Consider the following 576,716-nt stretch of genomic DNA (forward strand, 5'->3'; position numbering starts at 1 on the left):
ACCAGGGCTGCCAACTGTGACGGCATGACAGCTGAGCTAACATAGTATTATTTTGTATTATGGGAAGAAGACGACAAATAATGTTCTTATATTAATCAGTCAGAGGGACTTCAGGGATCATAAACAACATTGATCAAAAATTTCTCACTTAAATCATTAGGTGTCCCCCCCCCAAAAAAAAACACCTGTTGCATATTGAGCTGGTATTGTCAGTCTAATTGGTATGAAAAATAAAATTAATCCATGTTGCAAAAAAAAAAAAAGCATTTGTTGTTGTTTTTGCCCAGTTTTGGTGTTTGGTTCCCCAAAGTTCACTACCTATAGGCGCTCCCACCCTAGAGGGATATAAATGTCTTGTTTTGTGAAATCCCCTCCACAACAGTTTGATGCACATTCTGGGTACAATGTTCCCAATCTCAGTGGGGTATAATACTCTCTATGGATTGTTTAGAATTTGAATTTTCAGAGGCAGCTATTTCCCAAATTGCCTGATCAGTCTGGTATGTTTTGGAAGAGTTGTGGAGAACTAGTGACTAGGTTTAGGCCCACTTTGTGGAAGAGGTTTAGACCAGATGGCTTAATGGTGCCGTCCAATGAATCTCATTTTAGACTCAGCCAAAAAAAGAAAGAAAGAAAGAAAGAAAGAAAGAAATTTCCGCCTTATTTTTGAATCCTGTTTCCTGGTTCACAGATTCATTTTTTAAGTATGCATTGGCCTAATTACCCAAGGCGCGAAGCAAGCCCATTTTTAGCTATCTACTGTAAAGTAAGCATTGTTACTATTCTTACTCAGAATCAGCACCATGTGTCATCTATTCCCACACTAGGCTAATATTTAGTAAGGTCACAGGGTTGGCTAGCCCTTATCAAACACATTCCCTGGAAACTTGGCAGGAGCTCCACTTTGAAAAGACCTCTGCAGTGTAGTGTTGGTTACCGTTGTTAGGCTTCCTTTGCTTTATTATGGGTGTTCCCCCCCCCCCCCGCCACCGACGCTTCTACTCAGTGAATTCTGATAAATGCAGTTTTTAAAAGAGCAGATTAATGAAAAGCTGATCGAGAACTATATGTTAACCTGTAGATTTGCAACCTTTTAAATGAGCCCTGCTCTTGTGCCTTCGACGGCAGCCTGATATGTGGATAATTTAGCAGGGAAAGCTTTCCCCATTACTTTTCTCTGTTCCAGGAAAGGGTTCGCCTACTTATTTCATGCATGTCAGCCTGCCTTTAAAAGCCAGCAAAAGAAAAAGGGGGAAAGTAGCATCCCAAGTAAAATGCCCACAGGCGAATAAAGTGTATGGTGCAGTCAAACTTCTTTTGCATGTCTACAACATAATCAACATCAGTAGAGTTATTTTAGCATCACAAATTTTGAAGGAGGAAAAGGCGTGGAGAAAGAGAGAGTCTAGGGCAAAAGTAACAGAGGCTGAGAACTTGGGTAACTTGCAGGGGCAAAACAGATGCAATCAGGCAGCCATGCTTCTTTTTCATGTATCTGCCTTGTTCGAATATAAAGATGGGGTTGAATGCCTAATTTTCTACATCAAGGGGAGTGCAGATGAGGGGAGCTGAACCTTCAGACCAGGAACGACTCCAAGGGAGCTGTTGCTTAATGGGTGGGGTGAGATGCTGAGAAGGTTGACACAGTTCATTTGCACCAACGGAGCCAGTTCAGCACTCCTACTGGAGTGTTTGCACTGCACCACACCAACCCACCCTGCATTCCCATGCCTTGCTTCTCCCTGTCTCTGCCTCCTTGTAAGCAACAGTAGCCAGGAAGCTAGTGTGAGCTAGTGTGAGCTAGCTTATCCAAAAATAGTTCCCTCTAGCCCATTGAGTCCTTCAGCTTTTAGTCCTATATAGCATGGATTAAATCGTGGCTGGGGAGCCTGTGGCCATCCTGCTGATGTCAGATAAAGGATGGTGAGAATTGTAGACCAACAACATATGGAGGGGCACAGGATCCCAAGCCCTGAATTAACATTTTCCTCCCTACTAATGCTCTTTGCCGCCATCACCACCCCACTAGGTTCCCTCTCCCCAGCATTGATCCCTGATGTAGACAGCTTCCTTCCTTCCCTTCTTCACTTCTTCTATACCACATGGCTTGAATCGTAGGGTGCAGAAGAGCAGAGCTGCACCCCTGGGCCCTCACCTCTGCTGCCATCACGTCCAACTAACCCCTTCCCTTCATCCATGCACTCCAGGGTGCATCTGATATTGGAAGGTGGGAGATAAAAATGCCTGAAGCAATGGGGCATGGGAAAACTCGGTGAGGAGGGTTTAGCCTCTCTTGCCCATATATCTCTTCTGATCTAGTCCAGGAGTAGGGAACCTATGATGCTCCAGATCATCCTGTAGGCCATTGGCCATGCTTTCTGGGACCCAAGTTTCCCCACCCTTGATCTGGCTCCTCTGCTTTATAGGAGGCTGAGACATACACATCAAGAAATAAGCAGGGTTGCCCGCCCCCCATGGATGTATTTTTTTGTTGTTGTTCAGTCATTCAGTCGTGTCCGACTCTTCGTGACCCCATGGACCAGAGCACGCCAGGCACGCCTATCCTTCACTGCCTCTCTCAGTTTGGCCAAACTCATGTTAGTAGCTTCGAGAACACTGTCCAACCATCTCATCCTCTGTCATGGATGTATAGATTTGCTCAAAGCACGTAGTGGTTGCCTAGAAAGTGCAGCCAGGCAGCCATCTTGCCATTCCCACAGGAAATTAAGCAGGAGACTTTTACTGATTGGCTAACAGATGCTAGGCTGCTTCCAAGCCTTTTTTTTTTTTTTTGCACACCTCTCCTCTCATCCAGGTAAACAAACTGGCACCAAAGTGTGCAAAGTAAGAGGGATGAATGTTGTGTCATTTGAAAGACATTAATACTATGAAGAATCAGGACAGCTTCAGGGACTCACGTGGAAGTCACTGTGTCCTTTGTACTGTTTATCTTTGGTGTTTGCAGGCTGCTGATTGCCTTTCTATCTGCCTCCCTGCGAAGTGGTGGTGTCAACACTCCCAACCAAAATAAACTGTCCTGACTAACGAAACGGGATAGAGACTCTTCTGGCTTAGCGGGGAAGGCTTTTAATAGCAACCCTTTGATTTCAGATATAAAAACAGTGAGCTATTTTTGGTGCAAAGAGCCCAGGAGACTTTCGTGATCGTTGGCCTGTGACCACTTTCACACATATCGCTCGGGACTGTCAAAGTTAACTGTGGTCAAGAATGCATTTACTCTAGCCCAGCAGCCTACAACCTTTCCAGGCACACAGGGCACCCTCTCAGTAGGAGTGGCAAGGTCCAAAGGCCCCACTCTTGGGAGCATTCAATGTGAAAAATGAAACACCACAATGTTTGTTATGGCTGTTTCTTTTTATGTCTCTCTCACAACAGTAACATGAAGACAAATCCATCACTACCAGCAGTTTTGGTTAGACTAGGAGCTCAAAGTATGTAAGACAACCTTCCTGAGCCTTCTGGTTGCTGGAAACAAGAAGATCTCTGGCTCCTTGTTCTCTGAAACTGACAGATTCACCCACCCCTAATTCAAACTGATGAGTTTTAGACATAGGTATAATATGGACACTGGTCAGCTGTTGCAGAGTTTTCTGGAAAATCTCTAGCAAGCAAAAGCACATGGCTTCCCCCTTACTTATTGCACGAAGGGGAATCCCCAGTTCTCTTTCCAATTACCAGCATAAATAGATCTCTTAGCAGAGCTATTATGTATCAGATTACCAGGACATTCCACTTACAAGCATGCTCCTTTTGCTCACTACATTTAACAGACACCAAGTCATTCTTGGTTTGCCTGTATTCTTAATACTTTCTGAATAATCTGAATTTCAAAAGTATGGCTCAAAGGAAAAATATGTTTGAAGATATCTTTGAAGTCAAAAGAACCAGGGCAAGAAGCACTAACTGTTTTTGTAGCAAACTGTATCCTCATTTATTGAGTAGTTTCAAGTGCTTTTTGGTAAAATACATCATCATAACAGTATGTTTAACACACACACACACACACACACACACACACACATATCTGTTCCCATCTTCACAGACAACAGAACATTGCTGCTAATGTTAGCACTGTGTCAAACATACCAGGTCATCCTGGGAGCAAGAACAGCTGGCTTCGTGTAATAGTGTTACTGTTAACAATTTTGCAATGCTTTCCTACTTTCCAAGTACTTTTACAATAAACTCATTGGCACACAGGGAATTGGGAAACAGATCAGGGCTGACACCTCTGCTGCCAGAAAGAAGGGGGGGGGCAAACAGTGTCCCATGTGCTATAAAGATTATAGGAATGTGCCCTCTGCCTGGAAGTCCTGACTTCATGTTTCTTTCTTTGACCGTTGCTGATTAAGTGAGCAGCCATAAGGAAGCTCTAGGGGTGGGGGATCTGTAGCCATCCAGATGTTTCTGAACGTCAATTCCCATCAGCCCGTACCATTCACCATGTTTACTGAGGCTGATGGGAGTTGCAGTTCAGCAACATCTGGAGGGCCAAAGGTTCCCCACCCCTGCTGTAAGGCCACATAAAGAGTGTTGTAGGGTTATATACATTGTTCCACTGCCGAGCCTATTATGGATGCCACCCTATCCCCCAAACCAAGTTTAAGAGAAGCCTGCTCTTGAGTTTTGCAGCAGAAGCCAGCTTTGCACAGAGCAGAGACCCTGTGTCCATCACAAAACCACATTCCCTCCTCAAGCGAGATTGTGCACCGCACTAATTGGTGGGTCTTCACGTCCGTCTTGAAGACACAACCTCTCCCTTTTCTTGCAGCTGGCTTCAATGTGTTAAAAAGAAAAGTTTGATGAGACAAACATGAAAAGTGCTTCAATCAAGTATGGGACAATGTAAGACCGGGAAGCTGTATATGTGCCATGACAGAAGTGAAGACAAGGGTGCAGAGTTTGAACTTGAAAACCAGACAGCCGCTCCTGTCTACAGGTACATCTGTAGGCGGCTCAAGGGAATAATGTTGCTGTCATTTGAAGCCTCTCTTTAGAATTGGCGTAACTTGGCCTGGAACAGTGGATCATAATTCTCTAGAGCAGATCACTTTGGCTTCCCCGGTAGTCGGCTCACACACTACCTTTAGGGTGGGAAGAGGTGGCTGTGACACTGACTTCTGCAGCTTGAGATGTGAGCTAAAACAAAAGTCTTGGAAAGAAAGCAATTTTAATCCGGCCACACTTTCAGAGTGTTGTCACAGAAAAACCATGGCAAGGCTGCTGTCCTAAGCGTGTTGAAGCCTCCTCAAGTTCAATGGGACTTACCTCTGAGTTAACACGCATAGGTTCACTTTATGCATTCTGATCAGTTTTGAGATCTGCCAAAGGTTCCTTCACTCAAGGTGAACTCCTAAACTGAAGCCCCTTAAAAACTAGTGTTGCAATGGAATTTATGAATGACAAGCTTTTGCAGATAAAACAACAATATTCTTCTATCATGAACTGGAATTTCTTTTTGGTTCTATCTATAGAAACACACACAGCCAGAAACTACTCACTGCAGAATGCAGAAAACAAGATCTTTTGTGCACCAAAATAAATTATGGAGTTCTGTCAGGAAATATGAGATGATAGTAGTGCTGAAAGAGGGAAATGAATATTTCTGGCTCATTTATGATTTATGACCAAATTGTTAAAATGGAAATGGCAGCTTGCAAAGGCTGAAAGAAAAAACTATTCCTTTGAGCTCATAGCAAAGCAGAAATGTAAGCTTTGCTTCCATCCATAATTTATCCAATTACTCTTTAAATGGGAAGCCTGGAAATAGGCCTGCTTACCCACAAACTTGTAAACAGGAGAAGGAATAATGAAGTCTAGAAATTATGCTGGCATGACACAAATTGGCACGTGCCAGTTTAAGGACGTTGTTCCATTTGCTTGATGACTTGATTAATATAGTGGGAGACAGTGGGAGCCTTCCCATCCCAGTTGCAGCGGTGTCTCCCATACAATCTAATGGAGTGGTGAAATCGATTAGACCATATTGCATGCAGCTTTTGGTCTAGTTAATTTCATTCCTAAGGGAAACTAAGGAAAGAATGTTGAATGACGGTGCTTTGCATTATTTGTGTGGTCTGGTTTGGATTTTTTTCCTTTTTAGAGAATTACATACGTGATGTGTAAATGAGCATAATATTTCATAAGAAAGTGTTTCGGGAACAATTCAGACAAATTTTAAAATGTCATTCCTTCCCAGGGAGAAGATATTGGTACATAACTGTGGCTGAATCATGCTCCAGGCAGCGGGTGATTGAATATGGTGGAACAATAGGCATGGTTTGTATTCATTTATTTATTACAGGACATATTTCCCACGGATGAAGAGTTCTGGAGAACTTAACAACATGTCACATTTTTGTGACATTTTGGTTGGTTCTGTTCCGTGGAAACAAAAAGAGTAGCTGTACTTCTCCAAATTGCACTTCTCCAAAATGTGTGACCCATTTCTCCACCTAATAATTTGTGCAGAAATGTGTAAATTAGAGCAAGGTATGCATAAACATTTATATATGAGTGAAGTGACATATAAAATACATTATAAGAGGGGGAAATTATTGCAAAAATGTGCATTTTAGGTGAAATTTGCACTAAAAGACTTTTTTTATTTTTATGAGAACTTTAAAAAAAAACCTGATGAAAAATGTAGAGAACTGGATTTAAGACTGGAAAAAATGAGAAACTGAGAGAGACCAAACTCAATAGATTAGTCTATCCCTTCCCATAATACAAAATTATCACCAAAGTTCTGAGCTTAAACTCTACAGCAGGTATTAAAACAGCCAGTTCCTTGGCATTTCCAACCATATCTGGAATTCTCTTTACATGAAATATAAAGAAACTTTTTGATGTGACATTTCAGCACCTTAGAAACCCCTGCCCCAAATTTAAATAGCAGGAAATTGTTAAACAGGCTGGAAACTAAAGTTGTTAATCTTGAAATAACACATTATTATTTTTACCTCTTTCTTTGAAACATTATTTTTCTTCTGTTTCTCTTTGTGAGCAGGATGAATAAAACATGAATTGACAAGTGGAGCCCTCTTAAGTATTTATTACTAGCAGGCAATGAAAATGGCAGGAGAGTGTTTCTAAAAGCCTGTGCAGAGAAACGACTTAAAAAATTATCATATTATACCATCCCGTCTAAAAAAGGAAATGAAAGTAACTAAAAGGATTCCTTCCAGCTCAATATTAAGGCTATTACAAGTGGCACCTGCAACAAAATTTTGCAGTATGGTTCATTCTTCAAGCCAGTCAGCCTGGCTGTCTTCTAGGATACAGTGGAACCTTGGTACTCAAACGGCTTGGCTCCCAAACAAATCGGCTCCCAAACGTCGCAAACCCAGAAGTAAGTGTTCCGGTTTGCGAACGTTTTTTGGAAGCCGAACGACCGACGTGCCTTCTGCTTGAGTGCAGGAAGCTCCTGCAGCCAACTGGAAGCCGCGTCTTGGTTTTCGAACGGTTTCGGGAGCCAAACCGACTCCCAGAATGGATTAAATTTGAGAACCAAGGTAGCAGTGTACTTCATTCCATCCTCTCCCCCTCCCCGCCACGTTCACAGTGGGCTGTGCTTGGGGTCTACCTCCTCAGAGTTTTCTACATTAAAAAAAAATATGTCTGAAAATGCTGGGGTTCCCCTGAGTCTGCTGATACTTCCCTTTTGTGTATGGGTGGCGCTCTTTGGGCTAAATAAGAGATGGCACCATATTGAAAATGGAGCGAAAGGCAGAACAGGCCCATCCTCTTTTACATAAGGAACAAAAGCACCACAAGTTTAGCCTGGAACCACACAGCTGCTGAGTGACTCATCAACACTAACACTAACTTGCCAGGTAACTGTAGCTTGCCAGGTGCTGGATGGCAGTGCTTGCGATCCCAGGCAGGGAGCATGAGCAGGACATTTAGTGCAGGATTTATAAATACACAGAGCCAGAGGGAGCTTTTATTTGACAGGATTTTTATATGACACTTCATCATGAAACCCCTGACCCTTACTCACATGTAGATGCTTGGGCTTCCACTTGGAATTTCTGCCCTTGCCGCTGCCCAGCGACAGTTAACACCAGCATACCTTCCAAGTGCCCCACTTTAAGTGGGGTGCTCATGGTTCCTTTGAAGGCAACCCCAGGCTCTATCTTTGCCCTGGGGTGCCCCGATTTCATGCAGCCTGCGGACAGGAGCTGTGGAAGCAGCTTATGCAGCGGCAGTGGGAAGGAGGCAGAAGAGCTTCTTCACTTCCACACCAACACGGCACCCTTCTTCTCTACAACACCCATCAGCCCTGGGGAGAGAGGTGGGGGGTGTTGCTTGCACCCCCACCCAGGATGCCCTCCTGCGGCTGCCATAGCGCGGGCTTTCTAAGGATGCCTCAGGTTAGCGTGCCACAAGGTGAGGCGGCAGTGGCGGAGTAGGCAACATGGTGTGGGGTTGGGGGTGTCCCAATTTTTCCCTCCTGAGATGTTGGAGGATCTGCACCATGACAGTGGACTGAGCAGACACACAGGTCACCTTGTCACAGCCCCCCAACTATGGAGAGATGTTTCCATTACTTCTTAATGTGTATGTATATTTATATATAAATTAGCATATGGAAATGTTGGTCTTTTTGGAAGCGATGGGTCAAAAGAATTCCTCCTTTTGGGTGAAAGGTAAGTGGCCACCTAGACAGAGTTTGTTTGGTTCAGTACCATTAGCTCTGATGGGACTTAATCTGCACATGTTTCACCCATATTTAAAGCACGTGTCATTCCCCAAAGAATCCAGGGAGCTATAGTTCACCCCTTGCAGAGCTGCACTTTGCAGCACCCACAACAAACTACAGTTCCCATGATTCTTTGTGGGGTGTTGTGTGTTTTAAATGCATGGCGTGGATGTGACCAATGTGTGCAGGATGTCTCGTTCCCAAACTACAGACTCCAGACATCCAATCCCATATAGCAAGCAGCTTAAAAACTCCCCTGTGTTTAAGAAATCATGTTAGGGTGTAGCATTGGGGAGTTGCGGTTCAGGAATAACAGTAAAAAAGCTCCTTTCTGGGTGGATTAAAATAAGCACACAAATAAAATGAAACAAAATCTGAAGGCTGTGGACCAAAATAAAACAAATATTTTAAAACTCTGTGTGCAGAGAACATTTTGCTTCTAAAGCTGGCCTTCTGTTGCCTACCCCCTGTGTAAGAATATTTAGCCTAACAGCTAATCCAGCCCCAGGAAAAGGACAGGAAATTGTCAGGGTGCCATAGGACCATCCCTAATGCTTGGTATTCTTGCAAGTCACTAGCCTCCCCTTGCTGTCTACACATTTTCAAGCTTTCTTGCACAGCCAGGAGAATCCCACCCCCATTTTTAAAAGAGATAGACATTTTACAAGTTGTGAAATTATGCAGCAGACACCAGATTATGTCATTATATAGTGAACACACATCAGTAAACATAAGCAGAGCCCTGTTGGATCAGACTAATGGTCTATCTAGGTAAAGGTAAAGGCAAAGGACCCCTGGACGGTTAAGTCCAGTCAAAGGTGACTATGTGGTGTGGCGCTCATCTCGCTTTCAGGCTGAGGGAGCCAGCGTTTGTCCACAGACAACTTTCGGGGTCATGTGGCCAGCATGACTATACCGCTTCTGGTGCAATGAGACACTGTGACTGAAGCCAGAGCACACAGAAATGCTGTTTACCTTCCTGCTGCCTATTTATCTACTTGCACTGGTGTGCTTTCAAACTGCTAGGTTGGCAGAAGCTGGGACCGAGCAACAGGAGCTCAACCCATCAGCAGATTCGAACTAGCGACCTTCTGATTGGCAAGCCAAAAAGGCTCAGTGGTTTAGACCACAGCGCCACCCGCGTCCCACTAATGGTCCAGAACAGACCATACTTGATTGCCAGACCCATCTTCTCCTACATCAATCTGCCCATGTGCAAAGGTCTAAAATGGAGACACTTCTTTAAGTGATCCCACTATCAAAAGTAAGAAACGTGACAGCCAAATAGGGTGCCTTTTTGGTGATGGCAATACAGGCACCAGCTGAATATGGAAAGAAGGAAAACCGGGTTCTCCTCCCCTGTTTATTGCAAGTCTACCTATTCACTGCAACACATGCATGCTTTTTTTTCTTTTTCATTTCCCACTGCAGCATGGGTGTTTTTTGGACATTTTGAAACAGGTACATTTTGTACTTGAATTGAAAGTGAAGTGTGAATTGGCCTCTAGCAGCGCCATATGAAAGGTTACTTTGCCCATTCTCTGTGAACCTCTCCCATGCCAAATTAAATGCTGACACCTTGTGGCTAGTCCTTGCTATGCCATCTTCCCAGAAGATACTAATGAGCAAGTGAACACCATAAAACATGCCAGAGTCTGCAACTATAAGGCCCTGTTGAAATGGCCATGAGATACACAGCATCTACATTTACTGGTATGTAGGTTCATCCCACACCACTGCTATATCATGCAAATGCCATAGGGCTAGTCTAGGCTTTGCACATAGTAGTGGCTTGAAATGAAGGGAGGTCATTCCCCCCTGCTGCGTTTCAACTCACAAAGTGTGGGCAGGGATGTCTTCACCCAATGCCCATTACCCGATTTGTTTCTCTGCAGAGAACTCCAATTCATTAACTCTGTCATCTGTGCATGTGCGATGGCTACCTGAAATGTACACAACTCAGCTTCACCATAACTTTCTATCTTCAAAAGCTGGTCTGAAGGAAAGCACATCCAACAGGGATAGTTCTCAAGAAGCTGGAGGATCTATGGTTTATGGCTAACATCACACGTACTCAACATCAAACGCCAAAGGTGGGGGGGGGGTGCCCTTAAGCCAGCCCATTTCACCCTCCGTTCTCAAGTTTAATTATGGGGGATAGTACCCTGTTTCTCCTAAAATAAGACATAGCCATAAAATAAGCCATAGCAGGATTTCTATGCATTTGTGAAATATAAGCCGTTCCCCAAAAATAAGACATACCCCGAAAATAAGCCATAGTGACGTGGTACCTCCCATTAAAACAGCTTGGGGAGGCGTGGCTATGCAGCGTACCGATGCGACACAGTTAAAATAAGACATCCCCTGAAAATAAGCCATACTGTGTTTTTTTGAGCAAAAAATAATATAAGACGGTGTCTTATTTTAGGAGAAACACGGTAATACTAACTTGGAATGCAATTAGATAATATATGTGAAGCCCTTTTGATACTTGAAAGCCCTATGCAATGACTGCTCCCCACATCAAATGGGGGACGACTTTTGCATGGTCACGTGCAGCCCCCTAGATCCCATTGCGGCTCCTGGTAGTTTGGACTGGCCTCTTCCTCCCCAGGCTTGATACCTGGAGGTCTCCGCCTACCTCCCATTGCTTGGTCCCAGCTCCTGCCAACCTAGCAGTTTGAAAGCACGTCAAAGTGCAAGTAGATAAATAGGTACCGCTCCGTCGGGAAGGTAAACGGCATTTCTGTGCGCTGCTCTGGTTTGCCAGAAGCAGCTTAGTCATGCTGGACACATGACCAGGAAGTTGTATGCCGGCTCCCTCGGCCAATAAAGTGAGATGAGTACCGCAACCCCAGTCGTCCATAACTGGACCTAACGGTCAGGGGTCCCTTTACCTTTACCGAGAAACTACATCTGGCAATTCAGTGATGCACCACATGGGGCTGCTGCATCTGGCTGCTCCTAACACCTTTCTCACCCTTTTCCTACTGCATTTCATTAACTAGCTCTGCCTTACCAAATTCAGACAGCACAAACTGCTTGTTTCTGCTCTCACCATGCAGGTTAAGCATGTAGGTTCAACTCCACCATCAACTAGCATGTTATGCAAACAACAACAAAATGGTCTCTCTTACCTTAGCACAATAGGATGGCAAGGCCCTCTACCATATTATAGTGACACCGAGCAGCAGGGCTGCACTGAAATGCCCATGCATATGTGTACTGAAGTGTGTTTATGGATGCAGGACTTTCCTGCAGCAAACTCTCAGTTAGGGAGGTGTGAAAAGCTGGGGCCAAAGCAGCCTTATACCATGCAACAGCCCCAGAATCTCTTTTCAGTATCAGTGAACTGAATTTTGGAACATGTGAAGTAATGCTGAATAACTGCCAAGAAAGCACAGCCCGGGCTTGTACTGTTAGGATCAAGCACCGGGGTTTAAGATGCTGCAATTCTTTTGCATGATGAAAATTGAAGGACACCTGTAGATAAAATTGTCAAGAGGCTAGTACAGTTACTTTTGAAATGACATTCAGACTTTGTTGTGCAAAGCAAGCATATAAACTGAGATCCCAATAACAGAACGAGTTCCACTCTCCCTGACATTAGCTGTTCCTATTCTGGGTTGCAGCATAGCTTCAACTAGTTGTTCCCTTCTTTTGATTGCTTTTGGGTTTTTTGTGATTTTGAGTGTTTATCATCTCTTGAGAATCTCCCCCCCCCCCGCCCTGTGGTAATCTAATTCAAGAAAGGCCAAAGATCTCATTCTCCACCTGATTTGGCTTTCAAGTCATTACATTTTTTTTAAAGTGGTTTGTAAATGAGGCAGGCTATGAGGATGATTCATATCCATTCAATTCAGAACCATTAATCAGAAAGTATATTATACTGATTTTCATTTCAACACCATCAGCATATGGCACAAAACACTGAACAAAGTAGTCAAATACATTTCTTAACACATTGTGTCCCAATTATATACCTTTATTCCCAAATGTACAATATTTACAATTTAGAAAAGTATGTAAATATATTAAGTATGCACATTTAATCATGTTTTCTCTTCAGCTTCACAAACCAGAGCACTAACATTTTAGCTTAACACTACCTGTATAATACCCAACATTTTTAAATAGAAATTTACATAAAATATATTTCCCCTTTCAACAGGCACATTAGCAGTATTGCAATCAAGTTGATAAATGCTGAATTCTGCACTTGAATTGTTGTTCTTTGCTACATAATGTTGTTGAAAATATAACCTTTTCTCCTAGTTGACTTTAAGCAACAATGGATTCTGAGAGCAGAATATACTGGAAACATTTCATGTGCGAATCCACTTAATTGTGCAACTCCTGTTCCCTGCAGAATCGGAGTCTGAACCAGTTGTGACTAACAAGGAAAGCGATTGTAACATTGTAATGCATAGCTCAATAAATACATTGAGCCAATATGCAGCAGGTGTGAAGAAAAGGTGAACTGAATTCTACGCTAGGGATCATTAGGAAAGGGATTCAGTGGTGAACCTTGGGGTCACAAATTTCAGCGGCACCCTGTGCAACGCCAAAATTTGTCCCCTGCCTCTCATGCTCCATTCTAAATAATAGTTGTGGCGCCCTCTAGGCTCTGCACCCAGTGCGACTGAACCAGTCACGCTCCTCTAAACCTGCCTCTGAGGAACTGAAAATAAAATTGCCGTTATCTCAATGCCTTTATAAAGATCTAGGGTTCAACTGCACTTAGAATTCAATGTACAGTTTTGGTCACTGCATCTCAAAAAAGATATTGTACAATGGGAAAAAAGGATACAGAAAAAGACAACCAAAATTATCAGGGGTCTGGAACGACTCCTTTATGAGGGCTGTGTACACACCATACATTATAAAGAACATATAAAGGAATCCTGGAAACTGTAGTTTGTTAAGGGTGCTAGGAACTGAAGTAAGGGGTAAAAACTTCAGTTCCCAGGGATCTTTGGGAAAAGTCAGGTGCTTTAAATGTATGATTTGTATGCAGCTAAGGAAAGGTTACAGCATCTGGTGCTTTTAGTTTAGAAAATAAAGGTGAATGAGGCCATGACAGGTGCGTTAAAAGTATGAATAGTATAGAGAAAGTGGAGTTTTTTTTCCTTCTCTCATAATATTAGAACCTTGCGTCATCCAATGAAGCTGAATGTTGGAAGATTTGAGACCCACAAAAAAGTACTTCTTCCCATAGCACACAGTTAAACTCTGGGATTCATTGCCGCAAGATGAAGCAATGAGCATCAACTTAAGGCAGCGTTTAAAAAAGAATTAGACAGGGTTCATGGATGACAAGGCTATCAATGGTTACTGGTTATAATGGCTGTATATTATCTCCAGTATCAGACACAGCATGGCTCTGAATACCAGGCACAACACAAGATATGACAATTGCGCTCTTCTTGTTTGCAAACTTCCCAGACGTACCTGGTTTGACCCTGTTTGTGCTAGATGGGCCTTTGGTTTGATGCAGCAGGGCTGCTCTTATTTTCTTATGCTATATCTGCTTGCATTACTAAATATTTAGGTATATACAGCACAAAAATGACTTCCTTGCATCATAGCTGTCAACCCCCCCCCCTGCTGTTTCCCAATGCTATAATAAGGGAATTTCCCGCAAAAAAGGGAAAGGTTGACAGCTATGCCTTGCATAGAATTTATACTGTGCAATAAAGACACTACAGTATACAGAAATGGAGAAAAGATAACGAATTGACCAAGAAAAGCAGTAAATGAGGTGGGGAAGAGCAAGACAATAGAGGTGAAAAGTCCATAGCTCAGTGGTACAGTATATGCTTTGCATGTATAAGGTTTTGGGTTCAATCCCCAGCATCTCTTCTGTTAAAAGTGCTCTCAAAAGAGGGCTGGGGAAAACCCTAAAAAACCATTAATGGAGCAGACAACACTGGGCAACAGCTTATGTTGTTTGAAATTGTTTGGTAAAACTAGTTTTGAGGAAGGCTTTAGGAGACAGGAAGTAGGCTTGTCAAACAAGGAGGTCATTGGCCTGGTTAACACATAACACTAAGCCATAATTAGTTTAAGCCATGGTTTGTTGCACAAACTGCAAGTTTACAATGGTTTGTCCCACACATGATCAAAGAAACTGGTTTGTTTCTCCAATGTTGCTCTTGCCTTATGCCTTTGTAGTTTGACTAGTGTTTGGGGGTGTATGGTGGTCAAACAAACCATAGTTAAGGCTGCTGTAGAATGGCAAGCCATAGTTAAAACAAAGCAAGGTTCATAAGCCAACAATAAAGCATGGTTTAAGATTGTAGTTTGTTGGTAGTAGAAACACCATAGTTAAGCCACTGGCCAGGATTAACACATGCTAAGCCATGTTTTAATAAACTCTAGCTTAATAAACCATGGTTTAGCATTAGGTGTGAATCAAGACATGGTTTTATACTGTTGACAGGTGATAGCATGACAGAAGTCATAGAAACAGGAGCACAAGAAGGACAGGGGCTTGGTCACAGAGGAGCTATTACAGAATAGATGGACCAAGCAAGGAAATTTAATGGGTAGGATATTGTCAGTGACAGAGTTATGGGCAAGTGAAAAAGAAATAACAGGCAGAGAATCAAATAAGAGGCAAAGGACTTCAGGTGGGACTGGACATGATCCAAATTGATGGAACAGAAACTTAAATTTATTTAGCAGAGGTGCTTTGAACTGATTCAATGGGTCAGATATACCAGGAGGGTAAGCCAGCAAGGAGTTGTGTTTAGATCAGAAGCAAAAACGTGGAATGAAGTGTCATATTGACAATTGGGAAAGCTATTAGTCACATGCTCCTGAAAAGCAACAGCAGCCTGAGGAAATTCAGAAGTTGCCTCAGAAGCACAGTAGTTAATGGCAATCAACTGTATTGCTGCAGCTACAGAAAGAGTAGAATGTGCAGCCAACTGCATAATTTGCATATTTGTTAAACACTTTCTAAATATTAATTTTCACACTCTAATTTAAAACACTCTAAATTAAATACATGCTAAGTCTGTTTTTACAGGAAAACCCCCACAAATGTGGTCTCTTAAACAGTAATTGCCAGTTAACAAGTACAGTTCAACACAATCTTTTGTTAACATTTTTTTAAAAGGTTATTGTGTTTAAGTAATGCACACCATTTCTTTTGAAGCTGACATGAAAGAGCCTCATTCATAGCTACCTTACTTATGCACAATTGACTAAAAAGATAAGAAAACCCTTCTAATCAGGTATTAGAGATTGCACTTGAAGCTAGAATCTGCATCTACTAAAAGGATATGACTCCTCACCTTTGATGGAAATCTTACACAATACTCAGGTCTGTTGCTAAGTAATACCTAGACATGCATTCAGATCCAGCAATATTTTATGATTTAAGTCTTGTCTGTGTGCAAAACCAGGCACAGTAATTTGGTTTTAAAGTGCTAGCAGAAAAAGCAAACTTTTGAATTATAATATACTTTTTTAGAAATTGATTCCCAAATAAGAAGTGTTAAAATTCTACAGAACTGAATACAGGTTGTGAATGGCGCCCACTTCCTTCCTTCCTTCCTAGTTCTCTTCTTACTCACTTTCTTCTGCTTTCAGTTAAGGCATTCCTGCAAGCCTCAAGTTATAACACTTGGAAAGAGACAAAACTTATTTCTAATCCACATCAAAACTAAGTCATGAATTGTAGCTCATGCCATTCCCCCAAACTGTCCACATTTCTTTGTACAGAGCATGGCATTTAAGATTTTAATTCCTTGGGCTTTACTCCTGAAATTTGTACTGTCAGATGTGGCCTCCAAACAAGTCCCAATTTTGACTCACAGAGTGGAAAATTCCACCTGTGTGATTGTTCATTGCCCAGTACAAAGCCACTGTATTCTTTAAGCGGTAGACTGAAGTGTATTAAATGTGCCTTTATCTGATGGTTTTGAATGAAGGATGCAACTGTTAACTATGAATTGGATTTCAAGTGAGCAGTTGGTTAGGTAAGGTGTAATCTGAAAGCAGGATTCAAACTATACAGAACACTAAATAAAGGCTCTTTAGGAAGCATTCTTCACGAAGATTCAATACGCATAAAGCAACTAGCACTGTATGCAGATTCAAGACTGCATTTCCATATAGCCTACAAACAAAACTTGAGCCAGCTTTTCTTAAAACAAAAACGAAAAAGATCACTGTATAATTTTAAGCTACTAAAAGAATACGTTCCCCAATGAGCCAAAAATAGTTAGCTTCCACTGGTAATGATTTATTTCAAAAGACATGAGTTGCACCGATAGCAGATCCAGATGCCCCAACATGTCAAAAGGTATTAGAAAGGATACTTTCTGAAAACTAGAAGTATTCAGCCATATGCTTTGCAAGGGTGCAACATAACTAAAAGTAGTAATTGCTTCTGAGGTATTTTAAAAAGGACAACATTTCCATAGGCTTGAGAAGCTCTGAGGCACAGATACAATTGGTACTATGGCAGCAGCAGCAGTCAGCAAGAGATCTGAATCCCTGTAGTGCAGTATAAATGCGTTCAAGCAGCAATTAGTCTAGTGCATAAACAATCTCACAGTCAGAGCAAGAAGAAAGCTAGTTTTCAGATTTTAAATAGGGCACTGCAGGAAGCTGAGTAGGAGAGCCAATCAAACTGACATTTTATTTTAAATGGCTGCACTGCTTTGTGAAACAAATGTTCCCTGCAGGAATAAATGCAAAGGATTTATCATGCTAGTTTGGAAGTGAGTCTCAGTGAAATATTGTGCACGATTTCCTGAGACAGTTTTCTAATATGTGCCCCTTTTGTTCTGTTACTATGCATTTCAACACATCTTGTACCATAATAGTACCTAGCAGGCTTTCCTGTGGAAACAATCAGTCCTGGGAGCAAACCTAGACCAAGCCCCTCCTCACCTGCCATACAGTATTTGCATTCATGGCTATATCTTGCAACTTGGCCTTCAAAGGAAAAGTGCTGTCACCATTCTAGCGTATTTTTCTAATATCGTTCAGTGCAAAGTGCTCTCAGTTCACAGAGAAATTTGCCATGAATTTCAATGGCAATGATATTCGGCCACTTGAGTTTATGGCTTTTATTAACAAGCGGCATATTTCACTCTCCTCCACCTTGGCACAAGGATGATGCCCTTTCTGCCCAGGATGTCTTACAATCTTTGTTCTACTAAAATAAATAATTTCGCACTGCTTTAACCCACCTGTCCCCCCACCCGGGACTGTAATTCACATCAGCCCCATCCAGCAGGTCTTTGCTGGCTGGGGATGGTGGAAGTTGGTAGTCCCAAAACGTCTAGATAGTTGGGGGTAGCTGTTTTAATCAAAGCAGGCTATTAGAATTTTCACATGAATTCTTCATTAAAAGAGCCACTTTAAGACTTCTGAACACAAGATAGGGGGAGTTTCTGTACAACGGTATTGCTAGGGATTTAATTTTTTTTAAAAAAAAACCCTAGTGGTCCACAGAACATGTACGGTTCATAAGGACAAGTCCATTATTTGTTATCTCTGTAGTAACCTTCAATTATATCCGAATTAAAATATATCACAGTAACCGTGATGTCATCCCTATACAGCCGTGCTACATCATCAGGAAGAGTCAGCATTGCCATGAGCCTCTCTGGATCAACCTCTCCATATTCATTATTGCCAATGGCATTTCGAATGAGGTGGGTAGCCACATTGTGGTCATAGGTGCGGATGTGCCTGCCCTTCCTCTGAAGAAGGAAGTTTTGCATGTAACCTAGGTTGGCTGGTTTCTTAAAAGCAAGTGGTGTTTTCTGGGCATTGTCTTCAAGCAGATGTGTGGCAACAAGCTTGACCACCTCTTCATTACTCAACATGTCCCACAGCCCATCTGAAGCAATCACTAAAAATTTATCCTGCTTTCTAATTTTGTGGTACGTGACTTCGGGTTCTGCAGTTAAATAAGGAGGCGTATGATAGTTTGGCGGTGCATACTCATAAATGTTTAAAGCCTCCGTGTTGCAACCATTTCCTAGCACACTCTGCTGAAGTTCCTGGCTCCACTTAAATCTGACATCTCCAAAAGCTCTAGTGGGCATAAGAACTCCCAACAACCTGTTGTTCACAATGAGAGTGTCCTCTTCAGAGGCTGGGTGTTTACTTTTTAACCTTAAAGCTTCCAACTTGTTGAAGGCATTGTGGTCTTGAGTAAGAGGGAGGGCGGACCACATCCCATCTTTATTTTGAACCCCTAGAATTGCTCTACAGTCACCAGTATTTGCAACATGCAAATTAACACTGTCGATGTGAGCCACACATGCTGTTGTGCCCGAGAAAGCCACCTGAAGAGCTATGTTCCTTACCAATTCATTTTCTGTGGGAGCCTGGACTTCCAAAGAGAAATCTGAATCCAGCCTTTTAAATGCATAGATCAATGCATCCTTCTTAGTAAGGCATGGCTCCATGTCCAGGTTCAGCAAGTCTTGCCAATAAACTCTGAGCTGCTCCAAATACATTGGGGCGACCTCGTGAAAGAACCTGTCGTTGGGGTGTTTGTGCCACTGCAGAATAGGCAGAACTGGTTTCATGGACTCCATGGCAGACTCGATTTCTTGCAGCGTTTGTTGAGACAGAAGAGAAACAGCAATGTAAAAAAACAGCCTCTCGCTGACCGACTGTGCACAGGCATAGCCTGCATGGCCATCAAAGACTCCAAACATCATCCCTCTGGTCTGCAAACATGTAGCAGCACTTCTACGGTCTTCACTCGGGGCGTTGGCAGCCAAGTGGTTACTCTCAAATTTCAACACTGAGCTCGGGTTTTTCCCATCAAATTCAGGAACTGTATAGGACAACTCATTAGCCCTTAATATTTCATTTATCTGTGATGGTGTCAGGTGGAAGGAGAAGTCTTCTTCTTCTGTGGAGGTGTGTCTGAAAGCTTTTCTCACAGTGAAGATGCTGTCCACGCCACAACTGCAACTTGACAGGAAAGAAGAAAAGGAGTCTTTGGCAAGCAAACCCCTCCATGCTACTTTGTTCTGGCTCGAAAAGCACCTGGAATACAAACGTCCTTTTCCATGCAAAGTGGAGATAATGTTTCTTGCCGAGATTATACTCCAGGAGGTCATAGTACTTGACATCTTAAGAACTGGTTCTGTTTTAAAGCAGGACAATTTGAAAAGCCTACAGGTAAAAATAAAGCTATTAATATATTTTTTTAAGGCAACAATGCTTCATGTTAACATCCATGCTGTGATTTATACCAGGAGGCCATTGAGAATAAATAAATACTTTGTTTTGTAACTTAATTATAAATTTATAAATAATTTGTGCATTTTATAAACTTAGAATTTAGTAGCAAGTTAAGCAGATTCTGAAACTGGCAACTTCAGATGTTGGTGGAATGCACCCTGGCATGCTAATGTTAAAAGCACATTTACTTAGAAATAACCCTACATTTTCAAATGCCAACACACTCAGGATTGTTTTCAGTGTTTATTTCTAAGGGATAGGCTATATGCCAAAAATATATTCCGCATTGTCCAACCCTTTGCAGAGTTGTTTCATATGTGAAATATGCTATCCTCCAATCTGAATCTGCTCTCAATGGCTCTGAATGAACTGAAGTACATTCAGGTTGAGAGGACTTGTACCGAACTAACCCCAGACATGACACCTATTTTGTAATACCTCGTGGAATTATTCCAAGAAGGATCAGAAGTTCTGCTTAATCCTATTGCTAGCATGAAATATGTAAAATAACTAAGCGAAGTAATGCCTTCTATTGCACTAGCTTCTCTCTAGCACACCCTATGCACACCCACTTTGCACACCTACTTTGGACTAAGTAAAATCTCACTAAAAACCAATGGGGCATTTTTCAGAGTCAATATGTTTGAGGTCATTGTCAGCATAAGCAGGTATGCAAGTTTTGGAAACAATCATGAGTTTTTAGCCTAATGAAAGTATATGCTCAATCTGCATAGTACAAAAGCATTGTCTTGAGTTTATAAACCTTGGAATAGCACCTGCTTACAGAGCCCAATGACTGTCTCTAACTCTTTCAAGGGAGCAAGTAGTGTCAAGGTGGCAGTAAAGGGGTTTTGCTTAGCTTATTGGTGGAAAAGAATGCCAGTAGCCCTGGAAACAATCACTCAAACTGGCTTTCTTCAGGAACAGAGCCGTTAAGGTTGCTGTAATCTTAATCAGTTCTCTGATTCTACCATATGTGGTGGACATGTGACAAAGTCAAAATATTTTGGGAGATCATATATAATGAATTGAAAAAAATATTGCAATACACATTTCCAAAAAGACCTGAAGCTTTCTTGCTGGGGATGGTGGGAAATGAGATCAAAAAGAGAGACCAAAGATTCTTCTTATACACCACCACAGCAGCAAGAATTTTGCTAGCCCAAAATTGGAAAACACCAAATTTACCAACGGTGGGAGAGTGGAGAAGGAAGCTCTTGGAATATTTAGAATTGGCGAGATTAACAAGTAGAATAAGAAATCAGAGAGATCAGCAGATAGATGTGGATTGGAGTAAATTCTTAGAGTATTTAAAAGATAGTAGAAATGTGTAATTCACTTACAGGTGTGACGAAACTCTTGCAAAGCAACAGAAGGAAAAAGAAAAAATTTAGAGGAAATACTTTGATAGATATGATCAGGTAAAATTAAGAAAAAGCGGATGAATGATGTATCTTGTAAAACTAATGTAGTGATGGAGGGAAGTCAAAAAACTCGGCGGAGTTTATGCTAATATGTAAACCATATAGAATGACAATAGTGTATTTGTGTTATGTTTTTCTTTTGTTTTGTTTTAAAGTTGCAAAAAAAATAAAAAAAATAAAAAAAAATAATCAGTTCTCTGTTACACTCTGTTCTACTCCTCTGACCAACATGCAACACCGTTGACATAACTGGAATTGCTACTGGTCATTGCTCACCATCCAAAAACTGTCTGGCACGTTAAACACCTCTTGCTTTAGAGAATGAATGCAAACTTCCCTTTCTAGGTAAACAGACAAAACGCTGAGCTTTACTGGCTTAGCAGGCAGCTACATTGAATCTATTAAAATGTTCTTCCGTTATTTTTATTTTTTTCGTTTTACTCAATATATCTAGCATCCAGAGTTTTGCTTTATGAATCTAGAATGCAGCTGTAGTTATATGTCTGGCTGTACTTAGAACAGAAGCGTCAGAAACTGGCATGTAATTTCCCTCCCCTCTCTACTCTCTCTCTCCCTCTCTTGACATGAAAAAATCAAATAAGGTTATTGTCCTTCCAGTCCTAAGAGTTTAAGCAAGCCTACATAGCTCATGACACACTGTTATTATTAATAATTACCTGCCCTTCACTCATAGGCCCCAGAACAGGTTACAACATTAAAACACAGAATCAAAAATAGTTTAAAGCAACTTAAAGGTAAAGGGACCCCTGACCATTAGGTCCAGTCACGGATGACTCTGGGGTTGCGGCGCTCATCTCGCTTTACTGGCCGAGGGAGCCGGCGTACAGCTTCCGGGTCATGTGGCAAGCATGACTAAGCCGCTTCTAGCGAACCAGAGCAGCGCACGGAAACGCCGTTTACCTTCCCACCAGAGCAGTACCTATTTATCTACTTGCATTTTGACGTGCTTTTGAACTGCTAGGTTGGCAGGAGCAGGGACCGAGCAACTGGAGCTCACCCCGTCGCGGGGATTTGAACCGCCGACCTTCTGATCGGCAAGCCCTAGGCTCTGTGGTTTAAGCGTCCCTTAAAGCAACTTACAATCACCAAAATGAAGTGGTTCCTAAAAATATACACCTCAAGTGTCAAAAGTCTGGGTAAAGAGTTGTGTATTCAGCAATCACTGGAAGTTGTACAGTTAAGGTGCCAGACACACCTCTGCCAAACACATCAAGCTAAACACAGCCTACCAACTACATATGAAGAACTACATAAGGTGCCTGGTGACTCCATGTCTATACTATCATGTATTCAGAAAAAAAGGTTTCATTAAACTTCTGGTGATCCACATACATAGTCGTTGAAGCGGAGTTTGGCTTTGCAGGCTACAAATGTGCATGCTAAAGGTACTGACTTTGTTTGGGGTCCTATTGCTTGTAAAAGGGTATTCTCAGGACAGAAAACTTCTACATGTATGATTTAAAAAAAAAAAACCCAGATATGCACTTACAATCGAGAGACTGTCCTATCCTGGGTAACAGCTGGGCATTTCCCAAGAATGGTCTTTTTTGAAGATCTGTGAAATAAAGAAGTTATATATATGACTGTGAACGTTTTGAAACCACACGATTGTTAAACTGCACTAAATAAACATAAGTTTCATGTTTCAATTAAGCCCTGGCTGGACTCAGTATTTTACCAGGTGGGGGCCTGGTTGGTGGCAGCGGAGCGAGAGCGTGGTGGCACAGGGATCAATAGATGGTGAAATGTCCGGGGACCCTGTGTGATCGCCACACTTCCCTTTTCACAAGAACAGCAATTCTTCTTGACTTTCCTCCTGTGTATTTTCAAGATGTGTGTGTTTTTTTTTTTGTTTTTTTACTATTTTAGTTCCCCCACTTCCTTATTCCTTCTGTCACTTTCCCTTTCTCCCAACTACTGTACAATCAATATGGTTTCCTTCTGTTTATATAACCAAAGAGAATGGAGATACAAAACATCTGGCATTTATTTACCTTGTTAATAATACACGTCTCAGCTATATTTCTGAGCATAAGTAACGTCCCGCTTCTAAACCTGCTGAAAATCAAAATAAATAAGGGGATTGAAAAAGAAAGATGCAAAATAATTTATAACTGCTTTCAGAACAGAAGCTCTTATTCCCTCTAACAGCAAACTTAGTGGTCGCATGCCAATCAGTATATCAGTTAAACGAAGCTACCTACAGCTAATGATTTCTGCATTGGCAGTCAACTCCCCAGGTATGCATAAAAACATTACTTTGTAACAAGGGAGAGGAGAGCGAGACAGATTATTTTTATTTCACTTATGAGGCAACCCAAAGTGATAAGCATATATAAAACAGCTACATACTGTATATAAAAACAGTTTTGTTTAATGAAGGCAATAGGGGTGGAGCAGAAATTGGCCCTAGAGGCAAATTCTACCCCCTTTCCCAATCTTCAACAATAGAAAAGGAACCATCCAAAACAGCATGAAGAAAGAGACAATCCCATTTCCCTTGCTGCACTGCTCAGAATGGGGCTTAATTACACAGTCACCTCTGAAACTTCACTTCTCTGTAGAGCTACCGCAGGCACGTCCAACAGGTAGATCCCGATCTACTGGTAGATCACGGAGTGTTCCTGGTAGATCTCTGGTCCCTCAGGGATCTCCTTCCCCCAAAAATAAAAAAATAAAAGAATGAAAAAGCTGAACCACTCTGGCTTCCTAAGAAAAGCTGAACAACTTTTCCTTTCCAAAAAAAGCTCAGCAACTTTTGCTTCCTAGCAAAAAAAGGTGGACCATCAGATTAAGGTCCTCTATTTGACTGCGGATTCAGGACCCTCAACTGTGTGTTTTATATAATCAACTTTTTATTACGTTCTGTGTATATCGTAATGCTGATTCAGTTCCATTCATTCATTTGCTTCCTAAAAAAAAAAAAAACCTCAACAACTTTGATCCATCAAACGACAATGGGTAGATCACTGCCAGTTTTTTATATTGTGAGTAGATCACAGTCTATTGGGAGTTGGACGTCCTAGTTTCAGAGCTCGTGTGTAGTTGGGGGGGGGGCAGTCTGACAACCACCTATGCTATGCTACCATCAACCTTCCCTGATCTGTGTCTCTCCACCCCTAACAAGGGGAGAAGGGAAGATTAGCACACTGTAAGTCCTCTTGGATTCCCAATGAATCAAATACCCTCGATGCTAATACTCAAAAAATGAACAGCATTTAAGATTTCAATCCTATCCACACTTACCACTGAATTTAATAGGGCTTACTTCTGCATAAACATTAATGGGATTATGCTGCAAATTTATTTAATATCAAGACCAACATTGCACGTTGCCAGAATACTGTTGTTATCACCATAAACTTCACATTGTTTGCATAATAGATCGGCCAAGGTAATATTACATTGGAACTTGATCAAAGTGGTTCTCTTCTTGGTTGTAATTTAGTTGCAATGGCGTCTGTTTACTTTTTCCTCATGTTGCCAAAGAGCTATCAGCAAGTTCAACAAAGTAAAAAAAGAATTCCAACAAAAGTTTGTTTGTTTTTAAAGAAAATTAAGGAGGAACAAATTAAGCAAGGACAGAGCAGCCATTCACAATCCTAATTGTGGCTACTCAAAATAAAGTCCTATTGAATCCAGTTGGGTTTTTGCCCAGGTTAGGATAGCAGCTTTATATATTCACATTTATACTAATCCAAACAAATAAAACACAGACGTTGTCCCTCCATTAAGATTAAAGCCTGAAAACAGAATAAATGAACATTTCCTAAATCCACTGCTATATGGGCCAGAGCTGGGAGAAGTACAGCAACAGTATAAACCTACCTCTTTGAATTTCTAAACAGTAGAGGATCACCCCAAAACTTTGGCTCCTGAGAATTTCGGTATTTCTCTTCGCTTCTTTGCCAGCCAGGGACTGTGCTTGCAGTCAAATTAAAAGGGGGGAAATCATATGTTAAGAGAGCTCCGAAGAATACGGCTTGACAATCTAGAAAATTTTGGAAAGTTTTGGAATCGGGTTGCCAGCTTTCAAAACGGTTCCTTTTACAGTCGTTTGATCTACGGCAGCAATTAACAGGTGGCAAAGTTAGAAAATCAGATCCTGAAATGTATCACAGATAAGAATTGCAAATAGCGTTTCGTTTTACCTGCTGACTTCTTACACATCAGTGAAACCTCTGACAGAGACAAGACCGAGCTGCGCCGATAGATTTCATTTGGCTTTGGAGTTTCCCCCCTCCTAGCCACTTGGCAGCTCTCCCCTCCCGCTACACGGAGAACAAGCAGGACAATTCAGCCCGTAACACACTATAGCCAAGCTGACGACTCTAGTCTAGGGAGGACCAGCTCGGCTCCTCCCCCAGAGGGCTCAGCGATTGGCTGCAGAGAGGGGCGTGAGGAGACTATGGCGGAGCCAAGTGGCGGGTGTTCGGCGCTGACCGTCCCCGCCCAGCCATGCTGCTCTGCCGAAAAGCGGGGCGCGCGGGCGCAATAAGTGCACGGCGCGGAAACCTGCTCCCTGAATGCCTTTAGAATGAGAACGTGCGAAGTTAAGGAACAGGTCCCATTGGCTTAAGCGTCCACCGGATCGCAGCCTTTAAAACACGTGCAGCTGCCAGTTTCCCCTTCCACGGCTGGGGCAAGGAGGGGGGCGAGTCCTATGCACGCTTACTCGGGAGTAAACCCCGCTAGCTTTTTTGAGGTTTGTGCGCTGGCACCGGTTGTAAGCCTCAACGGGGCTTCCTTTTGGGTAGACAAACCGCGTTCTTACCAGCCCTGCACAATCCTGGCCATTTCTCCTTCTCCTCGGATGGGAGCCCCCTTGAAGGGTGTGGGCGGCTGTGGCCGTGTGCTTATTATACCTAAGACTGCGGGTTTTTGTCTCCTACCACCCGACGCCCGTCTGCTCCAAAGTAAGCCCCAGCGACCTTCCTCAACGGAGCTTCCTCGCAGCAGGAAAGCGTGCAGGCAAAGGCGGCCGCTGCTTCCGACGCTGGAGGCTCGGCCCCTCCCCTCCCGCAGCCAAACCCAGCTCGTCTCCTTCCTCCGCTCCCACAGGACACCAAGCACCCCTTACCCGCTTGGCTTGGCAGAGGCAGGGATCGGGGCCGCCGCCGTTCACGCCAGTCGCCCCGTCAGTCCATGGTCGCCCTACGCCTTCCCCGCCCCTCCCACAGTCCGTCGCTGCGCCTTGTTCGCCTGCTTGCCGCGAGGTGATCCGCCGCCCGTGCTCTCTGCCTTGACGCTGCTGCCTCCGCTGTCCTCGCCTCACCTCGGCCTCGAGCGACTCTGCCCCAGGGGCTTGGCGTGCGCCCCGCTTCCTTCCCACGGCTCTGAAGGATACGGGTCACAAGCGGCCTGTTGCATGCTTCTCGCCCGGCCTGGGGTGTGTGTTTTAGCGGATGTTCTGTTCTGCCTTGCCAAAGAAAGGCCTGCTTTTCTCTCTTAAGAGGCTTAATGATAACATTAGGACTCGGGAGCAAAGAGGAGGGCAAGGAAAATTGTAGTTAGGACGGTGGCCGCCTTATCTCCACCACGTGCCTGGCTTGTTCTCCCCCTAATGATATATTTAAGGACATGTTGGAGCCACCCACCCTTCGTCCAAACCAGATCCCATTAAGCTACTAAACCTCTGGTGGCTGTGGTCTGCCATCCCTTTGTCAGAGGTGCTGGAAAATGCAGAAGTCAGATCTGTTGAGCCCAGGACCTGCTTGCTGGTGGGCTTCCCAGGGAGCCATCTAGGTGGCCATTGTGATAACAGGATCCTGAACTAGATGTGTGACTGGTCAGATCCAGCAGGCTCCTCTTCTGTTGTGTACAGAAAAACGAAAATACAATAAGAGCAAAACACTAAATGGTTAAACAAAATCCCAAAAGACAGTGGCTAAAAACCAAACGTCAAACAGAAGACAAATGTAACGCCATTAAAATGCCAGAGCACACAGGAAAGTCTTAACCTTAAAGACTGCAGTGTCTTCAAGGCCTCTTTCTGGGTGTTATCTCAAAGGTCACAAAGGAGAGAGTAAACTTTCAAACTCGCCAGAGCTTTTCTTCAGGTTGGATAAGTGATGAGTATTCACTAACCAAGGCAGCGTGATGTGGTTAGAGAAGATTGGGAGAGGGGTTCAAATGCCCACCCAGCCATTCTTTAACTTTGCTTCTGGCCTACCTCACAGGGTTGCTGTAAGGAGAAAATGAAGAAAAGAACCACTTATGCACCCCTGAGCTCCTTGAAGGACGGGTGGGCTTTAAGTGTAATAAATACCGGTACATAACAAATTTTGTATGGCATATATACTTTCTGACACATCATGAAGTATTATCCTCAGAAAGAATGAGTGCTGGTGGCGTGAAGATAAACAGGTTATGGACATGGAATTCAAAAGTTCAGTAAAGGCAGTGAGGAAGAAGGGAGAGGAAAAGGATGTTGGTGGTTATGATGGAAAAACCCCAGACTGAACTTTATTACAGACGGCAGTTGCAAATATTGCAAATTGCAACATGTTTTTTTCCATGACATCCATTTATAAATGTCTGTGGTGCCTTTTTGCATAAAATTTAGCATAAAGAAAAGTTTTGGCCTCATGACTTTTGACCCTTTAATGTAACTTAAAGATGTCATCAGTAAACATTGTACAGTGGGTAAACCTTATATTGATAGTATACTAATCTTTGGTTTACCCTTCTTGCTTATTTGTTTTCGTTTTAACTATAAGTGTGTGCATTTTAATTTTAGTTTTTCTAAAAAGAGATATCATTCCAGCATGAAGCGCCTTCTACCCACATATTCTACATCCTCTGTGGGTGTATTCAGTGATAAGTGGTAGTCATACAGTAGCTGCTTAAAAGCTGACAATGTGGTACAACCATGTGGAAAGGTGTTTTCACTCCTACCCCACACAACATGAGTTGCTAAACAATCATCAGGTTTAGATAGTAAAAGGGCTGGGGTTGCAAATGGTAGTTACTGCACGTAGCCAGGGCTGAAGTTCTTGTGATGAACTTACATCACAGTATTGGTAATCAGAAGCAAACGTAAGATACTACAGAGTTAAACAGTAACTAACTGTCTACACATATATAAAATGTTGGTGGTGACAGTTACCAGTAAGTGTTCAGCTCATTCCTCAAGGACAGGAGCACTTCCTGGCCAAGTCTATTTACTATCTGTAAAGATAACAGGCAAAAGTCATAAAATAATTTATATTATCCATTTGAGAATAGTTTACTTTTTATAATAAAATTATAAAAGCATACAAATCCAACTGGAAGAATAGCATTGATCCTGTACTATGGTCCTGTTTGCTTCTGGCCTGTGCATTTTATATATTTCTTTAACCTCCTCTTTGCAGTGCAACATGGAACTGCCTGAAAATTGCAATGGACACTCAGGAGCCACATCAAAACTAACTGGAGTCATTCCAACTAAGTTCTTCTCAGAGTAGACCCATAGAAAAGAATTGACCTAAGTTAGTCATGTATTAATTTCAATGGGTCTACTCAGAGTTGCATACAACCAATAATGTATGAGTAACAGATCACCAGATAATAAAATACTGTTGTTGTAATAGGATCACACAACTTATGAAGTAGACTGTCATCCACAAAAGCTTATGCCAAACAAAACACTTCATTGTTATTGCATATTAGGATGTGTGCACTCAGTTTTCTTCCATTTGTCATTTAACAAACCACTTTTGATGTAAGATACAGTTACATTAAAAATTTAATCAGTCAAAAAGTGCAAAGTGTTTTTTTTTTCCTTTTCGTGTGCAGAGAAATTCATTAGTGCTGACTGCAGTCCAGTTTGTGTTTATTTCCAGAAATACTGCTGTGCTGATCCAGCATGAGATCAAGCCACACACAATTATAACACTTTCGATAACACAGCCTAATAACCCCAGTTTCCAAAAGTGATTCGCTCTGTGACAGGTTGAACAGACACCTGCCTGAAACCCTGGATTCCCACTGCTATTACTGAGCAAGATGGATCAAATGTTCCAGTTGAGTATAAGGCAGCTTCCTATATTCATTCCTTTAAAAAGCACAGCATGAGATTGTCACATAAAGCCACAGCACATATAGGAACAACAACCTTCATTTCTTTTAAAGGTGCATAAGGCAGAAACATACCCAAATATCACTGTAAAATCTCCAGCTCCAATGAAAAGTTCTTCCACACAGTGCCTGCTTGTTGACCTGTATCATTCCAATAGCTGTCTGCCCCAAGCAGACAGACAATAGATATGAACAAAGTGTACTGTGTGAAAGTCACCTGGAGGACAGACCAAGTCTAATAAATGCTGGAAGTTTTTTTTACCCACAGATTGATCTCAGATAATGCTGAATGTCTGGTGACGAGCATGAATATGTTGTCCTCTTATCGGCAAACACTTGATGATGTTGTTGTTTATATCTGTTAAAAACTTTTCTCACAAAAGTGACTCAAGGCAACTTACATTAAAATCCAGTTAAACTTAATTCATAAAGGCCTTAAAAACACATCTATACAGATAGATGACAGATCCCATCCCACTAAACCCTTCAGATTATGGAATGAAAGCCGTGGCAAAGAGAAAGGTCTTTGGTGCCTTTAACAAAAGATGGTGCCAGGTGTGTCTCCCTAGGGAGAGCATTCCACAAGTGGGGGACAACCGCTGAAAACTTTAAGTAACAACAGTTATCATAGCTCATGTAGATACAGCTCATCCCTTTGAAGTTCTCATCCAGGCACTAAATTGGCCAGCTGCTCTTTTTCTTCAAAGAAACTTGCCTGACCAGTTCTTCAACCTCCACCAAACTCCGAACAATATGTTGGAGGTGCAAAATGGAGAATGGGACATATGTGGTGGCCATGTAGTTATGCAGAAAGATATTGGAAGGTGATTAAAAATATTGATATATGAAATACTCTTAGATCCTGTATTGATATTGCTGAACTATATGTCATTTTTTTAAAAGGAAATTTCCTATTTATTAACAGCTGCAAAGATGTTATTGGCACAAAACTGGAAAGTTATATTACTCCCTCGCTAGGAAGAATGGCTTAATAATGTTTGGGATTTGGCTATAATGGCAAAAATAACATTGTTTCAGAGCAAAAAATGGCAAGTGGTTACAGAAACACATTCTAGGAAAACTGGCTGGCTTTTATACAATATAGTCAAGGAAATATGTCCTGCAAAAGCAAATTCATGTAGGTTTTGATTTTTTTAGAAGAAATATTTCAGTTTTATGTTAATTTACATTTATTTGCATGACATGATAGGTGATTTTTTTAATTTAGTTTTGTTGAGAACTGATAATTGCTAAAAGAATAAATAAATTGTGAATAATGGTGATGATGATGGTGGTGGTGGTGGTGTACAAAGTCTCTGTCCAGCATCCTGTTCTAACAGTGACTGATCAGGTGGCTCTAGGAAGCACCATAAGCAGGGTGAGGGGGCCAAAGCTCTCCTACATCCTCCCCCTCCCCCAGTAACCTTTGCTACTTTGGGATATTTCCATTTAGCTATTGTGGAAAATAACCACTGATTGCTCTATCCTCCTTGAATTTGTCTAAGCCCGTTAAAGCCTTCTAAGCCAGTTGACCACATCCTGTCTCTGCAAATTCCCCAAGTTAATTAGGTGTTGTGTGAAGAAGTACCCGGTACTTTCTCTTGCCAATTTCTCTGGATGAATCCCCGTCACTGTTATGAGAGGGGGAGAAAGAGAGAGAAAATCCCCCAGTTCACTTTCTCCACTATCATATATGCCATCTCCCTGCTTTCCATACTGAAATCATTTGTGCCTATGCACAACCAGATTTCTATCAGCAAGAAGTGAGCAAAGGTTTACTGACCAATGAATTCTCAACCAAGGCTGCAACTCTGAATATAGCTAACTTAAAGGTAAAGGACCCCTGACAGTTACCGGTAAGTCCAGTTGCGAACGACTCTGGGGTTGCGGTGCTCATCTCGCTTTACTGGCTGAAGAAGCCGACGTTTGTCCGCAGACAGTTTTTCTGGGTCACGTGGCCAGCATGACTAAGCCGCTTCTGGTGAAACCAGAGCAGCACATGGAAACGCTGTGCACATCTTCCCACCGGAGCGGTACTTATTTATCTATTTGCACTTTGACGTGCTTTCAAATTGCTAGGTTGGCAGGAGGAGTAGGGACCAAGCAACAGGAGCTCACCCCGTCATGGGGATTCGAACCATCGACCTTCCGATCGGCAAGCCCTAGACTCAGTGGTTTAGACCACAGCACCACCCACGTCCCTAACTTAATTAATAATTAATAATAATTAGATAACTTAATTAATAATGAAAGCATCATCTGTAATACTTAGCTGATCATAATGTGAGTTTCACACTTTATGTGGTTTTTATTGTATAGATATAATGGTTGTAAATTACTTTGATATTTTTAAATGAAATTGCAGTACAATTAAAAATAAATAAATGGATTAGTTATGGGAGTTGTAGTTTAGCAACATCTGGAGAGCTACAGGTATTACTCCTGAATGCAATGCAAACACCTATTTAGTAACCCTTATAACACCCTTGCAGAGCAGGCCTTATTATCTCCATATTGAAGATAGGGGGTTGAACCTGAGAAATAGTTCATGACTAAAGCAAAATTTTGAAGCAAAATCTTCCCTGCTCACAGCTCATACTCTTACCTGCCAGGTTATTACCTAACTGATTTCCACGAAAGTGTTCATTCATATTATGTTGTTAATCCAGATTACTCCCTTAAATAGTTTACTGGAATTGAACTGTCTGAAAATAGATAAGTCTCTGTGATTAACCTCAATTAATAGCAGGGCAATTCTATAAAAAGCACACATCATTCCAAAAAAGATTTGTAGGCAGGAACTGGAGGGGAAAGGTAGCCGGAGGGGAGATTTCAGGGCTGTCTGCACACGGAAGTTAAAATGGAGCAATTACTTGCCACCCCATATCCATTAGCAGTGTGAGATTCCAAGGATATCAGGCATGCTTGCCAGGGTCTGTGTTCCCTTTGGGGGCAATGAGGCAAAACAAAGACTGTAGTGTTTTTATGATATATGACCTGTTTACACATATATACAACCTGCACCTAGATGGAGGGATTGCAGAGCATTCACATCCTGAAGGACTTGTCCTTCCTAGCAGCTCAGCATTGGGTTCAGAGGCATCCTAAGTGCCATCCCCATGTCTCCTTGTGACAGCCTGCTTCAGCCAGCCAGCATGGCTGCTGCCCTTCAGTCCCCACATCGAGTTCTGTTCTCCCTCCTTCCCAGAAGCACTTGCAGCAAACAACTCCTCCCCTTCAGCTTCCAGTATCCCGCCCCTGCCCGCCATCACCCTGGCAACCTCCGTTTCTCAAGCTCACTGCAAAAGGCACATTTTTCTATTGTTTACATCAGGCCAACAGTAATCCTACCCCAAAAGCTACAGAGGCTGCACTGTCATGGCTTGCCATTATCAAATAAACCAGGCCTTTTGTTTCTTCAATAACCCACCCCAGCAAGCCTTGTCAGGTTGACCTCATGAGAAAGGTATTGGAACTGGAACAAATCCCTTTTTAAGACAAACTTTCCAAGCACAACTAGGGTTGCCGTATTTCAAAATGTAAAAACCCTGTCTAAGATCCAGGACAAAGCGCTGCCTTTCAGAAATTCCCCCCAGACGTCAATTCCATCTTGGAAATCTTGGAAAATCTGGGCGTATGGCAGCCCTTGTTGTTGTTCAGTCGTTCAGTCGTGTCCGACTCTTCGTGACCCCATGGACCAGAGCACGCCAGGCATACTGTTATGTACTGAGTTGAATAGGATCCAAACTGCAGCAGTCTTGATTGGTCCCAGAACAATAGGATTGAGATTGCAGCAGTCTGATTGATCTGCAGGAGCCACCCAATCCAGCTCCAGGTGGAAGTGAATCCGCACTCTGATTGGCATACAGGAGTATCCCGGAATTAGCCAATCACGTGGGGCCCATTGTGTAAATAGTGTATATAAAGCAAACGTTTTGGGGAAACTACATTCCTCACTACTATGAGCTGAATAAAGAGCATGAAAGTCACACTGGACTCCGAGTATCTTTCACATACCTATCCTTCACTGCCTCCTGCAGTTTGGCCAAACTCATGCTAGTTGCTTCAAGAACACTGTCCAACCATCTCATCCTCTGTCGTCCCCTTCTCCTTGTGCCCTCCATCTTTCCCAACATCAGGGTCTTTTCTAGGGAGCCTTCTCTTCTTATGAGGTGGCCAAAGTAGGCTACTGGAGCCTCAACTTCAGGATCTGGCAGCCCTAAACTGCACCAAATTGGCAATAGCATCCGCAGTCTTCTCTTGGTCCACGACCTTGAGTTACATAAAACTACCAATATCCATATTTGACACTTAAGATAAATTTTGTACTGACACGGTCCACAGTGCACAGAAATGCTGACATCTTCAGAGATCTGATGTTCATTCCACTGAAGCTGGGCACATAATGTTTTCCTGCGTAGTCACGATTTTTAGACACTCATATTTAAATATGGAGCAGGATGGTAAATTTGGTAAGGGCAATGATCTGACATTAAACCAGGACTGTGAAGAGCAGGAGGCAGCCGGGTACACTTCCCCCAGGCTTCGGAGGGCTAAGCTGGCAGGGGCCCCACCAAGGGGCATAACCTGATATAAAATATACCCTTCAATGAACTATATTGATCCTGGTGCTGGTTGTTATCTTAGATGTATCCTGAAAGGGATGAATAAATATTCTAACTTCTTAATTCTTAATGTAAAGATCAGCACACTAATTCTGGGTTATGAGCAAAGTCTAATATCACCTGCAGGGGTTCTGCAGAGACAATAAAATCTTCCTCTAAAAGTAAACTCAGCGTTCAGGAAACATACAGATAACTTACTAATTTCTCATTAGGGTCATGTCTTTTCAACTACAAATTGAGCAAGGTAAACAAAACAGCAAACAACCAGGAGCTTGTTGGAAAGAAACAACTTACTCATCTCAAAAGGCCCCTTCCCGTTTCCATGAATATGTAATAAATCATATTTGGGAAAACACAAAAGGCAATTCGGGAGCTAATGGCAATACCGTAGTAAATAAACTTTTGTGGCAGGGGGGTCGTGTAGTTCATAAAAGAAGATATCCACCAAGCCCAATGTAAAAAATAAGCATTCTGCTAGACAAGAAAAATTGTTGATGTTTGTACTCAGCCATAATTATTTAATAAGGATCTGTTTGTACTTACCTTTTGCAAATATTCCCACATTTTGAATTATGGTGCTGGAGGAGACTCTTGAGAGTCCCATGGACTGCAAGAAGATCAAACCTATCCATTCTTAAGGAAATCAGGCCTGAATGCTCACTGGAAGGACAGATCCTGAAGTTGAGGCTCCAGTACTTTGGCCACCTCATGAGAAGAGAAGACTCCCTGGAAAAGACCCTGATGTTGGGAAAGATGGAGGGCATAAGGAGAAGGGGATGACAGAGGACGAGATGGTTGGACAATATTCTCAAAGCTACCAACATGAGTCTGACCAAACTGCAGGAGGCAGTGGAAGACAGGAGTGCCTGACGTGCTCTGGTCCATGGGGTTACGAAGAGTCAGACATGACTAAACGACTAAACAACAACAAAATATTCCCAGATTATCCTCAATAAAAATATAAACATGTCATCTGCATTATTTGTACAGTTGTTTTGAAAAATATCAAACTATGCATTAAAAAAGAGGACAGGGAGGATGCTGCCATTGAAAGAAATATTGAAATATTTCTGCCCAATTCAAAACTAGTTACACTCTACTCCACCCTAAGTCACACACCCTAACTTTCTCATTTAACAATTTCAAAGGCAGTGCCAGAGGGTGGAGGGGAGATGCAATTCTAAAAATGCAATCTTATACATGTCTTCTCACAAGTAAATCCCAGTGAGTTCAATGGAATTTACTTACCTAGAAGTTTGTATAGGATTGCAGCCTGAATTACTGCTACTTTGGAGGCAAGCAGAAGCCAAAGAGGACAGAGCTCATGCACTTTTAATAGCTGTGGAGAAAAGGAAAATTCAATGGGTGCAGCTTACGACAAACTACACAGGCTCAAATTTCTACACAGCTGCTGAAAGTGCAGGAGCCCTGCCCTCTTTGGCATCTGGACAGCCAACAGCTATATTGACACATGCCTCCAGACTGTCAATATTTTGCAGAAAGGATTTGTGCACACAGAGTAGATTTAGGTTTGCACAATTAAAGCAGATTAACATGCTCTGTTGCCCTAACACAACAAATCTAAATTAACAAACAAACAAAAACAAAACAGGTGGGGTTTTTTTGGCGGTTATGCAAGTGATGGAGGAAGAAATGGTGAACTCAAACATGTATATAAAAACCCTGAATGAAAATAGGGATTAAGAATGGGCAAATCTGTCCATTTTGGTTTATCTCCGCTTCTCATTTTTGCAATCTTCAGTCCAGTTCTCATCATTTCCACATTTGCAATATTTTTTAAATGTCCCCATGAAAATTCATCAGCCTTTCAGTGTGCATTTATCCCAATATACATATATTTTGTGCATAGTTTTTGCTAAAAGAATGCATTTTATTTTCACCGATATATGCGGTGAAGTCTATATTTATTTTTCTTTAGTTTGTTGTTGTTTTTATTTTATTTTATGTAACATTATATGATTTTAGCTTAGCGGATATCTAAGTAGAATTAGAAGGTTAAATTAACATTTTATGTTAAATTAATTTAAGAATATATTTTCGTATGTGCTGTATGTGTATGTGTGAAGTTAAATTTGTAATGACATTAATGTATTTCAATAAATAATTTTGTCACACACACACACATATATACACACACACATACACTTTACTCTAGCATTCACATTTTTATATAAATCTTTTGGTTGGAGAACTGCATTGTAAAATCCAAAGAAGTACAAGATTTGAAGGATGGCTGTGTTCTTGTTTGTTTATTATTTCAGACAGTGCAAATTAGACAGGTTTGTATAACCTCCCCCAAACAAATAATCACAAATGCTCAGAATAGCTTTGATGTAGTCTAACTTCTGCATACGTTTTGTGCAAGTAAATCAGGATAAATGTTAAATTTAAATTTTAAATTTAAACAGGAGGAACAGTTTTCAGCAGTCATTTATCACCACATTTCTATACCCTACTGCAGGCAGTAAAGGTAAAGGTAAATGACTCCTGGACGGTTTAGTCCAGTCAAAGGTGACTATGGGGTTCAGCGCTCATCTCGTTTCAGGCAGAGGGAGCCAGCGTTTGTCCACAGACAGCTTTCCGGGTCCTGTGGCCAGCATGACCAAACCACACAATGGAACACCGTGAAGGAAGCCAGAGTGCATGGAAACACCGTTTACCTTCCCACCACAGTGGTACCTATTTATCTACTGGCACTAGTGTGCTTTCGAACTGCTAGGTTGGCAGGAGCTGGGACAGAGCAACAGGAGCTCACTCCGTCAGCAAATTTGAACCGCTGACCTTCCGATCAGCAAGCCCAAGAGGCTCAGTGGTTTAGACCACAGCACCACACACTCCCTATGTCCAGTACCACTTCTAGCTGTAAATCTGCAGTCACACTCAGTTACTGATAGATTGGTATTTTAATAAATGCACAATGCCTATTTTTTCACAAAAGAGAATGGGCAACCCAGACAGGCTGGCTCAACATGTCAGCCATAAGTCACAGCAAAACACTCTCCACCTTTAATAGAGCAGAATCTACCTTTGAACCTTTAGAATAAAAAACAGAGAGCAAATCCTGCGGTCCCAGAAATGCAAACAAATTTCAAGCAGAGTAAATACAGAAGGGACAAGATATTGCATCTAAGTGCCAGTGGTCAAAATACAACTTTATTTTCCTTCACTACTGAGCAGTGGCCCTTTAATTTTAGTTTCAGTCCCGTAAATTTAATTCCCTGTCCTTCCATGCATATGCACAAGCTACCCTTCTGGTATTACAGTAACTTATTTACCTTCACACTTCACATACAGCCTGACATAGTGGCAGCTATTCCCATAACCTTCTTTTTCTAGCTTGATACACAGTCCAGCCAAAACTGGCTCCATAACAGCATTATGATATTGGTACTTTTATTTTCAATTCCTTTCCTAATGATGCCTAACATGGAATTCACCTTTTATAGAGCTACTTGCACACTGATCCAACATATTCATTGAGCTATCCACCACAAACCCAATATCTCTTGCTGTCACTGCCGATTCACAACTCACTATGTGGCATAGCTGAGGGTCACCTCAACCCTGGTAATAATGATGCAGTGCCCAGTTTCTGTTACTTCCACTTAAAGGTGTGGATGAGTGCGATCAGTCTTGCAATGTTACATTTTTACAATGTTAGGTTCAGTTCTCCACATTTCCACATCCGTATGCAATTTATTTATTTTCAAAAAGTCTTCATGAAACCAGTGCTGATTTCTTCTCCTAGTACACACGCTTTTGCATGTAATTCTACCTAAAAGACATATTTTTCCAAAGCAAATTTCCCTCATACAATGCAATATACAGTGTATATTAATGTAAGCTTTTTAATGCACACTTTATCCTAGTATATGCATTTTCAAACACATTACTTTGTAGGACAACTGCACTGCAAAATTTGGAAACCTTTTCGAATTTTCAAGGATGCTTGTGTTTTGCTTCACATTTTGCTTCAGAAAGTGTGAGTTACCGGTAGGTAAGTTCACATTTAAATGTGAATTGAATTTCTACGCCATCCCTACTGAAAGAGAACCCTCAAAGATTTCAACAGTGCTCATTTCCCAGCAGGTATGTTGGGAACTTAAAAGTGCAAATGTTGCCTATGGCATAGCACAGTATTTTTTACTATTATCTGGAATGACCTGAAATACCTTCAGAAGTGAAGAAGGGTGTTGCTGAAAGCCTGGGGACCCAAGGAGCTATGCGATAAGAGACTTATCATATGGCCTTACCATGCAGCCTCTGGGTTGCTTTCATGTTGTCTCTATCTCCTCAACCTTTGTGCAACTTTGAAACCCCACCGGTGCAAGTCGCCTTGCTGTACTTTGTCACTTGCACCCATTTCCTGATCAGTCACACCTGGAATGCACCCCACATGATCGCCTGTTGTGCCGCAAGAGGGACGGCATGTCTAGCAACACCTCCTTGAACTCTCGGCACATGAAAGGATTCAAAAGCAACTTTCAATATTGTCTCAAGTGTTACAAGTGTACAGCTAGCTGAATTGTCAGCTGTGAATTCTCATGAACAAAGGAGGTTCTCAGACAACCCCAATTTGGATTGATCTCTATCCTCAAAAAGCAGGAGTGGGGAACCTGTGGCCCCCTAGGTTTTGTAGGACTCCCAGCTCCCATCAGCCCCAACCAGCATGGTCAAAGGGCACTCTACAGTTCCCAGGATTCTTGGAGGGGGAGCCATGATTGTTTAAAGTGGCATGATACTGTTTTAAATATATTGCATACTCTCAAATACAGTGGTACCTCTGGTTATGAACGCTTCAGGTTATGAGCTCCGCTAACCCGGACGTAGCTGCTCCTGGTTGCAAACTTTGCCCCAGGATGCGAACGGAAATCGCATACCAGAGGCATGCGCACAGCGGGAAGCCCCATTAGCGAAAGCGTGCCTCTGGAAAAGAACGGTTTCAGCTCAAGAACGGTTCTCCGGAACGAATTAAGTTCATAACCAGAGGTACCACTGTAAGGGCATAAAGTTGCTGTCTAGGTCAATCAAGGCCACTAGATGGCATTTGCAAACTAGCTTTTTCATTATCCATTTCTATTACAGTAGTGAGTACTTGCTGTATACCTCTAGTATTCAGAAGTCACCTGTATAGCAGAAACAGTGGCTGACCGCCTGGAGCCTAGGGGAACAAGAGTTAAAAGATCATGGTAGGAAAGGACATGGGTCAGTAGCACAGCATGTGCTTTACACCCAGAAGACCCCAGCTTCAATCCCCGGCATCTCCAGGTGGAGATGAGAAAGGACCCTGTCTGACACTCAGAAGAGCCACTGCCAGTCAGCACAGAGTGACCAGCCTTTCTCAACCTTGGGTTCCCAGCTGTGGTTGGACTACAACTCCCATCATTCCTAGCTAGCAGGGACCAGTGGTCAGAGATGATGGGAGTTGTAGGCTAGCAACATCTGGGAACACAAGGTTGAGAAAGGCTGTGAGACAATGCTGATCAAGATGGACCAATGGACTGAATCAGTATAAGGCATCTTCTCACATTGTGATGGGAGGTGGGGGAGATCTGGCCTGTAAAACAGTTTGAGACAGAGCTGAGGTTTTCTAACTCGGGAGCCCTGCAGTTCTTCAGAACTTTAATTAAGAGGGTTCTTTATGAGATGAACATTATTGTCAGAAATATAAACTACAGCTGCTTACATATTTAAAGCATACACCCCTCCCAAAGAATATGAGGAAATGTAGTTTACTGTGAGAACTACAATATCCAGCACCCTTCACAAACTACGGCTCCCAAGATTCTTTGGCGAAATGTGTTTAATGTCTGGTGTGGGCACAGCCTGAAAGTCTGCCTTCAGTTTTGTGTCTCCCCATGTCCCTTGCAGGGGTCAGCAAACTTTTTCAGCAGGGGGCCGGTCCACTGTCCCTCAGACCTTGTGGGGTGCCGGACTATATTTTGGAGAGGGGAAAAAAGAATGAATTCCTATGCCCCACAAATAACCCAGAGATGCATTTTAAATAAAAGGACACATTCTACTCATGTAAAAACATGCTGATTCCAGGACCGTCCGCGGGCCAGATTTAGAAGGCGATTGGGCCGGATCCAGCCCCCGGGCCTTTGTTTGCCTTCCCATGGTTTAGGGAAATGTTAAGCAGGTGCTATTGTGTTTTCTGTTTCCACAGCTTGTCAGGTAGACCCAGCAGGACTATTTATTCTTCCTGATTTGCTTGCAGGTGTTTCTGCATCTTCTTGTTAGTTATTTGTTCATCCTACACCAGGCTTCCTCAACCTCGGCCCTCCAGATGTTTTGAGACAACAATTCCCATCATCCCTGACCACTGGTCCTGCTAGCTAGGGATCATGGGAGTTGTAGGCCAAAAACATCTGGAGGGCTGAGGTTGAGGAAGCCTGGCCTACACCTTTCAATGCGTTTTCTTGCCTGTTTACAAATGGCAAAATGTGGGAATACGTTTTTGGGACTTTCCTGTGCTTTGCCGCCTCACAAAAACCTTCCGCGCAATGCACGGAAGAAAATGAGATCCGGCTGGTAACTGCTGCCTGGATCCCACCGCGCCTGCTAGAAAGCGCGCCAGGAAGCTTCTCAGTAACGGCCGAAAGCTGTTTCCTGCCCGGAAACACAGGTTAATGCAATGTTATGATTGGTTTATGCAAATTCTATGACGCTGTTCAGTTTATCAATAAATGGCCCCTGCTCTCTGTAGCGGTGTGTAGAGTGCGCAAGACAAGCAAAGAGAGAACAAGTAATGCGAGACAAGCACAGAGAGAAAGCGAAAGAGAAACTAAGCAAAGGACACGCACAGAGAGTAGTTGGGAGAGCGCACCCCAACCATTGACTGCAGTCTCTTTATTTCTTATTTTTTATTTGGCCGTTTTCCTACTTTTGACCACACCTTTTGCTATTATTTTCGCTGCCTATCCTTTCCTCTTCGGAACCTTCAGAAACCTTCGTAACAACCTTCAGAACTCCAGAAAACATCTCACGACCTTCAGTAAAACCTCATAACCAGCGGACCCATCATAACCAGTGGGAGCAGGCTCTCCAGGATTACTGGTTATCCCAGAAGTTGGTTATCCCCACAGCAAAAAGATTATTTTTTAAAGTGAATTTGTTGTGCTAGAGCAGCAGAACACTTTAATCTGCTTTAATTGCACAAACCTTAATTTATGGTATGTGCTTGAATCCCTCCCCCATTTCTCATTTATTTTGATGAAGAGACGGCAGCTTTGGAATTATATCACAGCATCAACATTGTAGATCACCAGGAAAATGAGTGAGGGTAGATTACAATTTGGTTGAACCTTTTTTTATTTTATTGTGCTGAGTCAGGTTTATATTACATTAGGTACAACTTTGAAGAGGATCGATTGGAACAAAAGTATATGTGCCATGAAGGGCAATGGAGTTCAGTCAAGAGCAACAAAGCAACCCATAATTTCAGTCAAGCAAAACTTCCTTCTGCTTTTTATAGGCCTCACTGCTATAAGAATACCTAAGAGCACGACTATTAAATGTCTATGATTATTTAAAAAAATATTGTCCCTGATGTCCTGTTAATTCTAATCAGAAAAACTGCAAGACTTTTCATTGTAATTTCCCAAGTTTTCCTGCTACTTTATCTTTGGACTATGACAGTCAACTGATCAGGAGACATTAATCCCTTTGTCCTAGTTTGGCACAACTTTGTGCCAGTGTAGTGTCTGCTATGCCAGTTCAATTGCTCATTGGCGAGTCCCTTCTTCCACATCTGAATCTGCCTGCATTCATCATTCCTTCTATTTCTGATGTTGAGGCTTTAAGGAGGGATGGAAGGATCTGTCATAGGAGCCCGTGCGGCTTCGTCTTCAAAACAATGAGTTTTGTTATCAGAATTATTTAGGTTAGCTAGCCTGAGTTTAAATAACATGAAATAGTTTGGGAGGATTCTCCCCCTACTGCTCGTTATTCTTTTGGTTTAATCTTAGTAACTTTCTGATTTCCCTCTGAGGAAACTGACTTCTTATCCAGTGAAATGAGGAACAGCTGGCATCTCGTTAGGGTTTCAGTTATGAGGGTTTTCATTTGAGTAGTATATATATATATTTGTCTAATTCCACTTAGTTGTTTTGGGGCCCTCACCCCATTTTTTGGAGTTGTGTTCAGTCAAGTTTGGGTTATATCTTTATTATACCTTTACCTCGTTTTAGGGATTAGTCACGGCTGAATATTTTATACTTTTTTCCTTGGTCATTAAAATTCATCAGCATTCTAGTGTGAATGTCTCCTAAAAACATACACTTTTATATGCAGTTTTGACCAGCATACACATTTTGTCAAGCAATTTCCATAATATAATACTTTTTTTGTATGTTATTTTCACATTGTATGTTATTTTCACATTCAGGTACACTTTCCTGTAATATATGCATTTTTTTATTGGTTGGAGAACTGCATCAGAACATCTGGAAAAGTGTGAATTTCAAAGGATAGCTGTGCTTCAATTTGCATATTGTTTAGGAAAGTGCAAATTTTATAGATTCAGCTTTAAATGCACACTGAATTAAATTTCTCCTCCATCCCTAGCCGTAGGTGTTGCTGCTTGCTGGGTGGAGGAAAACACAAAGAAATCCCCATGAGGACTGAGCATGCTGAGTGGGCACAGAATGCTGACTTACTGCTGGAAGTGGAATGGACCAGAAAACTGGGTGGGAGGGGAAGTGGAATGGAGTGTTGTGGAGGAGGGCATGGCTGGCTGGCTGGCTGGCTGGCTGGCTGGCTGACAGGTGCAGTGAACAGGAGAGCTCCGCAATGCAACATTTTGTTCCAGCCAGGCCCTTTACTTATACTATGAATAAAACAGAATGTTCAGTAGAATTACAATCAATCTGAAACACCTAGTCACCTAAATTCAGCGAGTAAATGATCTGTTGCCCCTTATCAGAACAGCCAGATTTTTATGCTTTATCTGAACAGTTTCTTCCAGCTGCAATTCTTTGGCTTCTCCCAGAATCCAGAGTTTGCAAAAGTTTTAATTGGACTGCTCTAAGTAGCTTTATAGGGAGCAGAACGCCATGCTGTGAGTGCCTTTTGCTTTCTGAGTCCTCAGCTGTGCCCTCAATACGCTGTTTTCTGCTACCTTGAAGGCGAGAAACTTATTTTGTAGTTGTGTCCCTCAAACAGATGAAAATAGAGACACTCATAAAACCCTGAGATACAACTTTGATACAATAAGACTATTCTTACTGTAAGGACCACGCCCACCCCCTGTCCTCCAAAGCCTATTTATGATCCCAGCCTTTAAAAAAAAAGGTTCCCAGGACACCTTACACAACATCCCCAGCATTTTTCTCATTAGAAGATAATAACAGATTGAGGAGTTTGCTCCAAGAGACCTAACTACGAAATAAGGACTGTCCCAGGTATCATTTTGAAAAATAATAACAGAAAGTAACTTTCAGTACTTAAGGAAGGAAGCCCAGATTAGCACGAGCACGGTACATTATATTTTCATTTAATCCATGCTCAGATCCATTACTTTGGATGTCCAAGAGTTCCACTGAGATGGTTTCCTAAGCTGCAGGTCTATTATCCATTTTGTTTTGTTTGCTGATATTGAAGCCCTTTGCATGTTTTGAGGTTCAGTTGTTATTTCTCCTACACACCTCCTTAAGCCTTGAATGAAGCACGGACCACTCTTCCCTTAAGAGGCTGAGCGGGACGAAAGTTATTCACCATCTGGATTCTTTCATCTTCTTCTGTGGTGAAGAGGAGGGTACGGAATTTCTCCATCTGTAAATTCAGGGGGCTTGATATTACTCGCTTAGGAAAATCAGTCGCGCCAGAGAAAGGAAAGCGCAAATGGATTTAGGATGGCAATTTACATGTTGCCCAAAAAGCGGACCAAAGAGGACACAGATTTGCATGGTATTTGCATATCCTAATTGATAGCTGAAAATATAGAAATAAATTAATTAACAAAGAAATGCAATCCATCTCACTGTAGAGGGAGACTGTGACCAGGTGACATGACAGTCTGCTGTCCAGGTGCTAATGACTGATGGGAAACTTCAAGGCTGCCTCTATCCCTTCTTGGGATTTTTTTTTGTATATGTTCCTAAATAAAATAGCATTTTTTTGTGGGGTGGGTGGGTGTGTCAAGGATTTTAAGAGGAGACAGCATGGGCACTTTTGTGCAAAAAAAGGAGGACAGCCTCCCCCCCCCCCGATTTACCTGTTTGTCAGATATTCTGATGGCTTCCTTTAGCACTATCCAGGTCACACTCTCGTTAAGGGGAGGCGTTGTCAAGGATCCAGGATATGTCCAGTAATCTAGACAAGAGGGCAGGAGGCTGCTGGGGTCAAAGGACTTGAACTGGGCTTTGGTTCCCTGAGAAAACCATGGGCATGGATTAGAAAATTAAAAATAGAAATTAAAGGTACAAACTAAATTGTTTTTACAAAACCTTCTGGAAGCTGCAAAAGCAAAGCAAAGCTATTGTTCTTGTCCAATGGCTGATCAAATATTGGACTTAGCTAAAAAGGAGAAGGAAACTGGGGGGGGGGAATACATGACGTGTCATCATGGTGTAGTGGTTAACATGTTAGACTAGGATTTCACAAAATCCCAGGTGGGGGGAAATTTATGGGAAGCATTGTGTCTTATTAATTTCAGTGGTCATTTAATTACATCAGTGTTGATCAAGATTTATCTTTCGGGGAAGCAGATTTGTTGCACAAGCTGAATTTGTTGGAGTATAGTTGAATCCCACCCAAAAACAGCAACAGTCTGAAGTACCCTAAGCACAGAAATGAACTGGTTACCAATGAAATGGGTACAGGATAGGTGTAATGGGATGGTGATAATGATATTTATTTATATCCCGCCTTTTCCACAGACTGGGACTCAAGGTGACTTACACAAATTGTAACCACATAGATAAAATACAAAACGTTTTTAAAAAATAGTCCAAAAGCAATTAAACAATAATAGAATTAAAACAATATAAAAACAAATCTATTAAAATACAGATCGTAAAAGCAGCACAGCGCTATTAAAAGGCCTTTCCTTTAAAAACAGTCAGTTCACCAAAGCCTGCTAGAATAAAACAGACTTCACCTGCTGACAGAAGGACGAGGAGGAGGGAGCCAGTCTGGCCTCCTTAGGAAGGGAGTTCCAAAGTCTGGGAGCAGCCACTGAGAAGGCTCTCCCCTGCGTGCCCCCCAACCCACTCCCACTGGCATCATGGCTGCCACATTCTACACCAATTTGAGTTTCTGAACAGTCTTCCATGACAAACGAACTTTGCATTTGTATTTTAAACTTACTTTAAATTTGACCATGTACAAGGCATCTGTCAGTCTGTTCATACTGGCATGTTCTTCTCCAATCTAAGAGTTTAAAACGAGAGAGATGCCTAAGAATGTGGATTTGGGGGGGGGGAGTAAGAGTCAGGGCCGTCTCATCCATTTACTCTGGTGGCGCGGTCCAGCCCCGCCCTCCAACCCTCCAGACCCGCTGGCAGCGCCCGCCAGCAGCGCCCGCCGGCTGCCCAGCGGAGCGCGAGCTGGCCAGCCGCGCCGCACCCTCCGGTTACCCAGTGGAGCGCGGGAGCGCGAGCCGCCCGCCCTCGCCTCCCATCCCGGAAGCACTGGAAGGGCACGCAGAGCCCCGCGCCGCTCCAGCGCTACGCCCCTCATCCCCCGCTCGCCCACCCCCCTCCTGAGGGGCGGCAAGCATGGGAGGGGGGGCAGCGGAGAGGCAGCACGTCAGGGGCGCCGGAGGGATCGCTGCACCAGGGCGGCCGATCTCCTTAAGACGGCCCTGGTAAGAGTTTCAACAAACCAGGAGCTGCCAATCTCGATCACCGATTTGTTTTTCAGCATTTAATTTTCCCCTCAAACACTTAAACAAGCACCTTGGTTCTTAAACTCTGGAAAATGTTACCAGGAAAAAAGGAAGAGTCTTTTGAGGTTCCCCGATGTCTTGGACAACTCTACTCTTTCTCCTTTCCTGCCCTTCCTGCCTTCCAAAACACCTGCATGATGCCCCCTCTCTTCCTTCTCTCAAATCCTTCCTCAAAGCCTCTTTTTTCCTGTGCTACAACCTCTTAGGTCATGGATGGACAACCTTTTTTCTGTTGGGGACTGCATCTTCTCTGGGGCTGCCTGCCAGCAGTGGGTGGGGCTGGGGCCACTTCCTTTCTCCCTTCCTGGGCTGCTGGGGGAAGGACAGCCTGGACAGGTCACACTTGTCAGAGCTCTGAACAGATAGCTACTGTACAGAAATTAAGCCAAGGGCCACATTACACCCCTGCCTTAAACCTCATCCCTTGCTGAAACTTAGGCTGTGTACACAACATACATTTGAACCACATGAGCTCCCTGAAATAATCCTGGGAACTGTAGTTTACTCCTACAGACCTACAACCGTCAGTTTCCTTAGCAAATTATAACTCCCAGGCTTCTTTCAGGGAAGCCATGTACTTTAAATGTGCATTAAAAGTATGGTACAGTATTTACGCAGCCATCACCGCTGTGTTCAATTTAGCTGAATGCATCTTACTCTCTTTTTACCGTCCCTCTATACTCTCCCTTGTGCTGAATTTTAGACTAAGCTCCTCATGGCAAAGACTGGTCTTCTTATTCAGTGTCATGCACGTTGGTGGTGCCACACATATAATAAAAAGTAAAAAAGCAACAACTAAAGGAATAAAAACCTTCATGGGAGGTTTTTAAACAGAGATTGGGTGGTCACCAGTCAGGGATTCTTCAGCTGTGATTCCTGCACTGCAGGTGGATGAGCAAGATGATCTTTGCGGCCCCTTCCAACCCTACACTTCTATGTTTCTAAGTGCAACAACTTTTGTGGCTCTTACCTCTAAGAAAACACCAATCACTGCTAAGCCATCTGGGGCCGCCGCTGCCTCTTCAAAGGTCACATATTTCTTGGCATTCCAGTGAACTAAATGGAGCTGGGGAGATAAGTCAAACATCAGTACTCAGGGGCAGCACACCCCGTTCCGTCACTTGAGGCCAAACAGAAAGTGCTGCCCTGCCCTGACGTCACTCCCGCTGCCACCACGGCCGTCATACCTGCCACCGCTGCCTGCACCACATCAGTTGCTGATGGAGAAGTGGCAGCTCCATCAGTGCTGATTTCAAGTGAAATTGTGCCAATTTTGGGAGAGATCTCGCCCGAAATCAGCACTGATGCTGGCCCTGCTTCTCAATCGCTGGTGTGATTTCTGGAGACCACAGAAATCTGACATCCTGTGATTTTTCTCTGCAACCCCAGCACAAGTTTATGTATTAAAAAAGGGGGGTTTAAAAGACATCCAAGATTTATGACTCGCCTCGCAAGGAAAAGGGTTGCCATCGATGGTGTGCTCTGATCCGGAGTCTTGGCTTGCACCCCAATGAAAATGGAATTGTTTCAGCCTGTAAGGATCTTCCAGTGGCCCTCCATTGACCGCTGCAACCAAGAAGACAGACAGAAAACTGGCAACTGGCTTCCATGAAGCTGACCATGTTAAACATCCCTCCACCCACCTCAATAGCTCTAATAGGGAAATGTCCCAAATGCAGCAAAACAAGGCTTGGTTTCCTTTTGATAAGTGATAAGACATCTTTGCAATACTGTATCTGCTTTATTTACAGATAGTATTCACATTGCCAGAAGGGCTCCAGGAATTGCTTACAGATTTATAAGCACAGTCCCTGCTCCTCAGGCTTACAGTTTAAAAAGACACAGCATGAAAAGGAAAAGGAAATGTACAGGGAGGGAGGAGGAAAACAAGCAAACCCAGGCAGCATATTCTTGACATTGCAAGGTTCTTATAAGCTGCTTACAAAAAAAGGAGAAGAGAAACAGTCTCTCTTCAGTAAGAACAGAGCAGTAAAAGAAAATGCCAGACTCCATCCAGATATAGCTAAGCACAGTGCCATCTACTGTTTGAACTAAACAATGAACTAAATAAATCCACAAAGAAATTCAACCCCAAAAGCTAGAGAGAGATTCCTAAATATCAACCTCTGGCTCAGTACTGTCTATACCAGGGGTGCCCAAACTTTTTTCAAAGAGGGCTAGATTTAATGAAGTGAACATGCGTGAGGGCTGCCCAAAGTTGTTGACCTTTTTTTTAGGATTGAGGTTGTTGAGCTTCTTTTACGAAACGGACTTTTGGCATGCCTGGTCTATACTTTCCTGGATTTCAGGCCAGAGTCTTTCCCGGTTAGGGATTGAATTTGGGACCCTTTGCATGTCAAGCTTGTGCTCTGCTACTGGGCTGCAGTGCTTCCTACAAGATGTTGGTGGCAGCGGGCGCACTGCAGGCACTGCGGTAAGTGCCGCCGCCCCCCCGCAGTGTGGCACCCAGTGCGCCCCACCCACCCCCAGCTATGCCTCTGTGTTGGCAACACCCCCACCCTGCCAAGAAGGCACACCTGGAGCCAAGCCTGGGTGATGACAACCCACTGAAAACTGATAGTGTGCACTAGAGAAACTTGTGATATCGCAGACCAGACTTCCCCAACCTCAGGTCTTCAAGATCAGGCATAGGCAAACCCCGGCTGTCCAGATGTTTGGGACTACAATTTCCATCATCCCTGACCACTGGTCCTGTTAGCTAGGGATGATGGGAATTGTAGTCCCAAACATCTGGAGGGCCGGAGTTTGCCTATTCCTGTTCAAGATGTTGTTGGACTACAACTCCCATCATCCCTGACAATGGGCGTAGTCAGGATTTTTGTTAGGGGGTGGCAGGCCTTTTGTTAGGGGGGCAGAACTTCAGTTTGCTATGTATTTTTATTGATTTAGGAGAAGCTGCTGCCCCTCCCTGCCCCCCCCCCCGCTACTCCCATGTCCCTGACCCCCGACCATGCTGGCTGGGGCAGATAGAGGAGCTCAACATCAAGAGGGCTACTGGTTGCCCACCCATGCCATATAATGCACAAGCTAGCATATATTGAGCCAAGGATTCGACCTCATGCATTATTGCAGCACAGAAGCACCCTTCCTAAGCTTAAGTGGGAATGGATTCATTACAGCCCCATTCATTGTCACTAAATACCACTGTAAATGAAGAATTCGCTGAATGGCATCTACTACTGTTCTTCAGAAGACTCCCTGGAAAAGACCCTGATGTTGGGAAAGATGGAGGGCACAAGGAGAAGGGGACGACAAAGGATGAGATGGTTGGACAGTATTCTCGAAGCTACTGGCATGAGTTTGGCCAGACTGCGGGAGGCAGTGGAGGATAGGCGTGCCTGGCGTGCTCTGGTCCATGGGGTCACGAAGAGTCGGACACGACTGAACGACTGAACAACAACAACTGTTCTTCACAAGTTAAGTCTTACGTATTCCAAAGGCTGCAACTTAATACTGTACTTGATAAATGGCACCATGGACGTTCCTCACCTGTCACTGGAGACTCAGCTGCTCTGTAACTGTAGCTTTTAAGGCATATTTTCTGGCTGGAAAAAACATGGAACAGCACCATACCAGTGTGTAGGCACAGACAAAAGAAGTGTGGGGCACTTCTGCTCCCCGCAGACACAAATTCAATGGGCCAGCAAAGTTCCCCCAGCAGTTCTTCTCTGTCCCACATATCTGATTGATCTGGCTTTTTTCTTTCTTTCTTCTAATTCCAGCTTTGCCCCAAGTATAGAGAGAGTTGATTATGGGTGTGATGGTGGAAGGGAAGGGAAGGATTAACTCTTTCTCCTTATGCTGTTTTCCCAAAGAAAATCACCAATCAAGACAATCCTTTCAGGTGCAGCCTGCAGTAAAATGCTGTGGTGTGGGTATTCCGTTCCATTCTCCATCCCACTTGGTTTTCCATTTTGTTCTCTAGTAACCAGCCTGTGTTCTGCAGCCACTGAGCATGTGGTCACACCTACAGCCATACATGGCTTCCCCAAAGAATCTTGGGAACTGTAGTTTGTGAAGGTTGTTGGGAACTGTAGCTCTGCGAGGGGTAAGCTACTGTTCCCGGGATTCTCTGGGGGAAGCAATAGGCTTTAAGTGTATGGTGTCCCCATTGGACTGTTTTTGCTCTTACCTTCCCATTCACGCTTTCTTTTTGTAAATAATGTTTGGTACTTCTGCAAACTTTATAGTTCCTCCAAGCTCGCTGATACCTCCCTCCTTTTGCATGGATGGTGCCATTTTGGCCCCTGAATGATCCACACTCACCTCTGCACTTTGAAAATAGAGGGAATTGTTTGTTACATGTTAATATCATTTCTCTACCAAGGGGGCTTAGAGGAAAGTAAACATCGTTCCTTCCTCTCCTTTTCATGCAAATCTCTCCTAAGAAGCACATTTTTGTGTACAGTTTTGACTACTGCACACATTTTTGCAATCCTAGCATAATGCATTTTCCGATGTTATTTTCACTAATTTATTCATTTTATGCATAATACATGCATTTCTGAAAAAGTATGAATTTTGAACAATGGCTGTATTTCAGTTCTCATATTATTTTGGAAAGTGCCTATTGACAGATTCAGCTTTAAATGTGAACTTAGTTGACACCTCCCTCCGCCCCACACTCACTGGACATAACATGCACCACTTACCTGTTTTGTCATCAACATCCTTAAAGTCTACCATGACTGAATGCCCATTGTTGGAGATGTCGATAGATGAGCACGATTCATACGAAACACTAAGGGGCTTCAGGCAGGGGTCATAAATGGCTTGTGTGGGGATTATATCAATTGGAGACTGATGATTTCCTTGGGCAATGGGGTAGGACTTGTACCACTCAGGAGGTCCTTTGAGAAGAAAAAAGGGGGGGGGAAGGGAAAGACTGTCACATCATTCTTACCTTCAGACATTGTGAGGTGGCTTTTTATTTCTTTATCCTCAGAAGGATTTGGGGTACTGTCTTCCATCATTTACAGGGGGCAAACTAAAGCTTGTCTCAGTAAGACTTATATGGGAAACCCCAAACTAATCAGACTAGTAGAATATTATTTTACTGACTAGGATCTTTAGTGAAATATGGCCGCCAAAGGGCATTAGAACCATTGGTATATCTTGCTCAGTGTTGCCTACACCAGGGTGGGGGACTGTAGCCCTCCAGGTGTTGCTTCTGGAGCACAATTCCAGAATGCAGCAGCTAGGGACTTTTCTGAACACACCATTTCTAGTGGCATAGTTGCTGTGTATTTTTTCCAGAATCTTTGGCATGTTGCTGCATGACATCACCAATATTCAGCTAGTATTCTGGAATAATGTGTGTATATAACCACAAAACCCCTGACTTTTGTGAAAGAACTGGAATGGAGCCTCAATATTTTCATTTGTGTGGCATGTGCACAAACACCGCCCCAGTTTCTGTGTAGCTGGTGGGCATGGTTTGGGAGACATCTGTTCTGCACCCCTTCCCTTGAGCAACAGCCCACTGTCAGCATGCAAGCTCTGTTCAGGAGATGAGGTTGAGGATTCTGAGTGAGATGGGGAATTGCATGCAGTCCCAGCAGCAACACTTCCATGCAAGACAAGCCAGTGGGGCCAGTGCTTCTACGACTTGAGGATATTACACTGACTCAGAGGACTCAATTGCAGAAGCTCCAGTAGAACCAGAGTCTTTGCCACTCCCTCGGAGCTGAGGCCCTTTAACTGAAAGCAGAAAACTCTTGTTCGTATGTAGGGCTCAGTCTCGGATTAAGGGTTCCTCAAGTGATACTGGATGTCTGCTTTGCTAGCACAGTCAGCTTGAACCCTGCACACAAGGCAGATTAGTTTTGCCTGTCCTACTGCTGAGGCCAGTGCTTGCAACAGGACAATTGCTCCTTCTCCAATGTATTGTCTACATTGACTGACAAACTGAGGTCTTCCCTACCACCTGGTGCCCCAGAGATGCCAGGGAATGGATCTTGGAATCTTACATATGCAAAGTATTATGTGCTGCTCTGACTTGGAGATATGGCTTCTTCCATGTGCAGCTGTGTTGCGTTTTCCTAGCATTATTCTCTAACGCCCGCAGTTTTTCTGTGAACTGTTGTGGTTTTTTGAACAGTGAACACACATGAAGCTGTTTCACACTGAGGTATCTGGACCATCTAGTTCACCACATATATGCTTTATGGGAGAGGCTCTCCAATGCAAACATCTTCCCCAGGCCTGTTACTAGGAAACCTTTCACATGAGAAGCCAAGGATTCGCCCTGAGACCTTCTGTATGCAAACTTCTAATGTGTTCCCCCATTGGCCCGTGAAAATGCCATTTTGGGCTACCATCATCATTCACACTCCTGATGACAATCTGATGACAGAAGTAGCCATGTAGCCCTTTTAAATAATGGTAAACACCAGAATTGCTATGCTCCCTGCCCCCACTCAGTCATTTTGTGAGGACTTATTTTCTATAGATTTCCTTTAATGCTGTGCACTTTTCCCTGATCAATGCTAGAGCATGCATTTTCTCTCCAGTTTTCCTCCCACGAAAAGGCTACCCCATTTTTCATTTGCATGCCGACTAATGTTTGATTGGCTTGCAGGTACATATTGCTGACTAGTAGGATATCAGGAAAGGCCCTTAAAAGGGGCACAGGTCATGAACAAAGGTCAGTAGACCTGGCGTCTTTGCACTTCTCTAATGAAGAGTAAACTTACAAGAAGATGCTGCAAAGGCAAGTCATGCTTTGACCCAGCATGCAGAAAGGCAATGAATCTTGTGGCTCTTCCGAGCAATAATCGAACAGTTGCTTATTGGTTAACCACTTAAGTGCCTGTTGCACTTTGCCTATTTGCTAAGAAAGATGGCATGCAGTCGGCACCTGCAAGGAGTACAGCAATAAGTGTAATAAGCAGAAGAGAGGGGAAAGGATGGGATGGATTCAAAGCAGAAGGGGAAGGGTCTGCATATAACCTACCATCTTTCTGCCCATATCCCCAGCAGTTATGACCAGTCATTATGTAGGCTGATTCGTTCTGCTTTGCTGCCAGCTCTTTTAATCCGAGCTGCTGCAGCTTACCTGCCTTTATAATAGCTCACTTGTGGGACAGTGTCAGTCTCTTAAAGAGGCAGCAGCAGTTCCTGCTCCTGAGTCCACTGTGTACAACTAGGACTGTTTAAAACATGATCCAAGAAAAAAGAGATACCTAGTTAGATGGGGGTTTGTGATGGGGGATTTGGAATTCTACACATACCCTTTTGAATTCACTCGTGGCAAATATTAGACAGGTGCTCTCTCTATTGTCTTTTCAGCACCTAAAGAATATATTCCTCTCCCAACGAGCCTTTTAAGTAGAGATATTCCTGGATCTGCATCTGTATTAAAATTGTTTTATATGTTTTAATTTGTTATCGCTTGTGTGTTTGCCACCCTGGGCTCCTTTGGGAGGAAGAACAGGATATAAATGTTGTTGTTGCTGCTGCTGCTGCTGTTAATAGATAATGCCACACACACAGCTCCTTTAATATTGCTGGTCTTCCATAAGGGCTATTGATGCAACAATGATTGTGTGCAACATAGGTTGATTCAGTGCATCTTCTAGTCAGTGCCTCTTAAAAAGAGTTAAAACATATTACATTCACAGGAATAGGGTGGGCCTTGAAAACACACATTTCAGGTGGCAAAGGCCAGAGTAAAGAGATACATCATCAGTCACCGAAAGAGAATGATTTCTCCCAGGACCCCCGCCTCCACCCAAATTTTTAGGGAGATGGAACCACCTAGAGCCCCCCCCTCATTTATCTTAATCATCATCATCATCATCATCATGAACTGACATGGAAAAATTAGAAACTGAAAGAAACCAAAATTGACAGCTTTGCCGGGACACATGTGAAGCATTTCCATGCCCACCAGCATAGCTGAAAACAGAGAAAATGCTCCATCAGTCATTTGCATCCTGCAAGTAGAAGGCTGTACCTATACTCATTTACTAGGGAGTAAGGCCCACAGAACTCAATGGGGCTTACATGTACAATTGCGCAGTAAAAGGGAGAACTTTGATTCATGTCCCCCACTTTGGGGCCTGTCCTTGGAGGGGCAATTTAACTTGGTAATGAGACGTTAGTTCCTTCTATATTTGTTATCTCTTATGTGACATATGATAAAATAAGTCACTATAACCGAAAAAGTTAATGAGAAACAGCATTCAGCCTGGAACCTCTGAAATATGTGAGGAAGCAGATATGAAGTGCAATACAGCAGGGAAGATTATACCTATAATCATAACCACTAGCCATTGATAGCCTTGTTCTCCATGGTTTTTGTCTAATATTTTAAAGCTGTCGAGGTTGGCAGCCATCACTACATCTAGTGAATTCCATAGCTTATTATTAGGAAAGGAATCAGAAACAAAACTGAGGGTATCGTTATGCCTTTATACAAATATATGTTACAACCATACCTAGGTTGCATTCAGGCATTTTATTCCATCCTCCCTTTACCATTTAATTTTTTGCATTTTATGTCATCTTTCACATGATGCAAAAGCTACTTATGGAAATCTAGAAGTGGATTCCAAAAGACGTTAAGTGCTCATTTCTATGTTTCCAGAAAAAATCAGTTCACAATTCCATTAACTTTGCAAATCGCTAGAGTTTTACATGGTAATTTCCCCACGGTATTCATGATCATGTCATTGCTGCTCACATGAACAAACCTGGGATATATAGTTATCTCCTGCATTATAGCCACATTTGCGTCACACAATAGGTACTGCAGCGTAAAAGGAGCATTGGAAATAAGGTCAGAAGTCCTAGCATTATGCCCCCTCAAACTAGCTCAGTAAACCCCATATCTGAATACTGTGTACAATCCTGGCCACTGCATCTCAAAAAGGGCATTGTAGAGCTGGGAAAAGTGCAGAAAAGTGCTACTAAAATGACCAAGGGGCTGGAATAGCATACATTTCAATGTCGCTTGTGCAGAACAGAATCTCATTGGAGTATGCTCCCTATTAATCTGTCAAATTGCTCCAGAACCACTTTTAAAAGTTTGGTGTAGTGGTTAAGAGTGGTAGACTCGTAATCTGGGGAACCGGGTTCATGTCTGCACTCCTCCACATGCAGCTGCTGGGTGACCTTGGGCTAGTCACACTTCTCTGAAGTCTCTCAGCCCCACTCACCTCACAGAGTGTTTGTTGTAGGGGAGGAAGGGAAAGGAGAATGTTAGCCACTTTGAGACTCCTTCGGGTAGTGAAAAGCGGGATATCAAATCCAAACTCTTCTTCTTCTTCTACTTCCCAATAACTGTAGCTGTCTTACACATTCAACCTCCATTTGTTTTAGTGTGTCTTGAACAGAACACCCACTGGTTGTGCTAAATATTCTCTACTCAAGAATTCTCCCCACTCGCATTTCTGAAATAGTATCTTATCCTTGTACAGCATATCTCCCCTTAGGTTACAATGGAATTACTGACATTCTCAAGAGCTACAAGGAGAACTGCAGCTGCAAGTATGAAGATAAATAGAACAGGACTGCAACTTTAAATGTATGTTGCCGAATGAGAAAAGAAAGGAAGGCTGTAATTCTATGCCCATTTAGCTGGGAGTAAACCCAACTGAATTTAGTGGGACTTACTGGTGAATAGACATATATAGATTTGCATTGTAATAAACAAAAAGTGATACAGAGTTGGGGGTGGAATGAGGGGGAATACAAATATATGTATGTGAAAAAGTGTGTCCTTGGGGAGAGGTATTTGCAGCAGAAAATTCAGCTACTGCATTAAATGGGGATTATGTCCAATATTTTTACCTTTCTGTACCAGTGTTCTTTTGATATGAATTATGAAACAGTGATCCATTTCCAGACTATCTACAATAGGGTAGTCACAGAAGACAACAAATCTTAAAATGTTGCCATTTTATTTCAATAAGAAGAATGTCAAATATTTAACCGTTGCTACAATCCCAGAATGGATTGACACAGCAATCCCAGAATGTATTGACACAGCAAATACAAAGCCTGAGAAAACCATAATGTGAGATAAGAAAGCTGGGAAACAGGAAACATTCTCTTGCAGTAAATCATCTCTCCATTATAACATTAAAGTTGCAGAGAGGAATCCCCACGGAGCTCATTACTTCTGAACAGGTTTACATAGGACTGCTCTGTATGGTGAACATACCATTCACACCTATTTAGCACTAGGTCTAGGAGTAACCCAACTGAATTTTGGGTGTTTCCAAATTGTTGCTACTTTCAGGTGGGATTTAGTCACATGTCAGCAAACTCAAGTTGTACAATTTGGAGTTCTTGCGCAACAAACCTGCTCTCTCCCCTCCCCCGCCATCTTTTTTGCAATAAATGATTGGGGGGGTGTACACCAGGAAATTATTAGTATTTATTAAATTTGTATTCCGCCCTTCATCCAAAGAGCACAGGGCTGTTCACCACATAATACAAAATGAGAACACAAAATACATAATAAAAGATGGGATGACACTTGATGTGAACCTTACACATAGGAGCATAGGAAGCTGCCTTATATGAGTCAGACTGTTGGTCTGTATTGTCTACCCTGACAGCATGGTCCAATGCAGGGCTGGATTTAGGTTTGATGAGGCCCTAAGCTACTGAAGGTAATGGGGCACTTTATATGTCCAGCTGTCCTTTGTCAACAACAAATTGTGGCTGTTTTTTGTGTTGAATATATGCTATATGGTAATTTATGGACCTAATAGGTATTTAAAGAAATTTGCACATGTTGCCATGCAACCAGTGCATGCAGAATGTGGGCACCCTATATATAAAAATGAGCAAACAGGTGATATTTTAGGGAGCAGGATAGCAGGCAGGGCCCATGACTTACATCATAGGAGCCTACACAGCACAAAACACTGTTGCTGTATGTAGGTTTTATTTTATTTGTTTGTTTATCTTATATTTTGTAAATGTACATCCAGTATTTTTCCCCTTTAGTTTTTTTGGGGGGCCCACAGGAGAGTGGGGCCCATAGTCTATAGCTTGTTTAGCTTATACGTCAATCCATCAGATCACTGGTCCAGCGAGAGTCTGGAAGCGCCCTGCATAAAAGCATGTATTCTCTCATTCTCCGGTGCATTTAGCCATCCTCACCGCTTTCCTTATCAGAAAGGGCGCTCCCAGGCTGCCACTGTTCTCCAGTGGGATTCAATCGCATCTTACTGTCGCATTTATTTGGGAGGAGGATGGCTTTGGATGCCAAGGAAGGTGTGCGGGGGAACCTACGCGCATAAGCCACGCCGATCCCACAATAAACAGCGACGGATGCTGATCGCTGCAGCCTGCAGTGCACCACCATCCAGCAAAAACGACGCTCCGCGGGAGGAGGCGGGACGAGCGTCCCTGCCCATCAAGCAAAAGCAGCGAATTGCCGGAGAAGCTTGCCGGCTGCGCAAGCGCATTCGCGGACGCTGGGAATTCTCGCGCCCCTTCAGGAAGGCTTAAGCAAGTGCGGCGAAGAGGTCCGTCCTCGGTTCGGCGAGCGGGCGTCATGGCGGCGACGGTGCAGCAGCAGCAGCAGGGCAGAGTCAGCCTGAAGGAGCAGCGCTACGACCGGCAGCTCAGGTCGGCCTGGAGGGCGAGGAGAAGGAGGGCTGGTTGGGGGCAGCGCAGGGGGGACGGCCCGCCTCGACTTGCCGCTTGTAGGGAGGCGGGTTGGGCAGGGGGCTTGGCGAGGCTCTGCCAGGGCAGAATCCTTCCTTGGCTGGTTCCTAGGGGCGCCCCGAGGATTCTCCAGCCGCCGCTCGGGGGACTTTCCTCGGCGGCCCAGGGCCCAGGACTCCCTCCATCCCCTCCCACCCAAGGCCTCTCTCTGTTGGCTAAGCCTAAAGCTTTCAAACAAAAGCGAAAAGCTCTCTTAAATTGTTTTACAAAGGCAGTGTGGGTCTAGTGGTTACAGCGGTTGTTCAGGACTGGGAAGACCCCGATTCAAATTTCCCATTGGCCATGGAGCTCAGTGGGTGATCGGGGCTTCTTATGCTGGACAGGTGCACCCCACCCCCAGCAGAGATCTCTCTCCTTCGTATGCCAGATATACATCTCAGGGACTCGCTTCACTTTTAACAGATGCCTCTTCTTCCCTAGCAAGTTCTAGTGTATCTTTTATACACTAGAGCCTCTGACCCAAAGACCCTCTGACCCAAAGGAGCACTTTGCTGTGTATGCAGGTTTAAAGCTCTCTGTGTACCCTACTTCACTGGCTTGTTATGATGATGGAAGGGGAAGACCTATGTTCACATCAGCCTGAGTTCCTTGGAGCTTTAAGCACTGTATAAATATTACAAATAATGCTTACAAACTTCCTTAAAGTGCTCAAAAACCATACAGATATTACAGATATTTTCTAACTTGAGTCTGTTAGAAATCAAGCTTTCTTCTTCTTTTAGCCAATTGTTCTATCACTCCTGACAGATTTGTATTGTGCTCTTCCTCTGAGGAGTTCAGGGCCGCATCATCATAGTATTTCTATTAGGTGGTTGAGGCTGAGAGATGGTGAATAGTCCAAGACCACCTAGTAAGTTTTATGGGATTTTGAACCAGGATCTTTCTAGTCAAAGTCTTAACACCTGTAGTCCTCCATAATACACCCCATTATCCCCGATTATTGGCCATGCTGATGGGCTTCTGGGAATCGAGAATCCAACAACATCAGGATAGCTATTTGTTCCCCAATCTTGGTCTAACACTATAATTATTATATGAAAGTTTCTGTCCTGTTCCATTTTCAAGACTAGCCACCTTTGTTTTATCTGTTAGTTTTTTTAAAAAAGATACTCAGTTCCATGCTTATCTAAAGAAGCAACACTTCACAGTGATGTTCTGAACCATCCTTCAGCAGTGCATCAATTTCTTGAATGTATCCTCTCTCAAAATTTGAATTAGGAATGTTGACGATGCCTGTGTTTTGTGTTGCAGATTATGGGGTGACCACGGACAAGAAGCTTTAGAATCTGCACACGTTTGTGTGATAAATGCAACGGCCACAGGAACTGAGATCCTCAAAAACTTAGTTCTGCCAGGTATAAATAAAAACAAATGTGCAACTTTCATTGAGTAGAAAAGTTGTAATTTGGTGTAAGCACCATGTTTATTTGTGTCTTCAAGGTGTTGGATCGTTTACAATTGTTGATGGGAATCAAGTCACCGGTGAAGATGTTGGAAATAGGTAATGTGTGCACCATAGTTCTGAAAATGAAGGAGTGAGTTTAGGTGTAGGAGGTGAGGTGCTTGCAAACCCATAGGGACACTGCTGATCTCTAAACTATATTATTGGAAGGTTGGGCAATGTTCTGTCTGTACCAGGCCTATTTCAAAATTACCATTTAAAATACATGGGAAGAATTCAGTGGGGCTCTTGAGGAGCACAGTGGTGTAGAATGTGGGGCAAGTAAAGATGTGACTATGCAGAAACAACTGGGAATATGCTCTTGGTTGGTCTTGGGCAAGTGAGACTTGTTATAAGCACTGATAAATTAATTGGTGCTTAGAGTAAGCCCTACTGGGACTGACTGGGTCCTGTTCCTGCATTCTTCCACTGTCTCAATGTTCTTGTTGTTGATAGGGCCATAATCACTTGAATTACAAAAATCCAAAATATTAATTCCAACAAGAGCATTCCTATTGGAGAGAGGAAATGTGGTTGGGCTGTTTCCTTGGGGGTACTTTCCATAAAGTGATATATTTTTCCAGAAATGTTCCATCAAGTTGAAAACTCTAAAATGTGTGATTGCTTTTTCTGCTTTTTTTAGTTTTTTCCTGCAAAGAAGCAGCATTGGCCAGGTAAGAAAATATTAAATGTGCTGTATTAGGAAAGTGACGCTGTTGTATTTGAGAGATCACCTTATTTCTTACCTATGCAGTAGGTCACTGTAGTCTACAGGATAACTTCTCCTGAAGTTCCAAAGATCTCAGAAGCCCACTCCACAGTAACTTGGAGCAGGGATTTCAGTATGGCAACAAGATATGACAATTGCCAACTATTTGCACTTTCCGGAAACAGTTGAATACATTTTTGTTTTGACGTGCTTTCCCAGGTGAATGAATTGGTCCCTGCCCACTTTGAATTGTTTTAAAATTTATCTGTTGTTGTTTTATGTGTTACATTTATCTATTTTAAGCTGTTTTTATTGTGTTTTGTACATTGCCTTGAAACATGTTCGTGGAAAGTGATTAACAATAACTATCAGTACATCGGACCCACCTGGTGAAATATATTTTACTTTCTCTTTCATAATAGATTAACTGTACAATCTCATACATGTCTACTCAAAAGTAACTCCCAATGAGTTCAAAGGGATTTACTTCCAGGCAGGAGAGAACAGAATTGCAGCACATAACTAAATAATATGGCCAGAATACAGATAAACAGATTGCAAATTATGTAAGAGCAAATCGAAACCCTTACAAATGCTAGGAAGGACTTGTTCTAATTAGTTCACTCAAAATTAAGACTTCTTAGCCACCTGCTTGCATGCCCAAACAGAACTTTGGTCATTTCCCCTTCTAGCTATGCTAGTGCCTGTGAGGAAGTAGAGCTGACATCAAATTCCATTGTCCTCTCTTCTCTGTGCCACTTTTCATCAGCAATGCATAATTTGACCACTGCAGTGCATTTGTTGGAAACCTTGAGATTAGGTTACTGTAATGTGTTCCATGTGGGGCTGGCCTTGGATCTAGTTCTTTGTATGTTGATTTAAATGTAAATTCCATCATAATCAGTAGTAGTAGTAGTAGTAGTATCGATACGCCACCTTTTCCCCTGACAGGGACTCAGTGCAGCTTAGAGATAAAAATAAGAACAGCTAAAAATATGGGGCAGGGAAACAGTCATTAAAAGCAATTAAATGTTGATAAAGGATCAAAACTATATATATACAAATAACTGCAATAAAAACAGCACAGTGTAGCCATTTCATTAAAAGCAGTCAGTTCCTAAAAACCTTTTGAAACAAGAAAGTCTTCACCTACTGGCAGAAGAACGACAAGGAGATAGCCAGCAAGGAGAGGGAACATCCCTCTCAGCGTCCCCACCAAACATGCTTGTGAGAGCGGCTTGTGAGAGAAGTATGTAAGCATGCATAGGATTGTAGTCATAACAGTCTAATATTTCCAGTTATTATTTTTAAACAGAATCGAGCCCAGTGCACCACAGAACTATTACAAGAATTGAATAATGATGTCTCAGGAAATTTCGTGGAAGAGGTTTGTAGCAAACATCCTTGTGTATACTGGAGTGTTGGCAATTGGAAATGTATAAAAGAGAAGGTTGCATGTGCATGCCACCTATAGCCGTGGTATGCAACTAGAGAATTACAAGTGAAGCAAAATGGTAGCCAATCCAGCTGAGTTGGGTAGCATCCTGCCTCCCCCACAGCACCCTTTGTCATCACCGCATCACACTCTGGAAAGGTCTGGTGTGAAAAGGCATCATCAGCCACAATTTAAATAGCAAATCCTGTTCATGTTGTGTGAATTGATTTTATAGCGGAGCATAGATTTACTCCAAAAGTTGGGTGAACTTGGCAGTTGTTAATGCAGCTTTAAAGAGTGTGCATGTGACAGTGAACCTTGGCCAAATTGTGCCATACAGTCATCACTGTTCTGTGCAGGGTGAATGAAGTAACTGCTGTGTTTATGTGGTTGATGCCTTGATTGATGCTTGAATGTGAGGCACAGAGAATTCGGGGGGTTGATTTGTTCATATCTATAGGATTTAGGAAAATCCTAAAAAAAATTGGGGGGGGGGGGGAATTAAGTTAACCTTAGTACTACATATATGTGCATATTAAAAGTAAGTTTGCAATTCATGCACTTAGCCCAATAAGTGAAACTAATGTTTAATATTTCTATGTGTAATTGCTTTATGATCTAATATGTATGTGTCTAATGCATTTTCTTAAGAATCCAGATAAACTCCTGGACAATGATCCTTCATTTTTCTGCCGGTTTAATATAGTGATTGCAACTCAACTCCCAGAGAGGTAAGGAAGAATCAAATTAACATTATCATGTAAAATGCAAATATTCTTCAGGCTTTTTCAGTGAATATGTAAATTACATGAGAAAGCTAGTGTGTCATCTTTGTTTTTAATGCTTACCGTACATCCAATTGATTTCCATTATGTTTGAGCACAATTCCATTTAGTTAAGTTGTGTTTTCCTCTTGCTATTGCCATTCCATTGAAACAAAAAAATTACACACTTGGCTGGGAAATTCACTAGATAAGGGCCAAACTAGATGTTCTAGAAACCTGAGTTCCCTAGGTATTGCAAAGGAGTAGGAGTGGAAATTGTGTCCTTGCAACCTTTCTCCCTAGATGTTTTGTCCATAACCAACCCAGAAAATGTGTGTCTGGGAACGAAGTGGGGGGTTGCAAAGGGAAAGTGCATAAATTATTACTGCCCTTTGCTTTGTAGCAGAGAAACAACAGTCTGATTTCCCAGTGCTGCATTTCTTTCTAAATGCTTTGATTGGCCCTAAGGCGATCTGCTGTGGTAATACTCTGATAAAGATTCAGAAAAGGTTGCTACATATCAAATCCTAGAAAACATTGCCTGTTGCTACATATTATGTTGTCATAATATACTTAAAACAATAAATTTGAATTATTTAAGATACATTATATCTTGAGGTGCTAGTTAAAGTAACTTTTGTGATTGTTTAACTTTATGTTCAACAGAAATATAGGCTGTTGACCGCTATTAAAGAAAAGAATTCTTTTTTGCAATAGAGCAAAAACTCCATATCTTAATATTTTTCAGTACTTTACTCAGGCTTGCCGAAGTCCTTTGGAATTATAACATTCCGCTATTAGTTTGTAGGACTTATGGATTAATAGGATATATGAGAATCATTATTAAAGAACACCCAGGTAAGAGATTCATTTAATAATTAAGAGCTTCTCCTATGTTGGGGTAGTCAACATGGTGCCTTACAATTATTGTTTGTTTCCAACTTGTATTGGCCAAGCCATTGTGGGCAGTGGGCAGAAATGATGGGAGTTGTAGTCCAACAACATCAGAAAGATACCATGCTGGCTACTTCTGCCTTATAGCTTATACATGCCCATCTTTTAAAATGTTATTATTATTGAATCGTAACATGACAGATTTTTTGAGACACTTCAGTGTGTTTCATACTGAGTAAACATACTAAATAATAATAATCTAGAAATGGATTATGATCATGTAGTTCATCTTGTTGGTAGCAAAATTAGATGTAAAATCCAGTCCCAATCTGTAGATCTGACTACTTCTACTTTTTATTGTATGCCATTTCTCCAGCAAATAGTAGGTTTTTCCAGAGGGGAAGGGGCATTGCTCAATGGTAGCATCCATATTGTATGTGGAAGGTTCTAGGTGCAATCTCTGGCATTTCCAGGTAGGTCTGGAAGAAAACCCTGTCTCAAATCCTAGAAAACATTGCCTGTCAAATAGCATGTGAAGTTGTATATGTTATCATCAACTTTTCTTTCAAATCAAAATCTTCTTCAATATTTTAATAGTTGTGGAATCTCACCCAGACAATGCATTGGATGATTTGAGACTGGACAATCCTTTTCCAGAACTGAAGGAGCACATTCAGTCTTATGATTTGGATCATATGGAGAAAAAGGTTAGTATAAGCTCTGTGTTCTGTCTAGCAATATGGGTGCAGGCTTTAGAGACAATCCACACAATCATTTTAACAGAAGTGGCTTTCAGGCTGTAACTAATGCCTACAAAAGACTCTTTTTAAAAATAGTGCTTTGAGTTTGAAACTTTCAGTGAATTCACCTATTGTAGTTTCTGGTTTTATTTTGAAGAATTTAATGCTGCAGTAGAATTCCATGAGATAAGCAGTGTGAGACCTGTTTGAAGAAAAAATTGCTAAGCATACTTTTTGAACCAGTTACAGGTAGGTAGTCGTGTTGGTCTGCCATAGTCAAAACAAAATAAAATAAAAAATTCCTTCCAGTAGCACCTTAGAGACCAACTAAGTTTGTTCTTGGTATGAGCTTTCGTGTGCATGCACACTTCTTCAGATACCTTTTTGAACCAGATCCTTCATCACAGGTTTGCTTCTCCATACACTTCCAACATAAGCTTATTGTAAAACCACAGCAACTAGCCCAAGAAGCATTTAATAGCTCAAAATAACTAAATCATTAGATTATTATTTAAGCCTTTATGGCCACACCTGAATGCTGTTGGGATTTTAAACCAGAGGAAACTTCTGTGTCTTCACTAATGGGCAACTTGCAAAATCACATGCAAACTCATAAAGCTGAGGAAGTTGTGTGGGTTCTTCAGATCTGTTGCACAAATTGGAAGAATTATAATGGCACCTGTTTATTGAAAGCAGTTCAGTTAATTTATCTGTTTTTGTTGAATTTTGAATTTTTGTGGTGCTTTGAACCTGTACTTAGTTCAACAGCTTCCATGCTTCAGGGTTGCTGTATTCATCTGTTTAAAACAAGTATAATTTTGCATTTGCAGGAACACAGCCACATTCCATGGATTGTGATCATATCCAAGTATCTAGAAAAATGGCATAATGAAGTATGTAGACACCATGGTAATATTCTAACATATTGGTGCTTTGTTGTCAGCACTCTGGAAATTAAGCTCCCCAAAGAAGTTTAAGTGCTATTATATGTTTTAGGACAGAGGCTGCAGTCTGGCTGCTTAAATCCTACTGACCAGCTGAAATTAAACAGCCAGATTGTGTGTAGAAATGCAGCTAAAAAGCAAACCTGCTGAGTGCTCTCCAGAGATATTTATTTGGAACAAAAACATTTTTAAAAATATGGTTGCATATAGGCAAAGTACCTGCATGGGAATCCCACCCCCCAGATTCAGTAATATCCTATTCCCTTGTGTTCTCTTTTATCCCTCACCCACCAATTTCAGCATGTAAGTTCATGGGCAGGCAGTTGTTTCAGGCAATTGAAGGTCTGTATGCACTTCCCATATTCAGACCCCATTTTCTGCCTGACAAGTTACTTGTGCTCCAGGTTGTGCCTGTATTCTGGGGAGTGGGGTGGGTGGGAGATAGGCTCAACTGAACCTTGTATGATTCTGTACCTGGGTGCTGCACCAGTACACAACTGTATCAGGCACTTGATTTATCATCTTTGCTTAAGCATGAGATCCTGCTGCTGCTTTTGCTAAATATTGATGATTGCTTTTAATGTAAATGTTAAAACAAGTAAAGATTTCACTTTATAGAAATTTTAAAAAAGCATTGATGCCTGGATAGCTTACCTCTGGTCAGACATAGTTGGAAATATGGAAAATAGTGCCCCAAAGAACAATTTCGACTATTTGCTGGAACACAGATGCATACTCAATACTCCCTTGCTGGTTGGCCGCTCTGTTTTTTCATAGTTCACATATATATCTTTTCTATTTAGAACAGTGGACAGATGCCTAAGAACTACAAAGAAAAGGAAGCCTTCCGAGAGATGATTAGGCAAGGTAATGTCAAGCAAGAGCTTATTAGCAATATACCAAAGGTTCAGGATTTTAAAATACATTTTTATATATCAACATGGGCAGGGGGGTGGGGCTAACCTATGGCCTCCAGATAGGTCTCATCAGCCCCAGCCAACATAGCCACTGGTCAGGGATCATGAAAATTGTAGCATCAAGAGAGTCGGGGTGCTCATGAGTTACCGTAACTCAGGGCTTAGCACTATATGAATGAGCCTTCACAAGTCTGAGTGAAGCATCAGGCTCTCACATTCTGTCCCCTTTCATCCTGCTGCTGAATTAAGTTTCACTTTCAAAGAATCTCTGCTTAGCATTGCTTGCAAGCCAGGGGTCCTTATTTAAAGCTAACAGTGCTTAGTTTCTAAAGGACACCAACTTCAAAATACAGTTTATAAAGCTGTCTTGTTTAAATAACCATTTTTTGTTTTAAATCAGGATCCCTAGATTGTACACAGCACTACAAAACTAAGCAGAAATCTTCCTCCCAGCCATATGGGTGTGTGTGTGTGTGAGGTGTGTGAGCAGGGGCTTCACTTTGGAGGTTCATCTATGTAGAACTAAACCATGGTTTAGCGTTGCAGTTTTATCTTGAGCTCTGTTGTACTTTAAGAATACATGTAAAATATTTATAAATGGTATTACTATTTTTTATCATCACCATCAGTAATGTATTAATCTTATAAGCCACTAGCTCAGGGCAATTTACATAAAAATGTCAGAAATATCAACTTTTAAGAGAACCTGACAAATTCACTTGAATTTTAAGGAGCTAAAGAATAATGAAGATCATCTATGTTTAAAGTCCTGCTTTTTCTGTTCTTTATTTATTAGGAATCTTAAAAAATGAAAATGGAGGCCTAGAAGATGAAGAAAACTTTGAAGAAGCTATTAAAAACGTAAACACAGCTGTAGCTGTTACTAAGGTATAATAAGATTCCTCCACAGTACAGTCATACCTCTTCTTGCGAACACTTCATGTTGCGTTTTTTCAGGTTAAGTCCGCAGCAAACCCAGAAGTGTTTACTTCCAGGTTTTGCCCTGTGCGCATGCGCAGAAGCTCTCTATCATGCTTTGCACATGCGCAGAAGTGCCGCTCTGGTTGCGGACTTTTCAGGGTGCGAACAGCACCCCAGAACGGATTATGTTGCAACCAGAGGTACCACTGTATTCTAGCCACATAATTACTGAATCCTTTGTTGGAAAATTTGCTTAAATTTGTTCTACCCCTACACTCCTTTAGATACCAGGTTGTATTGAAGACATTTTCAGTGACGATCGTTGTATCACTCTTTCAAAGCAGGTAATAAACACAAACAGCTTGCTTCTATATTCTGCTTATCTAAATAGAAAAAGTTAGTGTGATATTTTTGTTTACCCTTAAGAGTCCACACTTTTGGATCTTGGTTCGAGCTGTAAAGGAATTTGTGGCAAAGGAGGGTCGAGGAAATTTACCTGTCCGGGGCACAATTCCAGATATGATAGCAGATTCTAGTAAATTTATCAAGCTGCAAAATATGTAAGTATTGTCTGTTTTTCACTTTATATTATATTAAATATTGAATAATAACACACACACCCGAATCATAGAATTGTAGACGTGGAAGGGATCCCAAGGGTCATCTAGTTCAACCCACTGCAATGAAGGAATATCAACTAAAGCATCTATGGCAGATGGCCATCCAACCTCTGTTTAAAAACCTCCAGGGAAGGAGTGTCCACCACCTTCTAAGGGACTGTGATCCAATTGGACTAGCAATATCGGCATGGGTGAAACAACTGTGTAAGACAGGGTATAGCAGCTGTATAGAAGCACATGTAGATTTGAATGATTTTTGTTGTTGTTCCATGATCTCTAGCATTTCTTCCTTCAGAGCACAATAAAAGGGAACCAAATGTGTATTTTTTTCCCCATAGTATTTTTTTCAGCCACAAACGAATTGCCAACGCACCATTACCTGTAGTTCACTTACAGGGCAGTTCTCAGAAGTAAGTTCCACTCTTCCATGGGACTACAATCTTTAGGATGCTGCTCATTCCACTAACTACTTAGCCATAAAGATATTTGTTCCCTTAACTGTGTTCATGTTCCTGATAAGTGAATTCAAGCAGATGACAATATTGATAGTTTTCAGTGGCTGTTTCTCACATGCCAGTTTTGTGCAGAGATTCCTGTTTTGGTACAAAAACATATAAAGTAATAATAACCTACTAAGTATCAATTTTGATACAAATAGATCTTAGGAAGCTGGTGCAGTCTCTGTCTTTTCATTTGTCTTTGACAATCTTTAACATGAGAATGAATATTAACGTAGATGAAGCCTGCAGATTTCTGGAATTTGTCTTACTGAAGCTTTACATTTTTGCCCTTTATAAAAAAGATATCGTGACAAAGCTAAGAAAGACGCTGAAGCTGTGGCTAACTATGCTGCCAAACTGCTCCAGTCATTAGGCAAGGTGAGCTAATGAAAGTTATGTTTTGAATCTTCCTTCTCTTTAATCTTCCTCCTCTATCTTAACATGGAAAGCGGCTCCTATATAATGACCTGTACTCAGATTTGTACTTGATCGACAGAACTGTTGATAATTGCGAGTAGATTTTTTTTTAAATTGATAAATCAACATATTGTGTTGGGGTGGAGCCTTTAATAAAAGACACCACTGTTCATGTGACTTTCCCTGTTTCATTGTGACTGGGATGAATGTTACAGCCATGAAAATTCATGGAAGATTCTAATTCCTAGGAATTGTGTGATGGAGGCGTCCAGTAAAGTGTGGGCTAACATACTCACTGTCCTAAGACAGGGTCACATCAGCTAGTTCCTGATTCTTTGCCTCCACTCCAGTTCCTTTCCTTCCTTACCTTGGAACAGAATATGTTTAAACTGCTCCTCACTCCTTCAGGGTTTTTTTTTAATTCTTACCTTGCCAGTTCTTTGATTCTTCCTATTTTTTCTGCCTATTTTTTCTTATTAAAAAATAAACTCAAACTCTTCCCCCACCCTTTGCTTTCCTGCCTTTTTTCTCTTGCTGGCATCCAGTGGGAATAGAGACCAATGTATTCATTTCCCTATGACCTTTTTTTCCTTTTGTGACGTTGGAGCAGCTCATCCAACAGCAGAAATTTCACCATTAGAAAATCATTACCACATGATAATACTATTTTTAATTTTATTTTTTAAAAAACAAAGCAGTTTACACTAAAGCAGTAAATTTACATTTAGCATACACTTTCTTGAACACTGTCTGTCTTACTGAATCAGGGCAATATTCCTCAATTTTCTTGCCTTATTTGCTACTTATTCTTATGACAATGCAGAATTAGGAGAAAGTGGCTGCTTAGTAAGATTATTCTACTTAAATAAATGTGACTTCAGTCATCTAATGAGTATTTTAAAAACAATTGTGTTAAGAGAATTGGCATGTTAACACAATACTTTATTTCATAGGCACCAGAATCTATTTCTCAGAAAGAACTGAAACTACTTTGTAAGTATTCATGGTTTGTTCTCAGCTTATATTACATTGTCTTTGTTACTGTGTACTTCATTTTTCACAACATGGCTTCTCCATTTTGGCTTTATTTTAGTTAAATAAATCATGACACAGTGTAATATGTCATACGTTGTTGTTCATCTGAGGTTGCATTTACCTAATTTTAAGATCTGCCAAGGAACAGATGATTGTTACTATGTCCTAATATGTAAAACCACAGAATTCATAGAGGTGTACTTTCTTTTTCACATGACTGTATATGCATAAGGACTTGTGCCTCTGCACTGCTGAGGACAGCTGTTTGCACTGATAAGAGTTTTTGGTGTCATTATTGTAGCTGGAGAAAATCTAGGTAAAGGTAAAGGGACCCCTGACCATCAGGTCCAGTCGTGTCCGACTCTGGGGTTGCGGCGCTCATCTCGCTCTATAGGCCAAGGGAGCTGGCGTTTGTCCGCAGACAGCTTCCGGGTCATGTGGCCAGCATGACAAAGCCGCTTCTGGTGAACCAGAGCAGCGCACGGAAACACCATTTACCTTCCCGCTGGAGCGGTCCCTATTTATCTACTTGCATTCTGACGTGCTTTCGAACTGCTAGGTGGGCAGGGACCAAGCAATGGGAGCTCACCCCATGGCAGGGATTCGAACCGCCGACCTTCTGATCAGCAAGCCCTAGACTCTGCGGTTTAACCCACATCCTTGTTCTAATTTTTACAAAGCCACTAGAAAATAACTGAGTGAATTTTATATAAATGCCAGGTTTATACTTATTTTTGTTTAAATGATTATGTTTCAAGGGCTAGTTGTTTTTGTTTGTTTTTTAAAATGCTATCCCTTCATTACACAAAATTTTCTCTTCCTTCCTTTTATCTTCCTCCCCAACTCTGTTTAGGCACTAATTCAGCATTTCTTCAAGTAGTGCGGTGTAGATCTCTTTCTGAAGAGTATGGATTGAATACTTCAAACAAAGATGAGATCAGTAAGGACATGAGTTTATTATCTACAGTAGGTATCCCCAAACTCGGCCCTCCAGCTGTTTTGGGACTACAATTCCCATCATCCCTGACCACTGTTAGCTAGGGATGATGGGAGTTGTAGTCCCAAAACAGCTGGAGGGCCAAGTTTGGGGGTGCCTGATCTACAGTCTTCTTTTATTGTGTTTTCATCTGCAGACAGTGATGTGGAAATAATGACCTGAAAGGGATTGTGTCATGCTGCTGTTTCCTTTGTTTCTGCTGTAACATGGGAAATGGAATTGGGATCTTAGTTACGTGAAAATGTGTGAGCCCCAAAGTAGCTTTGATCTTTGTACCCTATTATAGATGGGATATGCTAATGGTTACAGCAGTGATGAGAGTGAAAGTGCAGCTTGCTTTTGCTATTTCTTGGTGAAAACAAATTTCAGAAATTATTTTGTTAGATCTGTAGACATACACGAACCATTTATGCTGACATAGCAGGGAAAATTTTCAGGGGAAGACCTCAAATGCTAGGCACATGATTAGTCCTTCCCTTTGTTTATTTTAAAACATTTTAATCCTCTCATCGCAACAAGCCCAGGGTGAGATATAACACAACAGAACTAAAATACAATGTAACAGCAGCATAGTGATATAAATACATGCAGAGCAGAAAACAAAACAAAACAGCCTATAATGAATTTTAAGAGGGAGAATATTCCACAATTGGGGCTCTACAGTGGAGGCTGTTAAATGGGTTGCTGCATAGCAGATAGCATACCTAAGTGGAAACATTAACAGGGCTCCCCCCCCCCCCACAGATTTTAATTCACCAACAGGAGAGAAGGTGCATATTTAGCTCTCAAGCTTTTTAGGGCTTTATAAATTTATACAAGCATCTTGCTTGGTAGCACATGGGTAGCCATTGTTGCTCCTTCAGGACCAGTGTTAACATCATCCTGGTATGCCAGTCTACTCAGTAATAAGGTGGCTGCATTCTGCATAAGCTGCAGCTTCCAGACCAGCTCCAAGGGCAGCCCATGCAGAGCACATTACAGTCATTTATCTATCTGGGAGGCCTCCAGTGCATGAGTCACTGTGGCATGGCTATCCGTGTCCAGGAATGACTGTAGCCAACAAATCAGCCAAAGCTGTAACAGGCACTCCTTGTTGGAGTTCATTCTCAGCTTACTGGGCCTTATTCAGCCCACCATTGTATCCAAGCCCAATCAATAACTTGCAGACTACACGTGAGTCAGATGTCAAGGAGAACAAAGCTGGGTGTCATCAGTGTATTGGTGGCACCCTGCCCTCAATCCCCTGATGGCCTCACCAGTTTCATACAGATGTTATATAGCATGAGAGACATGACTGTATGTTGGGAAATCTCACAGAGACCCAGCAGCTCTTCCTCAAGACTACCTGCCTGAACTCCACCCTGCAAGTTGGAGTGGAACCACTGTGTCTTCTGACACCTAACCCACAGAGTTGTTCTAGTGAAATACCATGGTTAATTATATCAAAAACTGCTGAGGAATCCAAGGGATGTCACTGAGTTTCATTCTTCCTTTTCTCCTAACAGAGGATGTGCATCTAAGAGGCCCAAGACTATTTTGGTTATGAAACTGGGCTGGAACCCAAGAATGGGTCTAGATAATCTTCTTCATCCAAGAGCTGAAGTTCGGTGGCAACCACCCTCTTGAGCACCTTTTCCAGAACATAGACCTTAGCGACTAGGCAGTACCTATCACAGCATTTGAGTCCCCAAAGGCCGGTGTTGGTCAAACACATTTATGTCTGTTGACTGTAATTCACAAATCATACAGAGATGTTTGTGTAACCAGTTTTTCGTAAAAATGAATCAGTTCAGGTGATTTTAGGATTTTTTATAAAAGCAATGCAACACTCTTCTTCAGCTTATTGGTACACAATTAACACTATTTTTTCCCTTAAAGTTTCCCATATGGATAACCCCGATAGTGAGATGGTGCTGTACTTAATGTTACGAGCTGTGGATAGATTCTTTAAACACCATGGGAGATATCCAGGTAAATTTGATTTTAATATTGCCCAGTTTGCAACACAATTAGCAAAATATATGTTTAGTACAATGGATAAATTGAATAGATTGAAAATTTCCTCAAGTGACCCTTTGGTATAACCTTAATAATATTCCATGTTCATAGATGTATAGATTAATTGTATGGTCAAGGCATATAGCATTATTATACTTATATATATATTTTGCAAATTAAATTACAGAGATTTATTAAATCACTTGATTTTTAAAAAATTATCTTCTCTTACAAAAATTATATATATAATTTTTAAAAATCATTTCCAGGTGCTTATAATTATCAAGTGGAAGATGACATTGGAAAATTGAAATCTTGCCTCAATAGTTTTCTTCAGGAATATGGATTACCTGTAACAGTGAAGGATGATTATGTTCATGAATTGTAAGTACTATATAAAATAAAATAAAAAGTTTTCCTGGGTTTTGCTTTGGTATTACAAATTTTGCATTGTTGTTTTTCCTGTGTAGTTGCCGCTATGGAGCTGCTGAGCCACATATGATTGCAGCATTTTTGGGAGGTAAGAAATACTATAATTTTCACTAGTTCTTCACAAGGTGTACACTTATTAGCACGTGAAAAAAATATTAGTTTTATAGTCTCTTTTTTAACACTAGTGTAAGTTTTTTCACTCGTCTTATTAATTAATTTATGACTCTCCTTTTACATCCATCTCAAGACAACTTACAAACATACCATAAAACAATAAAATAGTTTTTAAAATGATGCAAGAATAATAGAATCATAGATTTGTAGAGATGGAAGGTGCACAATGAAAGATGTTCATTTTGAATTGTTTTTAAACCTAAGGCCAATACCATTTTATCCAGCTAGAAAAGCTTGTCAAAATTAAAATGTCTCTGGAATATATAGTATTTGGAATACATGCTATGTAGAATTCGAGATAATGAGATAGTAGTGTATTTGACTCAGCCATTATAAAAACAAAAATACATCATTTCTAAAACAAATATTTCTAATGTGTACACATTGTTCAAGGTAAGAAACATGTTGTAGTCTCTGCTTTAATGTGACTACAGATACTATTTAACAAGGTTCATGGGTTTTGCTGTATGCTGCTTTGAAGAGTCTATATATAAAGCAGTATAAAAATGTCCTAAAATTAATAAGTTGTTTGCTCTCTACTACTGAGTGAAGTTGGTTGTGGGAATTGTTATGCTCTATTTTCAGTTCACTGGCATAAAGTGGCATTTGAAAAAAAAAACAATTTTGTATTGCATCAATTGAGTTATGAAGTTCTAACTTTGTTCCTTCCTCTTCCAATTCCCCTGCTGTTTTACAGGAGCTGCTGCTCAAGAGGCTGTGAAAATAATTACAAAACAATTTGTAATTTTTAATAACACCTACATTTACAATGGCATGTCACAGACATCTGCAACATTCAAGTTATAGCCTAAACACAGTACATTGTTTAAAACTGTGGTTGCATTTAATTTGCAGTTTGTTCTGTAAAGGATTGCTGCTGTATTTGCTGCCAAGTTCACTTCTTTGTAATTTCCCCTGATAATTAAATGTTCTTCTGAATTGTAATAAATATTTTTATCTTGTATTTTAATAAGAGGCACTGGAATAGGTTGACTGTCATCACTATCAACATCCTATTATTTTAGAAGTAAGCAGCTTTTTTCTTCTGTGGTATTGGGAGTGGGACCCAATACCGACCATTGCTATTAGCCTGCTCATATCACTCCGAAAAGTGTTTCTTAACCTATGTGTTAAATAAATACCTCTTTGAAGCAAATGTACAGCAAATAATATGGAGTGTTGTTTTCAATGTAAGCTGCTTTTGTGCAGAAAGGGTTTTTTTAATAAAAAAAAAAAGTGTATACACTAACGCACAATACACCTTTGAATATTAAACTATGAAGAAGAAGAGGAGGAGTTTGGATTTGATATCCCGCTTTTCACTACCCAAAGGAGTCTCAAAGCGGCTAACATTCTCCTTTCCCTTCCTCCCCCACAACAAACACTCTGTGAGGTGAGTGGGGCTGAGAGACTTCAGAGAAGTGTGACTAGCCCAAGGTCACCCAGCAGCTGCATGTGGAGGAGTGGAGACGCAAACCTGGTTCACCAGATTACGTCTACCACTCTTAACCACTACACCACACTGGCTCTTAAATCTATGAAGAAGATTTAAAGCATTCTGGAAGATAATGTGTAGTAATAGCAATTTTAGAAACTGCTGTTCTTGGTCTTCCCAATATATTTGTTTGACTATTTCTGCTCCTTTACTTATAAGAATAGTTCAGTTATTAGTATCTGTAATGTTGCTGGGGAAAGGATTAAATTTTCCCTGGGATTAGTTGAAAGGCTTGGACTTGAAAATTGTTTGTACAAACATACATGATCATGTTAGCATTAATTCCAGTGAATTAGAGGAGACTGCTCAAGAACAGGATTTATTGGTGGTGGGGAATCATACTTGGTAGGTACATTGGTGTTACTTTGTACAAGAGGAGTTGCCCTAGTTGAAGATTGTTCTAAACTGCTCTGAGGCTCCATGGGATCAAAGTCAAGTTTAAAAGAATTATAAATCAATTGACATGGATTTTAGTTCTAATGCAGGCTTCCTCAGCCTCGGCCCTCCAGATGTTTTGAGACTACAATTCCCAGCATCCCTGACCAGTGCTCCTGCTAGCTAGGGATCATGGGAGTTGTAGGCCAAAAACATCTGGAGGGCCGAGGTTGAGGAAGCCTGATCTAGTGTGATGGAAAGTTACATACAAGTGAAACTCGAAAAATTAGAATATCGTGGAAAAGTCCATTTATGTAAGCAATTGTTTTCATTAGCTAGTGGTTAATATATGAGATAGACTCATGCCATTCAAAGCGAGATATGTCAAGCCTTTGTTTGTTATAATTGTGATGATAATGGCGTACAGCTGATGAAAACCCTGAAGTTGAAATAGTTAATTGGGGGTTCCCATCAGCTGTACGCCATAATCATCACAATTATAACAAATAAAGGCTTGGCATATCTCGCTTTGCATGGCATGAGTCTATCTCATATATTAGTTTCACCTTTTAAGTTGAATTACTGAAAGAAATGAACCTTTCCACGATAATCTAATTTTTTGAGTTTCACCTATATTATTCACTCCCCAATTTACAGGCAGGCAAAAACAAGGAAGTATATGATTTGGGGTAATCCCTTCCATGGGTTTAATGTCAATTTTGAAACCGCATTCTAGGAAGGGGCTCATGCATGTAAGCCAAACAGTGATTTGGTGCTGTGGCATGCTGGACATGACAACAGTAGCTAATAGTGTGCTGTACTGGCTCTGTTAAAGCAAAATGAATACTAAGTAGGTAAAATGAAACGTTTTATTTGGTGAGCAGGTTTTTATGAGGTTTTAATATTTACCATCTGCTTGCAGTTCCAGTGCTTTGTGTGAATTGAACTTATCACTGTTGCAGAGGTGGCTCCTTTGTGTTCACATACGGATTTTTATCACTTGGTGTTTAAAATAAATGTGTGAAAACAACCCAGTAAAGATCAAAGCTTGTGGATTGCTTCACCCTGCTTTTCAGTGGAGGCATTTTCATGTGTGATCTGTGTTCATGTGAATTAGGCACCTTTGTGCACGAACATGCATTACTTGTACACCTTATTTTTCATGGACAAACTAGGCTAATATGTTAATAACTTCCTCAAAAACTAGTAGACCTGGAAGTCTGATCTGAGGTGAAATTCCCATATCTAAGACACACCTCTGAAGTGACCCCCTTCCTGAAAAAAATGTGTGGGGTGACTTGGTGGTTTTAAAATACTGGAAAGCAGGTGTTGATTTTGCTGGCTTAGATCCAGAGCTGTGTCTGCATTCTAAAACTGCACCACTCCATGCCTCTTGAAGCTCAATAGTAGGGCATGAAACTTATGGTAAATGTTACTGATGGGGAGGGAGCACAACTTAAAAAAAATGGCACAGGCTAGCAAGTAAAATGAACAATTTACATTCTGACACCTTGATCCTAAACCTCAGCATTGAAAGTTAAGCTTCAGGGGCACTTTCAGTGAGAGTGCAGAGGAAGGATGAGAACTAGCCTGGGACTTTTATCCCCCAATACATTAAATATGGAGTAAGACATTACTCTTGAGTTTTTTGGACTAAATGTAGGATTAAAATTGAATCGAGCTAATTCTATGCTGGTGCTTCTGAAATGTGACCTACTTCGTGACAATGGTAGGGGTGTGATTAGATGTGTGGCAGGTTTAGGAAGAAGAAAAACTACCGGTAGCTCTGTCCTGTGGGCTCAAGGAGGTTGTAATGTTTCACTTCAGACTTTTTTTGGTCTCTTGTTAGTGTGTGTACTACACATATTTTGTACTAACGTGATTTTGATTTGTACCCATTAACTTCTCAGAGCATTCCCAATCTCCCAATTTAAATATATATATATATATATTAATCTAGTTGAGAGTGCTGACTTTTCTGGTGGCATTCTCAAGAGATGAGAAAACCACCAGAAAAGTAATACAGAAGAAGGAATAGAGATAAAGTGCATTTTGGGATGGAGGGTGTTCCACACCTTTTAAGATCTCGGAAAGGAAAAACAGTTTTATATTTTATATGATAGGTCATTCCATCCTACACGCAAAGTACACATCAGACTTTTGAAGCCTTAAGTCACAGGCTATATATAGGTTTGTGCGGTTTCCCCCCCCCCCTCCAGTAAAGCATGTTTCGAATTGCAGCCTCAGTTTAATATCCAGTTCATGATTTGGTTATGACAAGTGTTTTTATTTCCCTAATCGGAGGCTGCCCACCAGCTAGAGAGGGTGAAGCCCGCTTGGCCCAGGTGGGAGCGCTCAGCTCCAAAGGAAGCAATGAAGCCAAGGCTCGCAGCCGCAGCTGAGGCAAACCGTGCCGGGTGAAGGGGGTAATAAATGAGGCGCTCGCTCGGGCTGAGTGGCTCCTTCGCAATCGGAGTTTCATTTAGGCGGGAAAAACTCGGCCGGTGAGTTTTCAGGTTTAGGCGCTCGCGGGACCGGGGGTGGGGGGTTGCGAGGATTTCCAGGTAGTGAGTATCCCCTTTTACTGAGCGGAGTGTCGTCGCCAGGCTGCGAAAGGAGAAGCCTCTTCTGCTTAGAGGGGCGCCCCCCAGTGCTAAGATAATGATGTGTCAGTCAGGGCACGTCTTCCCCGCCCCCCTCAGCCTGGGATGCCTTTTCAGCGTAACGGCAGGTTCATGGGCTTACATTTAGGGGGACCCCTAAATCAAGTAAGTAAATAGATAGATATACTTGGCAATTCACCAATTGCGTGGCAGTTAACTCGGTTCTGCCCCTCCCCCCTAAATACTGACCACGCTCATGTGCAGGTTCCTGTCAGAAAGGGGGAAAGGGAGAAAGTCGCTGGCACTTTCCTGTTCCTTCCCTGCTATGTATTCGTTTATTTATTTCCTCGCATTTAAAAGCTCCACGAATAAATATAAAAGAATTACAATTCCACGTTATTCCATACAACATTATTATGTGAATCATGATAAATCTGTTAGTCCTTAAGGTGCCAGAAGACATGACTGGTTTTGTTGTGGTTGTTGTTGTTTTGCTGCAAAGGACTTTTCATGGCTACCCTTCCGAACATGTTTTTATTATTTTTGTGTTTCAGAGAATTGTAGGGTTGGGAGGGACCCCCAAGGGTCATCTACTCCAACCCCCTGCAATGCAGGAATATTCACTTATTTGTCTTGACCCCACCCACCACACACAAGGCAACGTGTATATGGGTTGCCTCACTTCAGAACAAGCCTCTGAAGTAGGTCAGGCTGAGAGACGACAGGCTTCTCTCAGATACATGAGTGAAGAATCAGTAAATCAACTTCCTGGCCAATCAGTTATAGATCTTAAAGTCATTAAGTTCAGGAACACAAGAGCTTAATTTGAGAACATTCCCAAGATGGTACACGAATCCAGCCAGACTAAATAGAGTAACAAAGAAGAGTCTGATTGTTTATTTATTGTAAAAGTTATTATTTAAACCTCAATAATATGGAAGTAGCCTCTGCTCTACAAACACTTATATCATAATGAAAACAAACCCTCTGTTGTTCTTTTTCTTGGTGACTGATGGACACTCCCCCCCCCCCATTCAACGAAATGGTTACTGTCCCTGCAAAATATGTTGCAGACTTTATTTATATTTAATATTGTGGAGGTAATATGCTGTACAAACTCAGGAGATTAAAGTGTGTTATTTTTGCCAGCTCTTGTTGTTGTCTTCAAAATAATTACAACTTTACTTGCCAGTGGGCTGGGCAAAGAAACTAGTTCCAGATGTTTAACAGAAACTTTTAGAAACTATTTGTTTCTCTTAAAACACTCACTAAAGATGCTAATAATCTCAAATTTGTTTCTATATTAGTAGATTTAATGCCACTCTAGGCTCATATAGGCAGAAGGGTGGGATATAATTTTAATTTTAAAAAATGATCTATTTGCAGTATATGCTAATTAATTTGGAGTAATTCCTCAGTTTGGTTCTAAACACTGATAAACTAGATCCGCCACACCATTTGAAGGGTGAATAAAAATTATTTACTTTGCATCTCTTTGTATATTATGCATGTATGTTAGGTGATCTTGATACAGGTAGGTAACCATGTTGGTCTGCCATAGTCAAAACAAAATATAAAATTAAAAAATCCTTCCAGTAGCACCTTAGAGACCAACTAAGTTTGTTCGAACTTAGTTGGTCTCTAAGGTGCTACTGGAAGGATTTTTTAATTTTATATTTTGTTTTGAGGTGATCTTGAGTATGTTGTGCTCCTATAGAAGTGGTAATCAACATTAATACAAATGTTAGATTTTTATTAAACTGAATTTACTTTCCTTAATTTTCTTTTTAAAAATCCAAAATCGTGCTTTGATAACAGAGACAACCCCCTCTATTTGTTTTGCAGTTAAAGGCTAAGTAAAATAATACAGTCAAAATGGAAAATGGAAAGGATCAGAAAATGCCATGTGGTAAATTTGCCAAAAATTATTTTATATTCATGTTACTTTTCATTATTTTAGCAGTCTGCCAGGCTAATCTTCAAATGGAAGTAGGAAAAAGACATAGCCTTTTGTAGAGATCCAAGCACCTGATCCACAATGACTGCTCCCCACGTCAATTGTGGGGGGGGGGGCGCCTTTTGCGTGGTTGCACGCAGCCTTCTGCCTAGCACTGCCAGACTCCACTGACATCTGTCACTGAGAAACCCCATCATTGAGGAGTGCCCAATGTGCTCACCTAACTGGTGGTAGTCAGAGGAAATTCCCAAAATGTGGTTTTGGGGGCTGGGAAAGGGGGCTGGGCTGGGCTAGCACATAATCTACTGGACTCTGGGGCAGCTCTGTTGGGATTGCCAAGGGATTCTGGCTGTTAATTAATCAGCAGTTTTAATTTTGTATGAAAATTAAATTTATGTAAAATAATTTGAAAAACTATTTGCTTTATCCTTATAGACATGAAAACTGATCTGAATTTACTACTTGAATGTCTAAAATATCAAATGGATCATCCTACTACTCAGAAAGAGGCATTGGTTACTATTTATTCAGCCTGTCAACAAAACAGTAAGATGTTGAGTTCTAGTTGCATTGCTCCATGTCTTATTGCTTTGGATTATTAAAATACATTCCTTTGAAAGTTGACACTTTCCCCACTGTTTCTGTCTTTGCTAGGTGATGCAAGTGATTATTTTCGAGAAATAGGTGGCTTGATGTTTGTATATAGCCTTGCAAAGTCAAGTGTGCACAGCATGGTAAAGGAAGCTGCCTTATTTACATTAGGAGGTCTAGCTGAGAATAATGGTAATGCACAATTGTATTCTTTTCATATCATTATATTATCACATTTGAAGATAAAAAGTTTTTGTGTTTTGCTTCATTTAAAAGACTATAGTTTTCAACTACATATACTTAACAACAAAAGCTTAAATTTGACTCTGTAGCAAAATGGCAGCCAGTGCAGCTTCTTCAATAGATACATTACATGCTCCCCTTTCAACCTACCCATGGCATTCTGAACTAGCTGCAGCTTCTGAAGCAATATTAAGAGCAGCCCCACATAGAGCACATTGCAGTAATCCAATACTGAGGTTACGAATATATAGCTTACTGTGGTCAATCTATGCTTATTCAGGAACAGGTGCACCAGCCAAAGCTGGTAAAAAACACTCTTAGGCTGTGTTCACATTGCCACATTCATTGAAGTTCTTCCCCATTTCCCATGCATTTCACAACTCTTTTCCCACTAACTGTTCACATCAGTGCAGCTTCATTCATTTATGTGTTGATGGTGCAAGGATTCTTTACCTTATTTTGCTAAAGTGTTCACACCCTGGTTAGCGATGAATTGGGAACATCTTAAGGACTCTAAACAGCAGGAAGTTGGTTTGAGAAACAAAACTTCAAACAGCAGACAAGGCTATGGCAATAATGCTTCCTACAGGAAGGCAAAGTGCTCGTGTACTCAGGTCTTGCTTGCTGGTTTTTCTTAGGTATCTGGTTGGCCACTATGAAAACAACATGCTGGACTAGGTGGGTCATTGGCCTGGCACAGCAGACTCTGCTTATTTTCTTTCGTTCGTGAGTGGAAGTTTGGGATTAGTTCCGCCAGTGTGCCTGCATCATTTTGACCTCCCTGCCACCTTGCCCCCTCTTGGTAAGCGGTGGTAGCACTCTTGGCAGGAAGCTAGCACTGAGGCTCTGTCCCACCAGGCAGCACACCTCTGTCCATAGTGTCTCCGTCTTATCAGGATTCAGTCTTCAATATCACACCACCACATCCAAACATCAGTTAGCGGCTTGTACATTCAGATAATATAGAGAAACAGAGGTGGGTGTCATCAGTGTACTACAAATAACCACTTCCAGTGGGTTCATTTAGATTTTGAACATCACTGGGACAACTCGTGTATATCCACTGTTACGTATGTTCCTTAAGTGTCCCCTGCTCTGAGCTTCACCCAGATTGTAGCCAAAAAATATTTTGGCGGTCAGTAGAAATAGGTCCATGTCTATACAAAAGAAGAAATTGACACAACTCTGACATTAAAATGGAAACCTTGAGATTTTTTAATCTCCAAGGGCTACTATTATTTGAATTCCTCCCCCCAACAGACTGATACAGATACCTACAATTATTGTACAGTGTATAAGAAAGTTTGATTCTGTTTGCTTTATTAAATTTAATGTAATATAACACATAAAGTTCTCAGAGGAATATCTATTTTGTTTCAGTATTCTGCCAACAAACGTTATGCACTTCTGGATCATTTGAAGACATTCACAGACACCTAACTAATAATGATTCCAGTGTGAATTTGAAAAGAATGTCTGTTTATTTCTTAATAGCACTGGTTTCAAATAACAGTAAGTCCCCCTGCTGCATGTAAGGAAATCGCAGTTACACAAGCGCAAACACAATTTAAATTATGACGAGTAGCCTCCAAATGAATATTAACTGCAATTAGGTCAATTAGACTTACATACACAGATATGTGCTTATAAATCCTACTGCTATTCACAGGTACTTAAGCAAGTTTAACTACTATATTTTCTAAGTATATGCTCAGCTTTAACAGTGCACAAATCACTATGGTCTATGTTTTATATATTACCAGTACATTTTAAGTTTAGCTGCTATTCCCTGCAGGGTGTATACTCGGGGCCCCTGCAGACAAGTGGTTGATTGTAGGTGTTTTTGTTTCTTCAGCAACATATCCTTGACACAATAAAGTGCATTACTGGTTGATTTATTCTGCTTTAGTTTTTTTCTGAGATGCTTCCCCAATGCTACCATGCTGTGTACACACTATACCTTTCCCCCACAAAGAATTCTGGGTACTGTAGTTTACCCCTCACAAAGTAAGATCACTTATGACCACCCTGCTAGCATCATGAGCACAAATTGTCATGAATGCACAATAAAAAGTGTCTAAAGAGGCCCTCAGTGACAAGGATGTTTCATACAACAATAATATGTGAAACAGTTCTAAGATTTCACTGAATTATTGATTGCTTGATATTTGAAATACTTCGTATATTTTACTTTAAATATTTACATGCCAAAATGTGATCACTTTATAGAGCGTGGGCAGATGTGTGCGAAAGAGTCTGGTTGCCTTAATGCTCTGCTTCAATTATTCAGGTAAGTAATAAAGCAAGAATGGTGTACTAAACTGAAAATTCCTTCCCCAAGCTTTAATTGCTATTTGTTATGTTTTTGTTTTAATTTCCTAACAGAACAAGTCTTTCAGTATGTGATGTGAACCTTTTGGATCAAAAAATTAACGAATATCATCTGTGGTCTTCAATTTGCAGTGCTCTCTGTGCAAGTGTAAATAATCCCCAGAATGGTAGTATTTTTTTTTGTTAAACATTTCCTTTCATTATTTGTTTGATGACAGTGAGGAAAAATACAAGTATCTTTCAAGGCAGATCTAAGTGTGCCATTGTTTTGTCACCAACAGAAGAGAATCAGAAATTTAGCAGTTTGGTTTTTCCTCATGCAAAAGACTGGCTGCAAAGTACTATAAAGCCTGAGATAGTTCGTCCAGTATGTTCATTCATTGGGCTCACAGTTGCAAATAATTGTAAGTATCTAACTATTGTACCAGCACATTACCGGTATTTTTCAGTGAAAAGCCTGCTGGGATTTCTTTTGCCATTTCTAGTGCTTAATTTCATGCATCTTCTGCACAGAAATAGGGAAACTACTTTTGTGATATTATCATCTTCAAATTCTAAAACTTACAGTGGAACCAGGTACTACTTTAAAGAGAGAAGGGGAGGGCTTTTCCATGGCACAGTGAGTTGACACATATCCCCTCTAGCTTGTATTGAATTTTCTAGAAATCACTATATATACAGTATTCATTTGTTAAAATAGTAAATATAGAATGTTGCCTTTCGACCAAAGCATTCAGGGCAGTTTAGAGTTTAAAATAATGGCTTTCAGTCTTGATACAAAACAGAGAACTCAGAGGAAAAACAGTACATTCAGGTACCAGCTGTTTCATAGTGTTATATAATAACAGACCTTCCAAGTGTTCTTAATTTCCAGAGACAATGCTGGATTTACAGAGGCCGGCAGAATGCCCTGCTTTTCCTTAGGATATCTCTATTTTTATCAGAGAAATGTTGGAGGGCATGGAATTATCCGACCCCCGAGCCACCTGAAGGCAACACTGTATAGGGAAGTTTTAAAATGTTTAATGTTTTATTATGTTTTTATATATGTTGGAAACCACCTAGAGTGGCTGGGGCAACCTAGTCAGATGGGTGGGGTGTAAATAGTAAAATTATTATTATGGAATAGGATGTCCCTATTTTCATCTGAGAAATGCTGGAGGGTTTGTAATAACCAGATGGAATGGTTGCTGCAGTAAACAAATTCAGGAAGGAATGAATTGAGATCATGATAGAAGACATTTTTGTGAATAATTTCTCTCAAAATTAATTTGCAAAAGTTTTCTTACATTGAGTCAGAGCACTGATCTGTCTAGCTCAGTATCATCTACATTGCATTGGAGTGTCTCCAGGATTTCAGACAGGGGTCCTTCCCAGCCCTACCTGGAGATACTTGGGATTGAACTTGAGACCTTCTGCATCTGACAGAAAGCCTGGAAAACGTTAGCTTAAAGCAAACTATGAGAGAAGCATGGCTGGTAATTGTTATGGTTTGTTTTTGTTTCTTCAAGCAAGAATGCAGCAATTTTTTGTTTCTGTTGGTGGATTAGCTGTTTTGGATGAGCTTCTTGTGAAATTGAGACACAATTCAGTTGCAAGCACAAAACTTGCCGTAGTGGTGACAAAAACGATTGATGCCTGTATTGCCGATAACCGTGAGTGAACAGACTGAAATATCTTTTTATATAAATATCTTAACAGAAAGTGAAGCTTGTATTCTGTAAGGGTACATCCAGGCTCTAGTTAGGTCCATGCCTCCCTATAGGATTAGGTACTCTCAGATAATTCATTACTTATATTTCTAGAATCTGCCTTGGTTTCTGACTTTATTTATTAACATGACAAACATTAAATATCATTAAAATAAGTTAAGGATACTGCAAGGAGGGGAAGGGAGTTGCAAATTCTTCTAATCTCCAGTCCTCACAAATCTTGTAGTTGGTGTTGTACCTGGTATTGGATGAAGGCTTGAGATAACTGGAAGAAAAGATGGAACAGGTGCTCTATAAAAGTACAGTATGTCTCTTTGCTGCATGTTGAGTTTAATGGGTGTTTTTTCCTTTTAAATTTATTTTGTACCAATAGCTGCAGTTGGAATTAACCTGCCAAGGTATAATATTGTGCCAAATCTCCTAACACTGCTTTCTTACAAACATCTGGATCCGGGAGAAAAAAATAGTATTATACTTACCCTTGGACATTGTACAGATGGCTGCGGTAGGATACTGGTTCTGTCTTTCTTAAACTGAACATGTTAGATGTTGCTTCAAATGCAGTTTGCATTAGAACAATTACTGTAGTCAATAATAACCTATGAAGATACCAAACCTGATGTTGCTAGAGTAATGCATGGTTGGTTTTAATAAGCTGCTTTATCCCTCATTTAAATAAAATAAGAAATAATTCATCACTTTGAAACTTACTACATTTAGGCTGCAATCTTATATCCACTTACCTGGGACTAAAACCCATTGAACTCAGTGAAACTTACTTTTAAGTAAACATGGTTAGGTTTGTACTATAAATAGGATTATGATAGGCATCTTTTTCATTAGTGGTTATTTCTAGTGCAGAATCTAGGAACTTCTACAAAATCCTGATAATCAACTGTCAAAGCCAAGTTAGAGTTATTAGTGGTAGCTAAGTATAAATTTATGCTTTAACATTGAAGTCCCAAAAAGGCACTATGCACTATTTCCATTAAAACTAATAGGACAGATTCATGTAAATGAAGTCACACTACAGCATGTTACTGAGCATATATGCAAATAGGCTAGATATGATTAACTGAATTTGGGCTGAAAATTCAATATAACTGAATTCAATATAACCATTGTAATTTTATTGCTTATTCTTCCAAATATGTTAAGAGGTACTGTTACAACTGTACAGTTTGGACAAATATGTTCCAAGAAACTAATGGTATTTTTTTTTTAGAGGAAAATCAATTTGCTCTGGTCAAGAACAATGGCCTTCCACTTATGATTCAGGCACTAACTGAATCGCAGGATGAAGAACTAAATAAGGCTGCCACCTTTGTGCTGCAAAATTGCAAACAAATCAGTAAGATTATCATTATTTTCATTACTATTTTAAAAAACTTACAGGGCAGATTTGTGAATATCTTCTTGCCCATTAGCCCATTTGCTTTGTCTGCAAAATTTCCTGTTTCACCCAGATTAGAGATCATCAACTTCTATGCTTCCCTACCCCCTTTCTTCTACTTGTTAATTTGATCTCTTCTTGCTTCCATCTTCCCTTGATGAAGCAGAAATATTAATGAGGGGAGCACGTCTGGGGCTGTATTCGTATAAGGTCCTTTAGATACTGCAGAAAGATGTAAAAAGCTAAATAAATCACATCTTAAATAACTTGTGTCACTCTTATTGGGAAGAAATATTTTAAGACTTTGGCATGTAGCATGAAATATAATTCTGTTTTTATAAAGCCAGCTTACCTTGCCTTATTCTAACTTTTTCTAAAGCTGAGAAGTTGTCACCAAAGTTAGGAAAACATTCATTAAAACTGGATGATGCAGAACAACTGAAGGTTGATTGGCAGAACAGAGAGATGATCCTTGAAGACTACTGGGACAAAGCCAAAGAAATTTTATATAGAATTGAAGGACTTGAAAATGACCAACAACAGGTGGTTCTTCGTTTTTTGGTTTGTTATTGTTATTGTTTTTTAAATAAGAGCGGAGTCAGTATGTTAAAATCAGAGCAATAGTTCTGTGCAAGAAAATGGTGTCAGTGAATTATTATAAAAAGGGAAGCATAAGCCTGATAAGTTTTTTAAAAAATGTTTTTTTTCCTATTTTCCTGTGGTGGAAGGAGGACATCATCATCTGGGTTATTTCTCCCAGTCAGTCCAGAAGGTAGGGCTAGCGAAAACAGGTTTACAGTATGTCTTCTGTGGGGAATAGCACCTGTTTCAAGCTTCCATCCTGCCTTGGCTTCCCTTTTTAGCTAAAGATGTTTGTTTCTATTCTTGTATTCCTAGCCTGTGTAAATGCACGAATATGACCATTCTTTGTTATGCTAACAAACACATTTCAGCTACTTATAGTACCGTATATACTTGAGTATAAGCCTAGTTTTTCAGCACACTTTTTGTGCTTTAAAAGCTGCCCTCGGCTTATACTCAAGTCAACCATTCCTTAAGAAGTGTACAAGAACGGCGGTTCTTTACTCTCCCCAGGCAGCTTGTTCCATTCCTGAACTGCTCACATAAATGCAAACTTCAGACCCCAGAAGGCAGAAAGCCTATCAGTTAAGGAAGTATTAAAACCCCACAGGTGCTCACTTTCCCTGGCTCCTGCTTAAACAGGACAGGATCCCAGCCTTCTCTGTATAACACAAGGGAACATTGCGCTGTGAGTTAAACCACAGAGCCCTAGGGCTTGCTGATCAGAAGAATGGCGGTTCGAAACCCTGCGACAGGGTGAGCTCCACAGCAGCAAAGGAGGAAGAGGAAGGAGCAGCCCAAAGGGCTGCTTTGGGCTGCTCGTTCCTCCTCTACCACAGTGGCAAAGGTGAACCGGCTTATACTTGAGTCAATAAGCTTTCCCACATTTTTGTAGGGAAATTAGGTGCCTCGGCTTATATTTGGGTCGACTTATACTCGAGTATATACGGTACTTCAGATAAAATATCCTTTTGTTGTTGTTTAGTCATCTTAGTCGTGTTCGACTCTCCATGACCCCATGAACCAGAGCATGCCTTGGAAACTCTCACTTTCTTCTCAAAGCTTCTCCTTTTTTATATCCATGGAGTTTTCTTGGCAAAATACTGGAGTGCTTTGCCAGTTCCTTCTCCAGGTGGATAACATTTAGTCTAAACCCTCGGTTATAACCTGTCCGTCTTGGGTGGCCCTGTACAGCATAGCTCATAGCTTCAAGTCCCTTCGCCATGACAAGGCAGTGATCCATGAAGGGGAAAATATCCTACTCACCTGTAAAATTGTTGCTCCCCCATATTCAGCCACATAGTCATGGTGATTCAACATGAACTTGTGTGATCACATGCTTTCCCTCAGTAATTTAATTGCAGTATTTTAAGCTGCTATTTTGAAGGGACTTAAGCATGAAAAAACCACCACAACAACCATTTGACCTGAATTTGACAAATACTTCTTGCTTCAAAGTAAATAGACAGTAATATTAACATTGTGGAACCAAAATGCAGTTGGCAAAAGAAATATTGAGTTCAGCAAATTAAAATTGACTTCAACTTAAAGGAAAACGACCCAGGAAAAATACATACCTGAAATGTTAAATAAGATTATGAAAGAAGTAATGGGGTGTGTGAATGATGTTTTCATTCTAATCCACAAAGTTTGGCTTTTACGACTAGGTGTGAAACTAGGTCAAGTCAACTCTCCAAGTTGATCATCCCTGCCTTGAACCTTCAATATATGTAGTCATGGTTTTCCACCTTCCCCCACTGGATGTGTTTTGTATGACCTTCAATTGCTATTTTTTTAAATGCAGAAAAAAGTGAGAAGACAAATATTAATTGATGATATTCCCAAAGACGTGATCCTGCAGACTACCCCTATGTATCTTAAAGAAAATGGTAGCAAGCCAAATTCAAGTGAAATAACATATACAGAAGTGAACCAACAATTGCTAGATTCTATGTCTGCTAAACCGATTGCTACTAAATTTGTAAAAGACTATTCAAAGAATGAATTACTAAAGTCTGCCAATAGGAATCCAACTGAAGCCTCAGTCAGTCGAAATGAACTTAATCTTCATGCAGCGGATAAAATGAGGACACCCAACATAACCCATCAACATAAACATATTACAGATAAAAACACTGTTTGTGAATCTAGCAAGTCTGAAGTACAAGTAAGGTACTGTATCTAGGATCCTACATACAATTTTAAATTGATACTTCTAAATCCTGATTGTGAATCGAATTAGCAAAGTGCATTTAATATTATTAAACTTTGCCATGAACTCTAAATGGACTGGAATACTATCTGGAATATATAGGGAGCTGTAGACCTCTTTCAAAATGAAACCTTTTACTTTCAGCTTTTGAACTTCTTCATGCCTACTGAGTAGCCTCATGTGTGGAAGCTACCCTGAGAATTTTTATTTGAAGCACAGTATATGAAAAAGATTTGTATCAAATAAATACAGGCAATAAATAAAATTATCCCAAGCTTCAATGTGCATATGAAACATGCCTCCCTTCCCCTGGCTAGCATTATTCACTGCAGTGCAATGTGGGAAATTGTGGGGGTTGAGAAGCATGATAGAACACAAAGAATATATATTAGGTAAAGTTTTAAGAATGTCTTTCTTATCCTTTTAGTGAATTATTGTGTAAACAGACAGATATTGCTGGTAAAAGAAGAACTCAACTGGTACAAAATACAGGTAGGTACTGATAATCAAAAGTGTTCAATTTTTGACATTTTACTAAGTTGATCCTTGTTAGAAATTAGTTTTAAATTGGATGAAAATAAGCACATATATATCTTCACCATATACCATACTTAGTGGGTGCATTTGCACATCATGCTAAGCCTTGGGCTTGTGCACTTGGTCCCTTCTCTCCTCTCCTGCATAGCCAAAAAAAAGCAGTCAAAACCTTTTGCTTTTACATTTGGTTAAAAGTGGTTTGTTGTGTTGGTTGGAGCAACACACTGTGGTTCTTGAAACTATAGAGTCAGAAGGCATCCTGAGGGTCATCTAATTATCTACCCTCATCCCTGCAATGCAGGAAGCTCAACTTAAAGCAACCATGACAGATGGCCATCCAACCTCTGCTTAAAAGCTCCAACAGAGTCCACAACCTCCCAAGGGAGTCCATTCCAGTGTTGAACAGCTCTTACTGTCAGAAAGTTCTTCCTGGTGTTTAGTCAGAATCTCATTTCTTCTAACTTGAAGACATTGGTTCAGGACTTCAAGCTTGCTCTGTCCTCCATGTGACAGCCATTTTGATATTTGAAGATGGCTATCATATCTCCTCTTATGCAGACTAAACATACTCAGTTCCCTCAACTTCCTTCTTAAATTGTGGTGCCCAGAACTGGAAACAGCACTCCAGTTGTTGTCTGACCAAGGCAGAATAGTTGTTGTTTAGTCGTTCAGTCGTGTCTGACTCTTCATGATCCCATGGACCAGAGCACACCAGGCACTCCTGTCTTTCACTGCCTCCCGCAGTTTGGTCAGACTCAAGTTGGTAGTTTAGAGAGAATAGAGAGGCACTATTGCTTCCCTTGATCTGGACACTAGCTTTTTTTGCTGCTGCATCACACTGTTGATCATGCACCACACATGTCAATCATGTGGTCTATTAAAACCCTTAGATTCTTTTCACAGGTGTCCATCTTATATTTGTGCGTCTGGTTCTTAGAACCCTACATTTGTCTCTATTGAAATTCATTTTGTTAGTTTTGGCCCAGTTCTCCAATCTGTTACAGTCATCTTGAATTCCGATTCTGTCTTCTGCAGTGTTGGTTACTCCTCCCAGTTCAGTGTGTCTGCAAATTTGATGAGCATCTCCTCAGTACCGTCACACAAGTTATTTATAAAGATGTTGAACAACAATGGGCCTAGGACAGAACCCTGTGGCATCCCTCTTGTCACAGTTTTCAAGGATGATGAGGAACAATTAGTGAGCACTCTTTGTTTGCTCAGTCAACCAGCAACAAAATTCACCTAACAGTAACTTCATCCAGCCTGCATTTTACAAGCTTCTCCCCAATAATATCATGAGGGGCTTTGTCAAAAGCCTTACATAAATCAAACAAGCCAACTTCAGACCACAGGTCATGATGCTGGCTTGTTGGAAACTAAGCAACATAGTTAGTGTTGACCACAATTCCAGGTATGGGTGACATAGCAAACTGTTACAGGTAGGTAGCCATGTTGGTCTGCCATAGTCAAAACAAAATAAAAAATAAAAAAAATCCTTCCAGTAGCACCTTAGAGACCAACTAAGTTTGTTCTTGGTATGAGCTTTCGTGTGCATGCACACTTCTTCAGATAGCAAACTGTTTAACTGAAAGCAGAAGCAAAAGCATAAAAACTCATCCTTGGCTGCATGGGAAAATGAAGGTGGTATGTGAGACCAAGGTATACTATAGCTTATGCATGTTGTGCTAAAATGCATGTTGTGCTAAACTATGGTTTAGCATGACATCTAAACAAAGCCAATACGTTATATGCATATTGTTCATTATATGTTGTCCAAGCATGCTACATATTTGCCCGCGTGGAATAATATTACTCCATCACATATTCAGTTATGAATTTGTCTTAAATTTCACAATCTAGTATGACTTTTTATTGTTAAAACTATTCAGGATATAAATGTCTGTTGCATTTAAAATATAAGCACAGTTGTATTCAATTACAGTGGTACCTTGGTTTAAGAACAGTCCGGTTTAAGAACAATTTGGTTTACAAACTCTGCAAAACTGGAAATAGTGTCTTGGTTTGAGAACTTTACCTCGGCCTAAGAATGGAATCCGAACAGTGGAAGGGCACCGCGCGGCAGGAGGCCTCATTAGGGAAAGCGTGCCTCGGTTTAAGGATGGTTTCGGTTTAAGAACGGACTTCTGGAACCGATTAAGTTCATAAACCGAGGTACCACTGTATTTTAAGACCAGAGTTAAGGCTGTCATAGTAACTCAAGCTCCACAAGGCTGGAAATTGGATGCTAAGGCTGAGGCTATAATGGACTTACCCTAACAGGTGTCATTTTTATAAATAGAATTTTGAGACATAATGTTGGACTTTTTTGTTGGCTACCCACCTTAACTAAAGGGGTACTTGTGTGTCCCTCCAACACATTGTAATAAAATGTTGAAGTTCTGGAAACAATGTTAGACGCTATGGACTTGGACCCCATGCTCCTGCATCACAGTGTCAACTGACCAAATTAATGCCTTAGAAATTTCATCTGGTATGCTGGCTAAATAAGTTAGTTTAGCAACTTCTTTTTTATCTTAATTTTGTGTTATTATGGTCTATAACTACATAAAGTACATAATGTATCTAAATTCTTAACCATATGTTTCATATTAATCCAATAACATTTCTCTTTTATAGATCCATTATGTTCAAGAATAACAAGCAGGAGGATAAACGGTAACCTGACTGCTTCAAAAATAGCAGAGTTGCAGTGCACAGGTGGTTTTTGTTGATTTATCTAGACACTAACAGATAGTTCTTTTCTTTAAAATGCCAGATAATTTTTTTTACATTAAAGATGCAATCACTTTGTATTGTGTCTTTAAAAATTAGCAATTTTGTTTTGGAAATCTAAGCAAAGAAGGATCCCACTCCACAATTTTGAATATTTGAGCAATAACAAGGCCACTTCCAACTCCACAATTCTATGATTCTATTTACTGGTTCAATATTAGGTTTACCAATGAATTCCCAAAAAGTACTTGCTACATTTACTGATGTTAAACCTGGAAGGACCAGAATATATAAATCACAATTTACTAAAAGCAGATATGAAAAATTCAGCCTGAAATCCTTTTTAAAATGCCTTTTCTAAAGAGTCACATGCTATTTTAGTAATATTCAGTATCTGTTTCAGGTTGCATAACAGTAGGAATTCCCTTAAACAGCCGAAATTTTAGCAAGATTTTGCGGTCTTGTCAATATCTATGTGAACAACACAAAGTTACTCTAGAAACTGAACTGAAATATAAAAGGAAGATAAAAAGATCTATTATCTCTAGCAGGAATACTTCTACAGACTATAATGGTAATAGTAATCATTTTTCATAAGATTTCATGTGGAGCATACTCTAGCCCAGTGGTTTCCAAACTCCCCCCCATAACCAGTTGAAAATTGCTGAGGGTCTTGGCAGACCACTTAATGATTTTTCTGCCTGTTGCAGCAATTGTAAAATGCTGGATGTTTAATTATATTTTTATTGCCAATTTAATTTTTTATATACTGTATTTTATTTTATATAATTTAAATTATAATACAATGTAAGAAATAAAAGAAGCAATTAGAATGCAAATATGTCGATATTCAATTCAATTCAATTCAATTCAATGGATGTGTCATCTCCTGACTTCAACCATAGATCCCCCAAGTTAGCTGATTTTCCTCCTCACAGAGCCCTCCCTGGTTCATTTTTCATTGCAGCCAGGCTTCTACTAGTCATGAAACCTGGGGGGAGGGGCAGTAAAATAACATGTCCAGGGATACCTTTGCAGGGGTGACTCGGCAACTGGGAAAAGGGTTACACCTGCCCACGAAATCTGCCCTACAAAGGCTGCCTATGCCAGCATTAGCACCATGATAAAGCAGGTATGTGGAACCTTTGGCCCTCCAGATGTTGCTGAACTACAACTTCCACCAGCCCCCACAAGCACAGCCAGTGCCATAGATCAGCAACATATGAAAAGCCAAAAGTTCCCCATAGCTGTGATGGAAAACACAGGATTTGGGGAGCCCTGCATTTCTCTCATAAAATCTAGTTCTGGCCTTTGTCTTCCATAACTTTCAGTAATTTTAAATAAGCAAATGTTTTGTTTCAAACAGCAGATCTTCAAACAAAACAGGATGCATATTCAAAGAAACAAATAATCCAACAGAAACACAGGCTTAAAGACCAGGATCTGAATGAAGATCATACTTTCTCATTTAAAGATGGGGTATGTACACTTAAATGGCAAATGTTCTGAATGTTAACATTTGTGTATATGTTCTAGTACATATGACAGTGTTATTTCTAATAAGTGTTAATGCCCAAACTGAGACCCAGCCTCAGCACACTGATAAATATTATTCATAACTGGTGAAAGGATATCTGTAAACCACAAGTTATTGCTAATAAACAAACAAAGAAATAGCCTAACCAAAGCTCTGGTAGCTCCTCTTTGGGGAAATACATACCTGTACAATGCTTGTGTTGGACTTGGGACTGAACATAGGACCTTCTTTATTTCCTTGTATGCATGTTACCATTGAGCTCTGGCACACCTGCTAAATGTGTACTGTTTTCATTAATGATGCAGAAAACTGATATTCATCTGCCAGTTATACCTGCATCAGCTTTTGAAAAAAGCAAACGGAGAACTAGGAAAAATTTTACATCAGAAGAAATAAGATTTCTTTTGGATGGTGTAAAGAAAATGGGCCATCATTGGAATTTAATTTTATGGACTTACCCGTTTCAGAAGGGAAGGACAAATGTTGACCTTGCTAAGAAATACTGCCACTTACAGGTAATATTTCAAATCAATTTTGTTCTAGTATTTTACACCTTTGGGATAGGATGAAAGGAAAGGAAAGAACCATTGGGTTGGCTTTGGAAATGCTTTCTGTGGATGGTGGTTATCCATTAGTGTTGGAAGCAGGCCAAGCAAATAATGGCACTTGCCCCTTCAATGGGGGTGGCTTCCAGGATGTAACGACAATGAGTAAAAACCAGAAATTGAATCCAAGTAGCCATTTACTTCTGGAAGTGTAAACTATGAAAGTAAGGTTATATTAAACTCAAATATCATCCCTGACACTCAAAAGTATTTTGCATAATTATTAATTGATTGTACTTCAATCAATTTTATTGTTTATAGCCAATGGCCATTACAATAAAAAGCATTTAGATAGTACATTTCATTTCAAGAAGAAAGACCAAGGCCGTTCTCAAGCAAATAAATGTTTCATTTATTTGTCCTGGGGTCGGGTGTATTGGCTCTAAACCCAGCTCAAATAGCCTATGGTGGGAAAGCCCACCAATTTCAGCAGCTGGCCTGGGAATTCCCCCACAGCCAACTGCCTAGTCCCGTTGTTGCTCCCAAGGGGGAGGAGCCTGGTGCGACAGGCTGCAACAGCCACCCACCCTGTGACCGGGTAAGCAGCCATTCTCAAGTGAATAAAAGCCAACAACAGAATAAGAAGACTAAAGCCAATTATAAAAATACAGCGACATGTAATTAAAATAATTAGCACAACTACATTAAAACATCCATAATTAAACTATATACCTAAGCAAGCCCATCAGAACAGCACAATAGCTAAAACAGTTAAAGCAGCAATCAAATCAGGATAGCAGGGAAATGTTTGTCCAAATGTTTCTTCAAGAGTTGATGAAACGCCAATACCAATGGAACCTTTTGTATTTTAGCAGGGAGAGTGTTACTGACTAGGAGTCAGAGACACCTGATCTGTACTGTAGCAATGAGACAACTGTTGAGTGGGCCAGGATTAGCTCCACCCATTTAATAGAATTATGCCCAGTGTTCCTTTCTCATTTGATGATGGAAGTTATCCAAGATGTAAAGCAGCACTGTGGCATCCTGTGAAATTCTGTAGACAAAACTATTATTGCCACCTGACAATTGAATGCTCCAAGCCTGGGATGCCTCCTTCCCAGAACTAGCCTGGGAGCTCTTCCCTGTCCTCTGCACCCAGCTTACATTTTCTTCTCCATACAAGAGAGTCTGCTGGGCTGTCAGTTGAAGATGTCCCTTGCCAAAACTAGCCCAGCAGCTCTGTTTTTCTGTGCAACTGGTTCTGGCTTTCTGCTCAGTTGGTCATGCAGCTAACATATGGCAGAAACCGCCCTTATCAGGGTCACATAAATTGTCAGGTAAGCAAATGTTGACTCTGACTGCTAACACAACATAAAGTATATACTGGTAGAACTGGAGCTCTAAAAAAGCCATATTCTCTCACACACCTTCCTTTCACCTGATATGTCCAGCCTGTATACCCATATGAATCACAACTGGATAACAAATATTTGTCTGTGCCAATGCACTGACATTTGCCTTGTCTAGTTTCCTTTTTTCTCTTCTCTCTCACAGAAAAATAAAAACAAGAAAAACATATGACAGTTATGTGCATTCTGTCAAGGAAACAGGATCATCAAACAAGTTGGCTCTTTTTTGTTTGTTTGGTACCTATTCTATCTTACAATATTTTTACTTGCTTTGGATATAAATGCTCTTTAAAAACAAATATGAAAATGCTACACAAATGAAAAAACAAGTTTATTGCTAAAGCTTATCATTATACTTTAAATATGCATTTTGCGTTTATTAGGGCATTTCACCTTCTCAATGGATAAAAGCATTTAAGGTATAACTGGTGTTCCCCTTTTTATCCTTTCCTACCATTGCTACTATTACCCTTTCCATCCTGCCATTTCATAGTGAAACCTGAGCCCCAACAGAATCACCATCTATCAGCCAGAAAATCCTCCATAGCATTTAGGGATTCAGTCTTCATGTGTGGACCATTTGAATATCAGGGAAGGGTTCTTAACACCATTCCCAAATCCCCTGTCACAAAGACTAGACATAGGACATGTCCTGCCACTTACATTGGGACAGTGATGTATGGGGACAACCCCATGGTTGTGGCCATGAAGTCCCAAACAGCTCTACATAAGGTGGTCCCCATTTGAATGTTTAAATACCCCAAAACAACAGTGCTGGGGTTCTCCTGTACCACCCCAGAAACCAACTTTGCTAGCTTGGGCAGGGATAATTTTGGGCAGCGGGGTGCATAGTATAACAGTAGCATCCCAGTTTTGTGTTTCTGATCCAATATCTTGAAATCTGTTCTCCAAACACATGGGCCCTCCTGGTGAAGGAGATGCAATCTGTGTGGATCATGGCAACTCCCACCCTATCAGTCTATGCTGGTTCTGAACCAAATACTCAGGTGAACAGAATTGGGTAAGAGCGATCGCACCCCAACTTTTCCACCCAGGTTTCTGTAATACAGTACATACTAGGTCAGTTCCCTCATCTAAGATTAAACTGTGAGTGGTTGCAGACTTGATCAGGCTGAATGGTTTATTTATTTAAAAGCATTAATTTTACTGCTTGATATTTAAAAAAATCTCTAAACAGATGGTTGATGGAGCAACATAGATCCTATAGGTTGGGAGAAGAATCAGAAGATAGATCTGTCACCTATCTATCCCATCTTTTCCTTATCTGCTATGTCCAACCTCCAGTGCCCTGTCCCCCTGAGACTATGCTACAGTATAACCATAGGCACCCCCATTTCCTGTCTCTCCTCTTTTTCACTCAAATATATATTGTACAACCAATATCTCCCCATTCTCTCAAATTCAAGTCCGCAGCCACTCTGAGAAATATTTTGCTACGGAATGAACAAGAAAAAAGTGCAAGGCTGGAAGTAGGCACATCAAAGAAGCGTTTCAGTTAAATTTGCTGCAAACTTTGTATGAGAAATCGGGTTAGCAAAAACAGAACTTCACAATGCCATCTGATGTCACAGTGTTAAAATGCATAAACAGTGCATATACCTGTAAAGCGTTTTTTCTTTGCCAATGTAGCTGAGTGCCCAGTCTAAGTTTCCAAAGGTTCAGGTGCAATTATAATAAAGTGCAGTAGTAATGCAAGATAATAATCTCTAAGAACAGAAGAATTGCCACAATATTAGAACTTGGTCCCTTTCCCTGCTCCCTGCAGTAAGTATACAGCACCACCTGTTTCTTGCACAGGGTTAGTAAGGCCAGTTTCATGTGGCATTTATCCAGAGGTCAGCCTCTAACCCTGGTGACAATCCTTAACTCTCATTTAGTGGTCACCTCTTTACCTACAGTTAGCCCTGCAGGGTGACCTGAAGGAAGTGACACAAACCCCCCTGGGTTGTCCTGCTGGTGGTGCTCTGCTACCTGTGGTGGGCTTTGGCTTTATGATCCAAGATTTGGAACTTTGCCAGCCAGGCCAGAAGCTGCCATTTATGGGTGTCAGTCCTAATATGCCCTGCTGCATACAAGGATAGTCCTGACAAACCTGCCTATGGGAACAGTTGTGATGTGTGCTGGTATTGCGCCCAGTCAAAAGGAGAAGTTGTCACCTGAGTTCTAAATCATTACATCAAATGGGCGAATTTGCAAATCAGGTGCATTAAAAAAATTGACAGCTGCTTTGAGAACTTTTCCTGTACTGTATAGTTTACAAACTCAACGCAGGCTTGAATTCGGACCTCACTATCTATTATGACATGATGCGACTGTTCCTACACTGCATGTTCACCTAAGATTTGCCCTGCAGCCTTCTCTCACTGTGTCAACCAGATGCCTAAGGAAAGCCTGCAAACATCAGCACGAGCGCAGAAGCACCCTCCCACGCTTGTCCCCCCAGAAACTGGTGTTTTCAGCACCTTTGGGGGCAACCCCTCATTATCTGTGACCGTATCCCTCCCTATACTCCACTTATGAGTGTAGAAGCGATACACAATTTGTGAACATGCAAGCTTTCCAATCAATTTTGCCTCGACAATTGTGCCGCGTTCTTTTACGAAGCCTGGGCGTAGCCGGCAGAGTCTGCGCCGCTCTCCGTCTCTGCTAGGGGTCCCTGTTCCGCACAAACACTGGGCGGCGGCCCCAAAAAGCTTGAACTCATCGTCCAGAATATGGTACCGCTCCTTAGGAGTCCAGGACGCTGCCTGACTAGAACGAAGCGCCCGTCCCCTCGTCGGGCAGGATCGCCGCCGTGAAGCTGCCGCTTGGCCCCACTGAGAAACCGCTGCTGGAAGCGCCAAGCGTGCTCACGAGAGTCGGGCGCCGAGAAAGGGCCCCGAGACGTGGGCGGCGACCCGGCACCGGGCAGAACGGGCGGGGTCCTCGGCGCTGCGCGTGGGAAAGGCGGGGTCCTCTCGGCGGGGCCTGGGCGGATGAGGTCACTCTTTGTGGTGGCTGCCGTTGGCAAGATGGCGCCGGTGCTGGCGGAGAAGAAGCTACTGGGGCCGGACGGGCCCGTGGTCGCCGAGTTCGCCAGCGAGGAGGACGAAGGGCAGAGCCTTTGGTGAGGAACCGCGCTAGGCTGGGCTGGGCTCCTGGCGGCTCCTGGCTGCCGGGCTGGCATTGGCCAGGGAGGGGCAGTGGTTGCTCTGTCTGCTTTCCACAGTCCTGACGGGAACTGGGCTTCAGCGGTGGGCTCGGAGCCTCCGTGCCTCTGGGAGCAGCCGTTGCCGGGGCTCCGCCGGGTCTGCGGGCCAAAGAGCGCCTGGAGGCCCCAGGATCCCGCCAGTGGCTCTTTAACAGCTCAAGCCCGGCTCTGCCTAGAGTTGGGGGGGGCGCCTCGTGCAGTTATGAGCCTTGAGGAAGAAGGGCTGGTTGGGGTAGGAAGGGTCGCTTCTCCCTCCCTGTCTCCTTTTCGCTGTGCAATTACGTAGTTGCATAGATGTGAGCCCTGTAGGCACCGACGCCAAGAAGCTACTTGTCGGTGGGGTCCAGAGCATCCCTTTTCAAGTAGGATTATCTCTTCTCTCTTCCCTCCCACCACCGCTTTCCATCGAAGGATTATGCAGCAGGGACCCCCCCCCCCCATGGAGGCCCAAGAGCAAAAATGCAGCGTATCTTCTTGTGCCCACTTAAAATGTGATGCCAGCAGCCCTAATCTTGACCTACCTAGCAGCTATGGTTGTTGAAAAAGCTAATGAGATAAAATGACAGGCTCTGGATTGCTTTGTTGATGACTACATTCAGTGTGAATGCAGCAGAAACCCAAGCCGTAGTAGGGCTGACTTCTCAAGTGTGCATGTGATGGTGGTTTAGATGAGCAGTAGATGCACTTTGTATTTCCACCCAGCCTACTTTCTTGATATATTTAAAAAGAACAACATTCCTACACTCAGACCCATCTATTTAAATGGAGAAGAATATCTAAACCAATATGTGGTTCTATCCTGACAGCTTTTGTCCAGGAATATTGTGCCAGGCTGAACTCTGAAGCATCTAGTGCTGGTCTTTCTTTTCAATTGTAGATCTATAGAATTGGAAGGGACCTTGGAGGATATCTAGCCCAAACACCTGCTTAATGCAGAATCTACTACAGCATTCTGACAAAGGACTCTTCAAATGCTGCAGAACTGGCCACAGGCACCTGCTTCATAGGCTGGGTTATAAAATCTTGGTGGCTTTAGAAGGTGGAGTAGATTGAAAATGCAGTGCCAGTCAAATTAAGAATAAAAATCCTTTGAATTATAGAGTTGGAAGAGACCTAGGAGCCCTCCCCACTCAGTGCAGGATCTTGCAACTACAGCAACCCTGATATTGACTGTCCAGTTTCTTATATATGCCTTGCTTAGGAAAGCCCGCTTCCTCATGTGACATTCGGTTCCACTGTCTATTGCCAATATGAAAATTACCCTAACATTTAGACAAAATCTTTGTTCCCTGCATTTCCCCTCCATTGATTCTGGTCCTGTTCTCTTGAGCAATAGAGCTCCATCTGTTATGCGACAACTCTTTAGCTATTTGGAGATTGGTATTATACTTCCCCTTCTCTTCTTCAAACTAGCTCTTTCTACCATTCTAAACAGAGCTTGGTTTCCAGACCTCTCACCATCCAGGTTGTCATCCTCTTCATGCTAGTTTGTCAGTATCCTTCTTAAAGGTGTAGTGCCCAGAACTGGACATAGTGCTCTTAACTTGGAGAAATCAATTATGGCATTATCTTTTCTTGTAAGCAGCTTTGACTTTTATTTTAATAGAAAAGAAAGGTGCAAATACTAAACTAAATTATGAAATCATTTTTTTCTGTGAATATATTTAAGATTCTGTAGCCCCATTGTAAAATAGCTTTATATATATATATATATATATACACACACACACACACACACACACATATATATACATACCTACGGTATATTGATCAACTATTTTTTTCACACCTTCTCTCTTGTGCAGCACCTTTTGCACCCAGTCTTCATTTCTAGGATTATTTTGCATTGTTTTTGGTTGTATCTTAACTCTTTTGTATATTTTGTTGTAACCTGCTCTGGAATTTTGTGTGAGGCGTGGTCTATAAATAGTTTTATAAATAAATGTGTATGTTTGTTGGACTGCAAAATCAAGTTGCAGAATTGACCCTCAGCAAGCACTACAGAAATTCATGCTCCGCTTGGGAGCTCCCTTTATTCTTGTTAATGCTAAGGTGTTGGCATATACATAATATTAACAGTAGTATGTAACTCCTCTTGGGAGTTTATAGGAATAGGTAGTAATAGTTACATTGTGATACACAGAGAGGCTGTTTCCAGCATCAGATATGCTCTGTGACTACTGAAGCATTATGGGTTATGATTTTGCCTCTTGCAGTGGAGAGCATCTGAAAGCAGTGCCACTGATTTATCTCTTGGGGGAATTTTACTATTGTGAAGGAGGTAGCATTATAACTTGATGCAAGAGAGAGTATATCAGATCTATACAAACAAATACTAATATTTTATATGTGCAGTCTGAGTGATTTAGTGTGACATGGTCTTATTTATTTGGACAGATTCTTACTCTTGTTTTTCAGCTGCTATTGGAACCCTAGATGCTTTGTAGAAGTTGGCCAAACCTGGCAGTCTGGCCTAAAATGTCTCTTCCAGCTCCACTTCTGTGATCTAGGAGAAGATCTAGAATTTGAGCAAAGCCACTCAGTAGAATTTAAAGTGAGGATAAAGGAAAGGCTAATGTGCACCTTGCTAATGAGGTTTAAGTGGCTAGGGATTTGAGCATCTGTTACCCATGAGTGTCTGTGTTTGCATTCTGGTGGAGACAGGTTCCCTTCAGAATGGTGCTCAGTAGTACTGTTTCTCTCCCCCCTCTTTTTTTGGAAATATATATTTTTACTAAGTTTCAATATGAAGGGAAGCATTAGTTGTAATAATAATCAAGAATCTGACAGTAGTAGCATAGCCGCCTCCCCCCATAGTGGAATTAGACAGCATTATCAGTGAGTTCTGTTTTTCTTGAAGATATATATATGTAGATCTGTTTAAAACATAGAAACCAGAAATTTCATCTACAGTAACTAAAAGTGAAACTGGAAACTTAAACAAGTTGTATATTGTTTGCTTTTAAAAAAGTTACTTTATTAAGCAAAACTATTGAGACTAGTGGACTTAAAATACGGTAATACTATCATTTGAGCAATCAGCAGTAAATTGGCTGTCTTCAGAGTAGCAGAATTTCATGAGAGGTCAGGTTTCCAAAAACACCTTTGCTACTGAATGTCATTGTAGTGCTGCATAGACAAGAGCAGCACATACTCATTACACTTAGTGTTGCAATCATTGTTGTTCTCCTAAACATAGGAGGCCAAAACTGGTGGATTGATCTTTCTGATGAAGAGCAGTATTGAAATAAATAATACATAATTTTAAGTAAAGACAACTTACATAAAATCATATAAGATAATTGATTTAAATAAAGTTTCCTTGTACATTGTACATTTCCTGAACAAGTATGCATACCTAATGGTTGCTCTATTTAAAAAAAAGGATGGCAACAACATAGAGCCTTTATACAATCTGAGAACATAATCCAAAACCTCTGGCCATGTCACCCACCTGCCTTTTGTACTACACAACTATATCTGTGTAGGGATGGCTGTGGGAGCTGGATTGTCAAATCAGTGGATTTCCTACAAATGCAGGAACACTAAGCAAGCTCACATAGTAAGGGAAATGCAACCCCTCCAGGCCCTCAGGACTCTTTCCTGGCTGCCCTGCCCTCTTCCAGGCCACACCCTTCACTGGCTCTGCAGCATACCTTCTGCAAGTACTTTTGCCTAGCTGGAATGTATTATTGAACTGTGATAATACTGTTTCCTTGCCTGGATGGAAGATGGATAAGTGGTGTCTCTGTGTGAACAGAAACCTCTGACTTTTGCATGGCTGGAATATAGCCTACTGTACAAAGGTAATAGTTACATCTCTTGCTTTGTCCACTTTTGCTTCTTTCCCCATCCACTGCTGGAATATGGCACCTGGAAAGTTGCTCATGAGGGATTTGGGCCCTTCGACTGAAACAGGTTTCTTATTCTTCCTGACTTAATTGGCGACTAAGGCTTGGTTCATACTTTACATGAAACCATAGTTAATGTTTAATGTGGTTGAATTTCAGTGAGCTTATGTCATCTGAACCTGTGATTGTGATTTGATTCTCTCCAAATCAAAAGCAGAAGCCAAGGTTAGTTGGTAGGAAACAAACCATGATCCAGGTTTGGATGACACAGCAAGCCAAGGTTTGCAATTTGTTCCTCCCTGCATGGCAGGAGTGAAGTGAAAACTTCTGAGTTGCATACACCAACATGCTGTTCATTCACAGTAAATTCCATTGTCCCTCGAGACAGATGGATGCCAACATATTTAATGCAATGTGTAGAACTTTCCAGAAAAGCTGCTAGCTACTCGACAGAACACTTTCTTATGAAAAAACAGCATATTGTTTGTGAGATAAAAAATAAATATCCTCCTTGTTTGATTAGTAGAGTCATAACTATTAAGCTTAAAAACTTAACACTTTGCAAATTCAGGAACTTGCAGGGTATAAAATATATTGCATTTTTAAAGCAGATGATCCTGGTGAGAGATAGGTTGGTGTCTTCTGGATCCTCTTTTGGCCCATCTAAATTCCCTTGTGGAGAACCTTCTGAGGTCTGTGTGTCAGGGCAGGGCTAGAGGCAAAAGTGGGTAAACTAATGGACACAGTTCTTACATTTGTACAAGAGGCTAAATTCCAGCCATGCAAAAGCCAGAGGTTTCTACACTTGCACATCCAACCCATGACTGTCTCCATGTTCTATCCTGGCAAGCAAGAGGTATTATCACAGTTCAATGACATGTTTCAGCCAGGCAAAGGCAATTGAGGAGGGCGCTGAACAGGACTGGTGACAGTGTGGCTTGGGGATAGTGGCAGACCTGGAGAGAGTTCTAAGGGCAAGAGAGAGGGGCCTCTGGAGGGCTGCATTTGACCCCTGAGCCTGAGGTTCTTCACCCCTGGAATACCTTTCCTGCACAGAAATGCCCTCTGACAATTATTTTGTTTCATTTGATTTGTGTTATGTCTCAGACAAACTAATAAGTGAACTTGTTTTATGCAGGCACTCAATACTGAGTGAAGTTGCCACACGATCCAGGTCTAAATTACCCACAGGCAAAAATATTCTTGTCTTTGGTAAGTATCAGTGAGTAATAGTGGGAGGCTCTTGTGGGAATTCTGACACTGGATTACTTTTAAAAGACAGATTTAACTGAAAGAACAAAATGAACTGTTTAATTTAGTACACAGCCTATTTGGAGGCATGTAATAAAATATTAGCCAGGCTAAAGTTGATCTTGTATCTGTTTTGTGCTGATGAAGTACAGTATCTTAGATCTAATGTATTGACAAAAGAGCTTGTGGTGCATGTTATTGCCTTAGATTCAAAATATTAAAGATGCAAATGTGACCTTTTTGTAGAGTAAGTTCACCTTATGAATGTGAATTGTGATGCTGAAACCAAGAAAGTCTCTCTTTCCTGTAATGGGGCTGTTTTGCTACCCTATAACAGAACAAATGAGTTGATTCTCCAGCACCCACTAGATTCTTAGCTCAGAGGCTTGATCATTTCCTGGAAGAGATGAGCTTCTTGATGTTTGTTTTCTGCCCTCTAAACCTATTGGCAGGTGATGATGGCTCAGGCAAAACAACACTAATGACTAAAATCCAAGGAGCAGAGCATGGGAAGAAGGGAAGAGGCCTGGAATACCTGTACCTAAATATCCATGATGAAGACAGAGATGGTAATGTATTTGTCTTACTTGCATGTCTTGTGCTTAAAGTCGGAGGCTGGCCTCTTCTAAAGGGCAGGTGATTTTTCTACTGCCTTCTCAAAGCCTCTGACTATGCATGTTCACATGGAATGAAGTATCAACAGTGTTCAACAGAGCTTAGTCCCATGTGAATATATGTAGTAGTAGTAGTAGTAGTAGTAATAATAATAATAATTTATTATTTGTACCCAGCCACTCTAGGTGGCTTCCAGCATATATAAAAACACAGTAAAACATTAAACCTTAAAAAGCTTCCCTATACAGGGCTGCCTTCAGGTGTTTTCTAAATGTTATATAATTACTCATCTCCTTAAAATCTGATGGAAGGGCATTCCACAGGGTGGGCACCACTACCCAGAATAATAATTGCAGCTGTAATTTAATCCATTTGTTCTTAATATGTTGAGAAATGCTCCCAAAATGATTCACCTCTGTTGTTGCTTTAACCATGTGATACCCCTCATTAAATCCCCACACTTATCCCCTCCTGGATACTACACAATACTTTTGTCCTCACTTGAAAATCCTCCATGGCTATCCACTTCTTATCTCTCTGCTCTTAATATCTTGGCATACTCATATTTGTGACTGTTTCTCAGTCAGCTCCAACACCATCAGGTTTTCTGCTCCCTGAAATGACCTTGATCTTCCTCTCTTTCTGCTTAGAGATGTCCTTCCTCTATTTTCAAATCCCTCCTTTAAAAAACCACTTTTTCTTTGAAGCCTTTGGAACAGTTGTGGGGAACACATGAGCCTCTAGATGTTGTTGGACTCTTAATTCCCATCAGCCAGTGCTTGTGTGGCCAGTGATCAAGGAAGATGGGAGTTGTAATCTAGCAGCATCTCAAGGGCCATAGGCTTCCCATCACTGCTGTGGAGTAACCCCTAGTCCTAATATCCATTGTAGCTAAGCCAAAGTGTGTGACTGCAATACACACATATACTATTATTTGCTTGATCCTGGTTCCAGTTCCTTCTTCTTCCTTTTCTGTCTCACTTGTGTCAAATTTGAGATAGGTGTCCCCGTGGGATTAAGGATTTGTCTTCTCATTCTTTGTAAAATGCCAAGTATATAGGTGGTGATGCTAATACTAACTGTGGGAAATGATTTCTTAATGAGAACATCTCTCCTTCATTTCAGATCAGACCCGTTGTAACGTCTGGATTCTTGATGGGGACTTGTACCATAAAGGGCTCTTGAAATTTGCTGTTTCAGCAGAATCGCTGCAAGAGACCCTTGTCATTTTTGTGGCAGATATGTCTAGACCATGGACTGTTATGGAATCCTTACAGAAATGGGCAAGTGTATTGCGTGAACATATTGATAAGCTGAAAATCCCCCCTGAAGAGATGAGAGATATGGAACAGCAATGTAAGTAATGTGAGACTGAAAGTTTATTTTGTATCCCTACAGCTTTCTGGAATGATTGCTTTTAAATTCATATGCAGTTGCCTTATTGTGACCCACCAATGGTCATGTAGTCTAGCATTGTCTTTATTCTCCATGCCAGCAGTTCATGTTTGGGAGTCTTCCTTTCAGCTAGGCTTTGTACATGAATTGAAACAATATAGATAGTTCGGTGAGCATTGTGGCTGTGGGCATATGTTCTGGACTTGTTTGATGCACAAGTGATTTGTAAAATCTCATTTTTAGTACAGTCGTACCTCGTGTTGCGAATGGCACGGGTTACGAACACGCCGAACCCGAAAGTACTGGAACGGGTTACTTCCGGGTTCGGTGGTTTGCGCATGTGCAGACGCGTCAAGTGACGCCATGCGCAGAAGCAACGAATCACGACCGCGTGCGCAGAAGCGGCACTGTGGGTTGCGGACTGCTCATGATGCAAACAGGGCTCCGGATGGATCCCGTTCGCCTCCAGAGGTACCACTGTACAGAGTTGGGAATTGTGAGAACTCTGAGATTTGTAAAAAAATCAAATACAGTTTCTTTTCCATATCCTTGCAGAACAAGGTGTGGAGACTTTGGAATAATGTAGATAAAACACATATTTGGGGAGTAAGACACACTGAAGGCTGCTTAAGAAACTGACTTCATGACTTGCAAAAATCTTCAAGAGCTTATGTTGCTAAATATTTTTTAGAAATCTCTGGCAAGAAGATTGGTTAGCATGGGGATTGTTTATTATTTTACTCCATTTCCCAGCCAAAACTGGCTATCAGAACAGCTTACAATGATAATAAAATCCATTGCAAAATTTAAGAGAGTACCTAAGAGCAATAAACTAGTAAGTAATAATGACTATACAGAGCAATGTGCACATATGCACCCATACATGGGGGTGGGGTATTAATAGCAAATAATAGAACTTGTCTGGTTCTTAAAGTATCTCCACATCTAGAAGACTTTGATGGTCTATCTGTGCAGGCTCTACTAAAATATATTCAGGTTGTACAGCTTCAGTCATGCTTGGTCAACAAAGGTAGACCCCTGTGAGGTGGGAGAAGTGCAGTTAAGAGAATATGACTTGAGGTTTTTACATATGAGTAATCATGGGTCATCTGTTAATGCATGCAGGAATCCCGTAAGTTTTGAGGACAGTCAGAGTGAGGTACGGAACATTTCTGCACAGTGGCAGTTTGCTTTGCTGAATTCCAGAAACAGACATAATTTAAAGATAGTCAACTGTGAAACCAATAAACATCCTGTAGTATTGGCTTTCCTGTCACTGATAGCATCAATTTCAAGGTTATAATACCCCGTTCATAAAAAGACTGTAAGGAGAACCACAGTTGCTACTTAGTATTCTTCATTGTGTGAGCCCTCAGGTATGCATAGTTGGTTGCTATGTTAAAAACTTGAATCTGCATTTATATACCGGTATTAATGCAACGAGGTGGAAAGTGTGCTCACGGAAATACCTATGCAGAATTTGTGCACAATAGAAATGTCATTTAAATAGATGATAGTTCAGGACAGGAGACAGTGGTATCTAATTGCACATTCCCTTGTTAAGGGGTACAGTACCGGAATGTTCTTCCACTGCACAGGGTTGGACTTATTACTGGAACCTGGAGAACCTCTCTGCACCATGCCGTAATGTTCCTGAAAATATAGTTCATTCATAGTATAGCAAGTTTGATTGAAAGAAATGGTTTCTCACTGTCTGTCCCAAAGTTTTCTGACGCTCTGCTCCTTTGTAAAGAAATGCAATCTGACAAGAATTCCCCATTGCTTTTGCAGACTTGCACCATTAACTGTGCACTCATTTTAAACTAGTGGGACAATGTAAAAGGTGGCTGTCAAAGCTGTATTGTGCAGCTTTTCAAACCAAGAGGATCCTATCAAATTCAGTGGGTAAAATACCGTAATCCCTTTCTTCCCTCCAAGAAGTACATTTTGTATTGGGGATTACGTCACTCCATATCTGTCTCATGAGGCAAGTCATGTGCCAATGATGCCTATTGTGACCAAAGTCAATGCCTGCTTCTTAGCTTCAGCAAAATAAATGGCCATTTCTGTGTCTCCCCATTGTCACATTTCATGCAGTTTTTGTGGTGTTCATTCCTCTGCTGAAATGGAAGCTGCCAAGTAAACTGTTGAAAAATGCAGAGGCCAGAGCATTGCTGATTCTGTGCTTTTCCCCCATAGAAGGATTCATTGTACCTAAAGCAGCAACTAAGGGCAGCCTAAGGATCCTTATTGCTGCAGCCCTTCCTTGACTAAGGCACTCACCTTGTTTCTAACATGCATCTCTGCTGCCAGTGGATAATTCTTGTCCCGAGAGGCCTCGCTCCCTCCCAATCCACACTACCAGGCTTCCCTGGTTTTCCACAGCAGTGGAATGCAAATGTTGCTTAACCTTGGCCCACGATTTTAACTGTTACCTGCTCTGTTTGCCTCCCCTGAGAGCCAGTGTGGTGTAGTGGTTAAGAGCGGTAGACTCGTAATCTGGGGAACCGGGTTCGTGTCTACACTCCTCCACATGCAGCTGCTGGGTGACGTTGGGCTAGTCACACTTCTCTGAAGTCTCTCAGCCCCACTCACCTCACAGAGTGTTTGTTGTGGGGGAGGAAGGGAAAGGAGAATGTTAGCCGCTTTGAGACTCCTTCGGGTAGTGAAAAGCGGGATATCAAATCCAAACTCTTCTTCTTCTTCTTCTTCCTCCCCTGTGGGTTAAGGAAGGAGAGCAGCAGCAGTGTCAGTTTCACAAGGCATTCCAGCACATGCCTGCCTCACTTCTGCTTGTGGGGCCTGTTGGATGAGTTGCCAAGGTTCATCTACTAATTAGTGATAACATGTTTAATGGAATACCATTTCAAAGTTTCTGTTAAGTTTTTTCTGAAATGGTGCAGTGCTGAAGTTTCAAACCAAAATGTACACAAATGGTCTCTGAATGCTGAATTTAAACTCATTAATGACTAATAATTTATGCAGGGAGAGAGTGTTGCTTTATGATAAAAAGAAAACTTGCAAGTTAAAGGCTGCATTTGCATTTCACAATAAGCCAGGATTTCTGGCTTATCCTGGCTTACTGTGAGTGACCAGCATGCTGGTGCATCCAGCTGGTTCACTTCCCCCACCCTTTGTGCAGGTGGGTAAAACTAACCAGGAACTGCTAGCCTGTTGTGATGTGGGAACCTGGGAGGAATCCTGGTTTGTTGCTCCCAAACAAGTCAGGATTTGTATGCTAACTTCAGACCTTTTAAAAAGCACCTTGGTTTCTTCGGGAACCATAAACCAGGATCCCGGGTTTTTTGCATGTCGTTAACTAGTCCTTCCTGGTCAGTTAGCTGGTCAATTGAAGTCTCATCTTCTCCTCTGAGAGGTGAACATTGTTTGGAATCTCACAACTGATATGTTGCTTCTTTTGTATTGATTTTGTTTATGAGTGTAATTTCTTTTAGACATTTTAATCTTTTAATAACTCCTGTATTTTTGTTTGATTATTTTGCAAACTGCCCTGGTATCCAGAAGGATGAAGGGTAGCTTAAAAAACAATAAATAGTTCTACTGAACCTCCACATTTTGCTTAACCTCGAAACATATTCCCCTTTGCATAACTTTAAAGAGTGATTATCAAGTGGTGCTTGACAGCAAGTAGAATTGACTTCCTCTTGCACAAAGAGAATTCCCTCTTCTCTCCCCTCATCTCCAGGCTCTGTGTGCCCACCAGATAGGTTTCAAAAGGTTGAGGGACCCTCCAAAGTGGAAGGGGCAAGAATGAGAAATTACCCTCACCCAGTGCTATATATCACCCAAAGTATTTTATAATTGTATGTAAAAACATTCTTTTTTATCATAGTTGTGAAGGCTTTTCAGGAATATGTAGAACCTGAAGACGGGTATCAGGGGTCACCGCAGAGAAGAGGCCCATCAGGACAAGATGATGAAAATGTAATTCTACCACTTGGAGATAATGTTCTGACTCACAACCTCGGCATCCCTGTGATAGTAGTTTGTACAAAGGTAAGTTTGAGCTCTCATTTACTGGCAACAAGTATTTTGGTTATTGCTAATGATATGTTTTATTGCGTTTCTTGTGATCCTGATATACATTGTGAGTGTTTGCTATTGCCCATTTAAAAGAGTGTAATTGTCAGTATTTGTGTGTTTATATAAAAACATTTGGATTTTTAAAAAGTATGTCTGGGAAGAGCATTGAGCGCATTCCATTTTCTTTCTTCAGGATTCTTTGTTCTATTAGTTATTACCCTTATTTTCAAATCTGTAAAATGTCTCTCAGTTAAATTTGGAGAATGGAAGATCAGTTTCTGATCTTATACACACACTACAGAAAAGCCCCAAACTTTAAAGTTTGATCAATAGTTGTAAACGTTTATCTTCTGAAGCATTAATATGCAAATTAAAATACCTTTCTGAATTTGCTTCAAAGCTGAGGAGTAAGGTGTCTTAAAGAATGTGATGTCTATGAAGTTTAAATGTGTGCTTTTGTGATATTTTAATAAAATATATTTTTTCTGTCCAAACTTGATGGTATACAATATCTGATGAGTTTTGAAGTACTTTGCTTAATGACCCCAAACCAAGCTTGCTTTGAACACTAATTTATGCAAAAGTGTGTATGTTCTGCACACATTTTCCACTTCGGGCTTTTAGAATTCTTAAGACTTTTCTTTGTGTTTCTTTTTCAGTGTGATGCAATGAGTGTATTAGAAAAGGAACTTGACTACAGAGAAGAACATTTTGACTTTATTCAGTCGCACATTCGTAGATTCTGCTTACAATGTATCTTTTTCTTACTTGAGCATAAGTAGTAGAATAAAAACAGTGCCATATTGAGCGCTGTCACTTTACATAAAGCTCAGTATGCCATCATCTCAACCCAAATGTATGGTCTGAGTCTGCTATTTCTTTCCCACTATTGAAAAAAAATGTTTCCTGTATATTTCATTTTTTGTACTGCATGCGTAAAGACAAACACTTTATCTCCACGCTTTATTTTTTCACTAGTAGCCTGGCAGCCTTTAAGGACTGATAAATTTGCTCAATCTTAGATTTCTTTTAAATGTACAACTAACTGCAATCTGCATGTTGATTCAGAAATAAATCCCACTATGTCCATGCTTGCTCCATATTTACATATTTACATTAAGCATGGTGGGTCTTGGTTTTGAGTAGACATGCATAGAATTGTACTGCAAGTACAATTAGTTTATTATAAGTAGGAATTAATAGACATATTATATGTGTATTAGTAAAAACTGTGGATTGCTTAGTAATGGAACTTTCTGTTTTAAAATAGCAAATTGCTTTTAGTCATGTTGCCACCTTAATTTTTTTACTTTCAAGTTCTCTGTTCCCTTTGTATTTCATTAGACACTGAAATGTACAGCCCATTTCATGTTAAGTAATTGCACATAGGGCCTGTCCCATTACAGTATTTCATTTCTGGAAACTTTGCTCTGTTTAAAAAACATAAAGTGCAAATTTAGCAGATTAATATCAATTGATCTTAATAACATTTTCAAAGTTTTCCTTAATGCAAATTAATAGATGGTGCAGCCTTGATCTATTCATCAGTTAAAGAGGAAAAGAATCTTGATTTGTTGTATAAGTACATTGTACATAAAACATATGGCTTTCATTTTATCACACCTGCCTTAGTGGTAGAAAAGGATGCAGTTTTCATGTAAGTTGAAGAGCAATTTCTTACACATTTACACTAAGACTTGAAAATCCCCTTTAATTTGAGAATAAGATTTTGATTGGGGGGGGCTGATGGATGGAAAGGAGACACTGTTGTAGATTAAACATAAATAAGATAGCAGAATATATATACAACTCTTAATCATGCTAGCCAGAAGTCAGTCTCTGTTGATTTAATGGAAGTTCCTTTCCAGTAAGAACACTCACGATTGCATACTTACTGCCTGAACTTTAGAACTGCTTTTTTGAAGCACCAGGTTATATTATCTGATGTGGAGTTGCTATTGTTTCTGCAAGGAGACAAGTATCTCCCCTTCCCATTGCCACCGTGAAGTGGAAGAAGCTGCTCTGGTGCTTCTCCATCCCTGAATGTCTTTTGCCACAGTTGTGTCATGCAAGGATAGTAGTGCTGCTCAGGTGGGGGCAAAATTAACTTATGTGACTTCACATAACATTCTCTTTGGGATATTTGGCCCATATAAAGGCCAGTGCCAACACAAACCATTTGTTCGTTTGTGTGTTATATTTCTGTCTCCTTACTTCCCAAGGAGTTGAGGGCCCATCTGATTACAACTGATCATAAGGAAAGGGGTGATGGTTTTGTGGCAGGTTGCACCAAATTCATCTTCAGTTGTAAGGTCACTTGACACTGCACAGTTTTAAAAGTATAAATGTGATCAACGCAGGTACACTTAGAGCCAGGATTGACTCCATCTTCCTGCTGAGTGTGTGCTTGCCAGTGCACCCAGTTGTGCTGTAGTGCCTGCAGTTGACTGTAAGGTGATCCAGGGAATTGGTGTCTTGGTCTCTTTTGGTTCCTGCATTTCAAAGTAATGTGAATTAGCATTATACTTCTTACTTCATTGAGGACAGTTGTGCTTTGTGGGAGAATGAAGAATGTCCTGTTTAATGTACAACAGTGTAATAACACTTTTCTGTATTTTTCTCAAACGTGGTGAAAAGGCAAGCTAAACAAATATTTTCAAAATGTACCTGTGCCAATCACCATTATGCTGTACTTCTGAAAAAAGGATGTGCTGATGTGCTGACATGAATCCTTTCTCTTGCTAGACCTGCTGGCTGGGACAATGAAAAGAAAATTTCAATTCTACATGAAAACTTCACAACAGTGAAACCAGAAGATCCATATGAAGACTTCATTGTAAAACCTCCTGTAAGAAAGGTAAGCACCATTGATTTATACATTACTTTATCGAGTGTGCAGGGCTGTAAGTAACCACTACAGTGAATTCAGTATCCTGAGCCATGGTAAGAATGCTAAGCCATTAATTTGACTTTATAAACCACCACCCTTATTTATTTATTTATTTGTCTAGCCTACAGTATTCCTTTTACATTTGTAACCTTTTGGGGACTGCTGTGAGGCAGGTGTACTGAAGTCTGTTTGGACTAATGCAGAGGGTTTCAAAAGCAAACAAAACACAGCTCTCAATCCCTGACAAAATGTAGTACATTGCATTTCTATATGGGAAGAGACAAAAGAATGGTGGCTTGGATCCAATGATCTATGAGTAGAAAAAAATTGATTAATGTAGTTCTAAATATCCTGGTGCAAGCTTTAGGTGTACACTTCTTGCTGTGTATTTGGTGTATGTATGTAGTGTATTTGGGGCTGTGTTACAATATGTGAAATTGAATCAGGATGATAGGGACTTTAGCATGTGACCTGTAGTCCGGACCCCCCCATACATAGGTTCAATCTCTCCGGTAGATCAGTTCTGTCTAAATCATAATGGAGTTGCTGGCAAAACAGCTGGTCCTGGATTTTTATTAATATAGATGTTTAAATCAACATATTTTAAAATATGTTGGTCATACTTGGAGTAGCTTCATTTAAATTAATTGACTTCAAAGTCCACAGTTTACAGGGGGTCTGTTCTGAGGATGAGTTAGTTGAATACCACACTAACTTTTAAATTTTGTAAGCTGCCTAGGAAATGTTATTGATATACATATAATAACTAAATAATGATGCACAAGAGGAGGCCAGGTCACAGACTATATATATATTTGTGACTTTGCATATAAAAGTTTTTGTTCTGAAAAATTCTTGAAAGCGTATCTGTTAAATTCCTATTGAGTCTATGGATAAGGTGTCTTGTATTTTGGGGGGAACTTGGGGTCGGGGACACTTCTAAACTGAATCTGTCTTCAAGCCCTCCAAGTTGGAAATCCTCTCTTTAACCAGCAAGCAGACACTCAACGCAAGCAAAGAGCCTGCTACTGCTGCTATGTGTTTAAGGACCTAATGGATTTGGGGTACTAATCCAACAAGAATTGAATACTAATTGGGGTACTAATTGAGCAGAGCTTCTTGCCCCTCCTTCTGAAACGAGCCACGTAATAAAGGAGTCAGAAAGAAGTGCAAGGAGTAGTTATGGCCAGAAGCTTCCACATGCTCCCTGCCTTCCTGTAGCTTCCATGGCTAGCACAGTACAGCCTTCTCCAACATGGTGCTTTCCAGATCTTTCAGACTACAGCTCCCACCAACTGATCATTGACCATGTCAGCTAGGGCTGATGGGAACTGGGGTCACAAAACATTGTGGGAATGTTGGGATAGCAGCTGTGATACTAAATCTTTGCTGCTAGGAAGATAATCTCTCAGGCTGTGCCTGCTGCAGGATTCTCTCACTGGAGTTGCATGCACGTAAACTCACACACACACACACACACACAGAGAGAGAGAGTTTACTACATAACTTGTGACAGACATCATAGTTTAGGAATTATCCCAGATTATTAGGACACTGAAGGGATAATTTACTGTATAGACAACTTTTCATGGTAATGCCCCCCTTATAATTTGTGCAGCCATTTTTGGTTTATAATGAAGTTTTCTGTATTTTATTCCTCTTCTCATCAGTTAGTTCATGATAAAGAACTTGCAGCGGAAGATGAACAAGTGTTTCTTATGAAGCAGCAGGTAAGAAAATCACATATAGCCAAAATTACATTTCCTTTGCTCGCAAGTGGGGAGGAAATCCCTTGGTAAGGCCTCTCCTATGTCTCCACTGCCTCCCCTCACTCCTGCACAGAAGTGACTGGCAGAAGCCAGCAGAAGAGAGGAGGAGGAAGGCAGAGGGAGATGCTGGCAGAAGAAAAAGGCTGAAATGGACTGCAGCTGAGCTGAATTTGCATGTTAAATGTGTATATCATGCGACTCAACGTTATCACATGAAGCATTTAACAACAGCATGAGGAATTCCATAGCATCTTGAGAAGCATATATCAACAGTTTCATTTTTGCATAAACATGACTCTTGGAACTTAGGATGCGATGCAACTGTACTGCAGAATCCTACCTCTTTTCCTGTTTAATTCTGGTGCCTTCTAGTGATATCATTTGGGAATAACTTTGTAAAAGTGTCAGTCACATTGACAAAACAAAATAAAAAATAAAAAAAATTCCTTCCAATAGCACCTTAGAGACCAACTAAGTTTGTTCTAGGTATGAGCTTTCAAGTTCACAAGATAGCATCATTGCCACACGTTTTTAAATTTTGGGACATTTCCCCCTAGTATATTTAAGAGCTCTTTGTTCTTTTTCAGTCTCACCTTGCCAAGCAGCCAGCCACACCTACAAGAGCTTCTGTAAGTATGTGTTTGTAGGAAAGTAATTTGTAGTTTAAAATGTAAGCCTGAGCCCCATAGCCTGAATGATAGAAATTATCAAACCTTACTACAATGCTTGCTTAGTATCTTTTTGGAATATTGCATGCAGTTTATGCATAACAGTTAAAAAAGTATCCCACGCAACTGAAGGTGTTTTGCTATTCTGTTACACTATGTGAATAGATCATTTTACCAGTTGAATGTATTTACAAATCTGTGCCTGAGATATACCCAAAAATTGATACTTGAAATTGACAAACTTTTTACAGTGATAAATGGGGTATCATTGAAAACATGCAACTTCTACAGCAAACTCGAGTTCTCAAAATGATATATGGGCAATTGACTAGGGAAGCACAAGCTACTAAATAAAGTGGGAGGAGAACGACGTCTGCTGTGTATGTGTAAAGAGGTTGAACATTTAAAAAGAGAAAGGCACGAAAGAAAGAAAACACACTGCAGGGGGAACCCATTCTGAGAACTTAGGCTGCATTGGGATGTAACAGTAAGCTCTGGAGTCCAGTTCATTTTAAGAATGCTTTGTTTAATTGTGCATGAGCTGTGTGTTGGTGTGTGCAGTTAAAGCTCTCCCACTTCACCCTTAGTTGAGTGGGGAAGCAAACTATGAAACAGCAGGCTTAGTGTTATGTGTGAGGCAGTGCTCGTGGTTTATTTCTCTCCAAACTAGCCATGATCAGGAAGCAGAGGAAGGGAGGAGCAGAGTGGGGGTGCTCGAACTGCATGCACAGGTAAACTAGTCATATTTTAAACAAACCACACTGTGGATTAACATTATGTCTGAATGCAGCCAGTATCACTCAAAAATAGTGGAAGCTTTCCTTATATTTCACTAAACCCAAACATAAAATAATTTATGCAATTAGATTTGCAATTGAAATTTTACTTTTAAATTGCAGAGAGCTGCTACTTCTTTTCTTTTCTTTTCTTTTCTTTTCTTTTCTTTTTTACAAAATTGCTGTTCCTTCCTCAATTCTCTTTAATCTGGAGAAGTTCACTGGTGTAATTTGGGAATCTCTGAGCAAAGTGGTGCTTGAGTACACTTTAGCAGTTGCATTTCCCCCCCTTTTGTTCTTTATTGTTAATTGCATTGTTGCAATTTGTGATTGTCCAGGAATCTCCTGCACGAGGGCCTTCCGGATCACCAAGACCCCAGGGCAGGGCAGGCCCTGTCACTGTCCCCAGTGCCTCGCCAATAGCATCTGTTAAGAAGCCAGATCCAACAATTAAAAGTATGCACTGCAACTTAAACAACCTATTTTGTTTGTAATATTTTCTTGGAACACTGAGCTTGTTCAATGAAAGGCAGATACTAATGTAGTGATAAAATCAAATATTCGTGTGGCATACTCAGTGGGCAGCTGTTGGGGCTTAAAAATGTTTTTTAAGTTATCAGGGATGGAGAGAATTATGAATAATATTTGTATCCATAGTTTAATAATATAACTATAATAATCTGCTATAATAATAATATAATTATAGCAGAAAAAAATCAGATTTTGTTGACTATTGAAGTCATGGGATTTAATAGATATATTCTTGCCACAATTTCGGACCCAACAAGGAAGACAGTTTTATTTCTGAATGGAAGTGATGACCAGTTTTGCTAGAAGAGCCAGTAAATTGGAAAGCATGAATAAAATATAAGACAATATATTTAAATATGTTTAATTTTTTTGTATAGACCTCTTTGTAACATTCGTTTCCCTCCCACCCATCATTTTATGCCTTTCATATATTTTGAACATAAAGCATTGTTAATCTGCCATAGTCCTGGGTGTTTTAAACTTTTCTCACCTTTTAATTAGATAATGCTGCAAGTGAAGGTGTGCTAGCCAGCTTCTTCAACAGTCTCTTGAGTAAAAAGACTGGCTCTCCTGGGAGTCCTGGTGCTGGAGGAGTGCAGACCACAGCCAAAAAATCAGGTACTGTCTGGAGGCTAATGCAGCAGTGGAGGGGCCCTAGCTCAGTGTTAGAACATCTGCTTTGCATGCAGAAGATCCCATGTTCAATCTCCAGCATCTTCAGGTAGGGCTGGGAATGTCACCTGTCTGAAACCCTGAAGGGCTGCTGTGAGTCAGTGTAGACAATACTCAGCTAGATTGTTGAGTATAAGGAAGCTTCCTATGCTTCTAAAAGCATTAATATTTTTTCATATTAACTTACTCTGCATAGACCATACTGAAATCCATGGATGGTTAGCTAATGTCACAGCCAAATATTTTAATAAATAAATGCTCCTGGAGTTGTGTCTCACAGAGAATTAAGCTGTTCCCAGTCTACGTTATCCACACCTTGGTTTCTGTTTATTCTTGTGATTCTAGAATCTTCCATGATGACACAGAAAGCATGTTTGCAACTGTTTTATTATTTGAGTGCTTTGGCTAAAATAGTAACCTCGTTTTCTTTAGGGCAAAAAACGGTTTTGACGAATGTCCAAGAAGAACTGGATAGAATGACTCGCAAACCAGACTCTATGGTAACGACCAACTCCTCTCCAACAGAGAACGAAGCTTGATTAATGCTTGAACCTGCATATGTAAATGACCAAATAACTATGTACATTGATCTGATAAGACCAGGAGTTCTCTGCTATGGCAGATGCTATAAGTTTTTCTTGGGGCAGGGGGAAATGAAATTTAACCTTCATTGGCTTGTCCCAGTATCAAGTGCACATTCAGGAAGATTTGCATATAAAATTCCTCTGTTTTAAGATAACCATTTTAGAATATAAATAGGGCAATTCTCTTGATTTGGGTGGCAAACAAGGTGCAGCTGCAATTCCTAGGGAAGAGCACAGAGAAGTGAGATGCGGGATTCCTGTTGAAAAGCCACCAGTGGCTGCTGGCACTAAGGATGAATGAAGTCCCCTTTTCCAAGCATACTGGAGTTGGCCATTCAAAACATATTTATACTTGGAGAGAATCTGGTGTAGTAGAGTGATGGTTAGATGAAGAGAGTGTAAGATGCTGCATTTAAAATAAGTGCAAGATCTGGCTCAGAAGTGAAAAGTATGTTGGACAGACTGGAGAAAAGCAGTGTTAATACATCCTGTGTTGAATATAGATCAGATAATCATGTTTTGAAAACAAAAGCCTTTACAATTGGAAAGTGTCTAAAGCTTATATGCTGAGTATCATGGGAATTTTGCTTGTTATAAATTGCATTTTTTTTAAAACAAGAAGCTACATGAAATGTGGTGGGTACCCTTTTTGTCACAGCTGACACGGAGAAGCTTGATTAGACCAAGTGCCTGGCACAGTGACTAATGTCTTTTGGAAGGTGCTTGAACCTCTTGTGCACTGTAGTACAAACAGTCTTTGTTTGTTTGACTTTACTTTGAATAACTCAGTAACTTTTTATAGTAATGTTTAATTTTGAATCCTGTTTTCTCATAGCTTCTGCCTTGGGTTTTTTTTCCTTTTCTAAATGCCAATCACATGGCCTGTTAAGAGCAATGAGTGACATATCACTTTCCCATGATGAAATGTGTTATGAAATACAAATCTTTCTTTTAGTAGCTGAAAACATAGTCCTGCCTTAAGGTTTGTGAAACCTGTAATAATTTTCTTATAGGCTCCCAAAAATTTTGTTCCACTTTGCAGTAAATTACTAGTGTTTGTAGGTTTACATTGTTAAAACATAGAAACTAATGACTTCATTATAGCCCTTTAGTGTAGCCTTTTAAATGTGGAAAGAAATCTTACAATTGTCCCTCATTGCTACTCAAATAATTACTCATGGCCAGCTTGAGCTATGAAAGACTCCCACAGTTAACTGAAATGGCACTTTTGAGTTTCTGTACGATATATTTGAAAGAGAAACACTACCTTGCGTTATAGTACTAAACATCTTTGTAATCAACACACAGAAGGGAAAAAACCACCGTATGAATTATGCAGAGTTTACTTTTTATTGATAAGGATTTGTGTGTTATGCTGAATCTTGTTTCTGAATAGAACACCCCTAATATTTATAAATACATACATATATATATTGTTAAATATACAGAATGAATTGACCACTAACACAGTACTGGATGTGATTGCAAACCCTGTGTTACATCAAGAGGCCGTCTCTTTGTTTTTGTAAGTCTGTCTAACACTATCTAGAAAGCTAAGAGTATTTACTTGCATTAACTTAAAAGCATGTTTACTTGTGCCAGTTATGTGTTGTTGTTTTCCTTTCCTTTTTTTTACATTTTTATAATTTCAGAACCTCAGTTACATCCACAGTTGCCTGTATCTTAAATTGACGAGTTGTGGTTGGGGCAATTTGGTGTGTGGTTCTGCTGGCATATGATTTGCCAGATGCATGTTAAAGAAAACTGTGGCCACTCTAGCAGATGTGACTTGCATCCTGAACTCGTGGCATGCAGCTTTATTATACTGTTAGGCAGCTGCACATTTTATGCCATGCATAAGTGCATGGCATGTTGGGATGGTTAAGTTCATGCTGGGTTCTAGCAGAGGGAACTTTACCACTGTCTCCCATCTCCTTGCCACACGTGCAAAAGGCATAGAACCAGCCTTATGATTGGCTGGCCAGTCTAGAGCTGATTTTGGCTGCCTAGAGATAAGGCATAACATATTGGAAACAAGTATGTTGGACGAGCAAGTGTGTTGTGATGGTATGCGGTTCCAATGCAAGCCTTCAGTACACAACTGCCTCTTTCTGTTAATGTTTTTGTCATTTATGCAGATAATTCACAATTATCATTTATGCAGATTGTCATTTATGCAGATAATGTGTACAAGTGGCTACTGGGTTTTTTGTTTGTTTTTGTTTCTTCATTTTCATAAAATGAATGTTAGAAGTGCTGCAAATGAGCAAAAGCCAGTAACATACCACTTTCCAGTTGTGCAAAAGAGTGCTTGGATCCAAACAGAAGTTGATTTCCCACCTCTACTCGGATAGTGCTTAAGGAAACTCTGCAAGTGAATGCTCCTAGTTTCTCAAAGGAAGAAAGCTGTAAGTAATGTAGTGTTTTTTGGTTGCCAAAGTCTAGCAACTTTGGAAAGCTGCACAGTTGTCTTTTCTGGTGTTCTCAAGCATTGGAACCAAAGGCCAAACTGCAAAAGCCTTTACATTTAAAAAATACAATTAACTTTATTTTTCAGGATACACTTGTATGGTAGACTGTTAAAATTATTACATGGCTATATTTATATACGGTATATTGATTGCATCTACTGTTCATGTTTAAAACTTAAAGTAATAATCTATTCAACTTGAAGAGAGAAGGCAAATATAAAGGATTAAGGATTGGCCCTCCATCAAAATGCTATGTTTATGCTGCTTGATTTTTTTAAAAGTTTGCACTTTTTATTGGCATTTTAAAACTTGTTTAAACTGAACAGAACTTGTTGTATTTTATTTAATTTAACTACATTGAAAGTGACTGAACTTAACCATATCCATGCTGTAAATGAAAGTTCACTCTCCTATATGACTAAGTTTATTGATGTTTTTAACTTCCAATGAGGACTGCAGATGTATCCAACACAACCCTTAGTCCAGTTGTATGGCTTTAACCAGGTGCAGTCATGTGGAATCTTGCTTTCTAGTGCTGGCAAAAATGAGGACATGTTCTTTAATTAATGGCTTCAATAAACACCAACCAAGACTGCTTTACCAGTGTTGAATTGCTTTTTTTTTTTTTTACTAAGCAGGGCAGTTCTCAAATTGTGGTTTGAGGCAAAGGATGTTTTGACCTTCATATACAATAATTTGTTTGTATGGCTGCCTTGCAGTGCACAATAACTGCCATTTTGAAGCGGACTAATGGCTGAGCCATTGTGACAATCTGCCACTTTGTTCTATGAGCTAATTCACTGCTTCTTACTAAGCTGGGATGGGGGGGGGGTAACCACCAGCCTGGGGCCTAATACTGGTATATGCCCCCCAAGACCCAAACAATTTTGATGGTGGTGACAAAAAGGGTGGGGATAATGACATAACAGTAGTTTGGGCGGTGAGTGTTAAGCTTTGTAGCTTGAAATGCTGTTAGTAAACAGGACTGTAGCAGCACTCACAACAAATCAGAAGCATTACAATGCAGTTTTCTTTGAAACCCTGATGAAGTGAGGAGAGAATCAGTTTGTTCAGTCTAAAAGATGTGCATTTCAAAAGAAGCCTTAGCCCTAACATACATAATGATGGACCATGTGCATTTATACAAGATCACATATAAAGGGTCTCTGTTTACTGTTTAGATACAAAATATAAAGTACTGTGGTTTTCATATAGGTAACTTTTCCTGTATACATTTACATTTTTATTAAGCCCTTTTTGGTGCTTTGACATCAGCTTGTTGGGGGATTTTTGCTGTAATCCTATTTCTTCTACTTATGGAAGCACATTCATAGCATTTATTCAAATGTACTCTGCCTCTCGGATAGTGTTTAAGGAGTTGGTTCCTTGCATTTATGCACAGCTGGTTCCTGCTACAGTGGCAGGAACTGAGACATCACAAACCACTCCCTTTCCCCAGAGCAGAATATTGTATTTTGAAGTTGTTCTTTTTAAAACAAACTGATGGCTGAAATCACATTTAAGATACATGCATGCAGCATTCAAGAAAAAAAATTAATGTGTCTGAAGGATGGAAAGACGAGTAGACTGAATTGGTGATTGATTTGCTGATTAGTATGTCTCACGTTGTGAAGCTAGATATACCGTAATGAGAGTGGGGAGAGAAACCACTCAGAAGTTTATTGTGTCTATTGCTTTTTGAACAGAGGGCAAATAAACATGGGCCCATTATGTAGTGCTGGTTCAGTTATTCAGGACATCACACCAGTGCAACAGAATGAACTACCCCAGGGTTAGCCAACATGGAGCCCTCCAGATGTTATGGACTATAATTCCCATCCTCCCTAACCACTGGGCTTCAGGGGGGTTGTGGTACACTCCAGATGTTTTGGACTACATTGGCTACCTCTGAACTAGTTTCTCAAACATCACCCATTTTTTTATCTAGTTGTTTTTACTTTGTCTTTTGGCCCAAATAAGTTTCCAAGGTGGCATACGATTTCAAAAACAAAATACAATAAATGAAGGCTTGGCCAAATAAAATATTATTTACAATTCATTGGCAAACTATTAAGGAAGGAGTCAATTGGGCTTGCCGGGAAATGAAATGTCACAAATTGGGTGCCTATAAAGGTTATATGTCATGTCCCATTCAACTAAACTTCTGATAGCAAGGGGACATGGAGGAAGAACTCTGATTTGGAGCACTGTGTGAGCAGATTCATCTGGGGGAAGGTGGTTCTTCATATCATTTGTTCCAAAACAGATTTCATATTTTTTTTGTTTTGCTACACCTGTACCTTTCTTTATCCTATTTGCACTATACTTCATTGGACTATAGACTGATTGCAGAGAAGAGCTCTGTGGCCCTCCAGATGTTGGAGGAATTGACCATCAGACCTTCAGGGTACAAAGCAGATCATGATGTGCTGGCAAACTAATCTTGCTCCTAACCTTTTGCTTGCTGGTGTCCTGAGCTAAACCACCAAGAGTTACAAGAAATGAAGAAACTGGTGTTTTGGAGTTTATTGCCTGTGTAGTTTTAAACGCCAGGGCAGTAGAAATAACAAATGTCCTCTGCAACTTAATACGAAAAGCCTTCATAAATATGCAATGTGCCCAGGAGAAAAGTGAAAGTTCCTTTAGATCAGGCAGCCTTTGATCGTTCCTAAATGACAGCAGCACCCATCTCAGCTTTGCATCACTTTGGTGTGACTCTTTTGCTTTCATCTCTGTTGGCATCCAGGCTTTAGAACTTTTTTTTAAAGCAACAAACAAACCTTTTCCCAATATTTATAAACCTATTAACTATGGATTTTTACACCCAGATTTTAAACTAGGCAATATATATTTGGATTCATTCATGATCAGATGTGATAAAACTGTATATACTCGGAATAAGGGTTTAAAAAATTATTATTAAATGTGCTTTTTTTCCGATGATGAGTGTGTCCTGTATGCTCAATTGTTTCCAACTGAGGGAACTAGAGATTATAGCTTGCAAAAAATATCTTGCTTTCAATAACCCCCCCCCCCCGGAAATAAATAAGCTATTTTGCCAGCAGCTCAAGTAGCCTTTTATTCTTTCCTTATGCTTGATTTTAAAAAAATGCAGTGAAAAAGGAAAAGCTGTCTCCAGTCCTTTACAATGAACTTGGTATATAAACTGATGGGATCTTGGATATAAGGAACTTGAAGCAGATTTACATAACTTAGGTAAGAACATTAGAAGACCTTGCTGGATCAGGTCAATGGCCCATCTAGTTCAGCATCCTGTTTTCATAGTGGCCAACTTGTAGGAAGCCTGCAAGCAAAACAAGAGCACAAGTGCATTCACCTGTGGTTTTCAGAAGCATAATTCTCTGACAGTGGAGGCAGAGCACAGCCATCATAGTTAGCAGCCATTGATAGCATTTACCACCATGAATTTGTCTAATCTCTTTTTAAAAACAGCTTTATAGAGTAACCATGGACCTTTTTATTTGTTCAGACTTTAATGTATAATCTAGTGCTGTGACAGTTCTGGTTTTTTTCTGAGTTTTTTTTTTAACTTTTACTGCCAATGTTAATTTTACAGTTTTTTAAAAATGTTTCATATCTCTATATCTGTCTTTCTCTCACACACGTCACCTTAAATTCCTGTAATTATAAGGAAGGATAACAAAGGCATGTTTCAGAAATTTGTTCCAGAATTTCTCTGTCTTAAGATTGATTACTGTAAGTGACCCCCCCCCCCCAGTTTCAGGTATCTAATGCAAGGTTCTATTTTATGTCCATTTAAACCTTAATGATTTAAATTCCTTCTTGTGTTAAAAAAAATCCCAACTTATTTGAATTAATTTTGCAGATTTATTGCTTCTTGGCCTTTTGGTTAAGATGTAGATTTATAAACTGCTTCACAGCCAGAAGTTACTGCAGCAATGTACCATAATATAAAATAACATTAAAATATGCAGCCTTAATAAACCAAAACAGTGTTTTGGTGTCACAGTTCTATAAAACGGCTGGGTTACACTTTACACATTCCAGCTGCATTCATGTGTTTAAGATCATATTTAAGAGCAGAAAGGTCACTTTAAGGTTATTCTGCTATTTGCTGCAAATGTGCAGATCCCAGAATACTTTACAGGTTATACATTCTTGGATAGATAGGAAATACTGAACCTTCAATCCCATGCACCTAAGAGTAAATTCTATTTAATGTAGTGGGACTTACTTCTGGGTAAAGGTGCTTAGAACCAGGGTGTTAATACTTTAAAACTGCTCGTGTTGTATTTGATTCATGCAAGGTTCCCTTTTAACATGGAAACTAAAAACCCACCTTGGCAGTAGTTTTCACTACAGATATGAGATAGAAAATCAACCAAGTAGGCTAGTACTTGTTCCTCCAATAAGATGTGCGTTCTAATCTGCAGGTGTGAAAGCTTACTGAGCACAGAAAGGCCTTAAAACACATGAATGGACATCTTCAAAGGCTGCAGAGGAAAGCAGGTTTCCCTTTGGATAAAGACAACGAAAAACCAGGAATAACTGGCTCATATTGTTAAGCGTTAGTGGGTGGGTGCTTTGACTCCTTTAAATTCCTGGGTGCCAGATTCTTCCATAATTTTCTGGTTCTAGTGGGTGTTGGAGTTTAATCAAATCTTGGCGTATTAAGAGAGGCTGCCAGACACTGAATTTAGCAGTATCAAAATCTATGCCAAACCAGTTTTTCTGTGCTGAGGAAATCACTTGGGAGAAGAGCCATCATGGAGAACAAAATGCAAGGTGATGAGCCATTAAAAAGGCAAAGTCTCTCTGCCAGTCATCAATGGGGTCAGCTCTGGGTTAGTTAGCAGGGCAAGGGCCAGAGTTGGAGGGAGAGTTGTGATTTAGGGTTACAGCTGGCTTGGAGGCAAACTGGAGAGAAAAGTGGCAGCCCGTAAAATGCAGCAAGCTGAGCTGACAGCCACGGTTGATTTCTGGTGGCATCCAAAACTGGCCATGGGAGAGGCAAGAACCTCTTGGAGTGTTAACGCTGCCTGCCTCTCCAGGTGTATTAGCCAAATATCATAAAGACATCTCTGCTGCGCTTTCTTTTCAAATGAAATATACCGGTAAACCTTGGGGTTAGTGCCTGGACCACTGGAATCTTGCACTGTTCATGGAGACAGGACGCAGCTGACTGATACGTTATGGTTCTCCTCCATCTGGTGCCTAAGAATTCAACAGGTGAAGCCCGACGCCCCAAATAATCTTTAACTGTTGAATATGGGGGGGGGGAGGAGAGTATATAAAAATCTCTCTGTGTATGTGTATTTGTGCATAATTATATATATTTGTGTGTCATTACCTATTTCTCTCCCTCTGTTTACCTCGCGTTCGCGGTTGGCAGGGAGGGAGGAAATGGCGAGGCGGAGGCGGCGACCTTTCTCTGCGCAGCCCTCGCTTTCCCCACAGGATCCGGGCCCGAGTCCAGCTCAGGACCTTCCCTGAGGGGGCAGAACCCTCGGCGGCTGCCGCCTCCTCAGCCGAGCCCCTTCTTGACTCCGCTTCAGGGCGGGCTTTCCCTCTTCCTCTTCCCTCCCTTTCCGCCGACGAGGAGCAACGGCAAGTCCCGGAGGGAGAGAGGCAGGCAGGCAGGCAGGCAGCGGGAACGGCGGCGGCGTCTCTGGTGGCCGCAGCTGCAGCTTCACCTCGTGAGAGAGGCGGGAAGCGAAGACCCAGGCGACGCCTCCCGCTGTGGGGCTCCCGAGGCGGAAGGCCGGCCTGAGGGGAGGGGAGACGCCCGCGTAGGACGGGATCGAAGCGGGCAGGGCAGGGCGGTCCTCTTCGCTTCGGCAGCCTCGGCGGCGGCGACCCAACATGCCTCCCGCTTCCTCGGCGTTGCCGCCGCCGCCGTCGCCACCACCGTTGTTGTTGTTGTCCTCGCCCTCCCCGCCCGCCGCCTGAAGCGAGGAGGAGACCTTCCCCTTCCTCTTCTCCTCTGCCAGCCGAAGTTCCCAGGCGGCCCCGACCCCACCCCAGGCGCAGGAGGAGGAGGGCGGCGGCGGCGGCGGCAGCAGCAACCTAGACATGAGGCGCGCCGAGGACTTGGAGGGCTTCGACGGAGAAGCGTCGAGCACCTCCATGATCTCGGGCGCCAGCAGCCCCTACCAGCCCACCACCGAGCCCGTCAGTCACGGCCACGGGTTGCGAGGCCTCCGCTGCGACCCCGATTACCTGAGGGGCACCTTCGGAAGGCTCAAGATCGCCCAGGTGGTGGGTACCGAGCGGCGGCGGCGGGAGGGGGGTCGTTTGCAATGTGTGGGGGGGGGGGGCTCGCCTTATCGCTGTTTCTGATTATCGTCACGGCGGTTAACGTGCGCGTGTGTACACACACGAGTGTTTGGGTTTAATATCGCCCTCCTGTGTGGGTCGCCCTTCTTCTTTTTTGAGCCATGGCCAAATAGCATGGTGATTGCTATTCCCACCCCCGCCAGTGCAAATGGCTTGTTTTTTCAATCCAAAAGATTCAAAGAGACTCTGGCAGATTCCCATATTTAGAGAATGGGGCTTGGAGGCTCCAGGTGTGCTGTTACCTCTCCAGCCAAATCCCACAGGTTTAGCCTCCAGTGACCTTGGGACCAGTCAGCTTGATCTACCTCCTAAGGTTGTTGTTAAAATCTTTTTTTTTTTTAAGGTGGTGGACACTCTTTGGGTTTCTTAGCTGAACTTGTTAGCCATATTTGTTGCTGGAGGATGGGGGATAAAAATAGCTGAAATGAATAATATATTAAGCAGATGCCAACAAAAAAAGGAGAGAGTCTTGAGGTACCTTAAGGCTGCAATCTTATATCCAGTTTCCCAGGATTGAACTGCATTGAACTCGGTGGGATTTCTGTTTGAACAGGCAGATTATAGATAGAACATTTTAAAAGATGTAACAGATTCATTGTGGCAGAAGCTTTCATAGACTAGCACACTTTTTTTCAGATGCATGACGTGTTATCCAGTTGGCAGAGAGATGCAAATACACACATACCTGGGGGAGGGGGAGCATAGAAGACCCTGTAAAACAATGGAGCAAAAGACCATGAAATGCATAAGGTGCAGTTCATGTATTTTATTTTAGATAAACTGCTTACATTCCTCAACAGCTGGTGTCTCTCTGGCAACTAAGGATAATGCTAGTTCCCAAAAGCTTCTGACACATAAAATCACTTCGTCTTTAAGGTGCTCCTTAAGGCTTTTGTCAACTGCTACCAGAAGTGGCTTTGTCATGCTGGCCACATGACCCGGAAGCTGTACGCCGGCTCCCTCGGCCAGTAATGTGAGATGAGCACCGCAACCCCAGAGTCGGACATGACTGGACCTAATGGTCAGGGGTCCCTTTACATTTAATCTACTTAGTAGTATTTTTATCTATAAAGGCTTGTGCCACATTATGTCTTATGTTTGCTTACTCAGAATTAAGTACCTGGTACCAGTTCAGTAAAACTCTGATGTAAGTTGCACAGAACTGCACCATTAAAATACTTGTATCTTCATGTTTCTGTGGCCCTTTGATTTGGAGGAGATAGAAGTACCAGGAAATTTTCATTTATGGCTACAGCTGCTAGGAGGGGAATTTAATTTGACTTCCATTTACAAACATTTTGCAAACACCTGTAGAATATTTCTTTGCTTAAAATTCTGCCTTTAAATACCATTGCCAGATACTGGTCAGGTGATTCATATGAAGGTGTTCAAAAGAAGCTTGTCACCTAAAGAGGAAAAGTGTAGTGCCTTCTACATACTAAACATGTTCTTGAGAAACTATTTTTTAAAAAAAGCACAAGCTGACATATTGTAGGCTCTTTGTGATAAAAAGCCTCAATATCCTTGTTCTGATAGATCATAGCATTGATAAGATCAGCTGATTTAGCAAGGGTTGAAATCAAGGTTGCCGACTTGTACTTTCCTGTGATCAGACAAATGTTGATCTATCTGCACGATCACAAGCCATGTGGATCAAGTGCAGTGTGACTTCAAAATGTTTCTGTGGCTGGAATCAGCTATGATGGCCCTCATTGTTTTCTGGCATAAAAGATGATAGTATAAGTTAGGAGTCATAAAAATAGTTGTGGCATATGATTATTAAACGTGAAAAGTACAGAATGTGATTAATGTTACTGGTTACATACAGGACTGCCTTCTCATGTATAGACCAATTACATCTTCATGGGACACCTTGTTAGCTGTGCCATGAACTGCAGATTCCCACCTGTCAGAAACAGGCCTTCTCTGTGGTGGTGCCTTTCCTCTGGGATGCTCCCCCCAAATTATCTGGGACCAAAGACAGTAGCATGCTTCAGACATTTCCTGAAAATGCACCTCTTTCTTGTTTCCTAATCATTAACACTGAATTCTACTGACTTTTTACAAAGTAATTCTGATATTTTAATTTAAAAAAATGGTTTTAGTGTATGTTTTTCTGTTGTGAACTGCTTTGATTTTTTAAAATAGTGATATAAAATATTTAAAATAAAATATTGTGTATTGAGTCTGCTATACTATAGTACTGTTTATTCTTGTGAACATTTGCTTCTGTTTTCCTGGCTTGGTGCCATTTTGTGTTTTGCTTTTAGTGGCACCTCAGATTTATATCCTAACATTGTGTCCATATTCTATCTTCCATGTTTCTCTTGATGTAAATGTTGTAATTGGCAAAAGGATATGTGTGTGAGAGAGGGTATTTAGACTGGCTTAGTGTTGCTTGCCTTTGTGTACTTTGCTTAGGTGCCACTGTTCTTATCGGTGTGTTTAAACAATGTGCTGCTGGAATACAGGCTATTTTTTAAATGACATTTCAAGCTCAGAAGTACAGATCAAAGGAGCACACAAAAATGTTCTGACAGTAAACCATAGTTTTGTGTTGCATGCATAATCATACAGGAACTTTGGGTTTGTGTACTCCCTCTTTCCATTGCGCACCACACCAATCAGCACTTTGAATTGGGCTCAGAAACAAATTGGCAGCAAGTGTTGTTGAGCTAGAATTGACCAGTGTTTATCTGCTCAGACAGCATGGTCCCAGTTAATAAACTGGCTGCCAAATTTGGTATGAGCTGCAGTTTTTGAACTGTTTTCAAAGGCAGTGAAACAAATGTCTTAACATCAGACCAGCAGCAGAGAGTTCACAAACAAAAGGTGAGATTACTGGTAATACTGATTGGGATTGCTGGAACTATTGTGTGAGCATGCTACAAAAATATATGTTTTTAAATGGGTACTGATAGAGACGTCATTCAGAGTTTACTGTGACCATGGAGTGCAGTTATCTGAGGAGAATTTTGAGTAGCAATTCAGGACTTGGTTAATTCTGTAACCCTTAACTTGCCTTTCTACATAATATGCCTCTTCATACCAAATATTTATTTATATCAGGGAACAGAGCAGACATAAACACATGAGCATACAGATACCCACAGGAAAAATCATGGCCACCTTGCTCCTCCCCTGTTTCTGCTGCTGCTATGTTATTGAGAGCTTCATGGTTGGCTTATCAGCCCTATATCAGGAAGTTTTTAATGTTTGATATTTTACTATGTTTTATATGTGTGTTGTAAGCTGCCCAGAGTGGCTGGGGAAACCCAGCCGGATGGGCAAGGTATTATTATTATTACTAATAATAATAATAAATAATTCTGTCAGAACCCGGGGTCATGATTTGTCTTGATCCAGAAAAAGCTTCTTGATTTACCGTTAATGGTTTATCTACAGGAGATAAACTACAAGCTGGTGTTGGGATGTAATGATAGCTTTGGGAAGTGCAGCAGTTGTGGGACAAGGTGAAGAGTGAAGCATCTGCAGTTTTCTCTTCCTGCACGCTCACACAATGATATTTAGCCATGGTTTGGCTTAATGTTGTGTGCAAACTGGGACAGTTAGATAATGTTATTTTTCATACCAAGTTGGTGGTTGAAAATAGAAATGATCTTTGAATATTCCATCAGATAGGGGTTTCCAGGGCTCAGTTGAGAATCATTCCTCATGTAATAGCTTTCCGTCAGTGTCTCACTGACTGTTCATATGACCCATTTCCTTGAGTTCAACATTTTTCCATGAATCCAACTCCTGTTTTTCTTATCCCTTCACAACACAGAAAGATGTGCATTGTGCACATCTTTCCACATTGTGAAGCTATGCAAATTGTGTGAAATGTGTGACTGTTGCTTGCTTTTGGAGCAGTGAAATTCAAGGTTTGTGACTGAAGAATCCAAGATTATTTTTAGAGCAGAATGGGACCCTTACTGTGATCTCCAAATGTGTCAGAAACAAATTATTGGTTGTCAAAATTGACATGCAAGCTGCCTTGTTCTGGTTAAAATTAAAACTGCATCTTCTGCTAAATTGCAGTCTAGTATCTTAATCCTGGGCAAACCCAGGGTGTTAACTGGGCTTCACTGACACCATTTGATTTAAGATTACCAGGCACATGAAAAGATTGATACTGGAAGTTTAGCAGATATTCTAGTTGCAGGGGTTCTCAACAAGTTGTGCATGCCTTGGTCATCAGTGTTTTTTGTGTTCTCTAGGATTCATTTGGACTTGTTTTGGGTGGCTAAAGAAATTACAAGTGGAAATTTGTATCTTTCATACCTTCATTTTGTTAGACATTTGTGATCTTTTTGGAAAAGATCTGCTAGAGGCCTCCTCACCCCAAAGAAAAAATATGATATAGCTAGTACTGTTACAGCTTTGGAGGTCTTCTGACATGTTATTGGCAGATGGATTAAACATTATGGTGGGAAGCTTCAAAACTGTAGGGAATATTATACACACACACACACACACACACACACCAGACAGTGGAAGGGTGTACTTTTGGGACATAATTTGAAACACATTTGTGTGGCTTTGTTTCAGCCAAGGGTAAAAGGTAGTTTTTCAAAAGTCCTTTGAAAAAGCTGCTGAAGTGTTCTGAGTGTGTCCAAACCACAGTCAAGAGCTATTATTTGAGCAGTTCAGGATTTTAATGCACTCATCAATATCTCCTGTAGTGCCTTACTTCCCTGAAGCATGTCATGTTCTATAGATTGTAGCACTGAGTGCCTGTTTTGAATTGTTAGCTACAGGTTATCTGGTAGAAAATACTGTTGCTGGTATATTGAACATGTTGAAGTAATTTGCCACAAAGCTTTCTCTTTCTCTGCCCTACTTTTTGCTTTTGTATGTGTGTAGGCCATGCAGCCAGGCATTTTGGCTGGCAAGGTATTTTCGTTGTGCAAATTTAATGACAATCTCTAAACCTCAAATAGGTGGAGTCCTCTCAGCCTCTTATTGATTTGATTTTAAAGTTTGCATTCCACAAGCCTAGACTCTGTTTCTTAAAGGGAACTCGTGCTCCTTAAAACTAGGGAAAGGGACATAGTATACAATTATGACTGTGGTATTTGGATTTATTTATTTATGGTTCAATATTGCAGTAAGCAAAGGGTTAAAGTAGATGTTTAGATGTTGCCGGCACAGGACCACTTCAGGTTGAGTTCTTAGTTTGACCTGAGATCTGTGCAATTGAGTCAAATGAGTATTTCTCATGCTCTCTCTAATGAATGAAATGCAGGTGGCGTTGTGGGTTAAACCACAGAGTCTAGGGCTTGCCTCCGGTGGAAAGGTAAACAGTGTTTCCGTGCGCTGCTCTGGTTCGCCAGAAGTGGCTTAGTCATGCTGGCCACATGACCCGGAAGCTGTACGCTGCCTCCCTCGGCCTGTAAAGCGAGATGAGCACTGCAACCACAGAGTCGTCCACGACTGGACCTAATGGTCAGGGGTCCCTTTACCTTTACCTTTTAATGAGTGAGACATTTGGGAAAGGAATGGGTGAGAGTCAAGAAAGAATATAAGTAGTTTCAATACACTTTCTCTGCAATCTGAGTTTGTGTTTTAGTAACAGACTGACCCACCAGATACTACTAGAGTAAAGTTCCCATCACAAATTACCATTAACTATGATGGCTGGGAGGACCGAGGTGTATAGGAATTGGAGTCTGACAATATCTGGAGGGCTACAGTTTCCCCTTCCTGCTTTGGAATGTCTGCATCTAAAGTTCTTAAGGAGATATCTTCATATGGCTGAAATCCACAAGATCTTAAGCTGCTTTCCTCATCCCAGTAACCTCTTTGGAGTCCTGATGTTGCATCTTCATCCCAAGCACTTAGCTTCCACTATGTCACTCAATTTCCACAAACAGCAGCTTTTTCACTTGGTTTCTATTAATTCTATTCCCATGATTCCTATTCATTCTATTACAGATAAAAAGTTAGTGTAAGGTAACACCAAAACAAATGGAATATAATATGAAAGAGGAAAAAGGTTTAAGCATCTATTCAGATAATCTAAACAAAGTCTACTTTATTTAACTTCTTTCATGTAGCCCTAGTGCAGTTTCTTCTATTATTTTGCTATCCCCCAATACTTAGCCATACTTTTGCCATACTTAGGGAATTTTGTAGCCTACTTAATTGTCCTTTAATTGTTTTTCGCCCTGTACAGTACTTGAATGAGACTGTGCAGTCAGCAGTTGAACTGAGCTTTATGTGGATATTTGTTGCTTTGGCTTTTGAGACTTGATGCTTCTGTAGATTGGTAACTATGCAATTAAGTACCTGAATCTTCAAATTATAGCACATTATCCTGTAGTGCCTCTTGGACATGTTTACAACTTACTAGAATTAATTACTTTGAGAACCTTCAGGAAGAAAAAGTGTCCTTTTGATCTCAATTAAGTACAACATGGGATTGAGGGTATGTGCTACAAAAATGTACCGGTAAGTGTATTTTGCTATAATAAAAGCAGAAAAGGTCCTGAAAGATATAGGATATAATGCTAAGAATTTGGGCTTCACAGAAGAGATCTGAGTAAAGGATATGAACTACCGTATTTTTCGCTCCATAGGGCGCACTGGACCATAGGGTGCACCTCGTTTTTAGAGGAGGAAACAAGGGGAAAAATATTTTTCTGGTTTTCCTCATCTAAAAGCCCTGTTTTTTTTAGGATCAGCTCAAATTTGTGCAGCTTTTTTTTGCAAAAGGAAAAGCCCTGTTTTTTGAGGATCAGCTCAGTTTTGCAGCTTTTTTGCAAAGGGAAAAGCCCTGTTTTTTGGCTCAGATTTGTGCAGCTTTTTGCAAAGGGGGAAAAGCAAAGCTTCTTTTGCAAAGGAGGAAAAGCAAAGAGGACAAGCCCCGTTTTATGGGGTTCAACTCACATTTCTGCAGCTTCTGAAGGAAAGGGAGCCGTTTCTACAGTTTCCAGACAGATAATCTAATCAGCCAGTCACATGTCACATACAACCTTCCTCTGCAGCACACTCAACAATGGAGGCCTGGGCAAGGGGGTGGCGAAAGGGAGCCAGGGACTCTTATCTCTCTCCCGATCTCTTGCTGATCAGCTGGTGAGTGGGGTCCTTTCAGCACCCTCTTTTCTCTTTGTAAAAAAAAAAAAGCACGATCTGCTTTTGGCCCCTGGGCAATTCGGCTCCAGGGACCCCCATTCACTCCATAAGACACACAGATATTTCCCCTTACTTTTTAGGAGGAAAAAAGTGCGTCTCATGGAGCGAAAAATACGGTAAATACTTTTCACATATTTTCTTTTTTTGGTTATAGACTGGTGTAGGGAACATTAGGCCCTAAATTTGTACCCCGCCCTCCCCAGCCCTAGGCCACACCCTTCACTTGGCCCTCTTCATGCCTTCTTGAGAGTATTTGCATTTCTGGAATGTGTCCTTGAACTTGAACAACTCATGCTTGCGGGGGGGGGGGGAGGATAAGAGGGTGTGTGTGTGTAGAAACTATTATGCTACAAAGGTAACATTTACATTCATTGATCCACCTAATTTACCTTCTGGTCCCATCTAGAAGTGGTATGTAGCCCCCCAAAAGGTTACACCAGTGTTCCCCAACCTTGGGCCTCCAGCTGTTTTTGGCCTACAACTCCCATCATCCCTGACCACTGGCCTTGCTAGCTACGGATGATGGGAGCTGTAGTCCAAAAACAGCTGGAGGCCCAAGGTTGGGGACCACTGGGTTACACAGAAGGGAATACGACCCTCAAACTGATTTCCCCTCCCCCCCACTTCTGAAACAGACTCTTGGATACAGCTGCAGAATCAGGCATTTCTGTAACTTTTTGGTGGAGAATATTTTAAGCTAGATCTTAGCCTTAGCTTGATAGTGTATTTGCTGGAGCTCAGTTGTCAAAAATGGAAAAACAGTCACTCCTAGTAAAATGATTAGCTGTGCAGATAAGCTCTCCAAATTTAATTCAACCTTGAAAAAAAATCCCTTGCCTTGTCACCTCTAATTGTGTTTTACTTGCCACAGTCAACCAGGCAGACAACTTTTTACAAGGCTTCCTTCAGTTTGAAATTAAAAGATACAATAGCTTTCTAGCTAACTAAGAGAGAAAATAATTTTGTTTTGTTTTGTTATTCCTGACTCATAAATGATCGTGTTTGGTCATCCCATACAGCAGCAGTCTTCACACTTCAGACCCAATGTAGACCCCCAAGCAGGTACTTGGGATCCACTGCATTTTCACTTTTGATATTTTACTGAATAGTGCTTGTGTCTCACTATATATTGCTCATTGAGGTGTTGGTATACTATTTTTTTTAATACAAGTGAACCAATATTTCATGTATTGTTGGTCAAACTTTTGAGCACTTTTAGTTGTTAATTTTTCACTTATTTTGTGCACTTTCTTCCTTTTATCACCTTCTGCCACCTTAATTCACTTCTCTGTATACTTGACCCCTGCTAATGTCAACTTTTCTAAAATCAAAATGAACAGGGAGAGATTCATCACCCACATAACCTAATATAGGCAGAAGCTGTTTTTTGTTGCCACATTTTTGGATGATTACCGGTAAGTTTGAAGAAACTTCTCAGATTCTGCTATGCTGAAGTAACACATAGTTGTACTGTAGTTCAAAAGCAAGAAGTGTTTCCTTTAGTCTGAAAAGTCTTGCCATTTTACAATTTGTTTTAAAAAGCAACAAAATCAAACTACTTTTCATTCTAAAATATTGCATTGAAATATTAAAGTTGGAATCCTGTGCATACTTACTTAAGCGTTAAGCCCCATTCATGGTTGAACTCATGAAAACTTACTCCCAAAGAAGAATTCAAAGGATCAGGCTATAATGTTGACAGTCTTATCAGGCACATTTAACTGAAAGTAATGCCCCATAACTGATGATGATTTATTCATTATACCACACCCATCTGATTGGGTTGCCCCAGCCATTCTGGGTGGCTTCCAACAAAAATACAGGAGGGGGAAGCATAAAAGCTTCCCAAAACAGGGCTGCCTTCAGATGTCTACAAAAGGTTACATAGTTGTTTAGCTCTTTGACATCTGCTGGGAGGGCATTCCAAAACTACTGGGTGCAATTACAGTCGTACCTTGGTCTTCGAACAGCCTAGTTCTCGAACGTTTTGGCTCCCGAACGATCGAAACCCAGAAGGACCTCAGAGGTGTCTCTCAGTTCATCTTGAGGCTGAATCATTTGGAATCTGGACTATCAGTTGTTGTTTTTTGTGTGTTTACAAGTTTTTATCTCTTAAGAGATAACACACTGTGTCCAAAAAACATTTTTGTTTTATTTTTAGACTTATTGTTTCTAGTGCACTTACTTTATTTGTAAACAAATGTTCCTGGAACATGTATGGAGTCGTATCTTGATCAGTTATTATTTCAAATTAAATTTATTTAAAACAGTAATTCTGGTATTTACTTAAGTTCAGTATTACTGAGTGCAAAAATTGATTGTTGCAGTTTTGTGTATTGTATTTCATTCAAAGTGCTGGTGCATTTATTAAATATGCAAAGACAGTATTGAGTTTTAGAAATGGCTCCTCATTGTTTTAGGGACTTCCTGGCCCTGATCCACATTTATACCTATAATTAGAAAGCATTGTTTGACTTTGTATTAGATACAAAAATTGTCATTGAAACTTGATATCCACTTGATATGTGTGCCTTTCCACAAGGTTTAACAGGAGAAAGCAAAACCTCTAGTAAGTCTGATAATTTCTGTTTTACCTTTTGGCCAAATTATTATTATTAATTTATTTAGCATAGTGCTTTTAACAGAGTTTGGGGCTGGCACAGGAAATGGCAGGGCAAGCTTGAAACTATTCAGCATTTTTGGTATAACTGAGAGTGCTCTTAGTATTGTGGCCAGTATTTTTTTAAAATCTTTTTTGCTTTTGTTGTAAGTTTGTTTTTCTGGTATGCCTAGAAAAGTTTGCCTTTTAAGGCATGGCATCTGAGGGGGCCATCAGATTACAACTCTGGATTCTTAGGATTGTGAATACTTTTATCTGAGCTGTTAAAATTCTTGTATAATGGGGTCCTTTCAGGTCACACTATGCTCCTGATTATTTTCTCATTAAAATGCTTTTCCTTCTCTGGCAATGTAATTTGAATATTTGTTATTTACTTAAGAAAAATCTTAAAATAAGACTCCTGTATAAAGTTAAGAGTTCTTAATCTAAGGACATAGCTGAGTTTCTTTTTTAGTCTATGGCTTCCTTCTGATGTAACAATAAACTATGGCTTTATCATTAAAGGAACTAGCCACAGTGAACTTTGGACTCATGTACTCCCCCTCCAGTGACCAGGAGGAATAGTTTGAAAGGTCTCTTTTCCATTTTTGAATAATTAGTTAAGCTTTATGTCCAAATCTAGACAAAATGTGGTTAGTTTTAACTATAGTTAGTTAAAACAGGTCAGCTTCAGACAAACCACAGTTGGGTATAATTACAATTCGTTCAGTTCTGGGCATAATGCTGAAGTGCAGTTAATTGAAATTGAAAGCTTCTGATCTCCTTATAGCCATACTGGAGGAGAAAACACACGAATCCAAAGCTTATGCATGCAGCAATAAATTTTTGTTCATCATTACATCAGTGGGTTTTAAAGCTAAGAAAAAGTATGAAGTCCTTTTAATATTTCAGCTCAGTTGCCTCCATTGCTGTACATACAAACTGGAACACTGAAAGCCTTCTCTGCTTAAAATATCATTCGTTAAGGGGGGGGGGGACTTCAGAATAAAACCTGTTGTATCAAAAGTGGCTATGGGGGGGAAAGGTCTTGTGCTCACATTCATAAGCTTATAGAGCCACTGCAAAATACAGTATACATTCACTGCTGATGCAGAGCCTACCACAGATCCAACAAAGATGGCTTACAAGGAGTTATGAGTTACCTCACTTTATCCTCAGTGAAAGTTGTTTCAGGGGTTGCTGTTCAAAGTGTAGGGGAGGGGTTGTGGTGAAAATAAAAATTCATACTTAGACTTTACATGTAGTTAACTGCATTCATCAGCATACCTTATGCTTTGGACAAACTTTATAATGAAGAACACATGTTTGTTTCAAATGCAAATAACAGAATCATCATATTCATTATCATCAGATTGGGCAATGGCCCTGGTGACATGGACTATCATAATATCCAAGAACATGTGAACAGTATTTCTCTGCATACTTATGCCTCTGATTCCACAATGTACTGTTAATTAGAAACAATAAATGCAAATAAAATTATATAAAAATTTAGTAATAGCACTTTACAAATGCAATCCTATTTTAAATATAATTTTCTAAGAGGTAATATTCTTGCATAATTATATATGTAGTCTCTTCATCAGCAATATGACAACAATACTTTTTAAATGGTTGCTAATTTTGGTTTAGTTGAAAGAAAAAATTTCACCATGGGGATGCTGACTTATTTACCACAGGGTGACGTCAGAATTCATCACAAGCCAGATAGCCAAACTTAAAAGCAGCTGCTAAGCAACAGTTGGTTAATATTTGCACTAGTTGTATACTTTTTTCAAAGGATGGTGCATCAAGTATGACAACTTATGACTGAACCATTAAGAAATCTTAACTTAAAAGTCAAAAGAGTGAAGAAGCATACTCGTCAGAATAAAACAACAACAATGCCCATGTAACTAATTTAGTCCCTCCCCCTCCCCACTATCAAACAATGGGCTTGGACTTTGTTTTGCTTGCCTCACTAAAGATATTTAGCATTTTTTCTTTGGATGGTACAATTTCACATGTTGCAATTGCATCACAAAACAGTTGTGAGGCTTCCACTGAAGGTAAATGGGACTGTGCCATGTTTTTTGTTGTAAGAAGGAATTCTCCGTAACACATGTAGGTGCTTTTTGTCAGGGGTGTGGAATCTGTTGATGTATTACAGCAACTAATTGGATTGACTCATTTTCTTGCATTCCTGTGTACATGACAGAGGACTCCCATGGGTAGAATAAAAAAGTGCACCTACGGACATGTGCAAATCCAGCCCTAGTGATGCCAGGTGGAAAATTAATCCTATTTTTGCTGTGACGAAAGATAGTTTCCTCTTGGAGAGGCAGGGATGCACTGAAGCCATATTTCTGAAATATTTGTATTTATGCCAGCTGTGTTAGATGTGGGAAATGCATCCGCTTTACAAGGAATGAGGCCCACTTAGATTTAGACTATTGAATTGGCCAAGTTAAATGAAAGCAATAAGTCTAAATTTGAATGTGTGAGGTTTTTAAAAATGTCTTTGGGTGTATTTTGAGGAGGTGTAAAAGCATTTTACCTATATCTATGCTGTCTATGACTACTTATGCTGCACCACTAGTTTAAGTAATAAATCCTGGTAGTGTAATATTCTTACAAAAATATTGTGGGTATTCTTAAGCAGGAAAAATGTTCACTATTCAGTGGTTTTTGTGAAATCATAAGTAATTATGTGATTGAACCACACAATAAGTCTTTTTGTGGGCCTCTTCAGATAAACAGGAAAGCTATTTTCTTTTTTAAAAAAAATCTTGAGGGAACCATTTTTAGTGCTTATGTTGCTTGATTTATCAAAAAATAAAACACAGCAAATTTGATATTTAATAGAGAAAATGTAGTGGTAGCAATTTTCTTTCTTATGAAGTCTTCTGTTGAGGTTGAATACATATTGCAATGCATTCTCTTCATTTTTCTTGAATGCTGACAGTCATAATTAGTATAGACAATTTGCCAAGAAGATCTTGTGCAGCTACAATTCATTTCCAGTCTGTTCCTTTTCATGTTTACTGGGAAAAAACCTATTGAATTGAATGAGTGTGCATAGGATTGAAGCTTTCATTAGTTGATTTCCCCTTTTTAAATAAGATTACATTATCATTTTAAATGCAGAAACTTGTTCTGCAACATTGTTTTGCAGTATGACAAAATATTAGGGCAAAACTATTTTGGCTGCAGTACTTTGAAGGGATTTGGAGAAATGTGGGGTGGTGTTTTGCAACTTATACTACATCCATGTTTCAGGAGCATATATTGGCAGTAACATGATGCAAATTTCTCAGCTTTACTATGTTCATGTGAACCTGAACTGCAAGGTCTGCTGATCATTTCTATTATGGTCGGAATAAGCAAAAATAGTGTGCTTGCTATCTGGAAAGAAATAATTCTGCATTATCTTCCCTCTCTCTCCTTTAATGTGTGCAGGTGCTCTGCCCTGGGTCTGGTTTCTTTGGGGTAGAATTTAGTGGAGTAGATTAAGATGGGATACTGTTCAACAATCTTGTATTTGGCATATCACTTATGTAGGAGAAAGTCCTGGGATCACTTGCGTATTTATTTACAGCATTTGTACTCCACTCATTAGCCAAAAAGGCTCCCAGAGTGGCTTACTTACAATTTATTAAAACAAAGCATTCCCTGCCCACAAGCTTGCAATCTAAAAACCACTACACACAAGGGAAGAAGAAGAAAACAAACTCAGAAATCGTTCCTTAAATAGTAGCTCTTATAATGACCAACTGGCAAGAAAGAGTTCAGGGATAGGAGGTGCCTGATGGAGCTGGTCTTTTGGCAAAGCTGGTGGAATAAGCAATGCCCCCCCCCACTAAGGCAGCCTGATGGAATGAGATTGAATGATGGAGTAGGACCCAAACCTACAGGTTCAAATAACCAGAAAAGGGAATTTCAGCCAAACATTACGGAGAAATTCCTAGTGGTACACAAGAACATTCACAGTAGAACAGATGGAAGGTGGGAGAATTTCCTTCATTTGAGATGTTTAATCAATGCTGGATGACTGCCTATAGCAATGAACCTCCTGCATTGGTTGGGCTAGAAGACCTCTGTTGTCCCTTCCAGCCCTGTGATTCTGTGAAAAGGCAAAAATACAGACAAAACCAGGGCCATGATTTATCAGGTGACAAAAAAGTGAAATTGTTACTGGGAAATAGGGAGCAATGACAGAGATGTGTTCATCTATCTTATAGCATGCTGGGACACTCCCAAACTCCAGTAAAGAGCATATTGTTTACTCACACATGCAGATCTGACTAGCTGAACACAATGCATTTCCAGAAGATCATTTGTGAGCTGATGATTTCCATTATTTTCCATGGGAACATTTCTAATCTGTGATCCCTCCATGGTTTTCTGTGGAAGTGGCTGTTCGGATATCTGAATCAGTGTTTGGGTATAATTATTTGCGTTCAGATAACTGAAATTTCAGATAATGGGACCTGCATGTACATTACTCAAAGATTTGCAACTGATCTCATGAACTGTCTTGATTGAAAAGGAACATTGATTTTCAGGTGTCAGGGGAGACATGAACATGTGAATAATGCAAGTGAGGAAAGTTAATGCTGGAAATCCAGGTGTGCACATTTAGAGCAACCTTTGTCGGTCCAGTAGAAGCCCACATCTTTTCCCACTGGTATGCAAAGAAGATATGTGAGGATCTTATGTTGTCAGAATCCCACAACTTTCCTTACTGTACCTCTGATTCTAGTCACTCTGTTGCTCTGGTAACATGGCAGCAAAATATGAAAAGAGCAGATGACCTCACTGAGCCAAATTCTGATTAAATGGGAATGAGGAAGAGGGGGGCATTCTCAGGCCTACTGCTAGCGGACTTAAGAGGAGACACATCCCTCATTTAGATATTCTGGGCCCGAACCACTAGTACTGTTGGTCCAAGTACACTCTGAAACACCGAGTCATGGAATCTTCTAGAAGTAAAGGCCTAGAGCAGCGATAGGGAACCAGTGGTCCCCTAGATACTACTGGACTCCCACCATCTCTGACCATGGGCCATTCTGGCCAAGTCTGGGTCCAAAAACAGCTGGAGGGCCACAGGCGTCCCACCTCCTGGCCTAGAAAGAGGAAGAAGGGCCAAGAATAGAAGATATCCCTGTTTCCTGCTAACTGCCCCTTGAGTGAGTTTATGAGGTTTAGCAACCACACCTTGTTGTCAAGATGTATCAAGTGACCCTTTTACACTGTTACTGCCTCTCCTTGCCTCTGGCCCAGCCCAGTAGGACTGTCTTAAACAATTGCCACACATGTTGAAATTAAGGGTCTCTTAGTTTGATGTGATCTGGTGGAACTCAAAACAAATTTTACTTCTATAGCTCTGATGAGCATTAGAAAGTTGTGAGAGAGAGCAGTTGAGAGATCTGACATGTGTTGATTATAGTGATACTAATTTGGAATTGGGGACGGGGAAAGGAGTAGGAGTGAAATCTAAATTAACGCCTGTAACATTTTGACTACATACTGACCTCAGTGCAAGCTAGAAATATAGATAAATAGCTGGCATTGTTGCCACTGGCAACTGTCTGTTGGCTGTATCTTTGGAGTTCAGTACATATTTTAGTTTGCTTTAAAAATACAATTTAATAAATATAGTAGTGTATCAGATGAAAGTTTGTCCCATGCGTGAGGTTGTCTTCTTACATCTTTAGTAACGAGGAAGGTATTCCTAGTTATAGCTTTATTTGTTATCTTTCAATTACATTCAACTTCTCTTGGGTAAAGCCAGGTATGATCACTTTCATATCAACGAGGTGAGAGAGATTGTTATACCCCTGCCCCCCTTTAAGAATAAGAAAATGAGAATAAGAGACACAGTGCATTCTTTAGCTCTATCTCCTTGCATCTCTTTTATATGAATTTCACAGACTTCCAAATATATACCTGAATTCTTTAGTTTCTTCCTAGTCTTGTTTGTGTATAGTTTTGCCGAATTGAAATAGGCCTTCATAGTATTACTCAGTAAAGTTCAGTTGCTAATTATTATGATCCCCCAAATGCTTTTAAAAGCCAGAATGAAAAGCATGTTCTTCATAGTAGTAGAAATGGACCAGTACCAATACTACTTTGATCGATTTACAGCCTAATCTAGGGATGGGGATCCTGTGGCCCTCCAGATGATGATGGTAAACTCCAACTACTATCATTAATGGCCTAGTTGATTGGGGCTGATGGTGGAGTCCCCACAACATGTGGATGGCCACAGGATCACTGAACTGGTCCTTATCATATGCATGTTTACTTGAAAGCAAGACCCACTGAGTTCTGTAGGACTTTCAAGTAAGTGTGCACAGGATTGCTATTTTAGTACTAAAATATGCTTTGGTATATGAGTGAGACAAGCATCTTGTGTTGATTTCTTCTTTTAAACCGTGAATCTTACTGAAGTTTCATTGCACATTCTTGAGTATCAAATTCCCAATGAACATTTCAGGATAATTTGTGGCCGTCTTCAGAATGTTACAGAACTATTTATATTTTACCACTTTTTCTCCCTGTAGGTTTTGGCATTGATTTCCTTCATCTGCATAGAAACCATCATGGTATGCTCCCCTTGTGAAGGCCTTTATTTCTTTGAATTTGTCAGCTGTAGTGCATCGGTAGTTACTGGAGTTTTGTTGCTTATGTTCAGTCTAAATCTCCATGCAAGAATACCACAGATCAACTGGAACATTACAGTAAGTTTTCATCCAAACCTTCACTTTATAAAAATAGCTGAATAAACATTTGAAGTTTAGACTTCAAGCACTGCCTGCCTTGTACAGAAACTTGAAACCATTGGTAAATGTTATTTGCAGCAAGTAGAGTTCATGTGCTGCTTTATATTCAAAGTGAACCCCACTGGTGCAATAAGGATTATGAAATATTGGATGATAAAGTATATAAAGCTGAAATTGTGTGTAAAATAATCCCCCTCCCCTGCATAATGCAGACTTTTCCTTCAATGCTAGTCTTTATTGTTCACAACTGAGGAAAGTATAGTCTGCAGATTTTGTTTAATACTGTGCTTTACATTTACAAATGGTTAAAAAATTAAATATGCATTGAGTGCATACTACAAGGTAGAGTCAATCTGTAAATCTGTAGGCCATCAATCCCTCTTCTAAAAACAGTCATCTTTTGGGGTTAACCTGCTTTTCTGATTTTGGAAGTGTGGGCTTTATGCATTTATTTTCTTTCTCCCATTCTTTTAGGAATAGGGTTGCCACTGTTTTTACAAGTCCTGCTCTTGTACTCTTTTGAAGACAGGCATTTGGCTGGGGATTTTTTTTTCCTGATAAGGAGATAAGTAGTAGGAAAAGTTTCCCCTGCTACATGCTTTCATGTCAGACACAGGAGCAGGGCCAGAATGTGGAAAGCAACTGATAGGGGCCACAGATTTCATTGTTTTTGTTTTGGCATAAATTTCACATAATGAGCCCAGGGTGGCAAACAACAAATACTAAAACAATGATAACACATTTAAAACAATATACAATATACGTAATTGACTGGGAAAGATCCCAATTTAAAAGGCATGCTGAGAGAAGGTCTTCAATAGGTGCCAATAAGACAACAGAGATAGCACTTGTCTGATATTCAAGGGGAGGAAATTCCAAAGGGTGGGTGACACAACACCAAAGGCCCAATTCCTACATTGTGTAGAACAGACCTCCTGATAAGATGGTCTCTGCAGGAAGCCCTCATCTGCAGAGCACAGTGATCAGTTGAGCATGTAAGGATTGGTATTATGTTTCATGTATCTTTGCCCCAAGCTGTATACAGCCTTGTACACCAAAACCAGTACATTGAATTTGGCCCGATAGCTAATATGCAGCCAGAGCAATTCTTTCAACAGATACATTCAGTAGCTTATTCTTCTACTTCACAAGTCCTCCCATCCTCTCTGTGGGTATGTATGAGAGACTGGCAGGTTGGAATACTGGTTCCTTGATCTCTTGGATTCTGGTAGGCCAAGGAGTGTGTACCCCACTTTCTAGTATGTATCCTGAATTGTGTGTACGTGCTGAAAACCTTTGAAAGGGGAAAAACTATGTGGCGTGTGGCGTCATGTGTTTGTCTCAGCTGCTGGCCACAGTAAATTAGATCACTAGGACAGTCAATGATCCTTAATCTCTGTTCCTGTTTGGATTAAGGAACACTGTATTTTGAAGTTCTTCCTCCTTTGTCTGACTGTACATGATGAGTGTTCACAACTTTCTGGCAGCAACAGAATAAAGAGAGAAATGTTAACATTAACATTTTTGGCAGCAGTGATCCCATTTACATCCTAACTGAGGAATTGTATGCCATCTGAAATATTATTATTTTATTTAAATCCCACCCTCCCCGGCTGAATTCGGGCTCAGGGTGGCTAACATCAGATACATAACATTGGTATAAAATCAAACAATAATTAAATTACCTCCTAAAAACATGTCAAAATCAAATTTAAGTCTAATTAGGTGGCTTTCCACAGGCTTAGGGTTGGGAACAGTAAGTGCTCCACTGAACTGAAATTTCAGCCTTCACGACATAGGAAAACAGCCAAGTAAACAGCTATTTTGGTGGAGGAGGGTCAAGATATTAACCGATATGCATGAAATTTCATATATAGCTTATATAATTCCTAGTATAGTAAGATAAGACCTTTGGAGCAGGCATTTTTTTTTAAAAAAAGTTTTTTTTTAAATGAACCGCCCTAGTAGGGCAGTAATTGTTCCTTGATAATTTGTCACCCCCTCCATTATGGAACATGGGGCGGGCCACCCCCTATGCCCCCCCTTGCTGCGCCCCTGAATTTCAATGAAAGCTTGTTATGCCGTGCCATTATGTTCTGGCTTTGGCTAAATGTGCTTGACTCTTGGCTTATGTCCAACATAAACACAAGATCTATAATTGCATTCATATAAGAAAATTGCTGTATCTATTCAGAGTTTGTAAATGATATTCTGTGACCTGCACAATCAGCTTAGTTCCCTGTTCCATATTGTAATGGAAAGTTTGGGCCATTGACCTTCAGCAGCTCTGCATTTTTTAAATGACCAAGTGTGCCAAGGTGAAATTGTATTGTATTATATAAATACCCTAGGAGCTAACATCAAAGCAATGTGCAGACTTATTTTGTTATAGTGAAGTGTAATCAAACACTTTCGTTTCATTGGTTGTAGATGTTAGAAATATAAGGGCTAATGAAATATGTGGTTTGTTTTTAGATTCCTAGCATCCTTCATCTCATATGTGGAACTAAGACTGGAAAAAATATTTTTTTCCTTTGTCGGTTTCAAGAGAAAAGAACCCATTTATATATTTTTGTTCAGAACTGTCAGCTGCCTAGAGATTTTGTATATTTCTTCCCTTAAATGCCAGTATCTGGCATTTAAGTGATCTAACGTGTCCCTTGGCCAGTGGTCAGTTTCTAAAATAACCAATAAAGAGGCTCATACTGGCTAAGAAACCTGTTGTCTCTGGAGACAGGCTGGGCTATTCAAGAGTGGGAGACAGCTGTCCTGCACTCAGGATAACCCTTTATTATTTTTTCTCTAATTCAGTGGAATTCCAGCAGTTGCTTTAGGGAAACAGGAGAGCAGGTTGGGGATTAGAAGTTCTGCCCATTAGTAGCTTTTGCCACATACAAGAAAGAGATCTAAGATTTGTAAAGGAACATTTTTGTTTTTGTTTCTATATTGCTGGCATTTTGCCTCTGTATTGTTGTAGGCCTTCCTGCATAGGCCAGCACTGGAAGCCAGTCAAATGCTGTGGGTGGACTGTATTCTACCCTTCTATTCTAATGGAACAGGAACATTCTTTATTTCTTTTATAAACTGGAAAACCTGCAAGCACACGCAGCCTATTTGTAACAAGCCCCACAGGAATCTTATTCCTGGACACCATAATGAGGCAGACAACTATATCATCTGCTTCTACACCAGCCTTTATTTTCAGCCAGTTGGTTTACTTACACTTTCCTCCAAAACCTGTGATACATGTTAAGCTTTTATGAATGTGACATATAAGAAATGAAACCCCACCAAACAGCTTAGAAATGTTATTTTCTCTGCAATAGCCAGAGTCTGCATATTCTTGTACCACAATGAGAAGTTTTAAGTCGTGTACCATCTTTCATTTCTGGGCCAAATAATTTATTGCTGCAGCCAGCATCCACATTCCTTAGATCAGAAAATTGCTGTTTGGTCATTCCACTAGTTCAAAATGGCAAGTTGTGGGGAGGCTTGAATAGGGCAATCTCTCTTCTCTCTCTCTCTCTCTCTCTCTCTCTCTCTCTCTCTCTCTCTCTCTCTCTCTCTGTGTGTGTGTGTGTCTTCAGAAACATCCCACCAGAATATGGATGCCAGAGGGCATTCCCTTCATAAGTGGAAAAATGTTCCCTTGTTACCAAAATCACGTTAACAATAAATTGGAATTTATAATTGGCTTTTAATAGTTCAATTTCTTGACTTTAACCATTAAGAATGTGCAAATAATATATCATAATATATTTAATCTTCACTAATGCTTGCACCTTCAGTCACTGTGAGGTAATGTAACATACGTTTTACATGAGGTCTATCTGAGCTACCGTATATACCCGAGTATAAGCCGACCCGAATATAAACCGAGGCACCTAATTTTCCTACAAAAAACCTGGGAAAGCTTATTGACTCGAGTATAAGCCGGTTCACCTTTGCCGCTGTGGAGGAGGAGGAGGAACGAGCAGCCCGAAAGCAACCCTTTGGGCTGCTCCTTCCTCTTCTTCCTTTGCCAAGTTTGCATTTATGCGAGCAGTTCAGGAATGGAACAAGCTGCCTAGGGAGAGTAAAGAACCGCCGTTCTTGTACACTTCTTAAGGAATGGTTGACTGGGGAGAGCGGGTGGCGGCACGAGCGGAGAGAAAGGGCTTCTTTCTCGCCACCCCCACCACCCGCCTCACTCGAGTATAAGCCGAGGGCAGCTTTTTCAGCACAAAAAAATGTGCTGAAAAACTAGGCTTATACTCAAGTATATATGGTAATCTTCCTTAGCAAGGTAACTTTTTAAAAATTAATGTAACCATATACAGTAGATGATTGCATTTGATAGAAGAATCCACAGATATTTTGTATAACAGATCAACAAGCAGTGTCCTGGGTATCTGTGGTTTTGTTTTTTCATTCCTGTATAAACTTTTCTGCCTGTCCTCCTTGGTAGACATTGGAACGAGACCAAATAATAATGTTGGTCTTTCTGAACTTAGCACAATGAGTTCAGTTTCTGCATTGTCCAGAAAAGTTTCCTTTGCTTTTGTTTTGTATCACCTCAGAAAACCCACTCTTGCTTCGATAGCCAACACTCTGCCTGCCAAAATAAAATAAACACATGAAGCAGCTGGGTAGAAAGGCTCAGAGTCTGCCAATACTTGAAGAAACTGGCACTTAGGGAATTATTTTGTAATTTGGGGTTTAGGAGGCATTGCCTAGGTATCTGACCAAAGTTTGCCCACTGGACTAATAAAGTAAAATAAAATAACTCTTTCCATCCATAACTCTTTAGACACTGCTTTTCTTTTGACTGGGGCAGCTAATAAGAGTTCTTGAATGATGGAGCAAGATGACCTGAAATGATACAGAACACTGCAGTTTTCATTAAATCATTTATGAATTAGATAAAGGATATTTGCAGTTTAGATTGATTTTGAATCTCCTCCTAGATTGTCCTGCAAACTCTTCTATCCTGGAACTATTTTACTAAAGAAATTGCTGTCTCAAAGCTGCCCTTATTTCAACTGAATTTTTTTCATCTCTCTCTCTCTCTCTCTCTCTCTGTGTGTGTGTGTGTGTGTGTGTGTGTGTGTGTTGCCTGCACGGAGACATAATTCAGAATACCTCATCTCTTTCTAATTAACTGAACTGGTTTAGAAGAATTTTTAAGTATCATCTTTCTGAATAAGCCACTGAAGTATTAAATTTCCATGGGGAATTAGTATTTGAGTAATAGTCCTCATCCCCTTTATGTGAGGTTGCACAATTTCAGTCCAGCCCCATTCATGCTATTTACAACAGGTTGAAGATTTTCTGGTAGACATCAGAACTGTTACTTTCCTTAAGTCCTTGGGGCTTTCTCAGTGCCATAGTGTCAGGACATGGTCTGGGTAAAACTTGAAGCCAACATTCTGTGGGTTTGAATAAGCAATTTAAGCATGCCTGGAAGGAGGAAGGTGAGATGTTTGTATACATTGTTAAGAAGTTGCATTTATATGCTGTAGACAGAACTTTCTCTTCTTAATTGCTTGCTTGGGGATCAAAATGATTTGCACTGTTCTCAAGCCAGAACAGTAAGACTCAAAGACATAGTAGCCTTCAATAATGCAAACTTGATTCCTTGTTTCCTTTGTATGATTACATATTTAGTAGACAGAAAAATCTGTTTCAATGAATGTACAAATTACACAAGTTTTCTACTTATTTGAGCATGAGATTGAGAATAGTGTTGTATTCGTTGCATTCTGCTTTCACCAGTTCACTATGTTGTTAATAACATATGTCCATACAACCCCAAAATCTCTGCATGTTGACCTAATTCACAAGTTCATGTTCAAGGAAATGGCCAATTTGAACCCAAAACATATTTCTGCTATATTACAATTCTCCATTTTGGTGTGCCTAAGCTAATAGTTGAGAACCCCTAGATTTTACTTTCTGAAGGAGTTTAAAAAATTTGTTCATAAAACATTAGGCTGGGAGAAAAGTGATCTTGAAATTTGTATTTGTGATAGAGGGCATCCAAAATGTAGTCTGTATCCCTAACCAGAGCACCAAATTTGTTGGCAGTGATAGAAACATCATATGTAAATTATGATCAGTTTGAGTGTTTGTTCTATGTATTTTGTTTGTTTGTTTTTGTTATTTGCATATTGGTAAGTCAATAAAATACCAAAAAGTTTTCTTTATGTCTGTAACTCCTCAGAATTATAATTATGCCTGTAGCAATATATTAATAGATGGTTTTGAAAGCTATGAGCTTGAAAGTATTTGAGTTTCTTTGCTAAGTAACAGCAAGTCAATGAAACAGAACTGCAGGAGTTTCTGAAAGCTTTGTTATGTTTCAGGGAAAATAACACATTTAAAATATTTTCTTTCACTGTGTGAAATGATATATTCATATATGTCAACACAGATCCTGTACCATGCAAATAAAAAGTCAACATGTAGTACATATATCCTGTATTATATAATGCAGTAGATGCATGTGGCAGACATGTGAGTTACTTTCTAATTTCCAGAGAGCTAGCAGTCAAAAAGAAATCTATATATACTCTATAGCTTGGTCATGAACATTTTTGTGGCTGGAAGAAAGAACAGTAGTTTTGGTTGAATAGACATGTTGCACAAAGGTTCATCACTTGGAATGGAAGGAAGCTCTAAAAAACACTACAGAAAGCTTTACTTGTTTTCTTAGCAGTTTCCCTCCCTGTTCATTACAGTGCCAGGCCCTAAACTATAGTGCAGTAATTATCTATTGGTGTATATAATACAGTGGTACCTCTGGTTAAGTACTTAATTCGTTCTGGAGATCTGTTCTTAACCTGAAACTGTTCTTAACCTGAAGCAGCACTTTAGCTAATGGACCTCCCGCTGCCACTGTGCCACCAGAGCAAGATTTCGGTTCTTATCCTGAAGCAAAGTTCTTAGCCTGAAGCATTATTTCTGGGTTAGCGGAGTTTGTAACCTGAAGCATATGTAACCCGGGGTACCACTGTATGTGTTATTCTGTATCATTACCTCTTTTGCATAAAGAATATATTGTGTGCAAACTGTTAAAATTGTTCTGTGTTCAACCAGTCACAAAGACATTGTCACTGTAAAATAACTTGCCTAATTCTGTTTTAATAGGATTTGGTCAATACTGGACTCTGCACTTTTTTCTTTTTCATTGCATCTGTAGTACTTGCTGCTCTAAACCATAACAAAGGAGCAGAAATTGCAGCTGTGGTAAGAAACAATGTTAATTTATTTTCATTAGTTTATAGGAAAGATAACCGGTTAACTTGTATCCTTTTCACAGTGCTAAACAGCATTGCATGTTTTGCTCAACTTTCTTTTTCTGAAGATTAATCATTTCCTGCTAGTTTTTTTTTTAGTCGGCTTCCAAGCAGTGAGGAGGCTATTAATAGGATGTTAACTTCGACATGCTAGCCTAGCCAGTAGTTTGCAGCAGTGGTGAAACCTATAACTCCAAGTAGACAGTGCTATGCCATAAATCACCAGTATTGTCTAGCACTGTCCTATTTCAGTAGTGAGCCCACATGAACACTAGCTTTTATCAGTAAGAAGCTTCCTTAGGAAGTTAATACTGTTAATCATAAAGAGGGCTACAGATATTCAGCAGCTACTCCTTGTTAGTATTTTACTAAAAACATTTACTCTGTGTATTTACTCTATGTACCTCTTTTTTGTGTGTGCATGCAGTCTTGATATACGTATATTATGAGTGTGTATTTTTGTCCTCTGCAGTGCTATGATATCTGTACTTTATTGCTAGTTTGCACCCCTTGTTACATATTGCACATTTGTCAACCATTTTGCACTGCCATTCATGCAATTCATTGCTTATTTGCACCTTGATGGTATTCATGAAGTTTATTGCATATTTTAACTGAGTTTAAAATTTGAATTGCAGCATATATTCTGGTAACTTCCTTTGATCTTGTGAGGCGAGAGGTGGTTGATAAATGTCTGAGCAATGAAAGAGAGAGGAGGCAGGGAGACAACAGTATGGGACCACCATTTCAGTGGTTATAGGCAGAAGGGTTGGTCAGAAAGATATGGAAGAAGGAGTGTTAATTACTGTAAGACTGCAATTTACTGTACTGTAATTACTGCTGCCTTGGGACTGCTGAGTGAAGGGCAGACTACAAATTTGAATAAACAAATAAATAATACAGTCAAATCAAAGGTCAATTTACCGTATTTTTCCATGTATAAGACTAGGATTTTCCCCTTAAAAATAATGTCAAAAATTTGGGGGTGTCTTATACATGGGGGCATCTTACAGACGGAAAAATGCGGTAACTAAGTTTTGTCTACACTTATTGACAGCAGCTCTCCAGAGTTTCAGATAGTGACACCAGCTCTGTCTGGAAATATTGAAGGTTGAAGCTGGGGCCTTCTGCATTCACAGCCGATGCTTGAGTCTTAACAATGAGTTATGGCTCTTCTGCAACCCCTGAAAATTCTTCAGCAAATTTTAAAGAGTTTTAAAATTGCAAGATTCTTAGGCATTGCAGAGAATGGCAGGAAGCTTCTAGGTCATGGACTGTGGGCTGCATGTGGCCCCTGGAAGCCTTCACTGTGGCTCATATAGGCACCCAACCCAAACCCCACAGCCAAATCAGTACTGCTGCTGAATTTTGCTGCTGCAATGTAAATTGTGTTCCCTCTGCCGCCAGCTTGGGAAAATGTGATGGTGAGGGAGGGTGTACCTGCCCATCCTCCCCATAAGTATATATGTGAATGGGTTTGTCCACTGCTGGCTCCTCCCAAGTCCACTGACATGCAGCTCTTGACCTTCCACTCACCAGCTTCAGGGCAAAATTTTGCTCTAGGTAATAAAGAAAAACTCCACCCCGAAATGACAGTGTCTTGTACATAGCTGTCAACTTTTCCCTTTTTTTAAAGGGAAATTCCCTTATTCCAAATAGGATTCCTCGCAAGAAAAGGGAAAAGTTGACAGCTATGGTCTTGTAGCATCTTAAAGATTAACAAATCTATGATTGGATAAATTTTCATCAGCTGCATGGGAAAGGCTTTTATTCTATCTAGCATGACATCAGCGCATCAACCATTTTCCAATGGTTAAATAACTGTCCTGTTGTTATAAGTGGAAGCAGTTGGGGTGTATGGATTCCTTAACTTAGGTCTCTAGAGAAGTCCTATTAGTAATTTTCAGATGCGGTGCCTTATAGCCATATCAATGGATCTCCCTTTATTAAAGGTACCAGCAGGATAGAAAATTCCAAAAAGGCAAACAGTTAAATACCCAATCAACAAAATGAAGAGACTTAATATGTCTGGCTTGTTTTCAAAGAACTTTGAAGTAACATGAAGTATAAATGGACGCTATGTAGCAAGCATTATAATTGAAGGTATAAGGTCAACACACATAAAAGCCAACAATCAGCTGCAATATTTCTGTATAAAACTACTAAATTCTTAATCACTTCAATAAAATGTCATTCTTTTCCTTTTTTTGTTTTTGTTTAGATATTTGGTTTTCTGGCAACTGCAGTTTATGCTGTGAATTTATTTTTAGCTGTTAAAAATTGGAGAATTAACAGCCGACAACAAAACACAAGGCAGACCAGTGATTATATGCGTGCTCGGACAGAATCCAGAGAAGTAGATCATCGCCCAGAGATTCAGCGTCTGGATGGGTGAAAATCTCACGCAAAATGGGATTTCCCAGAAGAAGAAAAACAAAAGCCTACAGACTTTTTTTTAAAAAAATAAATGTTCACTTTTATAGGAAAAGGAGGAGCATGTGGTGGCCGTGAGCATTTGCATGTACAAAGAGAGAGAGAGAGGACTTGAGAAATTATTGGCATGAAGGCCATAATTACAGAACTTTTCAAATGAAGATACTTGTCCATAAATATGGTAAATGAAGAGAAGGATACATTAGAGTGAAGAATTGTCTTGGTGCACAGTACTTTGAGTTAGCAGAGTCAGAGAGAATATTGATATTCAGTCTACATTCCCATCATCCAGAACTGACAAAAGATTTTTCTTTTGAAAATGGAGTTTCCAACAGTAGACATAGTGCATCAGGGAAAGAGATAGCAATAACATAAATCGGGCATTGAGTTACACAGCCACTGTGTATATTCCCTTAACTAGATTCTCCAATTAACTTTAGTTCTCACACTCCTACAGTTCCACTGTGTATCTATAACAGCCATTCATGCCAGTTCAAGGATTGGTGGAAAATAAGCTTTCTGCTAAACAGAAAACACAAATCCCACTCCATTTGTGACCACAGCCAGGTATGAACTGGGATGTACCACCTCAGTACACTACACATTGATTTCCTTTTCCACTTTACAAGGGAATAATGTGAAGCTGGTATTGAACCTCTCTGTTCCTCTTACATTCAACCATAGGAAAACCCACTGTGGTCAGGGTTGTTTTGTGTTGAGTTCATATCCATACTGCAGTATTCCTAAAACTATTTACAGTGGTACCTCGGTTTTCGAATGTAATCCATTCTGGAAGACAGTTTGAGTTCTGAAACATTTGAAAACTGAAAACTCAATAGCTGACAGCTAGGCCTCAGGATCTTGCACTCAGCAGAAGTCGCATGGCATGTTTGACTTCTGAGGTGTGTTCCAAAACCGTGGTAGCACTGTAATTACATACCCTGAGAGTGTGTGTCTGACTCCAAATTTTGATTACCCAGATTGCTCTGCATTATTTTCTGAATTAGAATCCTTTTATGAATTTTGCTATCTGAATAGTAAGGTGTTTTGTTTTTTTTTAGGCATGAGAGCAGATCTACAAAATGTTTGAATAATTGTCCACAGATGAAGACTTATTTTGCTGAGTAGCATTTATGTGGTTCATTTAGTTTACATACCATTCTATGTAATTCCGGTTTCCCCTCAATCTTCCCAGCAGTGTTTCATGGGGAAAGTAATGTACTCTGTGGGTAGGGGATTTGGAACCAGTCATTAGAATCTCTCTTTAGCTTCTTGCTTCATGCCTCTTGCATCTGTTGTTTAGGTCACCCACAAAATGAATATATAAAATGAGTAATTCTTCTCAATATGTTTCCATTATGATAATGAACAGTTATCAGTGGAGGTACGCTTATTCCTGGGTCAGTTGTGTATGCACCTTGAAAGCTAGGAAGTAGAATTGTGAATGTTTGTTGAATGTCACTGATTGTAGAATGTGAGAGTCCCCATTTTTATATATGTTGACCATGTTGCATGATATTGGTGAGCCCTCTAATCTTCTGGATCATAAAAGCATACTTAAGCCTTTAATCCTAAAAATGCATTGACTTCTGTTTTTCAAAAAAGCAATTTTGACCTCCTTGAGGCGGTGAAGATAAGCCTGAAAATTGTGGGCTGCCCCTGGAGTGGCTGGAGGGAAATCCAGTCCTCTGCATAGGTCTTGTTGTCAGCAGAAACAGTATAAGATATGCCAGTCACTTGACTTATTAGTCATGTGCAGAGCTATATTATAGGAACGATCCCAGAACCTTTTGAAAGCATATAAACTTCTACTTTTTGAATGGGAACTTTATTTAAAGTTGTGTAATGCAAGAGTGCTCTGCTTATTGCCATGGCTGATTTCCTCAAATAACAAGGTTGTATTTTGATTTCTGCCCAATTTGTTAAAAATAAGAAAAAGAAGTCAAGCTACCAGAAAACCATTTCTATCGTTCTAGTGGTATTTTTTTGGGACCAAAGAATAGCTATACATTTTTAGGTTGGAGACACATTTGTAATTTGAAAGGGATAGGTTTGGTGTGATGGTACATATTTAATATAAAAAGATTGTATATTTTATAGTATGCTTTGACAATATGCTCCAATGAAATGCAGGCATTCCTGAAGCACAGACTGCTTGGACACACATTTAAGAACATTTTTGTTCTGAATTTCCCCTGCAGTGTCCCTGATACTATGACGAGGGTTTCTTTTTAGGATTTTATTTGATTTTGGGGGGGGGGAGAGAGGGGAGTATTAGACACAGAAGCAGTGATCCTAAGAATTATGCACATAGATCCATATCTTCAAGAAGTCCTTTGACCTTGCACTGCTTGAATAGCAAATCATCAAGCTGCTTGGCAAACGGTTTTTGAAACTGAGTGGAGTTTCAAGAGCAATTTGTAATATGACCTGCTAGTGAGGGAGTCCGACATTAAGATCCCATTGGCAGTGATGAGAGCTCTCTAGTTTTTTGTCCAGAGTACATAAGTTAAAACTAGGTAGTACTCCCCTGCATGCTAAGCTCACTAACCCTCCTCTCCGCCCCTTAGTTTTCCTTTCCAGGATCACAACCTCTCCCCCTGCCTGCTTAATTTTCGCAGCTCAACGTGCCCCCTCCCCAGTTTTCTCTGTCTTTCTCAACTGCCAGACAAAGCCTCTGTTAGTGCCAGAGAAGAGAGCTTCCCCTTGTCAGGTCATAGCAGCATCTTCCCAACCCACCATCCTCTTCCTATGGTGATCCATTCAGACTCTGAGATGAAATTCTGCAAGGGCTGACATCCAAGTCACTGCTCAGCCCATGTGCCTCTTGCACACCTTAGCGACTTGGACTGTCATCACAGTGTGATGTCAGACCAGTACAAATATTATATAGAGAGATAGAAAAATGAGATGACAATGATATCTGAAGAACTTGCAGATAAAAACTGGACATTTTCTTTCTTGTTACATTATTCTGAAAGTGTTTGCTTAAGCCTTGTGCACTATGAGATTTTGTTTGCTTGCTTTCATTTTCAGCCAAGTTTAGCTTAAGTTGAAAGGAAGTTTCTTAATGCCATGTGAGTTGCAGTTCTGTTTGGGAGTGTGAGTATGATCTATACAAAGATGACTCTTGATTGAATGTTTACAGGATTTAAAGTTGTGGTAGAGAACAGGGATACTTGATATTGCCTTAGAGATCTAGTGTCCTTTTCATAGCCTATGTATGCTATCCAGCGAAGTCATATTGATAGTTGACCTGTTGAAATAAATCAATTTAAGTACATTGATTTCAGTGGGTATACTATGAGCATGACTAAATTCAGTATCACCACAACTTAGATTTTAAGTAATAAAATGCAGCAAGCGAGAGTATCTGAGTGACTGTCATATGTATATTCTAGTACAGCAATTTATTGTATTTTTCACTCCATTATGCATATGTGCTCACCTGTCCAGCTAAATGTTGTGATCTGTATGGTGCTGGGAGTGTCCACTGATGTAAGAGATTAACCATGTATACCTTGATTAGCTTTCTGTAGATTCTATAGAGAATCAGATTTTGTGTTCCCTCCAAGATGGATTCTTGGTGCAAATGATTCATTTGCCCTAGTAGGAATGGTTCAGTCCCTATTATGTTGTTTCAAAAGCATGACTGAATCTGTGCCCAAAACAAAATAATCCACTTTATACAGTGTGATATTATTTGGAACCTGGTTTATGTATGTGTTAATTACTCATCTGGGATAGTGCCTGTCTTAATCTGTCCTGGAAGGATGGCTGAATTCCTTTTAGTAGTTGATAGTATCTGAATAACTCTTTTGCACACCTTTTGGACCTCATCAGTTGTTTCTCTCCCCACACCCCCATTTTTACCCATTTTAAGTATGCATCATTTTAAACTTGGCAAAAGCAGTTTTTTATGCATAGTTTGTACAGTAGCCTTGATTCTTATATTTATATTATAGGACTTTGTGATTTCAATATTGAGTTAATTTCTTCCCTATGGTTTTCATGGAAAGTTAGTCAATCTATTTTAAAGCTTGCTGTCAGCCTTTGTTTTGTAGTTAATTATGAAGACGTAAGTACCCAAGGCAACATGTAGATATTTTTGATTAGGGCTGGTCCCTACAGCTGTGCTAATATCCTCTAGGTGAAAAGCAAAAGGGTGGGATCTACTTTTTAAAAAAAACAGCTGCAGATGATTTTGTAAAATACAGTAGTACAGTACACCTCTGTTGCAGTTTAATTCAAATGTCTTGAGAGGCACAGAAATAGATGGTTTGAAGGAAATATCTGATTCCTTTTTTCTATACATTCCACCAATCTTTTACTCTGGAGTTGTCCTGTTCAAGTTAAAGAGTGCAAGGCTGTTCTGAAGCAAAAGACTTAGATTGTAACTTTTTAAAATGTATTTCACTTGCAAAGATGTAATATGAAATCTCTCAATTCTTGAAGTGGGCCTTTTGGTAAGACAGGCGTCATGAGCTCTGCCAACAAGTCATGTTTAATTTGGCTTAGGCTGCAATCATATACCTACGGACATGGGCGTAAGCTCCATTTAACTCAGTGAGACACTTTTGAGTACACATGTTTATAGTTTGAATTGTCTATTATAGGGAAGCTAATCACTTTCGTGTGCCACAGACACTTTCTATTGCAGTCTGAGGACTTCTGTCTAAACATTTCAGTAAAACTAGATGGAGCCTGACACTTCCAGGGCCAGTAGACACTATAACATCTTAGTTTTCATTGTTGCCTTTCAATACTTTCTTCATTTGTCCAGTATTTCAGACTTGAATGTGTATTGGTATTTCCCTTGTTGCATGTTATGAACGCCTAGGGCACTCCTGTTAGTGCACCTTTTTGGTGAAAGTTTGCAGGGGGAGAATGCATATATTTGTTATCATATTTAGTGACTCTTGGATAGCTCCCATTCACCTAGACACCCTGGAATAATTGATGCACTTAAGTTGTCTTCTGTGGACAAATTTCACATCTGCATTATTGCGGATGGAACCTATTTGTATATATTGAAGTTTAAGTAACTGATATACCAATATTGAAAAGGTAAACTGTATATTTATTACTCAGTGTATCATCCCAGTTTGGATTAGAGACATTGACACTTGTTATGCCTTTTCATATCTGTTGACGAACAAGACACAGTCTCACCTAGGGTGCCTTTGTATGTGTGTTTGTGTGTGCAGTCAAATTAAAATCCTACACACAAACACTATTTTTGTAACCATGAATGGCTCATAAATTGTAGTTTCTTTAAGCTTCTGTTAAATACCAGCCTTAATGAAATAACAAGGCTTCTTTTTGGAATATGCACTTAAGTACTCTGATTTCCGGTTGGACTTGAAAGGTATGCTCCAATTGTGCTGTCATGTCCAAAATAAAGTTTTTAAAGGAAGTATAGGCGCTTTGAAGACCCCAATTATGCTATGTAGAAAGTAAAATTGGTTAGTGGTGGAACCAATTTGAAATTGGCAGTAAAGGAGTGATACCCAGTTTATGTGCCAACCCAAGGCAGTACTTTGAAAGTAGCACTAGTGGGTGAACTGGTCATTTTTCCTTCTTCTAAAGCAGTTTCAAACATGTAGTAAGGTTGCATTTCCACACATCTTGCTTTTTAAGGGACTGCCTCTGAAATCCAGTAAACTTAGCTAGACATGGAAATTCAAACCGCAAGTAGTAGTAATCTGTGTCTCAGTTCCCCTCCCATTGACTGATGCTGTGTTCCAGCAGACCTGCCTGTTTCACAAACCAAAACTCTGGTGACCAAAAACATTGTTGCTTTTTGTTGTATTTCTTGTTCAGGATGAGATTTGTGACCATAGAAGCCTGTGTATTGGAACTCAAAATTTTAGTTTGCTTTCAAATATTAAGTTATCTAGTATGTGAAATACTATTTGTATTAAAACCAGAAAGTTGCTATTAACTTTTTGCTTATAAATGTTTAATTTAATGCAAATTGTGGGCTTCTCTAATGGTTGCAGAAAAATCTTTTGGTTAACTTTTTGAATCGGCCAATTCCCGAGTTAGGTAGAATGGATCCAGTTTTCTTTTTGGTAGTGTGCAGCTGCCCTTAATCATTCTCTTGATTTATTGGGTACTGTGAAATAACTCAGACATTCCAGCTAAGTACAGAAGAGAGTTAAGAAAGCCCATTGCCTGGTATACAGCACACTAAACACTCTTGGAAGCAAGTCCCATGGATTTAAATGTTCTCACTTCCAAATAACTGTGGTTAGTCATGTGCCTAGAGCTACAATACCAAGCACACTCTGAACCAACAATAATAATTGAAATGCTTGGGACTTAACTTACAGTAAATGTGCTTAAGAACCGAGGTTAGAAAGTTGCTCCAGTTGCCATCTTGTTGCAGTCACTACAGGTTTGCTGTAAACTTCAGAAGAAAGTGGCTTTCATCCTACCTAGGCCTTCAATGTTTTATTCTGACATGTAGATCAGTCAGTTTCCTTAGATGCTTTCACTGCAAATCACTAACAAAAATGTACTGTCAAGTTGGTGTAGTTACCACATAGAGATTTGCACCATAATTATATTACTTTGCTCTGCATTCAGATGATGACTTCTGCCTTCCTGGTTTAGCAGCAAAAATATTTAACTTGGGTACGCAGGAAGCTTTCCTGTGTAAGACCCCCTTTGGTTCCATATGTGCAGAATCCTGTATGTGCTGTGAAACCTTTCCAAAATTTAGTTCAACTGGTCCCGAAATCATTATGGAGACAAGTGATAGCTGTATGCCATGCACTTCCTCTTTATTTGCAATGTTAGTATACATTTTATAAATTTCAAGATGGATTGTAGTAATGATTTTTTACTTTCTTGTGATACTGAAGGCAATCACTAAAGCGCTGCTTGATCTTGTCCGTTTAAAAATTTATTAAGCGGTGTACTTCTGTAAGTTTTGCTTTGTATATTGGCATGACTTTTTATTGGTAATTTACAGTTTAATGTGGCTATCTTGTTTTGATCAACGCTAATATTTCCTGTTCTTTTTGATACACCAAGATACTGAGCTCTACAAAAAATAATCTCATGGTACATGTCTGTTTTCATAGTGTTTTTTAAAAATCTGTATTTTTGTATGTAGGGAAAACTATAGGTTTTCTGAATCCTAATCTTGTATGAAATCATCGTAAAGGATTTGTTTAATAAATGGATAGGAGCAACTATGCCATCTTTTGTCTTATTCCTCAAATGACATATCACTTTAATCCACCTCCAAGTGAGTTGTTGAATACTGCAGTTTAATGATGCTGAGAACTTTTACCATTCAGGCAAAATTGACTAAAAGCAATGGCCATTGATTCATATTTTTTTTTTTGCATAAGTATCAATGAAGTCCAAGGGACTGTACAAAACCCACGAGGAGCAAAAGTGCAGTTCTTCAAATTTGCAACAGTGTCACAAACAAGTTGCAACGGTGACAGAGGTTGGGAGATGAACACAGAACACCCCCACCTCCTGTGGCTATTCATGACCCCATGGATACTTTGTGTGTGTGCTGAGCTTTCAAATTTCCTTGTGGTGGAGGGGGCAGGATATCTAATAAACCCTACAAGTTCTTTTGCACACAGTCATGTGGCTTTATTTACATAAGTATAATGGGTTAAATGCCTCCCGAAGACCCTTCATAAAGGGGGGGGGGCAGAGAGAATTATAGCCGGCTCCTGAAATAACTGCTTTGGAAAAGGGGCATTTAAAAAACCAAGGGTCTGTGATAAGCTCAGTACTGTCCTGCTCACTTCCAGATGCTAATGTCCCAACTAAGATGCCAATGTATTTCTGTATCCTATGAATACCCTGTGAGAGCTGCCTGGAAGATTTAAAAAGACACCAGAAGTAAAGCTACACATTTAATATCAAAGAAGTTTATTCCAGCATGGTTCATAAATGCCAGCTTGACATGCAGTGTTAAAAAGTCAAGTGAAGACACATTAAAAAAAAATATTGCATTCAAGTGTCTGTAAAAAGAGACAGAAATATAAAATGCCCATTTCGAGACTCCCAAGCCCATGCGCTAGACTAAAGACAGGACACTTGGTTACCCTGTGAAGGAGCCAGCCTTCAGGGCAGTATTTTTGTCATTTTCAAGCCTGAAAAAAGTACCTCTAGTGCACTGCTAGAAAAAGTCACTGAAATAAGGATTCCCACTCCCCCGGTCTTAATGTATCTATAAAACTAATCTATCAATATATTGTGGCTTATCATATGTGGTAAATACTGTGTAGAAATACATTGTTGAAAGAAATACAAAACAGATTAACCTTTTAGTTGAAGAAAAAGTGGAAAAAGAAATACAGGCTTGCAATGTATAGTCATAACTCACAGTTTGGATGGGCTACTGATGCAGCTCACTTTAAAAACAATGCAGGTATTTGTGACTTCTTTCTCTCACTTGGATGTACCATATTTTTCGCTCCATAAGACACACTTTTTTCCTCCTAAAAAGTAAGGGGAAATATCTGTGTGTCTTATGGAGCGGATGGTGGTCCCTGGAGCCGAATTGCCCAGGGGACAAAAGAGGATCGTGCTTTGCTTTTTATTTTACAAAGAGAAAAGGGGGTGTTGAAAGGACCCCGCTCAGCAGCTGATCAGCAAGAGATCGGGAGAGAGATAAGAGTCCCGGCTCCCTTTCAGTCCCACCCCCTTGCCCAGGCCTCCATTGTTGAATGTGCTGCAGAGGGAGGTTGTTTGTTGCGACATGTGACTGGCTGATTAGATTATCTGTCTGGAAACTGTAGAAACGGCTCCCTTAAGATTTTTCAGAAATGTGAGTTGAACCCCTAAAAATGGGGGCTTTTCCTCTTTGCTTTTCCCCCCTTTGCAAAAAAAGCTGCAAAACTTTTAGCTGATCCTCAAAAAAAAAAAAAGGCTTTTAGAGGAGGAAAACCAGAATTATTATTTTTGGTTTCCTCCTCTAAAAACGAGGTGCACCCTATGGAGTGAAAAATAAGGTACCCAGTTGATTTTGTCACACAAGTGCTGTTCCAGCTTGTATTACCGTTCTTCAGGATCGCTATTGCTTGTAGTTTTTTTTTGGTAAATTATTCAAGCTACTGCATTAAAAGCAGATTCTAATTCTCTTTTCCACCTCCTCAAATGCACTTTTGTCAACTGAATAACAGTTGATCTAGAGGAAAACTTCATCCTAATTAAGGGTGTTTCCTTGGTTCAAAACAGGTTTGCCAAAGGTATGTCTGTTGGCCTTGTCGTTGTATGATGGCCTGCATGTTCCAGTGTAGGCCTGTTCATATCAGTTCAGCTTTGTTCAGATTATCCTCTTTTCATAAAAGCATAGTAATTGCCCCCCAATAAAAATTCAAACTTTCTTGTGCATCATCTCAAGTACAAGTTGATGCACCTTTAGATTGTCACTGCCAAGATCTCATTTGCTGTTATTGCTTAAAGTCCCATTCAGTGGAAGAATAACAGATACTGAGCATCCTTGCCTGCTTTCTCTAAAATAATTCATTGCTTAAAAATAAATCACCATTACATATCCTTGCCTATCTTATTTGTTAAGCCAGATATATCATGAAGGTACATGAAGTTGCCATGGGTTTTCTCTAATCCTGCAAAGTCTACCCTGATGCAGCAGGAGTACAAAATAGGAGGAATAAGCATGCTCTGATGACATTAAGCAAAAGCAGCGGTGTGGGCTGGGCTGCTTTGCTCATGTTACTTGTTTTTTTAAAAAACCTTCAGTTAGATAGTTTGGTACTCAGGCAGGAGATCTTTTTGACTCTGCTGTAAACCTTTTAATAGAGAGTGAACATGTGCTCTACCACTGACCTACAGCCTGACTTTAAAAAAAATGAACCCAAGCACATGCCACCCAACTCAGCAGAATAGGGCACCCCTGAAGCCTACTGCCATGAATCAAATATGTACTTACATATTGCATACTAATTGTGCAAGAGCTCTGAAGCTGGTCTTCAAAAGACAAAAAACTTTGGAAGGGGGACTATAATGTGGCGAAAGTTGGGACATTTATCCACTTTCTTACCTGCTTATCATATGTAGTATGATAAGTTCCCTTCTCCAGCTTTTTTCCACAACCCTTGCTAAAAAACTAAAACGCAAGCCGATTCTTTGGAACCTTGCATCTATGTCTAGACAAGGCATATGGTGTACAGAAATTGTGGGTAAGACAAAACTAAGTACCCCTGTTTCTCTTAGTCATTCTTCTAATGCTGCTTTTCCTAAACAAAAAATAAAATAAAATGGGATGCTTCCATGCATTTGCATGTAATGTAAAGTATCAATTATGTTGGAATATGTCTTCATAGCCTTTTTCTGCATCTATTAAGTAATAAAGAGGTCTCCAGCACACACACACACATACACAAAATCCACTTCTCATATTTCCTTTTTCTCTCTAGCTTAAAATCTCAATCTAAGGAATTAATTTTTTTAAAAGAGTGCTGAAGTTAAGACTAGTTTAGAGTTTTGTGTCCAGTACTGAGCAGCTTTTGTGCTTATCTGATGCAATCATCAATGTACGCAACCCTGATTATAGTCTGTTTTTAAAAAAAGGTTAAGAAAATTTACTGAACAGTACATTGTAGTGCTGAATGAGAAAAGACAGAAAAATATACCCAGGCTCAAACAGCAGTTTTTCTGAGGAAGTCTTTCATGAGACTAGCATATCCTCAGCAGTGGCTTTGGTGATGATCTGTACAATGGAAATAAAAGTTCATAAAAAGGTTACAATTGCTAAAAGAAGAGTGTGTCCATTGTCCTCCCCTTTGGCTCTGCAATCTTCTCAAGGCACTGGTGCTTCAGTCGGAATCTGAATCCGAGTCATCATCTGAAAGAGAAAGAGGGTGTCAATAAAAATGTCAGGGTTGGGGTGGGCCTTATTTTATATGTGCACAATATAAATGCATTGCATTTACAACAAACCATGCTTCCATGCCTTGGTATCTTTTGTAATAACCCATGATTCCTATAACTTTTTACAAAATTGGAATTTGAAATGTGTGATGCACAACACAGCCAGATCATTTATTCTAAATACAGAAGCTGAAGGGTTTTGTTGTTGTTTTTTTTTTTTTATGCAGCTTCTAAACAGAAGATAGCAATACTGGAGAGAAGGCTTGCTCCCATCTATTGCAGATCTACATCTATTGCAAATATAGTCCACAAATGAGCTTGGATCTGTGGCTGATGGCAATGCAAAACTGGTTTGTACCTACCTTCTGATTTACGTGGCTCAGGAGCATCTGAAGAATCTCCTTGCTTGAGATATGTCATCAGGTCATTAAAGGTTAGGTAGACGTAAACACAATAGACAACTGTGGCAATGAATCCAAGCACCTGAAGAGCAAAAGGTTTGGAAAAGCACAGTTTTTGAAAGCACAAATGGAAGGGGGGGGGGAATTGTGCAGGAACAGCTTATTGAAAACATTTCCCTGTTGGCATCAGCTGCTGTGTGTCTCCCTATTTTAGGGAATTTCAAGCATTTCTAGTCCTCATGAGGAGGTACTTAAAGGATCACATCAACGTGTAGCTGGTTTCAAATTAAATAAACTGAAAACCAAAGTATTGAGCAAAAACATGTCTGCAGAGCAGATACAAAGATTACAAGATGGCACTGGTCTCAATTTTGTTAAGACTGTAAAATATCTAGGTGTCAATCTCACAGCAAAAAATTTGAACCTGTACAAGGACAATTATGAAAAATTGTGGACAGAGATAAAGAAAGACATGGAAATATGGACGAGACTGAAACTGTCGTTAATGGGAAGAATAGCAGCTGTTAAAATGAATGTTCTACCAAGGATGCTGTTTTTATTCCAAGCCATACCAATTTTGGACAAACTGGATTGTTTTAAGATATGGCAAAGGGACCTATCGAAGTTTATATGGCAGGGAAAAAAGCCTAGAATTAAATTTAAGATTCTGATAGACTCTAAAGAGAGAGGAGGCTTTGCCCTGCCGGATTTAAAGATTTATTTTGAAGCAGCGGCCTTTTGCTGGTTGAAGGATTGGTTTAAATTGGAGAACGTGGACGTGTTGGACTTGGAAGGATATGATAATATGTTTGGTTGGCATGCATACCTTTGGTATGACAAGGTAAAAATCCACAAAACTTTCAAGAATCATATAGTTAGGAAAGCTTTGTATCAGGTTTGGATAAGATATAAAGACTTGTTAGAGAGAAAGACTCCTAGATGGATCTCACCAGTGGAGGCCAAGGCCTATAAGAGACCGAACATGTCTGCAAGTTGGCTAAGATATGTGGATATATTGCAGCGAGAAGGAGAATTAATTAAGCTAAAAAGCTATGACCAAGTCAAAAGTCAGGTCCCCGACTGGCTGCAATATCATCAGGTTCATGAAACATTTAAATTAGACAAGAAAATTGGTTTTCAAATGGAAAAATCAAAACTGGAAACAGAACTGATCGAATCGAACTCTAAAAACCTTTCCAAGATGTATAACTTGTTGCTAGAGTGGCATACGAAAGATGAATTGGTTAAATCGACAATGATAGATTGGGCAAAAGATGTGGGTCATAATATTATGATGGATGACTGGGAGAGATTGTGGCAGAAAGGTATCAAATTTACTGCTTGTAATAGTTTAAGAGAAAATATAATGAAAATGTTGTATAGATGGTATCTGACACCAGTTAAGATAGCTAGGATGAATTCTAAAATGTCTGATGTGTGTTGGAAATGTAAATCTACGAAAGGTACCTTTTTCATATGTGGTGGTCATGTCCTGGGGTAAATGCTTTCTGGGATAAGATATATAACGAGTTAAAGAAGGTAATGAAAATTACCTTTAGTAAGAAACCAGAGGCATTCCTTTTGAGCATGACCAATGAAGAGATTCCCAGTCAGGATAGAGTATTTTTCATGTATGCCACAACAGCTGCTAGAATTTTATTGGCAAGAACCTGGAAGGGTGAAGAGATCCCAACAGTGGAAGAATGGCAGATGAAGTTAATGGACTATATGGAACTCGCTGAACTGACCGCTAGGATCCGAGACCAGAGGGAGGAGACGGTGTCGCAAGATTGGAAGAAATTTAAGGACTATTTACTTAAATGTGTAAAATTGAATGTTTGAGTATTTGAGCAGAATCAATTAGAAGAATTGGCTTTAGCAGGTTAATGTAAGATAAAATTGTTTAAGAACAAATTTGGAATATGAATGATTTAATGGTATAAGAATATTTTAAGATATAGAATATAAGTTATGATTTATATTGGACTAAGCAAATCTAAAGATTATTAAGAGATTTGGTAAAGGTTAATGGAAAAAGAGACAAAGTTACCTAAAGAATATATATGATTTTAAAGGCAGTGGAGGGAACAGGGGAAGTCCCCTGAAGTTAAAAACAAGAGAAAGAACAAAGATAGGTGTTGAGTAAGGTTTGTATGTGATTTTTCTTTGTTTGCTATTTTTATTTTGTTTAATGTTTATTATGTATTGTGTTTCTATTGTGTTTATGTTTGTGTAATGTTGTTTTTTGCTTTGTTTTATTGGAAAATAATAAAAAACTTTAAAAAAAAAGGATCACATCAAAGTCATACTGATTTCAGTGAATCTACTCTGAGCATGACTGTTATCAAACGTAAAGAAATATTAACAATTAAAACACAAAGTTTACATCTGAGTGAAGACTAGAGCTGTGTGGAAGTGACCTTTCAAAACCCTCCACCCTAATCACAGGCAAAGAAATTGCAGGGACATTCTAGGATATGAAATAAAACATATTTAGAAGAAATTCTGCAAAGTGGTCTTTTTCTTAGGGTGGGAGTGTGTAAGGAAAACATATCCAGTCACATCAGAAAAAAAAACATTAGTTGAGTTCAGCTCTTGTAAACACAGTAGTTCTGAAGCGTGTGTGTGTGCACACATGCACGCACGCACACGCACGCACGCACACATACATGGGTGTGGGTGTATTGCAAAACACCTTGATATAATAAAGCATAATAATATAATCACGCAGCTCCCATTGGAAGATTTGTTGTGTTGCACCGCAATTCTGCATTTGCATGAAGTCAGGGTGGTGTAGGGGAGCAACTGTGAAGGCAGGCTGCACAACAGCAGTGGCCATGGAACTTCATTAATTGGGCAGAGGGTGAAAAGGGTGCTTAGTAGCTGCATTGTGTGACAGGATATTTCAATATTACGATGGCCATAGCTGTTCCTTTGTAGGAGTATCCCAATACCATTCAACAGATCTTCCTTCATTTTGGGTGTTTAATCTTAGTTACATAGAATGGATGCAAAACACCTATCAGTACCAGGTAGGTAGGTAGAATTTGTCCCCTTATCATTAACTCCCAGGTATGAACCTGCCTGAAATATCAACTTACTCCTGCTGCCTTGGATGCTGTGTCAGAATATTTTGAGACTGCGGCAATCGAGATGGCAAAATATATAATAGCAGCAATGATGCCACATAAAAAATCCTGCAAGACAAAGAGTTTTGAAATCAAGTTAGGGACGAAGTTTTAAGCTGGATAGGTGGCAAGGTTATGCACAACACATATCCCCTTAATTGCTGAAAACCAGACAATCAATTGACAGCCCCAAATCACTTTTAACTAAACACCGGCAGCTCTACCAAGTTATTAACAGGATGCAATCGAGCTTCTGCACCCAACTGCATATGAGGTTTATTTAGGTTTTGCATTGGATGTCTCAGCCAGACTCAGATGCACATGCTCCTCAACTATGATACCCTACTAATTCTGGATTCTCATGAGAACCGCAGAAGTGCCACTCCTTTGCACACTTGCTGGGGTGTTCTCAGCTACACCTGTTGCATAGGCCCCTTCACCTAAGCTGGGGTGTTTTATTTGGTAAGAACAAGAAGCAGAGCAATGGCTCCACTGTTGGAACCCAGTGTTGAGTAGTGCAGAATTTAGTCTAGAACCTGACTAGCCGCAAAGTGTGCTGGGCAGCAAAATACGCTGCACCAGTATGTTCTCTTGCCTTTAGCAAGCTATTTAGCAGGACATGCGTTTAATCAAACCAATTGGCCCTGATCCAGCTCTAATCATATGGAGATGTGCCACTGAATCAAAGACCCTCAGGCCAGTTCACTGGGGCCCAGATGAACCGAACAACACAGAAACATGCCTACTGGCTGGACACAAAGAAGCTTCCAGTTGAATCTCTCTTACTACACTGGGCTGAATTTCATTGCAGCCTCTCCGAGAAGCAATATACATGGAGATGTTCTGTACCAGGTTCTAGTGCACAGAACAGATGAGAGAACTAGTTGGCCATGGTAAAATGCAAATCCTTCAAGAATCTGAAATCCTTTGGAGATCAGAAAGAGGTTGCTATTATGCACCATGCTGAGAACTGTACACAGTTGCTGTTAATAGACCTAACGTTACTCAGACCTCACCCCCGCAGTACAGTTGCAGAATTTCCACAAAAGCAGACCTACAGTATCATCTTTCTATGACATTGTTATTACTGTGCAGGTGACAATGTCTATTCTTAATTTGTGCCACTGGGTGCTTTTAGTCTGAGACAATTCATTGGGTTAAAAGGAAAAGGAAAGCTTGCTCGATGCTTTTTGAAACAAAAAACTGATTCACAGAAGCATACTTGAGCGCCTTCTTTTGACACAACACATATGGCTTTGCTTTATTACCTTGAAATCCACTGAAATTTAGTTTGAGGTAGAGAAGTTTCCTCACAAAACATTTGCGTTGTTGTTTTTTCCAGGAGAGTGATTTATTGTTAATTCTCCCTTTTACAATTATTTGGAGAGCATCCTATTAAGTATTTTATAAAATGGGGCAATGTTTAGGGTCAAGTCTTCATTGGGTTTCTACAGCAAATGCCTAGTTCTGCTGCTTATATCTCCCAAGGCAGCTTCTCAGGAAGAAACATCAAGTGGCTGATGGGAAATAATATGCTGTCATTGAGAAACTAAGCTGGAGTGCAGCTTTGCATTTTTCAAATATGGCACTGCTAAATACGGAATTTGTTTGGAACCGGAGCAGCATCTAGTGGTCAGTTTGTGGAACAGCTAGTAACTATTGATAGGCTAAGTCAGGAGGAAGACAATTTTAATTTATTTAATATTTATTTAAGGTATTTATATATTCAGAATTTCTAAGCAGTGTACATAAAATGTTTTAAACCCTTACAAGGAATGAGAACAATCAAAATTTACCCTAGAAACATAAAAAATACCTTTAAATGCCTGCTAAAATAGGGAATTCTTTGTCAAACACCTGAAGTTAAGCAGGGACTGGGTTGGGATGCCTAAACTTGGCTTAGAGGGGGTTCCAAAGAATTGGGGCCTACCATACTGAATGCATGGCTCCTGGTGGGTGCAAGCCATGTGTCTGAGCCAAGGAGACCACTAAAGAGAGACTTCCCCAAAGATCTCTGGAGACTGAGGTCAAGGGAGAGTGGCTTGTCTAAGGCTACCTAGTGAGTTATTTACAGAGGTTCAGTTGCACAGTCACTATGTTATATGAATACACACTCCATCTAAAAATAAGCTCTGATGGTAAGTGACAACAGATTTGCCATCAAAATGAAACCTCTGAAAGACAACAGGGAAGTTCCAGTGTGTTGGGGGGAATCCCAAGGTTTGCAGATATACGCAGTGCTTTTTTCGGGGGGGGGGGATGCAGGGGTATGCATACCCAAAACATTTTGTGAATCTAAGTTTGGCCTCATTGAAGGGCAGTATTTCAATATGAGTAGGAAAATGAGTACACCCCTAAACTTTTTTAAAGAAAAAAAGCACTGGATATATGGAAATTTTTAATGGAAAACCCATTAAACCAGCCCACCCCCCAAACCACTCAGTGAGGACTAAGCATGGTCAGTGGTCGCAGGGTGAATGGAACGGAGGGCAGCTGGTTGGAACAGTGAACAAGGAGCATTCCACACGGCAACATTTTGCACGTTCCACTTGTAACTGCGATAATTGATGATGGCAATAATGAAAATTAGATCTCATCCGAACACAGTAACAAAACGGACACATGGTGTTTCAGCTGAACAGTTTAAGACACAGTGATGTGCACCTCAGGGATCTCATATGGTACACAGTGACTGCTATGCACAAAATTAATTTTTCAGCTTGGTAACTACAAGTCATCCTGGGAGACAACATGGGCAGGTTTTTGCCTGTAGTAGCTGGGTGCTAAAGCAGTCATGATACTAGGAGGTTATGCCCATCAACACAGCAGGCTCTCCCAAAATTCCCAGCTACCCATCATTCTTTCACTTCAAACGTGCACCTCCTTCACATCTTCCTTGCCAGCCTTGGATATTCATTCCAAGGCTATGCAGGGATGGTCACCTGTGACTCTCCTGAAGCTGTCTCCCAGTTGCCCTCAGTTCCAGACAGCAATGCCCGGAGGACCACAGATTCCCTACTGCCCAGTCTAGACGGTGACTGGCAACCCACTGCCCCCCAACCACCATTTCATTGACTCAGATTGATTGCCTGTGTCCACACGCTTACCGCCAAAAGCCAGTAGACTGCTTTGAACCTCTCATTAAGCTTTAAAGAATAGGCAAAGAAAAAACACAGGGCCGCCAGAAGTGTTAATAGTGGTACAATCAGGAAAGACCCAGCAGATGAGGCAATATAACAGATGAAGATGATGAACGACAGCACCTGCAACACAAAGGAGAACATTATTGGTCATCTGGAGCTCAGAGCATGTGGGTTCCTCCAGGCGTCCCTTGTTATTCAGCATTCATTGCAATTCGTGCTTATTATATTATTGGGGCAGTTATACACAATCACACCTTCAATACCATTTGTGCCTGCAGATAGGGACGTATCTCCAGGGCCAGATTTAGGTTTGATGAGGCCCTAAGCTACTGAAGGTAATGGGGCCCTTTATATGTCCAGCTGTCCTTTGTCATCAACAAATTGTCGCTGTTTCTTATGTTTAATATATTCTATATGGTAATTTATGGACCTAATAGGTATCTAAAGCCATTTGCACATACAAATAGGAGCCTACACAACACAAAACACTGTTGCTGTTTTCCTTTAAATATTTTTGGAGCCCCCAAGAGGGTGGGACCCTAAGGTATAGCTTGTTTAGTTTATATGTAAATCTGGCACTGCATGTCCCACATTTTCCTGTTGAAATCCTGTCACTTTCCATACCACAAATGCTCTGTTTGGTTTTTTCCGTGTCCTGCTTTCGTTGTGCTACAGAGCAAGAGTACCCTTCCAAATGGGAATAACACAGTCATATTGGAGAAGCATTGCAGAACAACCAACAAAGTGGAATGATGTACAGATAGTCCAGTAGAAATCCACCACTAACGCACTATTTGGGGCTTCTCTTGCACTTGATCCAGAAATGGCAGTTAGTGCAGAATGCTGCAGCACAGTTGCTGACAGTATATAACACCCCAGCTCAAGAGATCTGCACTAGCTGCCAATTTATTACCAGCCCATGTTCAAGGTGTTACTATTAGTATATGAAGCCCTTAACAGCTTGGGGCCAGTTTACTTACGGGATTGCCTGATCCAGTATGTGCCCACTTGCCCACTTCCACCCACAAAACTGGCACTGTTACAAGTAACATACAATACTGATTCCAGTGTGGCAGCACCTACACTTCGGAACTCCCTGCCTAGTGACATCCGGCAGATGCCTTTGCTGTACTCTTCTTGGAGCTTGCTGAAAACCTTTTTGTTTCAACAAGCCTATCCAGACACAAAGATGTGGACATCCTGTCATCTCTTTTTAGTTTACTGCCGATTTTAATTAGTTTTTTTAAAATCAATTACTCGTTTAACTGTTTTTATTGATCACTTAATGATTTTTTATAAATCACTTAGGAGTTTTGTTACCTACAATTGATATCTAAATTCTGTTTCCAAAAAAAGGTGTCCCTTATATGTTGCAGAATACAGCCACACACAAAAAATAGCAGTCTGGAGGGTTCCCCACCCCTAAGTCTGCCTGTTCACATTAGGAATAGTTGTGAGGCAACAAAGGATGCCTTTGTTTCAAAATGATTATGGACAAACTATTCAAAATAAACATTTGTGATCTTGCATGTCATAAGGCCAAATGCAGAGAAAAAGCATGCACACTAAAACAAGTATGTTAAGATCTCATCTAGAAAAGGAAGCAGGAAGTATTTTGCAGGTATGAGGAACTTGAGGCTTGCTAGATGCTGTTGGACTACAGATCCCATCATCCTTGATTCTTGACCATGCTGGCTGAGGCTGATGGGAGTTGGAGTCCAACAAATATGGTGCAAGCCACAGGTCCCTCATCCTGTTTTAGAGGTAAAGGCAATTATAACAGCACAGGTCAGCTTGCCATTCCATCTGCCTGTTTAGGGAAGTTTTTAATCTGTGACATTTTAATGTATTTTAATATTTGTTGGAAGCTGCCCAGAGTGGCTGGGGAAACCCAGCCAGATGGGCGGGGTACAAATAATTATTTATTTATTTATTTATTTATTTATTTATTTATTATTCATGTGGCAAGTGTCATGTGCACATTGCTCTCTAAGTTGTATTTTAGAACAGGGCTGGGCACATTTCAGGCTCACAAGGCCTGCCTTGTTTCTTTATTAGAACCCCAATATCCACCAATCAGAGCCAAAGATTCAAAAGATATGTTGGATTAAGAAACTTGGCACCTCTGATACTCAGCAAAAGAACTGGTTTTAAGTCTCAGAATGGAGTTCAGCCCTTTCAGGCAAATGTCCATTCCTTGCTTCCCCCTTTCCAAACTGCTTTAGTTTCATCAGACTAATGTAGAGGTGGGAAGTTAGTATTGCTAAAAGAAACCTGGGAATCTGAAACTCTTGCCTGGTCTACTGAAAATCAGGCAGAGATTATAATAAATGATAATGATGATGATGATGATGATGATGATGATGATGATATTTATACCCCACCCATCTGGCTGGGTTTCCCCAGCCACTCTGGGCAGCTTCCAACAAAATGTTAAAATACAATAGTCTATTAAACATTAAAAGCTTCCCTAAACAGGGCTGCCTTCAGATGTCTACTAGAAGCCTGGTAGTTGGTTTTTCTCTTTGACATCTGGTGGGAAGGCGTTCCATAGGGCGGGTGCCACTACCGAGAAGACCCTCTGCCTGGTTCCCTGTAACTTGGCTTCTCGCAGTGAGGGAACTACCAGAAGGCGCTCGGCGCTGGACCTCAGTGTCCGGGCAGAACAATGGGAGTGGAGACGCCCCTTCAGGTATACTGGACCGAGGCCATTTAGGGCTTTAAAGGTCAGCACCAACACTTTGAATTGTGCTCAGAAACGTACTGGAAGCAAAGATTGATCAGTAGATCCCAATTCTAAAATATACAAGTCCACATATGGCAAACTAAAGCATCATCAGGAGCACAAACCTCCAAGCAATGTCATTTTTTATGGCAAAGCAAGATTAAGGCTGCAATCCTAAACTCACTTACTAGGGAGCAAGGCCCACTGAACACAGGGGAACTTTTTTCTGAGTAAACACTGCAAGAGAGACAGCAGGAAGCAAACGAGTCCATCTTAATTTTATTCTGCTCAGTTGTTCCAAGAAATCTCTGGAGAGGAAGCAGACAGCGCTTCCTCTTTTTAAAGATTTGATAAACCACTCTAAGCAAGCAATGCAAAGCAGCAAATGCTTACTCTGAGGAAACAAGAGCCACAGTTTTCAGAAACAGCAACAAGACATGCCTTATTTAGAATCTGGAAGTGATTTGTCTTACAGAAAGCTTGAGGTAGTGCTCAGAGGTCTCTGAGGCTGTGCACAACTTCCTATATATGATCTTTATTTCATTTTTCTACCACCAGCCAACTCCATCGGGCTCCTCCCTCTCCCAATTGTCATCTGGCAGCAGCTATTCCATCTGGCTATAGAAGAGGTAGAGAAGGGAAGCAAGACCACTCCAATGGCTCTGCTGAGAAACCAGCAAATTTTGGTTCCTCCTCTCCTTCAACTGCTTACATCTCAGCTGGTCATTTTAATAAACTAGAAACTAAAAACCTAGTGGCAGGGTTTGCTTTTTTCCTTCTCCTTCTCAGTCCATTTTCCTTTTGTGTCATGTCTTACTTATTGAAATCCCGAGAGAAGAGTCTTCTTGTTTTGTAAACGACTATGGGAGCCTTTTTCAGATGTAAAAATGCTCCCTATAAAGAAATTAGATCATCGCTGTTACTAATTTCTATTGAAAAGAACAAGCAATCAAGTGCAAAAGCAGCAGCAGCAGCAGTAGTGCTGTGGCCAGAATCTAGAAGACAGCATTCAAGATTTGGGTTTCCCCAACAAAAGCTCCTGCCCACTTGCTGCAGCCAATACATTATGAAAATTTTGATTTGAATGAAAGGAGAGATTCTCATGCTATCTGTGAAATAGGGAGGGTCTCCTAGTCAGGGACAGAGGACAAGTCACATTTCCCTAGAAGTTCTATAGATCCCGGCTAAAAATCTTGGAGAATTCCATCAGAAATCAAAATTGCTGCAATGCGCATGTTCAGAGGTCAGGAACAAAAATCATATAAGCAAATGCGAGCGGTATTCTCTATCTTTTTAAAAAATGTAAATGACATTTGTTTCTTCAACGTTTCTGACATTTCCATTCCACTAAAACTGATTATGTAATTACTTTCACCATTAAGGGATGGCAGAAGCCAAATGGACGCAGCGCTGATTGTGATGAACACAGGATGCCGGGGCTTCTTTAAACCTGGCCTATATTTGAAGCTATATTCCTTGTGTTATACACACTCTCTCATATGCACACAGATCTTCCTTTCTGGAGTTCCAAATGTCATGGTGATGGCAAGGTGGGCAGCTCAGGCAGTAGGGGTTTTTTGATTGCTCTGGGACTTGAGGGCAGTAGATTCTCTTAGGGCCACTGGAAGCCTGCCTCTCAGGAATCACATCATGGCATGGGGGAGGCCAGCCAGGCATCATCCATTGGTCAAAGAAAGAACAGCTGCAAGGAGATCATTTCCTTCGGTCTCTGCCTGAAAGAACTTCCAGCTCCATCTGCCTGCTGTTCTGGGCTGCAGAAGCCAAGGGAAAGCACAGAGATGGCTCTGTCCATCAGCCAAAGAAATGAGCTACCAATTGCTATTCCAGCAAGAACAGCAGCAAGAGATGATCAGCGTGGCCCAAACTGGATATAAAGACCCTCTTGTAGCTCACCCCTATGTTCTGACCTTCCTTCGCCCCCCCCCAATGTATTAAAGGTTTTTTTTTTTAAAAAAAAAATCAAACCAAACAAAGTTGCAGTGTGATTCAAGAAGTAATGTACCAATGCAAAAGATAATATCCCATTACAATACCATGATCACTAAGCAACACAATCCACAGGTAAATTCACATCTAGAACCCCTCCATGTTGCCACATGGCGTGGTGCAGGTAGGTGAGGATCTACAGAGTTATTCATGCAACTTATAAAAGGAACCGGACATTATTAAGCCTGCCATGTTTCACAGTGCCTTGTACTGCTCTCTCCAATGATACATCAAACATTCTGGCCTTGAACTGACCCCCTGCCTCTACCTCTTCCCTCCACTCCCCTTTTCCTTGCATGCCCTGTCTTTCTCATTTGTAAACCCAATGGCTGGGCCTGTCTCCCCCCTCCCCCTTTCTTTTTGATGTGAGCCACTTTGGCAGAGACAATAACTATTGGAGAAAAATACAGCAAATGAAGAAAAAGCAAATCTTGCATAAGGAATTGCTAGTCATTGTTAACAACTGTTTGTGACGTCTGTATTAGAAGGGAGGGCAGAAAGGAGGAGGACAAAGAAGGGGAAAACAAAAAATGGGAAATAACTACATCAAGAGAATAGAATCTTAGAGTTGGAATGGACCCCAAGGGTCATCTAGTCTAACCCCCTGCAATGCAGGAATCTCAGCTAAAGCATCCATGACAGGTGGCCATCCAACCTCTGTTTAAAAACCTTTAAGAAAGTAGAGTCTACCACCTCTAGTGGGAGTCTGTTCCACTGCTGAACAGCTCTTATTGTCAGAAAGTTTTTCTGAATGTTTAGTCGGAATCTCCTTTCTTGTAACTTGAAGACATTGGTTCAAGTCCTACCTTCCAGAGCAGGAGAAAACAAGATTGCACCACCATCCATGTGACAGCCCTTAAGATATTTGAAGATGACTATTATATCTCCTCTCAGTCTACTCTTTTCCAGGCTAAACATACTTAGCTCCTTCAAGTGCTCCTCATAAGGCTTAGTTTCCAGACCCTTGATCATCTTGGTTGCCCTCCTCTGCACACGTCCCAGTATGTCAATATCCTAGAATTGTGGGGCCCAGAATTGGACACAGTATTCCAAGTGTGGTCTGACTAAGGCAGAATAGAATGGTACTATTACTTCCCTTGATCTGGACACGAGGGTGGCGCTGTGGGTTAAACCACAGAGCCTAGGGGTTGCCGATCAGAAGGTTGGCGGTTTGAATCCCTGTGACGGGGTGAGCTCCCGTTGTTTGGTCCCAGCTCCTGCCAACCTAGCAGTTTGAAAGCACGTCAAAGTGCCATGAGAACCAAGGAGGTCCCAGGCAGCCAGTGTGACTAAACAGGTGCTGATGGAGCTCTATTAATTTACCGGTACTGAATCCCCTTTTGATGCCATCTGCATTGCTGATCCCCACCACATTTTGTGGCAGTGAATCCCATAATTTCATTAAGTAATTTGTGAAGAAGTCCTTTCCTTTGTCTGCCCTGAATCTCCTGCCAATTTAGTTTCATTGGGTGACTCACTTAACACCAGATTTTGGGAGAGGCAGTGATGGAATTTTCCCTATCTAGCATCCACTTTTTGTACAAGACGCATCCTTTTGTAAAAGTGATGTCATATATTCCCACCCACCCCACCCCACCCCCACACACAGAAAGATGCTTTTAGGAGACTCCCTAGACGAGATGTCAGCACTAGAACAATCAACAGAGCATCCAAAACTCTGCGCCTTTCAATTTTTGTGGAACGCACTCCCATCAGATGTCAAAGAAATAAACAACTATCTGACATTTAGAAGACATCTGAAGGCAGTCCTGTTTCGGGAAGTTTTTAATGACTGATGTTTTAATGTATTTTTAATCTTTTGTTGGAAGCCGCCCAGAGTGGCTGGGGAAACCCAGCCAGATGGGCGGGGTATAAGTAATAAATTATTATTATTATTATATTATTATTATTATCCCTCTGAAAAGTTGCAACATCAGGTATGAATATCCAGCTAATCCGCAGCCCTGAAAAAGCTCTAAGGGCAAGATGAGGGGAGACTTGAGCAAAGGAAGCTATTTTAAACTAGGTCGTATAATGGGCATGAACACGTTACTATTTACTCTAGCTCCAGTGTGCTCCCACGGCTGGCATTTCAAGCCTAGTGCACATGACATTAGCCAAAAACCCTAACTATTCTGCTGGTTCTTAAATACTCTTGGTGATGCATTTCCCCTCAAACCAGCTCCTACCCAACTTGAAAAAACAAGATGTGGTTAGGCCGAGGTGTGTACAGTTCAGATATCCACTGCACATGTGCAGATGACAGCTGTTAAACTACTGATGTGTACATACCTTACATGGCAGCAGCTCTGGGATCCCAAGCATAGAGCCTTTGCCATCACCTGTTGCCAAGTCACCTTTTAACTAGATATACTGGGGTTTGGACACCACCTGCATGCAAAGAATGGGAGCTACCATCAACCTGTGGTCCCTCCCCTCTGTTCTCTTGCTTTGCTACAGAAATGATTTCATATAATCTTGGTGCCGTCCCCCTCCACCCTCCCGCAATATTCAAGAACCAGTAGGAGAACATTTCCACCTCAGTGGTGACTGGTGCCCATTGGGACTGGCAAGGAGACCAACAGTGGGTAGAGCAAGAGCCAATGACAGGCAGAGCCAACTAAACCTAGTTTGGTCCCCATCTTCTTCCTCCCAGCTGAGTTCTAGAAGGGCAACAACAAGACCGACAGACAGAGCCACTCTGTGAGCTAGTTGTATGTAAGAGGGCAGGAAGGTGTTGGCTGGCTGAGGGGAGACTGAGATTGGTGGGGCTCTGCCCCATTTCCCCAAATAGGGTAGCCTCCGCTGTCCAACCTCCCAGGACACTGTCATCAACGTTAATGCAGCTATTCTCAAACAAAGGAACTTCAGTGGAAGACTACAACATGAAACAGCTGGATTTGAATTTATCAAGGGATTGAATGCTATCATTATTCCTTATCATGCTGCAGTGAGTTAATTTACCCACCATAGGATTTGTGTTATCGCCTACATTGTGTACCATCACTGCTTTCTTCCAGGCCTTTTTTCTTGAGTATTACCATACCGGTAATCCTTATCCGTTTGCACAAACTTTGCCAGGATGTCAGGGGTGGCTCATCCTGTTGTTTCAATGCCCCTCCTGTTGCCACCCCCACTGAAGCCTTGCTTACCAGGGTTGCGCCACAGTACTTTGTGGCGACATCTCAGCAGAAGCTGCTGCCTCTGCACACTTCTTCAGGGCGGTGGGACACCACACCTGTGCGGATTCCACTGCTCAAAGCAGCTGCCTCAGTCCACCACATGGCTGGCCCGCCCCGCCCTAAGGACTGTTATAGGCACAACCAATGTTGTATTGAGCATTCATTCTGATTTGTTTGCCAGGACCTCAGGTCAAGCAATTGTTATCCCATGCTTTCCACTGCATTTCTCCCTTAACTTAAAAAGACTGTGGGGTGTGTGGGGGTGTTAAGCACATTCCTTGCCCAAGAGCGCCAAATCCACTTTAATTGCTCAACTTGAATAGGACAGGATGCAAACTAATTTCAGTTGAAACACACAGCCAGCCTGGAAAAGGCCACCCAGTCGTCACTATATCTTTGACTTTATACAGTTCCTTTCCCTCATATGTCACTACTGTATTCTACAACCCCAACGCCACGAATGCTATTCATATCCGCAACTTCATGCTTCCAAAGTGGACTCTAGCCCAGAAAAGCGTTTGCACCGTAATAAACTGCTTAGCTTCAACGGTGCCTGAAGCCTCTTTCTTTGTTTTTGCTAGCACAGAAGTCGCCCGGGCCTGTGCCTTCTCCTGTCTCTCCTCTCCCCTCCGGGGTGGGCGTGGTGGACACCATCGGGGTCCCTGGGAGGCGGGGGGGAAATCCTCGTTTCTTTTGCTGGGAGAGATAGGACTAGGTAAATCTTACACGAGCCAGTCCTGTTTTTCCAAGGGCCTCAGGCTGCGATCCAGCGCGCACGGTTTACCTGTGAGTAAGCGCCCACTGGACAGGGCACCGGAAAGATTGCTAAGGGAGAGAGGGTCACGTTCAGGGCAAAGGAACCTGATCTCGTTCCCCTCCTTTGCTCCTGGCAAACTTCCCGCGGCGGGGAAGCCTTTTGCCAGAAAAGATTGCAAGCAGAGACTGCAGTTTCTCCGCCGCCGCCCCACTTCCTCGTCCTCTCCGCCTCCCTTCCCCACGCGCAGCCCTTAACTCGAGTTGGCAATGCATTCGCGCGCGCCCCTTCCGCGCTCCATCTTACCGCCTCGGCCAGCAGGAGCCTCCCTTTGCGGGAGCTCAGAAACTCCTTGAAGGACAGGAGCAGGCGAGCCCCCGGCGGAACCGCGCCGCCGGACTCGGGATCCTCCGCTTCGGGTCGCTCCATGCTCGGTTTCGCGGCGGAACCGAGCGAGGCGTCGCCTAGCCAAGAGCTGAGAGCAGAGCGCCCCGCCGAGTTTCTTTTTCTCGTTTTCAAAGGGAGGGAAACGGAAATCCTGATTCTGCGGAAATGGGGGGCAGAAAAAGCCGAGTCGAAGAAAAAAAAAAGTTTCCTCAGCGGTTGCCAAATCTACAGCTGGGGACGCTGACGAGCAGCCGCTGCCGCGCGGCAATCTCGCGCCTCTCGTGCGCTCCGCCCCTTCCGACGAAGAGCTGGGCGAGGATCGGAGGCGGGCGCAACGTTAGGCGACCCCCGCCCCCGACTCGTGCTGCTGCTGGAAACAGGGAGTACTTCCTCAGGCGAGTCCACCTCCTCCATGCGCAGCTGTTGCAAACCCCAGGACGTGACCCTCGGGGAGCTTGCGCCCCGCTGCAATTTTGCTTCGAAGGATTCGAAGAGCCTTGCTGCATCCGAGATGGAAGATCCACCTGGTCCCTGTTTCGTAGAGCACCCAGCGGCCAACAGCCACGGTCACCTCCATACGGTACGGTACATTTAAAGCAGGCTTGTACCACTTTAACAGTCTTGAATTCCCGCAAAGAATCATCATTGGAACTGTGATTTAAAGGGTACAGGCTTTGCAGAGCTTCAGTTCTCAGCATAGCTGCAAACTCCCAGGGTGCCCGAGCACCCACAAAATTCTCCATGATGGGACTGGGCACCCACAAATTTTGGTGCCAGGGCCATGCACACTGCAAAATTATCCGAGATGGGGCTGGGCACCCACAAATTTTGGTGCCAGGGCCATGCACACTGCAAAATTATCCGAGTTGGGGCTGGGCACCCACAATGTTGGTGCCAGGGCCATGCAAACTGCATGGCACGCACCCACAGCCCCAGGACCCATGGTCACGGGGCTAAGTTGACATTCCTGGTTCCCAGCGCCCCACACAAATGACACTTCCCTCCCAGGATTATCAGTGACTCTTCAAGTGGTTTTTAAGAGTGTGTTTTACCATACGGTGAGGATGTGATATAGATGACTCTGAATCAGGGGCGTACCCAGGATCAAAACTAGGGGGGGGCAAGCCATGGTCCCCCCCCCCCCCCCCGTTTTCCCAGAGTTGTCGACCTTTTGGCTGGCGGGGTGGCATGACATGGGCCCAGGACTCCCGTGATGCAGGGGGCAATAACCAGAGGCGTAGTAAGGTTAGGTGCAGGGGCATCTTAAGCATATCCGGCGCCGGAGTACAAAGATCCCTCCGGAGGGCGCCTCCCATTTCCCACATCATACATTCATAATTTCTCAAACTTTTTGGAGTCCTCTGTCCATAGGAAGCCCAAGTGAGCCAGTAGTATTTGCTCAAGTTTGCTTGGTATTCTTCTTCCTCACTTACTGGAAAATTAAGTGTCTTCCTTGTATTTTTGAAGTAAAAGGTAAAAGGTAAAGGACCCCTGGACAGATTAAGTCCAGTCAATGGCGACTATGGGGTTGCGGCGCTCATCTCGCTCTATAGGCCGAGGGAGCCAGTGTTTGTCCGCAGACAGCTTCCGGGTCATGTGGCCAGCATGACTAAGCCGCTTCTGGCGAACCAGAGCAGTGCACAGAAACACTGTTTACCTATTTAACTACTTGCACTTTGACGTGTTTTCGAACCGCTAGGTTGGCAGGAGCATGAAAAAAAATTGGATTAAGCAAATAAGAGAGCCAGGGAAGTATAGCAGTTAAGAATGTTGGGCTAGGTCGGACCTGAGGGAGGCCCAGGTTCAAATCCCCACTCAGCCAAGAAGCTCATTGCATGACCTTGGACCAGTTGTCCTCTCTCAACCTTGCCAACCTTGCAAAGTTGTTACAAAGATGAAAAGAAAATCATGTTTACTTCCTTGGACACCTTGGGGGAAATGGAGGAGTATAAATGTAGTAAATAAAGAAAACAAGCAAGCAAACAAACAAACAAATATGGACTGTGTTACTGGAAAGGTACTTTTCCCCAAGTCAAACCATCTAGCTCAGTACTGCATACACTGACTGGCAGCAGCTCTCCAGGGTTTCAGGCAGGGGAGATTCTTAGCCGTACATGCAGATGCCAGGGAGGAAAACTTGGGTGCAAGGTGTTCTAACCACTTAAGGGGATGACCCTCCCCTTAAGACATAGATACATTGGAAGCCACATTATGCAAAATCAAACTCTTGGTCCATCTAGCTCAGTATTGCCCACACTGACTGGCAGTGGCTCTTCAGGAGTCTTTCCCACTTCCCAGCCCTAACTAGAGATGCCAAAGATTGAACCTGGGACCTTCTGCATCAAAGTAGATGCTCTGCCACAGAGCTATGACTCCGCCCCCTGCTTTATTTGCAGATTAAATAAATAGCTGGAATGTTGGGAATTAGAAAAAATGAAACAACCAGTTATTCCCAGACTAGCTGGTGGGGGGGGGCACTCCAGCCATGCTTAGGGCCATTTGCCCCTCTACCCGCCTTACCCAATTCCCCCTTCCCTACCTGGCTGACTGGGGAGTGGGCTCCACTCTGCCAAGGGGGGATGCGACAGAGGTTGGCACCCTCTTCCAACAAAGCCAAGTTTACTCATCTAGTCTTCTCTTGTTTCCCCCACCTGGCATGGACCTGGGCTGGGAGGGATGAGATGGAGCTTTACTTTCCTCCTTCCCCTCCCTCTTTGAATCCAGGTTGTTGGGAGGGGGGTGTTTTCCCCAATGCATTGCCTTTTTAACCCTTCTCTGGCCCCTTCAGCCACTGATTCCTATGAAGGTCACTATGTAGCATCTTGGTCAATGCTGAGGTTCATGGACAGGAATTTTGAAGTCGTTTTTTATATCTTGCAAACCCCGTTCTTCCCTGTTATGCCTTGTTCCTGCCCCGCCACTGTTCCACCCGTTTTGCCTTTTTCCAGGTCCAAAAGGATCTATGAGTTGGCAATTGCCTGAAATGGTCTCCGGCTGTACAGTTTCACAATATGAGTATTTATTATCATCGCCAGCCCACCTTTTATTATTTTCACAATATGAGTATTTATTATCATCGCCAGCCCACCTGGGAAATCCTTCCCAGGAAAGTAACATTTTTAAATGCATTGAGAAATTCATTTTAAAAAATTAAAAAATTCCTTCCAGTAGCACCTTAGAGACCAATTAAGTTTGTTCTTGGTATGAGCTTTCGTGTGCATGCACACTTCTTCAGATACACTGAAAAAGAAGTCACCAGACTTAAATGCAAACTTGATAAAGACTTGAAGGCAGGAAAGTGGAAAACAAAGGGTTAAATGCTGCTGGGCAAAACAGTAACTAAGGAACAGGGAGAAGCCACAACAAGGAGGGTCTTAACAACAAGGTGGTTTTAACACAGCAAAAGGCAGGGAGGGGCTGAACAACAGTAATTGCTAGCGGCAGGTAAAAGGACGCTGCGAAACACCAACCCAGGAGATATTTTTGCTAGCGGTAGAAAAGCAGGGATTTTAAACAACTCAGAAAAAGGGGGACAGAGGGAAACACCAACTTCAGAGCAGTAAAGTAACTTTAAAAGGGGCGAACCAGAGGAGTTGGGGTGAAGGAATGACAGACAACACAACGCCAGGAACAGGCAAGCCCTCCAAACGTGTTAATATTCCCAGAACACAGGGAGGGAGGGAGGCGTGAGAGGGAAGAGCGAAGCCTGACGCAGGGGCAAAAAGCACAGTGAGCAGAGCCGTCCCCACAGCAGCCCGCCGCTGTGAGCGCGCTCCTCCTTGCCTCCGGGACAGGAGCTGCCTTGGGCAAGGGGGGGGGGCAAAGGGAGGAACTTGGGCGGCAGAGACAGCAGCCTCCTTCTCCGCTCCTCTCCTCCTGGCCCGCTTCTTCCTCAGCCTAAATGGAAGCGCCGGGCAGCCCGGGATGCGGCTCCTCTTGCCCGGCGCCGATCATTTTTGCTTCTGGGGGGGGGGGCAGCTGGCTTCTAGGGGGGGGCAGCTGCCCCCTCCTGCCCCCCCTTCGGTACGCCCATGCTCTGAATGTGCATAAGCACCCCATTCTCACCAGTCACACCCTGTTGGCAGCAAAAATAACAATAGCATGAAGACTTATAACAATAGCATGAAGACTTAGTTTGGGCTGGGTATGCGGATGAGACCCAGCTCTACCTCTCATTTAAAGCAGATCCAGTGAAGGCAGTAAATGTCCTGTGTGTTTGGAGCTGGTTGGAGGATGAATGGCGTCTAACGGATTGAGGTTGAATTCTGATTTCTGACAAGACAGAAGTATTGTTTCTGGGGGGCAGGGAGGGCAGAGACATCTGAAGGCAGCCCTGTATAGGGAAGCTTTTAAAGGTTTAATGTTTTACAATGTATTTATATATGCTGGAAACTGCCCAGAGTGGCTGGGGCAATCCAGTCAGATGTGCAGGGTATGACTACTACTACTATTACTAATGATGTACCTTTTTATAGATGCCACTGGATGCAAGATGGCAGGTATCATGCATCTGAAGAAGCAGGCTCCAGTAATTCATGAAACCATATGACATCATAAGTCCATTTGTCTTTACATTTACCTTACCTCCCTTTAAGCTAACAGCAGTTTGTCATACTGTCCAAAGTAGGAAGGAACTATGATGAGTTTTAACTATGGTTGAGCGAAACAAACCAGGATCAGCAATAATGGTTTGATCTTGGGTTGTTTGGCTAAAACAGAATGTAAAGAAACGACATGGTGCCTCCTGTGTAGGTTAGGCTGAGATTGAGCGACTGGCCTGTGGTCACCCACTAATGGCTTTTGTCTAACACTGTATACTTAACTACGCTGGCTCCTTGACTGGCTACAGTGTTGCTCTTTGAGCTTCTGCTGTTGGTTTTTAGGAATCTGCTTGCTTCCACTGAGCTCTACGTGTCGGTGGTCCCGTGTCAATTGGATGTGTGCAGAATGGTCACAGCCTGTATATACAGACACTCTTACAGGCAAACAGGGAGTTGCCTGGAAATCACACATTGCAAGAGGCATGGGGAACCTCTACTCTGTTGGCTAAATAAGGTTCAGCAGAAGTCCTAAATGCCCGTTGCATGATGTAGGGAGCTCAGAAAATAGCATGCAGGTCAAATCCTGGTCCCCGCCCTGCATTACAAAAAGTTTATGACTTTCCAATATTCTCTCAGGAAAAATAAACTTACATTGCAATCCTATGTATGTTTACTCAGAAATAAAACCCTTCAGTGCAACCCACCCTTGCACTTTTTAAGGGAAATTGGGAGTGTGCTCAACAATATACAGTACACTTATGATTCAGTATTATTACAGGTAAAGCTTTTTTAATTAAAAACATTAACACAAACCAGTTCATAAAGCTGCATCTGATAATCATTTGAAATATGTTGGTTAGAACTGGTATTCCATAAAATTCACAGGATTATTCTTAATTCAAGATGGCTCATACAGGTGAATAGGTAAACAAGTTTAGAAAAGAGTACATGAGAATACTGTATATTAAAATTCATAAATATGTTTCTTCTAATCTAAGAGCACAAAAGCATTTTCAGAACCTTGCTCACTTTGCTGGGAGAGCTAAGCTTCTGCTTTAAAATCTCCCTTTGAAATCAATTTGACTTGTGTTACTGGCTAGCTCACGCTCTTCAGATTTTAGAAAAATATAAATAAAATTTGGCACGAGCAGCCTATTGTTCAACAGGCTTTCCAAATGTTTATAAATTAGACTTTGGCCATTGATCATTCTAATTGCTATTACCATCCCCCGTTGGTGCTCCTTGGTTAAATGTAATCCTCCTCAAAAGAAAAGCAGCATCTACTATGCAGAGACCACACAGGATCAGACAAAACACCTGCAAATGAAAAGAAAGTGGTTCAGATGCTAGTAAAATGTTCTGAGCATTATTCTTTATTGAATCACAGCAACAGCCTGTGCCTAGTTTACAGCATCTGCCACAGCTCATCAGAGTCATGTCCTGTGAATTTCAATTTTAATGTTTAATTTGTGATAGATGAAAGAAACTGAATTCTTTTTATCTTGTTTTCCATAAAGTAATCTCTGCCCCAACTTTTTTTGGGAAAATCGTCTCCGGTTTGACCTTGCCTGACTTCTATCAGTTGTATTCTTCCAATAGGCTCCAATACTTACTCATCTCAATAGGCCACTCTGGCCATGGTAAAATGGAGATACAGTAGTTGCACCTTAGACAAATGGGGATGGTGGAGAAGGATAACATACATACTTTAACAGAATTGATTTGGCACCATTGCACTTGGTAAGTCTGGATGTAAATTAGATTCTTCTCTTTCATATACGAAACGTGATTTGAACTGATATTCCATTGCTCCGTTTTAATGCAGAAAATACTATTATTGGCCCCACTGGCAGAATAACAACTCACTATGAATGAAATTATTAACTTTTGCAGAATCCCATTGATTTCACTGTTACTTGCACCAAACTAGATGTAATTCCATTCACGCAATTAGAAACACACTGATATTTTTTTCTTTAAGAGTAAAAAGCAGGTGTGGGGGGTCCAATCATGATCCTTTCCTGGGATAGGAGATTCAAATGCTTCACTATAGTCCTGATTTAGATCCGTCCTAACCAGCTATTTGTATTAGGAGATAAGTTCTTACCAATGGCTGGAGTCCAAACATAGAGTGCATTTAGATGTGGGGATTATTGGGTTGGTTTTCCTGGTTATGATGCTAGCACTTCTGTCCCAGTAAGTAACATTCTTTTTACACTACATTATGGAACTGTGGCTTTTTGATCAAGAGACACCACCATGGCACCAGTGAATGATATGCTATCAACCCCCACCCTTTATGCACATGCACTCCCTCCCTCCCCCCCGGATTCACCCATGAAAATCCCTGGACAGACATTCTGTAACACATGCTAGAATACCACCCCAAAATTTGTGACATGACGAGTGGCCAAGATGCTGCCCAAAATCCCACCCCACAATTTTCCAGGTTAACAATGTTGCAAATGGAAACAATTAACATGGAAATGAGCAGATTTTGCTAGATTTCCAAAACTGGCTTTTATATTGTGTGAAAGATCACATAAAAGCAAACATTATCAAGTAAGGAAATGTCAGAAAAAATGAATAAAGTAGTGTCTGAATGCAGTCATAATTTAGCAAGCCATGGTCTACCAAGCTGGGAATGTTACATCTGAAAGGCTCCTCTGGCTTTGATTTCTATGAGACACTACTATCCAGACCAGGGGTCCCCAAACTAAGGCCCGGGCACTGGATGCGGCCCAATCGCCTTCTAAATGCAGCCCGCGGACGGTCCGGGAACCAGCGTGTTTTTACATGAGTAGAATGTGTGCTTTTATTTAAAATGCATCTCTGGGTTATTTGTGGGGCCTGCCTGGTGTTTTTACATGAGTAGAATGTGTGCTTTTATTTAAAATGCATCTCTGGGTTATTTGTGGGGCATAGGAATTCGTTCATTTTTTTTTTCAAAATATAGTCCAGCCCCCCACAAGGTCTGAGGGACAGTGGACCTGCTGAAAAAGTTTGCTGACCCCTGATCCAGACTCTCTTACTTACCCCTCCAACCAAAGTTTCAACTATGGTTTTTATTACTGTTGCAAACAGTCCCACAATGAAGAGAAACAGCGCCCCCACCAGGGAGTTGAAAGCATCCTGAAAAATATAGCAAATAACATGGCTTAATGTTGACTTCAGGACCAGGCATTTTGCTGCCTGAGGTTATGTAGTCAATGGCACCCCATAAGCCAGGGTGCATAATACATATGTGAGGCCAGGAAAGTTATTTTGGCACCCAAGATACAGGGATATTTATATATTATCAAAACATTTAGACTGTTCCTTATTTACAAAAAAGAATCACACAGCAGTTACCAAAATATAATAGAACAACACATTATGCAAAGAAACAATAAAAAAACTAAAATTATCAGTTAGGTATGAGGCCATCACATGTAACTGCAGTATTTCAACACTTCCTCAGACCTTGAATAGCCTAGGTTGCAATCACCATATGCCCAGGAGAAGACACACATTTTAACCTGGTGCCAAATCCCATGAAGGTTGGGGCATTCTGAGGGGGTTAGAATTACAGAGTCTGAGTAGGTACCATCCCAAAGAGGGCTCCACCCCATCACCACCTGGTGTGCAACAGGCCCAGTTTCCCCTTTTTGTTTATCACTCTCTCATCTTTTCACCCCATTTCTCTGCTCTCTTTTTCTGTATTCCCCCCCTCAGGTTTACCTTTGTTTATTGAGAAAAAAATGGATTTTTTTTTGCAGTGGGGAATAATTTAAAATAAACTTTTTAATTATAGTTACAGGTGGGTAGCCGTGTTGGTCTGCCATAGTCAAAACAAAATCTGAAGAAGTGTGCATGCACACGAAAGCTCATACCAGGAACAAACTCAGTTGGTCTCTAGGTATCTGAAGAAGTGTGCATGCACACGAAAGCTCATACCAGGAACAAACTCAGTTGGTCTCTAAGGTGCTACTAGAAAGAATTTTCGATTTTGTTTTTAATTATCGTTTAATCTGACTGGTGGCAGTCTTAAATACATGTATTCAATTCAAATAATCCTATGTTGGACAGCAACGAAGACTTCTCTGGCAAATCTACATTATTTTAATCATTTTACGCTCTCTCAAAAGATGAGTAAAATGAGATGGACATCCAAATCCAAGCAACAGTGACACCAAGTGGCCTTCTCTCAGTAGTGCTGTCTCAGTAGAGTTCACAGTTCACTGTTTTCCAAAAAAAATCCTGCACTTTCAGGGTCAAATTAGACATTACATGGGAGATCCATGATCAGGGATTTTGTTATTTAATAGAATCATAGAATTGCTGAGTTGGAAGGGACCTTAAGGGTCATCTAGTCCAACCCCCTACCTAGTAGTGGGTGAGTGAACTACCTGCCATGTTAAATTCCCAGCAGTGGCCCACAGTGTTACTATATGAGAAACTTAAAACAGCAGATAGTTCACAGTCATAGCCTGCAGATTGTGATGAAGGTGCTGATAAACCCATAGACATTGGGAAAGACCCCTGGATGGGACTTTGTCAGAACATCCCTTGAATCTGGAAATGGCTGTAGCCAGGATTTTTGTTGGGAGGGCAGGACTATGTTGGGGGGCAGGACTTTTGTTGGTGGGGCAGAACTGACGTGATTGGTCAGTTAAGTATTTATTATTTTACTTTATCAAACACAATCAAGCAGGATTCTGGCTATAATTTCTCTGCTGCATATTCTGTTGTAGGTTACAGGAAATTTATGTTTCTTAACTAAGTTAACAATACTGAACCATATGGGGGGGCAAGTAGGATAGTTATAGGCACAATATTCACTTTTGTGATATATGACACTGTAAACATGTTGCCTCAAACAAAAAAGGGCAGTGAACTATTATTATTATTGATTAGAATAAGATGCACAAAATAAAATAACAAGCTTAGATTTTAACTTCACACACTTCTTCAGCACTTAGTGATTACACCACCAAGCAAGCATTTGCATTTATGCGATTTAAATTGCCATTGCAATTTAAACTGCACATAGTTTTCCTATCATATGGACTTCACCTGCAATACAAACAGATGTGAGGGCCATTTCACACATTTCAGATGGTGAAGGTATGATCAGTTGGAAGGTACTGCCTCTATTTGCTTCCTGGCAGTGTAATTCTGTTTGCAAACATGCATTTGTAGCATTCATGCTTTACATTTTTAAGTGTATGCTTAAAATGTCTTATGTGGCATGCAGTGCAATCCTATGCATGGAATTCATCACAGAGTGTTCAGTGGAAGTTACTTTTTTGCAAATGTGTCTTTAGGATTTCAGCTTGGGAGATATACATGTGTGAATCACCTACATCCAAACATAATACTCTATGTGAAAGAGATCTGTTTGTACCTAATCTCTGTTTCAACAACATAATTGAATACATCCCCAAGGTATGCTAAGTACTTCCTTCCCTGCCACAGGATGCAGGAAGAGAGCAAAACATTAGGTTGTAGTCAACGTTAGTTCTACTCAGAATACACCCACTGAAATTAATAGACACAATTAAAAGGACTGAAAATGTTGTTTCTTATCAGTTCTTTTATTGATCTTTATATTGATCCCCTACTCTTTGTTTTATAAAAATATCCTTCTATCCTTCTGTCTTTCACAGTTGCTGCTGTACAGTATTCAATAGCGTAGCTTTTGTCAGAATGTTAATAACTGTCTTGTATTGTGGTAATAAGGACAGGTGGGAGGAGGATGCTTCTCCCTACTCCCAACAGTTGTTTTGGAAGGGCGGAAGTTCGAAATACCAGCACAATTCCGGCTGTTTGGTTTTGTACTTTTGCAAGACATGTATACACAACAATAATTTGTGCACATTAATACTTACAGCCAAGGGCCAAAATAAGAAATTCAGCTTTTTTTGCAGATTCAGCAGATATAGTAAAAAGAATAATAAAGTAATGACAAATTCAATGATCACGAGTGCTAAAAATGCTTCATGAGATTTGTTAACTGCAAAACAGATGGTTGCCATAAAAGCTACAAGCTGCAAGAAAGAAAGACATAATTTTGACTTAGGATCATACAGTCATACTACAAATATTCCAGTGTTGCAAAACTATTTACATAGGATGCTGTCATACAGTCAGACCACTGATTCATCTTGCCCAGTATTGTTTGCCACAATGGCTGGCAGCGACTTTCCAGGGTTTTAGGCAGTTGTTCTATCCCTGAGCTATTACCTTCAAGTTTCTAAAATAATCACACCCAAGCTTTAAAGTCCTACCATAATTTATAAATTTAAAATTTGGTATTTGTTCAATGTTTTATTTGGAAAACACTGGATCTATAGTGTGTCTTTAAAATGGGCCTGAATACAACTTGCCTTCCCTATGATTTAAAGATCTGGAGGTGTACTGTTTTCTTCCCCTCCTCAAAACAAGAGACTAAGGAGGTGCCTTCTGTACATGGGCCCCCAAAGAAGTGTGCATGTGTGCGCACTGAAGAACAGAAACAGCTGCCATATGGTTTTGAATGCAACTTTTGTTGTGCGGCAAAAACCTCAGACTAGATGCAGCTATTTAGAAAACAAAAACTCCAAACATATTCAGTGAATTCACTTATCATCTAGTTTGCCCCCAAAGAATTAAATAATCATAATAAGGTGGTGGGATTTAACAGTGCACACGCACACACATACTGTATACTCTAATAGTCAGATAAGAGAGAACGTATGTGTTATTCCAGTTTATATCTGTATTGGATTTGATACTGTGTTTACATACAAAAGCATTTTTAAACATCTTTTAATTGTTATAATAGTTTTCATATTAGCAATAATTGGTGCTGGTCTTCTTGTTCTGAAACCGCTCTGCAATATTTTACATGGAAATAAATAAATATCTGGCAACACTTGTATTGTAACACCAGAAGTCTACTCCAAAGCAAGTCCTATTTGAGTTTAACAGGGTGACATCCAGAGAAGTGGAAATGGATGGCTGGCTACAAGAGGCAAAAATCAGCATTGCTGAAATTTTCCAGTTCCTTTAAAAATGACAAACGTGGAACACTCCTTACTCCAGCTGTACAGTGGAAAGTAACACTAAAACAAAGTTATCACTCACAAAATACAGCAATTTGTTTACCGGGCACTTAATTTGTAAACAGAAGAGGCAAAGATGCCAGGGATCTGGAAACATTACCCTCCACGCCCCCCTCCCAAACTTAGAATCCTGGGGTTTAACGTGAATGCGCTCTGCACAAACTCAGAGGCAGCGTCTCCCTCTGTTCTTGCTTCACTGTTGAGCCCCTGAAGTTACAAAGAGACTGCATGGAGGCACAAATGAAGACCCACCACCACACGCCAAGGCTTAAATTTTATTTATTTATTATTATTTTAAATCTAACCTCAGCTCCCCGCCTCCCCCCACGACCCCTCTCCTCAGCCTGGCTTCATACCATGCGGGCAATCTTGAGGCCTCCTCTCACGGAGTGCAGGAAAAGGTAGTTCACTTCCACCATGGTCGCCTCTGAGGAGAAGCAGAAGCGCCGGGCGGGCGGGCGGTGCCTGAAGGGGCGCCGGTTGGGCGGTGGCGCGCCCGCGAGCCCCAAGCTACGATGCCGACGGAAGACACCCCCCCCCCGCGGTTGCTGGGCTGAGCCGCTGGCTCAGTTCCTCTCGCTCCGCCTGACCCACCTCGCAGGGGTGTTGCGAGGATCAAAAATGGAGGCAGGGGGACCAGGGAGAGAGGAGATCCATGAATCGGGAATGATGCTACGTCACAGGGCATGTGAGCATTTACAAGCATGGTTTTTTAAAAAAAATAAGGGCGCAATGGTATCTTATTTATTCAGTTTATGTACTACCGTCCTTCACCCGAAAATCACAGGGCGGTTGACAACATGAAATGTTTAATGCGGCCAGGTTGACCGGCTGGACATATATATATATAAAGGATGAAAGCCTCAAACAAGGAAGTTTTCCCTGTATGGTGCAAGGACTCCGTTAATCACCAAAACCATATTGATCAGAGCGACTAACAAAACACACTAACCTTTCGAAAGCAAAATCGATCAGCTTCCGCCCTTTCTGTCTCTTCTGATGTCTGAATCAAAGGATGGGGTTTTGGCGGAAGCCAAAAGGTTTTGCCTTAAAACTTGGACACACACAAAAAACCATTCATGTTCAATTATACCTGGAGATATCTTAGAAGAGGAACATCAGGGTTTATTTTGCCACAAAACTATTATAACAATGCTTTTTTGCTGGCGTAATAATCCCAAATACAGTACTCAGCGCTAACTAAAAAGCACACCTGACCAAAAGCACCTTCGAGTCTCTTTCTTGATATCTGCGTACACGTGTGTGGTTGCGTACATTTAAAGTACATGGTTTTCCCACCAAAGAATCCTGGGAACTTTAGTTCCCCCCCAAACTACAATTCTCAGCACCCTTCACAAACGACAGTTGCCACGATTCTTGGGGGTAAAGCCACGTCCTTTAAATGTACGAAGAAAAAGTTTCACGCTCGGGGCTGGTAATGTTTGAAGTGGTGCTTGTATGCTCAGAGTATCCATTCAGTGTTATAAATACATAAGTTTACGTTGCATTCCACATTCAACCGCATAAGTCCACAACATATGGGTACAAATTCCAGCGTGGAGAGGGGGATCCTCTTGTTCACTCTGGGCACCAAGTGACAGCAAGAGTCTGCTCGATGGGGCGGCTTACTCGCAGGGAGGCGTACACCATCGCTTGAAAAGTGCAGATGGTGTCAAATGGAACACCTCCTCCCCGAAACAACAACAATAACAACCCCCGACACGAACAGCTTAGATCGCGATGGTGAACAAGCCCTGCCGCGCCTTTAAGATTCCCGCTTTGCAAATGCTTCGCTTGCCGCCAGGAGCAGGCGGAGGCACCACGGTCTTGCACAGGAAGTAGACGGTCTGTAGCGGCAAGAGAGGCGGAAGGAAGCGGGCGCCGCATAGCTTGGCTTTGCACAGCTAGCATCATCCTGCGAGAGAGCTGCCTCCGGACATGGGCGATGTGGTTGTTGCAATCGCTCTGCCGCCCGCCCCTTCTGGGTTCCCGGTGCGCGCGAGGGATTCGGCCCGCCTGCGGCTTTTGCAGCTGGAAGGGCAGGCCCGCAAAGCCTGAGCCGCTTCTGCAAAGAGATCGCCGCTCCCGGTGCATGACTGGATCTTCTCGAGACGCTTCCTGTAGGTCTGCTCCATCCTCCTAATTTGGTCCCCTGCATGCCTAATCAATATTCTTAAAACCCCCCCCCCCAAAAAAAAATTTAAAATCCGATGACGCTGGTCTTTTTCCATCAGAAACCTTCCTTTGTTGGTTTGGAAGATGCAAAACAGAGTCTGTGGTTCTTGTGCGCTCAAGTAGTTACTAAGCACAGTGAGCGAGTGCACACTTTTAGGATCGTGCTGTTATAATGTTTTAGCACGTGGATTTGAATTGGTGCCTGGGCTATTGTAGATACATGCCACAACCTGTATGTAAAGCTGGGAAGAAGCTCTGTTGAATTCAAATGAGTTTTATTTCTGATTCTGCAGTAATGTGTAATGGTTATCTTTGGTTCTGCTTCTTCGAATACTTGCAGTTTCTCCCTCCGTGTGTTATGTGTGAAGTATTAATAACACACAGACTCAAAATGAGTCAAGGACCTGGGTTATGCATACACACACTCCTTAGAGGATTTATTTACAATTAAGCAGGATACAAATTCTGTTATATATAGAGAGATAGAAGTTAGTGATATTTCTCAACTTCCCTTTGTACAGATAAAAAAACACAGTGGTTATACCATTTTAGTTTCTATTCTGGCTGTGCATATAAATGATGGTGACTTGAAAAAAATGAGGAAGCTTCTTTATAAACTACTCGGGTCATGATGCACAAATGTAATAACTAAAATCCTTTGGTCAAAAGAAAGAAAGAAAAGTAATATACACAGATATAGGTATCTGCTGAATGGATAATTATTCTTATTCACAAGTTGGATGTGCAACAAATTATTGCATCGTGAGATGCTTCTGATAAAGTATTTGAAGCACTCTTACTTAATACTGCCCTGTTATAGATTTCTGCAGGAAAGTATTCACTACCCATTTCCCCCCATGGAGGATGTAGGGTGAAATGGAGGAAAATGGGTAGACATCATTAGGAGATTGGCATACCGGTACATCTTTGGAAGCAGTTTTCCAAAATATCTGCCTTCTCTCCCCATTAGCACCTTATATACCGGTAGATGGAGGGGCAGAGAACAGGCAGAGAGGAGATATATAGTTATGCTTGATTCCAATCTATCTATTGGACTATTTACACACATTACAGTATTTTAAGGCACATGTTAGTAATAGGGGATGGAGCCCACTAAACCATTTATCAGCAGGTAAATTTATCTCTCATATCTAAGCCTGCTACTGTAGCTTCTGGAGTGGAGTGCTGCTGGAGGCCTCCCTCATTCCTTGGCTGTAAACCTGCTCTGGAATTTGCTTTTGTGAAGACCAGCCCTTCTTCACTGTCCTCTCTGGCATCTGCTCTTAAGCAGATTACTCAAGCTAATTTTGTCCCCTTAAGATTGACACAGGAGGATTGCACAGAACAGTACTGGCTTTTGTGAATATTCTGGCTTTGACATGTATGAGAAGGTCCCAAAAGTTGTTGCTATGCCAGCACTCGACTTTCCCCAACCAGGACCTTGGGAACTGTAGTGTTCTGACTGTGCTGATACTTTTTCCTGGCGGTGTTTCAGAAATTTCAACCCATTTTCACACTTAGGAATGTGGGTTTAGCCACAGCTCCTGGGGAGCATGGTTGAGCTCCATGACAAGTGGTGCTCATTTATCTTTCTGCTGTAATTAGGCCTGCAGTACAGTCCTCTCATGGGCCTCTCATCACCAGAGAATGCACATGGAAAATAACTAGGCCTGAATTATTGTCCCTGCCCCCTGCTATCTCCCTGTAAATGGAAAGTTAAACAGTGGAGATGCAGCTCTGACAAAGGACTGTTCTGTGTGTGTTAGGAAGAGCTCTGCTAAATCACCCCAAAGGCCTGTATTCCTAGTGAAGAATCTTGTTCCTCAAAGTGGCCCACCAGATACCTCCTCGAAGCCCACAAACATGGGCAAATAACCCTCTCTCACAGCCATTCACCAGCAAGTAGTGTTTGGAGGCATTTTGCTTTGGAACATAGAGGTTTTATTTAGCCATCAAGAGTGTTCACCTCTCTCTCTGTGTTTGAATAATCTATTGTTTAGCAACTTGACTTTGCTTTAGTCTGTGACATCGATAATGCCTTGTGGTAGTGTTCTTCTTCTATGATGTGAGTCTTTTTCCTGTTGTTAGCAGTATACATAGTGTTGCCTCTACCACATCCTTCCTGTGCTGCAAGCTGTGTCTCTCAACACCTGATATGTGGAGGGCCTTGCACTGTGCAGCTGAATGTGTTGCGCCTGCACTCCTAGCAGCATTGCATTGGCACAAGAGCTCTTGCAGCAGACCATACCTGCTTTTCTCCTTGCACAAAAGACCTGAATTGAAAGACCTAAGTCCTTATATGTGATGTTTTCTGACCAGTGAGACATACTGGCTGCTCACTACTTCTAGCATGGCAATGCATAACATAAGCTGAATGAACTGTTTCAAGTGGGACCTTCAGCAAAATGTTGCAGTGTGGAATGCTTCTGTTGAAGATACTTCATTCCCATCTAGTTATTTGTTTCTACTCCCCAACTGTTAGCTTTCTGTGGCCTTTGAGCATACTCAGCCCCCACTTAATTGTTCTAGATGTTCCTGCGTTTAGGATGTGCCCCCCCATATTTTGTACATACTACTGCAAACCAAGGCTACTGCATGGTGCTGCATTGGTTCCGTGTGCAATGGCACTCTCGGTAATAGAATGAATGATTTTAATTGTCTTGTTTATTACATTTTTGTCCTGACTCTTTCATCCAATGAGCTCAAGGTGTATATGATTCTTTTTTTGCATTTTGTTCTTACAACCCTGTCAGTTAGGTTAAGCTGAGAGAGATGCACCTCATCTACACTAAACATTTAAAGCACTACGATGCTATTTTTTTTTTAAATAAGATTTTATTGATTTTCCATATAAACAAACAGAAAAACAATACACAAATACACAAATGCAACATACAATTTTTTAACAAACCTAAACATACAACATCTATATCAAAACATCTACCTCCCTTTACTTTTTGCAAATAAAAGGAATTCTTATTCCAGATCTTCTATAAAAGACTTCCCCCGTTTTCTCTCCTTTGCCTTCATTACTAATATACTTTGATAACATCCATTTTTAACTTTAAAATCCATTATCCACCTCCACTATTGTTTAAATATTCCAATAAATTTCTTTATCTTAAAAATCCTTCAGATATCATTTCTATAGTTCAAAATCATTAAAACTTAACATCTTATAATATAACATAATAATTCTTAAATCAAATCTTAAGTTTTCCTTGTTTAAACTGCTGCTGATAAACAAACACATATCTCTCCACTAGTTCAAAATCATAAAGTCTTAACACGCTGTCTTCAGGGTACCATAAATCCATCCTGTTTATACTTCTAACATTTTCACCCTATCCCCCTTCTAACCATTTTCCTGAACCCTCCCAGGCTCACCCACCAGTCGTCTTTGCATCTCCCTCCATCATTTTTATTTAGTGCCAGCTCATAGTTCATAAACTTCCCCCCTGGGAGCTTCGGGGAACACCAACTCTCATCTTCCAGCAATTCCACTTCATAGTCCACATTATCTTCCGCTTGTGCCTTTAAAAATCTTCTCACCTTTCTTTCAGCCAAAGTATCAGCCCTGTGTCTCTCACTCCACCCGGGCTTTCCGTCTCCTTGGGGTTGCACAGTCTCTTTGTTGCAAATCTCCATTATTCCCTGCAGTTCCCTGGCGAAGTTTACTTCCAGTTTATCAAAGTCCTCCCAAAGCTGACTGTTTTCTCTTGATCCATAAAACATTTCTTTGAGGTTCAATCTTATCCAATCCATTTTCTGATTCATCAATTCAAGATTTAAAAGAATTGTCTTTTGTTCCTGGGTGGTGCCCGGATCTAAAACCAGTTTGAAAACGAAAGCGAGCATGGTCGAAGGAGGTAAAGGGTATCAAGTGTCAGTAATTTTCCATCCTCGACTGCTAGTTTCTCAGCGCCATTTTCCCCTGAGGCAGAGTGCCAAGAAAGACCCAGAAGTCACAAAAGAGATATTTCCATAGTCTTCAATCCCCTCGCAGGGACTTAATCCGTCTCAACTATCACAGTACTTCAAAGCAACATTGTAATTAGCAATGCAGCTGCAGCTTCTTAAGACTTAGTTATCTTCTCTGCACAACAAAGGGAAGGGACGGGCTTCCTTTTGACATCCCTCCCGGTTGCCAATTGTTAAATTGTAATCCAATTAATTCCGTACTTACTGCAGCCAGGATTTTTTCTTTTTTTCTTTAAATTGACAGGAAATGCTTGGTGCTCGAGTCTGGCGAAATCGCTGCTTTGATCTCCGGGGGGGGGGCATCCGTCTCTTCAGTCCCGTGTCGGAGCTCCGCTCACTTGATTTCCCCCCCTTACGAGGGTCAATCAAGAGCAGAGACGGCACGTCTGGGACCCACGAGACCACGGTCCACGGGACGCTCTTCCCGTGGCTTTAAGGGGCCCTTGGCGCAGGCAAGGAAGCCCCTAGAACCCCTCGGAGAGCCGGAGCTGTTCAGCTCCCGTCCGCCATCAACCGGCACCAAACAGGAAGTCACTACGATGCTATTTTAAACAGTCATGGCTTCCCCCAAAGAATTCTGGGAACTGTCGTTTGTTAAGTGAGCTGAGCTTTGTTGGGAGATCCCTATTTCCCCTCACAGAGCTACAATTCACAGAGTGGTGTATCATTCCCTCTTCCCAGAGAACTCAATTAATTTTAGCTCTCTGACCAGAATAGGGGGTTTCACGGCAACTCCCAGGAACCTTAAGAAGCTACAGTTCCCGTGATTCTTTGGGGGAAGCCATACTGTTAAAAGTGGTATGATAGCCCTTTAAATGTATGGTGTGTATGTGGCCTTATTGTCAAGGTTAATTTTCTAACTAGTAGTTTGTTTGTTCTTTAGATAAACACATGGAAAATGGAGGACGGAAGAAGACAGTTGTAAGTACAGTATGAGGCTTCCCATTCCCCCCAATAAAGGCAATGTTATTGATATTTGAGATACAGTAGTTGTAAAATGCGTAGAAAGACACACTTGAATACAGAAGTACTAGTTTAGCTTTTAATACCTTCAGTCATAAGGGATGGAAATAATTGTACTCTGTTGTTGTTGTTGTTGTTGATTAATTCTTATTAAATGACTGGACAAATACTATGAAGGCATTTCGCCAAAAGGAACTTTTGAAATAGATGCTGGCAGCTGCCCGGATCTCTATAGCACAACAGTGGAAATCGTTTTAAAAAATCTGACTACTATATATCCTTATGGTATAAAAATCTCTGGAATTTAGTTATTGCAGGAAAAAATAACACATAAGTTACGACTCTCTAGGGGAAAGAAATATCCTGATCATTTCTACTCAGTATGGTGAGATTTTATTTCAGATAGTTTAGTTTCAGATTTACAGGTATCTCTCCGCAGGCGTGCCTAGAGAAATACAGATGTTGTCATTTTAAGTAGGGTGTAATTATTTAACATAGGTTTGTATGCTGTGCCTTTAGCTGGATATATTATTGAGTTTTTGTTATCGTTTTTCTCCGTGTTTCTATAATAATTCAAAAACTAATTTATTTATTTTTTAAAAAACCCAAATCACTTCCTCTGAAGCATCTCAGAAGTGATTCCACAATACAATAAAAAACATATAAAAACAATTGCAGGTATACAAACTCTTAACAATACAGATACTGGTTGGGATAAAAATCTCCACCTAGGGGACTTCTTGGAAGATTTGTTGAAAGTCTTCAACAGGTGCTGAAAAGACAGTAGAGGCAGCAGCTGTCTGATATGTTATGGGAGTGTTTTGAAAAGGTTTAATTGCTCCACATGTATGAATGCACACTAAAAATCAAGTATAAAGTGGGATAGTATAGTTATCTCCATTTTACAGCTGGGGTGACAGAGGTGGTGAGAGAGCGTGGCTTGTGTTAGGCACTCAGTGCAGGCCCTGAACTGGGACTCAGACCCTACCTATTGACCGCATCCCTTCCTATATTATATTTGATGCATTATGGAAGAACATACAAAATACTCAACTATCCTTTTACCACAGACTTCAGTGTAAAAAAAAAAATCCTTGTGAAACAAACAGTACTGTACATGTGCAAAAGATTGCAGGATTGCGAGCCTGGTGTGGGAGAGCAAAATTGCTGATTTTCACTGCTCTAGTTCCAAGATGGCACAGCAGAATGACCTGGGATTAGGTCCAGTGCTGGTGGCTGAATTGGTTTTTAGGATGCAGTGGCTCCTTGGTCTGCCCAGGTCTTGCCTCTCTCTCTGACTCTGAAACACCCCATTTCAAGGAGCCATGCTGGTTACTGGCAGCAAAGTTTCTGCTGGTGGTAGCTTCTACCCTATCCACAATATCATTGGGTGCAGAGAAATCTCTTCCACATCCTAAGCCCCACTCCAGTGCAGTGGATCAGGGATTAAGATTGCTCTCCCTTGCTCATCATGGCCTTCAGAAAACCAAACAGTGCATTTTCCATTTGCAACACGTGCAGCTGTAAAACACTTGTGAAATATACATTCAGAAGAGGAGAGAAGTTAAAGCAAAAACACGGAAGTGACTTGTTAGTCTTTTTTAACTCTAAAAAAGTAACTTGTGGATGCCAAGGTATGTACAGGTGAAACTCGAAAAATTAGAATATCGTGGAAAAGTCCATTTATGTAAGCAATTGTTTTCATCAGCTACTGGAGTTTAATATATGAGATAGACTCATGACATGCAAAGTGAGATATGTCAAGCCTTTGTTTGTTATAATTGTGATGATTATGGCATGCAGCTGATGAAAACCCCAAAGTTGAAATTGTTAATTTGGGGTTCTCATCAGCTGTACGCCATAATCATCACAATTAAAACAAATAAAGGCTTGACATATCTCGCTTTGCATGTCATGAGTCTATCTCACATATTAGTTTCACCTTTTAAGTTGAATTACTGAAAGAAATGAACCTTTCCTCGATATTCTAATTTTTCGAGTTTCACAGAAAGTGTAGAATTCTCAGAGGTGAGAAGTTTACTTTTGCACCATTGTTCACATTCTCCTTAGGGGAGGAATGCATTTCTCGGCTTTTCCTCCACAAAGTTTTGAGCAGCACTTCTGTTTGCAAGTCTTTTGTTTGCTGACATTTAGTATCGTGTATTGTGTCCCCCCCCCTTCTCCTACTAGATCTGCATCGAGGGGAATATTGCAAGCGGGAAGACAACATGCCTGGATTATTTTGCCAAAAATACCAGCATTGAGGTGATGCTTTTTGAGATTTCACACAAGTTTTCTGATGACGTTTGATCTTAGGTCGCATCTGCACCATGCATTTGAAGAACATCGAAAGCAGATGGCTTGCTTCAAAGAATCCTGGGAATTGTCATTTAAAAGTGCTGGGAATTGTTGCTCTGTGAGAGGTAAACTACAATCCCCAGGATTCTTTAGGGGCAAACATTGTACTTTATGGTATGTATGACCCAAGAAGGAAGCCCTGATAAGTTTCTTTGAGTTAAGCATGCTTAGGATTTGGTTTCAGATTTATCCCTTAAATTTCTTTGCATTCATTCATTCATTCATTCATTCATAAATAAATAAAATGTTGGTGATTGCCAGTAGATGGGAACTGGTTTTCCTGGAAAGCTACACAGAGCAGGGACTAAAATTGCCTTCCTCTGCACCGACGCAGCCTCTAGGCTAGCAAGTGAAATAGGCTTGCTAGTTGTCACCTAACACAGGGGTACACCCCCCCCAAACATCCATAATCTGCTGCAAATGGAGTGCAAACACAGGATCTCTTATCACATCTGAATTATGCTTTAATTGTTGAGTGTCTTGCAGAAGCAGCCCTTAAGTGGCTGTGTGTAGCTTGGAGAAGAGAAGACTGAAGCTGGGACATGACAGTACTCTTCAGTTTTTTTTTTGTTTATTTGAACCATTTATATGCTGCTTCTACAATAGCCTCTAAGTGGATTACAAGATACGATACAAAAAAATACAATCCATTAAAACCATAAAGTCAAACATTAATTACAATGTCTGCTGGAATAAAAATGTCTTCAGGAGGTGCCAGAAGTTCACCAGAAGGGAGTTCCACCAGTACTAAATGCATGGCTCCTGGTGCATCCAAGCCAGGCATCTGAACCATGGGGGAACACCAACAGTGACTCACCCCAATCTCCAGAAAGTACAGCCCCTGGAAGGGCTGCTGAATTAAAGAGGGAAGAGACTGTCTGAAATGAGAGGACTAGATATAATGAGCGTAGGTTACAGGAGGTTAGATTTTTGATTGAAGCTTTGTGATGGTAACAGCTGTTTGAGAATGGAACCAGTTACCCAGCAGTGGGTTCACTTCAGACTGAATAGCCCCTGGATTTCCAGCATCAAGCAGGCAGTTGGATTAAATAGCCTACAATGACCTTGCCAACTCTGTGATTGAATTAGGAATTTGGGGGAAAGGCTGTAGCTCAGTGATACAGTGCCTGTCACTCAAAGCATGAGATCAAGTACAACCCCTGCGAAAAATGCTCCCATTATTAAAGCAAGTCACCCAAACCAGCTAAAACTGAAGGCAGCATCACAAAAGAAAGAGCCAGAGCTATTAACAAATTAAGCAAGAACCAATTTTTTTATTATTCTTTTTTTTCATACTTAGGTGTTGACTGAACCAGTATCTAAATGGAGGGACGTTCGTGGTCATAACCCTCTGGTAAGTTATCTAATAGTAATGATAATACCAAAATAATGAGTTACTGTTGTTTTGTAGACATAGTTCTGTTGTTTGAACATAATGTGGATTACAGTGGTGATTTGAAACAAAAATAAAGTGCAGCTGTGATCCTGCTCTCATAATGCTGCTGCCTCAGCTACTTGGTTTAGGAATGAAAATTTTGAATAAATAACATCCCTTAATTCCAGTTACAGGTAGGTAGCCATGTTGGTCTGCCATAGTCAAAACAAAATAAAAAATAAAAAAAATCCTTCCAGTAGCACCTCAGAGACCAACTAAGTTTGTTCTTGGTAGGAGCTTTCATGTGCATGCACACTTCTTCAGATACTGAAGAAGTGTGCATGCACACAAAAGCTCATACCAAGAACAAACTTAGTTGGTCTCTAAGGTGCTACTGGAAGGATTTTTTTTATCCCTTGTTGCCCAACTAAACAAAATGACCGTGCCATTGCTTCATCTCCTGGAGCTGCTAGTAAATATAATCCATTTGACAAGGAGATCATAAAAGGTATTATGGAGTATGATATGCCATATGTGCCTAAGGTTGCCCTACTTGGTTATCTGGGGAAAAAAAACCCTGCTTTGCATGCACAAAGTCTCAGGTTCAGTCCTGAGAATCTCCAGAAAGGAGTTGGAGAGACCCTGTCTGAAATCCTGAAGGGCCAATAGCAGCTGACAATACTGAACTTGATGGACCAGTCGTCTCACTCTGTATACAGCAGCTTCCTATATTCCTATGACTTGGAGCTCATTACAATCAGACATGCCTCATTGGGAATCTTCAAGAGCTCTTCCCGTATTGCATTGTTATGGATGGATCAAGATGGTTGCTATTCTGCCCTGCCTCCTGAGCTCCTTTGGGAGGGAGGCCTGGAATATAAATTTAATGAATAAATAATAAACAAAGAACTCTTTTATTTTACGGACTGTAAGAGAGCAAAGGAATCGCAAGAAATAGATCTATCCAGAAACGGAGTTTACTTGTAAATCACTGAAATAATAATTTCCAAGGCAATATGTATATATATCTCCAAGCTTTATTTTCTGTCACTTTATTTTGTGATAATGCCGCCAGACATTATTCTAATAACTATGAAAATGCAATAAAAATAGTGAGGAAAGAAATGCCGCTTCTCCTTCTTTCAGGGCTTAATGTACCAAGACGCATCCCGCTGGGGGATAACGTTACAGACTTACGTGCAGCTGACTATGTTGGACCAGCATATAAAGCCAATGGTAGGTTTTGGAACTACATTTGTTTCTTTTAACACTAGACCAGGAGTGGGAAACCTTTGGGCTCTGGGACTGAATGCGGATCTCAAGACCTCTTGCTTTGCCTCTTGCTGGTCCTGCTCTGTGCCTTCCTTGAGAGCTTTTGCCTGGCTGGAATGTGTCCTTGAACTGGTGGAAACGGTTCTTGCTTGCCTGGATGGAATGATGCGTAGGAGTGTAAAAACACCTGGTTTTTGCCTGGCTGGAATGCAGCCTACTGTGCTAAGGTCAGAAATTGGTCAGGAAGGACAGAAATCCAAACAAACATATTGTTCTAAATCCCCATTTTTGGGGGGCCTGGCTGATCTCCTTTGGAACGGCATTCCGTAAGGTGGGTGCCACCAATAAAAAGGCCCTGCTCCTGGTAATGCCTTGTGGCATTTGGAACAAGATCTCATATGATATCATGTAGGAAGAAATATATGGAAGGAGGTCCTTAAAGTTCCTAGGTACCAAGTCAGTTAAAAAATAGAAGTATTGGCTGGTTTTAAATAGTTATAGCATGCTTCTTGATCTTGTTCCTGATAAAGCTGTTTTTCATGAATCTATGACACTTCCCCCCCCCCCAATAGTATTTTATAATGGCTTTCGTAATCCGTTTCCTGTTACAGTTTCTGTATCAATACTGTGTGGATGCCCTCCCTTGCGACAGGGGGAAGGAAACGGCTAAATGACTCTTGAAATCTCTCAATTTGCAGATTTCACCCATTAGAATGATGGAGAGGTCAATCCACAGCGCCAAATACATTTTTGTAGAAAACCTTTACCGAAGGTACAGTACCCATTTTTTTTTTAAATAAAAAAAATCTTGGCTTGTGTTTACATTTTGAAATGTTAGAACCATGCTTTTAGCTTATTCTCTTGCATTGGATATCTGAAATTTTGCTGTATTGTGTTAACCACTTCGATCCAGCATGGTGTGTTCTTTATTTGCTGATGCAGATGCCAATTAAAGGTTAAGGTGGAAGCCTGCTCCTTTTTATGTTCTTGATATTCAAGATTAATGTCATGTACAAAATAGATTCTGAATATTTCTGATGTTCAGGCATGATTGCTGTGGCTTCATGCAGCCAAAATGATACCACCCACCTATGTGGAGAAGGCTGTGGCAGCTTCAGGGAAATGGCAAGGTTTGCAGAGGTTCATACCAAAACTTTTTCAGAAAAATCCTTTAGGGCATAATTTCTCCCCCCCCCCTGCTCCCCAGCCCAATGAGAGCTCAATAGTTTCAGTGGCTACTGAATGACTATTGGGGGTGGGGTGGGGAATCAGAAAACAGGATGGGGGGAATTGAGTAAAATGGAGGAAGGCATGATTGGCTAGAAGCCTTAGAAAGGAAGCACTCCACGCTGCAGCATTTTGTTGCAGGTCCCACTAGTGTATTCTGAATAAGGGTACCCCGATGCAAGAACATGTGCTTCTCAGTTGGAGCCTGCCGCCCACAGTGGCTGCAAATGACATGCAAATTTGTGTCAGTTCCTTGTGCCAAAATGTGCATGCTAGCTGCTCCTGCTGCCACACTATCATGTGAGACTCTGTGCTGAACAGGAATTTCTATTCCTGCTTGAAAAGACCCCAGAATTGAATGCATTTCTTTGGAAGGGGTAAAGGCACCTGCCTGTTAATCCACAAGGTGGCATCTGTGCTACATAGTCTCTTTGCCGATTTTCTGAAACGTGCTGGTTTTATTATGCAAAAATAAATCGGAAAAGTTTGGTGTTCGTCCACGGTCTGTTGTGGGGTGGGGGTGGGGGAATAACACTTGCTATTTCGTTTGCATGTTAAAACATTCATTTGCATTGCTTTTTATATATTGGGCAGAACACGCAAGCCTGCTGACAATCTTGTGTGAGCTTAGAGCCTGCACATATTATTACTGTTTTCAAAATTGCCTTAAGAGAGTTGGCAGGGCTTGCTCTACTGTTAGGCAAAGCAATGCAGCTGCCTCAGGTAGCAGTTGCCAAGGGGCAGGCAACAACCGTAAGATGTCGGAGAACAATGTTGTGAATGCCACACAGGCTTTGTTGTACCTCATAAACTAGCCTACTGCCCTTGGGTGCAGTGGATGTGCTCTCCTATCATCAGAAAGATTTAACTACCTGTCCCTTTGGCTTGTGAACATTGATTTTAAGGGGATGGGGAGAGAGTTTGTGCTATCTTGTCTGCCTCAGGCAGCAAAATGGTCTTGAACTGAGGAATGGCCTGTTTAGCTTGTGTGTGTTTAACTTCAGGAAAGAAGTAATGGATTTGTTGGATTCAGTGCATCAGGCTGCAATGCAGAAAACCTAATGTGTTCTAATCTTCCTTTATGCTTGATTCAGAAGCTGCAGGTAATGCAGAATGCTGCAGTACGATAGCTGACAGGAGTGAAACCCTCTCAGTACCTGTGCTCAGAGACCTGCACTGGTGCCTAGTTTGCTAGCAGGGCAAGGTCAAGCCCTTAACAGCTTGGGACCAACTTACCTGAGAGGTTGCTTTACCCCATATATGCCCACTTGGCTTCCTTTGATCTGTGGAACTGGCAGTGTTGCAGGTGCCATGGAATACTTGTTCTGCATTTGTAAGAACTTAACCTTTTCACGTGGCAGAACCCACCCTTTGAAACTCCCTGCCTATTGACATCAGATTTGGCACCAGCTAAAAACATTTTTGTTTAGACAAGGCTACCTAGATGCGTAGAATATTGATGTGTTTTAATCTGTGTTTAGCTTATCACTTATTTTAATTATTGTTTGGTATAGCTGTTTTTACTGATAATTTTGTTGTTTTACCCTTTTTGTAAACCTCTTTGTTTGTCTGGTTTTTTTTTAAAAAAAACTATCGAATGATAAATATGTTTTATGAAATGAAATAAACAGTGAAAATGCTTGGTTGGCTTTTGAAAGGGATAGAGGATGACTTAAACTGAAGAGGATAAAAACCCTAAAATTCCTCAACACCACCCCCATTTGTGGATTTTTAAACACAAATTGTGTATAGTTGCAGATAATATTGTTTTCAGACCTGTTTGAAATCAATCCAGTGAATGTGTTTGATACACCAGTCAGCTTGTACAGTATAGAAATATTTTGGCTCATTTGTGATTTGGTTAGAAGTCATTGCTGGTTTACAGTGAGGGTTTCCAAGGAGACAGATGCAAATTTTGTGTGTGTGTGTGTGTTGCCTCAGGATTGCACCATCTGTTGTATAGCAGAGAAAGCTCTCTTGGAAAATATTTTTTATTTAAGTTGCACAGCTCTGTACACTTCCTCAGATATATCCATATTATGTGTTTCTTATTTACAGTGGGAGAATGCCGGAGGTGGATTATGCGGTATTGACAGAATGGTTTGAGTGGATCATAAAGAACATGGATGTTTCAGTTGATCTGATAGGTAAAGTGCATATGCTTTGGTAGACCCCCCCTCCCATTGCTTTCTTTACCTCTAGGTTGCTAGTTGAGCTGGCCAGATGTGGTAGCATTTTAGGCTTACCTTCTGCCACCAACCGCCCTGTGGGAAGGATTCTTAGAGCGAGAGAAGGGCACAGGTAAAGGCCACCTCTAAGCCTCCTCCACCTGGACCTTCCTCTCATCCCACCAGGATCCCTGGGGGGGGGGGGGGAGAGGGAGGGAGGGAGGGAGGGGGAAGAAGACATTAGTGCCTGATCCAGGTGAACTCTCCCTTCCCTCCCCAGCTGCCCTGTGAGAAGCATTCTGACATTTTACATATTGATCTTACTCTGTTTGTGTTTGTTTAAAATATAGTTTAATGCTACAGTACTTGTAAACTGCTTTCGAAGCATCTGTATTCTTGACGTTCTCCAGATTTGTAAACCACTGAAAAGCCTATTTAGACATTGAGTGATATATAAGTTAATAAATAATAATACAGGTGACTCTAAACTTGCGCTGGGGTTATGTTCTAGGGCAGTGATGGCGAACCTTTTTGAGCCCGAGTGCCCAAACTGCAGCGGAAAACCAACTTTTTTATTTCAAAGTGCCAACACTGCAATTAAATGGCCTTAAGTTCACTTATTTCACTGGGGTTGCTCTGAGGAAATAATATACATACCAGTACAACCCTTCATTTGTTCTTTGAATCTTTCTCAACCTATTATTCATAGCCAGATCGATAGAAGGTTATGGGCAGCAGGTTCAAAGAGTTATTTTATTTTGGGTACACTGAATAAAATTTCGCCCATGACTGTGCGGGTGTGTGTAAATACATAAGCAATCAATCTGCGGAATGTGATACAGGCGAAGCTGCCTTGATGCATGTAATTTACCTTTAAGGAAGTAGAGCAGGGGGGAGGGGGAGGAAGGGAAGAGAAGATAGAGAGAAAGACTTTTGAGAGTTAGTTCTCCCTGCATGAACTCCGGTGTTATTCGCCGCCCTCCTCTCCGCATCTGCATACAACTTTGCAGAGGGAGGAGACGGACCGTTCCCAGAAAACGGAACGCAGGAAAGGGCCAGTGGGTTTTTTATTTATTATGTGTGGGGGTTTTGTTTTTGTTTTGCAAAAACTGGGCAAAGGGAGGAACCATAGCGGTTGCATCCCAAACCTTCCCAAATGCAGCTCCTGCCCTTTCTTTGAGAAGTTTGACTTCCTCCTTACCGGAGAGCGCTCGGGCAGTCGGAGGAGGTAGCTAAAGAAATGCGAGAGCCGCCACCACAGCAACGGCGCCTCCCAGACTGTGAAGGCAGTTGGGAATAAAAGCCCACCCGGCAGTGCGAGGCGGGAAGCAAACGCCGCTCATCTCCGGCGCAGCTCCGCCTACCCCTGCGCAGGGACGCGCGCCCCTTGGCGGCTTGGGTCTTAGCGAGACTTTTCTTCGCGCCATCCCAAACACCGCTCGGATGGAAGTGGAGGTGGCCGCCTACTCCTCCAATGCACCAACCCTGTGTGCACATGTTTGAGTAAAGAGCTCCACATTTGCCTCCTTCCATCCTTCCTTCCACCCGAACATACATAGCACTGCCATTTTACTTAGGGATGGCATCGCCGGCGGGGCCGCGCGGCTCCCCCCCCCCCCGCTCGCAGCGCTCAAAAGGAGGGCTTCCCCCTCACCCGCCGCCCCTGGCCCAGCCCGCCGCTGCTGTTACCTCGTCGTCGTCGTTGCCTCGCGTCGAATCCTCCGCAGCAGCAGCAGCCAAACACCACAGGCGCCAAGGAGGGAAATTGCTGCTGTCTGCTGCTGCGCCTGCGCTGGCAGGACGCATGAGCAGAGCAGCGCGGCGGCGCCATTTCCCCGCCCCTGGCGTGCCAGCAGAGAGAGCTCTGCGTGCCAGCTGTGGCACGCGTGCCACAGGTTCGCCATCACTGTTCTAGGGGATAGTGCAGAGAGCTAAAATCCCGTTCAGTCAAAATACATTGGGTTCAATGGCAGGTGGGTTTGCCGAAGTCTTTTTTTTCTTCTTGGATGCCTGCCTCCTTTGTAAAAATAAATAAATAAATAAAAATCGCCAAATGTGTAAAGCTGAATGTGCACAAGTTAAACGTGTGTAAGCTGCGAGTTACCTGTACTAGATCTGTAAACAAGATACCGGATAGGTTGGGTGTAGGTTTTTTCCTGAACTCTAAGCCAGAAACATAACTTGTCTCTGAGCCTTCAAGAGCAGGACTGACCATTCAAAACTCTTTTCTTTTTCTTTTAAATGACAGTTTATCTACAGACCTCTCCTGAGACATGTTATGAGAGACTGAAGAGAAGGTGCAGGGAAGAGGAAAAGGTTATTCCTATGGTAAGGGAGTCTTTTAGCATTTTGAAATGAACTCACCCAAAGAGCCTTTAAAGGCTAACCACACCAGAACTTGGCAGGGTGGAAGAATGGAAAGAAAATGAAGCTTTAGTGCAAGGTGTGCGTTCTCTGTGCCGGAGGTATCAGTCTGGAAGTTTTCCCCCCAAGCCTAATGCTCCTGTGATGTTGACAAGATTCCATAACACCCCCTCCCTCAACTTAGCAGTTAAGCTTGGGGGGAAAGACTTCCATTGGATAAAATGAGAGGCTTTCCTCAAGCCAGATTGCTGCATGGGAGAGATCTGTGGGAATGGATGTAACTCTCTCTCTCTCTGTGAATGTGTATCATCATCATCATCATCTCACCCTTCACTCCAAGGGCCTAGGCTGGGCTTCAACATATTAAATTAAAAGACAACATTGAAAATAGTCTAGAAAACATAATAACGAAAACCCACAATCACATAAAATAGGGTGGGTCCTAAAAATATACATCCTGGGTGTCAAAAGGCCAGGGTAAAGAAACGCGTCTTCAGCATCTGCTGAAAACTGTATGATGAAATTGCCAGATGCGCCTCTGTAGGAAGGGAATTCCACAACTTGGGAGCTGCTGTAGAGAATGCCCTCTGTCGGACCACCACCCGTCCCCACCAAGCTGCTGAGTGTGGAGGAACTGTCAAGATGGCTGCCTCTGCGGACTGTAGCACCCAAGAATGCCTGTGATGAAGGAGATGGTATTTCAGATATTTGAGGCCTGAGGCGTTGAGGGCTTTGAACACCAATGCGAGCAACTTGAATTGGGCCTGGAAACAATGAGTGCAGCTGTTTTAAAGCTGAGCTTATATGTAAACTAAAAGGAATCCCAGCCTGTATTCTGGCTGCTGCATTTTGGACCAATTGACATTTCCGAGTTGTCTTCAAGGGGATCCCCACATAGAACACCTTGCAACAAACTAGTCTGGATGTTACCAGAGCATGGAGTACAGTGGCCAGCTTTGAGTGTGCAGGGGAGGGGGGGTTTCCACACTTGCTTGGAGGGAGAATGGATGAGGAGAGGAATACCCATTGCTGGCATGCAGCCCCTAGGAGTCTAACCAGGCTGAAAAAGATTCCCCACCCGTGTCCTAGAGTTTTGTGTCTACTGCATGAGTGGGGGAATTTTTTTCCAGCCTGGAGGCTGCCTTCTTTCATGCGACACCTTCCAGAGGCTGCATACGGAAGTTGGGTGCGGCCAGACAAACACCATTTGTCGGCCTCCATCCAAGAGGATTATTGTAGTTCCAGGGAGATATTCCAGCCTAGAAGGGACGGCGGCACAGAGCAGGACTAGTAAGGAGCATGGCCTTGGCCAAATAAAGGGCCGGATATAAATGCCTGGAGGGCTGCAATTGGTTCCCAGACCTAAGGTTCCTCATATTTTCTCCTTTTTTGGATAGGAATATTTAGCAGCTATTCACCAGCTCTATGAAGAGTGGCTCATTAAACAAACAATCTTCAAAGTTCCTTCCCCGGTTCTTGTAAGTATATATTAATGTGGAGTTTTAAAGCCAACCCCTTCCTCTTTTGGGGTTTAATGCCAGCACACACACCTTGCCCAGCCCAGCTCAGCTGACCTTGCAGGGCTTTTCAAACTTTTGAATGACTCTCCAGGAAGCTGGAGAAAATTTCATTTGATGTCTGCAGTGAGCAGTGGTGTCTGCACTTCCTTAAGTCTTTAAAGCCACCCTAAATGTTAGCATCAATACAATGTTTAATGACACCCCCCCCCCCAGCTTCTGAATGACACACTTCTAATGTTTGGTTTCTTTTCGAAGGTGCTTCAGGCTGACCACGACCTACGGGATATGATGGAAAAATACGAAGAGAATCAGGACCGAATATTAACCCTTTGCACCAGGCAGCATTGTGTATAGAAACAGATTTCCCTTAATGTACAGTGCTTGCTTGTAGAAACTAGTTCTAAGGAGGAGACCTGGGGGGAAAATGTTACATGTGCACCTCATTACATCCTTTCCCTAAATAATAATTATGAGGGGTTTTTTTTTTTGTAGGATGCAATATTGCACAACTCCTTGTAATTTGTAAAGTACCTGTTATGTTGAACTTAGGGAAAAACAGGTTTTGTTATAAACTTCCATCTTCAACTTTAGTTATACACTGACAACTTTCCAAAATGTTGCTGCTATTATAAAGCTATGTCAAAGACTGCTTTCTAAGAAGGCCTCTCTGAAATGTCCATGTATATTCAAATCTTACTCTTACTTCTGTTAAAGGATTTTTTTTTGTGAGTTGGGAAGAAAAACCAAACACTGGGTGGACTTTCACACTTCTTTCCAGTTCCACTGTGGACTGTTGCAATGTCTAGATTAGCTCTAACTATAAGAACCTTGCAAAATTTTGCAAAACCGATCACGTCTCAACTTGGATGTATACGATTTATTTCCCATTTGATATTTCAAGGAGTAGGAAGCTGTGGTGTCACTGCTGGGTTTCCCCCCCTCTTCCCCGTGGCTTTTAAAGGGTCGAGAGAGGGAGTTGCCATCATGCTTTGGTGCTTTTTACCAGCTAGCACTTGGTTGTCAGAGAGGAAAGGAGGAGGGAAGGGCAGGAACTTGTCAATGGCCGGCAAATGGCACCTGCGCTTCTGGCGGAGTTTTGTCAACATTGCCAACCTAGTTTGCAGAACCCTGCTGAATTGAGAGCATTGAGTTCTTGAAGGATGTTACATATAAATATGTCTGAGTAAACTGGGCTGGATCCACACTTAAGGTTCTGTTGATATCAATGTGCAAAGCTAGTCATGACTCATTTAAGTCCCATTGATTTCAATGGGATTTAAGTGCAACTCTTCTGCAGCAGCATCCTAGGCAGATCGATTTAGATGTCACTCCTATTACTGCTGGGCATGTGTGTATAGGATGGCTGCTTTAGTCTAGAGCCAGCCCTGAGGATTTTAAACTTAAAAGCACGTATCTAGGGCACCATTGTGAGCTGGGCTCCACAGGTGTACTGCTTTAAGCTCTTTCGTAAAGATTGGTCGCATGTGTGTTTTAACATGATGACAATAAATGCAGTTTTTTTTAAAAAAATTATATCCTGCCTTCCACCACTGAACTGGGACTCAAGGCAGATTGCAACAATCAAAACAAACACGGATAAAACACAAAACGCTAAAAAACATATAAAATAGTTGAAAAGTAGAATTAAAATGATATAAAAACACATCTAGTAAAAAAACAGCACTGCACTATTAAAAGCCCTTTTCTTAAAAACAGTCAGTTCCTCAGAGCCTGCCGAAATAAAGCTCTTTACCTGCTGGTGGAAGGCAAGAAGGACAGAGCCTGTCTGCTCTCTCTAGGAAAGGAGTTCCAAAATCTGGGAGCAGCCACCGAGAAGGCTGTCTTCTGCATCCTCACCAAATGTGCTAGTTAGGGTGGTGGGACTGTGAGAGTAGGGCCTCCCCTCAGAGATCTCATGAGAGAATGCAGCCCTTCAGAGAGCCTGAGCCTAAACTGCATACTGTGTGCATATCTCCTATACAGATTCTGTCTTTCATTGGCATCCTAAGCCTAGTTGAAATAAGTGTGAGTGTTGGTGCAACTTTAACTACTTCCAGTACAGAATATATCCCACTCAGGACACACACTCCCATTGCATTGAAACAAGAGTATAATTTTGTTAAGTTGCTTGTTTTTTTTTTTAATGTGTATGTTTTTGTCCAGATGGCTACATAATCTGTGTAAACCTTTTCAAGAGTGTTTATGGAAAGTAACTGCAGGGTTTAGAAAACGCAGAGTGTCTCAAAAATATTTTAACATTCCTTCTTCTACTTCATTAAATTTCTGGTGCTGTTTAAAGACATCTCTTGAATACTGATTTATATTAAACAGAGCAGTTTTAAAGCAGTTTGCTTAATTTATTCTCATTGGAACACTTGATTTCTGAGGTATAACCGATCCTTAACTCTCTCTTAGATGAATGGGCTAGTTTTGAAAAAACCCACAGCAAACCCCTAGAGGAAGTGTTCTTGGGATTTGATTCAAATATACTTTTACACTTCTGAGCTGGGATAAGACTGAATAAAAATCCAAATGCCTATTAGAGGAATTTATAATTAGCTAGTTTAATGGTATTGCCAGATGACCTGATTTATGTCACATTAGCCTAGAAACATTGCGGTCATGTTCCAGATTTAAAAACCATAAAAGATGCAATGTTTTCCAAACATGTATAATTGTAACCAAAAGACGACACTAGTCGCCAGTTCAACGTTCACATGTTACTTGGATTGGGAAAAAAAGTCATCTGGGACTCGATCCTAAGATCCAGTTCACATGTGCATGTTCATTACCTGGTGACTTAGCAATGCAAATTGTCATTGACGAAATCCCCAATCTAGCCCCTTATGTGCATTCCCTTCAATTCCAATGTTGGGACTTTGTATGCAATGTGTTTGCTTGCGTGTGTGTTTTACAGTGGTCTTCCATACATATTAGAATGCAATGCTATGCCAGTCACATACATTCCATAATGCTAAGCCCTTCCTGCTAGACAGTAGCATATTTATTATGGAGACTGACCCCTTGTGAGAAGGGCCATAGCTCAGTGGTAGAGCATGGGCTTTGCATTCCAAAGATCCCAGGTTCAATCCCCAGCATTTCCGGGAAGGGCTGTGAGCCCTTCACAAAGCCCCGGAGAGCTGTTGCCAATCTGTGTAGGAAATACTGAGCTAGACAGACCCAATAGTCAGACACCGTCTAAGGCAGCTTCCTATGTTCCTAGATGGGAATGCAACTGCTTATGTAGCCATGACTGGCTGTCAAGAGTTTACCTGGCAATGGTGTTGGTTGCCAGCTGCCACTTTTAATTTCCCACAACATTCCAGTGTAGCACTATATCAGGGTCATTGTGGGAAATGAAATGAGTACAGCAACTAAATTCAGCTGCTTGGAGCAGTGTGCCAAAAAATAAAAATAAAAATAAAATAAAGGGCAGGAGTCTGCAATAAGCCCAGCCAAGGCCTGGGACCCCATCAACTGCACAAACATGGCAGGGATTAATGCAGCCTCTAGTTCCTAAAACCTGTATGAGCTTTCTCCCATTTTTCTGTTCTCTGCAACTTTCTGGGATGCATCCCTTTTTGCCACTTGGAAAATACAGATAGGATTGCTGTGCCTGCTTCTGATCGCCTGGCTCCACAAACCTATAGGTTCCCATTGCCTTTGCCTTCTGTGTTAACATTTTTGGGTTGTGTGTCACATTTACTTTTGTAAAGATTACAGGGAGAAAAAAAAATCATTTTCACACTTTTATTCCAAAAAAGTAACTCCCCACCCCTATTGATGCAGAAATAGTTTAGCAGGGAAATATTCTTCTACAGTGGCCCACCAGTTTGCAAACACTGACAAGCCACCTTTTTTTAGTAAGTCTACCCATTCCACTTATACAGTCTGTGTTCTGCTTGAAATTTAAATCCGGCTGTTTGTGCAATAAGTGAAGAGGAGAGGGCTAGGAGTTTATGACTTAGCAGGTGCCTACTGATTTTTGTAGGGGTCTTTGTTGGGCACACAAGCACAGAATGGTCTTGAGTAATGTAGCATAATGGCATTGAAATGGGGTATATATCTCAGTAAGGTTTAGGTGAGTGTTTTTTCCTGCTGTAGGACAGTACAGTCCTATGTAAGTGTATGCAGAAGTAGATCTTAATTAAGTAGAGTACTTAATAAATAGGCACAGGATTTGGCTGTTTTATTATTGTACCACAATAGTTTTCTTCTGCCCTCCTCTGCTTTTCTCTAAACTCCACTAAAGGCAAATGATGGTTGTGGAATGACATAGAAGGACGCTGCTTGGCACAAGGCATTCCACCACCTACACCCTCTGTTCTCAAGAAACCACCTGCTGTTTGGATGCAGAAGGCTCTGTTGGACTAATTTCTTAATCATCTTTGTTTATAATGACATAACCCTCTGGGCTAGTTTCATTCACTGGTACAATGCAACTATCAGAGTCTGCAAAAGAGGAGTGACATCCTTCCCCTCTGCACTGAATGTTTGCTGGAGCACCGCCATGATATCCAACCTCAGGGTGGGTGATACAAGTTGAGTGGGGTGGTTCACCCATGTGCCTAAGGTACTCCGCAGCTTCCCCTGATCCTGGAATGCCTACCAGAAGTCTCTCATAACCCGAACCACCTGTGGGACAATTGCACCCAGCAATATTGCAAAAGAGCGCTGATGAGTAGAGGTCAATGTTGAAGCCCTCTCTATCCCCACCAGGTTGGTCTAAAAGTTTCATCCTAGAATGTTGCAGTTCCTGGATGCCTCTCTTGCTACTTAGGGATTCTGGCTCTGCTGTTTCCTCTACGGGATACACAATACTCTCTACACCATCTTCCTTAAGATTAGCCAAGGATGAGTCACAGGTTCCCTCTTTGCTTGCATAGTTGCATGCCATGAATTTATTGTTGTGCTGCGGAGTGTTCCCTTTCAGTTCTTTCGGCTGGTCTGTTGAATCTGATCCATGAATTGCAAGGCAGCTCATAGCATCGCAGATCTGAGATTCAATAGTCTCCCGAGAGGATTCTTGGCTCCTGTAGCCATAAGGGACTTTGTCTTCCAAAGCAACATCATTAAGTATGGCCAAGGCTTGGGGGCCACTGGCACCAGGAGAAAGGAAAGTGAGTGGCCATGGTTTATGTGCTGGTGGGCCCTGTCTTGACCCAGGGAGTCCTGTATTCTGAGTCTTGTCCTCTGAGGCTTTTGGATGGGGCTCTGAAAAGTGGAGCGGCTTTTGCGCAATGACAATGTCACTGTATTTAATCAAGAAATCCTCGCTATCAGAGCTTTTGATGCAGGAGTTTGCCAAAGCACTTCCCTGGGTTTGGCTTGCATTTTGCTCACTGGAAGCAGTTGGCGGAGTCTCTTCTGTAGTCAATTCGAGACAAAGTTCCTTTCTTTGCTCACCATTTTCAGCTTCTTCAGAGGCCAGCTTGCTGTGGGTCTGCTGAAGATCAAGCATCTCACTTCTTCCTCCAATAATCATGTATTCCTTTCTCTGGCAGGGCCAGTGCTTTCTGTCTAGGTTATCTTCAGGAGAGCAATTGCTTTGGGCTCTTCTCTTCTGTAGGATATCCACCAGATCACTGTCTCTTACATCCTCTGCAATTTGAAGGAGGTCCTCACACTGGATTCGTGCAAGGAATATTTCAAAGGCAGCTTGTTCCATTTCCTCCTCACTGAGCTTCTTGGCCAGTGAAAACTCTGTGGTGGTAGTTGCAACGTAGCCAATTTCCTTCAGTAGCTTTTCTACTATGCCTTCTGGGAGAACAGATTGCACATAGTAGACAAAGTTTCCTGTAAAAGTCTGGGGAGAGGGGGCAAGGAGAAGAGTGATGTTAGGAAACAAGATGGATGGGGAAAACCAAGCACTGAGTGCTGTTATGGGTTGTTGTAGCCCATACAATGCTCTACAATGTTGGAAAAACCATAGCTCAGTCTTAGCATCCAAGCTTTGTGTGTAGAAGGTCCGAAGTACAATTCTTAGCATCTGAATACTGAAAAATTCAGGACACACAAAAGAAAAGTACTTATTCACACCACACCAACTATGGGATCCACTCCGTCAGCTTCCAATGACTACTGGAATTTCAGCCTTTCCTTACTCCTGTTTTTCTTTATGGCATGGCTGGGGAACCTTTGACATGCCCCCCCCCGATGTTGTTGGGACTGGGTATTGTCAGTTCCAGCCAGCATGGCCAATGATCCACAGATGTGGGAGTTGTCATCCGGCAACATCTGGAGAGACACAGATTCCCTGTTTCTGCTTCCCCCAGCACTCGAATATGAAATGTGCCCATTGTTCCGAAAAGGTAGGTGGCCCCTGTTTTGGCCTTATGAATAAATTTAAAACAAACGAACAAACCACCGGGTTCAGATTGAATCCACTAAAAAGTTATTTAAAGGACTCAAATGTGAAATTGCCCATCTTTTAACAAAGATGACCTTGTCACCATTAAAAGAAGAAGAGGCAGTGCTTTCCCCCAGGAGGTACTCAAGGGTACGCAGTACTGGCACCTCTTTTTTTGTTAAAAAGTGTGACACATTGTAACAACTTCATGGTGAGTAGTGGCACCTATTTTTCTAGAAAAATAGCGCTGAGAAGAGGGAGATATCCAGGAAATCAGCACACCTGCTATCTTAACACCCCTGTTCTGGGAAAACTGGTGGAAATAGATACTGGCAATTATCAAGTATGCAGAAGAACAAGTGCTGCTGAAAAAGAACCAGTATGGCTTTCTCAAGGGTAAGTCCTGTCTAATGATAATATTTCAGGTTAGAGGGATAGGGATAGGGATTTGCAACATAGCAACATTCTGCTTGTACAATAAGCAGAACCTAAGTTGCCAAATATGTTGTGCACGTGCAGCACAGCTTAGGAAATAACAGGCTTTCCCAAGAAAGGCAGAGAAACCCATCCATGTGTGAAATGGAGCAGCTGACCTGAACCCTATTAGAATGGTCAATGACAGTGAGGAAAAGGTGCCCATGAAAAGAATCCTAATAGCACACTTTTCACTGTGTGCCAATTTTGTGTGAAATGAAAGGCACCCCAACTGCTTTCCCCCCCTCCTTCAGTTCTGCAATCCCTCCCTCTAAACTCCTCTTTCTGTCCACAATTATTTCTTTATCATCCCTCCCTCATGAAGGTGAAAATGTAATGTAGGGGGAAACAGTGGTGTGGCAACTTGTGGTCCTACAAAGAAGTTGGAGTCCTCTAGCAATATTTGTTTTGCATGACGCAGGTAGCCATATGTGGCACCCTCCAGGTGTTTCTGCATGAAAATATGGTGCAAAAGTTAGTGTGTTGGACTAGGGACAGGGAGGCCCCAGTTCAAATCCCCACTCAGCTGCAAAGCATACTGGGTGATCCTTGGGTCAATCACTATCTCTCAGTCTAACCTGCCTCACAGGGTTGCTGTGGTGATGTAATGCAGGGGGTGGAGAGAATTGGACAAGGAATGGGGAGACTCAGGGCAGAGTCACACTCCACATTTAAAGCATAACCAACACACTTTTAAAGCACAGGAATTCCCCCAAAGAATCCTAGGAACTGTAGTTTATCAAGGATTCTGGTAAGGACACCTCTGTGAAGGGGAAACTACAGACCCCAGGATTCTTTGGGTGAAAACCTTGTGCTTTAAATGTGCATTGATGATGATGATGATGATGATAATAATAATAATAATAATAATAATAATAATAATAATTTATTCTTTATACCCTGCTAATCTAGCTGGTTTCCCCCAGCCACTCTGGGCGGCTTCCAACAAAAGATTAAAAATACATTAAAACACCAGTCATTAAAAACTTCCCTAAACAGGGCTGCCTTCAGGTGTATGCTTTCATGTTCAAATCCCCACTCTCCTGCAAAGCTCCTGCTAGCCACTGCCTCTCAACGTAGGCCTACCTCACAGGGTTGCTGTGAGGATGCATGTACACCACCTTGGAGGAAAGGGTGGGGGGTAGCAATGCAGAAATAAAACTAACTTCCCCCACCCCATGTCTGGCTGGGGTCGATGGGACCTCTAGGGCAGCAACCCCTGGAGGGGACCGCTTTAGCTTGTCACTGCTGCTTACTTCAAGGGGGCCCGGGGGAGGCTGGGCGCTTACCTTGAGCGACTTGATCTCTTTCCTCCACGGGGAGAGGAAGAGGTTGACGCAAATCAGCTCCAGGAACTCGAAGGCTTTGAGCAGCTTCCGAAATACGACGCCCCCCGTCTCCCCCTTGGCCGCCAGGCAGCTCTCGGCGAGGCCGGCGACGTCGAAGCCCCCCGGAGCCCCCGCCAAGCCGGGCTCCGAGGCCAGCAGGCGCCGCGCGCGGCTCTTCACGGCCGCCTCGTTGCAGACCAGAAGTTTCCCTTCCGCCCCGTTGGCGCGGTAGAAGGCGAGGTAGTCCCGGAGCAGCTCGCGCGCCCCGGCCGCGGGTCTCTTCATCGCGCCCAGCCAGCCAGCCAGCCTGCGCGGAGGGGAAGCAGAGACGACGCTTTCTCCCTTGAAATAAGGGCAAAGAGGTGTTGTTGTTTTTATATTAAAAAATTAAGGCACAAACACACACACACAACGTGCCCGAGCACTTTTAAGGACTCATCCGGACTGAGGAAGTTGTGGCTACATCGGAGCTCGCCCTGCTTCAGCCTCTTCATTGGCCTGCTCATTGATCTGCCTGGGATTTAAATGGCTACGCCGGCTGTCAGTCAAGGGTGGATCAAAAGGACTTTTGTCCCCCGAGCTGAATCAGGAAGTGGTGGGGAATTCGAGGCGCGTCAAAACGAAAGTGAAAAGAGCCGATTGGGAAGGTGTGTGACGCTCTTGGGCGTCTGAAGAGTGGACGCTGGAATGTTGCTTGCGAATGTGGAATTCAACTCCCCCCCCCCTACTCGGAGTCAACTCGCGCCCATTAATTGCAGGCTGTGTATACAGCATATGTTCAAAAGACGTTTATTAAACCACATGTCATCCCACCGACCCCCCCCCCCCCCAAGAATCCTGGGAGCTGTAGTTTACCCCCCACAGAGCTACAATTCCCATTACAGCACCCTAAAAAATACACCTCCCAGGATTCTTTGGAGGAAATCATGTGCCTGTTCTGTGTGTATAATTTAGTTGGTTACAACCATATTTGTTGTACTTATTACCCATTCTTCAATGGTTCCTAGGCAAAATTCAACATTTATTTTGTTATTTCATAAATTTGTGTCCCCATCCTTGTTCCCAAAGGAGCCCAGTAATAAAACAATAGCATTAAAAATGAAACAAACTTTAAAAACTTTCAAAAACAATTAAAAACCTCTAAAACCCTTTCAGAACAGCCATTTATACCCTGCCCTTCCCTGCCAAACCGGGCTCAGGGCGGCTAACACCAATAAAATCACAACAAAAACATAAAGCAATTCATTAAAATACAGATTAAAATACAATTTAAAATTTAATTTAGACTGCAGCCTCATTTTTAAGTAGCCCACCAATCACACCAAAAGAATGAAACATCAGGGTTAAACTGAAACCAACCCAAAGGCCAGGTGGAACAGCTCCGTCTTGCAGGCCCTGTGGAAAGATGCCAAATCCTGCAGGGCCCTGGTCTCTTGTGACAGACAGTTCCACCAAGTCGGGGCCAGTACTGAGAAGGCCCTGGCCCTAGTTGAAGCCAACCTAGCATCCTTGTGGCTCAGGACCTCCAAAAAGTTATTTGAGGACCTTAAGGTCCTACCTGGGACACACCAGGAGAGGCGGTCCCTTAGGTACGAGGGTCCTAAGCCGCATAGGGCTTTAAAGGTCAAAACCAGCACCTTAAACCTGACCCTGTACTCCACCGGGAGCCAGTGCAGCTGGTATAGCACTGGATAAATGTGGTCCCGCGGCAAAGAACCTGTGAGGAGCCTCGCCGCAGCATTCTGCACCCGCTGGAGTTTCTGGGTCAGCTTCAGGGGCAGCCCCGCGTAGAGCGAGTTACAATACTCAAGTCTGGAGGTGACCGTCGCATGGATCACTGTGGCCAGATCAGGGCGAGAGAGGTAGGGGGCCAACTGCCTAATACGGCGGAGATGGAAAATGCCACCTTTGCTATGGCTGTAACCTGCGCCTCCATGGAAAGTGAGGCGTCAAAGGTTACACCCAAACTCCTGACAGAAGGCGCTGGCACTAATTGCGCCCCCGCAAGAGATGGGAGTTGGCCCCCCCAACCCCATGTCGCCTCGACCCAGCCAGAGGACCTCTGTCTTCGAAGGATTTAACTTCAACCGGCTCCCACGCATCCATACAGCCACAGCCTCCAAGCACATACTGTCACGGCTAATAATTTCAGCGTTATGAGGAACGGTGTCATTCATCCGTCAAATGCCTGGATAAATAGGGGTGTTTAAAAATTTCTTCTGAATGTTAATAATGAAGCAGGCAGATGGACCACACCAGGGAGGGCATTCCACAAATGAGGAACCCTTTGTTACTCTGCTTCAGGTAGCAAAATACAGTATTGTTATGAGTTGGGGTGGTAAGTCTCCTTGAAACCTTGGGCCTCCTTCCAAGCCTTCCATCTGGTATCTGTAAAGGCAGAATGTATGTGAGGAAGCCTGCCAAACTACTCCCTTTGTCAAGGGAATGGCTTTAGCAGGCCAGTTAAGTGCTCATCAGCATCTCAGAGAATGAGCTAAGTGGTGGTGCTCTTCAGGATAGGTGGAGCATTTCCCCACATTCCCCTCACCTGGCTGGAGGCCAGGTGATCTCTCTTTAGCCAGAGTTGTTGCTATTGTGCCTATAAGCTAAAAAGCTGAATGCTAGAACTTAGCTGCACACAAAGAGATTTGCCCGCACTGTGTTGGACTTTGGGGCTCCCCTGGAAACCTAAAGGGGGAGCAGTATCTATGGAGCTGCTGTAAGTCCCTCCAACCTGTGCTAAGTGTAAATAAAGCCATATATCCCAAAGACATCAGAGTCTCCACTGACCTTAATTCCAAGGAAACTGAACCCTGGGCAGGTATTTGGAACTGCTGGAGTCTCTCGCCATTTAGAGATTGAGGTGGCCCTCATGGGCTGGGGGTTGTTGCCCATGTTAGCTCTACTCTGAGTAGACCCACTGAAAGTGATGGAAATGACTATATTAAGCCCCATTAAAATTTCAGTGGGTCTACTCTTGAGTATGACTTAGCTGTATAGAACCCTTAGTGTTAGGAGTAAAAACTGGCTTTGCAATGATGTCTCTTCTGAGAATTTCACTATATTCTGCCTAGCACAGTTTTTCCTGCTGCTGCAATATTATGGTAAAAAAGGTCTGCAGTTGCTAATACTCTGTGCCTCTCTAAGGTACAGTGATTCCATCTATAGTGAGACAGGCAACTCTGGGTAAGGCATACCACAAAGACTCCAGATCTCAACCCCCTGCCAAATCCTACTCCATGTCAAGCTAGCAAGATAAGTGTTTGCTTTCATGATCTAATTAGACAGCTGTTTCAAGAGTCTTCCATGAATTGACCTGTGATTACTTTTGAATTGCAATCAACAACACCATAATGTTATAGAGCAGAGATGCCTTATTCCCCAAAGTACCAGGATGGATCTTTTGAGCATCATTTATAAATTAATAATCATAATTTCCTTAAGGAGTCGTGATGATGCACTTGCCCTTCAATAGAAATATAAAAATGGGCTTTCACATTCCAGATCTGATAATTGTCCAAGACTCAAAGAGAAGAGTATTTTAGACTGAAAACACTTCAGAGTAAAAACTATGAATGTAAACAGGCAAGATCCAAACACACTGGTGTTTGAAACCAGTGGAGGTTCGCCACATTATGTAAGGAACTGGCTGCAATTTCCCCCCTCCTTCCACTTCCAGGTACTGTGTTTAAGCCTTGTTCTGGGAAAGAACGTAGAAAGCTGTCGTATACCAAGTCAGACCATTGGCCCACCCAGTTCAATATTGCCCACACTAACTGGCAGCGGCCCTCCAGGCTTTCGGGCAGGGGTCTCTTCTAGTCCTACCTGGAGATGCTGGGGCTTGTACCTGGGTCCTTTTGCATGCAAAACAGATGCTGTACCACTGAGCTCTGTTCCTTCCCTATGGCCCTCACCCAGGCATGCGTGAGTAGCCAGAGCAATAGATGGAGGGGACACTATCTGGCAGTCAAACCAGGCAATTGGGGGGTGGTGGTGGGGGGGCTGGTCCAATTGTAGCTTGGCTAGCCTGGCTATTGTTGTGTTGCAGCAGAATTGTTGGGAAGAGTGAAAGATTGTGTCTTGCTGTCAATTTGTTGGCATAGCTGTCAACTTTCCCGGTTTTTTAAGGGAAATTTCCTTATTCCGAATAGAATTCCTTGCAAGAAAGGGGAAAAGTTGACAGCTATGTTTGTTGGAGATCTTGGCCATAGATCTATATAAGGCCATCATTGCTTTGCAGCTTCTAATGTCCCTAAGGTGCCACAAGTCTCTTTCTTCTGTTTTTGCCTTGGTGGACTGATATAGGTCCATCACCAGAAGTGACTTCTTCTTCTTCTTCTTCTTCTTCTTCTTCTTCTTCTTCTTATACACCGTAACGAAAGAAAGGAAGCACAGGAAGGGAATGTGTGATGAATGGACACCTGCCCTACCAGCTTGCACACAATGACAAAAGGGAGAAGATGGAGCAGCAAAGCCTCCACCAGTCTGACTCTTTCCTTCCAGGCAATTGTACAGATTGGGCCCAGAGGGAGAGGGCAAGGATAGGCAGGGGTGACTAGCAAGGAGGAGGATGGGCCACTCAGAAGTCATATTGACTGAGGGTCCCCCTAAAACCTGAAGCCATCGCTGTTGACACCTGTAGACCACTTTTCAATTTGCGCTCCCAAAGGGGTGAACAAATAGCATGATTCCAATAAGTAAAACAAGTGCAGTATCAAAATTGCTACACACACACATTCATTCACACCACCCATTCAAAACTCATATACATGGTTCCCTTCCACCCCCAAATCCTAGGAACTGTAGTTTGTTAAGGATGCTAAGAGTTGTTAGGGACTCTCTCAACAAACTACAGTTTCCAGGATTCTTTGGTGGAAACGCTAAAGTGGCATAAGAGGGCTTTAAATGGATGGTGTGGCTGTGACCACACTCACAGAATGATATATGAGAAATAACAAAGCAGCAAAAATAAAGCACCAGAGGGGGTTAAGTCCCGAAGTCATGGAAGCATAAAACTGTCTTTACTTGGTTACAAAATTATATCACTGAGAGGGATAAACAAACAGCTTGTAAAAGGGCTTTCCAGAGTTCTACTGCTGCAACCAAGTAGAACCTTTTTCTGGTGAAAGTGAATCCATGGTCCATTGAGGAGCCCATGATAATCTTCTGAACACCCCAAAGTTCTTTGGACGCCATCTGAAAAACCCTTGCCTTATATCCACCTGTTGGAGCAAAGTTATGAGATAATTTGGATGTCTTTGTGGGGTTTAGATTACATGCTTCTGTCAATCACCATCCATCAACAATAAACAGCATTTTTATCCTGATGTCCTTCCAAGGAACTTGGGCACAGTCTCTTTTGCACCTTTCCCACCCTCACAACATACCTGTGAGGTAGGTGAGATGTGAGCAACTGGCTCACCGTCACCGAGGAGCCTCACTGCTGAGTGGAGATTTGAACTTGCATCTTCTCAAGTTTCTAGTCCAGCATATCACACTGGCTCCTTCCAGTCAGATTTGTGCATTTCATTGCTTTATAAAGACAACTGGAGAAATTTGAGGGCCAAGCTAGACATGATGTTAAAATTGGCATTTAAATAAAGCTTTGAGGAAGGGACTGATAAGTATTGGGGTGGTAGCAGGTCTCAAGTGGGGAATTTACTCTTTTCCTTCCTGAATTTTTCTTCTCCTCTGGAGTTGCTATTTGTCATGACCTCAGAGTCCAGTAGTGATCAAGGCTCAAAGCTGGAGGTTTACGAGTCTCTAGCTACAGAGGTAGACTAGATTCACAGCTTGGAGCCTGCTCTTGGAGATCAGGAGACCCCCCCTCACCACCAAGCTTGCTGGACAGGAGCCATTCCCTACCACTAGGGCCTGTAGAGTCAGAGCCAGGACTTCCACTAGCATCTTTTCCTGAGCCTAAGGAATCCAGTGCTTCCTGATGGTCACTGGTCCAGCAGTGTAGAGCACACACTGGAAGGGAGGCGATGGAATGGAGGATGAGTGCCTGTCTTCAGGCCAGAGGGTAGGCCCTTTTAAGAATTTAAAGTTATCTACAAGAGGGTGGAGCCTGGGAGAGGTAGTCTGGGAGCAGAGGCTGTAAAAAGGCTGTCTGCTCACTTAGTGCTGTCCGTGGTCCTGCAACTCCTGATCTGACTTGCTCAGGGGGATCCAGCATCAGTCCAGGACACAATACACTACTGCAGGCATAGGCAAACTCAGCCCTCCAGATGTTTTGGGACTACAACTCCCATCATCCCTAGCTAACAACACCAGTGGTCAGGGATGATGGGAACTGCAGTCTCAAAACATCTGGAGGACCAAGTTTGCCTATGCCTGCTCTATCGGCATCCCCCCCCCCCCAGCACAAATATTGGCTTTGGGATTTCCCCCAAGATTGCAGCAGGGGAGGAAAATGTTGAATCACCCTTTCACCCCTGCTGTGACCCTGATAATCATCAGCTGCTACTACCCCACCCCAAGTTGACACTGTTTGCATTTTAAAAAAGGAACTCTGCACATTGCATGCAAATACACATTTAACATCAACTCTACTTTGGCTCTGAGTAGTTGTTAGGTGCAACTGCTAAACATGATCTTCACGAGCAGAGGCAGTATACCTTTGCATAGTAGACACCAGGGACACAATAAGGCAAGGTGATCCATCACCTATATGTCTGGCTGCTTGTGAACGTGTCAGAGACAGCTGATTTGCCCCTGTCAGTAACAAAATGTTGGGTCAGATGTACCTTGGTCTTATGCAGAAAATAAGATCAGAGCTGCTTTTTAGCCCCAATGATCCTGTGAGGGAGAAGAGGCTACAAAGCTAGCAATTTGCCCAAGGCCACCTAGCAAGCTATGGAAATACGAAGGGATTTGAACACAGCTCTTCTGTCTTCCAAACTCAGCGCTCAAATGACTGCATCACATGCCTCTTTTTAGTAAGACCTCTCCCAGTAAAAACAGGGAAATGCATATTTTCTTTTGCTTTCCAGTTCTTTGGTATGCAACATAATCGTGTCTCATATCACAATAAATCTCCCCAGACAGCTTTATCACTGAGGTGGGTAGGGGGAAAGGTTTGTGACAGAAAGTAGACATAATATTTGGGCTTGGAACTGCGTTAGCTCAGTTAGAAATTTAACTGGGAAGCCTCCCATCTCATTCTCTTAAATACAGAAACATTTCCCTGTTTATAAAATGGGGATATTCTGATACAGACTAAGGATATTTTTATCTCTCTTGAGCTGAACTCTACAGCTAAATGAAACACCGAATCCTCTCCTATTACTAAGTCACTGGCTTACATCTACTAACAATTCTTAAAAAGATAGATGCAACCCCTTTATCGTATATTCCTTTTGTTCTACGACATGCAAAGCACTGTAACAAACCTGACAACTAGGTTTGACCGTATGACATACATCTACATTAGAAGTATTTTAGCCAGATGTGCTTTCAAATGCTACAAAAAGTCCTACAGGAGATACCCTAGCACAGGAGTTCCCAAACTGTGGTCCATGGACCAAGCTTCACTCAGGTGTGTCTGTGGATTTGTGGTTGAAGATGGGAGATGGCACATCCATTGCATTAAATATCCAGATTGATTTTTGATGGTCTTGTTATTGCTTCTTTCATTTAGCAATATGTTACAATAAAGAAAAGAAGCAATAAAAATACATTAAAAAGCTGTACAGCATCTAGTACAGAGCATTTCAGTTGCTACAATATGCAGAACAATCATTAAGATTGTCAAGTGGTCCATTGGGTGTGGAGGAAAGTTTGGGAACCACTGCCCTAGTAGATGCATTTATTGTTTTACATTTCAGGGAGAGAAGAACAATCTAAAACACAAAGAAGAATGTGTAGGTAAACTTTCATTTTTTCTGTAAAAACAAAATCCACAAGTAAAAAATAGATAAAGTTTTGTTAAGTATTGTGGGTAGGTGGGTGATTATCATTCCAGGTTATCACCCTTTCTTAGTCTTGAAGGATTCCTTCAGAAGCACAGGTCAGGAATCATTGCCCTTTTACATTATTCTGTTGAAAAAAGTCTGATAATGTTCCGTAGAGGTTTTCAGTAAATCCAGTGGGACCAGTGGAATAGGGATGTTCTGTTCACACACAACAGTTTCGTAGGGAGGGGCAGCTTCCATCGGGAATGATGATGACAAGGAAATGGAAGGGATGGGTTGCTGCAGGCCCTGCAGTCCGACCAAATACCCAGCATCCCTTTCTCCTGCAGCCCCTGGAGTCACCTCTTCTTCCCAGGGGATGTTTATAGCAGAGTCATTCCATCGACAAGGGTCTATCAGGGAGTAAGGCGGAGGGTCATCTGTAGGGATACAGATTTGCACAGCTCCAGGCCCCACACACTCGTCATAGCTGAAAGAAAACAGCCTCAGGTTAGCTTTGCTGCATAAATATCAAAAGAGAATCGTGCTTACAAGAGGAGAAGAAATGACAAACAGGAAGAAAAGTTTTAGCAACACTTGCTCTTAGGTTGGGAGGGATAGAACTGTCCATTTTCATTTTTTTCCAAGCTTAAATTCATTTCTTCACATTTCTACAGCAATTTGTAATTTAAAAAAATTCTCATGGAAATTCAGCAGCATTTGGGGGAAAAATATCCCAATAATCACATACGCAGTTTTACCTAATCTGCACATTTTTTTTTTGCAAAGCAACGTTCTCTAATACAATGCATTTTTTGTATATTATGTTCACAAATATATGTGTTTTTATGTACATGCATTTGTTTTTATGCATTTTTGTATACATTGCAAGATTTGGCAATTTCTGAAGGATGGCTGTGTTATGATTCTATATTGCTTTGGAAAATGCAACTTTGGTAGGTTTGCCTTCAAATGTGATCTGTACTGAATCCCCACCCCCCAATACCAAGTCACAAGAAGAAGATTACTTCAGTGTTAGGTTAGCCACACTGGCTATACAAATATTACATATCATTCTATGGATTTATGATGTTCAGGCTCTGTGTCCTGTTGCTTTTTAAAAACTAAAATGACACCATCCGCACAAAAGAGGGAGGTATATCAGCTGGGGAGAGTTTCCTGAAACAGCCCAATGAGGACCACTGGAATGCAGGGCAGACTGTTGTTGGGGAAAACAGATTCCACACTGCAAGATTTTGCTACAGGTCCCACTGATGACAGTGATGTAAGTGTGCACAGGAATGCAGTCTTAGGGTTATAATTATTCTTTGAGCAGTCAAAACCAAGCTGTTCTAATTACTGCAGTCCATAACCTTGAGGCTAATGCAGGATTAATGCTTTCTGAACATACAAATGTTCACTCCCTGTGGGCTCCTGAGTAAGGATTCTGCTTCATTGGTTTCTAATGCACAATTAAGGTTTCAGAAAGCTGTGAACAGTGCTCAGATATACCTTTTGGAGGTAATGAAACATAGGATGCATTTCAGAAGCTGGCAATGACAGAAGGAAGACCCCTGGAGGAAGTTGAGGGTGGGGTGGGAGGATAGGATGAGGAAGTAGGGGGTTAAAGGAATACAAAGTTGATGAGGCAAGCATTTGTGCAACAAAAGTAGCTGGGAATATATTAGGAACAAAGGATGCTGTGCTATTTCCTAAAGAGCCCACAATAAGAAGTTATCAAAGAGTCCATAAAAAAAGGATCTCCAGAATTGGTTTCACTCTTTGAATACAAACGTCTTGGGCACAACATAATTTTGCACACAGTTTTCTGAGTCTGAGCTAGAGGGCTGTTATCTGTGTGACACATGCTAATTTAGGTTCCCTATCCCCAACCCCCAGGCACCAGTTGACAGAATGGTAGGTTAAATGTCCTTCACTGTAATTTTAAAGAGATGATGGGATTCTAATAACCCTACAATGAAAAGATGTCAGATTTCCATTACAATTGTCTTTTTTAAAAAACAGCATTGTGTTATAATATGCATGTGTTTGAGAGGTAGGAAGGGTGGGTGGGTGGGTGGGAGCTGCTGCTTCCAACAGAACTGTGGGAGAGAAGCAATATCTCAGTGACGGAGCACATGCTACAGTATGTATACTGGCAAGTTCTTGGGCTCAATCCATTGCCCAGTGGTGGCAGCTTCCCACTGGGACTGGTAGGATGGAAGGCAGGGAGAACAACAGTAGGTGGAGCCAGAGCCAATGGCAGGCGGGGCAACACTGAGGCTATAAAGGCAACACTGAGACTAAGGAAGACTCTCTGGGGTGGATGTAAGAAAGGGGGAACTGGCTGGGGGCACACTGAGGTTGGTGGGGCTCTGCCCAATTGGCCCCATGGACCAGCTTCCATTGCCGTTACATTTCCAGGTAGTTAGAATAATAGAACTGTAGAGTTGGAAGGGACCCTGAGGGTCATCTGGTCCAACCCCTTGCAAAGTGATGCGAAAGACCTTTTCTGCCCAAGAGCCTAGAGAATTGTTTCAATCTATGGCAGACAGTACTGAACTAGCTGGATCAATGACCCAACACATAGACAGCTACTATATATGTTCATAGCAGGTCCTGATTCCAATCTTGGTGGCTTGTAGTAGCAGTGTGATCTGTAATGTCTCAGTGGAAGTGACTTTACCACACACACACACACACTTAGGCAACATGAAAGAGCTTACTAAACAGGCTGAAATTCGTACGTTTTGATCTTCAGAACACAGAAGAGAGAAAATTTTGAAGATGCTCCTTTTTACACAGGCATCCCCTTGATCTTTTGATGCGAGTTTCCTATTTTAATTGCTGTGCTCTTTTAATGGGATTGTTCCATTGCATTTTTAAATTATGGATGTTTATATTCTAACATGTTAATGGGATTGTTTTATGGTGCCTTTTAATTATGGATGCTTATATTCTAATTGGTTGTTATATTTGTAAACTGCTTGGAAGCTTATTCTGGCATTAAGCAGTATATAAACAAACAAACAAAAAACTTCTCATGCAACTAGTAAAGGGAAACCATGATAACCAGAAAGCACATGGAACATGCTCTAAGAAGTTGGTGTGTGTGTTTGTGTGTACAGAATACAAAATCCAACCCCACCTGGACTCAAACCAGACCTGAGATCCCCCATTTCTGGCAGTCAGGATCTCCCCCATTTCTGGTAGCATGAAGCTGAGTGATCCTAGAGAATTGGTGAGATCGATGGAGCATCTACTCTCCAGTCACAAAAATGGGAAGGATGATCCTGACACCTTTTGAAGTACAAGCTAAGAAACAATGTTGATGTTTTCCGGAAGGGTTATGGTGCCCAGCTCACTGTCAATGGCCAGTTCGCATAGGCAATAACAGCCTAGGACAATATTTCAATGATGAACCAAACAAGGCTTCAAAAGGCTCATATGATAACCTTTTCATTTCACAGTTGTAGCAGGGAGAAGAGGAAGTCAGAGTTACCCAGCATCTTCCTATCTTGCCAATAAAGTCAGTGGAACAAAAGTTAATTGTCTGAATCATTTTTTGTTTTGTCTTCAGTTTAGATTATTTTCATTACTGTTCTGTTGCTGAGTTTTAGCTGCATTTGTCATCTGTTTCTAAGGCAGAAGGAATGAAACACTGAAAATCGTTTTTGCTTTTGCATAGGTTGGTTGCAGCATTTGGGTTTTCAGATTTTGAATTTTTGGACTGGGAACTGGGATGGATTTTATGCTACAGACTTTATGATGGCAGTTTTATTTTGAAAGCTCAAGGATCCCACCAACACCATATATTTAAAGGACTCTTATATCACTTTAACAGCCATGGTTCCCACCCCCAAGAATCCTAGGAACTGTGGTTTATTAAGGATGCTGACCTTACAGAGCTACAATTCCCAGCACCCACAATAAATTAGTGACCAGAATAATTCATGACTGTGATATTAGAGTGACTTAAAAGTATGGTGTGGATGTGACCTAGATGTTGCTGGACTGCGAACCCCCATCAGCCACAGCCAGCATGACCAATGGTTAGAGATGGTGGCAGCTACAGTCAGCAACATTTGAAAGGGTGCAGGTCCCCAAGCACGGCTTTACTGAGACTCTAATGGAAACAGCTGTAACAGATGTTCTGGGATGTTTTTGAGAATTTGAGACCCCTGGAAGCATTAACTGCACCAGCACAAAACAGAAACTGTTGATGAAGGGCAGCCGGATATCATTTGAACCCTCCTTTACAACAACAAGAACAACAACAACAACACTTTGCATAACAACAACAACAACACTTTGCATATGCCATTTTTTGAAAAATACCTCTCACATCAAACAAATCTGCCATGCTCACAGAGATCCTGGGTCCACGAGAAAGCCATTAATTCACCTAAAGGGACGATTATAGATATCACTACCATCTAGTTAGGGTTGTCAAGACAAATTGACCGCATGGCTTCCATTTGATTGCCTTGTGAGCATGGCAGGATTCTGATTTTTAAAAAAGATAAAGAAATAAAACTCAAATGAGAGCTGTAGCAATTTCCTTAAATCTAGTGTGAGAACCGATTAGGGATACATCTAGAGAGATAATCAAATTGAGTCCTAAATGAGATTTCAGTCATTTGTACATCAAAGCAATTAAATTATTAAACACCCCTAAGGCATCTTTCATAAATTAATTTCCCAATTAGAATTTTATATAAATAGTGTTTCTGCCCTAGACGTTCTTCAGAACACACACACACACACACAGGCTCAGATTCCCCCTGCAAGCTGTTGAGTAGTTATCTGTGTCTTGCAAGGGCTTAAACCCTAGAAGATGCTAATTCTCTGCCATACGGTGACGTCGGTCCTGTTTCAATACCTGTCACTTTAGCATTCCTGGAGGGATCATTTCTGGGTGAGGACCTGACAGCCCCGTTTAGTTATGCAGCTGTAGACCTGAGAAGCAATGGGATAGTTTGCATGTACAAAAGTGGTGAACTGGCCCTTAGATGTTTGGCTAGTATTACTTCATAAAATGGAGGGGATCTTAGCAAAATTGAAAAACAATATTGCAATTCAGTATTAAAACTCTGGGTTTTCGATTTTGGACCTGAGGATGGCAGTAATGAATGAATGAATGAATGAATGAATAAATAAATAAATAAAGTTTTGTGTGTGTGTGTGTGTGTGGTTTTTTCATTACTATTTGATGCTGCTCTGTTTCAAATCTTCATCTTGGATCAGTGGAGTGAAAAACCAATCACACAATTCATTTAAGAATTCAAGCTGTCCAGAGGGGACAAGTCAGCTTGCCCTTCTCATACAATAACAGGTCCAACTGGATATCTATTCATTCTAAAACTGTAGTTAAATAACTGATTGTGCTTATTAATCGATTCATCAGACAGCGCCATGAATTACCCCATTCAGCCCACCTCTGCCAAAGAGAATATGAGACACAAGGCCTACCTCTTCTGCTCTGTAGGTGATTTGGAAACTATGCATTCAGTTTCCACCCTCAGAAAACTATTTCAAAAATCAATTTCTTACTCATCAACTTCTACAACATAATGCTTTCATCCATGGGAGCACTTTTGAAAAGCATTCCTTTGAAGGAATATGGGTGGGAAATATTATATTAATTTATTATTATTATTATTATTATTATTATTATTATTATTATTATTATTATTATTATTTTAAAAACCCACACCATTTATTTTTAGTGAATGAAGAAGCTATGGCTGGCAGAAAGCTAATGCTATTCATTTATTAAAAACAGCAGGAGGATTCTCATATCCCATGACATGGAAATCCTTCAGTACAATCCAGAGGAAGTTGGGAAGTTGATCTAGTGAAGCTGTATCCACAATGGTTATAGTCACGATGGCTACGTTCTGTCTTCACTGTTAAGAGGCAGTAGGCCACTGAACACTGAACTGCCTACAATTCCCAAAGCTCCCTGGGAAAAGAGGGATGGATTGTTAAACCACTTTAAGAACTGTAGCTCTGTGAGGGGAAGAAGTGTTTCCTAACCACTCTCAGCACCCGAAACAATCTAGGATTCATTGGGGGAAGCCATGACTGTTGAAAATGGGATGATACTGCTTAAAAAATGTGTAGTGCAGATGGTTCCTTGGAGGCAGGGAGAGGGACAGAGAAGGAGAAGATGTGGTGTAATCTTTTTTTTTTTTTTTAAATAGAGGTGCCGGTACTGCGTACCATTGAGTACCCCCTTTAAAAAAAAGCACTGGGTGTAATGTGTGGGTGGTCTTTGCCTTTGCCCGAAATAATTCTAGGGCCCTACACTGTTTAGACAGCCTCATTTCTCAGTCCTTTTAACCCCATCTACAGTGGTACCTCGGGTTACAAATGCTTCAGGTTACAAATGCTTTGGGTTATAAACTCCGCTAACCTGGAAGTAGTTGCTCAAGGTTGCGAACTTTGCCCCAGGATGCGAATGGAAATCGCACGGCGGTGGCAGCAGGAGGCCCCATTAGCAAAAGCGCAACTCGGGTTAAGAACAGACCTCCGGAACGAATTAAGTTCATAACCCGAGGTACCACCGTATTGGAGAGCTAGACGAGAGAGACAATCTATTATCCTGACAAGCTGCTGTAACTACCGTGTGCTCAGCAGAAGAGCAACAAATGGAAATCTATAAAAGGAAGATAGCTACAGCCACCCCAGTTATTTATTAATTAAGCGTCCATTCTCCCCGCTTTCTGCCGAAGGAGTCCAGGGCAGCAAAAAACAAAACAAAATGGCAAATGATACAATTTCAAAAACAAACAAACCCAAACCAGTTAAAAACATTGAGTGGTATCCTACTCAGAATAGACCCACTGAAGTTAAATGGGTATGGCTAGCCTAGGCTCTGGTTCCTAAATTCTGAGTAGGCCTTAGATGGATAAAACCTATTAAAAACATTTGGAAAAAAGTTTTCTGTTTCATTTAAGTTCTTAAAAATAAATTATATAAATATAATGATTTAATAAATAAAAATGTAATAATATACTATTTTCAATTATTGTATTTTTTATTATAACCAATAATTTCGAGGTTGCCAGAATCCTGGGGAGTGTAGTTTATCCCACACAGAACTTCAGCTCTCAGCACCCGTAACATGTCATGATTGTTAAAAGTGGTATAAATGTGTTTCAAATGCACCATGTGACCTAAGTCCCACTCCACCCCTGAAACTTGCCTTTGCCCTCATCACTCCTCACAACTCAGACTTCCACCTGTAGGTCTTTATTGCCTTCCCATCACCTGTTTCTCCCACACCATTTATAGCAGCCACTGGGGTTTGGAGACCCTGCCTGTGTCTCTCACCCACACTCAGTGCTGAGAGCATATTCTGATGGAAGAACATTGGGACCGAGCCCAGCTCCCATTTCCACACCATTCATCCCAGTGATAAAAATGCATTCAAAAGGTGCTTACTGGGGAGGTGAGTCGGGGCAGGTGACATTGACCTGTGTCTCCACATAAGTGCTGAAATAGAAGGCTGGAGGGAACTCCTCTATGCAACTGGATCTTAGTTCTCCGACTGAGCCGCCATAGAAGCATTCTGGAGCTGGAAGAAAGGAGAAAATACTGGTCCCACAACACCGTAAGCAGGCAAATTATTTGTATGCTGCTTTTCAGACCTAACCCCCCCCCCCCGATCACATCTGCAACATCCATTTTAAAAAATTATTCTCATACCGCTTTTAACGGCCATGACTCCCCCTCAAGAATCCTGGGAACTCTAGTTTTTTTTAAGCGTGCCAAGAGTCGTTAGGAGACTTCTATTCTCTTCACAAAGCTACAATTCAAAGAGTTCCCTGGGAAGAGGGATTGATAAACCATTCTGGATAACCAGACCCCTGCAGAGCATGTGTGACTGAGAGCTCTTGAATGGATGAAATTCTTAAATCATCTTTGGAAACTGGTGAATTGCCTTGGTCTGTACGCCTTTCCCCACCAATCCCAGGTTATTTTCATGACGCTAGGGTCTCATACACACCATACATTTTAAGCACACTGGTACCTAATGCTTCCCAAGTTATTTTGGCACCTGAGGCAGAAAATCCTACAAGCGCTTCTCCCTGGGAGTACAATGCAATAAATGTAAGTCAAACAACCAATGATTTGTACCCTTCCATGCAACCCCAAATCAGCCGCATCACTCCATCCACTGGAAAGGCCCTGTTCAAACACACAAAGCCTGGTTCTACTGTATCCAGTTTGCAAACTAAGCTTGACAGCAACAGAATGAAAAGGGGCTGGTGGGAAAACACAATGGAAACGTTTGCATTAGATTGCAGAATATCTATATTTTTGAAGAAGTTTTTTAAAAAAATCAGAACAGTCCTCTTACTGTAACTGGCATCCCTCCTCAGCTGGAGATGTTGAAAGCACCTATTCTTTCGCAGGCTGCCGATGATGATGGCCACGCAGGAAAGGAAGAGCACTGCTCCAATCACTACACCAGCTACCAGCACAGAAGAATCCGACATGCTAGTGTCAGCCTTGCCTTCAGTGTAGTGGGTAAACTCAGTGATGGGGATGGTCTGGTTCAGATAAATTGCTACACACCAGTGAGGAAGAGAGAGGGAGAGTTGAAGCGATACTACTGATAGGGATGGGCAAATTGATTTATTTCGGTTTCTCTCTGTTCTTAATTTTTCCAGTCTTCAGTTCAATTCTCCACATATCCACATCAGTGCGTGATTTTTTTACATGAAAAAACAACTATTCTCTCATATGAATTTTTGCATGCAATTTTACCTAATACACACAATTTTTTTTACCACTTGGGATTGAACCTGTGACCTTCTTCATTAAAAGCAGATTCCCTACCAATGAGCTACAGTCCACCCATCACCAGCTAAAGTCCATTCACTAATACACACAATCGTGCAAAGAAATTTCCCCTAATAAAATGCATGTTTGTATAATATTTTCACAAATATATGCATTTTGATCCACCTTTTACCACAATATATGTGTTTTTGTACAGTTACTTGGCTGGGGAACGGCACTGCAGAATTCAGAGAAGTGCCAGTTTCAAAGGATGGCTGTGTTTTGGTTTGCAGATTGTTTTGGGAAGTGTGGTTTTTGTAGGTTCACCTTTAAATGCAAACTGAACCAAATTTCTCCCACATCCCATACTACAACATAGTAGGCCCATATGTTCCAAAGAGCTACTGTTTTGATCAGACACACGAAGGAGCCCATGTTAACATAAACCCCACATCCCTATGGAAGCCCAGCTGCTCACCAATGGGATAAACTCAACAGGATGAAAATGAGGTGTACAAGTTCAGGGAAAGGGTGCAGTGAGGGGCAGACACAGGTTCCCAAACCCTCATCGGCCACTGGCAATGGTCATATAACCAGGTGGAACTGACACCACTAAAAGGGAAGGTGTAAGGAAATTCAACTCCATAGGTGGCAACGGAAGAAGCAGAAACAAATTTTACCAAGTGCCCCCCACCCCACTGATGTGTCCACAGTGGCACACGAGAACTCAGGATATGATGGATCTCAACAACCAACCACAACACAATCCCTCATCCCTCGTGCTACACACCATGTGAAAATAAGACCACCAGTGACGGGCTCTCTTTAGCCTGCTTAACAAAGGTGCCTGGGGAAGATATAGCCAAATATCCCATTTTGCAACTATGCAAATTTACTAACAAGTAGTCCCACTGATGTTAGTAATATTTACCTAGGCTGTGATACACTGTCTCCTGGGTGATTTGTAAGCTTCCGTTTGCATTCCAATTTCACCTGTAATGTGCAGCTGGCAGCCTAAAATTATTTTTATGCTAAGTCCCTGCATTAACACCGCATGCAGCAATTAATAAACGTTTCCTTAGATGCACTCAAAAGGGATTTATTTAAGGAAGTACAACACATGCCAACAGACACAAAATCTACCATTCCGGTGACCTTGACTAGCTCATCTGAGGCGAAAGAGCTGGCCACCCCTTGAGATCATTAACTCTGCCTCTTATTTCCATGCAGCTATCAGATAATGGCCTCCGCCTGGTGCATTGACATCCTTATTAAAGAGTCAGAAGGAATCAGATTGGATCACCAGCGGTCTGCCAATTGAGAATGTCAGAAGCAAAAAAGCGTGTCACCGCAAAGGAGCTCTGGAAATAAATCTTTTCAGATGCCTCTGGCTTCAGGTTATTATTCTGATGTCACGGTGCCTTGTATAGGTGCTGCTTCAAATTAAGCAGGTAAACAAAACAAAACAAACAAACAAAAAAAACCCTTCCAATCTTCAGAGCCAGGGCATCTTTCATCAAGATGATAAATATTGCTACAGCGAAACAAATCACTTGGGAAGCAAAGCTGCACATGGTGTATGATGCTGCCCCCTCACCCCCTTTCTCTGGCAGAAAAACCATTCTGAACTCATGCAAGCTTTTATAATGGGGCTTCAGGTCCCCTTCCATAAACCATTTCCAGGCACTGCAATAATTCCAGTGAATAGGTAAGGGTGACTTTGTTTGTTGACATCATTAGTGGTTTCTGCTGGCTCACCTGAAGTCAGGAAAGAATATTCTGCTCCAAATTTTGTCCTGCGATTTTTCTGGGTTAATGGGGTTGCAAACAGATTTCTTCTGGAAGCAATTAACATGGACATGAGTGCTAAACTTCTGCTAGATTTCCAAAAGTTGCTTCTGTATGTCATGTGAAAGATCACATACAATGCAAAAATGATTAGGTTAGGAGACTTAGTGGTGCCTGAATGTAGCTTTAGTTTTGCTCATCTTTGCTGTGCTGTAAGTAGATTCTGCCCTAATCTTCCCTCACCTCAAAGATCTCTGTTTACTTTCGAAATCACATACACATTGGTTTGAAAAAGACCCACTCTAAAACAAAAACTCAGCTACCAAAGAGAAATAAAATCTACCCAAAGTGTTACAGGATTTTTTTTATGAAGTCTGCAAAGTGAGACAGGAAGGCTAATGTATGAATTTATGACCCCTGTCATAATGATTGCTGGTGACATTAGTTATAGCCTCATTTCCTCTGACTCTGGCACTGAATCGCGTTTTGCTACTCTGCTGCATAAAAGATGGAACGTCGTCAGTGAACAATGTGTTCCTCAGCACGCTATGCTAGTGCACCTATTTTTTTTTAAAAAAGGAAGTGATTATTCACTATTTATTAGGCTCTGCAGCAAGGAATAAATCCTTGGCTCGTCAGTAAAATTCTCATGCTGTGTTTGCTGCATGTTCAACTGTAAAGTCTCACGGTAAAACAAAAATTCAAATTGATTAAAGGATGAAGGAGAGGCAGAACAGCACTGCTAAATTTATTCACTGTTCACTTTGAAGAAAAAGACACCTTGTGCATCTATTGCAGAAGGTGGGGAATCTCAGGCGCAGGGGCCAAATGTAGCCCTTCAGGTGTCTGTCTCTGGCTCACAGGACTCTCTCCAGGCCCTGCGTGGCTCCTTGAGTGCTTTGGCAAGGCTGGAATGTGTCACTGAGTTCTGATCATGCCTCTTGCTTGTCTGGATGGAGGATAGAGAGGGCTGTGTCAATCTGTGTATGGAGACACTGGCCTACTTTAGAAGGGGGGGGGAATGCGCTTGTTGCTCTGCCCACTCTTGCCTTTGCCCACTGCTAACATGTGGCACCCGGAAAGTTGCCCAGAAAGGAATGTGATACTTGAGCTGAGGAAGATTCTCTATTCCAGATCTATTGCCTAAAACTCTTTGTAGCAAAGCCTCTGGTACAATGAGTAATAGAAACCATGCAGTTCAGAGAAATCCAGAAGTGAAGAATGGATGGCAGATAAAAACTCCAGGTAAGAAGTCCCCTCTGCCTTATATTCACTATCTGAAATGTCTGAGGAATGGGACATGGCAAATCTCACCAAATGATTTTCAGATGTGCCCCCTATACATGTCCTCTCTGCATTCCTTACACAACAATCTTGCCCCCATTTGATGTATTAAGGGTGCCAGCTTCCCCTCCTCCGCCAAGCAGGCCTTTAGCAGCTGCATGCTGGGAGGATAAATGCAATATTTCCTCTCTAGTGCTGACATGACAGTTTCTTTAAATATTTTTTTACCAATGTTGAAACTGGGTAGTGTCTGTGATGTGCAAAATGTCATCCTGACTCAGTGCAGTGGCACACCGTTGTGTCCCCCCCACTCCGACTTTGACTCGTTTTGTTCTAAAAATATGTGAGCGCCAAAAATAAGCAAGTCAACCATTCTAACAAATCTGCTCTACTTGTTTCACATATATATAAATACACACAAACACATCTTATCACAGGCTGTTACTGTGATGCGTTACCAAGCCAACATTAATGTGGAAAGCAGATTGTCACCAGCTTTCATTACAACTTTGATTAATCATCTATACACCAAGATGCACCTATTGTTACCAGTAACGTTGCTGCCACAACCTACATGTTGAAACAAGATCTGCTCTGTAAAGGGGGAAACCAGCAGGAGGTTTTCTCTCTGATCCATAACTGAAGATTCAACTTCCTCCTTGTAGGATCAATGGCCAACCAGAGGCCTCTGGGAAGCCCTCAAGGAAGATGTGCAGGTAATAGACCCCCCTCTCCCACAATAGTTCTTTAGAAGATGGTATTCAGTTGCTTGTAATCCTGGGGATTGCATTTAACAATCTTGACCTCCAACAGTGTGGGTGGCACTTAGTCTTCAAATGAATTACTCTAAGGATGTGCAGGAAGAATTTGTGTTCAATAGCACCTGCCACCAAATCAGAAGGCCGCTGGGAGGAGAAATGCTTCATAAATTTGATATACGTGAACTCCTAAATGTAATGGTCTGATCTGTAATTTCTGGACTAATGTGCAGATCAGAATTCAGCTGTCCACTGGATTTTGCACTTCTCTGAATGTGCACTTGGATGATGCAGAAATGCTTCTGAATACCAACTGCTGGAAACCACAGAAGGGGAGAGGCCGCCTGTTCTCAAATCTCCCTTGTGGGTTTCCCAGAGGCATCTGGTTGGCCACTGTGAAAACAGGATTCTGGACAAGATCCCACTGGTCTGATCCAGCATGCTCCTCTTATGTTCTTAGGATAAATGTTTAAACACCTTTAAAATCTGCATTTAAACGTTTTGAGATGATTAAGAAATAGCAGGTTGGTGTAGAAATGGAATAGTATTATGGGTAGGAAGATACAAGCCAGAAAGAGTGACATAAGCCAACAGCAGCCAATGGTTACATCACCATTCACAATACACAACAGCCAACGGATGAATGTAAATATATTATTAGATGTGCATACAAAACATGCTTTACTGTTTTCAGACCAATCCGTACACCCTAGGTGGAATAACATACACATTTAGCACTAGACAGGTATCTGCTACAGTCAGTCTTCCATAGCCAGATGCATTTCCACCAAATAGCCTTCCTCAGTGGCAAACCAACAAGCCTGAACAAACTGCTTGACCACAAACCTACAAGAAGCCCTTGTTAGGGATGCTCATGTTTTTGATATGCTGTTCTATACAAATGGCTGACATTGAACCTGCTCCCTCGAAAAATAGCCCCACTGATCCTCTGTGACCAGTTCCAGTCAGGCTGGCAGACAACAGTCCTGAATACCCTCCAGAAACTGGGTTTTGCTCCCCAAGCCCTTCTAAGTCTGGGGTTGGGTCAAGCAAAAACTACGGTTAGACAAAGAATCATACACATCGAGAGACAACAGGACTGCTCAAGGTGCCCCGACTATAAAATTGGAGAAATTGACAGATATATAGCCGCTCTGGCAGCATATCTCTTCTTTCTTGTATCCAAAAATGCAAGAAGGGCATTTACACTCACTAGAAGCTCGGCTCTGCCCTCACCGGTCCTGGAAGGAGCTTATAAAAAAAGTCCCATACGCTCAGAGACTCTGTGCCTGTTCATTAGGGGAAATAGGAAGCCCAGAGCACTTATTTTTCAGATGTCCCTTCTATGAAGAGGCAGGTAGTGAGTCCATTGATCCCTTGCTGGTGAGGCTCGTTGACCTCCCGGAAAAGCAAAAATATGACCTGCTCCTGTTAGGTAATGATCAGAAGACGACCCGGTTGGTCACCAGATTCTGTGTTCAGATCTGCAGACACAGACCATCCCCAGATCCAATCTAGTTTGTTAAGAAAATCCCCAAACCCGGCTCCACAGGCGATCCAGGGGCAGTTCTCTGCCGTAGCTTATCTTAAAAATTTTATGTCGCTTTATGCTTATCGCATTTATAAATTTTAATTTTACCATTGTACAATGTATTACATGTTTGTTTTTCACTTGAGATTGTATCTCCAAATGTGTTTTATATGCTGGTCTCCGACCGTAATAAATTATCTCTATGCTGTTCTTTCTAATTCCTTTCCCCAATTTTTCAGAAGTTAAAGTTGTGTAGTATTATTGTGCCAAAGTACATGCCTGATCTTATCTCTCTACGGTGCAGGATGTGCTTTGGCATATATTCTGGAGTTTTATTTTTCCATATTAAGTTGTTCTTGGCCCCTTGAAGTAGTACTGTGTTTGTTTTGTTTAGCTAAGAAGTGAATACTTTTTTAAAAATACATTTTAATTAAATTTTAACATATTTTCCATACAGCATATAACATCTTTTCAAATCTTATAAGAAGTGATTACTTTTGATGAATATTGCATGAATGAAATTAGAGAGAGAGAGAGAGAGAGAAAGCTGATACTGGTATGCAATTTTTGCCCATGTATTCCTTAACTCATAAGTTCATATCCTGTGTCAAGTGTCTGAGTCCTCTATTATATCCCTTTTATTTGTTTTTATGCATTTCTATATTGTTCTTTGATTGGCTTTGGGTTCTGTTTTCGTTTTAATGTTTGTTTTTTAGACTATAACCATGTGATTTTTTTAGCATTAAGTGGTTTATAAATGCTTTAAAATAAACAAAATGAATGTCCTGGTTGAGGTAAGGATAAGTGTTTCAGCAGTTTCACTAAGAGTGCTATTTATTGCATTCTACCCTTTATCTTGGTCTCTGTTTATAGTACAATTTTGGTTGGTGTACATTCCATAAAAATTTCAAAACCCCATCTAACATCGCTGTGAGGGTTTAAGTAGAAGTCTGAAGTTATTTCTCCCTTCGCTGAGCTTCAGAGGTTAAAAGGTTTATGCTTTACCTCATCATTTATTAATTTTCATCACCAGATAACCCGAATAACCTTCATTTTGTGTGATCTAAATTACTTTGCATTTTCTCTTGCGCTCAAACCACTGGGGAATTTGCTTGCACAAACCCCATCAAAACGGCTGAGCAGCTAAAGAGGATAGTGACTGGTGCCCCGAGTCAGCAATGCCAGTTTTCAAGCTCTTCAGAATGCTACTTCAAACTGGATTTTAAACAAAACAATGTGGAGAGGAGGCGATACAAAGATATCTCTTGGCCATGCTCACCCCTAAATTCCAAAGAAAATAATTGCACCCTCAGAGAGAGAGAGAGAGAGGTCAAAGAGGGGATTTCCACATGAACCCCTCCACAAGCTGAATTAACATGTGGAACGGGCTTCTGGGGGACTCTAGCACAGATCACAATGTTCTCCTATCACCTGGATGTTTAAAGGATGGTTTGAAGGAATTCTATGCACATATGGCTGTTCCACAATGCAAGCAAGAACTCTGCCCAATTCGAGTCCCTCCTCAGGTGGACAAACTCTACCCACAAACATCTGGATGCACACAGAACTGCATCCAACATTTGTAGAATGCAGACCTTGGGGAGCATGCCAGTGGGCAGGGCCGGTTGGACCACACTGCACTGTGACCCCCACATCACACTTTCTTTCCCACAGCCTGACGATACACAGAAGGAGAGTAACTGGCTGCCAGAACAGTTCTTTTTGCTGATAGGAGTTGTGGTCCAGAACATTTGGAGGGCACAAGGTTGGGGAAGGCTTCAACCATGTTCTCTGAACAACAGGCAGATGAAAACTGTACAACCCACTGTGCACTAAAACCAATACCTGAAGCACCGCAACACAATTATAAAACACATTAAAGGTAAAGGTAAAGGGACCCCTGACCATCAGGTCCAGTCGTGTCCGACTCTGGGGTTGCGGTGCTCATCTCGCTCTATAGGCCGCGGGAGCCGGCGTTTGTCCGCAGACAGCTTCCGGGTCATGTGGCCAGCATGACAAAGCCGCTTCTGGCTAACCAGAGCAGCGCACGGAAACGCCGTTTACCTTCCCGCTGGAGCGGTCCCTATTTATCTACTTGCACTTTGACGTACTTTCGAATTGCTAGGTGGGCAGGAGCAGGGACCGAGCAACGGGAGCTCACCCCGTCGCAGGGATTCGAACCGCCGACCTTCTGATCGGCAAGCCCTAGACTCTGTGGTTTAACCCACAGCGCCACCTGGGTCCTTATAAAACACATTAGCTGTCATAAAAACATGAGAGTGGTCTCACAAAGGAATTCAACTGACAGGGAATAAAATTATTTCAATACTGAACTAGAAACACCACAAAACTGAAACAGTATGTTCACCCTAAAGCAATATGTTCATCCTATAAAGACTGGGTGGACAACAACAAAAAGTTGTTGTCTGGTGCCAAAAATATATTAATGTAGATGCAAGAAGGTCCTGAGAGAGCGCATTCCATAGTTGAGAAGCCACAACCAGGAAGGTCCTGTTCCTTGTAGCTACCTGACAGAGTGAGGGGCACTTGAAGGAGGGCTTCTATTATTGATTTAGGGGGTAGCCAAGATACATATAGGAAGAGGCTATCTGGGGGTCCCAAGTCACGCAGGGCTGTATGTATTTTACAGGATACATCTCATCCGGGATGCAGTCTTTTTGCACCACTGCTTTCGGGCAAGAGATATAGAACCACTAATGCAAGAACAAATAGATTAAAAATTAGTTTCTACCCCAGAGCTACAACCATCTTAAATGTTGTAACCAGATAATATGACCATGGAGAGTTGTGATGGGTGTGTATGTATGTGCATGTGTGGCTGAAAATGTTTTTTGTCTTGTTTTTATGGGATGGCATTCAATTTCGTTGCACTTGTACAACGTTGTACTTGTACTTGTACAATGACAATAAAGAAATCTTTATCTTATCTTATTAGTCAAAACCAACACATTGAGTTGGGTTCAGAAATGGATTGGGCGTCAATGAACTGCTCTGTTGTTAGGCATGAGAACAGGGGTCGGCAATCTAAGGACCATGGGCCACAAGCAGCCCATGGGGGGTCGTTTAACCGACCCATGGACCCCCGCCGCCCACTAGGGGACCCCTGCCGCCTGCTCGGTTGGCTCCTGTACGCCACATTAAACTGGAGTGGAGCAGAGCAGGGACCGCATTCCGCGACACTGGCCAGTTTCCATTGGCTGCAGGAAGCTGTGCACACCTCCTCTGTGCCAGGAGCGCCGGAAATAGTGTTTGCGCATGTGTGCACACACGTGCACTCTGGCAGGACCATGAACCAGCCCAAGCCAGAAAAACTTTGCCAACCCCTGCATGAGACGATCACATTTTCTATTATAAGGGAAGCTAATGCCACATATAAAGTGGCTACTGTATATGTGACAAACAACAAAAGCACACTGGGAAGGGCAAAAATTATTACAAGCCACACTGGAGGATCATGCAGTCAATCCTGTGTATCATCTTTTCAGATATGTTCACAACAACTTCCTATTTTTCAGGATAAGTTCTACCTCCATAGCCACATTCTCAGCTTCTGCACATGAATTCCCATGCAGGGAATTGTGACACCGATTGACGACTAAATAATGGCAATCCCAACTTCACAGGCGCGATCATATGCTATGCGAGCTGATGCCACTTGACAAATCTGGGCCCTTCCTATTTGTTTTTGTCAGGGTTATTGGCTGCATTGTTCATTTATGCTTGTTCTGTTTAGCACCCGGGGGTCCTCTTGAAATTCACCTTCGCATCTGCTACACATCAATATGTTCTCTGCTCAGCTGCAATTTCAGTCTCCACTTTGTAATCAAATGCTTAATGAAAAGATAAGAGTGATCAACTTGAAGATGGCTGGGATAAAATGTTCACTTCTAATTAACAGTGACTCAAGGGCCATTCTAGGAAATGCTACTGTTGAGCTTCTCTGTACATAGACTGAGACAAGCAAGTGGGAATCTTGTTACCGTGGAAAATTAATACAGGTAGCTTCTGGCAATCTAGGAAGCAACCAACCAGAATTCATATGAAGAGCCAGAAGAATTTCTGAGCCATTGCTTCTTTTTTCTTGTCCCCTGCCAGGGTGCAGTGCAGGGGTTTCTAAGATGGTGTGCTTCAGATGTTATGGACTACATCTCCCATCATTCCTAGCCAGCATGGCCAATAATCAGGGATGATGGGAGTTGTAGTCCAAAATGCATGGAGAGCGTGACATTGGTTACCCCTGTTAAAGTGGATAGATTGCAAGGACGTGCAGTGGGGAGAATTATGTTCAGGTCCCTGTTCAGCTGTGAGGCTTAATGGATGACCTTGAACTACTCACTCTGGGCTACGGATGCAGCACAATGAATTCAGTGCAGGTGAAGAAAATCAAATTTAAAAAATAGATGAACAAATGGGTTCTACAGCAAGATGTTATGAGCATGCTTGTTCCTTACTAGGCTTATCCCACCCCCACAATATGATGTTGTACATTTGCAAACTTTTGATTCCCCCAACAATTACAATAAGAGATCTTACAAAAGATCTCTTTTCTTTTCTTCATGTTTCTTTTTTAAGCTAAGTTATAAATGAAAGGGAAAGCGGAGCAGCACCAAAAGGGCAAGGAAGCAAAAGGGCAGAGAATTTTTCAACTGGAGTGACCCCCAGAATATATTGAATTTAATGCACGCTGTCTTTTTTGACAAGATACATCTTTTTCCTTCCCTCAAAGTACAGCAAGGAGTTTTCTCAGATTACCCCTTCTCACATGGAGTCTCCCATAGGAGTTTACCAAACCACTGAAAATCTCTGAATAAAAGCTGGTTGGCAAGACAGGTGACTCTTGGCTCATGGAGGGCAGGGCAAGGCAGGAGCAACGTCTAAGTAAGGCTGAGGGCAAACAGGGGAAGCAGGGTCCCCTAGTTGTTCAGAAAGGGAATTGGTGGTGGAAAGGAAGCACCCAGGGTCAGCACAAGACAGTTTGCTGCCTGAGGCAAAGACAGGAATGGCAGTTAAATCTTATTTCAGCTCTGGTAAGGGGCTGACATTCTTGTCTGTTGCTGGCAAGTATAGGGGCAGAGATGGGGAAGCTGAGGCCTGGGTGTCAAATGTGACCCTCCAGACCTCTCACCTCAGGCCGTTTGAGCCACACCCCTCACCAGCCCTGCATTGCACCCTCCATGAATGTTTTTGCTTGTCTGGAATGTGTCTTTGGACTGATAATGCTTCTTGCCTGCCCAGATGGAGGGTAGTGACTATTCAAAAGCCACAATTACTGCTCTAGCCAATCTTGCCTCTGGCCCTGCCCCCTCTCCCTGGCATGTGGCCCCTGAAATTTGCCCAGAAGGGAAGGTGGCTCTTGGGCTGAAGAAGATTCCCTACTCCTGGTTTAGGGAATGTGGGGCAGGCTGCACAGCACATATAGCTCTGTTCTTCAATACAGCACATCCTATTGCTCTGTTCTTCCTGCCCCTCAGTATCTGCTGCCTGAGGAAGGTGCCTCATTCTGCCTAGTGATAGGGCTGGCCCTGGTGGCACCAAACACCAGAGGAAGTAGAAGAAGAGGCAAAACCTCAATATGGTAGAGCAGAAAATCACGAATCTGTAATATTTTTAGTAGGCCTATGCAATACACCTGTAGGCAAATAGGGAAACCATTTCAAACATCCTGTTGAATGTTAGGGGACACTGATGACATAATTAGCAGGTGTGCCCCCTCCCATTCTTCACCTGTATGGCGGGAACCACTAGAATGAACCAACTGGAACAACGGGAATGAACTAAGGCCTTCAGATTCTGCATCTGATTACAACAACAGATCTTACCATGTACAGTGGTACCTCAGGTTACAAACACCTCAGGTTACAAACACTTTGGGTTACAGACTCCGCTAACCCGGAAGTAGAATCTTGGGTTAAGAACTTTACCTCAGGATGAGAACAGAAATCGTGCGGCGGCAGCGGGAGGCCCCATTAGCTAAAGTGGTACCTCAGGTTAGGAACGGTTTTAGGTTAAGAACGAACCTTCAGAACGAATTAAGTTCATAACGAGAGGTACCACTGTATAATCTATCTTCACTTCAGCTCAAAATGTCAAAAATCCAGAACCAGTGAAGAATTGTGCCTCATTATACAAAATCTCTCACTTTCCCTGTGGGCATGCAGTTCTTGCACAAAAGTTTACATGAGACAGTGGATAAAATGAGGTTCATTGTCTCTTGATAAATGACACTTGCACATCCCCACCCCCAGCAGTTTCCTGGTTATATAAGATTTAAGACAAACAATGTTGATAAAGACATGAATATGTACAATGAAAGACAGGCTACTAAATTATCAGCTAAACAAAGCAAATATTTTCCCCTTCAACATAACCCTGGCACAACACAGATCTGAACAACTTTTTTTTTTAAAGCCTTGATTTTATACTACTATAAAATCTATCTCCCTGATCCATGCAACGGTCACCTCCAGGCTTGATTATTGTAACTCGCTCTACACGGGGCTGCCCTTGAAGCTGACCCAGGAACTCCAGCGGGTGCAGAATGCCGCGGCGAGACTCCTTACGGGGTCTTCGCCGCAGGATCACATTCATCCAGTGCTATATCAGCTGCACTGGCTCCCAGTGGAGTACAGGATCAGGTTTAAGGTGCTGGTTTTAACCTTTAAAGCCCTATACAGTCTAGGACCCTCGTACCTACGAGACCGCCTCTCCTGGTACGCCCCATGGAGGACATCACGGCAGTGGTGGAGGAAGCCTCCGTGCTGCTCCCACGATGACCGGGGGGGGGGGGGAGGGCGCCGGGCGGGCGGCGGCTTGTGGGCTGCCCCGTCCGTGCTGCTTTACGGATGGGGTGCCGGGCGGTGGGGAGTGGCAGGAGGGGCCACCAAGTGTCACCCTCCTCCCCTGGAACCCGGAGCGGAGCGCCCCCTACGCCCCTCCCTTGCTACGCCACTGCATCACGGTCTGCAAATAATAACATCCTGGAGATCCTGGGCCTCAGGGAGATTAGGCTGGCCTGGTGGAACGCTCTGCCATAAGAGATCAGGGCCCTGCGGGATTTGACATCTTTCCGTAGGACCTGTAAGACAGAGTTGTTCTGCCAGGCCTTTGGTCAGGGCTCAGCCTGACTCCGCTTCCCATTTTGTATAAGAACTAGTACGAAAGAGGCCTCCCAGCATTCTCACAGGCCCATATAAGATCAGTGTACACAGTTGGGTCTGATGAGCATTTACTGTTCCCAACCCAAATCCTGCGGAAAGCCATCTAATTCAGATTTTAATTTTATCCTGACTTGTTTTTAAGAGGTGATTTAATTATTGTTTGATTTTATATCAATGTTTATATTTGATGTTAGCTTCCCTGAGCCCAGTCTCAGCTGGGGAGGGCGGGATACAAATAAAAGTTGTTTACTACTACTACTACTACTACTACTACTAATAGTAGTGAGGTAAAAGGTAAAGGACCCCTGGATAGCTAAGTCCAGTCAAAGATGAGGTGTGGCGCTCATCTCACTTCAGGCGAAGGGAGCCGGTGTTTGTCCACAGACAGCTTCCCGGGTATTGCAGCCAGTATGACTAAACCACTTCTGGCACAACGGAACACCATGATGAGTGCCAGAGGGTATGAAAACACCGTTTACCTTCCCACCACAGCAGTACCTGTTTATCTACCTGCACTGGCATGCTTTCGAACTGCTAGGTTGGCAGAAGCTGGGACAGCAACAGGAGCTCACGCTGTTGCACGTATTCGAAGCACCGACCTTCCGATGGGACAGTCAAATTTTGCTTTCAAAACCATAGGGAGTGAGGTTGCACTGACAGGTGCTGATGGGAGTTGTAGTCTAAAGGGGTACAGATTGGGGAAGGCTGCTCTAAGAAGTCAATAGAAGATAAACTACCACTTAACCGTTCTCCTCCCAAAGTTGGGTCCACTGGTAGCAAGACACTTGGCTGTACCCAATTAAGTTCTGTTCAGAAGACACCCATTGAAAACAATGGAACTAAGTTAACCATGGCTATTAATTTTAAGAGTCTACTGAGAGTAGAACCAACAGTGACTACAACCCTGGGCAACTGGCAGGAGGAGAGGGGAATCAAGGTTTTCCTACGCAGATGGTGGAACCACTGTTCCTAAGACTTTGTTTGGAGAGTAGCACTGCTTCATCATTATCATCAGCAGCATCGTCATTTCTTAAACTTGCTGTCAGCATTCCATTTGCATCTAATGAATCACCTTGCCAATTTCGCCTTCCTGAACCGCTCCTATTGAAGCAACTGACTTCTTCCTCGGCAGACACTGTGGTCATCTGGCTTCCTTGAAAAGCCAGAACAAAATGCTCTCCATCACTTCCTTTCATCTGGCCATTAAATAAATGAATACAGGATATTAGGTTAAGGCGTTAATGATTCAGCAGACCGGGGGTAATTTGGAAATTGCTTCTGATCTCAGCTGTGGTGATGCACTGCCAACATCCTTCTCCTGGCAATGTCTCTTTCTCCCATGGACACCCACCCACCCAATGTCTCCCAGATGTCTTGGCATGTTGGGAAAACCTATTCATTCTTTGAGTCATCCATGTATGAATGCATTCTCAGAGAGAGGCAAAGGCAGACACGGTAGACATGCTTATATTAAAGTGAAGGCATTTGAAAGCATGACTTGTCCTCCAGCCTATACAGAAAGTATCCACAGAGCAATATGCCAGGTTGGCTTAGCAAATTCAAAGTGAATCATGCTTCTGAGAAGACATGCGTGTGTAGGAAGGAAGTGTGAATTGCTTTGCTGGATCAGACCAAGGTTTGTCTAGTATAACAGGTGTGTGCAATCAGCAACTCCAGGACCTAATTACAAAAGCCCCCTGCAAGAGACCAGTCATCCAGCAAGAACAACCTGTCCCTCTTGCAGCGGGTTGCTCAGTGGGGAGGAAGAGGGAGACAGAGATGGGGAGCAGAAAAAGAAAAAGGGAGTAGCCCCATTCACCCCTGACTTTGGCCCCACCCACAGTCAGCATGCAGACTGACAGCTTACCCCTGAGGAAATGTGGTTCTTTATAGAAAAAAGGTTGGCCGCCACTGTAGGCTAGCATTCAGTTCAGCAGCCAACCAGAAGATGCTTGAGAGCTCATAAGTGGGCTGTGGAAGTGGGGTCATCACTTCCATGGCCCACTTCCCAGAAGGTGGTATTCAGCTATGTAAAGCCCCCATACGCAGAGGTTCTGTTTAGCAACCGGTCATGTCCTACCATGTCCCCTGGCAGGACCAGCCTTGAAGCATGTGAGACCTCAGCAAAAGAGGAAGATCCAGCCCTGATGGGATTCCACAGGAGTCAGTGGAGATTAATAACTCACCTCTGAAGATAACATCAAAGCAGCTGCAGGTCAGGAGGAACCAATGCACCCTGTCTGATTTTACTTCCTCATTAACACCTCAAGCACAGACACAGTGGCATGTCTGTATGGAGGTACAAGGTCCATTAGCAGCAGCAGGACACACCCTGAACTCTTCTTGTGAGTAGGATGCTTGATTCCTCAAGTGCTCTGCATGTTGTTGTTCAGTCGTTCAGTCGTGTCCGACTCTTCGTGACCCCATGGACCAGAGCACGCCAGGCACGCCTATCCTTCACTGCCTCCCGCAGTTTGGCCAAACTCATGTTAGTAGCTTCGAGAATACTGTCCAACCATCTCATCCTTTGTCGTCCCCTTCTCCTTGTGCCCTCCATCTTTCCCAACATCAGGGTCTTTTCCAGGGAGTCTTCTCTTCTCATGAGGTGGCCAAAGTACTGGAGCCTCAACTTCAGGATCTGTCCTTCTAGTGAGCACTCAGGGCCGATTTCCTTGAGAATGGATAGGTTTGATCTTCTTGCAGTCCATGGGACTCTCAAGAGTCTCCTCCAGCACCATAATTCAAAAGCATCAATTCTTCGGCGATCAGCCTTCTTGATGGTCCAGCTCTCACTTCCGTACATTACTACTGGGAAAACCATAGCTTTAACTATACGGACCTTTGTTGGCAAGGTGATGTCTTTGCTTTTTAAGATGCTGTCTAGGTTTGTCATTGCTTTTCTCCCAAGAAGCAGGCGTCTTCTAATTTCGTGACTGCTGTCACCATCTGCAGTGATCATGGAACCCAAGAAAGTGAAATCTCTTACTGCCTCCATTTCTTCCCCTTCTATTTGCCAGGAGGTGATGGGACCAGTGGCCATGATCTTAGTTTTTTTGATGTTGAGCTTCAGACCATATTTTGCGCTCTCCTCTTTTACCCTCATTAAAAGGTTCTTCAATTCCTCCTCACTTTCTGCCATCAAGGTTGTATCATCAGCATATCTGAGGTTGTTGATATTTTTTCCGGCAATCTTAATTCCGGTTTGGGATTCATCCAGCCCAGCCTTTCGCATGATGAATTCTGCATATAAGTTAAATAAGCCGGGAGACAATATACAGCCTTGTCGTACTCCTTTCCCAATTTTGAACCAATCAGTTATTCCATATCCAGTTCTAACTGTAGCTTCTTGTCCCACATACAGATTTCTCAGGAGACGGATGAGGTGATCAGGCACTCCCATTTCTTTAAGAACTTTCCATAGTTTGCTGTGGTCGACACAGTCAAATGCTTTTGCGTAGTCAATGAAGCAGAAGTAGATGTTTTTCTGGAACTCTCTAGCTTTCTCCATAATCCAGCGCATGTTTGCAATTTGGTCTCTGGTTCCTCTGCTCTGCATAAGAGCCCTGATTACAAGCCAAGAAGTGGTGGGGCAGCCACACCAATCATTAAGCTGCTCAAATAAAGACAAACCAGCGCAGAAGCAACATCTCTTCTTGCCTCTGTTCCCTCTTGGACAGCACCCCTGCTGTTCTAAATCTCCTGAATTTTGACTTACTGGACAGTTCCTGATAAACTGAGCTGTGCGGCATACAAAGCAACCGCTCTTTCTCTGAGCCATTACCTTTCCCTGAAAAAACCTTCCATGATTTTAAGAAGTCCTGTAAACTACTGCCCTTCATCACATCTTGTGATAATGAATTCCGTAATTTCTTAAATGTTGTGCAAATAGTTCAAGGTTCTTTATTTCAGAATATTTGCTTCAAAATTACAGTGGCACCTCTGGTTACGTACTTAATTTGTTCCGGAGGTCTGTTCTTAACCCGAAACTGTTCTTAACCTGAGGTACCACTTTAGTTAATGGGGCCTCCCGCTGCCGCCATGCCACGGCCGCACAATTTCTGTTCTCATCCTGAGGTAAAGTTCTTAACCCAGGGTACTACTTCTGGGTTAGCAGAGTCTGTAACCCGAAGTGTTTGTAACCCGAGGTACCACTGTACTTACAAAGAAATAAAATATAATAAAACACACTTATTACAGATAAAGAAATATAAAGTATAGCAATACAAAAGTTAGCAAAATCCATTTAAAACAGCACAAGACAATTATAAAATGCCTCCCAGAGTTTAAAAGAAGACATGTTTTCAGCACCAGTCTAAAAATGGGAGGACTTCTCTGGGAGAGTTCCAGAATCACAGGGCCAGCACAAAAAAGACTCTGTCCCTGGTACTAACCAACTTGAATATCTGAAAACAGGGCCAACAAGGGTTGGACCTTAAGCCTTGAGCACCCCTGTAAGGGAGTCTAGGCTGAGAGAAAGTAATGAGTCCAAGCTCATTCAATCAGCTCCAAGTCTACGTGAGGATTTGAACTCAAGTCTCCACTCCAAAGTGCTATATGGGGAATGGCCATAGCTCATGGGTGGAGCATCTGCATTGTATACAGAAGGTTCAATCCCTTGCATCTCCAGGTATGGCTGGGAAAGAACCCTATCTAAAATCCTGGAGAGCCACTGCCAGTCAGGGCAGACAATATGGAGCTAGGTGGACAAATGGTCTCACTCAGTGTAACGCAGCTTCCTATGTTCCTAAGCACTACACTACACTAGCAAAATACTTTGCAAACCAGGTAAATGAAAGTATGCCATTATTTAAACATGCCATCCCTAACTTCTGAAAGCATTATAGTTCCAGGACTGCATTATGCTTTCCATGAACCTGTAGGTTGGCTCTAACACAAGGAAGTGAGGGAGATAGAATGGGATGTGCCCAAGTGTTAGAATACGTGAGCAGAGTTTGGCCATCCACCCATCGAGGAAACCTTCGGGTCTAAGACCTGCTGATATAACTCCTGAAAGGATAGCTCACATAACCAGGAAATCTCTTCCTGAAAGCCCAGCTTTGTTAGTTGGCATTGTTAGCTCCAGAAATGGCCAATGAAGGACTTCCTCCCAATGCAAATATCAGCATCAGATGAGGGGTTTCCTTAAACTGGCTGCTGGAGAAGATTACATTGCCCATCCCCTGTAGAGATCCCAATAATTATCAGCTGCCTCCCATTTGAAGCAATTTACATTACATCCCCATCCTGTGTGCATGATAATTGCAGAGACACATTAAACATCTCGTGCAGTTTCGCCCTTAAGTGTGCTCTTTTCTTAAGTGCACAGAACAAATGTTAGAATTAGGAAGGATGGAGTGGGGAGGAGTAATACAATGGGGAAGGAATTGGCATGCAATGTGCTTTTACGGATGTGAGCGGAATCCCAGTCAGTCAATGTTGTGCTCTCTAAAATTGCCAGCTGGTTGCAGATACCATTAATTGATCCTTTTACAAAAGTGCCTGACTCATTATGCAGTAAAGAGTTTACTTGTGAGTAGCACATGGAGGATTCAGCTGACACCTGTGGTCTTGCTGAAGCCATGCACACTCCATACTGAATTCTGTCTTCCTATCAACCGTAGGGATATTTCAAGCAAAAAACAAACCCATACACAGATGCACAAAAAGAACAATCTTAAAGACAATTTTATTTGTTAAAAACTAGATTAAAACATCCCACCCAAGCAAAAGGGCCATAGATAATTAAAAGTCAATGGCCTGATAAAAAAAAAATTACTGGTAACGTTTTGCCTAGTGTCTAACAATATGTTAACAAAAACGCCAGGCCAGCTTCCCCGGGGAAAGCATTTCACAAGTGGGGAGCCACTACAGAAAAGCCGTTTTTGTGTTGCCTCCCTCCAGACCTCCTGTGGGGGCTTCAGATAACTATTGCAGGGATCCAGGTCAGTTCACAGGTGATCCTATTGGGATCCTGATCTGCAGAAGACTTTGTAGTTCAAAACCAGCACATTGAATTGATTCTAGAAACTGACTGGAAGCCAGTGAAGTCAGTCAGGTCAGGGTCAGTGTTATGTGCTCAGACTGTCTTGCCCAGGTGAGCAACCTGGCCACTGTATTCTGCACCAGCTGCAGTATCCAATGCATCTGCAAAGGCAGCCACAAGTAGACCACATTACAGTAATCTAACCTAGAAGTTACTATCCCTGTCCAAATCGGGGCAATTGAACTCACACTTTCCCATCCATTGGGATGTATTTACACTGTGTGTTGTTGTCCTTTCCCCTCAATTAGTATTTACCCACATTCCCTTAGTTCAGGAAATCTGAGGTCCACTGTGGGCATGAATGCAGGTGTTTGTTCACCTCTGCTGGTGGCCAAGCTGTCTGATATGCCAGATTTGCACAAAACAATAGGTTTTTAAAAAGTGTTGTGTCCAGCCACACCAGCAGTGGAGTAAGAGATGGCACGCAGCAAAATGTCACCACACATTTATTTTATTTATTTTTATTTATTTATTGAATTTATATACCACCCTATACCTGGAGGTCTCAGGGCAGTTCACAGAAAAGATCACATTATATAAAAATAAAATAAAAACAATAACCCAATAACACCCCCAATAACACATTTAATAAAATAATAATAATAAAATTATTATTATTTTAAAAAATTATTATTATTATTTTACATCAAACATTAAAAACTTCCCAATACAGGGCTGCCTTCAGATGCCTTCTAAAAGTTATGTAGTTCTTTATCTCCTTGACATCTGAAGGAAGGATGTTCCACAGGGAGGGCATCACAACCGAGAAGGCCCTCTGCCTCGTTCCCTGTAACTTTGCTTCTCGCAGTGAGGGAACCAGCAGAAGACCCTCAGAGGAGGACCTCAGTGTCTGGGCTGTATGATGAGGGTGGAAACACTCCTTTGGAAATACTGGGCCAAGGCCATTTAGGGGTTTAAAGGTCAGCACCAGCACTTTGAATTGTGCCCAGAAACACATGAACAATGTGCTTCAGCATGCCCACAGCTGGTTAACTTGAAATTTTATGTTGGATTCCCCCCTTAGTGGATCAAATCCACTGTTTAACTGCTTTTTTGGGGTGGGGGTGGGGAGATGATCTACAACTTCAGAAGAAGCACACGGTACAGCCATATTTGGGTGCATGGCTTCAGAGTGTTGAAAGTGGTGAGGTCACATAATTAAATGCTCCCTTGTCTCATGAACTCCCTGCTCAGGGGCAGCTGCAGTTAACAGATTATGGGGAAGGTTAGGCTAGCCTAGAAAGAGTTCTCTCTAATGTGCTAACTTTCCTAGTGGAGGGTATTATTGACAAGCAACCCTAGCAATTTGAAGCTGTATGGTCCAAGGGGGGCTGTGCCATGATTCTTCTCAATATCTTTCCTAACACTTTCACAGTGTTCAAAGGGTAGTCCAACCACCATAGACATGCATACCTGGCAATAATGTCTGCTGTTTTACTGTGTTTTTATATGTGCCACGGATGTCCAACTCCCAAGAGACTGCGATCTACTCCCACTATAAAAACACTGGCAGTGATCTACCCATTGGATTGACCAAAGTTGTTGAACTTTTTTGGGGGGAGGAACACCCACAGTTGTTCAGCTTCTTCTGGGGAGGCTTCAACAAAGTTGTTGAGCTGCTTTTTTGCGGGGGAGGGGGGGTGTCAATCAAACAAACAGGATCATGCAATTAACCAGGAATGCCAGGATCGACCGGTAGATTGCGATCAACTTGTTGGTCATCCCTGATATATGCTGTAAGCTGCCCAGAGTGGCTGTGGAAACCTAGCCAGGTGGGCAGGGAATAATAATAATAATAATAATAATAATAATAATAATAATAAGCTATAGAGGTACCAACCAAACCACCCAGACCCATCTATGGTCTCTGGCCTGGTCAGTATGAATATAACTGATCCCACTGAAGGATATCCTGAAGGATTACTCACTTGAACAGGTGATCTTGATGGACCCATAGTCTTTGCCACAGTTCTTCTTGAAGTGGCAACGCAGGCAGTTCAGCAGGCAATGAAGTTCCTCCTTTCTGCAAGGCTGGATGCCCTTTTCATCTGGGGGGAAAAGAGAGGAAGGGAAAAAAGGGGGTAGGGGCAGGTTGATCAAGCAGTGAAATATGTACATTAACAAGGGCTCAGATCTTTGCAAGACTCATTGCTTGGTTGAGAGTTTTGTTTTGCTGTCTTTCCATACGACTCAGGAGCAAAAACCAGGCTTTGCCTTTCCTTTTATCAGTCAATGGGAAAACGGTGCAGGACTCAAGCAAACCTATGCTAATTTGAATTGTGTCTCTAAGCTTGGGCGTTGTGAAATTCAAAAAAGTGCAAATTTGGAAAGATAATGTGTGAAATGAATCTAAGCTATCTTTCTAAATTTGCACTTTCCTAGGAAGCGACTAGCATGAGTTTGGCCAAACTGCGGGAGGCAGTGAAGGATAGGCGTGCATGGTGTGCTCTGGTCCATGGGGTCATGAAGAGTCGGACACTACTGAATGACTAAACAACAACAGGAAGTATGAGCAAAGTATGTTTACATTAAAAAGTGAATGTCAACCTCCATCACCTTTAGTCACAGGTGATGGGAGGCCACAGTGCAACCAAAACCTCTGCAGGGCCCTCATCCCTGCCACAAAATATTCTTGGGGAAGGGTGTGGGGAGCAACCAGTCTCGGAAATTGTCTCCCTGCCTCTTTAAGCCCCAGGCAGACAGAGAAATCACATCCCAGTCTTGGCTGGCTCAGCATTCACAGCTGGGCCCTGTTTTCTGCTGCCAATTTTTTTAGGGTGGGCTTGGGTGGGAATTCATTCTGACATCCCAATATTTTGGAACGTATCCAGTCCTAGTCCTACTCAGAACAGACTCAATGAACTTAAAGAAAAATACCTTAGGTAGAGTGGAATTATATGAGTTGATAGTATATACATAAATCAAATAAATACCAGCATCCTTGCCACCCCCTGGGCTCAGGACACCTTCCTCTCTTAATACTTTGGCACCATGTGATGATGTAATGGAATAATTTGAAAGTGAAAATAAATGAGAGGCTGACCACAAACCAACTGCTCTTTGCAAACAAGGATTAGGAGACTGGTAGCCCAGCCTTCAGCCAGCCGTGCAAAAGGCAGGCTGCCTAAATCAGGTTTTTGTTTCTCTTCCAGTCTATTTAATTCAAGGCCTTTGTGTCAGCTTTCATAGCCCAAAGCCCATGCAGTTAGGCGTAATTGTTCATGATTTGCAATTCTCCATACAGCTGCTCCAGCAGAAGATGTCCGTACCCCCAATGCATTTCCCAAATATCACTGCCTCTGACCACACGCTGGTTTTGTATGGCTTACGCAGCCACAGGCTTGCAGAAACCTGGAGGCCCAGCTTTGCATGGAGACACATAATGAGATCAGTTTGGCTTCTGTGCTTTTAGCACTTGGCGGATGAGCGTTCTCTGCGCAGCCAAGTCATTAGTGGCAGGTATCTAAAAGTCAGAATCTTGGAAACAAGGGCATTTCCCCAATAAGGGCAGTGTCGACTCGGCCGCCTCTAAGTCACACAACATATATACCCCAATCTAGTGCTCTTTACAGGAATATTTAAAAAACCCCAAGACAAGACTGTCTTACAAATAGCTGCCCACAAACTTACTAACTAGCCCACAACTATTTGTGTAGCCATGTGCCCACAAATACTTAACGTCCACAAATATTACGATGGCCTCAAAATGAAAAACGATATTCCAGTCTGCAATAGGTTTTATTTATTTTTTTGGGTGGGTAGAGTTTGAACTTTATTGCTAGCTGGCAAGAAACAGTACTGAGGTGCTATGAAGATTGTTTTGGAAAGACTGGTGCTGCTTTAGACGACCACAGTGTCTTGTGTCTCTGCTTGCTTCCCACTTGCTCAAACTGTAGGTTTCTAACATTGCAGGCTGATCAGCAGAGTGGCAGGGCAGCAACATGGAAAAACACGTGTTTTTCAGAACGCACAGCTAGTCCTGAAAAAGCATCCTTCTCCCTTCTCCACAAAGCAGCAGCTAGTTATTACGAAAACAATTCAGGTTTCTAGTACTCATCTCTCCATTAGGAAACTGACCCTCTGAATCTTTAGAACTTCCTACTGCTCAGAGAAGTGCAGATTACAACAATTCCCTTTATTTGCAAAGTTTAGGGGTGAGTATGGATCCTTACGTAGGTAAAATAACTGCCATCCATGCAAGAGGGAGATAGATATCAGCAAACTTGGGGGAACCTCAAGTTTTGCAGAGATCTCAAAAATCTTATTTGGTGTTTTTTTTTTTTAAAAAAAATCTAATACCCAATGATGACCCGGCATGTTCAGTGGACAGTGAATGCTGAATCGCTGTTGGAGCCAAAGATGGAAAACTGGATATGGGGGATGGAATGGAGTTTCCTGGAAAAGAGCAGAGCTAGCTATAACCCCAAAAAGGAATATTCCATTTTTATGGATTCACAAGGCCCTTTTCTCGTCTCAGTATGCAATCTTATTGCTGATATAAATCGTATCATATTCAAGATTTGCCTGCTTCATGTCTCTTCTGTGCAATAACCTGATTAGTTTCTAAAGCCATATGAAAAAAATCCTCAACTTCTTGTTGTTGCAGCCGCTTTCCTTCCCACCCCCACCTTCTCCTTATTATAAAATGCTCTTTGGCTTCACGGTACATGGAAGCTGTGTTTGAAAATAAAATTGCACCAAAGCTATCAAAACAGGTCTCTGTTGTATTAATTGGAAGTGTTAGAGGAGGGCTCTGGGGAATGATATGATATTTAAGGGAACAGCAGGCACAAAGAGTGACTTGTTTGGGATCTGGTGGCAGAGGAAGCTGAGGCAACCTCAAAGGAGGAAAGCAGGAAGTGACCCAGAAACATACGTCCTCCTGAATCAATTTACAACAGGTGCAGAATATCAGAAAGTTCTAAATTAGCTGCCTATGCCTGGGGACCAACTAGAAGCACAGTGTTGAGTTGATTAACTGGTCAGCTTTAGCAACACAAATTTAACAACTATAAAGGTCTGACAAAATGTAGTTACTTATTCAATAATTTTAAAGCACCACTTAATATTCTAAAACCTCTAAGGGGTGTATAACATTAAAAACAATCTGAAATATAAAGGAAGATAAAATGATACCAGTAAAATCATAGTACAAAAACCATATAAAAACAGGAATGCAGGGAATCCAAACAAGTAAACAACAACAACAACAACAACAACAACAACAACAACAACAACAACAACAGGGTCAAGGAAGGCCTGAGCAAAAAGTCAAGTCTTTACAATACATCAGAAGCAAATGATGGAAGGGTGGTCCATAGTACAGAGGCAATAGTGGAAAATGCACGTTTTTAGGTTACAGCTCTATGACATTCTGTAGGGTGCAATGTGGTACCACAGGTACAATTGCCCCAGATGACTGACGTGTCCCCAAGCAATAGTAGCTCCAAGGAAAAGATGAACCTACTCCCTATCTCATTTCCAGTAAACCTGTCAGCAACAGATTCTGCACATGGCTCCCTGATCTGTGATGATGAACCTTTGCCAAGGAACTACCAACTCCTCTGAAGATGAAGAAAGTTCTGCACAGCTTCCAAGGACTATATCTTGGCAGCCTCAAGCCCTGCCAACTAGAGCATTGGTCAGTTGGTGCTCTCAGAATGTGTGGCTTCAGTCTTGATCCTCCAGGGGAGACTGTAAAGCTGTGGAAGGTGCAGCAGGCCAGTGCTGAGGCAACCTGCGCCTCTTGTTCTCCACTGTAGGATCACTGTCCAGGGTCCTGAAAATCTTACTTCTGTTTTCCAACTCAGCACCCTTCAGGATCCTGACCTCATCCAGGCACAAAGATGACTTGGCCAGTCCCACCTGTTTCCCACCACCACTTTTCCCCAGTGATGGCTACTGCTATGGGTCAGGACACTATGACAGTCTTACACACTTCAGTCAACAGGAGAGACAACAAAGGAAAGGAAATACTGGGTGACAAGCAAAAATGGGAGTAGAAGACTGCGAAAGTTGAGGATAACGAGGGATGAATATAAGCAGAGAAAATTTCTATGTACTTACAGTTCATTTCAGCTGCGGATGAGGACAACACAGGTAAAGCCAAAGGCTACAGAAATGGTAGGTTTTGAAGAGGGATCTGAAGGAAGAAGGAGACCCAGCAATGATACATCTGCTGTGTGAAAATCTGAGAACATTTTCCATGCTTCAACGAAGACCGTATTAGTCACGGTGAGGCAGCTGGGCACCAGCATAAAATCCTAAAAATGATTCTCTGAACCCCCTGCCCCCCCCTTTTGCCTTTCTGTTCAAAACAGCAAATCATCCAGGAGAAATCACTCACCTCCCATTTAATAAGAAATAATAACCATTTTGGAGTCATTGCTGAGCCTCAGCAAGCAATATATATTTCTAGGCTGAGTCCTTGACTGATGTTTAAGACACCTCTGAGCAGAACAACACCACAGTTCAATATGGAACTGGAATATGCTCTTAATCCCTCTAGGAATCCATACAGACTACGAGTGCAGGAAGGATCATAAAAGTGTTCTCTGTGAAGGACATGACACTCTGGAGGGCTGCACAGCTTTCTCAACAAGTCATTTCCCATGAAGGATTCAGCTGCTCAAAGGCAAGCCGCAGTTGATTCATTCTGGACTGCTTCAGACGTTACGTTGGGATATGGGGATGCTAGAGGAGGGTTGCATTTTGAGGTATATGTTGCCAGAATCCTTCTGGTGCTAGAATCTGAGCCAGAACACCAGGCTCTATAGGGTAAACACACCCTTTAGACCAGCTTCCCCCATCCTAGTGCCCTTCAGTTGTTGCTGGACTACAGTTCCCATCATCCTGGACTACAGTTCCCATCATCCATGCTGCCTGGGGCTGATGGGAGTTGGAAGTGCAACAACACCAGAAGGACTCCACCTTGGCTACCCCTGGGTTAAACAAACAACAGTTCCAACAAGCTCAGAAATTATGGGAAACTCTGGTTAGTTTAAAAATCAGAAGCATTTCCCCCCCCCCTGTCTCCTTCATGCAAAAGAGGAGAAGAGGGGATGCTTGCCTCAGTTTGTTTACAAACCCTAAATTCTGAGGGAATGTTGGGGCCCATCAGGGCCTCAACACATCCCCCCAAGCAGACAAGCTACACCAGCTCTGGAGCTGGAGTAATTTATTGCTCTTCCACTGGAAACTGGGAGCATGTTGGGGGCCTATTAGGAGAATATGTACATTCATCTCCTGGCACACCCCCTAATCACTCCTAGAATGCTTCCTTTTACATTGGAGAGAAGCCAGTTGTGGACTTTTCTGCAGCCTTTCAATGGGGGCATCCAATGTTGGATCTCCCTCTTGAGCAGGGGTCAGCAAACTTTTTCAGCAGAGGGGCGGTCCACTGTCCCTCAGACCTTGTGGGGTGCTGGACTATGGTTTTTTTTTGGGGGGGGAAATGAATGAATTTCTATGCCCCACAAATAACCCAGAGATGCATTTTAAATAAAAGCACACATTCTACTCATGTAAAAACACCAGGCAGGCCCTACAAATAATCCAGAGATGCATTTTAAATAAAAGGACACATTCTACTCATGTAAAAACATGATGATTCTCGGACCGTCTGCAGGCCGGATTGAGAAGGCGATTGGTCCGGGTCCGGCTCCTGGGCCTTAGCTTCCCTACCCATGCTCTTGAGACCCATCTCTCTTTCCTTGGAGAGAGAAAGATGTAGTTGTTCTTACAACTCATGTGATACCCTCCTAGGGGCCACATGATTTCAGTCTGAAAAGTGGTTTATAAATCTTTTAATAACATTTAAACAAACAAACCACCACATCCCTTCTCAAATGTTAACAATTTAACAGACAGCCAAATTTGCACAATTGTTCTTAAGCTGAGGCTCTCAGGAAGCTGAATCCTAAGCCAAATACCTACGTAATTATTTAAAGCAGGTGTGGGGAACCTTTGGCCTTGCAGACGTTGCAGGACTACAATGCCCATCATCCTTGACCACTGGCCATGCTTGCTGGGGCTGATGAGAGTTGCAGCTCAGCAACATCTGGAGGACTAAAGGTTCCCCACAGTCTTTTCACCAATATAGCTGAGGCAGCATACGCTATGAAAACGGTAAAATCCAAATTGCAATTTTAAAAATGGTTATTTAAAAACATCAAAGCCAGCAAGGGATTAACCCCCCCCAATTAACAATATAAAGAAACAAAAATTGCAGCATCTAAAAGCCACAATATAAGATAGACGAACGGCAATAAGAACGGCAAATCAAACATTAAAAAGCCTGCTGCCGTATGCCACCTTAAAAGCAGCTAAGTTTGGCACATCAGTAAGTCTGCAAAGGGCACTCTTGAAAAAGGCATTCCCCTGTGCCTGCATACATAGGAGGTGTGGGTTCTGCAGGGATGGTGCAACTAATCTGCTTCGACCTTCATAAGTTAGAGCAGGGTTGGGGGCATTTTTCAGCCAGAGGGCTGCATTCTCTCATAGGCAACATTCTGGGGGCCACAGGCAGGGCTAGAGGACAAAGTGAGCGAGCAACTGGTGCAGAGGTTTCCACATATACCCCACCATCTCTCTATCCTCCATACAGGCAAACAGGAGGTACTATCCCAATTCAAGGACATATTCCACTCTGGCCAAAATACTCAAGAAGTGTGAGACGCAGGGTCAGAATGGGGCGCATAACCTCTGGGTACGGGGTGTGGGCTGGGAAGAGTCCCACCTCTGGTCTTGAGGTTCTGCCACCCCTGGATTAGAACCTCCACTTGTCACATTCTGGGTTTCTTCTGCACTTCCTACGGAACCACTGAGAACACACACAGCCTGTAGCTTATATGCTCCTAATGCCAGTCCTGAGTGGTGCTCCTGGTCACTGGAGGCAATGTAGGAAGGACATGCAAGTGGAACAAGGGTCTCACTCACTCACTCACTCACTCACTGTGCTGTGCATCTCGTTTTCCCTACCTGGAATGTGGGAGGGAGGCTGTACTTTTTACCAGAGGTGACAGGATTCACATCTACAGTGGAAATACATTCACTAAGGAAGGGGGGGGGGAGAAACTGAAGAAAACGAGGGCACCAACTCCGCTCATGAATTCTGCTTGCAAAGCAAAAGAAGGCACAGCAATCGCCACAAAGCTTTCACCATGAATAAAAAACCCTTGCCTCATTCTTACAGTGGTCAGTGGTCACAAGCAATATTTAATAAATGGTGATGATGATGATGATGCCAGGAGGAACGGTGGTTCTAGAACAGTGGTTCCCAAAGTGGGAGGTACCTCCCCCTGGGGTTACCTGGGAGGTGGGCTAGAGGCAAGGGGGAAGCAGGAGGATGCTGGAGGTGTAAATGACTATCAGATGGACCAATTTCATCAATTTTGTTGAATTAACTGAACTAGTTTTAATTGGATTTTGAATATACATGCAATTAATTGTTACTGTTTTGAATTTTATCACGTTATTATCTTCCCTTATAGGGTAGGGTACGGGGCACAGGGGATGAGGTTATGGAACAATTCTTGTCATTATGCAACAGCATCAATTTTGAAATCGGGGTTGATGTACCTGAGGGAAGAGGACAAGGTCTGTATAACTACCCTGACCTGCCTTTGCCAACCTGGTGCCCTCCAGATTGCCTCCATCATCACCCTGCTGGCTAGCGCTGATAGAAATCGGAGTCCAACAACATCTGGAGGCAATTTCACTCTGTTACGGGGCAGTCCTATACATAACAATTCAGAAGTAAGCCCCATTGCTTTTTGGTAGGGCATATATATATTGGATTGCAGCCTTAAACTACTTGGCTGCTCATGAATCGGAGGAGAAAAGAAATAGCTAAGAGACAAATCTGCCAGTCCAAGCTAAAATCAGTTATATGACTCACACCACATTCTAATTAATGTAATAGGAAAGGAGTTATGCCTGGCAAAATGTTGAAACCTCTCCTGCCAACTTGCTAGACTTGTGCAGATTCCACAGTGTGCAAGTCATCCTTGACACAAGTTCAATGCAAGGCAATCAGAAGCTACCCTCAAATGACCTTGACTGCAAAGGCTGTGACTTTGGGGCAATGGGAAGATGGAATTATTGACTTTGGCAGATACTTCCCCTGCTTCTGTACTGTGCTTTGCTTGGGACAGGTTTGTAACGGGGGGGGGGGGGACTTTGCATGGTTTTGTCTGTTCCCCCCCTTCCAATGTTTAATGAAAATAATAAAAATTGCTTAAAAATAAAATAAAACCAGATAAAAATGGGCACTGCTCATTAAGGTGGGCTAGAAATATTGTAAATAAATGAATTCAAGATGAAACCAAGAACACAATGAATAAAATCCAAAAATGGGGAAATAGGCAGTACACCTTGGTAAATACATAAAAAATGGCAAGAGGACAGAGCAACAACTCCACTCCCCCATGGGAAAGTGGAACAAAACAGAACAATAAATAGGCAGCCAGGCAGCATGAAAGTCAGGAGCTAATTGGACCCCATAAAAACTGGATCAAATTTGCTAAAAGATTTCTGAAAGAGACAAGTCTTGGCTGGACGCCTAGAATAATATGGTGTATGGGAGGTGATTCCATCAATCCTTGGCATCTCCAGGTAGAGTTGGGGAAGAATCTGTGTTTAAAACCCTGGAGAGCTGCTGAGAGTCAGCATAGACCAGGGACAAGCTGCTTTTTCAACCAGGGCCTCACTCCCTGCTGGACAACCTTCCATGGGCCACATGTGAGTTATGGGTGTGGCCAGCAGCAAAAGTGGATGGAACTACTGTTAATTTTACCTTGATACGGTAGACTAGTTTCTATGCATATACATACAACCCCCTCAATCCTCTACCCAGAGCAAGAGAAACTTGCTTGTTTTTGCCAGAGCCTGGCAAAACCACTCAATGAGGGTGGAAAGTAGGGCCAGTGAGTGTCAGGACCAGCCCAAGACATTTTGGTGCCTGAGGCAAACCACAAAATGGCACCCCCTCCTTGCCAGGGAAGAAGGGGTGGGTGAAGATCTACATCAGGAACAAGGAGGAAATAAAGATCTACCGGTATATCAGGATCTGCTGCACCAGTCGCCTAAGGGTAGACTGGCCTTAGTGAGGGTTGTATCAGGGAGTTCCAAGGGCCAGACAGAGGCCTGGGGAGCCACATTTGGCCCCCAGGCCAGAAGTGCCATACCCTAGCGCAGATTGGCCAAATGGATCTGTGGTATCTGTCTCGGTATAAGGCAAATTTCTATGTTCATTCAGCAACAGCCCCTGGAAAGAGGCCTCAAATGCAGAACAAATGAAAGCAGCCCTTAAGATGCCCTGGTCCAAATCTCTTTAGGCTTTAGATATACCAGATATTTATTTGGTCCTACGTGCTGAGTCCTGGCACCCTCAGACCAAATTAAGTTTTGCACATATCTGTGGAGCAAGCGGAGCAAGCTTCAGACTGGACAAACGTGTCTGTTGCTTCCTGCAGCAGCGTCCGGCTTACAGAGGGATTATTCTGTCTTGCTGCATGAAGGATTTGGTTGGGCAGGACTTAAATGCTTTCTCAACCTCTGGCCTCCCTGGTTCCAGCTTCTGGAGCCCCAGATTGCACAGGCGCCAGCTGTACAAGCAGGCATGATCTGGAAAGGGGCGTTGAGCGGGCAATGCCTTGCGTGCATTCAATCAAGAAGGTGCCAAAACTGGGGCAGAATTCCTTGTAGAAAGATTCTCAGCTGGCTCTTAAAGGCCCTGCTCCCAGATGGGTTAAGAGCATGGGAGCTAAGCAGCAGCTTCTTAATTAAGAAGCTCTGCCCTTCACAGTCACGTATGCCACTAATTTCAAGGCCAAGGGAAGCGCTGCAAATGCTGCAAAGCTCAGAGCCAGGAGACAGCGAGGAAAGACAAGACTAGGACTCAGCCGCTGTTTAGTAAGTAGAAGACCCCAGGTGCAACTCCCAGCATTTCCAGGGCTACATCCATGCCATACATTTAAAGCAGAGTCATACCACTTTAACTGTCATGGCTTCCCCCAAAGAATCCTGGGAACTGTTGTTTCTTAAGGTTACTGGGAACTGTAGCTCTGTGAGGGGTAAACACTAAAGCACATCTGTATTAGGGCTAGTCCACAGTGGATGGTGGCACCCACCTGACCTCCTGACAGCTGAATCACCGCTGCTTACTGGGAAAGAGAGCAGGGAGGTGACAGGTCGGCATGGTAGAAACGCACTGCCAGGAGGGCTGAATTGGATCTGCTGGTGCTTTTGCACTGTGCCAACCTCATCACTGCCTTGCCCTTTCCTTCTCAGCAAGGAGCAGCAATTAAGTTGTTGGGAGGTCAAGTGAGCGTGCCACCCAAAACCAGGGCTGTTCCTTCAGAATGTGCTGTTCTGACCTAAGTGTCAAGAATTTAAGCTAACCCATACTGAAATTAAACACAAAATCCATGTTAAAATATTTCCTTTCTGGGAACTGAGGAGTACCAACTGTTCCAAAATAAGCAACTGAGACACATTCTTGGTCAGGGAGCAACCTAAATGGACTACTTGTTGTTGTTGTTGTTGTTGTTGTTGTTCAGTCGTTCAGTCGTGTCCGACTCTTCGTGACCCCATGGACCAGAGCACGCCAGGCACGCCTATCCTTCACTGCCTCTCGCAGTTTGGCCAAACTCATGTTAGTAGATTCGAGAACACTGTCCAACCAACTTGTTGCTGAACTACAACTCAGCCACAGCAAGGAGAGAAAGGGGGGAAATCCTTTGTTTGGTTTTAGATGATGTAGTTGTGTTTTGTGTTTGTTTTCTTATAAGAGGTACCGGTATCCATCCTTACCTGGCATTCCTCCTCATACAGGAAGGAATGCCTCTTAAGATGGCAGAGACAGGAAACCAGCATCCCTCAAGAAGTTGCATGCCTACAACTATCATTCCTCTCTGTTGGCCATGCTGGCTGGAGCTGATGAGAGTTGGAGTCTGGAGGGTGTGAAGGGCTAAAAGTCCCGCACCTTTCTTTTACATATTTATGATAAAATAAAGACTTAATGTAGTCAGCAAACAAATTCATTATTAGTCCATATTATTTCAAACCATATTTTGTTTCCTTCTCACCAGTCAGCAAATAAATCAACATGAATTTGTACTATTTAATCATCATCATCATCATCATCATCATCATCATCATCTTACATAAGATTCTAGATTGCACTCAGTACTGCAAATGGTGGCAGGAAACCCTGTACCTCCAAGTTCCAATTCATTATGAAGTTACTCCATCTTCCAATAAACTTTTTGTGTGCCTGTGTTCTCTAACACCAACATAATTTGTTAATTTGATCATATCTACAATAACAGAATTTTATATCAACAAGATGTCTCTTCCCCTCTTGATTATTGTCTCCTTTCCGCTGTAAGAATACCGTGTTCTAATCATCTGTTGGGATTATTGGTCTGACATAACAAAATAATACAGTTAACGGGTTCAACGATAGGGTTCATGTCATTTCCTTTATGTGATTAAGAACTAGCTTCCAAATGTTATGACCCTAGGACATGTGCAGTAAATGTGACCTGACCTATATCTGCTTGCATTGAATTACACTGCCAGTGGTTATTATTAACCCCAGGGAAAGTTCAGTTGGATCTCAATAGAGTAAGACACCACCAGAATAACAATTTATAAGAGCGTTCTTTAAGATTCACACTTTGGCATTCACACTTAAAGAGGCCTTTAATGGTGGTACGAAGTTCTAAACCCATTTCTAACTAGCCTCAGAAATATTCTGCTGTAACTCTTTCCCCCTGGCTATCATGTGTGTGTATAGGATTGCACTGTAATCCTATTCACACTTACCTGGGAGTCAGTTCCATTGAACTCATGGGACTTATTTATCAGATGACAGTAAACATCCCGCTTCAGCAGTGCTATAGCTGTTCCAAGGTCATTCCCTGGTTCTCTAGTGAATCAATACCTTTGCAGCCATACTCCTCTTCCTCCTCCTCATCATCACTGTTGTTATTTTTGTTGTTGTTATTTTATTGCCTTCTGGACATATGTTTCAAGGCAATGCACAAAATTCAGTACAAAACTGCTAAAAGCAATAAAAGAAATAGTAGTAGAGAAATTTTAAAACAACCCAAAGCAGACACCCATAACAGAGACTTATTCATCCAGCTGGGTAAAGCCTGAAGGAAAAGAAATGCCTCCATTTTTGCCTGGCGTCTGTTGTATCTCAGTGCTGTTCTACAGAACAAGAGCAACCACCCTAAAAGCCCCCTCTCTCTTCTATTGAATGCCACACTATCCCCATTCTCAACTTCAGAAACACCTATCTTAGAGGACTATAGGCTTTGCAGATTCACCATTCAGAGCGTGACAAGGTAAACTCAGTTAATCTCATTGGGCTCCTTTGTGTGTAATAGCAACGTTCACACCTACAGGAAGATTATTCAACCCAGAAAAGGAAGATAGGAAGCTGCTATATTGACTACTGGTCCATCTAGCACAGTATTGTGTATGTTGACTGGCAGCGGCTCTCCAGAGTTTCAGACAGGAGCCTTTGCCCAACCTATGCAGAGATGCCAGGGACCGAACCTGGGACCTTCTGCATGCAAAGCAGGTGTGCTCTGCCACTGGGCCCTTGAAATGATGTGCTTCCTTCTATTTTTGTTTCCACTTCCAGATCAGGAAAGCCGGTTTCACAAGCTCTTCCCAGCCTGCATGACCACCAAACCAACCAATCTTGTTTCCATTTGGCAAGGGAGTCCAAGGTGGTATGTGTGACCCCCCCCCCCCGCCCCACAATTTCACTCTCACAACAACCCAGTGCGGTAGATTAGGCTGAGAGGCTGCAATGTCCCAGACCGAGTCTCTAACAGCTACAAATGAAAGAAATTGCTGTCAATGAACCTGAACAGTCGTAAACCCAGTAAGCTCTATGGCAGTGATGTGGCCATCTTTGGTCCTCCAAATGTGTTTAGACTCCAGCAAAGGTCCATGGTCAGGGATGATGGTTGGTAGCTGTACCCCATATGGAGGACCACAGATTCCCCTGCCCTGGTCTAGGGTGCCCAAGCACAAGTGTTGCTCGCCTGACTTGATCCATTGTAATCTGCTGTGACAGGCAGGCTTTTCCAATCAGACATAATGAACAACTCCTGGCCGGGGAGAAAGATGACAACACTTCGTTTTCCACACTGTCCTAAGAGCAAGTGTGTCTGCATAGCAAATTTCAAACTACCAAGATACAGACACTGCACATATACATTAAAATGTCCTCAAGTACCAGGCTATACACACGACACACCTATATGTCCACTGAATATATATGGGGAGTGGATCAGGATCTTGGCTGTTGGTCACACACCCAGCACTGATGTTGCTGCTAGTCATGTCCATCAAGTGACTACAACATTAGTGAGGAAGGGACTTACCGGCATGCAACCAGTCAGGGATCCTAACTGACACATAAATCATAAACACAGAGTTGTAATTTCTTATTAAGGCGGAGCAGGCAACTGCCAGGAGGGGATATGGCCAGTGAATTGGGGCAACCCTGCTCCATGAGAGGGGCTGGGTGGACAACTCTTCTCTTTTATTTAATGAGGCTTACATTACCGAAGCTGGCTAAAAGCTTGGGCAATATTATAAACAGTTCTGTGAATGCAGCAAGGCTTTTGCTCTCCCCTCTCCTGATCGATTTCTTTGTGGGAATTTTCAAGGGAATGTTCTCAAGAGTACAGCAACTGCTGACTATTAAAGCAGCTACTGATCTCCCACACGGACACATGCACACATACACTCCCTGGAGCAAACAAATTCGTAAACACCGGCAGATTACTTTAGCAAATTGGAATAATGGCTGCCTCTTCCCAAATGGATAATGCTTCCCAAGAAAAGAGAACGGTGGAGGTAAAGAACTTGGGGGGGGGGGAGGGAGAAGAGTCTTAATAACAGTTTGTTTTGGTTTGCACAGCAGATGTCATTTAGTGGTACATGACGTTGTCAAAGCACACCCACTCAGTTTACTAGCCAGATTTTAGGAATCCATTAAACATTCGCTCCAGTGAGTGGAAATAAAAACCAGTCATTCATTTACATTTTGGAAAGCCTCCTGTTTTAGGGAGCAATGTGCACAGCTTTCTGTTCTCTTACAGGGCGATCCTATTCATGTCTACTCACGCATAGGACATGAGACTTCAGTGGGGCTTACTCCCATCTAAGAGGGCAAAGGATTTGCTGTCTTAAGGCCTCATAGGGGCAGAGACAAATGTGGGTTGTGTAAGTGAGTGTGTTAAGGGTGCAACTCTAGCCCCAGTTACCAAGGAAGATCCATGCCCACAGGATTGCATTAAGTCTTTCTTCTGAGCAGACATGGTTAGGATGGCACTGTAATTCTCTTTGCTGCTCTGCAGGGCCGTCTTAGAGGGATCGGCCACTGTGGTGCGGCAATCCCTGGGCGCCCCTGGCATGCCGCCTCTCTGCCCGCCTCCCTCCCGCGCTGGCCGCCCCTCGGGAGGGGGGGTGGGTGAGCGGGGGGGTGAGGGGCGTGGCGCTGGAGTGACGTGGGGCTTTGCGCGCCCTTCCAGCGCTCCAGCTGGGGCTCTGGGAGGTGAGGGCGGCGGGCTTTCAGCCCGCCCGCCTGCCCGTGGGGGCGGGTTGGGGAGGGGGCACCTGGTATGCCGGCGGGCTCGCGGCGGTGCCCCTGGGGGTCCGGTGCCCTGGCGTGGCGCGCCACCAGCCCCTATGGACGAGATGGCCCTGCTGCTCTGCTTTGCCACTGCTCCCCACTGAAAGGAGAGGGGAGGTTTCAGACCAATCCTGGAGGACCCTGGACCCACCCACCACTGATTTACAGCAGCTGGTCTGACACTGGACTTCTGGGTGGAAAGGAGAGGTTAAGGGGGGGTGGGAATGCTGCTGGGTTGATGTGAATGGTTTTTGGGGTTGTATTTATCTACTGGTTTGTGCTTATCTGCTGCTTAGTGGGTGCGAGTTTATTGTCTGAAAATTGCTAATGTCTTTTTGTTACTCTTTAGGGCACTAGTGTGTTGCTTTTGTTTTCCTATATGGTGTATGAAATGTTAACGTATTATATGGCCTCTCCTGATTTGGATGTTATAGAGATTATCCGTATACTGGTGACATCTCACACCAAATTTCATAATGACCACTCCCAACAGCTTCATGTAGATGTTAAATACCAATGGGTACAGGATGATACCCTGAGCCACCCCACAACGCAGCTGCTAGGAGGCCAAGAAGTGACCAACCAGTGATAACTCTGAAACTGACCCTGGTGACTTCCGGCTGGCGACGCCATAGCGGGTGGTCGGGGCTGCTTCGGCTGCGAGGCGCCCGATCCATCCCGGGGGTTAGGAGCCCCGCAACCGCAAAGCGGGGCTCCGGTTGGGGTGCGGGAAGAGCGTCCCGCACCCTGGGCTCCCCGGCTGCGCCCACGGAGGCTCCGAACCCTTCCCTTGCCCCCCCTGTAAAGGGGGAGTGGGGGTGAAGGGACAACGGAGCCGGGCTTACGGGGATATGCCCCAACCGGGATGCAAATGCGGCGACAAAGCCCGCGGTGAGCGTCTTAGTTCTACCTTTGAAGAATGGAGCCAAAGGAACCCGGTGGTCGTGAGTAACTAATTTGACCAGAAATCGAGCTTTTGGAACGATCCGGGGGGAAGGAGAAAGGCAGCCTGCCTTCTTCCCTTCGAGTTAAAGAAGCTAACCAATTTGAGCAACTGCTGCTACAGGACTGCTACAATGTGCTTAAAATTGATACATGAGACTGGCAAACTTTTTTCTTGGGAAGTAAACTAGTGGAAAATATCTCCATTTAAAGTTGCGGTATCTGCGCTCCAGTTTAGGAAAATGGCGATGAACAGAGAGGCAGGAGTAGAAATTTGATACCCACTTCCTCCCCCTCTACCAGTATGCTGGGCTTCGTCCTTGAACTGGTACTGAACTCTGGACTAACGGACGAACAGAGGCTCACTGCTTTGAAGGTGGAACTGCTGTACAGGAAAGTCAAAGTCTTGTGTGGGGGTCTGAAAGAGAACCAATTGCCCACAGAGGAGGCTATTAAAACTTTTAACACTTTGGAAGAAAGTCTTGCCAAAGAGCTGAGAGGATGTCTGGGAAGATGGAGAGAAATGAGTGAGCTACTTCGGAGAAGAAACTCGCCTTTTGGGAGTGGCAGTCCCAAGGCGACGGTAAGATTTGTTATATCCAGTCCCCGAGGTGTGAGCTCGGGGGCCAGGGACAGAGAATTATGGTTTTTACAAGAAGAAAAGGAATGCTACAAAGAACCGGAGAAGCTGAGAGACGACGAGATGGACATCCTGGAGCTCGTGGCAAGGAGAGTTTTGGACTGTGCCTGGATCTGTGGACGCTTGGAGAGGGAAGCCACAGGGAAATTCAGTGTTGATGCCACCAGGAGAAGAATAATGGACAGAGGGGGTGTGGGGTGAAACACTAAGTAAAATTTGAAGTAGCCTGTCATGGAATTTTGAAATCGGAGGGTGAATACTGTCAACAATCTTTCTGTTTTATTTTTTGTTTGAATATGAAAGGAGATATTTTGAGTTACTATGTTATTAGCAGCAGTTTAAAGGATAGAAGAGATTGATATGATATAAATGATTGGTGAAGATTTCAATGGAAGAAGAATTATGATGAGATATTACTACGATGATGCATTGTTAGTTAAATGTTGAATATATAATTGTGTGTAACTATATAATTGAATTTGAATTTCAGGAGAAATGGTTATAAAATAGATTAAGGATATGAACTCGAAGGAGAAAGGGCAGGGGAAGTCAATGGTCAAGATATGGAAATAGAAATTTTCTTTTTAAAGAAAAGATGCAACAAGAAAACTTGACACTGTTTGTATTTGTTTTATCAATGTACTTGCTTTGTATTTGTTTAATTGTAGGTGTGGGTGTGGGTATATGTTGTTATAAGAAAAAGGTCAATAAATTCTTATAAAAAAAAAAAAAAGAAACTGACCCTGGTGAAACAGTGCCCCAGTACTCATCTCACACGGCCAATTCAGGAACATATCATGGTTAAAGACACCAAAAGCAACTGAGGAAGAGTAATAGGGTCACACTCACTCCGCCCTTCTCTCAACAAAGGCCATCCATCAGAGCTGCCAAAGCTGATTCAGTCCTGTAACCAGGCCTGAACTCCAACTGAAATGTGTCAAGATAATCAGTTTCACCCAGAAGTACTTGCAACAGTCACACCACAAGTCTCTTGATCACCTTCCTCCATGCCAAGCATATGATGTAAACAACAGGAGGCTATTGACAAAAATGTACTTCAGTCAATCAGTGACCCTAGAAGGTATCTCACACATTATGAACAGTTTTACTAAAAGAACACAAGACCCACCCAGACATACACTTGCACCCTGTCTCACACTCAGAGAACACCAACCAATTACAGGTTCTCACCCTGCACAGGAAATGCATCTGACTTATCCTCTCACTACATTCGGTCTCTTCCTGGTTGAAATCAAGTAGTAGTGCCCTTGTCCTGGGGACAAAGGGGCTCCCCAACAGAGGTATAAATAGATAGATAGATAGATAAATAAATAAATATATAAACAGAATGATATCATCAAGACAATACTTTGGGGCAGAAGCTCAGGGAATGAGCAGAACCCCCAAAATGCAACAGGCTTGGTTTTTGACATTTTAAATTAATGCATAGTGCAATCTGAAGTCCAGAGCCTAAAATTATCCTAACTGCATCATTGCATGCAGTGTACCGGTATCTGTCCCAACCTGGCATCTTCCAGATGTTTTGGACTACAACTCCCATCAACCATGACCATTGGACATGCTAGCTACAGCTGGTGGCAACTAGTCCACACCTTCTTGAGGGCATTAAGCTGAGGATGGCTGATGCAGAGGATTGACTTGTCCTGCTTTCTTTTAAGATGAGTTAAGTATGGGGCCTTGCATATAGTGCTTTTAATATTTTATTACAGCATATGCCTTGCATGCAGAAAGTCCCAAGTTCAATCCCTGGTTGTTCTCCAGGCAGACCTGGGAGACTCCTGCCTGAAACCCTGGAGAGCTGCTGTCACTCAGTGTAGACAATACTGAGCTGGATGGGCTGATAGTCTGACACAATATAAGGCAGCTTCCCATGTTCCAGTGTGCCTCCAGTGTGGGAGAGCCCACCACGCCTCTAGGTAACCAGTTCTATGGTCAAAGTGCTCTACCCATCAATTCCCCCCCCCTTTATGTTCAATGGAAGTCCACCATATTGCAACTTAAGCCCATTAGACCCAGTCCCACCCTCCGGGGCTACAGAGAACAAATCAGTTAGATGTATACCAGGTTTTGAAATGCAATTGTCTAAGTTTGCCAAAACCAAAACAAACCCCCACACTCCTTCTGCTACCATTTGTGCAGTTATAAAACACCCAGCAACGATTAGCATGTAAATATTATTTTATTGTCTTTCTTTCCTCCTCCCATCAAATAATGTCAAAGTAGGAAACAGAAGCCCATCTGCTTTCTCGCTGCAAGTGGCCCCATCCCTTGTGCCAGGAATGGAGCAGGAAATGAGAGAGAGAGGGAGGGAGAGAGAGAGAGAGAGATGCTTTTGTAGCTCTACATATTCATGCAGTGTGTTACAGATGCTTTAAAAGTTTCAATAGAAAACCCCACTGCCGCTGACACAATTGTGCCACAATGATGTGTTTCACTGCAGGGCTCTTAGATGCCACATGCTCATCAGCACAGGTGCTCTCCTCCTCCCTTCCTCTCCCTCCAACTACAGTATACCCAACCAATTAAGAAGCACAGACCAATTTTCTAGATGTGACTAACAGGTGTACATGCAACACATTTCCCCCACCCCATGCAGAGATGCAGCCTTTCCCTTTCACCCACTTGAGCTGCATAATCGGGGAGTGGTTAAAAAAAGAGGTTTAATCCATACTCTAAATATTTAGACATACAGTACTGCATTCCAGAGCGCTGTTTCTACCCTGCCTGGTTTTCCACGTTGCCTGGCTGAGTGTAAAAATATGGAAAGGGTTATATTATTTCCGATAATATCACCTGGATTCCCTCCCCCCCAAAAAAAGGTGAATTCCCATGAAACAGACATGCACCCGTTTAAATTTAGCACAGCCCTCTCCAACCTTGCACCCCCACCCAATGTTTTGGACCACAACTCCCATCATCCCTGAGTACTGGCCATGCTGGCTAGTGCTGATGGGAGTTGGAGTTTGACAACATTTGGAGGGCACCAGCTTGAGGAGGGCTGACCTGGTGTGCGGGCATTACAAGGGATGCGCGCCCGGGAAGAACGATGCGCGTGGGTTTCGTCTTAAGGATGGATGGAGGGAAGAAGCCTTTGGAAATGTAGGGTGCAAGTGCACGGCCGCGTGGGCTGGCGGGAAGAAGCCCCGGCAGCAGACCTCCCCGCCCTCCCTCCGGATCCGTCGCCCCGTCCCTTGCCTCTTACCGGAGCCCATCCAGGCGACCGATCTCTCCATGCGTTCCGACGGCTGCAGCCCGGCGACGACGGCGACGGCGGCGGGAGCAGCAGCATCGGCGGCTGGAGAGGCAGACTTCCGCTTTCGCCGCCGCCGCCGCCGCCAGCCCGGCCAGAGCAGCGGCGAAGAGGCGGAGGCGGGACGCGGCGCTCCGTGACCTCCGCCCGCCGGCGGCAGCGCCTTCCCAGTGGCTGCGGCGCGGCGCCGGGCTGCCGGCTGCCGAGACAGCCCCGCGTGGCCGTGCGCTTGGCGCCTGCAGGGAGCCGCAGCCGCGGCATCTGGGCTCCCTCCGAGCGCCCAGCCCGCCCGGCCCGACTGTAGTAGCAGCGCCTCGCCGTGGCGGAGAAGAGGCGGGCAGCGGAGCGCGTCAAGGGGACTGGAGCCGGGACGCCCCCCCCCCCCACCTACACCCCCCACCCCCACCCCAAGGTAGCGGCGCTTCCTCGGCTGCCCTTCTCAGCTGGGGTGGAAGTTCTGGTCAGCCAAGCGCTCCGAAGGAAGAGGAAGAAAGCGACCTTCCGCCAATCAGGGCCTTTAGCCACAGGAAAAGGAGGATGTGAGCATCTCGAGTGCAGAAAGAAAAGGGCCCCTCCGGACAGGTGGATTTCCTCCCGGCCACCCCCCCCCCATGCATTGATTGATTGATCGATTGCCCCTTTCTGTGCCACCTTTTCCGCCAAGGAGCTCAAGGTGGCCCCTGTCCTCGTTCAATCCCCACAACAACCCAGTGAGATGGGTTAGGGACTGAGAGGCAGTGGCTGACCCGAGGTCACCCAGTGAGCATCATGGCTGAGCGGGGATTGAACCCTGGTCACCTCACACAAGTCCTAGTCCAACATTCTAACCACTGCATCACACTGGCTCTTGCGTTAGTAGCAGTATTTGAAGCAAGAATAGCATATTAATGACGGATTTATTCTGGATTGTCCACACATCATCCCACCTTACCAGCTGTTCAGCAAAGCTTTCCCATTGTTATTACACACACTGTGCCTTTGAGGCACCTTCTTTCCTTCAAAGAATTCTGGGCACTGTGGTTTGTTGACAGTTGTTGCTGGGATCTGTAGCTCTGTGAGGGGTAAACTACACTGCCCAGAATTATTTGAAGGAAAGAATATGCTTTGAATGTGCTTTGAAGGTCTAGTGTGCACCTAGCCACATTATTGCCGTCTGGAGGCATGCTGTTGTGTAGCAAAAGCTGTAATTTGGATGTGATTCCCTTATTGCAGGAGGTTGGACTAGATGACCCTTGGGTACCTTCCAGCTCTACATTTCTCTGATTCTAAAAGTAGGACAAAAACAACAACCCTTTGAATATTTATGGTATAAAAAGTAGGATTGTGTATAACTGCCCTGAGATCATGTGAGAACAAGCCATCCTGAATGCACAATGAAAATGATGTCTTTACATTATTTTCTCTTTACCTAGTGTTCTCTAGGTCAGTTCTAAGAAATCATTGGATGAAAATAGCCCTGCAATCAAAAGCAATTTCAGCTATCAAAAGTGACAGTTTGGAAGCAATGCATTAATTAGGAAATGATTAGTTCCCAGCATGATGCTAAGAATCTAAGTCTGGAAATATATGCTATGCTGTTAGCAGTAGGACTTAATCAAATTTATTCTGTGGTGATTCAGTTGGTTCTCCAGCCATGACTCAGAACTTTTCAGGTGATGCTGGTTCTATCCACTTTAATATAACTTATTCCAGAAAAAGAAATCAGTTTGGCATTGCAATATTTTGGCTCTGGTTCAGCAACACAGCTGCACCATCTCAGGTGTATGAATGTTTATTGCCCTCTTTTTCTTCTAGGAGTGGCATTTAAAAAAAAAGTAAACAGATCAAACTGGCAGACAAAAAAGTGCCATGTAAAGGGACAATTGCGATTTATTTATTCATTTCCAAACTTCACTGGAAATTTTAAAAACAATAAAGTGTTGTCTTCTAAGACAAATACATGTACAGTTGTTAAGTCTTGTATGCTGTCATCCAGAGGGTGGATCTAAAATGTTGAGATAATTTATCTGTAGTGGCTGCTGTGACTGAGATGGAAGGGGGATTTCTGTACAATTATTAATAAATGATATATATTGAGACCATTTGGAGCCAAACCCATCTTTCTTTGTTAATCCTCTTATCACCCTCCAATGGTGACCTAGGCATTCCATAAGTGCTACAAGTTCTGTACATATTATTGGGTCCAAGTTTCTGTGGTGAGAGGGTTTTCCTCCAACTGGAAGCAATTATTTGTCTTACTGCTGTCATAAGAATGAAGACCAACTCTTTATGGTTAGCATTCGATTGATATCATTTTGCATTGACAGTAGGGTTAACATGGGATTGGGTACAAGATGTTGCCCTGTAATGATGGCTGACAATGGAAAAATTGGGGTCCAGAAATCTTTAAAAAGCAGACACTCCCATCACATGTGGAGGAATGTGCCTTTAAAATACATCCTCTCTAGCTACTAACATGAGTTTGGCCAAACTGCGAGAGGCAGTGAAGGACAGGGGTGCCTGGCGTGCTCTGGTCCATGGGGTCACGAAGAGTCGGACACGACTGAACGACTGGACAACAACTGGAGGGATGCAGAAATGCGAGCGCACAAATTGAAGGTTCCATGGGAATGTTCTCCAATTGCATCCAAGGTATCTCAGTTGAATCCTGGACTAGCTTTAAGAGCTGCTTCAAGTGGAATGCCTTGAAAGAAGATTTTTAGTGTGGCATCCACAGTCCACTCTTTTTGCATTGTTTGTGAAGTGGGTAATTGTACACTGAGGCTCCACTGAACTTTACACCACAATACCACTTTAATCAGCCATGTCTCCTCCCAAAGAATCCTGGGAGCTGTACCCCAAAGAATTAAGGGTGCTGAAAGTTGTTAGGAGGCCCCTTCTTGCCCTGAAAGAGCTACAATTCCCAGAGTTCCCTGGGAAGAGGAACTGATTGTTAAATCATTCTGGGAATTGTAGCTCTGTGAGGGGAACAAAGGCTCATGAGTTTTAGGCGAAATGGTCTCCTTACCTGATGCCGCTGCAGCCTCTGACTGTCCAGGTTGTTGCTAGAGTCAGGGGTCATGACACCATCCTGCTCATCTTGATGTTGGCCTGAAAGACCACAGAAAAGCATAAGTTGTGACACTGCACATCACTGCTGATCCCAGGCACATCTGTTAAGGTGGCAGCCTCATTTCCTGGCTTTGTGGAGCTTGGGCCTACATGCGGTAGTCTTAACTCTGGTCATAAACCAGCAGGGTTTTTATTTTTTAAATAATCATTGAACTGCTTTCCTACTGAGAATATCACCTCCCACTTGGCACTTTGTGGTGGTTAAATGGAAGATGGGACTCTGAATTTCACACTGCTGGAGGCCATCCTTGCCTCTTGTTAAGTGCATGCAACTCATGACACATTTTAAGCAGGGAGCACATTAGCATCCCTGGGACTTCAGAAAGGGAACGTTTCCAGAAGAGGTGGAAGAAAAAGAATCCTGAAGGAGATAATTTCAAAGCTAACCAGTTTATCCTCAGGTACGAAACTTTGAGAACCCCCGAAAAAGAAATGAGCTGTCAAGTTACTCAACTTTGCAGCCCTTTGTAGGTTATTCTCCTGGATTGTTCTCTGTTATGAACTGAAATAGAGAATTCAGTTTCACAGCTTTGGCTGTGAAGTGTCCATAGTTCCCTTATGAGAATGTGACACAAATTTCCCCTCTGACAGTATGTGTTTTAAATAAGCTTGACCTGTAAAAAAGAGGTGGTAAGATGATCAGCCAGGAGTTCTTTATATTTTGGAAGAAAAAGGAAGGGCAGAAAGGCTGAGGTCCTAGGTACACGAGAGAATAGCATCCTTAAAGGGCTGCCAGTAGATTGAGACGATGGACAATCCATTTGCAGAGGGATGTGAGAGAGGTTTAGAAGACCAAAAGGAAAGGATGCACACAAAGAGGCTCATTCAGGGTCATGGCATACAAAATCCTGCTAGAAGAAAGAGTCAAGGTTTAGTGATGGATAAAGGAAAGGGGGGAAATCATTGTTTCTGAGAACTCTTTATGCTGCCTAAAGAAAGAGAGAGCAGAGAGCAAAGCATATGTCAAAAGCTACTGGATATAAGACACTTAAAATGCATCCTTTGCACTTTCTGAAAGGGCTGTTGGTAAACAAGGCCATGCTTGAAAGGCTGAATGCATTAAGACTGACCTTCATGGAGGACAAAAAATATATTTATGGGGGGCAAAAAAATATCCAAGAGGTGGCTCAAAATTGATATGATATTTTACAAAGTGGTGAAAGGGGGGGGGAGGAGAAGGAGATTGGGTACTGGAAGTATGATAGGATACAAGTGACCCCCCCCATTTTATCTTGCCTCACCTCCATGCTATGAGTTTAGGGTGGGGGAGGCTGCTATGCAAAGTCCCTTCTAATTCCTGGATCCAGCATGGATTCATTTCCTCACCAGGTCATTACCTCACCAGGCTAGCTTCCTGGTGAGGTAATGACCTAAGTATGAGGCATTAAGATAACAAAGGAAGTGAACCTACAGTTCTACAGTTCTATGACTCTTTGACCCTGTGCCTGAGTGCTCTGCTGAAATTTCCTAAGCATTGCTAAAAAGAAGGAAGTGTTCTCCAAAGGGGAAGCTGCAAAGACAGCCTTTGTGTGGTATGTTCCCCTCCAGGGCCGTCTTAAGCTTATCTAGCGCCCTGGTTCAAAGATTCCTCCGGCGCCCCCCCCCCTTTTCCAGAGTTGTCAACCCAGCCAGGACCATCTTTAGCATATGAGGTGTGGGGTGTAAAGATCCGCCCAGCACCCTCCCCACCATATACTCCTGCTACCCAGATGGCTCCAAAGGAGAAGCAGTAAGGAGCCCACGGGCTGAGGGATCGGCTAGAACTTTTTGCCAGACTCCCCAGGATGAGTCTGGAAGGTCAGACGATGCAGGAGCGGGGTTTAAGGGGAGGGAGGAAAGGAAAGCAAAAGTTATCGCCCGCCCCCCAAGCCAGCACGCTCTCTCTCTCAGCACGAAGAGGAGGAGGAGGCAGCTGTCAGTTGCTGCCGCGGCAAACGCTGAGCAACGGAAGGGGAAAGGACACGGCTGCTAATTCATTCCTAGCCGCGATCTGAGCAAACACAGCAACCGAAAACACAAGACAAGTGGGTGGGCAGTAAGACCCTGAGGCAGAGGCAGGAAAGCTGCACACTGCAGCTATGTGCAGGGGGAAGAGCTGTGTCTTAGAGGGAAGAGGGATCGGCCTCTCCGCTCGCCTCCCTCCCGCTCTGGCCGCCCCTCAGGAGGGGGGTGGGCGAGCGGGGGATGAGGGGCGTGGCGCTGGAGCGGCGCTGGGCTTTGCGCGCCTTTCCAGCGCTCCAACTCGGGCTTGGGGAGGCGAGGGCAGCTGGCTTGCAATCCGCCCGCGGGCGCGCGAGCGCCCGCCCTCCCGCCCACCTGCGGGGGCGGGTGCGGGTTGGGGAGGGGGCGCCCGGTATGCCGACGGGCTCGCGGGGGCGCCCCTGGGGGGCCCAGCGCCCTGGCGCACCGCGCCACCAGCCCCTATGGATGAGACGGCTCTGTTCCCCTCCCCCATTTCTACTGGCAACAACACTGCTGATAAATTGGGTGGCAGGTCACTCAGGAAGTCTTAGCAGGCCAATTCTGAAGGAACGCAACACAGAATTTGAGTTCATAGATTTTGCCCTCTAATCCACAAAATAATAATAATTCTGTGGGGTGTTATATAAGGCAAAACGCTATGCTGGAACCAGTTTTGGCTCTCTGAAAAACACAAGGACAGCCCTGCTGGATCAGGCCAGTGGCCCATCTAGTCCGCCATCTTGTTCTCATAGTAGCAGGCCAGATGCCTCAGCGGGAAACCCACAAACAGGGCCTGAGCACAACAGCACTCTCCCCTCCTGCCGTTTCCAACAAGTCATATACTTGGGATACTTGGGCTTGCCTCCTGTTTTTAAAAATACAGCAACATTTGGAATAAGTGGTCTTTCCACAGATGTGTCACTGTACTCTGAGGGGTATCAGCAAGCAGAAAATGCACCCAATGGCACCTTGAAGGGAAAAAAATGTGAAGTTATATGTCTGCTGGTTTTTCACACAAAATGTATGGAGCTGCCAGTGGCAACGGGCACATGTGTCAGAGGGAAAGTGTTGTATGAAGACCTGCTGATAAGAACTGCCATATAAAGAGAAATGGGAGGCACGACATTTTTGCAGTCTGGGAAAGAAAGAAAAGGCATTTGCAGAGGGGCATGGAGACTGTACCAGCACGTAGCCCAGTGCTTTCCTTCTAGGAAAAAAGGTGTTGGTACTCACCATGAAGTTGTTAAGTACCGGTAAGTGCCACACTTTAAACAAGTGCTCTTCTTCTAGAAAAAAAAAGGTGGCGGTACTGTGTACCCTTGAGTACCCGCAGAAAAAAAGCAGTGACGTAGACTTTTATTTTGGTGTTTTCCCATAGAGGGTCAAGAATCCTTTATAGAGACCAAGAGAGCTCTTGAAAATTCAACAGCACCACCTGCAAACAAAGGTTTGTTATGAAACTCACAAATTTGTCAGTTTGAAGGACCTGTTGGATTGCCTGTTGTCTTTATTATGATTTCACAATGCCCTCAGAAGTGACTAATCCTTTCTATCTCTTTTGCAGCACAATTCATTCATTCATTCATTCAGTCCTTTTATTGGTATGCCACTTTGCCACACACAAAAAATTCATGTTCAATCAAAGCAGTTTATATCAAAGAAAGCAGGAACACATTTCAAACAAACAGTTCAAAAAATGTCCTGGTAACATAGCATAACAACAGCAAATATAAAAACATACAAAAATCCAATGCCCTGGCAGGGCTTGCTGATGAAGCCTGCTATGGGCTACCCTTAACTTTGCTTTTCTGGAGTATCAAGCACCTGGATCTAGACTAGGGGTCAGCAGACTTTTTCAGCAGGGGGCCGGTCCACTGTCCCTCAGACCTTGTGGGGGGCCGGGCTATATTTTGAAAAAAAATAATGAACGAATTCCTATGCCCCACAAATAACCCAGAGATGCATTTTAAATAAAAGCACACATTCTACTCATGTAAAAACACCAGGCAGGCCCCACAAATAACTCAGAGATGCATTTTAAATAAAAGGACACATTCTACTCATGTAAAAACACACTGATTCCTGGACTGTCCGTGGGGCGGATTTAGAAGGCAATTGGGCCCGATTTAGAAGGCGATTGAGCCGGATTCAGCCCCCAGGCCTTCGTCTGCCTACCCATGATCTAGACACTTCTTAAATTTTCCCAAATACCCGCATCCTAGCATCTCTCTTGAGTCCTTGTGGGAAATTAAAATGTGGCAAGAGCCAGGTGCTCATAGTGCTGCCACTGCAGCCAGGTAAGTTTGCCAGGGCCCATTGGCAGAGGTGGGGGGAATTGTCAGACAACCTGGAACTGTCCCAGAATTCATTGCTGTGAACCAGCTAGAGGTGGCTACTAGCTTAGATGTTCCTCCTCCTTCTTGCTGTTGTTGCCTATTCACCCGCCCTTGCCCAATGAGCAAATGAGAGGAAAGAGAAAAAGAATAGTAACCACAGCACACCTTGTCCTCTAGCTCTAGAAGTTGTTGTGATTAGGCCCAGAATTAGGCAAGGGAATGAGCAGTGCCAATACTACTGAGTTGCTAATGGCCCATCGTGTTAATGACCTAGGATTGTCTCCTATTGGCATATGGGTGAGTACATAGCCAATGCCAACCCTGCAAACAGCTCTTCCCAGTGCCGGTATGCCTCAGAGTCCCTAAGGGCAAGTCTACACATTGACTGAGGGGGCAGACTGGATTATACCATTTCAGACCAAATTTGGGTAGGGCTATTTTTTAATGTTCTTCCTCATAAAGAAAAATAAAAACCTTCCTGTTCAAAACTAGGAGATTAGGAAGAAAGAGTCTAGCCCAGTCTTGTTCCCTGTTCTGCTAGTTATCTGTTTGCAGGGAGCTGTTTTTTTAAAAAAATGAACAAGAAAGCAAAAACTTAGAGGAGCAAATTTGTCTTCTGCCCTATTTTCTGAAGTGATACCTTCCATTCTATCACCTCAAGTGTACCGCTGCATTCCCACTTCATTCTGCTGCATGCATAGACCACGTTTTAGAGGCAGCGCAGGGCTATGCATGAAAGCATCCAATCCTGATGGCAGTGTACTCAGTCTATGCAAAAAGCAATGGCAGGGACAGAACTGCAGAAGTGCGTTGTCTTAATTATGGCATTGCTGGAGCTGAGTGCCACCTGCTGCTCATTTGTGTACATGCCACAACTAAATATAGATATATGCTGATTTCACAGAAGACTCAGTTACATGGCTGTTTGAGGGCCAAACTATCCATGTTACAAACAAGATCCATGATTTCCCATTGTATTTGTTTACACAAAAGAAACCTGGAGAGGCGATGGGCAGGCACTGAAGTGCAGCAGCAACAGTGTTGGCTGGTAGAAGAAGAAGAAGAGTTTGGATTTGATATCCCGCTTTATCACTACCCAAAGGAGTCTCAAAGCGGCTAACATTCTCCTTTCCCTTCCTCCCCCACAACAAACACTCTGTGAGGTGAGTGAGGCTGAGAGACTTCAAAGAAGTGTGACTATCCCAAGGTCACCCAGCAGCTGCATGTGAAGGAGCGGAGACACGAACCCGGTTCCCCAGATTACGAGTCTACCGCTCTTAACCACTACACCACACTGAAAGTTACAGGTAGGAAGAAAGCAGCAGGGTCCTTGCTAGGAGTGGTGAGACACCCCTCCCTGATGTTTCTGGGATGCAAGCTTTCTTTCTTGTCCTTGTGCAAGTTATTGGAGAGAGCAATCCCTCTGTTAACTTGCCCAGGGGAGGGAATCTCATGACCCCCAGCAAGGATACCACAAGGGTAAGGTGGATGTGCTTCTTCCCCGCCAACAGCCATTTTTGGATCCACAGTATACACAAGTTAATGGAGCTAGCATGCTCATCCCTGCAGCCCCCCACTCTTTGTGTGCTTAATTAATTCCACTATCAAAGACCTGAAGAGAGCCAATGGCCCACTATGTTAATGACAACAGGATTGTGGGTTTATGTTTCCTGAATGGGACTGAGCGTTCACTTTGATACTGACCACCTGAAGAGAACAATCCCCGCTAGCCATGCCACAATGGCTATGGTCTACCTGCACTGAAAGAGGCAATATGTCTCCAAATACCAGTGGCTAGGATTCACAAGTGGGGAGAGTGCTGTTGTACTCAGGTCCTGCTTGTGGGCTTCTCATAGGCATCTGGTTGGCCACTGGGAGAACTGGATGAGGTGGGTTTTTGGCCCGTTCTGTTCTTTTGCTGAACTGTTAAGATCTTCTGGGCAAAGAAATTGCCAGTTAGCTATTGTTTATTTCATTTATATACTACCTTTCCGTCATTGCACCCAGGGCGGTTTACAATTTGAAAGTACTCAGAGAAACGATATAGCATGTAGAAATGGAAAGGAGGGGACAGTTTTGCTGGGCTGCCTCCTTCCCACTCTTCAGCTGGGTCAGGTGTGTGAAAGGGAGTAAGGAAAAGATAAATGACCCCAACTGCTTTCAGCAGGAGTGCTGGTTTGAAAGATGAATGAGGCTTCCTATTCTGTGCCTTCCGTGAAGGGCATGCAAGACGATCCTGTTTCTGGGCTTGTAATCTGCATGTCTCAGGGCAAGGGTGAGTGAGTGAAGAAGCCCAAACCCTGTTTACATTATTTAAAATGTATGGTTATGGGGAACAAGACCATGCCATCAGGTCTCACTTGTGACCAATGTGTCACAATGTGTTCATTGGTAGGTTAGAACAGAGCCTATGCAGGAAGCATTAGCAGGTTCCATCAATGCAAATAGTACCCTTACAAAACACAGGGTCTTGAATCTCCATGAGAGACCCAGAAGGTATACAGCTGTACCTGCACAGGCTCCAACCCAACCTTCTGATTAATATTTGGAGGTTGTGATGGGTTTGCACCACTGCACACCATCCCGTATCCTTTTAGGTCACATGAACATTGCTCCAAGCACCTTGCTTATGTGATGCCTTCACCAAGTGCAACCACAAGCTCCTTCTCAGGTGTGCCACAGTTCTTTGAAGGGAATTTTCATTGGCACCTTGGAAGGCATAAATAGGCCAGCACAAATGATTATTTTGAAAGGTGCCCAGGGGTGAAGCATAATTCAGTAGCTGTACTCTGCTACTTTGTTTGACAAATATGCTGGATGTTAGCAATTATTTCGCAAAGCATCTTTTAAGTCGTCAAGAACAATGTTTGCCAACTAGGCCATGTTTCACTCCCTAGGCTATGGAGTGTTTATTTTATTTTGAAGAAAATCCCCCCCCCCCCGAGTTCAATGAGCTTACTCCTGAGATAGGCACTTTTTGTGGTAAGTGTGCCATACAGTAAGTCAAATCCAACAAATGAGAGAGTGCTGCTCTAGGAACACAGGAACAATATCACCTTATATGGAGCCAGACTATTAATCCACCTGTCTCAGTATAGTGGATGCTGGTTGGCTGAGTTTCTCTTCAGGGTTTCAGTCAGGAATATTTCCCAGTCCTGCTTGGAGATGCCAGGGATTGAATTTGGGAATTTCTGCATGCAAAGGATGTGCTGTGCCACTGGGCTACACCCCATTCCTCAGTACATTTATAGTCCTTTATGCCTTGGGGAATAAATACATACATAAGGGAAGAAGTGGTTCCTCAGCAATCTGATAAGCAGATTTTATCATCCGGTTTGTAGATTCCCCTGCTTTTAAATGCACCACAGGTTTGCCTGAAGATCTTACTAATGAACAGACAAATACAAGTATACACAAATTTGACTTTTATGTAGGTAACCCTCCCCACCCACAACATACATACATACAACTTAAATAGGAAATGAAACTATCCAGTGCAAAAACCATTGATGTACAGTAGAGTAGATTTTAACACAAACAGATTACAAAATACAAGGATCATAGGACACTTTAAAACAGGGGTCGGCAAGGTTTACCAGCCATGGGCTGGATCACTTCCACGGAGCTCGTCCGTGGGCCAGACATGCGCAGCGCGATGCCGGAAATCGTGTCTGCGCATGTCTGCGGAGCCAGAAATTGCTTCTGCGCATGCCCAGACACCAAAAATCGCGCCTGCGCAGAAGCAATTTCAGTGTCTGGACAGGCGCAGATGTGGTTTTTGGTATCTGCGCGGGCGCAGTTGCCATTTTTGGCACCACTGGGTGAGTCCCCACGCCGCACTGCCAAGCGGGCAGCTCAGTTTGCAGGTGGCTTGTGGGCCGGTAAAACGGTCTTCGTGGGCCCAGGTTGCCGACTCCTGCTTTAAAAACTGGATATTGTTTACAATTGCCTTACAATAGCTCTACATGATTTTATAGTTAATCTCACTGGTTAAACATCACATACATTAATTACACCCAACTATTTTCATTAGTAGGAATATTTTGTTAAACAAATAATAGCCATACTTTTTTTAGTAGAACCATACTTATATGTATAGTTTGGATTTTGCATGCTAGTGAATATGAGTATACCCTGCTCACAGAAAAAGTAAAGGTGGTCATGCTGGCCCATTAGAAAAAAAGAAAAAAAAGAGAGAAAATCTGTATCAGGGCAACCAAAATATCACACAATAGGCGGGAAGATTTGGAGTTTTTCAAAAAGAAGTCTTCATTAGACAACATGGTAAACAGAATAATGGGGATGGTCAGGGGGGAAAACTTGGTGGATAAAGAAGCAGTAGACATCTGGGCACAGTTGTAAGGAGGACTGGGGAAGGAGGTAACAGCAATGGAGACTTGTCCACTGGGGCAAGTATGGCACTGCCCCCTCCAAGTTCAGTCTGTCCTCAGCTGGCCCCCACCTAGCTACTTCCTTACAGGTCCAAGAGGTAGCACATGCTGTCAGCCTCCTCATCCTTAGTCTCAGAGCTGCCATTGTCTAACTCATCAGAGAGGAGAATGGGGACAAAAATCGAATTAGTTGGCCCCTCCTATGACTCGCTTTAGTGTCCCCTACTGTTGGCCTCCTTATCTTCCATTCTACCAGACTCAATGGACACCAGCCTCCACTGGATAACAGGCAACACAGTACCTGGGAAAGGTCTAGGCTAGTTTTGGAAATGTCAAATCAGTGATGAATCTCTTATTGGTGTTTTGGAAGCGTCAAATGCTTGAAATATCCATGTTTACAGTACCTGGAAGAAGGGGGGGGGGCACCAGCAAGAAGAAAAGTGTTAAGATAGATTCACAGTTAATGAGCCTTGTAACTTGGAAAAGTTCCCTGATGCAGCTGAATTTCTTCAGCTGTGTTTGAAAAAAAGAAGAGCATTTAAAAAATGTAGCCTGTATATACATGCATAATGGAAGTTGCAATCAAATGAAACCTACACTCGAGATTAGGAAATTTGCACTCCCTGTAGTCCAGGAAATTGTTCCTTCCAGAATCATTGGTAGGTTTTGACTTAAAAGGGCAGATATTCTAAGTAACTAAAATAAGCAAGAAAGGATCATTACTGCTTGGCTGGGAAAGAGCCACACTTCGAAATGCGTGTATGCCTTGGGATCTAGCCCTGCCCTTGCTGTTCATACATGTGTCAGAGTGCACCAGAAAGGACTCTATGTGGCCCAATCAGGGTCCTCCCACAAGTGCAGGATGCATTAGTATGCTCATGGAGCGCCTTCTGAAATGCTCAAAAGTCATAGCTTTTGCTGTCTATCATCCTGGTCATGTAAACCTGCTCAGAAAAAAAAGGTATGTTGAGCTGATTTAGGTATTGGGAATGCATGAATTGCTAGTTGGTTCCATCTTCTGAACCAACATTCTCTTAGCCACATTGTCTGTGGCTAAGGCTAGGGGAACCTGTCAATACAGAACGCTCAATACAGAAGATCTTCACTGGGTTCCAGCCCATAAAGCTCTGCCAGCATTTTAAACCTGGGGCCCCAGTCATTCAGAAAATCATAGTCGATGTCAGAGTCTGAGGATCCTGATCCCAAAGAGCTTAAGGATTCTGCAATGGACTCAGCCCCTTCATAACCGTATATGTGGAGAGTGTCGTACGGCAGCAAATCCCCGTCGTTGTCCGCTTCGTCTTTTTTCATCTCAATCATAATGCCCATTTCTCCAGTGCCTGAGATCCCATTTCCTGGGGGCTTTTGTACATGGGAGTACACGCAAGGCCTGTTCTCCATGGTCATCCTCGGTGACCTCATGCTGGTCTGGCGGACTGAGTTGAGGACTGACACATCGTAGCTGGTGGTGTCCATTTCACCACCACCTTCTTCATCATAGGCCACCAGCTGCTCATGGATATCTGTCACATTCTTCCTGAGAATGTTCAGGTCTTTCCTGTGTCGCTTCCTCATAACTATTAGCACCATAATCACTGCAAACAAAACATAAATTAGTTGCAGAATGGAGAAGAAAAACAAGCATGTGGTTGAATAGAGAACGTAGCCTGATTCAACCTGAGGTTCAGCAAAGTGGGAGAAGTAACCATCTCCGCAAAATGGTTGCTACCATATGACCTTAAAGAGCAAAATTACTCCATTTTCATATCCCTTTCTGTGAATGCCACCCCTTCTGTTCCTTATATGGGCTCTTTCCCCCTTTCCCCTGGGAAAGCCAGAAATGTGAATATTTATGAGTCGATTTACCAATGATGGTGAGGATGCAGATCAAGATGGCAAGTAGTGCTTGGACGCTGACTCCCATTTGTTTTGCTGGCTCTTCGCAGAAAGTGAAGTCCCCTTCCTCGTTGCACTTGCAGACATGGATGGCAAGGGTGTTTGTGCTGCTCTGCTGGGGTGAGCCGTTGTCAGAGATGATGATAGGCAAGTAATGGGTTTTGACTAGTTCCCGATTAAACTGTCCGTATTTGACGGTGACATTCGCTGTGCTATCTGAGGAAGGCAATAGCGTCTCATTAAGTGATAATCTCAAATGGTGATTGCCTTGTAGGAGTGCCAGCCAGCTGGCACAAGTTCAGCTCCTGAGGCTAAGTAATCTTTTAAGGAACCCATAAAATGTCTGGGTGGCCAGGAGTTATCAGGACTTCTATACAGGAGTGGCTTGTTTTGGGAAATTACCGGTATCAGCTTTAGAGAATCAGTTTGATTCAGTGTTGGTCATTTGTTCTGTATTTTATAATTCTGTGATGTTTTAGTGCTTGTGTTGTACATCGCCACGATAGTTTTGAATGAGCTGGCAGTTTAGAAATGTTCTATACATGATATTAATAACAATATATAAAGGTAAAGGTACCCCTGACCATAAGGTTCAGTCGCAGACGACTCTGGGGTTGTGGTGCTCATTTCGCTCTATAGGCCGAGGGAGCTGGCATTTGTCCGCAGACAGCTTCTGGGTCATGTGGCCAGCAGGACTAAGCCACTTCTGGTGAACCAGAGCAGTGCACGGAAACACCGTTTACCTTCCCGCAGGAGCGGTACCTATTTATCTACTTGCACTTTGACATGCTTCCAAACTGCTAGGTTGGCAGGAGCAGGGACCAAGCAATGGGAGCTCACCCCATTGCGGGGATTCAAACCGCTGACCTTCTGATTGGCAAGCCCTAGACTCTGTGGTTTGGACCACAGCGCCACCCGCATCCATTTAATAACAATCAATAACAATTTATTCGACCGTCAGTCAGAACACAATCATCCATACAAATTTTAAAAACCTGAGACAACTCAGAGGGGTTTACACTAAAACATACAGTAAAAGTAAATTATACATAAAAACCCATATCGATACCATCGATTTTGACCTTACGCTGTTTAAGGGCAAAAAAAAGAAATTTGGCCACCTCAAAAGTTGTGGTGCCAGTAAAATTATTCAGCAAAAACGAAACCTGACATTCTCCATCTACCAGGCTAAGGTGGCCTAAGAGTGGAGCTATCAGTTTCTGTCTAAGAGCAACATAAAATGGGCAGGTCAGGAGAATGTGTTCGGTTGATTCAACCTTTCCCGAGGCACAGGGACAGACCCTCAGAGCATATGGGACTCCCTTATATCTTCCCAACAGGACCTCTGTTTCCAGGACGTTTAATCTTGCTGCTGTGAGGAGTCTGCGATATTCTACATATTGGATTTCCACCATTTAATAACAATATATAGACAGCCCTTAATAATTTATAAGTAGGGACAAACAAACCATGAAGCTGTATTTGGAGCATGGCTAGTTAACATTCACATAATGTTTCCTTTTTGCCATCTCATGAAATCCACAGAAACGTACCGTGATTGTCAATTAGAGTGAAGTTGCTCTCTTCAGACACCAAGGAAAACTTGAATTTCACTCCTGGTGACATTTCATCCTTGTCCACAGCAGAAATCATGATAACAGTCTACAGGAATTGAAAAGGTTGTCATGAATACACAGGGCCATATTTTCCATCAAACAATTGCCCAGGAAGGGACTTCACGTTATGAGGTACAGTCACTCCCTGGGAGCAATTTGAAATATATATTGTACCACACAGCCACGGGCTTCTGTGTAGCAGTGTAAAAGGTTAAAAAGGTTAAAAAGAAGAAAGAGCCAGTCCTTGGAGCACCTCATAAGTACAGTATGCACCCATGTGCAATTCTTCATTATGTGGCTTCATCTGCAGATCAGGTATTTTTAAAGTTATATTTTATCGAAAAATTTCAGTGAGAAAATAAAGTAAAAGAAAAGGAACAAAACAAAAGCAAAAACAAATATGAAAGAAAAATATAAAAATTGTGATACAATATGAAATAAACAGTTTTGAAACTAAGGGCAATAGATTCTTAATATTATTTTTTGTTGTATAAAACATTAACCATAGAAGCTAAATTATTGTCCCACTGCTTAGGTAAAATAGGAACCTCCAATTCTCTATTCTATTCATTTCTCAGATACTGCATGTCAAATCGATTAATTGAGACCAGGTATCTGTGGAAAACATTCACCGGCTTTTTAGTCTGAGAGGATTTAACCAATTGTGTTATTATCTTAGGTGTATTAGATGCTGTAACAGCTGCCGGTCCAAATAAAGACGTTAGCATATGGTGCAGCTGCAAATATTGCCATTGGGCTGAATCAAATAGGTGTTTTTCTTTTAATATAGCACAAGTATAAAATTCATCATTCTCATCTATTAATTGGTCTAAAGTCAATATGCCTGCTCTTCCATATTACCATTCCCCACCCCACCCTGATTTTTAAAGTGGGATTTCTCCACAAAGTCAGTTTAGCATAGGAAAATCAGTCAATTTTTACTAGACATTGTGTTCCGTATTTTCTAGCTGACAATCTTGTTTCAGGAGAATCCTGGGTTTTAATAGATTGTGATCCTTGTGCAGTCCATCAAGATAAAGGAGCTATACATCTATATTCTAGAGTTGCCCAAGTTGGGAAGTTACCACTAATTTTGGGTTTCCAGTTTCTAGTATTTGACAATAAATAATCTTGGTGATATAATACCAAATCCTCCTTGTTTTTATTTGCAGTTGCATTTTTAATAATGATACTCTTGGAGTTGAAGAACCCCAAAGGCATTTCCTTAATAAGGGGTTTAATTTTGGGAAATATTTTTCTGAGAATATATCTGCAGATCAGTGTTCTGATTTGCACATAGGTTTAGGGGGGGGGCGGTAAAATGGGAAGATTCGGTCCAAAATGTGGAGCAAACTGGAAACTTCCCCATCCGACTTCCTAGGCTGGCAAGGATTGCTGGTCTGTGTGGCTGAGTAGTAAAAGCAGTTTGGTTCTGATACCTTACCTTTCCTGGTGCGGCATTTTCACACACTCTAGGATTGTAAACATCAGCAAATTCTGGTGCGTTGTCATTTATATCAGTAACTTTAATGTAAACTGGTACGTGGGTTTCTAGATTGGGCACAATTCCTGAAGCAAGAAGAAAACCACAGATTTATCTATCATGCACCCCTCTAAAATCAAATAGAGGCAACCAGTATTCACACCACATCAGTGCGGTGAGTGAGTTGGAGCAGAGGAACCTTGCTGGCTGGCCTCAACTCTGAGACATGTAAGAACACCTGCAGAGAACTGCCACATGTAATGCACAATTGTTTGCATAGGGCTATCTTCATGCGATCTGGAATCCTAAAAAGCAGGGTTTTGGCTCACATGGAGTTGTATCCAATTCTAGTATCCATTGGATGCAACTTGCAGAGAGCTGATGAATCTGCTTTTCAGATGGTTCATTCCACATAGGGACGGGCAAATCTATCAATTTTGGTTTCTGTCAGTTTCTATTTTTTCCAGTCTAAAGTCCAGCTCTCCACATTTCTACATCAGTTTGTGATTGCCCCCTCCAAAAACATTCGCATGAAAATTCGCCAGTATTTTAGTGCAAATTTCTCCCAATATGCACTTTTTTTTGTATGCAGCTTCCCCTAATGTATGTATTTTTTCAAAGCCATTTCCCCTAATATAACATGTTTTTGTATGTCATTGTCACCAATACACACATTTTTAATGCACACTCTACTCTATGCATTTTTATCAGCATGTCTTGGCAGGAAACCCGCATTGCAAATTTCAAACAACTGTGAATTTCGAAGGATGGCTGTATAGCTATAGTTTAGGAAAGTGCGAACTAGGTAGATACACCTTTAAATGTGAACTGATTTGAATTTCTCCCTCCCTCCCTGCATTCCATGATGCTGTATTATCAAGCAAATATGGGTTTTTAACATAAAATCATATCCTTGACAGGATTGGAGGTGTGGGGGAGTGAATCAGATAAGAAGACCCTCATGATTGGTGCCATCCACTTGGCACAAGGCCTTGGGATGGTCCCCACCAAAGAATGGCTTTCACGGCATGGATACAACAGCAAAAAGGTTCAAAGAGGGAGGACTTGTATTTCGCCTGCTTATTGCAATCTGCAAAGAAGAGGGAATGGCTCTTGCCAAATTCCCCAGTGACACAAGTTCATACTTACTGTCTTGCTCCAGTTCATTGGCTGCCACAGTTATGTTATGCCAGGCACTTTCTTCCCTGTCCAAAGGCTTCAAGGCAAAAATATGTCCCGTGGCAGATATTTTGAAATAATTGGATCTCAGGATGTGATATCTGTGTTGGGCGCATAAAAAATGGCATCAAAGTAGTAATTGAGCAGGAGCCAAGGCAGAGACAAAGTTGGGGCTGGGGGAATGAGTCGTTGGGCAGCGAAGGGGGACATGAGGCATGGTGCCCTCCCCCTCCCTCATGGCCTGCTCAGGGGCAGCACATGCACCAGTGTCCCTTCGCGACCACAAGGAGAAGGAGGCTCTGCTGCTTCCCCAGCCCCAAAGACCCAGCCACATGTCAGAAATGTGCATCTGGGGTCATGGCCTCATTGGCCCTGCCCATGCTATGCCTCTGGTTTAACAACATCTGGAAGGCCATAGGCTCTTCATCCCTGCATTATACAGTATAAAAATTCAGTTCTTCAACACATTATCACGGGCTGTATTGTGGATAAAGTGTTGTTACAAGGGATGGAAACTCAGTTGACTGAGCACCTTTTGGGTACAGAAGAAACTTTCTGTTACCTTATTTTCCGTTTTGCTTTATCTGGGTCATGTGCCGAAACAAATCCAATAACCTTTTTGATGTCACTTTCTTCTTGAACTTCAAATATATAGAAAGGTTGGGAAAAGACAGGTGGTTCATCAACATCGAGAACTTTGATGGTTACACTTGCAATACTCTTGGATCCTTTTGTTCTGGAATATGCATAGTTAATGCCGGCATCAGTTGCTTCAACATCAAACTTGTAGGAGGGTACCTTTTCAAAGTCCAGCGGCTAAAAACGCACACACACACAAACAAACATTATCAGTACACAATAAAAAGGGACACTGTGTATACAATGAACATCTTTTTTAATATTTAGGAACACAGGAAGCTAGGTCACTATTATCTACACTGACTGGCAGCAGCTCTGCAGGGTCTGAGCCTGAGGTCTCTCCCAGTGCTAACTGGAGATGTTGGATATTGAACCCGAGGCGATTGCATGCAAGGCAGATGCTCTACCACTGAGCTGTGGCCCTGCTCTCATGGAGAGAGTTATATTTATATTTCTGGTCTGCAAAGCCCATTTTGGAATGAACCTGGAATATAATGGAAACTCTTGCAAACTCTTCTGGAAGTTTTGTACCCATGTAGATTTATTTAGTCAATTATTAGCCTGTTGTGTGAGAGTGGGTAATAATAATAATAATAATAATAATAATAATAATAATAATAATAAGTTATTTATTTATACCCCGCCTATCTGACTGGGTTTCCCCAGCCACTCTGGGTGGCTCCCAACAGAATTAATGATAATAAAAAAACTGATAAAACGTCAGACATTAAAAACTTCCCTAAACAGGGCTGCCTTCAGATGTCTTCTAAAAGTCAGATAGTTGTTTATTTCCTTGACATCTGATGGGAGGGCATTCCACAGGGCGGGCACCACTACAGAGAAGGCCCTCTGCCTGGTTCCCTGTAACCTCACTTCTTGCAGTGAGGGAACTGTCAGAAGGCCCGCGGAGCTGGACCTCAGTGTCTGGGCTGAACGATGGGGGTGGAGACGTTCCTTCTGGTATACTGGATGTGTCTAGATATATGAATGGATGTGTGTGAGAAAGTGGCTGTCCCATCCACCTTTTGTACTGGCCCCAACACCCATGGGCACGTGCTCCCGGAAAATTAGCTATAAGGGAAGGTAGTTCTTAGGCTCACAAAGATTCCCCACCCCCAATGTACACTGATCATCATCATCATACCTTCTTAGGTCTAATTATTCCTTCATTTGTGAAGGGGTTTGGTTCTATTCTGAAAGTATCTTGGTAAGGTCCTTGGACAAAACTGTACTTTGTATTTCTGTTCTGTGGCTCATCAATGTCTTCAACTTCCAGTCTACCAACTTCACCGTCTAACCTGATATTTTCAGGGACTTCAAAATGGAAGTTTTCTGGAAAACAAACAAATAAAAGTACGTTGGAATAAAAGGAAAGTCAAAACACATGTTCTTGCTAACAAAAGGATCATCATCTTGCTCATTTCAATTTTTATCACTAAATTGTGTGGCATTGGCCTTATGTGTGGCCATCTTGAGTGTTTTCATGCTCTGAGGCATGGGTATCCTTTTGGCTAAGGGGCTGCATCGGGATCAGCTGTTAGAAACAGGGTGCCCCTGGAGTAGCTTACCGAACATACGTTAAATAATGGACAACGTGATGAATAAGAGAATATTTGGCAGAAACCAAACTGCAGCAGAATGGAAACAGCACTGATTGTGACAAATACAAACCACAACAGAAAGTGCAGCCTTCTTACACCCCCACTTGCAATATGTCTGCTTATTTTTAACCAATTATGTAAAACTTGAAATTCAATATTTTTGTATTATGAGGCCTCTTCTAATTTGAGGCCCTAAATTGTAGCTTTCTTAGCTTGTGTGTAAACCCAACTGTTTGCTGTAGACCCACTCATCCATTCTTTGTTTTCACTGAATGAGTGGGAAGTGATGGTGTGTCAGTTGGTGGCATGGACAGAAGGCTGTGTCAGCTTCAAGGAACACAGGGCTGTATCCAACTTAGTCCTACTCAGAGTTGACCCACTGAAATTAATGAATTTAAGTTAGGCGTGCCCATTAACCTCAATGGGTCTGCTCTGAGTAAAAGTAGAATTGAATAACACCCATAGAAAGAGTCAGACCATTGATTCATCTAGCTTAATACTGTCTACTCTGCCTAGCAGTATGCAGTGCCCCCTGCTTGGAAACGCTGGACAGCCACTGCCAGCCAGTGTAGACATGCTGTACTGGATGCATCAGTGGTCTGACATGCTGTCATTGAATATAAAAACATTCTAAATATCTAGTCAGATTTGGAACCCACATTGCATTACACACAACTGAATGCAATTTCCATGAACTGAGTTAGGAGCAGATGGCTTCATCGAATTTAATTCATTGATTTTGCAAAACTAACTTTTCCTAAATGTGGGGAAGTTGTCATTGATATCAGTCAGTGAGATGCGGACTGTAGCAGTGCCTGATTCTTCTGAGTGTAGACCGTGGCCATCCACTGCTTCTACCACAATTGTATAAACAGGGGTTTTTTCTCTGTCCAAATCCGGTACAGCTGTGTAGATTGTTCCTGTAAAAGAAAAGAAGAGAGCTAAACATGCATCTGTCTCATCTATCACCTCAACATTTTTTTAAAACTTTTGGTTAATCTGTATAACCTAAATTTCTACTGTTTGCCTTTAATTTAGCATTTATTTTTTAATTTTGAAAACAGTTAACAGAATTTTGACTCCCTCCCTCAGATCACTATTTGCCAGTTTTGGTTGCCCAGCAGTCCTCTCCAAGGCAGTCCTCTCTTCTCCCTTTCCATCCTTCCAAGGTAAACTTTATGTCTGGTGTGGTGTGGTGTGATGTGGTGTGGTGTGGTCTACCTACCTACCTACGTACCTGATTCAAATCTAGAAAAGCCAGCTCCCCATCAGCAGATGAGGGGATGAGAAATCCTTTGAACTTTTCAAAGATCCTTCTAATCCCAAACTTTGGTGGTTTCATATCTATTGGTTTGGAAGCTAAATGGGACCACCAGAAAGCATAGGTGTCAACTCCCTGGGGCCCTGAGTGCTTGAGCTCCCACAAAATTCCCATCGAAGAGGCTAGGCACCCACAATTTCAGTGCCAGGGCCATGCACATTGCATGGCACTCACAGCCCCGGGCACCCATGTTTGCAGAGCCAAGTTGGCACTCCTGTCAAAAAGGCATTGGTTTCTGCTTGCTTGGAAGACTCAGCAGGTGGGTATATTATTTCACAGTGAAAGTTCTCAAAGGTTGACAGATCAACAAACTGACTTGACAGATGATGTGGTGTGGCCTGACTTCTACACAGCAGTTTCCTACTCAGGCTTACCTGTTAGTGTGAGCAATAAAAGTGCTTTGTTCTACTTATGGCTCTCAGACTTCCCAGGACTAGCTTTCCTGAACTGGGAGGAGTTGAGTCTGGCAGGATTACTTTTTACCAGCTGATTTATTGTTATCATACCTACCAGTATCATCTATTTTGAAGTACTGGTTTCCCTGAATAACTTTGTAGGAAACACGAGTATTGCCAAGAATTGTGGGGTCATCAGCATCTACAGCTGTCACTTTGGTGACTGACGTTCCTAGAGAGAGCAAGAGCAAAGGGGGGAGGGGAGGGAGATTGTTACCAAAAGATGATACTTAATTATTAGTGTTTAGATTCTGTTCATGTAAAAAATTGCCAACAAGAACTGTGATGAAACAAATCTTTTCCTCCCTCGCCACTTTGAACCCTCCTATTTAATGCTGCTGTTTTTAGGACATTTCTATCCTACATTTGCTCCAAGGCACTCAAGGCCGTGTAAGTGTACACAGTTTTCCCTCCCCCTCCCCATTTTATCACTGCCACAACCCTTTGAGGTAGGCCAGGCTGAGAGACAGTGACTGGCCCAGGCTCCTGAACTCTAGTCCACTTCTCCACACTGGTTATAATAAGAATGCTTAATCAATCAATCAATCAATCAAACAAACAAACAAACAAACAAATGTATAGCCTGCTCTGCCTCCCAAAGGAGCCCAGGGTGACTAACAAGTGATGAAACAATAAAAATATCTTTAAAACAATTCCAATGCAGATGTAGACTGGGAAAAGATATCAGCTTAAAAGGCTTGGTGAAAGAGGAAGCTATTCTGGGGCTAGCCATACAAGTGGCGAGTCAAGGGTGCAAAGGGTTAACTAAGAGAAGCTAGAGGTTACTTACATATGAGGGATCTAGTGTGGGCTCTCTCTCTCTCTCTCTCTCTCTCTCTCTCTCTCTCTCTCTCTCTCTCAGTGTGTGTGTGAGAGAGAGAGAGAGCGAGAGAGAGCTCTCTAAGAACATTATGCATCTAAGTGCTAATCTGGGCTTGGCTGAGGTGGCTAAATTTCTCCTGAACCTCCATCCAGGGCCATAAATTGCTGCACACGGCTAGCTCCACATGACTAGAGTGACTCTGAGCCATGGTCTGTTTCTGCAAGTATTTAGCGTAAGAAGCTAAGGGAGGGTTAGCTTTCTTACTGCAATTGGATGATCTATGCTTCTTTTCATTTATATTAGTGGTGGGAAACCTCCAGCCTCCAAACCCATTTCTAGCAAACTTGCCAATCATGTGACATCATTTGATGTTACCCATCTATCATTTTTATTTGTCCTGTCACTTTCCACATTATCTGTGGCTTTCCCCTGGTTAAACTTAACATTTTATGTATCTTACATTCGTTTTAGATGCTTTAAAGACTAAGAATGTGTAAAATGTTTGCAAAACACATAAAAATAAAATAAAATAAATAAAATATGCATTTATTATTATTATTTTTAAAAAATGTTTTGCTAGTCTTTTTGCTTTGTTGGGCTTTCAACCTGCTGAGGTTTGCCCCTCCCTTTTCACTTCTGGCCTTGCCTGCTTTTGGGCAGAGAAACAGCTAACAACTTCTAGGGTTCTAGGTTGGCTAGGTTTGAAACTGGCCCTTGGGCAGAAAGTGACTCCCCATGCATAGTTTCTGTGTTGCATGCAAACACAGTAGCATTTTTTTAAAAGAGAGGTGAGCTTACCTAGTGGTGACATTTCCAGGACAGAACCATTAAACACTTTTTGTACAAAAACTGGGGCATTGTCATTGATGTCATAGACTATGATACGAAACATGGAGGGTTGTTCCAATGACTTATTGGTGAAACGGTCAAGAATGTGAGCCTTCAAGTGGTACTCAGCTTTCTTCTCTCGGTCCAGCCTCTCATTTGCAGACACATCTCCAGTGCTGTCTTCGACTCTAAACAGAGTCCCAGCACCTTCCCCTTCAAGAACGTATTTAGCATTGGGATTCCTGATGGTTGACGTGATCTAAAAAGTACAACAAAGTCTGTAAATAAGAATTAAAATGTGAAAGCAGAACAAAATTGTGACAGTAAGTAAGGAATCCCAGGAACAAGGTCCCCAGATGTTGCTGAATTACAACTCCCAGAAGCCATAAGAAGCCTAGCCAATGGCCAGGGACTCATAAAACCCATTGCTCAGGTTGTATATATGTGTAAATAAACCATATATATAAGGACACCAAAGTCTTTGCTGTGCCCCATTTCCAAAAGAAAACATAAATCCTGGGTAAGCTGCCTGGAACCCCACTTGGAGATAGGGGTGGGATACAAGAATATACTCAATGGAACAAAACATTATGAAATCCCCTCGATTAACTGCATGTGACTCAGGCAAAGCTTTTCAGATGGTGTTCATTGCTGAGTTTGATGCTGTCCTTGATGGAGGCAGCTGTATGTTTTCATCTCCCTGAATATTAGCAGGGTTCTGTCAGGCTGTCATAGTGAAGTGAAGGGGACCTTTCTGGATCAGTGCATTTGCTTGACAGGCTGTGAGTACTGCAGCAAGTACTGTCTGCTAATGTGAGCTTGTTCTGTAGGACATGGCGAAGCTTCCTCTCTTTTCCTGGAATTGTCCCCAAAGAGAGTTCCTTCCTTTGTATGTTTGCTCATTCGTCTTCCAAGAAAGGAAACAGCATCTATCTGATTCCTTCTCAACATGTTTGTGTTAGCTCTCAGACCCGCAAATGCACCTAAGCTTTGCAGAAAGGTCATAGTCCTATAATACTAGGGCTTCGTAGAAAATGATAGATTTCCAGCTTTCATGGCTTTAGGTACTTTCATGTAGATTCATGGGCAACATAATTTCCTGGAACTGCTGTGGTGTGCACTGCTTGTTTAATGTTTGCTGAATAATTTCTATTTCTATTTCTTTTATTTATTAATTAAATTTCTATACTGCCCTTCATCTGAAAATCACTTGCTGTTTACAATATATAAACACAAAAATGCATAACTTAGAAACAAACAAAAACAATATCCCTCCCTCACCCAGTTTAAAAGGCCATAAATTGTTTAATTAGCCAGAGGCCTGGGAGAAGAATGTTTTTGCCTGACACGTAAAGATATGTAAGGAAGGCACCAGGTGAGCCTCCCTTGGGAGAGCATTCCACAAGTGGGGAGCCACCGCAGAAAAGGCCCGTTCTTGTGTTGCCACTCTCTGGACCTCTCGTTGAGGAGGCACATGAAAAAGGGCCTCAGAGGATGATCTCAGTGTCGGTTCATATGGAGAGAGGACATCCTTGAGGCATTGTGGTCCTGGGCCATTTTAGACTTTATAGGTCAAAACCAGCACTTTGAATTGGGCCCAGAAACTAATTGGCAGCCAGTGCAGCCAGGTCAGGATTGGTTTTATATGCTCAAATTGTCTTACCCTAATGAGAAACCTGGCCACTGAATTCTGCAGCAGCTGAAGTTTCCAAACCATCTCCAGAGTATAATGTGTTGCAGTGATCTAACCTAGACATTACCAGTGCACAGACAACAGACATTAGGCTATCCCTGTCAAGCTAGGGGTGCAGCTGGGCCACTAGCTGAAACTGATGGAAGGCACTCCAAGCCACCAAGGCCATCTGAGCCTCAAGCAATGGATCTAAAAGGAGCCCCAAGCTGCATACCCACTTTTTCAGAGGGAGTACAACCCCATCAAGAGTAGGCAACCTCCTAGCCATCTGGTGTAGGGAACCACCCACTAACAGTTCCTCAGTCTTATGTGGATTGAGCTTTAGTGAGGCAGGCAGTAAACCAGCAGAATCTCCAATCTGTCCCAATTGCCCTGGGCAAGGGACACACACTCTATATCCGCCCCCCCCCAACTGGACAGAAAGTTTGAAGGGGGAGAGATAATCTCTATAGACCACAGCAACTCCCCCTCCCTGATACTGCACTGAATACACAGGGGAGCACCCAGGTCTCAGTGATACAGACCAGATTGACCTCCTCATCCATAATCAGATCATGAGTGAGCGAGGTCTTCTCAGAGCTGAGCAGGCATTCAGCAACAGCAGCCACAGGTTAGATGAGAGGCTGGCACAAAGGCAGACAATAGAAATGAAAAGGAATTTGGAAAAATATAGGAAGCTACTTCATACCACGCTGGACAATTTGTCAGTCTATCTCAACTCTGCAACTCATAGGCAGATATCTTCCTCGTCACTAGTTACCTGCTTGTAACTAAGAACATAAGAAAAGCCTGCTGGATCAGGCCAATGACCCATCTAACCCAGTATCCTGTTCTTGCAGAGGCCAACCCAGAGGCCTTTGGGATGCCCAAAAGCAAGACCTTCATGCAACAGTATTCACAGCAAGTGCCTTGGGCCATGGAAGCAGAACATAGCCATCCTAGCTAGTAGCCGTTGATAGTTTATTTGAACTGGAGACTCCAGTTGAAATATATTCTTAAGGGTAAAAATTACAAAGTTTACTTTTCAGCCCCAATTGAAAGCATGGTGAGCTTCATAGCACGCACTCTTCATTATTATTATCAATCATTAATTGTAAAAGAATGGGGTAAAAATGACATTCATTTGGGAGGATGGGCAAGACTGAAATTCAACAAATATATTCTTACCCTCCCAACATGATGTGGCAGAGTCCCATTGTGCTCTTCGATAATATGCATTTTATTCCAGATCCACTCTCTCTTTATGCGCTTGTTAATGTTGCTGTTAACGGCAGTCCTTGTGAAATCTCCTCCATGAGCACTAGTGGGAACCAGCATCAAAGAAAGCAGGAGAAGGCAGCATCTTGCCATCTCTGTGGAAGAAAGCCCTGTAAAGCAATACAAACGATGACTACAGACGTTGTAGGGGTCTTTCCAATGAAACTCTTCCCATGCACCTGAAGGCCTATCTTGTCTAGCACCCAGCTTCCTACAATGGCCAATCAGGTGCTTCTGGGAAGCTCAAAAGCAGGGCATGAGGACAATAGCCCTCTCTCACTGTTGCTCCCTAGTGGCTGCTATTCAGTAGCATGCCACCTCTAAGTTTGGTGGTAGTATATCACCATCAAAACTAGTAGCCAATGATAGCCTCCTGCTCCTTGAACTTTTCTAACCCCCCCCCCCTTTACAAACATCCATTGGGTGGCAATCGCCAGATCTTCTGCCAGAAAATTCCAAAACAGCCTTCAAGCAGATTTTCTATCTGCCTTGCCCCACTTCCCCTGCATTTGTATTGTTTTGCATATGCATTAGTGTATTTGCATGTATCTTTTTACTCTTTCTGAGCTGCCTTGGTGGCCTTTTTTGGTCATATAAATAAATAGCAATGTAAAATAGCAAAGGGTTTGTGGCATTTCAGGCAGCTTTTGGGGGGGGGAAACAGCCTACAAATAATCAATTTAACTGAACTAATAACTACATATATTACATTAAGAGAGGAAACTGAAGCACAGGTCTCTCACCTGTCATCTTTCTGCACCTCTTGGCAATGTCTGAACCAGTCTGGAGTTTTACGGGCCTCCAAAGTCTGATGGTTCAACAGAGTGAGGCCACACTGAATTCAGTTTATTGAAGGGACATGGAATTTGTGGGCGGTGAGCTATTTTGTGGGCCTCCAACTGCCATCAGACTCAGCTAGCATGGCCAGTGCTAAGAAATGATGAGAGCTGTAGTCAGCAATATCTGGAGGACCAGAGGTTACCCTGGTATATCACAATACATCTAAATACTATGGGAGCCTTTATTCTTGGGATTACCTTAACCTGCCCAGATTTTGATGAATCATGGGTGCGATGGGGTTGCAGCTGCAGTGTGGAAGTGGTGGTCTAAGCTCACATAACTGCATTCTCATGGCAAACATGCCTGATACCAGGTGACATTTATTGATTATAATTTATGAAACACCACCTCAGGGCCAGTCCTATAATTAGGCACAGTGAGGTGGCTGCCTCAGGCAGTTGATGCTGGGCACTGGTGGCTGTGAGTTCTGTGTAGGACATGCTCAATTCAAAGGGGAGATGAGCAGGTTGTGTAGACAGCACTGAACTAGATGGACCAATGATCTGACCCAATATAAGGCAGCTTCCTAGCATCATTAAAAAGATGGTGCAACGAACCTCCCTTTCACACTCCCCTCCCCTGTTGCTAAATTTATTTATTTTAATTTTTTTTTATTGCTCAGGTGTTCCGGGTCAGACTAAATAGCCTCCCCAGAGGTCCATCAAAGAAGTAAACTCCCTGATAGATACAAAATGGGAGTAACTTAGTAACTGGAGTGTATTTGTCCAGCTGCCGCGGCCGTTTATAATCCTTGCTCTGGGCTTCAGGGGTTAAACACCTTTTTGCCTACAGCCTCAGGGTCTCTCTCTATAGATCCCTCACTGTATCAGTCTGCTAAACCCTTTTAGCAACTCAGTGGCATTACACAATGTTTCAGCCCGCCAGCCCCTCCTGAGTGAAACCCCTAAGACACAAACTAATACCCCGCAGGACAGTTTGGCCTCTTCCCTGGGTTCACCTCTTCATGAGCAGTTTATAACCCGCTGGACCCACAAATTGATGACTGACTTATAGCAACAAAACTAGTCTTTATTTTTTCTTTATAGAGCATAACGGTTTCAGAGCATCAAATGTTTAAACGTAGTTTCATAACCGCATAAAAGGTTTTCTATTCAGTATAACATATTAAACCTTCGACCTAGCCTAACCTACCCACCACTATCCTGGTCTCTAACCTTCTCTCCCTCAGTCACCACTCACTCCCTCTTTCTCCCTCCTGACCAACTGCCGCTCCCTCCTTTTAAAGGGTGAAAAGTCCCGCCTCCTGCGAGCGAGCCGCCAGTCACATAGAGTGTATGTTAACTCCTAACATGCTGGGGCTCCTGACCATACCCTGCCTAAGGGCAGATCCGTTACAGATGGCTACAGTACTTCATGTCTGCCCCTTTCCTTCCATTTCATTCACATTCATTTCTTTTCACATTTCGAAAACTTGCAAAGGGTTTCACTTCCTCCAAGTGCTTTTTTGAGCAGACTTTGTGTCGCCAGATAAAATACATTTGTCTCTTCTTGACTTGATTGGGAACTGGATTGCCAGCCCCTTCTTCCCTGGAACAGTTTGTTTGCTGAAGCCAATGTACCATTTCTCTTGAAGTTTTTCAAACCAGCCACAAGATTCCTCTAGTATTACAACATTTGCATCATGAGCAAAAAGTTTGGAACTTGCACGTTTCCACTTGCAAATCCCTTCTTGCCAGCAATTTGAGAACACAGGAAGCTGGCTTATACTCTGGGCCCCTGCATATTGGTGTTTTGTTGCAGTGGGTATATTCTGCAACATGTCATTGACACAATAGAGCAACAGCGGTGGATTTATCCTGCTCTAGTTTGTTCTGCAACACTTCCCCAATGCTATTGCATTATTGCTGTCTGGAGGGGTTGTAGCATAACAAATGTGGGACAACCCCCTACCCCACATAACTGTGGTATAAAAAGTTACGAGATCTCAGCAGAAAGTTATCAGATATGCACTGATTTCAAGTGAACCAGCCTGATCGTCCCCAAAGGTTTGCAGGTGCAAATAGTATTAAAAACAGGACCATGTCATTAGTACAAATAATCATGAATGTGCAATAAAAAGAAAGTCTGGAAGGGCCCACAGGTCCACCTACATTGTTATTGGCTGCAGTGGAGGTGGGGAACATTTCTCAGCCCAATGACTGCATTTCCTCATAGAGAGCCTTCTGGGGGGGTCACATGCCAGTGGTGGGCAAATGTGGGTGACACAATGGATCGGACTCCTAACTTTGTACAGAAGGGTACATTTCAGTCATGCAAAATTCAGAGGCTTCCACCCACACCCCTTTTGCTTGTCTGAATAGATATGTGTTATCACAGTCCATGGACACTTTCCAGCTAGGCAAAAATACTCAGAAGGCATGGAGCAGGACAAATGAGGGCTATGGCCTGGGAAGAAACCCAAGGGAACCCTGGAGGGCCACATGCTGTCCTCAGGCCTCAGGTTCCTCACCCTCATCTACAGTGATGGATAGCAACCTTCCAAGGTTTCAGAGTTTCCCACCTCTGCCTGAAGACTAGAGCAACTGAACCTGAGACCTAAACAAACAAACAAACAAACAAACAAACAAACAAACAAACAAACAAAAAACGTGCTCTGCCACTGAGTTGGGAGCCCTTGCTGGATCAAATCAAAGACCTGTTTCAGACAGGGCAGAACTTGTCATATCATGAACCACACTGAGCTACATGACTCAGACAGCAGATTGAGAGCAGTGGTGTGTTGTGCCCTGCTGGATCAGCCCAATGACCTATCTAGTCCAGAATCTTGTTCTCACAGTGGCCAACCCAATGCCTATGCCACAAGCAGGACATGAACTTAACACTGCTCTCCCTTCCTGTGGTTTCCAGCAACTGGTATTCAGAGATTTGACAGTGGAAGTAGAACATGGCCATCAAGATTTGTAACCATTGATAGCCTTATTCTCAAGTTCAGTTCCTCATGTTTCCACATCATTTTGCACTTTTTCCTTTTAAATGTCCTCATGAAAATTCACCATTTTAGCACAAATTTCTCCTGATAAATGCGAATTTCAAAATATGGCTGTATTTTAGTTGATGTGTTATTCTAGAAAGTGTGAACAAGGTAAGTTTGCCTTTATTTGTGAACTGAATTGAATTTCTCCCTCCATCCCTATACAGAGATGAGCAAAACAAAGACTATTCTATAGTCTTGTACAGGTGAGGGTTGGGAAAGGTATGCTGGTATTATTACACAGGAGGAGGTTGTGGATCATGCCCTGAATCTACATATGATGGGCACCACACTCGATCAGTTTCCATTTATGCATGGTTACAATCTCATTTACCAATCCAGTGTTGACAGAAGATTTGGATAACGAGTGAATATTACTTCAATAAGTGAAGCCTCATGATATTCAGCTGAAAGATATAATAAAGACACTTTCAGATATATGTGTTTTTTTCTTCACCACAAGGCATCTATGACTGGATGAGGAATGCATTTATGTTATATAGACAAAGGGCTTTATTGCAACTCCTAACATAAATAGAATGCTATTACTGGAGGAAACCAATTTTCTGCTTGCATTTACAAAGCAGTTCAAGGTCCCCCCCCCCATTGAAAGAGTCCTTCTAGTTTTTGGTTTTTTAAATGTAAGGATACATTTTGTAATATTGGAAGGTTCTTATTTCCAGAAGTTCCCAAGCATTTTAACTAAGGGGGTCTCTTAACAGTGTTTTGTCTTGTTTTCTGCCCCTAACTTTCACTGGGCTGAAATGAGGGACACTTGATCTGACTTTTATTTCGTTCATTTTTATGGATCAGGGCATCAGTCTTGCTTGTGTTATATTGAAGCACCAACCTCTCAGTGACCCCTTACCCTGCTTGTGATGCAGAATGAAACATCAGGCTTTTTGACTGATTGCAAGGAAGCATACACTGATAAACTATTTCACCACCAGGAAAACCTGCTAATCAGTTTCCTCAGGGATTCCTAAGTTGGATTCCAAACAAACACCGATGCCCTTTACGGCTTAATTGATAACACTTAGAAAAAATAAGATAAAGCTTGTTTTGCCTGAATGTATGAATTTGCCCTACTCACCTCCATAGACACCATGATAATCTTGAGGAACAAACATTAAACTTTATAGTTCAAAGGAATCTTTTCCTGTCCCCTTTTGGAAGTCAGCACCTTCCCTTCCATTTTACATGCAAGTATATGAGACCCCAAATCATGTTCAAGGTCAGGTTTTGCACAGGTTCGGGCAGCACCCTAAAGCTCTAACCATTTCCACCCCACTCTGAGTTTTAGCACTCCGCTGGAGATCAGACGAAGGAAAGGGCGAGATCTCTATTGCCTGACAAGGCGGCGGTTTCAGAGGTAAGAGCTTAATTCTCACAGATATAGAAATCTTCATCCAGAGCCTCCTAGATAAGGTATAATCTTGCCCCTATCCCTATTTTTCATGAGTCCCATAACACATGCCCTATTCACTCTCCATGCTTATTCCTCTTAGGATCCTAAGGTCTTTTATCTTTAAGCTGGAGTGCTACAGTAAAATGCTGCCATGGTGTATATGTCTATGTTTATCTCACATGGTTAACTGTCTCTGTAGTACGCCTACTCTCTTTTCCTTGTAATAATTCTTTTGTTAGCTCTTGCCGTGGAAAGTTCTTGTTTTGGGTATAAGGGTTGGAACACTCACACTTTTAGAACAATGCACCTTTGTCTCCACACACAGAGCTCCGTTTCTCATCAAAGAGGGTATGTTGGGGTTCTCATGCAAGCTGGGCATGTATGAGGGTTCAGACGTAAACATATAACAGGACATTTGGGATATACGTATCCAGAAGGTCATCAACTGACTAGGAAATTGCTGTGGTAAGCACATTTTCTGGAACACCACGCCAAGGAGCGAAGAAACTCTTACTACACTTCTGCACCTCATCTGTATCCTCTCCCCCAACCAAAGTCTTCTATCAGCTTTTATACATGCAACTGTCCTGAGTCCTCTTCTTCATTCACGATGACAGAGATCTGGTAGTGCTCTTATCATGCTCTTAAAAGAAATTCCAGTTACAGGTGGGTAGCCGTGTTGGTCTGCCATAGTCAAAACAAAATCGAAAATTCTTTCCAGTAGCACCTTAGAGACCAACTGAGTTAGTTGCTGGTATGAGCCTTCGTGTGCATGCACACTTCTTCAGATACCACTGAAGAAGTGTGCATGCACACGAAGGCTCATACCAGCAACTAACTCAGTTGGTCTCTAAGGTGCTACTGGAAAGAATTTTCGATTTTGTTTTAAAAGAAATTGCCACTGAAGGCTGTTCAGAAGCTAGAGCTAGTGCAATGACTGGCCTTGATTGTGGTTTACTATGAACCTGAGCAACTACCTTATTGTATTAACCCCTTTGTCCATTAAGGGGAACCCATTTCTATTTACACATTTATTACATGCATGATATTTTCACCATCATAGTGTTGTGTGGGGCATAGCTGTCAACCCTCCCTGCGGTTCCCAGGGCCGGTGCGTCCATTTAGGCAAACTAGGCAACTGCCTAGATCGCCAAAATGGAGGGGGGCGCTGCTGGCCCACCTGCGCCCGCTGCCTGGCAGCCCGCAGGCTGCTGCCTGGCCACCTGCCGGAGGATGCTGCGTCGCCCCGGCCTCCGGCTCCCGCTAAAGCAGGCTTTGGCAGGGGGCGGGGCAGGTAAGCAGTGGCTTCTCCGCTAAAGTGGAGAAACCGCTTCTTGCCTCTCCACCACCCCTTGACCTCCCACTAAAGCAGGCTTTGGCGGGGGGGGGGGGGCGGGACGGTCAAGCAGCGACTTCTCCGCTAAAGCGGAGAAACCGCTGCTTGCCTCTCCACCCCCCACCTCCCGCTAAAGCAGGCTTTGGCAGGGGGGTGGGGGGTGGGGCGCCAGAAGATTGGTCTTACCTAGGGCGCCAGAAGCCCTAGCACTGGTCCAGGCTGTTCCCCACTGCTATATACATAGCTGTCAACCCTCCTTGCTGTTTCCCAATGCTATAATAAGGGAATTTCCCGCAAAAAAGGAAAAGGTTGACAGCTATGGTGTGGGGAGTGGTTAAGCTATATGCCCGAGTCCTTTCTAATTCCTGGATCCAACAAGGATTCAATTGCTGAAATAGGCAGGCCAGCTTCCTGGTTTGGTAATGGTCTAAGTATGGGCCATTAAGATAGCAAAGGAAGTGTTTCTGTGACACAAGGGAAATGGGTACCTCCCTCCCCGAGCTGGCTTGTAGTTAGAAAGACAAAAGTCCCAGCTGAGGTGTGTGCAAGCTAGAGGCTAGAAGCAGGCTGGGCAGCTGAGAGACAGAGCCATGCCTGATTTCTCCTGGGATCAAGGCTGCGGCTATGGGAGAAGCAAGACCTTCTTGGGGTGTTAATGCTGTGAGCCCCTTCATCGTAGGCTCAGGCTGTAAATATGTGCAAATAAACCATATATCCTAAAGACACCACAGTCTTTGGTGTCCCTCATTCCAAGGAAACCGAACAATATACACAGACACTTGCATCTCTCCACAAGCATTCCACCTTGGTTGATTGTGAGAATTCCAAGCCGCATCTCAAGTAGAAAAGTGGACCACAGCTATTGAGAAGCCCTTAATCTGTGGTCCTTTACCACAGAGAGTGACATATCCAGCCTTTATCAGAGTTTCACCAGGCAACCTGTTAATCAAGCATTCATCCTGATTTGCTTGCCCAAGGCTTACACAGAAGTTGTACTATACCTGGTCTTTATTGAGCACTCATTGTGATTTGTTTGCTGCAACGTTATATGACAGTGAGCAGTCATCCTGATTGGCTTGCATGCTGCTTACAGCCTTCTCATTAACTGAATGAATTGTTTACAGCAGTCACAGATCAATAAAATTAGATGCACAAATGAAACATATGACTAGTTAAAACAATTAAAAGCAGATGCATATGCAATCTTCATTTCCCCCTCTTCCTCTCTCTCAAGCAGCCAGCAGAAAATTTTCCTGATCCTCACTAAAGTCAGAATTTATTTATTTATTGCAACTACTCAGTGATATAGAGGAAACATCACTTAAGCAAAACAGGAGATCTTCAGGAGATCTTCCATGAAGAATTCTTATTAGAGGGAGAATCAACCTCTCTCTACATTCATTATACAGGCTGTAGCACAATCAATTGTTCACCACCCACTGTTCAGCACATTTCTGTCACTTTCCTAACTGCAAAAGTCCTTTTTAAAAAGTGGAACTGTTGCCCCAGGATGACTGAACGCTCTACTTTAAGTGCTCAAAACTAAGCTCCACTGCAAAATAATGAAAGTCTAGAGGCAACCCTGGAAAGAAGATTCTGTATCATGCCTTCCAGTGTTACAACAGTGACTATTTTGATTTCAGTCTCTTTACTGAGTTTTTATTACTGCCACATTATTTCTCTCAAATATTTCCACATCAGGCATATCTGATTAGCTCATAATTATGGACCATCAAAAGTTACGAAGAAAACATCATCTGGCTCTCTGTATGCATTAAAGGAACCTCTAGTTATTTAAAAATTACTAGAGGTAATTTCTTCTACCTTTGACCAAAAAGGGTCATTCCTGATATAGGCACTTTAGGAGTGCATACAACATTCATGCAAGGTCTATTTTAAACCAGGCAAAATAGGAAATAAGGGCATTAAAAATGAGAAATGGCGATACCTTATCCTGTTGCTTCTGCTAGAGAATTACACCCACCAGATGACTATTAGTGCCTTTCGACTTTGAAGCAACAGCAGAAATGGTCATCTTAGTTCATTCCATAAAATGCTGCACTAAGCAGTTTTGCAATTATCACAACATGTCAAAAAAGTTCAAGGCATCTTAGTTTCCTTTTGGTTAGCTTTCTTCCCCTGCTCCCCAAATAAAACAGAGCTTACGATTTGAAAATGGAACACTGTCTTGATCAAAGTTCTGGTTGTCCACTATGAGAAGAGGATGCTGAGCTAGATGAGCCTTTGGCCTAATTAAACAGGGTTCTTATGTTTACAATGAACCACGAACCTAAGGAATTAAGATGGAAGGAATTGGCAGTTTTGATTCTCCTGGTTTCTCATTTCCAATCATAAATTTCGTTCTCTGCATTTCTGCAGCAATTTACACATTTTCTTTTAAAATATCCTCATAAAATTATTCAGCATTTTAGTGCAAAAATTCCTAATAAATACATTTTGTATGCAGTTTTGAATAATGTACACATTTTGCAAGCAAGTTCTCCAAATGTAATGTAAGTCATTTTCATCAACATACTCATTTTTATGCCTACGTTTACCTAATATATGCATTTTTGTAAACATTGTTTGGTTGGAGAATTGCATTACAAAGTTTGAATAAGTGCAAATTTCAATGGAAGGCTCTGTTTAACTTCTCATGGTATTTAGGAAAGTGCAAATGTGATAAATTCTGCTTATAATGTGAACTGAATCAAATTTCTCTGCAAGGCCTGAAGAAAGACAAAACCTCTCTGTTCCTTCCTCCTCAAATTATACTCTGTTTTTGTTCAGTTTTGCTCAGTAAAATGATATTAGGTATTTTCTCTATGGACTCTGTCTGTGTTAATTAAGTGACTTTGCTAACAGATAGAACAGGGGAAAGAATTTTTACTGTTAAACTTTCAATGTGTTTTTGAGGTCCAGATTCACCCAAACCTACCCTTGTGTTTGAAGCTGGGAAGGGTTGCATGATCTCAGGGATAGATCTAAATGTGTGGCCCTGCTGTACCATGTTGCTTCATGAGTACATAAATATGACCTACAGTAGTAAAGGAAATGCCCATACCATGTTGTAAACTAGCTATGAGTGGCCTCATAGCTTTAATTACTTGTATGAACACACAGTTGCTTTTAGTTTTACATATTTCAGAAGGAAACACTTTTCACATTCAGATCCTTAATAGAACCTGTGCTTATTAGGATTTCTTGGATGATGTTGTTGGGAGCGAGCTAGAAAAAGATACAACATTTACAGTTTGGCACAGAGGTGACAGAGGGCAACAGCCAACAGTTTGCAAGCCTCTGACTGCTCATGAGATCACATTGTTTTGCATCTCCACCCACTTTGAGTTCTTTTTGGCACCCAAGAGCTCTGAGCACAGCAAAAAGTGTGCTGAGTGCCAGGAAGATAGTTCACAGCTGGAGTGGCTTTGTAAAATAGTTCTACAAAATCAATCTTTTGAAAAGAAATGGTTTGTCTGTAACGACCACATCTCACCATTCATGAAGGTTCTTCAGGAATAGGGATGGGGAAGAAATTGGGTTCAGTTCACATTTAAAGGTGAATTTATCCTATCCACACTTTCTGAAACAATAAAAGGACTGAAATCTAGTCATCCTTCAAAATTTGCATTTACCTGAATTTTGTGATACACTTGTCCAACCAACCAATGTTTATGAAATATTGGTGGAAGCATGCATAAAAATGAATACATCCATCAAGATAACATTAAAAAATGCATTACATCAGGGGAATTTGCTTGCAAGATGAGTACACTAGGGAAATTGCATACAAAAATGTGTTTATTAGGAGAAATACACACCAAACTACCGGCGATTTTTCATGAGGATTAAAAAAGAACAATAACTCTCAAATTGCTGTAGAATTGTGTTGAAAATTTGAAGAACGAGAAACTGTGACCCTGACTCTGTGGACGTGTTCAGTTCCAGCCCTGTGCTATAAGAAGGTTTCCATGAGCTGGCTGGGAAGTGAGGAATGGGCAGAGGATGGCCAGATGGCTGGCTTCCTGCAGATGTCAGAAGAATGGACACTCCAGTGATTTCGATGGATACTATGGGAGACCTAAAGGTCACTCTATTCAATCCCTGGCAAGACAAAGACAATGGATTAATGTAGCTTGGGTAGGGATCAGGCAGGGAATTGAGGTTTGTTCTAATTTTAGTGAGAAGCTACTAAATCCACATTTCTCAAAACAATATGTGAACTGAAATGCAGGGATCCTTCAAAATTTGCCCTTCTCTGAATTTTATGATGTGCTTCTTGAGCCAAATGACGTGTACAAAGATGAACATATTAGGGCAAAATGCATGAAATTAGGGGAAACTGCTAGCAAAAACATGCATATTAGTTAAATCTACATACCAGCATGCACTAAAATGCTGGCAAATTTTCATGTGAATATTAAACTAAGAGAACCAAAACTGGCAGATTCATCCAGCAGCGCTCTCCTTATGTTCTTATGTCCTGCTTGCCAGTTTCCCGTTGGTGGTTATGAGAGCAGAATGCTGGACTACATAGGCCTCTGGTCTAATCTAGCAGGCAGTGGTGTATGAGGAGGACAGGTCAGATTGCAGGAGATCATAGCTCTAGGATCCCCCCCCCACAAGAAAAAAGTGGGAAGAGCTCATTGTCAGTGGTATAGCATTTGCTTTGGGTGCAGAAGGCCCCAAATTCAATCCCTAGCATCTCTAGGGAGGGTTGGGGGTGCTCCCTTGAGAGCACCACCTGTAGTCAATACGGAGCAAGATGCTTGAACTCCATATAAGATAGTTTCTTAGGAGCACTGATGATCTCTCCTGGAGCACCAGGGTAACTGGTTGAATTTCCTTGCGCCAGCAAATGATAAGGAGGCTTTCTCATTTCTCTGTTTGTGTACAGATAAGCATAGAGGAAGTCAGAAAACAAGGGGGGGGGAATGCTGCATACTCCCTCCTTTTTTCTTTGATGGGGTTGCTACTCCTTGTCAGAAGTTATCTTCCTGTATGCATCTGGTTGACTACTGTGAGAACAGAATGCTGGACTAGATAGACCTTGGTCTGATCCAGCAGGACTGTTCTCCTTTCCGGGGTGGGGAACCTGTGGCCCCCTGGAGACTGCTAGATTACAATCCCCATAATCCTTGATCACAGGCCAACAACTTCTGGAGGACCACATGCTCCCTTTTCTTATGCATTATGTTCTTATGTAGCAAAGACAGGTTGAATAATACTGGAGTGAAATACTCCACTCAGTGAGAAGTCTGATGTGGCATTTTATTCCACGTGAAGTTTCTGGGATGCTTATAGAGGGCTGCTTCATGTAGAGTGAATTAAAGAAGTCCATTTTGGGGGGGTTACTAAAGCATGAATGCTTGTCCCAAAATCTGACTATGGTTATCTGTTTTGGTTGCAATGGTTTGTGCAGTTTGTTCATTAGGGAACTCAAGGCAGCAAACTCAGGGCACATAACAAGCAGTTGTACATCCAGGTACTAACCAAATTCAAACTTGCTTAGGTTCAGCTATTTCATGTTCTTTCAGACTATGCCTGGCTGGAAAAGGAATATGTGTGTGTGTGATTCACACCCATTATTCAGGTACATCCAGCCAAATCAATTGCATTGTAAGAACCTACCCCCCACCGCTATCACTCAAGGATGGCTACTTATGCACCATCAAAAAAAGAGGACAAAACAGTATGCAGATCTACATACAATTGGCATATGCCAATGCATACGGAGAGTTAGAAATGGAAAAAAATAATCACTATAATTCAAAACAGTGCCTCCAGAAGCTGCTCACTAGATGAGGCAGAGTCACTATGCTAGCTTCCCAGCAGGTGGGTTGCTGTTGCTTACTGAGTGGGTGAAGAGGTCAGCATGGTGTAAAATGCAATCTGGCACTCCTGCTGGTGTGCTTGCACCACGCCCAGCTCCCCATCACCTCACCCCTCCTTCTCCTGGGAGGCAGCAGCCACCCACATGCTGGGAAGCTGCCATAGCAGCTCTGCCCGACCCATCAAGTCATTTATGAATACCTCTTGCCACAGTGTAGAAGATTGTGGTCAGGTGACCCCCTGTTTGCTGTCCAGGTGCTAATTTTTGGTGAGCAACTTAGCAACTTACTCTCCCTTCTTTAAACTGGAGTTGAACTGGACTTTGAGCAGTTCAGACAGGTGACGCTTTCAAACAGACAACTGAAGTAGGACCTGTGGGCACCTTAAAAGGAAGGGGTATGTTTGTAGATTTTCCTGCACTTTGCAGCCAAGTTTGTTGTGCTGCAAGAAATCCAACCTGCGTCTGCTTTCCCCCATCTAACATAAATTAAAAAATGCAAACAAACACCCAAATAACATCTCCTCCCTCTGTTGTTGAAGAAGGGCACTCAATTGCCAATTACCACTGTGCTAGGAAGCCATGTGATTTCTGTCTTCTTGAGAAGAGAAGAAAGAGAGGGATTTCTCTTTAAATGGTATCTGATGTTCATACAATTCAACTTGGCAAAGGCAATCCATCAAAAATGCCTCCAAAGGTTAAAAAGACTATACAAATCCCTTTACATATATCCTGTTTTCAATTACTCCATTTTGCTTCAACAAAAGCAGGATATGAGGCAAGTCTATTCAGCTTGGCAAAGCTCTTTGCAAACTGTTAACTGTTTAAGTGAAAGTTTACCTTTTGATCTCTTCTGTTATTTTATTTATGGAACCCCAACTTTCCTTCAAAGAGCTCAAGGTGGTGTACAAGGTCTTCCACGCTTTATCGTCAGGACAAATCTGGCTGAGAGAGAGATAGGATGACCAGTTCAGGGTCACCCAGGAGCTTCATGGCTGCATGAGGATTTGAATTCAGGTCTCCTCGATTTCTTGACACACCAAGGCATTTCCATGCTATCACTCTTTTGGGGTTCCTTTTGATAACGTACCAGCTAATTCAAGTTGTGCAATTAAAACTGGTTGGCAGCTCTTGTGAAACAACCCCCACAAACCCCCTCCCCCATGAACTTTTTGTCATAAGGAAAGCTATAGGAAAATGCCTCAGAAAGTGTAGGATAACCCTTGCTCTGACACTATGGTGAACAAATGGTAAACAAATGAGAGCAAATGCTCATTAAGTAGCCAATGATCTCTCTGCAAACAAATCAGGATGGAGGTTCAATAAACAGGTCATCTGGAAGGGACCAGAGTGTGTAGTCTGACCTTCGAGCTCTCCAGGGAATGGAGTAAAATCTCAGGGTGAAGGTTCAGAGTCAAGATTGCTATTTTCTGCTAAGTTTGAGAATGTTTGCCATTTGCTTTTCCCTCTTCCTCCAACCCCATCAGGCTCCACCCTCATGACACCAGGCATGGTGAAGATCTTGCCTTGACCCTCCACATGCAGTCATTTGCCCCCACTTTGCCCCATTCCACAAGGTGCCCCCTTGATCTCCCAGGTTCCACCTCTTTGCTCACAAGCTCTTTGCCCCTTTGCATCTTGGGGTCTGAACAGCTGGCAACCCTATTCAATGTATACATGCATTTTCCTGCTCCTACACAAATTAAGCTTCATACTTGAATTTGTACAGTTTTTGCTCACATGAATGTTTGAAGCCTAAAACAACTTGGGACTTTGCATACGTGAAACTAACCGGTTATTCTGGGCTGATGTGTATTCTCATTTCCCAAAACTTGACAAAGTGAATTGCTCATCTGAGAACTAAAAACAAATCAGAATACTCTTCTCCAAACATATATCATTTTTTAAAATATATGTATATAACAATAGATAAAAGACTGCACAGCTCTTTGCAGTGCTCCAAGTATTTTTATGCATTTTCTCAGTCATCATTACAACAGCTCTATAAGGCATTATACTAACATCCTAACACACACACACCTGTATTTTGTAGGCTGTTTTGTCTAATATTCACATTTACATGCAATTTCCCCAAATACAATGCATTTTTGTATATTATTATAACATATATACAGTATGTGTTCCATGCACACTTTCTTCTATTATATGCATCTTTGTACATATTTTCTGGGGATAGGAAAACTACATTGCAAAATTCTGGAGAACAACAGATGTTGAAGACTAGCTGTATTTTCCATTCTCATATTTCAGGAAGTCTGAACCAAATCTCTTCCCTATCCTTTCTCAACCTTAAGCGTGGTGGCTGGGCACCTCTGTCCTGCAAGTCTAAGTAAGCCTTCTAAAGACCGTTTCCCCCAAGCCATGCCTACCTATCCTGACATCATATATTATGTCAGATATGAGGCAGGTAAAGACATGACTCCCTGATGGATTAAAGCAGGGTTTGCAGGTGTCACGCATCAGCTGCTTGGCAGAACCTGAAACCCCCTGAGACATTGCCCTTTTGACGTGATTTCAAATGAAAACAAGTTTTAAAAGTTTCACCTGGCATCGAGGTGATGTCAAGTGATTGACAAGTTTGACAACCCTGCCCTCCTTTCAAAGTGGCCAACAAGGCTTGCGAGAGGTCAAGGTCTGGTTTACTAGCCAGACTCAGTTCAACACCCCTGCTTTAGGGAGAAGAGGCTGAACAGCACTCACTTGGGCAGATGAAACATCTATTAAGAGCAATTCCATCTTGTCTGGCTTGTGCCTCAGTTTATTGCCCCAAACCAGTCAGATATCAAAGCAAGCTTTCAAGGCCTTTTAATCAATTTTTGATAGAACAGCCAATATATACACATATGTATCTGACTCTGTACGTCTTATTTCTGATTCATCCACATATGTTCAGCAATAAGCTACAGCCCGTGTTTTCACATATCAGCAGAGTATTTGTTAGAAAGAAAATCTGACACTTTTACAGTAGACAAGTGTCAACGTATACATTATGTTTTTTACATAGGGTGGTACAAAAATATGCTTTACTCATAGCAGATCCAGTGAAATGAACAGACATGACTAGGTTTGGCCCATCAATTACAATAGGCTTACTTTGAGTAAACCTTAGTTGAATACAACACATGGTTTGGTGCTGTGTGGATGATTTTTGTTAAATAAATAGCTGGTATTGTTTCCCCTGAGCTGGATCAGGACCATGATATGAGGGAAGGGTGGCTTTAAGTCTTTGTTGCTGCTGTGGTCCCAGTCTACTCACCATCCCTCATTCTTTACATTATGGGCCCAGTCTAACTCAGGCTATTTCATTTAACATAAATCAGCTACATGGTGCCAATCCACATGACAAAATTTAAAGCATATATTAGTTCTAAGGTCACAACCACAGCATACATTTGAAGCATGTTTATACCACCTGCAGTTCCCTGGCTGCTGAGGTTTGTTAGGAGACAGCTATTCCCCTCACAAAACAATTCCCAGCACGCTTAGCAAACTATGGTTCGTTGGCATTCTTTGGGGAAAGCTTTCCTGGCTCTCAAACAGAAAGGTTTGCATTAAGGCTCTCCAGGTACACATTGGATAACTTAATATCTTTCTCTCCCCCACTCCTCAATTTCCTTGTTAAACTTTTATTGGCAGTGGCTTGGGTTCTTGGTGACCTGACCTGAACATCCTTTCTCAAAAACACAAATCCTTCATTTTGCCATCTGGGATTGTTAAGGCAATTCCAGGTAATCCTCCCCAGCAACACAGTTTGTGTACAATGGCAGGATCAAGAAAGCTAGCTTGTTGTAAAAGTACATCCTGGACCATTGGACACTTTAAAGCAGGTGTGGGGAACCTTTGATCCTCTGGATGTTGCTGAACGAAAGTTCTCACCATCCCTTGCTGTTGGCCATGCCTGTTGGGTCTGATGAGAGTTGTAGTTCAGCAACATCTGGAGGGCCAAAGTTCCACCACCAATGTTTTAAAGGGAACCTCGGTCCACCAAACTTTGACAAAGCTGCTTTTAAGTAGCAGATTTAAAAATCCCAAGAACAACTCTCTCTTTCCCCACTCCCCAAAGACCATGTTTCTTACCTGGGTTGGGCTTTATTCCAAATCAGGGAGAATCCGTAATCAGCCTCCAAGCCTCAATTGGATAAAGTAGAGTGAATATAAAGAACTAAGTGAAATCCGTTATTTCACTGCATTAAGCAATACAGGGAGTGTTCAGCTTTACAGTCTCCAAGGTTTCCCAGCTGGGTGTCCGCCTTTTTCCCATCCTGCATCCTGTTATTGTTCCAAGCCTTACTAATGCCAGGGAGAGAAGGGAGTGGAGGAAACCAGATAAAAACTTTTTTGACTCATTACTGGTTCAACTTACCTTCAGCCAGCTAGTCGCAAAAGAGGCAGCACAGGGGACAGGCCATAGGAGAGGGGTGGGAGTGGGGGAGAGACTTCAGGATTGTTGCCATTATCTAACATCAGTACAATGTAAGAATGGTAACACCCGACTTTTATTAGACCCCTGAAAGAGAGGCCTGCATTTTCCTCAATTTTCCTTGGCAAGCTGATTCTAAGGGTCAGTTTAAACACTGCAGTTCATTGGCAGATGCAGCAGCCAAAATGCATTTCTCTGTAGTGATGCACCCTGAGTATAAGGTTTGAAATCTGAGAGGAACAAAAGAAGCTGCCTTAACAACCTAAGAAGAGCCCTGTTGGATTAGCCCAAAGGCCCATCTAGTCCAGCATCCTGTTCTCACAATGGCCAAGCAGATGGCCACAAGCAGGGCCTGAGTGCAACAGCCCTCTCCCCATTTGTGATTCCTGGCAACTGGTATTTAGAGGCACACAACCTCTGACAATGGAGGTAGAGCGTAGCCATTGACAGCCTTATCCCACATTCATTTGTCCAATCCTCTATTTGAGCCATCAAAGTTGGTGGCCGTCACCATATCTTTTGGGAGCAAATTCCATGGCTTAACTACGTGCTGTGTGAATAAACACTAGCCTGAAGTTCAGCTTCATTGTAGGCCCCCAAATTCCAGTATTCGGAGAGAATGAATGCAGGTTCTCCTCATTCGCTTTCTCCACATGGTGTGTAATGTTATACAGAGTTCCCTGGGAAGAGGGATTGGTTCTTAAACCACTCCGGGAATTGTAGTTCTGTGAGGGGAAGGGCTGGAAATGTAGTTCGTGGCTGAACTTGGCGCCCCAAATTTCTGTGGCGCCCCGCGTGATGCTGAAATCTGGCGCCCCCTGCCTCTCCCATTGCTCACGATAGTGTTTGTGCCTGCTGGGGTGCTCCAGAAGCTGTGTGTCACTAGAGTTCTGCCCACCATAACAAAGGAAAGAGTCACACTCATTGCACCATCCACTTTCTTGTTTATGGCTGGCCCTATGCACCACAGGCATGTGTCCCACGGAAGGTTGCCTATGAAGAATCGTGGCCCTCCAGTAAAGCAAATGTGATCTAAAGAGCACCCCCTGCCCAGAGTCCAGAGTTTAAACTAGCTAACCACAAAGGAGTGTGACATTCCTGATCAGATGAACTCCCTACTTCAGTGGTAGCTGCTGTTAACCTTTTAAAAACCAGTGGGAAATCCAACACAGACTCTTCCAGTGCTGCATTTAAGCAGGAATGGGAGGTCTTCTTTAAATAATGCAAGAATAATTATGCAATGCTGGGGATAGACAAGGAAAAAGGAGCTTAGTTTGAAGGCTTCAAAGCTCTGTTATAATAAATGTAGCCAAAGGAACCACATCTCTTTATAGGCGACTTTGATAACAATCCTGAGTTAGATAATCTCTCACCTCTGTTATTCACTACAGCTTAAAATGGATAAAGGGAATGCTTTTTCTCACTGCATTCATGATGACTGAGCTCTGCTTACATTATTTTACATTTTTATGACACAGAGCCCTAAAGATGAATTGCACTTTTTAAAAAAATCTGTTTCATCTATTATTCAGGAAGGTTAAGCAACTAATGAGGGAACATTTTTCAAAGCCTTCTTGGCAGAGGCTGTTTACAATTAAGTTTCCTCATAAGAAAGTACATGGCTGGGATTCCAGGAGGAGAGAGGAGGAATCCAGGAAGGATGTTGAATGTCTTATAATGAGCTGAAGTTATTTCGCTGAATGCAACACAGCAAGGGTTGAGTTATTGATCCAGGCTACGTCTGTGTTCTGAGCTGCATGCACGTCGCACCAAAGAGAGTTGTTAGGAGACTTCCAATTCCCCCCACAGCACTATAATTCCCAGAGTTCCCCTTGAAGTGAGATTGACCGCTAAACCACTCTGAGAACTGTAGCTCTGTGAGAGGAATATGGGTCTTCTAACAACTCTCAGTACCCATAACAAGCAACAGCTCCCAGAATTCTTTGAGGGAAGCCATGGCTATCTAAAGTAGTATAATAATGCTTTAAATGAATGGTGTGAATATGGCCACTCTTTTTGGTGCTGGGTAAAGATGTTTATGTTTGCACAAGCCTCTAAAATTTATTTTATTCTCTTGTCGAATAGTTTTAGCCTTGTGATTTCTCAGATTTATTACCTTGCTTTGATTTTGTTTGTTTTAATGTTGCATACTTATTGATTTTAATAAACTTTACCCTAGAATCCATGGATGGTATCCAGCTAAACAGTTCCGAAAAACAGTTTTAGCTGAGCAGTGGGACTGCCCTGCCCTCTCCTCTTCCTGTGGGTGCCCTATACCCCCCTACATCTGCTCTGGAAGGTGTGGGGAACCCCCAGAATGGATTTAGGGGTTGTGTGGAAAAACGAGAAGGCAGTGAAGTTCCATTGCACAGACCTTGTGCTAGTGGAGCTGTTTAGTGGGATACCGCCCCATGTGACAAAAGAAGGTACACTTTAGAAATCTTAAAAAAAAAAACCAAAACCCCCAAGCAAATAAATATGCAGTGCAAAAGCACAACAGCACTGAATTATACATGTACGGCTCCTGGCCTTGCATCTGCAGATCATTTTTCTTTTTGAGTTGTTATTCCAATGATGATAAGGTTTTTAAATCATTTTTCTCACTTACCCTATGCCATAAGCTAAGACTTATGGAGTACTACTTGGTTTTTGTGTGTGTGTTTCTAAGGCAAGCCATTCTTGCCCTTTTCATCCAGTCTATTTTGCTTCCTTATGACCGTATTGGATGCTCACCTGCTGTTCGTTATGCTATGCTTTTGTACACTGTAGTTGGTTACTTTAGAGCAGGGAAGATCTCCAATTCCCAGAGTTCCCTGGGAAGAGGAATTGATTTGTCACCCCCTCTCCAAATCTACTGGAGAATGCCTACTCTTTTTGCATGTGCCTACAAGGAACCTTAATAGAGTCTTTTTTTTAAGAAAAGGAAATAACGTCAGTAATCTAATGCCTTGATACCAGGGGCTCTTGGAGAGGAAAAGAGATTTATATATAAGGGCTAAGATGGAGCAGTGGCACATCTTAACTGAACAGTGTACAGAAAACCTCATGAGTCAGAACATTATAATTGTTTCAAGAAACTTGAATCAGAGTCGGGTAATGATGCTGGTCACTTCCAGTTACCCTTTTCTCACCAAGTGTAGATTATATCCTGGAGCAGGTCTGACTTCAGTTTCCTGTAAGGAGATTTGCTGGACATTAAAACTTCATGATTCCTCAGCAAAGAGTGTTTTTTTTTTCCAAAATGAATTTTTAAATTTTTAAAAATTTATTTCACAGATATAAGTCCTGCTCATCTTTGCAAAGTGGGGAAATTTTAAGGTGGAAGTACCATCAAAGTGAACAAAACCACCATTTGCTCAATTAGCAATTGCTTTATAAAAATAAACAGGTGCAGAGCATCCTGATCTAGATTGGGTCCCTGCTGTTGGATCCCTACTGTTGGGGTATGTGGGGGCAGATGGGTTAACCCTTTGCTCTTTACAGCTGTCTTCATTTGGAACTGCGTCCTCACACCTGTAACCTGCTTGGGAATAAAAGTCAACAATAGTCTGCTCCCGCTCAGGGTGGACAAATCTGTTAATTTCGTTCTCCACGTTTCTCATGTTTCCAGTCTAAAATTCACTTCTGCACATTTCCACAACAATTTTAATTTTAATTTTAAATAAGCCACCAGCATTTCAGGGCAAACATATCCTAAGAAACACGTATTTGTTTTGACATTCCTAAGTCTCATTGCATTGTTATTGTGATGATGAAGCTAACTTAAAATGATAATGCGATGGAATAATAGTTCATCCCTCACCATGGGCTGTGCTGAGTGGGGCTGGATGGGAGCTAGAGTCCAACAACATCTGTGGGGGCCATTGGCTTCCCATCCGTGATGCACAGAAAACAGGCAGGATGCAGGAGATGATTAGGATCTCCCCATGTTATTGTTGTACTGATTAGTAGCGCTGTAGGATGCTTTGAAGATCCAGGAAGGGTTTAATCTCTTTTTCCTGTGCTTTCTCTGCTCCCCCCATCTAAATCCCCCTAAGGCTGCTGTTAGCTCTACATCTGTGCTTCCTTCCCCCTCCTTATCCACAGAGCTCATAGGACAGGGCTGGGGAACCTGTGGACCTGCAGGCATTGTAGAACTGCAATTTCAATCACCTCCGACCACTGGCCATGCAGGCTGGTCAGTGGTGGTTTGTGCACATAGGGACTGATGGGGAGCCCAGCAGTAGGTGGAGACAGAGCCAACTGCAGGCAGAGACAACAAAGTCTAGTTTCCTCCATCCTCCTCCCTGCTAAGTTCTACAAAGGCAACAATGAGCCTAAGAAAGAGGAGAAGAGGAGGAAGCTGACATCAGATGTGACCTTCTGGATTGGTTGTAAGAAAGCAGGGAAGTGGGGGCTGGCTGAGGTTGGTGGAATGGCAACCCCTTAACCTTAATGGACCAGCCTCCCCTGGGCTGGGATCAATGAGCAGTGGAGTCCAACAACATTTGGAGAGCCAGTGGTTGTTCATCTCTGTGAGCTTTCTGGAGGTGTGATGCTAACTGTGGCATAGGGGTGTGTGTGATGAAACGTGCTGAGGAGGCAAAAGTTAAAACTTTCTGTGGCTCCACTGCAAACTGGGACCCCATGCTGATTTTAAAAAAAACAAAAACTTGCGGTTGCTAACAATTAAAGTAACATCTAGTTAGGCTCTGAGCTTTTAGAGATATCCAGCTGGCTAGTGTTGAACAAAGAGCAAATGGACTTGGGTCTAATCTAGTGAAGAAATCCTTATGTTAGTAAGGCAGTTATTCTGTGTGAAAGTAGCAAAGTGTTTGGGAACCCAATGCTAGCCAGCACAGGGGTAGCCAATGCTCACCATCCCATTTGGTTGTCTCTCTGAGTTCTTAACATTTTTGCTGCAGACACATGGCTTCAGTGGCCTTGGCAACATCAGAAAGGCCCGGGGAAGAACGGAACTCCTTGTTTCCTTTGCTGAGCAATGCAGTTAGGCCCAGTGCTTGAGTCCAGTGGGGTTTCTATCGAGAGGATTTCCTCTGTATACAAATCTCTAGGCTGGCTATAAATGGACGGAAACACATTGTATGTCCTGTCTTCCCAAAACATAGTGCAGGGTGAAGTTGTGCTTAGTGAGTCTTAGACCTCTGACCCTGTTCCTCAAAATGTATTTTCTTTCATTATTTTAATTAAAAAAATACCCTTTTTTTGGTACATTAGAGAAAATTTGAAGAGGTGTGTGGGGAGAAAGAGAGAGAGAGAGAAAGAAAGAAAGAAAGAAAGAAAGAAAGAAAGAAAGAGAAAGGAAGGAAGGAAGGAAGGCATTTGCTACAATCACTCTTAAAGCAGTACTCAAAATATTGGGTTGTATCCAGTGTCACAAACCTAGGTCCATTAATGTCAATGGTTCTTCGTTGAGTAAAACTTAGTTGGATACAGCCCATCAATAACTGCAGAAGTCACATTTCCTCTAGTTGTTGCTGTACACTCAGATAATATAACTAGCATTTCCCTTCACACACACATAGAGATAGATATAGATGGATGGACACACAGATACTGCACACCCACCTATCCATAGATGCACGTACATATCTAATATCCAAGCTCGGATCCTCCAAACACTTTCCCAGTAATGCTTAAGGGTAGGGATGGGGAACCTGTGGCCCTGCAGATACAATCCAGCAACATCTGGAGAGCCAAGGTTTTACCATCCGTGCACTGCATAAACAACCCTTCCTCAACATGGTGCCATCCAGATGTTGCTGGACTGTCGCTTCCATCCTTTCTGATCTTTGCCTAGCTGGAGCTGGTGGCAGTTGTGTTGCAAAGCATCTTGAGGGCACCAGGTTGTGGAAGGCTGACATAAACTGACACAGGAGAGAAACGTATCCTTAGCACAAACTCAGACCAGTATCGTACCACTACGGCTGACACGCAAAATTTCCTGTGAATTATAAACAGCTGAAGTGTTTGGAATCAGAATACGGCAGGGGACTTGTGGTCCCCATGCACTTCACAGAATTTTATTCCCCAGGGCTCCATGTAAAGAGGAGATGCCTATATTAAATCAGCTTGTTTGAAATACATATATACTGTACTTTAAGTTGCCATGCTACACTAGCTCTCCAGATCCCTTTTTAGACATGTGCTTTCTGAAGTTTTGCTCTGAATAAGGGGAAAGCTTCTATGCAGCATTCTGTGTTAATTACATTAGCCTGTACATAGGTGTAGCCAGGATTTTCATTAGGAGGGGCAGACCTTTTGTTTGGGGGTGGGCAGAACCTCTGTTTGCTACATATTTTTTATTGATGGGGGGGGGAGATGCCCCTCCCTGCCCCCCCTTGGCTACGCCCACGAGCCTGTAATCTTTTTGTGAAGTCTAAACTGGAATGCATGTTGAGAGAGTATTGAATTCCCCAATCCTTTAGATTATCAAGATAGATTAATGCACTTTTCTTGACCCTTTTGGATTCCTGACTCAGTCAAATCTGCCTTCTCAATTAGCTGCTATAACTACCTTTGCCTGCTGGCTTTTCATACATAGTGTTCAGGTCTGCCTGAAGTCCAGCATTTCAAAAATGTAGCCCCACCTTTTGGAAGCGAACAAAGGCTTAAGGAAATGAGTAAAATACATTGGATCCATCATAGCGTAGGACGGATCTCATGGGAAGGCATAAGTTTAAGAAGTCATAAGAATGCGAGCTGAAGCCCAGGGTGTGTTCAAACATTGCTTTACAACCTAACCTCCAGCAACAACACTGTATATAGTAGGATGGGTATTTGTCTATGGTCGGAGGCTGTGGTCTGTGGTCATGCTTATCTTGGTAGTGGATCACAACAGATATACAGTTCATTGCTGGGGGCAAGAGATTATTGCTAAAGAGACAGCAGCAATCATTTTGGCTAATATTGACCTTAGAAAGGCAAAGTAACCAGAGTCAACATCCGCACAATACATTTAAAGCACACAGTTTCCCCCAAAGAATTCTGTGAACTGTAGTTTGTTAAAGGTGCTGGGCACTGTAGTCTTGTAAGGGACAGTTCACAGGATACTTTGGGGGGGAGGGAAGCCACGTGCTTTAAACTTTGTCTAGGGATGGAGGAGAAATTCTGTTCACTTCACAGTTAAAGGTGAGCCTGCCTGGTTCACACTTTCTAAAACCGAAGCACAGCTGTCCTTCGAAATTCACACTTCTCTGAATTTTGCAATGCACTTCTCTAGTCAAGGAAAGTGTACAAAAATGCATGTGTTAAGGGCAAAAGGTGCATAAAATGAAACTAAATTTCAAAAATGCAGTAGAAAAAAAGTTGCTTTGTGAAATTGTGCATAATAGGCAAAAATGTACTTGGAGAAATTTGCACTAAAATGCTAACGAATTTTCATGAGAATTCGTGCTTCCCCAAATTGCAAACTGATGTGGAAAGGTGGACAACTGAAGATTGGTAAAATGAGAAAGCGAGTGAAACTGATACTGCTTCCCCCACCTTTTTTGTAGAGTTGCCAAGCTGCACCTCAGAGCTTCTCTGACTCTTTAAATGTGTAAAGAAGCCACAATTGTCTATATTCCTTCACCAAACAGCTTCAAAAAGGGGTGGGAGAACCTCAGGCCAGGGCTCCAAATGCAGATATCTTTATCTGGTCCAAGCAGCACCACTGTGGCCACACTCCTGACCAGTCCTGCTATGCACCCTCCTGGACTCCTTGAGAGTTTTTGCCTGGCTGGAATATGTACTTGAACTCTTATAATGCTTCTTGTTTGCAAGATAGAGAACACAAAGGTATGTGTGTGTAGAAACTAGCCTATTCCATAAAGGTACATTTTGCATTCATTACTTTGCACATTTCCTCCCTCTAGCCCGGTGGCCCCTGGAAGGCTGCCTAGGATGGAATGTGGCCCTTGGCCCAAGGTTTATAAATTAGGAGGGCTCCCTCAGTGGAATTGATGCAAATAGCTTCACATTTTTGTTGGAGAGAATATATATATATATATATATATGTGTGTGTGTGTGTGTGTGTGTGTGTATAATGTCCAGTAGCACCTTAGAGACCAACTAAGTTTGTTTTTGGTATGAGCTTTCATGTGCATGCACACTTCTTCAGATACACTTTTGTTGGAAACACTGGAAATTGTAGTCCCCCTTGTGATCAGGCTGGGGAACATGAGGCCCTCCAGATGTTGTCAGACTCTGACTCCCATCAGCCTCAGCCAGTATCACCAATGGCCAGGGATGGTGGGAACTGTAGATTCTGGCAAACCAGCAACGTCCCTGAGTCTACTTGACTTGCTGTTTTGGTGGGTGCAGACAGGCACCAGCCCTTTTTGATGTTAAAAGTGTCCGAGCACTTTTCTCTGCCAATGAACAAGGATGGGAGGAGTTGTGGTTCAATGACATCTGGAAGGTCATAGGCTCCCCATCTCTGATGAATGCTCTGCCAAGGAGCTAAAGTCTTTTCCATTGCCTTTGCTGTTGCCTCACCTTCTCCTGCCCCAGGTAAGTTTGGTGGGCCCTTGACAGGCAAGGGGAAGGTGGCAGAGGGCTCCTGAGGTGTGGATTAGCATATCCTATGCATATCCTGCTTGACTTGTACCTACTTATGAGAAACTGAACAGGCGTATTTGTTTTTACGAGCGCACCTAGCAGATTTCTCACAGCATTTCTTTCTTATCATTTTTCTTCTCTTGCCATTAGCTTCTCTAAAAATAATGAGCTAAAGAGCAGTTGTGTGTGGAATCAAATACCATCAAGCTAAGATTTTAATAATGAATTCCCATCGGGTTATAAATGAGGCTGATTGGAAGGCTATCAACGTTTTGTAGCCTTGCCAATTGTAAGTTACGTCTGATCTTTCCATGGCAAGATGGCTATAAATACTCATAATCATTCTGAATTCTGTCAGGTATTGTACATTAGGCTTCTAATGCATTTAGTAGTGAAAAACATGGGGGTATAAATTATAGCACAGTGATGTGGGAGGAAATTGGCCACTCTTCTGAAGTGGTTTGTACTGGAGGGAGAAGCCTTACTGATGTCAGTGTTGGTCTACCCTAAGATGAGAAGGACTACTCGGGTGCTCTGTAGTCAACCTGGGGTAGCTAGTAAATACTAAGGACAGCCTTTTATTCCATCTTCACAATGTTTCCATACCTGTTCATTTTGGACTTTTACGTGATATGATGATACTGAAGCCACTTCTGGAAATCTAGTGGAGATTTAGCTCCCCCCCCCATTTTTATTGTTTCCAGAAAAAACAACAACCATCCATTTGCAACCCTACTAACCTGGAAAACCCTGGGAGTTTTGTGCTGATGAAATTTGTAGCAGTATAGCTGACGTACACATCTTTCCCGCCATTAAAAATATGGTATATCAATCACAAAGTCATGGTTCCACAGCAAAGTACTGCAGTGTAAAAGAAATGTTAGCAATCAGGATAGAAGCCCTAGCATTGTAACTAGCAAAAGTGATGCAACCTAAGATTTGCAGTAGTGGAGAAAAGAATGTAAGGGTGAAGTTTTCCCCCAAGTGACCCTGAGAGGATTGAGCATGCTTCATTGCCATGGAATACTATGAAGAAGGAGATAGGGAACACAATGGAATGGAGTATCCGGGAAAGGGCAAGGCTGGCTGGCTAGAACCCTGAAAAGAAGTAGTTCACACTTCAACATTTCCCCCCCAGCTCCCTCTATTATTATATTTCAATTATTTGCGTCCCAGCATATTCAGCTGGGATATTTATGTATTTTATTTATTTCAATCCCACCATTCTTCCAAATAATTCAAGGTGGCATACAAAGGTGGCACACAATGGTATCTTCTTCTCCATGTTATCCTGTGAGGTCAGTTGGGTTGAGAGGCAGTGCTTGGCCCAATTTCACCTAGTAAGCCTCATGGTTGAGTGGGGATTTGAACTTGGGTCTCCTTGGTCCTAGTCCAACACTCTAATCACTACACCACACTGACTCTCTCTGATTTGGAGCCATTTCTGTACTTTGGTTGAGTGTTCCCTGTTTAATACATGTGTTTATTACATCCGCATTTTGCATATGTACGTGTACACTTAGAAATCACAACATGAACATTCAAAATGTGTTTTCCAAATCACTGGCAACTGGGAAAGGCTCTGACCAGTTTTCAGAGCTGTAGCTGGCTAATATGTTGTTGTTTCTATTTTTTTTAATGAAAAATACTATTTATTATTATTCAATAATACATTGTTTTCATCTTTATGGCACTACAAGCTTCTCCCTTGTTAACGAAGGACTGGGCTAATACATAGCAAGTGCATAAGATGCTGTTTCAAAGGGATTCTGCAATGTTGACAGTGTATGTTCGGGTTTTCATGTCAACTCCCAACATTTTTCAGTGGCTTCAAAGTACAGATGTAGACAAATTCTCCAGAAACCCCTTCCCATTATTTATATTTCCTTACAGTCTGCAGATGTGCCATTGTTATTCACATCAGAGAAATAAATTCCTGGATGCTGATGCCAGAAGTATCTGTGGGCCTTGACTTTTTATTTATTACAAAAAACTCATCCACCCGACAGCAGCTGCAAATGATGAGACAAGCTTAAGTCATCTTCTTGTTTGACTGGCTGATCCTTTGGGGAAATCTGCAAATAGTTTACTGGTGGCTTGCGATGAAAGTGAAGTGGCAAAGTTCCAACTCTGGTGAAATCCACAGGGGTCATAAATATTTTTAATCTGAGGATGCATTAAATAACAAATATCTTGCATTTAGAGAATTTGAATCTTTGAAAAATTGAAGCTTCACATCCATTGAAAGGCCTTTGTGCAGAGTGCAACAAACTGGCTGAGAGACTGAGCTGTGCATCAAGTTATCCCTAGTTTGGTTCTCATCTCTGCCATGAACTCACTTCATGGCAGCAAACCTTGCCCACTGAACCACAGTCTGTCACATCTTGCAATATGGGGCGGCGAGGTGGGGGATATACTTACAGGATATCTTTAAGGATAATGCACGTGAAGTCCTGAGCTCTTGCGAAGTGCTCAAACACATTTTAAATCCTTACAACATAAAAAGGTAAAGGACCCCTGACAGTTAAGTCCAGTTGCGAATGACTCATCTCGCTTTACTGGCTGAGGGTGCCAACATTTGTCCGCAGACAGTTTTTCCGGGTCAGGTGGCCAGCATGACTAAGCCGCTTCTGGCGAAACCAGAGCAGCGAATGGAAACGCTGTTTACCTTCCCGCAGGAGCAGTACCTATTTATCTACTTGCATTTTGATGTGCTTTCAAACTGCTAGGTTGGTAGGAGCAGGGACCGAGCAACGGGAGCTCACCCCGTCGTGCGGATTCTAACCGCCGACCTTCCGATCGACAAGCCCGATGCTCTGTGGTTTAGACCACAGCGCCACCCGCGTCCCTTACAACATGCTTAAGTCTAATTAATGCATGAAGAGGTTAATGCCATAGATTTAGCTGTCCTGCTATGCTTTGCTATTTCACTTCTCCTCACCTTGTGAGGAAGGTAATCAAGCCCATTGTTTCCCTTTCAGTCTATCAAAGAAGCTCAGTGTGTGGAGAGAGTTTGAGTTGGTTGCTGCAGCTCAGACCGCATGGCTCTTATAAGCCATTGTTGTGTTCCTATACTAATAATTTAGGAACTTTCACCACTGTAACTAAGCCAAGCTATAACACCTGTGTTTTCTGACTGATGAATGGAAAAGCACATTTGAAGAATTTGTAAGTATACCATTTTTTACTTTCCAAATGTGTGGTATTTTTCTATGCTAGGGGGAAAACGTAACTCACAAGAGCATATTTTAAAGGCCTAACAGCCTATATTTCCAGGTTGATTTTAAATTTCTGCTGGTGTCTTCTCACCAGCTCCAAACCTGGATATTAACATCCTTTTATATACCTATTTTTCCTTGCCATCAACAGCAAGGTAGGGCACCATTATCTCCAGACTGCAGAAAGAGGGCTGAGGTTCTGACATTCTTAGCTCCTACACTCACACCAACTGTACATATTCCTTAGTTGTGTTCAGAAAAAGCCTACTATTTATATCCACTGTTCATAGACGTTGGGAGCTTGTATCCAACAATATCTGTAGGGCCACAAAGTCTCTATCCATCATATAAGGAAAGTCACAGCAGTTTCAAAATGGTATCAATCAATATACCTTTGTGGCATAAATATGTTCCAAATCAGTAGGTAAGCCATTCTTGCTTTAAGCTTTGGTTGCCTAGAAATATGTTATTAACTGTATGTCAGGTTTAAACCAGTGTTGTAGATTATGCTGTGCATAAAATAAGAAGAATAGAAACAAAGGATCAGCTGTGTTGGATCAACAGATTGGTCCTTTAAAAGTCACAAGGGAAGTGCTATAGCACAGTGGTACAGTATTAGCTTTGTATGCAGCAGGTTCTAGGTTCAATCCTCAGCAACTCCAAGTAGTACTGAAAATACCCCCCACCTGAAACCCTCGAGAGCTTCAGCCAGTCCATGTAGACAAATCTGAGCTGGATGGACTAATGGTCTGCCTTGGTATAAGGCAGTTTCCTGTGTTCCTAAACCAGCTGCTACAGATTTTTTTTTTTAAAAAAGAAATACTAGCATTGCCAAAGATGACAGTTCCGCTCCCCCTTTCAGTTTTGTGGCATCAACAACAACAAAAAATGTCACCACAATCTGCCTGTACTACCACCACCTGCTGCCTGAAAGATATATTGCAACCATTCTAGCTATCACAAGTGTTAATTGACAACACGTAGCTATTCTTGTGAGCCAGCAATAGCCCATAATTGTGACGGATTATGGGTGTGCAGGGCACCCATACTGGAGGAGACAATGGTGAGGACAGCTCCCCCTTTTGATCCCAACATCTGGTACTGGGTGGTTACCCTTGAAAACTAAGAATCCATGTAACCATTTGGGTTATAGCTGTCACTAGACATGCCTTCCATGAATTTGCATACCTTCCCCACTTTTATAGTGCAAACCTATGTAAACCAGCAGTGGGTGGAAGGCAGATCAGGAGCTACTGGTAGACCTCACAGTGACTTGGAGTTAAATCAGCAAGAGTTTCCAACTCCCAATTGTCCTCTTGTCAACAATTTAAATGGCTGATATATACTGGCCATGGCAACCTTGAAATTAATAACTGTGAATGTAGGTGCCTCCCTTTTCAACCCTTTAAAAAAATGTCAGGCAAATAGAGTTTATATGCAAATATAGTTAGCAAATAGAGTTTATATGCAGCAGCAGCAGAAGTCAACTTCAGTTGAACAAATCCTTGCTTGGAGCACACCTTTAGTTGAAAGGTCATCAGACCGAGACTTGGTGTGAAATAAGAAAGCTTATGCTTATTAAAGGAAGTGCATTCTTGATAGGGAAGAGTTCTATAGTCCTAGCTAGCTGTCTAGTTGGAGAAAGAAAGAACCCTTTGTTTTCAGGAGTATAAATTCAAGATGACCTCTCTCCTTGAAGTCCAGAAAAAGAATGTGAAGGGGAGCCGGGAGTTGTCAAGCTAGATGCAACCTCAGGTTTATTACTATAAACATCAAAGCGATAGAGAGAGAGGTCAATATAGAGATAAAGTTACGGGGATAGTCTTGAAAGCTGGAAGTCAGCTACTCTTCTCAGCACCCAAACTGCCAACATATTTTACCTTTGTACTATAGACTATTTTCTTCACCCCCTCCCCCTTTCCATTCATTACCCAAACAAGCGCTCCAGTGAGGTAAAGGAGTGGGTGCAAAGCAGGGCTGGTGAGGGATGTGGCCCAAGTAAGGTTACATTCAACCCTTGGCCCTGAAGCTTCTCGCCTCTTCTGTAAGCTGCCTTAGCACATGCCTGCCACATTGATCTCGTATGGTAGTTTTTCCTACAAACGTCTGGATCGTCTTGTCTCTGAAAACCGATTTTCTTTCCCACAAAACTAAGGAGAAGTAAGTAAAACCTTGTGTGTCTTTGCCGGCCTGAAGATTTAGGAAAACACAGTACTGCTAGCCTTTTGCACGGGGAATGTCATGTTTTCTTTTGGATCTTATGCTAACCTCAGAGTATATGTGGATTTGATTTAATACCTTTACTCGGATAGTTACTTAAACACAATCTCTGCAGTAAATCCCATCAAACGGTTTCTACAGTGCTCTACTTAATTATTTCAAAGAATGAAAGTGACCTTTTCTCTGTATTGGCTGTTTTCTCCTGTACAGTAGGAAAAAAAGAGTGCTTGAGGATTTGCACATGTGAGAGGCTGTGTTCAGTCTATCCCGGGGTTTTCTCTTTCTTTCTTAATGCCAGTTAGTAGATCCACCATGAAACATAGGTTCACATTTTGTGATCACCTACTGTGGTTTTAAGGGACATGGGTGGTGCTGTGGGTTAAACCACAGAGCCTAGGGCTTGCCGATCAGAAGGTCGGTGGTTCGAATCCCCGCAACGGGGTGAGCTCCCATTGCTCGGTCCCTGCTCCTGCCAACCTAGCTGTTTGAAAGCACAAAGTGCAAGTAGATAAATAGGTACTGCTCCGGCAGGAAGGTAAACGGTGTTTCCGTGCTCTGCTCTGGTTCGCCAGAAGCGGCTTAGTCATGCTGGCCACATGACCTGGAAGCTGTACGCCAGCTCCCTCAGCCAGTAAAGCGAGATGAGCACCGCAACCCCAGAGTCGTCCGCGACTGGACCTAACGGTCAGGGGTCCCTTTACCTTTACTGTGGTTTTGAGAGGCAAGTCATTATATTGGATCATGCTTATAATTGTGATTCTTGTGCCAGCGAGGCTTAAGCTGACCCATATGTCTGCATGTTCCATGTTTTAAATGCACCACATTCCACTCAATTAAACATGATCCATTCTTACCCTGGAGGTAGAATAGACTTTAAAGCTGAGTTGGGGAATGAGTTAAAACTGTTGCATATGCGGAAAAAGGCGTGTGCGTGAGCAGTGTGCATTCCTTTTATGAGAATGGAGTGATTTATTTGCATTGGTGGTGCTCATCTCCCAGCAGATGGTGACATACCGCTGGAGAAGGATTCAATTTTCATACTCCAGTTTGTTACCCTTGGCAGGTGGAGGCTGCTGTGTGTTGTCAGGGCCTTGGGTGATGGAATCTATTGGTATTGACTTTCATATTGAGTTCTGAGGTTTTTCTAAGGTTTCTGCTCATGCCCAGGATTAGCTTCCGACTGCACATTTGAAAAAGATTTATAGCAGATGCATTCCAGCTGCTTTAAGTACAGATTACAGAGCCGTACACAAATGGCACTTCTCTGAATTGCAAAAAAGAAAAGAGAGCAAAAAAAAATGATGCTGTTCTTCTTCCAAAAATTCTGGGGAAAGTTTTTATTAAGCTGCAAAGAAATATATATATATATATATATATATATATATATATATATATATATATATATATATATATATATCTCACTGAGATTCAATGTAAATATATATTTGTCCTATTAACTCACATTCCAGGAAAGCTGCAGCATCCTGGTGGCTGCTTTTGATTTTTTTTTTTTTTAAATCTAAACCCAAGTTTACATACAAATGCATCCCAGAGCAGTGCACAAAAATATAAAAACCAGTGTAATAACACTGGTGATGCAGTGCCGCAGTGGACCTCGCCACCTGGCACCAATGTCACAGCCACTTATCAGAATGGGGTGGCTGGGGGCAGGTTGGTGGTGAGGTTGGGGTGGTACAGCCACACTTGTGGAACCAATCAGAAATGTCTCCACCATCCCCACCTTGTTACCTCCCTGACCCACCTCCATTCCTTCCTGGTACACAACAGCAATGCGGCTTCCAGGAGGCCAGATCCATGACACCACCCCTCTTCACTGGCCGCTCCTGCAGAGCACAACATCCTCCATAAAAATCAATGAACCTGGACACAAAACCACAAAATGATTAAGGAAACAGAGTCCATATCACCAGAAAAGCTTGTAGCAGCTGCTGAATTCCCCGGGGAGGGTATTCGAAAGTGGGGTGCCACCACAGACAAGGCCCTTTTCTTTGTACATACACAACACACTTCACCAGGTAGGGCTACTTAGAACCTCATTAGAATTGCTTACTTGGGCAAACTGGTGTGGGAGGAAATACTCCTTCAGGCAGGGCCAGCGCATCCATTAAGGCAAACTAGGCAGTTGCCTAGGGTGCCAAAATGGAGGGGGCGCTGGCCAGGCTTGGGTGGGGGGGACGGGGGGGACGGGCTAGCAGCAGCTTCTCCACTGCTTGCCCCTACACCACCCCTCGCTCCCGCTAAAGCAGGCTTTGGCGGGGGGCAGGGGGCGGGGGGCAGGACAGGCAAACAGCAGCTTCTCCACTACAGCGGAGAAGGTGCTGCTTGTCTCTCCACCACCCCCACCTCCCACTAAATCAGGCTTTGGCGGGGGGTGGGCGGGGGGCAGGACGGGCTAGCAGCAGCTACAGCGGAGAAACTGCTGCTTGCCTCTCCACCACCCCCAGCTCCCACTAAAGCAGGCTTTGGTGGGGGGCACCAGAAGGTGGTCTCACCTAGGGCGCAAAAAACCCTAGCACCGGCCCTGCCTTCAGGTGTTTATGTCCCAAGCTGTTTGGGACTTTAAACTTAAAGGTAGGTGAGGTTTTCACTTCCTTGGGTTTGGCAGCCCAGGGGCTGAAGAAGACCTCCCCAGCCTCTCTTTCTGGCCCTTGGGACTCTCCCCAGGCCACACCCCCCATCAGCCTTGGCTGCAATGTGTCTTTGAATTCTGACAATGCTTGTCTGGCTGGAGAATAGAGAGGGGTGCAAGTGCGTGTAGAAATGAGTCTAATGTACAAAGGTGAAGTTTACATTCATTGCTCTGTTCCCTTTGGCCTCTGGCCCTGCCCACCACTGGCATGTAGCCCCTGAAAGGTTGCCCCAAATGGAATGCAGTCACTTATGCAGCAGATACACTTGGCATTCTGCCCCCCACCCCAATACAATTGCATACTGTGCCTTTAGGACAGGGCTGGCCCTGCTGTCAGCCGAACCATAGGGCTTATCAAACTTACGATGGGCTGTCATTCATGGCTAATAGACTATGTTCTGCTCCAGAGCTTACAAGTTGTCCAGTCCTGGCCTTGTGGCTTTGAAGGATTTGGTAGTGCTAAGACCTTTGGAAACAATGAATACAGCCATTGAAATGGCTGTGTTTTTGTTTTGTGAAGTATGAAAGGTAATATCTGCTAGTCCCGCTGGGAGTGTTACTAGCATCCTTAATAAGCAGACCTAAAAAATAAATAAAATAAATTGTGTGCAGCTGAAGCAAATGATGTGTACAGCCTCCATGGTAAACAAGAAGCATGGGGATCTATGGTGCTAATGTATTCAGCTGTTCTCCTTTATTTAAAGCGGCTGGCAGAGAGCCAAGGTAATTTAGACTATGGGGTGTTGTGGAGTTTCTAAGCCATGAGAAGGATTTTAGCTGCATGACTTACATTGACTTCAAGAGCTCAGTGAAAATGGATCTGCAACGGCAGCCACGAGTGAATTAATAATGCTCACTCCTTTCACTTACTTAATGCTGCAAGAGACAGTTGGAAGCCCCAAAGGTTGGCTTGATCTGGTCCTTGGGAGTTTTGCGAGACATGCAGCAGCGGAGTGCTCCGAAAGAGAACTGAATTGACATGATGCAGCGTTTTCCTAAAAGCATGTGATAAAACTAAGCTGGATAAATAACAGCAGAATGCTCTTGAAATGAGTGAGGAGGAGATCATCACTCCCTGGTATGAAGGATCAAGGGCCTGCGTTGATGCTGGGGTTTGGGGCTGGAGGCGATTGGGGCTGGATCTAGACACATCAAAAAAGCGATTCAGTCAAACATGTTTTAAACTTCATAAAGGGAAATTCCCTTTGGCAAAAGATGGGACTCCACAGCGCCATCTGGTGTCACAGTGTCGTAACTCATATAATGCAAAACAAAATAGGAAATTCTTTCCAGTAGCACCTTAGAGACCAACTGAGTTTGTTCTTGGTATGAGCTTTCGTGTGCATGCACACTTCTTCATATAATGCACTTTTTCTTTACTAATGTAGCTGACTCCTGGGACTGGAGTTGGGTAGGACTGTCAGGGCATGTCCTCAGGATAGAGAGAGGAGAGGATGGCAGAAGAACCAGTTGCTAGCTGAGATTTGGGTAAGCAGCCCATTCATGGTGGAAAGCATGGAGCAAAAGAGGACTTGGCAGTCCCAAACAACTTGGGAATGTGCCTAAGAGTGTAGCAAACCCAGTAATTATTTCCTCAACAACTTTCTCAACCTCAACTGAGTTTATTACAGCAAAAGCCAGTGATCAGTAATATCGCTACAAGGAGTCAAAATCCTAAGGATTAAAATAAAACAAAAAGCAATATCGCAAAAGAAATGTATAGTATATTTTCCAATCAACAACTTTCTATGTCCACAGAGGCCACTATCTACCATCTCCCAGCAACTAGCCTGCAGTAAAGAGAGCCCATCCTCTTCAACAGGACACGCTACTGGGTCTCAGCCTAACGTAAGGTGGGTCATGACAGCAGCATCACCAAATACATGGTAGGAAATTAAGAAGTGAATCCTCAAATGCACGTTTGGGTTAAAGGTGTGAAAAGGTTGAAGGCAACTGTTCCAGAACACCTCTGTTTGCAATCACAGTTATGTATTTACTAAACTGGCTAGATAACCAATAGCATCTCTGTGCATTGTGCAAAAGGTGAAAAAAAATTGAAAGGCAGGGAATTCAAGTGGCAATTAAACAGTAAAAAGGGAGCTGAAATCTATAATGAATAGCAAAGGAAGCCTTGAAATGCAAGAGAATAAAAAAAGATTGCAAAATAGGGATGACACCTCACTATACCATTTTAGATGCCTGGAAAAAAAAATTCATTTCAACAAGCCTCTCCAGATATATCATTTCAATCATGTATCCTAGTTTTTAACATTTGCTGATTTTATGAGAGTTTCATTGATGTTAATTTTATATTGTTTTATGTACACTGCTTGGAGTTTTATTATTAAGTGGTATATAAATATGTTTTAAATACAAATAAATAAAAGGCAACGGAGGGTTTAACAATCAATCCCTCTTCCCAGGGAACTCTGGGAATTGTAGTTCTGTGAGGGGAATAGGGATTCTCAGCATCCTAGTCCCCAGGTTCTTTGAGGGAAGCCATAAGTATTGAAAGTGGTATTGTAGTACTTTAAATGTAGTTCATGGCTGTGGCCATAGTGATCCTGATGGACCTTAGAAGTTGTGATGGAACACAGGGCTGAGTATGATTTCTAAGCGACACATGACCTTAATGTGGAGTTTGCTCTTGAGTACAGAGGGTCTTCTACTAATTTCCCTCATGTGCCCTGGTCTGTATCAGAACCCTAGCATGGGAGGGGGTATGGGAAAATCAACCCTTTGGCCCCTCCATTGTGGTCCTGATATGGATTTGTGGAGGGGGAACTATGCATGCAATTTGCATTGCAAAACACAAAAAGGCCACATTGACATGAATGGGACTTTATTTGCAATGTATATATTTCAGATGCAGTCTCCCACAGATCTGAATCAGGACTGCAGTGAGAGACAAATGGTTAAAACCCCCTCTGCACCTCCCACTCTAGGGTTCTGATATGGATTGGGCCTCACATGCTGGATGTCTTGCCCCTCTCCTTCTAAATAAATAGCAGTATCTCTGATGCCAGGAGGTCAGGTGTGCTGCTTCCCTCCCTGCTGGCTACTACTGACTCAAGGGTAGAAGTATGCAGTACTAATGTATGGAAGTGAGAGCTGGACCATCAAGAAAGCTGATCGCCAAAGAATTGATGCTTTTGAATTATGGTGCTGGAGGAGACTCTTGAGAGTCCCATGGACTGCAAGAAGATCAAACCTATCCATCCTTAAGGAAATCAGCCCCGAGTGCACACTGGAAGGACAGATCCTGAAGTTGAGGCTCCAATACTTTGGCCACCTCATGAGAAGAGAAGACTCCCTGGAAAAGACCCTGATGTTGGGAAAGATGGAGGGCACAAGGAAAAGGGGACGACAGAGGACGAGATGGTTGGACAGTGTTCTCGAAGCTACTAACATGAGTTTGGCCAAACTGCAGGAGGCAGTGGAAGACAGGAGTGCCTGGTGTGCTCTGGTCCATGAGGTCGCGAAGAGTTGGACATGACTAAACGACTAAACAACAACAACAACAACAAATAGCTTTTGTGATAGGTATGTTGGTGCACTACTTATTAGGGACCAGCTTGACGGGTATGTGCGACAACATTTAACCACAGTAAAAATAATATGCACATTTCGTTGTGCCAAGACAGTTTACATGACAGGGTACATTACATTTAAGTACATATTAACACTTTGAAGAAGAAAAAAATAACACCGGAGACTGGCAACCTGAATCAACTCAGCAGTTTAGCACCTTGTAATCTCACTTCAACAATTAGCTAATGAATTTGACTTTAGAGCTGTCTAAACAGTGTTCTGCACAGAAACTCACATTTGTATCAGGAAAAAAAGAAAAGATTTCCCTGTTCCGCCCCCGCCATTCAGAAGTTCCTCAGCGATCCCAGCCAGAAGTTAGAAATGTATGTACATTTCCTTTGGGCCTGACATTAAATATGCCTGCACAATTTTCTTAATCATGAAATTGCCTTCTTTAAAGTAAGGTAAAGGTAAAGGGATCCCTGGCCGTTAAGTCCAGTCGTAGATGACTCTGGGGTTGCGGCGCTCACCTCACTTTACTGCCCAAGGGAGCTGGTGTTTGTCCGCAGACAGCTTCTGGGTCATGTGGCCAGCATGACTAAGCTGGTTCTGGCGAACCAGAGCAGAGCACGGAAACGCTGTTCTTTAAAGTAATAGGGGCTTTTTCTCATGCACATTTCATACTGCAGTGGAGAGCAGAGTGCAAAAGCAGCCCCCTACCCCCCACCCTGCACTAAGATTCCTGATCCAGAAAGCTCCCTGAATCTCCAAAAATTCACCACACCATTGCTAATGAAGATATCCCGTTGCGCTGCAAATGCATCAGAGAAAATGACTGATATGCCATTGCAGCCAACACATTACAGGAAAAAGAAAAAGGCAGCAATTATTGCATTCTTCTCCTGGAAGAAACAGAGAAATCAAAAGTAGAAATGTTCAAGGTTGAGAACGGAATAAGAATCAAAGCAGAAGATGGCGTGGAAGACAGTAATTTAATGAAAGAAGGATGTCCTCACCCTGAGCAAGGAAGGGAGAACGATGGAGAGAAGTTCATTCAGCTGAAAAGATATCTCCAAGGTCACTGCGAAGCTGTAGCTTGCTTGGAAAAATGCAAGCTGTGCAAGTTAGGTTGCCTCAGGGTGCCTTCATCTCTACATTTTTATTTTCAAAGATGCAGAACAGGGAAAGAGAGATTACACTATGTACTGTATTAGCACAGATCACTTCCCATATTTCCTTCCTCCAAGTTTTTGAGGGTTTTTTTTTGGATAAAGTTTTTTTTCTGAGAGTGGGGACTTTGGATAGTGATTTACACAGAATGAGGCTCAGAACAACTTAAAACTAATTGTACAATTGCTTTAGGAGCTGATTCATAGGTAGAGGGTCCAGTTGAGGGATGTAAGAAGATGTCATTTTTTTTTTGTTCTGCCTTGTACTTGTATGTTACATGTAACACTGTTTCCATTTTGAAGTTCACCTTCCCACCAAAATGTTATTTGTCTTGCTGCCCACTATGGCAAAATTAATGGAATTTACACAAAGTTGTCATTTTGTTATTCCACCCTATTCATTTCAGTGCAAAGGAAACACAATGCAAATGGGGGGAAATGCAACCAAAATACATGTCATTTGTGTTCTGAAAGCAACAGCAGCAAACACAGTGACTGTATTTTCTGGATTGATTTCAGCTGAATGTGCCAACACCAGCAATTTATGCAATTAGTCATGTCCATTAATTTCAATGGGTCTATTTGAGTAGGATTGAATACCACCCACTGAAATTAATGGACATGGCTAACTAACTTAGGTCCACTAATTTCAATGGATTTACTCCAAGTAGAACTTAGTTGGATACAACTTCATATGTGTACAAGAATTAAGTCCTATACAGCGCTCTACTTCTGCAACATAATTCTGTATGCATTAATAAAGAGGTGTTTTTAAACTGTTACATGCATTGTTTTATCTGGTTATCGCTACAGGTAGGTAGCCGTGTTGGTCTGCCATAGTCAAAACAAAATAAAATAAAAAATTCCTTCCAGTAGCACCTTAGAGACCAACTAAGTTTGTTCTTGGTATGAAGAAGTGTGCATGCACACGAAAGCTCATACCAAGAACAAACTTAGCTGGTCTCTAAGGTGCTACTGGAAGGAATTTTTTATTTTATTTTGTTTTATCTGGTTATGTTCAGTTTATTTTAGGAAACATGGGGTGTATTATATTATACTTCTAATAATGCATGTGAAACAATGCATGCATATACTATTCAAGATTTTTCTTCTTCTATTTTTAGCAGCACTGGTAAAATAGCAGACAACCCTTAGTTTCTCATCAAGATCAAGAACTGAGACAGAAATTAGAACAAAATCCATGTGGATAAAGCTCAAAAATCATGAAATCAAGGTTTTCAGAGAATTATATCCATAATTGCTGCCATTTTGTGATTTTTATGCTGTATTTTATGGTATCTTTTGTAAACCACCCTGAGAACGTCAGCTGAAAGACACTCTTAAAAATAAATCAGAAAAATAAAAATAAAATCTCTTGTCTCAGAAATAGAGGAACATGGTCTGCCGCAGCAGAAGGTTGCTCTGACTCCACATGGTTAATAATAATAATAATAATAATAATAATAATAATAATAATAATCCCACACATATGTGTGTGTGCATGGTATTTTTATTATTTTGCTTCAGGTGAAAATATACCACATGTCAACCATGGACAGTAATTGACAATAAAGGGAATATGTGCCAGACGAAGCTATAAAAAGAGTTTTAATGACATTTACTGGTGTTGTCTGTTCTGAGCGCTGTGCCTCTGATTAGAGCTGATGTTTGCTAAGTGTTTAAATGTGTGTACACTTTTACCTGCTCAGATATATGGCTCAGCTGAGAGAAAGGGAGGGAGGGATTGCCTTCAAAGGACTTAACCACAACAGATTTGTTGGAGACTGGGGCTCGCTTTGGGGAATGCACAGCTGTAAAAATGATGGGGAAGTAGTTGTAAATCTGTAAATAGCTCAGAATATATCCTGTCCCTTTAGCTGTACACGAACAAAGTCTGCTCATGTAAAGATTGCACCTCCCTCCCACCAAAAAAAGTGAACTGTGAAATTCTAAGGACCGTAAACAGGAAAATATTGTGTTCCTCATTCTTCTCCTTGTGCATTGTAATACCACTTCACTTCCTGTCAGAAAGAACAGAAATTTCCCCTATCAATGTTGGCTTCTGTGGAACCCCTGCATACACACCAGGGAACTCAGGTGTGTCACAAAGAGTTTTCGAAAGTTTTCTCTGGGGTAGAGAAGGAAAAAAATAGATTAAGTTTGCATTTAAAGGAAAACATACCTAATCTACACTTTCAAAAACAATATGGAGGCTGAAACACAGCTGTCCTAAATTTGCACTTAAATTTTGCAATATACGTCTCCAGCCAAATAATGTGTACAAAAAATCATATGCTATAGAAATGCATGTATTACTGCAAATAGTGTACAAAAATGCAGTATATTAAGGGGAAACGCTTTGCAGAAAATGTGTACATTAGGAGAAATGCACACTAAAATTCTGATGAATTTTCATAATAACTTAATTTTTTGTTTGTTTCTTTTGTAAACAGATATGGGCCTGTGGTGCACTGAACATAAGACTGGTAAAATGAGAAACTGAAACTGTCATATTTGCTCTTCAGTTGACACTGAGTTGTATAGGATTCCTGTCATCCTACCCCTCTCCAGCTTTCTGTTTTCCCCTTTCCCAGCAGGCATCATTCCATGACCACGGTAGTAGTTTCAGTCCTCAGTGGGCTGTCCTGGGGATCTGCCTGCTTTTTGCTAAATATATTTTGTACTTCTTCAAACTGTGGGATACCCGTAAGCCTGGTGAACACTGAGAATAAACAGAGAGAATGATTTGCCATCGTACCACTCTGTGTTGCAGAGGATTCTGGGGAGTGTTCTACGCGGCATCCTCACTGTGCAGGCCTCTTGGGTCTCCAACTGATGTGAACTGAGAGAACCTTCAAAAACACAGCCAAATTGAAGTCGTATATTACAAAATGCCAAGAAGCCTCCAGTGAATCCCTTCCAAAGGGAAACAAGAAACAGGTAAGCACTGTGCGACTCCAGGTAAGCTCCACTCAGGCAAGTGAGATTAGCAGAACAGTGTAAACTGAACCAACCATGCGATCATTGTAGTCTGGTGACAATAAGACATGCAAAAACAACCTGGATATTACTGGGTTCAGCAGAGGGCAGTATGGCATTATATTATCTGCTTTTTTGCAGTGATTTATGCAAGGATCCTCTCCACAGCACCCTTATTAAGCTGGCAGTTATTATAGGAAAGTGCAGTGCTGAGAGCTGTTGAAGATACAAAGCTGCCAGACTTTGCCCAGAAATGAAGGAACCTATGAAAGCATGCACCATGAGAAAAGACAGGGGTTCAGGCCAAACACTATATGTAGCAAACAAAAGCACAACAAATGTATTCTTCACAATGTACCCGCTATTACAAGGGATTCAATACATACAAGCAGTACTCCAATATGAGTGGTACTCCAAAAACATCAAAGTGAATACAGAGTTACAATTAATGATGTATTTTCATAACTCCGACACAAAGAAATTCTTGAAAGTGATGGAGCAGCTCCAGTACGCAGCAGAAGCCTCAACTTGTACCTGGTGTGGGACTTTGTTAACTTACAGGTTGAAGAAGGAATTTCTCTTTGAAACTGGGATCACGGGGCTCCAGTCCGGATTGCTACAGCTGCTCCCCAAGTAGGCAAAATGCAAATACAGTTTTACCAGGAGCCAGTACCAGAAATATGGAATCATCCCCAGCAATTAGAGACAACTGGCACATATGTGCACTGAGAGGTGCCTTGTTGTTGTTCAGTTGTTCAGTCGTGTCAGACTCTTCATGACCCTTTGGACCAGAGCACGCCAGGCACGCCTATCCTTCACTGCCTCTCGCAGTTTGGCCAAACTCATGTTAGTAGCTTCGAGGACACTGTCCAACCATCTCATCCTCTGTCGTCCCCTTCTCCTTGTGCCCTCCATCTTTCCCAACATCAGGGTCTTTTCTAGGGAGTCTTCTCTTCTCATGAGGTGGCCAAAGTACTGCAGCCTCAACTTCAGGATCTGTGAGCACTCAGGGCTGATTTCTTTAAGAATGGATAGGTTTGATCTTCTTGCAGTCCATGGGACTCTCAAGAGTCTCCTCCAGCACCATAGGTGCCTTACACCAGTGCTTTCCAGAGGTGCCTTACATCAGTGCTTTTCACCAGAGATTGAACTTTGGGCCATCTGCATGCAAAGCAGGTGTTTTACCCTGAAAAGTAGTCTTTCATCCTTTTTGAATTGTTCACCAGTGTGGCATAGTGGTTAGAATATTGGGCTAGGAACCGTTCACTAAGCATTCATCCCGATTTGCTTTCACAAAGTTTGCATGGAGGTTGTATGATGTTCTCCTGTTGAGCATTCCTTTTGATTGTTTAGGTGGAGGTTATAGATATAAGACACTGCTAAAAGACTATGGGTTGCAGCCAAGGAACTGTGAACTGTGAAATGAATGAGGCTATACATTGTCCAATAATTTCAATGCACCTATTTCTGAGGTCCAGCTCTGAGGGCCTTCTGGTGGTTCCCTCACTGCGAGAAGTGAAGTTACAGGGAACCAGGCAGAGGGCCTTCTTGGAAGTGGCGCCCTCCCTGTGGAACGTGCTCCCTTCAGATGTCAAGGAGATGAACAACTATCAGACATTTAGAAGACATCCAAAGGGAGCCTTGTTTAGGGAAGTTTTTAATGACTGATGTTTTAATGTCTTTTTAATCTTTTGTTTGAAGCTGCCCAGAGTGGCTGGGGAAACCCAGCCAGATGGGCGGGGTATAAATAATAAATTATTTTTATTATATTATTATTATGGCTAATGTGGGCTACAACCTCAGGATTTGTTTTTACTATTATTCAGATTTGTTGCACAAGAGCACCAAATCCATTTTTACTGCCCAACCTAGTTTTCCTGGAATACAATTGAATCCCATCTGCAAAATAGAGACAGCCAGAAAGTGGCCACACACACACTTGTTTAGTTCAGCTCTGCTGAAAGAAAACAAGGCCCCAAACACCCAGTTGTGGAGTGTTGTTGCTAATGATCAAAACTAAACAATGCACAAGAATAATAAAACTGCCAAAGAATGTTGGATTTTTTTTTCTTCAAAGGGGAAAGCAATAACTACCAGGAACACCTTGTTTTGTACTCTGCCCACTAGCTCTACAGTGGCAGTTAATTAACAAACACAATCCACAGAACTGTGTTGACATTAATCGTTGTGCACAAACAGAGATGTTATTGGTGTAAAAAAGGCTCATTGGAAGTTTACACTGCAGGGACTGCTAAGCAAAATACCTGCATTAATTTGAGCTCCTTCCAAAAATGAAGTTAGGGAGGGGGAAAAAAGGAATAATAACAATAATTTGTGTTTGGCAATGCAAAGGAAGAAAAGTGGAAGGAATGCAGAGACATGCATAAAGCATTGGCTTATGAGTACAGTGGTACCTTGGTTCTCAAACGCCTTGGTACTCAAACAACTTGGAACCCAAACAACTTGGAACCCAAACACTGCAAACCTGGAAGTGTTCTGGTTTGCAAATGTTTTTCGGAAGCCGAACATGCTCCGTTTTGAGTGCCACACTTCCATTTTAAGTGTTACACTGATGATTTGAGCGTTACACTGAGGTCAGTCTGTTTTTGCTATTTATTTTGCATTTTTGTTTTTGCGGCTCTTTTTTTTTGGGGGGGGGGTGACTGTGTGGAACCCAGTTCAGCTACTGATTGATTGATTGTGTGACTGCAGTACATGGTTTATTGTTTTCATTTTATGGATCAATGGTCTCGTTAGATAGTAAAATTCACGTTAAATTGGTGTTTTAGGGGTTGTTTTTAAAAGTCTGGAACGGATTAATCCACTTTGCATTACTTTCTATGGGAAAGCAAACCTTGGTTTTAGAACATGCTTTGGTTTTGGAACAGATTTCCAGAAGGAATTAAGTTTGAGAACCAAGGTATCCTCCTCTGTTTTAGAGGATGACCATACCATGGGACCCTTATCTTCCCAGGCCTGCAGGAACCAAAGGCTGTAGAATAAGATGAGGTCCTTTTCATAGCCAGCCAGTTCTGCAAGAGAGGCAGGGCTTACTGAACCACAGGTATGTATACAAAGCTTCAGCTAGAGTCTGGGACTTGCCAGACAACAATTGGTAAAGCTATCTCAGCAGGGCATTGGGTGTTCTCCAAGGTTCTGCAAGTGCCTGACTTAGCCTTTTATTGGGAGACTGCTGAGTTGCCCCTATGAGCCGTGGGCTCTTGTAGAAGGAGATATTTAGCTGTTTTGGACTGTGGGAACTGTACATGCTGCCCTCTGGTCTCTAATCAGCTAGTAAGTTACCATCTGTTCTGCCAAGGGGCAGGGTTCTCCTTTTTTTTGAATCTGGATCCAATAAAACACACAGATGGAAGAAGAACACAAAAAAGTATGCTTTAATTTTCTAGATACAATCAGACAAACGTAGCGTACCTGACCAACGCCCAAACACAAATCTCCTCCTCTTCTGCCGCCCGGGGCTTCAAGAGAGCAGCGGGAGAGATCCCTCACACCAGAAACCCCACAGCACCCAAGACCTAGTCTGTGGCGAAGCCCCCAATCTGTCCCCTCCATTCCCTTGCTTATATAGCTGACTTAAGTTTGATTGTTTTCACCTGGCTATCAGGCACCATTCCCGAATGGTCAGGGAATCAGGCACCTGAGTGTGGCTTGGCCAAGGTCATTGGCAGCTGAAGGTGTTCTCGACTAATTGCATCCTCCTCACAAGCAACCTTACTTTGCTAATTAGAGGAGGAAAAGGGAATAGGACATGTAACCTGACTCCTCGTGATTACAAAGATCTTCCGCGAGTTTCCACTACACTCCACCCCTTAACATATCCTATTTCCTTTTCATCCTCGGTGTCATTTGATTGAGTATAGCCCACATAGGTTGCACCTTTGCATACAGCTGCTTAATTTTAACAAACAAAAAACAAGTGAAGATCATAGAAATACATATAATCACCAAAACAATGATAACCGGATGCAAGGCCAGGTTCAAAATATTGGTCATGGTGGGACTCCATCCGGAGAATATGTCCCACCAATGATGCACAGTGAGATCCCCAATATCTCGCATCACTTGCACTAACTCTGCTCCCTCATGTCTAATTTTTAACATCATTCCTCTAATCAAATTTACAAAGAAAAAGCTATACTCATGACTATCTATATGATCCCCCCTCAATCTGTCCTCTGGAATCTTTATCCCGCCAACTCCCCTGCGTTATCCGTTGTATTCCATGTGATGGACCATGACAGCGTAAAATTATCATACGTCCATGGGATGGAGAAGTACAGTCGTTTGCCAGACATCATCCATGTCCCCTGTCCAGTCACATTCATACATCTGCCATGGATGCCGGGGAGCCATCGCCTTTGAGACAGAGCTGGTTGTTCACACAGCAGCAGCGTAGTCGTGTTCAACTCAGGAGGATTCGATTGATCATAGATGTGCGCACAGAGGCAGACTATTACCCACCACCACCAATTCATGGTGTCCTAGAAGCATATAATAAGAAAATTATTATGGCGTATTACAAAGAAATAGGAGAGTCATTATTCTCGCCGCTTCAGCTTGGCTGCATCTAAACATATGGGTGCAGTAGCATTTGCCAAAAGCACCCAGTAGGTGGCCCCAGGTCCCTTACTAACAATCTCTCCAGGTCTGTTTGGCTGATCGGGGTATACCACCCATACCTTCTGTCCAGAGGTGAGAGTGGTATCTGTAGATCCAAACTCTCCTCTCCTCCTGACAGTAGATAGAGGTGGACCTGGTGCTTCCTGAATATCGGGTACACTGATACGCTCGCAAATGAGTTGCGCTATTCGTTGTCCTGTTAGCAGAGATGCATCTTGAGTGCTGACATTATGGAGGAGCACCTTTACTTCTCCTTGGTAGTCGGCGTCCACCACCCCTCCTAAAACCTGCAAGCCTTTTAAGGCTAGGCTGGATCGAGGTGCGATGCGCCCATAGGTTCCATGGGGAACGGTGACCCCAATCCCCAAGGGTACTAGTACCTGCCCTCCGGCTGGTACCACCACATCCTTAGGGGTTATGAGGTCAGCCCCAGCACTATCGGGCGTCGCTCGGAGGGGTGGCTGGCCATAAGGTTGGAGTTTCCAGACCTTTAGGTACTCCACTGGTGCTGGCGCTGGCAAACTTATCATTCGTTGCAATGGTGTTTGGCCAGCGCATAGTGGACGGCTATTTAGTTCAAATTCCGCCTGATCTAGAACTTTACCCCACCCCTTCAGGGTATGGGTGGGGGTCAACTGTTTAAGCTTTTGCTTTAGTAACCCATTTAGCCGTTCTACCAACCCAGAAGCCTGTGGGTGGTGAGGAATATGATATATCCACTGGATATTCCATTCATTTGCCCAATCTTTTACCTCTCCCCCTGCAAAATGACTCCCATTGTCACTCTGTACCTGAAGGGGCGCTCCATACCTCCGTATTAACATCTCCAACCCCTTTATGGTGTTCTGCTGGTTCGCTCGTGCGCAGGGGTAAGTCAAAAGATACCCTGAAAAGGTGTCTACCATGGTTAATGCATACTGCCAACGTCCACATTTGGGTAAGGGTCCTATATAATCAATCTGCCATATTTGCCCAGGACCACTTCCCCGATGTAATTTTCCCATGGGTGTCTTAGACAGAGGCATCTGTCTCACCTGGGAGCACACTTGACAATTAGCAACCACTGTGGCAGCGGCACTCACTGAACATGGAATGCCTCTCTTGATGGCCCATTCTTTGGTGGCTTTGGCCCCCAGATGCCCTGCCTTGACATGCGCCCAGCGTGCTAATACCAATAACTCCTCTTCTTCGTCTTCTGGAGTAGCTGTCCGTACTCTTGCTAACCGATCAGCAGCCTGATTGTACAGGGCAACAGGTGTCCCTGTTGTATGTCCATCTACATGTCCAATGTGCATTTGTACTTTTGAGAGCATTTGATCCAGTTTTATCCAGAGGTCCTGCCCCCACAATGGTCGGTTGTGGATGCAAAAGCCATCCTGTTTCCACTTTGGAAACCATACAGTCAGCCCTTTAAACACAGCCCAAGAATCAGTATAGATATATACAACATCCCCTCCTTGCTCAATTGCATGTTCCATGACCATTAATACAGCCATTAACTCAGCATATTGGCTGGACTTCCCTTTTCCTCCTCTGGTCAGAGTAATTTGTTTTCGAGGATTTAAAGCGGCGGCACGCCAGACTCGCTCATTTCCCTGGTAACGGGCGGAGCCATCGGTGAACCAGACTTCGTCATGAGTAACCTGCTCATACGGGGGAGCTTCTTGTGCTGGGGGATCTTTAAGTTCTAAGCTAGGAATTTCTTGGATTTCTTCCCCTGTAGGAGTCACAGCCAACACTTGCTCCTGCAGTGCGCTCACCCCATGAGAACCAGGTCTAGCTCTTTCTGCAATATACCACTTCCACTTTATAAGGGAAGATTGTTGAGCTCTCCCTACCCTGGGACTGGTAGAATCATCATTCACCCAAGCCATGATAGGAATGGCTGGTCGTAATACAACAGGGTCGGATCCAGTTAGCCTAGCAGTTTCAACCAAGGCCCAATAGCATGCTAAAAGCTGCTTTTCAAAAGGGTATTCAGTAGGTTGGGGTATTTCCCACCTATGTTCTGACAAAGAGGGGTACAGTGACTCTGGGGGTGGGGCAGTCGGTGTAACCGTGCCCCTGACCCGGGGGCCAGTCCCCTCCTTTTTAATTTTCCCTGCACATTTTTGCTTCCACAAGTTGTACATTTCTGCAGTGGGAATGCCATCTATATCTTCCTTGCGAACCCCTGCTTCCAATAGTTCCAAAAACATCTGCTTCCTCGTCACCTTAGGGGTGGAGGATGTTTTATCTGTCCTGGTGAAGGACTTCTTATCAGTCCCTGATTTTCCCTTCTCCTGTGCTATTCGGGCGCGGGGTTTAGCGACATTTTCTCTCTCTGCCTCCCCTAATTGTCCTATCAAGAGAGCAACTTCACCAACAGGTCTCCCTTGGGCGGGGCCCAGCAGCGCTAACAATGGGCCACGCATATGTGAAGGTGCGCCCTTTAACAGCCGCGCCCTCATGCCGGCAGTGAGACGCTGACTCTCTGGTCCCTGGAACCCTTGCTGATAGATCCCAGCCTGCAAAGCCATGCCACGCAGCTGTTCTATGGCTTCCTCAATGGTTTGCCAGGGGCCTGGCTGTTCTTCCCAATCCATTGGGGCGGGGTATCTGGCGTATACAGCCTCTACACACCACTGAAATAGGGAACCTGTTGCACCCAAATTAGGCATGCGCAAAAACTGATTAACCAATGTATCACGAGATAGGGTTCCCAATTTTACCAACTCCTCCCCCGTCAAGTAAAGACTGGTAGTTCCCTGGTCCCACAACCTAACCAGCCATTGGCTCAACCCCTCCCCGGGTTTTTGCCTGTTTGTCTTTGCCATTTCCGCCAACTCCTGCTGAGTGTAATCCCGTACTATCCGGGTGGCCTGGGCCGCTTGTGGGTTACCTGGCGGCCCCTTACTCTTGTTGGTCACTAGAGGACGTGCCTCAGCAACCCATTCCTCTTCATTCCCCTCATCTTCTCCCTCTGTCCATTCTGACTCCTCATCACTAGAATCCCAAATGTCCCCACTCCATGTCTTGGGGTCCCATTCCCGGGAAGCAATGAGGGCTCTAACCTTCCGAGGGTTAGGGATACACTTCTTTCTTACCCGCTTTGGGTGTTTCATTTTAGCGAAGCGAACAGCCATAGTGGCAGCCCGCTCCTTAGCCAGTTCCTCCCTCCCCCGAGCGTTTTCTAGCACCTCCTTAAGAATTGCCTGCTGGTCCTTTAAAGCAGCGATGTCCTCTAATTGCTGCTGTACCTTCCTCTGAGAGGCTTCTAATTGCTCCCAAACACTCCGGAGCGCAGTGAGTAGGACCCATCCAAGCCCCCCCACTGTCTTCTGCCCCGCACCTTTCTCTATCCCCATTAGCTGCAGACACTTAGACACAGCCATAGGGGTAGCACCTCCAAACCCAGCCATCTCAGCATCCCATGACACTGGTGGGGTCAACTGGTTCAAAATTTGAGCCACTGGTGCCCAAGCACTAGTGCTGGGCCAACCAGGGATGTGGCTCTGGCCATCCTCCTGCCTAGGGCTTTTCTTCTTCCACCAGGGCATTGTCTCCAGATCCTGCTCACAGCGCCAAATGTTCTGCCAAGGGGCAGGGTTCTCCTTTTTTTTGAATCTGGATCCAATAAAACACACAGATGGAAGAAGAACACAAAAAAGTATGCTTTAATTTTCTAGATACAATCAGACAAACGTAGCGTACCTGACCAACGCCCAAACACAAATCTCCTCCTCTTCTGCCGCCCGGGGCTTCAAGAGAGCAGCGGGAGAGATCCCTCACACCAGAAACCCCACAGCACCCAAGACCTAGTCTGTGGCGAAGCCCCCAATCTGTCCCCTCCATTCCCTTGCTTATATAGCTGACTTAAGTTTGATTGTTTTCACCTGGCTATCAGGCACCATTCCCGAATGGTCAGGGAATCAGGCACCTGAGTGTGGCTTGGCCAAGGTCATTGGCAGCTGAAGGTGTTCTCGACTAATTGCATCCTCCTCACAAGCAACCTTACTTTGCTAATTAGAGGAGGAAAAGGGAATAGGACATGTAACCTGACTCCTCGTGATTACAAAGATCTTCCGCGAGTTTCCACTACACCATCCAGGCACTGGATTTGAGTTTCAACTTCTTCAAAGGCAATATTTATTGCCACGGCCCAGAAACTGAATGCTGCATGGAGTGGCCAGTGTGGTGCAATGGGGAGAGTAACAAGGGCCGTGCCTCTGAATACTCGTTGCTGAGAATCACAGGTGGGCAGAGTGCTGCTGTACCTATGTCACATGCATCTGGTCAGCCAATGTGAGAACAGGATGCCAGATTAGATGGGCCACTGGCTTGATCCAGTAAGCATATTTTATGTTCTTATGAAACCCTGAAGGACTGCTACCAGTCCATGTAGACAATACTGAATCAGATGGAACAATAGGCCAATAATTTTGCTATATAAATGTGGGCTCCAAAAATGTACCAAAATGCATATACTTGGACAAAATTCTGAATGAACACACATGTGAAATTGGTACATGTCAGAAATAGACATATCCATTCTGATAATTCAGACATAGGCATTCTGCTGATTTTTCAGAGGCAGAAAAAAAATTGGGAGCTTTTTTTGGCAGGGGAGTGTAACATCAGTGGTATGGTGGTCCTCTCCTGCTACTTTAAAGCTTCACATTATCTCCACCGCCTGTGCCCTGTTTCCAATTGTAGTAGGGTAGAATATATACTTTATGGTGGAGGAAAAGGTTAAGTGCTAGCAATGATGGCCAAAAAGCTTGCACTTTTAAACAGATAAATTATCTGATCTCCTGATATGCAGCGCTTGAGTAGTTTCCCCTTTGGTAGAACATAAATGTTCCAAGTGCATCAATAAAGCCAATTATCAGTTTCTTCATAGATATTCTTGTACATATCGTTATTGTCTTTTCGCCAGTCTTCTGCTGGGTAGTGAAGGCCTCCTTCTGTCTCTTGGGAGACAGCTGTGGGAACATGGGCTGTGAATTCAAAGCCTTTCAGTGTGACCCAGAAGCATGTACAATGAGTGCATGAAAGAGGGAACACGATCTTGGTGGCTCTCCTTGCCTGCCCCCAGTTTGCACTTTCCTTTGTAAATTTATTTGGAGTGTACGTGCATACCAATTATATGTAGATAGGCTCCCTGTTCACAAAAGACCAACGGATGTGTGGAAGTCCAGAACAGGGACAGCAGGTGGATGATCTGCTCTGTTCCCCCTGTGCTTCAAGCTCGTGAGAAAATATCAGAGTTCACAGATGCATTCCAGTCAGGGAGGGTGCAATATAGGCCTGGAGAGTCCCCAGGACCAGGCAGAGAGACTAGAGAGGGTCACATTTTCCCATAGCAGGTTTCCCATGCCTGCTATGAACCACAGAGAAAAATCTTTGATGATTTTTTGAGTGTATTTATCATGTCTGTCTGTCTGTCTAAATGGATGTTCCATCCTTCATACCAAAGGAGTCCAGGGCAGCTGGGAGCACAGTGAAGACCTCAACCATCAAATGTCTGGGCAACATTTTTTGAATCAACAACTGTGGGCGACTGCAAGAAGGGTGCTGATTTCCTGTCCATTATCATAATTAAAAGCTGACAACCCTTTCATTTGCAGCTCTTTTGTTTTAAGCTTGTTGCGGGCGCTTGTACGAGTATAGCTCGACTCTCTAGACTGCAGCCGGCTTTTGTGACAGCTGTGTTCCATGTCCTCGTTTTCTTCCCTCATGGTGCTGCACGCATTTGCAGGCATTAATTTGAAGTGCTAGTATGGTTTTTGCACATTTGGCAGGGCTGTCGCCTATGTGTTAATATGAATGGGGGAAACATGCACACACACACAGAGAGAGAGAGAGAGAGAGAGAGAGAGCAAAGGAGTCAAGAGATACTGTGTGAATAGGAGAATTCACTCCTATACTGCCAGATCAAGCTATAGCTTCCCAGTACTGACACAAGTTCAGAGTCAATCAGTATTTTTCCACAATAGTTTCCCCGCAATGGGTAGGGAATAAATATGAATGTTCTAAGCGGTGTTGGGAGCCTATCAATGCACATATGTGTCTAATGTGTAGATAGTGAGGCTGGCAAGGAACTTGATGAGGGAGGACAAGGCCAGTGAGCAACTGCTCTCATCGCATAAGGGGTGAATGATTGAAGAGGGCTTTATGTTGTTTTTACAACTGGATTGTAAGGTATTAGTGGTTACTGGTTGTCCATGAAATATGAACATATTTGTGAAAAACCTATGAAACATAGATGATCGGATCACCTATTCTATCTGTCCCCCCCCCATCCTATTTATATAACAATGTAAGGCTGTTGTCATGCTGCAGTTTGTGGCCCAGGAAAGTGGCAGGTGGCAGGTGAACCACCAAAACTGCTTAAAGGAGAAGGGAAGTGCTTCAGAGAGTGCTTTGCCAAGACACTGTCTGAAGCACACACCCCCCTTTGTTAAACACAGCAGCAATGAGATTTAACAGAGGTGGTAAGGTACTTCAGAGAGCATCTGCCTCTCTGTTAAACATGGCTGAGTCAAATTCTGAATTCTTGCAGGGAGGGAGGGTGCGCTGCTATATTTAGTTTCAGCCCCCTACTAGTAAGCATTATTATTATTATTATTATTATTATTATTATTATTATTATTATTATTATTATTATTATCAGCAGTATTATTATTACTGCTAAAAGTCATTCTTGATTGCACAAGTTGTATGCCCAAGGTCTAAGTGCAATTCAGGGACACTTAGAAAGGTGGTATCAGAGGGTGCAGCCTATCAAGTTCTCTCGCTCTCAGAGTTGCATTCAAACCCCAATCTGAACATTTCCTACACTTTAAAAATCAATAGTTTTCCAGTATGCTAATATATTTTGTAGTGGAGTCCAGCTTTGATTTCATCAGACTATGGTTTGATATGTTTTAGCCACATAAGATGCTGATATATATTTTTTTTAAAAATCAGGTATCTTGCTTAATTATTATTATTAATAATATGCACAGGGTAGAAAAATGCCCAAAGTATCAGCAGAGGGCAGTAGAGTTACAGAGTTCATGTTTTACTGTTTCACAAGCTGGGAAAGTGTTGACAGCAAAGTGTTGGGAGCCCCTTCCTCAATCCATCAGCCCCCAAATTTCTAAATGTATGACAGTGTCAAACTGTAGCATTTTATAAATGGGAACAAAATGCAGTTTAACAATCTGATTTTCACCCCGTCTCCAAAATGCTTGCAGACATTTTTTCTTCGACGAAACGTGGCCAAATTCACTCGGCAGTTTTGATTTAAGCAGTGTGTACATATAGAGATTTTCAGCTGGAAACAAAAATGTATGCCTCTAACTGGTGATGTAAAATGACAGATAAATTGTTTTATGTCCTTCGAGTGTGATTTATTGTACTTGGTGCTTAGTGCTCCTGGTTTGTGTCTTAGCTACTGTGTAAATGGAAAAGGACATGCTGGATGCCTAACTCCGAGGCCAATGCATCTTTGGAAGGATTTTAAAAATAGTATTATTATAAAGATTTGCATGAGTCCCACGCAGAGATAGGACAAACAATGATCAAAATGCTCTGGTGAAGGAGGTATCTGTAGGTGACTTTAGACGTTCTCAAGGTCGTCTGTAGGAAACTTTGCAATCAGACCAAAATGCCAGCACTGTCTGTTGCATTCTTTCCTTCCATTTAACTTCGGCATTCAAACTGGAACCACTCATTTCTCAAGCATACGTTATACTTCCATCTAAGATTATATGCAACCTCAGGTTATGAGAGCTCTGTGCGTCGCATGGCCAACTATCGCAGCTGAAAAATTCTTTTCTGATGCATTCATTCATATACATTTCCCCCCCAGGTTGCTTTATGACTCTCTTAGCTGGATCATGTTCCTTGTTTTAATTACAGCTTTCTGGGGTGTGCTTATTTGATCATCTTCTGACACCTGGAGAGTTTTATGTGCTGAGGCTGCTTTTAAGTGAGCCCAAATATGACTGCTGGCCATTTGGAGTCTAGCTGACTGAACATGTGATTCATATTAACATTTTCTTTAAAAAGCGAGACTGTAGTTAAAAGGAGTTTATGAGCATAATGGGATCTTCAGCAAGGGAGGAGATGGGTGCAGCTTGCTTTTGTGATTCAGTGTGTGCAGAATGCCATGCGGGGCTGGGTGTACAGAGTACAACTGCCCCCTTTAGCAGCTAACTCAGCGTTCCTGTGTCAACAGGACTGGGTTAAAAACAGGACCGGTGGAAAACAAGAGCGAAGTAATGGGATCCTTGAGGTTTTCAGAAGCACCAAAAACCTATGGGACAGATTGAGCTCCTGGGTACTCATCTCATGTCCCTGGGTGTAGGCTCATTTGAATTTAGGTTTTTAAGATGCCCCTCCTTTCCTCTGATACATCTCATGCTGCTTTGATACATATCTACAGGTATGTGCCTCTCTCCTAAAAGCAACATGAGCAATGAGCAATCGGCTTCCATTTTTGTTCTTTAAAATTTTATACTATAACATGCTTTGTTGCACAAAGAGCATTTTAAACTGTGCACATCTAGGCATCTATATATACAGTATCTATTTAACCCAGTCAAGCTCACAAACCTGCACAGAACTTGATTGGGAGTGTTAGGCAGAAATCTTTGCCGTTTGTGGAGTACCAAGCCTAGAGGTTCTATTTATAATCAAGTGGTATATAAATTATGTTAACTGTGAATAACAAAAGTGGATTTTGTGGGCCCTCATGGCAGCTAAGAGACTTATACTTTGAGCCTGTAAACATAAACACAAACTATCTATTACTCAATAGTCTGAGGACCTTACCACCTTTGTTACATTTGAACATATTTCCTATAAACACCAATTTTGTGTGAATGTTTGGATGACTTGTATCAACTTATATGTTTAATTTTAGGATGTACTGATGATTACTCTATCCTAAAGGGTTTCCGTCCTTTGGTTTTCCTTTCTTTTTTCTTAAATTTGCTATTTTAAATGTGCTAAATAATTAACAATTTTTCATACCTATTATAAACAATAGTTCACATCTATTATGTGCTTGTGGGCTACATGCTATTGCTGTGCAACTGCAAGAAAGCTACTCAGGCAGCCTCCAAACTGCTGACTTTTAAGGAAGCTATTTGATTGCATACAAAAAAATTAGGTCTGCATCATTAAAGTTGGATCAAAGTGCCACAGCCGCTTAAAAGACACAAACAGACTTTTTTGCGGTTTGGCAAGGGACAGGGAAATGCATTGAAAAGCACGAGACAAACCAAGGATTACTGGAAAGATGTATAGCCAAGCAAAGCATTATGAATGCTCATTGTTGTGTAATCACCCCACAAGCCAATTTCAGAATGAATGCGCAACAAAGATTGGATAAATCTAACCTCCCCGTAAGCTTTATGTAATGCTCAAGAAATAGGTTGCCTGGAGGGCTCCATGGTTAATAGGACACTTGATATTTGGGAATGACCACCCAATAGAATTTGTGTCAACACAAAATGCTTTGTCGGCTGTTTTAGCAGCTAGAGACTTGATTTTGCTGGGTTTGTTGGGTATCAGCTGCTGTGAATGTCTGGAATCCCAAATGAATGGAAATGAGACCTGTTGATGTTGGGCAGGAAAGAAAATATACTTTGAACCACCACTCAGAGTCTGGAACCAATTATGTACACATGTAAGATTCCCAGTTGTGCTTCAGGCTTGAACTCTTGACCTGTGGTTTATATCACTCCCCCACCATCCAAAGCACTAGTGTCTGTAAGGTAGTGACTAAGTTTTGTGTTTTCTATTACTCAAGAAAGGGATGTAACTAAATCCCTAGGAATTTTAAGGAGTTCTTCCTGAGAAAACTATGTTGTTAGTATCAAGAGATCTGCATAGCTAAGGGTAGATATTATGGGTTATGCTAGAAATCTGATTCAGGAACGTTAGTTAATGCTGTGCTCAGTTTCTAATTGCTAGCAGAGTTTCCTCTTAAATAAACATTCCAAAAGATTTGGAGAACGTTTCTGAATCAAAATAAAGTTGCTTAAGCTCTGGTTTGCCTTTTCTTTTCATGAAGAATGCTCTGCTACAATTCCCCCCCCCCCCCGATATCTGGATCATAATTCTGGGAGGCACAGATGATATGGATTTGTTTATACAATTGAGCATCCTTTGACAACAGGACTCAGGTTTGAAAGGCAGGAACCAGAGGCTAAACTCAACTGAAAGTAAGGATGGGCAAATCTGTCAGTTTCTCAATTTCCTAAACTTAAATTCCATTCTCTACTTCAGGTTGATATCCCCCCCCAAAAAAAAAATCCTAATGAAAATGCCAGAAAGAAGACACTTGATCCTCCTTTATACTATTTTCTGAACCTGGCCCCTTAAGTTGGAGTGGAACCACTGTGAAACAATGCCATTAACTCATAACTCACAGAGATGCTCCAGGAAGGTACCCTGGTCAAGGGTATCAAAGTTCTTGAGATATCAATGAAGAACAAAAGGATTACATTTGCCCTGTCCCTAAGATGGTCATCCATCAGGGCAATGAAGGCCCATTTTGTCACAAATCCGGAGTTGAACCTAGGCTGAAATGGATTGAGAAAACTGGTTTTCTCCTAGAGTATCTACTGAAGAACTGTCACAGCTCTCTCTCACACATTCTCTCTCTTAAACCCAATCTTTTTTTTGCGTTTTAAAATAGATTACAAAAGTAAAAGAATACAAAATGTGCAACATAAATTTTCATCTCTCTACACATTCCCTAGGCCAGTGCTTCTCAAAGGGTATGGTGCCACACCGGTGTAGCAGGAGAGGATGACAAGAGTGGTGGGAAGATTCAAGGACAATCAAATAAACATTTAAACATATAGTATAGCACGTACCCTCCAACATTCCTCAGATGAAAATAGGGACAGTTCTCACTCCCCCCCAATTGACCCTCCCATTTATTGTGCCCCCCCTGCAGAGCATTTCCACCACCACTACACCAACGGGACACAGCACACAAAACCTCTTTGTGCTCCACTTCACTCCCACTTTCTTTCCACCCAGGGTGGCCCTGCCCTCTGCCTACACCTCAAGGCCAGTGCATCACACATGGAAGGCCTTGGTGGTGGCAGGCTCTCCTCCTCCTCACCTGCTCTCTATCCTGAACTTGCCGGACACTGGGGAGGAAGAAGAGGATTCCGGCGAGGGGCGGAGCCAGGACTGAGACACACCAGGGCAAGCTGGGGATGGGGAAGGAGAGTTTGGTGTGGGAAGTACTTATGGGGTGACAGAGGATGACGAGGGGATGGGGTCAGTGCACAGGAACCAGAGCAGCAGGACCCATCACCAGAACCAGAGCAGCCCCTGTTTCCATGAATATGGGGCATACAGAGCAGTGGGTGAGGCACTCCAAGAGGCTGAGGCTGGCAAGCACCCACAATCCAGCTCACTAGTGGGCCAGGTGGGGCTCACTAGCTCTGGGAGGAGCGGTGTGATACTTCAGCTGGAGTAGGCTTGGAACAGGTGAGGGTCACATGCCTCATCAAGCCCAGATGCTGCAGTCAGCAGGCAAAGTACAAAAGGGCAGCAGAGGCGAGGTGTTGTCTCTGCTCAACTGCTGATGTTGATGCGTCTCAGCTTGGATGCTCCACGATCTCTGTGGGACTGTGCTTCGGTTTGGACTTTGGACATGTGGATTGACTTTGGACTGGGGACTTGACATACTGACTTGCTGCCTTGTAGGCCAGGGGTTCAGGATACTCTCCAGCAGCCACTATGAGCTGCCCAAGGGAGGAGTCTGGCAGCAGTGACCATGAAGAGGCAACAGGAGTTGTAGCCCAAAGCATTTGGAGAATACCAGGCTGGGCAGTCTGGTTTATGTAGTCCTGCATTCTGCTTCCATCAGTGTCCAGCCAGGTGCTTCTGGGAAGTTTATAAGCAAGGCAAAAAGGCAACAGTTTGTCCTTGTTGCCTTCCTTGAAAGCTGGCATTTAGAAGTGTATAGTGCTATTGTACTAACATGAGTTTGGCCAAACTGCGAGAGGCAGTGAAGGATAGGCGTGCCTGGCGTACTCTGGTTCATGGGGTCACGAAGAGTCGGACACGACTGAACGACTGAACAACAACAAGTGCTATTGTATATTGTAGCTCTTCTCAGGACATAAAAAGCAGTAGAGACTGCTCTATTAGATTGAGTGAGGCACTGCCTGTCAGCGCTTTGCTATCTCCTTCTTGCCTTCTTGCCTTCCTTCTTGCTTACAACCAGTGTAAAGGGCACTGGCTTTCGGCTTCCTCCTCCCTATTTTTGGTGTTGCCCTCACAGAACTCAGCAGAGAGGAAGATGGGGGCAAAACTAGAATTAATTGATTCTGCCTATCATTGGCTGTGGTGGTGCCTGCCATTGTGGTTGTGCCTGCTCTGGCTTCACCTACTATTGGGTTCTTGCCCTACAGCCTTCCAATCCCAATGGCCACAAAAAATTAAAAGGCAACACCCCATAGAAGCTGAGCAGCACTTTTTTTTTTAAGCTTCAGGTGGATTGGTGCCACCAGCACAGAGGTCTAAAGCTCTGCTTAGTATGAAGTTGGTGAGGTAATACACATTACCACTTAAGACCATTAAGTCCAGAGTTTAAAACTTTCCTAACTGCACCACTGTTCAGAACTATTTCACTGCCACTAAGATCACATCCACATCACACATGTGCCATTATACCTAACAGCCACAGAGAATCCTGGGAACTGAAGTTTGTTGTTGGTGCTGACTTCACAGAACTGTAATTCCTAGCATCCTTAACACACTACATTTCCCAGGATTCTTCGTGACTGTTCATGTGGTATAATAGTGCTTTAAATAGAGTGTGGATGTGACCTAAGAGAGCAGTCCTGTTTTTGGCAGCCTCTGTTTTCTTGTTTTCTGCTTTAACCAGTCAATCCTATCTGTTCACATCCCTCACATCTTCTTTTATATAACTGGAGCTCTCTTTTCCAATTGGTTTTCTCTTTCCAGTTGATTCAGCCTCCAAACAAAGGCTGCACATGGGCTCTTGATCCCCGATGGAATTCAGTAGATAGAGGGTACACAGTGATGGAGGGCAGTGGATAGCAGTAAGAATACCAATGAGCTGATTATCACAGATTGTGTTCTCTCTTCAGATCAACATGTGGGCTTATGACTGTCTGCTCAATATGTAAGGAGTAAAAATAGTCCTTCCAGCATATAAAGAACTCTCAGCTTTTAGGAAATCTACCTGGGCCTTGAATGCACAGCGCATAACTTGTTTGTCACCTGGAGGGACTCCAAAATGTAATTCATCATTGGTTGGTTCCTTTTCTCTTGCTTCATAACTTTTCCAGCAGCAAAATATTTTGTTATATTTTAGCTGTGCAGGTAGGAGTGGGGCTTGGCAGTTCAGCAGTTCTGGTTAGGAACATGTAATATGTAATATGTAATATGGGGGCCTGACTTATGCCCTACCAGTCCCTATGGTCACCATCTACTCTTGATAAAAGGTAACTCTCCACAGTGATTCACTAAAATTAAATGTTGATTTTGGCCACACTGTATATAGCAAAGTGGCTGTCCAAGGCTTTGTGGTCTTGAGTGGGGCGGACATATTATAAACCTGATGTGTGGGGTTATAATGCTTGTGTCCCACACAGTGTTCTGCAGCATGACACCACCTTGAAAGCTGAGCATGTCATAATATTCAACAGTTGCAACATGTATATCTTTTGCCTGTCATTTGTCTAGCTTTCAACTTTGCATGGGAGCAGCTTATTCATACCTTACTGGGTGGCTTTTGGAGGATCTAGAACTGTCTACGGGAGAGCTGGATTGGTGGAGCATAGGTTCAAGGGAAAGTCAGGGACCCCACTGGAAGTTCAAATACAGTACCAAAGCCAAATGAAGGATGTGAGGTGACAGAGGTATTGGCTGCAAGCTTCAGAATTTGTACCAAAATCTATCCAAAAAGAGGTGAGAGATGGTCAGAATGCCAAGAGGAAGCAGGAAGGGTCTGAGAGGAGTGATGACTAGTCTGCACAGTTTATACCATATACCATTATGCTCCATCTAAATCACTGAGCTCCTCTGTTGGGGCACTTCTGGTGGTTCCTCATGTCCCTGAGGTTTGATTGGCCTTTGCCAGGGACCAAGCCTTTGTTTAGTGTGGTAGAACCAGTAGGTGTTCAGGAGGAACCATCCTTGCTTTCCTTTAGATGTCTTCTGAAAACTGTATTGATTAGACATGCCTGCACCATATGCATTTCTCCTTTTAACCAATCAGTATTTATTGATGTTTTAAATACCAGTAGTTTTTATGGATACTTTTACTGATTTTATTATACTTTGCATGTTGTATACCATCTTGATGTATTGTTATGAAAGTGTGGATTATGAACAAATAAATATCCAATATTAATTATGTTGGTTCAAGGAAAAATAAAGGAGAATTCCAGGATCCAAGTGCGGGGCAAGTACCTTTTGGTGAGAGAACCTCAGCAGAGATTTAAAATAATAAAATAAAAAAGTGAAGCATGGAAATATACTGGTAGACTGTTAGACCTCCAGGTAGGGTTTGAAAACTCAGAAACTTTGGAGAATTGATGCCATCCTGGTGTCATTGGACTGCAACTCCCATCATCCCTGACCATTGGCCATGGCTAGGTTGTGGTTGATGTTAGTTGTAGCCCAACAACATCCAGAGGGCACTGTGTTAGCTATCACAACAATGGTCTGACTTGTTACAAGGCCATTTCCTATTATCTTAGTTGGGATAATAGCAGGCCAGTCCTTTTGGAGGTCCATATGCTTGCTTGACCAGGATTTGAGCAACTATTGTAGAACTGGATGACTTAGGTTCAAGATCTGAACCCTCAATAATTACTTGCCTCAGCATACTTTTTTGAATTCAGCTGTTCAGGGATCAGATGTCTCTCTTAATCTGCAGAAAAGCATTGAATTTATTTTTTTATTTTTAAAGGAGAGCTAACCTTTCCTCTGCAGGTATTCATAGTTCTGAATCCCAGTGGGGGGAAAAACAGTTCACGGGAACATGCATAGAGAGGCTGGTTATATACGCAGCCGTATGTCAAAGCTGAAATGAGTATTAGCTGAATCTATGCCAGGCAAAAGGATCATCTCTGTGATAGGAAAAGCATTGCATGATGTCAACATAAATCCTTGTATTATTTTCACGCTGGGGAAAAATGTCTTATTTTAGGTTGTCAGCTCTGCCATATATCAAGGCCAAAACATGCTGATCATCTATATTTTTAGCCAAGATTAGTTTGAGGAGACTGGATGCCCTCAAATCATTGTGTGGGATCTCTGGAAATCATCTGCAAAGAGTTTCTCATGGGTGGCTTATTTAAGTGTTTGCTTTGTTTAAGAAATGGAGAAGGAGGCAGGGGGATGGGTAGAGGAGAGGAATAGGCACTAGAAGTTGGACTAGCTTTGCAGCTAAAATGATTGGAAGGGCAGCCCACCTTTTCTGCAGAGAAGATACTAGAGTGAAATGGAAGCAGCTTATGGACTGATTTGCAAGGAGGAGAAAGAGAGGCCATAGCTCAGTGGCAGAATGCAGGCTTTGCATAAATTAGGTCCCAGGCTCAAGCCCCAGCATCTCCAGGTAAGCCTTGGAAAATTCTTGTCTGGAACTCTGGAGAGCTGCTGTCAGTCAGTATAGATCAGGTGTTCTCAAAACATTGTCCAAGGACGGGTGGTCCATGAGTTCCGTTCAAGAGGTCCATGGCATGTTGGTATTAATTATTCATATTGAGCTTTATTTCTTATTTTATTCTATTGGATTACAGTTTGAATTCTATGGAAAAAATACAATTAAAAACCACAGCACAATACACTTGCTACAACCAGCAGAAAAACCAGTAATTGGTCTGCCAAGAAACACCAGCAATTTTCATGTGGTCTGTGTGTGTGTGTGGGGGGGGGATGGGGACCAGTGGTGCAGACAATGAACCAATGGGCTGACCTGAAACGAGGCAGATTCCTATGTTCATACACATCCCTGTTATTTGAAGGGGTGCGGCTCAGTGGAACAGCATCTGACTTGCCTGCCCTGGGTGCCAGGTTCAAAACCTGGCATCTCCAGGTAGCGTTGGAAAGACCTGGCAACTCCGTAGTCGGAAACTTCCATAGCTAGATATATGAAAAATGCTGAGTTAGTATAAGGCAACTACTCATGTTCCTAAGAAATGTTAGCCAGAGGCCCAGATTGCAGAGAAAATGTATGGAGATGAGGACTGGGCAGGTGAGTACCAGCTTCAACTTCCCACAGGGTTGTTGTGGGTATTGAACGAGGAGGAGGAGATCCATGTATGTCTCCCTGAGACGAAGACCAGATAATGCTTCAAATAGAGAACTGTACTCAGATGTTTAACTCTTAGAGATCCTGGGGATGGGCTAAATTTTTGCCTCTGGGGATTGTCTTGTTAGCAAAATATTAAGGCAATTGCCAAAGAGAGAAACGGGGATAATGATCTATGATGGATAGGGACTAGAAAATAGAAACTGTCCCTTGTAATTGGGGACATTTGGAGTGTATGTTCTCTATTCCCTGTTGCCAAACTAGTCAAGCTTATGCCTGCTTTTGCTATGAACAAGCCTGAAGGTTTTTTATTGGTTATTTATTTATTTGAAGGGGGGGAGGCTTCAGGCAGGGGATGGAATTGCTGAAATCATTAAGGGGGAAAGAGCTGCTGACTGGAGTCCCCCTCCCTCCTTGAACAACAGGATGTGGGAATTAAAAGTTGAAGGTGTGATAGCCTTTCATTAACACTGGCACCCAAGATAGTGATGATAGCGAGTAAAGCCACTGCACTTTATTACATTCCGGCAGTCATTTTAAATACTCCATAATAGGTTTTCCTAACAATGCAGACCCACAGAAATTTGGCTGGAAGTAATTCTCGCCGGCATCCTGACTCCAGAAAAGTTGTTTTTAACAAGCAGGCCTTGGGGAAAAGCTGTTCGCAAACAGATGGCCATTGTCTGGGGGAAAAGAATGTATGGGCTATACTACAATAAGGCATTTCTGTTGCAGAATATGAACTGAACAGGGAAAGGGATGTTGCTGAGCGTTCATGCAGAAGGTCCCAAGTTTATTCTCTGATATCCGCAGGTAGGGATGGGAAGGACTTCTGCTTGAAACCCTGGAAAGTTACTACCAGCCAGGGTAGATGATACTGAGGTAGGTGGGCTGATGGTTTGACTCAGTATAAGGTAGGTTTCTATAGGTGCAGTTCTCCGGCCAAGGAATGTGTACAAAAGAAATATACTGGGGCCGTACTTAGGGGACGACAGAGGATGAGATGGTTGGACAGTGTTCTCGAAGCTACTAACATGAGTTTGGCCAAACTGCGAGAGGCAGTGAAGGATAGGCATGCCTGGCGTGCTCTGGTCCATGGGGTCACGAAGAGTCGGACACGACTGAACAACAACAACAACAACAACAACAACAACAACAACAACAAAGTGTACTTAAAATATATTATTAGGGAAAGCAACATACAAAGCGCATTATATACATAGCTGTCAACTTTCCCCCCTTTTTAAGGGAAATTCCCTTATTCCGAATAGGATTCCTCGCAAGAAAAGGAATTTATATATGAGGGAAAATTGGTTTGCAGAAATTATATATATATATGGAGAAATTCACACTGAAATGCTGATGAGGACATTAAAAAAGAATCACAAACTGATGTGGAAATGTGGAATATTGAATTTAGGATTGGAAAAATGAGGAAGTGAAATTGACAGATTTGCCCATCGCTAACTAAAACTCCCATCAGACACAACCACTGTGGCCCAATGGTCCAGGATGAGAGAGTTGAAGCTGCAAATGTCTGGAGGGCTTCAGGTTGAGGAAGGCCGTTCTACAGAAAGGTCATTGCTTTCTCAGGTATATGAGAACAAAGAAAAGAAGCAAATCGGAACCAAAGCACACAATTCTAATCACACAAGACTCCCCAGGTTTTTTCTAGTACAAAACCATCAGAAAGAAACACAGGTGTGGGTTTAAAGGCATAACCAAGAACATGCCACCACAAAATAAAACACAGTATTGACAAGCAGAAGCTGTAAAATGAATAATAAAATACAATTGGCAAGCCAGGATGAAAAGATTAGGGGGGGAAATAATAATCCATCAGAATGGATCACAATTATTAATAGCCTAAGGGAAGTTAGGCTAGTACAGTACACAGGAAGCCAGATATTAAATTTCTACAGATCTTTACAGTTTACTACATTACAGCATAAACAAATGCATGGCAAACAGTGAGAAAATAAACACCTGGAGCTTTCTAGATCACTGTACCTCCATGCAAGGGAAATAATATTTTACGATTTCATGGAATAAATGAGTTTGTGCGTGTGTGTATGTGTATTCCCAGTGCAAATACCGGTAGCTGTTTTAGGGGAGACATTTCTTTCTGAGCCTTATCAAGGAGACGAAAGGGTTACATTTCCTCTTTGTCCCTATTGAGATTCTGATAATTATCAGCCCTCACCAAGGATGTTATTTGCATTATTAAAAAAAGCAATCCATGGTACATACGGTACATGCAAATACACATTTAGCTTTACATTTAGTTTGGCTTTTTTTTTTTTTAAAGCATCTGCTGTAGCTAGCTTTACAACCTGCTGTTTTGGATTCTGTGTGTGTTACACACACACACACACACACACACACACACACACACACACACACACTTTCATGTTTTAATGATTGTAAACCTAACCCTGCATCCACGCATTTTGGGGTCACTCATGGCCACCTCATGAGAAGACTCCCTAGAAAAGACCCTGATGTTGGGAAAGATGGAGGGCACAAGGAGAAGGAGACGGCAGAGGAGGAGATGGTTGGACACTGTTCTCGAAGCGACTGGCATGAGTTTGACCGAACTGCAGGAGGCAGTGAAAGATAGGCGTGCCTGGCATGCTCTGGTTCATGGGGTAACGAAGAGTCGGACATGACGGAACAACTGAACAACAACAACAAGTGGTGGTAGGCTTGGTTTTGTACAGGAAAGTCTGTCCACCATTACTAACTACCAGTACCAATATGCACCAGCTACCACTGGTTGTTGGTCATATGACAGGGCCTTATTGAGGCTTCTGAACTCTCTCTTCCAGGCGGCCCACCTAGCCTACTCCTTTTTGATTTTTTGAGAGCTAGTTAAAACATCTTTATTTAAGTAGACCTTTATTTTGATGCATTCTGCACACACACACACACACACACACACACACACACCCTTTCTCACACAAAGTGTGTTGGTGGGAGGCAGGTATTGGTTTGTTTTTGTTTTATTATGTATTTTGTGTTCTCATTTTGTATTTTTATGTTGTGAATCTTTGCATGAAGGGTAGTAATAAAATTATTTATTATTTATTATTTGCTATTTATTTATTGGGCTCCTTTTGGTGTTCTGCTGCTTATGCTCATTTTTTAAAATGATTTTTTAAAATATATTGTTTATATTGAATGCGGCTTCAAGTGCTTTGCTGGTTTATCAAGTGCAAAAAATAAAATAAGAACAAGTTAACAGAATGCATTCGAAATTTAAGACAGCGCCCCCCCAAACCTCTCCATACTCCTGCTCATGTTTCAGAGTGCAGCAGCCAATATTCTGCCAAGGATGAGCTACCTTAAATGCAGAGATCAAACCAAGAAAGCAGTTATTCTTCATTACTAGAAGTACTTGGCAACAGAATTGCTGTTGGGATAATATTAAATGAATATCTGAATCTTCAATTTTAATTTGGGGAAATAGGTTCCATAAATCTCTAGGAAAAATCCCCACAAGGGTTAGTTAAAGATCTCCAATTCCTACATCAAAATATAGTGATATATATATTTTTAACACCCCGCCCCTTAGAAATACTTCTGTTTGGCTCAATTCATTTTTATGGCACATACGCAATGAAACACAGTCACAAACTAGGCCTGAAATTCAATTAAGGCCTGGCCATTCAAAAGCACACTCTTGGTTTTAAAAAAAAATCTTTGATAGGTTTATGTTCTCACCGGCAGGTATTTCCATGAATGCCACTCAGATGTATAGCATATAGACTTAAGAGATAAGCTTCAAGTCTATCAAAGCCATGTGGGTTCAAAATGGCACAAGGGAACAGAATGTTCAGAAGACTCTGAGAAAAAAATTCCCAAACTAATTAATTCCTTAATTAAAGCCTAATCAAAATCCCCACTAAGGCCACTTCAGAGGCACTGTTTTGGAGAAATCAGTCTCACAATTGAAACCCAAGGGTTCCCAGTGCTTTCAAAGAGCTTTGGATTACACACTAAGAGAACTTTATTTTGGAGCTGTGTGATTTCCAAAGTGTGTTCCTTGGAAGTTGCAGAAATAATGACAGAGATAGGAGGGAAGGTCTGCATGGCTTTAGGGGGCGAGAGGCTTAATTCTTGGCCCTGCAGCCCCCCTGCCACCATGCTTGCCCTCTCCTCTTCTTCTTCTGAGTAACATGTAGAGGACAGTGATTGTTGGCTTGGAGCTGATAATAGAGGTGAGGAGTCCATGCTGGTTTCAGAAGTTACTGTTCAAAACACAATAATCATTTGAAAACTTCACTTCTGCTGACCAGGGTACCATGTGGTGAGCCATGTAGCTCTTAAGGGAAAATCTTCTAGATCTGGCCTGGCCCACCCACTCAGGCTGGCCATTGACTCCCCCTGGACAGGAAGCCTTACCTTGTATAACAAGTCAAAACAAAATCGAAAATTCTTTCTAGTAGCACCTTAGAGACCAACTGAGTTTGTTCCTGGTATGAGCTTTCGTGTGCATGCACACTTCTTCAGATACCGTGCATGCACACGAAAGCTCATACCAGGAACAAACTCAGTTGGTCTCTAAGGTGCTACTAGAAAGAATTTTCGATTTTGTTTTGACTATGGCAGACCAACACGGCTACCCACCTGTAACTTGTATAACAAGGTCTACCTGTACGCTAACATTCCCAGCGTTTCTGATCTTATTCTCCCTCTGTTCTGTACTCCAGCTTTTTCTATTCTTCCAACTTGTTTTCTGAGCCTGTCTTCTGGTTTCCCCTCTGACCCCAATTGCACTTTGGTTCTGATTCTTGGCTTGTTGGCCAGTCCCGTCTTCTGGTTTGCTTTCAGATCCTGATTGCTCTTTGGTTCTGAACTCTTGACTCTCTCTGGAACACTGCCTACAACCCGAAGCCCTAGCATGAGCCAATTACAAATTGACCCCCAAGGTGGGTTGGGGTTCTCCCATCACTAGCAGTGAGCAAAGGACTGAGAAGTCAAGTGACATACATTGTTCCATGAATGTCCTACTTCTACCATGTGGAGAGAACGAAAAGACTCCCCTTCCCAAACAACTGCAGAATGCCTGTTGCTTATAGTTCTAATGCCTGACATTTCTCCCTTGTGGTTAGTGCTTATTAATTCCCTTTCACAATATTAAAAAATGTTAATTCAGTGTTTGCTAAGTCTCTTGTTTCCCAGGGAGAATAAGACCAAGCTGTTTAATCTTTCCCTACAACCCACTGTAATTTTTGAGAATTGTTATCATTTTGATTACTTCGTAATGCACCTCCCAGAACAATTATGAACTCTGTAAGTGGAAGCTGCAGTGGGTTGTTTGTTGGAGAATTCAGTTGGCATGTGACCAGCTTTTGTAGCTTTGTCTTAAAGATCTGTATTTCTTCACTTAATGCCCTTTGACATCAATCAGATGCTTTCCCTTTCCTGAGCTGCAGGAAGTTTTGGCTTGCCTTTAGGGACACCGGTTTCCTTTGGGAAGTTTCCTGTGTGATTCCTTACACACTACACAAAGGGAACAACTGGTCAAAGTACAACGAGGATTTCAAGCCGGTTTCTGGGACCATTTGGTCAAAAATCCCACATGGGAGCTGAGGAATTAGGTTGGGATGGGGTGAAATTTGGATTGCTTCACATCTTAATGCAGGCCTACTTAATTTGCATTTCACAAAACAATACACTGATCAAAACACAACTACCGATTGAAATATTAGTTTCTGCAAATTTTGTTGCAGCTGTCTAACCCCCCGCCCCCACCAAATATGTTTTAGTAAGTGTTTATATTAGGGGAGTGTGCTTAAAAATGAATATGTTGGTGAAACTAACATACATAAATGCACTGTATTTTGGCAGAAATGTGTGTATTAAGAGAAATGTGCACTAAAATGCTGACAAATTTTCATCATGACTTAAACCCAGTGCTTTTTTTCTAGAAAAATAGGTGCCAGTACTAACCATGAAGTTGCTACAGTAAGTGCCACACTTTTTAACAACAACAATAAAGAGGCGCTGCTACTGCATACCCTTGAGTATCCCCTGGGAAAAAGCACTGCTTAAAAACCCCCTCAGATTAATGGAGAAATGTGACAAACTGATCTTAAGAAACAGCAACCAGTAGTATAATTTCAGGAATCAGATCTGAAGAAAGGGGCCAGGAGTTGGAACCAAGGAGCAAACTAAAATCCACTCAAGACAGGAAGTCCTGACTCAAGCAGGGAGTCCTTTTTAGCCCTTCTTGTTAGGGTCAGTTCAGAAAGATGCTCTGAACAGCAGCCCTGGTGCCTCTGCATACCTGTACAGTTACACACAAATCCAAAGGTTTCTGATTCTAGTCCTAGTAACAGTGGTTAAATTTGCTTTGATTTCTTGGGTGGCCCTCTCACCTATGGACAGTGCCCAATAACGGGAGGCATCTAGAGATGGAGAGAGGACTGACAGTCTCCTGGGTATGGAAGACATTGTATTTTTGCAGCTGGCAGCATAGGAAGAAGGAAAGCTTGAAAAATGAAATTATGATCCAAAAGCTCCCTTTTTACTTTTCTTAAAGCATGTGTTGGCAGGAGTGTACTTACCAGATGCTTACTTTAACAAAGAATCAGCATATAATTTGCCCTGTTGGATCTTACTGCTATTTATTTATTTTTTAAAGTATAATGCTATAAAACAGTGATTAAATGGACAGAAAAATCTGTATTTGGCAAGAATACACACACACACACACACACACACACACACACACACACAGTATATATATATCTGTAAATGGTTCCCAAGAAAAGATGTGTAAAACAAATGTTATTTCTTCAAAACTTACCTGTCCAAGATAGTGTAAACAAACAAACAGCAGCTGAATGCAACACAATGCCAAATCTCCATCTTGTTCCTAGCACAGCCCTTTCCGGAATGCCTTAAGCTCAGGTGGTAGGGACTGAAGAACAGCACAAGAAAAACATAGAAAACACGGAGGAAAGAAAAGGAGCAAAATCTTGATTCCTTATATTGATACTAGTTATATCATTTTATTAACCAATGGGAGTCAGCAGAACTGGTGAAAGAGATAGGCAGGGCTTTGCTTTCTGTTACGCCCTATATTCATCACACACAGCATTGTTTCCTTTCTGCTGTGATTCATCTGCCAGAAATATGTTATTTGCCTCACTGTCCATTGTGGTGAAATTATGCAATTTACTTAATTATATAAATGATGTAAATCGTGTTGTCATTACATAATTCCACTCCATTCATTTCAGTGCAAAGGAAACAAATTGCAAATGTAGGATGGAGGTACATAATGGTGTATCATTTGTGGACAGAAAGCAACAAGAACAGCCAATACTGACTATTCACTGGATTGATTTCCGTTCAGGTTGTTGGATGAATAAGCAAACACCAGCAATTCCCATTCGCATTTCTGTTTTCGCCAGAATTCTTCAACATCTCAATTGATGGGTAGTCTCTATACAGGAAATGTGGTGGAATGGCTTTGCCTTACTGGTCCTACCCTGAAATTTAAACCCTGCTGTGGGGTTAGTGTGTGTGCTAAGAGACCAAACAATTCTGGGCAATGACTTTACTGTCATGGTTCATGGTCCTCTATTAATTTGGAATAAAGCATGGCTTGATAACAGAAGTAAATTGCTTTCCATATGCAGATGCTTCCCCCCAAACACAAGATTGGTCGTTCTGCGGCCAGTTTTGTGTGCTGTTATTGCCACTAAAATTTGAATGGTGTTCTGTATTTTCAAGCAAGCGTTGACGACTCCTTTCATCTGTGTAATATCCATCCCTGACTGGTTGAAAAGCCTGTGCTGAACAGAATTGCCTAAAAATCACTCGAGCATTCTTGTTATCGCTGAACTGATTTTCTGGCACAGGAGACTCTCACTCATTCACTTGAGTGCAGACCTCTGCAATATATTTGTGGTTACTCATTATCCAGACTCCAAGTGTCTGATATCTCAATTAGAAAGTATAGTGGGTCTGAACACCATTGGCTTGTCCTTTGAGGGGGAGATGCACCAGAGACCCACTGTGTGAAAACCCCCCACCATCATTTAACATTCAGCTTTTTACTTAATCAGTTGTGCTTCATGACCTTCCTTGAGAGACTATGTCATGCTATGATTGTTAAAGATTTGATTAATATAACTTGGGTAAAGATCCTTATTTGATTAATACCTGCACACTGGAGATCTGATATTGTGAGAATCCTGTTTTTGAAATCAATAGAAGTTTTGATTGTGTAGGGAATATGGGATCCAGTACATAATGAGCATAGATTATGTGCCATACTTTATGCTATCTTGGCTCACATGTAAAGAAAGGGGGACGGGAAGCAGGGGGAGAGATGTGAGACTTCATTAAACCTAGTGAGAAAATAGTGCTAGTCTGTTTTCATCATGTAACTGTTTCATAAGGTAAGTAAATCCTGACTAACATAGGTTCACACTCACCTAGCCATTCATATTTGGGACCTTTAGATCAGATTAACATTATATAATGTTGTGGAGCCATGTGTAGACCATCAGATATGGAAGGGCCAGGAGTAAGCATTTGTCCTGAGGTTTCACTCAGAGATTTCTCCCTCTTTTGTGGCACTGTAGTTCCCAGAGTTCTCTAGGAGAGAAGGAATGAATAATAAACTTGTTTTGGTCCCTAGTTGTGCTCATAGAATAACTTTCTTGGTGGTAATTCTTCCAGCTGATGTGTGCCAAAGTTGAAGCAGGGCCAACTGGGTCATTAGGCAGAGTGAGGGAGTCACCTCAGGCAACTGATTTTGGGTGTCATGAAAGGCAAGAAATAAGTTGCTTTTAGAGCCCCTGCAGACTGGTATTTTATTGTAGGTTTGTTCTGCCACATGCTCCTAATACCATAATAGTTCATTAGCAGTGAATTTATTCTGCTGTGTTTTGTTCTGTGATGCTTCCCTGGTGCTATCACACCAGTGCTGTCTGCTATAGCACAATGAAAGTGGGACAAAAAATACATGAAAACACTCATATAAAAAAGCTACAGCAGGAAGTTACAGGATATGCACTGACTGGAAATGAAGCAGTGTGACCACCTTAATTTGTTTGCAGACACAAATGGCACTGAAAGTGGAATCACGTGCAACCACCCTGATAGCATCATGCATGCAAATAGTCACAAATGCACAAGGAAAGATATGCCTGGAGGGGCCCTTACTGCCATAGAAAGGGATACCAGTGGGATTTTCTGCCTCAAGTTGCAAAATAACTTATCTGGCCTTGGACTTGGAGGGGGAAGGACACCTTTTGCTGCTTCACCTCAGGCGGTGAAATGTTCTGCGCTAACCCCGAGATGAAACCCAAGGCCTGCTGTTCTGTGAGTGGATTTTCCTAGCTACTCTCCATCCCACTCCCTGCCACGAACAGTCTGTGATTGGTGACGGGAGTGAATTGTATTGACAAAAGTTCTTCCGAGCCACTGGCACGACTTCCGTGCCTTGTGTCATTTGCTCTATTTCATTTCGATGAGAGCTCCTGGTGTTCCATTTTAACAGGTATTGCCTCTCCTCATAAGAACTTACGAGAGTGCCATGAATATGAGATTTGTCAGTTTGGTTTTGGTTTATTCCTGCTGTCAACTTTTATTGATTGTTATAACTTATTCCCCCACCCCCCCAGCTTCCCCCATCTGCACTTCTCTCCCTGCAGGCAGACATCCCACACTTTTGGACGCCTTGCTAAATTGACTCTCTGGTGTGTCGTTCAGGATGTAGCACAGACGGAGTTAAAAATAAAGGGTACGCCATGTGTCGCAGTTGAACCTCTTGGTGAAATGAATTGTCGTGCTTTCCCTGTTTTTCACAGTGCGGGTTGTGCAACAGCCTTGACAAGTTTATAACTGGCATTCCTGATACACGATCAACTCAAAAAGTTTGTTACGACCCTGAAGAAATATACTGTATACACTCCCCCCCCCCTGCCGCTTCCTCTTCCCGTACCCCTCTTCCAATCTATAATGGCACAACTTTTTGGACAAGATATATTAGTTGTCGCGTTTAATTCAAAACAAAGTAAGGGACGAGTAATGTTTGCCATAAAATATAATGGCAGAAAACTTTAAATCCTCAAAAACTGCCCTGGCTTGCTGCTTCATATGGAGACCCCCCCTTGTGCTCTGTAAATGATCTTAGGTTTCATCTTATGGGTGGGTATATGTATGGCTTTCCAGGGCAAATGAAAAAGTAGCGATTTATCAAAGAACTTAGCTAGCTGAGGCTGAGTTGATTTTTTTCCTGGAGGGGCTGTGAATACAGTGGTTTTTAAAAACGTTTTTGGCACCCAGTCGTGGAAGAAACACATGAGAAGCATTTTTGCATGGGTCTTTGTTCTGCTTTAACTGTTACGTTTCCCTTTAACTGTTAAACTACAGATTTTGGAAGTTGAGATGAATACAGTATAATATAGCTTTAACCTCCCAGCATCACTGGAGATATTTCTTTGAAATGTGGCCAGTGTGTTTTTTATTTTATTTATTTATTAAAGTTTTAATCTTTAACTAGAAATCCATCAGCTTTACAGGGTACAATGCTGAGGTGTTTGATGTCTAGACAAAGGATTATTTAAAATACTGTTGAATTTTAAAGCATTACCTATGATCAGCTACATTTTACTTTAAACTGGGCCACAGCTGAACTGTGGGGAGCTTTATTGTTCGAAAACCCAGATCTTAATAGCTACTCCCCCTTTTTAAAGGATAAAGATAACAGAGATCCTACAATTACCCCATACTTTCTCTCTCCTTTGCAAGTATCTTGGCATCACCCGCTGGGTAGATAATAATAACTTATTATCACATTTTGAGTTTTGACAGCTTTTCAAATGGGTTGACTCTGAAACAGAACTTGTAAAATGTAATAGATTCCCATTTAAGAAAACTAATAATAATATGCAATTGCTTTGTAAGTCTTAGCTTTCAGCATGATAAGCCACCCCATTATTATTTTTTTAGGGTGAGGTGGGAGATATTTTTCCCCCAGTTGCTAAAGAACAAATGTGCAAACAGTATGAAACCTAAACTGTAAGCAGCAGCTTTCAGCCTTCACAATGCAGTTTTTTTTCTTTCTGTCTGTCCAGGTATAATGGTAAATGGCAATTAATGACTGGCAAGCAGAGGGCTGCTGCTGACCCTGAAAATTAATCTGGCCATTGGGGGATGGGGTTCAATGTCCAAAAGAACACTTGGGTGGGTGGGTATAATGTCCCACAAAAGAGGACTGAGTCACAAAACCTACCTCTTACAACAGAAGAGACTTGGGGTTGTATCTGATGCTTGTCCTACTCAGAGTAGACCTTTTGAAATAAACAAGGCTGAATAACTTAGGTTCAATTTCAGCAGGCCTTCAGTAGTACTAGCATTGGCTACCTGCCACACTTTGTGACCTCCCTCTTATTAATAGGGGAAGATGGGACACTCAACTCCTCATTAGATACTCCTTCAGATTTTTACATGACTGGGGGTGAGTGGGATACACACACACACATTCTGTTGCAAAATGGTACAAACATAAACCATAAAACATGACTCATGAAAGTGGGTCACTAGCGGGGTAAATACAAAATAATTTCACAGTACATAATGAGGTGATTACAGCAAACCAATTCAATGGACTCTTCAATAAATCAACTTGGAAACACAGAATAATAGGATCTAAATTTGTTTTAGGAGTGAGCTAAATATGTTTTAGGTACTTCTCATACATGTGCTGCTTCATTTGTACATACCGGTATATATATATTAAAATATACCATTCAGTGGTATAATTACCAAAGCTTACTATGTGCCCCCCCCGTTGCCACCTTCAATTTTTGTGACAATGTTACCAGGTTTCCCCCCCCCCATTTCCCCCCCCTTTTTAATGGACTGCTGAGGCACCACAGTGACCTTCAGCAGACCCTGTTTGGACTTGTATTGCCTTTCACATATCTTGCTTTACCTCTGAATAGCCCAACTTCCTTTTGATGCACCCCCCCCCCCTTTGGCTCAGGATTTGAGATTTGTTTGAATCTGATGCATACTTCTAGTAGATATATTTGTACACTGCTCATAAATAAAAATATTCTGTTATCTTATGGGACATGACATTAAGTTGAACATACTGTATTCCTCTTTGCAGGTTGAATCCTCTGGGAATTAAGTCAATAAGAAATATTTCAATTACACAATAAACCCAGGTGGTACATGGTCCAGATATTTGCTTCTTTAAAATTTCCCAGTCTTCGTTATTTTCTCCTTGTAAAATAATAACAGCAATCCCCCTGTGCAAAGGAGAATGCCTTGTAGAGTGAATATCACAAAATAAGTCCTATACAGCACTCAACGTTCTGCCTTCCAGGTATAGGTTATTAAGCCCTCTATCATTTTGAAGATAGAGGCCACCTCATGAGAAGAGAAGACTCCCTAGAAAAGACCCTGATGTTGGGAAAGATGGAGGGCACAAGGAGAAGGGGACGACAGAGGATGAGATGGTTGGACAGTGTTCTTGAAGCTACTAACATGAGTTTGGCCAAACTGCGGGAGGCAGTGAAGGATAGGCGTGCCTGGCGTGCTCTGGTCCATGGGGTCACGAAGAGTCGGACACGACTGAACGACTGAACAACAACAACAACATTTTGAAGCTTTTTAAAATGCAAGATCATCATGACAGGCATCACAACTGTAACCCAAAATATAATTTCCCATCACTATACAAACCTCTATTGCACACCAAAATTTTGCTCAAACTCAAGGCTTTCCCCCCAATTAGTTGTCTCAGCAGAAATTTGCAATGTGGCCATTAAACACTCCCCCCCCGAAACCTCTGCCTCAATACCTTTGGATATCTTCATCCCCAATATTTACCCAATTTTGCCAGAGTATCAGTACAGTTGGTAAATAATCTTTGTTTAATTTTGGTTCAGCTGGCAGTTACTACAACATAGGAATTAGAGTCAGCTGAAATTAAATTTAATAAATTTCTTTCAGTCGGTGGAGAAAAACTATTGGATCAATAATTGGCTTGCAACTTTTATTTATCTAAAGGTTTTTATAGGTCACCTTTATGAGCAGAACTGTCTCAGAGCATCTTATGCACAAGTAAAAATGAGCAGTAGTAAATGGTTATTGTTGCTGGTTTTATTTGCTATATAAAATAAAACAAAACAATTAAAAATAAACTGTGGTAAGAAAAGTACAGTACAAAACTTCCCAATATAACCACAACATTAATGAAACTAGTGATAATAAGTACGTATCCAGCCCAGAAAGAATGCACAGTTTTAGAGTAGTCAAGCCTAGATGTGACTAGGGCATAGATTATTATGGCCAAGTGCAACTTCTCCAGCTATGGTCCCAATTTCCCACATTGGCCAAAGTTGGTGGAATGCACTACAGCCATACCTTGGTTCTCGAACATAATCCGTTCCAGAAGGACATTCGACTTCCGAAAACGTTCAACAACCAAGGCGCGGCTTCTGATTTGCTGCAGGAGCTTCCTGCACTCAATTGGAAGCTGGGGAAGGCGCACCAGGTGTTCAGCTTCCAAAAAACGTTTGCAAACCAGAACACTCACTTCTAGGTTGGTGGTGTTCGGGAGCCAAAACGTATGAGTACCAAGGCATTGGAGAACCAAGGTATGACTGTATTGGCTACTGCTACTACCTAGGCTCTCAAACTGTGTACTTCACGGGAAGTGAAACCTCATTGAAGACCAAGTAGAAACCACCCTCTGGAAATGGTGACCCTCCAACTCACAGCACCTTTGTCTTGCCTGGATTTAACACTAACTTGTTAGCCCCCATTCACCCAAGAACTGCCTCTGAAATGAGCGCTAGAGCTAGATGCCACTGGCATTCTGATGACATTGCAGCCCAAACCTCCAATCACTTTCTTCAGCAGTGTCACATAGGTATTAAAGAGCATAAGGAGAACAAGATTGATCCTTGAGGGGGAAGGACAATAGCTCAGTGGTACACTGGTACAGTATCTGTCTACGAGGATCGATTCCTGGCATCTCCAGGAAAGACTGGGAATTGTCCCCTATCTGAAACCCTAGAGAGTCACTGCCAGTCAGTGTAGACAATAGTGAACTATATGGACCAATGGTCTCACTCTGTATAAGGCAGCTTCCTGTGTTCCTATATAGGCCAACATCCATTGAGCAGAACCAAAGTACCTTAGCACCACAAAGTGGTGGCGGTGATGGCAGGTTCCAGCGAGATCTTGTAGCATCTTGCAATATTTTGCTGCTTCACTGGCAGCGGAGGCAGCAGGGCATGCTACCTCTTGCTATTCTGCTGCCTGAGGCGGCTGCCTCAATCCACTTCATGGGCCGGCCAGCCCTGCTTTATCCTGAAGCCACACTATATTGATTTATCTAACAAGTGCAAAGTACTCTAACAGCGTCACAAGGCTGCTTCAATCTCAAAACCAGATCCGAAGCTAAACTGGAATGGATTTAACATTCCAAGGTATGAATCAAAGAAAATATGAAAATCATGTCTGCACACCTGGGAATCTTAAATATAACACAAAATCAAATGGGTAGACAATTATTTTTTGTAGTGGGGAAACCATCTGCAGTGGTTATTGAAGTCCTAAGAAATGCAATCAGATTTTTTTTAATGAATCCCGATTCCACAGGCTCTTAACTCTTTGATTTTTGTTTTGTTTAAGTACTGTGAGCTCCCAAGGTCATAGATGCAGTCCACTGAGATTCACTATCGATTGGGTCATCCTGCCTAGTTTCATAGACGTCCATTACATTGATATCCTCTAGCATTAACCACTGAAGTTCACTAATCTCACTTTGTATGATGCTCTGTGTAAGTGGTTATAGGTTTAGGCAGCGTTTCTGTCCCCCCACCCTTACTTGCATGCTGCAGGGAGGTGTCACTAGCTGGGATATGTGTTTACCTTTTTAGGATGCCAGGGGTGCAGATTCTGCCCTAAGCATTTGATAAGTTTTTCTCACCCTGACCACGGACCATGCTGACTGGGGCTGATGGAAGTTGCTGTCCAAAACATATTGCGGGCATTTGGTTGAGGAAGGCTGTTTCAAATAAATAAGATAAAGATGAAACTATTTAGCCTAATTCTTTCTGGGTTTTCATTGCATCCGAGCTGACAGTTCAAAATGTATGCCTCGGGGCTGCTTCATTAGTTATTGTACCAAGCAATTGCTTTGTCCATAATTTTCCCCAACTGGCAAACATGCACCCTGATAGACCATGGATCTTTGGAAAGCTAGATGGCTGCACCATCTGAGCATCAGGGTTTAGCTTGGACGAGGGGGAAACTGGAGCCTTCCGAAGGACAAAAACAAAAACAAAAACCCTACAAAATTGGGAAGGGAGACTCTGCTGTGCAGGTGCTACTTAATCTCATTTCTTTATATTTAACTTGACTTGGATTGAACAGTCCTTCAAATCAGTAGAGGCTGGTCTATTAGGTCAAATGGGGGCACTGCCTCACCAAGCTCATTTTGCTTGCAGCCAGCCCTCTTGGTAACATCCAGTCTAGATATGTATAACTAACTGCCTGTCAACTTACTTCTACTTAGTCTCAGTGCTTCCTGTCAGGGCTGTCAAGCATATGTGGTGCTGGGGGGCAAAGATCTGCCCCCCCGGTTGCCCAGTCCCAGGCGCACAGGAGCGCAGAGCCAGCCAGCCACCTCAGCTGGTTCGGTCGTCCCCAAACTCATGGCGCAGAGCTGCCCACAGCAGAAGAGCCCGCCACAGCACTCTGACCGATGGGCGGGCTCTTTCCCAGACTCAACTCTCAGACCCCAGACTCGCAGCCTGGCGCCACTGAGAGCCCGGTGCCTGGGTGCCCCGCACCCCTAGCGCCTATAGGTAAGACGGCCCTGCTTCCTGTGCAGAACTCGGCAGCAAGGAGGAAGAATTAGTTGGTTCTACCTGTCATTGGCTCTGGCTCCACCTACTGTTGGGCTCCCTGCTTTCCACCCAGTTGGTACCAATGTGCTTCAAATGATCATTTTAAACAGAGAACTGTGCTTTAACAGACTTTCAAGCAGAAGCCTGTCCTCTTCTGTGGGACACAATGCCACTTAAGCAAGCAAGGAATGCCCACTGTCAAGCATTTAAATACAGGTTCCATAGCCTCTGGAACCAATTCAGGTTCAGGATTATGTTGCTGAACATTTGGAGGGCATTTAGCAAAATAATCTGGATCCTCTGAATGATTTCTGTTGTGGAATTGGGAGAGGAAATTCACCCCTAATGAAAATTCTATGAAAGCTTAGTCTTTTTAATGTGTGTGGATTGTGTTTGTGCTCTTAAAACTCGAGAAAGTAGGGCTTAGGATCCTTCAAAGCTTACTTAGTTCAGGGAAAAGCATCTTCTGTGGAGATCATGGCTTCATGTGCTGAATGCAGAACGTGAAGGTCATTCCTCCCACCCCACATCGGCTGGCCTAAACGAATAAATATCTGTTAGGAGGGTGCCTAGTCCCATGCTTCGCCTCCAGCAGCGAGCGGCACATTTTTATTGAAATTGATTCTGAAAGGCTTCAGAATTGGGAAGCACAGTGGCCTGGTCGAGGAAGATTGCAATTTAAATTGAGATGTCAGAAAGCCAGAGAATGTTATCGGGTGCAGTTTCTTTATGTGATAACAGTAGCTGGCTAATTCCCGAAAAGACAAACCTTCTAGGCCTTGGAAACCAAAATAATAACCATCTTGTAAACAAGGCTCCGGTATGATTGGTCTTGACATTTTAATTTGCTACTTGTTAAAAGTTCATTTTCTGAGGCCTGAACAGGCTGAATTTGGAGTGAATCTGAACACCATGATGTAGAGTTGTGGAAAACTGTTTATGACATGGTAAAAATATACATCTCAAGAAAAGGGAATGAATATGCAATTGTCTTCCAGCCGTAGCATCTGGCCAGCATATTTGCCTATTTGATAATGGACCTTGGTTATCTCTTTACAGGTGACTTTCAGTCTGAATTATGATGGTTATATACCATTTTGAGACCAGGGAGTTGCCATCTACAAACGCTGCTGTGGCCCACAGCTCTGCATGCACAAAGGCTTTATCTTTCATGTTATGAAAAGAGAAGCTTATACATATAGGAAAGAGAATACACCTTGAGGGTTGAGAGTCATGGTATGATAGAGTTGAAGGGAAGGGAACCTTAGTGGGTACATTTTTTGGGTACAATGAGAAGGGAGGAACACTGAAAGAAAAAAACAAACCAGTTTTAAACTTTACCCTTTTCCATTCCTCAGCTGCCTCCTGTGAGAGAGGTAAAGCATGTGTAGCCCTCAAATATTCAATATCGCCACACAAAGTAGTTCACTCCTGCTACCATGGTTGTCTTCAACATGAAGTTCCGGGTTCCATATAATAATTAGGAAGAAATATTTTATTAACAATTTAGGCACAAAGGAAGCTGAGTCTGACCGTAGATCCATCTAGTTCAGTACTGCAGACTGGTGATGGTTCTCTTAAGTTTTCCAGGTGATGGAGGTGATGGAGCCAGCAACCTTCTGCATGCAAAACAGCTGCTCTGCCAGTCAGCTACGATCCCACATTCTGAGGACGAGCTCCGACAGATCTGTGAATGTAGCAAGGCATGTTAGTGAGATCCATGTGAATATTTCACATGTTACGGAAGTTATAGGAAACATACTTTTAGCCCACTTGTGCTCTGGTGTCCCCTATGGTGTATCTATGTAGATTTACGTGGAACATTTATTGATATTATCAAAATCCTCCGGGTGTGGTTAATACAGAATTTAGACAGTATATAATTGAAACGTTTTAAACAAACATCTAAGGGACTATTCGTCTTTTTATAATGCTGTGCTCTACTCTCCATAGACCCAAGTAAAGACATGACTCCTTGGGGCCCATGTTGAAGACAAGATGAACACGGTTGCCACACATCATGAGGAACACTGCAGACTTGCAGGTTTGTGCCCTGTAATTTCTATTATGCATGGAGCTGTCCAGGCTGCAATCATTCTGAAGCCGACTTTAATTTCTGGTGTTTCTCCTATAGAGGTGTACCTCTCATTGCCCTTTTAATTATAATCATGTAAGGGCTCAGGCGACTAGCAATGTTCATTTTGAATGAGCTGTTCAGAAGATAAACCTAATTTGACAGTATTTGAAACCAGTATAAGGGTAGATGATCTATTATGCTGCTAATGAAGCTTCTTCTTCCAGGGGAGAACAACTCCTTTGTGAGCTGGCTTTGACATGCTAAAGCATTTATGCAGAGGTTGTCTCTCTCTCTCCCCCCCCCCTTTCCTCTCTTTGAGCCAGCACAGAGGGGATTGTTGAATTGCATATTGTAAGGCACCAAAAGGATGGAATCTCTGTGAGTGATGGGGCAGGCCAGACTGTGTCAGGCTGTATCAGTCACTGGTGTGCACTTGCTGCATTTTTAAATCAATAGTTCTCTAAGCACCCAGCCAAAGTGTGATTTAAAGTCGGGTTCAGTTGGATGTGTTTTACAGCACTTAAAATAAAATAAAATAATTATTATTGCCAGTGACAAGAGTGGCAAAATGGACTAGGTGCCTATAGGCTGGCCAGGATTGCAACTTTATCTTTTCCCTTTTGTGTGTATGTGCTTGTTCTCGTAAGTATTTTTGGATAGTTTGGCAAATCTGTAGTTTCAGGCAGTTCAGCACATCTCTTTGTAATACAACATAAATTCAACCATAAAAACTAATGGGGTGGAATACATCAAGGCTTTTAAAGACTTATAGCCAGCGCCATATATTTTGTGCAGGGAAAGAGGCTATCAGCCTAGGATTTGTCATACAAAAACTCAAGCTGAAATTGGAAAAAAAGAAAAGGGGGAAAAAACAACCCTATGCAAGGCTTTCTGGCAATTGCAATTTGTCTTGGGCAGAGAATGATCTGACTTTTATTGAAATGCAATACTTGCATGCAAAAACCCTTTCTAAGCAACAGGAGGGTGTGCAGAGGGCGGATGGCACACAAATCTTCTCACTGTGGAAAAGCACAGCGGCGAACAAAGCATGGAACACATTTTGCTTGAAAGGGGAAAACTGGCTATCTAAAGATGTAAAATCTACATAATGTGAGTAAGCTGGTAGGCAGGCTGTAGCCATTTTCTGCAGATAGCATCTGAAGATACGAAAGGACTCTCAGAAGTCTGAACCCTGACCTCTTCCTTTGGAAAACATGTTAGCTGGGAGTGCAGATGCCATATCTTAAGGCTGACTTCCTTCTATTTTGAGATCTGGCTTTACCTTTATTCTAAGAACCAAATTAAAGGCTAGATGCAGATGAGTGTAACTTTACCCTTGCAGGTTTTTCTTTTAATTCAAAGCAGGTGTGAGATGGCGCAATGGGGAGCAGAGGGGTGAGTGTGGATGCTGTGTGTGTGTTTAAAGATAAAGAGCCATAAGAAAGGAGAGCAGGGCCCCTAAAGGCCCCAGGAGCAGTTAGCATCTGGACAGCAGGAGAGTTCCAGTATTCCCTTCACCCAAACAAAACCCTGATGTTCAGGTGATGTAGCCATTTATGCTTCCAAAGGTCCATGGTCTCCATTTGCCAGCTGAGGAAAATTAAGGACAAAAGGATTGCCTGGTGCAAACAATTAATGAAGTAGCCCCTGAGGAATATATTTCTGAGCTATCAGCTCAAACATGGAAAACAGGTAGGCCTATCAGTAACTGGAGCTGTTGTGCTTTAGTCCCAAGCTTCACCTGAAGTCAAAGGGCTAGGCCACACAAAATCAGAAATACCAAATAACAGTGTCTTCGATGCTATAGAACCTTGAAGTAGGCTAAACAAGGCAAATGTATATGCTCGAACCTTTCTGTGATGCTTGTTTTCCCAGTCTAAATCATCTCCCACCATCAATATTTGCCCTCTCAAATATTGTAGTCTGGGGGGGGGGGTGGAGTATTTTTTAAGTGGGAAAACAGGCAACAGGGGAAAGATTATGAGGGTCAGTGTGATTTGCATGTTGGACTACAACCTGGGGGTTCAAATCCCCAATCAGCCATAATGCTTACTGGGTACCCTTGGTCCAGTCACTGACTCTCAGGCTAACCTAACCCAGAGGGTTGTTGTGAGGATAAAATGGAGATGGGAAGAACTATGTAAATCACCTAGAACTCATTGGAGGAAAGTTGAAATAGAAATGTAAGCAAGTGAATAAATAATATATGTGATTCATGTTCTGGAGCACTGGGCTCCTTTGGGAGGAAGGATGGGATCCATTTCTGCTTACTGAGGCTCAAGCGACCTTTGTGGCATGGAGTGCCTTCCATCAATTTCAGCTGGTGGCCCTGCTGTGCTTCTGTCTGGACATCAGTTGTCTATGCTCTGGTAACACATAGGTTGGATTACTGCAATGCGTTATATGTGGGACTGCATTTGAAGGTGGTTTGAAAACTGCTGTTGGTGCAGAATTCGGCTTGCATACTCTTGCTCCATTTCTCATATAAGAAGAAACCTTTTTGTGTAACTTTTGTTCATGCTCCTCCAAGACAAGATCCAGATATAGTTCAAGCTGCTCTCTGCAGTGTTTCCACGCCTGGGTTAGATTAGTTGCAGTGAAATCCGGTAGTTTTCAGGATTCCTCCCATGATGTAAACGTCCTTGCTGCTTTATATGGTTTTGCTGCATTACTTCAGCAGGCTGAAAACACAACTGTAAACAACAAGCTCCTGCCACAGAAAGAACTGGCTTCTAAAGGCAGATGTGCCAAGCAGAAAACAGCTGAAATGTGCAAACATGAACCTTGGGACATGATTTTGCTGTCACTGTGAGTACCACACAAGGGTAATAAATCTACTGGTGCCATTATGGCTGATAGAAACCCCAAGGTAACAGTGGTGTAGTGATACATTTTGAAGTGCGAGAGCTCATCATGAAAGCCAAAGAAGAACCTGTACCCATATCCAGAAATGCTGGCAGCTGTCTCCATCCAAGAGTCATGGCATAGTGAGTTCACAAGGGGGATGACATGATTAGCATGCTGGACTTCGGTTGGGGAGGCCTGGGTTCACATCCCTGATGAGCCATGAAGGTCAGTGGGTAAGCTGGGGCCACTCACTGTTTGAGGCTAGTGTACCTAAAAAAGGTACCATGTGTCAGACGACTTTGAGCAGAATTGTTCTCCAACTCTCCAAGCTTAAAACACTGGCAAAGAACACCAGAACTGAACTGTACTCTGTACAGTTCTCCACTGGTGCACATTGTATTGTGGAAACTAACTCACAATATACGAAAGTCCATTTATCTCTCCATCTCCCCATCCTTCCTGCAAAGATGCTGGCAATAGGCTCAGGCTCATTTTAAAAACACACACATATAAATCCAGCTGCTCCCTCATCTGACAGTAACATAAAAGCAAGTCATTTCATTCTTGTCATGCAGTTTCATTTGTTGTTTAGAGTTTGAGCCAATATGTCAGGAAAACTATAGTTTTTTCCTGTACTCATGCTGAGGCATGTTGTAGCCAAGAAAGTTTGGCTCACCAGCTGTAAATGAGCAGAGTGAATAAAAAGTGGGTATGCTTTATTTCCTTAAACCTCCACACTTTTTTATTTCTAAAGATCTCTGTAACAAAAAAGCTCAAAAATATAGAGTGGTACCCCCGGTTACGAACAGGATCCATTCTGGAGGCCTGGCCATATCCCAAAATTTTCGTAACCGGAGGACTGCTTCTGCGCACGCGCATGGCACTGCAAAGAGCTTCTGCACATGTGTGAAGCGCGCAGAGCAGCAAACCCACTTTCAGGTTTGCCACGTTTGCAACCCGAAGATTACGTTACCGGAGGGTCCACTGTACAAGATATGTTGTTGTTCAGTTGTTCAGTCGTGTCCGACTCTTCGTGACCCCATGGACCAGAGCACGCCAGGCACGCCTATCTTTCACTGCCTCCCGCAGTTTGGCCAAACTCATGCTAGTACAAGATATACCAAAAGGTAAGAAAACAAGGGGCAGAGATGCTCTGTTTTCTGACACTCGATGCATGCAAATACAGTACTGGCTACCTCTGGTTTGGCTGAAGGAGCATTACTTGATTATATGCTTTGGTAGGATTTCTGGGTCAATAAATAGGGGCAGTGCTATCCATGGTTCAAGGGTATGACCTAAAGCACTGATGGGGATTCTGTGGTCCTCCAGCTGCTATTGGACTGCAACTCCCATCAGCCTCAGACCGCATGTCCAATGGAGAAGGATGATAAGAGCTGGAAGACAACCATAGATTCACAATCTCTTATCTAAAGGTACATGAAGCAGTTGTTGAAGCTAAGCAGGTCTGGCTCTGAAATACCACCTGGGAATCTTCTGTCACCTTAAATTCCAAAGAAGAAATGTGAGATCTAAACATTATAAATTACCTTGGCTACAATGGCTTGCTAAAATTTCATTGGTGAGTAGCCTAGCATCACACAATGAGGTCCATGGCTGAGTAGAGGTTTGAACCCAGGCCTCCTTGATCTAAGTCCAGTACACAGATGGATTATTAAATTACTAGAGGTGTCACATTTAATACCCAAAGCATGTTGGTTCCTGCACATTGCTGTTCATCAGTCCATTTGCCTGAACAAAATCATTCTGAGCTTATTGGACTGCAACCCATCAGAAGACGGGTTGATAATGACTATTCAATGTGACCAATTTTGCAAAATGATTTCATGCTATACTCTTTGATTATTTGAAGCTAAATGAAGACAGTAATTTATGTGAAATCTTTAAGACATCCATTATGGTTAAGGAACAGCTTGGAATCTGAACTGACCAAAGCACTTCATGAATCCATGACACAAAATATTCTTATTAAGGTGGTTACCCAGGCAATATGTTTTTGTGAAAAGCAAAAGGATGACTTAGTACACACTGCTATTGGGTAAGACAGAGGGCCTGTGTAAATCTAATGCAGGTTAAATAAACCCAATGCAATAAAGTTGGGTAGAGATATCAACACCTCCGCCAGAAACATGTACAATAAAAGCTTCAATTAAATGCAAGACAAAAGCAGATGGGTTTTTCAAATTACTGAACTGGATTTAAAGAAACATAGGTGCACAGGCACATCTCTCAGAATGAAATTTCATAGCATAGGTGCCATCATTGGAAAGACCCTGTGTTTACTGCCTGACTAAATGAATGAAACAAGACTACCGGCCATGTGATTCTTGAACCTGGTGTGATCCAGCTGTGGAGCTAGCCACTCGGGCACCCGAAGTGGCGCACATGCCGTGTACCCTGGGGGGGGGAATCCACCCGGGGGCAGGGCGATCAAACCCAGGGGGTGTGATCCAGCGTGGCAGCGATTGTGCCCAGGGGTGTGATCTGGCGCGGCAATGATTGCACCGGGGGGGGGGGTCATCTGGCGCAGCAGCGATCGCGCCCAGGGGTGCCATCCAATGCAGCGGCGACCACGCCCAGGGGGGGATTTTGTCGCCCCCCTCAGGGATGGCAACAGGGCCGACCGCCCCCACTGCCTCCCCTTCCTACGCCCCTGATGTGATCAAGAATCTGCCAGAATGGGCCTGATCTATACTGATAAGTGTGTTGTCCCCATTTCTCTCAGATCTGCAGTACAGGTTCAGCTTATAACTGTCCTAGATGACTTGGGCTTAGTTAATTAATCATATCCCAGGAAAGATCCGTAGAAAACCTGTCTGAAACCCACAAATTGTTTGCTTCACAACAGATTTATCAAATTAAGTTTGTGTCCTCAGAACTAAGTTTGAGAGACATTCCCATAGCTAATATTTCTGAATTAACTTAGTGGATTTAATTCCATTTATTACAACTTGAGATAGATCTATTTTTTCCCCTTACAGGTATTGTTCAGACCTCTAAAATCCCTAATTTAATAATGTAGCATCATTATAGAATGGCACTTTGCTACAAATGCAATTTGAAAGGCAGCCATGATCAATAAGTCGGCCTTTATCTATGCAAGCAAATGAAGATATTTTTCTCTAGCAATGAATGTTGGATGGATTTGTGGGCAGGATAGGGTGTATTATTTTACTGCTTATCCTCCCTTAAACAATTAGTGGTACCTCAGGTTACATATGCTTCATGTTACATACTCCGCTAACCCAGAAATAACGCTTCAGGTTAAGAACTTTGCTTCAGGATAAGAACAGAAATCATGCACTGGCGGTGTGGCGGCAGTGGGAGGCCCCATTACCTGAAGTGGTGCTTCAGGTTAAGAACAGTTTCAGGTTAAGAACGAACCTCCGGAACGAATTAAGTACGTAACCAGAGGTACCACTGCAGTTTGCAGAGTTTAAAACACTATCCCTTGCAGCATTAAAGTGTAGCCACTTTCTATATTTATCCAGGCAGGGCACGAAACAAAAGTGGGCAGAACAGCAAATGCAAATTTTACTTTCATATAGTTGACTAGTTTCTGTACACATTCACACACCCCTCTTTGTTCTCCATCCAGACAGGTATTATCAGAGATCATGGACACATTTTAGCCAGGCAAAAGCACTTGCAGGTGGGGAGGAGAGTATTTGAGAGGTGTGTCCTGTGTGGTTGAGAAGGAGGTGTAGCATGGAGAGTGCCTTGGGGACCAGACAGAGAGGTTTGGAGGACCACCTTTGGCTGTCAGACCTAAGGCTCCCTGCCCTTGCTCTCAGATTCTAAAATGTGCTGGGAGTCTTCATGAGTAGAGAAGGCTCCTGGCTGATGATTTTCATTGTCTGTGTTGGTTTTGGAGATGGCTAGAACATCTGAGGAACTCTTGAGTTTCCCAAGAACAACATAATAAGCGTATTAGGGGCATATGTAGGAAGGCAGGATTTTTCATCCTAACCTGTATTTTTCACATGCAGCACTGTTTCCACTCTGCTGCAGGCCATCTTCCAAACCAGGTTATTTGTCCCATTGTGGCAAAATTATGTAACCTACATTATGTATGTAAATTATGTGGTAATTATTCCACCACATTAATTCAATGCAAAGGAAACACAATGTAAAAGTATTGTTTGTGGAGTGGAGTGAAAGCAGCAAAAGCAGCATATACTGATCAGATTTACTGGGTTGATTTCCATTCTGGACATGGGACAAATCAGTAAACATCAGCAATTCCCATTCCCTTTGGACTTCTCCAACATCCCTCTTCCTCTGTGCTTGCTTTTTCTACTATAGCAAGTGAATTGCCCAAGGCCTTGAGCAACTCACTCTCCCCTACAAAAATCTTGGTTGTTTTCAGTAGCAGTAGAATTATGCCAATACTTAACATTTGAAAGGCCCTATAATGTTATCAGTAGGGGAACCAAACTTGCACTAGCAAAGAGGGAGGCATCAGAGTGCAGACAAGACTACAGATGTGGGGGTGAATGGATGCTTTTGATTGCCCAGCCATTCCCTTTATGGCTAACAATAACTTATACGTAGCCCTGCAATGCGGCCATTCCAGAGTTGTTCTCATGGTAAATAAACAAAAGCAGGAAGGCTGCAATTGATTATTATTTAAAAACCTAAGCCTTCATTTTGAGCTCCCCATTAGTATCTATCATAAAGAAAAATAACACTACATGTGTTTATGGCTCTCACCTGGTTCCTTTCCACAGTACATGTGTTTTTGCAGGATATTAAAAAATCTATGATGCACAAGTGAGTTGTAACAGGCAAAGCAATTACATCTCTATCTTGCTTTTTATTCTGAGCACATTGGATCTTGGGGTTGCCGAGACAAGGCTATGGCATTTTCAGACTGGCAGAGGGTTTGTTGTTGTTGTTGTTGTTGTTGTTGTTGTTGTCCATATTGTGTTGAAAATCCTTTTTAAATATTTGAATGAAGGTACAACATGGGAGAGGATTTACAGCTCAATGCTATTCTTGTTTACTTGGAAGAAAGTCCCATAAATTACATGGGGTTTACTGCCAGGAAGTGATGTCATTGAGTTGCATATTTCCTGGTTTGGAAATGAGTTTTCTTGTAACAATACTTTTAGGAAAACTGCAGGTCACAGCATTCTTGGTGTTCGTTGCCAAAGAGCATACAAGGCCCTAGAGGCAGAAGAGAAAGATCTCCTTCCTTTCTTCACTGTGCTCTCACCAGATTATCATGTATGTGTCTTGATGGGAGGGAGAAGTTTGGAGGAAGTGTTGACATGCCAAGAGTCTCACATTCAGTTCTCAGCATCTCCACGCAGGGCTGGGGAAAAACTCCTGTCTGAAATCCTAGAGAGTCACTGGGCAGGACTCAGGACCAAAGAGCAATCAGGATCAATTGGCAACCCAGAAGGCTCAAGTCAGGTCAAAGGAGCAAGACCAGAAACACAGCAGGCATGGGGAACATGTGGCCCTCCAGATTTTGTTAGACTCCACCTGCCATCACCCTTAACCAACTGTGCCAATGTTCAGGAAAGATGGGAGTTCTGGTCTAGCAGCACCTGGAGGCCCATAGATTCCATAATCCCTACATAAGAGCTCAGGTAAACCTTGTTGCTCAGAAAACCTTAGCCCCCAAAGGAAGCCCTTTGCTACTCCTTTCTGCCCTAAGAGATAATAGTGAGCCTGGGTGAGTGGAGTCAGTCTGGGTGAAGTTCAGTGGTTCACCACATGGGACAATCACATGGAGATTGCAGTAGCATGTGACACTAATCAAATGGGACAGACAGGCAGATAAAGACGGCATTATCATCATCGTCGTCGTCGTCGTCGACTTCACAGCAAGCTTGACTCAGACAGAAATTATTTTGGGTTCCTGAAGCATCCTTTGCTTCTATTCAACAAAATAAAAAAAATTCATTCCAGTAGCACCTTAGAGACCAACTAAGTTTGTTCTTGGTATGAGCTTTCGTGTCCATGCACACTTCTTCAGATACACTGAAACAGAAGTCACCAGACCCTTATATATAGTGAGAGGGTGGGGAGGGGTATTACTCAGAAGGGTGGTGGGAATGGGTGATTGGCTGATAGTTGTGGTAAACCAGTTGACGACTGTTAAAAACTGAAATTAGTCTCACAGGAAAAAGCAAGGGATGAGATGGCCAAAAATAGTTATATCATGTATAATGAGATAAGAATCCAATGCCTCTATTCAGACCAGGTCTCTCCATGGTTTTAAATTTGGTAATGTTGTAATTCAGCAACTTCTCTTTCCAGTCTATTTCTGAAATTCTTTTGTAATATGACAGCTACTTTGAGATCTTGTATAGAATGTTCTGGGAGATTGAAGTGTTCTCCTACTGGTTTCTCTGTCATGTGATTCCTGATGTCAGATTTATGCCCATTTATCCTTTGGTGTAGGGTTTGGCCTGTTTGTAAAATATAGAGAGCTGAAGGGCACTGTTGGCATTTGATAGCATACAAAATGTTAGAAGATGAGCAATTAAATAGTCCTGAGATGGTATGTTTCTATTCAACAGCAACAGTAAAAGTCATTTTGCCACCCCTATGGTGGGTTTTCCTACAACCATAATTGAGATATCTACAAATCCATGTGCTTACATTGCCTTGTTAGGCCTTCACAACGTGCCTCTTGAACACATTGCAGAGTTTAGAATTCAGATAATAGGCTGTCGGGTCTCCTGCCATTTCTCAGAGCACCAGTGCAAGCCCTTTTTTTGAGCACTATCTGGCCTAATCTATTACTTGGAATGGAGCAGTAATAAAATTCCTTCAGAGATCTATACGCGATAAAATATTCATGAAAGACAGATGATGACTTTAGGTTCTGAAATCTCCCCAGTTGTACTGGGGGCAGCAGCTTTGCAACATGATTTGCTGGGTATGTGTGTAAGTGCGTCCCCCCCCCTTTTTTGTACGTGTGTGCAGCCTTGATGTTTTATTTGTAGTGTGTGTTGCGGTTGTGCTGGGGGATAGCGTATTTGTGAGTACTGATGTAATTTTCTGTGTAGGAACATAATACCTGACATTCCATCAGCCACAAATATTTTATGTTATGGAGGTGGCTTATGGAAAGAAGGAAAAATATCATTCCTGTCTCTCTCTCTCTCGCTGTCTCTAACTGCTCAGGCTGTCCCTCCTGATTTTCTTTCTGTCCCAGTGGAACGTTACCTGAAAGCTCTTGTAGGTTCTATTGAATTTGAGGCTAGTGGGACATTTATAAAGCACCTCCACTATTAGGAAAAGTTAAAGCATTTTTGGCTTTTTAGTTTTGTATGTGTGACAATTAAGTTAGGTCTGGTCTACACATGCACTCTCCCTGTTATACACAAAGTCACTTCCCAGAACAAAGCTCAGGGACCCTCCCTGAAACCTCAGATAAGATCATTCCTGTGGGATCAGACTAAGTGTCCATCTTGTCCAACATCTTGTTCTCAAAGGAGACAGTCAGTTGCCTCTGGGAAGCCCACAAGCAGGGCATGGGGGCAATAGAAGTTTCTCCCTTGTGATCTCCAGCAGATGGCATTCAGGAGTTTACTGACTGGTAGTCATTGGTAGCCTTATTCTCCACAAACCTGTCTAACTCTCCTTTTTTGTTGTTCAGTCGTTCAGTCGTGTCCAACTCTTCATGACCCCATGGACCAGAGCACGCCAGGCATTCCTGTCTTCCACTGCCTCCTGCAGTTTGGTCAGACTCATGTTGGTAGCTCCGAGAACACCTTCCAACCATCTCGTCTTCTGTCTTCCCCCTCTCCTTGTGCCCTCAATCTTTCCCAGCATCAGGGTCTTTTCCAGGGAGTCTTCTCTTCTCATGAGGTGGCCAAAGTACTGGAGCCTCAGCTTTAGGATCTGTCCTTCCAGTGAGCACTCAGGGCTGATTTCTTTAAGGATGGATAAGTTTGATCTTTTTGCAGTCCATGGGACTCTCAAGAGTCTCCACCAGCACCATATTTCAAAAGCATCAATTCTTCGGCGACCAGCCTTCTTTATGGTCCAGCTCTCACTTCCATACATCACTACTGGGAAAACCATGGCTTTAACTATACGGACCTTTGTCGGCAAGGTGATGGATCACTGCCTTGTCGTGGCGAAGGGGCTTGAATAACTCAGAGAAACTATGAGCTGTGCTGTGCAGGGCCACCCAAGATGGACAGGTCATAGTGGAGAGTTTTGACGAAACATGATCCACCTGGAGAAGGAACTGGCAAGCCACTCCAGTATCCCTGCCAAGAAAACTCCATGGACAAAGACAACTCTCCTTTAAACCCATCCAAATTGCAAATTAAAAAATAAAGCATAAATTCAAAAGAAAAGAAAAGAACTTAATCCTGTATTCTTAGTCCCCCCCCCTAAATAATTTCTGTAACGACTTCCCATCGCCCCATTGTGGATCCTAAATGCTTTAACATGTCACACTTTTCTTTATCAGTCTAAATCAATCTCCATTACAGTGGACCCTCTGGATACAAATGTAATTGGTTCCAGGGGTCCGTATGTACCCTGAAAAAAGTAGAGGTGCCGCTTCTGCCCATGTGCGTGATGCGATAGAGTGCTTCTACGCATGTGCGCACGGCAAAACTGTGTTCCGGGTTTGCTGTGTTCACAACCTGAAAGTTACGTTACCCGAGGGTCCACTTTATTTTCCTATAGTTTTCTATGTTTCTGCATCAGTCATTCTTGACCTGCCAATGAAGTCATATTTTTACAAGTTTCACCGAGGTATTTTCTATACAAGTCCCACTCTCTCCTGAATGTTTGTTCCGTGTGGTCTCTTAGTTTCCCCGTCATTTGTGCCAACTATATATTCCAGCAGTTTTGCTTGCCACTTCAGTTTGGTCGGGGTTGTGTCTCCCTTCCAATTTCTAGCTATTAGCATTCTTGCTGCTACCATGGTATATAAGAATATTTTGCTCATTTTTTTGAGATGTCTGTGCCTATCATCCCTAGTAGGAAGGCTTCATGCTTTTTTTTTGCGAAGGTGATTTTCAATGTCTTTTAAAGTTTGTTATGAATTATCTCCCAAAATCCCTTTACTTTCCTGCACTTCCACCACATATGTAACAATGTGTCTTCTGCGTCACCACATCTCCAACAACTGCTTGAGCTATTTCTATGCATTTTTGCTAGCTTTGATGGAGTTAAATACCAGCAATATAACATTTTCATTAAATTTTCTTTCAAAGTAAAGCAGGCCGTAAATCTTAGATCTTCCTTCCACAGAGTTAGGTTAACTCTCTCAGTGAGAACTAGGCACAGGACAGTGCCTTCCTCCAGCTTTGTACCGGTAATTTTTAATGACCATTTGAGCAATGTTATCAGCAACATTTGCTTTTCTTGCTGCTGATGAAGCAAAGGGACTTGTGCCTTTGGATGGGAAGCATGTCTAGTATATAGGCCCATTTTCAATGTAATAATAGCCTCTTACTGTCTTTATGTAAGGTCTTTCTGCAGTACAATCACATGCGGTTTGAAACATGGAAAGTAGACAATGACATTCCCTAACTGGATCCCCTGAGTGAAATGTTATCAATACTTTTCTGTGAATGGATGTTCTGTTTTAAACATTTGGTTAGGTATCGAGGGGAGGAGGCTTGCTCAGCCAAGTCTTTTCTTTTAAAAGCATGAAGGAAGAAAGCCAGCTGTTTGGGTCAGGAAATATCTGGAGGCAACACAATTGATGTGTAGGTGTAGTGGATTTTTAATGACACATCAGTGAATCATTGACTCTTGGTGTGAGGCCTTCTTGTTTATCCCAGCAATGGACTATAATCCACCCCCCCTTTTTTGTAAGCTATTCCTTAGCTTTGAGTGGTTTGGGTATTTTTTTTGCAGGGGAATATGCTGTCAATTTCTCTCCTAGCTTTTTAAAAACTGACTGTGAATACTAGCTTTTATTCATAACATTTTTTCGTCCTATCCATGTTCCTCTAAGGCAGGCATCCCCAAACTCGGCCCTCCAGATGTTTTTGGAGTACAACTCCCATCATCCCTAGCTAACAGGACTAGTGGTCAGGGATGATGGGCATTGTAGTCCCAAAACATCTGGAGGGCTCAGTTTGGGGATGCCTGCTCTAAGGAGCTCAAGGTGCTGCCCATACCCTAGCTCCTTTTCTCCTAATAATAACTTTTAAGGTAGGTTAGGCTGAGAAATAGTTACTTTCCCAAGATCACCAAATAAGCATTTTGGGTTAAGTGGGTATTTGAACCCAGGCTCCAGCCCAACACTCAGCAATAGGATGAGTCAGGACTCCCAGACAAGGTGGCTAGGGCTTGTCAGGATAGTTCAGCTTCATAAACTGAGGCTGAATGGGCATGGAGCCTACTTGAGCGATAGTAACACCAAAAGCAGATGGAAACTTGCCTTATAAGGAGAAGTGGCAGATTTCAGGGATAGACTCTTTAAGAGTCAATGTATCCTCATGAGTAAGGTCTTCTTCACAAGGAGACCCCCCCCTTTCCCAACAGGGTGTGGTTCCAGCAGCCTCAGTGCAAAAGCTTCAGTTTCTAACTTAAAGAGCTGCCGGAACCATGTTTTTCTACCAGCACTGTGCCTTGTACCTAACTTTCTGCCTTGTACCTACACTGTATATTTACTAGGGTTGTGCACCCCTTGGTCTACCTACCTTTTGGCTGTCTTTCTGTTTTTAAAGACCTTCCCTGTCAATCATGTGCTCCTCCCCTTGAGATACCTGCTCAAGGAAGTTTAGAACTTTTAAAACAAAATCGAAAATTCTTTCTAGTAGCACCTTAGAGACCAACTGAGTTTGTTCCTGGTATGAGCTTTCGTGTGCATGCACACTTCTTCAGATATCTGAAGAAGTGTGCATGCACACGAAAGCTCATACCAGGAACAAACTCAGTTGGTCTCTAAGGTGCTACTAGAAAGAATTTTCGATTTTGTTTTGACTATGGCAGACCAACACGGCTACCCACCTGTAACTAGAACTTTTAAGTTTCCCGCCCCCAGGAAGAGATGTGCAGTTAATCACATCAGCAGTGACTGGATGCCTATGTCTCCAAGTTTTATTAGCTTTGGGGCACTTGCTAGGACTCCAAATTAACCCTATACTCTCCCAATGAGTGAAAATATGCATTCTGATTTTATATACAAGCAGTTTAGGACAGTAATGTCTAATTCCTTCACAAGTTTTAGGAAAACTAACAAACTGGCAATAGTCAAAACAAAAAATAAAAATAAAAAAATCCTTCCAGTAGCACCTTAGAGACCAACTAATTTTGTTCTTGGTATGAGCTTTCGTGTGCATGCACACTTCTTCAGATTTTAAATAATCATTTCCCAATGTCACCATTGCCCTTAAAAACTAAACAAATGCTTCATGGTTTGTTTACTGTCAGTTGATTTGGAAATTTGTTGTCAAGCAGTAAGGTGACATATGAACATTTTGAATGAATGAATGACTAAATAAATGAATAAATAAATAAATAAATAAGGTCTAAGGAAGCCTGCAACCTGTGAATCTGACTCACAGAAATATGGGGATAGGCTATGTTTTTGTTGGAGTTTGCATGGTATGATAATGAGCGAACATTCCTTTTAGAGCTTTCATATTGATAAAGAGCCTAAAGGAAACATTTTTGGTCTCAGCTGTTGCTGCTGTGCCATAATTCTGAATTACAAAGTTTTATTCTGGGTTGAAATAAAGACACTCTAAGCTGCTGCACCATGGCTTAGAGTACACGGGGCATTCACACATACTCTCAAGGGTTCCTTAATTATTATTATTATTTTACTATTAATTATTAAAGTTGTACGCCGCCCTATACTGCAGGTCTCAGGGCGGTAACAAAATTAATTCACAGTATAAAAACAAAAAAATACACAATAAAAATAAAAACAAAGACTACCCAGCGGAGCATCTGCTCAGATCTGTCCAGCATTTCTGCTTCTCCTGGTGGCCAAGCAGGGCTCTGAGGCAACAGATACCCCATGCTTGTTAACTGGCATTTAGACGTTGTGCCACCCAGAAGTTGGGCGATCTGGTCTGCTGGTGGATCATCACAGCAGGAGCACCAGCATCATGCCTTAGGGTTGCCACCTGTCTCTTATAATACTGTAAGCGACTGTCCCTTATTCTAAGGGAAAATGCTGCTATTCCTGCCTCACTTTCTCCTCCCTCCCTCCCTCCCTCCTCCTCCTCCTCTGCTGAGGCAAACGCTAAGCTCAACTCCTCCCTCCCTCCCATCTCTACCAGCGCCGTTGCCTCCCTCCTGCCTGTCCTTATTCTATAACTGGCAGCCAGGGGGTAACCTCAATCTATGATTGCAGAATGCAGATTTTATCTATTAGTACTTTGATAAATGGAGTACATCAGAATGTTCATAAGTCAAGGCAACGAGCCCAAATAACTCACTCATTCAATTGGTGTTGTGGGGTTTGGAGGATCTGTTACTAAACTTTGGGGTAAACGAATGTTGCATGTATATAGGAAACCAAGAAGAAAATGCAGATGAGACAGCAATTCTCTTTATTGCTGAGACGAACAGATGGTAGAAAATTTACAGCAAGTTGGGTTTTATTGCAAAATATGGTCTTGCTTTGAAGCCCTGACACCTGGTCTGCATCCCACTGTGAGAAAAACATCCAAGCATTACACTAATGGACTGAACAATAGTCTAAAAGAGAACATCTTTTATTGTGCTGAGAGGTGGGGAACTCTATTTCCCTGGCTTCCTGCTGTCAGTCTATTTACTGTAGTCTGTCGGAGCCTAAGTGAGGCTCACTCGAGGCGATACATTAAGACTTGAAAGAAACGATATATTTTACAATTAGGTTAGCACTGGTGTTGCCTCCCTGATGATAATTACAAATCAATTATATGCATATATATAAAATGATAACTCCAATGGCGCTTCACTAAGTGAATTTCTCCTCTGTGAGCTGGGAAACTCTCAGGAGCCCAGAATTAGAAGGAGTATGGTTAGCAACAAGAATGTTTAACCCCCCTAAGCAATACCTCTGTAAAAACTAGATTAAATTAAGGTCAGCTAGAGCAAACAGCTGCTAAATATGGCCAGTTTAGGTTTTTCAAAGGGGAAGGCTTTTGTAAAAAAATAAAAATAAAAGGGGGGGACTCTATGCAATGGAGGATGTAATACCAAACTCTAATAGCACACTATTCCCTTGAGGTCAAAAGGAGGTATGGATATGGTAATTGAGTTCAAAGAGGCCATGCTTTTATTGGATTGAAATTAGATTTTCAGAAAAAGAAAAATCTGGTCAACCAAACCATTCCACCTTACAAGCATCACTGCTGATAGTGCTCTCATTTTTCTTTGCCTGGTAGGATTTGCAGATGGCCATCATTAGCAAGTTACCATGTCAATTCAGCTGATTTATTCCTCAGTGATCAACACTTTTCAAAGAATTTGTCCCAGCTAGGATTGTCGTCTAATCTGTGATTCATCTCGATATATTTCTTGTCTACTCCAAAGTTTTAGGAATAGGTTGTCTAACACTTGTATCACCTTCAAATGAGACTGTGTGTGTGTGTGTGTGTGGGGGAACTTGTGGCCCTCCTGGGGTTGTTGGACTCCAGCTCCCATCAGCACCAGCCGGCATGGCCAATGGCCAGGAATGATGGGAGTTTCAGTCCAGCAACATTTGGAGAGCCACAGTTTCCCCCCCCCGCCCCACTGCTATAAGTCCTCTTTCTGTTTCAAGTCAACTTCACACATCTCCTTTCATAGGCCTGTTCTTTCCCTCTTGTCTTGCAGTTTTTAAAATGAATAAAATTGCATTTTAATTGAATGCATTCTTCTTCTGAAAATATGTATATTTGTATGCATTTCCCTCCCACAAAATATGCATTTTGGGGCACACTTTTTTGAACCAAAGCTGTATTGCAAAATTTGACGCGTATAATCCCATTGAAAGTTGCATTTTGATGTCTGTCTGTCTTCTGCTCTTCCTCTGGGATTAGTATTTCCCTCTGGAAATTTCTCCTCCATTCCTGCTTCATTTTTTTCCCTTTTAGTTTGTCTTAAACTTTGAACCCCTGATGTTCTGAAACCCTTTAGAGCTGCTGCCTATCAGTGTGGACAATACTGAACTAGATAGACCAAGTCTGTGGCTTGGTATAATGCAGTTTCCTATGTTCCTGTTGTCCTTTTAGATTTACTAGACTGCCCCCTCTGAGGAGTATTTTGTGGCGGGGAATGGATAGCTGATACCCCCCGCCCAAAGGTGGCTGCTGGTGGCCCACTATCTCCTGATGTATGGATTGGTGGGGATGTGCAAATGGGTCACTGTGAGAGACAGGAGGCTGGGTATGAAGGAAAAATTCAATTTGGTTCAAAGTTTAATATGAAACTACCTCATTTACATTATTTGAAACAATATATGAACCGAAACACAGCCATCCTTTGAAATTCATAGTCCTCTGAATTTTGCAACCTAGTTTTTCAATCAACATATACATAAATGCATATGTTAAGGGGAAGTGTGCATAGAAATGCATGCATTAGTGAAAACAACATTTAAAAATGCATTGTATTGGGGAAATTGCTTGCAAAATGTGCACTGAAATGCTGACAAATTTTCGTGAGCAGTTAAAAAAATAAATCACCAACTGATGCAGAAATAGGGAGAACATGAATTTAAGGTTGGAGAAATGAGAAAACGCAAGAAACTTAAACTGATTGATTCATCAGTTTTTGGACTACGAGAAGCTTTGCACTGATTCAGAAGGGATCTTCTTAAGTTCTCACATCCAGTAGAGGAGTACATATGCACACACACAAAGTTTTGAGCTATGCGCGGAAGTCTTAAACACACACACTCTCTGAAAATAAATCAGAAAAAGGAAAAAAAAAATCAACCCACATCTTGACAGTTAAGGTGTCCCACTGTGGATTTGCCAGCATTCCAATTGATGATACAAGTTGCTGATACTGCAGCTTTGTGGCACTTCTCATCAACTATGACAGGTTTTATAGTGCTTCTAAATTGGAGTGTGGAAGACCATAAGAGTGGTTAGAAAAAGAGAGCATGGTAGGCAATTGCTGTATAGCATGTTGTCAGTTTTTGTTTCAGTGAAGTCTAAATACTATATTATTGTCTGTCTTGATACCAAATGCGGGTGTGGGGAAGAGGAATCTCAAACTCGGAGAGAAATGAACTACTTTCCTTTGCTGTGGATATGTAAGAACAGGGATTCTGCATCATTTACTTACAGAGGATAAGCTGGACCAGCTTCCAGTTGAATTGTCCAGAGAGACTGAACTTTGCATTGAGAGGTGCCAAAATGCAGCTCCGTCTTCCATGAGAGAGTTGTCTACAAGAACTTCTGGACTCTTTTTGAGACATACTACTCTTCATTTTGAACTGTAGCTTAAAATGGAAATAGTCCTGGACAAGGGTATTGTCCCTTTATATTGAGTGCAGCTTGTGGCCATGTAGGCATTGACTGTTAAGTATAACGGTTTAATTAACACAGAAATGAAAAATGTAAATGTATTAATGAAGGTTTAAAATGGAAAATGGCTAAATGTGTATTGCTAACATTGTCTGCCCCCCCATTGGACTCTTTTTTTCTAGGACTCTGAGCTGTACCTAGTTAATGATTACCTGTTGATTGTTTCTATATTCTGTACTGAGAGTGAACCTTTGATCATGTGACGAAGGTATTGAGCTGCAAATGTGCCATCTTGAAAGAGTGGTTGCTGTTAGTCTTCCTCTGAACTCAACAGAGAACAAAGCATGTAATAATGGCTCTCCAAGAGCAAACAGCATGACAGCTGGAAAGCAGACTGGAAAGAGAGAGAGAGAGAGAGAGAGACCTTTACTTATAGGTCTGTTAGGATTATTTCATATTTTGTAGGATGCTGAGCCTGTGCTGGACAGTACAAGATATTGTATGGATATTTTTGATGTTTCAATTCTGTTTTGAAGCAAGTTTTGCCAGTAAAAGTTAGAATAATATTTCCATGGGCCTGGACAAAACAGTCAGTTCTTATGCTTCCAGTCGCTTCAAACGGTGCAATATTTACTGGTACTATCTGCAACACGGAGATTGTGTGTCCTTCAGGAAAGGGTCATAACTCAGTGGTAGAGCATGCAAAAGGTCCCAGGTTCAATCCCTGAAACTTCAGATAGGGCTGGGAGACTTTGGTCTGAAATACTGGAGCCTCTCTGCCACTAGCCAGTGAAGGCAATGCTGAGCTGGATGGCCTCAGTATTAGGCAGTGTCAGGAGCTGTCAAAGCAGACTTATCCCTTGGGTACTGTGAGTCAGGCTGTGGAGGCTCTGTGTGTGTGTTTATAATGATTGTATGATTACCCTGCAGGAATATTACCTGTGGAGGTGTAAAGCATTGTGCTATTATGTTTTCAAGGAGGTATTATTGTGGAAGGTACTGCCACAAGTCTTTGCTTTGACATTTTGTAAGATGCTTGGACAGATGGAGTCAAAAAAACAAGCAAAGGAATTCTGATTCATAATTGGTTTCTTGGGAAGATCGCATCCCTTCTGCTTTAACTCAGTTGCCCAGGGTAAGCTGTAAGCCTCCCAGTTTTCAAGGGCTAAAGTGGATACATTTTATAGATAAAACAAGCTCAGTTTCGAGTATCTTTTGAAGATGCATTAGGCTTCTTCACACATTACACCCAACACAGGAACAAGTGTCTCTACACACATGTAAGCGTGTAGAGACAAATTCATGGAGGAGAGGGCTATCGATGGCTACCAACCATGATGGTTGTGCTATGGCCTCACAGCTGGAGGCAGTAATGCTTCTGAAAATCAGTTGCTGGAAACCACAGGAGGGGAGAGTGCTCTTGCACGTGAATCCTGCTTGCGGGGTTTCCCACAAGCATTTGGTTTGCCACTGTGAAAACAAGATGCTGCCCTAGATGGTCCACTGACTTGATAACTTGATCCAGCAGGCTTTCATTGTGTGTGTGTGTGTCTGAAAGGTTTGTTGATTTGTACAGCTCAACTTCTGTGTACACAGACTGCACACTCATTGAATGCTACATGTGAATAAGAGGACAGCTTGACTTTTTGTGGACACAGGTGAATTTAACATGGGAACACCTCTCCTATTAGAATCTTTGGGTGTGCTGTATGTTTCGTGAAAAGAAATCCATTGTACATAAAGACTTAAATATTGCCACTGCCCAAGCCTCCCTCTCATCAGACTGGTTCCTGAACTCATTTGCTGTTCTCCTGCACCTGTCACTTGCCCATTAGATCAAATCACAGAGCAATTTGGCTTCTCATGAGCCACCTGTCTTTTGTCTTCATCTGTATTCTGCTCTTGCTCTCCTACTTCTGCTATTCCCTTAATGCGCTAGAATGGGAGGTGCTCATTCACCCATTTCATTCTGCCACTTCCTGCTTGCTATTACTTCCATGCACCAGCCTTCCATCCTCCACAATGGCTCTTTTGGCTACTTTGCTGCCAAAGGGTGCATGGGCAAAAGGTCTGCTGCGATATCTCTTAGGAATGGTTCTCCATCTTGTGCCAAGGATCAATTGGCAACCTAGTTGAATGGAGATCTTTATCTATTTGAGAGTAAAAAGGTGGCCTTTTTTTGAAATGTGATATGTGGTGTGTGTTGGAGGATGTAGGTTAGGAAAAGTATGGGACAAATGTGAGTGCCAGAGGAATAGAGACATCCTGATGGACACTTGGCCTATTAGCTTGGGTTAGCTGCCATCACCCATTCTGTTTGTTACATTTAAGAGCATTTAAGTAGAATACCAATGGCTTGAGTTAAATGTGGCAGAAACCTCTTGGGGTTTCTTAGCCTTCTTGCTGCTTGGCATTTCAATTTGGGGGCAGCGTCTATGTCACTGTTCTCCCGAAAAGACGTTGCAGGCTGACAAGGCTTAACACCCGGTTTGCGATACTGAAAAGCACAATGAGAATCAAAATGAGTTCTGTCTGTGATGCTACTTGCGTTAATAGACAATTACGTTAATTTGCATTCAACTTGATGTGAGTAATTGATTTGATTGATTGGTAAAGTCAACATCCAGGATAGGGTGAAGATGAGAGGAGCTAACCTGAACCACACTTGAAAACATCATGCGTTTGTGGGTGATTGCTTTTGTATTTGCAGCACAAGTCAATGTATGGCTGCATGCATACCATACCTCCCCTAAGAATCCTGTGAAGTCTAGTTTTTTTTAAAAAAAGATTTGTGAACTGTAGTTTCTGTGAGGAGTAAACTATAATTCCCAGGATTCTTGAGAGGGGATGCTTTAAACCCATCTATGTCTACTCAGGAGAAAGTTGCATGGAATTCAGGGAGACTAACTTCCACAGGTGTGGGTACAGGATTGAAACCTTAGTCTCATATTTGTGTCTTCTTCTTCTTCTTCTTCTTCTTCTTCTTCTTCTTCTTCTTCTTCTTCTTCTTCCCTGCTCTTCACTAGGAGGGGCCTGAGCAGGTTACCACCATATAAAATTCAAAAATTAAAAGCAGTCAAAACAAATTTTGGCCCACCCCCACAACTACCAAATGGGGCCCTTCTGTTCATCTTAACACCCAAGGTGGTGTGGAAGGAAGGAGGCAGTCTCAGCTATCTTGGGACCTAAGTTGTTTAGGGCTTTATATACTAGTGTGAGAACCTGGAATGGGGCCCAGAAATGAACTGGGATATGAAAATGGTGAGTGGGTAGGAGAGGAATGGAGATGCTCATAGAGGGGAGGGCTAAAGAGTCATGGGGGATCAATGGGTAGGGACCCTACTCTCAATCAAGGGCATGATGAGGTTTGACTCTTCCGACTGTCTCTAATTAAGCTACTTCTTTATGTTAGAGTGGGATTGTTTGGGTTCAATTAAAGCCTGGGGAAATTCACTCATGGCTGCTTACTTTCGATAATGTTAGACTAATATCAAGATTAAAAACCGTGAAAGGGTTAGGAAAAAGAAATAGAGCTTAGTTATTTTAATTAGCATCTGTGCAATCTGCTGCATTCCTAATCACTAGGACTTGTGGACATTTAGCCACTAATGCAGCAAATTGCACTATTTTTAAAAGCGTTGTATTTGTTAAATAATGCTGGTGAATATTAAATATGTTCTACTTATACACTGATGGCCAGCCTTTCATTCTAGCACAAGGATCTAACAGTTCTTCTTTAGGAGATTATTAAAGGGAACAATAGGATACATAAATGCACATGTCTTCAAGAGCATTTGAAGCATAAAAGCAATCATGCTGCTTTGTGAGGTATATTAATACGCCACCCAAACTTAACTGAAGAGCTCATAATCTTTATTACCTTGGCATGAGGCAGACAATAGATTCTCAAGATGTTGGGTAGCTCTGTTCTTTAAAGCAACAGAGTCATTGCTTATGTGTGGCCACAGAATCCTTGCCCATCTTTTCTATCATTTTGTTTTTCTTTATTTGCAATATATATCAGTCATAAACAATGATTCCATACACAGCTGACTTTTTTGTTTTCTTTTTACAACACCCCCCTTGGACCAGATGTAATTACATTTAACTTTAAAGTCATTTCAGTTTTTAAGCAAAGGCATCATTCCACAAATCACCAATGTTCTTGGAGGTTCATGCAATATGACACGTGTAATAAAACCATACCAGATTGATTTTTTTTTTTTACAAGTTGTACAATCTCTGAAGGATTGCAGCTCCAAAGTTGGGGAGAAACCACCAAGAATACTTGTTTATGCTTCTTTAGCCTTTCAAACATGGTACGTGGCTTGGATCACTATCAGAAGACTATTCTGTACTAGCCAGAGAAAAATATGCACTAGGCGCGATTGACCTGGGAATTCTTCCATGCAAACTCTGTTGAAAGGAATGGAAGCTTAGCAAGAGTTCCTGTATAAGCATCTATAGGTCCCCTGTAAATATCCTTTTTATTGCACACTCATGATGCTACTGGACCAATCACACATGATTCTGCTTTCAATACTGTTTGTGCCTTGGAATCATTTTGGGATGGCCAAACTGCTTAATTTCATCCCATGACTTTTTATACTACAAATATTCTGATTTAGTTTTGCTTCACTTTTGTTGCATTGTAGCCCCCCTGGGAAGCAGAAATGCAGTAGCATAGGGGAAATGTTGCAGAATAAACTAACGCAGAATAAATTCACCACTAGTGCACTGTTATTGTTTAAAGAGCATGTTGCAGAATAACCCACAAGGAAATATCAGTCTGGAGGGGCCCACAGAGTTTGTGCACTAGAATACAGGGCATGAAGTAACATGGTAGGCAAAGAGGGACAGGATTTTAAACTAAGTCTTTACTTAAGCTTCTTGCCTGTATGGTGGTTCCAGTTCACTATTAGGCCTTTCATCATTCATTTATGGCAAGCTGGATCTAGAATTTGCTCTGAGGAAGCAGAGCAAACATCAAAAATAAGCCAGCTGGACAGTTATGTTCTTCTTCCTTCTGTGTGCCTTCATCCGCAGAAATGATGACTTGTTCTTGAAATAAAATGTCAGCTTTTATTTATGTTAGGCTGAAAAGGTGAGATGTCATTTCTTCCCCTCTTCTTTTGATGGAGTTGAGCCTGATCTTGAAGTTTTCAGAATCAGGTGCAAGTGACTTTTTATACATGGTAAGAGGTATTTGTAGATGGGCCAAGTCTCTGAATCTCCATTTTAGAAGATGAAAGGCCTTAAGGGGGAACCATAAATTGATGTGTACACTCAAACATTTAGCTACATTCTTCCCTTCACTGATGACCAGGGGAATTGGCAATGTGCATCCTCTTCAGAGTGCTAGGCTCTGACCACTCATACCACTCTAATTTTCTCTTTGTTTTGTCCCCCCCCTTGATGTGTAAGCCACTCCATTGATGTGGCCATGGTCAGAGGCATAGCAAGGTCAGGTGGTACCCGGTGCAAAGTATTCTTTTGTCACCCCCCCCCATTGCAATTTTTGGGAAGGTTGCCTGGAGTTGTTGAGCTTTTTTTTTAGGGAGGGTATCCCAAAGTTGTTGAGGTTTTCTTAGCACTGCCTGCGGGCGGATTTCTGAAATTGGAGCGATCGTTGTCGTGAAAATCAATCCACTGATTGCACAAATATGCCCGCCCGCCGATCGCGAACATCCAACTGCTGTCGGGGATGTGAACGCCACCCACTGGGAGGTGCAAACGCTGTCCGCGGGGTGTGTGTGTGCCATGCTGATCACCGGGCGTATTTGCGTGATCAGCGGGAGGATTTTCACAATGCCAGTCACCAAAATCCGCCCACCGGGGGTGCGAGCACTGCCACGCAGATCCACCCAGGGAGATTTTGTCACCCCACCTAGACATGACACCCGGGCCAGAACACATCCCCTGCACCCTCTTGTGCCACCCCTGGCCATGGTCACAAGACTACTTGATGTAGGAACACCAGGTCACAGATTGCTGGAGCCAAATCCAGTGATGTTCTAATCTTGTGCCATGGTTAGAGATGGAGGACAACCTACCAAATTTGCACTTCCAGAAACAATACAAGAACCAAAACACAGCCATCTCTCAAAATTCATACTTCTCTGGATATTGCAGTGCAGTTTCTAAAGGAACGTGTACAAAACTGTATACACTAGGGTAGAACATGCATAAAATTGTATATATTAGTGAAAGTAACACATAAAATGTAATAGGGGGCATTGCTTTGCAAAAAAATGCATACATTAGAAACTACATACAAAAATGTGTATATTAGGGGGAAATTGCAATAATGTGCTGATGAATTTTCATGACTTTTCTGAAGGAAAAAAAAAGCACACCGATGTGGAAGTGTAGAGAATTGCACTTCTCAGAAAAGTGAGAATGTGAGTGAAACCAAGATTGACAGATTTGCCCATCCGTACTTGTGGTTCAGACTGAATTGAAGTGAGATATATGAATGCAGTGAATTGGCAAGATCTCTCTTCTTATTTATTTTTTTATTTATTTAGAGAGAGAGAGAAAGAGAGAGAGAGAGAGAGAAGAAAAAGAACGCAGCAGTTCATTTTTAATTCCCCATAGACAGTTCACAATGATTGATTTTCTGCATTGGTCTCTGACTGCCACCAGCTAAGATTCTACCTCCGGAGTCCTGCTTTCAACAAATAGCAGTACCCCCACCCCATGCAGCCAGTCAAGGCTGCACACTGTAATTGTGTTAAGACAGCATTGCAGAAATGTGTTTACAGCTTACTGTCCATCCATCCAGAAACAAAGAGCAAGAACTGAATGGCAAAATAACTGTTGAAGTCTAAATGGCTCCTTGCCGACACTAATAATATAACTGGTAGGATGGCAACATGTCGGCCCCCATTAAAACTGTCAGCATTTAAAACAATTACCACACAATGTTCCCTCAAATAGCAGCTGATGGCAGGCTCAGAAGAATGTGCTTCTGATTGGCAAATGTCAAATTCGACTTACACATATACACCAGTGCCAAATCAGTTTTCTTCGAAAGTTCCTTATTAGGAAAGCAACAAATACTATATAAAAACAGAGTTTTGCTGTGCTTCATAGAAGAGAAATGAAAAGTGTGTGGAATATCTCCATTCATGGGGCCATTTGTCCCCTGCAAAGTAGTGGTGGTGAAGACCCCTTTCAAAATGTAAATTAAATTTTAAATTCTCACATGCCTTTAATCTTCAGGCTTTTTCTTCTTCTGTTTTTAAGGTGGGGTTTCATATTAATTTTATGCTAGTCTATTTCTAAGCTTTTTTGGTGATGTTTCATCACGCTGGTTCTGAGTTTTAAAGACATATGTAGTGGGATTGATTATTTATTTATTTATTTATTTATTTAATGTGCTGTATCTCTGTATACTATTGGTTTCTTGGGAAGCCACCCAGAAGACTTGAGTTGGTAGGTGGTCTCACAATGGTGTCAATGGATAAATATTTGTTGACCTTTGGGGCAGTGATCTGGTTAAGAAGTTTCATGATGTAGGATTTTTCTCAGAAGCATCCTGTTCCACGAATGTGGCTGAAGACTGTGGAAGGCTTTTAGCTGGGGGCTGTTGTTCAACAGAGGAAAGAAAAAAAATCCTTGCTACCCTCCCATCCCAAATTCATAAAATTTCCCTCACACTGAAGCTTAATTTGCCATATAGCTTTTACCTGGGAGAAGACATGAGCTGGGCTCTCCTATGGGGAAGGGAAGGGTCTTGGGGAACACATGGGCAGGAGCGCTCAATAGGAGAGAAGCAATCAGGCTTCTATTTAAGCTCTTCCTCCCTACAGTGTGGGTTTTTGTTAGTTGCTTTTTGGACATACTATTTCACCCAGCATCCAGGTAAACTACAGAATTCACTATCACAAGATCCACATCCTGGATGATTTTAAATGGGGAATTAGATGAATTCATGGAGGATACCAATGGCTATTAGCTATAATGGCTATGTGCTTCCTCCAGTTTCAGAGGTGGTATGCCTCTGAATACCAGGTGCTGGGAATCACAAGTGGGGAGAGAGAGTTACTGTGTTCAGGTCCTGCTTGTGGGTTTCCCACAGGCATCTGATTGGCTGTTGTGAGAACAGGATGCTAGACCAGACGGACCTTTTAGCGTCATCAAGCAGGGCTATTCTTATCACAGTGCAGAATTGTTTTGCAGAACTCATTGCCACAATATGGCTACTGGCTTAGAGGACTAGACAATGCAATGAAGGATTGGTCTACCTGTGATGGCTGGATACCATCTCCATGCTCAGCAGCATAGTTATTGGGAAGCCACAATGGGAGAGACTGTTGCCCTCAAGTTCTGCTTTGGGACTTCCTGGGGGTAACTTCTTGAGGTGATTGATTTCTCTTTTGGAGGCTGAAAAAGTTGAGACTAAAAACTATGGCAGAACTTGTTGCTTCGGAGTGTGTTGCTGCTGGTACATTTAGGGAAGAGGCCTCTTCCCAGGTCCATCCATCTCAGGATTATCTACAGTGCCTGGAAGTGGCTCTCCAAGGTTTCAGACTGGCATCTTTTCCAGACCTAATTGGAGATGTGAAGAATTGAACCTGGGATCTTCTGTTTGCCTAGAATACGCTCTCCCACTTAGCTACAGTCCTTACCCTTGTTTTGTTTTGAGCCAGTCAGACTCTTCTTCTGCTCTTCTTGAATCATTTTTTAAATAGAACCGTAATGAATATTCTTTATTTCAGACACTTTCTTTCCAAAGTGTCATATCCGAGATTTTGATCTGGGATCCCTAGTGCAGATGACAGAAAGTCCCCCACTGAGTTATTTTGCTTGGTATTAAAGCTTCCCCCCCTTAAGTTTCATAAGGATGTATTTATTTTTTAATGCTGAGTTCAAACACTTAGGAAGCGCTTCTAAACAAACAGATCATTTGCATGCATGCCATCTATACAAACATGCCAAAATCCATCATTGTGTTTTATAGCTTCCTGAGAGGGTAGGGCCTTGTCAGACCTGTGACTGCTGAGGTTCAGTACAAAGAAAATGAGGGATCCTGTCACTTTGTCGCTTGAAAGAATTAATTTGCCATCCAGGGCCATTTAATCTCACAGAGTATAACTGTTTCCAAATTATTTGTTTTATATCACTTGGAGAGAGAGATGTTCCACCCTTTGATGTCTCGACTGGTTTTGCCGCAGGGAGGAAGCCGCCAAAACAACCCATGCCTGAGTTTAAAGAGTCTTTGGAGTCTAAGCCCTCTGTTCGCTGTGATGGGAAGGGGTGGGTGGGTGAATGCACCTCACCTTGTCAAATGGCAGGATGCTAATTAAATGCCAGCTAGGACCAAACATACTCCAAATGGGGATAGCTGAACTTGCTTAAGAGGCTTCTCTTTAGAATGCCTTAACACATTTTTTTTTTTAATTATTATACAAAATGCCTTTTCAGTTTCACTTTGGTCAGCAAGAAGAAACAGGCAGTGTTCATTGTCCATTGCCTATGATGCACCTCTGCCCCCAGAGCCTGTATTGGAAATCTTTCCAGCCAGTGAACTCATCCATTATTGATCAATGGTTTTGATTCGTTTACTTCTAACTGGTTGCTGTTAGTTAGGTTTCATCTCTCTGCCACCCAAAGGCCCTTCTTGCTAGGAGAGCAAGAGGGTGGAAAGACATGATGGGAGATAGTAAGAGCTCATATGGTTTTCTCTCCCCCCACCACATTTTTTTTTTTGGCTAAATGTTGAATTTATTTACTACATCAGAAATTAAAGCACTCCAATTGTGTGTTTCAGACTCTTCTGTTATGTATGCAGAACAGCTTTCTCTCTTTAGGGGTCAAGAACTGTCAGGTCTGGAATAGCTGCAGAGCTGAATTTTCAGGGGATTTTATTTTAAATGATTTTGTGTGTGTGTGTGGGGGGGGGTGTACCATTGGTGGAATTAAAAAATCTTTTAATGTGGGTGAAAGAGGAGAGCACAAAATATGCTCTGAAGCTCAACATCAAAAAAACTAAGATCATGGCCACTGGTCCCATCACCTCCTGGCAAATAGAAGGGGAAGAAATGGAGGCAGTGAGAGATTTTACTGTCTTGCGCTCCATGATCACTGCAGATGGTGACAGCAGTCACGAAATTAAAAGACACCTGCTTCTTGGGAGGAAAGCAATAACAAACCTAGACAGCATCTTAAAAAACAGAGACATCAACTTGCCAACAAAGGTCCATATAGTTAAAGCTATGGTTTTCCCAGTAGTAATGTATGGAAGTGAGAGGTGGACCATAAAGAAAACCGATCGCCAAAGAATTGATGCTTTTGAATTATGGTGCTGGTGGAGACTCTTGAGAGTCCCATGGACTGCAAAAAGATCAAACTTATCCATCCTTAAAGAAATCAGCCCTGAGTGCTCACTGGAAGGACAGATCCTGAAGTTGTGGCTCCAGTACTTTGGCCACCTCATGAGAAGAGAAGACTCCCTAGAAAAGACCCTGATGTTGGGAAAGATGGAGGGCACAAGGAGAAGGGGATGACAGAGGACAAGATGGTTGGATGGTGTTCTCGAAGCTACCAACATGAGTCTGACCAAACTGCGGGAGGCAGTGGAAGACAGGAGGGCCTGGCGTGCTCTGGTCCATGGAGTCACAAAGAGTTGGACACGACTAAAGAACAACAGCAACCATTGGTGGAAGTTAGGGCAGAGGGATTTTTTTGTCCCATTCATATTTTGAGGCAAGCCTACCTAACTTGCCCTTTCTGAGCTAATACATTGACCAAAGCACTACTATCTTTTGGAAATTGTGGTTTGCTGTTCTCTTATCCAAGAATAGGGAAAGGTGCCCCTGCCAAAATGCATTCTCTTTGGTAAAGCAATGTACATTGATTGCAAAAATGCTTGTTGGGGGGGGGGGAACTGCATGTAAAAATACATACAATGAAGAAAAAATATGCACAAAAATTAATATGAATGTTCAGGTGGAGGTATCTCTCTCTCTCTCTCTCTCTCTCTCTCTCTCTCTCTCTCTCTGTGTGTGTGTGTTTGCAAACTGAAGTTGTGAAACTCTTTCCCCACAGAGGTGCACCTGCTATCTTCAACATACAGCTTTTGGTGAATGCTGATTACCCTACATGGTTTTAGGATTGCAGCCTAAGTGAATGATTTTCTGCAACGGAGCATGGGATTAGTTCCCATGAACTGCTCCGGGCGGTAGAAGAGGCCAATGATCCTTTGCTCTCTTGGATGAAATGGCAACACGTCTACACACAGCCTTGGTTGGCTGACTTACTGATAACAGAGCTAACCCTTAAGTTACAAACTGAATGATCCCTGCTGTTTTACTTTCAACACAATCAATGCAGGGCAAAAGCAGAGAAATATTTAATGTTGAGATGTCAGAACATGGTTGAACTGAAGGAGTTGTTAGGGAATGGGAATGCCTAAGTATGCAGCTGCCGTATACACCTATTCATCTTCAGCCAAGCCTGGCCCTTCTTTATATGATTCTCTCAGTAGATAATGACACACATATTTTGCAACCATTGAGAAATTTCATAGTAATTTGTTGTGTATGTGTTACAGGAAATAACCAAAAGGAAATGGTACATTTATACAACAGCTCCTGAGCTATAGATAAGAATTAAATATAAATAAATAAATAAATAAATAAATAAATAAATAAATAAATAAATAAGCAAAAGCATTTCTATCAATAAAACATTAACAAGAGCTTATCAGTCATCACACAGGTCAAGTCCAAAGTCAATTGTGTAAATATCAAGACTTTTTTTGGCAAGATTTAGTGGCTGACTCTGCATTAGCTGAAGTTAATCTAATGATGTTCTTACTGGAGTTTGCCAGTCAATAATCAATTTTTTCTCTCTCCTGCAAATCCAACCAATACTGTCTCCACTCCAGTAATGATAGAGAAATGTACAACAAGCTTGCACTGAAATTGAACTTCACAGCATATAATGAGGAATATATTCCACAATTCAATCTGGACATAATCAGAAATGAGACTCAAATGAGAGATTTCTGAGATGCTCGTCAACAATATGTGATAGACAAAGGCTGCAGTCCAGTGCATGTTTTACCTGGAAGTAACTCCCACTGAATTAAGTGCTGCTTACATCTGAGCAGACACTGACAGGAAAAGTGTTCAACCAATTCCTCCATACTTGGGCTGTGTACACACCATACATTTAAAACATATTCCAAAGAGTACAAACTAGTTCTCTGGATTCTTCGGATGAAATGTGCTTTAAATGTATAGCATGTATGCAGCCTTGATATTGCCTATCTGTCTTCACTCTTAGTATGTTGACACTTTGCCTGATACGTAAGCAATCAGTTCTTTACTGTGTGAATTGTTGGATATTTCAATAGTTCTTAGATGATTGGTGCTCTCAGCAAAATTGTGAATTTCAAGAGTGCCTTCAGTAATAAACAAATGACCCCAAAGGCTTTCTGTTTTGCCAACAGAAGTGAAAACAGATGATTTTTTTTTAAAGGAATTGTCTGAACTGCAGTTGTGTGGGTAGAATGGACAAAAAGAATCAATTGGGAAAAGAAAATGTTGTGCCCTCAGGGGGATTATTAAAACAGCTAGATACCCCATGCTGTTCCTTTATGTTAGAAGAAGATGCATTATTCAGGTATAAAAATCTTCCATTATAAGCAGAGAGGAATCTGCTTAAAAATATTTAAAGGGGTAAAACCAGCATTCTTACAACAGCAACAAAGGTTGTCACACATTTCTGGCATTTTTTTCAAGGCTTACACCAGCATTTCTGGCTTTGGGGTCCAGGGGCTGTATGTAGATCAAGCACTGTGAGTGCCTTGGGCTCAGTGTCATAAGAAAATAAGCCAAGCCTGCTGGAGCAGGTCAATGGCTTGTCCAGTCCAGCATCCTGTTCTCACAAGAGCCAACTAGGAGCCCTTAGGAAGCCCACAAACAGGACATGAGCACAAGAGCACATTCCCTTCCTACAGTTTCCTGCAAGCTTCTTCTTCTTCTTTGGCGATAGCTCGCAGCCAAGTAAGATTGTCTTCCATAACACGTTTTTAAAAGTGAGTCCGTAAGTGACTTTGGAGGCCAATTCTGGACCCACACGACCTTCCACAGTCATACTGCTTCTGACAGTGGAGGTAGAACATAGCAATCAGGGTTAGTGGCGATTGACAGCAGCACATCATGTCGCTTTGCACCACACTGATTCCAAGGCATTCTGAGAAGTATGGCCAGCTGGAAGCAACATGAGGTTCTCTGCAAAGCTTCCTGGTGAGATGCAGTAAGATAAGTTACGCAACCCCTCTCTTGAAAATTTCAGAGGAAGCCTACTCCATATGAAAGCAGCAGAAAATACCCCCCCCCCCATGTTTTTCCTGGGGTAGAATATTTTCAGGAAAGTGGAAGGGGTGTGTGTGGCTCAGTCTTAGGGTTAACTTACAGTATTAAATCTTGTTCCATAGCCTTCATTCTATATCTTATGCCATCTACCTGCCAACCTCACCAGGACTAAGCCTTTTGCTTCTGGCCACATCTACAGCTATCATGTGCCCCTTGGAAGGAAACCCAGAAGGGAATGCGACCCCCAGTCTCAAAAAGGTTCCAAGTTTAAGGTCTGATCCCACTGACCTGATAAAAACAGAGGTCTTTCGCCTCTGGTCCTTCCCAGAAGGGAAAATGACCATCTGAATGTTCTCAACCGCAGTTCTAGGTCTGATTCCACCTACCTGATTAAAAACTCCACCCAAACCCAAGTCCCTTCTTTTCCAGTGTGGCTGGGTTCTTATGAACTAATTCAGGAAGAACACAGAAAAGTCTGTTGCTGAGAAGTACTCCACCCCCCCTCCTTTCCCCACAAAAAGGGTTGAGACACAGTTTAGCTAACTGTGGTTTTTGCTTATTAGATTGGAATACTGTAGCGTTCTTTCAGACAAAGGAGTACTATATTGAAAGATTTTGAAAGAAATCCCCCCAATGCTCTAAGCCACCCACCCCAGTGTGTCCTGGAGGCTTTCCTCTCCCCATGCCAGATATTAGGAACTATTGTATCCCACACACAGCAAGACAGAGAGGTTCTAAACTTTAAAAAGATTACTTGTGGGTATTTTGGCAGGACATGTAGATATTTCCATCTGTAACGTCTCTAACCAAATCCTTGTGGGCATTTCATGCCTTTGACAGCCATTATTATTGCAATCCCATCCTGTGTCCAAGTTGAAACAAAAATCAAACGTTGCTCTTTTTTTCCCTTCACATGAAACTCTGTTAATGAGATGCAGGAAAGTATCTGGGTAATGCGGTCATTTTTGGCAGTGCACACTCCTTGAACATTTAAACTCCAGTAAGTGGCACTGGCTACATGCTGAGTATTGGGAAACAGAATTCTTTGTTGATAAATAGTGCAGGGAGGAATGGTTCCAATTAAATTCAGGCAGCATGAACTTTGTAGAGTTGGGTTTCTTTCTTTTCGGATTGTTCTGCTCTTTGTAAAATTCCACTTTGCAGATGAAGCTATTGGAGAGAGAAAGAGAGAAAGAAAGAGAGAACTCAGGGAAGATTGGTGATTTGGTAAACTTTCCATGCATGACTTTAACCTCCCAAACAGTATACAGATCTTGAGAATAGCTTGAATGGAGACACACCTGTAATGTAGGTCAGGGGTAGTCAATGTGATGCTTGCCAGATGTTGCTGGACCACAACTTGTATCAGCCTCAGCCAGCATGGATAATGGTCAGGGATGATGAGAGTTGTAGCCCAACAATATCTGGAGGGTTTGACATTAGCTGTCCCTGCCTTAGATCAAATTAGATCTAAGTAAATCATATTAGCTCTGGAGGCAGTGAAACAGGCTAGAAATCATAGAATCATGGAATAGTAGAATTGTAGAGTTGGAAGGGACCCCTGTGGTCATCTAGTCCAACTCCCTGCAATCTTAACTAAAACCTCTATGAGAAATGGCCATGGAGGGAGGATGGGATCATGTCTGCAGGTCACAACATTCCATGCCTTGACTGGAACTTGTGAACAGAATCCTGCATAAGCACACCTTGATTGATGTAGTCTCCAACTCTGCAATATGTAGGTATGAGCTGTGTTGTTTGATGTGCATAAGAGTCTGAGCATAATTTGTGATAAATAATTAAGGGTCAGAGGCAAACCAGTGGCTGGGATTCCCCCCTCCCCCAATTTCTCATGTCATCATTTCTACAGTGAGTGCATTGTGGATGCCACAGTTATCACCAGTTAACCACAGTTTAGTGTTAGGTGCAAGCCCTAAACTGTGGTTATCTTAACTATGGTTTGTTGAAAGAAGGCAGCTTCATAAACCACACTTTGAAGTTGGTTTGTTTCAGAAAAATTAACACAAGATGCTGTGGTTAATAAAAAAATAGAAGTGAAAGCTTCCAAATTTTTCCTTGTTGCCATGCTGGGAGGTGGGAGTATGAGGAGAGGATAAGTTGGATTCCCCAAGAATACACTATGGCTTCTTTAGGGCTGCCATACGCCCGGATTTCCCTGGACATTACTGGGATTTCAAAGGCAGAATTGATGTCTGGGGGGACATGGTCTGAGCAGGGGCCAGTGCTATTCTTTCTAGAAAAAGAGGTGCTGTAACTCATCATGAATACCTCCCTCATTTTCTTATCATGAATACCTCCCTCATTTTCTTAGAATGGCCATTCTAAGAGAGGTGCCGAAATTGAGTTCCAGTGTGGTGTAGTCGTTAAGAGCGGTAGACTCGTTATCTGGGGAACCGGGTTCGTGTCTCCGCTCCTCCACATGCAGCTGCTGGGTGACCTTGGGCTAGTCACACTTCTTTGAAGTCTCTCAGCCCCACTTACCTCACAGAGTGTTTGTTGTGGGGGAGGAAGGGAAAGGAGAATGTTAGCCGCTTTGAGACTCCTTCGGGTAGTGAAAAGCGGGATATCAAATCCAAACTCTTCTTCTTCTCTTCTTCTTCTTCCGGTAAGTTCCAGCTGGGAAAAAAAAGCCCTGCCAGGGACTGTTGTACTTTCAGTGTCTGAAATGTAATATCTGTTTGTGTTACACTTCTCAGATGTTGCAGTGTGGAAATTTCAGAAGTGCAAAATTTCACTTTTTAATGAGACTACAACAACAAATCCAAAGACTTTATAGTCACATTTGGAATGGCACTGTATCCTCACTTGCCATCCCCACCGTAAAGTCCTACCACATTCTATAACTCCCCCCCCATCTATGCAATATGGGCAGTTCTTAGAGTGATAAGATTTTGTTTTCTTTCTAAAAGCCACAAGAGCATGTAAAAGAGGAAAGATAGTCATTGTGACACGGGAGCAAATCTTGCAGGTACTAAGATAAAGTGACAGTGTTCTTGTGGGGAAGAAAGGCTTGTACATTCAAAGAAAAGAGCTATTCTTTTTGTGTGTGTGTTATGCCTCGGTTACCTGAAGAGCTTTTATCATGAAATTCACTTGTATTAAACGGAATCGTATTCTCTAAATCACAGCCACACTCTCTAATAAAAAGGGATAATTGTCAAGCTCACAAAGGGGGAGGAGGGTTGGTGGGAGTAGGGAAAAGTGTAAATTCATTCTGACTTCCTCCAACCCACAGGAGGCTTCTAAAGCATACAGCCCGAAAAGGAGAACAACGCTTTGGAAAAATTCATTTGGGAGCAGGCAGACGTCTCTTTGAGAGATCTGTAAGGTATTAAGCTCAGCTGTTTTCCATGCACAAAGAATCCATTGTTCATTACAACCTATATAGAGAAACACACACAACACACACACACCACACACACACACACACACACCACACACAATAAAGCAGAGATGGGAAACCTTTTTTTCTGACCCAAGGGTCACATTCCCTTTTGGGAGCTTTCTGAGAATCACATGCCAGTGGTGGGCGGGGCCAGAGGCAAAAGTGGATAAAGGAAGAACATGAATTTTACAGTAGGCTACTTTCTACACACACTCACACACCCTTCTTCATCCCTCATCCAGCCAATCAAGAGGCATTATCACATTGTATTTCAGCTAGGCAAAAGACCCTCAAGGAGGCTGTGAAGCAGGGACAGTGAAGGGTGTGGGTTGGGTTTGGGGCTGCGCTTGTGTAGGGAGTATGGTATAGGGAGATTTCTGAGGGCCAGATGGAGAAGTCTGGAGGGCTTCATTCAGCCCCAAGCTTGAGGTTTCCCGTTCCTGAGGTATAATGTAAGAACCTAATAACCTCCCATAAATCACACACTTTCCCCCAAAAGGTGTCTTGGGGAAAACTGATAATATTCAGGGTGGGTAGGCAAATTCTCAGAATCTGTGGGTGAGGAAGGGCTTGCCTTTACAGCCAGGGGCCCCATCTGCACTATACATTTAAAGCAGTACCCTACCACTTTAAGTAGCATGGCTCCCCCCAAAGAACCTTGGGAACTTTCTTAAGGGTGCTGGGAGTTGTTAGGAGATCCCATATTCCCCTCAGAAAGCTAGATTCACAGAGTTCCCTATGAAGAGGGATTGACCATTTGATCATTGAATTTAGGGCTTCATTGTTGTTCCCTATTCCTAGAGAACTCTAGGAACCATAACTCTTTGAAAGGGAGAGTAATAATCATAATCACAACAACAATAATTTATTAGCTAAGACCACTAACTGAGAATTTTCACCTGGTCACCAGCCTTTCCTTCCCAAGTTCCATTGGGAAAGAGATGGCAGTGAAAACTGGTAAATAACAGATGGAGGTTTGTCATACGGAGAGAGAGATGGTGCTGAGTGTATGGCTTTGGGAAAGAAAGGTAGCAGACTTGCCAAATGCATTCTCACTCCCACTTTTTCTCCCCAGCCATACCACGCCAGTTTTATGATGAAGGGTGTGTCACAGGGTTTTTCAAATGGCATTTAGAAGCACATTTATTTTAACTGTCGTGCAACAAATCTTCAAGAGAAAACACTTTTCCTCTTAGCGCTGACTTTGCTTCCACAACTGCTGTCTCCTTTAAGTTGTGAGGTAGTTGACAGATAATCTTAACTGTATTCTCCCCCTTTACTTTCTGCAGGAAACAGGATTCCAGGAAGACAAGTTACCACAGTGATTTTTCTAGGAGTGCCATTCCTCATAAGGGATTTTGTGCCCTAGAAGGAAGGATATTCGTCTCTCTCCTTTCCTCCCCACCAAGAAGTGAATTCATAAATAACTATCTAACTGTTCTCTTGCAGGAACACAGGGTAGTGCCTCATACCACATCATCTGGCTCACTAGTGTCAACTCTGACTGATAGTGGCTCTAGTCTCAGGCCAAAGTCTTTGTCATCATGTGATACTTGACCTTTTTAACTGGAGTTTATTTACTTGTTGCATTTTATTTCCACTTTTTTTCCTCTCTCCCAAGGAACATGGTTCTTGCCCTCCTCATTTAATCTTAATGCTGAGAGGCAGCAACTGGCTCCAGGTCACCCACTGAGCTCCATGTCTGAGTGGGGATTTGAAACTCTGGTCTCCCAGGTCCTAGTCCAGCAATCTAACCACTGCACAATACTGGCTGCAGGGAATGACCCTGGAGAAGGTGTACGTAGCTGGCCCATAAGGGCAAAAGTGGCAGTGAACCACCAATAGTACTCCCAGAAGCCCCCAGGAGTGGTGTGCCTTTTGACAAAGCCCCCCACGATATTCTTACGAGGAAGCTGATAAAATATGGGTTGAATGAGGTAACTGTTAGGTGGATTTGTAGCTGGTTGACTGACCAAAGCCAACAGCTCAACACAGTATTCCAGGTGTGGTCTGACCAGGAAGAATAGAGTGGTACCCAAAGAGTACTCATTAATGGTTCCTCATCATCCTGGAAAAAAAGTAACAAGGTGGTGTGCCACTCTTTAAAAAGTTCTATAAATGTGCCCAACACATTGAAACTGGTTGTCTGTAATTTGGTAATTTATTTATTTGTTGGTTTATTTAATGCTTTTTTATTCCACTGTTTCCCCAAAACAGCACAAGGTGGCATAAATAGATCTCCCCTTCCACGTTTAATCACCTTGTGAAGTCGGTTAGACTGAGAGTTAGTGACAGGCCCATGACTGAGTGGGAATTTGAACACTGCTCTCCAAGTCTTAATCTGTCAAGAGCATCTCTGGCATTGTAGAATAGCTCAATAGCAAGACCAACTTTGTTGACACTGTTGGATTGCACCTACTTTCTTCTTACATTTTCTAATTGAAGCACACTGCAAATGGAGGAAAAACTGCATGTGACATATTCCTGCCTTGTCAAAGACAGAGCAGTTTTTGTTGCCCAAAGGGCAGCAGAATGACTGAGGTGGGGGGGGGGATGGCAGAAAAACATTAGAAGAGGCTTCCTAATGGCAAGAGGTGTTCAGCAGTGCAACAGACACCTGCAGGATATCATGGGCTCTCCTTCGAGGGAGGTATTTAAACAGAGACTGGGTGGCCAACTGTCAGGGGTGCTGTAGATTGCAGTGCAGATCTTGCATGGAGCAGGGGTTGAAGTAAATGACCACCAAAGTCCCTTCCAGTTCTACGAACTACACCAGTTAGGCAGTGATGATGGAAGACCAGGATTCAAGCCCCACTGCGGACGTGGATTACTCATTTGCTTTTATTTCAGCCTTACCATCTGATGCAAAAAGATCCCAAAGGACACTATCATAAAATAATAAAATGCAATTAAACTGGAGCTGCTTTCAATCCCTCCTACTGATCACACATCTCTTGGGTGGCCTCCCCACCAGTTCCCATTATGTCATTCTGGCTACTTTCATTCTCTTTCATCTTGCCTTGTATTCTTCTGACAGTGATCTCTCAAAGAACTTTTGGGAGGTTGCTATTAGACCAACGATTACATATGCCGTCTGGCATCTCTCTCCATTTTCTTTGGCAGTACCTTATGCTTATGTGTTATTTCTACATGTCTTCTCTCTATGGAACTCAGGTGGCATATCAGGTTCATGCCTCTCAATGTATCTTCACAGCAACCCTGTGAGGTAGTGTAGGCTGAGAGGGTGTGACTGGACCTATGTCACCAGTTGAGCTTCATAGCTGAGAGGGAATTTGAACCTGGGTTTTGCAATGTCAAGGTACGTCACTTTAGAACATCAATATCACAGTGGTTTTCAGGTTATGGTACTCATAACCCTCAGATATTCACATGGTTTAGTCTCTCTCAATAAGGAGCACCTCACAATCTGCTTGGGGCACACAAATCTGGATTGAAATTATAAATTATAAAGTTCCAGGGAGGGTCAGAACCAGAGACACCTTTCTCCCAGCAGACACAGTTTTCATCTGCAGCTGGCAGACCTGCTCTGCAAAGAGGCAGGGAATATATGGGAGCTTTTGGTCATGGCAGCTTCTCCCTGATCCTTCCCTGGCAGGCTGCTTGGAAGGGAGTCTAATCTTTTCAAAGGTGGCTTTCAACATGTTTCCAGAACATAATGAGGGGTATCAGGGCCATATCTACTATCTTCTTGATTCAGCAGAAAGCCTGAAGGGTTAGCATATCCATATAGGTCACTTTCAGTATACACACACACACACACACACACATATATATTTGTTGTTGTTTAGTCATTTAGTCGTGTCCGACTCTTCGTGACCCCATGGACCAGAGCACGCCAGGCACTCCTGTCTTCCACTGCCTCCCGCAGTTTGTCAAACTCTTTAAAAAAAATAAAAATCTTTATTTCAAAATATTTTAAAAGAATACATTCACACACAAATATACAACAAAGAAAATGCAAATCATACAATACAAACACAATCACAAAAAATAGCCAATAATCCCCCCAAAAAACAACAAATAAAATGAAAATAAAAAATGAAAAATAAAAACAATGACTCCCCGTCATTTGTATATCGTTTCCCTCTACGTTTTAACATTTCTTACTTTTCCTCAACATACAATACAATACCACCATCTAGCAAATGCATCAATCTGTCATATAATATACTATCCATCTATATATTCCCTTGTGTGTCTCATTCTAGACAAATCACCAATTCTGTTTTTATACCTTCTTTAATCAAGTAATCCTCCACATATCTCCACTCGCTTTTAATTTTTTGTTTTGGGACATTTCTAATCGCTGCTCTCATCTTTGCTAAATTCATATATTCTACTAATTTAATCTGCCAATCCTCAATTGTTGGGATCTTCTCCCCTTTCCAATTTTGAGCAATCAAAATTTGTCAAACTCATGTTAGTAGCTTCGAGAACACTGAGAACACTGTCCAAGCATCTCGTCCTCTGTCATCCCCTTCTCCTTGTGCCCTCAATCTTTCCCAACATCAGGGTTTCCAGTATATAGGTTTCCACAATTAAAATGGATTAAAGTGCTTTGGCTCCACAAACCCACTTCCTTCCCCTTAAAAAAAAATAAGAGTGAGGAAAGTGATGGGAAGATCTGCTAGAATGTGTGGGATAACCATCAATTGAGAGGAAGTCATATAACCTCTGTACAAATAAGAATGGATGCTCTGTAAGGGTCTTGTAAAACGATGCAGGATACATGCTTAATAAAAAGGTCATTTGGGAAGGTTTGTACTAATTATTATGGGTGCAGGCTCTCAATCATGCCATCAGAATCCTTGATTGCACAGGGTCTACACATGTACAGTAGATGCATAAGGTCCCTGTTCAGACCTGCTGCCAGATAAATGAAAGTGAGGAGGGTGGATCTAGTGGACATGATGGGGATGGGCTGGTCCCTCCTCCACCCATTCAACAACAACAACAAAAAAATGGAGGGGCACTTCTGAGAAACACTTCTGAGATGCCCTGTTCTTGTCTTCTACTAATGCAGTTCTGGGTGAGTCCCCCAATGCACAGATTATTGTTCATGGAGTAATAAGAATATAAAAAAGAGCCGGCTGTTCTGAACTGCATCTTCTATCATGTCCTGAACATAGAAAACTGGCTCATACTGAGTCGGACCATTGGGATCCATCTAGCTCAGTATTGTTTATAATGATTGGAACCAGCACTCCAGGATTTCAGATAGAGGTGTCTTGCAGATCCACTTGGAGATGCAGTGAATTGAACCTGGGGCTTTCTGCGTGCAGATCAGATGCTCTACCCCTGGACCACAGCTCTTCCCCTCACCATTGGTCATGCTAGCTGAGGTTGATGTGTGTAATATAAAACATCAGAGGGGGGCGCATAATCTCTGTACTCTTGCTTTAGGGCAACTGCAAGTCTGAATGAGCACATCACCATTTTAAACATGTGCTAAAATGACCACAGGAGTCTGGTACATTAGGGGATATTTTGGATTAATCATTGCCCTTGACCTTCTCATTTTCCATTTTCTGGACAGGCTGTTGTGATTATTAATTACACTTGGAAAGTTATTTATCAGCTCTGCAGTCAAAAGCACAACTGAAGCTTTAGCCGTGCTCGCTAAGCTTAATAGTTGCCGGCACCCTGAACGGCAATTGGATTTTTTGCTCTTTCTGTGCCCTCGATCATGTCGTTGAATGATTGGGCTGAATTCAGAGCTCTGGAACCAAGAGAGGTTTCCCTGAAGACTCCATGGCTGCCACTTCAAAAGGTCAATTCCAAGAATGGATTTCTCAACTCAAGATTGATCTCTGCTAATGCAAGAGGCAAGCCTTGTCTGGTTTCAAAAGGCATGCTGAGCCAAGACTAGACTGGGAAGCAGAGAAAACCACAAAAAGAAAGAGAGATTGGGACTTCCAAAATGTGAACCAGCATTGCTGGCTTTCTTGATTTGTTTCCCTGTGTGTGGATGCATAATTGGACACAATGTAAGATAGGCTTGCACCATGTTGCTTCTAAAGCTCCGAGAGACGTGGTGATGTGCAGTGGGGAAGGAATCAGGGTAAATGAGCACGCTTCACTTCTCCCCTACCCCCTGCTTTCCCCCTGCAACCTTCTTCCCACCTGCTTTCTCCTACTTTACTCCGCAAGCATGTGTTTAGAATCTTGCTGGGGAGGAATCAATAGGGAAGGGTTGAGACTGGAGGAGGGAGTTTTTTGAACTTCTGCCCCCTTTGAACTCACTCTAACTTCTAAACCAAGGATGGAAAACCTATGGTTCTCCAGATGTTGCTGCACTTCAGAACTTCACTTACCGTTGTCCATGATGGCTAGGACTGATTGATGTTTAAGTAAAACAACAACTGAAAGGCCACAGTTTCTTGACCCTGTTTTAAACCCTGCAATCCCTTTTGCAGCCATCTCCTCATTGGCAGGTGAGGACACAGAACCCTCAAAACACAAGGGTTCTAATCCTGATGGCTATATTCTGCTTCCACTATTGCACACAGTATGTTTCTGGATATCAGTTGCTGGAAACAATAGGAGGGGTGAGTGCTGTTGCAGGTCTTCTGTTCTTAAGAGTCATTGTAAGAACAGTGACCTGGATTGGTTCCAAAATAAAAAAGCACAAAACTAGGGTTGGTAATGTCCAAATTGGGATTTTGGAGGATTCGCCATCCTTATGGCTCAAGATGGCTCCCTTTGCTTTGCTTTAGTTCTCCTTGCCTAAAAAGAGAACTTAAGATGTGAATGTCTTTGTCTTGGAAGTTGCTGAAAAGATCCCCCCCCACCCCAATTTCATTTTTAAAAGAGAAGATTTGGAATAAAAGAATCATCAAATTGAAGGGCTGGAAGGGATGCCAAACAACATCTTAGAAATAATGGTTTACAATGTATAGCATTTACCTTTGGAATTGAATAAGCTGGTCAAAATGTTTAGGTGATTTTTGGAGCATTGTATGCCTATTTTTAATAATAACATTTAGATTTTTCTTTTAATGTTAAGAAATATGGCTAAGAGTTCTATATCCACTGCAAATCTCGCAAGTGGTTGTGGTGGAATCTTGCATATTGAACATATAATGAAGGACTTTGAAGAAGACAAAACTCAAAAGACAAAACCAAATATTTCTCCCTCTCTTACATTGAAAATGAAGTTTGTTGTCCCTGAAGAGGTAGAAGCAGTCAAAGCAAGGTTTCTGTACTGCTTACTGTGATTAATCTCATTATTTCTGAGAGATTAGCTAAAGCTGCTATTGTTATAAACAACAGTTTGATTGAGGCATCAAAGGTAAATCAATGGGTAGAGAACATGGATCAAAACATTATAAGTTAAAGAACCTGGTATTGATTGTAACCACTTACCCCAGGCAATGGTGGGATAGGAATAGCTCCACTAATTGGATGCAACTCTCTTTACAGGTTAGCTTCATAGAAAACTTTCCCCATCAGTTTGTATCATCATTTCATATACACCAGAGATAAACAATGTGCAGCAGGTAGGGTGGATCCTCTGCACCCCCACCCTCTATGGGCTACTTTGACAGATGGGTGGGGCTGCCCACCTGTCAATTGGCTGACACCACTATGATGCCAGGTGACCCATCTTCAAAGGAAATAATTGGGAGTGCATAATTGGGAGGAGCCAGTGTGGTGTAGTGGTTAAGAGCGGTAGACTCGTAATCTGGGGAACCGGGTTCGCGTCCCCGCTCCTCCACATACAGCTGCTGAGTGACCTTGGGCTAGTCACACTTCTTTGAAGTCTCTCAGCCCCACTCACCTCACAGAGTGTTTATTGTGGGGGAGGAAGGGAAAGGAGAATGTTAGCCGCTTTGAGACTCCTTCAGGTAGTGATAAAGCGGGATATCAAATCCAAACTCTTCTACTATCAAGTGTGCTTCCAGTTTCTTCCTTTGCAGCCCAGCTTGAACTCAAGTTGGCCTGCAAAGGAAGTTCCCTGCCAAAGACAGTTTGCAGTCAGCACCAAATGGATGATTCGTGCTGAGTGCAACTGATTCCAACAGGATTTGCAATCAGTGCTAATGAGCACAAGAACTCTCCTACCTGTGCCCTATTCAGGAGAAGCAACCAAAACTGATTCTCCAGTGAAATAACAGTGTCATCTTTTAAACATTTCCTTCTACCCAGCTCCTAATATGACGATTGGTTACATGGTTGTTGCCTTGGTTCTACTCTTGCTCTGCTGGACAGCAGAGGAACCTTGTCACACCATAGAGGAGGAGTGCAGAACCTCAGGCCTGGGAGTGGAATGTGGTCCTCCAGGACTCTCTAGCCAGCCTTCAGAACTCTCTTCAGGACACATTTCCTCCCTAACCACATTCCCTCTTTCCAGGTCATACCTTTCACCAGCTTTTCTTCATGTCTCCCTTAAGTGTTTTTGCTTGGCTGCAATGCATTCTGATAACACCTTTTGCTTGTCTGGATGAAGGATAGAGAGGGTGTGTAAGAATGCAATACGAAAGTAAAATGTAGTTCCACACACTTTAGCCTCTGGGCCCACCCACCATCAGTATGTGTCCTTCCAGAACGTTGCCCAGAGGATAAAGCAGCCATTAGTCTGAAAAGAGGTTTCCTATCACTGCTGTAGAGGGTTGGCAAAACAGCCATTATGCTACAACAGTTGTTGTTGTTGTTGATGATGATGTTAATTAAATTTGTATACTCTCTTTCATCTGAAGAGCTTAGTGTGGTTCACAACATAAGAATACAAAATACATAATAAAACAAAAGCAAAACACACCACTGAAGAAAAGACCTGTTCCCATTGTTAAGTCGTGGGTGGACACAGCAGATGACACAGTGATTTCCAAACAGCTATTGTTTATTCTCAGGCTGGAACAGAACTGAGCTGAAGGCCTCAGCAGCCTGCTTATATAGAACTCAGCTACAAAGCAACAGTAACAACTTTCCGCAGTTAACCAATCCCTGAACGTCCTTTACAATCCTTCTTTTGCATATGCGGACCTGAGTGAAAACTGCAGCAGAATGAACTATATACACACACCCCTAGTGGCCTAGGGTGAGAACTTCAATACATAACACACATGTTGCCACTTCATGAGGGAGACACCCAAAGAAGGGCCTCAGGTGATGATTGCAGGGTCTGGCTCGGTTCATATGGGGGCAGGCGGTCCATGAGGTATTGTAGTCTCGAGCCATTAAGGCTTTGTAAGTCAAAACCAGCACTTTGAATTGGGCCCAGAAACTATGGTCACATCTGCACCTTAAATTTAAAGCATTATGATGTCACTTCAACAGTAATGGTGTCTGTCAAAGAATCCTGGGGACTGCAGTTTGCTATGGGGGTTGAGAGTTGTCGGAGATCCCTGTTCCCCTCAAAGAGCAATCATTCCCAGAGTTCCCTGGGAAGAGGGATGGACTGTAAAACCACTTTGACAATTGAAGCTCTGTGAGGGGAAGAAGGAGTCAGCACCCTTAACAAACTAGCGTTCCCAGGATTCTTTGGGGGAAACCCATGCCAAAGTAGTATACGAGTGTTTTAAATGTGTTATGCGGATGTGGTCTACTTCTGACTTACTTTATCTATCTCAGAGTGGAGTATTCAGTCCATCCTCTGCCATTTTGCTTTGGTAACTGCCTTCATCTAGCCCCGCCCTTGAGTCGCTTGCTCTTACCTGTGTTCCAAACAAAACACTGCATCCTGGTGTGCCTGTCTTTAAACTCATGTGGCATTACAGCATTGCCTTGGCTCTCTCCCTCTTCCACCCCCCCCTTCTTTCTTGCTTTCCTCTGTCATGAATGCTGTTAACATAACTGCAAGAAGACCAATTGTATTGGGAACTGGCAGCTGCGCTTGAGGCTCAGGAGCAGAAAAGAGAGATCAGTTACAGCAATTTCTTTTTGATTTCTAAAGGGATTGCCAAAGAACTCATCCCTTTGAAGGAAAAAAACCTTACTGCCCCTTTGTATGAGAAGTTTTTTTTATTATTAACTTAAAGAAAATGTCTTTTGTAATAAAAGGGAGAACATTTACTCTAGAGGAATTGTAGGTGGCCCATATAGACCTCCAAAAGATATTTGAAGCACTAACTAGGAGGAGCAGGGTTTCAAGTTTTGAAGGAAAGCAGCAATTTAAAACAGTTCTGAGGAGGCATAATTCAGGGCCATTTATTTTGAACTAAGTAGGGGAAAATATTTTCCACTGCTTCTTTGTGCCAGCCCAGAACCATCCAAACCAACATTTCATACTTCCAAAGGTTGGAGAAACATCACATAATATTTTCAAAGCTTATATACTGCTTAAAATAACAAAATATCTAAGCGATTCACACATATTACCAGGTTCCCGCTAAAGGGGTCTTGGAGGGAGGCATTGGCCATACGCCAAGGTTGTCATTGCCCACCCCCTCCAGTGGCGGCGAACAGGGGGGCGGGCTATCTGCTTGAACATATGTTCTCCAGAGCTAGCCCAATCCCTCACATACTGGATAACCCTGAAGTTACCCAGATGTCTGGCTGGGGGGCTGGGAAGGATAACACCCAATGCCTGAGCCAAGGTTTCCCTACATCTGAATCTTAATAAAGTTGTGGCCAATTTCAATCCCATAGCACGTTGTCTTGTGTCATTATTCCGCTCAGGGGCTGCTTGGGGTTTGGGGGACTCCGTCTGACCACGCAATAAAATGTTGGCATGTGTTTTTTAATTTATTGTTGACTTTAATTATTCTTTGAAGGTTTTAAATTGTTGTTTTTAACTGGTTGGTTTTTTTAACTGATAATTTCATTGTTCTGTAATTTTTGTAAACTGTTTTGAGGTTTGTTTGTTTTTACAATCCAGTAATACATAAATTTTATATTGATTGCGAATTAGGCAGATTCTCATAAAAAATTGAATGGAACCCTCCCCCCACTCCAAGTCTACTTCTCATTTGTATTTTCTTTTCCTTCTTGGATGATGGCAGAAGATCACAAATAGTACAATGTATTTTGTATAGCTAAGCCTTTACCTCTATCTTCAGTACATTGTATTTTATTTATTTGCTAAGGCTAGTGGCTGATTCAAATAAAGATTCTTCTGATCTGATCACAAATAGTAATTTTGAAAGTGAGCAAATGTGAATCTATTGTTAGCTTCTCACATCATAAAATGCTTAAAAAAAAAAAAACTCATTGTTTTGGCACCAGGAAAGTACTTTTTTGTCTAGCATGAGTTTGGCCAAACTGTGGGAGGCAGTGAAAGATAGGCGTGCCTGGCGTGCTCTGGTCCATGGGGTCACGAAGAGTCGAACATGACTGAACGACTGAACAACAAAGCCAACACCAATGATGGGATGTTTCGACTCTTGACTATGTTTTTAATATGCAGTTTATTACTATGTTGTATTCTTGTTGCAAGTCACTTTGGGGTTTTTTGTTGTAGGAAGTTTCTCATAAATTCAGTAAACCTAACCTACCTGACGCCATTGCGGGTGGTCGTGGGCTGCTTCGGCTGCGAAGCACCCAGTCCATCCCGGGGGTTAGGAGCCCTGCAGCCGCATAGCGGGGCTCCGGTTGGGGTGCGGGAAGAGCGTCCCGCACCCTGGGCTCCCCGGCTGTGCCCGTTGTGGCTCCGAACCCTTCCCCCGCTCCCCCTGTAAAGGGGGAGTGGGGGTGAAGGGACGACGGAGCCGGGCTATAGGGGACATGCCCCAACCGGGATGTAAATGCGGCGACAAAGCCTGTGATGAGCGTCTAAGTTCTACCTGTCTTTAACGAGCTGATAAGAACCCAGAGGCTGTGAGTATTTGATTGACTCTTTGTATTCCTGGAACGATCTGGGGGAAAGAAGAAAGGCAGCCCGCCTCCCTCCCTTCGGGAGATGAAAGAAATTAACTCTTTAAGTGACTGCTGCTACAACAATCGATAGAAAGTATCTGGAATTTGAAAACTGAGACTGTTGAGATTTCCCTTCGGGGGTTAACTGGGGAAAAAATATCTCCATTTGAAGTTTTGGTCTTTATACTCCGGCTTCGGAGAAATTGCGACGACTTGGACTGTCGTGGGAAAAAACTGAAACAAAGGAAGGAAGAGACAGGAACTGAAACTTGATACTCACCCTCCCTTCTAAAATGCTGGACTTTGTGCTCGCACTGGTATTGAACTCTGGTTTAAAGGATGAGGAAATGCTCACTGTCTTGAAGCTGGAACTGCTTAATCGGAAACTACAAGTTTTGAGTGGAATTATACATAAAAAAGACTTACTTTCCACAGAGGAGGCTTTTCAAAAGTTTTACACAATGGAATCAAACCTTGGCAAAGAGCTGGGAGGGGCGCTTGAAGGATGGTTTGAAATGGCTGGGCAAATCCGGGAAAAGGAACCGATTTCTGGGGGTGGCAGCCCTGGAACGGGAAAATTTACAATATCCAGACTCCGAGGTGGCAGCTCGGGGGCAAGGGACATGGAATTAAGATTTCTACAAGAAGAAGAAGAAAAAGAAACGGAGGAGCCCAGAATGGAGGTGATGAACACCCTGAGGCTCGATGCGGGGTTTGTTGTGGATGTTGCCTGGATCTGTGGACACTCAGAGGAAGACAATTGGAGATTTGGTTCTGGTGAAAGACAGAAAAAGACAATGGACAGAGGGGGAGTGGGTTGAAGTATTAAATGTATAATCCAAATGGTCTGCCATGGTATCCGAAATCGGAGTGTGAAGTCTGTTAATTACAAGTTTATTTTAAATAAGTAAGGAGATATTGAATCTTAAGTCAAAAGCAGCATGATAAAGGATAGAAGAAATAAGTTTAGCTATAAGAATATTTGGTTATGATTTAGGTTATAATGCAAAGATTAAGACAATTGTGTCCTTTTTTTTTAAGTAAAGTTAAAAAATTTTATACAGAAAAGTTGTTAAGGAAATAGTATATTGATTTAAAACCGAAGGTGAATAGGCGGGGGAAGTCAAACGTCAAGATTCAGAACTAGAATTTTTTTTTTTTGCAAGGTATATAAATAAGAAGAATAATCCTGACATTATGTGTATTTGTATTTGTTTTTGTATTTGTAGGTGTGGGGTTGGGTTTGTGTTATATTATGAAAATGCTAATAAATTCTGTTTAAAAAAAAATGAATTATCATGAGGAGCTTCCATAAAGCATAATAGGTCATATTAGGGAAGAACATGCTAATCACAGAGATAATCAATCAATGGCTCTTATAGTCTTTGAGCTGGGAGGCTTTCCCTCCATATTAGTTAAAAATCACAGCCAAATGCCTTATGCGTAGCTGCAATGATGTGGTAAGTGGTTATTGACAATGCAGCTATGTCAGCATCCTATGTAATGAGTAGCTGAGCCTAGGTAGAGATGACTTGTTGCTTAGGTACAGCTTAATGTGAGAGCACTCTTTAAGTGAAGCAAAACTCTGATATATACCATGTGCTGCACAGGTCCAAAGTATCTGAAAGGTCTTTTTGAGTGTGCATGCAAGACAGTCCTCTTTAGTTAGTCTTGCACTCATTCCACATAATATTTGCTTGCTTCTTCTGTGTTTTCCATTTTTAGTACAATACTAGGCACAGGTTAATTCTGTGTCCAGGGCAGCTGTCTACCAGCTCCATCTGGTATGCAGGCTGAGACCCTACCTGCCCACAGACTGTCTTGCCAGAGTGGTGCATGCTCTAGTTATCTCCCACTTGGACTACTGCAATGCACTCTACGTGGGGCTACCTTTGAAGGTGACCCAGAAACTGCAACTAATCTAGAATGCAGCAGCTAGACTGGTGACTGGGAGTTGCCACTGAGACCATATAACACAGGTCTTGAAAGACCTACATTGGCTCCCAGTCTGTTTTCAAGCACAATTCAAAGTGTTGGTGTTGACTCTTAAAGCCTTAAACAGCCTCAGCCCAGTATACGTGAAGGAGCATCTCCACCCCCATCATTCAGCTCGGACACTGAGGTCCAGCACCGAGGGCCTTCTGGCGGTTCCCTCCCTGCGAGAAGTGAGGTTACAGGGAACCAGGCAGAGGGCGTTCTCGGTAGTGGCACTCGCCCCGTGGAATGCCCTCCCATCAGATGTCAAGGAAATAAACAACTATCTGACTTTTAGAAAACATCTGAAGGCAGCCCTGTTTAGGGAAGTTTTTAATGTTTGAAGTTTTATTCTGTTTTTAACATTCTGTTGAAAGCCATCCAGAGTGGCTGGGGAAACCCAGCCAGATGGGCGGGGTAGAAATAAATTATTATTATTATTATTATTATTATTATTATTATTATTATTATTATTATTATTATTATTACCACCAATGATAATTAGAAAAAAAACTGCTCCTGTTTGGGGGCTGGAGGTCAGGAAACAAGCAGGGAAAGACTGTTCATGAAAAGCAGCAAGCTGTGGGATCTGAAAATGAATTGAAAATCTCAAATTTTGCAATCCTTCTGGGTGGGCGATTAGGCACTTTTCAGCTTGCTTCCTTCCCTACCCCCAGGCTGATTCTTTCCCCCTGTCCCACCCTCAAAAAAGCTTACCTGGGGTGAGAGAAAGCAGGTGGCAGATCCAGCCATTGCTTGGGTGAAAGAGGCTTGCCTGGCCCCCCTCTCTCTCCCCTGCCTCCGCTAAATTATATTTTACAAATTATTTGTGTCCCACCCCCTTAAACATGAGCCACAAACATTATGGATGCCAGATTTCAAAATCTGGCACAAGATGTACTCTCCAGCTCCCTAGTGCATAAATTTATGGACACACAGCATTTGCTTCTAATGAGCAATTTGCTTGTAAAACAACAAGAAATCCAAGCCAATTGCTGTGGAAAACATACGCACACACACAATACTGTAAAGTTGCAGCTACTTTTTAATTATTGATGCCAGTCTTGCAGCATATGTTATAGGTATTGAATGATAGGGTGCTAAATATTTTGACACTAATTATCTCAAGAGCTGAAGGCAAACTAGTTGTGTTTGGAACTAATTTAAATCATTTGCTAGGCTCTCTTAACGAAATGTACTGGAACAGGTTCAAGAGTCCGATGTTTCCAGAGACTGAACATAGAATGCCATTCCTGTCCTTCTGATGGGGGAAGATTGCCCTCCCACACACACACACCCTGTGAAGCAGGAAGGGTATGAAGGAAAGAGAACATGTGAGTCTGTTGAGCCAATCAGCTTGGGAGCTGGCATGCACTTTTTATAGGCAATGCCACCCTGAGCTCATCCTCTTCTTCATTGGTAGCATCTGCCCCTTCCCATCCTTGGCTAGGAGAGATGAGAGATGAAATAGAAGTTTTGGGGTGTTCCTTAGTTGGCCTTGGGTGTACCTTTTCCCAGTTACTCCATACTGCCCTTAATTTGTTTGGCTTCTGGTAGGTCTGGTCTTTTTGATTTGAATTGCAATGGGCAGGTAGGAAAGTGGACTGAAGCACTATTGCTGAGCAGCTTGTGAGGCTGCTTGCTTTGGTGATCCTGGAGCCTGGTGGTGTCTGCTACCTGCTGAATGCTGAATAGCTGTGGCGGTACCATTCAATTAACACACAAACACAGTACTGCCCTTTAGGGAGAGGTGGAAATTATTGCTCCTCCTTATTTACTTGCAGCTTTTCAACTCCAACTCCTTGGTTTTTGACTCCATAACTTTCTTAGTATCCTATTTTCTAGCTTGACCTACATACAATATTTTCACTTCCCCTTCCAACCTTTTAACCAATCAGGAGGAGAGCAGTATCTTGGTTATGTTTCTATTTCCCCTTAATTGGAAGTTTCCTTTGTCCTTCTGGAGCTAAACATCCCCATGTACCTTTAACTTTTGACCCTCCTATGCAGAAGAACCTTTAAAGGAAAAAGCAAGCATCATACAACCCAAGCTTCAGAACTCCAAACCCAACACAAAATGGCAAAAAGTTCTATTCGTTCACACAAGGTGTGTGTACCAGGAGTTCACAACTCTTTTCACACAGGTATAATATAATCAGGCTAAGGAGCAGTTGCCTGTGTGTTTGGGGTTTCCATGTTTTGGGGTTCCACCTCGCAGGGATGTCCTTAGCCTTTCTGGACTTCTGACAGAGTAAAGCCTCTGCCACTTTACTGGAGAAAATTCTCTATGCATGTGTGTAGATGTGTGCACAGTTGGGAAACAAACAAAAGAATCAAGGAGGAGTTTCTGCCAGGGTAGCCACCCCCACCAAATCATAATCACAATCATAATCATAATCATTTATTATTTATACCCCACCCATCTGGCTGAATTTCCCCAGCCACTCTGGGCGGCTTCCAACAAAATGTTAAAATACAATAATCTATTAAACATTAAAAGCTTCCCTAAACAGGGCTGCTTTCAGATGTCTCCTAAAAGTCTGGTAGTTGGTTTTCTCTTTGACATCTGGTGGGATGTCCACAGGACGGGTGCCACTACCGAGAAGGCCCTCTGCCTGGTTCCCTGTAACTTGGCTTCTTGCAGCGAGGGAACTGCCAGAAGGCCCTCGGCATAATAAATAATAATAATAATAATAATAATAATAATAATAATAATAATAATAATAAACCAAAAAGAGGACAGAAGTTTGCACACAGGTTTGTATGGTATTTGCATATGCTAACTGAACAAGCATCCATTAAATTTCTGACAATAAGTCAGAATGAAACTGCATTGCGGGAGATTTAAATGGTCGCTTTCAGACCCACTTAATGGCTGGAACATTTCAATAATTTTAAGATTTGGAGGTTTTTCAGCAAGGATTGGATGACCATGGATGCTTTAGTTGAGAGCCTGCATTGCACGGGGTCCCTTCCAATTCTACAACTCCACAATTCTGTTATTCCAAGGTGCCCCAAGGGCAGGCACCAACAATGGTCCTGCAAGAGTTAGGGGATCAAGAGAGCTGTCCAAGAATGCTTGCCCTGAGCACAGCTTAAAAACTACTAGTGTACATCACAGAACATACCAGTAGTGTAGTTATAGATAGAGTAATGTATTTTTTAAATAAAAAAAATCAGCAAAAATATGAGATAAGTCCCTCCAAATATAATAAATGTTGCTTAGTGATAATTAGATATTTTAAGGCTGGTGAGAAAAAACTATTAATATTTAACCTTATAACTCTAAACTGAAATAGAAGATAAAAACATAATCCAGTTTTATTGTCGTATGCCTTGGCTCAATAAAGACTTATAAAGAAAATGTAATAAAAGTGCTCAAGTAAACATCTCCCAGTAATCCCCATGGTCACTTTCAATGATCACACTCAATTGTTCTCCTAGTGTAAGTAATATCTAGTAAACAGAATTATGGCTTCATTCATTGCTGTCGCATAATCGTGTCCTCTGCCACTGGTGCAATGTATTTCTGCTTGTTCAGTCGTTCAGTCGTGTCCGACTCTTCGTGACCCCATGGACCAGAGCACGCCAGGCACGCCTATCATTCACTGCCTCCCGCAGTTTGGCCAAACTCATGTTAGTAGCTTCGAGAATACTGTCCAACCATCTCATCCTTTGTCGTCCCCTTTTCCTTGTGCCCTCCATCTTTCCCAACATCAGGGTCTTTTCCAGGGAGTCTTCTCTTCTCATGAGGTGGCCAAAGTACTGGAGCCTCAACTTCAGGATCTGTCCTTCTAGTGAGCACTCAGGGCCGATTTCCTTGAGAATGGATAGGTTTGATCTTCTTGCAGTCCATGGGACTCTCAAGAGTCTCCTCCAGCACCATAATTCAAAAGCATCAATTCTTCGGCGATCAGCCTTCTTGATGGTCCAGCTTTCACTTCCGTACATTACTACTGGGAAAACCATAGCTTTAACTATACGGACCTTTGTTGGCAAGGTGATGTCTTTGCTTTTTAAGATGCTGTCTAGGTTTGTCATTGCTTTTCTCCCAAGAAGCAGGCGTCTTCTAATTTCGTGACTGCTGTCACCATCTGCAGTGATCATGGAACCCAAGAAAGTGAAATCTCTCACTGCCTCCATTTCTTCCCCTTCTATTTGCCAGGAGGTGATGGGACCAGTGGCCATGATCTTAGTTTTTTTGATGTTGAGCTTCAGACCATATTTTGCGCTTTCCTCTTTCACCCTCATTAAAAGGTTCTTCAATTCCTCCTCACTTTCTGCCATCAAGGTTGTATCATCAGCATATCTGAGGTTGTTGATATTTTTTCCGGCAATCTTAATTCCGGTTTGGGATTCATCCAGCCCAGCCTTTCGCATGATGAATTCTGCATATAAGTTAAATAAGCAGGGAGACAATATACAGCCTTGTCGTACTCCTTTCCCAATTTTGAACCAATCAGTTATTCCATATCCAGTTCTAACTGTAGCTTCTTGTCCCAAATAGAGATTTCTCAGGAGACAGATGAGGTGATCCGGCACTCCCATTTCTTTAAGAACTTTCCATAGTTTGCTGTGGTCGACACAGTCAAATGCTTTTGCATAGTCAATGAAGCAGAAGTAGATGTTTTTCTGGAACTCTCTAGCTTTCTCCATAATCCAGCGCATGTTTGCAATTTGGTCTCTGGTTCCTCTGCCCCTTCGAAATCCAGCTTGCACTTCTGGGAGTTCTCGGTCCACGTACTGCTTAAGCCTGCCTTGTAGAATTTTAAGCATAACCTTGCTAGCGTGTGAAATGAGTGCAATTGTGCGGTAGTTAGAGCATTCTTTGGCACTGCCCTTCTTTGGGATTGGGATGTAAACTGATCTTCTCCAATCCTCTGGCCACTGCTGAGTTTTCCAAACTTGTTGGCATATTGAGTGTAGCACCTTAACAGCATCATCTTTTAGGATTTTAAATAGTTCAGCTGGAATATCATCACTTCCACTGGCCTTGTTGTTAGCAAGGCTTTCTAAGGCCCATTTGACTTCACTCTCCAGGATGTCTGGCTCAAGGTCAGCAACCACACTACCTGGGGTGTATGAGACCTCTATATCTTTCTGGTATAGTTCCTCTGTGTATTCTTGCCACCTCTTCTTGATGTCTTCTGCTTCTGTTAGGTCCTTTCCACTTTTGTCCTTAATTGTGGTAATCTTTGTACGAAATGTTCCTTTCATATCTCTAATTTTCTTGAACAGATCTCTGGTTTTTCCCATTCTGTTATTTTCCTCTATTTCTTTGCATTGCTCGTTTAGAAAGGCCCTCTTGTCTCTCCTTGCTATTCTTTGGAAATCTGCATTCAATTTCCTGTATCTTTCACTATCTCCCTCACATTTTGCTTGCCTTCTCTCCCCCGCTATTTTTAAGGCCTCATTGGACAGCCACTTTGCTTTCTTGCATTTCTTTTTCATTGGGATGGTTTTCGTTGCTGCCTCCTGTATAATGTTACGAGCCTCCATCCACAGTTCTTCAGGCACTCTATCCACCAACTCTAAGTCCTTAAACCTGTTTTTCACTTCAACTGTGTATTCATAAGGAATTTGATTTAGATTGTATCTTACTGGCCCAGTGGTTTTTCCTACTTTCTTAAGTTTAAGCTGGAATTTTGCTATAAGTAGCTGATGATCAGAGCCACAGTCAGCTCCAGGTCTTGTTTTTGCTGAGTGTATAGAGCTTCTCCATCTTTGGCTGCAGAGAATATAATCAATCTGATTTCGATGTCGCCCATCTGGTGATGTCCATGTGTAGAGTTGTCTCTTGTGTTGTTGGAAAAGAGTGTTTGTGATGACCAGCTTGTTCTCCTGACAGAACTCTATTAGCCTTTGCCCTGCTTCATTTTGAACTCCAAGGCCAAACTTGCCAGTTGTTCCTTTTATCTCTTGACTCCCTACTTTAGCATTCCAATCCCCTATAATGAGAAGAACATCCTTCTTTGGTGTCATTTCTATAAGGTGTTGTAAGTCTTCATAGAATTGGTCAATTTCAGTTTCTTCAGCACTGGAAGTTGGTGCATAAACTTGGATTACTGTGATGTTAAAAGGACTGCCTTGGATTCGTATCGAGATCAATCTATCATTTTTGAAATTGCATCCCAGTACAGCTTTCGCCACTCTTTTGTTGACTATGAGAGCCACTCCATTTCTTTTACGGGATTCCTGCCCGCAGTAGTAGATATGATAGTCATCTGAACTGAATTCGCCCATTCCCGTCCATTTTAGTTCACTGATGCCTAGGATGTCAATGTTTATTCTTGCCATCTCATTTTTGACCACATCCAGCTTACCAAGGTTCATGGTTCTTACATTCCAGGTTCCTATGCAATACTTTTCTTTACAGCATTGGACTTTCCTTTCGCTTCCAGGCATATCCGCAACTGAGTGTCCTTTCGGCTTTGGCCCAGCCGCTTCATCAGCTTTGGATCTACTTGTACTTGTCCTCCGCTCTTCCCCAGTAGCATGTTGGACGCCTTCCGACCTGAGGGGCTCATCTTCCAGCGTCATATCTTTTATATGCCTGTTGTCTTTGTCCATGGAGTTTTCTTGGCAGGGATACTGGAGTGGGTTGCCAGTTCCTCCTCCAGGTGGATCACGTTTGGTCCAAACTCTCCACTATGACCTGTCCATCTTGGGTGGCCCTGCACGGCATAGCTCATAGCTTCCCTGAGTAATTCAAGCCCCTTCGCCACGACAAGGCAGTGATCCATGAAGGGGGTATTTCTGCTAAAAAGGAATAAAAACAGCTGGGAGAGAACCATTCCCTGCAGTATTTGTAGCCGACGATAACAAAATCACAGACCAATAAGTATCCACAGGCTCTTCTTCAAAAATAAATCCCATGCCCTTCGGATGATATCATATCTAATTTGCAAAAAGCTATATGAATACAGCATTCAAGTCGAATGCGCATCGTGCTTTACTCCTAAAACATTTTTGTGACATGTGGCAAGCAAGCCGGAACAATGCCCTTAATGCCGGCATCAGGGCACTGCTGGTTGGGGTGATGTGGTAGCTCAGTTTTGCACCATGTTAAAATGTGTGAAATCTTGAACTTGACCTTCACAACCAAGTTCAAGGCATACTCCTGTGGTGGACTCATGATCTGTGCGGTTGTCAGGAAGTTATTATCTTTCAGCCTCAATGGTCTCCCTGTCAAAATAAAGGAATAATAGTGCCTATTAATTGCTTAGGTACTAGGAAGAATTATCTACCCTAAAGAATAGGGCTATCTTCAACAGGGAGCTCTAGCCTATCGGTGTTGTGTCCTAGCTGGGGGGCAGGAGACACCAAGCCCTGGATGTACACTAAGTACACCAAGCCTTCCATCTGGGAGGGAGCAGCTGGGATGCTGTGACAAAGCTAAGAAAGGTGAGTTCAGCCTCTGACACCAAGGCCACATGTTTCCCATCCTTGAAGGAAAGGTGGTGCCTTAAGCACCACATGAAACCCAGCCCATCCAGGAGTGGGGAGCAGTGGTAAATTGTTGGAAGACAGGGTTGTGTGTCTTACCATACAGTCTGCTCTGCACCCTCTAAGCTAGCCAGTTTCCCTCAGGTGGAGAGCATTTTCATCTGAAGAGTAGGGTACAAATGCTCAAAGTAAATAAACTCCACTGCCTGTCTGGTTGGTACATAGTACCTGGATTCTGAGGGGAACACACACCACCCTGTAATTCGTATCAGGTAGCAAAATGTATTAGGTTGATCTTGACCCCACGGAATCTTATCAAATCCAAAGGTTCTTTGATTCAAGGCCCCTCAGATAGGACTCTAGGGCTGTGCACTGGATTTGGCTGAAGCTTGAACCAAACTGGGCCAATCTGGACAGGTTGAGGCTGTCTGGAGTGATCAGGGGGTGGGTCATGGGCAGGAAGTCTGTAGGGGTCTGCCTTGCCAGAATGTTCCTCACAGGATTTAACCCTCTTGCTTTTGGTCTGGGGGCAGGGGTGGGGAATGGGATGTGGCACCTCCTCCTTCCCCCTCCCCCTCCTGACTGTGCGTTGCATTAGTGTTTTTTTTTAAAAAATTAATTAAACATTACCCCTGCCTCCTAACTGATTTGGGGCTGGATCCAGGCTGGGCATTTCGCAGGCTAAATCACGTTTGGAGAAGGGTGGGACTGTGCACTCAGTGACCTTCAAAGTGGCTGTATATTTTAGCAAGAACTGAGCTAAATTTATATCAGAAAATAGTGCATGTTCTCACAGAGATAGCCTTTCAGTGTAGATAAAATGTGTGAAGCTATAAAGGCAAATGAAGCAGGAATTACTGTAGAATGGAGATGCCCACTCAGACAGCTGAAGTCTGACTGACTTTGTTTTACTGCTCAGCTCTGGAATATATGCTGTAAAACCAAGAGCGTTTTATAATTGTGTACGCTTTGCAGACCACAAATAGGCTGTGATTTATTAGCTAATTTGGGATACAAGTGACCATAGCTAATTTAAGTAATAGGTATCAAAGGACTGTGTAGAATCCATGAACACATCAACATTTTCTGTGTTGTTATTATATCCACTCTGTAACCTAATTAGCAGTTAACACTCTTGTTATCCTAGCCAACCAATGTTATTAGGAAATTAAAGCTTCTAGTGCACCGTGCCATCTGAATTTCCATAATTTATGGATCTTACAATTTAAGAGGGTAATAATAATAATAATAATAATAATAATAATAATAATAATTTCCCCAAACCAGGTGCAGAATGCTGTACCATGCTCCCAGTGCTCCCCCCCCAAAAAATGTTTAGGGGTACTCTCATTTTCCTACTACAGTGGTACCTCGGGTTACAGACGCTTCACATTACAGATGCATCAGGTCAGGTTACAGACTCCGCTAACCCAGAAATAGCACCTCGGGTTAAGAACTTTGCTTCAGGGTGAGGACAGAAATCACACTGCGGCGGCGTGGTGGCAGCGGGAGGCCCCATTAGCTAAAGTGGCACCTCAGGTTAAGAACAGTTTCAGGTTAATAACAGACCTCCAGAACGAATTAAGTTCTTAACCCGAGGTACTACTGTAATATTGAAATACTGCCCCTCAATGAGACCAAACTTAAATTCACAAAATGTTTAGGGGTATGCGCACCCCTGCGTCCCCCCAGAAAATAAGCACTGCATGCTCCCATTGGGCTTCACAATTCTGATCATGCAAGTTTAAAGGGGGAGGGGCTATGTTGGCTGAAGCTGGTGGGAGTTAGTCAAGCACATATGGAGGGCATCAGGTTGATGAATGCACAGAGAACAGGCTTCCTGCTTCATTCATCTCAAGTGCAATAGGGATGGAATGTGGGGGCAAGGTCAAATTGAACACGCAAATAAGTCTGTTGCTATGGGTTGGGTTCAGTGTTAGTTTCAGAGTAGACCCATTTCAATTAATTAACACTTCTGACTAAGGTCTATTAATTTCAATGAGTTTGAGTAGCACTTAGACATAATCCTATAGGTAGATCTGTAGATATGCTGCAATATTTCAGGAATAAATGCCAGTTCAGCTTTACATGAAGAAGGGGCATTCCTATGAGGAAGAGGAAAATAAACCAGGACAGTGCTAATTGTTTTAATTGCACAAGCAAGAAAATGTGATAATGAAGAATGCCCAGTCTGAATAAATATATGGGTAATTAGGGTATTGTTATGGAGATTTCCATCGAAAGCAATTTGAAAGAGAAGGGAGAAGGAGAGCATGGGTAACTAGGAAGACTACCTCATTGTAGAATGTGACGTGCATCCATAACTCTCATTGGGCAAAGCAATGAGCAATGGAAGTAGGATCTGATTTTGAGGATACAGGATAGCAGAATAATCTGCAGCACCATCTTCTGCATGCTTATTTGGGGGAAAAAAACATCCCGCTGAATTAAATGGGGCTTGCTTCCAAGTAAGCATGCATGAGGGTTAGCGCCTCTTTAGGCCATCTATAAATAACCTTCAGGGAAAATTGCTGCTGTTGTTTAAAAAATGCAACCTACCCTTCCTATTAAAGGAGCCCAGGGTGATAAACAGTGAAGTAATAAAATGGTATAATGGAGTGGGGAAAAATATTTAAAACAATTTAAAGCACTCACATACCCCTGTAGTTAATAATTTCAAGGTTGCCAGGAGCAGTTGTTGACATCCATCTGTGCTGAGAGACAATGGAGTGTGCTTCTGGAAGGGAAGTAAAACCACCGCATTAGCAGCACCCAAGTGACCTCCCCAGGGCACAAGCCTGGGCAGTGTGTATGGAGGTCCTGGGCTGCCCAGATGACAAGACCCCTCTCAGCCTCACTGATGTGGACCAAAGGAAAGCAGAGCAATATGTTTGGCACCAGTTTGGCTGCAGGAGTTGCTGGAAGCAGGGGTACAAGGCACTATCCAACTGTCTTAGGGACTCCACTCTGGATTTACACATGGCATACTCCTTAGTCTTTTCTTCTCCTGGAGATAACCTGCAAGGCAGCAGAGGTTTAGCACCAGAGTTTTCCTTCTCCTAGATGGGCTACCTTCCCAGGTTGATGAGTTCCATCAGTCATCAAATGCTTGGGTGAATAGGGAGGGTCTTCTTCAAATGTAGATCAGCGTCAATTGGCCAAGTACTGTAAGAAAATATCTATCTATCTATCTATCTATCTATCTATCTATCTATCTATCTATCTATCATCTCTACAGCTTAATGCCACAATGGCTTGTAAGCAGTTTAAAAGCACAAAATCAATTATAAAATCCATACATAATTAAAATTTACAATTAACCAAGTCCACTAAGAAGCATAGCAATTAAAACAGTTTACAGAACAATTAAAACAATTAGATCAGGATCTTCCAGTTCAGTGGAATGTTTGCCTAAACAGGTATGTCTTCAAGAGCTGGTGGAATGCCAATACTGAGGGGGTCTCTAGCAACACCCTGAGGTGTTGTGAAATGCAGGGAGTGCATTTCACAATACCAGTGCCACCAGTGAAAAGCCAACTTCTGTTTTACCCCAAACAGCTAATCACTCACTCACTCACTCACTCACTCACTCACTCACTCCAGTCTAATTGTCTCATTTCTCCAAATATACTGCCTGTCAAAAATGCCATTTATCCTGTCCACTGTTGTGCTGTGGTTATACTTAACCTTCCTTGGTTGCTTTTCTTTTCTTTTTTTGCTTCTTCTGCATTAAGTATTTTATTCTGCTCCAGAGGGCTACTCTGCATATATTCTGTTTGCCAGTTTGGCATGCTCCTAGTCCCTTTGGCAATTTAGATGTCTAGCCAGAATTGTACTTAATATTCAATGCTATTATGAAACCAATCTGCTTTATGTCAGATTTGGGAAGAATCACAATTCTTGCCAAGAAGATCTGGAGAGTATAAAAAAGAGTTAGGCTGTGCATTCAGACAGGTGTGACCAACATCAATAGGCACAGAAAAGGAAAGAAAAGGGAGGGAGGAAAATAGTGTACAGCTATACATTTTTTATCCTATTTTGCCTTTAACCTTTTCAGAATGGGAACCCACCCTTAACCGTAATCTGTAACATGGGGCGAAATTTCACTGTTTGACTATGGCCCTGTTCAGATGATAGCAAATGAGCTTGCATAGGCTTCACGATTCCCTCTTCCTTCATGTTCAAGGAACAAATCTACGGCTTTCACTTTACAACAACCCTCAGTTGCCTGTTATGCATGAACTCAGGAAACCATGGTTTGTGCCAAAGTGAATGTTTTCTATCTTCTCCTCTCATGCATGAAAGAGGTGAGGAGGACTTCACAAGCCCAAAGATTAATAAGGGTGCGTTCACTAAAACAAATCTGAGGAACCTGTGGGAATCCACATGCGTCTGCACTACAACTCTCATAATCCCTAACAATTTGCCATGCTGGCCTGAGGCTAGCAATGTGAATCCGCTTCAGGAGGGCCGCAGGTATTTTGCTCCCAATAATGCACTGCCACTTTTGGGGTAATTGAATCGAAAGAAATATGGCCCTCAGACGACCTCATAAGAACAGTGCGGACCCATGCACTATTCAGTCTATTGATTAAATGGCCTAATATTCAGATCACAGTTCTGACCTGTGTGTGGGTTTGAGGGGAGAAAAATTGGAAGGTTGTCTCCAAAATGTGGAGCAAACCAGCACCCTCCCCAATTCTGATTCCAATTGAGGATGCACCTCATACATCTGATGGAGCAGACTGCAGTCTAGAAATGACTATGCCATAACAAATTCATTAGTCTTCAAAGCAGGGGAACCACAGGCCCAGAGGTAAAATATGGCCCCCAAACCTCACTGTCTGGCCCTTTCATCTCTCCCTACACCACAGCCCCTTTCTCCAGGTTCCCCACTCCTGCTTTAAGGTGGAATTTTGGAATAAATAAAAGAAAATAGATCCAATTGACTTTTTCTTTAAAAAGAAAGAAAGGAAGGAAGGAAGAAGCGAAGTGAAGTGAAGTGAAGTGAAGCGAAGAGAAGAGAAGAGAAGAGAAGAGAAGAGAAGAGAAGAGAAGAGAGTTTTAAAGAGTCTGTTTTCTCCCCATCCTCTCGGAGCTGGGGAACAAAAGTGTTATGCAAATAGTTAAATGTAATCTTATTATGCCTGCTTCCTTTGGAGAATAAGGGAGGAGGCAAAAATAAAGTAAAATGCAAAGGTAGTTTGTATTCACTTTCCTGGGTGACCTTTCAAGGAAACAAAGATAAAAGCAGAATACCCCACAGTAATAAAAACAAAATAGGAAAAGCAGCAGCCAGGAAGAAGAGCAAAGGATCTGAAATGCAATTCTTCAGCTAGGCTGGATGCCAAATCCTCCTGGAACACCCCGTTACCGTCTCTTCTAAACAGGTTCAAATGACACATGGTGGTAATCATGCATAGTTTTCCCTTGCTCCAGTGTTTTTCTGTTTTGCTTTTTAACCTAAAGCAGTCATCAAGGCTGCCATCTCCAACAGGAGGCCACAGCGGAGGAAAGAGCAACTTAACCCTCCCTGCCAATTTCCCACCTCCAAATTGCTCCCCCCCCCCAGCCGCCGCTGCTTCAGCTGCTTTTAGCCCATTGTGGGAAACAAAACTGAGACTTTTATCTCATCAGACTACTTGTTCATCCAACCCAGGATTTACTCCTCTGGGCCGTTCCTTGTTTCCTTTTTATTGTGCATTCATGATTTGCAGTTACAAGTAGGTAGCCATGTTGGTCTACCATGGTCAAAACAAAATAAAAAATAAAAAAATTCCTTCCAGTAGCACCTTAGAGACCAACTAAGTTTGTTCTTGGTATGAGCTTTCGTGTGCATGCACACTGAAGATGCGCTCATGTTGGCTGTATGTGATGCTCCTTCTTTCTCTGACTTTCAGGGAAGCAGCTCTGACCATGCTCTGAACCAATGCACGATTCTGACAGGCTCATGTTACCGCATAAGCCTGTTTTTGAAGTTGTCCTGACTCCTTCCGTATCTGCCACGGTGGACAGGCCTCATAGCAGCATATGGAGTAAGAGCTGTCCTACCAGCAGCCTAATCCGTCACATGTTTGACATTTAACTATTAATCCAAAACACTTCTCCCTTCCCCCAAATTAAAATAACAAACTTACATGTCTTCTGATGCAAAAGCTCTGTTTGTGAACTTGAATCCACACCTTGTTCTACCAATAAGGTCACATTTTTTGTCTTACCTTACTTTGCCTTGCCCCACTCCAATGTCTTTCCTGCCTGGGGAATCAGGAACTTTGTTTCAGCCAATACCCCTCCTTGGTGGTGGACACTCTTGTGGATCGTGACAGTTGTCAATAACTTATTTTCATCCACATCAGTTGTGGAAAAAACAATAAATGGTCTGATAAATTAGGTTTTTAATTTAATATGTAGAAGAGCATATCTTATCTTCATTTTAAGTCTCAGAATCATTGAAAAATTAATGGATTTTTAAAGCTCTGGTGTGTGGCTCCAGTATGCTCTCTCTCCCTTTATCTGCAAGTGCAGCTTTTGGCTGACCTGGTGTGCATCAAACCTGCATAATGCCTTATTATCTCGAGATTACTTTGATAAAATCCATGCACTGATACATCATTAGAGTGATACTTGATAATGCACAGTCTAACCTTTCCAGCTAATCCCACCACAAAGAAGGGGCTGCAGAGTGATTTCCCCTTCCATATAACTAATCCCTGAGAGATCATCATCCCTACTCTTTTATGGCTTGTAGCCTTCAACCTTTTCAGAATTAGGACTCATCTGTAATCCTAAACTGCAACAGGGTACTCACTTTATTTGCCTCACCACATGTGCACTCCCTCCTTCATTTTAGGGTGACCAAATGCAAAGGTTTTCAGGGATCCTATATTTTTTAATAGCTGTATAAATGGGGGTGCCATTGTATTCTTCTTCTTCTCCAGTAACAACTTGTCACACAGGAGTGAGCAGTAAAATATGCATTCGGTCACAACTACTAAAAATAAAGGAAAAGGAACCCATTCTTCTTTTGTATCTGGTTTCCTGGTCTTAGAACTTTTGCTATCAAGCAGGGTTCGCTCAAGACATGTTGTTGCCTGAAGTGAAGGACAATATGTCTAGCCTTGAACTTCTACCAGGCACAGGGCCCTTAGAGGTCAAACTGGACACCCCACATGTTGATGATCTTGAGGAACAGGCAGGCCCCCATGAATACAGTGCTGAGGATTCCCTTGAGGGGCCTTCTGGGTTGGTATCTGATGGAAGGCCCCTGGAACTGTCAGAGGAGGAGGTAGACCACATCTCCACCAGTCCTTGAATATGTCATGGAGAAAATATTTGGTTTCAGGTTGAAGTGTGATGACACAACATAAGTATGATGACACAGCATGAGTGTACGGACCCAGGAGAGTCCATCTACTTGTGAGTTAGTGAGTAAGTAAGTAAGTAGTCTCTGAAGCTCCATCACTGCCACCAGCTGTGGCTGGGGTGTTGTTTAAGAGGTCGGAGTACATAAGACTTCCCTCTTACACCTACCTTCTTCCAGTTGTTCAGCAGAATCCCTGATCTGGACCTTGTGTAGAAATGAATTCTCTCCACCACAAGAATGCACCTTAAAGCTTTACTGCAGAACAGCCCTTAAATACTAGTTACAATAAGGCAAATGTTACAAAATAACAAAGTAACGCATTGCAAACAAGCAATGTGGTTCATTCCTATATGCAGTCCAGTAAACTTTCCTCTCTCTGGTCCCAGAGGGAGATCCTAAACTTGTTCATCATTGGCAGAACTTCTTTGCAACTGTTGTTGCTGCTGTTACCAACCATCTCCAACAAGCACACACAGCAAATGAGGATTTTGGTAGTCCAGCAACCTGTTGGTATGTCTGATATTTGCTGCCCATATTTACTGTTAAACTGTGCTCTTTATTCAGCAGAGAGAGGTTCAAGCATAGAAGGGATGGGAAACCCAGAGGTCACAATCTCTCCCATTGTCTGGTAACTTATAAATGTTCTAATTTGTGCGACAGCACCCCTGAAGGAATGTAAAAAAATAAAATAAGAAAGTTCAGTGGTGTCATATATCCTTTTCATTTGCTCATTAAACCAGGAACATTTGCATAACAACGGGGCTTTTGTTTCTATGCATGTAAGGTTCCCTGCTGATAGTGCTCACCTGAATTCACAATTTTCTGATAGCATCCTCCTCCTCCTCCTCCTCCCTTTGCAGTCAGCTGCAGTCTCTGCAAAGCTGTAATTATAACCTCAGGTGCAGGGTGATCAGTACAGTACAAGAAATACAGATAAAAATAAAGACTCTGCATTCAAGAAAAGATCCTTCATAATAAGGAATGGTGGAATTATGGATGCTCATAAAACAAATATTTCCAGCTAGAAATTTTTTCCCTTAGAAACATATACAATACTGGGCAAGTTAGTTTGTTCCAACTGTAGGCTAGTAAACAGTTTATTGCTTACTTGGCTAATACCAGGACCAGCCTTTCTAGGGTAGTAATTGGAAGGGCTGTTAAGACCTGTCTATTTGGTGCCATATCTGTTTTGGTATGAATCTTTTTAAGAAAAAAGTATTCACACAAATTTGCATTCTTTTAGATTAGAAGTATTGAATAGAAACACATTTCAGTATGTATCTTAACCTAAAATATGTACATTTATATGCACATCCATCTAAGTTATCTTTCCAAACCCTACATGGAGATGTCAATGGTTGAACTGGAGTCCTTTGCATGCAAAGAATGATAGAATTGTAAAGTTGGAAGGGTCATCTAGTCCAAACCCCTACAATGCAAGAATCTCAACTAATGGATCCAAGACAGTTGGCCATCCAACCTCTGCTTAACAACCTCCACTAAACTGCTGTTGATGCAGTCTAGAATAGCATTAGCTTTTTTTTACTGCTGCATCACACTGTTGACTCATGTTAAGCTTGTGATCCACCAAGACCCCAATATCTTTTTCACATGTACTAGTAGGAAGACAGGTGCCCCAATCTTATATTTGTGCAGCTGGTTCTTCCTCGCTTGTTTCCCATACTCTGTGCTATGCCACTGAGCCATGGCCCTATTTACTGAATTATAACTTGATACTCCCTGTTAGAAGTCTCCTTTGTAATACCTAAGAGCCCTATTGCTCTTTAATCCAGTTGGTGGTAGCAGTTACTGATTGTTTCAGATATTTTAGGGTGGGTTTACTCTAAGTGGCAATGAAAGGAACAAGAAGATGCCTATCAGATGTGTCTTATTCTGTAACCCCCTGTGGTGCCATCTTAAAGAAGGAGGTGTAGGGACCCTCCCAGGGAGCGACCTCAGTGCATTACATTCAATACCCAGAAGCTTCATATGTAGATATGAAGCTCATAAACAAAAACTATGCCAAAAATCCTCTGCAATTCAGAATGATTTTCATATTTTAAAGATTTCAGTTTGGCTGTGGCCTTTTCATGTGCTCACACCTTTTTCATACCCATTAGATGCTCAGCTTCTCCGATTATTTTTAAAAGAACCTTAAAGCCTTGCAAGGTGAAAGGGCACTGTTCACATCACAGGCATGTTTTTTCCTGTTTCGAATGTAGTTAATGCAGCTGTCCTATGATAGTACAGCCATCTTCAAGGTCAGGATTTACCCTATCAGCGTGCTTAATTGCCAACACAGGAAGAAGAAACTCCAACTGGTTAATTTTTAAAGATGTTTTTAGGGGTGAGTGAACAACTGAATATTCATGAGCGATATGTTAATCTATGGGCTGCTTTTAAACAAAAGAACAGAAAACGGAATAGTGCTCCATTAATTAATCTAAATTGTAACCATCCAAGTACAATATACTATAATGAAAAACATTTCCATTGTCATAGGCAGAACAAATTATATTATTCACAGTGAATATTGGATTTTGCTCAATTCCAGAACTCTTATGTTGCCATTTATTATCAGCAAGAAGGAATGCTATCCGGAGGGTGTGTGTGTGCGTGCGTGTGCTGTATTGAGACTAGACATGTGAGAGAATGGCCTTTTAAATTCTCCAGCCTATTAGTTGACAGAGAATATGGGGTGACTATTGAAATGGACCATCTCTGTTTATGTTTTACTTGGAGCAGATCCCTGAACATTACCCAGCATCTGTGTTGGCAGCCTAACCACCATTTTGCATCTTCTACAATGTCTCTGACCTAGAGTCATGTCTGGGCATTTTGTGTGTGGGGTGGTGGTGGTGGTGGTGGTGGTGGCAGTGACAAAAAATGTAGAGAATATCTGAAGAAAATTTATCAAAGTGTATTTTTCCTAGGGAATGAGTTGCCCATCAACATTTAGCAACTGTTGCTCAGCAGGCTGAGCAGGCACATAGATCACCTGCTCCCAATCTTCCACACTAGGTGAGATTATTCTTTTTCTATTTAAATTATAGTAATTTGGATCACTTCAGTGCATTCTATGTGAGGGCTTCGCTTGTGCTTGGTCTTGAAACTGCAGTTAGTGTATAGTGTTGCAGCATGATAGCTGATGGGAGTGAGACCTTGTCAGCCTACAACATCCCTGCTGGCTTTCAAAGTGTTAACTGAGCCAACTTCAAGGGTACTATTAGGTTATAATTAGTGTATACATCCCTTAACAGCTTGGGAACAGTTTTTCTGAAGGTTCATATTACCCCTCATATTACATCAGGCAGGCATATTCTGCAGTTTTCTTTTTGGTGCTTGCTAAAATCTTTTATGTGTAGTCATGTCTACCCAGACATATAAAGTCTATCTGTAACTTTAGTTTAGAATGTATATTTTTAACTGCTGATTTTATTCAGTTTGCTTTTTTTATAAACTTGATTTTAACATTGAATTTGATTGACAATTTTAATGTATATTATATATTTTTTGTAAGTTGCTTGGAGGTTTTATTTATAGTTAAGTGCTATACAAATTCTGCTAAATATGTAAAAACAAATAAATATATTTACCTCTATACACACATGTTTCTACGTGCAAAATTTGTGTAAACCCATGTCCTCTTTTGTCCTTTCTCAAAGGACACATTTCCTCTGTTTTGGTGATGCATATAAGTAGTCACTCTGGTTTGATTGTAGGTGTACATAAATCTTATCATGGAGAAACCAAAGAGGGGCCTTTACTCCTTGCTGAGATTATTACTGCTGAAATCCATACTGCAAATGGCATCAAGGTTTTCTTTCATTGTTTTGAAGTTGTTTTATTATTCCTTTGCACATTGCTTCTAAAGGTTCAAAGCATTGCACATGTCTTTGCTTGTTCCTCCTTGCAACAACCTGCTGTAAGGCAAGTCACTGGCATTGGTTTCCTTTTATTTATTTATTTGGCAAAGAGACTCTGAGATGACTCGGCCAATATATCTTCAATGGCTTAGAATGGAGGATGGAGGTAAATGATGAATAGGGGTATTGAGACGGAGGGCTATAGGGAGTCCTAGAAATGACTTGCTGGGGGCTACACTAGCTTCTCAGCAGGTAGGTCACTGTTGCTTAATGGGAGGCAAGGTCAAGGTGGTGGGGAAGTCAGCATGGTGATAACACGTTGGTAGGAACCCTGGATTGGCTACACTGGTGTGATTGCACTGCATCGACCACCTTACCTGCCAGGAATGTAGCAAAGCAGCTCTGGCCCACCCAGCAAGCTGTGCGGGTGTCACACATGCTGGTCCTAGCAGATGGACCAGACTCTGAGCTTCTCCCCTTTTTGTGAGATATGGGGGCCTCTAGTCCCTTTAGAACAAAAGCTATGAAGCAAAATGTGCCATGCAAACCAATTGCTTTGTGAGATTGCTCCCACTGTTCAGTATTTTCAGCCAATGAGTGAAGTCAAAGCTGTGATTCAACCTGAGGGTCATACAACCCTGAGGGAGGACCCCAAAAAGGGTTCCAGAAAGACCTAGGACATCTCTTCTCCAGAGAATTGAATTGTTGCTTCATTCTTTGGGATCTTTGGTGGATGTGTCACTGTAGAATTTCTCTCTAGATTCAAACAATGGAAAAAGGACTTACTGGTTCATTCTGAAGGAGTTTCTCCTTCTTCCATGGTAGATAGTTGACCAGAGAAAGTAACTGAGAAACCCAGGATTTTAGTGTAGTTTTGACTTTACAACAGCATGTCTGCTCAAAAGAAAAAAGTAGGAGTGAAGACAGGAGCTCATGCTCATCCTATTTCAGGTTTAATTTCATGCAATTTCCCCCCGAGTTTGTGAGCATTTTAAAAAACCACTCTGCTAATGTAAATACAAATAAAATCTATCATTAGTGTATCTGTATTGCAGGAAGTATTGTGGTTGAGAAATCACAGGTTGTCTCAGCCCTGCAGAGTATTTCAGTATTGGTGCACCAATATTATGGTGCTGAGAGTGTGAGAGAGTAGTTTATGACAACCCTACAGTGTAGACCAGTGTTATCCTCTGTGTATGTTTTAGGAAAATGCCATTGTGGGGAGCTTGGGGCATGGGTTGCTGGTAGAGGTCCACACACTAAGATGAGTACATCCAAAGTACATGAGGACATGTCAGAGGCTCAAATCCTTTTAGTTAAAAATAAAAGAGAGAAAGGTGGCTCTTTGATCTGTCCTGATAACATTGCTGTAGTTATTATGGGGTGTAAATAATAAATAGTGACAACAAATGCTTTTAGAACACCCTGCTTGCTTTTTAACAATTTAATCTTGAATTTACCCAAGCATGAGCTTCTGAACCCAGCTCACTGTAAATCTTCAATCTGTTTTGACCCTGCTCCCCTAAGCATTGCCAACCTAAGACCAATAGGCCTACAGTAATGTAACTGGTTTTAACAGAATTTATTAGCATTTTCATAATATAACACAAACCCAACCCCACACCTACAGATACAAAAACAAATACAAATACACATAATGTCAGGATTCTTCTTCTTATCTATATACCTTGCAAAAAAAAAAATTCTAGTTCTGAATCTTGACGTTTGACTTCCCCCGCCTATACACCTTCGGTTTTAAATCAATATACTATTTCCTTAACAACTTTTCTCTATAAAAAATTTAACTTTCCTTAAAAAGAAAACACACAATTGTCTTAATCTTTGCATTATAACCTAGATCTTAACCAAGTATTCTTATAGCTAAACTTATTTCTTCTATCCTTTATCATGCTGCTTTTGACTTAAGATTCAATATCTCCTTACTTATTTAAAATAAACTTGTAATTAACAGACTTCACACTCCGATTTCGGATACCATGGCAGACCATTTGGATTATACATTTAATATTTCAACCCACTCCCCCTCTGTCCATTGTCTTTTTCTGTCTTTCACCAGAACCAAATCTCCAATTGTCTTCCTCTAAGTGTCCACAGGTCCAGGTAGCCTCCACAACAAACCCCGCATCGAGCCTCAGGGTGTTCATCCCCTCCATTCTGGGTTTCTCCGTTTCTTTTTCTTCTTCTTCTTGTAGAAATCTTAATTCCATGTCCCTTGCCCCCGAGCTGCCACCTCGGAGTCTGGATATTGTAAATTTTCCCGTTCCAGGGCTGCCACCCCCAGAAACCGGCCCCCCTTCCTTTCGGAGTTGCCCAGCCATCTCAAACCATCCTTCAAGCACCTCTCCCAGCTCTTTGCCAAGGTTTGTTTCCATTGTGTAAAACTTTTGAAAAGCCTCTTCTGTGGAAAGTAAGTCCTTTCCATTTATAATTCCACTCAAAACTTGTAGTTTTCGATTAAGCAGTTCCAGTCTCAAGACAGTAAGCATTTCCTCATCCTCCAAACCAGAGTTCAACACCAGTGCGAGCGCAAAGTCCAGCATTTTAGGAGGGAGGGTGAGTATCAAGTTTCAGTTCCTGTCTCTTCCTTCCTTTGTTTCAGTTTTTTCCCACGAAAGTCCAAGTCGCCGCCATTTCTCCGATGCCGGAGTATAAAGACCAAAACTTCAAATGGAGATATTTTTTCCCCAGTTAACCCCCGAAGGGAAATCTCAACAGTCTCAGTTTTCAAATTCCAGATACTTTCTATCGATTGTTGTAGCAGCAGTCACTTAAAGAGTTAATTCCTTTCATCTCCCGAAGGGAGGGAGGCGGGCTGCCTTTCTTCTTTCCCCCAGATCGTTCCAGGAATACAAAGAGTCAATCAATTACTCACCGCCTCTGGGTTCTTAACAGCTCATTAAGGACAGGTAGAACTTAGACGCTCATCACAGGCTTTGTCGCCGCATTTACATCCCGGTTGGGGCATGTCCCCTATAGCCCGGCTCCGTCGTCCCTTCACCCCCACTCCCCCTTTACAGGGGGAGCGGGGGAAGGGTTCGGAGCCACAACGGGCACAGCCGGGGAGCCCAGGGTGCGGGACGCTCTTCCCGCACCCCAACCGGAGCCCCGCTATGCGGCTGCAGGGCTCCTAACCCCCGGGATGGACTGGGTGCTTCGCAGCCGAAGCAGCCCACGACCACCCGCAATGGCGTCAGCCGCCGGAAGTGTAATGTAACTGGTTTTAAAACTCATTTAACTTGAGTTCTTGCACAGTTTAGTGTTGGCACTGAGGAAGAACAGGGCTCTTTTGCTTTTATCCGCTGTGTGGCAGAGAAAAAAATCAACAGTTTAAGCGTTTCCTAGAGCAGAAAAAAAATACAGCCCAACAAGAGGTGTTCAAGCACACATTCCAGCCAGGCAAAAACACTCAAGGAAGGTGCAAAGCAGAACTGGTGAACGGAGGTGCTAGGCAGGGTATGTGGCTGGTGGAGAATCCTGAGGGCCAGATAGAGGGACCTGGAGGGCCTCATTTGGCCCCCGGGCCTGAAGTTCCTTGCATTAGAGTTTAGACTTTTTCCCGGTTTCAGAAACTTGAGATCCTGTTTTGGATACTTTGCTTTTAGCTCTCTCTCCCCTTCCGATCTGAAATTCATTGCCTTTGGCAGTTCTTCATGCTCAATCCATCTCTGTGTTTTTAAATATATATATATAAAGAGAGACAGAAAGAAAGAAAGAGAACTCACAGCCTTTCTTGTTTGCTTTGACTGGCACTTCCAAAGCCCTTCTCATGGGGAGGCACCTTGGGACCCCATCTGGATTGCCTGAGTGCCATTTGTGTTGCATTAAAGTGATGCTTGATTTCAAGTGCTTTTTTCATTAAGATTTTTGGACTGCAGAAGATTCAAATGCAACCTTTAAGCAAGCCTGTAGATTTTGTTGTCCATTCTCATTTGTCTATATATTAGCCAGAATTTCACCCTGGGCATCTTAAATGGATTAATGTTTTCTTGATGATATATGGGATCACCAGTAACATGAGTGAGACGGTACAGAAAAACTGATTCGAGTTGTTATGTTTCCAGTCTCAGCATATAAACAGAGACACTTGTTCAAGCAGCAGCATGGACAAGAAACAGCTTTCCTTCAGAATTTGTAACTAGTTTGTACTTTTCATAGATTTTTGTGTCCTGCACAGCAGTGGCATAGCAAGGGAGGGGCGATGGGGCGGGGCGCCCTGGGTTCCAGGGAGGGGGTGACACTTGGCGGCCCCTCCCGCCACCCCAAGTCAAGCCCGCTGCCCGGCACCCCGTCTGTGCTGCTTTACGGACAGACGGGGCAGCCCCATGAGCCACTGCTCGCTCAGCGGCTACCTTGGTCGCTGCGGGAGCAGCAGTGCCGGCCCGGATGGACTGTGCATGCGCTGCATTTCCGCGCATGCGCAGTCCGTACCGACATGCGTCATGATGTCAGGACGCACGCGTCAGGATGCCCCGCCCCGGGTGGCCAAGAGCCTTCCTCCGCCCCTGCTGCACAGTATATTTTTAAAAGTGACGGGAGTGGAGTGGATAAGGGAAGATGCAACAATGTACCATAAAGGTAATTTGCTTTGCATAACATAGCTTTAGCACTGGTTACTTGAGGCCAATGATAGATTAAGAATGAGATCCAGGGTCTTTCCTCCCCCTCCTGAGCTGAACTGTATTGCCAACACCCCCCTGAGTCAAATCAAGCTTCTAACGAAGCCTTATGTTATTCTGTTGCTAAGTAATTTCTGAATCTTATATCTGTGTTTATTATCCCTCTTCTGCACAACAAACTGCACCTGCCAACCTGTCACTTCTGCAAAAGAATGAAAGGTACAGGAGCTCTGTCCTTCTTGGTCTTTGGACACCTTAATCCACAAATATGCAATTCATTTCTCCATTTATTCTGTACTTCTTTTATAATCCAACTGTATGCAAGATCTATAAGAATGCCCCCTGGGCTTAGCAACACTTCTGTTTTTCTTAACCGTAAGGGCAGTTAAAGTTGCATTCTGCAGTAGGTGTTAAATTAGGCAGAACTTTAAAACCAATTTAAACCTTTTTATACAGCATCTACTGCGTGTGCAGAAAAGGGCACACATTTATCTGAAGGATCACTGTGCCACCATAAGTGGCTTCCGCGGCTTTGCAGAACATCTCTGGGTGAGCATTTAGGTATCTGGAGTCTATTGAGGTGACATCACCCATGAAAAATTTGTTCTCCCTTCACTGCTTGATCCAGCTAGAAGGACACAGATGAGAGATCTAATAGGCTGGTGCCGACTGTTTACTTGTAAATATAGATGGGAGCAGGACTCTCGGGGCAACTCACTGCTTGGAAGTTTAAAAGACATTCATATGCAGTTTAGAAAAGAAATATTATGTTTGATTGATCATGTCTGTTTCCTTCACCCCCTGCTTTTCAACAATTATTGCTAGCGCCAAAGTCAGCGTCCATTTTGTTTATTTTTCTCTGGGCAGACTTGGACCAGCTTAAAATGAAACGATATAAGACTTGCACAATACTAAAAAGAAGACATGATTGTCCAGCAGGTGACAGTCTGATAAAAACTACAACAGGGACAACAGTTCATGGTGAAAGGTGAGTCTGCCACAGTTGCAATAAAGAGAATGAGAATTCCTGTGGCTGACAGTACAGATTCCAAGTATCCACAAAGGAGACAGGACAATACTTAAGGCACAGAGTCCACAGTCTGTGTGCACATGGTCCCAGGTTTCATCCTTGGTGTCTCCAGTTAAAAGAAGCAGGTGGGTGATGAAGGCACACATCCTTGCCTGAGACCCTTTATTTCTAGGTGGGGTATTTCTAGGTACTTAAAAGACTTGGGGTAGAGGGCCATACAAAAATTTGCATATATTTTGCATATACTAATTTATACATATTGATGTAAATTTAGGCCAACTTTCAGAGGGGAAAAGAAGAAGTGAACTCTAGCTCTTGCTGTAAGGTCCTATATTGAGATATAGGAAGCCAACAGGATTTTCTGGACACAGTACACAGTATGGGATTGGTTCCTGCACTCAACCTGCAATGTATTGACAAGAGCTGCTGCATATTAAAACTAAACCAGGTCTTATTGAGCATCTAAGAAGACACTTCTTTCTCTCACTCAATTTCACATGCAAACAATGAAAACACATGCACACTTCCTTCTCCGCTCTATGGAAAATCAAGTTATGGACTTGTGAATCTAGCCTTAGCTACTATACTTAGTATATGGGTACCTGGCGCCCTCCGGGGCAGTGGGGACGAGGCCGGGGAGGCGGGGGCTCTGCCTTAGGCCGGGCCAAACACCTGGACGGTGAAACCCCTCTAGTGGGGCCAGGTGGCACTGTGGTCTAAACCACAGAGCCTAGGGCTTGCTGATCAGAAGGTCGGCAGTTTGAATCCCCACGATGGGGTGAGCTCCCGTTGCTCGGTACCTGCTCCTGCCAACCTAGCAGTTCGAAAGCATGCCAGTGCAAGTAGATTAATAGGTACTGCTCCAGCGGGAAGGTAAACGGTGTTTCCGTGTGCTGCTCTGGTTTCGCCAGAAGCAGCTTAGTCATGCTGGCCACATGACCCAGAAAAACTGTCTGCGGACAAACGCCGGCTCCCTCTGCCTGTGAAGCGAGATGAGCGCCGCAACCCCAGAGTCGTCCGCGACTGGACTTAACTGTCAGGGGTCCCCTTTACCTTTACCTTTTTACTATACTTAGCAGATCTCAGTTATGTTGTAGGTTTGATTTCCATAAGTATACCTATACAATCTCTGTATCTGGTATCCTCTTGCTATGGTCTAGAGAGATTTGCAACTCACTGTGAGTGAGGGCTCCCCCCCCCATTCCCCCTCTCATTCCCTTGGTCTTGCAATCAAGTTCACCTTCCTGTTTGATCATGGAATGAAACTGTAATCCTGTCTTTGTGATGCTGCAAGGCTTTTGACAGAAATGAGCATGGTACTGCCAGTTAATCATTAGGGCAACTTCACTTGTAAGCAGTGAGGGTTTAGGAGCCAGAGACCAGAGCCGTAGCTTGAATTTAGAGAGGCCCTTTCATCCCAGTGGATCTCAAAGCTCTTTAGAAGTGCAAAAGAAGGTGGGGGGAACCAAATCAGAGGGGTGTCAGTGCGCTTAGCTATGTTCATGGCTGCTAAAATCCCATTTCCCAGCACAATGTAATATTTAGTGATAGTTAAGAAGGAAATCTGGAAAGAAGCAACCTTTAAAAACGTGTGGCATAATAAACTACAACAGAGACCGAATACCAGGCCCAGTGCTTATTACATGATGTAGAAGTTTCTCTAATCTCATAAATATTTTTTCTGCCTCTTCTTCCATCCTACCTAAAGAGCTTTCGCCTGTCTGTTTCTATGACCCTTCCACCTGAATTCAATATGCAACAATGTGATAAATTGGTACCTGAATTTTTATTCCACTTTATCTACCAGGAACTTGGGGAGGCTTACAGTATGTGATTCTAGTCTCCGATGATTACATCACAGCAATTCTGCAACATGGGTTACACCGAGTAGAGGCGCAAAGAGAATGAACCAAGGTCACCCAGTGTGAGGGGCCAAGTATGGATTTGAAGCTGGGTCTCCCTGGTCCTAGTCCAACACAAGGATAGCCAACATGGTGCCCACCAGTTGTTGTTGGACTCCGACTTCCATCAGCTTTAGCCAGCTTAGTCAGGGATGATGCAAGTTCTAGACCTCCAATATCTAGTGGGATGTGCATTATCCACCTGGCTGTATGGATAAGACCTGTTGTGACATATTTATCCAGGATCTGCATATCTTCGTTGACAGTCTTTGGCTCAGAACTGTATGTTGGCACCGAAGAAGACAAAGGGACACCCTTCCTTTGGTGATTCGCAAGGCACCTTCAGTGATCTGTTTTTGGGACCTCCTGAGAGGGTTTTGTCCAGACCTTTCTGGGTCTGTAAGCTTACCTTTTTTTAAAAGAAGTGGAAAGAAATGTCTGTCTTTAGTCACTTTATTTCAGCAGCTGCTTATCCACCATTGATTTCAGACTATTTATATATAACTTCATTCCCAATCCTGCCCCCTCACTATCTCCCGACTCCTTTTAACTTTGCCAACCCCCCTTACAGCTCTACCAAACCATGCCATTTGCACAAACTGCATCAGAGGCCAAGGAGGAGAGAAGTGTCAGGCTGCAGCCACAGCAGCAGCAGAGCAAGACTATTTCTGGAGAGATGCCCTGGTCTATCCTGACTGCTCCTCAGAGGCTCCTCAGAGGCCCGTCTTCCTCCGCTTACCTCCCCCTCAGCCTCCAATACTGCTGAGGGAACATGGCATTGTCACTGTGAGGAGGGTTGCTGGGTAGCTGCCCCAACCTGTCCTGGCTGTTTTTCTGCAGTTCACCTGAAGTAGCCTGCCTATCTAGGCTGCCTGCTCACTCGATGGTCTGCCTGGGTCAGCTGCTGACCAACCTGCTTGAGCTTCTGACCTTCTTTGGCTGTTCACCCTCTTGCTTATACACCTGCCTGGGCCACCAATCTGTTTGCTTGCGTGCCTGCCCGCCCCAATCTCCATCTTTGTTTCTCTCCCCATCACCCTCCATTGCTGCTGTTGTGTCATCATGCTGTAGTTTGCAGTGCCATCTGCTACAGCTACTGCAATCCGCAATGGGACAACATTCCTCCATTTTTATTATAGAGTAAGATACTGAGTTAATATATAGTGAACTGTTTATTTATTTAAAAGCTGTTAAGTGATCTAAAAATGTTCACAAAAACAAAACAAAAGGAACATCAGTTATCTTCCCAGCTGTTCCATGAGAAACAATAATTCAAGAGCAGAAAAAAACATACCATCAACATCCAGAAGCCCATGGAAATTTCTGTCACACCCCCATTCTTGTGGCAGGTGTGAGGGAAGCCATTAGTGACCCCAGCTAGTAACTTTGCATTTACACTTCTGAGACATCGAAAACCCTGTGAAAGAGGAAAATGATACTTAGCTGCAAATAGCTTTGACAATTAGCAGAAATGAGGGTGATGGGAAAGTAGATGCATCACATGAATAGGGGAGCAGATTCATATTCCAGGAGCCACTTTCAAGATTATTGCAGTGTGTGAAGGTTCTTTTTCAATTACAGATTGTGACCAAACATAAATTGTCTCATGCTAGCGACGCTCTCCCACCCTCTTGTTCTGTTCTTAGGCCTCTTTATTATAGTGCTTTTAAATCTTAATATCCCCCCCCCCCGAAATTAAAATCATTATTAGCATCTGTTGTGCCTGTGCAATTATTATGCTTGTTAATTTCGTTAAAACAAAACTCTGTTTCTGAGGTTACTATATCTTTGTTGCAAAATGTCTAAGTTGGCAATTAGCAGTTCTTCTGATTATTGTCAAGGGATTAGTAGCAGGGCCCCCAGAATGATCTTCTGACAGGCGATGCTAAAGTAGATATGGTCAATTAAAGTTGGAAGGGGAGGAAGGAGGGCAGCTTTTCATGGTGTATACTGTCAAGGAATTTAAGGCCATCTTGTTTAGTATAGGAAGCTCATCTATATCAAGTCAGGCCATTAACTCTTCCAACTCAATATTAGCTACTCTTAGCTGCGGAAACCCAGCCAGATGGGCGGGGTATAAATAATAATAATAATAATAATAATAATAATAATAATAATAATAATAATAATTATTATTATTATTATTATTATTATTATTATTATTATTATTAATCTTCCCCAGTGCCCCCTGCCCTGCCACTTTTAAAAATAAATAAAATAAAAATAAAAATGGGGGCCTTGTTTGGCGGTTGGCTTGCTTTTTTGGTCTGTGCCTTATCTGTTCTGGGGTATGTGTATTATTGAATTATGGAATATAGTTTTGTTATGGAATGCTCTCCCCAGGAAGGGATGTCTGACACCATCATTATTTGCTTTTATGCACCAGGCAAATACATTATTATTTACCCCAGCCTTTGGATATTAATTTTCTGCTTATCTTTTAAGGGAGTGGGGTGAAATTGGATCATACATATGCATATACATGTGTGTTTCAGGTCATTTATACTTTTTATTATTTTTAAATGTTCATTTTAAAAAGTCACTGCTACTACTAATTAATTTACTAGTTATCCTGCTGTTCCTTCCAAAGGAGCCAGGGCAGCAAGCAGCAAAACAGCAAAAACAATACAAATTAACAAACAAAAAAATAAAAAATAAAATTAAAGAAAAGAGTTTCTTGGTGTTTTGCCTGTTTTTTTTTTTTTGGAAGTGTTTCTGAGCATCACTGTTTTCTATTCCCCCCCCCCTATCTCTTAGATTCCCAAATGTTTCCCCAGGCCCCCAAAGCTTGGCAACCCCTGATCTACACTGATTAGCAGCATCTCCCCAGGCTCCTCCAACATGTCTCTGACATTTCAGTCTGAGACTAAAAATGGACAGCAACAGTTCCCTTATTCACCTGTAGCAACTGTGGCCATATTCATCACGGGGCAGTGTGCACAAAAAGAAAGCAGTGACATACACACACATAGCTAAAAATAACTTTTGAAAACAACACGACCACCCCCTCAAAAAACCTGCAGATGGATGTTGAAATTCTAGGGTTCCTATCAGAAAGAAATACTTCATGACACAGTAGGAGCCCTGCTGAATCAGATAAAAATGATTGGGTCCTACTGTGACTTCAGGGCCACAGCAGTTGCCCTAGTATGCTTTGTGCTGGGCCTTGGCCATGATAACAAGATGGAGCCTTCATGCTCAAAGATAGTATATCTCTACTTACCAGATGCTGGGAATGGCCGCCATTTTGAGGCATGGCTTTCTGAAGCACCTGGCCAGCAGCTTTTGAAAACAAAAGAATGCCAGTGTAGGTAGTGTATCTGATCCTGGTAGGCAATTCTTATCAGTAAGTATCAGCAGTAAATTGTCTAAATGGAATAATCTCTCTCTCTCTCTCTTTCTTTCTTTCATATTTCTCAAGAAATAAGACACAGAGAGAGTATGTGAGAGAGATGGTCATTCATAGTTATGACAAAATGTGAAACACACTAGCCAAGGGATAGAATAACAATGAAAAGAACTCTTATTTTAGGGTGAAATTTTTAAAGTGTGACTGTGTGTTAGGTACATAATAGAAATTCATAATTAATTGAAATTTCCTTTCATGAACACAGGTTTTTTTTTTTTTTGCGGGTGTAAAAGTCCGTCCTCTGAGAGAACAATGGGAAGCCACCTCTGTTACTTTTTGATTACCTTTGTGTCTTGTTTTCTCCTCTTTATGCTAATTTTTATGTTAATAACCTTCCTGCATTAAGTTTCACTTTGTGCTGCATAAACTGATGGATCGAGCAATATTTATCAAGCATAAATATTAAAAGCACTATCAAGACTTTTAGGCGACACTTGTAATTATAATGCTAATTTATTCCTAAATTACACTTGTAAGCACCACGACTCCGTTCATTGCTGAGCATGGCACAGAAGTGGCAAAATACCACAAATTGCTAGTCCTTAATACCCATAATTAATCAAGTAGGAAGGCTGTCTCTGAACAAAGAAGCCTGACGTAATTGACTGGCTGATACAGAGATAAGATTTATAGCTGTATTAAAACTGGGCTTACTTGAAAATATATATTTAAGTTAGGGATGTATGGACACTGACAACCTTTGGTCAGCTGCCCGAGTCATTGCACAAGTCTCACCATAGAACTTCCTCTGCAATTCCTCAGGCTGGACAGTGGAACTGAAAAAAGATGGGAGAATGCCATCCCCCCTTTTGAGGGTCGTGTGAATTTTCCACCCTACACTCCTACAAGAATAGAGAGTTGGTTCATTCCAGAGTAGAGTGTGCTATAGCACGTGGGGGCAAATAGCTCATGAGGGATGAGGTGGAAACCAGGCTATTTCAACTGGCTCCATCCCACGCTCTTCTCTCCTATCTTGTGTTTAAATTTGTTTGTTGCAGATCCTCCAATGTATTAAATGCAACCTTCTTCCAGAATGTATAGTCTCAACTCTTCTTAGGTGTTTTGGCAATGGGCAGGAACACTTCAGACTACAGGTGGGACCACTTCTCCCCATATATTCCTGCCTGACAACTGCACTTCTCAGATGGGACACTGCTGAGAGCACTATAGGAACTAGAAGTGAGCTTAGTTTGTAGTAGAAACTAGGCTTTTATTGTTTCAGTTCCAGCCCTCTGGAATCGCCAATGGATGATATTAGAAGGTTGCTTAATGTCCTGATGTTAACTCAACAATTTTTCAGAAACGTTTTTATTTTGCTTATAAGCCTATAGCTTTGCATTTAATATCTGTATCTATTATATCTTAACTTGTATTTAGATTCTGCATCTGTGGAATTTTATCCCATTCTATCTTTCGGACACTGCTTTGATAGCTTCTGGCTGTGAAGTGGTTTATAAATCTGCAAAATAAATAAAGCAAATAAATTTATAATGGCCAGAAGGGCATTAAAAGAAGGAAGAGCCCCTTAAGAACTAACAAATTAATTTAACTTGAAGCACTTAAGGTTACCCGTTGAAGTTAATGGACATGACTAACTTCAGTTCATTAATTTCACTGGGTCTACTTTGAGTAGAACCTAGTTGGATACAACCTTAAATTATATCCCCACAGTAGCAAGCTGCTACATAAAGACAGAATGGCAATTTTATTCATACTTTCCCCCTCATCTCTTGCATTCTGCAGGAGAAATAACCTGATTAATTTATAGAGAGTTTTGGTTGTTTATTTATGTGTTATCTGCATGAGTGAAAACACTGTGCTATACAGGCATATGTGGGAATAAATAATTGAAGGAGAGCTAAATCAGAAATTAAATGTACATTTAGTTCTAAAAAGCAGAGCTGACTTAATCTCTTACAAGAATTAATTTTGCATTCTAGCTTCATGTCATGTGAAAGCAGTGAGATGGGGGCCAAGCTTAGTCATGCACAGAGCAGCCCCATTGAAATCAATGGGAATTAAAGAAGTAGGTCTTGTTGATTTAAATGGGACTATTCTAAACATGACTAAATATGGATTAGGAATAAGGGAGAAATTTGATTTGGTCTGCATTTAAAGGAAAACCTACCTATTCTGTACTTTCCAAAAGGACACAATTCCTGAATCCCATCATCTGGAATTCGCAGATTTTGCAGTGCAGTTCTCCAACTAATAAGTGCATAGAAAAATGCACATACTGAGGTAAACTGTGCATGAAATTGCATATATTTCTGAAAATAATATATACATATGTATGTATATTAGGGAAGATTGCAAAAATATGTATATTAGGAAGAGTTAACCCTAAAAATGATTGCTAATGACCATGAGGACTTACAAAATAGAATTTGCACACAGACATGGACATGTAGAGAAATGAATAAGACTGGAAAAATGAGACACTGAGAGAAACCGTAACTGACAGATTTTCTCGTCTCTGGATCCAACCTCATGTTCTCCCTCTATCTCCTTGCGTTTTTATGTAGTGAAAGAAATTCTAGGATGAAATTCAAGTTACTACATCCCACAGAGCTGGAATTCTGTTCTGATCTGAAGTCCTTGCAATGTATGTTTTTCCTGCCTACACCACTGGAAGGGATATTACATATTTTCAAATGTGTCTAGAGTAAAAATAAAATAAAAAATCCTATCATTTCCCAGGACATTGTTAAATATCAGTGCTACATGGCTTCCTTCCAAAATGAGCAACAGAGCAAAACCGATTATCAGGAGGAATAGCATTTGAAAGTGTCTGACAGCCTGAAATCCGGTATCGGTTCTCAGAGAGGGGGATGAAGAGCGCATGTCTGATCCCGGTGATAAAGCGGATAATGATTTTGCCAAATCAAGTACAAAATGCTGGCAGGATATCAATGAATTATTGAGGCTATTTGACTAATGGTGTAGCGATAAGCAGCAAATCGAAGTGCAATTATCAATTCATCTGTAGAGGGAGACCCAATCCCACTAAGTATGAACGTTGTAGCTCACACAAATGTTTCTGTACATTATAATGAAATTTGCCAAGGTAAAGTGAGGGGGATAAACAGTCTGTTGAAACTCAGGCTGGCTGTATAGTAAAAGCAGCTGACAGATTTGTTTGCAACATGAATAATATCTTGTTGTTCACTTTGGAAGCAAACTGGCAATCACTTCCATAATGACTCCAGGTCAGCACAATGATAATATATGCAGCAAACAAATCAGTCAAAATAATAACAAACATCCAAGCAGTGAGGAAATGGGACATGCCTGAGTATGTGCATGCAAAGATTCAGTTCATTTTTCACTGTAGAAGACCACCAGAAATATAAAGTAACAAAGGAGGGGTGCTGCTGCAACAAAATATTGCAGCTTGGAGTGTTCCCAATCCATCAACCTTGCGTGAGTTTTCTTTCCCCACCCCCTGAGTGTCCAAATTCCATTTTATCCTCAGAAGAACAGCCCCAGGATAAGGTCAGCTGCGAGAGTGTGATTGGCCCAAGGCCACCCATTGAGTACCATGGCTGACTGGGGATTTGAAGCTATGCCTCATTAGCCCAGGTGAAATTTTCTAAGCCCTACAACTCTCTCCATGTGCATGTGTGACTCAGCCCAAAATGACACAGTTTTGCATTCCACGTTATTCTGAAATAATTACCATCATTCTTCTATGATCACTGTCACTATAGGCTGATTCACACATGCTCCATATGTGGGAAATTATTTAACTGAATGCCTCACCAAAGCAGTCTTGTTTTAAGAGTCTTCTCTGAGATCTACCACCCCCAGGTAGGGCACAGGTAGGCAACATTTCTTCTTCTTTGGGACTGTATTCTTTTGGGCATAATCTTTTGGAGGCCGCTTGCCAGCAGTGGGTGGGGACAAAACCCAACATAACGGAACCCAACCCTATCTATCTCTACTTCTGCTCCCCCTATCCCTCTCTTCTCTTTTTCTCCCACTCCTTGCTCTCTTTCTTTTTCTGACCCTCCCACTCAGTACAACCTACAACATTGTGATGATAAAAAGTGAGGCAATATTTTGGAAGAAACATGGGATTTTAAAAAGTATGAAATAAATTAAAACAAAGTGGAAAGCACTTTCAGTTTCCTAAAATGTAATACTGTAGCTTGCTGCTAGTATGAAGGATGTTTCTTTTCTTTTGAAAGTTTATTTTTTAAGAGAGTGGCAAATTAATGTTTTCAGGAGAAGGATAATGTTTGAGTTTTCTTACTGTTTTGGTGTTTTTGCATAAAAGATAGCTGCCAACTAGGTTAGTACACTGGGAAAATTACTGTGTAGGCACTATAATTACAATAGGGGAGGACCAAATATGACTGTTTCACATTGTTTAGACAAGTACTCTTACTCATGATCGGAGAACGTGATATTCCAAGTGTCGCTTTGACCCAAGCATTCAAAAAATTTCTGTAGGACTTCTACAAATAAATGGAATGCTAAATTGAGACACCCCAGCACGATCCTGCCCTTTATTACTGAGGCTGTGTAAACCTCCTTGCCAGCTAATATATACACATTTGCATCCTCAATGAAAATTTGCTTCTAAATACAAACCTGGGCTAGTCTACATTTGGTAACAAAAGCATTTGTTAAAATATTGAAAGAAAGAGGGGTCTCCAGGGAGAAAAGTATTCCCGCAGTCCTGCTTTTGTGTGTGACATCAACATGCATAAAGCACTTCATCTCAATGTGAAAATGGTGGGTTAGGCTGAGGCTGTGCAAACACAAATGTCAGAATCCAAAATGGGCCCTTCAAATGCATGGTGTAAATGAAGCCTATTTGCATCTTTTTGCTTGTTTCACGTGATTTATTCAGTTGTCTAGGTTCTGTGCATTTCTTTCTTTCTGGCAAGGATGGTTGGAATGGAAAGAGGGAAGAATGCACAGATCAGCTAGCTGTGGGCAACAGGAATAAGGGGTGGTTAATACATGGTCCTCCATATGATGTTGGCTTCAACCACATGAGACATAGTCAGCATGGATTATGGGAACTGCAGTCCAACGCCATTTGCAAGGCCACAGGTGTCCATTCCCTGTTGTACAGGATAGGGTCAAGACAAGAACTGAACATTCATGGTTTGGATTTCCCCTTATTGAAATCAGATGTTCACAGATAAATATTGCACTTAAAATATTCATCAAATGTAACATTCCAAATGTGGTCTCAGATTTCCTGCCTACAAAGTTGACAGCACAACAATGAAACAAATAGTTCTATAGCTGAAAGATACAATGAAACACATGACTTGGAGGAGCAGAAGGCTGTTGGTCTACAGTTAAGATATATAAACAAATTGAAACTGCTCACAAACCAAAAGCCAGTCATGACAATTCATGTCGGAAGCCGTCAAATGTGTCCTCTTTTTATATTAAGAGCCCAATAATCAGAATGCAGTGAAATATGTGCTTTTATGACTGAGGGCCTTTGTCTGCATACCCTGTGGAAAGAGAAGAATTTTAGTATTCACCTATCATAATAAAACGGTTGCACGCACTTGCATCTGCTGGGAAGATGTTTCTGTCAATGCACAAATATACTTGGTTTCCTGGAGTCTATTTCCATACATTTACACACACACACACACACACACACACACACACCCTCCTCAGATGGCAAGAACCCCTGGATGACATCCAAAAACGGATAGAATCAGTCTGCTTTTTTTTCTTTCCCTTCATTCATGAGTACAGGTCCTGAACTCCTTTTGGAGCCCTCTGAAAAGCAGAGCATGATGTCAAAGGAAGCCCTGAGCAACACAAGCATCTAGACGAGTACATTTCATTTGCATGACAAGGAGGAACACTACAGGTCCCTGCTACCGAGCCAACAGGATGGACACAGACCTCTTTTTCCACCAGATTTTGTTTTATTTCCCTTTGAGGTGAAGAAATGGGACACACATTGTTTATTCAGTTTTGAACTTGAAAGTGGGTTTCATACTGGCAAACATTTGCAATTTCAGCTGGGGGCATGGATATATTTGTGTCAGCATCACTTTGGTGCCTCTTGTGCGATGTGAAAGGTGGCCAGCTTCCAGGTCTCTTACCGACTCCGAGCGAGGAGTTTGAAATAAGACTTTGTAATCTACCCACCGAAGCGCCAAACTTGACATTATTGAATAAATAATAAGAAAAGCTATAGCAGCTCTTGAGTTTAATCTACACTTGACCTGCCGGGCTCTAGAAATGGATGAGATTGAGGTTGGATCTCAATAGCGGCATTCTTGCTTACATCTAATTAAGCAGGCAGCACTTGGGCCATTCAATAGTGCAATAACAAGCGAGGAGAAGTGGTTCTGAATAGGGCAGGTTTGGATAAACGGTGCTGGCAAATGCACTGTTTCAAGGTCAAAGGACAGAGTTGTCAGAAAAACAAATCAGCAATACTTGCAGTACATTAGGAAAGGCCAAAGGGAGGAATGATGAAGTCTATGTTTGAGTATTGCAATTTCAGTCTTTCTCCCATAGTGGCAGCCCATGATCAATAAAGTAATATTAAGGGGGGGATATTGTTAAGCTGGGAAAATGAAGACAGAAGGAGGGGATAAAGGGAAACATATTTGCTTTGCCTTCTATTGTCTCTATGAATGTGGATGTTTCAGAAAGATGCAGCTCAGATTATTTGGGATGTCCCTTAAACCCCATTGTTTATAGTGGCTACAGATGGGGAGGATTCTAGATTGCTCTTCATTTTGAGGTGAACTTCATCATTTTGCTTCCCTTGGACCCATGCACAGAGTGGAACATTGATCTGCAGGTAATGCCACATAATCAACAGACCTAACCGCACATGGGCCCATATTTTACTTGTGAGGTGGTCTGAGGGCTGCCTCTTTCTTCTTTGTAACAGTTTGGGCTGCTGTGTTTAAGCCCTGTGGCCGCACACTGAAATCTCTCTTTGAAAATGCTCCCAGGAAATGACTATATGTCATAAGGTACTGTCTGTTCCTGGGGAAACTGTACAGAAAGAAACAACATCTGCCCCCAAGTACCTCTGGGGTCAGCCATATTTTTTTTGTACATACAATGTCTCTAAACAAGTCAGCCCACAAAAGGGACATAATGAAACTAATTTTGCAGAAAACAGAAAGAAACTTGCACAGTATGGATCCATCCCCGTGGTGGCTGTTATTTGTATGGGAGAAGTCACTGGGTGAATATGTCATTGTCAGTGTCTCACAGCTTCTCATTTTTTCCAATCCTAAATCCAGTTCTCCACATTTGTTGAGTGTGTGTTGTGTGTGCGTTTCCCCAACACACACATTTGTGTATGTAATTTTGCTGAATATACATATTTTTGCAATGTGGTTTTCTTACTACAATCTGCTTTTGCATACTCTTTTGCCTATGTATATTTAAGCACAATTTATATTAGAATGTTCATGTTTGTAAACATTACTTGTCTGGAGAACTGCAGTGCAAAATTCAGAGAAGTGCTAAGGATTTATTTATTCATTTATTTCTTGTATTTCTATGATGGCATACATGGTTCTCCTCCTCATTTCAACCCCACAGCAACCTTGTTAGGTAGGTTAGGCTGAAAGATAGTGACTGGCTGTGTTCTGGTTTCAGAACATGCAAATTAGCTAAGTTTGCATTTAAATGCGAACTGCATTGAGTCTGTCCCTGATACCTATTCTTTGCACCACACTCCCAGCTCCACTGCTGTCACAGGGTGTTTGCTGCAGTAAGTGCATAAAGTGAGCAAGGGCGGTGCAGAGCATGGACATATGCCAGGGAATCATGCTGATCACAGTTTCCCAGCATGTGTACACTTTGTGCCCTTAAGCAAGCGACTTCTAGCCTCGGAAGGTTCTAAGTGCAGTAAATAAAAGAAATCTCTTTGAAGCGTGTTTAATGCTTGCTTGGATCCTGCAAGATTAATGGTTTCCTAAATGGTGATTTTAAAGCAAAACAAAGCTAAACAAAATGCTTGGCTTCATCTACAGGATGTCATTTAGCTTCTTGGCTTAAGGCAGGGCCACCAACCTTTTTGGGACCTGAGGGCACATTTGTGAACTGGAGAAACTGTTGTGGGCACCATTCACACACCAGAGTGGCACGCATGCATGCACACATGCACGGGCACATGCACAGTGGTATCCAACTGAATTTAATGGACTTCTCCATGTTAAGTTCCACTTTTTCTGAGCTTTCACACAACGTGAAAACCACTTCTGGAACTATAGTGAAATATAGTGCAAGTTTGCTGTTCTTTTCCATATCATTTGCTTCTAGGACCTGGGAGACAAGGGTTCAAATCCCCACTTGACCACGAAGCTCACTGGGTGGCCTTAGGCCAGTCAGTGCCCTCAGTGTAACTTACCTCATAGGGTTGTTGTGGGGATTAAACAACGAGGGGGAGAACCATGTGCACCACCTTGAGCTCCTTGGAGGAAGAGGTAGGATGAAGATGCAGTAAATAAAGAGAGACAAGGACTGGTAAGCAGAACGGCCTGGGGAGAGTCTGTGGTGTGAGGTGGGTTCTGAGAAAGAGAGGGCTTAGGGGACCATATTTGACCCCTGGGGGCTGAGATTCCTAACCCCTGACTTAGAATATGCTGAATGTGTGAACTTGGGCAATGCTTACTCGTGTTCTGTTATACTCTCTTGGAGTTCACCCCCCCCTTATCTACCTGCTCCCTTTCCCCGTCTATCCCCACCAGACATGTTCTGGTTAGTCTATAGAGAAGCAGATAAGTGCCAGAATACACCAGGCCATGCTTTGATACAAGACTCATTTTAGGGGGCTAATCTCACAAAATGTGAAGGCCAGCTATGTTTTTGCCAAGTCTGATTTACAGTAAATGTAGCATTACTTATGGGGCAGCATCTTTGAAAAGGTTCAGTGGCATTTAAATAAACTAATAGAAGAAGGGTCAGTCCTTTCACCTCAAAGCAAATGAAAGGCCCAGTGACAAATGGCTCTGCAACACTAGTGAGGATAAAACAAAAATATTTCAAATCGAGTGAGAAATCGCTGAGTTGTTTTCAGCTGAACATCGGCCCATTTTGTTGTTGTTGAAGTTGCCTCCTACAGGAGAAGATGGATTTATATATCCAATTAATTCATCTCATGAAAGCCCAGTGGTAGTTTTTAAGCCATAAACCATAGTTAGAGGACTCAATTAACGCAATTAAAGCACTCGGAAGTAAAAAAAAGAAAAAAGAAGAAGAAGAAGATAAAATTGGATTTGAGAGTTGTGGGCACAATATGATTACTCAAGCGACAGGAGATTGTGTGAAGATTAATGGTGAGGGAAGGTAACATTTCACTTGAAGCTTGTGATTATGGGAAGCTGCCAGGTCAGGCAATTTGTCCATCTAGCCTAGTGCTACTGGCTCTAACAGGCAGTAATTCTCCAGGGCCTCAGGCAGGAGTCTTTCATATCATCAGATGCCTGATTCTTTTTTTTTTTTTTAAGCTGTAGGTGCCAGTGGTTGAACCCCCAGACCTTTAGCATGCAACACATGTGCTCTACCATTGACTTGTGGTATTTCCTTAGCCACTATGTTTTTGTGTGATAAACAACTGGTGCATTACGTTTTGATAAAGGCGAAAAGCCAACTCAGGGCAACACCAATCATAATAAGAACAAAAGAAGAGGTCTGCCAGATCAAGCCAAAGGCTCTTCTAGTCCAGCATCTTGTTCTTACACTGGCCAACCAGATTCTGCTGGGAAAGAAGCCTGTAAGAAGGACCTTCACACTTGTTCTTCCTGGCAACTGGTATTTAGAATTATAATGCTCTCAATAGTGGAGAACGAAACATAGCCATCAAATTCTTCTCTAAAGCAACCCAAGTCAGTGGCTACCACTACAGCTATGCTTTTCTTCATAACTGATACCTGCCACTCCAAAGAACTCAGACCTTTAAACTTGACCAGGTGGCCTCTCCTCCTACCCCACCAAGCTTGCTCAGAAACAGTTCTTGATTTCCCTGACCCAACAGATTGAGCAGCCTGTTCCCTGAGCTACTGAGCCGAGGGCAAAGTATCCACAGGGAACCTAAAGTACTGGGGAGGCCCACTCCCAGGTATGTGTTGAGTACGTAATGTTCACCGTGACAGTACTCTTCCCATTGCTTAAGTCAGGGATGGTCAACATTTTGAAGAGTTATCTGGGGGTGGGGTCTTCTTAACAGTGGCCTTGAGCTCTCCCTGGCTTAAAAAGGAATCTATCTCAGTCTGGTTCTGTTCTGCAGAATAAAAACACAAACAAAACAAAAATAATTAAAAATGAAATAGGGTAGCCTTCTAGGGATCCTGGTAAACTCCACTTTAAAATCAAAAATCAAACAAACAAACAAAAACTTTGCTAAGGAGCCACAATTGCAATCACTTATTTCCTTCTCTGCATCCACAAAATGCTTTTAGAGCTGTGCTCATTCTTTTTCCTTTCTGTGCTAATTATAGGGATGAAACTCCAGCAAGTTTTCTTCTTAAACAATGGTTAAACAAAGTGCTATTTTGAGTGCTCTGTTAACTGGCATGTGAACAATAGGTAGAGAAAGAGAGAAGGCCTCTGCCTTCTTGTTCAGCTTGTCAAACCATTTTCTGGCCATCAATACCTATAGATAGGCTCTCACTGATTCCTCCCCACTTTTTTATTTGATTGTGAGATTGCTGTCTGAACTCTGTGAATGGATCTATCACTCTAGTGTTGCCTAAAGTGACTTTGGTTGGGAACCTGAGGTTTGACACAAAGCTCTTAATAATTTTAAAATAGCTGTGACTGTTTCCTGAATAGTAACTTCACTTGCTGGGTTGGAAAACAGTGTGTGAGTTTGGCAGTTTAAAATTTGGAGGAAAAGCCCTCCTTAGACCTGGATGATAATAATAATTTTAGATCAGTTGCAAATGTCCACTTTTTAGGCAAAGTTCTTAAGAGGGTTGTTGCCAACCAGATCCAGGTCCTCTTGGAGGAGACAGATTTTCTAGATCCATTTCAACTGCGTTTGAGGCCTGGTTTCAGTACAGAAGCTACCTTCATTGCCCTGAGGAGAGAGACAAAGGGAATGTGACTCTCTTAATCCTCCTTGATTTCTCATCAGCTTCCAGTACCATCAGAAATGGAATCCTTCTGGGGTGACTGACTGAGTTGGGTACAGGGAGCGCCACATTGTGGTGGTTCTGTTCTTCTGTTCTTGTAAGGCCCAAGATAACAGTGAAAGCAATTATTTGGTACTTGAGTTCCAACCTATTTAGGACTTTTTACACAAGTACTAGCACCTTGAAGTGGGCCCAGTGGCTCATCGTTGCTGTGCCTTCAGCATCAGTGACACATATCCACATCAGGCTGCCCCACTTATCAACCTGGCAGCCACAGTCTCCACTAGCTGCACCTTCTGGACCATCTTCAAGGGCAGTTCCACATAGAGCCTATTGCAGTAGTCTAGATGGGTGGTGGTGGGAGGACATGAACTACTAAGGCCAGGCTATCCTAGGCCATGAATGGTAGGAACAATAGACCAGGATGGGGGAACCAATGGTTTTGCAGATGCTGCTGGACTCCCAGCATCCCAGATCAGTCACCATTCTGGTTGGGGCTTCTAGAAATTGGAGTCTGACAGCATCTGGAGGGTCACAGGTTTCTCACCCCTGGGTAGAACCAGCTTGGAGACATTTAGCTTCGAAATTAGTATCTGCAGATTAAAATAGAAGTGAGGAAATCTGGATTTCCCTGCAAACCTCAGAATGTCAAAGTCATTAGTGGAAAGTTTTTATTTATCTCTTTTACATCTATGATTTTTAATGATTCTTTAATTGAAAACTGTCAAGGGCTCTGCTGAGACTTCAATGCTTCCCCTCTCTTTGGTATATGGCTGAAGAGATATGATAAAAGCATCCCACTAAGCAGTACAATGAAATGCCACAAAGGGCAAAGAAACCTAAAGTGCCTCAATGCAATCAAAGGAGCAAGGAAAGGCAACATGGGGGGGGGGATCGGAGGAATTTTGTTAAACAAACTCCAACTCCTGTATAATTAGATGACAACATTTATTTCAAAACATGGAGTATGAACCTGACAGCACCATAATTTGTCTTAAATAATTTGTTCACACCATGCAAGTGAAGAAGCAGGCTTCAAAGTTCAGCACTGTCTATCCTTTTTATATTTCCTTTAAATAAAACCAATTTTTTTAACACACATACACACACATCTAAATTGGGAGTGTAAACTATATGGGAGAAAAGAGCTTTGAGGAAGGAAGGGGTTGACAAATTCTTGTGAGATCAAAGAGATCATTTGTAAATGGTTAGTCATGCTTTGCTATCTGTATTTATATATGTCCCCGATAGCAAGTGTGGGTGGATTCATTTCTCTTCCCCTCCCAGTTACTGAATACAGATGCTAAGATGGGCCTGATGAATGTGATTAATTCATTTAGCTGCCAAGCAGCAATCTCCGAGAAGTCAAATGCTGGAACATCAAGGAATGTGGCGGGCATGTCTGAATCAGTCCCTTCTCAAGAGTCTGTTGAAGCAGAGAAAGCATCATTTATATCTGCAAATCATTGCTCGGTATTGTTGTGCAATTTGTAGGTAAGTGTGATTACGCATAAACATTCGTAGTGTTATGAGTTTGTTGTTGTTGTTTAGTCATTTAATCATGTCCGACTCTTCATGACCCCATGGACCAGAGCATGCCAGGCACGCCTGTCTTCCACTGCCAACTGCAGTTTGGTCAAACTCATGTTAGTAGCTTTGAAAACACTGTCCAACCATCTCGTCTTCTGTCGTCCCCTTCTCCTTCTGCCCTCAATCTTTCCCAGCATCAGGGTCTTTTCCAACAAGTCTTCTTTTCTCATGAGGTGGCCAAAGTATTGGAGGCTAAGCTTCAGGATCTGTCCTTCCAGTGAGCACTCATGGCTGATTTCTTCAGAATGGATAGGTTTGATCTTCTTGCAGTCCATGGAACTCTCAAGAGTCTCCTCCAGCACCATAATTCAAAAGCATCAATTCTTCGGCAACCAGCCTTCTTTATGGTCCAGCTCTCACTTCCATTCATCAATACTGGGAAAACCATAGCTTTATACGGACCTTTGTCGACAAGGTGATGTGTCTGCTTTTTAAGATACTGTCTAAGTTTGTCATCACTGTCACCATCTGCAGTGATCATGGAGCCCAAGAAAGTAAAATCTCTCACTGCCTCCATTTCTTCCCCTTCTATTTGCCAGGAGGTGATGGGACCTCCTGAGTTTGTAGACTCCCCTAAATTCCTAGGTGCAGTAGGTGTTAGAATTTAATCAAGGCTTGGTGTCGGAATACGTTTCACGGATCCGCCATGGATTCATAATTATTTGGTTATTTTATGGGTTTTTCAAGGTTTACTTTTGGTATAATTGCGCGCAAAAGTGAAAGTGAAAGCATGAATGAATAGTGTGATTCACTTACAAGATTAATCCGCCTTTATTTTGTAGATCCGGTCACGTTCAAAGTTGTTAATGAGCGTTAAACTTGCTTCCCGCCCTTTTGGAGGGCAGCAACAGTGATTTTATTGGTTAAAGTACTAATGATGATGTCACGTTTGTTCCCTAATAAAAGGCAGAGGCACCCCGCTTAGGCACGAGTTGTTCACGTTCAGTTTGGGTTTAGGCACGTTCTTCTTATGTTCTTTTAGTTGGGTTTTAGTTGAAGTCAAGTTTAGTTTAAGGGACTAGGAGCGGGCTGGACGGGTTGGATGGGTTTTTCTTTAGTTAGAGTTAGATCGCGGAAGATCATTCGGTTCAGCCTTAGTTAGGTTTTCTTTAGGTTTAGCCTAGGGCTAGAATTGCGGAAGATATTTCGGTTTTAGTTTATTTAGTTAGCCTCGCGGAAGATCGGGCGCGCAGGGTCTTTAAGCTTAGGAGAACTTAGCTTAGGGGACGAGCCTACGCGGGTTCTGCCGAAGCCACTAAAGATACAACCGGTGTCTGTCTTCCTTTGGGGTTAAAGGGGGGAGTAAAGTAAAAAATTTTTATTTCTTTAAACTGGTCCGTCTATTCAGAGTCAGGGTATATATTTTATTTCACGAGGCAACTGTTCATTAAAGAAGGCAATTAGGAACTCACACTTCATCGGAGTCGTCAATTGGCTTACTCATCATCCTTCAGACTGTGAGGCTTGGCCGGCGACCGTGCTCAAAAGCACGCGGAACGCTGGCCACTTTCCCCGCAACTGGTACCTCGTGCATAACCAATCCAAGGCCGTGCACGAGGAGCTCCAGCACCCAAACCCCGACAGCTTGGAGAGTTAAACTGGATGCCAGGCTCCTAATCCCTGAAACCAGCTTCCCTCTGTTCTCTATGTTGGACTATGTTGGACTTATCCTTCCCAAAGTGTTAGTGTCTACCATTTCAACAACTGTGTATTAGACTGGAGGTGGGGTGGGGAAAAGATGAACTTACACACCCAGAAGGGGTGCTTATCCTCACCGGACACATGAGCCTTCATCTTGGCAACTGAAGTAGTTTTCAGAAGTTATTTTGGAATAACGCATGTTTACATGAGCTGGGAATCACAGAATACTTTAATAAGATTGCCAGACGGCTTTTTTAAAAAAATAAGTTCTGCTTCTGTACTTTTAACAGCAGCCTGACACAAAGAAACGTAGCAGGTGCTTTTCTTGGCATGGATCAATACTACTGGCAAAGCTTCACCTGCTTTAATTTCTTCAGGTTGGGTTGCTGTGAAAGGCAATGGACTGGGGCCAGCAAAAAGTTGGAAACCCTCAATTTGAGTGAGTTTCCTTTGCAGACTATTAGAAGTTGCCCACAGGTCACTAAGATTGCTGGAAAGTGTTTTGTTTGTTTAAATCAGCCCCTACCTCATGCCCTCCAGGTGTTTTGGATGACAGCTCTAGCCGGCACAGCCATTGAGGGCCCCTCCAGACTGATGCTTTGTTGTGGGTGCAACATGCTATGGACTAAAGAATAGTGCAACTGTGGTTGAATTTATTCTGCTTTTGTTTGTTCTGCCATGCTTCCTGAGAGCTATTACATTATTTTTGTTTGGAGGGGCTTTAGCACAACAAAGGTGGGACAAAGGCTGCATTCAGACCACAGTTCCAACCCCCACCCACATTTTCCCAATTTTCCTTGCCTGATAATTTCCATGTTTCACATGATATTTCACACAATGTAGAGATGGAGGGAAGTCGAAAACTCGGCGGAGTTTAAGATATAATGTAAAATATGTAAAATGACAAAAGTGTATTTATTTTCGTTTTTCTTTTTCTTTTGATTTTATGATGCAAAAACAATAAAGAATTTTTTTTAAAAAAATATTTCACACAATGTAAAAGCTGCATCTGTTTGCAACCCCATTAACCCATAAAATCACAGTCTTGCATTGTAATTTTTCCACTTTTTTCATGGGTCATGGCATATGATAAAAGTTGGGGTGATATTCCACCATACAGCTTTTTCTCACTGTTTTCATGAGTGACTTGTGGGTAGTGTAAAAGGAACATTAGAAACCAGAAGTGCTAGCATTATAACCCAGAAAACTAACACAATAATTCTCACATCCGAATGCACCAATATTGTTATTTATCCAGAGAGGCTTTAGTGCATCAAAAGTGGAACAAGGATAAAGCAGAAAATTTCTGGTATAAAAAGATATGGGAGTTCAGCAGGAAGTTGCAAAACTTTTGAAGGTACAAACACAAGCATGAATGCACAATAAAAATGAATTCCGGCAGGGCTTAAATTATAATGGGCTTGCATTATAACCCACTCTTCTAATACTACATCAGAGTAGCTTTCAACAGATTTTGAAAAAACATCCTACAATGATGCACGGGTGGGGAACCCGTGACCCTCCAAATGTCACTGAACTCCAACTCCCAGCAGTCCCATCTAGCATGGCCAGTGGTCAAAGATGATGGGAGTTGGAGTCAATTAATATTTGGTGGGCAATATGTTTAGCATCACTGAGATAACAAATGCACTGAAATTGGCTAACCCCCTCCCTGCTGGCTGTAAATCTTTAAAATCAGGTCTGAATGTCAGAAGCAGGAAGTTTCTTATACCTGTGGAGGATCCCCACCTTGCACAGTCAGCCTTCTAGATTGCACAGGAAGCCTGTGAGTATAGGAGATCCTCCGCTTCAGAGTTTCACCCTCCAGGTTATGGAGGCTGTAAACCAGGATGAAAGTGACACACCAAAGGGGCTGGCGCTTGGCATCTCATGCCTGAACATATAAGACTGCAGATGAAGTGTAAAGCATGACAATACTGTTAGGATTCTTGCCTTGTGTTGCAGTCATGGGATTGTTTGTATGTTTTCATTTCACATTGTGGGAAGTGACGGAGACAGGATGTTTGTATTACTGTGTTCTGTGGTGTAGGATGCTTGTCCTTTGTTTCTCTCTCTTTGTGGGTTGATGCTGATGAGGAAGGAGCTGGGTTAGAATGCTCCGTGTGTATTATATGTAAATAAAGTAGTTTAGCCCAAATGCTGTGCTACTGAGTCTGTTACGCTGACTGCCTATACTCTGCTGATCCTGAAGTGTGCTGATGCCTCTTGGTATCAGTTGCTGTGATGTTCAGGCTGGAGAAATCTTTTGAAGCTCCCGAACAACCGACCAGGAGGAAGAGAACATGATAGCTGGGCATGTGTCTCTGCCACATGCCTACTCGTGTGTAGGACCTCCTGACAAACACTTGTGACTAGCACAGGGCTGAGGGAACATTTTCAGCCAAAAGACCACATTCACTTTTGCACCACCTTTTTATGGCCACATAACCAGTGGTGTGTGGGAACTGAGACAAAAGCTAATATAACAACCAATGTAGAATTTATCTTTGAACTATTGGCTATTTCCTGCACATGCTCATATACACCATATGGACATACAAGTGGTAGATTTTTTGCAGTTTGGAGTGGGTGAGGCCAGGGACATTGTTTGCAGGTATGTCCGCAATGTGGAATTTTTTAATGTGGTTTATTTCAGTGGCTAACATTATTTCTTCACAAGCTGGAGCGCATATGATGGCAGCATTTAGAATTCTGTGGAGAATGACGTTCCCACTGGGAGTTCTTCTACCCCCTGAGATATGCTATGTAAATGTGCAATTACACAGATAGATGCGATCATCTCTCCAGGCCCCTGCATCTGGTTGACACAAACATTTATCCATCAGTCTAAACTGGGGATGGCCAAATGGATTTTGCTAACTGAGGCAAAGGACAAGAAGGTGCTCCCATTTCAAATGTGGAAGTTGACCGGACTGACTTTTTATTTAATTTAGGAAGGCACTGGTGATAGGATAGTGTCCTCCGCCACATCTGAGGCAGCAGGATCCCAGGACATTCCACGTAGCAATTGAGGGGAATGGCTGTGGGGCTCAGGAGCAAAAGTATGGGGCTGCCTCACTTTGCCTAATGGTAGGGCTGGTCCTGATTTAACTTACACTTCTGTCTCAGGAAATTCTGCCTCAGACTGCAGGTCAGGCTTTCCAGAAATTAATCCTCTATCTCCCTTATGTGTTGCTTATTTTGAACTTTAGGCAGGCACTATAAAGACAGCCTGGGATACTTCACTTCAAAAGGCATTTTCAGCTTCAGTGGTTGCTTTTATTGATTCAGCAAGTCATGAATCATTTAGCTATCCTACCTACATGCAGGAACCTTCAGGAAGAAACACTAATGTTGCTAAAGTCATGTACAAAAATAGTCAGAGACAATGCAGCAAAACAATAGTTTGTTTGGGCTACTGTCTACTTTAGATAATATTTTTTTAAATCCAACGATCACCTTTAAGCTACAAAAACAACAGTCTTGTGACACTTTAATGACTAACAGATTTATTATGGCAGGGATAGTCCTAGTCATCATGGCCAATGACCAGGGATGATGGGTGCTATAGGCTGCCATGTTCGCTATCGCTATATTATTGTACAGTGGAGGGTAACTGGGGGAATATCCCATCACATGGAGTTTAAAGGGTGAAATTTTTAAAAAGTTCCTCCACAATACCCTCCCATTACCACACTATGTTTTGTTCCCCACATGCCTGCTTCCCTTCCATATGAACTGCCATTTCTGTCAATCTCTCATTCTTTGGCCAATCGGCTCTTTCCACCGCTCAGCCAATCTCAAGCCAAAACTATTGCTATTGCCTGGAGGGCCCTTCTCACCCATCTCCAGTCAGAAAAACATCTCCTCATCCCACTGTCCCAATGTGATGAGCCCAGGATATCCTGCTTGTACTGTGTATTCCACCCTGTGTTCCAAATGCTAGAAAATGAAGGAACAATCTAGTGAATCTGTTTCGTTAAACTGCGCACACGCCACAAATTACATGTTGCTCATTGAGACAGCAATTAAAAGGGCTTACAATGAAGCCCCTGTCACAGCATTCGATGTGTTATATTTAAGCTCTCCAAGAAACTGAGCCCATAATTAGTGCTCTCTTCAAACTGTGCACTTCACTGTCAAAGAAAAATGCGCCTCTTAATCATACTGTAATCATATTCTGCCGTGTGAAGTGGAAACATGACAGGCCAATCAATTTTTCAAAAATATTTAGAAAATGAGTATAATTGTGGGGAGTCCAAGTAAATAACGCTATTTCTGCCCACCTCCTTTGCAGGGAGGAATCTGCCTGCTGATTAATTATCTGTCCTTAGCAAGAGCTGTGCACCACACATGGTCTCTGAAAGAAAACTGAAATGTACTTCCATAAAATGCCAGTGCCAGCATTCAGGATGACTGTAGAGGATAAATGATTCCAAGTCCCTAAAAAGTAGGCAAAGGCAGGGTGCGGGTGGCGGAGTGACACTTTCAATTAACTGAGCAAAACAAAGATGCTGTGTATGGTTTGAAGATCTCCTTCACAGTATGCAAGGCATATACATGCCACAGTTATGGTTGAAGCTGGAGGTCCAGGGTAAGGAGTGGCAATTTTTTCCCTACTTTCCATTCTCTGGGTTTCTCGTTTGTTCCAATCTTAAGTACAGTTCTTCCCATTTGCACATCTGTTTGTGATTTTTAAATTTAAAATCCTCAAGAAAATTCACCAGCATCAAAAATTTGTGAATTTATGAGCATGGCAAAATTAACAGCGTTGGTGAGAGGAGGTTCCACCCAGAAGGTTAATAAAGAATGGGAATGTGTCAAAATATATATGGAAAAGATTGGTAAGGTAAATTAATTATTACCAATTAATATTAGCAGTACATCACAAGGTGAATGAATAATAATAAGAAAAGATTGAGTTTATTAAAGATGTTTAAACAACACAGAAGAATTAGGTAATATAAGAACAGTAAGATTGCATATAGGTGAGGGAAGTAGGGAGGAAGAAACATCAAAGATTAAAATAATATAGGATATTGTGTAGGTATGTTTGCTAAAATGTATGTTTTTCTTTGTTGTTGTTGTTTGTATGTATTATTTTGTTTATCAATAAAGACCTTTTTAATATAAAAGAAAAAGAAAATCCGCCAGCATTTTAGTGTTGTACAGATGTTTGTATGCGATTTTGCCTAATATACACATCTTTGTAAAGCAATTTCCCCTAAGATAATGCAATTTTGTATGTTATTTGCATGAATATGTGCATTTTAATGCGTACCTTTCCCCAGTGCATACGTTTTTGTCCATGTTCCATAGCTGGAGAACTGCAATCCAAAATTTGGTGAAGTGTGAATTTCAGAGGGTGGATGCATTTCAATTACCTTATTATTTCAGAAAGCGCAAATTAGGTAGGTTCACATTTCAATGGGAACTGAAAAGAATTTCTCCTCCATCCTTAGTGTCTGGACAGAACAGTTTATTTCTGTCCATGTCTGTTCTGCATGTGTTCATTCATAAGTTTGCTCTATCCCATGCTGGCATCGTTTTGCTTTTAAAAATGGCAACACGTTTTTTCATTATGCACTTTACCTCCAAATATGCGTACATCACAACAAAATATGTGTATTTTGCAAATGATTTTGAGCTGAGAACTGTATCACAAAATTCAGAGAAGTGCAAAAACGGAAGGGTCGCTGCCTGCCAATTCACTTATTAGTCCATTTTTATCTGGTTTCCTTAAAAGTGTGGATCAAATGAAAGTTTTGAGCATTCCTTGTGCCAGGCATGGATGGTATTTCTCCCAGTTTATAATTCTTGTCCCTTATCCTTGAGCCAGCAGAGGTTGACTAAACCAAGGCAGAATCCAACACATTTACATTGTGTTGAGAAAATGTGAGATTCTTTGAGTCTAAATTATAAGCTTGATGTAAGCTGTGTAGGCATCCTTGGCCATGTTCCGACATCCACTAATGAAATTGCTGGTTCAACTTTCTGGCTAATGTAACAAAATTATTCAGACCTAAATTATACACACATGCTCCCAAGTTCCTAGGCTTCATTAAATACTAAGGGATTAAAAATGGGTATAAATTAATCAATGTGCTATAATCCTGAAAAATTATAAAATGAGCCCTTGAGGATGTAATGTAATAGTGGCTTTTTAATTAGCATGACACCAGAGATTCATTGTTCTACGCAAAGCAAGCCATATGTTTATGAGCTGCTTTTTCTTTTTAGAAGATAGAAATTTCTGAAGAGTGGGTGGGTGGCAATCTTGGAAAAGAGGTTTGTATGACATCACATCTGTGGGTACTGAGAGTCTGCATCCGATCTGGAGAAGAGATTAATTTTGATCTACAGTAGCACTCCGCTGAAATCTGCCACTAAACTATGTAGAGCAGGATGGGGAACCTTTTCCAGCCCGAGGTCTACATTTCCTTCTAGGCAGCTTTCCAAGGATGCATGTGACCAGTGGTGCATGTGACCAGAGGCAAAAGTGGGTGGAGCAACAGATGTGACTATTATCTTTGTACAGTAGGCTGTGTTCTAGCCTTGCAAAATACTGTGGGGTACACACACACACACACACACACACACACACATCCATCTTTCATACAGGCAAGCGAAACACATCATCACAGTTCAAGGACACATTCCAGCCAAGGAAAAGCATTCAAGGAGAATGCGGGACAGCGTCAGTGAGGGGTGCAGCTTGGGGAATGGGCATGGCCTGAGGAGAACCACAAGGGTTGGACAGAAAGACCTGTTGGCATTTGGTTGGCCCTCAGGGCTTTAGTTTCTCACCCCTGAAGTAGACCTTTTCACAAGGACTTGGCCTGAATAGCTCAGTTGGTTAGAGCATGGTGCTGTTAATGCCAAGGTTGCAAGTTTGATCCCCATATGGGACAGCTGCATATTTTTGCACTGAGGGTTTGACTAGATTATCCAACCGCCAACCCTGGCAGTTTTGTGCCTCTTTTTTTCTTTGCTTCCAACTAAGTCATATTCAAGTAGACACATTTAAATTAATAGGTTTACTCTGAGTAGGACTAACATGGGGTGCAATGCTCTGATTATAATACATATTGTGATTCTTGCCTCTTTCATGAGATTGTCAATTTAGAGTTGCTATTTTTTTTATAAAAAAAATTGTTATTTATATCTTGCTCTGATATGCAGTGCCTCTTCATAGTTATTTATGATAACTTCAGCTTGCTGGTGGCTCTGAGTGGTTGGGATCATTTATCTGTTGATGTGCTTATTGTGGGTCTAATATTCTGAATACGTTATTCTAAAAAATAAAAAGTATGCATACAGCTTAAAAGAATGCTCAATTTAAAAGAGTTCAAGGAGCTTTTTGTGGCATTGTCTTAGCCTCCTTTTTAAAAATACCTCAATTTATTTGAAGAATGCCAACATTATAGTTTGTAAATCATGAGCTAGATTTCCGTAATCACCAGGGTAGATGCTGCCTTTGCTTTCATTTGAAAGAGAAAGAGAAGAAAGTGCTTGTAAATTAAACCGTGGTACCCCCAGAGAGACAGGATGTTTTTCATATTAGACCCTTCTTTATTGTGAATAATGGGAGGAGATGAGTCAATTTCAAGTTCCGATCACTACCTCTGTGGCCGTTTCATATATAAAAATAAGTCTCTTATGATCCAAAAAAGCACATGGAGGGAAAATAGTAATAATAAAAAATGGAATTTTTGGTAGTGAGGGTGTAATTTAATGGTAGCCTAACAGCCTTTATTTATAAGTATGTAAAATCTGCTTCTGGACTACCAACTCAAATGTTCCAGTTCAATGAATTCCAAAGGAGACGAGACAGTAAATAATAAAAAAAACAGGGTTTGGAAAAGATAAGTGATGTCAATCTTACTTGTAACTAGAATGTCTTCTGTAGCTTGTGTACTAGGATATGTATGCAGCTGGATTTTGAAAAGGTCAAATGCCTAGTTGCTCTCTTTTAGGGAGGAAAAAAACCCGTTTTGTAGTAGTCACATGGCTCACATATAGCAGGAATGGGTTCTCATTTTTATTTTTGCTACCACAAATTGTCAGCTGAGGCTGGTTCCTGTGCCACAAGTGTTCAGGTACTGCATCTGCACTGAACTCTAAATACAGCTGGTTATGGAGGCCAATCAATTTTGATTGTTTTCACCTGAGTTAGTTTAGCTGCTAGTCCCGAAGTTGGAAGAATTCAAGTGATCTATGTGCATGTGTGCATCAGGTTCTGCCTGTTTAGGACTGGTCTGCGTTTCTTACTTTTCTCCTTGAAGCACCTTTTGACTTACTGTAATGGTCTTTGGAAGTTTTGCCTAAACAGGCATTTCCAAATCTGGTTTGACTTTAGGCAAAAGTTGGTATCAGTGCTAAACTTGTTTGAACCTAACATAGCTGTCAACTTTTCCTTTTTCTTGCAAGGAATCCTATTCAGAATAAGGGAATTTCCCTTTAAAAAAGGGAAAAGTTGACAGCTATGGAACCTAAGCAGATCTCGGGTGGCTCACTGAATGCACTTTTGCTGTGGGCAATGCATGTGGAGACATTACAGTTTCACTATGTATACATGGATCTACTCAAGTTGTCCCAGGATTGTACTACTTCAGATTGCGGGAATCTCTCTCTGTATGTCTCTCTTACCTTGGCATGTAAATGGTAGCTTTAAGAAGCACTTTGATCAGAAAAATGCTCCTCCATAAGTGCCACTGTTCTAAAATTCAGCTCACGTACAGATGCTGCATTGTACTGGCTAAATGGGGGGACATAAAAGAGAAAGGCTGGGGAACTTGTGGCCCTCCCTATGTTGTTGAACTCCAGCTCCCATCAGCCCCAGCGAGCATGGCTACTGATCAAGGATGATGGGAGTTGTCAGGCGCGTACATGGGGTGGCAAACCTGGGGACCCAGCGGTGGCACGTGTGCGTAGCACCGCTGCGTCTGACGCATGCACCATGCGCCATGCGCCATACGCAGTGGCACGTGCGCAGTGCGTACAATGCACTGCGAACACATGCCATGTCATAGCAGCGGCGCCGGGCGGGACTTGGGCAGGCCGTGGGGAGGAGTGGCCTCGCCCCGCTGCCTGCTCGCATGCCACTGAGCAGGTTTGTGAGCAGGCTGCGGGGTGAGCCCGCTCTGCCCCGCGGTCCATCTGGGGCCTGCCTTTGGGGTGGGGCGGGGCCAGCCAAAGTGTCACCCCCTCCCCTGGAATCTGGGGTGGACCGCCCCCCACCCCCTTGCTCCACCCCTGGGAGTTGTAGTCCTTCAGCATCTGAAGTGCCACAAGTTCCCCATCCCTGTGACAGAGATTTGCAAAGTTATGTTGTGCAGCAAATGGATAAGTGACATTTTCTCCCTTTTGTAATACTACACCTTGGAGTCACCCAAAGGAATGTACTGTTCTGTTCCACTTGGAATTTTTTTGCTTGCTTTATAACTGCAATGGCTTTATCTATTTTTATAATTGCGTGTTCTAGCATTGCAACCCACCCTGGGACTGTATGGTGAAGGGTGGGTAAGAAATCTTACAGACAAACATATGAATTTATAATAGCTTCAGAACAGATTCAAACCTAGACCTCCCATGTCGCATCTGTTTTGGCCCTGTATCTGCAGATACAAAACAAACAGTGCTTTGATGATGATTAGATATTGTGAAATGCTAGCATTTCCCAGCTTAGTAGAGTGATGGGGCATCCCTTTCCTGGTCTATCTGTCCTATAATCATTGCTGCTGCCCTCTCCTCTTGCCCTCTGAAAGGCAGGCTGAGAGAGCGTCCCATTACCAGTCACAGCACGTCGCTCCCCCTGATTGGAAAGCAGTCACACTCTGCCAAGCATCTTCTCTGTTTACTGAGATGTAACACCAAGGAACAGCAATTCACACCTGCAGCAAAGCTGTTATACTTCCCATTTCTTTTTCTTTAATCTATTTTTATCTTGTTCGTCTGTCCTGTTGTTTCTTTCCTAATATTTCTTCTCCTCTTTCCCCTTATGATGGCTGTCAGGTGCTCATTGTGGGCTGTAGGATTAGTTTGCAGGAAAACACACCTAGCCCTCTTCTATTTATTAGGAGATGTCTGAGCATGCATTGTGCAGTCTGTAGCCATCACCCTTTGGTATATTAAAATAAAATAAAATAAAACACCTTCAATACCTCCCTTCAGGTCAATATCTTTCTTGTCCAGGTTACTTCCAAGCCAGTTAGTCTTATAATCTAGCAAAGTCTTTTTGAGAGAGGTCTTTTCCACCCAAACATCATCCCTGTCATTAGAGACTGAATTATTTGGACTCCCTATTCTGCCCAGCACTGGGGCTATAACACCAAGTGGCAACATGTGAGTGTGTGTCAACGGACCATCGTAGCAATAGTACCATAGATGGAGTTCAACACACTATTTCTAAAAATGGTCAGTTCACACACTGAGCTGCCAATCCAACAGTACAGTGATTATGTTTGAAGAAATAATGCGATGATTGTGTACATGCGGACCACGATCCAGAGGGGTCATGGAGGGTTCTTTCTTATGCTACATTTGCAAGACACAGGGAGGGAGGTAAGGTGGCAGGGGTTTCTATCTTATGTTTGTTGCAGTCAGAGCTGTTTCTGTTCCACTACAGTTCAACTTCCACATAAACCTGTGTTATTCACCTTCCTATCCATTTGCTCAACAATGATGTAATTAATAATAGAATCAGTTTCAATTCATTTCAGTGGAAGGGAAACATCAAACACAATGCAGAAAATAATTATTTTCGTAACGTTTGCCAACTGGAAAAAAGTAGAGAACGGTACTTGTATTTGCTTGTATGATTTCCATTCCATCACCTTGGCCAGTGTAATGTAGTGCTTAGAGTTTTGGACTAGGAGCTGGGAGGAAACGGTTCAAATCCCCACCCAGCCATGAAACTCACTGGGTGGCCTTGGGACAGTCATTGCCTCTCAGCCCAGCCTATTTCATAGGGTTGTTGTAGGGATAAAATGAGGAGAGGGAGAACCATGTATGATACCTTGAGCTCGCCCTAGATGGACTACAAGTCCCATCACCCCGGCCAGCATGGTCAATAATTAAGGTTGATGGGAGTTGTAGTCCAAAACCAATAGAGGGTACCAGGTTTCAAAAGGCTGATCTAAAATAACATTATGTTATCTGCCATTAAGAGAAGGTTTTGGGTTGAATTCATGTGCAACTAGAACACTGTTCATGCCATGGTACTTCCTGTGTCATCTGTCCCATTTGTAGCCCCTTGTAGCACCTGAAGTTTGAAGAATATTCCAAAATGGGGGTAGCTGTTGCACAGGGTGGTGTGTAGCAGAACAGGAAACTTGTGGAAATCAGTGAGAACAGTATTGTGGGAGCAGAAATGCCTTTTGTTTGGGCAAGGACTTGCATGGATGCCAGTCATTGTTTGGAATCTCAGATTCATGAAAGTCTCCCTTAAGACAGGGAAGGCTAGAGTCAAACAATACGTTTGACAACACTGGTTGCATTTGAAAGAAAACGTATCCTCTCCAAAATCCCTCACTGTTTGTGAGATAATATCTGAACCAACTTAAATGCTACGGCTTGGTCTCTCCCACAAATGCGAGACGACTCTGGCTGTTAATGATTTCAGATTTATTGCTAAAGCAACAAACTCAGACAGAGCTCCTCTACTCATCGTCCTCCCCAGAAGATGGAGTTACCCGGACTGAGCTCCTCCCCCTTCCCCAGCATGGAAACCCCCAACTTCTCTTCCGGTATCTTTCATGCATCTCTGCCACTTTTGAAATCCTACGAGATTTGGCACAGCTTATTTCCTGCATTCCAACGTCTTGCCCACTATCAGAGTTCTCACACATCTGTCTGTCCCTTTGGTCAGAGCTCAGATTACAGCTGCTCTCCTCCTCCTCTCTTCTTTCTGCTGTTAGCTGTCCTCTCCCTGTACCTGCTTCTTCTCCTCCTGTCAGCATCTGAGCTTCGCTGACATTAAATGGAAAACAAATGGAACATTGAACTTTTTTGGGGGGGTGGGAAGGGACTTGAATTAGTCTTGAATATTAAATAATGGATATGTGTTTGTGAAATATTCAAATTTTTTCGGCATTTTTATCCTCAAGATTAAATTTTCCATTAGCATTCCACCTCTTCACTTTTGCCCAAGGACTATTAATTATATTTCATAGAAAAGTTACCTTTTTGAGTGTGTGAGCCTATTATTTGGGAACAAATGATATGAATGCCAACGGTTGATTCCCACCCTCGCCCCACATAACTAGTTCACTGTAACTATGTATGCATAAAACTTTGCTGCATCACATTAATTTTTTTGGGGTCTATATTTCTTTCAAATCCACAATTCCAGTTTATTATCCTTGTTGACTAAAGCTGAAAGACCTTGCGATGGCTTGGCAAGAAGTGTGCTTGATATCTGTGTATGGTTTGCAGAGGTGGGTGAAACATCCTCCCTTTCTATCTGTATAGATTTTAATGTGCTGCAACAACTATGCTGTTCCTGGTGTAGAAACCAACAAGAACATATTAAGAACCCTGCTGGATCATTAGACCAGGTCTAGTCTAGCATCCTATTTCCCACAGTAGTCTATAGGAATCTCACAGGCATGGCTTCTAGTATTGTGTGGGTCTGAATGCAAGGCTTCTATGTTGCCAGTAGGGATGGGCAAATCTCTCAATTTCTGTTTCCTCTTAATTTATAATTTTCCAATCTTATATTCAATTTTCTGTGTTTCCATATCAGCTTGTGATTTGTTTTTACAAAAGAAGTCCTTATGAAAATTCATCAGCATGAATTTCTCCCAATATACATATTTTTGTGTTCAGATTCATCTAATATATAAATTTCTGCAAAGTGGTTTCCCTTAATATACTGCATTTTTGTTATTTTTTGCCAACACATGTACTCTTATGCACACTATACATTTTTGAATACATTACCCGGCTGGAGAACTGCTCGTTTTAACCCAGTAATTAAAAGTAAAACATGTGATTGTCATTTCACTGGTATCCTGGGGTTTGTTTCCTTGTTATTTTAGACCAGGGGTGGGGGACCTTTTCAGCCCAAGGACCACATTCCCTTCTGTGCAATCTTCAGAGGGTCATATGCATAACAACAAATGTATGCCTTAACTTCATACAGGAAACTGGTACTTGCAAACATTCACACACACCTCTCTGTTCTCCATCCAATCAAGAGCCATTACCAGAGCTCAGGGGCACATTCCAGCCAGGCACAGAGATTTGAGGTGCAGAGCAGATCCAGTGAAATCTGTGGCCCGGGGAGAGGGAATGTGAGCTGGTGAGAGTAGGTAGAGGGCAAGGTATGTTTGAGCCCTGGGCCTGAAGCTCCCCAAGCTCCCCAGCCCTGCTCAACTGTGTAAAAGAACATTGGAAACTGACTTTCCACATTACAGACATACCTTGGAAGTTGAACAGAAAACGTTTGGAAACCAAAACACAGCTTCCGATTGGCTGCAGGAAACACCTGCAGCCTATCGGAAGCCGCGGAAGCTTCGTTGGACATTCAGGTTCCAAAGAACGTTTGCAAACCGGAACACTCACTTCTGGGTTTGTGGCATTCTGGAGCGTCCAAGGTACGACTGTATATGTTTGTGGTGTCCAAGGTACGACTGTATATGTAAAATGGTTCTATAGCTTCTGACAGACCATTCTTTTATTATTATTATTATTGTACGAGAATTTTTACATACATTGTATAATCTCCGTCAAGTATTGAATTTCCCATACAGTTTTTTCCTTTTGCCCTTCCCACCCAAGGTCCATTGCAAGGGTTCAAACAGTAGACCTCAGTCACGGGCACAGAGTCATTAATTTCCACCGAATGTCTTATTTCCTGGTTGTTATTATCCATTGAAAATAGAGCTTCCATCTGGTCTTGATCATCATGGCCTTGACCTTCCATGATGTTTCCTGTGTCGTGACTGCGACGATATCCGATTGGATAAAATAATTAGACAGATAATTAGACCAGACCTGTTCTGTCCATTTTTTTCTATCCTTCCACCCCAGCGCTATTGTTGCCTTTCCTGCTAGAATCATGGCTTTGAATGTAAACTGGTCCCCTTTCTCTATGGCTGTATTTCCAAGTAATCCCATTGTCATAAGGTTAAAATCCAGATAACTTCACTTTAAAAACTTCATTAATGATCTTAAGAATTTTATTCCAGAATCTCCTTGCCTCTGGGCAATCCCAGTACATATGGGAAAACCAGCCCCTGGCCCATTCGCAGTGTCAGCAGTTTGGGTTGAGTCCTGGTACCATATTGGCTAGCTGGGCCGGAGTTCTGTGCCATTTTTGAATTTTTTTTAGTTCAAGCTCTCTGAATTTGTTTACTTTAATCTCGCTTATTTTCTTCCTTATCCTTACTATGTTTGATTCACTAATTTGTTCTTCCTTGCTCCATAATGTTTGAACAAGTATAGGTTGTCTGTTTCCTATTTGAAATCATTATCCTATAAATTTTGCCTATCATTCCTTGTTTAGTTTTTTCCATTTGTTTATATAGTTCCTCTATTGGCTCTTCTAAGTTCATATTTCCTTTCTCTTGGGCTTTGAAAATTTTGTTGTATAGTCCTCCAATTTTTAGCCAGTATTGGTTACCTATATTCTCTGTTACTTCCTGCAGTGACTTTAAGAAACCTCCTCTATACATGTCATTGACTATGTAGTAGCCCTTGGCTTTAATAATTTCCCACCATTTGGGGTCCTCTATTACCTCATATATACTCTCTAAGGGTGCCCATAGAGAGATCCTTTTCAACCATAAGGCTTGCCATTTCCTCCATATACCTAACGCCAATTTTCTGGGGCCTACTGCTGATTTCAGATCTTCAATTACATAATTCGTAAAGATTCCAAATCTTCCTACATCTTTGTTAAACTCATCCTCAAATTTGATCCACTTTTGTTTGTTTTCAACTCCCGTTTCTAATAGGACAGCTTCATAGTAATTATAAATGTTAGGGAGACCCCACCCTAATTCTGACTTGTGGTTATATACAAACCTCCTTTGTGTCCTTGATTTTATACTTCCAAATATCCATTGTCTTATCTCCCCTTTCCATTGTTCCATTTTCTGTTTTTTCATCTCTAGTGGGATAGCTTGGAATAGATAGCTCAACTTGGGGACCCAAAACATTTTAGTAGCCTTGATTCTAGATGAAATGCTTAAAGTTTTGTTTCTCCATCTTTTCATATCCTTCCGTATTTTATTCCATGCCTTCTTGTAATTGAGTTCTACAATCATGTTAATGTTCCTGTAGAGTTCAATACCCAAGTATTTTATTCTTCTAGAGCCCATGCCTATGCCTGTTATACTATTTATTTCTTTTTTTCCAGCCAGATTCACATTGAAGTACATTATTTCTGATTTGGTTATATTTGCCCCTAATCTGGAGTATTCCTCAAAGTCTTCTAATATAATCTTTATTTCTTTTATCCCTTCTTTAGGGTTTGTTATAATAACAATAATATCATCCGCAAACAGGTTAATTTTCATCTCCTCTTTCCCGATCATATATCCCTCTATCCTTCCACAGTTTCTTATCCTTTCAGCCAGTTGTTCAATTGCCATTATAAATAAGAATGGCGAGACTCCTCTACATATTGGGAATGGTTGGGTATGTTCACCATTAACTCTCACCACTGCTGTTCCTTCTTTATATAATTCTTGAATTGCATTTCGATAAACCTCGCCTATTCCATATTTGGTCATTATTTCCCATAAAAATTCCTGTGAGAGTGTGTCAAATGCTTTGAAAACATCTAATTTTAGCAACCCCAGCTTTTTTGATTGTCCATGGTGTAGGACATTAATAATATTCCTAATCGGATGTGCGATATTCCTGCCCTTGACAAATCCATATTGGTCTTCTTTTATTATTTGAGGGATAAGACAGACCATTCTTTTTTGACCTGGGAGAGCTGTTGTAGGCTAGGGCCTATATCACTGTTGTGATCATTTGCCTCCATTTTTGCTCCTGTGAAGAAAATGAATACAGTACAGTATAACAAAAAGCATACTATGTGTGCCCCGTTCTTTTTCCTCCCAAGGGAGCCAAGCCCACACAGTGCTGTCCCACTACAGAGCAGAGGAGGAGCATGCTAAAACCAATCCACCCCGCACTCAGCTGAAGACAGCGGGGATAACAACAGCTTCAGAAACCACCAACAATAACTGGCTCATGTATCCCATAACCTGAGTACGCTTAGCACTGAGACACTGGCTTGTAAAATCTGCCTATAAAAGAAAACAGAAGCCATAATACAAAGTGGAGACTGTTCTAGACAGCATCAAATCACCCAGCCTTTTCTTTAGCAACATGTTTTGGGTTTGCTTTGTTTGCTGCCTACAATATTCCCCATTGTTGGCTTAATGAAAACGATTTGCTTGTAGTTTGGCATTCATAAGTGAGATTAATTTCATTGGCAAGCTATTGTTCTGTGGGTAGTAGGTCAACTGCTTTTGCTGTTCCCATCAGCCATGTGTCACTGAGTTACTCCCTTAGGGTTAAGTGCTTTTCAGGATTAAGAAACTTCATTAAAATGGAAATATCTTTTAAAAGGATTCCTTGTGCTTTTTTTTTTTTTTAAGGAGGGGGATCTGCTCCAATGCTAATACGGGCCTTGATCCTATGCTTGTCAAAGTCAATAGGAAATATTTCATTAAAATTTTATGGCCAGGGACAAGTAATAGTAAGTGGTATGGAACAGGACTGACAAAAGGCCCTATGCAAAAGACCTGCAAGTATTGCACATGATGGAAAATCATGGCGGACAGTAGCCTATGGACACAGTGACACCCTGGCACCTATAAAACCTCTGAGTCCTTACCATTTACTACTATTGGTAATGAGACAGAAAGGACGGTGACCCCTTTCCCCCTTGAAATATACTGTATATTTCCGTGTCTAAGACCATATTTTCCTCCTATTTTTTCAAGTTTAAAATTGGGGGTCATCTTATACATCGGTAGTGCATATGGGGGATTTCTTTATTTGGAATCCCCCCAAATAGGGATCGCGTGATACATGGGGGCGTGTTATACACTGAAAAATACAGTACATGAAGCCAGAGGCATAGGAAGGTCAGGTGGTACCTGGTGCAGAAAATTTATTGTCACCCCACATTGATTCCACCCCCCCCCCGAAAAACAGTTTTAGGTTATTTCATATTTTCTTACAAAGGAATAATAACAAGTAATAATAATAAAAAACTTATATTTATATCCCGCCCTCCCCGGCCGAAGTCGGGCTCAGGGTGGCTAACATCAGATACATAACATTGGTATAAAATCAAACAATAATTAAATTACCTCCTAAAAACATCTCAAAATCAAATTAAAGTCTAATTAGATGGCTTTCCACAGGGTTAGGGTTGGAAACAGTAAGTGCTCCACTGAATTGAAATTTCAGCCTTCACGACATAGGGAAACAGCCAAGTAAACAGCTATTTTGGTGGAGGAGGGTCAAGATATTAACCAATATGCATGAAATTTCATATATAGCTTATAATACCTAGTATAGTAAGATAAGACCTTTGGAGCAGGCATTTTTTAAAAAAAATAATAATTGTGAACCGCCTTAGTAGGGGAGTAATTGTTCCTTAATAATTTGTCACTCCCTCCATTATGGAAATTGGTGCGGTCTGACCCCTACGCTCCCCCTTGCTACGCCCCTTGCTACGCCCCTGGATCCAATCCCTCCTAAGAGTCAGCTAAGGGGTGGGCTGTTAGACAGGAAACAAGCAAGAGGCGCAAGGTTCACAAATTCAATATCTTCTGCAAAAACCAGAAACAGTCTTCAGAAGGGTCATCTTGATTGATGATGCCGGAGGCTATGTTACAGCTGTCTGGAGCTATCTGTTTGTTTTTTCATTAAATTCTCCTTTTTAATTAACAACGCTTACTGTGTTATCAAGCCACAAACTTGGATGCATGACACGCCAGAAGGCCCTCGGAGCTGGACCTCAGTGTCCGGGAGGAATGATGGGAGTGGAGACGCTCCTTCAAGTATACTGGGCCGAGGCCATTTAGGGCTTTAAAGGTCAGCACCAACACTTTGAATTGTGCTCAGAAATGTACTGGGAGCCAATGTAGGTCTTTCAGGACCAGTGTTATGTGGTCTCGGTGGCCACTCCCAGTCACCAGTCTAGCTGCTGCATTCTGGATTAGTTGCAGTTTCCGGGTCACCTTGAAAAGTAGCCCCACATAGAGCATGTTGCAGTAGTCCAAGCGGGAGAGAACATGCACCACGCTGGCGAGACAGTGCACAGGCAGGTAGTGTCTCAGCCTGCGTACCAGAGGGAGCTGGTAGACAGCTGCCCTGGACACAGAATTGACCTGCGCCTCCATGGACAGCTGTGAGTCCAAAATGACTCCCAGGTTGTGCATGTGTTCCTTCAGGGGCACAGTTACCCCATTCAGGAACAGGGAGTCCTCCATACCCACCCGCCCCCTGTCCCCCCAAAACAGTACTTCTGTCTTGTCAGTAGTCAACCTCAGTCTCTTAGCCACCATCTATCCTCCAACCGCCTCCAGACACTCACACAGACCTTCACCACAGAAGTAGCCCTACTCCTGGAAAGAGTTTGCTGTAGAAGTAAACTTCTACACCAGCATAGTTTACTGCCACATAAATTACACTGGCTTTCCAGGATTTGGAATGCTCTGGCTGCTGAGTTCTAGGGGTTGGATCCAACTAAGTTCTGAGAGCCAGTGTGGTGTAGTGATTAAGAGTGGTAGACTTGTAATCTGGTGAACCGGGTTTGCATCTCCGCTCCTCCACATGCAGCTGCTGGGTGACCTTGGGCTAGTCACCCTTCTTTGAAGTCTCTCAGCCCCACTCATCTCACAGAGTGTTTGTTGTGGGGGAGGAAGGGAAAGGAAAATGTTAGCCGCTTTGAGACTCCTTCGGGTAGTGATAAAGCAGGATATCAAATCCAAACTCTTCTTCTTCTACTACTACTTAAAAATAAACTTTTTGAAATTAATGAAATTAAGTTACTTACATCCATTAATTTCAAAGGATTTACTCCAGAGTAATACTAACAATGACTACAAAGCTATAAATCTATGCAGATATAATTGCCATGCGAACCTCTTTCAGTCCTGAGAGTGCTTACCTACCATCCATTTGCTATGCTGTGGAAAATCTAGTTTATGTCATTTTAGATGTTCTTGTGCACCACAGCATTAAAAAGACCCCCAAAAAATGTGTGGCAAAAAAATAACTGTGCCGTTGATATATGAATCTCATTTTGATTTTCCTGCTGAGAAGATTTAAAAAGTTAAATCCAAAGGGTTATTTGAAACCTAGCTCCTGCATCAAGAGCAGCATGACACAATGAAGGACAAAACAGAAGTTTTCACCAGGCAGATGTGACACATATTTCCAGCAATGTCAGTAAATATATATCATAAGATGCTTCTTTAATGCATAGGTTGATTGTCACTCTCCAGAACAGTCTTGCTTTCATCATTATAATTTTTATGGGGATTCTGTTACTCTTCTTCATTGCCATAATGTTTTATTATTGACATAACTTTGCTACAAAGCACAGTGCTGAGTTTTGCAGACCACAGGGGAGCATTATATTATACAACATCTTCTATCAGCAAATAAATAGGTTTCTTGCAAAACTTGCATTTGTTAAACTTTCTAGGACAGGGTCAAAGCATTAAGTGTGCTTTATTGACTCATTGTGGTTTCCTGACAACAACAACAAAAGATACCCCCAACACTAACACCCACCGCTGAGTCGTCACCCTGCCCCATGCATGTTTTGTACATTTTATGTTGCCTCTTAACTGTTTCTTATCCATTGTTCCCTTCTCTATTCAGTCTCAGCCATTTGACTTTTTGTTAACAGTACATGATATGATATACCTCTACTCTGCTGATACACAGATTGGAATGCAATTATCCATTGGTTTTCACACTTCTCCAGATTTTGCAATGCAGTTCTCAGTTCAAAAAATATACTCAAATAGATAGTAAAATGTGTGTTTTAGATTAAGATGCATACAGATATGTACATTTTGTAGGAAATGACCACATTAAAAATATAATGCTAATTTTGTGCATTTTTTCTAACTTGCAGATTCATGTGGAAATGGGACAGAAGAGTCATCTGTCCACTCATTCACCACCTACTTTGCTTCTGTTTTCCTCCACTCTCATAGTTCCTTCATTCCAGAATTGCCAAAGGATGCTGGGAACTATCTAAGGAACATGAATGAAGAAAACTGATTCTAGTCACACAAAGGCAGTGAAAACTGTATTCATTGTAGACAAGGCCTCCAGATGTTACCCGACTTCAGCTCCCATCGTCTCTGGCTGTTGGTCATGCAGGCTGAGGCTGATGAGAGTTGGAGGGCATCACATTAACAAACTTTGGTATGGGGAGTGCTGAGCAAGATGGTCCAACTGGACTGCCTTGGTTCAGCTTCCTGTGTGAGTTTTGTGTTTCACTCCCATGAACAATTATGTTATTTTCACACTGCATGAAAACAGATTGATTTCTTGTCTGTTCAGTGATGCTTTGTGTTATGCTTTGTTTTCTTACTTTCTTGCTTCATCTAAAATAGATGCTGGGATCTTTCACGTGCTTCAGAGACCTATTTCACCAATTCTTCATTTCTGAGGAGGACAGGAGGGCAGGAGCAAAGTGTCCTGGAAATGGCAAATAGCAACTCTTTTCTAGTCTTTTCTCATTCCAGCAGTCTCTTGAAAAAATTCATATCACTATAATGCTTTGAGAATGTTGCGGAACAGACTGTCCCAATGCTACATCAAAGATCCTCTCCCATTGCTGCCATACATTTATCCTTTTTTAAGCTTATGTAATATTTAAGAACATTAGGATTTAAGAACTAAGACTGAGCTAAAACAGCCTCCCAGAAATTCTCCATGCTATTTGTTGGCAGGAAAAATGGATTTAACCAAAGATCCTTGTAGAGGGAAATGAAATTATTCAACCATTTTGTCTCAGAACACTCTCTTCTGGGAAAGTACAGCTTGCTTAATGCTGAATTAAACTCTATTGTTCATTGATATTGGTGGATGAAGGAAGCTGCTCCAGAGCCCAACAACCCCCCTTGATGCAATCAAAAAACAATGGGAGGCTATGAAATTAACCCCACCCAATGGACTAGAATGTGGCCTCCCTTTAAATCCATATCAGCGAAAAGAAGAGAACTCACTCTGAAACTCACTTACAGATGGTACGCAACACCATGGAAACTGGCGCTGATACATCCAGGAACCTCACCAAAATGCTGGAGAGGCTGCACTTCCACAGGCACATACTTCTACATGTGTTGGGAATACCCCCAAATCCATTTTTTTCTGGACAGCAGTCATGCAAGGAACAAACAAATAGCTAAACAGGTACCAGAACTCACTCCAGAACTGGCCCTACTGAACATCATCTAAGATAACAATGCCCACTCATGCTATAAAGAGCTCATATCCCACCTACTCTCACCAGCCAGAAACATCACAGCCAGACACTGGAGGGACCTGTCAGGAATAAGCAAGGATCACTAGAATCAAGTAGTATCAAGTAGTATGGGATACAGGTGGGTAGCCGTGTTGGTCTGCCATAGTCAAAACAAAATAAAAAATTCTTTCCAGTAGCACCTTAGAGACCAACTAAGTTTGTTCTTGGTATGAGTTTTCGTGTGCATGCACACTTCTTCAGATATGTACCGGTAGTATGGGAAACAGCCTTACTAGAAAAGCTAACAACACAAACCCACAGACAACAACACAAACCCACCGACAGCACACGAATCAATATGACTAACTTAACCCAACACGCGTGCCCCTCACACACAAACAAATAAATCCCCCTGCAGCCAATCAAAGAATCAACCACAATACTAAGGAAACATAACAAGTGAATAGAAAGAGAACCTACCCAAGTGACGCTGACCCAACCCCCTTTTACACTAAGTAAAAGAGCATAAGCTTTCCACCCCATCCCATCTCTCCCGCCCAACCCTATATTGCATATAACACCAGTGTCTCACAATAAATGTAACTGATCTGTAGAAAACACAACCTGAAGAAAGCGACAGTGCATGTGCTTTTGTAAACAAGGAAAATCTTTAACAAAAATGTTTTTTTTAAAAAAAGCAAACCAACACTAGGGGTTAGCTAAGCCGGTGAATGCAGATCAGTTCATTGCAGTGAAGTTAAGATCCTAGAAGGGGCTGGGGATGTTTTACTGGTAGTGTAAGACACACACTCCGGGTTCCACCCAACTTGGGGGGGGGTCCGGTGCATGTTTGTGACGTCATGGGAGGGGGGGGGCTGCTGTGGCTGTGGATAGGCCCCACGAGGCCCAACAGCCTAAAGAGTGTCATAGCTGCCAAACAGTTGTGATTTTTGCCATTCCCTGTGAATCAAGGCATTGTGTTTCCTGGGCTGCTATTTCTCCAACTTGCTAAATAGCTGAGCAACTCTAACACAATCAATGGATGCTCACATGTTCAAAATTCACCTAAAGATTCACAACTGTGCTGGGCCCGAGGGTATCCGGGATGCGAGGTCCAGGTACGGTCCAGAGTTCAAAGAGTCAGCAAGAAGTCAGCCCAAAAAAGTCAAGGGAGGATACCAGGCGAGGTCAAGTACAGGAACACAGGAAGAATCTGGCAAAGAGCAATATTGCTCCCACAACCTGGGGTGGGGTCCGACAGCCTTTTATCTCTGATGAGGTAATGGCTGGTCCCGATCCCCCAACAACTCACCACCCTGTCTCACCCGAAGGCGAGCACTCCTCCTGCAAGTACTCAGGTCTCTCCTCCTCTCAGACCTGAGTCTCTGCAGCTCAGGAGACGCTGGTGGGTTACTAGACCCAGGGGCCACCTCAGCCTCTCCTGACAATAGCTGTCAACTTTCCCCTTTTCTTGTGAGAAATCCTATTCAGAATAAGGGAATTTCCCTTAAAGAAGGGGAAAGTTGACAGCTATGCTCCTGACCCAGCCGGTAGTGGAGCAGCTGTCAGTGATGACCCAGCTGATGGCAACAAGGTATTCCCCGCATCTGGAGTGAGGACAGGCTCAGGCCCCTGACTCGGCCCAGCTGGTGTTTGTTGCAGGGGAACCTGTGCAGACTGGGGCTCATAGAATCATAGAGTTGGAAGAGACCACAAGGGCCATCCAGTCCAACCCCCTGTCAAGCAGGAAACACCATCAAAGCATTCCTGACAGATGGCTGTCAAGCCTCTGCTTAAAGACCTCCAAAGAAGGAGACTCCACCACACTCCTTGGTAGCAGATTCCACTGCCGAACAGCTCTCACTGTCAAGAAGTTCTTCCTAATGTTTAGGTGGAATCTTCTTTCTTGTAGTTTGAATCCATTGCTCTGTGTCCGCTTCTCTGGAGCAGCAGAAAACAACCTTTCACCCTCCTCTATATGACATCCTTTTATATATTTGAACATGGCTATCATATCACCCCTTAACCTTCTCTTCTCCAGGCTAAACATACCCAGCTCCATAAGCCGTTCCTCATAAGGCATCGTTTCCAGGCCTTTGACCATTTTGGTTGCCCTCTTCTGGACATGTTCCAGCTTGTCAGTATTCTTCTTGAACTGTGGTGCCCAGAACTGGACACAGTATTCCAGGTGAGGTATGACCAGAGCAGAATATAGTGGTACTATTACTTCCCTTGATCTAGACGCTATACTCCTATTGATGCATCCCAGAATTGCATTGGCTTTTAAAGCTGCTGCATCACACTGTTGACTCATGTCAAGTTTGTGGTCTACCAAGACTCCTAGATCCTTTTCACATGTACTGCTCTCAAGCCAGTAGGCTCTTCAGGATCAGGCCCCAGACTTGGTTCATAAAATGTCTGGGGCAGAGGATCCGGTGCAGACTGAGACTCCTCTGGTTCTGAGTCTGAGCCCGAGTCCCAGGCCATCACAACAACATGTCCAAGTTTACTGAATGCAGTCATATTGGTTGAGTGTTAGGAAGCAAAATTTGCAAGCTTTTCTGTGTTGAAATAAATCCTCTCTCTCTCTCCTCAGAGAGATCAAACCATTAATAATGAGCTTATACATCAAATATATAAATATTCATAACATCTCCCATGGGTAAAAAGCCAATAAGTTCAGCAATGTGCAGGACACTATTTTCATTTATATTTAGAATATTGTGACTGTTACAGTCCCAGAGTTACAAGTACTTGCATTTTATGATTAGTGGCGACTATTAAAAGTAGCGCTAACAAAGTATGTTTTGCAGAAATATACCACTCCCTCCGGTGTGTAGGCTGAAGCTAAAATACGGAAACCTTTAAAAGCAGGGATAGCAAAAGGTAACAATTTAAAATATTTCCCAGAGGAAGCAAAAATGTACCTTTTCTAATGAAAGAACTGGTTGTAGTAGAGAAAAGAGGAAAGATACTTGAACAGTGATGCTGTAATGATGGTATATACCTGTTTTCTAATTGCAGGTACAATTTCCTTAGGGATTTTAGTTCTGTGAATCTCAGTGCAATCCCTGCCTGATTAGCACGTCCTGGACTAATGACCTTTAGATTTCTTACTTTCTTCTTGATCTGGGCTCAAGAAAGCACTAACTTCTGTTACAAAAGACACTTAGAAATGTCTACATTGAGATTATCTGATACTGTAGCATTTGTACTGTATAATGCAACCGATTATGTTGGGTTTCAGAATGTCAGGCCCTCTCGTTCTCACTGTTTGGCCCTTGGAACTATCCCAAGACCTGGGGACTATCTCCCCTGGCCACACACCCTCACAGACCTTGCTTCACACTCTAAGTGTTTTTGCCTGGCTGGAATGTGCCATTGAACTCTAATAATGCCTCTTGTTTTTCTGGATGGAGGACAGAGAAAGGTGTGTGAGAGCATGCGAAGAAATCAGTCTATTGTGCAAAGGTAACTTTTATACTGATTCCTCTGTTCACTCTAGCATGTGACTCCTGGAGGGTTGCCCAGATGGGAATGTACCCTTGATATGACTAATGCCCCTCCTGCTTTAGAGTATGCATAACACTTATAGTGCATGGAGGCCCATTTCAAATGAGCTGTGGATGATATGTGTGCCAAAGGTTCATCCCTGGAATCTCTAGGTTCATCTGGGAAAGACTCTTCTCTACAATCTTCATGAACTTCTGCCAGTCAGTGCAGACACTGAGCTGATTGGACAAATAGTCTGATGCTTCCTGTGCTTGAGATACTAGGCACATGCAATGGCATTTCAGCAAGCTCTTGTTAAAGTTGCTTTTAAATTGGATCCAAGTTATCAGGTGTTATGAACATGGAAGAGGCTTCTATATTCCATGTTTGTTCTAATGGTACATTCTGACTACATAAGCAGCAAGCTTAAAAGAACTACAGCTGGCACAGCTGTCTTGCACTGGAGTTTGGTGGGTCCATGCAGCAATAACCAATGTGTCTTGGAAGATGACGAGTTAACTTTCCTCTCCTTTTGGTAATGTCCAATCAGAAGTCATGCTGAAAGCCTGCCAGAACAAAAATGTAATCAGATGAATTTGTGTCTAGAAGGCTTGTTAAGTCCTTGAGAATATCCATCATGCCATTTTTGTGAACTTCAAAAGAACATCTGATTGGTCGTGGTTGGAGTATGCTGGACCTTCCTTTAGTCTAAACCAACAACACTAGATCAATAGTCCAATGCACAACTTTTTAAGTTCTTCATTAAAGGAAATTCCAACAGTGTCAGGAAGAAAACCTTTATAATGAACGAATTAATCCAGAGCTAGCCAAAATGCTGCCCTTCAGATGTTGTTGGATTCCAGCTCTTATCAGCCCCAGCCAACATGGGTGTTGTTGTCCATCAGAATATTTGCTACCCCTGGATTAATCCATCCTTTGGGTTGGGAAATTGGTGAGTCCACCCTTGGCCTTATTGTCAGCTAGAAATATATGAAACTGATAAACTCCATCCCTCTCCCTCTCCCGAAAGAACTAGAGGAACTTTTCAAAGCTCTGCAGTTATGCCTGAAGGCAGAAGTGGAGTTTCTTTGAGCTTCATTCTAAAAGAGCACATTACAAACAACAATAAAAGGTTTATTTCTATGGGACCAAGAGAGGCACTGTGCATAATCATAACCTGAAATATCTTAGTGCATAATTGCTGAACTTAGATGTTTGTTCCGCTAGGGATGATTTTGAATTCTTAAGGACTCTTCAAACACCATTCAAGATTCGATAAAACCTGAGAATGGGTTCAGAAAATTAGAAATGCTACAAAAACCGAATGCTTCACTTAGTACATTATAAAATAAATGAAGCCGGAGGGAGGCACCAGCATGGGAGTGAGGTTACTGTGCCGTGCATACTTCATTTCTTCAGTCGCCCAAGCACACACCCCACCCTCATAAAACCTCCTGCCTGAGGCTTTTTCTGCTCCTTAAAGCAAGGCTGCACCTTTTCCTCCTCGCCCTACACTGGGGAGGCAGGGATCTGTTTGGCTTAATAAATGTTTTAATTACAGTTTCTGTTTTCCAAGCATCACGATGCAGAAAGAGGCCACTGCCTTGACAAGTGGGTATTTGGAGAGACAATATTGGGAGCACCCAGTGCTGTGCAGTGACTTCTGCAGCTTCAGTCAGTATGGTAATTGAAAAGCAAATATTATCCTTTAAAGCATCCCTGGGTTGTTCCGCTTTATTGTTATTAGCAGAGATTAAAAATGAGAAACGGCTTTGGCTGTGTTCTTTCCCCCTGTTTTGCTCCTCCTCCGTTTTTGGAGCCATGTGGGCATCTCAGAAACATTGCTGACTAATTACTGTTGAATAGTTACCAATTGGAAAACAGCAGGTCTTGCTCAAGTTACTTTGTTGCATGAGGTAAAGCAGAAGTGAGAGCTGGACCACAAAGAAGGCTGATCTCTGAAGAATTGATGCTTTTGAATTATGATGCTGGAGGAGACTCTTGAGAGTCCCATGGACTGCAAGAAGATCAAACCTATCTATTCTGAAGGAAATCAGCCCTGAGTGCTCACTGGAAGGGCAGATCCTGAAGCTAAGGCTCCAATACTTTGGCCACCTCATGAGAAGAGAAGACTCCCTGGAAAAGACCCTGATGTTGGGAAAGATGGAGGGCACAAGGAGAAGGGGATGACAGAGGATAAGATGGTTGGACAGTGTTCTCGAAGCTACCAGCATGAGTCTGACCAAACTGCGGGAGGCAGTGGAAGATAGAAGTGCCTGGCGTGCTCTGGTCCATGGGGTCACAAAGAGTCGGACATGGCTAAACGACTAAACAACAAACAACAAACGAGAAGTGCCTCCCCCAAACCACATATGGAAGACAACAACACCAGCAGTCAGATCTTACAGGCACTCGCCAGTATGCCCTTATGAGAACCTCATTCCTGGGGGTGGGGGGTCAACTGTGGCCCTCCAGCTCTCTGTCTGACCCTTGGAGCTCTCATGAGGCCACACACCCTTTCCCAAGTCCTACCCTTCACTTACCTTGCTTTGTCTGGCTACAATGTGTCCTTGAACTCCGGTAATACCTCTTGCTTGTCCGGATGGAGGATATAGAGAGGTATGTGAGTGTAGAAATTAGCCTAGTGTACAAAGGTAGGAAAATACATCTGTTACTCGCTAATTTTGCATCTGGCCCCATCCACCACTAGCATGTGGTCCTCAGGAAGATTGCCCAGAATTGAATGTCGCCCTCAGGTTGGAAAAGGTCCCCAACCTTTGATGAAGGAGTACTACATAATACATACCACTCTGTTCTGCAACAAAACATGTATCTCCCATATCGGCCTCTACAGCCGCAGCAGGTGCTGTAATTCTCAAACAGTTTGACTTCACCCTCAAAGGTGCACTTTTCCAGTATCTCCTAAGACAGATGTATGTCAACCATTTGACCCTCTGACGTAGGTTAGGCTGAGATACAGTGCCTGGTCCATGGTCCCCCAGTGAGCTTCATGGCTGTGCAGGGCCTAGCACTCTTGTCTCCTAGGTCTTAGTCCAATGCTTTAACCACTATACCACACTGGCTTTCCGGTATGAAGAGCCGGCTGACTCAGGTTAGTGGCCCATCTAGTCTATCGTCCCGTCCTTACAGTGACCAGCCAGATGCCCACAAGCAGGACCTGAGTGCAACAGCACTCCCCTCCTCTGGTTTCCAGCAACTGGTATTCAGAAGCATTTTGGTTGCTTCTGATAAAGGTATTGCCCAACTGGGGATTTTGTTTTGTTCCCCCATGTCACAAATTACAAACAAACAAACAATTTTATAGCTTCTAAATGGTGTGGATTCTTGCATCTCAGTGATTAAGCCCTTTCTCAATTATACATGGGTTTTATTATTATTTTGTAGCTCTAGGGTAGATTTTCTACACTATGCGTAGTGAATTAGTCATAACTCATGCATAGCTATTTGTGAAGTCTGCATCTGCAAAGCACAGTGGGGTATTTGAAGGATGGGGAGGAAATGGGTCAAGAGGAAGCAGGATGAACCTAGAACCATCAAAACTCATTCAGTTTGAAGTATGAGCTGAGATCTTCATGATTTGAAAATAGGTCTGTCTTGCCATTTAGGAGGTGGAAAACATCAGAATAATGGGGCGGGATCTTGATGATTGGCAGGGGAACACTTTCAAGCTTGTGTTGTGCTCAGTTAACACCAAACATCCTAGAAACCAAGTGTGGCTCTGATTTTGTGTGGGCATGGGGCACAGAGGCCAAAAGACTTGATTGTCTAACATTTCCCAAGCAAGCACCACTAGCAGAGCACAAAACAGACAAGAACAAAGTGATACTTTACCATTTCTTCCCATTTCTTCCCCAAAGCCCTGTGATTGGAGAGCTCTGGTAAAAAATCAACCTTCTGTCAGCCCTAAAATATCTTTCCCTCCTGCTTTCCACCACTGGTACATTTTCCTTATATGGCAATCCTGGGAAGAAATGCTTTGTGGTTTTGCAGGCGCACTCTCTGCAGCTTTTTTTTTTTTTTTAAAAAAATATTAGAATCTCTGTAGCTACTAACATGAGTTTGGCCAAACTGCGAGAGGCAGTGAAGGATAGGCGTGCCTGGCGTGCTCTGGTCCATGGGGTCACGAAGAGTCGGACACGACTGAACGACTGAACAACAACAACAACAACAACAGTGCCTCATATTGCTTTTGAGTTCCCTTTGTCTTGAATAAACTCTGAAGTTGCCCAAAGAAGCTCTGCTTCATTTCTGGTTTCAGAATTTGTTCAACACTTTTGCACACCCCTAGTATTCATTAGCATGCTGCCTCTGGACCTGGGGGTTACAAATAGCTATCACAACTAGCAGTCATCAATAGATCCCCCCCCCCCATTCATCTGTCTAACCTCATTTGAAAGCCATCTAACTAACCATATCTTACTGAAGTGGCTTCTACAACTGTTTTGCGAAGATGTCGTTCCTGAAGCCATCCTGAAACTACCGCCAAGCATTTTCACTGAATGACTCCCAAGTTTTAATAATAAGGGAGAGAGAAAAACAGCAGTTCTCATAATTAATCTTTTATTGTTATTTTTTAAAATAGACACAATTTTATAAACCTCTCTCATTTCTCCGCTTATTGTCAATTTTGTTTTTTCTTAGATTCTCATGCATCACAATTATGCATCAATTTGTGATTTTTTTTTAAATGTCTTCATGAAAGTGGAGCAGCATTCAGTGTAAATTTCTCCCAATGTACACATTTTTGCGAAGCAATTTTCCCTAGCCATCATTGTCATTGTCATTGTCATCATCATCGTCATCAAATTTAATTGGTGAGCCAGATACAAGTTATAGCAAAAAACAAGCAAGCAAAAAACAGGTCTCAAAAGCATATTATACCACATATGATTAAAACATTACAATACACATTTCCCTACTGGAATACTTTTTTACTGTGTTTATTTTACTGTGTTTATTTTCACTGTCATGTATTTTAATACACATTTCAGCCTAATACATGCATTTTTTGAATACATTACTGCATTTCTAAATTCATAGAAGTGCAAATTTTGAAAGTTCAATGTGTTTCAGTTCATATATTGCTTCAGAAAGGGCACATTAAAGTAGGATCATCTTTAAATACAAACTGACTTGAAATCATCCCCATCCCTAGTGGAGAGGGCCTCATTTGGCTGATCAGGGTGCAGGGCGAAGGATACCTATTAAGGCTACTTCCAGTACTCAACACCGTCAGCTGGGAGAAGAATCTAGTCAATTTGTAATTTGTATGTATGTTTATGTATTATTTGTGATAATTAATTTGGGTTTTGAATTGGAATGAGCACGGCACAATCTGTGCATACGGTATCACATCTGCATACGGTATCAGTGTGTCCTAAGATGTCTGAACCCCATGTGGGTTTGTTAGCAGCTTACATCTGATGGAGATGTTGGAAGGTCAATGTCTATCTCACTTAGCATCTACATAGGTGCCCATCTGTACCTACAAATCACTCTGAATTAATGTCACGGCTGCTTTTTGTTTAAAAAAAAACCCCACACAATTGGGTTTCAGGAGCAATATGTGGCTTGTTAACAGAGTCGGGTTTGCTATGCAAAGCAACTATCTGCTTCATTTTAATTTAAAACGTGTCAGGGAACCTGACACAGTGTTACATTACTGTACATCAACTGCAGGCGATGTTGTTAACAGGGTGTCTTTGGTAGGAGCAATGGAATTTCATATTCAGTTAATGTAGCCCCACAGTCCTCATCTGTATCCATAACCAAATGCATGCAACTGCATTTGTTTGCAGCCACCAATTCCCTCTTCTCTCCCATCCTTCCTTGGTCTTTCTCCTCTACCACCCACTGTCTAAATTTAGATTAGGGGTTGCCTACCCATGCCCCCCGGATGCTGTAGGACTTCATCCCCTATAACGCTGCCAGTATGGCCAATGGTCAGTTGAATCCCAGCAGCTACCCCGACTTACATTTTAAACTCTTTGGAGAAGGAACAAATATGGAGCCCATTCAAGCTTTGGGGTGGTTTTGCTATTAGTTTGTTCATTGCAGTACAGGAAGGAAGGAAGGAAGGAAGACAGACAGACAGGCAGCCTGGATTCATTGCCTTACCCTAGCTCAAAGCTTCTCTAGCTCTTCTCTAGAACTGCCCAGGACTTCTATTCCTTCCTGTGCCATTTGTGCAATGGGCTTCCACCCATGCTTCTTCATGGGGAAATACCATAGCTCAGTGGTAGAGCATCTTCTTTGCACGCAGAAGGTCCCAGGTTCAATCTGTGGCATCTCGATGGAGAGATGGAGAAATCTCAAGTCTGAAGTCCAGGAAAGCTCCTGCCAGTTAGAGAAGACAACACAGAGCTAGATGAACCAATGGTCTGACTCATTATAAGGCAGCTTCTTGTGTGAACATGGCTTGGGGCCAGGTTACCTCTGGTATCTCCTGTCTCCTTTTGAGCCTACCCACCCACCAGTTAAGCTATCTGAGGCATTGCTTGTGGTCCTGCTCTTATGTGAGATCAAATGTGTGAGTGCCTGTGGTGGGACGTTTTCGCTGGTGGCACCATAATTCTAGAATCCGCTCTCCTTGGAGAGTTATTGGACCACCATCCCTTTTTAGACACGTATAGAGAACAATTTTGTTTCTGTATTCTTTGGTCTAAGGGTGGGGTTTTCTTTAGGCCACAAGGCTATAAGAAACTGTTATTTCAGTTTTGCTTTTGTCATGATTATGTTTTACTTATGTCCTCATAGCTTTATTTCATTTTCATTTTTAAATTTATTTGTTTATTTATATTTATTTATTTATTGAATTTATATACTGCCCTATACCCGTAGGTGTCTGGACGTTTCACAGAATAAAATCAAAATATGAAACCACAAAATACATAATCAAAATAAAAGCAGCAACAACCCAATAACCCCCCCCCAAAAAAACCCCACCACATTCAAAAGAGCATTGTTTGTCCTTGAGGCAGAAAAAGAGGATAAAAATGATTTAATTTAATCTAGACTAGTCTGTATGGGCTCTCCAGTTTTATTTACTGGAGCAAACAGGAAGCATTCATTACTGAGGTTTAGGGGACTGACATGTTGGCCAGCCTTGACCACTGCTTTTACAACTGGATGATCAGATAGCCTGAAGTAGTTATGGCGTTTGGATATACAACTTTAGAAGAATGCATATATATGTCTACCTCTTCAGCTTGGGAAGCTTTGCCTATTCAATGTGCTGAATTCTGAACTTTCTTACAAGTGTTTGGGTACACATTGTAAATCTGCATTAGGTCTCTTAATTATACCCATGGAGTAAATCAGAGCTGGAACTGCCTAGGTATTAAGTACCATTGTTTTATTCTTAGCTGTAAGCCTGATTTTCAGGACTTTAAGAGATGGAAGAGGATTTTAAATCTGAGTAGGGTTTTTTTTTTAATAAAAGAACTGATTTCCACATCTGTGTGCATGAATTTCCAAACAAGCTATTAATGTTTACAGGTGTTGCTTGCTGAAGAACCCCACTTTTAACTTTCAATTATGTTTGGAGCTGAACATTTTTCAAGGCCATTATGTGGATAGTTGAACATTTTTATATCTTTGCTGTTTCTTTTCTCTTTTTCAGCATTATAAGGCTGCTGGGTTGAGCTGGAGATTCAGCAAAATAATTTGATGACATCCATAAATAAAAGGTGTGCGACCCTATTTTCTTTCTCATCCTTTTTTTTGCTTTGAGTTGATATTCAACAGAGCTGAGTGTAGCACCAGAGCCTGACAATACCGTATCAGTTTTACTTATTTTATTATTTAAAAACCTATTATTTTGTTTATTGATATGGAGCATGGGAAGTTGCCTTGTACTGAGACAGACCCCTCACTGGCATGTTAAAGATACATGTTTAATATGCATAAAATGTAAATGTTTATATGCACTGAAGTTTATGGTGAGGAAAGCTCAACAACCTTTGGGGTGTCCTGGTTTTAACTTTTTTAAATTTGGCAATCCTAGCAGGGAGGTGAGACCTGAGAGCTCAGCTTCTTTGTCCATTGATGGAGCCAGCAGCAGTAGCAGTAGCAGTAGCAGTAGTAGTGGCTAAGCACTGTAATTATGAACAAGAAACTTGCATACTAGAGAAAGAAACATTTACTGAACTGCATTAAGGACAAAAAAGAAGACTGGACCATACAGCTGGTTTGTTTAAGAGCAATGTGTTACTTTATATCTTTGTAATGTTTATTTGTAACTATTTCAAGATTTATAAATCTGATATCAGGAATCACAAGACAGAGAAACCAGTAGGAGAACACTTCAATCTCCCAGGACATTCTATAAAAGATCTCAAAGTAGCTGTCTTAATACAAAGAAATTTCAGAAATAGACTGGAAAGAGAAGTGGCTGAATTGCAACTAATCACCAGACTTAAAACCATGGAGAAACCTGGTCTGAACAAAGACATTGGATTCTTATCTCATTATACATAACATAGCTATCTTCAGCCATCTCACCCCTTGCCTTTCCCTGCAAGACTAATTGCAGCCGTTAAGAGTCGTCAACAGGTTTTCCACACCTATCAGCTGATCACCCATTCCTACCACCCTTCTGAGTAATACCCCTCCCCACTCCCTCACGATATTTAAGGATCTGGTGACTTCTGTTTCAGTGTATCTGAAGAAGTGTGCATGCACACGAAAGCTCATACCAAGAACAAACTCAGTTGGTCTCTAAGGTGCTACTGGAAAGAATTTTCTATTTTGTTTCGACTATGGCAGACCAACACGGCTACCCACCTGTAACTATTTCAAGATTGTTCTTCGTGGTGGATAGCAAATTCTTTTCTACCCTACACAAGGCCCAAATCAAGGATTTTGCTTGCAACAACTCTGAACATGACAGCCAGCTCTCTGGAGTTTCAGATGGGAGAGTGCCCAGGCTTGCCAGAGGATGCCGGGAATTGAACCTGGGACCTTCTGTTTTCAAAGTAGATGTTCTGACACTGAGGTCCCCTATGCCACTCTGCACCAGAAATTCCAAGGGTGGCTTACCCAAAGGGGGGGGGGGAACCAACAACACACACAGCAATAGTTAATTGGACCCAGAAACACAAGGCAACTGGCAACAGTCTGGCATGATACGCAGCCCAAGTTAGTAGTCTACCTGCCACATTCTGAATTAACTGCAGCTTCCAAGCAGCCTTGAAAGGCAGCCAGGCACATTACTGTAATTTAACCAATAAAATAACTTTGAAGGTGGCTAATAACAAAGGCGAAACTATCACTTTGACCTGATCCAGCAGGGCGCTTCTTATGTAAAGGCTCATCTTATGCTCTTTCATAAAAGCCCATCTAGTCTAGCACCTGTTGGGCTACATAAGATCTCTGGCAACCCAGGCTTGCCTCAACCTGATTTGAACAAATCCTGGGTCAACCTGGGTCAGAGTCCAGGATACGGCTGGATTAGGTGCATAGCCCTGCAGTCTGGATCAGATACCCTGCCAGAAGGCTTTGGTTTCTTCTTCCTCCTCCTTTAAGGGAATTTTTTGCCACACTCTTCAGATTTCTATAAAAACGGTAGTGCTTTTATTGCTCTTGATAAAGACTTCAGGTTTAATTCAGGTGGTGGGAGACATTCACACTGAAAATGTAGAATTTCAGCATGTGCTTTTTAATGTAGGAGATAATCTAGATGTTTTTAAGTAAGATTTTTTTTAAAAAAAAGAAAAAGAAAAAGAAAAATTGGAACAACTACTGGGGGGGGGAGAACACACACACACCTCCTACACCTCTTTTCTATTTAAAATGAAATGTCAGGTGGATAACTTTGAAAATAATTTGGCTAAGTAGAGAAATCAGAAAATAATAGCTTGTATAAACATGTACACATAGTGTTTTGTTTAAGGGGAGGGAGAAGCACATTGTAGAAAGAAGGATAGAAAACATGAGAAAAAGTACATGGTTTGTGGCTCTTTCCAATTTCAAATGCAATTGGCTGGCAGTTCCTTGAAGTCATTCCCATCTAAGCAGGTCTGAGCCTATTAGAATTTCTCCCATTAGAGGGGAGAAAGGATGAGAGTTGGCCGGCTGATTGCATCTCCCACTGGGCGTGTGTGGGTGTGGGAGGAATTTAATGAAAGTAATACTTTAAGTGTGAAACCGAATTTAGCAAGCTAAAGCTGGTGATTTGTGACTATTTTGATTTGATTAGTCTGCCCTCCATTCTGTCAACCTTAGCTCTCCCCCATCCCTATTACACCCTCTCTGAAGAGTTACAAATAATAACAAGAAAAGGAATCAGATTTACAAAAAGGTTTATTTTAGATACAATTAGAGTGGGAAACATTGGTTTATATTTACTTCTTTTTTATCACCAGCAATCTGTGTTTCTCATTTTAACTGAGGTGTGTAAGATACCATACGCTGCAGCTGGTTTGGGATCAAGCTGTGATGGCAGCTCAGTTATTTCAGGGGTGGAGAACCTCAGACCTGGGGGCTGAACACAGCCTGACAAGACTATTTATTTGGCCCTTGGGACTCTCCTCAGGCCACATACCCTTTTCCAGCCTTGCTTCATGCCCTCCTTGTGTGTTTTTGCCTGGCTAGAATGTGTCCCTGAACTCTTATAATGGCTCTTGCTTGCCTGGATGAAGGATAGATTTTTCCCCCCCAGTGTGTGTAGAATCCAGCCTACTGTACTAAAGTAAAATGTATATCCATTGCTCCACCCACTTTTGACTCTGCCACTGCCTGCCACTGGCATGCAGACCCTAAAAGGTAGCCCAGGAGGGAATGTGGCCTTCAAGTTGAAAAAAAAGAGTTCCCCCACCACTGTGAAGAGTGGCAAACTCTTGCATTTCGGAAAAAATGCTGCTGTTTTTGTACATCAGTGGCTTATCTGAACAGGTTGACTATGTCATTTTCAAATGCCTTCATCGTAATGAGGCTTTTAAATACAATGCATAGATTAGATTTTAAAATTATAAAAGGCCTCACGGCAGTTGCCCAAATGGAAAGCAGAAAGTTCTGGAGCTCCCCCTCCTCCCCCCGTCGCACCCACCATGAAAGGTCAACATTTCCTCATGGATACACATGTGGATCTCCAAATGCATCCAGTCAGTGCCCTTGGCAGTCCTCTGAGGGCAGAGTTTGGACACAATTTCTAACTTTCTCTGGAATCCTTCCAGCACTGGTGCTATGCCATCCCCTCCCCAAGGAAATTAACCTATGGCTGAATGAGCTCACTTTTAAAAATATGTTCTTTCTCCCTAGTGTGATCTTTTTTTCTTTCTTTTAGTTTGGCTCCAGGCTTCTGCTCCATGCCTTCCTTACCTTTTTTCACCTCTTTGCCTTGTTCTTCTTTCTGTAAGAAATTGGTGCCTTTCTACTTTTGTTTCACTTTTCTTTTATAAGGCAGGGGTAGGGGGAACCTTTCCCAGCCTGGGAGCCATATTAATAGAATAACAGAAACATAGAACTATAGAGTTTCAGGGTACCCCAGAAGTCATCTAGTCCAACCCCCTGCAGTGCAGGAATCTCAACTAAAGCATCCATGGCATTCCCTTGTGGGCACCGCTCGGGGGGGGGGGCACACAACAGTGGTGGGTGAGGTGTGACTGTGAGGTCCCATCTGGACTGTACATTTAAACCAGTATCACACCACTTTAAACATTCATGGCTTCTCACAAAGGATTCTTGGAACTGTAGTTTCTTATGGGTGCTGAGTGTTGTTAGGAGACCCCTATTCACCTCAGAGAGCTATAATCAAAGAGCATTGATTGTTAAACCACTCTGTTGAAATTTGCATGCTTAGTTCCTGGACGTTTTCTGACTGCTGTAACTGTGGATTGAAACATGCAGACTGAAACAATCTAAAAAGACATCCCATAATCTAGTGCACAACACAGGGGGTAAACAGGACATTAATAATGGTTCCATTGCACATATTATGTTTACTCTGACTTTTATAAAGAGGTAATTTGCAAGAGTGCAGATAATCCCAGTGTAGTTGATAATTTAAATGTCAGTCAGAATGTATGTTAAAATGCAACTGATTAACAGCAGGTTTCTGGTGGCAAATTAATTAGTATTTAAGCCCAAGACTGCATTAAGATGTCATGTGATAAAAAAAATAATCAGCAGTTGTTTGACTGAAGTCTGCCAACAGTGTCTTTGGTTTTGTGTTATTTAAGTCTGAGGATTCTGGAAGCTAAATGCTTTCTCCCTTCCTCTTATGAAAACATGGCACGGCATCAAAACAGAGTTTGAGCAATAGCTCTTGTGTAGCATAGAATAGAAATGAATGGGCTTTAAAAAGGAATAATTTGAGCAAAGCTGCAAGGTACCCAAACTTGCAGCTTGATCCTATGCATATTTACTTTAAAGTAAGTCCCACTGTGTTCAATGGGGTTTGATCCCATAGGACGGCTGCTTCATAAATCACACTTGGTTGCTTTTTGTAGTTGTGTGTCTGGTTTAAAAAAAGAAAATTCTCTGAGTTTCCCGCTGTTTATCTTACTACCCCTTTTCACCCCTGCTTTAAAATAATTGCTTGGGAATAGATGTTTTTTGGTGACATTTATATTCCTAGATGAAACTTTGTATAAATAATTGATTTTACAGGCTAAGCTTGCCTTTATTTATTTTCTTTTATTTTCTTTTTTGGATCTTTGGGTGCATCGGATTTATTTGACTGAGAGTTGCCCTTTTTGAGAGCGGAATACCTGTAGTGAGAACAGTCTGAGCTTGGTGGTTTCTTAGCACTTGAATCTCACTTAAACATGCATCATTGCCTGAGGACTGCTGCATCCAGTGATAACATGTGTAAGAATACCATAAACGCAACAATTCTTTCCATCTTTGGAATTGTACCAGACCACACTATACTTTGCTATGAATGCAATTTATGCTTTCAAAGGTTAAAAAAGGTAAAGGTAAGTCCAGTCACGAATGACTCTGGGGTTACGGTGCTCATCTCGCTTTACTGGCCGATCGGCAAGCCCTAGGCTCAGTGGTTTAGACCACAGCACCACCCCAGTCCCATTTCAAAGGTTAGTAAAGGTAAAGGTAAAGGTACCCCTGACAGTTAGGTCCAGTCGCGGATGACTCTGGGGTTGTGGCACTCATCTTGCTCTATAGGCCGAGGGAGCCGGTGTTTTTCTGCAGACAGCTTCCGCGTCATGTGGCCAGCATGACTAAGCCTCTTCTGGCAAACCAGAGCAGTGCACAGAAACACCGTTTACCTTCCCACCGAAGCGGTACTTATTTATCTACTTGCACTTTGACATGCTTTCAAACTACTAGGTTGGCAGGAGCTAGGACCAAGCAACGGGAGCTCACCCTGTCGCCGGGATTTGAACCACCGACCTTCTGATTGGAGGTTACACAATGACAAATTATAGATTTGGTCAGGGAGGGGGTGAGGAATTCAATTCAGTTTGCATTTAAAGGTGAACCTACTAATTTGCATGTTTCAATACAATGCGCAAACCAAAACCCATTCCTTGAAATTAACACCTCTCCAAATTTTGCAATGCAGTTCTCCAGCAAAGGAATGAATACAAAAATCCATATTCTAGGATAAATTGTGTATGGAAATGCATATATTAGCAGAAACAACATACAAAAGCAAATTAGGTTAGGAACTACTGCTCTGCAAAAATGTGTATATTAGGCCAAATTGCATACAATTTTTAAAAATATATTTGGGGAAATTCAAATCAACGTGCTGATGAATTTTCAAGACTTTTTTTTTAAAAAATGCAAACTGATACACAAATAGTGAATAACTGAATTTAAATTTGGGAGGCAGGGAGAGAAACCAAGAGAGACTGAAATTGACAGATTTACCCATTCCTAGTGGGGGTTGCAGCATTAATAGGACACGTTAGCTGGACTTTGGTCAGATCCACCAGTCAGAACATGAAAGCATGGATGGGCAATGGCCTTCTGTGTGGCTTTCAACATTTGGACACAGTAATGTCCTTTGCTGACAATAATGTGCTTATCACACTTCATGTGCCAGTGAAACTGAGTGCAAATGTGAAAAGGGTTTGAGTTTGCTGTCGCCTCTTTTCCTTTCTTTCTAGCAATGTGAGAGTGGGGAAACTAGTTGCTGGTGTCTTACTCTAAAGGAGCGAGACAAGACAGAAGAGGAGGAGGTGTTGATGCCCAGCGTGGGTGGCTGCACTACTGACATTTCACAACAGTAGGGCTGACTTTAATTGTTGAAAATAAGCCAGCCAGAGAAAGTGTGTGATTTTTGAGCAAGAATGTTCTTAAAAACAGAGAACAAGTATATGTACTGCAATGCACTGCTAGTTGCTTGTGTCACAAGTAAATTTAGGCATCACCATCACTCAAAGCCTTAAAGGTTCCTTTCATTTTCATCGAAGCTGGAGACTGGATCTCAGGGCCTTGGCCACAGGAGTCTCAGCCCTCTCAAGCTTTCATGTTTAAATTAAGTTTTTCACCCTATTAGTTGTGGTGATATAAGGGGAAACATGCCAGCAGCATCCTACTCAGTTGCTCATTATTACGGTTTTGGCTGTGGAGCAAGCCCCACTGAATCGAATGAGAGTAGGCATGTATAACGGGACGCGAGTGGTACTGTGGACTAAACCACTGAGCCTCTTGGGCTTGCCGATCAGAAGGTTGGTGGTTTGAATCTCCGTGACGGGGTGAGCTCCCATTGCTCGGTCCCAGCTCTTGCCAACCTTGCAGTATGAAAGCACGCCAAAAAGTGCAAGTAGATAAATAGGTACCGCTCCGGTGGAAAGGTAAATGGTGTTTCTGTCGCTGCTCTGGTTTTGGTGTTCTGTTGCACCAGAAGCGGCTTAGTCATGCTGGCCACATGACCTGGAAAAACTGTCTGCGGGCAAACCCTTGGCCAGTAAAGCAAGATGAGCGCCGCAACCCCAGAGTCATCTGCGACTGGACTTAACTGTCAGGGGGTCCTTTATCTTTACCTTTAGACATGTATAGGAATGCTCTGCTAAATGTCTCAGGCCATCTTTATTTATCTTCTTGGTATTTTGCAGTGATTCCCTGCCCCGTTATGCATCCCACCAAAAAGTGTCCATAAATGAATTATTTGGATTTACAAGAGCCCCGTTTCATTAGCATTTTGTCTGAGCCAGAGGTGGGGAACCTGCAGCCCATGGGCCAGATCCCCGCCCCCCCAACCTCCCCATTTGGCCTGTGAGATCATTTTCTCTAAACCATGCCCACCTGGCCCACCCTGACATCATATGTGATGCCTGGTGTGGGGGCATGTACTTGCATAGCTACAGAAGAGCATCCAGGAGCTTGTGAGTTCCCAGTTGTTCCATTGCTAGAGCAAGCTGTGCTGATGTGGGCTGGGTATGTGCTTTGTTCCAACAGCACCAAGCTGATTGCTCTCCCTTCCCTGCCTGGGTAAGCTCATCTTATTCATCACAGCACTGATAAAAATGATTTCCAACAAGTTGATCAGATATGTCTAACTCTGCCAACAGTTTGAGTCAAGTGTCTTTTTTTTTGTTTTACTGGTTGATTGAAAAGTGAGATTGATCAAGTTGCTTCATTTGGCTGTAAAAACAAACAAAACTTTTCTCTCTACACCTTTTTTTTTAACCTTCAGGAGAATATTGTACAAATCGGATTTTGACAAATCTCTTTACATGATGCCTAAGAGAGTTAATGTGCTATTCTTCAGGATTCTGTTTGAATGATACCAATAAAAGAGACAAATGATTTACAGCATATTCTTCTCAAATTGCTACTAATAGCTGGGGCTGCAAGCAATGTCAAAGATGCAGTCAGAATCAGAACCAACAGTGTCCTCAGTGACTTTACCTAGATATCAAGTGGGACAAAGGGAGAGAAGCTGTGAAGCTTGTCCAATGGTGGTATTTTGTATTATGCAGAAACCTATACTGTGTGTAGGCATGTAATGGAGCTGCTCTGATAATTGCAAACCCCGGGAGTTGTTTTTGGCAATGTTGGGAGAGCACTAAAAGGTTGACCATTGCTTCCAGAAGTCAGCTTTCTCTGTTGAAATCATTTTATTCATATCCTATGGGACCATTGAGTAATGGCAACCCATGCAGTGATGCTGTCACTGACTATTAAACTGCTTTTATTCTGGTTTCTTATATCTGCATTTATCCATGATATATCATATCTGTAAGCGTGGGCTTAAGTAAACGTGTAGTATGCAAACTGTATTTTTAATTTCTTTCTTTCATTCCCTCCTCCAGTAATCCATTCTCATAATTAAAGTCATAGATGCCTTTTAAGGAAATAGGCTGAGCATGACTTGAGTATTTTCTAAAACATCAGATTTTGTGTTGTTTATTTCTTTAACATCACAGTTTGAACTTACCAACAATTGAGCTTTTCCTTCCACAATAGCCACCAGCTGTGTTACTCTCATTCATTCAGCTAATTTCACATCCTTAAATAGGCTGAGAGCTTTGTTAAGGTTTAGCTCTGCTCAAAAATCAAATTTATGCCCTGACTTCTGCTTTTTTTTTTTTAGCATGCTGTTAGCAAGATCAATATTCTTGTCAAATTATCATTATCATAGTTTTGGAGGTGGAGGAGGAGATGAAGGAACAGATGATAAAAAAACAGCATAAACAGTATTTCATTGTAAGTTGGGTTGATGCCCATCCAGTTTTAAGACGATTTTCAAAGAGAATTAAACATATTTATGGATGATAGATCTGTTTATGGCTACTATTTATGATGACTGTATGCTACTTCCAGCTTCAGAGGTAGTATGCCACTGAGTAATATTTGCTGGGAGGGACAGCAGCATAGAATGGATGCTGCCTTGATGCCCTACTTATAAAGTTCATGGAAGTATCTGGTTGGCCACTGTTGGTGAGAGGATGCAGGATTAGATGGACCTTTGGACTTACCCAGCAGGACTCTTCTCATGCTTGTATGTTTTTACCCTGCAGAATATCAATAGCTATGAGCCACAATGGCTATGTCCTACCACCACTCCAGGGCTGGATGCTGTTGAATTACAACTCCCATCAGCCCTAGCAAGCATGGCCAATGGCAAAGGATGGCGGGAGTTGTGGTTCAGCAGTATCTGGAGGTGTTCTTCACCCCTGATCAGCTAATCATTTGGCAAAGCTGTTCCTGGATTGCACAACTTCATAGGAACCTGCTTTAAACACAGGCAGCCCATCTAGCCCAGTGTTGTCTGCTCAGTCTGTTGTTCCCCAGGGTCTCAGGCAGATCCTTTGAACTGGAGATGTCAGGGACTCTCTGTGTGCAAAGTATGTGTGCCAAACATGTGGATGGAGCCTTTCATATTGGGGAGGGGAAGCATTCAGCTTCCTGCAGTCTGAAATGGTACATTCCCAGAACATATTTACTGTGCAATCTGCTATTTCAGGAATATTGCAGAACATATTTATTATGTAATCTGCTATGTATATAGGTTGGATCTTAATTACATTGTTCAGCTTGGGGAACATGATTGGTTTATTGACCTTTAATGAAATACAAGGCAGACGGCTGGCATGCAATGCCTTTCCCCTTCTTCTTCTGACATTAAGGCATCAGCCTTTGCCATATTGTTGTTTTTCTACACCAGATGTCCTTTCTTTTGCATGTGCCAAGATCTTTTCTTCAAAGGTCTCCTGCTGTTTCATTTAAGGTGTGACTACACTCCCCGCTACATTTCTTACTTTTTTTTTTAAATGTCTTGGCTGGTGTTTCTTTTTTCTTTTGTTCATGTCTATGTTCAGATCCTCCCCACAGCATCTTCTTGTCTATTATATATTTTGGAAAGTTGTCTGTTTGTCTCTCTTTGTGTCTGTCAATTCTCTGAACATAATGTCATCAAATTTGGAACAATGGTTCCTGAGATCAAGGAGCAGGTTTGGGCCAAAGCTCGGGTATGATTGGGTGCAATTGTAAATCAAGATGGCTGACTGAACCTTTCAAAACTGCACTGATCTGAATACCTCTTTTGATACTATAACTATCATGTTACCATTGGAGGTATCATTTTCAGAGGAGGACCACTGCTCCCCAAAGCAAACATTACATATGAGCAGACTGTGTCAAAACAAAGCAGGGAGACCTGGGTGCTTCAGGGGTTATGGCACTCCAGCCCCTTCCACTATAAGGCCCTTATACAGATTCAGAAGTGGAAGCTGAGCTGTCACCAAGTCAGGGGGAGCATCCATACCTAATAGTGTAGACTTGGTCAGTGCACACCTGAAGAATAAGGAGCTACTTGATTCTCTCTTTTTCAGCTTAGAAATATACTTCCATGTCATCATGTGGTTGATTCGGATAGAATAGCATTATCTCGTAACAGCTTTGTGAAAGTACCCATCTAATCAAAAAGCCAAAAATAAATGAAGAGAAAACTGAGGGGTTGTTAAGCAAAGTCATATAAGCAGGTATTATGAAACAATCTGTTAGAATGTTATAGCCATATTGATAAATGATGGTGGAAAGTTATGTGAATTTAAGTACTGGAAGAAAAAGAGAAAAATCGAATGACAGAAATTTAATAAAATAATATATACAAAACTGGTCTCTGAAGAGAAGAATCATGTAAAGAGCAAAACATTATAAATAAATTATTTTTTATAAATATATCTGAAATTATATATACTTAAAGAAAGAGAAGAAGAAAGCAGACTGAAAAAAATAGAAGAGAAAAAAGGAAAATGAGGGAAAGGGGGAGCATAATTAAGGGGAACAAGAAGTTCTCCCTTACGTAAGGCAAAACAAAATAAAAAACCTGATTTCTAAGTACCTATATAAATTATAGATCACATAATCAGGTTATGGGACTATGGTCGTCCACATTCTACACATTAAGCTCTTCTCTTAATCAAAGCAGTTAAAAAAAGCAAAAATTACTTATATGGAGCATTTTATTTGATTTCCAAAAATTTATAAAAGTAGCCCATCAGGGCCAGCCACCCATAAGGCAAGGTGAGGTGATGGCCTTGAGTGGCAGCAGCCATGGGGGCAGCAGATCCGGCCTCCAAGGAATGCATCACACTCTGCTGCCGGAGTGATGGTTGTAGTGCACCCCTGGGAGGCTGGATCTGCCACCTCCTTGACACCTCACCCAATGCCGCCTCTACAGTGGCCTTTCAGTGAATAGGAGGCACCACTGATCTCCCCTCACCTTAGGGAGGATATGGCAGGGGGTCTCCTGAGACGGCCTTTGCTTCCCATCATTGGGTAAGGTTGACTTGATTCACCCCTTTGTTTCTGATGTAGATCTTCAACCCCCCTTGCTAATGTAGATCTTCACTTGCCCCTTCTTCCCTGGTTGGGAGCGGGAACCATTTGGTGGTTTGCCTCAGGCACCAAAATGTCTTGGGCCAGTCCTGGATCCCATCTTTCAATAAATCAATATCCTTGCTCTTCTTCGGTAATTTTTTTTGATCAGAAAGGCAACTTCCCATATTTTCCTTTAGACAAAGTTGGAAAGTTCTTATTTTGGGGTGAGGCAAATCTCTGTTGCTGTCAATAAAATGTGCCTTCCCTGTCTTCCATTACTGTCCCTGCCTGGAAATAGTATAGCAATGAGCATGGATGTGGTTACCAGGTTTGTCTGTGTATAGTCTGATGCATGCTGGTATCTCTCTATTGCTATTTTTACTTACGTTTTATTAAATACTTGCCAACCATTACATTGGTTTTTGCAGAGCTGATCAGACATATATTCACCCCCTTACCTTTCAATACAACGCATACTGTTTCAAACTTCTCAATTTATTTATTTTTATTTAACAAAATATATATGTTGTTCAATTGTAAGAAAAGCCCTAAATGGTTTACAAAAATATAAAATAAAACATTGAAATTAGTGATTAAAAAGCCAAGTAAACTAACTTGTTAAAATAAGAAACTGCAAAGGAAGATTAGAAATGAAATTCAGAAGGAGGGACCGAGGGAAGCCACCCAAAGATGTTAATGGAAAATGTTAGGATAGTATAAGATTTATTTGTGTATTGTTTGTCTTTTGTATGTGTGTTTTTGTTTATCTTATAAAATGAATAAATATTATTTTAAAAAAATTAAAAGCCAAGTAAAAATATTAATGAGTCTTTTAATATCCAGACCCCCTTTATACTGATACATGTGATAAAGTGGAAATCAAATAAACAGAAGTATCCAAATGAGAGAAGAAAGAGTGGGAATAATGAAAAAGAGTTGGAAAGAAAGGAAGAAAGGAAGGAAGGAAGGAAGGAAGGAAAGAAAGAAAGAAAGAAAGAAAGAAAGAAAGAAAGAAAGAAAGAAAGAAATATGACTATCGATTATGCACACCATTGTCAAGCATGGCTTGGGAGAGTTTATATGGAGAAAGAGTGCCTGTGAAAATGCTTTTGTGAACTGGACTCAGTAATGCAATATAATCACCCATATAGCATTCATTACCCCAGTTTATTTTCCATCTTTAAATTCCCTAATGAGTTCCGTTAAGCTTCCCAAAGATTAAAGAACTTGTTCGACAGAGTAAGCCGTCAGCAGTGTGTTTAGGTGCTTCTTCCGTACATTCAAAGACATTAATCTTTTCTTTTTACAATTGACCTACTTAATAGCCTGTGCAAATTTGATAAGACAATATAATTGGCAGCTTTTGGCATCTTCTCAGTATCTCCAGTCTTAGCAAAGATGCAAGCAGAAGCATTTAATTAAAGAAGAAGAAGACAAACAATGAGATCATCGTGGGGAATTATACTGAGTGGAAAGTGACAAGGAGGTCTTGTCCTCACAATGGCCAGCTAGATGCCTTTGGGATGCTCATGAATAAGACAGGGCTACTGTTCTTCTCACCTGTGCTTCCCAGCAACTGGTCTTCATATGCATACCAACTGCAATGCTGGATGGTGAAAGAACCATCATGGCTAGCAGCCACTGAAAGACTTATTCTCCAAGAAATTGTCTAAACGACTTTCAAAGCCCTCCAAGTTGATGGCTATGATAAGACCTTTAGTAGACTGAAGTTAGATGGTATTCTAATCCATGGTGAAAGTTATTTCAACACACACATATACATACACTGCAAAAATGGATCTAAGCTATTGCAACCATTTTTGCAGGATCCAAGGAATCACATGTGTGGGGCATAGCTGGGCTTTCAAACCTCTTTCCTGATGCAATCACACACACACACACGAATTCTCTGTTTGTGAGAATTCATTACTTTAGTGAAATAGCAACTATTCTTCAGAACTCACCATCTGTTCACATTAAGAAGCCACCACCACCACTGCTCTCCTTTAAACGTCTGCTGAAAACCTTTCTGTTTTGGTGGGCCTATCCATAAACATATTTTGGTTATATCTGTTCTTAAATTTGCTTCAGATATTTTACCACAGTTTTTAAATTTGCACTTTCTTTTTAATTGTATATTTAGCACTGAATGTTTGCCACCTGGGGCACCTTTGGGATATATTTATTTATACAACAAACAAACAAACAAACAAACAAACTCCTTAGTGTTGGGGAATCTTCCTGAGCAATGTTGGATGTGGCATAGATGGTTGGAGATAGCTGTACATAAGTGGTCTTTCAAAATTCTCCACCCTATTTGTTGGCACAAAAATTGTGTGTGTGTGTGTGTGTGTGTGTGTGTTGGGAGACTATTTCATTGACTATATTCATGTATTCTCCAGTGGTTTCCTAGGGGTGAATTCACCATTAGCACCAGCATTAGCACAACTTCTTTCTCCATGCCTCACATTAAGATATTTATTGTATTTTATGTTTTGCTACCATGGGCCTCTGCAGGAATTTTTCTAATAAATGGGCCAGAGCAGCATTCACATAGGAACACAAGCACAAGCTGTATCTACACAGGTACAAGGCTTTGTGTGAAAGAGTGATTTATACAGTTCAACTATTGTGTACACAGGTACATAGGGTGTACACTCATTAAATGTTATGTTATCTCAAAGTAAGACATGGAAAGGGGATAGCAGGCTAGTTTCACAGGAAAAAATGAGAAAATCGGTGCCTGCACATTTCACTTTGTATCTCAGGTTCTACAAATGTTAGAAACAGATTCTTTGTGTTAAATGAAAACTGGGAATCTGGGGATTCTGGTTCCTTGTGTGTGTGGTGGGGAGGGTTCCCTACTTGTCATGGATGCTCACATATGCTGCCTCTTCAAACATTCTGCATGTTACACAATGTCCCAGACCTAAAATCTTTATGAGGCTGCATGTATGTGTTTGATACAATGTAATCACACATATCCCTCACTGCTTAGAGATGGTCTCTTCCATTTGTGAAAGTTATAGCCTTGATGCTGGGCTTTTGCAGACATCTTGAAATAATAAAAATGCAAGAGTGATAACTGCACACACAAAAAAGAAACTGATACCAGTATGTTCCATATATCTGCTTGCCAAAAGCACTCCTCCAGCTTGAAAGTATTTCTTCTGCATCTCTGCCACTTGATTAAAGTCATTTGGGAGAAAGCGACGCTCTTACAAGTCTGGATTTGTGACTTAGAAACCTACCCTCCTTCCCTAAAATAACTCAAAATACAAAATCCTCAATTACTCTGAAAGCTTGATTGTAGAAATTGTTTTGCAGAACATTTTAACATTTTCTTGTGTTTCTACATGATTCTGTTCTCAGATGACATCTTGCTTACCCTTAAGAGGAATTAATTAATGCTGCCATCCTTGCAAAGATGTATGCACATGTTTCATCTCCTTTGTGCCTCGTACAAGCTCTCAAATGTGCAGAAAGTAAAAATAAAATAAAATTCCTCCAGGTCACATTTTTACTTATTATTATATTTTTAAAATTGGAAACCCATCTTTCTACTATCCTTCCCCACTCCCGAATTTACAATTATGCAGTTTAAATGGGGATTTTGGTGTGGTTCACAAGTGTTCACCTACACCTTCCATCAGGGCTGGGGAACCTATGGTTCTTAAAGTGTCAATGGATTCATCCCCTCATCCCTGATCTTTGGCCATGCTTGCTGGGGCTGATGGGAGTTGGTAGTCTAATAAGGGTACCACACGTTTCCCATCCCTGCCTCATGAAATACTCAGGGCTTTCACCAAAACATGTGAAAACATAAAGACGCCCTTCTTTGCCTCCCAATATGGGTGGATACCAAGTTAGCAAGGATATATGAGGGGTCCATTTCAGAGGCCATACTCTAGCTAGGGAACTCTCACTTTTAAGTTTCAACTGCCCGGTGAAGAAGACCTTTAAAAAAAAAATAACCTAGGTATTTTAAGTATATTTTGGCATTTAAATCATCTGTTCTTTGGATGAGTGAGTGTGTTGGATTGTGTAAATTTTAAACAATAATCAACACTTAAATGTTTGAAACCTTAATATGCTTTAAGTGCTGATTATTGTTTTATTATTCTTCAAATGTTGTTTGTATTAACATTCTTTATGTGCCCTTCACCATGAAGTCTCAAGACGGTTGAAATAATTTAAGAACATAATATTAAAAATAATTGAAACAGATGACCTTGAGTGGAACTCTGGGGAGAGAAGCAAGAAGGAAGGCAGAACAGTTCTGGAGAGATGCCCATCACCTAACTCCCAGTGGCCAGCTGAGATGAACACTCCTCCCCCCCCCACCACCAAGGGGCCACCTGAGCACCATTTTGCCATAAGGGGAGCTGGAACACTCTAGAGAGCTGTCCAACATCTAGCTCCTGATATTCCATCCAAGGTGTTCTTTCCCTTCCCTAACCACCAGCACCACCAGGGCACTCTAAATACCACCTTTCTTGTATTACAAATCCCTTGCAGCTCATTTTTTTGCTGCTTTATTATATTGTTTTAATTAATGACATTTGTTTTAATATTTCTATGTAGACCACTTTGTGGGGGTCTTCTGAAAAGCAGGCTATTTAAGTAAGCAAGAAAGTACTCCCATCTGCAAAACGCCATGCCCCCTGTTCTGAAATCAACATTTTGGGCATTTCTTTGTTTTAGCTGGAAAATACATTTTGAGTGGAGGTAGGGAAATGTAGCTGAACAGGGTTGGGAGGTTGCTATAATGCCAGGCTGTTGCATAAGGAATGACAGCTACCCTAGAGAGAATCAATGCTTTCCCAGTGCTTCAAAAAAAAAGCCAGTGATTTGTGTGCTTTGAGCATCTGATTTCCTTTAGTGCAAAGTCTGCTCCTTCTGTGTCAAAACTGGTTTTAGAAATGTATGGAAATGCTTGAAACTTTAATATTTGACCAAACAGTGACTTGACACAACACTGGATGTGTTGATGCTTGATTCAGAGGTCTATATGGATTCAGAAACTTATTGAGAAGGCCCGTGGCTCAGTGGAAGAACATGTGCTTAGCATTTAAAAGGTCCCAGGCTCAATCCCACATTTCTAGGTAGGGCTACCAGTCAGCATAGACAATACTGATCTAGATGGACTGGTCTTTCGACTCAGGATAAGGAAGTCTCCTATATGTCTAAAGTAAAGTCAATACATGTCCAACACAAGGGATAATTGCATTGCAAAGGTAAGGGGGCAATTGCCAAATTTGTAATTTTGAGATTGCACTAAGCCAGGAAGGTTTACTCTGTTGCATGGACAGGTGGAGTCCCCCAAACCCCAGGTGACCCCTGAGTAGAATAATGACACAAGACAAAATGCTATGGGATTAAAATTGGCCACAACTTTATTAGGATTCAGATGTAGGGAGACCTTGGCTCAGGCATTGGGCACTTATCCTTCCCAGTCCCCAGCCGGGGATCTGGGAGACTTCAGGGTTATCCAGAATGTGTGGGGGATTGGGCTGACTCTGGAGTACATATGTTCAAGCAGAGAGCCCGCACCCCTGTTCTCCGCTGCTGGAGGGGGAGAGCAATGACAGCCTCTCGGCATATGGCCAATGCTTTCCCCAAGGGGGTGTGGGTCACCGCCTCATGACCCCCCATTTAGGAAGATAGACTAAAGGATTCCGCCCAAGGCCTGAAACCGCCAAAGTTGTGACGAACTGCTACGGAAAAGGCGAAACCTGCCAATGCAGAAAAATTCCTTTCCAACCCTTCAACAGCGGTCTTGACATAGCATTGCCCGCGTACCTGTGGAGAAGAGGTTAACCTGCAAAATAAGACTTAATTGAGGGCCGCTCTGCCCCGTGGCCTGTCCGGGTCCCACCTGGCGATTCTGCTATGGCGGGGCCCGCTGGCGGGGCAGGGCGGGGCTGGGCCGGCCCAAGTGTCACCCCCTCCCCTGGAACCCAGGGCAGACCGCCCCCTACGCCCCCTTGCTCCACCCCTGTCCACTCCCACCCCCTTTTAGGGCAGACATGGAAATAGGTTGACTATTAGGAAGAATACCCTTAATTCTATAAATTTCTGCTGTCTTCCATTGTTTATATTGTGCATATTTAACTGTAAGGAGGAAGGATGGGTTGTCCAGTATAGGAATTAAAGGGGATGTAGAGGGAGCTAAATGTGAACACCATCATTTCTATATCCTAAAAGTCAATTGAAAAAAAGATTGCATATTTCCCCAATCCCCATCCAAGAAGGATTTTAAAAAGGCAGATCATTAATTGAAGGAGATTAACAATATTTGAACAGTGTTCAGCGTTGTGCTTTAAAGGACAGACAATGTTTTTCACTACTACCAAGCTAGCCTTATGACCTAGCAAAGAAGCTTGATGAGCAGAAAACTGATGTGGAAGTAGAACTCAAATGCTGTAGCAGTTTACACTCACAGTTCACTTGAATCCCACTTCCATGTCAATTTCTAAATTTCCCCACAAAATATCTTTATAAAAAATAATATTTAATTACTATTTAAATAAAATTTTACCACAAAATATGCATTAATAAACATTTAATCTCAATGTATGCTTTCATTTTGGTACTCCTTTCGTAGCTAAGTGTATCACACATTCAGAGAAGTGCAAATTCTGAAGGATAATTATGTTCCAATTTGCAAATTAGTCCCGGAGGTGCAAATCCGATCAGTTCACACTGGAATATACATAGATTTCTATTTACAGCTGAGCCAGTTTATTTTGGCCAGAGTTTTGACAGGCAACAACTTAGTTCATCAGAAGCATGAACTGGATTGAGAAGGTGGAAGCCTGTTTTATATATAGACCTCTGATGGCATAGATTGCCTCCTCTGAAAGCCCATGGCTTGTTATTGTGCTCACAGTGACACCACAATAACTTTCAGCCATTGTGTTGTCTGTAGGCGTGCACAGCATATTTCATTAGGGCGTGCGCCCAGGGAATTTATTTATTTATTTTTAAAAAGAAAGAAAGGAGGAAAAACAATGAGTCAAATAAGGGCAAGGAATAGGCAAAGAGAAAAAAACAACGAAGAAAACAACCACAACTAGAGTGGCCAGGAAGACCAAACAGGTGATGTTATAGTCCCAGTCCCAGTGCCTCCCTCCCTGGCCTAATACTATGTGAGGTGTGACAGTACAAACTCAAGCGGACAACAATCTGGATTAAAAATTGCCACAACTTTATTGATTACAGATGTAGGTAGAATTTTAGCCCAGGCATTGGATGTATATCCATTCCAGCCCCCCACTTCCTACCTATGGTACTGGTTGTGGTGGGCAAGTCAGGTGGTGACTGTCTGACTTATTTGAAGTAATGATTCTAACTCTTCTGTAGCTGCATAGGGCTAGGGAGGGCAAATGTGGCCCATGAGTCCTCTTTATCTGGTCCTTGGCATTCTCTCCGGAGCACATGCCTCAACAAACCTGCATTGTATTTTCCTTGATAAGTTCTTTTCCTGGCTGGAATGTACACATGGGCTCCAAAAATGTCCCTTGCTTGCTGGGACTGATGGCAGAGGGTGCGAGCATACGTAGCAACCAGCCTATTGAAAAAAGGATAAAACTTGCATTTGTTGCTGTGCCCACAATTAATCCCATTCACCACTGAAATGTGGCCCCCAGAAGAAACAACAACAACAACTTTATTATTTGTACCCTACCCACCTGACCAGGGTGCTCCAGCCACTCTGAGCACCTTTTAACAGATATAAAAACATAATAAAACATCAAACATTAAAAACCTCCCTATACAAGGCTTCCTTCAGATGACTTCTAAAAGCTGTATAATTATTCAACAAGGTGGTCAAGGTTGGACTCTGGCCCTTGGGTTGAAAATTTCACCCAACCCATGATAAGGTTATGCATGCTTTTCCCCAGGAGGTTCAGGGATGATCTGTAATCTCAAGTTTTGGGAAGCCCTCGAGCAAATTTTCCATGGACGGTGCCTTCTGCTTCCTTTTGCCATGTTTGCTGCTCTTCATTCACTTACATTTCCTGCTGGATCTTATCTGCACCACCTTGTTGAAGGAGAGGACAAGGTGTGCAGAAGTTACTGTTGCCTCTTCTTACTCCTCTCCTCTGACTGACTGACTGACTGACTTACTTAAAGCAATACTTGAGTGTGGTAGGGAAAGTTATTCCCAGTTGACCTGATCAACAAAGGTTAGAGGAAAAGTTGAGTCCCGTCCCCCACCACCACTCAAGGATTGCTTTCAGATTAAACAACCTGGTGGAATGAATGCAAATCATGCCCCATAGAGGCAAAAGTTTTCAGAACAGGGTAAGAATGCAATTGTACCCAGAAAAATAATGAACATCAATATTAGAATCTGCTGCATGTGATTTTTCTGGCATGTAGTGATTGTCTGAACTGCTTGCAGGAAGAGACAGCAAAGATAAAAGAGAAATGTTGGGCTTACCCTGGCATGCTTGTCAATAGATTATTGAGCAGAATTCTGGTAATTCATTAGACAGACTGCAATAATAATAGTAAAAAAGAAGAAGCAAGAGAAGGCTTATGAAGAGAGAATGATGGAAAGCACATTTTATTAAAAGTTGAATTTATAGTTGTTTTCTGGTGACACAACTGTGGAACTTTGAATGGGCTTATTAGTATTTTTATAGCCCGATTCTTATTCATGGCAATGAATAATTTATTCATAGTGTTTATTTATTAAGGACATTGCACGTCCTTATAAATGTACACTAAGCATGCACACTAAGCCTGATGCAAGTAAAATGGGCAGGTAACTGCCCCCAATTAGTCCCTGCCTTGCTGCAATATGTGTGGCATGGCAAAGCACAACAGGAACACAGGAAGCTGCCTCATACTGAGTCAGAATATTGATCCCTCTAGCTCACTAATGTCTGCAATGGCTGGCAGCGGCTCTCCAGGATTCCAACCAGGGGTTTCTTCCAGCTGTATCTGGATGCCAGGAATTTAATGTGGGACTTTATGTATGCAGAGCAGATGCTCTACCACCGAGGTACCGTCCTTCCTCAAACCAGGGGTCAGGCCCATGTGTGAGGTGCAGCAGACACAGTAGCCAATGATGTATTTAATGGTACCAATCACTTGTTCATCCCATCTTCCTTTCCTTGCTCACTCCCAGGGCCTGTACAAGTGCTGAATGACACTGCTCTCCTTTTGCAATTCCATCTAGAGGCGATGGAAATGTTTGTGTGTATAAGCAGAGCTGCAAAATTAGTCCCATGGTTTGCAGTGGATATGACAGCAGTGAGGGATGCTTGAGCATCCATTTATAGCCCCCAATAGGCTTTGATATCAAATGAAATTGATCCAAATGAGCACACACAAAACATTCACAGGCACTTGAAAATCCACCTTAATTGCCTTCCTCTCCTTCCCAGTAACATAGACGTAACATAGACGGAGTCCAGGGAGAAAAGGAATCCTGACAGCACTTAACTAAGGAAACCAGAAGGAAAACAGCATATAATCTGAGGAGAAAGGAGCATAGAGGTTTTGTCTTTCTTACTTCAGGTCTTGCACATAGCAGAGAAATACAATCAAACATACAGAAAAAAACTCATTAAGAACTACCCAGTCAATCAGAGCACATGCCACTCTTGTAAATACCATGCCACTCTGCCTGCTTGCTAAACAACTCCACCTATTACCTCTTGGCTAGTTAACTTTAGCACCAATAGAAATAGTCCTTAGGTTGCACATGGATTGATATTTGCTGTTGCACTATCAGTAGTTGGGAGCACACCTCAGGAGGACCAGGGGGAGGTACTAGTAGCAAAGGTGGAAGCAGAGAACTCCCCTGGTAGAAGCAGATACAATCTACATCACTTTCTCATCAGGAACACTGGGCCATTTAGTTCCTCTGCCCTCCTCAGCAGGAAAGTACCATTTCACTGGGAATCTGAAATGCCTACCTTTGCCATCACAGACTCCCTCTTTTCTTGCCATAGAAATGGTTTTATTGGAGGATGGTGGTTTACGAGAGGTGAAGTAGGGGAAGATGGTGGTTTTAGATGTGTGCTGAGCCAGGACCCTGTTCATTGTCTTCTCATCAGTAGGAATGCAGAAAAACATCGTTTTTCATTCAACCCTGTATTTGATGCATGCAGCACTGTTTCCATCCTTCCACAATTCATCTTCTGCCAAAAAACTATTTTATTCATCTCACTGCCCACTGTGGTCAAAGTATATAACTTACATTATTTATGTAATAATTGGCATAAATTATATTGGCATTTCATTATTCCATCCCATTAATTTCAATGCAAAGGAAACACAATGCAAATGGGGTTTGTTATCAATTACATCTTCTTTGAGGACTCAAAGTAACAGCAGCAGCAAATGCAGATTGTATTCACTAGTTTGATTTCCATTCCAGGCATGGAACGAATCAGTGAACATTAGCAATTCCCACTCCTGTTCCTGTTTTCTTTGGAATTCTCCTGATGTCCTTACTTATGAGTAACCATTTATAAGAAAGGAGATGCCTACTAAATATCAGGAATATCTTTCTGATGGTAAGAGCTGTTCAACAGTGGAATGGACTTCCTTGGAAGGTTGTGGAGTCTCTGTCAGGATCCACAGAATGCTGTGTGAGATAGTAAGTCTGCAGGCCTGAGTTTACTAGTAAAGTGGAACTGGCTGATGCAACTGGCTGATGTAATCAGCCTGCAATACTTACTATAGAAGTGCTGGGTCAGAATGACTCAGCAGGAATGTGCTGACAGGTGATTAGCTGTCATCAGTATAAAAGGGCAACCTGTCCAGCAGTGTGAGGTAGTAGAAGAGTGTGGTCAGAGAGAGAGAGAGAGAGAGGGGGGGGGAGGGGTCTTCCTAATTGCCTTAAGGTGCAGCCAGGTACTCTGTTTGTCTGTATGAACCGCTCGTGTATCTTAGCCTGTAGATATTTGTATATAGCTCACAATAAATATATTGCACTGAAGAACCTGGGACTTTGAGCATCTCTGCTAAAGCGCCATGGAGGAATTTGCGACAGTCTCTTGCATTGAAGGTTTTAAAGCAGATATTGTATGGTTATATGTCATGGATGCTTTAGTTGAGATTACCAGATTTCAGGGGGTTGGACTAGATGACCCTCGGGGGCTCTTCCAACTCTACAATTCTCCAAAGTCTCAATTGCAACACTCCATTTTGCCCCCTCATGACTCTACCACTTCATTCTGCTACATGTTTAAGTTGTCTCAGCAGTTTCTCTTCCTTAAAAAAAAAAATTTTTGGGAGTTTGAATGAATGTCAGACACTGAATTCTTCATGAATGCTCAAAATCATGTGTGTGTAACTAGTGAGACAGTTTGTGCATATTTTTAACTTTCCCATTCCATAGAGTCGATTGCTATGCCACTGAGGCAACAGCACTCAAGAAGATGAGAGGCTCTTATCTCAGTATCAAAACCAGACAACAAGAGGCATCGCATTTCAAAAGAGAGATGTGCAGGTCTACGGATGCAGCAGTTCCATTAATGACTTATAATAAAGATTGAGGGATATATATTTGTTTATCATTTGCATTTCTCAGTCACCTCATGCAACAAGCTCACTAGGCAATATAAAAAATTAGGTTCAAACTGCAGAAAAAGTAAAGCATATCATGGGTGTGCAGCCTGAGGGCCACATTCCCTTCCCAGTAACCTTCCAAGAGCCACATATCAGTGACGGGCGGGCCCAGGCAAAAAGTGGGTGGAGCAACAAATGTATAATCTACCTTTGTACACACACTCACTTTTTAGCCTCCAACTAGACAAACAGGAGGCATTATTGGAATTCAATGACACATTCCAACCAGGTGTGTGTATGTGTATTATGGTATGAAGTAAGAACAGTAAGGGGGGTGGCCTAGGGGGAGGGGTGTGAATTGAAGGGGGTTAGAATGCCAGAAAGTGAGGTTTGGGTGTCCACAGTCTGGCCCCTGACCTGACCTGAGGTTTCCCACAAAGCTGCAATTTCCAAGGTTCCCTGGGAAGAGGGATTGACTTAAAGCATTCTCAGATCTGTAGCTCTATGTGTGGAATAGGAGTGTCCTAACAACTCTCGCCCTCCTTAACAAACTACTTTCCCCAGGATTCTTTGAGGGAAGCCAATTGTATGATACTGCTTATAAGTGTATAATGCAGATGGGTCCTCAGATTCATTGGATGACTTCACTCAGCAGTTTCAGATATGAAAAAGCACAGAACTTTGCAGGACCCCAAAACATAATTGCCATGGGATTGGACAGAAATTCTGCAGCACTTTCTAATCATGGAAATGTCCATTCAACTACATATGGAAAGACTGCCATGAAGCCCCATGCCCCCGACTCCATTCAAACAGCCTTTCCAGAAAGGTACCATGCTAGATGGCATCAAAAGTTGCCAAGAATCAAAAGGCTGTCATCCCTCCTTTCTCTCTCCTGACAGATGTTATCCCACACAGTTTGAGTGCCAAAACCACAGCTGAAATGAATCCAGGAAAGCAGTCTCATCAAAGGGTGCCAGAACTTGTCTGGGAACCTCTCACTTAAGCATCTTGCCCAAGGAGGGGGTATTTAGCATTAGTCAATAGTTATTCAGATCTTCTGGGTTCAATTAAGGTTCCTTCATGAGTAGCCATGTGACCATCTTCTTTAATAAGGGTGACACCACACCCTCACAAAGATGATTGTATTACTTACTGGATCCAGCTGGATATCATTTCCCTTCAAAATGCAATAAGACAAGGGGCAGATGAACCCACCATGTCTATGGCCAGCTAAACAGGGTCATACCCTTCAAGTTTACATGTGTTAGAAAAGGAGAGAGAAATGTGTGTTTGAATTGCATGGCGGTCAGCTTATCCTGTGCAGGAAATATGGGAAGGAAAGAATTGAATAGCCGTTCATATACCTGGAGACTTCATATGAAGGACACTACAGGTATATGGAGGCTTCCATACATGGTGTCTCATGAACTCGAGGGCTTCCCCTCCCCCAGCAATTTATGCAATAGTCCAAATGGATAATTTATAACTCATTGGCTTTTTGAGCTCTTTCTTCTCTGTTTTCCTAAGGTCTGAAAATATGGACAATAGCCACAATGCAAATTTCACTGTATTTAAAATCAAGATAGCCCCATTCTTTCGCAACACCCACACCCACACCCACCCACCCAAAACCTTGTATAATGTATTTGCCAGTGAAGAGTTCCTTTCAAGTTAGGATCTTGTCTTTGATCAAAAGCATCCAGCTTCCCATGTGCCTCTCAAGAACAGACAGTTGTTCTGCAGCAGTGCTGTGTTTTTAAATATTTCAGACGGTGAAAATGACAATTACATGAGGCAGCAATGCTAGGCAGAAATGTACAAGATAAGACAATTTGAGCTCTGAGTTGCAGGCAAAGTCTCCAGAGCAGACATTAAATCAAGGAGAAGTAGCAGCATGTCATCCTTGCTGGGGCTCCCTTACCTGTTGTTAATTAAAACACTGATAAAAGAGCACTGTCAACATTAATATTGTGAAAAGTGAAACATGTTTTAAAATGTTCCTGATGAAAATGCACTTAATCGCTATTACAAAATGAAAAAATGTGAATTATTGAATTCAGCAAGTTTGTTTAAAAATTGAATGCGGAGAGTTGCCATTCCATGGGCCTTGAGCATCTGAAGTTGCCTTATCATGCATTCAGGTCATTGGTCCATCTGCATCAGTGTTATCTACACCAGAGATATCCAGTGTGGTACATTCCAGATACTTTGGACTACAACTCCCACAATCCCTGACCACTGGCCATCCTGGATGGGACTGATGGAAGCTGGAGTCCACAACATATGGAGGGTACCATGATGGCTACCCATGGCCTACACTCACTGGCAGTTGTTCCTTCAGTGCCTCAAGACAGGGGCATCTCCCAGACCTACTTGACTCATGAGTTCCCACAGCACAAATCTCAGATATATAATCTGGGATCCTCTGCATGCAAAACATTAGCTCTTCTAATTTGCTATAGGCCATTTACAAGGGTGTGTCTGTTACATATTCAACTGTTGATTCAGCCTTTAATATGCTGCATCTCACAGCTTCAAGGTGCACAAAAGGAAATTCAATGCATAAAATCCCTATGTCCCTAATCACTCAGTTCAAAGCAACCCAATGCTAGCTGGAATGGAAAAGCAGGACTTCTACAATACCCCCAGGGCCAGGCTCTGTTGGCTCCCTGGAATTTGTACAAGTGGATCTAGAACAGCTTGCGGCAATTCCCTTAAAAAAAAGGCTTGCCATATTCTGGGGATCAAAAACCCAGACAACCCCCCCATTGGGGCACCCCCACACCCCACACCTCCCATGCTCACCTCCTTGCCACTAACCCCCTTGCCACTAACCCCTTCCTCACAAGCCTACTCCCCCCTTTCCCCCTCCCCTCTCTTACCTTTGCTGTCTTTGGCCTCCTGCTCATGATGGGAGGCTGAGTGGCCTCGGAAAGGTCATGTAAGACCAGGCGACTGCCGGGAATGACACAGGGCATAGCGCAGCCCCGGGAAGCCTGTGAAAGCAGCCATAAACAACACCAAATCTAGCACAACCCCCAGCAGCCCACTCCAGGCCACCGGGTGCCTGCTTCCTATTCCAGGGCACAGTGCCTTCTGAGCATGTGCGTGCCCCACAAAAAACATAATTTAAAAAACATAAAAATAAAAAGTAAACCCCCCAAACCAAAATGCTGGCCCCCAGAAACCGGCCGTGTCTGGGAAATCCCCTACATATGGCAACCCTACCTAAAAAAATCCTCAGTAAGTCCCCACCTTATATGTAACAGGAGGCAAGTTAATCCCTCCTTACAAGGGTGAAAGCTTCTAGGATATATAAGCAGTGTTCAGACAACAGAATCCCCTTACTAAAGGGAAAGGGTCATGGCCAGTGACCCTACACTTGTTTGGTGCCCTGGAGAAGTGTCTATATGCATATCAACATAGAAGCACAGAGGTCCTCCACACATCGAGATTCCTTACCCATACATGGAAGATCTCTTCATAAACTCACATCCTCGTGTGTGTCCAATGTGCATATGGCTGCAGGGTACATTGGCAGCAAAGAATAGGGCTAGCCTCCATGGCTTCAACCCACCTTACCCATTCTTTGTATACTTGAGCTGTCTAAAAACTCTGTCATCTTCATTTCATTATACTTTCAGGCGATATTTACAAGTCATGGAAATGAACAGACATTTGCTGGGAGCTATGCCTAGTTGGCGGGGCCCAAAGGTTTATTTCATTCTTTTTATATTGCTTCTGTTCCCTGAAAAAAAAAATGTTATTGAACACTTCCCCGCCCTGTTTGCATCTGAATTTTCATTTGATGTGTGGAAAATTTTTAAATTCTCTGATTAATAATACTACCGGTATCTATATCAGTGGTGAGGAACTTCAGACCTCTCTGTTTGGCCCTCAAGACTTTCCCTCTCTCCCCATGCCACACCCCCTCTCCTCCCTCCCTCCCTCTTTCCCAATCCCTTTTCCTTTTTGTGCTGTGTCTTTTAGATTGTAAGCCTGAAGGCAGGAAATGTCTTATCTTTTAAGGCTACTTTTAAGTCCTCTGTGAAGTAATTTTAGACTCTGGTCTTTACGAGGGACTGCTTTCAAAATGGCAATATGTAGAATTCCACTTACTTCAAAGAGTGATAAATTTAATATGCCCCGAATTTCTGGATTATTTTGTTATATCATCTTCATGTTTTGTTTTTCAAAGACATATTTGATCTAATCGTACTTGTGATGGATGTAGAATAATAAAGTATTGAAATTTAATTGAAAAATAAAATGTGATAAGGCACCCCTGCACTTAGCACTCATTCTGCTAAGTGGGGCCCTGATGGAGCCACAGATAAAAATTGTCAAACTGCAAACATGTCCTTATAGTCATGCTGGAAGATGTGGCTTTGCAAATCCTCAGGCCAAATTACCTTGGAGCTAACAGGGCAGCTCCCATTATCAGTAGAAAAACTCCTAGGGTATTATTGCATGGTGAGAGCTGTAGGAAGAATGAGCAGCCCCTGCTCCATTTGTTTCATGATAGTTCATTGAATACATTTATTTGACATTTTCTACTTCCTTATACAACCCTTCCCTGGAGAGCAGTATGTCAGTATTTCTTTTAAATACCTGGAATATTATGCATGACCCCATTGACACCCTCTAAATGTTTCCTTTGCAATAAGTGTGCAGTTAATACACATTTGCTTCCGTAACATTGGTGACACATTCAGTTGAAGCTTCCTGCCATCCATGATCGATGGATTGGTTTCCTAATGTGCTGAGAAGCAACAAACCCCATGAAGGTCAATGGAAATACAGATACTCTGTGCTTTTTTATACATAAACCTTAAAGAAACCGATATTATATTATGGGTTCATTATGACACGAGGCACCTGCCTTTTCCACAGCTCTTATTTTTAATTGGAACCAATAAAAGCACTGCCACTTTTAACATCCAAAGTACTGTTGCGGCATTTTAAACTTAAGCTTTTGAAATATCTTTACCATTTTGTATGTTCCCAGTGGGACTCTGGGATTAACATAAGAAACAGTGAAATGGCTGCCCAATCAACAGATGATATACTGAAAAGGTCATGGCAATGCATTACACCATTGTAATATTTTAAAAAAGAAAGACTGAGTATAAAAGTTGATTCTGAGACCATATGAAGGAAAGGGAATTTGCCCAATGAAGTTTTAGATTCATCATCTATCGTATAAAATGTTTCATGTACATAAAGAACAGGCCTGCTGGATCAGACCAAAAGCATGACTGGCTAAGCGTCCTGTTTCCCACATTAGTTCTAGATTCCTATGGGAAGCCTACAAGCAGGACATGAATGGAAAAAGCAGTCGCCTGCTGATGATCCCCAGCAACAGATATCCAGAAGAATGCTGCCTCTGATACTTGATCTAGTCGTCATGAATAGAAGACTTATCCTCCATGAATTTATTGAATTCCCTTCTAAAGCCATTGAAGTTAGTGGCCATCTCTACAATTTGTGGCAGTAAATTCCACCGTTTAACTATGTGTCTCATGTGAATAAGCCCTTCCTTTTGCTTGTCTTGAATCTCCCAACCTTCAACTTCATTGGATGACCTTGGGACTAAGACCCCATCTGTAAAGGTAAAAGGTAAAGGGCCCCTGGGTGGTTAAGTCTAGTCAAAGGTGACTATGGGGTTGCGGAGCTCATCTCGCTTTCAGGCCGAGGGAGCTGGTGTTTGTCTACAGACAGTTTTCCGGGTCATGTGGCCAGCATGACTAAACCACTTCTGGAGCAACGGAACACCATGACAGAAGCCAGAACACATGGAAACGCCGTTTACCTTCCTCTCACGACAGTACCTATTTATCTACTTGCACAGGTGTGCTTTCAAACTGCTAGGTTGGCAGGAGCTGGGACCGAGCAATGGGAGCTCATTCTGTCGTGGGGATTAGAACTGCCAACCTTCTGATTGGCAAGGCCAAGAGGCTCAGTGGTTTAGACCACAGCGCCACCCGCATCCTATACTATAGTTTTAAAGCAGTATTTTACCACTTTTAATAGCTATGGCTTCCCTCAAAGAATCCTGGGAGTTGTACTTTGTTAAGGCTGCTGAAAGGTGTTAGGAGACCCCTATTCCCCTCACAGAGCCTACAGTTCCTGGAGTAGTTTAACAGTCAATCCCCTTTCCCAGGACATTCTGGAAATTTTAGCTCTGTGAAAGGAATGGGGGTCTCCTAACAACAATTTTAATGATTAATATTGCATTATTTATGCTACCTGAGCCCCTAAAATGTGTGTGGGAGGCGGAGGTACATGTGAATAAGGAAAGTGGACTGTTTCAAAAAGAAAGTGCTTTGCTGTTTCGGTTTTGCAATCACTCACTTCTTTTGATGCTTACCATGCTGTTTTAGAACATGGAAACCACCAATCAAAGATGGAGAGGCATAATCAGTTCAGCGAGACAATATAGAGCCACAGTGTGCATCACAGCTGAAATATACCTTTGAACTGCTCTCCATCAAAATATCCAAAATTGGTTACAAAAAAAATTGATGTATGCAGAAATCAGTCAATAACCTTTGAACTTCTAAGGCATTTGCATCTCTAAGCCAATTCCACAATCTCTTTGAAAAGACGTGCTTGGATTTAGGATCCTTTGGTTCCACTGGGTAAATTGACATGTATCTGACTGCTCAGGCTTCCCTGGGTTAAGAATTTATTCACCTGTGTTTTCGGAGAGTCAAATCTGTCAATTTTAGTTCCTCTCCATTTTTTCTTTCCTTAATCTTAAACTCAGTTCTCCACATTACCACATCAGCTTGCAATGATGATGATGATTACAACTTAAAAAATAACAATCGTGAAAATTCATCAGCATTTGAGTACGATTTCTGTTAATACTGTATACACTTTTTTTGTAAGCAATTTTGCTTCACAGGCCCATTTTTGCAAGCATTTTTGCCTTTTCTAGTTTGTTCACCTTCCTACATTGGGCCTTGCTCCCGGGAGTGGGGGAACTGTAAAACGGACCATAATGTGGAATTTTTACAGGTCTTCTTTTGTGTTTGATTTTATTTAGGTTGTTCTGAGATATGTTGTAAATTGCTTAGATACACCACCATATATATGTATGGTATATAAATTGTCCAAATAAATAAAGTCTGAAAAGATATGAAAAAGGGGAAAATCTAGCTTTCACTACTGGAATGTTACCACACCCACCCATATCCCACCCGCATATGCATGGCCAGTGGATGTGGACCAGTCATGTGGAGTGATCAGAAAGTAAAGCACACTCTCTCCCTCTCCTCTCTCCCACCTATACCCAGCAGAGTAAATGGAGTTCACATCATTCAATCCAGACCGGTGAGTGTTTAGATCAGGGATTGCCAATGCAGTCCCTTCCAGATGTTGTTGACCTACAATTCCAAGCCCCAGCCAGCATGGCCAATGATGAGGAATAATGGGTGTTACAGCTGAACAACTTCTGGAGAGCACCATGTTGCCTACCACTGACTTAGATTAGTTGCTCTGATGTGATATCCAGCGAGTTTTCCAATAGCATGCCCCTTCAAGCATTTCCTTTGACTACCTTGGAATGCCCTGAGACAAATACAGACTTAGTTGCAAATTTTGATCTCCAGTCCTAAAGAGCACTGCAGATGTTCTTCATTCTCAAGCCTGTGCAGGCTACAGCCAATTTTCCTAATGGTGATTTTTAAAGCAGGACACCACAGGAACTGTGGCAAACCTATTTTATTATCCTCAAAGGAGCCCTTCTGGGTAATGTGACTCTGTGAGTGGGTGAAGTTTCTTCCTGCACAGAGTTCATTTGAATGACCTGTTTCCTTCACAGCAGTGTATGACTGATATATTGTTATGTAAGGCAAAGTCTCTTGTGTATAACATATACGCTAATACAGTATATAGGAGCAAAGAAATACAAGCCATTCTTGGAATCACTTAATCTGGCTTGTTGATTTGGTAGTTTTCCGTTATTTGTAGAACTCATTGCCATTTTTTAAAGTTATGCTATTAATAGCCCAACAAGAAAACGTACTTCTTTCTTACATTCCGTATCTGAACAGAATTTTCTGGAAAGAGATTTATTTTGCTTGAGTGACAGATGCTGTATTTGGGTGGTGGCCATCCCCTCCCCTTGACTTCCCTTCAGAATGTGGCATTCTGGGGGAGGGGGGATAATGGTGGCTGTCAGCCAATTGCAACTGTGAGAAGCTGCAGTGAGTTTCTCTCCTCACAAGCCCCACTGAAAACCACCAGAATAGCTCTTTCCATTTCATGGCCTGGGAACAGGGCTTTGGAATTGTGGAGTAGGTATTTCCATTTGGCTCTAGAATAAGGATGGGCAGATTGTGGCCCTCCTGATGTTGTTGCAGCCTAACTCTCATCAACCCAAGGCCAATGACCATGACTCATGGGAGTTATAGTGCAAAACATCTGGAGGGTCACAGGTTCCCCAGTCCTGCTCTAGAAGTAGTGTTGTGCCAAAAAACAAACAAACCCCACTCTCACCTCAATTCTCAATTAAATAATGAAAAAGTTAATTGCATTTGAAAATGATAAAAAGAGACAATTTTGGTGAAATTCTCATGGTAGGGGTGCATGGTTTTTTGCCATGCATATATTGCTTCTGATGTGTCTTAAGATTGTGCATATCTTTCCTTTAATTTTATAAATCATCTTACCAGTAGTCTGCATTCTGCTTCAAGGAAGCACAGGCAGTTGGGGATGCTGCAAAACACTGAGGAAATGTTCAATGGAGAGAGAAAACACCCACATCAACCTTGGTCATCTCAACATGATAAGTAAGTTCAAAACGCCACACTCAAAACACCACACTAGCAGAAATTATAAGGGGATTCTAAAGTTCCATGAAAATGATGCAGAAATGTAGAAGCCTCTACAAGAAGGGGGAAAAGACTTTCAAGAATTGGGTGGTGGAGGGAGATTTAGCACTGCACTGTTCTTAAAGATTTTACATACAAATATAAAGTGAAAACGTAGGTGCTTAGGAAGTTGTATATCACATAGATCTGGGAGGAGAACTTGTGACCCTCCCAATGTTGTTGGACTACACTACATGCCTAAACATTTGGATATGCTGATGGGGTTGGATTCCCATAACTGCTGCTGGGTCACAGGTTCCCCATCACAGATATAGATGCACTTGTAAGGAAACAGAGATTGACTATAGCTGCTGCTTCTTGTATGGATATTTTGTGATGAGCCAAGACTTGTATCTTTCTTGCCCCTCTGTAACATGCAAGATGACCCATATTGGGGATAAGGAAGCCTAGGTTTAAGGAAGAAGATTTTTTTTTCCATAACAAACAAACAATCCAACACCATCACCAACATTAACCTAACACTTACCCACCACAACTAAAACTAAACAAATACAAACATACCAACGATTCTTCTTCTGATACAAAAAAAATAAAAAAATTCTTGGTCGAGTCTTTACCTTAGACTTCCCCTGCCTTCTCTCCTTCGGTTCCAATTCCAAATTTTACTTTAATAACTTCATATTCTAAAAATTAAATTCATTTAAAAATTCAAAGCTAAACATTCTTCTTAAACATCTTATTTTTTAGTTTACAATATTATTCCACTTCTTAACTTAACTAAAATCAGATCATATTATAACTTCGTATTCATTAATCACAAAACCCCATATATTAACATATTATTCTTAAATCAGATCATAACAAACATCTTCTTTCCCTTAAACTGCTGCTAATAAAAAGAAATCAAAATATCCCTTTTCTAATTCAAAGCTTAAAGTCTTGACACACCGGCTTCAGGGTACCGTAATAAATCATTTTTACTTTGCCCTTAATACAATTCACCCTATCCCCCTTCTGTCCATTTTCCTTGTCCATCTTGCTCCGGAACCACTCCTCAAGTTGTTCTCTTTTCTTGTAAGTCCACAGATCCAGACAAAGTCCACAACAGTCCTTGCATAGAGCATCAGGGTACGCAGATCATCTTCTTCCAGCTTCTCCGATTCAAATTTCCATTCTTCTTTTATCTCCGTCCTGGGTCTGCCACCCCCAAAGGACGTTTCTTTTTTCCGGAGTCGCCAAGCCATTTTACTCTGTTCTTCAATCATCCCCTTCAGCTCTTTGCCAAGGCTCTCTTCCAGTGCAGCCATATGCTGAAAAGTCTTCTCTGTGGGAAGTACCTTTTCTGCCATATCCCGGTTCAATATCACCAATTTTCGATTAAGCAGTTCCAGTCTCAAAAAAATAATCCTTTGTTCATCAGTCAATCCATGGTTCATAACCAACTCAAAAACGAAACCCAGCATGGCAGAAGCGGGCATAGGTTGTTATGAAAACTTCCCGCGGGGGCAGGTTGAGAGACTGACCCCCAAGGCGGACGAAGCTTCCGTGCCCTCTGGCTTCTGGAGTCCAGGGGCACAATTGTAATATGCGGTTGTTCCCAGCTTGAAAACAACACACACAAGCCATTTGGCTAAGATCTACTTTATTGTAGAATTAGAGCAGAGTATATATATCTGCGTAGCAGCTCATAATTCAGAGCTGTCTGTTAATGCGTCTTGCATCTCCTGATGCAAAACAGAAAGGAGAAAGTACAATAGTAAAATACAATGACATCACATGTGTGGGAGCTGGTATGCCCAGTGTAATTCCCACAGAGAGGAAACATGACTCTTGAGTCTTGTGACCTTGCTGCAGCGTTCGCAGCTCGTCATGTCATAATATCACAACATCCTCCCCCGATATTAGACAATGTGAGAGCGGCGAAAGTTAAGGCATTATTAACAGAAGTAAACAAACAGTTATCATATACACAGTATGAATCTGATGTCTTTGTTCCATCCTTGGAACTCTCTGAAACTGGTTCTACCAGTTTAAGCCTTTGATAACCAACTCTCCAGGGGACCAGAGCACTTGCTCTGTGTATGTTGGCAGAAACAGTGTTGAACTTTGCAACCTGTTGCTGTGGCTTTCTCACATCTGTGAGGTGAGCCTGAGTGTCTCTGTTTTGAGCGCAAACTACAGCTACATTTGCAACAGCTGAGATTGCAAACTCTTTGGAGTAGCGTTTGGGCGCTTGACCCTTTGTTACTCTCTCAGATCTACGCACAAGATGTAGATCTTCTTTGCTGAGTTTCTCCTGAACAGGACTTTTTTGAAAAACTTTACCAATTGTAAACAGTGGCTCTAAAGATCCTAGCACATCATCATCTGTTGATGGCCTGGTACTATCATGAGCTCCTCTCTCAATGACAGTTTCACCTGTGTCGGAACTAGCCGTGGTTGAGCTTGCACTGCTACTGCTGGTGTCAGTATCCTCATATGTATTGACATCAATGGGAAAGCTTTGGAGAACCTGTGTCTCCGGCTTTACAGTAAATTCTACCTCCTGAGTAAGAATTACTGTGTTTGAGGAAGGCAATAGAATTCTGTATTGACCTTTCTCATAGCCCATAAAGATGCCTTGGATGGTTGCACCTTCAAGTGATTCCACCCACATCTGAGAACCAAAAACCTTGAGATGCTTAACAGAAGGCTTTCTGTTAAACAGTATCTCATAAGGTGAGCATTCCATTCCTTTTGGAATACTCCTGACCCATGCATATGTGAAGGCAGATAGGCTTTCAGCCCAATTCTGTTCAGACAGCTTTGCACTTAGCAATTGCGCCTGCATACCCTCACGTAGTATTGTGTTAATTTTAACACACAAATCTTTGTTCCATGATGATTGGCTGACGGCAACTTTGTGCCGAATGCAATGTTGACTTAGGAAGTCCTTGAACTCCTGTGAATCAAACACTGGTAATTGATTAGTATACAAACATTCAATTTTGCCATCATGCATGAAATCTATCTTAGCACAAAATTCAGTGAACTTGGCCAAGACTTGCTGCGGACTTTTCATTGTGTAAATCCAAGAGAATTTAGAGAAATGATCAGACAGCAATAAATAACAGGTAGCTCCGCCTCTAGATTTTGGCAGAAGTCCTATTACATCAGCAGAAACCTGCTGGAAACATTTTGTGACCTTTTCTCTGCGTGGCTGTTTGGTAGTCTCCTTGGACTTAGCAGCACCTGCAAAATAAGAGTCAACAACATCATAACAACAGTCAGTATTTTCAAAAGACAGTAATAATAGTCCATCTTTGTTCTTCTGAGCTGTAAAGATAGCTTCTCCATCTTTAAAAATTGTGCACAGTCCTTTGCGCAGTCTGAGCTCGCATCCCTTCTCGGTAAGCTGCGATGCACTTAGCAGATTGTAGGCAATTTCTGGGACGTATAGCACGTTGCTGATAGACAGCTGGAGACTCTGAAGATAAACAGTTCCAACTCCAGTCGATTTCAGGTGTGTTCCACTCACCTGCGACACAGTGGATTCCAGCTTCTTAAAAGTCTTAAATAAACGCTTGTTTGCGGTCATGTGGTGACTGGCAGCTGAGTCAATAACAAAAGCCAGGTCAATGTCAATGTCATCCTGCTCCTGCACGCCTTGTGTAAGCAATGCAAATGTGCGCCCTTTGGAGACTTTGGCTTGCGTTTTGCCTGTAGATCCAGCTGCATTTTGGCTCTGGATAGATCCCTTCTTGGGTTTTCTGCAGGTCTGGAAACTGTGTCCTCTCATTCCACAGTTTGTGCAGCGTATGACTTTAAGAGCTTGCACATGCTCAGTTGGACCACTAGGTGGGGTTGAGGACGCTTCTGCTTCACTCCCCCTTCCATTAGCCTCATTTTGAGCAGCACAACGACCTTGCTCATTTAGCAAAGTTGAGAAGACTCTTGCAACGGTTAAGTTTTGAGCATCCAGGGCACCTAGCCGTGATGCAATAGCACTATAACCGGCATGGAGGCTATTCAAAACCATGACTGGTAATTTTGTCCAGTAAGCATTGGACAAAGGGAGCTGCTGCTCTGCTTGCTATCCTTTGCCATAGTGGCGAAAAAGCAGGCTTTTTACTCTCTGTCTTCAGAAAGCAATTTAGGCAAACAAACCTAGCCTTCTGAGGTTTATTGCCTCGTAAATCAGTCCGGTACTACTCACAGTCAATTAACGCGTCTTCTCACAGTGGGAAACGGCCGTCTTCAGCACGAAAAAAACTCCCCCGGAACGAAGCACGCAGTTTAAGGCTGCTTTCTTTGCCGGCAGATAAACATCAGGCAGAAGTCATCAGAGGTCCGATGTTCGGAAACCAGCCAACTGCTACCAATGTTATGAAAACTTCCCGCGGGGGCAGGTTGAGAGACTGACCCCCAAGGCGGACGAAGCTTCCGTGCCCTCTGGCTTCTGGAGTCCAGGGGCACAATTGTAATATGCGGTTGTTCCCAGCTTGAAAACAACACACACAAGCCATTTGGCTAAGATCTACTTTATTGTAGAATTAGAGCAGAGTATATATATCTGCGTAGCAGCTCATAATTCAGAGCTGTCTGTTAATGCGTCTTGCATCTCCTGATGCAAAACAGAAAGGAGAAAGTACAATAGTAAAATACAATGACATCACATGTGTGGGAGCTGGTATGCCCAGTGTAATTCCCACAGAGAGGAAACATGACTCTTGAGTCTTGTGACCTTGCTGCAGCGTTCGCAGCTCGTCATGTCATAATATCACAACATCTTATTTTTTAGTTTACAATATTATTCCACTTCTTAACTTAACTAAAATCAGATCATATTATAACTTCGTATTCATTAATCACAAAACCCCATATATTAACATATTATTCTTAAATCAGATCATAACAAACATCTTCTTTCCCTTAAACTGCTGCTAATAAAAAGAAATCAAAATATCCCTTTTCTAATTCAAAGCTTAAAGTCTTGACACACCGGCTTCAGGGTACCGTAATAAATCATTTTTACTTTGCCCTTAATACAATTCACCCTATCCCCCTTCTGTCCATTTTCCTTGTCCATCTTGCTCCGGAACCACTCCTCAAGTTGTTCTCTTTTCTTGTAAGTCCACAGATCCAGACAAAGTCCACAACAGTCCTTGCATAGAGCATCAGGGTACGCAGATCATCTTCTTCCAGCTTCTCCGATTCAAATTTCCATTCTTCTTTTATCTCCGTCCTGGGTCTGCCACCCCCAAAGGACGTTTCTTTTTTCCGGAGTCGCCAAGCCATTTTACTCTGTTCTTCAATCATCCCCTTCAGCTCTTTGCCAAGGCTCTCTTCCAGTGCAGCCATATGCTGAAAAGTCTTCTCTGTGGGAAGTACCTTTTCTGCCATATCCCGGTTCAATATCACCAATTTTCGATTAAGCAGTTCCAGTCTCAAAAAAATAATCCTTTGTTCATCAGTCAATCCATGGTTCATAACCAACTCAAAAACGAAACCCAGCATGGCAGAAGCGGGCATAGGTATCAAATTTCAGTTTCAATTTCAGAGTTTTTCCATCTTAGTACCAGTAAATTTCCACTCAGTCACAATCTTTCGCAGCCATTTTCCCTGTAGCCAGGGCGCAAAGACCACAATTTTAAAAAGAGATTTTCTCCATCGTCTTGCTCCCCCAAAGGGAGATCAAAATAGTCTCACTTGTCAAAAAAGAAAAACAATACTTTGTAACCATCGGTGTAACAGCAGTCACTTAAAACAGTTATTTTCTATCCACCGAAGGGAGGGAGGCAGGCTTCCTTTCCATGAAACCTCCCGGATCGTTAAAAAACAAAAAGTTAATCCAATCATGTACTCACAACCACCAGGCTTCCTTGTTTTTTATCCTTGCAGGGAGAACGTTGTCGCTCACCGCGGGCGGCGGCGACCGCTTCGCTGACCCGGTTGGGGCATATCCCCTAATGGCCCGGCTCCGTTGTCCCTTCACCCCCACTCCCCCTTTACAGGGGGAACGGGGGAAGGGTTCGGAGCCTCTGCGGGCCCGCCGGGGAGCCCAGGGCGCGGGACGCTCTTCCCGCACCCCACCGGAGCCCCGCTTAGCGGTAGCGGGGCTCCAACCGCCGGGCCAGCCTGGGTCGCCTCGCTGCCGAGGCAACCCACGACCGCCCGCGATGGCGTCACCACCGGAAGTCGGTTTAAGGAAGAAGATATGGCTTCCAAGAAAAATAAAACTCCTGGGCCTTTAAATTTATATGTCTTTTTTATATGTGCAGATGAGGGGAAAGTATACATAAGCTTTTGTGTATGAAGGACACAGACACACAATATCCACTTTTGTCTGCATATTTATTTTGTATATCATATCCCATTCTTTAGCCTGGTTCTCAGAACAGCTAAAAATACGAAGAATACAAAATATCTGAAGTCCAAAATACAATATAAAAGTACAAATTAAAATGTAGGCAGCCCCATGGGAGAGATACAAGTTAAAACTGAGCAATAAATTAAAGGTCTGGAAGATTGTTTTCTTACAAAAAAAAAAAAAAAAAAAAAAAACGTCATCTGGTGTTGTGAAAATATCAAAGAGGGTACCAACTCTGGGGAGGGCACTCTGAAGTCAGGGAGACACAATTAGAATGGCCCTTTCCTCAGGGGCCACTCACCACATCTCACTTGGCAGGAGCACTTGGAGAAGGGCCTCCAGTGAAGACCTCTGGGTCTAGTTGAATGAGGTGATCATTAATGTTACCTGGTCCAAAGCTGCAAGGAGGGATGGGAAACTTGTGGCCCTCCAGATGTTATTGTCCTCTAACTCCCATAAAACCAATAATCAGGAGTGATGGATGCTGTAGTCCAACCACTTCTGAAGGACTATGGGTTCTATATCTCTGTGGCAAAGGGAGCAGAAACAGACCAGGAGGCAGTACAACTGGCAAAGCACCAGTGGAATATGCTCATACTGACCAGCTGTTGTGTTTTGAACCAGCGTAAGTTCCTGGAGCATTTTGAAAGGCAGCTCCACATATGACGCATTGCGCTCATCTAATTAAGAGGTTACCAGAACATGGATAACTAATGCCAGGCTGTCTGAAACCAGACCATTTGTTGTTGGTGCAGCTTACTGGGAAATTCAAAATGAATAGTTTGCCTGCCCACAAGACAAAATAAAATAAAATAAAAAACAAATTCCCTACTCCTGTTCTATGAACGTTAGATGAGATCCGAAGAACATATATATTTAAAATGTAGAACGCTAACCTCCCAGATCCCACTGCATTTGTAGCTTCTTAATTATGTGGTGTTTATATCCTCTCTGAGACTTCAAAGACGTCAGTTCACAGTGTGTCTTTCATACTCTAGACATGGCTCCACAATTTTGTGGCTTCCATTCCTAACCAGTAGAAAAAAATAAAAAAAGATGAAAGCTGACAATTTGGGAAGCAAAACCCTAAACTACCCATAAGAAAATAGCATCACTTTGAGGATCTCAATTTCTTGAGAAGAGGAAATCCACTTGAAGTTTTTTATATTTTTTATATAAATCATAGGTTTGTAGCTTTCTATGTCAGATACCACAGTGCTGCACTTAGATGTACCCAGAAGCCAGCAGCACAGGCAATTTTGCAGGTCATCACCCTGAAGTTCCAGAAGGAAAGGGAAAGCACATTGTGCAGTTATAATTTGTCACATTTCTTTATAGTGGCACAATCTTAACAATATCTAGTCAGAAAAGAAGTAAGTCTTATCAAATTCTGCAGTACTTATTCCCGATCTAACCGGCGTTAGATTGCATCCTAAGACTATATGTTTATTATAGTGACTAACGTTACATAGTTATTGAAGTCTTAGAGTAAAACATTTTGGCTTCTGCCTTCTTCAACAATTGAAACATTTTGCTTTAAGACTTTAATGTACACACACACACACACAGAATATTTCTACTAAACCATGGATAAAAGTAAAAGGAGAGATAGTTAACCAAAGAAACCAAATGCAACACAATAACTTAAGGAAGCACACTTACCTTAGATGGTCAGAAATATTTATGGGACAGTGCCTCCCTCACCCACCATGATCTCGTGAGGCGCACGGTATTGGGTTTTTTTCACAGGCCAGCACAACCCCACAACGGGCTCTGTGCCTGCCTGGGAAGTGGCTTGTAGCCTGCCCGCTAACTGGTCAATCACTGGCAGACCACTCGGCTGGCTCTGCCCCAGAGGTGGATTAGACTGAGCCAGCAGACTTCACTCTGGTCTGACCCTTGGGTACTTAAATCCAGCTGGCCTCCAACCTATAAAAGGAGAGATCCTTAACCAAAGAAACCAAATGCAACACAAGAACTTAAGGAAGCAGTTATAAAGACAATGAATATTTAACAAAAATCAAAAAAATGGGGGGAACTAGACAAAAATGCCTAGCAACAGTCCATGTGCAATGGTATGAATACATATGAAAGTAATCTTTTCCGTAATTTGTATTACCTATCTTTTTTTTAAACAAATCACATTATTAATTCATCCCTTTGGCTGTGCTGTATGTCTTACTGCCTGCAACAGACAGGGAAAAATGTGTCAGCTTTTCCACTTATTGGGTGTTGAGGAATTAGAAAAACCTAGGATATGTCATTATTCAGATCCCCAATGTTCATTTTATTTTATATTTGTCTACTTTATTTTACACTTTATGCCTGCCTGTTTTCTTCTTTTTATGCATTGTTAAAATATCAATAATATAGATGAGAAAACACAGCCTTGGTCATCAGGGCTGGACTAGACTGCCTTCAAGGTTCTTTCCAACTCTGTAATTCTGTGGTTCTAACCCAAGAGAAGCTTTTAAAGTCATTCAAGAAAATGCTCCTAGTAAATTGTAGAATGGGATTCCCCCCTCCCTTACCCACACTGTTCTCCCTGGCACACGCAGGACGCCAACTGCCTTATATCTCATTTTCTGCTTGAATAGGTTGTGCAAGGAGCGATGGCTGTTTTGCTGCTTAATGCTGAGTGTCATTTTCTTTCATGTCTCTGGCAACTCGACCAGAGAGACCAGGGCAAAGGAAGGCTGGAAATGCTGCTCTGGCCTCTGGGTCAGTGGCTGGAGGTTGGTGTTCCAGACCATTTCCATTTGAAATCATAATCACTGCTGACATTAAGTCTTCTGGCAAGAGGTGGTTGCCTCAATCTTAGAGGAGGATTCAATGGTAGCTTAAGGCATGTTGAATTCAGAGGTGGACATGAAGGCCAATGAATTTCTTTATTCTCTTAGCTTCAGTGCTTCGGCCCAAATCTGAATTTAGCTTTAGTGCTTTAGCCCAAGTCCTTTAAAAAAAATGTTGTGTTTTTAGGAATATGTCAAACTCCCCAAGAAATTATTTGGGCTTCCGTTGAAGTTCTTCAGAGGTTTTGTGCACAAGGAAACTATAAACATTTGTACCAACTCCCCTATATACTGTACTTCTGAATCCAGGGAGAAGAGAAACAATACAGATGCAGGCATTTTGTGATCACCCCCTGCAATGCTGATAGATGTGTGTGAGCCACAGAAAACCCTCCAACATTTTTGCCAATGAAAATAAGGGCAAGCTTGCAATCCCTTCCCATTTTCACAGCAAGGGCATTTTCTGGTGGGATGTTCATACAAATCCAGCAAAAACGTGTGGTGTGGGGATGGTTGTGCCACACAATCTATCCTCACCTTGCTACCATCCATGCTTTTGGAACTGGCGTGGGAAAGGGCTCTATTACTTGCAGATTCTTTCTCTGCTCCAAAAATTCAACATCTAATGATTCTGAACGGTCAGAAAATTGATTTGATTCATTAAAACAGCCCTCATTATAACAGACAAATTCAGAGGGTAAGACTATCAATGGCTACTAGCCCTGATGGCTACATCCATTGTTTGAGGCCGTGCACTTTTGAATACCAGTTCCTGGGAACTGCAAGTAGGGAGAGTGTGGTTGCACCCAGTGGCATCTGGTTGGCCACTGTGAGAACTAGACACTGGACTTCGGCCTGATAGCACAGATTTCATCTTACGTCCTTATCATAATTACATTTCAGTTCAGGGATATCAATTTCATTCGGCATCCTTTCTCCATTTAAAATGAAATGGTGATCATTGCCATCTTATGTAGTGGATCTTCTTTCTATGTACATTGTGTCTATGGAATATGCCAGTGGAAGATTCCTTCTCTCACCCCACCCACACCCTGAGTAAATGTAGCCAACTAATATTAACTTTTCTGGCAAGCTCCCATGTCCATGTATCTCTGCTCAAGTTGAAGAGCCTTTGTGGAGGATTGGCAAATAGGCCATTGTTTGTCTTGTACACAGACAATAATGTTTTGTTAACATCACACCATGGTCTTATCAAAGCACACTTCAAATACATTAATGGGTTTTTGTCTCTGGACACACCTTGAAGCTATACAAATATTTTCTCTCTTTAATTGTGATGAAACTGCAGAATAAGAAAGTAACACAAGAGGGGTATATGTCATGCCTGGTTTAAGCATGCAGGGAAATGAAGTACAAGAAAGATGAGTGGCAAAATAGACTCTAGACTCTTCAGGCTGCAAGTAGGGAATATCTGTTCTGAATGCTAGGGGGTGTGCTGTGACTACTGATTTGCCTCCTATCATCATCTGCACCATATTGAAAGCTTTGGATCCATTGTGTAACATTCCAGCTTGTTCCTTTATTCTGGTCCTAAATTGATCTGTTAAATAGGAAGCTCTCTTTTCTTGCCATAACGGGAAATCTAAAAATAACTACAATTTTTAAATATTTTTCATGTAGATTGATTAAATTTGCAGGCAACCCCTCCACCCCCCAAAGAGGAATTATTGTGCCAAATTTCAGCCAGATCCATCCTGGGGTTTTATGCAAGAAAGGTTCCCTTTGTGATCAGTCATTGGCTCTGGCTGTGCCTGCCCTTGGCTGAGGTGCCAACTTCTGTTGGTCTCCCTGTTTTCTGTCAATGGGCAGCCAAGTACCACTGCCAGCGAGGATCACAATGTGAGTCAGGAAAGGACCCATAACAGCTGGGGCGGTGGTAGAAGAAAGTAGCCAGTTCAAATTATATTTGAGAATTACTAACTTGGGAAACTTGAACTTCAATTTGCTCCCAATTTCAGTGTCATCACTAGTGGTGAAGGGGGCAGACTTCAAAAGAACACACTGTCTTTGTAGTCACTGAGAAGCTACGTTGCCAGAGGTATTACATTGGACAGTGTGAATGAACATGACTGGTTTTAAGTAGTTTTGATAGTACTGTATACTTCACTCATTCCATGCATTAGAAAATGGCACAGTGAGAAAATAATCTAATTAGGCTGCAAATAATATCCATGGCCATTTCCTCCCTCTAAGAATATTAGTAATAAGCAGTGGGCATCATAGTAAATTAGAAACAAATAAAACTAAAGAGTCAAGAGAACGGTGGTCTAAATCTTGATGAGTCTCCCATTGTGCTATTTTGCTGCCAGTGCACATTACCAAAAGACAATGTTTAAAAGCATTTACAACAAATTAGCATCCCTGATTATGTTCCCACACTGTGCTCACATTTATCACTGTTTTTCACAGTGCAGTGACAAAAACAGCATCACAGGCACAGCATTAGGGTCACAAGGAATTTTAAAGTATAATGAAAATTTAATTACCATGATGACTTACAACCACCTTATTAATAATAGAATATGCCCGATTTTTTATTATTATTTTTTAAAAAGGTGTTTGGTGTTTTTCTGCTTTTTGAGTTGCTGAATTGTGGCTCAAGAAGTAGAAAGCACAGGTTTTTCTCCCAATGCTACCTATCTAATTGGTACAGCAGTGCTTAACTTCTGACATGGGGGTATGTTTCTACATGGCTGGTTCTACAGGGCTGTGATAAGCTTGCATGCTGATCCATAAGCTACTGTAGAGTGCTGGTGTGTGATTTCCCAGCTGGATGAGGAAGTGCATATACAAACAGTTTCTTCACATGTTACTCAATTCCCAGTTCACTCCCACAAGAGCAGAAGGAAAGCCATTGGCCACCCCTCTCCCAGTCCAACATGCTGTTCTCATAGTGGCCAAAGAGATGCCTCTGGGAAAGCAGGACCTGAAAGCAACAGCACTCCCCTCACTTGTGATTCCCAGCTGGTACACAGAGGCATACTGCCTCTGATGGTGGAGGTACAACATAGACACCAGAGTGAGTAGCTACTGAAATCCACATCCTCCATGATTTTGTCTCTTTTAAAACCATCCAAGTTGGTAGCCATCACTATTTCTTGTAAGAGTTTAACTGGGCACTATTTCTGGGCATGTTTCCAGGCACAATTCAAAGTGTTGGTGCTGACCTTTAAAGCCCTAAATGGCCCCGGTCCTGTATACCTGAAGGAGCATCTCCACCCCCATCATTCTGCCCAGACACTGAGGTCCAGCGCCGAGGGCCTTCTGGCGGTTCCCTCACTGTGAGAAGCCAAGTTACAGGGAACTAGGCAGAGGGCCTTCTGGGTAGTGGCACCCGCCCTGTGGAATGCCCTCCCACCAGATGTCAAACAGAAAAACAACTACCAGGCTTTTAGAAGACATCTAGAAGACATGCACGACTCCAGCATTGTGACCCTCTACAAGAACTAAGTGACCGCCATGACTGTAACAACTACCGTGGAATCTCTGCTGAGAATTGTGGAGAAAGCTTTCACTGGTGTAGTTACCAACAGATTACAATTACTCACTGACAGAGTCTATCCTGAGTCACAGTGTGGCTTTAGATCTCAGAGATCAACAGTTAACATGGTTTTCTCACTGCACCAGCTGCAGGAGAAATGCCAAGAGCAGATACGCTCCTTATACATCGCCTTCATAGACCTGATGAATGCCTTTGACTTCGTCAGCTGAAATGACTCTTCACGCTGCTCCACAAGATAGGATGCCCACCTTAGCTCCACAATATGATTGTGACTTTCCGCAAGAACATGTGCAGCACTGTCCAGTCTGACGCTTCATCCTTGGACACCTTCCTTATAAAGAGCAGTGTGAAACAGGGCTGTGTTCTCAACCCTTACTCTTTGGTACAGTCTGATCCCTGTTGCTTTCATATGCCTTCAACTTGAAGACAGTGTGTACTTCCATTCAAGGAGCAACGTGGCTCTGTTCAACTTGGCACATCTCCAGACAAAAGTGTGGTGGGTTCTTATCTGTGAGATGTTGTTTGCAGATGACACAGCCTTGACAGCACATTCTGAGGAAACTCTAGAGAGATTCATCAACCGACTTGCCCAAGCCTGCAGTGAGGTCAGCCTTACAATCAGCCTGACAAAGACCAACATTTTGGGTCAAGACATTGCCAGCACTCTATGCATCAGCATTGGTGACCACACACATTACATAGTAGAGACTTTTTTCTACTACCATAACCAGTAACCTTTCCTTTGATGCTGAGCTGGACAAGGGTATTGGCAAGGCAGCTACAGCAATGGCTCACCTCTCTAAAAGGGTATGAGGAAATATGATGCTAATGACCAATACCAAGATGAATGTCTACTAGGCTTGCATGTGGAGCACACTGCTTTATGGAAGTGAGTCATGGGCACCTTACACCCACCAGGAGCGACACCTCCATGCTTTCCATATGTGCAGTGTCAGGAAGATTTTGAGCATCACATGGCAGGATAGAGTCTCAAACAAAGATGTGCTCTTCCAAGCTCATATTCCCAGCGTGTTCACACTTATGTCCAAGTGATGCATACACTGGCTTGGTCATGTACACAGAATGGAAGATGGCAGGAATCCCAAGGATGTGCTTGGCTTCTGGCACTAGGCCTGTTTGTAGAGCAACTCTGTATTATAAAGATGTCTGCAAATGTGACATGATATCATATACTGGCTGGATGCAGAAGAGTGGTGGGAGGCACCAGCTGGGGAACCCCCAAGGGAACCTCCAGGGGAAGAAGGCTCAGAGCCAGGGGATTGGTGGTGGGATGACGATGAGTGGTCAGAGGAAGAAGAGGGAGCAGACTGGGAGGTGGAGGCGTTGGAAGCTGAAGAGGCAATGGGATTTAGTGAGCAGGAAGTCACTGGGACAAAGAAGGGTTCAGAATAAGAGGGAGGAGAGGAGGAGTGCCAGGAGACAGAGATGAAGCAGGTTGCTGAAGAATCCAGGAAATCTCCCTCTCCTGCTGTGACCAGCTCCCCCCCTTTTAAATGTGTACTGCATTTCTTCTCCATCGCTAGTGCTGCCACCATATAGATTCCACCCCATATGCCATAATGTTTTTATTGTTTGCATAGATCAGCAACTCTAGAGAATGATCTTTATCAGTGCTCTGCTGCCTCTTACATTCTTTCATTCTCTGCTAGACTTTTGCTCCCCCTCCATCAACTCCCTGAATGTCATTCTGCTTCCAAGTGTTATTTATTAATTACACTCACATCGGTACCCAGCCTAGCTGTTTTCACAGCTTGGTATTAAAAAGTACATCTCCATTCCTCTCCTACATAAACTGGCTCTCAGCTACCTTACTTTTAAATTATTTTTGCATATTGGTTTTCTCTAGACACGTCCAAAATAAAAATAAAACCCACAACATTGCATTTCGAAAGCACCTATTTCGTCATTTTGCTGGAATCATAGACTCTCATTCAAAACAGTAATTGGTGCGACATGCACACACACATATGTGTGCAAAAGAATTTCTTTTATTAAAAAAAAAGTTTTAAAAATCAGTTGTCATGACCAGTGACATTTTGGATGTGCTGAAAGTCCATTGCTATCAATTAAATGCAAATATGATGGAATCTTGGAAGTGGCTTAGCATTCTTAGAAGACCATGAAATGGCCATCTGTCAGGGATTGTTTAGCTGTAATTCCTGTACTGCAGGACTAGATGACCCCTGGGGTTCCTTCCAACTTTACAGTTCCAACTCTACGGTTCTATGATTCTATGAAATTTCACATGAATCCCCCAAGCTCTTGGCTATTCTCCCCTCCCATGTTCCTCCAACTCTTTGTCACATCTCTTTGCCAATTATTTCTGCTATTCTCTCCCCTAATGTTACTGATTCCTCTCTGCAGTCTGGAGGGCACTAGAATGGCTTTCCCCATAGCAGAAGCAACTTGCTTGTTGGTGAGAAATCTCTACAGGAGACAAGCTCTGAGATAAGGAATTGTAGGATCTAGTGGACCAGGAATGACCCATGGGAGCCAACTGACAGAGGGCTCAGGTAGACTGGTACTGCAGCCTATATGGCACCCTTCAAACGCAGAGTTCAGTCTGGAGGCTTGCAGTGGGAAACAGTGCTGTTAGTGCTGGATAAAATGTGCTGGATTCTGATTGCTCAATGTGAATTTTGCATGCACATCAATGAAAACCCTCCACCCATCAAAGCAGCTCACAACGTTGTGTTTAAAGGCCTGTTTACATGTTCATTTGAATGTACTTTGAGGGCTAGGTCACATGACAGACTTAGAGGAATTTGTTTGAAATTACAGAGAGAGAGAGAGAGAGAGAGAGAAAGAGAGAGAGAGAGCGCAAACTGGTATCACAAAGAAAACATCAACATCATAATGACATGGTTTGCCAAAGAAATGTTAGGCAAAAGTATGGCTAATAAAGCAAATTTATGCACTGCAAAATATATGCCTAAGTTTGCTCCTGTTGGAGGTACTATATTATTTAGTAAGTATCAAGGTGGAAAGGTGTGTGAAATCAAATTGAAAAAGGTGAGCAGTGACTGCAAAATCCCATTTTTGAAAAATGGACTTCTAACGTTGGCCCTGTTTCTATCCCTGAGCTTCAAGCCGTATCTCGGTAATGAAAAGGTGAAAGGGTGGCTGACGCTGTTGAAAAAGAAGGTTATCATAAAATGAAGACAGAGCTATAATTGGCTCTCCTGCTGATACAAGTGAGGAAAAACAATTAGCAAAATGCTTTAAAAAGGCTAATCTGAAAGAGTGGTTGCCTAGAAAGTCCATTCCATTAGGATGTCAGCACTCATAAAACTAATCAAGAGCCTTTCTGCTTTGCTGGGTGACGCATCAGCTCAAAAATGAAAGGGCGGTGTGCTTCTTCCCTTGTATGCATCATTTTGTTTGCATACTTGTAAAGTTATGAAACAGAAGCATTTACTCATCATTTTCAAAGGGTGGACTTATGCCCCTGTGTGAAATATGATATCATGTTGTTTGTTCCAAGTCGCCCTGTGAAGCAAGGCTGTCTATAAACAGTATTAAGAACAAAATCATTATCCCAGAGGCCCATTGAAATACAACATTTATTTATAGTTAGTAAGTGTCCTGCCCTGTCTGATGGGCAGAGGATAGAGGGAGAGATAGCCAGTGGCAGTATGCCTCTGAATACCAGTTGGTGGGAACCTCTAGTGGAGAGAGTGCTGGTGCACTCAGGTCCTGCTCCTGGGCTTCCCATAGGCATCTGGTTGGCCACTGTAATGACAGGATGCTGGAATAGATGAGCATTTTGTCTTATCCAGCAGGCCACTTCTTGAGCTTTTAGTCCCTTTTCAAACTCAACTCCCCAGCCAGCTTCACAACCTTCTCTCTCCAGCTCTCATTCATCCTTGAATCAATTGTCACAGGTAGGAGGAAGAGAGCTAAGACTGTTTTTCCAAATTTGGAACTACTGCCTGCGACTGGTTTTCTCCATTTAGTTGTACTCTCCATTATTAAAATGTTCAATTAATTTTGTTACTTGCTTATAAGAATTACATCCATTGGGTTGGATCAAGACTTCTCTTCATACTTTTAGCGTAGACCAACTGAAATCAATGGGACTTAAGTTTGTTACAAGTCCAATTGGTTTCAGTGAGTCTGCTTTAAGATTGACTAAGTAATCCATTTTGTTACTGATTCACTTCTGCAATTCCATTCATTTTTGTTTGCCATTGAAGGTGGTTTTCCCAGGGTGAGGCTTATCCATTGCACTTTGGGCATGCTGACCCCTGTGATTTCCCCAAATGTGGGAAACTCAACTGCATAATTTGTGGTAGTGGGGGGCTGCATTCACAAAAAGTATAAAAAGTGGTATATTAAATATCTTATAACAACAACAACAACAATAACAGGTTAGCAATTTCAGTGCCTCTAAACTTCTCCACGTGAGGCACTTTACTCCTTTATTTTTCTGCTCTTTTATTCTAAAACAGTGACATGCACCTTTTATGGTTCGCCTTCCGGCCATACCTTCTCATCTCCATCTCCAGAATAAACCTCTTTATCTTTTCAGACGTTACAATATCATTTCCCAAAGTCGTAACCAGCTCTGTGCATATATTCTAAGTGAGTCACACCAGCTGCTTAACCTTACCATCATTTTCTTGAATTTACACTATAATCACTTCACCCTCCTTTCTTAAAAAATAAAAATCACTTCTTTATATTGCCGAGAGATAATATGCGGATTGCACGTCTGCTTTTCTGCTCAGGACTTTTCCTTCTTAAGCCCATTCATCCGGCGCCTGCAGCTTTTGACACTGTGCCATGACGTACCACTTCACATTTGTCAAAAATGCAGATTTGCTTTGTTGAGTATAGAGAGTAGCAAGTGCTAACATTGCCATTTATCCTTCAGCTTTATCTTGTCTACTGGCTATTGCACCGCAAACCTAAAGTAGAGGTTAGCTTTTGGTAACCACTGAGCTATGGTGCTTCCCATTCATGAATGTTAAAGCAGTGCTGAATCTCAGGAATATTGTGAACCAGAGATGATCTGCTGAAGGACAACCATCATTTTCTGGTCTGTCTCTACTAAAGGTCTATCTGTACTTTGCCCACAGGCCAGATCAGCAAGTCTCAGGAATTGCCCTTCATTCACCAAGTTGCCTAAGCGTACTTACCTGACCTCATCCCTACCTAGTAAAATGGCTGACCAATGTGACCAAATTAACCTGAACAATTTACTGCTCTTTACCCCAGCTCATAGGTGTAGAGGAGATGAAAAATCTGCCAACATATCTAATACATAGATAGGAAATAAAAATAAAATACTGTACCTTATTTGGCCCCAAAGCAACCAGTTAATTTTGAGATACCAGAAACTGAGAGCCAGTGTGGTGTAGTGGTTAAGAGCGGTAGACTCGTAATCTGGGGAACCAGGTTCATGTCTCCGCTCCTCCACATGCAGCTGCTGGGTGACTTTGGGCTAGTCACACTTCTTTGAAGTCTCTCAGCCCCACTCACCTCACAGAGTGTTTGTTGTGGGGGAGGAAGGGAAAGGAGAATGTTAGCCGCTTTGAGACTCCTTTGGGTAGTGAAAAGCGGGATATCAAATCCAAAATCTTCTTCTTCTTCTACTGGAAAAGGTCATTGTTGGGGCTGAGTTGATATGCATCCAAATGCCAATTCAATCTGTGCCCTGCCTCTCTATGGTAACTTTATTCCCAGCCAAAACCCACTGGGTTGGGTGTAGGAGAGGCTAAGCTTTACAGCGCTGAAACAAGAAAGGTTTTAAATGACCCCTTTATTTTAAATTGAGAATATTTTAGCATGAGAATGAGGAGTTACATCAAACTTGGACATTGGCTCAATTTTAACAGGCATGACAAGGCATTTGGGAAACACAACCGAGGGCATAATAATATATGAGCATCTTGTGCAGAATCCAGGCAGTGAGATTAAGCGGCATCCAGTCCAGAAAGGATATTCATCAGGACCGAAACAACTGTGAGGTAAGAGCAGCCAGGCAGGAAGGAAGGAAGCAGGCAAAGAGGTGAATCACAGCCAAGAATTTGAGGGCAAAGGCTGCAGCAGCAATCATAAGCAATGGTTCACAGCTCACCCCGCTTCTGCTATGTCCTCTGCTCCCATTTGAGGATGGGCAAATTTCCTCATCACATACTGTTATCATTCTGTGGTTTCATGCTGCACTCTCTTCCTCCCCCCTATCCCTCCCAGTGTAACTGGGAGAATTTCCAGAGGTAATGTCAGAAATGGTACTTTTTTAAAAAGAAAGAAAGAAAGAAAACAAAATCATAGTGCAGATTTTCCCCTTCCAGACTGCCAGTATACTCCACACATGTGCACACTGAATAAATTGCTACACACACACACACACACACACACAGAGAGAGAGAGAGAGAGAGAGAGAGAGAGAGAGAGAGAGAGAGAATCACATGGAGACACCTTTGATTGTGGCATATTATTTATTTATTAAATTTGTATACTGCCCTATACCTGCAGGTCTCAGGGCAGTTCAAAACATAAAATTCCCACCATCCCGCCTTGGGAAAGAACAGCGTAGGGCACTCTCAAGGCTTATCTTGCTGAGAGTTGCATCCTGGAAAGCATGAATTTTTCCTCCCAGGGTTTGGCATTTCCGGCCTCCATGGACAGGTTTGGCCTGGATTTTTCAGACACAAAATCCTCCTCCTTGCAAATGACTACCATGCCAGGAAATGTATGTGTGTTGTGTTGTTTTATTTTATTCCTGTACTGCTGAATCAAGACAAAAATGTTCTCAAAGCAGAGCACATAAAATCAAAAGTAAAAACATAAAAAGGCAAAGATAAGAAGAACATAAAATGCGGCAACATGGCAGGATAAGCGTGTGTAAATAAAGACAGTTTAAGCTGTCATCTAAAACTAGGTGCTGCATTCAACAGTATTGGTGCTACTATGCTGCTATGCTAAACACCACATTCCTTGTGGTCACCAGATGTCAGAAGGGGCTTTTTTAGCAATACTTCTCCTGCAGAGCTCAAAGTACAGGCGGGGGTGTATGCAGAAAGGTAGCCCTAATACTGTGGGTCACATTCCCTCCCAAACAATTTATGGGGGCTGCACACCAGTGGTTGGTAGGCAAGGTCAGAAGCAAAAAGTGGGTGGAACTATTTTTAGCATAAGTTGGAGGTAGTTATTTTTTATTTATTTTTACTAGTCTGCTCAAGTGGGGGGGGAAAGCTAAATATACAAAAACTCAGTGATAGGATTTGGGACAAGCAGTAATGAAACAGTGGCTTAAGGTAACCCAGTAAACTCAATGGCTAGAGAGAGGGGAGACATTTGCTTCAGTTTGCATGTTATTAGCAACCTACCTTATTTTGGGGTGTATGGGGTATTAGGGGAGGGGTGGTACCTCTGATGGGGGGCGTGTTGTGCTCCTTCTGGAGTATGTTCACCTTTAGTATTCACCCTGCACTCACCTCTGATTCCTAGAAGCTGCCAGCATGTGATAGCAGCCACAACCTGGGAACAGCTTCAACTGGCTACTAAGTCAGGTGAGGGTAGCTGATGGATCTCAAACCTTTGGTGAGTTAGGGACTTCTAGTGGGACCAATAGTGTGTCCAATGGTCAAGAAGGCAGTTTCTGCATGTGTTGTAGAGGAAAGCAAGAGGCAGATGGGGCTTATCAACCTTGGAAGGTAGCCCTTCTAGGAGAAGGAAATCTCTGGTCCTAAGCCTCTGCTGCCTTGTGGGATATATTTGGGAGAAGAAAAGTATAAGGAGTAAACCCTACACAAATCTGAAGTGGAGTCTCCTTGTATGCTTCCTTCCAGCAACTCCTGCAGCCAAGCTGTTGCCAAACATATTGCTCTGCTTTCCTTTGGACCACATCAGCAAGGCTGAGAGGGGGGTCTTCTTGTCTCGGCAACCCTGGATTTCCATGCTCACTGCCACAGGCTTGTCCCTTTTTTGCTGTTAAAGCAGAAGTTTGACTTCACCCCCAGAGGCACATTCCATTGTCTCTCAAGACAGACAGATACCAACAAAGGTATAAGCTTATTTCTCACTTCTCCAAATAATACAGTTCCTGAAACACATCTATCCTTTGATATTCACGTTTGTCTGAATTTTCTAATGCACTTCCCCAACCAAAAGATGCACACAAAAATGTGTGAATTAGGGGGAAATGTGCATTAGAACACATACATTAGTGAAAATAATATGCATAATTTGTTTATTAGGAGAAAAACATACTAAAAGACTGATCAAGTTTGTTTCTTAATGGTGAATGCAGTTCTCCAATAAAAAGTGCATGTGGAAATGCATGCATTATTAGGGGAAAGTGTGCACAAAATTCATATATTTGTGAAAATAACATTACAAATGCATTATTCATGAAAAATGATTTCGGAGAAATGTGCAGAAAAATTTCCACATAGGTTTTTCTTTCTATTTTTTTTTTTAAAAAAGCAGAAATTGATGCAGAAATAGGGTGGAATGAATTTAAGAATGGGAAGATGCAAGACTGAGAGAGACCAAAATCATCTCCCTAGCCTGATAATCTAACAAATATCCCAAGTGTGACATTCTAACAAATATACCAAGCAGACCCGGGAAAAAAAATGCCAGCCCTTTGTGAATCACAGAGCTTCTGCCAAATTCTAAGGATGAACCCTACTCATCTCACTGTGATCTTCAACTTTAATTCTCTTTGCAAAAGTTAGCCTATTGCAATATTCTGGGCAATATCTCATGGTTATAATGCTCACTTAGCTGTTTGTTATGAATTGCATACCACCATCAATCATCTCCACTCAGCAAGACAGCTTTAGCCTTTCACAAATTTTATCCTTCCTTTTTATGATAGCTATTAAAGGCTTTAAAAAAAGTCTTTCATTTTCTTAAGAAACATACAAGGTTTGATGAGACATTTTTCTTCAGTTGAATCTTACCTATGGAAGATTGCTACTTCCAAAAGAGCATTGCACTTCTACGGAAGGCTTTAATGGTATCCCTGTTCATGTCCCCTTGTATTAAGTAAGCACATATGAGTGATGCTTCCTTTGAACAGGGCATAGATGACTAATTCAGCTATTTTTCAGATACGAGGCCAAAGGCCTGACTCCTAAGAAGCTTCACTCAATAGGCCGAAGGCTGGGTCTAAGAGCCTTAGACCTGAGACCTTGGAGAGTTGAGCTCTAAATCTGTGGAAAGTTAGAGGAGAAAGAATTTCCCCATTTATGTTCCCTTTTTATGCCTCTGATTTTCTCTTCTATACCACTCCTTCCAAATTCCAGTTTAATCCCCCTCTTCAGTCATTACAGATTAGGGACAGGTCAGTGGAAGGTGAACCTCTGCAGCAGGGAGCCTTTTGCAACTTTCCCATGGCATCCAGTGAAGCTAAATGCTGGATGTTTCTGGACAGATTAGAGTATGTACTTATTCACACAGTGCATGCATAACCTAATTCACTCCCACAGGAGAGCGTGATGACCACCAACTTGGAATTAAGTGAGGATAAAGTTATAAATGGCTACGAAGGCTTATGGCTATGTTCTACCACCACTTCTGGAGGCAGTATGCTTCTGAATACTTGTTGCTGGACGCTTCAAGAGGGAAGAGTGCTGTTGTGCTCTGTTCTTGGTTGCAGTCCTCCCACAGGCATCTGGTTGGCCACTGTGAGCACAAGATGCTGGGCTAGATGGGTGACTGGACTTATCCAGCAGGCTCTCCTTATGTTTTTGTATTCTTAAAATATGCTGACGAGGAGACTGACCAGGAGTAAGACCTTGGGGTCATAGTGGATAACTGGCTCCATCTAGCAGGCTCTTCTTATGTTGTATCTGCAGATGTTCCCTGGGCCTTTTAGAACTCTGAAGAATCATGGTTCTCAAATCTACAGGGAATCCTCATGGATACAAAAAGCTCCATACTGTGACAACGTACTCAAACTGGAAGTATAGCTGGACTATAGAACAACATGAAGGGAGGTGGAGCTAGTGCTCATTTCCACTGCATTCTCACATGTGCTGCTGGAGGATTTTCCAGCAGAAGATTGAAGAGAATTCCTAAAATTAATTCTGGAATTGAAGCACAGTCAGTTTGCTAGCTCTGAGTTACTTCAGTTCCTCCACATATTGTTGCTCACCCCCTGCCTCACTGATGTGTGCATGTGCTATTGGCAATGGGGTTATCAAATTCAGGAGAGCTGCTTCAAAGCCACATCAAGTTCACATCATTTGCTTTTCATCAAGGAGGGGTAGGAGGAAGATACTGATTAAAGAACTGAAAACGATACAAAACCCAATAGGCTCAGTGCTTCATACAAAATTTGGGAAGCATTTTCCTCTTGTCTTTAAAGACAACAGAAAATTCCAAATGCATTGGCTCCACTTTGGCAAGAAGGCCAACCGATTCTAATCCCAAAATCCAGAGAGAAATTTGGATGAAACATCCCTAAGTTGAAAGTATTGGCACAATTGGTGGTAAGAGTGTTGCTTATCCCCAGAAAAGCAGATGTTGTCAAGAGGGAAGGAAGTAATCTTTGCAGAATGATAGCTTTAAGCTGTTTAGAATCAAGCGTCTCTTTTCAGTTTTCTCTCTGTCTGACCATAATTGATTTAGAGAGTTAGGCATTTAGTAAGTACGGCTACATTGTTGGTAGCAACCAATCTCTTTCTGAAAGCTGGCTTTTCACTAGGTTTACAGTCAGCTAAATTCAAGCCCTGAAAATTAAATGGCTGGAGGCTCAACCAGCCCTGGGTTGATTACATAACACAGGAGCAGCTCAAAAACATTGTTCATATAGATTGACCTCAAGTGACCTGGAAATGACAATCCATTAAAGCAAATGGTGCTTTTAAAACTGGACACACACACACACACACATTTTAGCCCACACTAAATGGAAGCAGAGCAGAAAGCAATGGAGCATTTCCCCATGTTAATTACAGCACAATCCAGAAGAGGGCAACATATATTCGTGTGTCCTATGCTATTATACCTGGGGAAAGAGATAGATAACATAGGTATGATGTTATCCATTATTGGATTCATTTCTCTGAATGCAGTGTTCAGTTCTCCAAAGACCCTTCTTCAGAATGAAATAAAGTTGCTTAAATGTATTTTATTAGAGAACTGAGCAGTGGATTCAAATGGGCTGTACTACAAGGAGCACAGAGGCACAACAGAAAGTGTTCCATAAAATACAACTGTTGATTTACAGAACTTTTTGCCACAAGATGTGATGATAGTTGCTGGCTTGGATGGCTTTAATGGGAGATTTAGCAAACTTGTACAGGGTAGCCGATGAGTCTCAAACCACCAGAGAGTTAAGGACTTCCCCTGCATGTGAAGACAGACTCCAGCGGATTGAGTGAACAAGACGAATAGTTTTGCTACACAAATGGCTGATATTCAAGCAGCTGGAGGACAAACTCCAGCTGCTTGAATACCAGCCACTTCCTTCCTTGTTTTGCTGGTCGGCAGCAGTTGTTTTGGGCTGAAACTGAAAAAGGGAAGATGGACAGAAATCAGACAAATCAGGAAGCAGGAGAGTTCAGAAAAATCATGGCGGTGGAGAGAGAGATTGGATAAATCACGGATTAGAAACGTTTCCATAGGAAATAATGGAAATGGTCAACTCATTAGGCGAAAGATTACCTAACAAATGATTTCTTGGGAACTCATTATGTTCAGGAAGTGGGATCTGTGTGCATTAGGGCAATGTGTGCATAAATGTATGTATAATACATTAGTGGAAGCTGCTGCTGCTGCTGCTGTTATAATACTGTATTATATTAGAATAGATTGTTTGAGGAAATGTCTATATTAGTCCAAACTTCATACAAAAATATATACTGAGAGGTAGTCACAATAAAATGCTGATGTATTTTCATGAGGTTAAAGAAAGTCACTAATTGTTGTGGAGAACAAAATTTAAGAATGGAGAAATATGAAACTGAAAGCAAAGATTTTCGAAGCCCACTCCACAGTAACTCAGAGTGGGGCTTTTAGTGGGGACCCCCCTGTTCTCTGGATAGCATTCCTGTTGAGATATGCAGGCACACAGTATCTGTATCTGTACTGTCTGGAAACAGTAAATGGTTCTTTACCATGAGTGTCCTTTTGTTTTAAGTGTGTCTGTTGTTGTTACTGTGTTTTTAACAGTTTTAAATTCTTTTATGTGAAAATTACCTTGCCGCCGTGGTTTAAAAGGAGATGAGTACATTAATTGCAATAATCACAAAATAATCCCTTGGGCCTATCCAAGAATTCAAAGTAAACTTAATCCTTGTGGTTTCTCTCATAGTATCCTAGAATTTTGATTTAACAAGAATTTCCTGTTGGGGGTTCCTGCAGCTTTCTCCCTAGGAGAACAGTAATTCCCAGGATTCTCTGAAGAAGAAGAAGAAAAACAATTAAAGCAGCTTAACCCTATGATGATCTCAACAGAAGGCCTTGATTTTCCCATCTAGCATGTTCATCTATTTTCTTTGGTCAACAAATCTTCAAACAAGTTATTATACTGATGGTGTGTTAGATGAGGATGCAGAGATCAGAGATACACTAGGTCAGAAAAACTCGTGGTAATCTTAATTATCCTCCTGTGTATGTAATTAAGAACTGGAAGGGTTGATAATGGAACTGAAGTTTACTGCTTTAAGAAACTTGGTTATTGTAGATAATATGGCTCTTTAGCTATAGCAAATTGCCTATATTGCCTATATCAATGCTATAGCAAATTGCCTTCAGCAGATAAAGTCAATAAACATCCCCTAATAATGTAGCATACATTTAATAGTCCTTAAATAAAAATATCATATTTTTAGTTTCCTTTAAAGTCTGACTTGAGTCAGAGCAATATCTCGGACAAAAGAGATTTGCATCACAGAAACTCCATTTTTGCAGGTTACAGATAATTTGAGTTGCTATGCATGTTGGAGATATATGTGGACACATAGGCCACAATGTAGAAGTTTGAATGATTTCTCCCATCAGGCTGCAGCAAAAGGACAGACATCACTGGGCCACTCCATTGGCAAGGCAAATGGATTGATTTCATTGGGTCTTCACTCCTTCACATGTCACCTGGCAGCAGCTATTCTATCAGGCTGCAACATAGAGAAAGAGAGTTGACAAGCAGGGCTTCTCCATCACCTCTGCTGAAAAAAACAACTCTTCCCTCAACTGTCACACAGCAGGCTGTAGCAGGGAGAGAGAGAGAGAGAAAGAGATGGCAAACAGAGGTACTCAATTGGTTCTCTTAAAATAATAGCTCAATTAGGCAGCTCCCTCAGCTGTCACCTAGAAGCAACCATTCCATCTGGCTGCAGCACAGGGAGACATGGGAAGCAGGGTCATTCCATTGGGTCTGCTGGGACACCAGCAGTATCAAGCTGCACACTTCATAGTGCTGTAGATAATAGGCCTCCACTATGAGAGCATTTTATTATACATTGAGGGAGGTAGCAAGTCCAAAGACAATGAATTGGAGCCAGAAATAAATGAGTGGAACTTTGCTCATGCAGTGGGACTTTCCTGACTCCTCCTCCTGTAGCTCCTCCTCCTCCTCCTCCTCCTCCTCCTCCTCACCACATGCCCTCCAAAAGCCACTCCTGAGGAATCTTTGGAAATGGTAACTGGAATTGCTTTTCCGCTTATGCAAAACATATGGATGAAAGCAAATAGCTTCAGGCAAAGAGGGGTGACAGTGCTGTGATCTCTGCCTTCTAACGAAAATAGTTATTCTGTGGACATTTTTTGTACAGTAAGAGCCACCAGTATATTCAAGAACATAATGCAGTGCAGTCTTCTGGAAGCTGCTTTTCTCCATCACTCTGCAGTCTTCCTAGTGTCCTGTGCTTATTGATTTGAAAAAGTGCAATGGGAGGCAGTAACCTCATGATGTCTTGTCCCCTTCGACAGTATTTCATTGCAATGCCTTTTTCTCATTCATTGAGGCAGAATTTTTTTTAATGTAGTTTAGGACTACACTCCAAATGCAGGATGAGAAAGAGCAGTAAAAATAACAATGAATGAGAAATTAATATCCTTACAGTCTAATCCTCTACATTTCTTCTAATAGAAATGTTGGCTAAATGATGGTACAGTCTAAAGTTAAAAATATGTCTAGTTGTGGCTTACTTAATTTCTACTATGGAGACCATTTAATGTGATGTGCATTAAAGCTTTCATAATATAAAAGTATGTATATATGATCATGTGAAAAGCATCAGATGCTCTTCTAAGCTTCTATCAGTGTACATGCTGCACATTAATTTTATGGCCTGTCAGCTACCATTAAGCAAATACTTGCTTTTCTGGCTTATACTTCATCTAGTTAATGGGAGGGAATCAAATCAGTCCCATGTTAAATCTCAGAGGATTCTGCAGAAGAAGAAGAAAAAAAACCCTTGGCTCTCATGGAGCAATTCCACACATTCCAGAGAAAAGCTCAGTCAGCCCAGCTTGGCTCTGCTCCTCAATTTGATGGTTGTCCTTGACTTGGCTTGAAATAGAAGACAAGCTTTCTATAATTAAATTACAGAGTGAAAAACTGCAAGGTGGGCAACTGAAATCTCCTTGGAAGATGTTAGTTACCAGAATAGAAAATGCAAAGGATGCTTTCAACTCCCCCCAACCCCCTGCCATATTCTAAACTTAGCTCTGATTCCCAGTATTAATTTCCTCAAAAGAAAAAGCAGTGAGAGCTGATCAAGAGCTAGCCAGGTCTATTAAATATTATGATGAATTGTTATTAATTGCATCTATTAGTTGCTTTTTTTCACTACGCGTGACCCAAAGTGACTTACAAAATGATACAATTATTGAAACCAAGTATAAAAAACCCAGAACAAAATGAAAACACATCCTTAGTATGTCTAAAAAGGCAAGTCAAAGACAACCCACTCCATGAAAAGACAAGCAAGCAAGAAGCCACAACTATGCTTAATAACCTCCTTCCTGGGCGCAGCATTCTACAGGCGGATACCCAGCACTGAAAAGATATATGTTATTCTTATTTGGATTCCTTATTAGCCCTTCAGCACAAGGTCCTGGGGTGGGTTACAAGAAGATGGAAATATGTAACAAACACTTTTGGGTCCACAAAAGCCTGGCACAGAGCCTATGCTAGTCGTAATTGGGATGGGCACCTCTGTCAATGTTGGTTTTATTTCTCATTTTTCCAACCACATTTATCCACATTTCCATATCAGGTTGCATTTTTTTAAAGTCCTAATGAAAATCATTAACGTTTTCATGTGAATCGCTCCGAAAATATGCAAATTTGTACAAGCTAAACACTTCTGCAAAGATTTTTTTATCTAATACATTTGTGTGTGTTATCTTCATATATATATATATATCTGTATATGCACAAACTACCCTAGTATATGGAGTTTTGGACACATTACTTTGTTGGAAAACTGTGTTGCAAAATTCAGAGAAGTGCGAATTTGAAAGGATGGGTGTGTTTTGGCTCACTTATTGTTTCGAAAAGTGCAAATTAGGTAGGTTCTCCTTTAAATGCAAACTGAATCAAACTCCTCGCCATCCATAGCCATAACTAGAGATTTTTAAGGATACTGTGATCCACTCACAGACACAGAATTACATTGGGATGTCAAGTATAAAAGATATGAAACTGAAATCTTCTGAACATTGTAGTTTTGAAACAACAACAACAACAACAAGGTGACAAACGATCTGAGTATGCAACAATTCCTTAATTTCTAGTTTGAAGACTGAAGTGGAAAATGGTTTACATTTATTATTGCATATGCAGGACTAAATGAGCTGCAACTAAGTGTGCTAGATAACAGCTGAATACGACAGTGGTACTTTGGATGTTATTAACCAGCTAAGTGCAATTGAAAAAAGTGGTAATGGAACTGACATTATCTATCTATCATCATCATTCCCTCTAATAGAAGACTTGGGTGGTTGACTGCCTGCCACTTTGGAAGTGAAGCAGAGCCACCCAAAAATAAGGGAGTGGTTTCTGAATACTCAGGGGAACCCTTAGTTACAAAACAGTCTAGAGGTTTGTAAGTTAAAGACATAAAATACCTCAAAAACTATTCTCCTTGTCTTTGGAATGCCAAAGTTTACACTGAATGGCAATGCCATTTCTGTTGGAATGGTACATGCTGGTACCCATTCACAACTCTGCTAAAATCCTGCTTTCTCCATTTTGTTTTATGGACCAGTTACATAACAAAGATAGTCAATAATAATAATAATAATAATAAATTATTATTATTATTATTATTATTATTATTATTATTATTATTACCCCACCCAACTGGTTGGGCTTCTCCAGCCACTCTGGGCAGCTTCCAACAAAATTTTAAAAACGCAATAAAACATCAAACATTAAAAACTTCCCTAAACAGGGCTGCCTTCAGGTGTCTTTTAAAATTCAGATAGTTGTTTATTTCCTTTACATCTGATGGGAGGGCATTCCACAGGGCGGGCACCACTACTGAGAATGAGTTAGATATTGGGCAGACTGAGGCTAGAAATAAAGTCTATGGTTGAGCACGATTGAGTTGTGGAATGGTGAAGGTGTCAATTAATGGGGAGGGATGAGATAATGAAGAAGGAATTAGCCTGTTTGGACCTTTAACTTCTTATAGTATATACTCAGTGTGTGCAGAATACAGAGGTGCATGCCAGAAGGTTCACACTTTCCTCCCCACGTCAAACACTCCTTGGCTATATTGTAATAAAGCATCCAGATTCAGGTCTGACCTACGAAACTGGTCCTAAGTCTTTTAGAACTTCATAGGACTGTGGGGAAAGGTTTCAGGAGTGTGGTGAAAATGTGTCCTCTGTAGTCCCTAAACTACAGCCTACAAGGCTTCTGTTTCAAACTGGTTGAAATCCTGAACAAGAGGCACTGGCAATACAGTGCAACATTTTGCTTTGGTTTTCTCCTTATGTCTTAATTCTAAGGTGGCCCAACTCACACACCTTTTCTCAGCCTCTGGAATAATGGCCTATCACTTGATGACTTTGACATCAAGTCAATGGCGGACTTTCAGATTTGTACAGTTCAGTTTTATTTCCACATTGTCCATAGGTCATAAAACAAGGATAGGAAAATGTTGGAAAATTACAACTCCCATCATTCTTGAACATTGGCCATGATGGCTGGTGCTGGCGGGAGTCCGCATCACAGAAATGCAGAACTACAATACAGAAAATGATGTCTAACTCTTGATGGGCAAGAGTTTGGTGAGCTAAACATCAGCCTGAAAAATCTGCCCACCCCTGGCCAGGGAGTGGGAAATAATCTTGCTTCCTGCTTCTGGTCACCTCACCCATTGAAAATCTGCTTATCAGATTTTGCAGTCTAGGTTTGCTCTCTTGGTCACAGGATGGAATGTTGGGAAGTGGCTTTTATAGCAAGAGAAAGATTTAGGGGACTAAACATGTGGATACAGTATATTGATTTTGATTCTTGACTTTCTTAACCTCATGTTCATGTCATTTGCCATTAGTTATTCTTGGCTTTGTTTCCTCCTCTGTGGTAAATAGATGTCAGGTATGCAGGTCCCTCTGTTCTTGCAAAGCTAGAAAAAAATGATTTTTTTATGGGTTCTACTGATGGTGAGAATTTTTTACATCTTCCTCTCTAGCAGGACTAACAAGCGCTGTGTACTTTGATTCTGTCCCTCCTCTAATTACATTGTGCCCTCAGGCAGGCTTTTATACCCTGTAAATCTTCTGTCAGATTGTAGAAACCTTTGCAATAATAGATTGTAATGAAGATTAAGCTGACAGATACATAACTGATTTATTTTAGATTACTGTACAGTAAAAAGGAAGGGGGGAAACTCTGAATAGTCAACAGTGTGTAATGAAAAATATTACGTGGTTGCGTCCTCTCTGCTGCTTTCCAGGGAGGAAATGGTGGAGATAAAATGACCCTACTACAAACTAGAGATTATGAGAGATGAATGCACATGGTTAATTATATGCTGTCAGACACCTAGCAAAAGTAGAATCCTTTCTTGGTAGACCAAAATAAAGTTTAATTTGAGTTGAGCCCTTGGGCAAAGAGGTGAATTCAGGGCAGACAAAGGGAGTACTTCTGTACAGAGCACACTAGATCTGGTGGCACCCATCAATTTAAACAGCTGTAATATTAGATTAGACATATTTGTGGAGGATAAGGCTATCAGTAGCTACTTGTTTCGGTGACTGTATGCTTTGGCTGTAAGATCAAAGGCAGCAGCTGAATTCCAGTCCCTTGGGAACCACAATGAAAAAGAGATATTACTCTTATATCCTGCTTGTGGACCACTTTCCAGGGGTCTCTCTGTAGCTGAGGTAGCTGCATGTCTTCACTTTGTCCTTTTTGCACGCTCTGCAACTGAGAGATGTTTGTCACATGCCCTCCATTTGCACCCTTCAGTATACTCAGGTTGCTTCTGCACACCTCATTCCAGTGATATGTGGGGATGAGCCATCAATTTCTTACTGTTTGCCTGTTTCTAAAAGCTAGAAAGAGGCAGAGAGCTGTGGATGGAAATTTTAGGGTTTCCAAACATTCAGAATTTCCTGGACATGTCCGGATGGAAATTGGCAAAAAAGTCAACAATTTTGGGCAAAGACAAATATGGCAACCCTAATATAAGTGCAACTGAAATTGGTTGGTGGTTACATTGTATAGAAATGGCTGCCCTTTCTGATACTGATTTCTGAAAGCGATCTTTCTCCTGGATCAACAAGTTAATAGTTCATTGAATAAGTTCCTAAGGTGACGTAAATCAACAGCAGCCCATAGGCATCATCAAGAAGGCTCAACTTTACTATGGAGTAAATCACTTTCTCGAAACTACTATGCTTACAAGCAGCTGAAAAGTGTTTGTTCTGCTTTATGTTAGAATTGTTGTTTTGGCCTGTCCTGAATAAGGGCTTCTAATGTTAATGCCCGCAGCTTTCCAGGAATCTACCATATGTTGTAAGGTATTTCTCCTGCATTAAAATTGATGAAATTGATAAAGCAGCTGTGTTTGGAAAAGGTACCATAAAAAAATCACATTTTTTTTTGGCCAAGATGATTAGCAGAGGAAAAAATCCCATCACAGGTATAATGTAAGTCAAGAATACACAGCAAACACACACACAAATTATTTATATTTATTATTCAAGACTTCCAAATTGTCAATTAACCTACTTACTCTACCCACCCCTACTCCTCCTTCTATTTGCAGGCAGAGGGAATAATAACTGAGTATATTTATGGAGGATCACAAAACTACATACTTCATTATCCACAAGGCTGAACATATCCCACCAAAGCTCTGATATTCTTTTCTGGCTTCTTGGTAATGCACACAATGTATTCACAGAAGGGCTTGTCAAGCAGTCTGTGGCTGGCAGGCTGCTATGGCTTTGTGTGCTGCAAGGTGTGTAGGTTTAACATGCATGCTCAGAGCCACCTTCATCCTGGTCAGCTATACCATACCATACCATACACTAGCACAAGCTTTCCAAAAGTAGTCCATATTGACCCCTTTGGGCTGATGGGACTGTTCAGGGGATGAATAAAGTCCTAGGAATGATTTTTAAAAAGGTCAGAAAGGACCTGGAGCAGAAAATAGGTTAACAAAGTATAATGTAAGAAAATTAAGTTGGAACTATGAGCTTCAGAAATTAAGGCCATAGGCATGGGCAGAGTGCACCTCCCTTGCCAGTTAGGGAACTCTGTGTTTAATGAGATGATTCCTCAAAACCATAGTATTCCTTTTTTTTTTTTACCTTTTTTCCCCCTAACGATGGCAATTTGTGATCAATAAATGTTGCTTATAGATTGATATTTCTTTTATTTCATTTGCATTCCTAAGAATTTGGGTTGGAGTCTATGACAAGTGTGGTAGAAATGGGAAGCTGCTCCATTGTCATCCTGGCTGCTACTATAACCCTTTAGCTATTGCTAAATGTGTAAAAAGAATTATACGGTAGTGAAAATATCATACAAATATCCATTCTAAAAGGGAAATTGCTTTGTAAAAATGTGCATAAAAGGCAAAATTGCTTATGTACAGAAATGTGTATATTAGAAGAAAAATCACGCTGAAATGCTGATGAATTTTCTTGAGGACTTTTAAAAATTATTATTACTAAATACAAACTGACGTGGAAATGTGGAGAAGTGAATTTAAGATAGGGAAAATATGAGAGAAATGGGGACTTACCCATTTGCCCATCCCTAGTCGTGACAACCATGCTTTCAAAACAACAACTTCACACCTGAATGACCCTCTGTAGCATTCCTTTTCCTAAGCCTGTTTCTGCCTTTAAGATTATAGGAGAAGATAGCAAAATACGAGAGGAGGGAATTACTGGGGAGAAAAAACTGATGAGACTTAACAATCAGGGAGTCTCATTATGGCCTGAAGCCAGCATTCAATTTCTTCCATAAATGGAAAATTGACAATGGAGGCAAACATTTGAAATAGCTCCGGACAGCAATTGGGTTCCTAAGCTTAAGCCCAAAGCTGGAACGGCTTTGGGGAAACAGTTTGCATCGGCTGATAAAGAAGGGAGGGCCGTGATGGGGGATATTGAGGACACTTCTCACGGACAGAAATGCATAGTGGGATGGAGATTTGAGACTGTTTAGCCCATTTCCGTGCGTTCATCAGGATTCTTTGATCGCTTCATCCTTCTCCTCCTCTGCTTCTCTTCCTTTTCAGTGTGTTTTTCACCCAAGGGTCTGCTGATCTGTTACTTTTAAATGGAAATCAAAGGAGAAACGCTGTCTTTGTTTTTAAGGGGCACTTACACAGCCTGACCCTGCAGTAAGAGGGCAAGAGATGTGTGTTGCCAGAAGAGGCTGGCTGAGTACTAATTACATAGTGATGGCAGACTGTGCAGAATAGCGATTTTGACTCAATTACGCAGTGCACAGTGTCACTGTAAGAGCCCAGTTAATTCTTAAATAACATTCTAGTTTAAGAGTATACACTATGCCTTAAAAAAAGAGAAAATAGATCAACCACCCACAAAATTATCTGCAGGGCTATCTGTAATTAGAGTGGCTGTCGGTGGAAGAATGTACATACATGCAAAGGAACAAAATGGCATTTAAAAAAAAAAAACCAGGGCAAAATATAAGGATAAGCAGGGAGACTGCTGTAGCCCCTCCTACTACAGAACACCAACTAAAATTAATGGCAGGTAAAGTTCATGCACACCAGGTTTACAGCAAACAAACAGGCATGCTATCCACATTGGGTAGAGCATCTGCTTTGAATGCAGAAGGTCCCAAGTTCAATCCCTCCCATTTCTAGGCATCTTCCCCTGTGTATAATCCTTCAGAGCCACTGACTGTCATAGTAGACAGTACTGGATGGAGCAATGGTCTGACTCTTCCTTTGTTCCTACTACGATGTCCCCTGACAGAGAGAGAAGTTGCTAGTCTCTTCTCCATAACAAGGCTGTTCTCTCCATATGTTCGGAGGGTCTCTACTCTACAGTTCTAGTTACGTGATGATTATAGCTTTACCCAGGTAGTCTTCTCGCACTCAAGCCAATTGCTTATGATATCATTACAACTTGTGATTATCATTGCTTGAAAAAAATATACATTCCATGGACACTTCCAATGCTATGTTTATGACTTGTGGCTTTCATTGTCAGAGGATCCCCTGTGATCCTCTTTAAGATCTCATGGATAGACTTTGTTTCAGGATTAAATCAGTGGGAGCTGAGGTGTCAGGTCTCCTTAATTCTCTCCTGAGGGAGAGATGCTGGGTAATATCTTTGTTGAGTTTTCAATGTCAAGTAAAAACATTCCACTTCTGTTGTGTTTTGCAGCTTAGTTTCTAAATTGCTCTTGATTACAGCTGAAATTTCAGGTCTCTTTTTCAGCTTTGGAGAAGCAGGCTATACATTTATCAAGTAACTGACCAATTGGTAAAGCTGTGTTGTGTACAACAAATTTAGAACCCATTGTCCTTGAGAAATGTCCTATTGAATGAGGAAGGCATGGCATTTTTACTGTCTTTTGCTCATCTTCACTGTGTATCAGTGTATTTATGGCAAGTGTTCGTTTTGAAATGTGTTTACTAATAATTTCATCCTTACCTATTACATGTTTAAATACATATTTCAATCCAGAAATGGAAGAAGTGAGAACTGAAGGTGGATTAACAGCATGGTGAAGGCTGTGCAGTTTTTGGCTGGAAGTCTTTCCATTTTTGTAGCTGGTTACAAGCAGATCTTCCATGCCTGCAAGAAGATTGCTGAAAATTTGGAAACAGTCTTGGGTAAAACTCAGAAAAAGTAATAATAATTGGATATGACCTCCCGGTGGAACCAGTAAATATTTTTATTGAAGAGATAAGAGGAATGATGGAGAATACATTTTAAATATATTCCCCCAAATGGAAGCAATCAGTAAGGATGGAGGAGGAATCATTTTTATCTGCGATTTGCTAGTTAGTTCTGACCAGGTGCCCACATTGGACCACCTGCTGCATTGCACACTCAGTTATCTGAGTTGCTCATGTATTGTTAGAAAAGAAGTCTGAGTAACTATAGGCAAAATTACACTCTCTCACTCTCTCTGTATATATATATATGTTTGAAACCCATTGCAGTACTATATTTCTTCAGTGCAATTTTATAAGTAATAACGCATAAGTATTTTTATACATTTATATGCATTGTTGTGCTGGCTGCATTACAAAACCCAAAGTGCACAGCATTGAATCTGCTCATTAACCATTAGCACCTGGAGAGGAGAGTGATCATTTGTGGTCAAAATCTTCCCCACTAGGATGAGGCATATTGTATTTCTATTTAAATTATAGTAGTTATTTCTAAATGTGCATCTATATGCATTGATTAGCATATTATATATTATGCAAATTTGTGGTATGTTTTTGGCAATAGGAGGCATAAATGCCATCCTAAGGCCAAACGAGCCCTTCTAGAGAAGGAGTTCTACAACCTGGGTACCGCAACAGAAGTTCACACAGAAATGTGAGCTAGGCAATAATAACAGCAGCAACAATAGTTTACCAAGGATAAAGATTAAAAAGCACCAGGGATTGACCTGGGTAAGTAGGGCTGGTTGGGGTGTATATAAACACCATGCAATAAATACATAAATAAATAAGACACGTGTACCCTCTGCACAGACTTGCAATCTAAGACAGCCCTCCCTAACGTGGTACTTTCCAGATGTTTGGAGCTACAATTGCTGTTATCCTTGACTATTAGCCATGGGACTGAGTAGGAGTCCAGAACTTTCGGATGGCATCAAACTGGGGAAAGCTGGTCTAAGGAAATACAATGCTTCTTATGTTCATTAGTGACACCATAAACAAACACTGTTATCACCCTCCATTTAATATCATCAGTATTTCTTATTCTTGTGATGTTTTGATTCTAGTTTATTGAAATGTTTCTTGCTGATGAGAGAATCGCTTTATTACTCTGATACTTCCTTGCTGATTATATATAACAGAGTTGAAATATTAATAAACAGCTTATTAAAACCAGGATCTTGGAGTCAATAAATATTTGAGCATTCAATTTTGTGCAGCGATAATGATGCTTTTTATTTTGAGGGTGAAAAAGACTGTTAAAGCGCTGTCAGAATGTCAAGGGAAACTCAAGCAAAATAGTACAAAGTACTTCTGAAGCAAAGAAAACAACACTCTCGAGTTTGCCAGGGTCAGTTTCTTTAGCCACTGGGCAGGTAGATTTTCACCCTTTGAATTGATTGGCAGGTGTTCCTGGGCATTTGATCTTCCCTGCACAGTTTAGACATTTCAAGCCTCTTCTATTATTAACTCTCTTTGCTTGAAATAATTCAGGACAGACCATGTGAAATGGGTGTTTTGCATGCAAACACTTTTACAGGATTACGCATTCAGCAGCTCCACTCTGACAGGCTGCATGTTCAAAATCATTTGTTCCCATTTCTATGCGATCATTATCCCTGCTCTAGGGACTCTACAGAAGCTACTTATTCACCAGTGCCTGCCCCCCAGCTCTGGTGCCAGACTGACCTGAGGCCTACTTCATGACGGAACCTCTGCAAGCATCCTGGATGCTTTCCTCATCTTAAGCTTTCATAAGGCTATCTATTTCATAAGGCTGCTAGTCATGATGGCTACGTTCTGCCCCCAGGGTCAGAGACAGCATGCCAACCCTTTTGAAATATTTATCCTTCCTGATTCCTTCTCTCCATTCTGACTAGCCAAGCTTCAACTGGTCAGCTGGTTGATAGAGCTACCTTTTAATGGTAGGTTTGGTCTGACCATAGCACTTTTAGTGTCTGCAAAGGGGCATATTTAAGAATGTCCACCCAGTGGCGGAGCTTCATGCTTCAGCACCGTGGGCGGAGACTGGGCAGGGGCAGGGCATGCCGCCTGCAGGGCTGCCCATAACAGTTTCTCTGGTTTGCAGATGTGTCCACAGACCCAAAAAGGTTAGAGACCCTGTCACTTAATTAAAGAATTCTTAGGATAAAACTGCTGGATTAAACATTTCAAAACTTAACTCAGCTATATTAATCTCACAACAAGCACAATAGTCTTTTGCACATTAATGACTAACAGATTCACTGTGGCAAAACCTTCATGGACTAGTGTTCACTTCATCAAATGCAAAAAGTGTTATTCTCATTGGAAAGATGGATGCAGATTAATAGCTGAGTAGATCAAAAGACCATGAAATGCAAGTCATACAGTATGCCACATTTCAACGAAAAGCTCAGATATATAGAAGATAAGCACAGTCACTGTTCAGAACAGCAGTATAACAGACAATAACCCAATATTCCCAGTTTAATTATGCTAGTTTAACACTTGCTGTGTGTGAGAGATGTTTAAGAACATAAGAAGATCCTGCTGGATCAGGCCAAAGATCCATCTAGTCCAATATCATGTTCTCATAATGGCCAACTAGATGCCTCTGGAAAGTCTCTGGAAAGCCTTCAAGCAGGACCCAAGCACAAGAGCACTCTTATTCCTGTGGTTTCCAGAAACTAGTATTCGAAAGCACACTGCCTGCCATGTGGAGGCTGGTAGCCATGTGTGGTGTAGTGGTTAAGAGCGGTAGACTCGTAATTTGGGGATCCGGGTTCACGTTCCCGCTCCTCCACATGCAGCTGCTGGGTGACCTTGGGCTAGTCACACTTCTTTGAAGTCTCTCAGCCCCACTCACCTCACAGAGTGTTTGTTGTGGGGCAGGAAGGGAAAAGGAGAATGTTAGCCGCTTTGAGACTCCTTCGGGTAGTGATAAAGTGGGGTATCAAATCCAAACTCCTCCTCCTCCTCCTCTTCTTC

General features: G+C 42.2%; 13 protein-coding genes and 1 pseudogene across 24 annotated transcripts; 6 read left to right on the plus strand and 8 right to left on the minus strand.

Moving 5' to 3' along the window:
* Nucleotides 1-18,179: 18,179 nt before the first annotated feature.
* On the minus strand, nucleotides 18,180-25,657 carry PDP2 (pyruvate dehyrogenase phosphatase catalytic subunit 2). 3 transcript variants are annotated; one of them, XM_033157138.1, is made up of 4 exons: nucleotides 25,551-25,657; nucleotides 23,394-23,454; nucleotides 22,889-22,954; nucleotides 18,180-19,885 (listed from the first exon to the last, which is right to left on the minus strand). In XM_033157138.1, the coding sequence occupies exon 4, from the start codon at nucleotides 19,840-19,842 to the stop codon at nucleotides 18,229-18,231; it is 1,614 nt and encodes a 537-aa protein (XP_033013029.1). In that variant the 5' UTR covers nucleotides 19,843-19,885; nucleotides 22,889-22,954; nucleotides 23,394-23,454; nucleotides 25,551-25,657; the 3' UTR covers nucleotides 18,180-18,228. The 3 variants fall into 3 exon arrangements, with proteins under 3 accessions (XP_033013029.1, XP_033013030.1, XP_033013031.1); XM_033157139.1 differs by lacking the exon at nucleotides 25,551-25,657 and adding an exon at nucleotides 23,940-23,955 and having other exon boundaries at nucleotides 23,394-23,457; XM_033157140.1 differs by lacking the exon at nucleotides 25,551-25,657 and having other exon boundaries at nucleotides 23,394-23,708.
* An 18,093-nt stretch (nucleotides 25,658-43,750) lies between these two features.
* CA7 (carbonic anhydrase 7) lies at nucleotides 43,751-53,039 on the minus strand. Of its 2 annotated transcripts, none has more exons than XM_033158962.1 (7): nucleotides 52,973-53,039; nucleotides 50,670-50,867; nucleotides 47,444-47,562; nucleotides 46,967-47,062; nucleotides 45,417-45,479; nucleotides 44,323-44,478; nucleotides 43,751-43,880 (listed from the first exon to the last, which is right to left on the minus strand). In XM_033158962.1, exons 1-7 carry the CDS (start codon nucleotides 53,010-53,012, stop codon nucleotides 43,758-43,760), a joined length of 795 nt encoding a protein of 264 aa, XP_033014853.1. In that variant the 5' UTR covers nucleotides 53,013-53,039; the 3' UTR covers nucleotides 43,751-43,757. The 2 variants fall into 2 exon arrangements, with proteins under 2 accessions (XP_033014853.1, XP_033014852.1); XM_033158961.1 differs by having other exon boundaries at nucleotides 43,751-43,910.
* Nucleotides 53,040-57,492: 4,453 nt separating this feature from the next.
* Nucleotides 57,493-73,810, plus strand: NAE1 (NEDD8 activating enzyme E1 subunit 1). 3 transcript variants are annotated; one of them, XM_033157141.1, is made up of 20 exons: nucleotides 57,497-57,606; nucleotides 58,957-59,060; nucleotides 59,146-59,206; nucleotides 59,790-59,820; nucleotides 61,171-61,242; nucleotides 61,942-62,021; nucleotides 62,803-62,912; nucleotides 63,546-63,655; nucleotides 64,519-64,581; nucleotides 65,436-65,499; nucleotides 66,346-66,437; nucleotides 66,755-66,814; nucleotides 66,897-67,030; nucleotides 67,893-67,968; nucleotides 68,961-69,000; nucleotides 69,896-69,982; nucleotides 71,918-72,010; nucleotides 72,307-72,421; nucleotides 72,508-72,557; nucleotides 73,341-73,810. In XM_033157141.1, exons 1-20 carry the CDS (start codon nucleotides 57,533-57,535, stop codon nucleotides 73,448-73,450), a joined length of 1,626 nt encoding a protein of 541 aa, XP_033013032.1. In that variant the 5' UTR covers nucleotides 57,497-57,532; the 3' UTR covers nucleotides 73,451-73,810. The 3 variants fall into 3 exon arrangements, with proteins under 3 accessions (XP_033013033.1, XP_033013034.1, XP_033013032.1); XM_033157142.1 differs by lacking the exons at nucleotides 71,918-72,010; nucleotides 72,307-72,421; nucleotides 72,508-72,557; nucleotides 73,341-73,810 and adding an exon at nucleotides 70,140-70,285 and having other exon boundaries at nucleotides 57,493-57,606; nucleotides 69,896-70,001; XM_033157143.1 differs by lacking the exons at nucleotides 71,918-72,010; nucleotides 72,307-72,421; nucleotides 72,508-72,557; nucleotides 73,341-73,810 and adding an exon at nucleotides 70,146-70,276 and having other exon boundaries at nucleotides 57,493-57,606; nucleotides 69,896-70,007.
* A 3,411-nt stretch (nucleotides 73,811-77,221) lies between these two features.
* On the plus strand, nucleotides 77,222-93,537 carry TERB1 (telomere repeat binding bouquet formation protein 1). Of its 2 annotated transcripts, XM_033157146.1 has the most exons (18): nucleotides 77,222-77,281; nucleotides 78,962-79,025; nucleotides 79,509-79,619; nucleotides 79,728-79,856; nucleotides 81,288-81,419; nucleotides 82,137-82,197; nucleotides 82,293-82,405; nucleotides 82,520-82,642; nucleotides 83,750-83,893; nucleotides 84,324-84,455; nucleotides 85,176-85,301; nucleotides 85,723-85,886; nucleotides 87,730-88,097; nucleotides 88,565-88,629; nucleotides 91,312-91,392; nucleotides 91,811-91,981; nucleotides 92,774-92,886; nucleotides 93,250-93,537. In XM_033157146.1, the coding sequence occupies exons 2-18, from the start codon at nucleotides 78,992-78,994 to the stop codon at nucleotides 93,511-93,513; spliced, it is 2,331 nt and encodes a 776-aa protein (XP_033013037.1). In that variant the 5' UTR covers nucleotides 77,222-77,281; nucleotides 78,962-78,991; the 3' UTR covers nucleotides 93,514-93,537. The 2 variants fall into 2 exon arrangements, with proteins under 2 accessions (XP_033013037.1, XP_033013036.1); XM_033157145.1 differs by lacking the exons at nucleotides 77,222-77,281; nucleotides 78,962-79,025; nucleotides 79,509-79,619; nucleotides 79,728-79,856 and having other exon boundaries at nucleotides 81,223-81,419; nucleotides 92,777-92,886.
* A 4,343-nt stretch (nucleotides 93,538-97,880) lies between these two features.
* Nucleotides 97,881-120,225, plus strand: DYNC1LI2 (dynein cytoplasmic 1 light intermediate chain 2). 2 transcript variants are annotated; one of them, XM_033157147.1, is made up of 13 exons: nucleotides 97,881-98,025; nucleotides 103,099-103,172; nucleotides 103,664-103,780; nucleotides 104,952-105,182; nucleotides 109,075-109,238; nucleotides 109,925-110,018; nucleotides 110,787-110,922; nucleotides 112,011-112,122; nucleotides 113,826-113,885; nucleotides 114,512-114,553; nucleotides 115,707-115,824; nucleotides 116,401-116,517; nucleotides 117,004-120,225. In XM_033157147.1, exons 1-13 carry the CDS (start codon nucleotides 97,895-97,897, stop codon nucleotides 117,108-117,110), a joined length of 1,503 nt encoding a protein of 500 aa, XP_033013038.1. In that variant the 5' UTR covers nucleotides 97,881-97,894; the 3' UTR covers nucleotides 117,111-120,225. The 2 variants fall into 2 exon arrangements, with proteins under 2 accessions (XP_033013038.1, XP_033013039.1); XM_033157148.1 differs by lacking the exon at nucleotides 97,881-98,025 and having other exon boundaries at nucleotides 103,660-103,780.
* Nucleotides 120,226-121,565: 1,340 nt separating this feature from the next.
* Nucleotides 121,566-125,682, minus strand: LOC117051938 (E3 ubiquitin-protein ligase synoviolin-like). Its single transcript, XM_033158666.1, has 3 exons — nucleotides 125,628-125,682; nucleotides 124,981-125,553; nucleotides 121,566-122,382 (listed from the first exon to the last, which is right to left on the minus strand). The coding sequence occupies exons 1-3, from the start codon at nucleotides 125,680-125,682 to the stop codon at nucleotides 122,021-122,023; spliced, it is 990 nt and encodes a 329-aa protein (XP_033014557.1). The 3' UTR covers nucleotides 121,566-122,020.
* CMTM4 (CKLF like MARVEL transmembrane domain containing 4) lies at nucleotides 125,514-152,195 on the plus strand. The gene is made up of 4 exons (XM_033157149.1): nucleotides 125,514-125,866; nucleotides 142,247-142,423; nucleotides 149,594-149,692; nucleotides 151,964-152,195. The coding sequence occupies exons 1-4, from the start codon at nucleotides 125,681-125,683 to the stop codon at nucleotides 152,135-152,137; spliced, it is 636 nt and encodes a 211-aa protein (XP_033013040.1). The 5' UTR covers nucleotides 125,514-125,680; the 3' UTR covers nucleotides 152,138-152,195.
* A 10,499-nt stretch (nucleotides 152,196-162,694) lies between these two features.
* Nucleotides 162,695-178,841, minus strand: CMTM3 (CKLF like MARVEL transmembrane domain containing 3). Its single transcript, XM_033157150.1, has 5 exons — nucleotides 178,694-178,841; nucleotides 169,684-169,839; nucleotides 166,550-166,645; nucleotides 163,410-163,530; nucleotides 162,695-163,021 (listed from the first exon to the last, which is right to left on the minus strand). Exons 1-5 carry the CDS (start codon nucleotides 178,814-178,816, stop codon nucleotides 162,993-162,995), a joined length of 525 nt encoding a protein of 174 aa, XP_033013041.1. The 5' UTR covers nucleotides 178,817-178,841; the 3' UTR covers nucleotides 162,695-162,992.
* A 5,236-nt stretch (nucleotides 178,842-184,077) lies between these two features.
* On the minus strand, nucleotides 184,078-190,880 carry LOC117051081 (chemokine-like factor). Its single transcript, XM_033157151.1, has 4 exons — nucleotides 190,757-190,880; nucleotides 189,186-189,344; nucleotides 186,352-186,447; nucleotides 184,078-184,632 (listed from the first exon to the last, which is right to left on the minus strand). The coding sequence occupies exons 1-4, from the start codon at nucleotides 190,817-190,819 to the stop codon at nucleotides 184,525-184,527; spliced, it is 426 nt and encodes a 141-aa protein (XP_033013042.1). The 5' UTR covers nucleotides 190,820-190,880; the 3' UTR covers nucleotides 184,078-184,524.
* Nucleotides 190,881-192,271: 1,391 nt separating this feature from the next.
* TK2 (thymidine kinase 2) lies at nucleotides 192,272-210,222 on the plus strand. Of its 2 annotated transcripts, XM_033157152.1 has the most exons (10): nucleotides 192,278-192,520; nucleotides 197,440-197,477; nucleotides 199,710-199,784; nucleotides 201,178-201,231; nucleotides 202,399-202,488; nucleotides 203,223-203,296; nucleotides 205,810-205,898; nucleotides 208,168-208,247; nucleotides 209,681-209,761; nucleotides 210,059-210,222. In XM_033157152.1, the coding sequence occupies exons 1-10, from the start codon at nucleotides 192,346-192,348 to the stop codon at nucleotides 210,155-210,157; spliced, it is 855 nt and encodes a 284-aa protein (XP_033013043.1). In that variant the 5' UTR covers nucleotides 192,278-192,345; the 3' UTR covers nucleotides 210,158-210,222. The 2 variants fall into 2 exon arrangements, with proteins under 2 accessions (XP_033013044.1, XP_033013043.1); XM_033157153.1 differs by lacking the exon at nucleotides 209,681-209,761 and having other exon boundaries at nucleotides 192,272-192,520.
* Nucleotides 210,223-213,658: 3,436 nt separating this feature from the next.
* On the minus strand, nucleotides 213,659-218,248 carry LOC117051084. Its single transcript, XM_033157154.1, has 2 exons — nucleotides 217,916-218,248; nucleotides 213,659-215,609 (listed from the first exon to the last, which is right to left on the minus strand). Exons 1-2 carry the CDS (start codon nucleotides 218,237-218,239, stop codon nucleotides 214,182-214,184), a joined length of 1,752 nt encoding a protein of 583 aa, XP_033013045.1. The 5' UTR covers nucleotides 218,240-218,248; the 3' UTR covers nucleotides 213,659-214,181.
* Nucleotides 218,249-224,874: 6,626 nt separating this feature from the next.
* On the minus strand, nucleotides 224,875-274,798 carry LOC117051085 (protein BEAN1-like). Its single transcript, XM_033157155.1, has 6 exons — nucleotides 274,696-274,798; nucleotides 259,291-259,366; nucleotides 255,153-255,272; nucleotides 234,218-234,427; nucleotides 233,299-233,431; nucleotides 224,875-226,339 (listed from the first exon to the last, which is right to left on the minus strand). The coding sequence occupies exons 2-6, from the start codon at nucleotides 259,295-259,297 to the stop codon at nucleotides 225,985-225,987; spliced, it is 825 nt and encodes a 274-aa protein (XP_033013046.1). The 5' UTR covers nucleotides 259,298-259,366; nucleotides 274,696-274,798; the 3' UTR covers nucleotides 224,875-225,984.
* A 12,290-nt stretch (nucleotides 274,799-287,088) lies between these two features.
* CDH5 (cadherin 5) lies at nucleotides 287,089-318,053 on the minus strand. Of its 4 annotated transcripts, none has more exons than XM_033157158.1 (12): nucleotides 317,839-318,053; nucleotides 301,245-301,444; nucleotides 298,355-298,643; nucleotides 296,789-296,905; nucleotides 295,710-295,877; nucleotides 294,501-294,688; nucleotides 293,280-293,533; nucleotides 292,688-292,818; nucleotides 291,500-291,624; nucleotides 289,993-290,101; nucleotides 288,410-288,655; nucleotides 287,089-288,138 (listed from the first exon to the last, which is right to left on the minus strand). In XM_033157158.1, the coding sequence occupies exons 2-12, from the start codon at nucleotides 301,425-301,427 to the stop codon at nucleotides 287,630-287,632; spliced, it is 2,319 nt and encodes a 772-aa protein (XP_033013049.1). In that variant the 5' UTR covers nucleotides 301,428-301,444; nucleotides 317,839-318,053; the 3' UTR covers nucleotides 287,089-287,629. The 4 variants fall into 4 exon arrangements, with proteins under 4 accessions (XP_033013049.1, XP_033013050.1, XP_033013048.1 ...); XM_033157159.1 differs by lacking the exon at nucleotides 317,839-318,053 and adding an exon at nucleotides 309,859-309,882; XM_033157157.1 differs by lacking the exon at nucleotides 317,839-318,053 and adding an exon at nucleotides 302,078-302,192.
* Nucleotides 318,054-555,606: 237,553 nt separating this feature from the next.
* On the plus strand, nucleotides 555,607-555,743 carry LOC117052519 (annotated as a pseudogene).
* Nucleotides 555,744-576,716: the final 20,973 nt, after the last annotated feature.

Source organism: Lacerta agilis, chromosome 8 (genome assembly GCF_009819535.1).
Source record: "Lacerta agilis isolate rLacAgi1 chromosome 8, rLacAgi1.pri, whole genome shotgun sequence".
Classification (NCBI taxonomy): domain Eukaryota; kingdom Metazoa; phylum Chordata; class Lepidosauria; order Squamata; family Lacertidae; genus Lacerta; species Lacerta agilis.

Coding starts and splice junctions, on each gene's coding strand:
- PDP2 (XM_033157138.1), bottom strand. CDS start 19,842: ATGTCAAGTACTATGACCTCCTGGAGTATAATCTCGGCAAGAAACATT.
- CA7 (XM_033158961.1), bottom strand. CDS start 53,012: ATGACTGGTCATAACTGCTGGGGATATGGGCAGAAAGATG. Junction 47,563..50,669: donor GGATGTTGATGACAAAACAG/GTAAGTGGTGCA, acceptor TCTTGGTTGCAG/CGGTCAATGGAGGGCCACTG. Junction 43,911..44,322: donor TCAGAATATCTGACAAACAG/GTAAATCGGGGG, acceptor GATTTTCCTAAG/CGAGTAATATCAAGCCCCCT.
- NAE1 (XM_033157141.1), top strand. CDS start 57,533: ATGGCGGCGACGGTGCAGCAGCAGCAGCAGGGCAGAGTCAGCCTGAAG. Junction 62,022..62,802: donor GCAACTCAACTCCCAGAGAG/GTAAGGAAGAAT, acceptor AATATTTTTCAG/TACTTTACTCAGGCTTGCCG. Junction 65,500..66,345: donor CCGAGAGATGATTAGGCAAG/GTAATGTCAAGC, acceptor TTTATTTATTAG/GAATCTTAAAAAATGAAAAT.
- TERB1 (XM_033157146.1), top strand. CDS start 78,992: ATGGAAAATGGAAAGGATCAGAAAATGCCATGTG. Junction 79,026..79,508: donor GGATCAGAAAATGCCATGTG/GTAAATTTGCCA, acceptor TTATCCTTATAG/ACATGAAAACTGATCTGAAT. Junction 84,456..85,175: donor ACATTGTACAGATGGCTGCG/GTAGGATACTGG, acceptor TTTTTTTTTTAG/AGGAAAATCAATTTGCTCTG.
- DYNC1LI2 (XM_033157147.1), top strand. CDS start 97,895: ATGAGGTCACTCTTTGTGGTGGCTGCCGTTGGCAAGATGGCGCCGGTG. Junction 110,923..112,010: donor GAAAAGGATGCAGTTTTCAT/GTAAGTTGAAGA, acceptor TTCTCTTGCTAG/ACCTGCTGGCTGGGACAATG. Junction 115,825..116,400: donor GCCAGATCCAACAATTAAAA/GTATGCACTGCA, acceptor CCTTTTAATTAG/ATAATGCTGCAAGTGAAGGT.
- CMTM4 (XM_033157149.1), top strand. CDS start 125,681: ATGAGGCGCGCCGAGGACTTGGAGGGCTTCGACGGAGAAGCGTCGAGC. Junction 142,424..149,593: donor AGATCAACTGGAACATTACA/GTAAGTTTTCAT, acceptor CTGTTTTAATAG/GATTTGGTCAATACTGGACT. Junction 149,693..151,963: donor GAGCAGAAATTGCAGCTGTG/GTAAGAAACAAT, acceptor GTTTTTGTTTAG/ATATTTGGTTTTCTGGCAAC.
- LOC117051938 (XM_033158666.1), bottom strand. CDS start 125,682: ATGTCTAGGTTGCTGCTGCCGCCGCCGCCGCCGCCCTCCTCCTCCTGC. Junction 125,554..125,627: donor CTCCTCCTCCTGCGCCTGGG/GTGGGGTCGGGG, acceptor TCCTCGCTTCAG/GCGGCGGGCGGGGAGGGCGA. Junction 122,383..124,980: donor CTGCCAACCGCGAACGCGAG/GTAAACAGAGGG, acceptor CTTTAAAAAAAA/GTTCTAAAGCCTGGATGCCA.
- CMTM3 (XM_033157150.1), bottom strand. CDS start 178,816: ATGGAGCGACCCGAAGCGGAGGATCCCGAGTCCGGCGGCGCGGTTCCG. Junction 169,840..178,693: donor GGCTCCTGCTGGCCGAGGCG/GTAAGATGGAGC, acceptor TTTGTGTTGCAG/GTGCTGTCGTTCATCATCTT. Junction 163,531..166,549: donor CAGCATCCAAGGCAGCAGGA/GTAAGTTGATAT, acceptor TTTGCTCTTCAG/GTGCTTGGATTCATTGCCAC.
- LOC117051081 (XM_033157151.1), bottom strand. CDS start 190,819: ATGGTGGAAGTGAACTACCTTTTCCTGCACTCCGTGAGAGGAGGCCTC. Junction 189,345..190,756: donor GCCTCAAGATTGCCCGCATG/GTATGAAGCCAG, acceptor TCTTTCTTGCAG/CTTGTAGCTTTTATGGCAAC. Junction 186,448..189,185: donor TCTTATTTTGGCCCTTGGCT/GTAAGTATTAAT, acceptor TATATTTTTCAG/GATGCTTTCAACTCCCTGGT.
- TK2 (XM_033157152.1), top strand. CDS start 192,346: ATGTGGTTGTTGCAATCGCTCTGCCGCCCGCCCCTTCTGGGTTCCCGG. Junction 192,521..197,439: donor ATCTTCTCGAGACGCTTCCT/GTAGGTCTGCTC, acceptor TTTGTTCTTTAG/ATAAACACATGGAAAATGGA. Junction 203,297..205,809: donor GTAGAAAACCTTTACCGAAG/GTACAGTACCCA, acceptor TCTTATTTACAG/TGGGAGAATGCCGGAGGTGG.
- LOC117051084 (XM_033157154.1), bottom strand. CDS start 218,239: ATGAAGAGACCCGCGGCCGGGGCGCGCGAGCTGCTCCGGGACTACCTC. Junction 215,610..217,915: donor AAGAGATCAAGTCGCTCAAG/GTAAGCGCCCAG, acceptor CCCTCTCCCCAG/ACTTTTACAGGAAACTTTGT.
- LOC117051085 (XM_033157155.1), bottom strand. Junction 233,432..234,217: donor GAGGAGGGATGCCAGTTACA/GTAAGAGGACTG, acceptor CCTTTCTTCCAG/CTCCAGAATGCTTCTATGGC. Junction 226,340..233,298: donor TGCCCCGACTCACCTCCCCA/GTAAGCACCTTT, acceptor GTTTTCTTTCAG/CTATGACGAGTGTGTGGGGC.
- CDH5 (XM_033157157.1), bottom strand. Junction 288,656..289,992: donor CACTCTAATTGACAATCACG/GTACGTTTCTGT, acceptor TGCCTTCCTCAG/ATAGCACAGCGAATGTCACC. Junction 288,139..288,409: donor CTGCATCCTCACCATCATTG/GTAAATCGACTC, acceptor TTTTGTTTGCAG/TGATTATGGTGCTAATAGTT.